The sequence below is a fragment of the Marmota flaviventris genome, chromosome 6, assembly GCF_047511675.1.
Source record: "Marmota flaviventris isolate mMarFla1 chromosome 6, mMarFla1.hap1, whole genome shotgun sequence".
Classification (NCBI taxonomy): domain Eukaryota; kingdom Metazoa; phylum Chordata; class Mammalia; order Rodentia; family Sciuridae; genus Marmota; species Marmota flaviventris.
Genome location: NC_092503.1, coordinates 114,000,193 through 114,576,908, shown reverse-complemented (window position 1 = coordinate 114,576,908; position 576,716 = coordinate 114,000,193). Strand labels below are relative to the sequence as shown.

The 576,716-nt window shown below is 44.2% G+C and overlaps 4 protein-coding genes and 2 pseudogenes across 7 annotated transcripts; 1 reads left to right on the top strand and 5 right to left on the bottom strand.

Annotated features, from left to right (window-relative positions):
• Nucleotides 1-42,915: 42,915 nt before the first annotated feature.
• On the bottom strand, nt 42,916-85,574 carry Kcnk5 (potassium two pore domain channel subfamily K member 5). 4 transcript variants are annotated; one of them, XM_071613436.1, is made up of 6 exons: nt 84,974-85,065; nt 65,077-65,244; nt 49,891-50,002; nt 48,626-48,792; nt 48,191-48,359; nt 42,916-45,669 (listed from the first exon to the last, which is right to left on the bottom strand). In XM_071613436.1, the coding sequence occupies exons 3-6, from the start codon at nt 49,922-49,924 to the stop codon at nt 44,804-44,806; spliced, it is 1,236 nt and encodes a 411-aa protein (XP_071469537.1). In that variant the 5' UTR covers nt 49,925-50,002; nt 65,077-65,244; nt 84,974-85,065; the 3' UTR covers nt 42,916-44,803. The 4 variants fall into 4 exon arrangements, with proteins under 4 accessions (XP_071469537.1, XP_071469536.1, XP_071469538.1 ...); XM_071613435.1 differs by having other exon boundaries at nt 65,081-65,244; XM_071613437.1 differs by lacking the exon at nt 84,974-85,065 and adding an exon at nt 78,554-78,622 and having other exon boundaries at nt 65,081-65,244.
• Nucleotides 85,575-146,104: 60,530 nt separating this feature from the next.
• Nucleotides 146,105-157,789, bottom strand: Kcnk17 (potassium two pore domain channel subfamily K member 17). Its single transcript, XM_027943488.2, is given in 6 exon segments — nt 146,105-146,529; nt 146,531-146,619; nt 149,909-150,083; nt 150,442-150,602; nt 155,445-155,559; nt 157,553-157,789. Coding segments are annotated over 6 exon segments (1,008 nt in total). The 3' UTR covers nt 146,105-146,298.
• Nucleotides 157,790-159,484: 1,695 nt separating this feature from the next.
• Nucleotides 159,485-165,065, bottom strand: Kcnk16 (potassium two pore domain channel subfamily K member 16). The gene is made up of 5 exons (XM_027943493.2): nt 164,853-165,065; nt 161,911-162,025; nt 160,842-161,008; nt 159,954-160,119; nt 159,485-159,708 (listed from the first exon to the last, which is right to left on the bottom strand). The coding sequence occupies exons 1-5, from the start codon at nt 165,063-165,065 to the stop codon at nt 159,485-159,487; spliced, it is 885 nt and encodes a 294-aa protein (XP_027799294.2).
• A 15,043-nt stretch (nt 165,066-180,108) lies between these two features.
• On the bottom strand, nt 180,109-560,987 carry Kif6 (kinesin family member 6). The gene is given in 23 exon segments (XM_027943549.2): nt 180,109-180,186; nt 186,619-186,725; nt 188,174-188,263; nt 188,929-188,979; nt 201,363-201,460; nt 204,788-204,923; nt 206,439-206,520; nt 224,453-224,503; nt 269,273-269,328; nt 279,299-279,407; nt 359,966-360,181; nt 362,763-362,901; nt 363,712-363,817; nt 401,953-402,056; nt 407,943-408,029; nt 408,982-409,125; nt 418,416-418,622; nt 446,835-446,964; nt 478,628-478,737; nt 484,340-484,487; nt 550,720-550,794; nt 556,459-556,568; nt 560,915-560,987. Coding segments are annotated over 23 exon segments (2,439 nt in total). The 5' UTR covers nt 560,981-560,987; the 3' UTR covers nt 180,109-180,169.
• Nucleotides 191,014-191,365, top strand: LOC114099408 (ubiquitin-ribosomal protein eL40 fusion protein-like; annotated as a pseudogene).
• On the bottom strand, nt 276,589-276,768 carry LOC114099405 (large ribosomal subunit protein eL39-like; annotated as a pseudogene).
• Nucleotides 560,988-576,716: the final 15,729 nt, after the last annotated feature.

Here is a 576,716-nt window from a genome sequence, read left to right as displayed (position 1 = left end):
AGGCTTAAGATAATGTACTTGAAGTATCTGATGCGTAGGAAGTTCTTTAATAACAACAACAATAACAACAACAAACACACTCTCGTTAAAGTGTCCTGTCAGTGGGAGAAGGGAATTACGGGAGGAAGCAGTGTGTTCCAGGGACAGTACTGTATTGTCAGGCACCTGGGTTTGAGTTAAGGTTCTGGTACAAAGTCACATGTGAACAAGAAAAAGCTCACCAAGTTAATCCTTATCTCTGGAGCTGAGTTTCACCTCCCTAGAATGAGGGTCTGTTCAACTCCAAGTCTATAAGTGCTCCAGGCATATAGTTTACGAATTCCAAAGAAAGAACTTGGAGGACTCAGTGGAGAGGTTTTGGACATTGCTCAAGCACTTCTAGGCAGCATCAGGCTGGGATACAACGGAGGGCCACACAGCACCAGCAAGCAGAGGAATGTATAGGATAGGCTGCATGTCCACTGGGCAGATGGATTTCCTCAGATGTTTTATGAGTACATTTTTAAACTTTCTAACCAAGGTCACTGTACTTTGATCCTCACCCAAAGGTGGAGAAAGGGCAGTGGTCAGCTTCCCCTCTGCATTTGCTTCATCATCACTCTCTTTAGAGTCCTTCTTACCTCATTGCAAGCTTTCCTAGGCACTGAATAGTGTTTACCCCACCAGGGTCCTGGACATGAGGGTCTCCAGGGTTCTTTTTAGTGCCAAGATCCTGGGTTCTAAAGCAAATTTCTAAAAGAAATTTCTGCATTCAAAGAAATTCTGACTTTAAAATAATGCTGAGGCAGCCAAGTGAGGTGTCTGTTCCCACCATCATGGTCTCCTTGTTAAAGTAGCTACGTAGTTAGACATGAACATGGGTGTGGGGAGAGGGAGAACAGGGCTCATTCCATCTCCACCTCAGGTGCCCATAAACCACCTACCAGCTCCCCAAGAGTTTCACTAGGCAGGGATGGGAAACCTTCCAACACAGCAAAACTGGCATAATCGCACTACATTTAGGTGGGCAATGGCTGTACAGGCTCCAAATGAATAATTCATGATGTGGGAGGATCCCAAGCAGACCATAAAAACCCACAATGCCGAAGCCACTAGGGTCCTCTCCTCCACTCTTGCTCCTCTCCTCCTCTCCTCCTCCATATTCTCTGGAGCGTGCTCTTTTCACTAAATAAACTCTTTATGCTTTTTCTATGCGTCTTGACTAAAATCTTGCTTTTGAGAAGATAAGACCTGAGGAATACATCATCCAGTAACATCCTTAGGAACTTTGCTCTTCTCATAATGGTGCTGCCATTTCTCAAAACATATTCTTTTTTTTTTTTTTTTTTTCAGAATTATCCATAGAGCCAGTTCTTGGAGCCAAATTAGAAAATCATCTCATTGTTTCATACCCATTAGTTGTTTCTTCTCCTCCTCTCCCCCCACCCCCACTTCTCCTTCTTCTTCTTCTTTTCTATTTTGATTCTTTGACTAAAAAAAAGCTCTCATTCCCTAAAGCAAATTAGATTCCAATTCCAGTTTTGCTACTGACGAAAATGGAGGATCTTAACTACATATCTTTTTGTCCCTGTTCTCTTCCTCTGGAAATTGGGGATAAGAATAGCTACCTCATAGAATTGCCACAGCAAGACAAGGGCCAAGATGTCAGTATCAAACATGACGCCCGGCTCAGGGTAGGCAGTTAAATGCACACGTACTTCATTCTGTAATTCCTTCCTCATCCCAATTACTCACTTCACCCGCTAAAAAAATTCAGGAAACTATGAGGCACCAAATGATTTTCATCAATTTCCATAAATCAAATACTTTTGTAGGCCAAGAATTGCTACCATGAAGTATATTCAAAGGGTCATGCTCAGACTTGAATGATTTCTTTTTACACTAAGTTGGCATGTGTCTGTGTGTGTATGTTTTGCATTTAGTAAAATCTTTCACCCGCAGATCGATCCTTAGCCTGTGCTTACCTGGCTTCAGAAAGCAAGGGCTCAGGATGATAGGCAGAGCCAGGGAAATACTGGGTGCAAGGAGGCACTTTGAAGTCCCCAGGCCTGGTCACCAGGTTCAGGGAAACCCATTTTGGCTGCGTGACCTCTGCCAGTTCCATCATCCCTTGAGGTCCAGTTTATTCACCAGGAACGTGGGGATGATAACATAAGCCTCATGTGAGGATCCTAAGTGAGAATTTTATGGACAAGCACAGAAGCACCAATGGGCATAATGTTAGTTATGGCTAAGTATGTTGCGTAAGACTCTGTCGTACTTGTCCCTTACCCACAGGTGTAGCAGGGAAAGGTGGGATCAGAGAAAAGAGGCAGCCATGCAGCCTTAGCTCTGTCCCAGCACAACCTCTAAAAAGAACAACTCTTGCCTGGCTTGGTGGTGTACGCTTGTTATCCCAGCAGCTTGGGAGGCTGAGGATCGCAAATTCAAAGCCAGCCTCAGTAAAAGTGAGGCACTAGGCAACTCAGTGACACCCTGTCTCTAAATAAAGTACAAAATAGGGCTGAGGATGTGGCTCAGGGGTTGAGTGCCCTGAGAATCCCCACTATCCATCCCCCTGCCCCCCCCCCCAAAAAAAAAAGAGAACAACTCTCGGTGCTGCCCAGTTCTTCCGTGCATCCTTGGTGGTAGAGTGGTGCTTCATTCAGGCCTTAGGAAACCATTTCTCAGCCTGGTGCTGGGGGCAGCACACTCAGCCCCAGAGCTGCCAGGCAAGTTTCAGACCTATCTTTGCAATGCCTTCACCTGCAGCTGCCTGATGGGTTTATCAGCCCTGGCCCCAGAACGTTTCCTCACAATGAGCAGTGACATTTACGGCTTCACGAAGTGCAAGAGAAACATTTTTCTTGCTGACTCCTCTTTCTCTTGCTAATGAAGCGGTCATTATAGCCATTCAAAGGTGGACTCTGGCGGCCAAAAAAGGTGCCGTAACTCCCAGGAGAGAAGCACTGTAAATGTCGAACACTTGACAGAACTGTCTGAAGTGCCCAGAGCCAGCTGCTGGAAAGCTGCAAAACAAAAGTCATGTTTCTTCTTGTTCTGCAGCCAGGGCTTGTCACCTGTGTGGTCCCACAGAGCCCCATGCTCAGAAGGGCCCTGATCTCCTCGGTCTAATAATCTGCATTTAAATCAATATTGCACCATGTAAAGAAGAAGAGAAAAACTCATGTTATTAACTTAAAAACCATAATTTTCCATTACTTAGAAGGGCTTTGAATAGCCAATTTAAGAGCACTACAAGTTGAGAGACAGGAGAAAAGGAAAACTTCCTGTTTTTGTACAAGTAATGGCACTTTCCCAACAAGGACTCCTGCATTTTCATTTGCATAATTGCAAATACGTGAACCCTGGGTGAAACAAAAGGCCCTTTCATCTTTGTCCCCGCCACCTCTCGGTGGCACACTCTCTCTGTCACTCTGTCTCCTTGCTTCTTTGCCCACTGATGCCAGTCTTCTCACCTGCTTAGAACTCCTGGAGATTGGACTGCAGTCCCAGGTGGCTTAGAACTTGGAGATGCAGGCAGGCCCTCCTCTACCCGTCACAGTCGGGCCAGCAGACGGTAGCAGACACCTCTTAGTCACATCCCTTTCTGTCAAGCCCTACATAAGACCTGTAAGGATGAGTCCAACTAAAGGGGGGTTTGCCAAGATATTTGGGGGTGATCTATGAGACCTGTGTTTAGTGGCCAAAAGATATCTTGGGAAGTGCTACATGATTGTTCCCTTTTTGAAGACTCACAAAGCCCATAGCATGGGTAGTTCTGAAAAGTCATATAGCAAAACTCAAAGCATCCAATCTGTTGTATTCTTTTTTTTTTAATAGGTGGGTGAGAACTTCACCTTTTTTAAATTTTATTTTTAATATTTATTTTTTAGTTATCGGCGGACACAACATCTTTTGTTTGTATGTGGTGCTGAGGATCGAACCCGGGCCACACGCATGCCAGGCCAGCGTGCTACCGCTTGAGCCATATCCCCAGCCCCAATCTGTTGTATTCTGAAGAACCCAGAATTTTCATTTTTTTTTTTTTTTTGGTAAAAGGGATTGAACCCAGGGGCACTTAACCACTGAGCCACATCCCCAACTGTTGGTTTATTTATTTATTTATTTTAGTTGTAGATGGACACAGTACTTTTGTTTTATTTGTTTATTTTTTTGTGGTGCTGAGGCTCAAACCCATTGCCTCACACATGCTAGGCAAGCGCTCTGCCACTGAGCTACAGCCCCAACCCCCCAACTCTTTTTTATATTTTATTTAGAGACAGGATCTCACTAAGTTGCTTTGTGCCTCATCAAATTGCTGAGGCTGGCTTTGAACTTGAAATCTTCCTGCCTCAACCTCCTGAGCTGCTGGGATCACAGGTGAGGGCCACCACATCCGACCAGAATTTTCGAAGTGTGTTATTTGCCAGACAGATTTCAAACCCCTTCACGGATATAACATCCCTGCTGGCCCCACACAGTGGCACGCTCTAATCCCAGAGGCTCAGGAGGCTAATGCAGGAGGATTACGAGTTCAAAGCCAGCCTCAGCAATTTAGTGAAGGACAAAGCAACTTAGCAAGACCCTGTCTCTGAATAAAATATAAAAAGGGGCTGGGGATGCGGCTCAGTGGTTCAGCACCCATGACTTCAATCCTTGGTACCAAAAAATAAGTAAATAAATAAGTGTTGTGCTAACATCCCTGAATATGCTCAGAGTCAACAGTGTAGTTCAGTGCGTCTAAGTCTGGTTCTGGACTCACCCTCTAGATTTGAATCACACTTCCAACAGGGCCCTGGGAGAAGTTTCTTAATGCCCCAAGCCTCAGTTTTCTCATAAGATAAAATGGGATTAATAAGACTATTTATTAGGGTTTTTATGAGGATTATAAAATATTATGTGAGATGTATACAGTAGACACTTCATAAAGAAAAAAAGCTATTGTTACTAAAATCCCAGGCCAGTGCTTTCTCCCCACCAGCCGTTCCTGCCCCCAGCAGCCGCATGCTCTCGTCTGGGTCTACTCGCCTCTGTCTCTCTCTGTGTCCTTCACCCTCAACTCTTGGTTCATTTGGAAGTCAGCCTCCTACAGCCCAATAACCTGCATCTGTGGTTCACCTTCCAGAGCTAGAAGTTTTCATAATTTTTCTAATCACCCTGCAGAAATTGTACTGCAGTGAGGAGAGGATGCTGAGAGGATACAAGGTCACATCCCCAACCCTGTTTTATATTATTTTATATATACTCTGCCAACCTATGATGAAGAGTTTGCGGTCTGTCCTCCTTCAAGAAATGTCTTTAATAAGATGTTCCTTTAAATGCACTCAAGTGTTTATAGCTATAAATATGACAATGCAGTGACATCTGGCTGCTGAGAGATAGACACACAGCTCTGGGCTGAGCAATGCCCACAGGCAGAATGTCATGTTCGTGGAAGATTCCAGTTAGTGGAACTGTCTGCTCCTCGCTGAAACTTTCATCCAAAGCAAGAACACCATGCAGTTAATGACATGTCCTGCGTCAGGCCGGCTGGCGGCTGGTGCTTGCTCTGTTTCTTGGCACCTCAGCTCCAGCCATAGGGCTTGTCTCTGAGAGGACCTGCTAAAGAGAACCCAGGAAACTCGATGCAGAGAGAAGGGCACCAGGTGAACCTTCTATAGCAGTCTGAATCCAGAGAGAGAAGCAGAGAATGCTCCTTGCATTACAGCCGTCCAGGAGTTAACTTCATTAAGTGCTCACAGGAGGACTGGACCACAGAGGTCACCTGAAGGCCACTGGCTCAAGCTCTCACCTCCACGGCTGCAAACCAGAGGTCAGGTAACTGCTGTTTTTGCTGCTGCTGTTACTATAGTGTGAACCCATGAAATTGGTGACTAGCAAATGGAACCTGGTGTATGGTAGCTGCAACCCCACCTGCTCAACCCTGCTTACTTCCTCCTTCCAAATCTTGCCTGAGTTTATCTCACCCTAAGTCTCTGTAGCTGCAAAGGAGTCTAGGAGTAAATTTTAAATCTTCCAGCCTCATAATACAGGCAGAGGACAGGGGACAATGGGAGAGAGTGGACTGGATTCCAAAGACCAGCTCAGGTCTATTTGCCACACAGAACAAGAGCAGCTCCCACCCAAGTGCCTATGACTTTCCAGATGCCTACTAGGTGGCTCACGTGTTTATCCAGTTGGATTTCCCCTAACAGTCCTTGGAGGAAGGTAGAAAAATAGCCTCATTTTACAGATGAGAAAATCGAAGAACAAAGACATGGAATAAGGGTCACAGTCTGTGATGGTTCATTTATGTCAACTGGGTAAATGGTGGTGCCCAGTTGTTGAGTTAAACACCAGTCTCTACATTGCCATTAAGGTATTTTTTAATGTTATTAATGTTTAAATCATCAGACTTTGAGTAAACCGGATTATCCTCCTCAATGTTGGATATCATTCAATTAGTTGAAGGCTTTAAAAGAAAACACTGAGGTCCCCGGAGGAAGAAAGAATCAGGCCACCAGACTTCCCTGTGGGCTCAAAATGGCAACACTGACTCCTGCTGGAATTTCCAAACTGCTGTCTTGTCTTGCCAGTCCCAGAGTCACGTGAGCTGATTACTTAGAAAGAGACAGGAGATTGTAGAATAGATAGAGATTATAGAATTATAGACTCCTACTGGTTCTGTTTCTCTGGAGAACCCAGAATAATGAAAGGTCCAACAAGAAGCAGTCAATGGGGCTGGGATGTAGCTCAGCAGTAGAGCTGTTCCTTTGCATGTGTAAGGTCCTGGGTTCAATTCCCAGCACCAAAAAAGAACCAATACAAAAGGGAAGAGCAGTCAATGATATGTGATGTGGTGAGTTTAAAATGTGGGTTTATTGGGCTGGGGATGTGGCTCAAGTGGTAGCGCGCTCACCTGGCATGCGTGCGGCCCCAGTTCGATCCTCAGCACCACATACAAACAAAGATGTTGTGTCCGCTGAGAACTAAAAAATAAATATTAAAAAAAAAATTCTCTCTCTCTCTCTCTCTCTCTCTTTCTCTTTAAAAAAAAATGTGGGTTTATCCAACTCAAAAGCTCTTGGAAGACCAACTTTAGACAGTCTCCTATTCTTAGACTTTCAACAGATCCCAGGGCTTGGGTAAATTCTAGACTCGACGGGAGGAAGATAGACCAAGCATTCTGGGATATACCAGATGGAGTGGGAGCAATGGTCTCCCTAATGTGTTGACTCAGGTTATGGGGAGATAGCTGGATTTGTTTGATGGGCATTCTTCAGACATTTATTAAGTACGCATTAGGGGGTCAGAGACTGTGTCGGGCTTCCCATTGATGTAGAAACCACATTCAAAACAACAGCAGCAACTATACAGTCCTTGGCTTCAGGCTTGAGGAGCATGCCTCAAGTCAATGTTTCCCTGTTCTCACACTGGAACTCACCTAAAAGCAACAAGGAGAACAAGAAACTGAATTCAAACTTGATCTTTGTTAAAACTATAAGAAAGTTGAGCCCAAAGCAGTGGCACCTGCCTGTAATCCCAGCAACTCAGGAGGCTGAAATAGGAGGATTGCAGTTGTCGGCCAGCTTGGGCAACTTATAGGCTCAAAATAAAAAAATAAAAAAGGGCTGGGGATGTTTGTCAGTGGTAGAGTGCCCTGGGTTCAATCCCCAGCACCAGAAAAGAAAAAAGAGGGGAAAAAAAGTTGAAACTCTAAATAGGGAGGCAGAGTGTTAAAAGATGTCAAATTAGATGAGGAGCAAGGGAAGGAGGAGGACAAAGACTGCCACGGGTGCAGGCTGCAAAGTTGGCAAAAAACCCTTATCGAGGGCAGTGGTAAAATTGGGTGCCCAGACCTGCAACTGGAGTGTCCTGACTTGGTCCCTGAGGAAGCAGAGGAAGGAAGGAGAAGGGCCGGTGTGAGGAACCCTGCAGGCAGGCGGTGTCTGCAGGAAACAGCAGATCAGTGTGAGGTCCCAGAGCGGAGGGGCATTGGGACCAGGCCAGCAGCTGTTGACACTCATTGTGTGATGAGAAGACTCAAACTTACATCCCGGGGCTCTGAGGAAGAGTCCTGCTGGCTCAGGGACTTCCTGCATGAACTTCTGCAAATACCAGATCAAGGAAATAGTCCTCATTCAAAGTTCATTCCTCAAAGTGTTATAAGGGTGACTTCTGCTTCTGAACACAACAGCATAACGGAGACTGAATTTACCCTGAGTCTAAAAAACCCACACATTAAAAATAAGTGAACAAAATGTTTGAAGCAATGATATTCAAAATATTGGATATCATCCAGTGACTCTCAGTGAGCCCTAAGAACTGGGACATGCATTAGGTGAGCCCCTCAATTGCTCCAGGTTATTGCTGAGAGGCCATAGTCAGAGCCTGGTGGTCTCTCAGCTTAGAGGGAGAACGTGGGAGACCTGAGAGGCCAAGGGGACTAGAGAATAACAAGAGAAAAAGCAAAATGTGCGCATGCTCCAAGTGTCCCCTTGAGCCTCAAGCACTGATCAGTGCACACATATGTCCCCCTGAGGCAGGGGACAAGAACCACCTGAAGGACTAGAGGAAATATTCCTGCCCGAGACAAGATGCCGGCTTTTACCACTTCTACATTCGATGGCATGGATAAAGCTCATAATTATGATGCTGAGTAAAAAAAAAAAAAAAAAAAAAGAACAAAAAGAGTATTCACTGTAGGATGTCATTTTATAGACTATTTTAGAAAGTGCAAATTACATTTATTTATTTTTGAAACAGGGTCCTGTTACATTGCCTAGGCTGACCCTGAACTCCTGGGGTCAAGAGATCCTCCTTCCTCAGCCTCCGAAGACGTTGGGGCTACAGGTGTGCACCACCAGGCCTGGCTCAGAAAATGAAAACTAATCTAAAGGACAGAAAGCAGATCTGTGGTACATGGGAATGCGGAAAGGGGTGGGAGGAGCACATGCAAAAGATTATAAAGGATACAAACTGTCTGGAGTGATGGAAGTGTTTGGTGTTTAAGTATCATGACATTTTCATGAGTATATGCATATGTCAAAACTTATGCATCAAGTAGTACACCTAAATATGTACTTAAATATGTGATTATTGTAACTTAAGTGTGTAATTACACATATATAATTATGCCTCAATAAATAAATATTAAAAAATACCGCTGAGTGGGTGGCACATGCCTGTAATTCCAGTGACCTGGGAGGTTGAGGCAGGAGGATGGGAAGTTCAAGGCAACATAGCAAGACCATGTCTCAAATTTTTAAAAAGGCCTGGGGATGTAGCTCAATGGTAGAGCACTTGCCTAGCATGCACAAGGTCCTGGGTTCAAGCTCCAACACACACACACACAAAAATACGTGTGTATGTGTATTAAGTATTTGGTGTTTAAATATTATATGTGTGTGTGTGTGTGTGTGTGTGTGTGTATATATATATATATATATATATATATATATAGAGAGAGAGAGAGAGAGAGAGAGAATATCATTCCTGAAGAGGACTTAAACGTTTTGGGAGAGTCTGGGGACCTAATGCATGTGAGCTTGGAAATACCAATGCCTCAGAACACAGTCAAGAAATAATGCAGAAAAGCAACCCTGTCTGACAGCAGTGGAGATGGAGAATTCCTAAACTGCACTGCGATGCCCCCGTCCGCCTCACCTGAGGAAGGGAGGCCAGCCTGGATTTTATACGGAGCCCTGCGAACATGGAAGGTGTACATTTGCCAGTTTCTTCAGGGGGACTTTCTTTTTTTGAAGAGTGGAAGACATCAAGACATTGGATAACATTGTACAGAAGTTTGAAATGACATTGGCAGAGTTAGAAGAAATTTAAAAGTTGTCACATTCATTTAGGGAACAACTAAGGACATTTAAATAGCAGTTTTATTTTAGATTTTAGAATTATTGTTAATTATCTGAGGTGTGAGCATGATGCTATGATTAGAAGGGAATTTTTTTCAGTGCTGGAGATTGAGCCCAGGTCCTTGTACATGCGAGGTAAGCTCTCTACCTTTTAGCTACATCTCTAGTCCTTTTTATTTTATTTGAGACAGGCTCTCTTTAAGTTGCCCAGACTGGCCTTGAACTTGTCATCTTACTGTCCCAAGTATCTGGGATTACAGCTAGAAAAATGCCCTTATTTATAAGGAGATTTATGCTCAAATATATAAAATGTCCTTTTTTATAGGAGATTTATGCTCAAATATATAAGGATGAGTGCCACATCTATGGTTTTATTCCAAAGTATTCAACCAAAAACAGTATAGATCACACATAAAGAAAAGAGAATATGTCAACCATTAGTGAATACTGGTGAAGGCATGTAGGGTGTTAGGTATACTAATCTTCCAACTTTTTTAAAAAAATAAATGTGAAGTTTCCAAAATATAAAGTTGTTCAATGAGGAAGAGAATGTCAAAGCAGCAAAAATATCTTTTTGAGAAATCCAGATCTAAAATAAACATCTCTCTGAGGAAGTATCTGGGGCAAAAAAACACAATCAGATGACTCGAAATAATTCCCATACGCCGGAAGGCGAGCTCACTGCTGGGGGAACTAAGAAAAAAAAAAAAAGTAGAATATGAAGAAGACATTGCAGGCCTGGAACTGTGTGGAAAGGTTACGCGTGTTTACTAGTCATTTTGCTTAAAAAAAAAAAAAAAACAACTTCCAGAGGGGGACATTCCCTAATGAAAATAAACCTAAGTGAAGACAATGCCTGGCCCGTGCTCTATAAAGTCCAAAAGAATAAACTATCCCAGGGCTAAGGTGGCAGGGAACTGTTATTCCTCAAAAAGGAGGAGATTGGAATGAATGCAATACTGAGCCCAGAGAATTCATCAAATCCTCCCTGAAATCTCAATAAGTCCTAGAAGCAGCTCCATCACACAAATGGATGAAAGGCTCACCCTGAATAATGATGCTGAGCCACCAAACACCCAGTGACCAGGGTGTCAAGAAGTCAGAGAAGACAGACAATAGCGACTTCTTGGGCAAAATTAAGAATAGTTGAAAAAAGTGGAGTCTGTTTCCTATCAGAAGGAGGGATGAGGTGTCCGCCAGGCGTGAGCTGGAAGCACAAAGAAGCGGGACCCTGACCTCAGGGCTCAGCACTCCATCAAAGGTCGCCTGGAAAAGGACACACGGCCTTGCAGGGGAGCCCGGGTTCCTAATGGTCAGGACGGGCAGAGTGACTTCTAACTGTGGATGAATGGATAGGAAGACGGAGAGGGACAGCTCTTGGCTGCAGGGGAAGATGATTCAAGAGAATGAATTACAGGGGCCCGGGCAAGATCTAATCAAACCCGGCATTGCTCTCGATGATCAGAAGGTCTGGAACAGCAGGCGACCATGGTGCTGCAGAAAAGAGCTCTTACTGGAGAGAAGAGACCAGCTGCCAGCCTGGGACATACATGAATACAAATAAAACCAAGGCGCAATGTTTCATACATCTGTGACTGTGACTCCAGGAAGACAACGTCATCTAATCCCACTGCAGAACCCCGCTTTGAGCCCAACCTGCTCTCCCGGCCAACCTACCAGAACTGGAGATGTCCTTATCTAGGGCCAGCTACATAACTTGCTAGATTCAGCACAAAATTAAAATTGGGGTCTCTTGATCAAAAAGCAGGGGGAAATGCCATTTAAGCTACTAAAATATAGCTGGGCATGATGCCGCATGCCTGTAATCTCAGCAGCACAGGAGGCTGAGGCAGGAGGATCACAAGTTCGAGGCCAGCCTCAGCAATATAGTGACACAAGCAACTTAGCAAGACCTGTCTCAAAATTTAATAATAATTTTTGTATATACAAGAAACTTAATCTGATGTGTCATCAAAGAAGCAAAAAATAATAACAATAATAATAATTTTTAAAGGGCTGGGGATGTAACTCAGTGACAGAGTGCCCCTGGGTTCAATCCCTGGTACCAAAACAATCAAACAGTGTTTCCTCTTGCTCCCACATACCCCTCCAAGGAGTTGCCTCCCTGTTTTAGCATCTGCATGACCTCGTACACACCATTGCCTCTTGGTGTCACACTCAGGATGATTCAAGGTTTCTCTTGGGCTCAGCCTGGGTCACTGAATGAAAGTTTTCATACTTTCACAGGCTTCCAAGTCAAACACAGATTTACTTTGAATATTAGACTTGTGTTTGCCTTATTTAAAAAAAATATTTATTTTTTAGTTATAGGTGAACACAATATCTTTATTTTACCTTATGTGGTGCTGAGGATCGAACCCAGTGCCTCACACATCCTGGGTGAGCACTCTACCACAGAGCCACAACCCCAGCCCTTGTGTTTGCCTTATAAATGTTCTTTCCTTTTTCTTTTGCTGACTAAGCAAGTCAACCCTGAGTTTCATAGTAAGAGGAAAAAAATCTTACCTATTCAAATAAAGATTTACCTCTGAAGCTTTATCCTGCTACATATCTGTATTAACGTTCTTGAAGCTGGGGTGATTGATAAATGTTCTTTTTGCTTTTATCATTATCTTTTTTTAAAATTTATTTTTTAGTTTTAGGTGGACACAATATCTGTATTTTATTTTTATGTGGTGCTGAGGATCAAACCCAGTGCCTCATGCATGCGAGGTGAGCACTCTATCACTGAGCCACAACCCCAGCCCTTTTTTTTTGTTGTTGTTACTGGGGATTTAACCCAGGGGTGCTTGGTCACTGAGCCACATCCCCAGCCCTTTCTGCTTTTTTATTTTAAGACAGTGTCTCTCTAAGTTGCTGAGGCTGGCTTTGAATTGGCGATCCTCCTGCCTCAGCCTCCCGAGCTGCTGGAATTGCAGGCGTGTGCACCACTGTGCCTGGAGATCAATGTTTTTAAGTGTTATAAAAATATGTTAAAACACTTTCTTTTCTTTTGCAAATTAAAAAAAGTCCCATTCTAGCAGTAGAAGATGATTTCATTGATGAGTGCAAAGAACAATCCCCAAACACTTGTCAACACTCACACTCACTGTGTGCTTCCTCTTCAAGGTGGCACAAGTAGCTAAAAAGCATAGCTGCCTTCGTGGGAAATGAAGAAAGTCCAGAGGCCAGCAGCCACACACCTCAGACATCTTTGAAGAGAGAGATCCTCAGCTCCTCCAAATTGCCCCAGCTCCCCCACCCACCCACCCAGCACCCTGAAATTGGAGCCCTTCTTGCCTGGTTCATCTTCCCATTCCATTCCCCTCTGCCTGCTGCGAGACTGTTGAATCCTTTTCCAGAGAGCAAGTTTACTCAGAATATCTAGTCCAGAGTTTTTCAAAGCACATCCGGAGATTCTGGCCTCAGAATCCTCCTAGGGTAGAGGTGAGGAGATGGTTAAAGTACAGAGTTCAGCTTCCTCTGCACACACTTGAAAGCTGAATCCGTGGCTTTAACAAGTTCCCTAGAGGATCCTAATGCCCACTGAGGTTTAACATCCACTCACCTAGTCCCTCTACCCATTTTCCAGCTGGGGAAAGTGAGGCCCTAAGGCCACACCAGTGGAGTTAGTAAGGACCAAAGCAATGGAGTCAGTAAGGACCAAAGCTCAGGTCTTTTCGGGTTTTTTTTTTTCCCACCTGCATCCCTAAATCAGGGTGACTAGTTTCCCTGCAGTTTCAAATATACGTCTTGATCCTCAATCGCCTTATGAACTCCTAATGACAGGACCACGTGAATCAAGTGGAGTACCCAGCACAGCGCTGAGCGTGAAGTCACAACTGCTTTTCCAGCAACAGACCAATGAACAAGTAAATGAATGAATGACGGGGTCCTCACAGCGAGGCTTTGGAATTCCCCAGCTCATTTTAAATTACTTCTAGGTGCCTTTATTGTTAGCCACTGAAAATCCTCTTGGGTAGAGGGTTGGGTTTAAAAAATAAAATAAATCACCCAGGTGCCTAAGATTGTACTCTTGTAATCCCAGTGGCTCGGGAAGCTGAGGCAGGAGGATCGCAAGTTCAAAGCCAGCCTCAGCAACAGCAAGGCGCTTAGCAAGTCAGTGAGACCCTGTCTCTAAATAAACTACAAAAATATGGCTGGGGATGTGGCTCAGTGGTTAAATGCTCCTAGTTTCAATCCCTGGTACCTAAAATAAAATAAATCAGGCAAATGAAAACAAGGGGTTCCAAACTCCCCAGTCCTGCCTTCTCAAGTACCCAGGACAGGGTCCCCAGAAGATTGACGCTAGCAGAGCCATCTGCCACCTCCAGCGTCAGCACTCCACCCACGCCAAACCTGTCTTAATGCCTCGGCTGCCACTCTGAGCTCTCCTCGTGTACCCAAGGTCAATTTGCTCTAATATTTATAATTATCTGTTCCCTCCCATTTGAGCTGCTGCTGCTTTGGTTATAAAAACACCCACCACCCCTCATGAGGTCAGAGGCTGGCAGAAAGAAGTTCATTAGTCTTTATGGCCTGCGTAATATCTCATGTCAAGGCAGCGGGTGGACAGCCCCCACACACGGCAGCCTCCGAGATGCTCGGCTGGCTGCAGGCGCTGACTGGATTGATTGCATCCATAATGACTTGATGGCTGCTCTCTGGAGTGGGACATGTAAATACCTCGACTCTCCAGTGGGAGGAGAAGGCTCTTTATCAAAGATGCATCCTCAGAGATCAGGAGAATACATTTTGCTGGAAATGTTCTCATCAGGTGGCATCTCTTTCCCTCAATACCTTAAACCCACCTTCCCTACAGCAGGCACCCACCTGTCCCATATTTTTGAAATGGATGGATGAATGAGTAGAACCGTGTCAATCAAATTTGCCCAGTAATAATGTTAGAGTTCGAAGTGAAACCCAGAGTTCCCACAAATCTTTGAGTCCCAAAACTGAGTATCAGTGAAGGTCTTCAATATTCAGGACAAAATCCCAAGATCCTGTGCCCCTAAGTGAATATCCAGAATATAATATTTCTCCATTCTAATAAGTAACTAAGTACCGGGGGTAGGACTGCTTCTCACCAATATGGTACCTTCTTGCAAATAGGAAAAGGTTTCCGCTCGCCCATTGGACACAGTCACACACCAGGGTGTTTGGGGTCCTGAGCAGAGGGCCAGCTGGATCTTGGTCCCTGCTGACTTCTCAGCTGAGCACCTTTGAACAGTAAATAACCTGCAGGATTGTTTACTGTTTACTGTTTACCTAGGGACACAGTTTGTCCCTGAGGAAGGCCCTGAGCTTTCTTGACCTCCATGTGTCTCACCTCATCTAAAGCTGTGCCTGGCTCCCTACGGGAAGAAGGAAGAGGGGAGGAGAAGAAATACCCAACATCCTTGGGAACATCACAAGTGGAACTTTGTGAAGGAACAGGACAAGAAAAGCCCAACAGCCTATTGCTCGGTCTGGTGTAGGAAAATAAAGCAAAATGAAATAGAGTCCAATTAGTTTGCTTCAACAATATTAAATTCCAGAGGAAAACGGGAAGAAAGCCCTGCTGACATTACCTGGAGCTGCAGAGAGGGGCCAGGCAATTACATTAGAACAGATAGAAGGTTGTGAGTTGCCAAACGAAGAAGCAATCACAGAGATAAAAGCAGGCACTTTCCCCAAACTGAAAACATAACTAAATCATTCATCAACTTCCCAAGCAGCACCCAGGCACCTGATCTGGAGACAAATAAAGGGGTTGTTTTTTTAAATGGCATTATCTCCAATAGCCTGATTCCTTTGCCTCCAGCTAATTTGGATTAATCTACCTCCATAGGAGGCTATAAAATTCCTCCTTCCCTCCATAAACCTTTGGAGGGACAGATGGTCACTCATCTGCAAATGAAGTTTCAATTTTCTTCTTACTCCTATAGTGGAGCGGGGTTGGAGGCTGCATGAAATGGGGGTGTCAAGAACAGGGAAGAAAAAGATCAAGTTTTTTATCCAGTTTGGAAGTTCAATTATATCTCTCCTCCTCCTCCTCTTCCTCCTTCTCCTCCTCCTCCTCTTCTTCTCCCTCTCTCTCTCCTTCTCCTCTCTCCTCTCCCCCCACTCCCCCTCTCTCTCTTTAGTCAGTTTGGGTCTATGTCATCCCAAAGCAGAGATTCTGCATTTTTTTTGGAGTCACAGTTTCCATTGGGAATCTAGTCAAAGGACATGGGTCCACTCCTCAGAAAAGATGCACGTATGCATTTATTCACACTTATACAACTTCAAAGAGTTCATTCACCCAACCCCAAGCTCATTCTTGGATCCCAGGTTGAAAACATCTGTTCTAGAGTCAGGATGGGAAGCCACTCTGGAGAAATCTCTAAACACTTAAATGTCAACACCTAACATCCATTTGCATTTTAAACAGGTTTGAAGATTTTCATGCATTAAGAGGAAATACTTGGGAAAGAGCTAACTTAGGTATCTTAGGTCTTAGAGAAAAGAAGAAACTGTTAGGGAAGAACTAACAGCAATGTTCCTAAGAAATGCTCCAACATTTAAGTTGGGTCTTCTAGGAAGTTTTGCCTGTAATTTATTAAAATTGCCACAGGGTGGCAGTACTACAATTATATGGCTCTTTCAAGTAAGCCTGTGTATGCAGACTTCTGGGATTCAAAATCAAACCAATAATTTCCCACTCAACTTTTTTCATAAATCAAAAATAAACACAGAGGGACAATTCTTGCCTATGAAATACTTCCTGTTGGACTAGGCATGGAAGTATGAAGATTAAGAAGATACATCAGCATCTTTACAATGCACTGTTTTTTAAAATATATATATATAATTTTAGTTGTAGATGGAGACAATACCTTTATTTATTTATTTTTATGTGGTGCTAAGGATCAAACCCAGTGCCTCACATGTGCAAGGTAAGTGCTCTACCACTGAGCTACAACCCCAGTGCCACTCTTTTTCTTTATCAAGCAATAACTTGCCATCATGTGGTTAGATTTCATCCCTGAGACTCTTTCAGAGTCAAGAAGTGAGCACCTATATACCTTTTTCTTTAATGTAATAAAATATATTAGGGCTATGCCTGGGGTTTTCTCCTTGGATCTCTTAAACCCTGAGATGATGTAGTCTCTTCTTTGATTAGCCAAAACCAGGATTCTTTATGATACTAGCTTACTTTTGCACAGATGAAAAGATACTATCAGTCACCAACGAGTTCATAAGCTACAGGTGGCCAGGTATGGTGAGGCACATATGTAATCCCAGCAACTCAGGAGGCTGAGGCAGCAGGACTACAAGTTAGAGGCCAGACCCAGCAACTTACTGAGACTTTGTCCCAAATTTTAAAAAAATTGAATTAAATTAAAAGGCTGGGGGTGTAGCTCATGGTAGAGCATTCCTGGGTTCAATATTCAGTACTGCAAATTAACAAAAAAGGCTATATGTAGAGTTCCTCTATGTCCTCTCCATCCCACCTCCAAAACATACACATACACACACACACACACACACACACACACACACACACACCCTTCCTTTAGGCTGACTGAGAGGTAGGTCTGCTTCCATGAGGAAGTTTATGACTTAGGCCTTGAAGGAAACTAAGATTCTCACTCAAAGTTTTTGTCTTCTCTGAAATCCCAAGTCCCTACGATCTGGAATTTAGCATAGATAACCTAGCATTTCAGCCACTTGTGCACATACTCTGTTCTGCAGGACGAGAGCATCTTTAGTAAAATACTCAGTAAGCACGTGGAGCATACCAGTCGGCAGGACGTGAACAGTTAGAGAAGAACTAGCAGAAGGAACAGTGCAGGGATCCCCCAGCAGGAAACCCCAAGACCCTCCTAGGACAGAGTGAATCCTCCCAGTGTGACCAGGGAGAAGGTGACTTGAAGATGGAAAGGAGGTTGGAAGGATAGAGGACAGCCGAGCGAAGGGACCTGGGGCGCCAAACCAAAGCATCTGGTTCAGCCTGCAGAGGGGAGCCAGCGAGGTTCCGAGTAAAGAAGATTCCAGCATGGTGCAGCAAGGGCAGCCTGGGTAAGCAGGGACCAGTGGGAACCCAATGGACCCATCAAGGCGGGGATTATAGGGGCTGACCCTTGGCCATGACAAGACAGGGTGGACTGGGGTGACACTGCTAGTGGACCAACGAATCAACAGTCCGGCTGGCCTGTCTCGGGCGGCAGCCCCTGATCTCCTCCGCTCTCTGCTTCTTCCCACGCTCTGCTTTCTCGGGGTGGTGCCTTCCTGCCCCGCCCCCTCTGCTCCCCCTCCCCTACCACGAGGGCCGCCCCAGCCTTGCGCAGAGCCGCTCACCAGGAGGGCGGTGGGACAGGGACCCTGAGTCTCACTTTACAAACGAGGACAGGGAGACTCAGGGAGGTTCTCCAACACATCGGGGACACACAGTGTCTGGGAGGCAGAGGTATTCAAACCCTGGCGTCCAGACTCCCAGCTGGGAACTGGGTGTGCTACAGTCCGTGGCTTTGGTTTCTGGTGGCTCCTGTTTGGGGAGGCCTGGCCGAAGGGAAAAATGGAGCAGGGCCAGAGATACCCTGAGTTCTCCAGTTCTGACCCCAGCCGGGGAGCACCTCGTTCGGGGAAGGTGTTCATCGCCTCCCTCCCGAGAACTTCGAGCACCCGGGGAGGGACGGAAGGGCTCGGCTTCGCGGCCGGCGTGACCACTAGGGGGCGGTGGCGCGCTGCGCCGATCTGCCGGCAGCCGCCCTGGGTCTGCAGAGGGGGCCGGGGCTCGCTGCCCGGGAGCTTCGCGGGCTCCCAGCGGCCGGGACCCCCGCTTCTCCTCCACGGAGCGGTCATCAGCCTTCAGGGTACTGCTCTGTCCTGGGTTTCCCGGGCTGGGGCTGAACTCGATGTTGGAGGAGCCGCCCCTTCTTCCCCAATAAACCCCCGGGTTCGGCCCCAACTCAAAACCCCTGCGGCCCCCCACTGCAGCCCCCAAAATCCACACGGAGCAGAGCCGCTGATCCCGGGCACCGCGGGCGCCCTGGGCAGTTGCTGCTCCGTCCTTTTTTCTCTCTTCCTCAGGACCTTACAGACGGGAGAGGACGGCCCTCCAGAGTTTCTCAAAGTAGGCTTCACAGAGCCTCTTTGCACACACGCCCCTTTTAGAGACCCTCTGGCGTCAGATGTTTCCTATTTTGAGCTTTTTAAGATTTCCTTTGAAGAAAGGGCTCCCCGGCTTAGGGATGGGGGACAGTCTTTTCGAGCCACTGAACTAATCCATTCTCTTCATTTCACGGATGAAAAAGTTGAGACCCAGAGGCAGAGACTTGCCTGGTCACACATTCCAGAGGTAACCCTGGAACCAGGTCTCTTGGCCACCTGGCCCACCCACAGGACCCTGCCCCCCCACCCCCAGTTGGCTCATGGGGTGAGAGGAGGTCAAGTGGACGACAGGGGATCCGTGCAACTCTCAGAAACATGACAGAGCCCGTGTCCTGGCGCAGGCCTGTAATCCCACCGCTCGGGAGGCTGAGGCAGGAGGATCACAGTTCAAAGCCAGCCTCAGCAATTTAACAAGGCCCTAAACAACTCAATGAGACCCTGTCTTTAAATAAAATATTTTAAAAAGGGCTGGGGATGTGGCTCAGTAGTTGAGCACTCCTGGGTCCAATCCCTGGTACCCAAAAATAAATAAACAAACACACATGACAGAGAGTCTGAAAGTCTATGAAGCAGCCCTAGTTGCGAGTCTGTCATTCATTCAACAAACACTAATCAGGCATCTACTAGCCTCTGTGATCTGGACACGTGAGATGCAAGTGAACAAAGCTAAGAGTTCACCTTCTGAGACATTTCCTTTCCATTTCTGTTTGTTCTGTGTCAAAGCAAAAATACTGAGAGAGACCATTGAAAAGCCACCCCTACCTTGTTACACCTGTGGCCGCTGTGTCCACGTGGCACCCTGTGGTTTCCTCTGTTTTCTTCTCTTCCGTATCTTTCCTGGCTCCTGGACCTGCCTTCTCTCCCTCCTCCAAGGAGACATCACGACAGGCTAGAAGAGGCCTATCCTGCTGCGTCCTCACAGATCAAGGGACAAGCAGTGAGGGAGCTGGTCACACCAGTGGCTGGAAGGGAAGGGAGAGAGCCAGAGGTCCAGCTTGTGCTAGCCCAGAGCAGGCGCCCCCCAGGGGCAAGCAGTCCCACCTCGAGTCAGGCTGGGGGCTGCCCAAGGAGCCTGTGAGGGGCTTTGGTCACTCCACTGACCTCTCGGGAAGTGAAGCGGGAGGAGTCAGGGAGGAGGCAGGAGTCTGTGGCAGGGGCTGGGAAGTCCCTCAGGGAGTCCCGGGCCTCCAAGAACACCCAAGTCTGTCCACAGGAGCCCGGGCTGGACCACCCCAACTCCAGCACAGAATGGAGCGCTGCTCCCTGGGCCCTGCTGCAGGAGCCGCTGAAGACGGAGGGAGAAGGGACCCTCCACGTGCTCACCGCACACGGTGCCCAGCACTTTGTGGTTTCAGAGGCCGCAGGCCCAGAGGAGCTTCTGGAGGCACCGCAGTCTGGGGGAGACCCAGGCCCAGCCCGGGGAGGGGCAGGCCCTTCCCTCCTGGGGGTCTTGATAGGATATCATCCCGGTCTCCCTGCCCTCTGCCCCTCCCCTGCGTCTTCCTCTGCACCGGGACACCCATGCACACGCACGCGCTCAGAAGGACGTCCCCACCGCACCCAAGACCAGTCCCAGGAGATGCCGAGGAGCGCCATCCGGGCTTCGAGGACTCGGGAGACCTTGGCCAGGGTGAGTCAGGGAGGACCTTGGGGTTACGCTGGCAAGGGTGAGGCCACCGACCTCACCTGAACTCAGGGGCTTGAACCCAGCTGCACCCTCTGAGGCAGTAAGAGGGACTGACTCACCCTCCTGTCCAGGGTCACTGTGGGAGACTCCACCCTTCAGGGCTGTTCCCTCCGAGCTCAGGCTCTGGTGCCTGGTCTGACTACTGGGGCAGGAGAACCAGAGAGGCCCGGAGCTGAAGACCTGGGGTGGAGGTGGGGATGAGAGCTGGGAGAGGTGGGACTGCCACCCGGGGGTCTAAGCTCCCGTGGGAGGCTGGGCCAAGAGCAGAGAACACCCGTGCCCCCCACACTCTCATCCTGTCGTCTATCGCCCTTGTTTGGGTCTCTGCTAGGGAGAGTCAAGGGTGTGGGCTTAAGAAGAGATTTGAGCCAGGCATGGTGGCACCTGCCTGTAATCCCATCGGCTGGGGAGGCTGAGGCAGGAGGATCTCAAGTTCAAAGCCAGCCTCAGCAACTGAACCAGGCCCTAAGCAACTCAGCGAGACCCTGTCTCAAAATGTTAAGAAAGTGTGTGGGAGGGCTGGGGCATAGCTCTGTAGTTGAAAGTCCTTGGGTTCAATTTCTAGTATGGGGAGGAGGGAGTGTGAATGAGGCTCTAGTTTAATACCATTTGGAAAACACCCTCTGTCCTTACATAACCTGAGTCATTTTCCACCCGAAGAAAAGGGACAGCCCGATTCATTCATAAACATTATGGAAACCAGAGACCGTGCCCAGGAACGAACACTGTCCAAATGAGGGCTGGAGAAAAGGAGGGCCCCGGGCGAGCCCTGGAGATGGAGGCGAACCGGAATCAACTCCTCTGGGACCAGACTCTTCCCTGCAGTCCAGTCTGGGGGCAGAGGGACGAAGAATTTGACATCTATAAACACTGAAGCTCAAAGTGACAGAATCGCCTGTCCCAGGGACACAGAGCTCACTCTCCTGTGGCACTGCCCGGCTCTGCTGATTGGCCCTGGCTGTGGGACCTGGCTGTGAGGCTGCAGCCTCCGACCTCATCCCAGCTGGCCCTGGCGAGGAAGAAGACAGGCCTCTCTGGCTGGGGCTCCTCTTCTGTGGGGCCCCCAGAGCCTTCCAACTCCTGGGAAGGCGGGTTCTGCAGATGTGACTTGGCTCTGAAGTGGCCCCATTGTGCTCTGGCCAGCACCAGGGAGGTGGGGACAGTGTGGCGAGGAGGCGGGTTCTGAGCTGTGCTGTGAGGAAGGTCATCTCTGTCCCATGGACAGGGACTGGTGGGTGGGAGCGGGGCAGGAGCCCAGCCTGGCATGGTGCCTCGGGCCTTGGCATTTCCCACGTCGGGATTAGGGTTTGGCCAGACTTCCTGTGCAGGTTGGGCCTCCTGAGCCCTGGGGGCCCAGGAGGAGATGTGTGAGCCACAGGGACACTCCGCCTGTCTGGTGGACAAACAAGATACCTATTCAGGGAAGGCAAAAGCAAGAGGCCCAGGGAAGAGCCGCGGGTGCCCCAGCCCCTCCGTCCTGCCTTCCCCAGCCAGTGCCACAACCCAGAGCCCACAGCCCTCGGGGCACAGCCAGACACACAAGGACCCATGCACGCGCCCCACAGCAGGGGAGGCCCTGTGAACAAGCCATATCCGCTCTCCTGACTTGACCTTCCTACAAACACATGACACGGCTTTGTGTCCTAAAGTCAATGCGGTCAGTTAACCTGGAGAAACACAAGGTTAAAGGGTGGCACTGGTCCAAGGGTGTCACAGCAGTCACCAATGCCAAGGTGGAGGGGCCTGCAGGGGGCAGTTGGCAGGTCCGTGCGTGGTGCCACTGGGCTGGACAGACCAGGCCTCGGTCTTGGGTGCTGTCCTCGGAGGTGGACAGGACAAAAGACTTGCCTCCTTGAACCAAAGAGCCAGGGTCCAGGGTGCTAGCTAGAGACCAAGCTGGGACTTGGACAGATGGTCAGATGGACGTAAAGGGAATCTGAGGCCCTCTGTGGCCAGGCTACTCAAAGGTATTATCTGTGGACCAGCAGCATTTGTCTGACGTGGGCTGTCTCAGAACTGCAGAGGCATGGTCCACACAGACCTACAGACTGGAGCCTGGTCAGCCATATACGTCTGAAGTCTTCAGGGGCACTTCCCTGGGAGCTTCCCAGATGAGGGTTTCCCACCAGTGAGGCGTGGATCATAAGAGCACTCGATTTTAGCCGGGCTGGGTGCGGTGGCACACACCTGTAATCCCAGTGGCTCGGGAGGCTGAGTCAGGAGGATCACAAGTTCAAAGCCAGCCTCAGCAAAAGTGAGGCCCTAAGCAACTGAGTGACACCCTGTCTCTAAAGAAAATACAAAATAGAGCTGGGGACGTGGCTCAGTGGTCGAGTGATCCTGAGTTCAACCCCCAGTACCAAAAAGAAAGAGTTCTCTAGGAAATGTGAGGCTGGGAGGCTCCTGGCGAGGCCAGCCCGGCTCGTTCCCACACTCCGGGTGGGTTACATCCCCGGTTCCAGGGTGGATTCCCTCATTCATCTCACAAATGTTTATTGTGGCACCAGGCTGGCCATTAGGGACATGATAATAAGTGACACTCAGACATGGTCCCTGCCCTCCTGGAGCTTTCAGGTGGATGGACTGTCAGATAAGGCTTTCCTGGAGAAGTGTTGCCAAGTTGCATTTTAAAGAGGCCACCTTGGTGAAAATGGAAATGACTTCCAGTCAGAGGGAACGGCACGTGCCAAGGCCCTGAGGTAACCGAGGATGGATGATTGTGGAGCTCAAAGGTCAGTATGGCCAGATGACAGAGAGTGAGTGTGGAAGGCATTTGTATCAGAGGAGATGAGCATAAACATCTCCAGCAAGCCAAGTTCCTGGTGCCTACCACACCCGTTGATAGGTCTCGAGAATCCCCGAATGTCAGAAATGGAAGGAATCTTGGGCTTCATCCACATCAGTGCTTTGAACCTGGCTTTGTGCCATAAATTAACTGCCAATGTGAACTTGGGTCACCATTTTCTTATCTGAAAAATGTTGGAGGTACAAGAAGTGGGGTATTTTGCATAGGCTGGGTGTGGGTCACAAAAGGCTTCACTGAGAAGTCAGAACACATGCTAGGCTGCTATAAAAATAGACCCCCCCAAATAACGTGCTTAAAACAAGAAACCGGGGCTGGGGATGTGGCTCAAGCGGTAGCGCGCTCGCCTGGCATGCGTGCGGCCTGGGTTCGATCCTCAGCACCACATACAAACAAGGATGTTGTGTCTGCTGAAAACTAAAAAATAAATATTAAAATTCTTAAAAAAAAAAAAAAAAACAAGAAACCATCTCCTTTCTCTCTCATGTAAAAGTCAAGTATAGTCAGTTTGCGATTAGAAGGATGGTTCAGTGGTGGTGGGAAGCCAGATGCCTTCTCGTTCGTTGCGCTGACACCCTTAATATGCACCTTCATTTTGTATGGTCCAAAATGGTTGCCCCAGCCTCTGCCATCGCAGACTGTATCCTTTCGTTTTAAAGACATGTTCCAGATGTTGCACATATCACTTCTACTCCTTTCTCATTGGCCAGAACTTAGCCATGTGGTCACACATAGCTGTAAAAAGGTCTAGGAAATGTAGTTTTCAGCTGGGCAGCCGTTTGCCCAACTAAAATTCAATTACTATGTAAGATGAGAGCATGGATACTGCGGGGCAGCAAGGATCTGCCACAGGGGGTGACCCAGGGTCTGAAGGGAGACTTGGAGCCAGGATCTTGAGCTGCCCGGGGCTCCTTCACTAAATTCATCAGGACGATTGCTGGCTTCAGGAAGTGGACCAACCCTCAGATGCATCGTCCCAGGTGCGGGGTCCTCGGAGATCCCTGGCAGCCTGGGGAAGAGGCAGGTTTCCATTGCTCACGGGTGTCAGAGCTCACATCGGTGGCCCAGTGTCCCCCACCGCGCAGCACGGAGAAGCCAGTCCCGGGTGGGTGGTGGGTGAGAGCCAGGCCAGGGTGGTCCTCACAGCCAGGTAAACAGCTGGCGGCAGCAGCTGGTGTAGCTCAGGAGCTCTTTCCCACCAGATTGTCTGACCCTGCGATGGCCAAAACCAACACCCGCAGACTCCAGTGCCTCGGCCCGCCCTGGGTCTGGGCCCTCACCCCAGCCTGGGCTGCAGGGGCTCCCCCTCTGGGCCCTGCTCCTCTGCACTCTCTCGTTTTCTCTGAGAAGGATCGGGGTGTGGGTGAAGCGGGGTGAAGGGGAGCCGGCCCTCTCCACTGTGGCTCTGTCGACGACGTCTGGGACTGGAGTGCATGTTTTGCAGGGGACAGTCCTGTCCTCTGCAGGTTGCATGAATGCCACACCAATGTTGTTTTCATGTTTGCCTCTTGTCCATCCCTGGCCTCTGCCCACGAGAAGCCAGGGGCACCCACCCCTGCCCTGAGTTTCCAGGTGTCTCCTGGGGGTGCGGGAGCCACCCTGTCTGAAAACCACTTGCCAAAGGAAGGAGTCGGGTGGGGGGGGGGGGGGGAGAGGGGAGGGGAGGAGGAGGGGAAGGAGAGGGAGGGGGAGGAGAGAGAGGGAGGGGGAGGGAGAGGGAGGGGGAGGGAGGGGGAGGGAGGGGGAGGGGCAGGAGGGCAAATGGGGAAGAGGAAAAGAAAAAAATAGTCAGGGAGAGAAGAGGAGAGACACTAAGAGCAAGAAGATGAGGTTAAAAAGAGTAAAAGACATTAAAGGAGCAGAAGAGGAGGTGAGTGGAGAGAGGAGGCCTGGCAGCCAGGGGCGGGGGACGGGCAGGGGCGCCCTCACTGGAGTCTGAAGCTGGGACTGGACAGGGCAGGAGCTAGCCTGGGGGAGGGGCCACCTCCACAGCTGCCAGGCCACAGAGCAGGAGGCCAGCAGGAGGCCAGCAGGCCGGCCTCCTCAAGCTTCTCCGTTTCTAGGTGGCTGCCCTCTGGGCGGGAGTGGGATCTTGATGTGGGATCTCCTGATGTTTCTTGAAATCTCAAGTTTCCCCTCCAGAGAGTGGGCTGAGAAGGAACAGAGAGCTGGAGGACCCACTGCGGGTTGCCTTCTCTCTCCTGAAGCCCCATGGAGACGATAAGGCAAGGTGCACCCCACAGGAGAGGAAGAGGGAAAGTGGGGGGCCCGGCCGGCCGGCTATGGCTGATAACAGGCTGAGTAAGTTAACAGAGAAAAGAGGCTGATTTCAGCTTGTGGCTCTGGCCCAAGGTGGAGGGGCTGCATGGCTGATGGCAGAGTCCTGGGGTGGTGTCAGCCATGGCAAGGACAGGGGGAGCGTGGGAGGCCCAGCAAACTAGCTTCCGTGGCCCCCCTCTTGTCTAGAGAACCCACTAACCCAGCACTCCACTGACCCCATGCATGAATTGATCTGCCCTTGAGCCCTGGGCACCTCCTAAAGCCCCGCCTCTCTCATGTCTGGGGATTAAATGTCGACGTGACTTTCAGAGGGGACAAACCGTGGCATGGGGTAATCAGGAAAATTCTGGAAGCTGGAAAGGGGCTGGAGAGTTCCCTGGCAGAAGAAGCTGCAGGCTGGCCGCTGGGGGAGAGAAGGCGATGGCTGGGCTGACAGGAAGAAGCAGGCTGCTTCCAGCTTCAAAAAGCCAGATACCAGCCAGGTGCAGTGGCGCTCGCCTGCAACCCCAGCAGCTTGGGAGGCTGAGGCAGGAGGATCGCGAGTTCAAAGCCAGCTTCAGCAATTTAGTGAGGCCCTAAGCAACTCAGTGAGACCCTGTCTCTAAATAAAATACAAAATAGGGATGGGGGTGTGGCTCAGTGGTCGGGTGCCTCTGAGTTCAATCCCCAGTACCCCAAAATAAAATAAAGCCAGATACTGCTGAGGGGGCAGGGTGGAGCTGGGGAGAACTGGGTGGAAGTAGGTAAGGAGATAGTGATAGCCCTAGGTCCCATTCCAAGGCTTGCAAAATCGGGCTCTTTCCCCACTCTAGTAGAAAACCAGCTGGCTTAGGGACCACACCCCGAGTGGTCCATTTCACCCAAGCCTTCCCAGCTCAGCTTCAGAACTTAGGTAACCGGTTTATGCCCCATAGGAAATTTGGGAAACCTAGCAAATTGGGAATCTGGCCCAGGGTGGGGGCGCTCACTTGGTAGAGTGCTTGGCTCGCATGCACAAGGCCCTGGGTTCAATCCCCAGTACCACCAAAAAAAAAAAAGTGAAACTGGCCCAAGAGAAGACACCAGCAGATGCTGACATTTAGTTCAGTGTAAGAATCGGCTTGCCACCAAAGCTGCTAGGAATGACCCAGTTCAAATAGCCTCAGTCTTAAATATGAATAGACAACGAAGAATCCTCACTGTGAAAAAGGGAAAGCAAAACAAGCAAATATGGAAAAAAACTTTTAAAGACTCAGATAAAGTGAAAAAAGGAAGAAAAAATACATACATACATCTCTTTGAGAAAAAATACATATACATCATCTCTTTGAGATGGTCTCAGAAAAGTGCTCCCTTTGAAACAAGATGCTATATAAAAAAACCTTCCCAGAATGAAAAGTAGCTCTTTGATATTAAAAAAACGATTGCAACCCATGTGGTATCCTTGCTAAAAATAGTTAACCTGAATCTGACCATGATTTCACTCACCTCACTTCCAGTCTCTAGTAAAATGCAGGAGTTAGGAGAGTGAATTGAAGAACATCATGGGGTAGACTTGCCTCCTGACCTTGGCTAGTGAGGAGTTAAAGGAGGGAAGCCTGTAAAGTCTGTTGCAAGCCGTGAATTGCCACACCAATGTCATTTTCTTGTTTGCCTCTTGCCCATCTGACACAGGCATGCCTGTGTACTGCAGACACCGTGAGAAAATAATATCCTCAGATTGACTATCCTGGACTTGGTCTCTCAGAAAAGTAACCAGGTCATTTGGGAGTGGCTATATAATTGTGGGGCCTAGTGTAAAGATTATTAAGAATTTCAAGATGGTGGTACCAGCACACTGGACGAAGCGTAAGGCCCTTCTAAGCATGATGCCCTGTGCAACTGGCCATCTGACACACCCATGGGCCAAATCTATGTCACCATATTCAGAGCCAGGAGTTGTTTGCAAAATACCTCAACTACTGCATCTACCTTCACCCCCAAGTAGGTCAAAGATTACAAAATTGGTAATTTTGAGAAGAGTTCTTTCAGATCTACAAAACACATGGATATACATAAAATACTGAGAAAGACAACTTGATATAGAAGAGGAAGAATATCTTTTCAGACACAAAAAGGTTAACTAAAAGATAGCTGGTCCTCAAGTCCAGAATATCTTCATTTCCGTCTTGCTTAGCTCCAAGTGACACCGACAAAGTTATTTAAGATAATGTATGTGGTTGTGCTTGGTGTGTTACAAACTTGGAAATGTGTCCAATAATTGAAGTGTAAATTAATATTAAAAAAAGAAGAACATCATGAAGGAAACAATCAGATATATCCAGATGTAAGACGTTTTCCAAGACAGCTTTCCCAATGCCTTAAACGTCAGTGGGAAATGGAAAGATGAGAAGACTGTGAAAGATTTCAGGAGGACCAAGGCAGGTTAGTCCCAGATAAGACTAAGACTAGATAGCAGCTTGGTGTAAAGAGACCAGTTAGGAAAGAACTGTTGGGCACAACTGGAGGAAATTGAACATGGACAGGATATTAAACATATTAGGGAATTGTTCACTTTCTCAGGTGTGTTAATAACAATTGGTTATATAGCAAATGTCATTAATTTTAGAATCTGGATGCTAAAGTATTTAAAATTCAACTATAATATGGTCTACAAATTTCTCTCAAATAGTTCTGCCAAAATATACAGGCACAACATAGATAGATTCATAACTAATGTTTTTTTTGTTCTGTTTTGGCACTGTCTGGTATAGTAGCCAGGAGTCCCACAGGGCCATGAGATGCATGACCTCATCGAAACTGAGCTATACTGTAAGTCCAAAATACACATGGAACTTCAGGCTTAGAATCAGAAAAGTAATGGAAATTGCTTTGTTAATAATCTTTATGTTGTTACATATAGAAATTATATTTTGAAGTAAATAGCATGTATTATTTAAAAATATAGATATTTTTGCTAGTTGTTGATGGACCTTTATTTTATTTATTTATTTTCATGTGGTGCTGAAAATCAAACCCAGTGCCTCACACATGCTAGGCAAGCACTCTACCACAGACCCACAATCCCAGCTCAATAGCATAATTATAAAAATTAATTTTACTTATTTCTTTTTACTCTTCTAATGTGGCTACAGAAAACTTAAGATTAAGGACTGGGGGTGTAACTCAGTGGTAGAGCATTTGCCTAGCATGTGTGAGACCCTGGGTTCAATCCTCAGACCACCAAAAGATTGAAACATAGAATACAGTTGTATACATGGCTCATCTGTTTTTATGAGACAGCACTGACCTAGATAGAGAGGGAAGAATATTAAATATGCATTTTTTCCAACTTTTCTGTTTATTCATGATCCTCTTAATAAAAAAGAATAAATGAAAAAAATAAGGTAGAAGAATTTCTTTCTAATCAATAGGAAAATTGAGAGATAAAGTTTAGAAAAATCTTCTTGAACATAGAATAAAAAGATAAAAATAGATTAGTAAACTAGAGAATCTAGAAAACTAGAGAATCCATCTAAGTGGCCCCACTCAAAAGAATCATAGAAAGGAAAAAGGGGCAGAGTGTCCAGGTTGAAGGACAGCTCTGAGGACACAGCATGAAAAACTACGCCAACTGGTGTGTAGGAAATGGGCGTATTCTACAGAGCTCTGAGAGAGACAGAGAGAAAGATACAGGTCACATATGGAGACCCAGGAATTAGAATGTTACTCAACTTCTCCACAGTCACATAAGAAGCTGAGGGAGGGGGAGAAAACCATTCAAAATTCTGAAGGAAAAACAATTTCCAATTTAGAATTAAATACCCAGCCAAACTATCCATCAATCTTGAGAGCAGAATAAAGATATGCAAAGTCTCAAAAATCCCCTTGGACCCTTTCCTTGCTTCCTTCTTTCCTTTCTTCTGGTACTGGGAATTGAACCCAGGGCTGCTCCGACCCTGAGCTACATCCCCAGCCCTTTTTATTCTGACAGAGTCATGCTAAGTTGCATGTGAACTTCAATCTTGAACTTGTGATCTTCCTGCCTCAACCCCCAGAATTGCTGGGATTGCAAGTGTGTGCCACTTGGCACCTGGCAGCTCTTGCACCCTTTCTCAGAAAACTATTGAAGGAAGTGCTCCTTTAAGCAAGGATGGATTCCAGCGTAGGAATAAAGCAAAGGAAATAATGGTTAACGGATACCCCACACGGCACTAGGTATATAGCAGGTCTAAGGATCAACCACCCAGCCAAGAGCAGAAAGATGATATCAAGGTTGGAAGAAGTACTTGCAAGGAAAAAGTGAGAGGGATTGATAGACAACCCTTTTGAAAACTATAAATAGCAGGGAGTTTGGGAGTAAATTTGTGCTAGGAACATACAAGCGAACATGGGAAAAAATATCCATAAGAAAGAAAGTAAAAGCCAAAGTTTGCTATGTGACGTTTATGTATTCACAATAATGTAAATGCCCAATGGAGATCTAACCACCTATTGAGATCTCACTATATTGGGAGAGGGGGAAAGAAGTATATCTATTGGAGTAAATTGGGGCCAGCCCTCATTTTCTCCTCACCTGTTTTCTGTTGGTGTTCCATGGGGGCCATGGGGGCGCAAAGGGTGCTGGGATGGATTCTAGGCCCTCACGCATGCTAGGCAAGTGCTCTCCCACTGAGCCGCACCCCCAGCCCCTGTCTATTGTTGTAGAAGATCTGCACTAATTAAAGTGGGATAACAAAAATAATCATGGGAAAATAAAGAGTTGCATGTGAACTTCGAAAAGTGAAGGAAATTTAGGAAGAAATAACTTAAAAGCCTAAAAGAAATCACTTCCCAGAATTGGAATTGGGAGGGGCGAGGCGGGCCACTGCTGTTTTCCGTGGTGACCTGGGTAGTATTATTTGACTTTTTGAAAGTACATATTTTATATATAGTTTTATATATATAAAACTTTCCTAAAAATAAAGGTTGAATTAAAAGATAAACAGAGAGCCCAGGTCACCCAGGGGTCATTCCACGTGTCTCTGCCCATCAGCGGCCCATGCCAGCATCCCCAGATGGAGCCAGCAGAGGCTTTGTGGAGAAACAGTACCCTGCCTTCACCCCGTGACTCATGGGTTCCCATTGTTCCCACACCCCTGTGACTCTGCCACCAGGGGGATGTGTGTGTATTGAGGTGGGGAGGGGTAGAAGTCACTTTCTTGTGTTCTTTGTTTGTTGCGCTGCCCCACCCCCATCCCCAGGGGTACGGGCTTCCTTGCCAGGGACCAAGTGTCAGGCATGGGGCACTGAGTGCCAAGAAAGAGAAAAAAAAAATCTTAAAATACCCCCCCACCCACTGTGGAAATTCAAAGTCACGTGGTCAAGCAGGGACTCGGAGACCGACTAGCAAGGATCTCCAGTAGGTAAACATTTACTCTTTGCCTGAGCACTTTCAATGACAAGGGACTCAGTAAATCAGGGGGACACTGTTGGTGGCTAGGTGCAAACTAAAGGTCACAGAGGCTTTATCACATTCCCTGAGACTGGGCTGGTCAAGGCCCTTTGCATATTAAGGAACCTACTAGGTGAAGGTCAATGAGAGGATACGTGTCTCAGGGACTACGGGCTACCAGGTCCCTTTCTCTCCCTCTTTCACCATGTGCTGTGGTTGGATGGATGGTGCCCCTCCAAAATTCATGCAGAAACAGTCCCCAGTGCAGCAGTATTAAGAGGCGTGGCTGGGTACACCAGTGCACACCTGTCATCCCAGCTACTCCAGAGGCTGAGGCAGGAGGATGGCAAGTTCCACACTTCCCACCTGTCCATCTCCCTGGTCCAATCAGCTGTGCTGAGGCGGGGCACATATTTCAGGCAGCGGCCTTACCTGACCTCTCCTCGCAGAGACTGTGAGTAGAAAAAGCATCTCAAATATATCTACCGACCGCACCCACCGCCCTCCTCTCCCCCGAGTCCACATTCGTCCTTGGATGCCTTCAGCAACCATTTACCAAGTATCTTCAGAAAGGGCCCTGGGAGTTTGAGGGGACAGGAACCAGCCCAGAGTGTGACTTTGGGGAAGGCAATGCCTTTGTATAGGCCTCAGTTTCCTCCTCTGTGACTTGAGAGGGCCCAGGTTACTACTAGATCAGATGTCCTCAATCTTGGTAAAACATTAGAGTCTCTCGAGGAGTTTGAGCATAAAATCCTGACAATCATCAGCTTCATCCCTCACCCCTACTTCCCACCCGAGTTTCACATTCACTGGCCAGGGTTGGGCTGGATGGCACACTCCAAAAAGCCCCCATGTGATTCCAGTACGCGGCAAGGGCTGAGAACCGAGGGACGGAAACCTGATCATGAGATCGTCCCTGGTGTTTGGTGGCTGCAAAGGGCCTGGCTTACGAAGGGTGCGTGATAGAAGCTCCTAGAAGAACTAACTTCCTTCAGCTATAACATTCTGCTCAGAGTTGAGAGGTGGGTTTGGAGTCCTGGGAAGTTCCAGTTGGACCCAGACAAAGGATTTTCTCAGAACCAGGGGCAGAGAGACCCTGGAGGGAGGTACTGCCAGTGAAGCAGGAATCTCTCCTTTGGAGGTGACCAAGCTGGAGTCTCTGACCTTTGGGGTACCTTCTGCCACCGTGGAGCCCAAAGGCTGGAGAGCAGCCCAATGGTGGGCAGGAGATATTGGGGGTCTGAAGCCCAGGACCTGGTCCTCCCCTCAGCAACTCTGTGACCTTGACAGTCAGTGAACCATCTGGTTCCCACCTGCAAGGCCGAAATAGGTCTGTCTCCTTCACTAGCTCTTGGAGAGCCAACGAACTGGAGAGCACCAGAGAATGTCAGGGATTATTTATGTCAGGCTGAATCCCAGGTCAACCCCAGGAATCTGAACCCCTAAAGTTTCCCTGAGGAGCAGGAGAAGGAGGGGGCTAAATTGTCTGGGTCTGACCTGGAAAATGACAGCTGTCCAAACTCGGTTCTCACTAGCACTTCACTGGGCCATCGCTCCGTCTTTCCTAGAGTCGTAGGAATGACAATAATGAGCCTGCTGTCACCACGGACAGGACTATGACATGATGCCTGACGTCTTAACACACCTACCTTCAAGACAAGTTAATGTTCCTTTTTTCCAATGAAGAAACAGAGATTTCAGACAGGTGAAGTGACTTGCCCAAGATGGCACAGCTAAGGAAGAACCAAACCTTAACTTTTAGGCAGTCCAAGATCAGTTCCAGTCTGTTCCCACACTGGGACAATGGGACAGTCACTTAGGAGACATCCAGAGAACAAGTCAACAGCCACAACTGTGAGGTTACCTGCTAGTGAGAGACAAAAGCAGGTGGTGGCAGAGACTGCCAAGAGAAGACCAGCATAGGACCTGGAGGAGGAGGACTCTTCTCATTAACTCAGGTCTTGGGGTGCTTCTCTTGGGGTGGCTGGTTGGGACTTTGGGGTTGAGAGTTGGGGGTGATAGAGTGCAGACTGGGGGTGACACCCCGTGTTTCACACAAGCTAGGCAAGTGCTCTACTAGGCTATCCTCCCAGCCCCCAGAGGCCCTTTTCACGAGGAACTCAGGAGGCTGAGGCAGGAGTATTGAAATTTCGAGGCCAGCCTTGACAATTTAGAGAGATCCCGTATAAAATAAAAATAAAAAGGGCTGGGGATGGAGCTCAGAGGTAAAGTGCCCTTGGGTTCAATCTCCCAAAAGAGAAGGAGAAGGAGGGGAGGGGGATTTAGAGGAAGGAAAGGAAGAGGAGGAGGAAGAGGGAGGAGCAGGAAGGAGAAAGAGGAAAGACTGTGGTTGGGTTAGTGGTGAATCTCAAGGAAGCCCAACATGCCCTAGGGCTGTGGACGGGGCTGATGGCTGCCCTGTGACCTCCACTTTCCCTGTCTGACTTCCTGTTGAGGCCCCCACCTGCCCCTCCGCTCCTCTCTGTTTCCTCTACTCCCCTCTCTCTACGGTCTGACTTCTACTCGGGCAGGCTTTCTGACACCTGTAACTCTGTGTAGTGGCCATGAAAGTGCATCCCACGGATCTTCAACGACAGGGAGTCCGACTGACATCCATCACCTGTGTGTGCCCGGGCCCTGGGCTGCTCCTGGCTGGAGACTGAGCGCAGAAGGGAAGGCACCATGCTGCCATTCCGGGGGGGTCAGCACTCCTGTGAGCTGCCTTTGGCTAGAGGAACCTCCAGATCCACCTTGCCTGGCCTTCCTGCACCTGCACGGCCACCTGGGATGCGTCTACTGACACCAGGGATAGAAGTGGCACCGTGGTCAGTCAGCGGCCCTCCCAGCCTCTCTCATGGAGTTCCCCCTAAAATCCAGTCCCCAGTGGTCTAATCCAGCTTTGCAGAACCCAGACTTACGTGGCAGTTCCCTGTGGGTCATTCAGGATCCTCCATCCCAGGGTCTGCTTCCACGTCCAGGCCTATCACTAAGGCACACCACCCCCTCAGAGGACGAGAGAGGAGGAGAAGCAAAAGGAACCTTCCCCAGCTCCCCTAGTAAGGTGTCCAGCAAAGAGTCTGTCACAAGATAGGTGCCCAACTCAATGTCACAACGATTCTCAGCCTGTGAAGGCCACCACATGACATGGTCCCATAAGATCATAATGCTCCTGAAAAATTCCTACCACCTGGTGATGTTGCAGTCATCGTAATGTCATGGCCCTGCCCACGGCTCGTGTGTTTGAGGTGACACCGATGGAAACGACCGCTCCGGCGCTGCCAGCTGTCATGAGGACACACACACAACTCTGCACTGTGCAGAGTACTTGAAAACACTTGGTGATGACAACAAGGGACTCCGTTACTGGTTTTTGTGTTTATGACACCATATTTTTATCATTAATTACTTCACAGTGGAACCAGACAGGGTGGCACACACCTGTAACCCAGGTGCTCAGGAGGCTGAGGCAAGAGGATCGATCGTAAGTTGGGGGTCAGCCTGGGCAATGTAGCAAGATTCTGTCTCAAAATAAACAATAAAGGGCTGGGGTTGTAGCTCAGCGGTAGAGTGCTCGCTAGCATGTGTGAGGCCCTGGGTTCAATCCTCAGCACCACATTTTAAAAAATAAAATAAAGGTATCAAATAAATAAATAAACAATAAAAATAAGCCTGACGCAGTGGCACATGCCTGTAATTCCAGTGGCTTGGGAGGCTGAGGCAGGAGCCTCAGTAACTTAGTCAGGCCCTAAACAACTTAGGGAGATCCTGTCTCAACATAAAATATTAAAAAAAAGGGCAGAGGATGTGGCTCAGTGGTTAAGTGCCCCTGGGTTCAATTCCTAGTAACAAAAATAAATAAATAAATAAATAAAAAGGGATGGGAATGTGGCTCAGTGGCAGCACCTGGCTTCAGTCCCGTAACACACACACACACACATTTACTGCAAAACGGCAGCCACGTTACCCCGGCTATAGCCCCGTGCACCTTGCGCTCACTGGCCTCTGGATGACATCATGGATTGACCCATGTGGTTTATGTGAGTGAGCTTGATGAAGTTCACACAAGGAAATGGCCTGAGGACCCAGTTTCCAGGACATGTCCCTGGTGTTAGGCGATGCATGACTGTGGCTACGATTGCTAGAGGGAGCGAGCACAGGAGGCTCGTAGGTTCACTGCAGCTGGGGAGCCTGCAGGATGGTGCCTGGCTCGCTGGCGGGGCTGGACTATGGCTGGCTCACATAGGAAGGCACCCATGAGGATCTGGGCCAGGCTGAGGGCCTTGGACCTCTGCAACAGCACCTTCTCACTGGGGCCATGGACAATGGTGTGGATTCACCCTGCCCTTTGTCCCTGGGGCACTGCTCAAGGCCCTGGATTACCTCCTGTGTTGGTGGGTGTCACACGGCATCCTGTGTGTCTCTGGGTGTTTTCTTTTTTTAAAATTTTATTTTTATTTTTTATTTTGGTACTGGGGATTGAACCCAGGGGTGCTTAACCACTCATCCACATCCTCAGCCCTTTTTTTGTATTTTATTTAGACACAGGGTCTCTCTGGTTGCTCAGAGCCTTGCTAAGTTGCTGAGGCAGGCTTTGAACTTGCGATCCTTCTGCCTCAGCCTCCTGAGCTGCTGGGATTACAGGTGTGCTCCATCTGGCCCGGCCTCCCTGGGTGTTTTTGCTCAATAGTATGATCCTTGCCAGGCCGCAGTCTGAATCCAACCCACTTGATAGCTCTCATCCAGTTTCCCAGAGGGTCTCCCCTTTAACTGTAAGGACACCTGGGACGCAGAGACTTGTTTAAAACACACTGCAGTGGGAGAGCCCAAGGCAGCTCCTCAACCCAGCTTAGGTGGCTCCAGAACTCCAGGTGAGGGCGGAGACGCCTTCCCCTTCCTGCCTCCAGCTTAGACCACGGTGCAGGTGCTTCTGTGTGCACACAGGGGTGAGTACCTGTGGAACCTGCTCACCTTTGGTCCTTCCAGTTGCCTCCCACAGGGGAATCCTCACCCCGATCAACAAAGCATAAGTAACAACCTTATGAATTGTGTTGTCCCTGAACCCCGAAGAGACTGCTTCTTCCTCATGGTCCGCCATCATTCATTGTCAGTGCGGGGATGAGCTGAAGAGTGTTCAGCCTCTGGGCCCCTGGGGAGGAGAGAGCCCGGACTGGAAGAGTTTGCTCATTGCCGTGGTGTGGATATTCCCACTCTGACCACTGAGCCACCTCCCCAGCCCTTTTTATTTTGTATTTTATTTTGAGACAGGGTCTCACTAAGTTGTTTAGTTGCTGAGCCTGGCTTTGAACTCACGATCCTCCTGCCTCAGCTTCCCGAGCTGCTGGGATTACAGGTGTGTGTCACTGCACCGGCTCTATGATCAGTTTTAAGCTACCAATATGATGTCACAAAATGATTTGGGGAGAGAAACATAGTAGCATACTATTTTATAATAACTCCACCATATATCTAGTAGATGCGGGCTGGGCAGGTGGCTCTGTGGTAGAGCACTTGGCATGCACAAGGCCCGGTTACAGTCCCAGCACTGAAAAAAGAAGAAGAAGAAGAAGAAAAAAAAAAAAAGCTGCAAGTAACCTTAAAATCATGAACAAATATTTATGACCTTTTGGTCTTAATGTTTTTATATATATATATATATATATATATATATATATATATATATATATATATATATATATATATATATATATATTTTAGTACCAGGGATGAACCCAGGGGCGCTTAGCCACCGAGCCTCATCCTCAGCTCATTTATTTATTCTTTAGAGACAGGGTCTCGATGAGTTGCTTGGGGCCTCACTAAGTTGCTGAGGCTGGCTTTGAACTCGTGATCCTCCTGTGATTACAGGTGTGTGCCACTGCACCCAGCTCATATAATTTAAGAGTGGCTATGGTTTAACAGCTGGTTTCAAAAATTCTGGAAAGTGAAGTGTCAGCACCACTGGGTCAGAACCTTTTCTCTGGAGTGAATTGCTGAGGTGGGGATTTCAGCAGACAGGGTCAGAGGGAAGGCCTGAGATCCTAGACCGTAATTGTCCCTCATTTTCCGTCCTCCTCAGTCAGGTGTTCTAGGCAACCCGCGAGAGACCGGCAGACACAGGTTATCTGAATGGAATAGCGTGTGTTGTCAACACCGCGGGCTGAGCAGCTCAGCTGGCTGGAGCTGCAGGTGAAGGAATCAAAGAAAGAGCAGGAAGTTTTACATAAACCAAAGTAAACACGGCTCAGCACAGAATGAACACACGGGCCAGGACGGCTTGGCTGGGGATGCTGGAAACCCAGCAGACCTGCCCTTGAGCCCTCCAGCCAGGTGTTCTCAGAACCTGAGCATTTGGGGGCTTTCCCCTGCCCCCGGACCTGACTCAGAATCTTTCTCAGGCAGAGCCCGGGAACCCCCGGGGATTCTTGGGTCGTCACCTCTGGGCTGGGGTATGCTGATTGGTCTCCCTGGTTGGTTTTGCAGATAAGGGCCGACCGTCTGGGGAGTGGCTAGGACCTGCAAGCAGGGCGCTGTCCCTGGGCACTCTTGCCCTTGAGCGGGAGCCCCTTGCCCTGGCAGGCTTGCATGGTAGTTCATAGCCCAGGCTCCAAGTTCCCAGGTTAGAACCCAGGCTCTGCCTCTAGCTGTGTGACTGGGCGTGTTCCATGACCACTCTGAGCCTTAATTTCCAGGTGGCGATAATGATACTGACCTGACAGTGTTGTGGGGACTAAATGAGACCCTGTGCGTGAAGAACCCCAGTCTGGGCCTGTATATCACAGCATCCTCATGAATGGCAGATGTGGCTGTTAAGGTCCCGCAGCTAGACCCTGGCAGACCCAGACCTCCAAACAGGACTGTTTTCACATAGCAGAGAGGACCCAAGACTCAACTTAGAAGGGGCTTGGGTATGTCGGGGATAAGAAAGTGACCTTCGGGGGCTGGGATTGTGGCTCAGCGGTAGAGTGCTTGCCTAGCACGGGCGGGACCAGGGTTCGATCCTCAGCACCATATAAAAATAAAGGCATTATGCTGTGTCCATCTACACCTAAAAAAAAGTGACCTTCATTGGGGAGTTACGGACCTGGTGACATTGGGTCTCAGCTGCGCTCTCGTGGTGTCTGAGGTCAGAGCTTTGGTCTCAGGATAATAGGTGTTCCTTGTGCCAGGTGTGGAGGCTGAGGCAGGAGGATAGCAAGTTCAAAGCCAGCCTCAGCAACTTAGTGAAGCACTAAGCAACTCAGCGAGATCCTGTGTCTAAATAAAATACAAAAAAGGGCTGGGGATGTGACTCAGTGGTTGAGTGCCCCTGAGTTCATTTGGGAGATTTTTTTTTTAATCCCCAGCATCCCCTTCCCCTGAAATGGCAAAAGGTCATTTCTACCATATTTTATTGATCAAAATGTCCCAGAGCCAGCCTGCATTCAAGGGAATGGACTCCACCTCCGGTTGGAGCTGCGGGTCACTTTGCTGATGGGATGGTGAAAAGGAAGATCTGTCTTGGACATCTTTGGGCTGTGTAGCACACCACATCTGGTGTGAATAGGAGGAAGGTAGGGATCAATGTCCCTGGAGGAATTCTTAAGGACTAAGTGCAGGAACTGATGGATAAAGAAAGAAATCTCCTCCTCAGAGATAATTCTAAGGGGTATGGCACAGGGGGCACAGAAGGGTCCTGCAGGATGGCACCCGGCCGCCCACAGTGCAGTCAGCTCCAGCGCCCATCTTTGTTGCCTTTCCTTCTTTCCCCTGTCCATCTTCACCTCCCTCTACTTCTTCCATCCATCCTCCAGATCTAGCCTTAGGTTTTGTTCTGAAGAAACCAAACCTCAACCCTGGGTTTCCGCATTTGAAAAAGGCCCTTAAATTGAGCTGTAAAATATTACACCTGGCTCCTGGGGCGGTTGAGTAATCCCACACAGGAATGGGTGTGAAAGGGCTTTGTAAACTGGGAGGCTGGTGCTGGCGTGCGGGGTCACTGGGAGCCGAAGTGTTCCCCCGGAAAGCATGGGCATCGGGGAGCTGAGGGCCCCGGGGCCCCTCTTCCCCCATCATTTGGGAACGGTGCCAGGTGAAGACAGGGGGTGAGGGGAACACAAGAGAATGCAGGCCACTTGCTTCTTGAGGTAAGGTGTGCCATGTCCCTGTCCTGCCTCCAGATTCAGGTGACTTGGCACAAGATGAGGTGACTCACCAGGTCACCTCAACCTCCAAGGTCCCTCAAGATCATCCACCTGGCTTTGCTGGGACTCGCCCTTGGCCTCATGAAACGAGCCTTGCCCTCTGACTTGGCCTCTGCTCCAGGAACAGAGGGACTGACTGCTGATGGGAGGGGCGGGGACTTAGGGGTGCACCCTGCATTTTGTAAACATGGAAAGCTGAGCCCTTCTCCATGCAGGCCCCAGGGTGCGAATGCAAAGGTGGAACAAACCTCTCCCTGTTGCTTCCAGTGGCTTCCAGCCAGGCAAGGGGAAAAAACCAGGAGACAGGGGACTTGAACCACGTCCGAGCAGCTGGACAGAGGCGGCTCACAGAGGGAGGAGCTCAGCCCCACCGGGCACCTGGCCTAGAACCCAGGAGCCCACATAGCTCAGGTTTAGTGATTGTGGGGAGCTTCCCAGGGAAGCTGATGTCCACAGTGGATGCCATCGGGAAGGTCATCCAGGCATCTGAGACCACCTGGGCAAAGTGGCTGGAGCCCACGGGGTGGGCGAGGGGCTGACCAAGGAGACTGGAGCAAACCCAAGACAGGAAGTGAGGGTTCTCTAAGGGAGGTGAAAGCAGGAAAGGAAGGGGGTCAGGTCTGGGTGGAGGATGGATCCTGGAGGTTGCTGATATGGGTGGGTGGAAGGGGAGTCAGCGAGACAAATGAAGGGGACTCATTCATCCACTCAACCTGGGGAGCCCATACCTGGCCCCAGGCGCCATGGTGTGGCAGGGATCCAGGTGAGGGGCTGCAGTGGTCTGGACTTTGGTGAGGGGGACCGGGATGGATAGAAGGGACAGAGATCTCAAGGAGGGGATCCTACTGCCTTCTCTAAACAGATCTTGGCCTTTCACAAATTGGCTTCTGGTTTCTGGGTCAGTCTTGCATGAATCTGGAAATTGGGATCCTATTATTTTTTTATTATTATTTTTTAAGTTGACATACACAATACCTTTATTAATTTTTATGTGGTGTTGAGGATCAAACCCAGGGCCTCACACGTGCCAGGCAAACACACTACCACTGAGCTACACCCCCGGCCGGGAATCCTATTATTCCAGAATGGAGAGCTGAGACCACACCTCAAGGGACCTTAGGGAGCAGACTTTATAGAGTCCCTTCCAGAGCAGGGCAGCTCAGCTTTCCCACTCCCTGCTACCGCCATTCCACCCCAGGCTCCAGAAAGAGCACCCAACAGTGTCCCAATTGCACCTCCGACTTCCTCTTTGAGCTGCAGGAGTCACCACACCAAGACTAAGAAAAACCCGGCTGTCTGGGTGTCACTGGACAGGGGTGGGCAAGATTAGCATCAGCCACCATTGCTTCGGTCACTTTCTGGGCTCCTGTCCCGCGCAAGGACGAGGCTTGGAGCTGCCTCCCGCCTCCACCAGACTTTGGGTTCTGAGGGTGTCTCCGCCATCAGATTAGGAACTGCCAGAAGGTAGTGGAAGGGAGGAATGTAAGTCCAGGAGGCTGTTTTCTGCCACCTCATTGTTGTTTGAACTTGGGGAACATCCTCTGTTTACTTCCAAATCATGGAACGGGTTAATAATAATGCTGGTTTTGAGAATTAAAAGACATAAAGATAAGAGAAACATGAAAAGACGTGGGAAATGTGGACAGGACGTCAATACCAAGCACAACCATGAAGAAGGGAGCGACAGGAGGGGGCCGGGCACAGTGGCCCACGCCTGTGATCACAGGGGCTCGGGAGGCTGAGGCAGGAGGATCTTGAGTTCAAAGCCAGCCTCAGCCAAAGCAAGGTGCTAAGCAACTCAGGGAGACCCTGTCTCTAAATAAAATACAAAATAGGGCTGTGGATGTGGCTCCGTGGTGAAGCACCCCAGGATTCAATCAATCAAAAAGAAGGAGCGGGCTGGCCCCTACATGCAGGGAGTTGTCCCCTCACAGTGCTCCACTCCTGTGGGCGCTAGGGCCCAGTCGACACTGGTGGAAGACGTGAGTGGTCAGTGCAGCGGTGCTGGCGGAGAGCAGAGCGCTAGTTGACCACTGGGGCAGGAGGCCTCTGGAGGCCGGTGACCCAGCTGGGTCGGGGCTGGACTGCTGGGATGGTCCTACTGGACTAGGAGCGGTGCCTCGGGGACTCCATGTGAGGACCCCAGCGAGTCTACAGGGCTCGCTCCTCCAGGACTCTCGGACTCACAGGGGTCATCCCCTGCCAGGGTGTCCAGTGACATCCCAACTGCCTGCTCACCACCTCCCCGGCCTCCCGTCCACCCCACAGCACAATGGCACTGTGCTGTCCCCCATGGCCCTGCGGGGCACCCCTCCCCTGCCCAAGACTTCAGGAACTTGGGGTCTCCTGGCCCAGCTAGCTGCAGCTGAAGTCCTGCCTCCCCGACCTTCCACCTCCTCAGACAGCTCCAGGTGAAGCTTGGCCACAGGAGCCCAAGACCACAGCTCGCCCACCATTGGTACTTTGTCATTCAGACAGAAGCCTGCAAGCTGGGAACCCGGCAAAGGTGCACAGCCTGGCTGCCCTGGCTTCCGTCTCCACTCTGCAGATGGGCCCAGGGGCCTGTTGTAGGGGTGCTGAGCTGTACGGGTCAGGGGTTTTGTGACATGGCCCAGTGTCAATGTTTAGTGACATGCAACTGTCAACTCAAGACGGAGTGGGGGGTCAAGTAAAACCAGAGAACCCTGATCATGTGTATGTGACAGAGATGGGGGAGAGGTGCTGGCAAAAAGGGAAGGATGGGACCAAGTGCAGCCCAGCCGCTGCATCTGTCAGGGGTGACTCCAGGCTCTCTCCCCAGTACTGAAATCTGGGGAGGCTCAAGTCCCCTGCACAAAATGGCATGTATTTGCACAGAACGTGGGCACACGCTCCCACATGGCTTAACCTGATATCTGGGTTATTTCAAATACCTAATACAGTGTACCTACTTGTGGTAGTTGCTCTACTGTGTGGTTCACGCACAATGAGTGTGTTCAGTGCCCACTCTCCCATCTAAGATCTGTGTGGGGCAGCAACTACAGGACACGTTTTTCCTTGAGTAGTGTTAAGTGGCGGTGGGTGGAACCCGTGGACATGGAAACTGTGGAGGTGATCCCTCGTAGACACATCCATCCCCTCGTGGAAAATGTGGTTCTTCCCTGAACTGGCTGGTGAGGAAAACAGCACAGAGAAGTTGTCCTGTGCAAAATCCCAGGAGAAATGCAGAGCTCGGATTCCTACCCAGGCCGCCGGGCTGGTAGGGCTGTTTGTGCAGCCACCTTGATGGGGTGTGTTTTACGGCAGTGGGTGGAATCCCCACCTGATGGGGCTGTTGCAATGTCATTCTCTCAAGCTTCACTGGGTGTGAAGCCAGTAAACAGGATGGGATGGTGTCTGGCCCTCCACCTCCCTGTCCCCTGCTCCTTGGGCTCCTCCCCAGCCTCACCCCGAGGCCTGCCTCCTCTCTATCCCCTCCTCGTTCTTCTCTCCCTTTCAGACTGCACCAGTCCTCTTGGAGGCAGCCTGTCCTGAGTCCTCTCTGCCCTCCCAGTGAGCCCCCTTCCCTAAAGGCCACACACCAGTTCCCTTTCCACCCTGCCTCCCTCCCTCCCCAGTACACAGCAAGCTGGCCTGTCCATAGATTTTATTGTAAAAATGTTAAAATAAATTACATTTGCCATCATAACCAGTATGTACACACAGTGTGTGATTCCAGGAGTCGGCAACGAGATGAGCTCATGGAACCCTGCGCAGAACACAGGCTGCTCCTTCCCCCCCGCCCGCCCCCCCGCTGGCCACTGCAACCGTTCAGAGTGAGTGGGGCGAGTGGGGCGTGCACATGCCCCCTGCCAGCTCCACATGGCAGGGAGGGACCCTCTAGCTCAATCGGCCCCTGAGCAGAGGTGCGAGGGAGGGCGGGGCTGAGCGTCAGAGGGTGTTGGGCTGTGACTGGGCTCCTGTCCCTCCTGCCCAGCACCCAGCCACCTGCAGGACACCCTTCTCTACCCTTGCTCCCTGCCATCAACTCTGCTTGGGGACTTGGCTCTTGATAGGACTTCGGCTTACATCACAAAAGTCTCAGTTGAGTTGGGGTGCAGCAGGGTACACAGTGGATGTCCCCATCCTTGGGACCCTGCTCTTTAACCACTGGCTCTAAAGCAAACAGATTCCAGGTATATAAAACAGCAGTTCATTAAAAAAAAAAGAAGAAGAAGAACAATAACAAAAACATTCAGGGCAGAGTGGGCTGGTCCTGGGGTGCGCATCATCAAAACCCCAAACTCAGGCAGCAGCGAGTTCTACCCACCCCTCACCAGAAAGAAACGGAGTCCACGTACGGTTTTGCATTCTCTCTTCTCAGCCCAGAGGCCTCCCTTTCCCACACGTCACGCACACACGCACTCAAGCCATACAGTAGCAGAGAGAGGAGCTCAATTCACAGTTTTGGCCATTCTCCATTGGTGGGCCACGAGCAATCTGGCCTCATGCCCTGGCCCCGGGGTGGGGAGGAGTGGTGGGTCCAGGTGAGGCGGTCTGTGAGAGGGGCAGCAAGATCTGTGACCGAGCCTAGGGGATGTGGAGACAGCAGGATGGGAGTGTGGGTACTCAGGCCAGGGGCATGCAACTTTGGGGGGAAGTAGTGGGCGAGGGCAGAATTAGCCCGAGCTAAGCCTCACCCTTGAACGCCCTTGTAGACCCCTGTCCCCAGCTTCCACGGCCCAGGTCCGCCACCCTCTCTTCCTCCCACCACTTAGGGTGCAGAAAGCCTTGTCTGCCATTGGTGGGCTGAAGGCCTGAGACAGGGACATGGCTCTGGGGCAAGAGGGCAGGCCCCTGGGCCCATGCTGGCTTTGGGGTGCTTCATTTCCTGCCTATCAGCTCAGCTCCCCTCCCGCTGTGGCCTCTGCCCTCCTGAGGTTTTGCAGTGGGGGCCTGAAGGACATCCACAGGTAGATGGGGAGATGGGTCCTAATACTGTTGGGGTACTGAGAAGCCCAGACCTCAACATCACAGCTGAACCTCCCAAACACTTAAGTACTCAACAAGGCAGAACCCCGGTCTACAGCCCCTCCCCTCTCTGAAACTCCTAGCTCAGCGCCAGGCACATAGAAATTGTTCCTTAATACTGGTGAACTCAAATGGCCGAGGCCACTGGCCTCAGGGAACCGTATGACGCTCAATTGAAGACAGGCTAAGACCCATGCAGGCGTGGGCCTCCTCGGGTCAGTGCTGCCAGCCCACATGCCTCCCAGTCATCAATAACACCGTTCACGCTCAGGACAGTGGCCTCCCCACACTAGGGTGCTGCTCAGCAGAGAGCAGAGACCCTGTCCTGGGCATGTGCCATGTTCCATCGGGGCAACCAGCTGGAGGGGACAGAGGAAAAGGAAGGCCCCTGGCTCCCCACTCCCAGCTGCAGGGCTGCCCGATCAGGAGCCCGGGCTCTTGGCCACCGCGGGACACCCCGGGGTGAAGGGAAGAGCCATCAAAGGTGGGGTGAGGAGCCGGCCCGCCTCAGGTGCCTTTGGGGCTGTTTGCCTTATTGTACTCGTTCATCAGCTGCTCGTAAGGCACGGAAAGCTCTGACTCGGTGCTGGTGAAGGTGGACTCATCTGACGAGGGGAACTTGCCCATGTTCAGGGGCACCTGGGTGGCGTCCCCCTCCTGGGGCTGCTCCTCCCCCACCAGGTTGTCCTCCAGAGAGGACTTAGAGGTCTCCTCGTCCAGGAGGCTGGCCTCCTCGTTCACAAAGGCAATGCTGGCGTTCTGGAAGATGAGTGGGTGGTAGTCCCGGGCCCCCCAGGGCTCGTCCTCCTCGCTGATGCGGTCCAGTTGGTTGATGAACACCTCGGAGGTCGGGGAGCTGTCCTCCGGGGCCTGCGGCTGGTCCTCCTCTCCAGGGGGCCTCGACACGTGCCCTTTGCTCCTGAGCGTCTGTGACACCTCTTCCAAGCTGGGCGCGCAGTTCTTGGAGTAGACCACCAAGGATGTCCGGGAGGCGGGGAGCGCGGGCAGCCCAGCCCCCTGAGGCCCCAGCCCAGGTCCTGGGACCCTCTCCCCACCCCCACTTGTTTTCATGGCCTTCTTCCCAATCTGCTTGATGAGGTCATTGTAGGTCTCTTCCTTTTTGGACAGAAAGCTGAAGATGTTGACGTCCTTGGAGGCCGTGCTGCCTGCCATCCCCAGGGCCTTCCGGGAGTGTGGGGAGCTCTCGAAGGACTCCTTCCGCCGTCTCCGCCTCTTCTTAATGGCTTTGTGGACCTCCACAAACATGCTCACCTTCCAGTTGACAAAGAGGGACAGCCAGGCCAGCCCCAGGTAGATCCAGAGCTCCACAAAGTACCGGTACAAGGCGTGGTAGTTGGCACTGGGGTTCACACCTGAGGGGAGGGGAAGTCCAGAGGGTCATAAAGGGTCAGCAGGGACATGTAATGGCCAGAGCCGTGCTGTCTAGAGCCAGTGTCATGCTACAACAGGGTGTGTGTGGTGGTGGGGGTGGGGGTGACATAGTGTAAAAGAAATGGGCTGTCCCAGACTCTGGGCTACCCTCATCCATCTTCTTCCTGAAGAACCTTGGCCACATTGCTCATGTCCCCTCCCAGCCCTTCTCTGAGCCCCAGTGTGCTCACTTAGAAAAAGTCAAGATAAGAGGGCGCAGTGGCGCATACCTACGATACCAGCCGCTCGGGAGGATGAGGCAGGAGGATTGAAGTTTGAATGTCAGCCTCAGCAACCTAGCAAGACTCTCAGCAATCTAGGGAAAACTTGTCTTGGGAAAAAAAAGTCAGGACGGTGGTTACCTTATGGGTGAGGGGGAATAAAGAAGTTTTAGGGTTCTGTTGTAGTAAGTAACCAACACATGAGTCAAGAAACAGCTCACAGCTGGGAGTGGTGGCCCACGGCTGTAATCCCAGCAACTCGGGAGGCTGAGGCAGGAGGATCATCTCAAAGTTTCAGGCCAGCCTCAGCACTTAGCAAGGCCCCAAGCAACTCAGTAAGACCCTGCTCAAAATGAAACATAAAGGGGCTAGGGACGTAGGGCTGGGGTTGAGGCTCAGTGGTAGGACGCTCGCCTAGCACGTGCGAGGCCCTGGGTTCGATCCCCAGCACCACATAAAAATAAATCAAATAAAGGTATTGTGTCCAACTACAACTAAAAAATAAATATTTAAATATATATTTAAATATAAATATATATATAAATAAATATTTATCCCCGCTAGGGATGTAGCTCAGCGGTTAAACACCCCGGGGTTCAATCCCTGGTGCCAAAAAAAACAAAGAAAGAAAAGAAACAGCTCCCGGGTGCCTTCAGTGAGGCACTCTGCTGGACCCAGCTGGAGTGTGTCTGTGACCGCTCAGTTAAAAACAGGACGGAACCTGCACGACAGGCACTAGCAGCCTCCACACAGAGGAGGGACTTGCTGCTTCACCATGAGTGAGGCTGGTGGCTGCGCTGAGATGACCCAGACCCAGCACTGTTCTCCTTTGGGCCTGGTCTGCCTCCAACTTCCTGTTTCTGCCTTTCTCGACACTGGCTCTCCCGGGGCCTGGAGGGCTCTGCCCACTCCTCGTCCCCCTCCTCTCAGACCGGGTTCCTGGTGCCAGCTGCAGGAGCCTTCCTGGGTCACCCCCGGAATTCTGATGACTCTAAGATTGAGATTTCTTCCCTGAATTAGCACTTGCAACCGTGTCAATCTCTATCCTACCTCCTCCCTCAGGCTGGGAGGAGCTCAAGAGAAGGGACTGCAGGAGAGAGTGACCTCTGGCATCAGATTAGGCTCCTCCCAGGGGGTCAGGCAGGGCTGGGTCTCAGGAGGTGTTCTGTCTGCAGGGTGCTGTCAGTCTTGCTGAAGGCTCCTGATCCTGAGCAGAGTATGCTAGTGACAGTGATGAGTGATGCACTCAGGAACAGACATGTCTATTTTTCACATCGTGTGTGGTGGACATTATTTTAATAATAATAATGATGATAATAATAATAATAATTATTATTATTATTTTAACCAATTTTACAGGTAAGAAACAGATTTGTTGCCTTGCAGGAGCCGGGAGGAGTGGTTCAGCAGCCACTGGCCATCCCTAATTCAAAGGTTCCCCCTCAGCCTGCTCTGGGCCCCAGGGCTAGACAATGGCAGGGTTGTGCCTTTACATTTATCTCCAAGACAGCAGGCAGGCTCAGAGTAGCCGGGGTCAGTGGAGTGTTCGCACTGGCCTTCCTGTTCCTCCCACCCACTCAGCTGCCCCCTCCCCACATTCCACATGCAGTGGGGCAGAGGGGGTGACCTGCCCCTGCCCTTTGGGTGGGGAGTTGGGGTAAAGTCCAGAGGCCCTGGAGTAGAGGTGGAGGTCAGCTGGGCAGGGCACAGGCATAGAGGGAACAGACACTAGCAGGGTGTCAAGAAGATTAAGAACCAAGAGGCTGTGCAGGCCACAGGCACAAGAGCTTGAGTGTTGGTTGCAGGCCTCCAGACAAAGGGGCTAAAGAATCTCCTTGCCTTTCCTCTCCTCCAGGGATTAAGTAGAGGAGGAGGAGGGGAATGCGAGGGCTCAGGGGGCAGGGCGGTGAGGAGAAGGCCTGCCTTGTCTTTAGTAGCCTGTGGCAAGAGCAGAGTTGGCCTCTGAGCCAAAGCTTGAAGACAGCGCCCTCTGCTCTGGTGACTGACAGCAGGCGGTGCCTCGATGGGACAGGGCCAGGCTCTCTGGGTAAGAGCCCAACCCTGCAGGCGCAGGCCCTCCTCCCAGCCCCAAGTGAACCAGAGCTCTGAGTTGGGGAGACAGCGAGGAGCCAGGAGAGGACAGCCACCCGGACACCCGCAAAAGGCTGCTGGGTTGAAACTGGAGAAGGAGCAAAAGAGAAGGTGGGGAGATGGAGGCGAGGGAGAGGGAACAGGGACTCACCAGCCACAAAGTCACCAAAGCCGATGGTGGAGATGGTGATGAAGGAGTAGTAGAGGCCACCAATGTAGTCCCACTCCTCGGTCACCATGAACACGAAGGGCGGGATCACCAGGTGGACCAGGACGCCCCACACGATGAAGATGGCCGTGCACGTGATCTGCGCCTTCCGCTGCAGGGTGGTGGAGACCGAGTCAGACAGCGGCAGGGACTTCAGAAACCCAGCATGGACACCCCGACTAGGAGAGGCCATCTGGCCGCGTGTCCAGGAGGCTTGCTCCCCAGGGAGGGAGGGGGAGGGATGCTCCCGTCCTGACACAGTGGGCAGAGATCACCAAAACCACCATGTGCCCACCCTCCCATTCCTGAAGCCTTCCTATCCTCCCCTCCTTTTCACAGTCCCCTCACTTCTGCCAGCTCCTAGGACTGGGGACATACCAGGCTCATGCCTCTCCTGGTGAGGAACTGGCCCAGCCTCTTGGCACGTCCTCCGAAGAACTTTCCCAGGGCACTGATCCAGGTCAGGCAGAGAGGTACCCCGAAGAGACCGTAGAAGACACAGAAGAGGCGCCCGGCGGGGGTCTTGGGGGCCACATTGCCATAACCTGAGGGAGGAGACAGTAAGGACAAGGTCACAGGCATGGCAGGGGGAAGGGCCTCCCACCCCAGAGTGGGCCCCACCCCCCCTACTCATGCACACACACACACACACACACACACATGCACGCACGCACACGCACACACCCCTTGTGGGAAGCCCATTCTCTGGGACCAGTTGATATTGATCTAACATCAATATTTAAGTAATGACATTTTCCTTGATCCCACTCTGGCCATGATCGTTTGTGCTGCCATTGTGATGGCTCTGTCCCCATCCCACTGGAGCTGCCTGCAGGCAGGGATAGGCCGCCCCCAGAGCAGGCCCTCCACTAGTTCACATGGTAGCACTGTGCAAATTAGAGGGATCACCCCCTCTGGCCCCAGAGGAACTGCAGTGTACGTTCTCTGGGGATGGCCACACTCAGTCCCCCCCCCCACCCTTCTTATGCAACTGCTCCCATCAAGGAGGGACCTTCCTTCTCCCTTTGATTCAGGGCTTCAGCTTGACCACAGGAAGCAGTGGAAGTGCTGCTGGGTGGGCTGGAGGCTAAGGAGCTTCTCCCTCAGCCACACTGAGATCCCGAGCCACTCGGAGGGGCCATTTCGTTTCCTCCCTGCTGAGCTCCCAGCTGTCAGCCAGCACTGCTGTGGGACACGGGCTGGGAGGAGCCATCTGGGTCATCAGGCCAGCTGGGCATTTCGAGGACGCCTGCTGCAGCCATCATTTGACTGTCACAACAAAGTGAGCAAGAAGTGGCCAGCTGCACCTAGTCAACCCGGGGTGGTGGAAGAGAACACATGGCAGGCAGCCCCTAACTTCTGGAGTGGTGGGCTGTGGAGCCACAGAGAATCGGTCTCCTGCATGGCTCAGCCACCAGGCTGTGTCACTGCTTCTGTTGAAAAGGCTCAGTCCAGAACCCAGGAAAACAATCTTGTAGCCACTGACAGTCACCAGGGACACTAAATCCTTAGTAGTCGAAAGGACAGAGTGTAACAGGCCAGATTTTACTCCCAATGCAGGTGAATCACCAAAACTAGATTCCTCTAAGGTTCCGAGAAGTGAGGGCAGAGTGAGGGCACCCTGAGGGTCTCAGGAAACTTACCAATGGTGGTGATGACCGTGGCTGCAAAAATCATTGCATTTGGCCAGTTCCAGTTGTTGAAGGTCTGGTTCCCTGTGATGGCCACGCCCTGCTCTGCAGCATTAGAAACTACCTAAAAAGAGACAGTGACAATGAAATCAGAGGCCATGCTTAAAAGGCGCTTTGTGAGTAACAGCACTGCACTGGATTCCTTAAAAGCATTCTCATTTTATCGCCACAATATCAAGGTGGCAGGAAGTGTTCCCATTGTATAGATGAGGCATTCAATAGAGAATCAGAGAGGTTAAGTTACTGGCTGAAGGCCACATACCTAGCATTCTGGCTCCGAAGTTAAACTTACTAGTGTGCCGGAATCACCTGAAGAGCTACGGTTCAGCAGACTGCTGGCTCCACCTCCAGAATTTGGCTCAGAAGCTCTGGGGAGGGGCATTTTTAACGAGTTCCCAGGTAGCGCTGAAGCTACTGGTCCAAGGACCACACTTTGAGAAGCACTGGACTATTCTACCTCTCCAAAGTAGAACAGTGTGACCAAGGTAGTTCTTGTGATGCAGACACATAAGACCTCCCTACACCTCACCCAGCCCTCCACAGATGGTTCACCTGCAGAGGCCAGGTCCCTGCCTGGGAGGGACCTTCAACAGGGACCCCCATATCCTTCAACTCGCCATTGGATACCTGCTAAGATCCAGCTCAGTGCCCCCTTGATCTGTCCCCTGAGGGTATGCAAACCAGCTGTGCCTCGAAACCCCTTCCCATTTACTCTGGGGGGTGGGCACTCTCTTCCTCCCTGCCCTGGGCTGACCAACTGTCTGGACAGGGACAGGTAGGTCCAAGGGCAGGGAGTACACTTCAAGGTGACTGCTCATGGAGCTTCAGCAGCTCTGACAGCGGGTGGGAGGTCCTGGGAAGTCCATGGGAAGGCCAGGGAGAGACCTTATCTGCTCCAGGAATCCTGACGGGAACCACACTGGTTTCCAATCAACTAACCCCCCACCCCTGCCCTTCAGCTCTGCCGTCATTCAGCCCAGCCACCAGTGGGGGTCCGTTGGCTGCCAGAGCCTGGGCCCCAGAAGCCCCATAAGAAGAGGCACTATGCCAGCCATGGTGGCACACACCTGTGATCCCAGCAACTAGGGAGGCTAAGACAGGAGGATCACCAAGTTCAAGACCAGCCTGGGCAACTCAGCCAGAACCTGTCTCAAAATAAAATAAATAAAGAGGGCCGGGGATGTGGCTCAGTGGTAGAACATCGACAGATTCAATCTACAGTATAAGAAAAAAAAAATTTAAAAAGGGCTCTAAATCTGGGGTGGAGTCCTGCCACCCAAAGGGAGTCCCAGGATGACCCAGCCCAGACAAGAAACCAGGAACCCAGCCAGATTCCCTATGAAAACCAAGCTGACGGTGGCGGGGAGTGAGAGGAGTGAGGCCTGAAACCATATTCTAACCCCCCTGAGGCGTGACTGAGGTTTGGTGGGAAGAGGCAACGGTGGACTGATCTGAAGGAATGTGCAGTTTGCAGAAGCAGCGAGGCCCGTGTAAATGGATCTGCACACTCCGTAAAGAATTTTCCATGATGACGCGCCTGCCTGACGCACCATCAAACCGCATAGTGTTGGTAGCCCTGCCTCCTCCTGCACTCCAGATCATCCCTGAAGGCCGAGAAGCATCCTCACAGGGGACGTGGGAACTGGGGACGGTGCACTGACTTCAGCCAGGGAGGTCTCTGTCCTCAGAGCCTGAGGTCTAGCTGGACCAGCAATGGACACGTAAATAACCAGAGGGCATTTAGATACAAACAGGCCATCAGGAGAACTAAACAAGACCATCCTAAAAGTGGTTGTTTTTTTTTTTTTTTAAAGAACATTTTTTTTTCCAGTGCTGGGGATTGAACCCAGGACCAAGCACTCTACTATTGTACTTCCAGCCCCAAAAGGTTTTTTTTTTTTTTTTTTAATTTTAATATTTATTTTTTAGTTATCGGCGGATACAACATCTTCGTTTTGTATGTGGTGCTGAGGATCGAACCCGGGCCGCACGCATGCCAGGCGAGCACGCTACCGCTTGAGCCACATCCCCAGCCCCCCAAAAGGTTTTTGAAAAACCTAAACGTAAATGTTTGGAGCAAGAGAATGAGGAAGAACTCGAGTCCCATGTGTTGACGCTAAACAGACGGCAGAGAGAGCCAGAACCACCCCTTTCCCTTGCCTCCACTACGTTACCTGACATCCATCTTTTATATTTTATTTTTTGGTACTGGGGATTAAACCCAGGGCATTCTACCACTGAGCTACATCCCTAGCCCTTTTTACTTATTCATTTTAAATTTTGAGACAGAGGTTCACTAAGTTGCTGAGGCAGGCCTTGAACTTGCAATCCTCCTGCGTTAGCCTCCTGAGTTGCTGGGATTACAGGCCGGTGCCACGGTGCCCAGCTGATGTTGATCTTAATTAAACCAGATGGCCTGAAGTAAAACAGATGAAAAGAATGTGCAAGAACACCTTTCAACAGAAACTGAATCAACGATGACACTGGGTCACCACTTTGGTTACCCCTATGGAATCATGGGGAACAGAAAAGATGTCCCCTAGACAAACTGTCCCTATTTTCACAAGAAGGAATAGGGTACACTCTAGAAACCCAGAAGGCAAAGCTGAACCCTTGGAAACTGCTGAATGGAGAGAACAGGACGTTTGGAACATGGCGCAGAGGAAGTGGTGGCAGGAGAAGCTCACACAGATCATCAAGAACAAGTCACGCTCAGCCGACTGCATCTCCTCCAAGCCTTGAAGTCCTGTGGAATGCCGCCCATCGAGATTTCAGCGAGGCGGCTGACAGATGCACTTAGAGATACTCTTGTGAACAAGACAGAGCAATGTGGGGTGGAGCTGGGATCACTGGGTCCACTCGAGGACAGACAAGCCACGCCAAGCAGTCCTGGACACTATCAGTCCAGACTGAGGTGTCTCTGATCATGCCCAAGGCTTGGCCTCTACATTATTTTAATCAGTGGCACAGTGAGACCGTCCATGGCTGACCAGTCCCATGTGTAGAAGGTACAAAATGAAGGACAGGGATGGGTGAAGAGGACTCACTCACTACAAAGGCACTACCGAGACCCCAGACCTGTGCACAGGGGCTATGGGCCAACTCGTAGCTGATGAGCTTTGAGTGTCTTTTCAATGTTCGAGGCTTCCAGTAACTTTGGACTAGAAGAGACCAGTAGTGGACCAAAGGGGAAAGTCCTTGGTTTTAGGTGACCACAAATCAACAAACATGAAGGTGGCTGCCAAAAGAAAAGCAAACGCAGCATCAGGCCATAGGCGGCAACGCTATCTGTCCAGGGCGGGAGGAACTCAGCACATGTCCTGCAGGGTCAGGCCACACGCGAGACATACCGTTCCATACTGGGTGCCAGACTCCACTCGATACGCTAACCAATGAGCCACGGGGCCAGAGTAGGAGGTGGCTTTTGTGGATAAGGATCTGCCTCCCCCAGGGCTGCCCTGTGGCAATCAACTTCTGATAAGATCATGTATTCAGAACTGGGGGTGCAGTGGGGGGAGCACTGCCATCAGGGTGCTGAATGGTATGGCTACTCCAGGGGTTTTCAGCCCGGAGCAGGGGCACCTTCTAGAAGGGTTGGGAAATGCTATAAGAAGAGCAAGGTGTGTGCCAGACACAGGGGACACAGTAGTGAATAGATAGGTTTATTCTAGAGGGTGATGGGCAGGAGGCCAGAGATGCTAAATGCCCTGCACTTCACAGGTAACCCCCGACAGGGACACTCCCCCGAGACCCACTAGCTTGCCAAAGGAGACCTTCGTCAATTTGGGGATCATTTACAAAGTGCTAAGCAGACGTCAAACATAAGAGCTGACAGAAGTGGCACTAAAGTTAGCAACATGGGGAGGTGGGAAGGCTGGGCTTCTGCCCTTCACCCCACTGAAGGCACGCCCTGAGTGACAGCTTGCAGTCCGCCTGGCTCCGGGTTATCAGGGAGCCAGAGGCTCATGCGTGTGTGGCTCCCCACCCTCCTCCCACCAGGGTCATCCCGTGAGGGTAGGCATTCCACAGGGCCCCCAGCTCTGTGGGGCTGGGGTCACAACCCTAGAAGCAATGGCTGCAATTAGGCTCGAGGGGCAGGGGGTACCTGGCACAGCAGGCCTGGGCTGCAGACCACCGGTTTCCAGGCCCACTCCTTGCCTCTCTCCCTCCCTTCAGATCCCTTCCCCACTCTGCCCGCCCTGGGCCCCGGAGCCCCTTGCTGTTGCCTCCTCTGCTCATGGTTCCCCAATAGCTGGCCTGCCAATCATCATGGCTCTGCCTACCTGCTGGCGGGGTGTGTGTGTGTGTGTGTGTGTGTCATTAGTGCTGCTGTCCCCTTGCTAGGGCTTCTCTGCATATTCTACCAAGCTGGCTCTTCCTGTGATCCTGCTGCACATCGCTCGGCAGGAGGAAGGCTGGGCTCAGGGAACTGAGGTCTGGCTGTGAACTTGGGGTGCCAGCTCCCCATTCCCACCACACGTAGCTGTGGCTCTGGTGATCGTGGTTGGGACTGCACAGGATGACGGGAAAGCTTTCAGTCTCCCAGAACAGAAGAGCTCACCCAGGGCAGAGGCCGTCCCTGGGTCAGGGGAAGGGCTGTGAGGAGCCAGGCAAACACCCTATCAGACACAGCGTCCCGGCCCTGGGGTTAGGGAAACAGCCTTCCCAGGAGGGGGTGGCCCCTGCTCATTTGCAGGATTCTTTAACTTGGCTCCTGAATTCACACAAGACAATATTTTCCTTTTCCATCTAAGCCGGGAGAATGATGGGAGAAGGGCGCTTGCACACAGCCTGGGCCAGGTCCTTGTTTGGGGACGGAACAGAGTTCCCTGCCTCTGTCACCTTCATCATAAAGCAGCTATGATTTATTGAGGGCTGACTGTGTGCCAAGAGTTGTGCTCAGCATTTTATGTGCCTTTAGATCATTTGCTTAGAACAGAATCCTGCTAGGAAGATGCTCTCATTTTTTCCACTTTGCAAATGAGGATTCCAGGCTCTAAGAGGTTAAGGAAGTAGTAGCCCAAGGTCGCAGTGTTAAAAGCAATGAAGCTGGGACTGGAACCCAGGCCCACCTGGGTCCTAACCACTGTGACTCTGCACCCTTTCCCCATAAAGGCCACAGGAAAGAGGCCAGTGCATACTTCCACCCCCTCCCACCAGCTGAAAAAACAAGTGCCCCAAAACCAGTCTGGCCACTCTGACCCGGGCCTCCAGCGATGTGATAGCCCTGCCCTTGCCTGGAGCCTGAGACGCCAGCTGCCCGACTCCACAGCTTGGTCACTGTCCACGCAGCCTGAGTTCTCTGATAGCCCCCATTCCCTGGGGAATCTGAGGTTTCCCACGCAGCGGGCCCTTCCTGGAGGCTCGTCTGGACACGTCAGAGTTTGGAACACGAAGTCACCTTCAGACCCAGGCAGGCAGGACCTTTCCCTTCATGGGTCAGGGTGGGAAGACAGGCCAAGATGTGAGCCTGTCTGGGGATCCCAGCTGAGTGGCATCATGGCACTACCCCCAGCCCTGCCCTGAGCTCCCGCAGCTGCCATGGCTTCTAGACCACAGGACTCCACTGTTGAGTATACAGCCTCAACAGCCTGCCATCGCGGGACCCACGGACTGAACCTCTGGTATATCAATCATCAGCACTTGCCTGGTCCCTCTGGCCTGGAAGGGGAGATAGAGCTAACCCTCAGGCACCCATGCTGCATGGTGGTTTGGAAGCCTTCTCATTCCTCTGCCCTACCCTCCAGCCACTCTGCTCTCATTTCATAGATAGTAAGTAAATATTTGAGCACTTATTAGAACAGGCACAGATCCAAGCACTTTAAAACACTTAGCTCACTGAGTCACCATGCCCTATAAAGTAGGTTCTGCTATTACCCCTATTTTAGCCAGACATGGTGGCGCATGCCTGTAATCCCAGCAGCTCAGGAGGCTGAGGCAGAAGGATCTCAAGTTCAAGGCCAGCCTCAGCCACTTAGTGAGACCCTCGGCAACTTACAGAGACCCAGTCTCAAAATAAAAAATAAAAAGGGCTGGGGATGTGGCTCAGTGGTTAAGTAGCCCTGGGTTCAATCCCTGATATAGGGGGGAAATTTTACTTTTATGTTAAAAATGAAAAATCAGGCACCCGAGATCATATACTAGTTAGTGTCGGAGCTGGGGAACAAACCCAACCTGGGCAGTGTGGCTCTTTGCACTCTACAGACAGGAAAAAGGGACAAAGATGAGCTTCTCATTACAAGAGAATCTGGGTCTAGGACACAGTGCTCCAGGCACCTGCAAAGGAAACTTCCACAGGAACGCAGAGATTCCCTGGAACGTAAGCTCCAGGAAGACAGGAGCCTTCCCCCCACTGCATTCCCAGAATCTAGGACACGGCCTGGCATGTAGTAGCTGCTCAACAAATACCTCTTCAACAAGTGGAAGATGTGAACTGAGATGGAGTGTCCATGCTGCGGCCCCGGCTCAGAATCTTCCAGCATCGCCTGCAGTTGGGCCTTAACTAAATGCATCTGCAACATGCTGGAGGTCTTTATCCAGCAAGAAGGGAAGGAGGTAGATCCAGCAAGGTGAGGCTCGGGCAGATGAGCCTGCTGAAACAGCCAGCATCCGACCAGGCAGACCATCACGGGTCTGGGAGAAGGCAGAGGCCAGAGCTGGGGAAGGAGTGAGGCCAACAAAGCTCCCGGGAAGGGGTTCGAGGGGGCAGAGCAAGCAGCAGTGGGGCTGGGAGACGGCCCCTGGGGTGACCAGAATTGTCTTTCCTACAGGAAGGGAGCCCGGTTCCCTCCAGTGGATATACCCAGGGCAGGAAAAGGAAGGTAAAGGTGGACGGGCCTGAAACATTTACCATTAGCTGGGCACTTTCCTCAGGGCATCCTTACACACCCTTCCTCTCCAAGGACACCCAGTTCCACTCACAGAAAGGCCGCTGTAGGATGGGGCCAGGTCAAATGTAGACTTGTGCTCCCGGAACTGGTGGGACCAACCTGGAGCTAGATGTGGATGGGGTCTCGGCTGTTAGTAGATAAGCCTGTGTAGATAACCGCCTCTCGGCCTCAGTTTCTCTATCTGCCCCAAACCCCACCAGCTATGAGCACATTCAAAGCATTCAGGGCACACTGAGTGCTGGACACATGTATCTGCAACTAGGAGGATGATCTGTACGGGTGCAGGCTGTGAGACAAGACCCTGCAGCGAGGGGAGACCCAGGAGCAAAGACCAAGGCTGGACCAGGGGGGGGCTGGCAAGCCCTGGGCAGAGGCCAGCAGGGCTAGGGGGGTACAGCTCATCCCCCGAGGACAGTGGAGGTTGTACATCTTCACTTCTCATCTGATCAAATAGCTTCTTCATGCCACACAGGGGAAGGGGCAGGTACTGTGTCCCCAGGTGTTCGCTGGCCACCTGGCGGGGGGGGGGAGAGGCATGCCTAAAGTGTCCCACCCCATCCTTCAGAAGGCCACCTCACTTGACTTCTGTGCCCCCAGGGGCCCCCAGCCACATGGATCAGTTTCCCAACCAGCCAAGCAAATTGGGCAAGTGAGGCTGAGGTCAGGAAGGGACAGAGGGCAGCTTCTCCAAACCCGAGGACCAACTCCCCTCCCAGCTGCCCCCCACTGTCTATATCATCTTTGGTCCTTGAGGCAATGTGCCCAGTGCCTGCGACCCTGAGCCCAGAGATGGAGCAATCAGCCAGAGAATATCCCAGTGTCACAGGTGGGGCTGTGGACAAAACAGCAACAAAATGCCTGTCCCTGGGCTCCCAGGACCTGGCTCCCCAGGCCATCTGCCCTCTCACAGGGACCCCCTCCTGGGGTGGGGAGTCAAGGGTGGGACTGTGGGCCCACAGGGAGTGGAGGAATTCTCAGAAGGACAGAAGATCAGTAAACCTATCACAGACACTCACCAGGCAAATATTTGCAGTTTGGGCACATTCGCTCCAGCAGCTTTTAAATACTTTAAAGCTGCAACCCAGGAACTGGTGAAGGGAGGGTGGGAGGCCCCATGTCCTGGGGCTCCACGTCACCCCCACAGCAGTTTGGAGTGAGCGGGAAGGGGCTGGTGGAGCACTTGTCTGCCCAGCTGATGGGCTGGTCCTGTTCAATCTGACCGTGCACACTGGGACTGTCAGCATACCGAAAGTTTCCTGGAGACTAAGTGTGCACCTGTCAACTCCTATTCCCAAGACAAATTAGAGACCTCTCCCTGGTCTAAGCCCTCGGATGACCATCACTCCCTTCCATTCTCCATCCTCGACTCACCCAAACTCTCCAACTATTTCCTGAAGGTTATCTGGGGTCTGGGAGAGGGCGTGTTGGGCTTATTTTCAGATGAGGAAACTGAGGCTTTAACACCACAGATGTCAAGTCAGGGACTCTCCGTCCAGGCTGAGCTGCCCCATGGGTCCACCTTGGACTTTAAATAAACACCGTGCTCAGATATTCTGTTAACCCAGGCATGGGTTTTAAAAAGTTCCCCCTACAATAAATAAAAAGTTCCCAAGGTGATGGCAATGTAAAATGGCCACCTTTAGAGGGGGTTGCTGGGGTGAGGGGGAGTGTGGGGTGCTGGGCTTAGGTCTTCCACCTTCCAGGGCAAGGAGGGACGCTCAGGCCAGGGGGAAGGAATTCTTGGTATTTTCCTTACCACCTTCCAGCCTAACCCAGGTCAGCAGGTGTGGCTCAGAGGGCACCATAGTTCATGGGCAAGGCATTGGCGGGGGTCCAGGGTACCACCCTGATACCTGTACTAGCTGTGCTCTGCCTTTTCTTTCTTTCTTTTTTTTTGGTGCTGGGGATGGAACCCGGAGCCTTGCGTGCTAGGCAAGTGCTCTACCACTGAGCAACTCCCAGGGAAGACACAGAACTCTGGGGCAGAAATGGACCAGGGCGGGCGACTGAAGCTACTCTTTAGCTCACCTGCATTTCCAGGTGTGTTCCAATACCTACATAGGATATTTATCATGTTTTTTAGCTGAAAGAGGGACAAATCAATTGCTGGGGTGTCAACACAGATCTGAAGACCTGGCTGGGTTCAATCGGCTCAGCCAGTAGGTTCTCCCAGAAACTTTGGTCTCTTTGTCAATCTCTTCTCTATAAAATGAGAAGTGACTTCTCTATAAAATGACTATGACCACTGGGGTCCCCCAACTAGGACAGGGGACACCTCCCTTAAAATTCACATTTCCCTCTGCCAAAACTACGACCAGACCAGCACCCCATCCTGCCTGCACCCCCACTCCAACACAGCTCGTTCAAGGAAACACATCTTTCACTCCAGAGTCAGCTTAATGGCCACCAGGAGCCCCAGCAAGTCACACGCCCCTTTCCCAGGCCCACTCAAGCCTGCCTTCTGACTCCCCAAGGTTCTGCTCAGGCTGAAGGAAGCCCTCACTGTCTACATCATCTTTGGTCCTTGAGGCAATGTGCCCAGTGCCTGCATCCCTGAGCCCAGAGATGGAGCAATCAGCCAGAGAATATCCCAGTGTCACAGGTGGGGCTGTGGACAAAACAGCACCCAACCCACTGTGCTCCCAGGTCTCCTGCACAGTGGCTCACACCCACCCCTGGATTTAACCCCAGAATCCCAGTCAACCCCATCAGGTAAAGTGGAAAGTAGCAGAGCACTCCCACTCCCATCCTTGTGACACACTTTAGGGGACACTACAGAGTGCACCAGAACACAAGCACTGTGACAGTCGATTGATGACCAAGACAGCTCTTAAATGATGGTCAGGCAGGCAGCACATGGCTGTGCTGGGTGAAGGGATGATTCACATCCCAGGCAGGAGGAGTGAACTGCAGGAAATTTCACCAGGGTACTTTAAAATTCATGAATGATTTCTGGAATTTCTCATTCAATATTTTCAGGCTGCAATGGATGGTAGGTAACTGAGGCCCAGAAGTTTAAACAACAGGTGGAGGCGGGGGTGGGGGTGGGGATCACTGTGGTACCATCACCCAACCTGGACTGTAGGCTGACATCTATGGGGGGATGGGGGGTTGGGGTGTAGAGTTGGAAAAATACCCCAGTTTGGTCTTCCCACTCAGATTCCAGCAAATACAGTCCTGAGCCCTGACTAGGAACTTGGGCTTACAAGCACCCCCCCAGGTGATTATTTATATGCAAATGATTTTCAACTCTGCCCTTGACCCAAAAGGCTTAAGTCCCCTCCCCCAAAGTTAGCACTGGGGCACCTGTGTGACTGTCCTCCGGTCGGTCTACCTCTGGGTTTCCCCAGCCCAGGCCATCTCTCAGCAGCTTCTTAGGAGCCCAGAAGCACCGTGAGGTCTCACGCTCACAGGGTGGGCCGGTGCCAAATGGCAGCAGGTTTTCAGCAGAAACCTCTGGGTTTCCGCCTTTCACAGGCCTGGGAGCCCTGTGCTCACTTGGGAGGGACAAAGAAAACAAGGCAGGTGACCCTGCCCCCATTGTTCTGGGCTGGGCTGGTCATTCCTCCCCCAGTAGCTGGGCAGCCCTCCCGTGAGAGCGGAGCCCAGGCGGCTCGGCAGGGACTGGCTGACCCAGGAGGGCTGCGGGTTTGGCTAAAGCAAACAGTGAAGGGCTGCTGGGGTCTGAGCGCAGGATGGGAGTCAGCAAGCGTTGGGGCACCTGGAGGGCTGGCTGGGCTGATGGACTCTGCTGGAAATCCCTGGGCCCTGGGGACACAAGGGGCTTCACAGGCCGGCTCCCACAGCAGCTCTGCCTGCCTGAGAACTGACCTCGGGAACAGGAAAGAGCCCCCTTCCTTCCAAACACACATGCCAGACGGCCTCCTGGAACCAGGCTCTCAAAACCCACCCCAGCCACTTCATCTTCTGAGGGAGCGGGCAGGTGGATGTCCAGTGGGGTTTAAAGATAAAAGGGGCCTCTCCACCCACCTGCTGCTTCTCTGACCCCCAACTCAAAACCACTGCCCTGCTCTGAGGTGGTGGGGCCCAGGTTCCCAGCCTCGTGCTGGTGTCTGTAACCTGTCCGGGATGTTGCAACCTAGATTTATGACTTAATCCCTTCCCTGCTCCCAGAATCTAGATCCCAGGGGTGCCTGCCATAGTAAGTGGGTGAACAGTGTGAGGGACACGCCAGCCTGCTGAGCCAGCAGAACAGCCGCCCCTGCTGCCCCCATAAGAGTGGGTCACTAGGCAGCAAGAGGCCTTCCTTCCAAGGGTGGGTTAGGGCTCTGAGAAGAGGACCCTCCACTGGATTTGTCCCCTGCCTCACTGTCCTTTCCAGGCAAGATGACGACCCTTTCCTGCTCTGCTCACTCTCTTCCATGTCAAGGTTAGACAGGGAACATGGGTGAGCACCCCCCACCACATTTACCCAGCCCCCCTCACCCATAACGCCTCTGCCACGATCTCATTTGAGATGCAGGACCTTAAAGGGAGACAAAGCAAAGTGGGTATTTCCTATTCCCGTGTTGTAGATGAGGATTGGATAGGGCTAGTGTCAGGGTGAAGCCACCCAGCAGGCTGGTGACAATGCACATAGCTGAACCTGCCAGAGGCTCCCTGACTCTGGGGGTCCCTTTCCACAAAATAACCAGACTATCCATCCCCTATCCTGGGACTTGGTTGAGCAATGCCAACCAAAGTAGAGCAGGAAGGGGACAGTGGACACGGACGGTGTGTTGCTGTGAGGGTTGCGCAGTCACACCCACGGATCTAACCTTGCCCACGCCATTCAGGGTGAACACTATGCTCATGCTCTCTACCCCAGTCCCCAGAGATGCTCTCATGATCACCCCAACCTTGGGGAGGGGTGGAAGGAGCAACCACAGGAAGTCACCAGCCACTCAAGGTTTCTAAAAACAGCCCTCGGGCAGGCCACAAAGGAGGTCTCAGGAACTGCTGACTCACCATCTCCCTCTCCAGGCTGACAACCTGAGGGAGCTCTGGCTCACCTTCAGCCCAGCCACCCTGTCCAGGGCCTGCCTGCTTCCTGTCCTCCCAATCCAGGTCTGTACAGAACACACAAAATGGCCAGTCACTTTAAAATGTCCAATTAGGGGCCCTCCTTCCATAAGCAGCTTGAGGGCCCATGAGAAAGGCCCTGGCTTCAGAGCAGACATGCCTGGACTCCAGTGTCCACTAGCTGGCCACCTAGGACATGTCCTGTCACAGCTCTGAACTTAACTTTCCACATCTGGAAAACAGGACAATGACTTCCCCAGGCTGGGTACCTGATTAGAGGTATGGTGCCCCTTGGTCCTGGGCACACTGGGTTTGCTGTGGATGTGAGTACTAGGAAGAGGGCGGAATGAGGCCACGGTTGCCTCATACAGAGAACTAGGGGTCTGGGGGCACTTTGCCCTGAGGATCTGTGCCTGCTGCAGAGGTCTCCAGAGCTGGCTGTGGACGGCGACGCCTTCCTCCCACCTACCACTACCCAACTGAGCAGGACTTGGGACAGCCCTCCAGCTGGGCAGTCCTCCACCCCTGTGCTTTTTGCTTCAATCAGGTCTCACCCCCCACATCTCCTGGAGCCACCCCACCTGAGCAGTGTACACCCGCCCCTCCCCAGCCCTTTATTCCACTGCACTCCGAGCGACCTGATGTCCACGTGGCATTTGGGTACCCCGGCCTGCTACTCTCCCCTAAACAGACCAGAGGCAAAGACTCCACTCGTTCACAGCAGAACCTGGCACTAGCTGGTGTTGCATATTTGCAGTGAACAGTGGGGTTCCAAGATGTCAGTCTGTCTGCTTGGGCATGACCTGGGTGCTGGTGTTATGTGCTCTGGCTCCTTGCCTGAGGCAGGTGGGAAGCCCTGATGGGTACAGGCACAGAGGGGGTAATGCCTGCTCCAAGCCCCAGAGGTCCTAGCCCTGGTGAGTCAGCTCCCCTGTGGACTTTGGAACCAGATTCCAGAGGAAGGAGACAGTGGGGAGGGGAGGCACAACAGGGGAGTGGGTGGCAGTGTAGGAGATGTCACAGTGGTTGGAAACCCAATGGCCACAGGTCTTCCCAAGCATGACACTGCATCTTGCTCTCCCAGCAGGGGTGGGAAGGGAGGGTGCTGGGACTGTTAGGTGAGTCTGCTCTGCTGGGAACAGCTACCGGCCTTGGGCAGCCCTGCTGGGGGTTCTAAGGGCAAGGCTCCCCACGGCCAGCGTTCCCTGTTCCCACCTCCCTGGGAGGATGCCTGCTCCTGACCCCTCCACATTCCCCACTGCCCTTTGGAGTGTCAGCCACAGTCTACCTGGTGCCCTTCGGAATGCCTTAGATAACCTGACAAGCTCCCTCCCACTTGGGGGCCTCTTGGCTGCTCTTCTCTCCCTTGGCCTGTGGCTGTCAGCTTGGGGTAATAAATAACTACCCATCCTCAAGGGCTGGGTCTCTGACGATAAGAGATTATTAAGCCTAGTCATTTATTATAATTTGTTTAAGATGACCAAGTAGTTAAAGTGTAAACTGCTTTGTTAATTTAAAAAAGTGAAGCCCAGAGGGGTACTAGGTGGTGGCATTAATCCTGCACTGGAAGGGCAGCAAGTGTCTCTTCTCCTAAGAAAGAATCCCACTCCCCAGCCCCCAGGAGGTATCTGGGGGACTGGTCTCATCCACCCGCACCCCAGGTGTGATCTTGCCCCTGTCCTCAACAAAGCTCCCTACAGGATTCTCATGGGAGCCAACCACCTGTCACAAAATCCTTCCTTATTGTCCCACTCTAACCCAAACCCCCGGCTCAGTCCAAGTCCATTTCCTCTGGTTCAGTCTCCAGCTGGAGACGGGCGACAGCTGGCCTCCATCCTCTCTGGAATAAATTGTACAAGAAACTACCGGCAGCCTAGCACGGGCCTTCGGCATCGATGATGCTCCTGGCGGGTGGGGGAGTTTTCTACCTCAATGATCCCCAAATCCCAGACTTGACTTCCCAGAAGACAGTGTCACGATGACAGGCAAGAGCTGAGACAACTGTGGCCTATGACCCCAAAGTCCCTGGGCAAGGTGCAAAGGCAGTTCTGCCCTAAAGTGCAGACAGACTCCTCTTCTCAGATCCCAAACCACACCAGTTACATCAGCAGCTCTGGCCACAGGAGACCCTGTCTAGAGATAAAAGGGACGAGGTACAAAGAGGATCCCCCAGAGTGTAAGAAAAGAGGGGGCCCTGATACATGTGGCTGGTGCACACCTGACCCTTGGCTGCTGGCTAGCAGGTACGTCAGAGAGCAGAGGGGCCAAGCAGGAGCAGCCGTCTCAGCCTGACGATCCCCACCCACCTCCCATCCCTGGCAGCCTGGGGTGTGGGATGTGACCGTGTGGGATGTGACGGGGTGAAGCAGCACAGAGCTGTTCTGTGCTGAAGGTGTGGAAAAATACAGGCAGGCTTTCCTAGGACAGAGAGGCTGAGTCAAGGTGAGGGGCGTGGTGGGGTTGGAAGAGCCTCCCCCCCAACCTGGGGCCCAGGACCAGGGACAGACAACAGGAAATGGAAACTCTCCTGGCCTGGCACAAGGATCTTGACTGAGACACAGCCACGTTGCATAATGCAGGGGGCAGAATGGGTGAGGACAAGGACTGAGCCTCTGACACCTGAGTCCCCCCTGGTTCCACGAAGGCTGTGGCTGTAAGTAGGAAAGCTTCCCAAGCCTGTTGGACCCCTCCAAGAGCCTCCCCGCCCTGGCAACCAGAGGACCGCGCAGCAGACGGGTGTGTCCGCACAGGTGGGCAGCTGCCTAGCTCCTCAGACCACGGCCTCGTTTCTTCATTTGTAAAATGGGAATCCTGCCACCTCCCACCAAGTCTCTGAGTTCCGGCAAAGGAGAGCACAGAGCATGGGCAAACCAGGGTGGCCCTCCATTTGTGAACCTGTAGTTTTCAGACCTTAGGGGCCTGGCGGGTAGAGATATGTTGTGGGGAGAGGGGAGGCTGAAAGAGAGGCCAAGTAAATGCCGCCAGGTCTCCAACAAATCACCCAGGGGGACCACAGAATGGGACCCATCTACCCTCAAGCCTGTGCAGCGAGGCTCCTTGTCTAGCTAAGGGCTAAAACAATGACCCAGTAGTGACCTCCAGGACAGAGCCTGCCTTCTTCTGGTCCCCTGGCTCCCTCCCCATGTGTACAATGGGGCTCCTGGTCACTTTCCAGAGACAGTGTGGAGACCAGAGAGCTAGATGGGAGAACAGGGGTTTTCTTTACCTACATTCTCCACAGGGATCTCTGGGCTCTTGACCTCTCTAGAGGGTCAAAAGTGCAGCTCTGGGCTGGGGATGTGGCTCAAGCAGTAGCGCGCTCGCCTGGCATGTGTGCGGCCCCGGTTCGATCCTCAGCACCACATACCAACAAAGATGTTGTGTCCGCCGATAACTAAAAAAAAAAAAAAAAAAAAGTGTAGCTCTGCTGGCCAGCTGCAGATGCCACATCTGGCCAGGCACCAGCACCCCCGCCCATGCACACAGCAGCCCATTTGACGTATTCAACCCAAAGAGGAGATGACCGGAGCCAATGACAAGCGTTCCGCACCCGATGCAGCACGGGGCAGGGTCAATGGATTCGTTATTTGCTGATCACTGGCCATGTGCCCGGCTGTAGGCGAAACAAAGAAGGACAAGGCACGGGCCCTGCCAGGAGGATGTCCCTAAGTAACAAGAAGCAGGTGGCAGAGGGCAGGGTTATGAGACAGTGGAAGACAGCACGGGAGGGAAGTGGCCACCCAACAGTGAATCCAGAACAGTCTCCCACCAACCCTCAGGGCTCCCACCAAGCCCCTTCCAAATTCAAGCAACAGGGCCAGAAGCCCAAACCCAGGAGCCACTTTGAGGCTCAAAAGACAACAAACCAGGATAGAACGGTCGCCCAGGGAGACGCTCCCCCACACTAAAAACTAGGCCCACCTCCCCTCCTCCCTCCCATCGCCGGAGCTCCACCTTCCCCAGCCAGAACCCACCACAGACCCTGAACACAACCCAGACAGCCCCAGAAATCTGAGCAATGGAGGAAAGATGTCTTCATAGCCCTGTCCTGCAGGGGAGAGGCCCCCATTTAGCAGGCAGACTCACCCCGTGCACCTCAGGAACCATGAGCAACAGGCTTTCCTCCCGGGATTGGGCCCAGGGGTGCTTCACACAGGGTGCTGAGCTGGGGGGCAGTGGCAGGCACTTAGAAGGAATTTGGAAGCCACGGGTAGCAGGTTGGACCTGAGTGCACAAGGACTCTGGATGGCCTGGTGCCACCTCAAAGGGAGCCCAGGCTCTGACTTGGGTGTGCTGGACTGCTCCGCACCTTCCACAAAAGCACACTTTCCACAGCCCCGTGGGTGGGTCACCTAGGAGGGGGTCCTCAGCACAGTACCCTTCCTCACTCCAAGGCCACCAGCCCTCCTCTCTCCCAACCAGAATGTGACCGCAAGATGATAAGGCCCCCAGAGGAGCCAGGTGTGGCACGACAAACAGGTTCCAGTCTGCTATGGTCAAGAATCCAGGGGTCTCACCTGCTGGAATCTAGTCCCCACAGTGGGGTATTAAGAGGATGACTTATTCTGACCATGGTATTCAGAGGTGGGGTCCTTGGGAAGTAATTAGGATTAGATAAGATCACGGGGTAGAGCCACCATGATTAAATCTTGGTGGCTTTATAAGAGAGATAGGACGGACACACAGACACTCCCTGTCTCCGTCCATGTGCTGGATGCCCTGTGCTCCCTCACGACTCTGCCAGCAAGACCGGCACCAGATGCAGCCTCTGACCTTGGACGCCATTGTGAGCCAAAATCAACCTCCTTTTTATTTTTTTTGGAGGGGGTATCAGAGACTGACCCATGGATACTTAACCACCGAGCCACATGCCCAGCCCTTTTTATTTTTTGAGACAAGGTCTTACTAACTTCCTTTAGAGCCTCACTAAATTGCTGGGATTACAGGCATGTGCCACCATGCCCAGAACAACCTCTTTTCTTTATAACGTACCCAGTCTGAGGTTACTGTGTTATCAGCAACAGAAAATGGACTAACACACTGTCTAATTGAACTCTCCACAATAAGAGAACGCTCGCCTGTGCAGTCTCACGTGGCGACTGAGCACTTGAAACCTGCCAGGACTGAGGAACACGATGTTCATTTCATTCATTTCAATTAAAAATTAAATAGCCCCAATAATAAGTAATATTATATTAAACAAAGCACAGAGCAGCACCCCAGGAGGGCCATCTTACCAGTGCGAGTCTACACCAAGCACATCCCACCTGAATCCTCCCCAAGCTCAGGTCAACCCAAGCCTTAGGCACAGCCACTCCTGACTCTTGAAAGACACAGATGGTCCCCGGCTGTTTCAAATCTTGCCTGTGCTCATGTTTTCTGTTAATGGAAAGGATGGGGCAAGGCTTCTTGAGCCCACAGGGCTTGGTTGAGCTGGACGCACACAGAAGCCAAGACAAGACTTTTCTGTAGGCCTCTGGGGACCCCTCCTTTGTGCAGGACACTGGGGAAGCACATGCTGTGCTTGGCCAGTGTCAGGCTGGGTGCCCAATCTCAAACCTCCTGCTCTGCAGGCCAAAGGCCCAGCGGTTCCTCCAGTTTCCAAGATGCCATGCCTCAAAGTGTCCATAGCACTGCCGAGGAGCAAGTCACCACTCTGTAGCTAACCTGAGAGACCACGACACACTGTTCAGTGACTGCTCAAGCGGTTTGAGTTTACAGTATACTTTTTTTTTTTGTACAAGGGTTTGGTACAAAACCAAACCAGGGGGCACTCAAACACTGGGTCATATACATCCCCAGCCTTTTTATTTTCTATTTAGATTGGGGTCTTGCTAAGTTGCTTAGAGCCTTGCTAAGTTGCTGATATTGGCCTCGAACTTCCTTCCAGAGCTGCTGGGATTATAAGTGTGCACTACTGCACCGGCCTCTGAGTATATTCTGTTAAAACCATGTTTTTGTGTGCTTTGTGTACTTCATACATTAAAAATAAACAGTGTATAAGTGGACACAGTATATGCATTCATTTTATCCGTGACAGAAGTTGAGTTTTTTGTTATAAAAGCAAAACAACCACATTACAGAAAATGTGAGAGGCACAGAAATTCATCAATAACCTGTCTCCCCAACTTGGTCCTGCCTGGCTTCTGTTTTTAAATTGAGTTTCCATGACTCAATGCTAACAGAGAACCGCACATTTTAACTTGCACTTTATTTCTGCTTTCCTTAACCTCCACCCACACCTTGTTTTTATAATTTGAAGTCTGGCTCCTACCTCAGACCCTCTTTGAGAATCATTGAAGGAAAACTGCCCCCTCCCACACCGTGCCTGGGACAGCTGGTGCACCAAGGCCCTGCCTGCCTGTTTAAGGGTCTCCTATACCCCAGCCAGAGCCCAGTGATTCGATCAATGGATGCTGATTAAATCATGTGCCCAGCGCCCTGGGGAAGAGGCGTGCAGGATGGGAAACTGCCTTCAGGAGGCTCAGCATACAGGAAAATGTAACACAGGTACGCAGCAGTGGGGTGCAGTGGGGTGCACCTGTAATCCTAGTTCCTCAGAAGACTGAGGCAGGAGCTACTCAACAGCCTAAGCAGCAACGAGACCCTGTTGTTGGGGCTGGGGATACAGCTCAGTGGTAGAGCACCCCGAGGTTCAATCCCAACAACAGGGAAAAAAAAGACACATATATGGTGACCCCAACACAGAACAAAGGAGAATGGCTCAATCACGTACAGCTTGGAGGCACATTCTCAAGAGAGATGGTGTCAAAACTAACCAAAGTCCCCAGTGGGTTTGATGAGCACTGGAACCTTCTAGAACCGTACCCAAAAGTACCCTCCATGACCCTGAAGTAGCCCTGTCTCAGCCCCAGGAGCCACACTCCAAAGGAGGTGCTGATGTACTTTCACCAGGCAACCTATGGACCTGTCCACACAGAGAACGCCATGTCCCTGCCAGGAGGGCCTGCAAGATGAAGGGTGAGGGGTGCGGTCAGCCCCAGAGCGCACCCTAGGTTGGGGAGAGCTGGGCCAGGCAGGGCCCCGCGGGGAGGCCTGGGGGTGGCTTCCTGGATTGGAGGAGTAAAGGAGGGCTGCATCTGTGCTGCCTGAGTTTGGGGGCACTGGGAGAGAGGGCAGAGGAGAAACCAGCTTCATGGCTCCGGACATTCATTAATAATTACCCTCTAGGTTTGGGATCCAATGGGCCACAAGTCAAGGGCCTTGTGGGGAGGGCTGGACGTGCAGATAAGGCAAGTCCCCAGTGGAATGGGCTCCCATGGTAAGGGCCACCCAGACAGCGGTGGGGGCCAAGGAAGGAACCTGCAGACGCAGGGTCAGGAGAACCTCCCCTAAAACAGTCTCAGCCTACAGCGACCTCCTGCCCAGGAGCCCCCAGGGTCCCTCCCGTATGCCCCATCCCTAGTGAATCCTTAATATGCAAAGCATGGTGACAGCCCCCACCACACACACGTTAAGGCCCCACCAACCTCAAAAGTGTCAAGTGTCTCCCTTAATTCCTACCACCCTTAAGTGAGCACTGGACACACAGCTGGCCCTCAGGTTGGGTTTTTTGTTTTCTGTTAAACACACCCAACAAAAAAGATGGAATGCTTCGCAAATTTGTCTCATTGGTAGTGACCACGTGAGTCCTCTCTGTATTGCCCCAAAGTCAAGTATATGTGCTGCCAAAGTGAGCAGGGCACTTGGTGTTTAGTGGCCTTCGTAAGCAAGTCCTTGGCTCAAAGAGAGGTGCAGTGACCTTGCCTAGCCACACAGCAAGCCTGCCCAGTAACTGACTGTGTTCTAGGCCCCCAAACGTGGGTGAGCTCAACTCATGGGGCCGCTGATCCAAGTGGACACTGATCCAGGGCTGGGCTAGAGTGGCGGGGGAAAGGCGGGTGCTGAAAAGTCATGAATCAGGACACCCTCCCTCTTCCTGCCACCCTTGAGGGGGGAGAGGGTGCTGACAAGACACCAGCCTGTCCCATTCAGCCCACTCAGCACTCATCCCCCAGGGAGGGGCCTCCACCGGGTGCTGCAGGGGACAGGGTTGCCGAGAAGAGAAGGGCACTCTTCCAAAGCCAACACGGGCAGGATGCATTCCATTCCCAGGCCGAGGGTGAGGGTGAGGGTTTTATTGGAACAGCAGCGATGAGCAGGTATGGGACTGACATCTTTCTCCTCCGGAGTCTGTAAACAGGTGCCCACCTCCATTTTGCACCAGGGGACACAGGTGGATCAAGAACCCTTCGTGAGGCACAAAGAGAACCCTTACCAAAATAAACACTCATGAAGGGCCCTCCGGAGCCCTCAGCATGCTACAAACTAGCCTACCTGTCCCAGGCCACGCAGAAATCTGGACAGCAGAGATCCCCAGGGGAAAGGGAAAACTAAAGCAATTCCCTCCCAAGATGCAGACCAGACTCTTGCCAGGGTGGAAACATGTCCAAAGGGTGGGTTTAGCTGACAACGAGCTGGCAGAGCATGGGGAGACCCAGCAACCACAGCTTAGTGAGAGACAGCTACGCCTCCCTCCAGCTCTGTAACTCTTAGGGTTTTCAGTCTCAGGATCCTCTGATCCACAGACTTATCAAGGGGCAGGAGGTAGACGCAGTGGGTAAAGGTGAGGGGGCCTGGAGGGGAGAACACAGTTGACCGCCCCAACTCTAAGCTGTGGCAGCCACTTACACAACCAAGGTTTTTCTGCTTTAAAACTTTTCACGCTTGCCAGGTGTGGTGGAGCAAACCTGTACTCCCGGTGACTTGGAAGGCTGAGGCAGGAGGATGGCAAGTTCAAAACCAGCCTCAGCAACTTAGTAAGGCCCCAAGCAACTTAGCAAGACCCTTTCTCAAAATATAATATAAAAAGGGCTGTGGATGTGGCTCAGCGGTTAAGCACCCGTGCACGCACGCGGACACACACGCGGACACACACCCACCAACCAGCATTCAATCCCCAGTACCACCACCAACAACAACAACAACTTTTCATGCTCAAAATGGCAAGTAGTCCATAATGGTCCACATAGCCAGGAAACAGCACTTTGGTGTCAGAAATCCCAAGACTGAACAGCGCAGTACTCCGCCAAAGATCCAGAAAGCAAGCCCACGGTGCACTTCATGCTGGGAACAGTGGGTCTCCAGGGGAGGAGCTTGTGGCCTAGCTGGATCCTTAAGATAAGGTGGCACATGCCTGTAATCCCTGCAGCTTGGGAGGCTGAGGAAGGAGGAGCACAAGTTCGAGGCCAACCTTGGCAACTTACAGGAGACTCTGTTTCAAGACAAATTTAAACAAAGAGGGCTGGGGATATAACTCAAAGGTAGAATGTTCCTGGGTCCAACTCCCAGTTACACACACACACACACACACACACACACAGTCCTTAAGTCTGGCCATAATGTAGACATTATAGCGCCTAAATGAGAGGCAACTTGGCAGGGTGTGGGCTCTGGACCCAAGGCCTGGGTTCAAGCCACTCACTAGCTGTGTGACCTTGACTGTTATTTAACCTTCCTGCCTCCATTGCCTTATCTCTTACAGTTCATTTCTGCTGTGTGGCCACAGTGCCTGTCTCCTTGCCAACCCCAACCCCAACATCATCTGTCACTGGCACACATAAACCTCAAGTTCTTGGTAAGAGCTGAAACTGGCCCTCATGGTGTGGGGATGTAGAACACCTCTCCCCCTGAGGGAGATGGCCTCCAACATCTCCCATCTGCCCTGAGCCAACAGCATCAGGGTAGGAAAGAGGTGAGCTCACAGACAGCAGGGTCCAAATCACTTGGGAGGCCCCTGCAAGGTCTTTGGCTCTGAGTCTAAGGGAGGAGACGTCTAAAGGTTTTCCATTTTGAGGGTTATGATCTGACCATCAGGGTCCCTGACTACTGAGCACAACGAGAAGACCCAACAGCTGGTGTGACAATCACCTCTGACTGACTGACCTCCTCTTTGGGGCCACTGTTCTATAACTGCCCCACCAGCTCTAATTGCTCCTTTATTACTCTTCCCCCCGCCCCTGGTGGGCAGGGTAGCCTTGGACAGTTGCATAACCTCCCCCAAGATCTGGGCCTTGGCTCCAGGAGGCCGGAGGCTAGTCAAATAACCACTAAGCTCCCTCCAGCCTCGCATTTTTATGATCTGCTCCCCGGGAGAGGTGCCCTGAGCACAAGCCACCCCTGCAACCTCCGAGAGGGGATGAAGACACCAGCCAAAAGTTCCTGGGGTGCAGACTCACGGGGAGCAGAGTCCAGTGGGGAGAAACTCCCTGGGAGCAGAGGCCTCAGTCAGATCTCTTCTGCCTGAGGCTCCAGTCGGCCCAGAAAAACATCCTTTTTTCTGAGCCTCTGGCTCACCAGTTTCATCTTCTGCCTCTTCTCCCAGAAATCACCAGCCATGGGGAGCCGCTCAGGATCACGAGGTGGGGTGTGTCTTCATATCAGGTCAGGATATGAAGCAGGCCAAAGGGGTAATGTGAGCAGAAATTGCTGTGACCCCAAAATGCCATCAAGGCAATTTTAAAAGGGATTAGAAATAGGATGGGAAACAGTTTAGCAGAAACTGGCCCAGAGCCTGGACCCTCCCGCAGTGCTACAGGACTAACCTGCACCCTGCACCCAGTCCTGCCCGGCTTCGTCACTCCTAACAGAGCCTCGGTTTCCCATGTAAGAAACGGAATGGCATCCCCAGTCAGGCCCACAGAAGGAAGATCTTAAGGGTCTACAGAGACCCTTGGCAACACAGACACAAAACCTGCACGTCTGCAAGCTTCTTAGAAGGCTGTGGGTGTTGTCACCCAGTGCTGCAGGTAACACCCTGCACACATGTCCACTCCCTCCCTCCAGGATGGGCCAGGAGCTATCAGCTAGGGAGCTGCCCGCCTCCCCTGCAAACAGTGGGGGCCTTCCCCTGGCTCCTCCTGGACAGTTCTGAGATCAAACAAGGGAGGGGTGCAGGCATGCTGGGCCTCCCACGCTCCTGCATCTAACCTCTTGGTTCTGCAGTATGCAGTCCAGGGAAGGTCCCTAAAAGGCAGGAGGAACCAGGCCTCATTCTGCTTGCAGTGGTCCTCAAACAGGCACTGTGTGCCTAGTACACAGTAAGATATTTACTTACTAAGCACTTAGTAAATATCTGAGCGGGGACTGGCTGTTTACTAACTTAAGGTCCTTGAAAGCAGGGACCACAGCTCCCCTCCAGCACCAGCCCAGGACCTAGGACAGGAACCTGCTAACAACTCACACGCACTGCCAAGGCCTTCTTCAAGGATGGGAAAGGAATTTGGGGGAAATCTGCAAGACAAGGGATAGGGGTGGGGAAAAGAAAGGTTTCCAGAGATTATCGGAACCAGATGGGGTGGGAGCTTGGGGGGATGGGGTTGGTAGGGGAATGGGGGCAGGGGGGAGGGGGGAGTGGTCCTAGAGATAATCAGACCCAGAGAGGACCCCCTCCATCAGGGAAAGATGGCAATGAGCTGCAGGTGGCACTGTGCAGCTTTTTCTCAGGATCTTCACCTCTCACACAAAGGTGCAGCAACTAGCCCCCCTCTTCAAATTCTAAGCACACAGAAGTGATAAAGAGATGGAAATGCTAATGACCCCGATTTGATGATTACACACTGTACACATGGATTAAATTGCCATACTGGATCCCATAAATATATACGATGATTACATGTCAATTAAAAATAAAAAAGCTTATCCTTACCCAGCCCCACCAGATGTGCCTTGAAGGGGAGTAAATTTTCAGCACCTCCCTCTTTGAGCAATTCAGAGCTCGTAAAACTAAGGGCCAGAGTCTGGGCCTAGATCACCTGGATTAATCCACTGGGCCTTGATCTTCGAAGAGGCTCAGTCCCTTCCGACTTTGCATCCCCCTTGGCCTAGTACTATAGCACCCAGGTACAACAGACCAGGGAGTAACACTAAAACCACATCCTTACTGGGCAGCTCTGGGGAGCTGGGCCTGGTAACATAGGCCCAAGGACAGGGAGACATGGCCACTGCCATGCCAGGTTCTTAAGTCTCGCTAGGCATGCAAAGTCTTAAGTCCTGAGAGGTAAAATCCAGCCAAGGTCACAAGGCACAAACCAGTAGGTAGGTAGAACTGGGATCCAGGGTAGAACCAGCCTTTCTCTACACTATGGTTCAGAGGAGGGCTTCCCACCCCCAGCCACAGTACAGTCCACATAGAGCAATGGAGGGCTCTATGGTTTCACCCCTCTAGATGTGGCCAACAAGGCCCCTGGCAATCCACTGGGCCAGGCTCCGGGCTACACAATCAAGCAAGGCCGGTCCTGCCACCAACTGCCCTACAGAGCTTCTCTCCAAACTTGGGGCAAGCGGCCCCCCTCGTAGGAGGGGCCTGGTTAAGCAGCTGCAGACAGATTACAGGGGGGCATGGGAGGTGACACATTTAAGCAGTACACAGTCCTGCTTAAATGTTTCAGCAGGAAACCTAAATATTTAGATGGAAGAGAGGAAAAAGAATGTACATTTCAAAGCCAGTCAGTCCTGACTACCCAGGGCTCTCTGAGAAGGCTGGTGGTATCTGTCCCCAAGGAGAGCTCAACTCTGACCTCAGATCCTGCAGAACCACCATCCAGGGAGAGTACTGCTGAGGTCCTCTGGACCCAAGAATTCTCCAAAACGTTTAACCAAGGTTTGGGACTGCAGGGAGGAAGGATAAACCTTTCCCTATTTTCAGGCATTGACCATGATTTTGGGGGTGCAAGTTGTGGATTAATTTCAAGAAATGAAAAATGATGGGTGACTCTACAAGGGGAGAACTTGTGGGTTTTCTTATCCTCCCTTGCCCCTATCTCCAGATTAGGAGCTCAACAGTGGGATCTGCAGGGAGGTATTAGGGACAAGGCGCTCAGGGAAGTGGGGCAGAGGACAGCAGCTAATATTTAGGGAGCCCTGTTACATGCCCCAGGCGTTCTGTCTGACATGTCCACACATTCTGTGGGCACGAGGGAGAGGCCGTACTACTGTCCCTGTTCAGAGTTGAGACAATGTGCTCGAGGGCACCCTGCTCACTCCCTGAAAGCACAGCTCTGTGCAACTTAAATGACAGAGGACACCACACTGCCCTGCACCTTTGTTCTGCTTTATCCACTTTCACTGCCAGGTAATGAACAGCAGAATGGTTCTGAGTGTCAAAAGTGAGATCCAATCCAATCCTTGTTTTCCTAACTGTAAGGTTTTGGGCAAGTTCTTCAACCTCTGTGGACTATTCTTTTTTTTTTTTTTTTTTTAAATATATTTTTTTAGTTGTAGGTGGACACAATATCTTTATTTTTATGTGGTGCTGAGGATCGAACCCAGTGCCTCTTGCATGCTAGGCGGGCGCTCTACCTGTGAGCCACAACCCCAGCCCTCTGTGGTCTATTCTATAAGATCACAGAACCTGCTGCAGAGGCTGGCTGTGTGGCAATTCAACGTGACGAAGCACATCAACAGCTACATGGTCAGCGCCACGAAGTGCGTGATAACTGTTGGCTCCTATCACCCTCCTCTCTGCCCAAGACTGTCAACCCCAGCCCCTGGCTCTACCTCCACACATGGACTCGACCAAAGGCTGAGCCAGCAGGCAGGATTCAGTGTCAGTGCTCTGACCTAGGTAGGTCACCTGGCCTGCATTTTCCTGTATGGTGGAAACCGCAAGGACTCCTAGCCTGCAGGCCTGGTTCCAGGAGACACAAGTAACATGCCACCCAATGCTTGGTGCAGCAGGCACCCACGGAATGCTCACAGAACCACCAGCCACACTCATTAAGTCCAAGAGTAAAAATCCATCTCTGTGTGCACATTACCCATGGCAAGCTCCTAACAGCTCATAGGAAACAGTCTCCAGATTAGGGGCTCCCTGAGGGCAGAGGCTGGGTTCTGTTAGGAGCCAGGTCCCCTAAGAGGCCATGGGTTTCTTCTCCAGGCTTCAGGAAACAGGAACTGAACCCTCCACAGCCCAACAACCTTTGCTGGTGTCCCCGGCCCCCACCATCTGCAACCCATCACTCATCACTTCAAACTGGATTTCCCCTCGTTTCACCACCAAGGCCCAATTTCCTCTCCCTGGCTGGACTGAGCTGAGGGGGAAGACCCTCCAGTCTTTGGGGCTTCATCACACAAAAATGACAGTCAGCAGGGAGGGCCCCCTCTGTGCTTCCACCTCCACTTCGTTCAGGTCTCTGGGTTTGGGGGACAGGGTATCTCCTCACCAAAAGCCTAGAGGCCTCAGGAAGCACAGCAGAGCTGGGCACACCACCTACGCATTGACAGTAAGGGCCAATACAGGAAGGCCACACTGGAGGGAGTCTTAGGACAGATGAGGGCCTAGGGGGACCTCCAGGGGTTCATGGTAGGGAGAGAGGTAACAACCGAAAGCTGGGGTGAGAGGGGTGGGTCCTCTGAGGCTCTATGGGCTTTCTGGGAAAACCCACAGTCCACCACAGCAGAAGGAGAAAGGAAGGAGGAGAGTCCTTATCACAACACACACGGGTGAAGGATCAGCCCACACAAGTGCCATTAATTTAGGGTTGAATATTCCACTTTTTTTTTTTTTAAGTTGCAAATGACTGCGAAGTTAGAGGGAACTTTCTGAAATGTTATCCATTCCCCTACTTGAAAAATGCTAAAATCTGAAGGAGTTCAAATTCCTTGGCTAAACCCAGAAGGGCTTCGTCATCTGACCCTTACCTCCCTGGCACGGGGCTGCAGCCCAGCAGGACCATGATGCAATATTACACCTCCCAGGGGGCTATGGGAAAGGAGCCACCGCCCCCACTTCTTTTTCTAGTTCTTTAAAAACACTCAGTTGATAGATACCCCAAAAGTGAGACTGCTGCATAATTTGGTAGTTGTATTTCCAGCTGAAGAGCCACCATACTGTTTTCCACAGGGGTTATTCCATTTTACACGTGAAAAGACAAATACTGTGTGACTCAACGTACATGAGATAGCTGAAGCAGCCAAATTCACAGAAACAGAAAGTAGAATGGTGGTTACCAGCAGATGGGTGGAGAAGGAAAAAGAAAATTACTGTTTAATGGGTATCGTTTTAGTTATGCAAAATGAAAAGATCTTAGAGGTCTGCTTCACAACAATGTGAACAGAATTTAACACTACTGAACCAGACAATTAGTACTGATTAAGTCAGGAGAATTTTTGTTTTATACTATAAAAAAATTCAGTCAGAAGCTGGGGATATAGCTCAGTTGGTAGAGTGCTTGCCTTGCATGCACAAGCCCCTGAGTTCAATCCCCAGCAACACCAAAAAAAATTCAGTCGGGCCGGGTGGCACATTCCTGTAATCCCAGCAGCAGCTCAGGAGGCTAAGGCAGGAGGATCGTGAGTTCAAAGCCAGCCTCAGCAACTTAGCAAGGTCCTAAGCAACTCAGCCAGATCCTGTCTCTAAATAGAATATAAAAAAGGGCTGGGGATGTGGTTCAGTGGTAAAGTGCCCCTGGGTTCAATCCCTGATATAATAATAATAATTATAATTATTATTATTATTATTCAAGGCTGAGAGTGTAGCTCAGTGATATGGTATAGCATTTATCTAGCATACCCAAAGTCCTGGGTTTGATTCCCAGCACCAAGAAGATCTAGGAAGGTCTTCCTGATTCTTTGCAATACCACCTTGAAATCTGCCTCGGCTGTGCATGGCCCTCCCCACCACAGAGCAGAGTAGAGCATCTCAGAGCAGCAGTCCTAGATAGGTTGAGCAGCTCTACTCCAAAAATCTAGAATTCTCCAAAATCCAAGACTTTTTGAATACCAACGTGACATCACAACTGGAAAATTTCACACCTGACCTCACAGGTTGGATCACAGTCATGCAGGTACATTAAAAATAGTGTATAAAATTATACTTAATCTATGTATAAGTTATAAAAGAAACAAATGAATTTCATGTTTAGACTTGGGTCCTATCCCCAGGATATCTCATTATGTATGTGCAAATAGTCCAAAATCTGAAAAATCCTAAACAAGTATGATCCTAAGCATTTTGGATATAGAAAACTCAAAACTGTAGCTGGGTAGTAGTGCACGCCTGTAATCCCAGAGACTCAGCAACCTAGTGAGGCCCTCAGCAACTTAATAAGACCCTGTCTCAAAATTTTAAAAAATTCTTTGAAGAGGGTGGGTGGCACTGGAGATTGAACCCAAGGGTGCTTAACCACTGAGCTATATCCCCAGCCCTTTTTATTTTGAGTCAGAGTGTCATGTGATCCTCCTGCTTCATCCTCAAGTCACTGGGATTACAGGTGAACCTAGCATCAAATAAAAAAAATTTTAAAGGGCTGGGAATGTAGCTCAGTGGTAAAGTGCCACTGGGTTCAATCCCTAGCACCAAAACAAAAAACAACAACAACAAAAAAAACTCAACCTGTGGTGGCAACTAACTCTTTAGGAGTACAGCGTTAAGCAAGCTATGGCGTATGCGTCCTCAGAGGTTACCCCATAACCACCAGAGCCTGGGCTCCGCGGAAGCACCTGGAGAAAGATCCCTCCTGGGGGCACATGTCTCAACCCCATCAAGCCCTCCTTGGGGGCGACAGGCTATTGTCCTCTGCTTTATTCCAGGAATCCAGGGGAACTCAGTGAAATCTCCTGAGATTTATCTCTGTCTCCTCCACTCCCAAGGGAACCCTGAAAGGAGGCAGATCTACGCCCTGGGCTTCCCTAGGGTCACCTACCTCATTCTCTCCATCACCTCTGGCCCACTGGCTCTTGTGGAACCTCTCAGAGACAGCATCCCAACCCCGGTACAAAGACAGTCTTGAGGGCTCCTCCCCAGAGCTGGGGACTTCCCTGCCCCCGCCCCCCCAACACAATCACACACAGTTTAGAGGCTGAGCCCAACATGACAGCAAACAACTAAGTTCAAGATAAAAGCCTTTGGCCAGAGGTCAGGGCCAGACAAGCCAGGCATCCAAACCCAGAGGATTGTTTCTTTTAAACACCAGACTATAAATAGGGCAAAACCCCAGGAAAATACTCAGAAGCAGCCATCGTCACCTCCCTGACGAGCCCCTCCTTTAAGGCTCCCCAGCTCCACAGGAACCTTTCAACACTTGCAGATTTCTGCCCTCAATAATTCTCAATCACCGTGCCCATGACTGTCATCATCTGAAGGGCTCTAGCAAAACTTCAAAAACGATTTAATAAAAAAATCACTTTGGTAAAACTCTCACCAGGCAGTTAACAAAGGCGGACGTATCAATTTGCAAGTTTTCGTTTTGTTTTGCTTTTTGTTGTAGCAGCCCTCAATTTTTGAGTGAAACAGAAATGAGCAAGCAAGCCATGAGCCAGGGACCTTGTTCTTCCATTTCCTCCCAAACACCCAACCCACCCACCTTCACTTGTGCAGGCCTAGACGGTAAGAACTGAAGCGGGAACCAGTGATGGAGAGGCCTCCCCAATCCTCCAGAATCAAAAGCTCTATTGTGGTCACTGAACTTACAAAGGCAGTTAAGTGGACCAGTGAGTTTTTACAATTTCCACCAAGGCTGGAAACAAAGGGGGTGTTCACAGTTAACCCTCAGCTGTCCAGACAAAATTCAGCGGGCCCCAGTGAAGCATGTCAGTCAGGACACTCCATGGGTCAGGTATTCACAACAGGATGTCAGAACCTCAAAACTGGAATTCGCCTTACTACTGTAGACCCGAGTAGGTAAACAGCACTAAGGGTACAGAAAATGAGAGCAGGCTTACACAGGAAACCTTGAAACGTGATAATGCACTTGGGCACTTAGAAGGGAAAGGGGTCAGTGGGATCCAAGAGGTTTCCAGGAACAGGCAGCTCTGTGAGCAGTTGAGGACAACTCAGAGTTCAGCCTGGGGAACCACAGCAGAGGACAGAACCAGGGTGACCCTACCTTAGCCCCAGGAGACATGGGAATATTAGGGAGCACCCCAGAAGCCCCATCTCCCTCCCTAAACTAGAAGAATAGGCCACTGCCCATCCTGTCTGGACTCTCTTCCCCCTACTTCTTTTCCCAGTGAATTTCAAATTCTAAGACCCTACCCTGGCTAAAGGTCATCTCCTGAGACCCTCCCTTAGCCCCTCAGACTGGACTGGATCACCTCATTAAGAGGCCCTCCTGGTTGAGTGGAGTGGCACACATCTGTAATCCCAGTGGCTAAGAAGGCTGAGGCAGGAGGATCCCAAGTTCAAAGCCAGCCTCAGTAATCGGCCAGGCCCTAAAGCAACTTAGCAAGACCTGTCTCGAAATAAAATATAAGAAGGGCTGGGGATGTGGCTCGGTAGTTAAGCACCCCTAGGTTCAATCCTTGATACCAAAAAAGAAAAAAAAATTGCTTGTTTGCATGACTTTGGAGTCTGGCAAGAAAGCATAAGAGGCTATTTAAAAAGGAAGACTCTTTTGATATGTTGGGGGGAAAAGGAAGAGAAAAAAGAAACCCTCCTGAACACCTGTGTGGTGGCCCATATCCACAGTCTTGTTCTGGATGGGTTTTTTATCCTTTTTTTTTTTTTTTTTGGGGGGGGGGGGTTTGCAGGGGATTGCACTCAGGGGCACTCAACCACTGAGCCACATCCCCAGACCTATTTTGTATTTTATTTAGAGACAGGGCCTCACTGAGTTGCTTAGCACCTTGCTTTTGCTGAGGCTGGCTTTTTAACTTGGGATCCTCAAGCCTCAGCCTCCCAAGCTGCTGGGATTGCAGGTGTGTGCCACCACGCCTGGCTTTATTTATCCTTCTTCCCAGCAGCTCAGTCTCGCCCAGTGCCTGGCACACAATGGCTACATCATAAATGCTCATTGATTAATTCCCACGTCCTGTGAAACATGATACCCTTAGATGTGAAACCTGCTACACTATAAGATTCTGGACAAGTTGCATCATCTTTTCCTTTTATTTTCCTTATTCATGGGGTGGTCCTTGAGAGTAAATTAAGAGTGTCTATGAAGTACTTTTTAAAGAGCCGGGTGCATGGTGAGCTCTCAGATCCTTCCTGTTTATGATCACTGTAAACCAGAGGCTGATGGCTGAGGGCTGCCTGCCACTCCTTCCTTTCAACTCAACTCTCTTTTTTTTTTTTTTTTTAAAGTGGGTAGAAGAGGGGACTCCAAAAGGAGAAGTCCAGATGGGTGAAATAATGCCTTACTTTAGTAGTGAAGGTGACATCCAGTCAGCCAGGCAACGACACCAGAGAAGACCGTGTGTGCCACAGCCTGTTCTAGAGGAAACAGAAAATAGAATTTCCCAGCAGATCAGAGTCCAGCTGAACCAATTTACCAAGCTCACTTACAGAGCAGCAATTCAACAGCATCCCTTTGTAGGCCCAAGAGGGAAGACGAAGGTAGACCAGGGCGCAGGCTTCTGCAGCCAAGGACCTGGTTATCCCCAGGCCATGCCTCTTGTTGTGTCACTGTGCCACTTTAACTTCTTTGGGCGTTGGTTTCCTTATCATAATACATAAGGTCACTGTAAAGAGTACCTGAAATAATGCAGGTGAAGTACCTGGCAAGGAGCCTTGCTCTGTGAGTGCTCAATAAATGCTAGCGGCAGAGTTGCTTGCTCTCTATACATATATATCCTGCCTAAGATTTCTCCCTCATTGGAGCCTCACCAAACCTTGTTCTGCACATGAGGAAAGAAGGCAAAGGTAAGTTAACCGGCTTGATGGGAAACTGGCCAAGCCAGATAGCAAAACCAGCCTGTGCCCTCTCGTAAAAATCAGGATAATCCACCCACAATGACCAGCACCAGGGAGATGTGCTGTCTATGCTAACTTCCCCAGTGGGGCCTCTGCCATGTGGAAAAAGAGGGGAAATTTTGACAAGAGGCTGGGAAAGCAGGCCACCCAAAATCTGGTGGAGCAACTGCTGGAGTAAGGGTTCAAGATGGTTCTGAAGGCGGCAGGAAGGAGCAAACACAAGGTCCCAGGCAGCAATGGTGCTGGGCACTTGGGCCTGGGCCTCAAAGTTCAACCACAAAAGGAGCCGGGGGAGGAAGCACCTGACAGCTCTGGAGGATTTCTAAAGGTGCTTTACCCGCCTCTTTCTCATGCAATTGAAAGCACACACACAATCTGCAGCATAAGAAAAACAAACCCCAACCCAGACTGCATACTCCAACAAGCCTGCTACCTCCTGCTCCTACCCCAGGAATTCCTTACCAGGGAGTCTTTTATGATTACAAGGCAAATTCAGAACCAGTAAAAGCACAGAACCTTAGGTGGAAAAGGCCCAAGCAACCAGATGGGAAAGAAGATTTCTAAGTTTTCATTTTTGCTTAGACCAAATTTCCTGAGGCTTGAGGCATTGCCCCAAGTCACAGATGAGAAACTGGAACAAGTTAGACTCTGCAGAATAAAACTGATCCTGGCAGATGCTTCCCACTGGTCCGTTTTCATTTCTTGGATTTTCCTGTGAAGGGAGGGGACTCACCCAGTTGGGATTGATCAGTTTGTTTGGCTGAAACTGGGGACAGATCAAGAACTTATCCACAGGGCTGGGGATGTGGCTCAGTGGTAGAGCACTTATCCAGCATGCACAAGGCCCAGAGTCAATCCACAGCACCGCAAGAAAAAAACAAATAAATAAACTTATCTGCAGCATACATAGTGGCACATGTCTGAATCCAACGACTTGAGAGGCTGAGGAAGGAGGATCATAGCTTGAAGCCAGCTTCAACAACTTAGAGAAATCCTAAGCAACTTAGGAGACTCTACTCAAAATAAAAAATAAAAAAGGGCTGGGGATGTAGCTCATGGTAAGAGTACCCCTGGGTTCAATCCCCAAGTACCAAAAGAGAAAAGAAAAAGAACTCATCTATAATCATCTCCAAATCAGACTGTCCTGATGCCCAAACCCTCTTTCTAAAAGCACTACCCACTTTTGTGGGGACAACCGTTAAAGGAGTTAACAGGACCTCAAAAGAAGAGGCCTTCTGTTTGTTCAAACACCTTAAGGAAGCCATCCAGCCTCCAAAGCTACCACCACCAGCTGCACCCGGCTGCCTAGCCCCTGGACCCCCCTTCCCTTCTCCTTGTGTTTTGAAGTTTATTTTCCCACATCTAGCCTTGAATTCTTTCCTTCCTTCCCCTGCAGGGGCAGAGGAGCAGAGTAGGGGAAACACTTCGAGGGCAGCTCAAGGCTTTATCTTCCCTGCCTGCCTGCCTCCCCCTCTAAACAAAGTCCTGGAGCAAACCAAACAAAAACTCTCCTTCTCCAGTGGAATTATTTCCTCAAGGGAAATCATAAAGCGACCCCCTTCCCACAACACACAGAGATACAGCAGACACTCATTAGAAGGAGCCCATCATGTCCCAGAACGCAGGCTAAGATGAACAAAATCAACCAGTACCTTCCCCTCTTCTTTTTTTTTTTTTTTAAATATTTATTTTTTAGTTATCGGCGGACACAACATCTTTGTTTTGTATGTGGTGCTGAGGATCGAACCCGGGCCGCACGCATGCCAGGTGAGCGCGCTACCACTTGAACCACATCCCCAGCCCCTTCCCCTCTTCTTTTTCATTCCATTTTATATTTTTGCATTGGGGATTTAACCTAGGAGCTTTATCACTGAGTTACAAGCCCAGCACTTATAATTTTCTTTCTTTTCCTTTTTTTTTTTGGTACTGGGGATTGAACACAGTGTGCTTAACCACTGAGCCACATCCCCAACCATTTTTATATTTTATTTTGAGACAGAGTCTCACTAAATTGCTTAGGGCCTGGCTAAGTTGCTGAGGCTGGCTTTGAACTTGTGATCCTCCTGCTTCAGTCTGCCAGTAGCTGGTACTAAAGGCATCACCCTGACCAACCAGTACCTTCTGAAATTCATCCCCAACATCACTTCCTCCTACCTCCACCCCAGAAATTGCTCAAGGGCAGGAAACTTTCCACTGAAATGCAACATTGCCCTGCTAGCCCAAACCTTCCCTTCTGAGGACATTTTTCTAGCAGCCCAGTTGCCAGAGGGAACCTCTGCTCATTGATGCAAATGTCCATCAAATCTGGGGATAAGAAGAGGATACTGCTAGCAAGATGTCATGTTTTCTGAAGACTTTCAACATGCCAACAGTTTAGTGCAGGAAAGAGGTATGTGGATGGGTTCATTTCCGTTTCACATACTAAGGAAGCAGGCTGGAAATGAGGGACACTGGGCATGCTTCAGGTATTGGGGAGCTGCTGTACATTAAAAGTTCCTCATGAGAGTTCCTTTCTGGCATCCTTCATCTCAGGAGAAACGCAACACCTTGGATTATCTACCACCCTGGTCCTTGTCCTACTGAGGCGAGGCCATTATTGCAGGTCAAATATAGTAGATGGTTGCCGCTGAGCCCTCAATAAACAGTTCTCAAATTGGCCCAAGGTCCCAGTTAGGATGCTCAGCCCCAGTTTACCCAAGTGAGGTCAAAGCCATCCACTGGGCGTGTGCACCAGAAGATAAGACGTCCCCAATGCCAAGCCGGAGGAAACTGCCCTCACTCCTTCCTCCGGGAAAAGGGACTCTCCGAGTTTGGTTGTTTGGGCAACCTGCTCCTTTCACAGAGTTTAACTCCAAGCCCTTAAGGGCTGTCTCCCGGTGATAAGCTTTCCCGGAAGCCCGAAGGCGTCCCCGGCATTCCAGCCACCTGCCCTTCTCCAGCGGGCTCCACCCGCCAGGGTCCCCTGCAGAGCCTTTGCAGGACTCGCGCCGGGGACCTTCCCGCAACTCCGCGGAGTTCCCGTTCTGTGCAAAGCCGGGCGGGCGCGGCTCTGGCCCTGAAGCCGGGAAGGTGGAGACGCGAAGGGTGGCGCTAGGCTCGGCTCCCAGACTCCGGGAGCGTCTCCAAGGAAAGATAAACGCCTTTATCCGCCCCACAGCCTCCCTCCAAAAAGGGAGGCACCCGTACACCCACACCGAGACACCGGGCCCAGTTCACCCAGCAGGCAACCCCGAGTTCTTTCGGAGCAAACTAGGTTTCCACGAATCTCCGTGTCCCCGGGGGGAGCGACAGGTAGTCGCGTCCTGAACCACGAAGAGGCAGACAGCCTCACCTGTCACCCCAGGACCTCCCACGGACCCGTGGGGGTCTTCCCTTCAGCACCCCTAGGGCCCCGTCGACCTCAGGTGTGTTGGGGGCGCAGGGGGCGGCTTACCTGCAGGATCTTGTCCAAGCCTTCCTGGCCCAGGCACGGGAACTCCTTGAGCAGATGCAGCTTCTGTGTAGTGTAGTTCTTCTTGGCCTCTTTCCAGTGCGGCTCCTCGAGCACTTCGAAGATCGCCGCCCCGATGGCCAGGTAGAAGATGATGGCCGAAGTGAGCAGTGGGCCCCGGTCCACCATGGCTCCCTAGCGGCCGCCTCGACGCGAAACTTTCCCCCAGCCCCAGCGGCTCTGGGTCAGCCGGCCCTGCAGCCTCTGGAAACAGCTGTTTGAATTTGGAGCTCCGCATGCGCAGTACCCCGTCCCCCCAAGCGCCGCTCCCGGGACAAAGTTGCTCGGCCAAGTTGGCCCTCTGAGCGCGGGGAACTGATGCGGCCCCGCTCACGTGGGCCGGGTGGGCCAACACCAATGGGATCCAAGGCGCCCTGAACCTCCGGGCGTGAGGAGCAGAGGGAACTCAGGAGCCGACTCCTCCGGGGAGACACGTGTGCGGCTCCGACGCGCGCCACTGCAGTGTGAGCCGCGCCCGCCTCCGCTCGCCTCTTTAACCCGCCCGCGCGGGAGTCTGGCAGGGGAGGGCCCCAGAGCCGAGTCCGTCCAGAGGAGGCCCCGCCCCCTCCCAGGCCCCGCCCCTCCCGCTCCGCGCAGACTCCGCCCCTCTCGCCCCGCGCAGGCCCCGCGGCTGGCGAGGGTGTAACCGCGAGGTGCGCGCTGAAGTAACTACCGCGCTCCCTGAGCTCCCGGGGCGGCTGCCAGGGAAGGCTGTGCCCAGACCTCCGTGCCCTGCAGTGCCCGAGGGGTTGCGGTCTGTGGGACTCGCCTTGGTTATTAGTGGTGGTGTGTTAACTAAACTGATTGTGCACCTTACAACTGAGGTCAGGAATTTATGGCTATTGTTATTTTTCTTGTAATTGAGTTTTTGTTTACTGATATTTCTTCCAAGGAAATTTTATTGTCGGTCTCTTCTAATCTCTCACTCACTTTGCTATAAAAAAAAAAAAAAACTGGGGAAAGGGAGCTAGAAAGGGGCTGAAGAAGCTGTAAGGAATCTGAGGATCTCCGGGAACTACTCCAAACACAAGTGAATGAGAGAGGATCCTGGGGTGTCACCCGGTTCTCACTAGCCTGGCTGAGATCCTCCACATTTGGAAGGTGCTGTCAGGAGACCACCACACTCATAATGGAAAACTTGACCTCTTTAATACTCCCAACCTATTTAAATCTGCAAGGTGTGCCCCCTCCCCCCCCAAAAAAAAAAAGATCAGCTGGAGAGGTGTGGGGTCTGATTTATTCAATGAGGTTTCCGCAACAACTCTTACATAGTAGACACTCAATAAACATGTACAATGAAGGAGTGAATGGATTTGCCAAAAACGCACACACAGGTTATTTCTCACTCACCTTGCTACATTTTTCTTCCAATAAACCCCAGTACTACTTCTTTCCCATGCATCATAGTCTGGGCCTGTCATTAAACCCACTTTCTAGGGAGGAACTGAAAATGGGGAAAGTTAGTTTGTTCAGTCTCTCCACTGAACAAGTTGGAGGGGCACACTCATTACATTGTTGTGTAACCACAGGCTGGCTCAGACTCTCTTGAGCCTCTGTAGAGGCAGGGATCCCAGAGATTGGAGTCCCAACAGGTCAGAAGGCCAAGGCAGGAGGATGGCAAGTTTGAGACCAGCCTGGACAACTTAGCAAGACCCTGTCTCAAAAAATAAAAAGGACTGTGGATGAAGCTTAGTGGTAGAGTGCTCCTGGGTTCAATACCCAATGCTAGTGGGGGGAAAAGTTTCTATCTTTTATGGATCCATGGGCATGCCTTGAGGCAGAGGAGGCCGGAGCAGGAACAGGGAAGACCAGGTTTCAGGATTCTGTGTGGCTGAACCTGTTATATCTGTCCCCTTAGACCGTTCCCTAGTCAAGGCTCACCCTGGACAAAGACTTGGGGTGCTCTCTCTGGAGAAGATCCACTCTGCAGCACCAGGTTCCCTCAGCCACCCTGAAAGATTCTCCTTCTCTACCCATCAGCCTCCTACGCACCCAGCACTCTAGCTGTGGTCTGAACCCCAACTCCTCAGTTTCACTCTTCAGTCATTAAATGGGTATGGAGATTGGAGACCAGGCCTCTGTCAAGGATCCTCCCTCTCTGGATGGAGCTCACCCGCTGTGTGAATCCAGCAGCCAGCATGGGGTGGGCTCCGTTGGAGGGACCACAAGCTGGGAAATTCTCTACTCCCCGCCCCCCACCTCAGGGCTATGTTCCCTTCTTAAGAAAATAAAGGTCCTCTTCCTATTTCCCTCCCAGGGCCTCACAAAAACACTGTAGAATCCTTTGGGATGAATTGATTTCTAGTCAAAACTTTTGTGATTTCTGGTTTCTCTCCCCTTCTACTGGGAGCCTCCATTTCCACGTCCTTTCTCTTTCTTGCTCTTTCCACATCCTGTTCTCTCTCTATATATATCTTCTCCTACTTCTGCTAAATCCTTCAACTTCCCCTGTTTCCCCAAACTCCTCTTCCTAGATCTCTGGGCTTGCCTCTCTGCCTCGACTTTGTCTCTTTCCTAGCTGAAAGTGCTTGTCCTTTTCTTGTCCACTACAACACATAGGGCACAAGCGACACCCATTCTCCTGCATGGCAGTCAGTACTGAAACCAATAGTTGTTTAAGCCACATGAGCTTCAAGAATGGGAAAGGGACCAGGTGTGGTGCCACGCACCTATAATCCCAGGATTTGGGAGGCTGAGGCAGGCGGATTGTAAATCCAAGGCCAGCCTCTGCAATTTAGCAAGGCTCTGAGCAATTTAGCAAGAAGACCCTATCTCAAAATAAAAAATAGAAAGGGCTGGGGATGTGGCTCAGCAATTAAGCTCCCTAGATTTAATTCCCGTTAAAAAGTGGGTGGGGGATGGAGTTTGGTATATGAAGGTGGGAGATATATTTCCTTCATGACTAACAGACAAATCTATTCCAATAGCTTATGTGTATTTCTTCTTATTATACTTATTCATCACGACGGAAAATCATTTCACAAGTTGTCACTCATCAGTTTTGAGAATGAAGTCGCTTTTGGTTTTTGGGTGGTATTGGGGATTGAACCCAGGGCAAGTAGGGTAGCACTCCAGTCTTTGTACCACCTTGACACCAACGGATAATTAGATTTACGTGGGTCCTACCTGGAGAAACTGGCAGAGGGGAACAGTTGTTTTGCCTAAGGTCATGCACAAGCCCTGGCCAAAGGGTCCACGCCCAGTTTTGTTTCTTCCTTATTTCAATTGGGTGAAGAGACTATCCTCTTAGTAAAATAAACACTTGCTAATCCTCTCATAATGCTAAATACTTACTGTTCCACACGTGCTCCTGTACTCAAGAGGGGTTACACAGGGATAAACCCATTGGCATGATCCTACTGTAGTTTTAAAATATCTGAAATTTTAAAACGGATTTTTTTTTTTTTTTTTTAGTTGCTTAGGGCCTCACTAAGTTGCTCAGGTGGGCTTTGAACTTGCAATCCTCCTGCCTCAACCAAGAGCCGCTGGGATTATAAGCGTGTGCTACAGCACCGAGCCAACACGTTATAACTGAGCACCACAATCCTGTACACTGTAGAGTCTCAGTAGTTTATCCTCATGGTCCCATGGCTGCCTGGAAGCTATGGTCAATGCCTATCACTAGCTTGGGGAAGAATCCACATTCAAAATCTGAAGCGAACACAATGGCACATGCCTATAATCCCAGTTACTCCAGAGGTTCAGGCAGGAGGGTCTCAAATTTGAGGCCAGCCTTGGCAACTTAGTGAGACCTTATCTCAAAACAAAAATTAAAAGGGCCAGGGGTGTAGTTCAGTGATAGAATACTCCTGAGTCCAATCCAGTACTGGAGGTGGGGGGGAATTCAAAACTTAAATTGTAGTCTCTACTGAATGCATGTGGCCTTTGTTCCACCATCAAAGTCAAAAACCGTTGTAAGTCAGGTACCACTTATTTCTGTTTATATTTGTTCCCCTCTGAAAAATCACATCTGGTCAAAGGAGGTATATATAGCTTTTTATACAAAAAAACATAAAGTGGTTCAATATTACAAGCACTTGAAAACCTATTTCCTTGTTTAAAAAAAAAAAAAAAAAAAAGCTCTCCAGCTCTCAACTCAAAAGGTCAATAAGTTCTATTTTTGTTTTTGTTTTTGTCATATTGCAACAGTATTAAATGCTTTACAAAAAGCTTGCATTATACAGAATTATCAGTTATTTTATCAGCTTCTTCTATTTTTAATAGATGATTTTGAAATCTGGGGAAAATCTCTGTTAAATTTTCACATCCACAAACCTCCACTTATTCAATTAGAAAGACTTTTGAGTGGTAAATTCAGCATACATGGTAAGGCAACTTCTTGTTTTACCTTTATTTTGTATTTGTTTATTTTTATGTGGTGCCAGGGATGAAACCCAGTGCCTCACGCATGCTAGGCAATCGCTCTACCACTGAGCCACAAACCCAGCCCCTTGTTTTATATTAGGAAAAAAAAAAATCACAGAACAAAATAAAATCAAAGAGCAGTAAAGTTGCTATATTTTATATATTTTTAAAAAGTAGTGAATATTACTCAGCCTTCAAAAAGAAGGAAATTCTGATGCTTTCCTAAACATTTATAAACCTCATGAACTGTATGCTAAATGAAATAAGCCAGTTGGTAAAAAAGAAATATTGCATTATTTTACTTCTATAAGTCATCTAAAGTCAAACTCTTAGAAACAGAAAATAGAGTGAGGTTGCTTGCCAGGGACTAGTAGGAAAGGGAAATCAAGTTGTTGCATAAGAGTTGAAAATGGGTATAAAGTTTCAGTTTTGCAAGCTGAAAAAGTTAAAGATTAGTTGCCTAGTGATTTGCATATAGATAGCATTACTGTACTGTACACTTACAAATGGTTAAGATGGGTTTTTGGTTTGTTTTTGTGGTGCTAGGGATCACATCTAGAACCTCCAACATGCTAAGCAAGCATTTTACTACTGAGCTGCATAGCCAAGATGGTAGATGGTAAATTATGATATGTTGGGTTTTTTGTTTGTTTTTGTTTTGAGTAGTTTTGATAGTAGGGATCGAACCTAGGAGCACAGCACTTTACCCAGTCCTTTTTATTTTATATTTTGAGACAGGGTCTTGGTGAGCCTGGCCTCAAACTGTGATCCTCCTGCCTCAGCCTCCTGAGTTTCTGGGATTACAGGCACGTGCTACCATGCCCAGCTATGCTTTGTATTTTTTTATTACCATAAAAAAGAAAAAGAAAACTAGTGCCCTCAAGGCAATGTGGCAATGCATGCCTATAATCACAACTATTCAGGAGGTTGAGACAGGAGAATGTAAGTTCAAGACCAGTCTGGACAATTTAGCAAGAACCTGTTTCAAAATAAAATTTAAGAAGGGCTGGGGATGTAACTCAGTGGTAGAGTACCCCTAGGTTCAATCCCAGTATAAAAGGAAGAGAGAAAAAAAGAAAGGGGAAAAGTAGAACCTATAAATTCAACGTAAGACATTTAAAGTTGTCAGATTTGCTAGGCATTAGGAAAGACGTATGGCTAAGTGACCATAATTAAATTAGGTAAGTGTTGCCCGGTCAGAGTTTCCTTACTTTTAACAGCAAAGCTACATGCCCTTGGCGCTGAGAGCCAGTTAAGCTATCTATGTCCTTGTAGGTTAAGGGCAGAGTTCAAACACGGATTCTAAATTGTGTTTTGTTTGAAGATTTCAGATAGTTATCTATTGCCATTTCAAAGTCTTTTCCTTAAACAAGGAACACAGGACTATCAGAATTTGATTGCTGTTTGGCAACATCTAAAATTTCTATTGCTAAGAGAAACAAGTTAGTAACAAGAGAGGACCCCTCTGATCAAGTCAGAAGTCACCTGAAGCTATTCCTTAGCTAGTCATTTTTTAGAGTAACCCAGCGGAGTGTGATTTAAGGGACCCACCCTCAACTCTTTCTCTCCAACTGTCCTTGATTCCTGAAATTCCATCAGGAGAGAGCCACTTCTCTGGGTTAAACATTACCTTCTAAGACCTCTTTTCAAACCATGAAAGATTGGACGATTAAGGTCTCAGCACTTCATTTCTGTTTGTTTGGGTCACTACTTTGAGAATCAATGGCAGTTTTCCTGGGAGAAAAATGCACACATGCACATACTCACCCACATTTTTACACAGATTCTGAGGTAACAGGAAGCTCACGCACTCTCTCCCCTGGCCACCGAGGTTGCTCCTGGCTGGAAAGATCCCTAGGTACCTTGTGCAGGGAGATGGAGGAGGTAGGGTAGTGCCAGTTATGAGGGGGATGAAAGAGGGAACCCGTGACGGAAGAGATGGGGACACAGGAGCAAATTTGAATAGCTTCATAAATTTGCTACTGTGAAAATAATAAGGTGCTTTTAAAGTGTTCATTGTTGCTAGATATTTAATAAACACTATGTGAGACAATGCGGATAAATTAAGCATTTATTTATTATTATTATTATTATTATTATTATTATTATTATTATTATTATTTTCTTCCTTCCTTCCTTCCTTTCTTTCTTTCTTTCTTTTTCTTTCTTTCCAGTGCTGAGGATCGAACCCAGCACTTCGCACATGCTAGGCAAGCGCTCTACCACTGAGCCACAACCCCAGGCCCCTATTTATTATTGCAAATTCTCCACCTCTGGCCCAGCGCCCCCTCCACTCATTGATGGGGTGGCAGGTGCACTGGAAACCACTCTTGCTTTCTGTCCTGTGGTCAGCAGCTTCATAAGGTCAATAGGGATGGTTGGTCTTTGCATGTAGAGATGACAGATTCTAACAGTGTCTTTGGGCACTTCTTTACAATGTCTCATTTTTTTTTTTTTACTGTTTATTTTTTTAAATTTTTTATAATTAGCTTTACATGACAGCAGAATGCATTTGGTTCATTGTACACAAATGGAGCACAGCTTTTTCATTTCACACGATGCAGAGTTGCACCATATATGCAGTCACACATGTACCTAGGATAATGATGTCTGTCTCGTTCCACCATCTTTCCTACCCCCATGTCTCCTCCCCTCTGCCCAACCAGAGTTCCTCCATTATGGATCAGCATCTACTTATCAGGGAGAACATTCAGCCTTTGGTTTTTTGGGATTGTACAATGCCTCATTTTTATACATTTATTTAATTAATTTATTAATTCCTTCAATTTTTTTTGAGCAAATACTATGTGCCAGGCTTTATGCCAAACATTGGGCAGGCAGCATATGGTGTTGTCCTTGTCCCAGGTGGCCTTTGAATGACCAGGAGTAAAAGTCCATCTCAGGTTGGGGACTAGGGAGTACAAGGCAATGGTGGGTGTTGGAGGAGATCAGTTCTATCTGGGTAAGAAGATATCAAGAAGCAGTTCAAAGATGGATTGCCCTGGATATTCATCTTGGAAGCTAGACAAAGAGTCCATCCAGGGATGGGACAGCACCTAGGGAGAGAGAAGCTAGGGGTTGGGTATAGGAGGAACAATGACAGGCCAGGGTAGGGTCTTGGGGCCAGACTGGGGGCTGCTAATGTGCAGTCACCAAGATCTCTGTGGATAGAATCAGGGGCTCTGTGAATTTAGATGTAAAATATGTTATATCTTTTTTCCCCCCTGTACTGAGGATTGGACCTAGGGTGCTCTATACCCCTAGCCCTTCTTTTCATTCTATTCTATTCTATTCATTTATTTTGGTAACAGTTATTTTGAACTCAAAGGTGCTTAACCCACTAAGCCACATTCTCAGTAGTTTTAATTTTTTACTTAGAGACAGAGTCTCAATAAGTGACTTAGGGCCTTGCTAAGTTGCTGAGGCTGGCTTTGAACCTATGATCCTCCTGCCTCAGCCTCCTGAGCTGCTGGGATTACAGGCGTGCACCAGTGCGCCCAGTAAAACTTGTTGAATCATTATTGGCACTAGGCACTATCTGAAATTTAGTGCCACCTTCAATAATAAGTGTGAGCTACAGACCACACACTAATTAGCAGCACCCAAGACTTTGTCACCAACAGATTTCATGATTCTTCTCAATCACATGAAAACTATGGCAGATATTTCAAATATTGTGTCAAAATTATGCCAGTTGTGAAACTCAGTGCTATAACTTAAAATATGAGGTTCACATTAAGAAGCACATATGTTACTGTACTCAAATTTTATTTTTAAGAAAAAAAATTTTTGAAAATTGTGTTTTAACATATTGGTTACCTTTATGTGTGTGTGTATATGTGTTTGTGTGTGTGTATGTGTGTGTATGTATGTGTGTTTGTGTGTGTGTATGTATGTGTGTTTGTGTGTGTGTGTGTGGTGCTGAGGATCAAACCCAGGGCTTCACACATGCTAAGAAAGCACTCTACCACTGAGCCATATCTCCAACCCCATTGTATTTTATTCCATGTATTTAAAAACAGCACACTGGGAAATTCATAGGCTTCGCCAGACTGCTAGAGGGATGCATGCATTCTACATGGAAGGATTGTAAACAGACAAGTATCCAGATTACTGTCTTTCTTTCTTTCCTGGGGATTGACCCCAAGGATATTTTACCATTTAATGACATCCCCAGTTCTATTTATTTTTTAGAGACAAGGTCTCACTAAGTTGCTGAGGCTGGTCTTGAACTTGCGATTCCATTGCCTCAGCCTCCTGAGTCACTGGGATTATAGGTATGGACCACTCTCCTTGGCTACAGTAGCATTTTCTTTTATTTATGTATTTGTTGGTACCAGGGATTGAACCCAGGGGTGCTTAACCGCTGAGCCACATCCCCAGCTCTTGGGGTCTTGCTGAGTTGCTGAGTCTTGCTAAATTGCTGAGATTGAGGCTGGCTTTGAACTTGCGATTCTCCTGCCTGCATGATCCACGGCACCCAGCAAGACATGGGGTTTCTATGACTCTGAGCCTCTATGTGATTATGGGTTTATATACATTACTATTCATTCTATCCTAAGCTCCTCTCACATCAGCCATCCAAATCTTATCCTAGTGTCAGGGCCCCAGTCTGGCCTGGTCTGGAAAAAACTCCCAATGATTGGGGTCCAGTTCAAGGATCTTATTGAGGGTGAACACATTGGGGGCACTGGGGATTATAAGCATAGACCACTGTCCTTGGTTACAGTGGCACTTTCGTTCATTCATTTATTGATTTGTTTTGGTACCTGCTCAGGGGTACTTAAACCACAGCCCTTTATTTATTTATTTGTTTGTTTTGTGGTGCTGGGGATTGAACCCAGGGCCTTGTGCATGCAAGGCAAGCACTCTACCAACTGAGTTATATCCCCAGCCCTCCCCAGCCCTCCCCAGCCCTTTTTATGTTTTACTTTGAGACAAGGTCAAGAGCCTCAATAAATCGCCCAAGAATGACTCTGAACTTGTGATCCTCCTGCCTCAGACTCCTCAGCTGCTGGGATTACAGGTGTGCCCCACTGTGCCTGGCTACTGTAGCATTTTCAAGAATTCATCTAGACAGCTGGGTCCTGGGTCTTTTAGGAGGGTTGACCATTGTCCTGGAGCAAGATGACAGGACCAGAAGGAAGGTAGAACCCATGACAGTGAGAGAGAGGGACAACTCAGGAGAGTTGGCTGCAGCTTTGTGAATTGAAACCCTCCTGCTGTTGCAGAACTCTGCAGAAGCTGGTGAATTCTGGAGTGGGTGCTGGTGTTACTGTGCCTCTCCTCGCTGCTGCCTGAAGGCTTTGCTCAAACCATCTCTCCCTGTGGTCCTCACCCCTGCGGCCCTCACTCCTGCTACACCGAGCCCCACCGCAGGCCTCATCGGCCCCACTGTGCGAGGCCTAGAGCAACTTCATTCCGTCCCAGTGCAGCTGCTTCTGAGGGACATGAAGATCCCAGAGACAATCGGCCACTTGTCCACCAAATGGGCAAGGGCCTGAGGATTGGTTGAGAGGGAGGTGGGGAAGGGAGGAGGAGGAGGAGGGTGCCAAGGGCAAGAAGGAACTGGGATTCCTGGAATTTCTGCCTCCTAAGCCAACGTCCAGGAGGGAGCTGGGCCATAAACAACTTGAGCACACACAGGACTTTGGCCCTAGCGTCCTAGCACATGTGTTCTGGGTCCTGGGGTGTTCCAGAAGCACTGCTACTTGTTTTTAATGTTTAAAGGGCCTTCGGATTCTTTTCTTTTTTAAACTGGAGACTGAACCCAGCCAGGAACGCTTAACCACAGAGTCACATCCCCAAGCCTTTTTTTTTTATATATATATTTTGTTTAGAGACAGGCTTTCACAGAGTTTCTTAGGGTTGTACTAAGTTCCTGGCTAAGGCTGACTTTGAACTCATGATCCTCCTGCCTGCATGATCCACTGCACCCAGGAAGATGTTGGTTTTCTGTGGACTCTGAGCCTCTATGTGATTATGGGTTTATATACATTATTATTCATACTATCCTAACTCCTCTCACATCAGCCATCCAAATCTTATCCTAGTGTCAGGGCCCCAGTCTGGCCTGGTTTGGAAAAAACTCCCAATGATTGGGATCCAGTTCCAGGACCTTACTGAGGGTGAACACATTGGGGGGACTGGTCCAGCCCCTTCTGTCTCACCATCTTATTATCTAGGTAAGGAAGGGACCAGCTGTAAGCAACCCCAAGACAGGAGACAGAAGTCATCCTTCCTGGGTGCTTCTCCATGCCAGACATGGTGGTTGATAACATTCCTGCATTTAACCCCACCTTGATCCCCTGAGGGGGACCTCCAGTCATCCCCATTTCACATGTAATGAAACTGAGGCCCAGGGAGGGCAAATGACTCGGCCTATAAGGTGCACAGGGAAATCAGGATTGGGGTGTGAGAAGACAGGTCTCCCTGCAAGCTCCCAATCTAGTACCCCTCCACAGCTAGACTTGATTCACTTGCTGGGTCTCTGCGGAGTCTACTCTGCTGCTAACCACAAACCCTAATGCACAGGAAAGCCCTCAGGAGGTGGTCTTTCTTTGCCAGAAGTGGCTTCCTCTGTGGGAAGCTTCCTTTCAGGGGTGGAGAAGGGTCAGTGCTGGGGATCGTGGAGAGAAAAGGCCTCGACCCTTCTGCCCACTTCTAGAAGCAAATCCTTCCTAGACCAACAGAAGATGCGGTACCCATCTGCTTTAGTCAGCTTTTTCACGGTTGTGACCAAAAGACCTGCAAAGGCGATTTTAGAGGAGGAAAAGTGTATTTGGTACTCAGGGTTTCAGGTACTCCATTCATTGGGGCAGGAGAGGAAGCAGATCAGGTGGAGGGGTATAGAGGAAGACGGAAGAAAGTGGCTCAGGACATCACACCAGGAAGCAGAGAGAGAGAGCTGCACTGGCTGAGAACAAAATATGTACCCCAAAGGCACGCCCCCCCCCCCCATGACCAACCTCCTCCAGCCACACTCTACCTGCTTGATCCTATTAGGAGGTTAACAGTGATTAGGTTCAGTCTCTCACAACCAGTCATTGCACCTCTAAATCCTTTTGCATTGATTCACACAGGAGCTTTTGGGGACACCTCATATGTAAATCATTGAGCATCCAACCTGCCCCCTCTTCTCCTCTTGGTGCCAGAAAGCCATGATGTCAACAGACTAAGGTCCTGGAGTGACCATCAGTGGCCTTCAACATCCCCAGAAGAGAGATGAGGCAGACTTTACAGGATTCCGAAGGGCCCTGAAGGAATCTTGCCAAAAATCGAACTTGAGTCTGATGAAGCTTCAAGATCCTACAACCAATTTCCAGGAGACGGGGGGGGGGGGGGGGGGGGGGGGGGGGGGGGGGGGACGACAAAGGAATGTGCTAAACTGAACCATCCCGGCAGCTGAGGAGATGGGAGGATGGTGTTCAAAGTCAGTTTCTTTTCTTTTCCTGTCTCCCTTCCCCTCCTTAACCTCACTCCCTACCTTGCTGACTGGGGAGGCTGAGGCAGGAGGATTACAAGTTCAAAGCCAGCCTGGGCAGTTTAGCAAGACCCTCAGCAATTTAGTGAGACTCTGTCTTGAAAATAAAAAGGGCTGGGATGTGGCTCAGTGGTAAAATGCTCCCAGATTTGTAACTGTGTCCACTTTATGCTTTGAATATAACCCTTGCTGCTCTGCCACTGCAACTGATTTTTAAAATAGACATGTTTCTTTCTCTGCTGCCTCCCAGCTCCTCCCCAATCTCCCCACTCCCTCTTCTCAGAGGAGATGGAATTACCCTTTGTCCCTCACCCTAGGCAGATTTATTTGTCCTTGAGTATACACCCACCTAAGAAGGAAGTAATCCAAGACTTTGGGGATAGCAGGAGAAGATCTCAGAAAAGACCATCTCTCAAATTAACAAGTGAATTACAACTCCACTGGAGAACTCTGACTGTAGCCTTTGGATCATGTCTTTAAAAGCCCCCTGTTCCTGCTAAAAGGCAGAATCACAGCCTCTGGGACAGGAGTCCCCTGTGTTTCTCCTTTGCTTAGCAAAGCAATAAACCTTCTTTTTCCTTTTTCTCAAAATCATGTCCTCCTTCTTGGATTGGCATCGGGGACAGGGAACAAGCTTTTGGCAACAGGTTCAGTTCCTAGCACTCCCGCAAGTGTGTATTTTCTAGTGTTCTTTCAGTGAACATCTGCTGCTTGTGAATTTATAATATTAAAAAAAAAAAAAAGCACTGCAGAGAAGCATTTCTTCCTGATGGATACTGAAAGAAAGGCCCTATGGACTGAAAGCCCTTTGAAGCAAGGCTGGGGTCTGTCTTGCTCTCTGTAGTATCCCTAGTAATGGGCACACTCTAGGTGCTCAATAAATATTTGTTGACTGACTGGTGATCCCAGGATCTGGTTTGGGGGGAGGGTAGGGATGGCAGGGACAGGAGGAAGGAGGCTGAGCGTGTGTGTGTGTGTGTGTGTGTGTGTGTGTGTATGTGTGTGTGGCAGGGGAAGGGTGCTAACGTCCTCTGGGGTGGATAGTATTCTCAGGACGGAGCATCTAGCCTGATTGCTAAGTAGGGAGAGAAGGCGGGGGCGGGGCAAAGGTAATGAGCTAGATGGGGGCTTTTTAAGTGTAAAGTACTCTTGAGAGAAACAGCCCCTGAGGGCAGTGAGGATAAAGGAACCGGGAATTCAGGAATCTAAAAGGGCAGATTTGGGGGAAGGGTCAACCCAGTGGCCACTGTCTTTCCAGAAAGATCTACTTGCTCCACTCCGGCCCCAGGCTGGAGAATCAAGGTGCTGCTGCCAGGGCTCTTAGGAGCTCTGGAGTGGAAGAAAAGGTCCCCAAGAGGAGGATGCGAATGAATCCTAGGGGTGAGACAGGAACTTGGAGAGCACTGACCCAACCCTCTGGACAGGAGGGCTGGAACCGAAGCAGCCACCCGTTACAGGTACTGCGTCAGAGTGCAAGCTGAAGTTTAAGAAAACAAACACCGAGGAACCCGTAGAGAGGCCGACTGAGCCTAGAACCAGGCCTTTATTCCTGGTGAGAATCGCCAGCTTGCAGGGAGCTCATGCCTAGGCTGGACCCACTTCTCATTCCAGGGGCGTCCTCGTTTCAAAACGGCGAATGAGTCACAGGCAAGAAAAGATTGGATTAACAAAGATTCAGTCAGACTACAGCTGTGGCCAAGATGCAGGCAGTGCCCACAGGGCAAGCTGTGCACCCCACTCAGCCTTGCTGTCTGCCACTGCACCCCACATCTCATCATTTGGGGCCTGCTTTGGGGTGAAGATATGGCTGCCTGCGTGATCCTTCCATGGTGGCACATCCCAGTGGCTCTCAACTCCTGACGAATGCGTTTTTCAGTTCCCTTTTCTCTTTGAGGATGGGCTGGGACCAGGACCCTGAGAGGAAACAGGTTTTAATTGGAAAAGGGAAGAACAGAGGGGGTTCTGGGTTTGGGGTGACCTGGGGGTGGGGTGCATCTTGGAAGCTGTGGGCCTGGGATGGAGATGATGTAGGGATCTGGAGTCTGCGTGAGGGGGCTGTCCTGAACCAGTTGTGTGGAGAACAGACACTTAGGGAGCCCCTCTGGGCAGATGCCAGAAGAAGCCCACATTCTCCTGAGTTTAGGATAGAAGAATAAACAAGAGGTTAAAAGGAGACAGAAGGAGGGACAAGGAAAAAGGTTTTTGTTTTTTTTTTTTTGATGGTGGTACTGTACTGGGGATTGGACCCAGGGCACCCTGCCACTGAGCTATATCCTCAGTCCTATTTATTTATTTAAGGTACCAGGGATTGAACTCAGGGGTACTCGACCACTGAGCCACATCCCTATCCCTGTTTTGTATTTTATTTACAGACAGGTCTAACTGTGCTTAATGCCTCGTTGTTGCTGAGGCTGGCTTTGAACTCCTGGATCTTCCTGTCTCCTCCTCCTGGGAGTGCTTGAGCACTCAGCCACATCCCCAACCCTTTTAATTTTAAGACAGGGCCTCGCTGGCTTTGAACTCCGGATCCTCCTGTCTCTACCTCCTGAGTTGTCAGGATTCCAAGTGTGCCACATCGCCATGCTAAATGTATGATTTCAATCTGAAGTTCTGTATGACTTTCTAAACCTATCACTTCCAAATTACTTCTTTTCCTGTCACTCCTAAATTTCTTGAAAATCTATCACTCTTAGAATTTCTGTATATTCACCCACTATTAAAAATTACCTTGTGTACTGTTTAATCAGCCTACCAACAAATAGGTTAACAAAGGGAGATATTTTAAGAAACTTATAGTTAAGGGGTTTTCTGGCATTATCTGTTGATCAGATAAAGGAGACCATGTCAGCCGAAGGATCCTGAGAATGACCAGACCACCAGAAACTGTTCTGTGAGAACCAGATGGTCATCATCCCCACATACCTTTCCATACCTACCCTTCACCAAGTTGCCTTTAAAAGAAGAACCAGAGAATCCCACAAATCATCTCCCACTCTTGAAGTGGCCCATAAGTTCCTTTGAATGTGTGTTCCTTGCTTTCCTAAATAAATTCCAGTGCCTGATTGACATGACCTTAAGTTCATTGTTGTGACATATGTCAAGGACCCCACTTGTGTCCTGAGTCAATGTTCCCATTTCCAGAGCTCTTTGAACCTCTTCCAGTGATACTCGCATGCCCTGTGTGCCTCCAGGGACTGTCCTCGGGGGCATCTACGCATTCTCCACAGTCATTTGCTTGTTCTTCAACAGTATGGAAAACCTCCTCTAGGCAGGGGCCTGTCTTTATTCTTCTGTATCTATCAGACCTTGTGACACCACGTGGGGCATCTAACTGGGCATCTACCTGCTTAAATAAGACACATCCATCATCAGTTCTGGGGAAAAAAAAAAAAAAAAACCCAGCTAGAAGCCAAGGGTATCAGTCTGTTCTCTGTCACAAAATACCTGAAGCTGGGAAATTTATAAAGAGAAGAGTTTTATTTAGCTCATAATTTTGGAGGCAACCCTCTTGGCTGGGCCAAAATATGGTAGATGGCATCATGGCTAGTCATGGGCAAGAGGCAGAGATTACATAGCAAGATGGGAAGCCAGAGAGTAAGGAGGAGCCGCGGCGCCTTTTATAACAATTCATTCAGGAGAACTCACTCACTCTGCAGGACAGGGTTAATACCTTCTAAGGGCTGGGGCCCCCAATGACCTAATCACCTTCCACTAGGCTCCACCTCTTAAAGGGCCCACCACCTCTCACATGACCACACTGCTGACCAAGCTTCCAACAAACTTTTGGGCATAAACCATATCCAGATCACATTACCAAACATTGCCCAGGCACACCAATCAACTTCAATAGGTTTAATAAACAGCTATGTCCTCTGCAAATCACAAAGAGCTCTGAAAATAGCGGCAGTCTCTACAAACCCCTATAGGCTCTGCAAACACCTGGTAGTTCTGTAAACAGCTGATCGTTTAAAACAATTGACTTTTAAATCGTAAATTCAAAATTTTAAGACAATTACAAACTTGAGTTTCTGCAAGTAGGGCTAGTCTCTGAAAACAAAAGGTGGGATCTGTGAACAGCTGTAAATGTTACATAAAAGTGAGAGGCTCTGTGAATTCCTGTAATCTGTAAACAACTTCAGGTTCTGCAAACAGCCAGAGGCTCTGCCAACATCTGATCAATAAAAATCTGATGCTACAGCAACAAACCCAAACCCAAGAAAACTATCAAAACTTTTGAAAAGGATCTATTTATCTATTCTTTCCAAAAGGGGGAAAAAAAAATCTTAGGATAAAGATGGGAAGGGATAGGAGAAAGATAAATACCTTTGATAAGCGAAGAAGGTAAGCAGAGTGTGGTGGTATACACTTGTAATCCCAACTATTTGGGAAGATGAGGTAAAATGATTACAAGTTCAAGGTCAGCCTGGGCAATTTTGCAAGATTCTGTCTCAAGCTGGGTGTGGCTCAGAAGGCTGAGACAGGAGGATTGCTAGTTCAAAGCCAGTCTCAGTAAAAGCGAGGCGCTAAGCAACTCAGCAAGACCCTGTCTCTACATAAAATACAAAACAGGAATGGGAATGTAGCTCAGTGGTAGAGCACTTGATTAGCATGCACAAGGCCCTAGATTCGATCCCCAGCAAAGAAAAAACAAACTTTAGGGGCTCTGTTAGGTTGGAAAAGGGTCAAATCAATTCAACAAACACTGATGGAGCCATTTTTGTGTGCTAAGCATGGTGCCAGGCACAATGGCAGATGTGGAGAGCCAGGTACCCTCATTGCTTATGGAAATCCAAACAGCCCTGGGCCCTTTCAGATAGCCATTGTGAATACCTGCACACAACTCAGATTTGTCTCCTGAGTCACAATTACTGTGTACGTGGCCAATGCTCCTGGTTACCTGGAACAATAAAACCTATCATAATCCACCTGATACTGTATCTAAGGGCGATTAACACGTCTGTTGAAGGTTGCTGGCTTCGGGCCTGGGACAGTCTTCTCTGTGGGGACAAAGGCACTCTAAGTGCAAACAGGACTGGGAACAGGACTCTGGCATGGCACTGCGCCCTCACATGATCCCCATGTGTCCTGGCGTGTCCTTGAGGGCCTGAAAAGAATGATAGCAATGCTGAAGCATTTGATCAATCAAAGCTTCCTGCAGAAGCAGGTGAGCGGTGGACACAGACGCCCGCTGAGCTGGGGGGAAGATGGCTGCTGAGTGGAGAGGGAGGCGGCAGTCCTGGGGGACTTTGAGGCCAATGCACAGATACGTTCCAGCTGTGTGGCCTCAGGAAGATGGTTTTACCTCCTGAGCTTCAATGGATAGTAAATTTCCTCCTTTTATTATATAAGATTAGAGCTCATACTTTTCTTTATTCTTTTTTCTTTTCTGTTGCAGTGGTAGGAATGGATCCCAGGGTCTTGGGCATGCTAGGCACATGCTCTACCACTGAGCCACACCCCCATCCCAGACTTACACTCCTGACCTCATCTTAACTTGATGATCTGTAAAGACTTTATTTCCAAATAAGTTCACGCATTCTCACATCCCAGGAGTTAGGACATCTTCGCGGGGGGCCACTTCCTTAATAGAGCCCTTGTGAGGGTTAAATGAGATCATACAAAGTGTTCAGAACAGTGATGGCACATAGTTAGCTCCATCTAAGTTGGTTAGATGACAATGAAGATGCTGGTGGCAGTGATGGGACAACAGGGATGATGATGGTGATGCCAACAGTCATCCAAGATGGTGATGATAGTGCTGCTACTGATGAAGATTATATTAATTTCCTAGAACTTCCTTAAAGTGCCACACACTAGGTGGCTTCAACAACAGAAATTTATCACCTCACAGTGATGGAGGCTAGGGGTCCAAGCTCAAGGTTTGGCAAGGTTGGTTTGGTTTAAGAGTTGTGAGGGAGAATCTGTTCCATGCCTGTCTCTCTTGCAGCACTGCGGATGGCATAGGATAGAGGCTTAGACATATCTGTTAAATTAACCAAGGGAGTTAACAAGAAAAGGGGTGAGATGGAAGGGTCTGTGAGCAGGCAATATTCATAGCCTTGCTGTTCCTTGCCTCTGTGTGCCTGGTAGCAGCTTCTATGCCACCTTAGGATTTGGGGGGGAAAGTGTTTGTTCTTCAGGTGCGGTGGCGCATGCCTGTAATCCCAGCAGCTCAGGAGGCTGAGGCAGAAGCCAAGTTCAAAGTCAGCCTCTGTAACATAGAGAGGCCCTAAGCAACTCAGCAAGACCCTGTATCTAAATAAAATTTTCAAAAGGCGGGAATATGGCTCAGTGGTTAAGAGCCTCTGGGTTCAATCCCTAGTACAAAGAAAAAAAGAAAGTGCCTGTTTATTGTCCAGTGTGTGACCTTGCCCTTTTTAGGCACAGAGTAAATACCTAGAGCATTGAATTCCAGTGGACCCCATTCAGCCATGACTGGGTGGCTGTGGGCTCTGGGTTTCCAATTCTCTGTTCTGGGTCATCCCCTCTAAATTCAAGACCGAGGTCCACCTAGTGTGGGAACATTCCGCTGGGAAAGCAGGAAACAAGTGGTTTCAGCGGGGAGCACTGTGTCGCTATTCTCAAGGCTCTGAGCAAGCAAGGCACGAGCCCTGTTGTTTCACAGGTCTCTGTATAAACAGACGGCAGGACAGTTGTGACGGATGATAAGGCGTGAAGAGTCATAATAACTCCAGGCTCAGCCCTTCTCCCAGCTGAGCTGCGCTTGGTGTTTGCTCAGGTGCTGCTCTTGAGAGTCCAGATTGCATCTCTTGTTAGGCTGGAGGGGGAGGATAATGTGGGGGGTGGAAAACAAATAAGCGCATATCCATGGCAACAGGGCCATCCCCTGCAAGCACACCCCCTGGAGCAATCTCAACTGTAACAGCAGTACCCTCCTTGCCTCTGTGCAGTCTGCAGAGCACTTGGGTGCATTTCTTTCTTTTTTTTTTTCCTGCAGTACTGGGGAGGTCCCCGGGGCCTCATGCATGCTCTGTGAGTGCTCTACTGCAGAGCCACATCCCCAGCCCTTTTTATTTATATTTTTTTGATACAGAGTCTTGCTAAGTTGTCCATGCTGGCCTCAAATTTGTGATCCTCCCAGCCTCCCAAGTAGCTGGGATTAGAGGAGTGTGCCACTGTGCCTGCCTCTTTATTAGTTTCAGAAAGAATTTTGAAATCACTTCAAACTTACAGAAACATTGCAAAAAAAAAAAAAAAAAAAAAAGTAGAAAGAGCTCCCTTATCCCCTTTATCCAGATTCTTCAGTATTTCACCACATTGGCTTCATCACCCTCTCTTTTTAGACACATTCATTAATCTTTTTCTGAATTTGAGAGATGCAGACACGATGCCCCCATCAATAGAAGAAGAATGTGTACAAATCACTCAACTGCTCTCCACATTAGGTAACTGACATTGCTACATGACAACTGCTGTCAATGCAGAAACCCTGTTTAAGGGTGGCCTTAAAATGTCCTGACAATGTCGTGTGTGTGTGTGTGTGTGTGTGTGTGTGTGCGCGTGCCTTGGACATAGTGGGAGCGTGTCCCTAAGGGTTCCTGTGTTCAAACCTAATCTTTATTATGAGGCATAAAGACTGTGGAAATTAATCAGACTAGGATGGTTAGAGGTGGGGCTTTATAAGGAGATTAGGAACAGATAAGGTCATCAGGGTGGGGCCCCCATGATGGAATGCAGGTGGCTTTATAAGAAGATAGAGGCCAGAGGATACGGACGGTGCACATTCCCTGTTTCATACCATGTGACACCCCGCATAGTCTTGGGACCCTGTCACCTCTCACCAGGTGTGGCCCCTGGCTCTTGGGCCAGAAGTAAGCCTAAATCTTCATTCTTTCTTTTTTCTTTTTATTTATTTTATTTTGGCATCAGGGATTGAATCCAGGGGCACTTACCCAGTGCACTTAGCCACATCCCCAGCCCCTTTTTATTTTTTTATTTTGAGTCAGAGTATCACTAAGTTGCTTAGGGCCTTGCTAAGTTGCTGAGGCTGGCTTTGAATTGGGGATCCTCCTGGCTCAGCCTCCCAAATTGCTGGGATTACAGGTGTGCACCACTGCCTCCATTTTTATTTTTTGAGATAAAGGTTTCACTGTGTTGCCCAAAAACTGGCCACAAGCCCCTGGGCTCAAGTGATTCTCCCTGTTCAGCCTCCCAAGTAGCTAGGACTACAGGTGCATGCCACCTTACTCAGCTCTTTTTTTTTTTTTCTTTAGAAATATCAAGACTCAGGTATTTTATTGTTGTAACGACAATATATTTTGTTGTAGTGAGTGGTCCAAGGTGAATCTAAGACATGCATTGCATTCAGTTGTCATGTCTCCACAGTCTCATTCTGTCTAGAATAGTTCCGCAGTCTTTTCCTGCCTTTTGTACCCTTGGCAATCGTAAGGACTTCAGGACTTTTATCTTGCAGGATGACTCTCAGCTTCAGCTCAGCTGATGTTTCCTCGTGACCAGGCCCAGGCTGGGATCACAGGCGTGTGTCACCACGCCTGGTTTGTGCACGTATTCTTGATAGTAAATATCACAATTGATACTAGGTTCCAGCCCTTGGTCAGGGTGGTGTCTGCCAGGCCACTGTGAAGTCACCGTTTCCTCTTTGTAACTAATAATATTTTCTGGGGAGATATTATGAGATTGTGCCAACACGCCAACATCATGCTCCTCATCTAATCTCTGCCCACCAGCTTTCACATCTGTTCACAGCTCCTGCCTGAGTCAAACCCCATCGATCTACTGGTAGCCAATGATGATTTTTAAAATTTTTTTGGTACGGAGGATCGAATCCAGGGGAGCTCAACCACTGAGCCACATCCTCAGCTCTTCTTAATATTTTATTTAGCGACAGGATCTCACTGAGTTGCTTAGCACCTCCTCATTTTTGGCTGAGGCTGGCTTTGAACTCGCGATCCTCTTGCCTCAGCCTCCCGAGTTGCTGGGATTACAAGCGTGCGCCACCACACCCGGCAATGATGATTTGTATATATTCATCTTTCTTTCTTTTTCTTTTTCTTTTTTTCTTTCTTCTTCTTTTTTTTTCCCCCAGTATTAACGATTGAACCCAGGGGCATTCTGCTGAGCTATGTTCCCAGCCGTTTTTATTTTATTTTGAGACATGGTCTCACTAAATTGCTGAGGCTGGCCTCAAACCTGTAATCCTGTCTCGGCCCTGAGCAGCTGGGATTATAGACAAGTGCCACCAGGCCGTCTATCTCCATCATTGCTTCTGCCATTTATTTGTTGATGTCTTACTATAAGGAAAACCTTCTTTCCATCACCCCCATTTGTTTGTTTGTTTACATCAGAATTAATTACTGTATTCTTATTTAATTGATAGAACTCCATTAATATGGGCTGGGGACTTGGCTCAGTTGGTGGAGTGCTTGCCTCACATGCACAAGGCTCTGGGTTCAAACAACAACAAAAAAAACCCCACCACCTCAACTTTTGAAATACATTAATATTATCCAATGTGATGTTCAAATTGTTCCAAACTGGGTCAGAGAGACACCCTTAAGCTGGATCCTTGTGTCCTTTGACATGCCCCATCATTTGAGTATTTCCTTACCTTCTGGCATGGTAATATGTCCCGTTTGTACTTGTTCTGCCTCAGTACTGGAGTAGGGAGGCAGCCTGGTTCTTTTTAGTGGAGGATGGTATTTAGAAACCAAGATCTGGGAGCTCAGTGGGCATGCATCTAGGTGCTCTCAAAAGCTAGAGCAAGGGCATGTATAACCATTTCTTATTATTTACAGTGGTTATGTTTTATAGAGTTGCCGGCAATACTGAATTAGTGAACACTAAACCATGACTGGTAGGGGAAATACAGGATTAGGTTCCCATGAGCCAGGGGTCACAATATTTTCCTCAAATGGTCAATACATAACCTCATATTGTGTGTTTCTGCATAAAGACACTTTATCATCTAACATACATTGTTGATTCCTAACTGAGCTCAATAGGTTTACATCTTGGTGAGTGTAAAACCAACCAGGATACAAAGGAATGGAGAAAGAGTTATTATTTGCAGCTGTAGGAAGAGCACAGAGGTGATTGATAGCCATGTTCTCCCAGGGGAAATGGGGATTTTATCTGGGGAGTCTATACATATTCATACAGGAAAGCACAGGCCAGGGTGGGCACGTGTGCAGGCTTGGGTTAAGGTCATAGTTCAAAATGGAACGATGGCAGACACATTCTGGCCACACTCAGCTTGACGTCATAGAGCACACATTCAAAAAGGAAAAGATAGTGGACAGGACACCTCTGGGCATGCTCATCTCAGTATCACAATAAGTCAAGTTTATGTGCCTAACGAATGCGTCAGAGGGGCTCGGTGACCTTGGATGGTTCTTCAAAAAGTTTTAGCTGAAACAAAAAGAAAGGACACTTTGAAGACATATTAACGTTGGATTTTGTCCCAAGGTGCCGGCTCGCTTAGTGGCTCACAGATGGTTAACGCTGGCCCAGTACTGTGATTGTCCTGAAGGAAGCTAGTCTAACGTGCCTGTTTTCATTATGGGGCACGTCACAGCCTTCTTATGCTTAAGAACACTAGATGGCTCTTCTGCAGCGCACTTGAGGTCTATTTTAATCAGCAAAATCACCAACCAAAAGCACAAAAGTGCCAGAAATGTGATGCTATAAAGAGAAAAAAGGACACTTGTTGGTGGTGTGAGAACCGAATGGAGGAGGCCGAGTGTCACCTTGTTCTGGCTCAGCTGGGGTAGCGCGTGCATCTGCTAACCGGTGTCCAGGAACGACCGCTAGAGAGGCACAAGTGTTGAGTTTGGGTTTTGTTTTTTATTTTTTATTTTGGCACTGGGGATTGAACTCAGGGGTGCTTAACCACCGAGTCACATCCCCAGCCCTTTTTAATTTTTATTTACAGACAGGGTCTTTTAAATTGCTGAAGACTTCATTAAGTTGCCGTGGCAGAGCCGGGCACTGTGGCGAATGCCTGTCATCCCAGCAGCTTGGGAGGCTGAGGCAGGGGGATCGAGAGTTCAAAGCCAGCCTCAGCAAAAAAGCAAGGGGCTAATCAACTCAGTGACACCCTGTCTCTAAATAAAATACAAAGTAGGGCTGGGGATGTGGCTCAGGGGTCGAGTGCCCCTGAGTTCAATCCCCTGTAAGGAAAAAAAAAAAAATCGTTGAGGTTGGCTTTGAATTTGTGATCCTCCTGCCTCAGCCTCCTGAGTTGCTGGGATTACAGGCCTGTGACACCTCACTGGCCTTAGTCTGGGTATTAAAAATAAATATTAGTAAGCAAGTGAATTTATAAACACAGACTCCGCAAATACTAAGGACTAACAGTGTATACACTCACACATACCCCCACAGAGACCTTCTATGTTAGTATCTACCTGGGTGGACCTATTTTAAAATCAAAACTCATGGTTCTCTTTGGCTTCCCCGGACAGAAACATGGCTCTCATTGACCTCACTGTATTTACTTATTTGCTTAGACAACTCACCCGTCTCAGCCTGCAGCTTCTGGGCTGTGTCCTCCAAGGTTGCACCCGCCTGCCGATGCTTGGGCCCAGGGCCACCCTCCACCTCACTGCCTGGCTTTCTCAGCTGCCCCCTGCTGTGCTGAGTCTTCAGCCAACAGGCCAGGGAGACCGGAGAGCAGCTCAGAGGTACGGCTGCTGGTCTCATTCCTGCCTTAGGAGGGTAAGTATTCTTTACCCATTTTACAGAGGAGACTCAAAGCAGTTGAATCTATTGCCTGAGGTTCCCAGTGAACAACTCAAAGAACAGATGTAGTAAAATGTACTGGGTTTTTGGAGGCTGCTTCTCAATCCAAACAGCACTTCAGGGTTCCTGGAGTGGAAGACACGCTGCGGCTCCACCCCCAGGCTGTTTGAAAGGAATCTCTGGGGAGGGAATGCTGGCAGTCTGGTTGTTGGAAGCTTTCTGGGCACTCTGTCTTGCAGCCATTGCTGCTGGGCTGCATGATGGGCAGATCAAATCCTCACAATGGAACCTGTCTACAGCTTTCCATTATGGCTGTACGGCTTACATTCCCACCAATAGTGGGCAAGCCTTCTCTTTTCCACATCCTCCCCAGCACCTGTTATCTCTTGTATTTCCTTTCCTTCCTTTCTTTCTTTTTCCTTCTTTCTTTTTTTTTTTTTTTTTGGTACCAGGGATTGAACCCAGGGCTGTCTAACCACTGAGTCACATCCCCAGCCCTTTTAAAAAGATATTTTATTTAGAGACAGGGTCTCAAATGAGTTGCTTGGGGCATGGCTAAGTTGCTGAGGCTGGCTTTGAACTCATGATCCTCCTGCCTCAGCCTCCTGAGTAGCTGAGATTACAGGCGTGCGCCACCACACCAGGCTCAGAATAGCTATTCTTACTAAAGGGAAGTGGCATCTCACTGTGATTTTGATTTGCATTTCCTTGATGACTATATATCTCAAGAATCTGGAAGAAAGGAGAGTCCATGTTTTCATTTTGAAGAGAGGATTGAACAATTAAAGAGTTAGAGATGTTGAACATTATTTAAATATTGCACAAGGGTCAGGGCTGTAGCTCAGTGGTAGAACACAGGCCCTAGCATGTGGGAGGCCCTGGGTTCAATCCCTAGCACCACCAAAACAAATAAATAAACACTACCCAATGTGTGTGTGTGTGTGTGTGTGTGTGTGTAGATGCACATGTATATTTATGCATGTGGTACCCCAATTTTATGTACCATTTTTATGAACTCCTAAATTGGTTGAGCCTTTCTGATCTCCCTTTTTTAAAAGAATTTTTATTAATCACATTTTATTAATCACAGAAGCCACAAAATCTGCCATTTTGATGATGTTGAACCATGTCATCCAGTTTCATGAAGTCCATTTGCATATTGTACCAACATCCACTATTTGCCAACGGTTTTCATCATCCCACACAGAAACTCTGTAGCCATTAGGCAATAACCCCCATCCTCCCTGTTAACCTCTCTTCCACTTTCTGTTTCTATGAACTTGACTACCCTGGGCATCTCCTATGAGTGGATTCGCAGTATTCGTCACTTCCTGTCTGGGTTCATTCACTTAGCATGATGTTTTCAAGGTTCATCCACGCTGTGGTCTGAATCAGAAGACCAATTCATTTTTATGACAGAATGATATTCCCTCTTATGTGTACACCACATGTTTTCTTGACCTCTTCATCTGTTCAGAGACTCTTAGGTCAGTTGCTTCCACCTCTTGGCTTTTGAGAATGATGCTGCTGTGACTATTAGTGAAAAAAATATGTTTGAATCTCTTCTTTGGACCCTGCTTTTTAATTTTTTTGGTGCTGGGGATTGAACCCAGGAGGGATTTACCACTGAGCTACATTCCCCAGTCCTGGAAATTGTTTTAAAAATATTTTAAGACAGGGTCTCAGTAAGTTGCTTAGGGCCTCACTGAGTTGCTGAGGCTGGCCTCGAAGTTGTGATCCTCCTACTCAGCCTCCTGAGTCACTGGGATTACAGGCGTGTACCACTGTGCCTGGCATTTAATTTTTTTTTTTTAATTGGTGCTGGGAATGGAACCCCAGGCCTTGAGCATACTAAGTATATAGTCTGGTATTGTGCTGTGTTCCCAACCCCTGGGCTACGCTTTTAAAGATAAAGTCATAAATTGAGTTGTTCTGTTTTGATGTTACTTTTGTGTGAACCGGCTCTCTGAGGCTGAAGGCTGTTTGAAACTTCTCAGATGCCTCTCAGCACTGTCCAGCAGGCCCCTGTGATTGTGCAGTACGTGCTTGTTAACTGACATGTTCACTGCAGATCATGTCCAGGGCCATCTCTGACAACCAGGTCCACCCCGGCCTTGTTTTGGGCATTAATGAGGGTCTTTCTTCTTAGTTCTTCTAGTCTGTGGCACACTGCCCAGCCCTCAGTGAGCCCTTTATAAGCATCTGTGGCATACATAAGTATGAATGTGAATGGCCCCTGCATTTGATGTCTAAAGGTACATATGTTTGTATGTATCTTTTGGTACTGGGGATTGAACCCCAGGGGCCTCTCCCACTGCACCACATCCCCAGACCTTTTTAGCTTTTTATTTTGGGATAGGGTCTGGCTCAGTTGCTGAGGGTGGCCCTGAACTTGGGTCCTCCTGCTTCAGCCTCCCAAGTAGCTGGGATTGCAGGTGTGTGCCACTGTGCCTGACTGACTGTAAAGGTCATTAATTCACATTATTCAAAAGCCGGAAAGTGTTTCTGTCCCTTTCTTAGCTGCCTTTTGTTCCATTGTTTGGATATACCATAATTTCTTGAACCAGTGCCCTACTGATGGACATTTAGGTTTTTTCCAACTGTTTGCTAATATTAGCAAGGCTTCTGTGAACCACCTGACACATGTATCATTTTGTGCACACGTAATCTGTACCATAAGACCTCTTGGTGAAGTTGCTGGGTCCAAGGGGAATTTGAACTTGTAAGTTTGAATGTGATTGGGAAATTGCTCCCTATAGAGGTGGTTAATTGCTGGGGTTTTGTTGTTGTTGTTTTGATCAGGGATTGAACCCAGGAACACTTAACCACTGAGACACATCCCCAGCCCTTTTGACTTTATTTAGAGACAGGGTCTTGCTAAGTTGCTAAGGCCCTCGATAAATTGCTGAGGCTGGCTTTGAACTTGCCATCCTCCTACCTCAGCCTCCCAAGATGCTAGAATTATAGGCATGTGCCACCTTGGCCAGCTAATTCCTGCTTAAAGGGATGATCATTTGAAATGGTGTCCCCAGGACACTTGGTTAGCCATAGCTGAGAGACTCACAAAGAAAGTTCTGGACTAGGTTGTCTACAAGCAGGATTGCCAGCAGCAGCATCTTCAGCACTGCCACCATCAGCACAGTCACTGTCACCATCTAAGAGTCCTTCAAACCTCATCTGACATCTGTCAGTCAATCAACTGGGCTCTGCAACAGACCCCATTTCTGTTCTCAGGGAATTCTGCTGCCGGCATCCACTGACGCCATCCATCCAGTATCCTCAGGGCTTATCAAGATCAGGCCAGAAGCAGAATATGTGTCGGATGTGATGTCAGGGCTGAGCTGAGCCAGGTGGCCACATGCAGGGTGTACGACAAAGATTTGGGCATGGAGTTTATTTGTGTGGGACTGCTGCCTGGGAGAGTGCACGTGAGGGACAGCAGGCTGAAGCACTGACCCACAGGGGCCCACTCCTCCCACTGAGGGTCACCCAGGAGATGTGCTCAGAACCCACACCCTGAGATGTGGGACAAGGTCCTGGGGCAGAAAATGGACACCTCAAGGAGGCAGGGGTCTGAGCTCACATGTGATTGTCCTTCATGGATGAGGCCCAAATCAGACACAGGGCAGAGGAGATGGGATGCTGGGAACCAGGGGCATCTGCTTCAGACGGGCATCTGCTTCAGACAGGTGTCAGAGAGTGGTGAGGCCCCAGAGGGTGGCCAATGCTTCCCTGATCACCTGAGAAAGGGACTGGAGGTCAAGCCTGCCTCTGAGGCCTTTTGTCCCTGATAACACAGTGCTCTCTCTTGATGGTAGATGGTCCTTCAGGTTTGAAGGTATGGATCAAATTCAGGATGGCTCACACCCCAGCCCCTCCCACCTTCTGCCCAAGACAGGATCTCAACTGTGTTGGTTCAGGGAAAATTTTAGGGAAGCTCAATTTTCCACTAGGAACTGTATTTGGTTGTTAGTAAGAGAGATTCAAAATGACCGCAGAGCTAATGCGATAGAGAGTTTCGTTTTCTCTTAATTTGTAAAAGTCCACAGCCAGGCACAGTGACATCCTCTCTAATCCCAGCAACTTGGAGGGGGGCTTAGGCAGGAGGATTCTAAGTTTAAGGACAGCCTGAGAAAGTTAGTAAGATCCTGTCTCAAAATAAAAAATAAGAAGGGCTGGGGATTTAGCTTAGAGGTAGAGCACCTATGGGTTCAATCCCTAATATTGGAAAAAAAAAAAAAATCCATGAGTCCTGAGTCCACGGAGCCAGTCCTGAGTTGTCACAATAGGGGGACAGCTCTGTGATATTGTTAATGGCCCAGTTTCCCTTCCAGCTTTCTGTCTCTTCATCCTTCACTTGGAATTTTATCTTGGGGATTGCCTCATGGTCCAAGGTGGCAGCTGGAGTTCCATCATCTAGGAAGGAAGGTGTATGGGAAACAGGGCGAAAGCATGCCTGTGCGCTCCAATCAGAATCACCCACTGAAAGGCAGTCTGGGAAGTTGCTTGTTTCTGTTTTCAAGGGAGTAAGTATCTTGCCACTTCCAACAATGTAACAGTTTGATAATAAGGAAGAAAAGGAGGGCAGATATGAAGTGGCAACTAGCAGCTTCAACACAGGGCTAAAAACTGTCCCATCCCCAAAGAAACTGGTTCCAATCCAGGGTAGACACAATACTTGGGTTGAGATTCTGGTGCAATCCCCTGCCCAGCCATTTTTTTTTTGGTACTGGGGATTGAACTCTGGGGCCCCTGACCAACCACTGAGCCCCATCCCCAGCTCTATTTTGTATTTTATTTAGAGACAGGGTCTCACAGAGGAAGCTGAGGAGAGCAGGCCCTGGACACTGGTCCCACTTGGCAGCTGCTGCCAGGAGTCCACCGTACTGATTCCTACATTTTCCGCTTGTCTGGGCTGGAGGACATTGTTTGGCCTTCAGGGACCAGCAGTCCTTTGCTGGACTGGGAAGGCAGAGGCCCTTGGAGTGGGTCTGGCTAGAGGTGGCAAAGGGAGGTGTGTGTGTGCGTGCGCAGTGGTGGTAGATGGGCTGGGGTCAGACACCTGCACACCCAGAAGAGTCTGACCTTCAAAAAGGAGTCAGCTCCACTCCAGTCTCAGCTTAACTGACCTTGACTCAAGGGTCCCTCACTCCCTGCCCCCAATGGCCCAGAGTGGGACTCCAGGCAGGGGGCTGGCCGGCCTCATGAGGCAGCCCCTTCCCAGCCTCTGGGAAACATGACAGAGCCGGGTGTGACTACCTGTTCTTGAGGCTGCAGCCTCTTGTACCTGTCTGTCCCCACCCTTCCTGTAGCCCAGAGTTATTTCTTACTACCATCCTCAATGTCCAGACACTCACCTGGGGGCCTGGCAGGGCAGCACAGCTCAGTGGTCCAGAGAGCAGAATTGCTGATGTTGACATCAGTGTCCTCTATCCAAGTCCTGTGCGCAGACCACTGCTCAGCCCCAACCCCCAACGACCCTCCAGCCCCTGCTGCCCCCCAGGCTCCACCCACCATGGCTTCTGAGCCACTTTTATCTGCAAAGCCCCAGGGAAGGCCAAGGTGGAGGCTGGGCTAGGCCTGGCTAAACACAGAGCCTCTGAGTGACAGTCCTAAAGGGCTGTAATCTGGGTGTGAGCCTCTCTGGTCCTCAGTGTTCTTATCTGTAAAGATAACTAAGATAGATGGATGCTAAAAGTTTTGCAAGGCTCAAGTGAGGTCCTAAGTGTTTACAAACTGCCAGAGATGTTGGGAATATCTACAAGAAAATGTTCACCTCCGGTCTGGCTTCCTTCCGAACACTGGCCCTTAGGGCTCAGTGTTCAGGCAGCTCCGGTTGCAATGCCGAATCTTGGCAACCAAGAATATCAGAGTTTACCTTGTGTTTCCCTGTTATTTAAAAGTTGCTGATACTTCCAACACTGATAAATAATATTGGGAATTAAATTATCGAAGGGTTATATCGTAAAGTCTATTTTAATTCATTGTTTATAATGTATAAAGACTAATTTTGAATTTTCATAATGTAACAGTCACTTATTACTTAAGGAAAAGCATGATTTGCCGAGCAGATTCCAAATGACAAGTACATCATGTTTAAGATTAGGAATTGAAAGCATTTAAAAATAGATGCACGCCTGTAATCCCAGCGGCTCAGGAGGCTGAGGCAGGAGGATTGCAAGTTCAAAGCCAGCCTTAGCAAAAACGAGGCCCTCAGTAACTCAGTGAGAGCCTGTCTCTAAATAAAATACAAAATAAGGCTGGGGATGTGGCTTAGTGGTCAAGTGCTCCTGAGTTAAATCCCTGATACCAACCCCCCCCCCAAAAAAAAAAAGTAGATGGCCAATACTTTTCATGTTTAGAACTTCAGCAATAGTCAAAAACTGTTCCCGAGCATGATATGTGGAATTCGTGCATCTTGCAACATGGAAAATCGACTGCTTCGTTGTGTCTGGTTTCTTTCTTTCTTTCATTCTTTCTTTTTCTTGTTTCCAGCCGGGTTTCTATGCTGTGGGGGAGAAGGTCTCAGACTGCCCAGTCTAAAGAGGGCTCCACACTTAACCCACTGCAGCTATACACACACTCCATTGCCAGTAAAACAAAACCTAATTGGAAAGAATCTGCACTTTCTTGTTTCATTCAAAAATTATTATGTTTGTCATTATTATTATTATTTTTTTTTTGGTATCAGGGATTGAAACCAGGGGCTCTTGATCTATCTCCCCAGCACTTTTTATTTTTTATTTAGAGACAGATCTCCAAAGTCACTGAGGGCCTCCCTAAGTTGTTTGAGGCTGGCCTTGAACTTGGTGATCCTCCTGCCTCAGCCTCCCCGAGTCACTGGGATTACAGGTGTGCTCCACCACACCTGGCTAGAAATCATTCTTAACAACTTTTGTGTGCTTTAAAATAATTTTGATCAGAAGAATGCAAATTTCAGATCTATTATGAGCACCTTTCGGCAAATTGCAAAACTCCTTTGTTGTGATACTTTAGTATCAGTATTTTTTTTTCTACTTTCCATTGCTAATCAACCAACCATTGGGGTTAGACAGAAAAGAATAAGTGGCATTATCTAAAAGCAACGTAAAGTTGTTCAGTGATCAAAAAAGCATATCAACTGTTGAGTGCAGCTGAGTCGGAAGCTGCCTGGGAGACTGAGCGCTAGGCACCCGTCTTGCTGTAGGGGAAGCTTTTAGAATTTGTTTTAGTTTGCTCTTAGAGAGCTAATATGGTGAGGTGGTTAAAAATGCAAAAAAGGGGAATTGCTGAAGGGATCGTGCATTTATAATTTCTGTAGCTGTTGCCAAATTGTCCTCCAGAGGTTTTGTTCCAATTGATATGCTCAGCAGAAAGATCTGAGTGGTGTTTTGATATGGCTTGCCAACTCGGGGTACCGACAGATGGTCGGTCTTTGCCAATCTGATAAGCGGAGGCAGTATGTTAGTGCTGATGTAAATATGCACTTCTCTTATCACAGGTGAAGTTGGGCATCTTTTCAAATGTTTGAGTCATTTGAGGGACTGGAGATGTGACTCGGTGGTAAGGCATTGACCTAGCACGTGCAAGGCCTTAGGTTTGATCCCCAGCCTGAGAAAAAAAGTCATTTGAATTTCTTTTTTTTTTTTCTTCTTCTCCTGTGAGAAGTTTGTTTTCTTTGCTTATTTTTTTTATTTGTCTTTTTTTTTTTTAATACAGCAGCTTGATTTTTTTAAAGAATATGGACACAATACCTTTATTTTATTTATTTATTCATTTTTATGGGGTGCTGAGGATTGAACCCAGTGCCTCACACATGCTAGGTAAGTGCTCTACCACTGAACCACAATCCCAGCCAGCCCTCCTTGCTTACTATTTTTTTTTATTGATGATTACAATATTTGTTATTGATTTGTGGTGTGGGAGGGTTGTTTTTTTTTTGGGGGGGGGTACTAGGGATTAAACCCAGGGACGTTTAACCACTGAGCCACATCACCAGTACTTTTTATATTTTATTTAGAGACAGGGTCTCACTGAGTTGCTTAGGGCCTCGCTATATTTCTGAGGCTGGCTTTAAACTCATGATCCTCCTGCCTCAGTCTCCTGAGCCGCTGGGATTACAGGCATGAGCTGCCACACCTGGCTAGTTCTTTTTATATTAGGGAAATGAACTGTATCTTGACGATATTAGTCACAAATACTTTTCCAATTTTTTTGTTTGTCCTTTGACTTTGTTTGTAATACTTTTTACTCTGCAGAAACTTAAATGTTTGTTTGGAGTTGAGCTTATCAAGCTTCTATTTATAGCTTCTAGATTTTGTTTCATAGAAGGGCATTCAGGGCTGGGCTCGGTGTGCGCCACCTGTAATCCCAGCAGCTCAGGAGGCTGAGGCAGGAAGATCGCAAGTTCTAAACCAGCCTCAGCAAATTAGCAAAGCCCTAAGCAACTCAATGAGACCTTGTCTCTAAATAAAATACAAAAAAAAAAAAGGGGGCTGAGGATGTGGCTTAGTGGTTAAGTGCCCCTGGGTTCAATTCCAGGTATTGAGAGAGAGAGAGAGAGAGAGAGAGAGAGAGAGAAAGGCTTTCAGTCTGAGAAAAGTAATAATTCATTAAAATTTTAAGAAATGGGAGATGGAAACACACCCCGTCATCTCCTTTAACTGAAAGTCCCTGGGTAGGAAGATCTTAGAGTCTCTGGGTTTTCAAAACAGTTTGATTGGTTCTGAGCTGATTTATTCCAATCACTACTTTGAAGCAGAGTGAAGACTGACACCCAAAGAGAGAAAGTCCCCCAGGACCAGCCCCCTACCTTCCCTTTGGGGGCCCTTCTTTTGTCTCAAGGGAGCCACAGGTGGAGGGAAGCTCAAACCAGGCCACATTTTTTGAGATGGGGTCTTGCTGTGTGGCCAGGCTGGCCTCCAGCTCATGAACTCAAGCAGTAGTCCTCTGCCTCACCCTCCTAAGCAGCAGGACTTCGGGTGCCCCACCAACCTGGCTGCCGGGCCACACTTCTGCAGGCTGTGGCCCTCCCTGGCTCTGCAGGGAAAGCTGGAGGGAGGGGCTTCAGGTGGCTACAGATGGGGAGACAAGTTCTCTGTGGGGAGGGGACCGAGGTCTGAGCCTATGGGGGGGACGAGAGGGTGGAGAGACTTCAAGACCCCCGCTTCCTGCCTTCTGGGCTCCAGCCCTCCTGAAGCCTCTCTGTCCCTCGGTGTCCTTTGAGCACCTCTTCCCCAGCCTCACCCTGAGGACTGGTGCCTTCCATCCATAGGAGGCGGGGCCTTTCTTTAGAGAGCAGGATTTTCAAAGAAGCTCATGGCGCTCTCATTTGCATGGCACTTCCGAGGCCCTGGGCCACCCCAGTTGTGTGTCCCCAAGGTCATGTGTTTTTGTAAAATTTATACCTTTCAATTATTTGTCTGAGTATCCCTTCCCAAGTGGTTTGAGCATCAGTCCTGTGGCACCGTCCAGCCCTGGTTTGCAGGAAGGTAGCCACACTGTGGGGATCCAGGCAGGCTGGAGGGGACGCCTGGCTGCAGAGAGGAGGCTCTGCCCAGGTCCCTGAGATCAGGCCCGTGCAGCGTCTCCGCCACAAGCTCAGCAGAGCCACCCCTTCTTCATCACCCCGTCACCAGGTCCTCACAATGGGCCTGGCCTGGAGTTTGTGCTTTGCAGCAGAAGTGAATGAGTGACCTGCCCCAGCGCTACCTGGTGTCAGGCTGACCCTGAGGACAGACTCACCGGTCAGCAGCAACCTGTTGCTGCCTTCTCCCTTCTCAGCCCTTTCTGGAGGACTGGGAATCAGGAGGACAGGGCCAGACAGGGCTGGCTCCCTCCTCCAGGCCCACCTCAGCAGCCACTTCCTCTTGACTGCAGTTGGGGGTTCAGGTGCCCCCTGGTCATGAGGTGGGGGCCTCTGGTCCTCTCGTTTTATCCCCCTAGACCTGGCTCCAGGGACCTGAGTGGGGAGGTGTTGGGGGTTGTCCTTAAAGGAGAAATGTTCAACATGCCCAGTGTCAGAGTGGGGTGCCTGCGTGAGGGGGAGTGGGGTCATGGAAGGTTCTGGAAGGGAGGAGAAGGGGAGCAGCTCGCCACAGATCACAAATGCTCACCGCCCGCCTCTCCTTCTTCCCTGTTCTCTGCCATCCCTACCTTCCAATCTTTCCTAACCAGCAAGTCTTTCCAGATTGTCTCCCCGGGACCTGGGCCACACCTCAGCTCCTTGTCTCTGGTGGAATTTATGGATGTGGTTAGTGGTTAGCCCTGTGTTTATCCACCCACCCTATTGTTCTGCCTCTGCCCTCTGCCCCAGGGCATGCTGGGAGCTCCGCCTCCCGGACTCTGTCCCCTGGTAACTGTTGGCATTGGTGGAACAGTTAGAAATGGGGGGTGCCGTGGGGGTGATGGGGAGTGTCTCCCCCAGGCAGGGGTCTGGGGTGAGTGGAAACTGAGGCTGGTGGGAGTAACTGAGAAAAAGTGTCTGGAAAGCACTCTGCTTTCTCTTTTTTTTTATGAATTGGAGATTTCACTCAGGGGCACTTGACCTCTGAGTTATGTCCCCAGCTCTTTTAGTTTTTTATTTTGAGATAGGGTCTCACTAGGTTGCTGAGGCTAACCTCAAATTTGCTGTCCTCCTGCCTCAGCCTCCTGAGTAGCCAGGATTGTTATTTCTTTTTAACTAAAAAAAAAAGTTACTGGTTATACTTTAAAATGCTTCCATTTTAAAGTATAAAGATTGAATAAAATTATGTCTCCACCCAACTCTGTCCTTTAACTACCCACTTCCTCTCCTTCCCCTCAAACAGTATTCCCGCTCCCCTCCACTGTGGATGCAGTGGGGGAATATACATATAGGTTTATGTAGACTTCCCTTGAAACAAAAATTATCATGGAACCACTTGGGAAAACTGGCAATAACGTTAAAGCTGAATACTTGGGTACCCTAGGGCCCAGCAAGTCCTTTCCTAGGTTTCTTTCCAACAGAAATTTACCTGAGCAGGGTGAAGTGGTGTACACCTATAATCCCAGCAACTCAGGAGGTTGAGGCAGGAGGATCACAAGTTCAAAGCCAGTCTCAGCCACTTAGGGAGACCCTAAGCAACTCAGTGAGACCCTGTCTCTAAATAAAATACAAAAAAGGCTGGAGATGTGGCTCAGTGGTTGAGTGCCCTGAGTTCAATCCCTAGGACCAAAAAAGAAAAAGAAACTCACTGGTCTGCTGGGGGCGGGGGGGGGGGGGGGGGGGCGAAGACTGTTGGAGATGCTCATGAGAGCCCTAGGTGTAATAGTCAAACATTGGAAACATTCAAAATCCTCCCGGGCTACAGTACATTCTTGCAATTCTTCTATGCCACAACAGAAATAAAAATGCTCCTCCTGCTGCGTGCTACAGTGCCAGTGTGCCCCACACACTGGTGAGTGAAAGAACCCAGGTTCCAAAAGGGAAATGTCCTGCAATTCCATTTACATAAAATTTAAATACAGCAACAATTAACCCACAGTGCTGGGGGCCAGGAGAGTGGTTTCTGGTTTCCTTTTGGAACAGTAGGAAGTCATGATGGTGGGGCTGGGGGCTGGGAAAGCCCTGACTTGTGCTGGGTACCCTGAAAAGTCTGTGCCTGTCCAGGATCTACAGTGCACGAGAGAGTTCAGGACCAAGAAAATGGGGGTGGAGGATGGCGAGTTCAAACCCAGGCTCAGCAACTTAGCAAGGCCCTAAGCAACTCAGCGAGACCCTGTCTCTAAATAAAATATAAAAAGGGCTGGGGATGTGAATCTGTGGTTAAGCACCCCCTGGGTTCAATCCCTGGTACAAAATAGAAAAAAAGAAAATGGGGGTGGGGTGCATTAAGTTGGAGGAAGAGCATCCTGTTTGAGCAACGTAAAGAGCCCCACAGGGCAGGGAGGGCTGGCCAGCCAGTTTTACACTTGGCCTGAGCAGGTTGGGGAGACTGACTGTTGGGGTGGCAGGGAGTCGAGGTCTAGCTGCTTACGGTGACAGACACCAACACTCCTGCTCAGTCCCAGGCACAGGTCAGAGCTCTCTAGGGGTGTGAGACAGAGGCCAGTTGGCTCGTTCCTTTCAGAGAACTTGCAGCCTGGTGGAAGAGAGATGTGACACACAGAGGAATAGTTAGCCAGCCACATGGTACATGCCACCAGGGAGGTGTGTGCCCGTGTCCCAGAAGCCCAGGGATGGCAGCATCTGACCTCAGCTAAGGAGGCAACACGTGAAAGCTGGGACTTGAAGGTCAATCAGGAAACAGAAGATTGGCACAGCAGGGTCCAAAGCCAGGGGGTGGGGAAGGGCATGGTGCTTTGGGGCACTCCATTTTCCATGGAAAATAGTTTGTGCCAGGGGGTGGGGTAGGGATGGAGCTCAGCTGTGGAGCACTTGCAGAGCATGCTCAAGGGCCTGGGTGCCACCCCCAGTGTTGGAAAAGAAAGAAAAAAAGGGGCGGGAGAGATGGGACAGGAGCTGGGCCGGGGAGACTTAACCTGGGGACTGAGGGGAGTGCAGCCCAGGCTAGGGCAGAAGCCATGAGGACAAAGAAAAACAAACAAACAAACCAGGATTCTCGGAGTCTTCCAGAAATGTACTCACCATAAAGAAATGAGAACTATTCAGGGCGACGGGTATTCTCCAAAATTCTGGATAGCGGGGACAAAGGGCAGATGCTCTCCTGGGACTTGGCTCAGCCTGACCACCATGGAAAGGACTCAGGTTAAGTAAGACACAGATGGTCAGATACCAAATGTACCTGGCCTCAGGCAGCGGCCCTCAGGTAGTGCAAGGTGCATGGGAGCTCCGGGCCTTCCAGTTCACCCAGCCTTATCGCAGGGCAAGGGTGCTCTGGGTAAAGTGCCTGTCCAGGTCACAGGTCAAAGTGCACAAAGGGCCAAGCAACATTCCTAAACCCCAGGCCACCCCTTGCAAGCAGCCAATGCAACTAGCTCCTTTCTTTTGTCCCAGTGAGGCGGCCTGCTGCTTTCTTTAGGGTTTGGCCCCCCCACCCCCAGTGGAGCCCGCTGGGGGCTAATGTCTGTGCATTTCTACTCTCAGGACCTGGGTTTGTTTGTTTCTATTGTCACTGAGTCCAAGTTCCTGGTGTCTGGTGTCAAGTTGGTCACTGCCCAGAATATACCAGAATCAAAATATTCACACTGTACCTCGAAAATATGCACCAACATGATGTGTCTGTCAGAAAATACTAGGGGCGCCGGGCCTGATGGCACATGCCTGTTATCCCAGCGGCTCAGGAGGCTGAGGCAGGAGGATCGCGGGTTTGAAGCCAGCCTCAGCAACTTAGTGAGGCTGTAAGCAACCTAGTGAGACCCTGTCTCAAAATAAAAAATAAAAAGGGCTGGGGATGTGGCTCAGTGGTTGGGCACCCCTGGGCTCAATCCCTGGGGCTGGGGGTGCGACTCAGTGGTAGAGCAACTGCCCAGTATGTGGGATGCCCCGGGTTTTATCAGCACCACAAAAATGGATGTAATAATGATCATAATAAATAACACAAAATAAAATGGAAAAGAAAGGAAGCTCTGTCTTGGGGGCTGAAGGTCTGAAGGAGCGACTGAGCAGCCTACTTCCCAGATCCTGAACAACACTCAGTTGGGGAGGGGACCCCTGGGGACATTATGTAAAGAGCTATTCAAACTGTCCCCAGCCACTACTTTTTATTCAAATGCACAGTTTGCCTGGGGCCGGCTGCCAGCTGCGACTGACCCACAGACGGTCTGCAGGGCGCCCTGCCCTGTGCCCACGGCTCTCCATCCCTTGCCCTCCTTTGGCCAGGCTGCTCCTTCCAGCCTGCAGGGTTTGTCCCCAGCCCTGGTTCTTGGTCTCCAGGTTCCTTCGTGGTCTCTTCCCTGAACTCCCTTGTTCTCAGGGAAGCAGAAAACTTTCCTCTCTGGCCTGGAGCCCAGCTGCCCAGCCCAGGATGGCAGGGGACCTTCTCAGTGTCACCTGCTTCTTACTCACTGGCGTGTGGAAACACCCCCAGACCAGAGACTCGGCCACCTCCACTCACTTTCCCTTTCTCCAGCCCAGGGTGGGGGTGGGGCTGGGCTATGCCTGCCACAGCAGACCCCCCATCCCCCTCCTCCTTTTCCATTTCTTTTCCTTCTGCAGCTGAGACTTCTTTGAAACTTTCTGCAGTCCTTTGATTCTGCGGGAGGGTGTGGACCCCAGGCATGCAATCCCTCGAGGACCCAGCAGAACAATAGGCCTGCTGATCACAGGCACCTCATAACCCCTGCACATGGACATAAGCAGGTACACACAGGGGGATGTGCTCAAAGGAAGGGGCAGAGGACAGAGCCTGTGTCTCAGTTCCTTATTATTACACCCCTGGCACTCGGGGATGAGCCAGTCAGACCTCCCTTCAAGAAAGGTTGGAATGGAGCTGAGCAGGGTGGGGCACACCTGTCCTGCTGCCCTCGAATGGGGAGGCTGAGGCAGGAGGATTGCAAGTTCAAGGCCAGCCTCAGCAACTTTGGAAGCCTCTGTTTCAAAATGAAATAAAAAGAGCTGGGATGTGGCTCAGTGATGGAGCATTTGCCTAGGAGGCCTAAAGGCCTGGGTTCCATCCCCAGCATTGAAAAAAATAATAATAAAAGAAAAACAGGACAAGCTGAAAACAAACAAGCAAGCAAACAAACAAACAAACAAACAAACAAACAGGACAAGCTGCCTAGTGGGGAGGAGGGTGGTGAGCTGACGGTTCTGCTGTGAGACCCTTCAGGACGCCAGGTGTTGGGTAAGGAGAGTTCGGAGCTCACTCTCCTGCTCTCAGGCCCTGGAGATCTCCTCCCTCTGAAGGGTCCATGCCTCAGGGCCTCTCTCTCTCCTGGCCTGAGGCCCATGCTATTCCTAGGGTGGGTGGGCCAATGGCTGAGCACCACGGGGGCCTGGCGCCTGGTCATGTCCAGCCCAGGAACAGTCTGGGGAACCGTCTTCATGGAGGAGTTCCCCAGGGCCGGGCGGGAGCTGTGAAATCTGTTTCACGGTCTCCCAGTCCTCCGCCCAGGCCTGGTCCACCCATTTCCCTTCCTGGGCCTGACTCCTGTCAGACTTTCCCATGGAGCCTCACCTCCGCAGCTGCTTCCTGGAGAACTGGGCCCAGGGCAACACCTGAACAGGTGCATCCGGATGACAAACAGCTGCCCCTGGGACCGTGCCTTCGTCTGACTTCTCTATCTGAAGCTCAGTCCTGAACACGAACTAGACACCCAAGAAATGACCAGTGAAGGCCTGAACAGGGCGGACGTCCCCATGGTGACCCTACTAGGTAGGAGGCCAGTGCGATGGAGGTGCTGACCTTGCTGGGCGTTCATGAACGGGGGTTCCAGGCACCCCTAAGGAGGTGATGGAGTTAGTTGGGTGGATCTTATTTTATTTTATGTGGTGCTGAGGTTTGAACCCAGCGCCCCGTGCATGCCAGGCAAGCGCGTTACCGCTTGAGCCACATCCCCAGCCCTGATCTTTAGCTTTTGATGGGATTGATGTCAGGGAACCGCACAGCATGGTGGGGGGGCTATCTTGGGGTGAGCAGTAGTTTGACTGGGCTGATAATCAGCCTGTTTTTCATAAGGCGTCATGGAATTGGTGAGAGGCTTCGGACTGTCTGCCTGGGTGTCCTTAGGCAAATCGCCCTCCGTCTCTGAGCCTCCGTTTCTTCCTTTGGAGTGGGAGGTGCAGGTCTGTTGTCCTTACAGAACTAGGGTTTGGTCAGTGTCCCAGGGATGCTCGTGTCATCTGTGTACATGGGCCTACCAGGAGGATCCACAGACCTACCTTTGTGTGGGTGCCCACGGGGCCTTGTAGAAAGGAGACTGTCCCTGTGCTCCCTGGGGGCAGAGAGCTGGGATCACACCCACTTCCAGGCTGTCTGGTATTTTGTGAAATGAACAACTACATCTTTGGCATAAAGACTGTGAGGAAACAGAGTTAGCAGTAGTTCACTTAGGGAGAGAAGGAATGTGCACTTAAATTTTTCTTCTTAATATTTAATCATTATTTTTTTCTTTCTTTCCTTCTTTCTTTTTTGAGGGGGGGGGGTACCAGGGATTGAACTCATTCAGAGGCACTCAACTACTGAGCCACATCCCCAGCCCTATTTTGTATTTTATTTAGAGACAGGGTCTCACTGAGTTCTTAGGGCCTCATTGTTGCTGAGGCTGGCTTTGAACTTGAGATCCTCCTGCCTCAGCCTCCTCAGCCACTGGGATTACAGGTGTGTGCTACTGTGCCCAGTTAGCCCTCCCTCCCTCCCTTCCTTTTGCTTTCTTTTTTCTTTGCAGCAGTAGGAATTGAACCCAGGGGCACTCTACCACTGAGCTCCATCCCCAGCCCTTTTTATTTTTTTATTTTGAAACAGGGTAAATTGCTGAGGCTGGGCTTGAATTTGCAATCCTCCTGCTTCAGCCTCCCAAATTGCTGGGATTACAGGTGTGTGCTGCCACACCTTCAATGTGTTTGTTTTCTTCAAATCTGTTTCCATGGCTAGATGTTGCAGGTGAGTGGAGGGTGGAGTGGGCAAGGTCAACAGAGGTAAAGAAAGAAAGAAAAAAGACTGTATGATCCTCAGCTCCGTTAATATGAGGATGAGGCCCTAGACCCAGCATTGTCACAAGGTGAGCAAGAATCCTGCTGTTGAGATGTTTTATTTTATTTTATTTTTCTTTTTGGCTGTACTGGAGATTGTACCCATGGGTGCCCTACCACTGAGCCACATCCCAGCACTTGTTAATTTCATTTTTTTTTTTGTTTGTTTGTTTGTTATTGGGGATTGAACTCAGGGGCACTTGACCACTGAGCCACGTCCCCAGCCCTATTTTGTATTTTATTTAGAGACAGGGTCTCACTGAGTTGCTTAAGGCCTCGTTTTTGCTGAGGCTGGTTTTGAACTCGAGATCCTCCTGCCTCAGCCTTCCGAGCTGTTGGGATGACAGGCATGTACCACTGAGCCTGGCCCAGCACTTGTTAATTTTTATCTGAGAAAGAGTCTAAATAAATTGCCAAGGCTGGCCTTGAACTCTCGATCCTCTTGCCAAGGTCTCCTGAGTCTCTGGGATTACAGGCGTGCCACTGTGCCTGAGACTGCTAATCATCAAGAGTGGCAGCAGGGGCCCTTACCTACTTTCTGGGTAAGATGTCCTGAATGACTATCTCAGAGTCTTATATTTTCTTCTTCCCTGTGCACAAGACAGGAAAATGGAGAGGGGTTCCCATTTGTCCCTCGGGCAGCTCTTGGTAGCACTGAAAGCCCAGGGGGCTTCAGGGGAGAGGTCTCTGCAGTCTCACCCAGGCCCAGTTCCTCACCCTGGGGAGGAAAGGTCTGGACACAAATCTTTGGATAATCTGGTGAAGTCTGGGATTGGCATTACCACCTCTCTCTTCTGTGCTCCCTTCCTGCCTCCAGATAAACCTCCTTGTCCCCATTGCTTAAGTTCTTTAAGGCCCCTCCTGGCTTCAAGCCTTACATATTCCCAGAGTGCCACTTTCCATTCTCAACCTCTCTTCCCACTTTTCAATTTCCCTCACTGTGTAGTTCTTTGCTGGGTCTTTGCCAAGCATGCTGACCACTAATTCACGGCACCCAAAGCAACAGGGCCAAGTGACGCTGGACTGAAACCTCCAAAACTGTAAGCCAAAATAAAACTTCCCTCTTTTTAAGTGGATTGTCTCCGGTATTTTATTACAGTATTGCATAGCTGACCAATACCCTGGAAATTCAGTGTAGAGGAGCCAGAACACCATGATGGAATCAGAAGATCTGATTGAGTCTTTTGTTCCCTTCTAAATCACTGACTGGCCATGGATAGGCTGCACCTCCTCTCTGGACCTCAGTTTCCTCATCCTGGAAATATACAAGTTGTATATTTCTTTTTTAATCAGACCAGAAGAGACTTTCCCCCTCATTATCTCATCTAATTTTCACATTAATCCTGTGGTTTCTTATTTGCCTTTCAAAGCTGGTGCAGATGAGCCCTTGTCCTATAAACCCTTTCTGGACCCTTCCCCCAAGACAATGATTCCATCCTGGGGCCTGGGTGGCCTCTGAATCTGTCCTTAGGTCCTGTGGTTCTCTTGAATTCCCATTTTGCACCCAGGGCTATGACCTCTCATTGTCTCTTTGGGTGCCTAAGGCCTGGCACAAAGTAGGGTCGTTCTGAAAGCACCGAAGGACACCTTCACCCTTCAGGGGCAGACTGACTGGAGTCTGTTATGCCCAGTCAGCTGCTCTACCGTGTCTGGCCTTCTCTGGAAACTCGGTGAGGCCAGGGGCATTTGTGTCCTATGGTCTCCAAGTTCAATATTGGGCAGGAAAGATCCAAGGGGGTAGCCTTGGGCCCCCGTCCTGGGGGCCACACCCCTTGGGGCACTAGTCCCAAGGCAGCTGAGGCTGAGTGGTGGCATCTCTTTGCAGGTCCTGGCCCAGGGCTGCCACCCAGTGGGTGCTTCCTGGCTGTTGGGTGCTGGTTCCTGGCCCTCTCCCTTTCCTGGCAGGTGACCCAGGCAAGGGGGGGACTCAAGCATGCATTTCTATCATGGCCAGGCCAAGGGTCCTGTCCCCCAGGCCCCCCAGCACCTGCAGCCACCGTTACTTATCCAGAGGGTGTGATCCTGGCTCCGGTGTTGGGGTGTCCTTTTCCTTGGGAGGACTCTGGGAGGTGGGGAGGGCAGGGCAGCAGCCGGAATGAGGCAGCTGGTGACAGAGAGCAAGGATTTGGAGAGAGGCAGTCCTGGCTCCTCCAGGTGCTGCTGTAACACCCGGGCAAGTCGCTGCCCCCCTCGGAGCCCATGTCTCCCTGGCCGATGTACAACAGGGACACTCACAGTAGCCACCTCGTCAGGGTTCGCGAAGGTTCAGTGAGGAAACATCAGTGAAGGGCCTGGCGGGTAGCCTGGGACAGCAGGTTTCAGGACCGAGTCTGAACACTGTTGCAGGAGGGGACAGTGGGCACCGGGCAGGACGCTGCAGGGCATCCCGGGCCAGGGCCCCAGCTAGAGCAGCCCAGGAAGTGCCCTGGTAAAAGGGTCCCCTGGCAGCTCTGTTCCAGCACTGGTGGCTCGGGCTGGGCTGTGCTGGCTGCTGCCACCAGGTTGGCCTGGGGTCAGGTCGCTGAGCCTGCGGACGCCGCCAGCCCCAGCTTCTTGGTGAGGAAACGTGCCCACCCTGGGTGGAGCCGGCCAGCCACGCCACGGCCCTGCCCTGCTGGAGAAGGACATTGTGTCTCCCTCTGGGCTTCGCCTGGCCCGAGCCCAGGGTCCAGGGACAAGGGTGGAAGGTCAGGCCAAGGGAGGAGACCGTGGGTGTGGGGACCAGCCCTGGCTGGGCATCTGGGGGCCAGGCGTGGTCCGGCTGCAGGCCTCCCACCTCTGCCGCTGCCCGTGGAGGAGGCCCTGCAGCCACGGGCTGGGCCACCGGCCACCTGTCCCCACTCTCCCTTTCAGTTTTCCTCTCAGGCTCACTCAGGAGCTGTGATTTTCCTAGGCTGAGTCACCCCAAGGACAATAAAGGACTAATTAGGAGTGCCTGGGATTCCCCACCTGTGTTTACAGGAATCCAGAGCAGGCCGCCAAGCACCTGGGCCAACCGCGCGAGGGCCTCTGCAGGGACCAGGGACTGGGGACCGCCCCTCACCAGGACTCCTTCAGGCCACCAGGGTCCTCCAGCCAGCCTGGCCCCTCAGGAAGGGGCTGCACCTCCCTCAGACTGGGGATCCCCGAGGCCTGGGCCCAGATCCCATTTTCTGTCCCTGCCCAGTGTAGATGAGTGACACCGGGTGACTCGCCGAGGTCATGGGACACCTCCCCCCACAAGCTGGAACTCAGCAGGTGGCCTGCCTTCCCTGCTGGGTCTGTCCTCACCTCAGGAGAGGTGACAGCCCAGGAAGGTCCCCACTTCTAGCCGTACCCTCTGCTTTTCCTTACCTCAGTCAGACCTCACAGGGTCGCGACCCTTGCCCCCATCCCACTCTCTGCGCTGACCCAGGGACAAAGTGGCAGATTTGGGCACAGCTGGAGGAACCAGTGCAAAACCACTCTGGTTTGGACCAGGACTGTCTCCCTCTGGCCTCTGCTGCGGTGGCTGACCCATGTCCAGCAGGGCTCACCCTGGGTCAGTGGGAGCCGAGGGCCAGAGGGAACCGGCACAAGGGAGAGATCACAGGAAGGACTTTCTGGGAACGAGAGGTCACCACCAGCCCCTCAGGGAGGCCTCAGCATCTCAGGCCACTGCCCTGGGGTGGCTTGTCATGGGATTCCAGTGTGACCCTTCCAGTTATTCCCATGGAAAGAGGAGTGGGTCACCTGGGAAAGAAGGGAGGGAGGGGGGGTTCCCTGTGACCCTCGGCTCTTCCTCTCTCCCTCTCCTTCCCCTGTTGCCAGCCTTCTGCTTCCATCCTCACGGGCTGAGGACCTGGAGCTCCTTGGCTCTGGGCCTGGCCGAGATGGGAAACCTGCTCACTGGATCTCAGAGGAGCTTGGACAGCCGGGGGCCTGTGCATCCCAGGGCCGCCACCCTCATGGGCATCACACAGAGAGTGAGGGCCGTGGCAGTGGCCGAGGGAAGCAGGCTCTGGGCACACCCTGAGGAAGAGATGCCGTGTGAGCCCAGGGCGGCCGCTCCCTGCCCCTCCCAACCAGTTGGCCACCTAGACCACCTTCTCCTTTTCTTTTTCAATTCATTGTGCCAGGAACAGAACTCAGGGCCTCTTGCGTGCTAGGTAAGTGCTCTACCACTGAGCTACACCCCAGGCCCCAAAGGAGTCATTGTACAAGGAGAACCTCGTCTTACTCTCTTGCTTAAAGCCCTTCAAAGACTTGCCACTGGACTCCATTTCTTCTCCTTCTCCTCCTTCTTCTTCATTGCTGAGGCTGGCCTTGAACTTGTGATCCTCCTGCCTCAGCCTCCTGAGTAGCGGGATCACAGGGCTGCACCAGAACGCCCGGCTTTTCTTCTCTTCCTCAGAGGCTTCGCAGGTGCTGTTCCCTCTCAGCGGGGCCACCCCCTGCTCCATGCTCACTCCACCTCTTTGCCTCTCACTGTCTCTGTGGGGTTTCTCCTTCCCCTGACACTGGGCCTCCCCATTGCCCAGGCCAGGGTGACTCTCAGGGCACTTTTGCTGCTGGGGTGGATGACACCTGAGAGATGTTGAACTCCAGGGTAGGCCCACGACCCAGGAGAAATCCGAGGTCCCCACCTTTATATTCTAAACCCCACAGACCTGAGGGGTGGAGCGACAGTTAAAAGGCAAGGTGAACGTGCCCCGCCCTCCCCAGGTAGCCTGTATTTCCTCAAATGTCGCAGTAGCATTTCTTTCCCACGGCTCTTGCAGAATCTTTACATCAAGAGGCAGCTATTTCCTCTTCCTGTTGGAGCAGGCTGGGATTTGTGATGCCTACATGGACAGAATGTGGTGCCAGCGTCATCAAGTAGGGGTGGTAAGCTTCTCTCTCTCAAAGGCTCACCCTTGAGAAGCAGCCGCCATGTTGTGAGGAAGCCTTGCCACATGAGGAGGCCATGTGGACATGCACCGGGTCTCAGCCTAGGCTGCCATCCAATACCAGATCCAGTGCTGGGGAGTGTTCAGAAGGAAACCCTCCAGGATGCAAATCCTATAAAAGAAGAGAGAAAAGAATGATGCAGGGGGAACAGATATGTCCCCATTAAGTCCAAGTGTGGGTTCACAAGCAAAATAGATGCCAACTGAAGGCATGGTTTTGCAGTATTTTATTATACAACCAAAGTAGCTGAACTCCTGCCTCCTCCCTTTCATCCCTTCCTCATCTTGAAAAACCATTTTTTGGGGACTAGAAGGAAGGAGAGACCGACTGAAAGGAAATGGTGGAGGAAGAGACCACAGATCATTCTCCTTCCTCCCACTGGAGGCAGCTCCTTCAACAAAGGTTGCAGTATCAAGAAATAAAGAAGGGGCTGGGGTTGAGGCTCAGTGGAGAGCACTTGCCTGGCATGTGTGAGGCCCTGGGTTCAACGCCCAGCACCAAATAAAACTAAATAAACAAAATAAAGGTTTTGTGTCCGTCTACAACTAAAAATATTTTAAAAAAAGAAACAAAGGAGATCGTATTTCTTGCCAACACAAGAGGGTAGGTGAAGACCTCTCCTTTCACACACAGAACTGGGATTGACTGTGGAGGTGTTTGTGTCCTTGGCCCCATGTCTGTGTCCCTCAACAGCCTGGGCCTGTCCTAGGTTCCCTGTGACTCCTCAGCCCCAGAACCAGGCCTGTTACAGAGAGGAGCTCCATTAATACGTGGTGACAGAGGGATGATTGGAGGATCGGTGAAACCCAGACTAAATATTGAGATAATGTTACAAAAGAATAAGAAGAGATGGAAAACTGGGAGGAAACCAGGAGTTTCTACCACGATTCCCAAAATCATAAACATGAGCTGATCCCCAAGAGAACCACTGTGGCACAAAGCACCACCATGCACCCAGAGGCCCAAGACAGAAGCCCCCTGAGATGGCCGTGAGAGGGGGCAGGGAGGGAAGCCCAGGGGTAGAATGCGGGTCCAGCATCCACCTGGACTAGCCGCTCCCGGCCCTGCAGAGGCCTCCAAGGGAACAAGAACCACCAGCTGCTGCATCAAGGATGAGCCCCAAACACGAGTTCAGGGAAAGAAGTCAGGCCCATCAGTCAGATCGGGTGGGATTCCCGTGGGATTCCAGTGGCCTGGAAATCCAGCACGGGAGAGCTTGGCTGGTGGGGAGGGAGGGGGTGGGGTAGGTGGTGAGGCCAGACAGAGGCTGTGGTGTCTCTTCTGGAGGCGATGAGCAGCTTTTAAGGCCCTGCACGGTGGTGCTTGCCTGAAATCCCAGCAACTACAGAGGACGGCAAATTCAAGCTCAGCCTGAGATCTCAGGGAGAAAAAACAGAATGTTTAAAAGGGGCGGGGGATGTGGCTCTGCGGCAGAGCCCTCTCCTGGCACGTGCAAGGACCTGGGTTCCATCCTGGCAACACAGAAAGAAAATGACCGAGAACCTCTGAAGGATCTGCTGTAAGGGGTGAGTCAATGGCATGTAATCTGTGTCTCATTAAAACTCACTGTTGGGTGCCGTGGTGGGGTACGCCTGTAATCCCAGCACTTGGGAGGCTGAGGCAGGAGGATCGCAAGTTCAAAGCTGGCCTCAGCAAGAGCAAGCCTCAGCAAGCAAGTCAGTGAGACCCTGTCTTCAAATAAAATATAAAAAAGGGCTGGGGATGAGGCTCAGTGGTGCAGTGCCCCTGGGTGTTCCATATCCAGTACCCAAAGGAAGAAAAAAAGGAACTCACCAGAGATAAACTTTAGGAGGAGGAGACTATTGGTTCCTAACAGTCTCTGGCATAGACGTGATGAGCACCTGTTAAACCCTCCTTTTTTAAAAAATGTATTCATTATTTATTTTGGTACTGGGCATTGAGGGATTGAACCCAGGGTGCTCCACCACTGAGCTACATCCGACCCTGTTTATTTTATTTTGGAACAGAGGCTCACAAAGTTGCCCAGACTGGCCTCAAGCTTGCAATCCTCCTGCCTCGGCCTCCCAGGTCGCTGGGACTATAGGTGTGGGCCACGTGCCCAGCTCTGTGAGGCAGTTCACTCCAGTAAGTGAATGACTGTGTGGCCCCTTCCTCTCCCCTCCCCCACGCGTCATAGCCAATTCCTTCCAAATCCTGGTGTTTCACCTCTGACTTCTGGCTCCTTCTCCCCAGTCCCACCACCCCGTCCTCAGTCCAAACCACCATTTCCTCCCGTCACGGAGCCCCATCCTCCTCCCCCACCCCATCCATTCTTCCCACAGCTGCCACATGGCTCTGCACAGTAGCCTTCTAAGAGGGCAGCTCATTCCTGTCGTGGACACACCTCAATGATTTTCTGCTGCTTTTGACAATGAGCAAAAGCCAAAACATCCCAGGCAGACATGGTGGCACATGCCAATAATCCCAGCTGTTTGGGAAGCTGAAGCAGGAGGATCATATTTGAGGCCAGCCTCAGCAACTTAGCTAGTTTGTCTCAAAATTTTAAAAAGTAGGGGTGCGGGTTTTGTCTCCTAGCTGAAAGGCTACATTTCTGTGTTTTCCTTGAATTGAGATGTGGCCACGTGATGACCTTTTAGTCAATGAAATGTAAGAAACGTGTTGCTGGACTCGTTAAGAAATCTTAAGGGAGTAAGCATGCTTTTCTCCTCTTCTTCCTTTTCCAACGGGATGCAGACAAAATGCCCGGAGCTCAAGCAGCACTATTGAGCCACATGGTGATGTGGAAGGTATTGATTCTGACTGCTGAACTGCAAGAAGGCAGAGGAGAAATCTGAATTAGAGATGAAAACCTGAGCTAGGTCCAGCTGGTTGGTTGCTGAGATTTTGGCAGACACTGGATGGCCTGGGGAGAAAAATGTAGCTAGAGAAAAGAAGATGGCCTAAGGGCGAGTCTTAGAAAACCAAAATTTATAGGAGCTCAGCTGAGAATGGAGCCTGGGTGGCAGGTGGGACTCGGACCTGCCCGGGCCCCTGGCAGGAGCCCCGCTGTCTGTCTCGGGAACCCCTTTATCTGCAGCTATCAAGATTTTCAGGACTGACTGAGCCCCAAGGCTAAGGCCCGAGTGTAATCACCTGGGTCAGAGAGAACTGGACTCTTATGACCAAATCTGTCTACCATCACAGGCCACAGGCCACCGTGGGGTGGCCCGTACACTCCTCTTCCCGAGTGGCTCAAGGGTCTGTGCGGCTGGCCCACCCCCGCCCCAGCTCAGAGCCATGGAAACCGTTGTCCTGCGAGCAGAACTAAATGCTCTCGTAAGTGGCCCTTCGCCCCACAAAGAAGGTCACTGTCCTCCTTTAGGAAGGAAGGTGGGAGGAAGGGGACGACAAGGGAGCGAGAAAAGGAGGGAGGGGGAGAGAGACAGAAGACAAGACCAAGAGCCCAAACCCTGCGGTCAAGCCTCCCGTCCTTCCCGGGGCCAAAGCACGCCCATGGCCACGCCCAGTGGTGGGAGGGGCCAAATCAACACGGCCACGCCCAGTGGTAGGAGGGGCCAGAGCAACCCACGGCTGCGCCCAGTGGTGGGAGCAGGAGGCCTGCGGTGGCCTGGGGACTTTGAGCTGGGGACTTTGAGCTGGGGACTTTGAGCTGGGGACTTTGAGCTGTTCACTAAGGGGAGGGAAGCTCAGTTAGCCGGGGAGGAAGACTGTCAGCAGAGAAGAGGTTTAGCTGACCGTAATAGGAAACCCAAATAGCGGGGTCCACTGAGGTGTAGAGTCCAAGGGAAACGGCTCAGCACTGGCGACGTGGCTCCACAGGTGTCAGGGCACAGGTCCTCCTGATTTCTTAATGCAGAGCTCTCACCTTCTGGCCCAAGAAGGCTGCTGAAACTTCAGCCATCACACCTACATTCCAACAACAGGAAGGAAAACGATGGGATACGCCTCCCTTTAAGGACAAGTTTCACAGTTTATATACAAACTTCTGAGTAATTCCAGTGATAAACTTATGGTCATTCTTCCCTTCTTACACTGCAATAGAATGTTTTTTTTTTTTTAATTTTTAAATTTTTTTTTTTTAATTTTAAATCTCACCTATGGGCTGCTATTCCAATCTGATTTACTTTCTACTTATTTATTTGGTTTTTAATATTTATTTTTTAGTTTTCGGCGGACACAACATCTTTGTTTGTATGTGGTGCTGAGGATCGAACCCAGGCCGCACGCATGCCAGGCGAGCGCGCTACCGCTTGAGCCACATCCCCAGCCCCTAACTGTTATAATTTATTAAATTAGTATTAATTTATTTATTGAGATGGGGTCTTGCTCAGTTGCCCAGGCTGGCCTTGAACTTGTGATCCTCCTGCCTCAGCCTCCCAAGTAGCTGGGATGACAGGTGTGCCCCATTGCACCCACCTAACTAGGCATAGTATTTTTATTTTGTTATTTTAATTTTTTGGTACTGGTGATTGAGCCCAGGGGTGCTTAACCACTAAGCCGCATCCCCAGCCCATTTTTGTACTTTATATTTAGAGACAGGGTCTTGCTGAGTTGCTAAGTGCCTCACTGAATTGCTGAGGCTGGCTTTGAACTTTCGATCCTCCTACCTCAGCCTTTGGAGTTGCTGGGATTAGAGGCATGTGCCACTGTGCCCTGTTGGTCACAGTAATTTTAACCACTCAACTGAAGACTACATTTCCCAGTCTCCACGCAGCTAGATGTGGTCATGTGATTAAGTTCTAGCTAATAATACACTGTGAATAGAAATGACATTTATAGCTATTATTTGTGACCTTAGAGGGAAGAAGTCTGATGTTTCCCCTACCTAGGGCTGGGATGTGGGTGTGATGGCAGAAGCTGGAGCAGCTCAGGCGCCTACTCGCTGGAACCAGGCAGAGGTCTTAGATAGACAGGAGTCCATCATCAAGGGCCCTAGATAGACACTTGGTATTTATTACATGAGAAATAAGTCCCATTACTTAGGCCACTACTATTTGGGGTCTACCATCGGGGACCTGTTAGTAGCTCACCCACTGTCCTACCTCAGGTACAGCTCTTGAGTCTGTTCTTAGCATACACACTCTCCAGGGGGTCGGGGAACATGCTATTCATTCCCTGTGGCCGTGGACCCTGCTGACCACTGGGGCAGTACCGAATGGGGGCCAGTAGTGGAGAAAACCACCGGGGGGGCCTCGGAGGGGGCGGGCCTCGGAGGGGGCGGGCCTCGGAGGGGGCGGGCCTCGGAGGGGGCGGGCCTCGGAGGGGGCGGGCCTCGGAGGGGGCGGGCCTCGGAGGGGGCGGGCCTCGGAGGGGGCGGGCCTCGGAGGGGGCGGGCCTCGGAGGGGGCGGGCCTCGGAGGGGGCGGGCCTCGGAGGGGGCGGGCCTCGGAGGGGGCGGGCCTCGGAGGGGGCGGGCCTCGGAGGGGGCGGGCCTCGGAGGGGGCGGGCCTCGGAGGGGGCGGGCCTCGGAGGGGGCGGGCCTCGGAGGGGGCGGGCCCAGGGCTCAGGGCATCAGCTCGCTGGAACCAGGCAGTTCTGCCACCTGTCCTGGTGGGAGCCGCACAGCTGGCCTGGGGACAGGGATTAAACCCCAGTTTTAGACATGGGAAGAGGCACCAGGGTCATGTACTCCTACGGGAAGAACTGGAGTCCCACAGGTGTGCCCAGCCCCGTCTCCTAACCAGTGGGTCTCTAGGGGGCTCCAGGCCAGCAGCACGGCGGGACAACTTGTCAGAGAATGTTCTAGAAAGCTGCGCTCCTAGGGGAGGGCCGGCGGCCTCTGACAGCCCTGCAGGGGCTGCCGATGCACATCAGCCGGGGAGCTGCTGCTTCAAGCCAGACCTGAAAGTGGCCCTCGGTGCCCACTTTCCCTCCCCCCGACACACTGACCCCGAGAGGTCCCCCCGGCCACCTGTCGCCTCAGTTCTCCTGCCGGCTCTTCCCCAGCCCAGCCTGGCGCCTGCAGCCCACGCGCCCCTGGGCTTGGGGACAGGTGGATGGTCTTCTCTCCCCGCCAGTTCCCAGGCCACTGTGTTCCAGGCTAGTTAGTTTGGGGGCGGGTGGGGGGAGGCCATTTCTGGTTCCGCCTACGATAGGTGGTGGTGATGATGGTGGGGACGGTGCCTTCATTGTGACTGGAACTCTTTTCTGAGCTCTTCACACGCAGTATCCCATGTCATCCTCGCGCCTGCCTGCGAGGGAGGCACCCTTATCCTTGGGTTACAGCTGCAGGCAGAGGCACAGAGAGGTTAAGCCACTTGCTCCACATCACACAGCCAATGAGTGTGATGATCTCTGACAACAGACACAGTGGCGGCGGTGTCCCTGTTCTTAGCTGCTCATCCCTTTAAATAATAGTAAATACTTTTTTTTTTTGGTGGTACTGGGAACTCAGTTGAACTCAGGGGTGTTTGAACACTAAGTTACATCCCCAGCCCTTTTCATTTTTTTGTGACAAAGGGTCTCACTAAGTTGCTTAGGGACTCTCTAAATTCCTGAGACTGGCCTCGAACTTAGGATCCTCCTGCCTCAGCCTCCCGAGGAGCTGGGTTTATCGGCGCCTGCCATTGCACCCAGCTTAATGGAAACTTTCTATATTCTGGGCACCATGTGCTTTATATTTAAACTCCTGGGTGTCCTTACCCTGCGACAGTCTGGCGTTTGCAGTAGACCTCTGGCAGTTGTGGCTGGACCGCCAGTCACTGCCCTCCCAGGCCCCGCGCAGGCGCTCCAGGGCGCTCGGACCCTGGGGCAGGACCCCAGGGCTGACCGTTGAGCTGCGTCCCCGGCCCCTAGGCGGAGCTTTCTGTGCCTCTTTCTCCTCCAACTCGGATCCTCCCCTCCTCATTCCTCCCTTTCATCCCCCCTCCCTCTTCTATCCCGGTCTTCCTGTCCACCCCTTCCTGTTCCATCTCTCCTATCTCGTCCACCTCTTCCCTTTTTTTTAAATTTATTTTTTTTTAAATTAGCTACACATGACATTACAATGATCTTGGCAATTCCTACATTTGAATCATTGGGGTATAACCCCTCTTCCCTTTCTTTGGCACCCCCTTGGGTCCCTGCTCATTCCTGATTCTATGCCTCAGTGCTGAGGTCCTCCTATCGGCCCTCCTCCTTTCCCCTCACCTGCCAGTCCAGCACCTGCCCAGGTCCTCACACCTTGATCCAGCCTTTCCTGATGCCATCAGGCTGACGGTGTCATCGCCTCTTCTGGCTGCCTGTCACTTTGTATGGAGTCAGGCCTCTCCACCCCAGCATTTGAATCACTCTCGACTTAGGTGGCACCTGCTTAGCCATTTAGAGTGTACTCACCTGTGCACGTTGGAGCCCAGCTGCCGGGAGGTCACCTGCTCATTTTCTTGGTGTGCCTTGCAGTCCTTTCCCCTCACTTTGCTTCTGTGTTTCCTGGAGTCAATTCCCAAATACCCTGCATGCTGCCAGCGGCTGTTCCCAGCCCTGCTTCTGGGGAAAGCGACCCAGAAGACGACCCTGTGGAGCTCCCCCGTGCCAGGCCTCAGTTCCTGGGCTGCGGTGACTCAGCCGGCTGTGAGCGTCTCACAGGGAAGCTCAGGCGTGGGGAGGCTGAGGAGGGCGCACAACTCTGCCACTTTTCCTGGGACTAAGGAAGGGGGGATCCTAGGACATAGAACTTTTCTAGGATAGTTTCAGGAAAATGGGACAAGCTGGTCACCCCCTGGTGACCTGCCCAAGACTTGCCCAAGACCACATGCAGGAGTGAGAGACAAAACTGGGCCTGAGCCCAGGCGGCCTGCAGCAGGGACCATGCTCTGGACACCAGCGTACCCCATCCTGCCTGCTCCCTGCTAGGTGGCAGGAGTCGTGTATTTATCATTCTGTGCCTTTCCATTGTGCACTGAGAAGCCGTTTGTGGTCAGGCTAGATGTCAGAAATAATAAGGGGGGAAATGAGTGAGATGTAGCCCTGCATGCAGGAAGCCCCTGGTCTGACAGGGGAGGTTTCCTTAGATGCTTTGGACCTCGTGGACTGATGAAGGAGCTCTGTTGTGAGATAGCTACTAAGTGACTAACGGGAGGGTAGCATATACAGTGTGGATATGTTAGACAAAGGGATGATTCACATTCCATGCAGGTCAGAGAGGGTGGTGAGAGAGTTCATCATGCTACTAGGAATGGTGCACAATTTAAAAGTATTTAGTGGAGACTTCTTGCCTGTCTTCCTGCATGTCTTCGCCAGTGAGGCCTGATGGCGTCTGCCTGGCACCTGGTCTGAGTCTCACCTGGTCTTATGCCATCACCCAGAGCAAGGGTGGGATCAATTCCTCCCTGGCTTAGGTCAGCGCCTTGAGCTCTGTGTCCAGTTGGGCTGAGGGAGTGGGTGGGCAGTGGATGAACTGGGTGCTGGGACTCATCAGGTGTTTGCAGGGAGCAGATGGTACCAAGGGGTCACTGAGAAGAATGTAATGAGGTGGCTGTGCACAGCCCATGGGCAGCTCTGAGGGATGGTGCAGCACCCATGGGATAACTTACCACTAGCCACACTAGGAATCCTTACCGCTTCTGGTGCTGAAGGGGCAAGGGACAGTGCCATTGCTAGCACCCAGCAAAAGCTGCTCTCCTGGGAAAAGGGCCACCTGGACAGACACAGTCCCTGGAATACTGTGGCTGTCAAAACCAGGGCCTGCAGGAAGAGCATGACAAATACGGTAGTCTCCTTGGGCCTGGGAGATCTGTCCTAAGCCCTCCAGCGGATCCTGAAACCACAGACAGTCGTGAAGTCTGTGTAAAGGCACTGCAATACTGCAACAGTCTGATAACTGAGATAGTACTAAATGACTAACGGGCAGGTAGCATATACAGTGTGGATATGCTTGACGACGGGATGACTCACATCCTGGGCAGGTGAGAGAGGGTGGTGAGAGATTTCATCATGCCACTAGGAATGGTGCACAATTTCAAAGTTATTATTTCTGGAAGGGGAAACCATAGACAAAGGGAGACAGTCGTACCCTAAATTCTTCCTGAAAGGAAAGTGACCACAACACTGGGAGCGACCAAGAGATCTTTATTGCAGCAGTGCAACAGAGGAGAAAAGAGAGAAAGAGGAGAGAGAGAGAGAGAGAGAGAGAGAGAGAGAGAGAGAGACAGAGAGAGAGCAAGAGAGGGAGACAGAGAGCAAGAGAGAGGGGTCTGGCAGGAGGGAGTTTTTATAGCCAAAATCTAACGGGGTCTCTGGATCTGCAAGTTGCCTTGTTGGTGCAAGGGGGGTTAAGTGTTCAGCCTTGTGTGTGGGGGGTTGAGTGTTCAGCCTTGAGCAGGGGGGCCAAGTGTTCAGCCTTGAGCGGGGGCTTGGGCGTTTGGGCTTGAAGCAAACAGGTGATAAAGAACCAGACAGAGGGTTTGAGTGGCCAGGTCACCCTGCAGCTAACTTTGTTTGGCATGCCCTGCAGACAGCTTACTCAGCCTGTCCTGCATCTAACATTCCTCCCTTTTTGTTTTTCTAAGTGACATGGGGGACGGTGTAAAGTCCTCTGGCTACTTCCTGCTTAATGGTGGGCAGCGTGGGACCTAGGAGGGAAAGTGGAGGGATGTTCGGGGGACAGGTCTGAGAACACCAGGGCAGCCAGAAATAACACTCAGTGGCTACAGACAACTACTTTGGTGGGGTAAAGTCCATGAAAGTTCCTTGAAGCCACAAGTTGTCGATGGCATCAAACCAGTCCTGGACGGAGGAGATTCTTGGTATCAGCCATTGGTCCTGTCGTAGGGACTCTAGGAAATATTGGAGGTGGCTTGGTTGAATCCAGTAATGTTAAGGGTGACAGCCCGATTGCAGCCAGTGGAAGGGCAATCGCCTTGACCCATAAACTGAGAGTGGGTGGTGTCATCCTGGTGCCATGTCGCTTGGATGTAGAAGCAGCATCTGTGGTTTGAGATAAAAACTTGAGAGAGATTAATGATTAGTAAAAGAAGAAGAGGGTTGGCGAGAAATTTTGAGTTTGGTGGGCATGGTGGAAGTCCAGGACTGGACATTTGGAACAAGTGCCTTTTTAAGGTGGGAGACATGGTACCAGGGGGAGTGTCTAAAAGCTTGGCCACCATTGGGGTAGTAAGTATGACTGTCTGGGGTCCCATCCATTGAGGTTCCAAGGACTGAGAATGCAGTTCCTGAAGTAAGACTGAGTCACCCAGTTGAAGAGGGTCCAATTCAGTTGGTGGTTGTGCGGGGATTGAGGCAATGAATGGAACAGGAAGGCACCGGTCTGCATGTTCCCTTAGGAGTTTGCATAGAAGTGTGAGATAGGGCAGGTAGGACACAAGGAGAGGAGGAGTGATTGGAAAGCTTTGGGTGGTTAAGAAAGGGCGCCCAGAGAGTAGCTCAAAGGGGCTAAGGCCTGAGGGGGCTCTAGGGGCTGCCTGAATTCAGGTGAGGACCAACGGCAGGAGATTGGGCCAGAAGAGCCTGAGTTCAATAGCAAGTTTAGTGAGATGATCCTTGAGAATGCCGTTAGGCCTCTCAACCTTACCCGAGGATGGGGTTGGTGGGGGATGTGGAGCCTCCAAGTGATGTTGAGGCCTTTGGAGTCTAGCTGAACAGCCTGAGAAGTGAGGGCGGGACTGTTGTCTGACTGGATGGAGGCAGGAAGTTCGAACCTGGGAATGATCTGCGGGATGAGGATGGAGGTGACAGTGTCAGCAGTTTCCCTGGAGGTAGGGAAGGCATCTATCCAACCTGGAAAAGCATCAGCCAAAGTAAGTACATAGCGAAGCTTTTTGTGCCTAGGCACATGAGTGAAGTTGATCTACCAGTCTTTGCCTGGCTGGTGGCTCCTCATCTGAGGTGTGGGGAGTGTAGGTTTGATGCTTCCTTGTGGGGATACTGTAGAGCAGACAGAATAAGCAGAGTGGACCTGCTGGAGAGTAGTTCTCATTCCTAGGAAGTGAAAGAGGGGTTGTGAAAACTGGAAAAAAGGGTTAGAGAGGGTTTTAGATGGGCACAGAGTCTCTGGAGCCAGAGGAGTTGGTCATGAGTCGTAGGTCTCCATCTTGGGCACCCAGGGCTGGTAGTCTTAAAGAAGTAGTTGATTGACTGACTGGTTGGTGAACCTATATATCTGATCTTGCAGGAAATGTGGTCCTATTAGTGTAGGCAATTTAACAGATGTGGTCCTATTAGTGGTCCTATTAGGAGAAGCATAAAGAGGACTAATAGGGGTCCTGTGAGGGGGAGGAGCCAAGGCCATACTTGACTGAACATTCCCCATGGAGACTGTTGGCTAGTTGCTGTCTCCTCTTTTCTAGCTGTTCTTGTCTTTTATTACTCCTAGGAATGACTGGGTTTTGGCTTAACTGTTTTTGGTAGGTGTTTAAGATCAAGCTGGTCAAAATTGACTTTGTTTCTATCTATTGTTAAGAGTCAGCCGAGTTCCCATAGTGGTCGCTCATGGGGGAACTTGAGAGCAGCTTCTCAGTTCTGCTAGTGCCATTTGCGATAGGATGGGTCCAGGTCTTGCTTGACCATGTGGCTTCCCTTGGAAGCATCAGGGATGTCTCCCTTCTCCAATGACCCTCCTACTCACAGCAAGTGCACTGATTGGCTTTTCATTCTCCAGTGGTCTCATTAATCTCCCTGATCAGGAGGTTATGTGGCCCAGAGTTGCAAAGCTCTTTAGAGAAGTTCCCTGTTCCCTGGATTTCAGACTGACGCAGAGGGCCAGAGCCAAATATTGGTTTTCTTGGCCATTTTAATTTTAAGTATTGACCTTAAACATCTAGCAAAGTCAGTCTAACCAGTCTTAAATGAAGAGTACTGGGCTTTAGCTGAAGTCTGGCTTACTTTGCAGTCACTCTGACATGTAGTGAGATGGGAGGCAGAGCCTGATCTCTGGTAAGGTGGGGTTCTTTATAAATCTTAGGTAAAGTGTTCTAGTATTGAAGCTGATCTTTCTTTTAAATATCATTTTATAAAGTTTACATATATCATTGCTTGATGTCACATGAATACTAGCTAAGATAATATGGTATTACATTTAAATTGAACCCAGTTTATAGAACTTTCTATTAATCTTATTGATATCAGGTCCAGTTATAGAAAATTAAATGATATAAATAAATCTCCAATATGTTATTTTTATAAGCCTAAAATTACCATGCAACCTTTTGGAGAACACCAGCTTGATATAATGTTTTTTAAAGCTTCTATCTTAAAGACTTACACTTCCTACACTTGTTCTCCTGACCCGCTCAGGCTGAATCAAACTGGAAGCCAAAGACCAGAGGAGTGTGGGTGACCGTCTGAGGGGTCGGCCCTGTCTCTCCTCTGTCCCACCCCAGGGACTCAGGGTTTCTGAGAAGGTCAGACAGTGGGTGGAGGGAGGGAGCCACAGAGAGCAAAACGAGAGAGCAGAGCTGACCGTTCCACACCCCTCGGAGCTCCACCACACCCTGGCGACCTGACCCCTAGAGCCTTGGCCGGTGGGCTGGTTGGGAGCTGCTCTCTCCAAGACACACTCTAACCCTCCCTTCCATGTTGCAGTCTGTCTCCTTGCCCCCCCTGAGCTTCCCTCCACCCCCAGCCTCACTTCCCGCCTCTCAAGTCCAGTGGAGGTCAAAGGGCAGGCGGGTCCAGAAGGACTAATTGGAGGAAGGGGTGCAAATGGGTTTCACAGACTGCCTAAAGAAAGGGAGTTGGAGGATGGTGCCAGGTGCCACCTATAATCCCAGCAACTCAGGAGGCTGAGGCAGGAGGATGGCAAGTTTGAGGCCAGCCTCAACAATTTAGCAAGACTCCGATTCACAATAAGAAATAAAAAGGGCTCAGTGGTAAGATCTCCTGGTTGAATCCCAGTATGGAAGGAAGGAAGGAAGGGAGGGAGGGAGGGAGGAAGGGAGGAGGGAAATTTGAGTCCAAGAAGAGAAAGGGAGGGGATCAAATATTTGTGATCCTTATTATATACTAGGTATAATATAGTTGCCTTCTCATCTGTTACCCACACCCCCACACTCATCAAAACAATCCTAGGTTGGTATCAGGATTTCCATTTTGCAGATGGAGAGCCTGAGGTTCAGAGAAGTTGTGCTACTTCTCTAACGTTGCACAGTAAGCTGGTGATAGTCAGGATACAGACTCCTATCTGCCTGAGTCCAGGCAAGAATCAGTGTAGTAAAAGTTGGTCTAAGAAGACGTAGGGGGCAGAGAGAGGATGTGGAGAGGCTGGAGTGTGGGCAGGGGCTGAGCAGTGAGCGTTCCTGCCCCAGGGCCAGCGGGGGCCGGGGCTCTTTGGTGGCTGTGGGAGGGGGTTGGCTTGTTTTTTGTTTTCCTACTTCTGGACACTGTGGAGGTGTCCAGCTCTGGTTGGACACTGGCCACTGGGCCCTGCGATGATATGGGTCCCCCACAGGTTGGACAAGGCAAGCGCTGGGATTCGGGGCAGAGAGAGAGGGACCGGCTGGAAGGCCCTGGAGGCTGCTGGTGGCTGTCTCCTTGGCCTCCAGGCACAATTTTTACTGGGGGAGAGTTTTGGCAGCAAAGGGCCCAGGAGGTTAGGAGATGCAGGACCCAGCCCTGGTTGGGGACAGACAGAGCAGGGAGGCCTGTGGGGGCAGAGGCCTGGGGGGCAGCACTGGGTGAGGCTGGGGCGGGTGGAGGTCAGTGGGCTACTTCAGGCAGTGCTGCCCGGGCCTGGAGCCCAGGGCGGGGTCCTGGTGAGGTAAGGGCCCAGGGGACGGGGACGTGTGGAGTCAGAGCAGAGCTGTTGTGTCTGACTTCGGAGTCTCTGGTTTCTGCAGAGGTTGATTGTCCTCTGGTCAGGCCCTGCCAGGAATGAAGACCCTTCCCCTGGCTGGGCCTTCAGCATGGGAGACCAGGAGGCAGAGGCCAGGGGCCTGGGGAAGTGCTGTCCCCAGATCCAGACCTGAAGTCTCACAGGTGAGCCAGCAGGTGCAGATGGGGAGTGGCTGGTCAGGGCCACACAGGGTGTCCAGGGAGCTCAGCGGCACGAGGTCCCACAGGGACCGGGGCCACCTTTGGTCCTAGCATCTTCCAAGATGTCCTCTTCCCCACCTGCAGATAGTGATGGCCGAGGCGTTCTTTCCCCAGCGTTGATGGGGAAGCAGCAGAGTGGTCCCCAGTTGGCGTGACACTGCCTGTGAGTGACTCAGCCTGTCCAGACCCCTCATCCTGGCCAGCGGCTGATGGGATCAGCCTGGGAGCCCCGGAGGGCAGGGCCCCATCCTGCAGCGTGAGCTCATCACCCCCCCCCCCACCCCAGGGGTCAGCAGGGCCGCCACGTCAGCAGGTCAGCAGCCCAGCAGCCCGCGCGGCATCCACGCTCTGCAGCCTCAGCTCGCTGACCAGACGGCGGGGACGGAGGGGGCCGCCGGCTCATGCTCAGTCATCCAGCCGGGGAGATCTGCGACTTGGACAGGGGCGCAGACCAGGATCCCCACCCCGGCCAGGCCCTGGGACAGTCCTCCTCCATCCCCGGCCTTCACCCAGGTCACCAAGGAGGGGACCTGTCTGTGTCACCTCTCCTGCTCTCCCTCCCTGGGCCCTGGGCGAGGCCTGGCTGTCCTCGGAGTCCTGCGGTCACAGTGTCTGTTCCTGCGTCTTTCCCAGGTCCCAGCCTCCCACCCCAGCCTGCTCTCTTCTCATTGAGGAATAAACATCTGCCAGGAATCTGCCAATGAGAGGCCTTCCCCGGGCCACCTCCCAGCACCCCAGGTGGGTTCCCTCTGGGCCAAGCTTTTTTTGGGTGATATTAGGGATTGAAACTAGGGGCCTCTACCACTGAGTTATGTTCCCAGCTCTTTTTATTTTTTATTTTGAGACACGGTCTTGCTAAGTTGCTGAGGCTGGCCTTAAAACTGAGGTCCTCCTGCCTCAGCCTCCCTAAAAACTAGGATCACAGGCATGTATTAGGTGCCTGGCTGGGGCCAGCACTTCTGAACACAAGGGCCGGGTGGGCACCAGGGCAGAGGGCTTGATGGGGGAAAGAGAGGATTTAGCCAAGGAGGCCAGGTCTAAGGGGAAAGAGGCCCTAGGACAGCAGAGGTGACCATAGTGTCAACCCAGGGTCCTGGCCTGTCCTTCTCTCCAAGTGTCGAGTTGGTGGGTCCTGTTGGTGGTGTTGGCGGGTCCTGTTGGTGGAGTCTGCTTGCCACATCTCCTTGCCACTTGCTGCATCTCCTCACCTACCTACCTCTGCCATCTGTCGGCCCTGGGAAGCGTGCCTGGGCCTGGCGTGGCCCTGTCTGGTCTTGGCCTCTTAGGGGCAGATCACGAGGTCCAAGCAGATGCAGTGAAGACCCTCATTACTGTCTTGGCCCAAAGGCTGCCCACCCAGGTCCAGGAGGGCCACGGGGCTGAGCGGTGCCCAGGAGGCTCCCTGCAGGAGGGGTCGGGGGGGTGGGGCAGAGTCACGGGTGGCCACTGCGGCCAGAACCCAGCTGCTCCAGGGGACCCTCAGGTGCTGGCTGGTGCTCGGGGTCCCTGGCTGGGTTGGGGGCCTGGGTGTGTGTCTGGGTGGTGGGGACGCGACCCCTCAGTGAGCCGGAATCTCAGGGGGAGGCGTCTGCAACCTCTTGCCCGCTGTGGCTGCAGCCTTCTGGGGTGGGGGCCGGGGAGGCAGGAGGGGCGCTCGGCTGGCCTCTGGCTTCTCCGTGCCAGGATCCAGCAGCTGAGCTGGGACTGGCCACCTGCTGGCTGCATCAGCCCTGGGAGTTATAGGCAGAGCCTTAGTGGACTTCAGGGGTGGCTTCTCCCCTTAGAGTCTCCAGTCTCAGATACGCTCTTTGTCCAGTGTGTGTTTCAGTTAGAATCAGTATGTGAGTGACAGAAAAACCCACATAGTGGTTTAAAATAAGACATTTATTTGTCTCTCACATAAATGAAGTCAAGTGGTGTTCATCCCAGGTTTATTATGATGGCTCTGTGGTCATCCAGGACCCAGGCTCCTTCTGTTACTGTGCCACCAATCTCAAACATGGCTTCTGTACTTCGTGGTACAATGTGGCTGCCTGAGCGCCAGCCACCAATATGAGCATTACAGTCAGCTAAAGGAAGGAAGTGGGGGAAGAGGGGCGTGCTCCATCTCCAGAGTCACACAGGATACCTCTCTGTTTGTCCTGTGGGGTGGAATTTAATCAGATCCCTGCACCTAGCTTCAAGGGAAGACTGAAAACATAGTCTTTCATCTGGATGGTCATAGGTCATGCTTAAAGTCAGAGGGTCTGGTTGCTTAGGAGGAAGACCCCACAGACACGGGAGTGTGATTAGCTGAACTCGCCACAGTGCGCAGCCTGCGTGGAGGGCTCGAGACGCTGTGTGATTCCCAGCTGAGGGGAGTGGGCCTGGGGCCCCCCGACTGGGCCCTGCCTGCAGCTTCCGGGCTTGAGGTCCGCCTTGGAGCAGTGGTGGTGGCAGGAACACGTCCCCCCTGGGGTCTCCAGCAGCGAGAGGATCAGTTTGATGATCAAGGCCAGCCACGCCATCCCAAAGAGGATCCAGAGGGACACTATGTTCTTGTACCACAGTGGGTATCTCCGGGAGGGGTCCATCCCTGGGGAGGGGCAAGGTCAGCGGCGGGGGCCTGGGGAAGTCAGGGCCACAGGCCCAGAGACGGGAGCCCGAGGCGTCCACGCGACAGTGCGGGGGCATCAGGCTGACCCGAGATTCCAGGCCTGTGGTCCCACCGAGGGTTCAGGAGCCTCCTGGGGTGGGCACCTGGAAGCTGACCTCCCTCTGTCTTCCCTAAGGACTCATCCAGGTCCTGTCCCTGCGCTTCTCAAGGTGTCCCCGGCCCCAGCAACCCGGAGACCTGGTTAGAAATGGGGCCACCCCTGCCCTTCCCGATCAGCAGCTCTGGGGTGGGCCCAGCAAGCTGTAGGTAGCGGTGGCCTCCAGGGGACTCCCTGGGCCCAGGGGACTCCCTTGTGCGAATCTCCATGTTTGGTTTCCCACTCTGGAGGCCCCGGGGTATGGAGCCGCCTCTGTCCTGGCCGCCGAGTGGCTTCCCTGTGACCCCGGGTGCTGACCTCTCTCCTGGCTTTCAGGATGAAGTCCTGGTCCTGGTCCCCAGGCCCCGCCCTCCTCTCCAGCACCCTCTGCTCTGTCACCGGGGCCTTTGCCTGGCTTCTGCGTCTGTCTTCCCTGGGCCTGAGGACTTGCCGACCCGCAGCCCGGCTCCTGGCGCCCTGCCCGTCCTGGAGTGTCCTGCCCAGGGAGCAGACTGGCCCCCGCCGTCCTCGCAGCCCACAGGCCTTTGCTGGGCCTGCTGCTTCCTGTCTGTGATGGCGACCGAGGAGCCCCTCACCGACCCATGGGGACCTGGGGCTCACGTGGCTGAGGCGCTCAGGACGGTGCCCGGGCAGGACAGGCGCTGACCTCGCTGGGTCAGCCGCTCTGCACTGGGTGGTGGCTGGCGGGGCAGGCGGGGTCACTGTGGACGTGGGTGACTCCCCTCCGCCTTCTGCTCCCTGGGTGTCCTCATCAGACGGCCACTCACAGGGTCACGGGGTGGGGCCTGCCCTCCGAGTCCCTCCGTGGCCTTCTCTGTCCTAGCTCCCGTCCACCCACCCCCTGCTGGCTCCAAGACAGACCCGGCTGGTCCCCACGGCGGGCACCTCTCTGGACCCGGCGTGGCACCGAGGCTGCAGCCCAGCGCTCCCGGCAGCGGGCAGAGCGGGATTGGATTAGGCTGATTGGGTTACGGGCTGATTCCGCTGCGGCCCCAAATGAGATCAGCTCCGGCCTCCCTCCGCCAGCTCTGCTCGGGCACCGGGGTGGGGGCACCCTCCTCCACCTTTATTTCATTTTTTTTTTTTTAGGTGCAGTCGTCACAGGAGACCTGGCAGCTGGCATGCGCTTAACCCAGTGCAGATGCGACGTTGGAGGCGGGTGCAGGGCTGGCTGTGAAGCCAAGGTCCTGTGGCTGCTGGCCCAGGGACAAGGGTCGACCCCAGCCCTGGAGGACGAGGAGAGCTGAGATTTGGGGAAGAGGAATGGAAGGTTCTGGGACACGCGTGGTGTGAGGTGCCGGGTGGGAGCCTAACTCGGTCTGCGCTGCCTTTCCTGCCCCAGGGCCGTCTCCCTGCCCTTCCCTGGGCTCCAGTGTCTCAGGCACCCAGGGAAGGTCTGCAGAGGAGGCGAAGAGGGCTCCCGCGTGGCCTGCGGCCCCAAGCATCGAGGGGCTGCAGGGTCAGCCAGGCTCGGTAGCGCATCTCTGGAGATGTGGAAGGGGCAGCTGCTCCTTGTCCCCGCCCCTGTTTCATGTGGCTGGAGAGCAGGGGAAGAGCACAGGGTTGGGAGGGGGAGACTGGACCACATCGAGGGCCCTTGCTGGCCTAGTTGTGGATTTGGGGACTTTATCCTAAGACTATGGGAAATATTGAATGTTTTCAGAAGAGTTGGGCAGGTGACATGATGTCACAAGAGCCAAGCAGACAAGGATCGAGGCTATACAACTCCATGGATGCTTGTGCAGTGCCCAGCCTGTGCAGTTGTACCCAATAGTCCTGCTTGGGCTATCGGAATGGCCGTGGACATAGAGAAGGGAAGACAGATTAAAGAACCTGCAAGGGCGCAGGTGTGGCCTTTGGAGCTCCTGGGCTCAGCTTTCCTCACGTGCGTCTTTCTACTCTGAAGGTAGAAGTGGGAATGTGACCCCGTTGGAAGAGACCTGCCCAGGGCTTCCTTCCCGGAGTCACAGCCCTGCTGCCAGGGTCGGGGAGACCACAAAGGGGCCGCATGAGGCCCCCAGCACTGTTTCCCTCTTCCTGGGGAAGGAAAAGATCAGGAAAGAGGATCTTGCACCCAGAGGCCAGAAGGCCCTGTTGGGGTCTTGGTGGCCACCTAGCCAGTCCCTCACTTTATAGACAGGGACACGGAGGCCCAGAGAGGGGTGTGTGAGGCCATCTGGAACAAGCATGATCTGTTTGGAGTCAAACAGATTAGAATTCATATCTCGCTGTGCATCCCAGGCAAATAGTTTGGCCTCTCTGAGCTTCAGCTTCCTCCTCAGTAAAGAGGGGGTGACGGCTGTCAGGGGGTTGCCTGGGAAAACCTCTCTTCAGTGTTCCAGGCTGGGTTCTGTCACTCCTCCTCCCTCCAGGGCCAGGGGTCTGGGAGGGTGCAGCTCCCCTGCCCCCAGGGCCAGCGTGCCCATGGCCTCTGCTCAGTAGGGACCTTGAACAGCAGCCCTCCTCCCTCCTGGAGGCTGGACCACGGAGAGCAGGGAGGGACGCCGAGGATCTCTGCTGCCATATCCCTCACTGCCACCGGCTGGACACGGCCTCTGCTTTATTTGGCAAGGCCAGGGCTTCTGGGGGCTGTCTCGCCCAGGTCCCCCCTGTCCTCGGGCGGTGCTGGCCCTCGGTGGCTGCTGATTGTTCTCCAGGCCAGGGGGTGGGGAGCTGGGGTTTGGGGAGCCTCCTGATGCCCCACTTGATTCCCGAGGGGGTCCCAGGGGCGCTGGGGTGGGCGAGGTGGGCTGCAGGGAGGGGGTCGGTCTGCGCTTCTCTGGAGGGGTCTCAGGACAGCAGAGGCCTGTGGACCAGAGGACGGCTCCATGCTGGGCGAGACGGGCAGGAGGCACCTGAGCCCTGCCTGCCCCAGGGAGCGGAGCAGCTCAGGAGGCTGAGGCAGGAGGCTCTCGAGTTCAAAGCCAGCCTCAGCAAAAGCGAGGCCCGAAGCAGCTCAGGGGGACCCTGTCTCTAAATACAATATGAAATAGGGCTGGGGACGTGGCTTGGTGGCCGAGTGCCCCTGGGCCTCCAGGCCACCCCCACCACTCATGGCCAGCCACCAGGCGGTGTGCAAGGCCGGGCCACCCGCCGTCCTGGGGGTCTCACCGATGACGTAGTCTCCGAAGCCCACGGTGCTCAGGGTGATGAAGGAGAAGTAGAAGCCCTCCAGGTAGCTCCAGCCCTCCATGTGGGAGAAGAGCAGCGGGGGCAGCAGCAGGAAGAGCAGGAGGCCCGACAGCAGCGCGCAGGAGCCCGCCAGCCAGCGGGCGGGGGCCGGGCCCTGGTGCACACAGCGCCCGCCTGTGGCCTCTGCCCGGGGCTGGGCCTCGGCCAGCGGATGCAGGGTCTGAGCTGGGAGCTGGCCCAGTGCTGCTCCCCCACTCGGCAGGGGCACCCAGAGCCCCCTCCCCGGGCTGTGCTCTCCAGGTTCCTAGCCGGGGGACACTCCTGGCACCGTGTCCTTCCCCGTCCCTGCCCCGCGATCACCAGACACCTGATTCTGGCCAGCGGCCCCCAGTCCCTCCACATCCCGGCCAGTGCCCTCTGGCCCCACCCCTCGCCACCAGGCACCCCGGTTCCCGCCGCAGCGCCCCATCCTGAAGGGACCCGTCCCCCAACCCCAGCAGCCCCTCCCTCACCTGCCAGGTGCCCCCCAGCCGCTGGACACAGCGGTGGACCCCCCGCTGCATGAGGTGGCCCAGGCGAGTGAGCACCACGAGGTTGAGCGGGATCCCCACCAGGGCGAAGAAGATGCAGAAGAGGCGGGCGGCCATGGTCTGGGGGCTCAGGTTGCCGTAGCCTGGGGCGAGAGGGCTGCCTCAGGAGAGTGTCCTGCCTGACCCTGCCCGGTCCCCACGGGCCTCACTCCATGCCCCTGCAGACGTGGGCAGCTGGGACTTGTTGGGGGCCCTAGACACCGTCTCCTCTGGGCACCCCAAACCACCCCTCGAGATCGCGGCTCTGTTGAACAGGAGGGAAGGATAGCTCCGGGGACCTTAGCAGGTGTGCAGGTCGCACCTGCCCGCGGGGAGTCTCCTCTGTCCTGCCTCTTGGGTTGGCAGGGAGAAGGCCCAGCCTGCAGCGGCTGCCCCTTGGGATCCTCTGCACACTCGAGCTGAGGCCGGCACATCCAGGCTGCGGCCCCTGTGGCCAGGCAGGGTGGGGCTACTTCAGCTGGCCGCCTTGCGCCTTGCTCTAGGCTCTGTCGCTGGGCTCACACTGTCCCTGGGCAGCACCTCTGCAGTCTGTGGCCCTGATCCCATGAGCATCCCCCTCCCCGTCTCTTCACGGCGTCGGACCTGTATGGGGGTCTGCCTGCTCCCCCACCTCTGCCTTCCTATCTGCTGCACACCACATCCCCTCTGGATCCGATTCCCAGGGGAACGGCTCCCTCCCCCGCCGTGGGACTGATGGACAGATGGTGGAACATGAGCTGTCCCCGGGGAGGTGGTAGTCGGGACCTCTGGTCTTGGAGATGAGTGGGGGGAGGCCAGGGAGCATCGTCCTGGACATTCCTCCTCCTTCTATCTCCACCCCCTCCCTTTTATTTGGTACCATGGATTGAACTCAGGGGCACTCAGCCACTGAGCCACGTCCCCAGCCCTATTTTGTATTTTATTTAGAGACAGGGTGTCATGGAGTTGCTTAGCACCTCGCTTTGGCTGAGGCTGGCTTTGAACTCACGATCCTCCTGCGTCAGCCTCCCGACTGCGTCAGCCTCCCGAGTTGCTGAGATTACAAGTGAGGCCACGGCTCCATCTTTCTTTTTAATTTTAATTAAAAAAAAATTTAAGAGATAGGCTCTTGTTATGTTGCCCAGGCTGACCTTGAACCCCTGGGCTCCAGCCATCCTCCTGCCTCAGCCTCCAGGTAACACACCACTGCAGTGCTCCCCTGTGCCCACTGCTGCCCCCTTCCCGAGGGGGTCCCCACCACCACAGTCTGGCTTTTATAAAGTGCCAACCCAACTCTCCTCACCCAGGCCACCACCGCCATCGTCCTCACGCCTGCTGGGGAACCTGCACACTCACCAGCTTGACTCTGAGAATCTGGGGCCTCACCCTCCCAGCTCTGGTCATACTCCTGCCCCAAACCCTCTGGTGACTCTGTGCCTTTGAACCTGATGCGCCCTCTCCCAAGGGCCCACTTCCCCCCTAGAGATGACCCTTCCTGACCCGAGTCCTCAGTGGTGGGCTCCTTGGCCACGAGCCCTCAAAAGTGCACATGGGGCCGGGCGCGGTGGCACACGCCTGTCATCCCAGCAGCTCAGAAGGCTGAGGCAGGAGGATGGCGAGTTCAAAGGCAGCCTCAGCAACTTAGTGAGGCCCTAAGCAACTCAGCACGACCCTGTCTCTAAATAAAATTCAAAATAGGGCTGGGGTGTTGCTCAGTGGTTAAGCTCCCCGGGTTCACTCCCCAGAACCCCCCCAAAATGCACAGATGGGGTTAGGGTTATCTTCCTGTTCTTAGCGACGGGCACAGACTTGATGCTAAGTGCTCACTGTGGCGAGTGGTGAGTGAGAAGCACCAGGTGGAATGAACAGATGGACGAGGAGTGAACAGGAGGGGAACTAAGTGAACGGAGGCCCCCCTCTGCCCCGCATCATTGCCTGACATTCCCCGGATGGGGCCAGCACAGCCACACACCCCCACCTGTACTGTGATGTTTTTTCCTGGTGCTGCGGATTGATCTGGAGTGCTCTCCACTGAGCTGCATCCTCAGCCCTTTCTAATACTATTTTTGTTTTGTGTTTAATTTTAAGTGGAGGTCTGGCCAAGTTGCCCAGGCCTCCTTGAACTTGCAATCCCCCTGTCTCCGCAGCGGAGTAGCTGGATTATTGGCGGGCACCACCACGCCCGAGGCCCTGTACCGTTGGACACCGCTGGTTCATGTCACCCTGCGTCACTGAGGGCCACTGGGACGGGCCACAGCACATGCCAACCCGGTGTGTGGGCTTTGCAGGGAGATCTGCCGCCTGGTTTGAATCCCGGTCCTGCCCCTGGTGGGCTGCGTGGTCTTGGGCAAGAGGCTCGACCTTCCTGTCTGTGTCCTCATCTGTAAGATGGGGAGGTCAACACCCAACAGCAGTGGGTGGAACAGGAGGCATGTTGTGCAGGGGACGTGAGCCCCCAGGAGTTCAGTGTCCCCCAGGTGCTGCGGGAATGACCGTGGTGTGGGCGCGTGTCCCGGGGCTGCCTCTGGTCTGAGGTCTGCAGAGGCCTCCTCTTGAGCCTCTACCCCTCTCGGCCTTCTGAGGGTCCCTCTCCTGAAAGGTGGGGTTCATTCTGCCAGCATCCAGGGAGGGGTCAGCCCCTGCTTCTGTCCCCCTCTGCCTCCTCCCCCGGGGCTGGTCTCTGGCCTTGGGGTTCTGTCACTCAGTTCTTAGCAAGGGCATGGTGGCACTTGAATTCTGCCAGTTCTGGGGGGCCCTGTAGTTTTCCAAGGCTGATTTTTAATGGACCCTTTTCCCCCTCACTTGGTCATCCCTCGGGTCAGAGCAATTGGTGGTGTCAATAGCCCCCACAAGACTGTTTAACCCTGGATGATTGCAGCTCCCCAAGAGCCACCTCCCATGTCAGCACACCTCTCGCCTGTCACCTCTCTCCCCTTTGAGGGCCTTAGCGGGCTCCTCTGCACTCTCTCTGAACTCAGCCTCACCTCCAACCCTCCTCAGCCACCTGGACCTCCTCAGTGTTCCCCAAACACAACAGCCACACTCTACCTCAGGGCCTTTGCACAGACAGAAGGCTCTTCCTCAGATACCTGCATAGCTTGCTTCCTCCTTTTGTTCATGTCTCCACATCAATGTCACTGAGGCAGTGAGTCCTTTGATGGCCTCACCATCTATAATGGTCCCCAGTCATTATAAGACCCCAAGTTTTAGGGCTTGGAGAGGATGGCCTCAGGGGCAGCCCACTGTCGTCCTCTCAGAATGCCTTCTCTCTCTCCGAGTGCCCCACGCCTCCTGTCTCTTTCTCTGTGTGAGTGTTCAGGGCCAGGGCTTCTGACCGCTCTGCTGATTCAGAAAGCCCGCCTTGTCCTGTGAACTCCGAGGACAGAAGCCCCTGGAAAGAGCCAGGCGGCCCCTCCCCCACCCCGCTGGGTGTCAGACCCCAGCTCTGCCTATGTGGCCTTGAGGAAGTTCTACCACTCCTCTGTGCCTCAGTTTCCCCATCTGTGAGATGAAAATAAGCCCTATCCTTGGAGGCTGCTCCATGGACAGAAGGAGCTCTTGAATGTCCAAGGTTTGGGCCCTTGCACAAGAGGACCTTGGGTGTATACCTTGGGTGTATAGTGTGTGTGTGTGTAAGGGGGCTCCCCTCCTCTGCCCTCCTCACCCCCAGAGAGGGTGAGTGCCTCAGGGAAGAGCTGAGCGGAGAAGAAGGGGTAGGAGTGTTCCAGGTTGGGAGGGGCAGAGCCGGGCAGGCTGGGTCATGGGCCTGGGGCGCCCACACGTCTGGTCATGGGGACTCCTGGTGCCCAGAGGCCTCTCCTGCCCTCCAAGGGCCCTGCTGCTCCCGAACTACTCAGGTCAGGCTGCTCCAGAGCATCTTTGCTGAGACTCCTTACGGGGCAGCGTTTGCTGAGTGCCCACCGCAGGCTGGGCCTTGTACTAAGCCCCGGGAATGTAGAGATGAGCCAACGCCCTCCTGACTGTCCTTCAAGGGTCGGGGTCCGTGGAGTCTGGGGGGCCTCTGGGGCAGGCTCATGGGAAGGACTGCCCCAGTTCCTGAGTAGCCCTGCTACCCCCTTGCAAGAAGTGTGGGCTTATTTAAAGCTAGATGGAGAGTCCTCTGGGTGTCTTGCCCTGTCCACTCTAGGGAGGACAGAGGGGGATGCTGGTGGTGGAGAGATTCCTGGTCCACCCAGAGCAGGGGCAGGAGCCCAAGTCACTGGTGGTGCCAGTCTGCCACCTAGTGGTCAGTCCAGTATCATGCAGGGGCTGGGGCTGGTCCCCAGGGCAGAGGGCGCTAGGCAACAGCATCCCATTATCTCTTGGGTTTCAGAGTGGCCAGGGCCTAGGGCTTCTCTTCTTCACACCATGACCCCAAGGTGCCCTCTGGGACAAGTTCCACCTCAGTGACTCTGCAGGCAGGGCCGGCCCCAGTGGAGGAAAGGGGCTGGGGAGGATGGTGATGGGGACCAGGGCTGAGCCAGAGAGCTCAGGAGAAGGCCCTGGGAAGGGAGAGCTCCCCTCTGCAGGCAGGAGGACAGGTGGCCATGGCAGGGCTCAGGGCAGGGGCCTCAAGTCTCTTTCACAGGGTCTCTGCTCCAGTGCACCCCTGGGGCTGTGTTGGGTGGGCTAACTGGGGGCCGGACACTCCTGGTGCCCAGAGGCCTCTCCTGCCCTGTCAGGAGACGCTCTGATCCCTGGAAGGCCGAAAGGGGAGAAAGTCCCGTAGGAACGCGTTTCTCAAACTTGAACATCCCCCACAATCCCCTGGGGACCTGGATGAAATGCAGAAAGGGGTCAGTGGGTCATGGTGATGCTCGAGGCTCTTCTGCTCCTGAGGAAGAGGAACCCACTGCACTTGGAGGGGTGAAGCACTAGTAACCCTTCCAAAAGGCAACTGGCCCCCCTGCCCTCCAGGGAAGGCCGCCCTCCCCAGCCCAGCCACCCTGGCCCCAGGCTGCCCTTACCGATGGTGGTGACGGTGGACACAGAGAAGAAGAAGGAGCCCATGAGCTCCCAGCGCCCCATGCTGGTGGTGTTGCTCAGGAGGTGGGCCCCGTCTTTGTACGACTGGATGATGTCCTGGGGGAGAGGCTGCAGTGACCAACAGGCTCTGCGGGGAGACTGGGTCCCTGCACCCCCAAATACACAGCTCTCTAAGGCACAGTCCTCACAGTCACTCTTCCGTCCCAGCCTGGCCAGGGCAAGGCGCCTTGATCCCTCCGGTCAACCTGGGGGTCCCCAGAGGCAGGGACCATGGAGGTGGCTCCTTTACTCTCTTTGTCCCCATCCCAGGTCAGGGTGGGGTGGGGTACCTCTCCACCTGGTGGACAACCATCCACCTACTCTCTGCTGCCCCCTTCCTGCAGGAAGCACGCGGCCAGGAGAAACGTGGTGCTTTTAGGGGCCAGAGGATGAGAGACAGGACCTCAGCCCTCACTGGACAGAGACGTACTGAATGAACTCGTGCAACCGGTGACCGTTTGGGCATTAAGGAGGCAGTGTCCAGGATCCTGGGCAAGTTACCAAACTCCTCTAAGCCTCAGTTTTCTTGTTTGTAAAATGGAAATACTCATAGTACCTACTTCCTAGTAGTTGTGTAGGGGTTAAATTAAGTTTTTCTCTCTATATTTAGTTTGATACTGGGATTGAACCCAGGGGTGTTTTACCACTGAGCTACCTCCTCAGTCTTCCTCTTCTATTTATTTATTTATTTATTTTTGGACAGGGTCTTGCTAAGTTGCTTAAGGCCTAAGTTGCTAAGGCTGGCCTTGAACTTATGATCCTCTTGCCTCAGCCTCCCTAGTTGCTGGGATGATAGGCACACACCACTTTGCCCAGCTTAAATGAGGTCTCATATTTGAGGACTAAAAACAGTACATGGTGTGTGGGAAATTTAATGGTTGCCATCATCACACTAATAAGAATATTTTGCTGTAAGAATTCAGAGAAAAAAGGTGTTCATTCTGGTGAAGGCAGGGACAGATGGCTTCAAGGTGAGGTGGGCTGTCCCTTGAGGGTCAGGTAGGATTGCTCTGCGTGGAAGGATATTTAGGAGAGACAGGAGGGGCAGAGGCTGGGAGGCTATCTGAGGCCTAGAGTGGGGAATTGAGAGTCAGTTGGGGGCTCAGGATGTTAATGCAGCCACCAAATGAGCAGCTGCCAGCCTGATGCCCAGAAGAAATTTCCATATATCTGGGATGCCCCTGCCTCCCCGGCCTCACGGGGGCCCCATCCTCTGGCCTCTGTTCCTTCCGCCCACGACTTCCACTTTGGCCCTTCCGGCATCAGCGGCCAGGGTGTCCTCAGCCCTTGGTATCTACAGACTCTGAATGAAGCGAGCTCCGCTCTGCGTCCACGCTACTTCTCCAACCGGATCTACCCACTTCCAGCCCTCCTCTCCGTTGCCCTTGCCCTAGACAAGCATATCTTGGCCACCCACCCTCTGGGACAAACTTGTCCTGCCCCCCTTTCCCCCAAGTGCCGAGGATCGTGCCCTCAGTCCTGCTCACCCTTGGACCCAGGCCAGAGCCCCCTAGGATCCTCGCCCTAGTTCGCATATTTGCACCCAGGTTCTCTCTTTGGAGGAGGCAAGGTGTGTCCTTTCATTCTTCACCTATGGTGGCACTGGGACACAGGGCCGCGCACCTGGGTGCCGCCCGCTAGCCTGCCACCCACAGACCAAACGCTCCCAGTCTCCGGACCGGATCTGGACGGCCTTGGTGGCTTTGTGACCCAGGGAAGTGTGCCCTCTGTAGTGCTCATTCCCAAATTCGGATGCGGCGCGCCAAGCTTGCGTCTCCCCACAGGGTCAGTCACGCTCTCTCGCCCCCTAAAGGAGGACGCGGAGCACCGCGCTGGCGATCCTCTAGCCAGAGCCCAACCCTCCGGCTCCCCACGCCCAGACGCGCGCCCCTGTGGGGCCCCTGTGCAGCAGCTCCGCCGCTCTTCGGGATATACGCTCTCGGGGTTTCCTTTCCCGGGCCGGAGCGGACCCTCCCATCCCAGGCCGGTGCACCCCTCGCTCCCCGATCCCTCCCCAGACGCGCCTGGAGCGACCCCGCTCGCCCCTGACCCGGATCAGCAGGTCCAGCGCGTGGCTATCCAGACACGTGAAGTTCTGCAACAGCTCCCACTTGTCGCGCTGGAAGTTGCGACTAGAGTCCTCAGCCGCGCGACCCTCCAGCGCCCAGAACACGCCGGTGCCCAGCGCCAGGTAAGCCAGGTAGGCGAACAGCAGGAACAAAGTGCCCGGCACCACGCAGCCCCGACCCCTGCCCTTGTGCGCCGCTGGAGCTCCCGGTGGGTGCATGGCGGGAGAGGACAGGGGCTGGAGCTGTGGACAGGAACTGAGGTGGAAAGGAAGGGCCAGGAGCCTGGCCGGCCCCTTCTCTAAAACAGTCGCCAATGGCCGGTTTCCCCTTGGGAAGAGGAGTGCAGGGGGGTGGGACGGCCCTGCCCCACCCCCAGGATCCGATCCCAGGGACAATAAGAGGCTGAGTCCCAGGTATCTGGCTGCACTTCAAAAATCTGTGAAGTGCCCATTTCCAGGTTAGGGAAAAGGAGATGCCACTGGGTGACCACAGGCCCTGGGAGGGAAGGGGTCCAGAGCCCCCCAGCATTTCCTGCGGCAAATAGTGGGAGGGACTACTGGAAACGGCTCTAGGGGAAGAGAAAGCAGAAGCCACGTTTATTGTCTCAGGGCTCCTGCCTAAGTCCACGGACCCTGGGACCATCTTCAAGCACTGGCTGCTTCTCAGCTTCTCCCTGAATCTTCTGTCCCATCCTGTGTACTTAAAAGAAGAGGGACTCCAACTGACTGCCACTGGGCTGTGAGCTTGGAGGCAAGAGGACCTTAACCAGGTCCTGCCTTCTTTCCCCCCAAGTCCCTCCTCCACCCAGAAAGCAGGAAGGGCCCAGGGAGGGTAAAGAGTCCGTGGGTGGGGGTCTTCAGTTTCCACCCTCTCTTGGATGTCACTGGTCCCAGGGTGTAAGCTGCGGTCCTCTGCTGCTGCGATCCTTCCCTGGGTCTCTGGCCAGGAGCTTCCTCTCCTCCACAGCTTGGCCTCTGTGGTCCCATGAGACCCCGCCGCTTAGGGGTCTGCTTGCTGTTGGGGTGATGGAAGAAGTACCGGTTGGAGTCTATGGTCTTTGGTGAGATTGGCCATTGGTGGACTGGCCCAAATCTGTCTCCTTCTGGGCTGCAGCGATGTTGCAATTCAGCCGGAGAAAGGCCAGGCCCCCAGCGCATGGTCCCACGGGAGGTCAGGTCTCCATGGAGTGCCTTTTCTGGAAGGCTCCTGGGACCCGCTGGCCCTCTAGCTTCTCAGGGGGTTCTTGGAAAGGCTTTTAAGAAGACAGGGGACCAGAGGGGTCATCAGGTCAAGGGCGTACCCTGGAGGTCAGGGGAGGTCATGACCAGCAAAATGGTGGGACACCCTCTTCAAAGGGTCTGGCAAGCTTTGGGAGGCAGCTGCGAGCTTCCTGTTTGCACTAAGATGGTTCCAGCGTGTTCCCCCACCCAAGACGGCCATTCTCATGGACTCACCCTCCCTGGGTCTGCTCCCACGGGACATTTTGGACACTGTGTTGGGCTGCCTGTCCAGTTGTCTGTCCTGCTAGACAGACTAAAGGCACAGGTGAGGGCAAGAATGTTCACAGTTGTACTTCAGAGCCTAGCACATAGTGGGGGCTTGGCAAATAGACCTTGTGCACCCATCCGGTGAGGCCCAAGTCAAGTTACCCTCTGTCTCCTGTCCGTCTAAGGACCCTGGGGTGGGGCATGTGGGGAGGTCATTGAAGATCTGGCCACAGTGAATGTGTTTGAGTTTTCCAGGTCACCTCTGGTACTTTTTGGACATATGTTTCCTTGTCTTCCTGGAGAGCTCTGGGCCCACCCTGGCTGGGACAGGTGTGGGGTTGGGAGAGGAAGAGGAGGGAAGGATCTCAAGAGGGCAGATGGCATGGGCTGGGAGGCTGGGAGGGACTGCTGGGCCACTAGGGGACCTCATGCAGAGATGGGCATCTTCTGAGGTCTGGGGAGCCCTTGAGGGTCAGGGGCTGTCCGGTCCTTGAGGTTGAGGCCCCTGCCGTTGAGCCAGAGCTGGGAGCACCTGTGTAGAAGCAAGGGGCCCAGGGAGAGGACCAGGGCCAGCCATGCTAGGCCCAGGAGGATCCAGATGGCTGCCAGGCTCCGGTACACCGAGATGTAGCGCTTGCTAGGGTCTGTGCCTGCAGGGAAGGGGACAGCAGGTGTCTGAGGGCACAGCCACCCCCAGGCTCCACCCAGGGATTCCCCACCAAGTAGGAGGCACTCTTGTCTTCCTCATAACAAGGATCAGCAGGAAGTCCCTGGAGAAACATGATGGGTCCCAGACCAGGGACTTCTGAGGACTGGAAATACCCTTAGCTGATAACTCCCATCTCCTGGATCCCAGCGGGTCCCCCATCCTGAGATCTGTGACTCTCATTCTCACCGACAACGTAGTCCCCAAAGCCGATGGTGCTCAGGGTGATGAAGGCAAAGTAGAAGCCCTCGCCGAAGCTCCAGCCCTCCACTCGGCTGAAGGCCATGGGCGGGAAGATGAGAACCACCAGTGTCCCCAGGATCAGGAACAGAGCCAGGCCCAGGACCTGCAGGAGCTGGGGAGAGGGAGTCTGGCCCTGAGTCCACCTGGAAGACTTCAGGGTTGCATGGGGTTGTGGGAAGGCCTGGTCACAGTTAGTCCCCTGCAGACCTTGGGAGGGGGCTGTGTCTGGGGGTGTGCCATCTTGCCCAGGCCAGGGAAGGCTGGGCAGAGGAGGTGGGAGAGCGGGTCAAGGAGGGATCTGAAGACCCCGTCAGGCATGAGGACCACAGGCAAACAGGCTTCCCGGGAACTCTCATCTGGGATGGGACTGTCACCAAACTGTCCCAGATCCCTCTGCACTCTTGCTCTCCAAGGGGTGCACTCTGGAGGCATGCGGGTGGCCTAGAGCGTCCTTTGACCCCATGAAAAGTTGGTGGAGCTCTGTGATGACCACAGAGGTTCCCCATCAAAGAAGGACTATTGGCCAGCTGTCAGCTCACTTCAGAGAAGCCTGGCTGGTGGGCACACCCCGTGCTGCTGGAGATGTGAAGCCCAGCCCCTCAGCCACTCTGCGGTCAACTCCAGGGCCCTCCGCAACCCCCACACACTGTGGAGCTGCCAGAGGCCACACCTTTGTCCAGCTGTAATCAGAATTCAGCTTTTCCCTCTGCCCGGTCCTGCAGCTGCCCCTTCTCTCCCACAGGTGTGTGTCCCTGCTGCCCTGCACACCAAGGCCTCTCTCAGTGTCCACCACTTACCTTTCACAGCGGGGCTGGAGGGGAGGAGGGACTGTACCTGGGAGCGCCTGGGCTGGTCCTCCCACCTCTCCAGGGTGGCCAGGTGGGCACGCAGCCCCGTGCCCAGGTGGTTGAGGAAGACCACGTTGAGTGGGATGCCCACCAGGGCGTAGAAGACACAGAAGACCTGGCCAGCCTCTGTGCTGGGGGACAGGTTCCCATATCCTGCCAGAGAGAGGGAGGGCGCAGCTATGGAAGAGAGTTAGCACAGCGCCTGGGTCTTTCTGTCACTGCTGGGCCAGAAGCTCCCCTGTTCCCATGAGCCTCGTCCATCCCACCCTCCAGAATGGATGACCTTTATTTACAGAAATCCGGTTTGTCTTTGACAGCCCATCTCCAACGACACTGCTTCTGCCAAGCCCTCCTGTCACTCTCCTCTGACTGCACATGGCATCCTGTGGTGTTTCGTGTCATTTCTAATGATTTGTGCTGCCTTGTACTGTACTTATCCTTCATTATGGGATGGAGGACCAAGCCTGGATCCAATCCAAGTTTGTGCCCCCCCATCACCTTCCTTGGAATGTTGAGGCCGGTGGACTTAATGGAATGGATGGGGAGACCTGGGATAGGAGGGCCTGGGGGTTCCTGGAGTTGGGGCCATGTGGGTTTTTGGTGGAGTGGTATGGTAGACGCTGTCAGTGCCTTGGGACACCCAGGATGTCAACTGTGCTTTGGTGGACAGTTCCTTGACCTCCCAGCTCAAGTTCTTGCATCTCTGCCTGAGGGACTTCTCTGGCCCCAGGTGTGTGCAGGGTCCAGGGCTGGGGCAGAATGCTGGAGGTTAACACACTAGGAGAGGCTTTCTGTCAGCTGGGCCCGAGTGACCAGTCCCTGGCAGGCCTGTTCTGAGGACGGCTCTCCCTAGCCTCTCAGCAGGTCCCAAGCGGGAGGTGAGCTCAGCCGCCCCAACCAGCAACCCTCTGACTTCCTCTTTCTCCACTTCCCTGCCTGGGCTTCCTGAATCGTCTCCCGGGTAACCACATCCTCTTCTCAGCATCTGCTTTTGGGGATCCCAGACTGAGACAGGGGCCTGGGCCGGGGAGCCCTGCTGCCCCACAACCCTTTACCTATGGTGGTGACCACTGTGCCTGCGAAGAAGAAACTGCTGCCGAAGTCCCAGTTGCTGGGGTTGGTGGAGTTGCCTTTGGGGTTCACGCCTTTCACCCAGGCTTCCATGATGACCTGTGGGGAGAGCGTGGGTGGTCACTGTGCACCTGTGGTCTCCAGGCTCTCCGCAGGGTGCTTCCCCATTGTCGCGTTTAATGATGTCCTTAGATGGCGTTGTTCCGACTTCACAGAAAAGGGAAGGTAGGCTCAGAGTGGCTGCGATGCCCAAGGTCGCTGGACCCCAAGTCCGTGTGCTTAAGGACGGGTTCAGGTGGGTGTTTCTGGAAGGATTTGCTGGGGACCACAAGAAAGCCCTAGGGCTTTGGGGCGGGGTGGGACAGAGACCTCTGCTCTCTGAGCTTCCAGGGGAGCTGGTGGCTTTGCTCTGGTGGCCCTCTGGTGACGCAGAGATTCCACCAGAGGCCTGCAGGAAGGTGCTGTGTGGTGCGTCGTCTGCGTAGGTACTGCATGTCGCACGTGTGTACATGTTGTGTGTGTGTGTGGTTTCTAGAACCAAAACTAGACCTAGCTCCAGCTAAGCTCCTCCACCCCTGGCCAGTCCTCTTGGAGAAAGGGGAGAGCGCCCTCCTCCCCTGCCCCCAGCCCCTGTGAATCGTCCCAGGGCAGCTCAGCCTTGACGCCAGGTAGAGTCCCCGGGTCAGGGTGGGGCCACTGTGGAGGAGCGTGGGAGCTCTGGCCTCTCGTTCCTGTGGGAACCACTTCCCACTGGCTGGGTGGACATGCTTGGGCCAGGGTGGGGTGTCCCTGGTGGGCTGGGCCAGTGTGGACGTCCTCAGCAGCAGGCGGTCTGCTTCTTCTCATTTTGGCAGGAGCTGGCCACTGAAGATGTGGACTTTGGCTTCCCTCTCTTTCCCACATGCCCAGAGAGGCCAGGGCCAGACATTCCTGGACACAGCCCCTCCCCAGAGACCCGAACCCCTGCAGGCAGCACTTGCCCTAGTCCTGGGTCGTCCCCTCTGCAACCCAGGGCCCTCTACACCCCCGAGGAGGGCCCTGACCTCCCTGAGGGTACTGAGTAGTGTGGGTGGGAGGCATTTTCTTCTCTAAGAATCCACAGGTGATGGAGAGAGAGGCAGATTCACTAATTCTGGGATCAGGGAAGGCTTGTTCCTTAATATATATATATATATATTTTATTATTTTTTTTCCTTTCTTTTCATGGTACTATGGATGGAATCCAGAGGTGCTCTTCCATGAAGCTATATTCCTAGCCCTTTTTAAAAACTTTTTGTTTGGAGACCGGATCTCACTGTTGCCCAGGCTGACCTCAAACTCTGGATCCTCCTGCTTCAGTCTCCTGAGTAGCTGGGATCACAGGTGTGCACCCCATGCCTGGAGTCACTTTTTAATACTGCAGTAAATTCTGTCCCTGGCGTGTGGCAGAGTTCAGCAGTGACTCCTGTTCTCCCAGAATCTTACCCCTGCATTCTCCTTCCCTGCTCAACTTCCTCTGGTAAGGATCTCTCCCAAGGCTCAGGACTGTCATGGACAGTGATGTCCTATCTTCCCTGGGGAGGCCCTGGGGGCTAAACGGTGGTACCCTGTCCAGCTGCAGTCAGACCTAGGGCCTTCCTCCTTATTTACAGAGGTAGTCAGAGCCCAGCCACCCATCCCACCCTCTGCCCAGCTCCTGGGCTCACTCTGGGCTGAGAGAGGAGGAGGTTTCTGGGTCTCCAGGGCTCTGCCTTGTGCCCTGGGTATTGGGAACCTCCGAACCTTCCTGTCCTCTGATGTGGGCCTCCTGGAAGAGCTGGGATAGGTGTCTCGCAGCTCCACCAAGTTTTCCCAGGCTGTGAATCCTCTTGTAGGCCAGCCGTCCTCAGTCCTGAGGGAGGCCTCAGCATCACCAGATACTGCTTAACACCACCTGCGGCCCCACCCGGAGCACCTGCAGGTCTGGGCAGCATTTCTCACACACTCCCAGGCGCTGCTGCTGCTGCTGGTCCAGGGACTGCACTTTGAGAACTACGGCTCTGGGCTAAAGGACAAGGGCCCCTCTCCGAGTCTGAATGAGAGCTCTGTGTCTACCAGTATCTGCAGCCTGGGTCAGCACGCGCCACCTCTCTGCGCCTCAGTCACCACACTATGAGCTTGAGACAGTGATAGTAGCAGCAATGACAAGAGGCCAGCTCTGGGGGTGGTGGATTGTGATTGGACCCAGCCCTGCTCCTCCCACTCCAGACATATTGTAAATGCTCAATAAATGTCTGTGATCATTTGATGACGCTGCACCTGGTCTGTTCTTTGCAGTAGGAGTGGCCACCCCCTGCACCTCCTGCTCTCAAAGCTTTCACCCACAACACCTGCTTTTGCCGTTTCTGGGAGAGGGTGGCAGAAGGGGCCCCAGGCAGGGGGTGGCCCCCTCGGCACCAGAGAGAGCCCTCGTGGGCACAGCACTGGCAGAGCTCAGCCACCCTGGCCACTGCCTGCCAAGCCCAGCTCCCAGGAAAGGAGTCTGGGGAAGGTCAGATGGTTATCTGTGTCTCCTCCCAGGGACCTGAGCCGGGAGGGGGTGGGGGAAGTGTGGAAATGAGGGAGAAGAAGACTTGATGACACTAACACTCAGTTCCTATTTGTGCAGCAGGTGGCGGCTGAGAGAGTGCTTTTAACCTGCTGTCAAATGCCTGCAGAACAGATCTGCCGCTTCTTGTCACCCTATAGGTGAGGATATTTGGGTTCAGAGATGTTAAATGACTCTCTCAAGGTCACACAGGAATCCTGTTTCAGATCTGGGACCACAATCCAGGACCAGATCCGACCTCTGATGTTCCCCTCACTCTCTGCTTCCAAATGGGACATGATCCCCTGGGTGACTGCCCTGGACCTGCCACAGGGGACCGTTCTGCCCACCCCTAGGCCTCCTTCCCCCCATCCCCCTCACCTGCACAAACTGCTCCAGGGCCCTCTGGTCCAGGCAGGTGTAGTTCTCCAGGAAGCGCAGCTTCTCAACCTGGAACTGGTCCCTGGACTGAGCTTCCGCCTGCTTCTCCAGCAGCTGGAAGACAGTGGCACCCAGCAGAAGGTAGCAGACGTAGGCCAGCAGCAGGGGCAGCACCCGGCCGCCCCAGCAGCTGGCCAGCCTAGCGCAGGGCATGGCGTGGCCAGGACCCCACCAGGACCGCGGGGCTGGCTCCAGTCAGAGACGCGGGAAGCAGGCGAGGAGTGAGCACCGGGGACCTGCACCAGGGACCTGCGCGGGCTCCCGCCCCTCCGCCCTCCCCCGGGCACAGGTGTCCGCAGGCGGGAGTCGTGTTTGAACAGAGCGCTCAGTGCAAACAGGCCCGCAGCCCCCGCCCGTCGCTCTCCAGGGACAGCAGCACGTCCGCGGGGTGGACCCCTCAGAGAGACCTACCGGTTCTCCTGGGGTCCTCGAGGCTCGCCCTCCGCCTCCGCGTGGATGGGTGCTTCTGGGCTGGACCTGATTGGCGTGTCCCCCCTGGCCAGGCCCGGTGGGCTCTCCCAGCAGCTTCATCCCTCAGGAAGGCCCCCAGCACCCAAGGCTAGGAGCTGGGGGACACCAGAATGGGTGTGGGCTGACCTTCCACTCGGTTGCCTTGGCTCCAAAATGGGGTTAAGGAGTATTGACCTGCTATTGGGGGAGCCCCAGGAAGAGCGAACTGGGTGACAAATCAGGACCAAGTGAATAGGCAAAGGACAGCCTCGCTGGAGAGCAGTCCCCGTGTTGGGGCTGCTAATGACCTGGTGGTACTGGCTCCGTCCTTTGGCTTTATCACCTTTGCTGACAATTTGTCTTGCTTGGGACCCTCAAGCAGGCCACCTGCAGAGCACATGGTGCTGGTGGGACCTGAGGGTGAACAAAAACGAATCTAAAAGTACATCCCAGCCCTGGGGCGCTACCGCAGCTCTCTGCAGGGGTGGGATGGAGCTGCTTGCTGTCCATGCTTTATCTTCTCTGCTCCTGTGTATGTGACAGCTGGATGGAGATCTCATTCACACACTGTACCATTCGCCCATGTAGAGTACACAGCACAGTGGTTTGCAGTTTAGTCACAGAGTTGTGCAACCATCTCTACAACCGACCTTTTATGACCTCAAAGAGAAACTCCCCCCACTCTTTAGCTGTGACCCCTTGAGTGCCCATGTCTGACACCTCGGCCTCTGGCAACCACTAATCTGCAGTCTTTATGCGTTTCTCTATTTTGGACATTTCATATAAATGGAATCATATATTACAAGGCACTTTGTGTCTGTCTTCTTTCACTGTATATGTTTTGAAGGTTCATTCACATTGTATATGTATCAATATTTCCTTCCTCTTCATAGCTGAGCAATATTTCACAGTATGGATATACCATATTTTGGTTCTCCATTGGATATCCTGTAGATGGATATTTGTGTAGTTCTTACTTTCTACTACTATAAGTAATGCTGATGTGAACATTTGCATATGAGTTTTTATGTGGACACATGCTTTTATTTCTCTCAGGTATATGTCTAGAAGTAAGGGTCACTCTGTGTTGATTTTTTTCATATTTTTTAATTTTTTCTAATTAGTTATACATGAAAATAGAATGCATTTGACACATACATAAATAAATGGAGTTTAACTTCTCATTTGTCTGGTTGTACATGATGTAGGGTTATACAGGTCATGTGATCATATATGCACATAGGACAATAATATCTGATTCATTCTACTATTATTCCTACCCCCATGCCCCCTCCCCAATTTGATCAGTTTTGACATGTATATAACCAATACAATCAATATAAAAAGCATTTCCATTACTTTTCTAAAATTTGAAATCATACAGACTGTGTTTCCTGCATGATTTATCACATTAGAAATCAATCACCTTAAGGTATACAGAGCCCCACCCCCACTTGTCAACTACTTCAAAATTAAATGATGCACTTATAAATATCTCAGTGGTCAAGGAAGAAAGCACAAGAAAAGTAAATAAAAGTGCTTTGAACTAAGTGATAATAAAAGCTTAAAATATCAGGATCTCTGGGATGAAATGGTCTCAGATGAACATTTGTAACTTAAAGTAGTTGTAGCAGAAAGAAGCTAGAATAGCATTCAAATTATTTTCAAATTATGTAGTAGGAAGGAAACAATAAGAATAGGAGCAGAAATATATGACATAGAGAAGAAATAATACAGCTATAATTTGATAAATCAAATGAGTCTAATTAAGAAAAAAGGAGGAACACAAAAATTAATATCAATGGAAAGGGAGCTATCAAAATAACCTTCAGATGCTAAAACTATGTTAAAGTAGTATTAAATAGTAGTATACAATTGTATGCCAACATATGTGATAGCTTACATAACACGGTTTATATTAGAGAAGGATCTATGTGCTAGTGAGAAGAAAGTGTATTAAGTCATTGATGGATAAAATATTCTATATATGTCTGTAAAGACTAAATTATCAATTGTAATTTTTATTTCTGTATCTTCTTTATTTAGTTTTTGTTTGGAGGATCTATCCAGTGGAGACAGAGGCATATTACCCAGTATTATTGTGTTGTGGTTTATTTGATTCTTGAGATTGAGCAGGGTTTGTCGTCTGATGTATGTAGACGCTCCATTGTTTGGGGCATAAATATTAATGGTTGTTATGTCTTGTTGATGTATAATTCCCCTAAGCAGTATGAAATGGCCTTCTTCATCCCTTCTGATTAACTTTGGCTTTAAGTCCACTTTATCTGATACGAGGATAGAAACCCCTGCTTGTGTACATGATCCATGATCCATGTGAGAGATGTTTTCTCATCCTTTCTCCTTCAGTTTGAGGATGTCTTTGCCTATGAGGTGAGTCTCTCAGAGACAGCATATTGTTGGGTCTTTTTTTTGTTTGTTTGTTTAATCCAATCTGCCAGTCTGTGTCTTTTGATTGATGAGTTTAGGCCATTAACATTCAGGTTTATTATTGAAATATGGTTTATTTTTGGTTTTTAACTTGACTTGGTTTCTCCTTTGATTGGCTTTTCATTTAGTGTACTTCCTCCTTTGCAGATTTTCTTTTTTTTTTTTTTTAATTTTTTTTTTTTTTTATTATTTATTTATTTATTTTTTTTTTTTTAGTTTTTCGGCGGACACAACATCTTTGTTTGTATGTGGTGCTGAGGATCGAACCCGGGCCGCACGCATGCCAGGCGAGCGTGCTACCGCTTGAGCCACACCCCCAGCCCCTCCTTTGCAGATTTTCATTGTTGTTTTTCATTTCCTCTTCAAGGAATATTTTGCCAAGAATGTTATGTAGGTAGGCTTTCTTGTTGTAATTTTTTTTTTTTTACTTTTGTTTATCATGGAAGGTTTTTATTTTGTCACCAAATCTGAAGCTTAATTTTGCTGGATACAAGATTTTGGGTTGGCATCCATTCTCTTTCAGAGCTTGGTATATGTTATTCCAGGACCTTCTAGCTTTGACCGTCTGGGTTGAGAAATCTGGGGAGATCTGATTTGGTTTCTCCCCATATGTAATCTGAAACTTTTCTTTTGTGGCTTTTAAAATTCTCTCCTTATTCTATATGCTAGGCATTTTCATTATAATGTGCCTTGGTATGGATCTATTGTAATTTTGTACATTTAGTGTCCTGTAATCTCTTATATTTGATTTTCCAATTCATTCCTCAGGTTTGGGAAATTTTCTGATATTATTTCATTGAAAAGATTGTGCATTGGAGTTGGGGTTGTGGCTCAGTATTACAGTGCTTGCCTAGCATGTGTGAGGCACTGGGTTTGATCCTGAGCACCACATAAAAATAAAAATATTGTGTCTCTCCACAACTAAAAACATATTAAAAAAAGATTGTGCATTCCTTTGGTTTGTATCTCTATGCCTTTCTCTATCCCAATAAATCTTAAATTTGGTCTTTTCATGTTGTCCCATAATTTTTGGAGATTCTGCTCATGTTTTTTCACCATCTTCACTGTGTGGTCACTTTATTTTCAAGATTATATATTTTGTCTTCATTGCATGAGGTTTTGTCTTCCGAGTGAATAAGTCTGTTGGTGATGCTTTCTATTGAATTATTAATTTGGTTTATTGTTTTCTTTGCTTCAAGGATTTCAGGTCCCCATGCCACTCCCCCCCACCCGAATATCTCTTTCTTGAAGTAATCTTTTGTTGCCTGTATTTCATCTCTTATCTCTTTGTTGGAGTGATCATTTTTTGGCCTATATTTGCTCTCTTACGTCATTCTTTACTTCACAGATCATTTTAATTATGTACATTCTGAGCTCCTTCTCTGACATCTCTTCTGCAATGGATTCGATTATTGTAGCATCTTGGTTTGTTTTAGGCATTTTCCTTCCTGGTTTTTTCACATTGTTCGTGTGTCTTCCTCTCTTGCCGTGAGGATCGAAGGTGTTTCTACCTTATAAACTTATTTATAGTGTCCCTTCAGGGTTCCAATACCTCTCCTTTAAGGGGAAAATCAATATTAACAGCACCTAATGCAAACAATATGCAGCCTTAAACCAAATAGCTCCTGTTTAGACAATCACAGTTTTGTTGCAATGAACAGAAATGATATGTTTGGTTAATATCTACAATATAAACCGTAGGTTCATCAAAGGGTCTACAGTTTCTAATGGTGGCCAAAGCGGGTGGTATATGAGGTAGGAGGTAAAAATACAGAGGTATTAGATCATAGGAAGAGTGAAAGAGGAATCAAGAAAGGGTGGCTATTAGGGATATCGCTGATGCAGCCAAGCCTGCAGGGACCTTGGTGATGGTCTTCCCAGATCCTGGCTGTTGTGTCTAGATGGAAGCAGCCATGTCTCTAGTTGGTGGCGGTGGCAGCATCAAACTTATAGGTACCTTGATGTTGGGCTTCCAGGGGCCTAACCAGTGTCTTAAGATGGAAACTTCCCCAACTTAAGATGGTGGTGGTGGCGTGGAGGTAACCCAAGATGGCGGTAGAGGTGTCCCAAGATGGAGGTAACTGCTTTCAGAGATGGGGCTGAGAGGGCAGGCCACCCTGTAATTGAGCCAAAAAGGTCCAGGGGTGGCTGAGATGCTCAGATTTTCTTTTCTTTCTTCCTTTCTTTTTGTTTTTTTATAACTTTATTATTTATTTATTTTGTGTGTACGGTGCTGATGAAGGAACCCAGGGCCTCACACATGCTAGGCAAGTGGGCTACCACTGAGCCACAGCTCCAGGCCCCGAGATGCCCAACTGATTTTGCATGCACCAATCTCTGGATTCTTTTTTTTTTTTTTCTTTGTTAGAAACAAACTATTCATTTGAGCCACTGTTAGGTATCCTGTTATTTCACAATGGTTCCATGATGTTATGGTTTAGATGTGAGGTGTCCCCCCAAAGCTCATGTGTGACACAATGTGAGACAGTTTAGAGGTGGAATAATTGGGGTTTGAGAGCCTTAACCTAACCAGGGCATCAGTCCCCTGATGGAGAAGTGGGAGATGACTGTAGGCAGGTGGGCTGAGCTTGGGGGGGTGGCGGGTCACTGGGGTGTGCCCTCGTGGCTTGTATTCTGTACATGGTGAGAGAGTCTGTCTCTCTCTGCTTCCTGGTGTGACATCCTGTGCCACTTCCCTCCACCACACACTGCTGCCATGATGTTCTCTCTTGCTTTTGGCCTGGAGCAATGGAATTGGCATCTATGAGCTGAACTTTTCCTCCTCTTCTTGATCTTGTAAGGTCTTTTGGTCATAGCAGCAAAAAAGCTGACTAAAAGACACAATTTAAAGAAAAAAAAATATGCTCAAGGCTTATTTGAGCTGGAAGGACAGGAGCACACTCCAGTTATCTCAAGTAATTGGGAACCTCTGTTGTAGGAACCCTGGGTCCTGGAGCAACCTAGCTCCCACCCAGGCCCGACTTTCCACTCTCCCCACTTGTCCCGTCTTGGCTCTGCCTGCCATTTCTCTGCCTCGGGGCTCACCTCCAGGCCCTCCCCGTGGTATTGGGTCATGGCCCTCTGCTTTTTTCTGTTGATGTTTCCTAGTTCAAATCCCATGTGGAGGGGCTCAGTGTCTGTGAGAACATTTTCATGGTTGGCACTTTGCTGGTGTCTGGTGGGCCAAGAAAGGGTCAAGTGCCACCTTTTGCCAAGGGGACAGGGGTGCCACTTGTATGGGCATTACTTGGAAGGGGCAGACACCATGGCTGGTCTGATCAGGACAAGCAGTGACTGTTCTGTAATAAGGGGAGGGAGAGGGGCGGGGAGGGAGGGAGAAAGTATGAGATGTGTGTGAAAGAATGAACGTGGGGGGTATTATTTTCATGTAGGTGAATGACAGGTTCCCTCTACTCCAAGACCCAAAACAAAACACACCACCACCAACTCACAGGGAGAGGTGAGGCAGGGGCAGGCAGGCTGCATCCTAAGAATATCCGGCCAAAATTATGGAATCAGCCCAGATGTCCATCAATAGATGAAAGGATTAAGAAAATGTGGTGTGTATGCACAATGGAGTTTTACTCAGCCATAAAAGAGAATGAAATAATTTCATTTGCCAGTAAATGGATGGAGAGGGAGAACATCATGCTAAGGGAAATAAGCCAGACTCAGAAAACCAAGGGTTGAATGTTTTCTCTTTTATGTGGAAGCAGAATAAGGGAAAGAAGGAGATTGGATAACAGAAATAAATAGGGAAGATCAGTGGAGTGGAAGAAGGAGCTTGGGAGGAGGGGGATGGGAAAGGAGAGGAGATGCAGAATGGATTGAACAAAATCATGTTATGTGCATATATAAACATGCCACAGGGATTTTTACTCTGTGGGGCAGAAAGCACCAATCAAAAACAAATAAATAAACAAGCCAAAGGAAGATCAGTAGAGTGAAGGGGGAGGAAGGAGGGGAGGGAAAGGGGGAGGAGCAGGGACTGAAATGGAGTCAATCAAATTCCATGCATGTATGATTTTGTCCAAATGAACCCAACTATTAAGTATAGCTCTCATGCTCTAAATGTCCCAGCCAGGCGTGGTGGTGGGTGCACACCTGTGATGCCAGACTCAGGAGGCTGAGGCAAGAGGACTACAAGTTCAAGACCAGCTTTAGCAATTTAGCGAGTCTCAAAAAATAAAAAGGGCTGCTCATGTAGCTCAGTGGTAGAGCACCCCCAGGTTCAATCCCTAGTAACACACACAGAGACACACACACACACAGAACATCCTGATGCTGTAACGAGTGCTGAGGAAAGCCACGATGTCTGTGACTTAGGTGTGGCCCTGACGGGAGGTGATGTGACCCAAGCCCATCTTCTCAGGAGTCCTTCTGACTCTGAACTCCCGAGGCTGTGTGGATCCTCTGAAGTTTCCTGGACAGGCCCCACCTCGCAGTGCCCCCAGCGCTCCTTGCTGGCATGTGGCTTGTTGTGGTTTCTCCTTGTGTTTTTGGAGAGACGGGGCCAACAGCACCCTCTACCACAGACTCGCCAGTTCCTGGCTTTCTCCAAGGTATTTTCCTGAAAGGCCTGGTGACCATCAAACCCTCTTCGACTGCTCTGGAGAAGCACAATATGTGCAGAGTCCTCTCATGGGCATCTAGAATGTCCATCCGCTGATGCCTGAGGACCCCCCGGGTGGGACAGAGCAATCTCTTTAGCTCCTAGTATCCGCCGTGGGTCTGGCCTCAGTCTGGTAGGGATGGTTGTCCTAGGGGAAGAGATGAAGGGAAAGGGGGGGGTCTACCTGCATGGAACACAGGGTGAGGCTGTGGTCAGAAGGTGCCTGTGACAGGTTGGGGTAGGGGTAGGACTGAAGCCTCTGTCCTGGGGTTCCTCCCTCCCTCAGGTCCTGGGCAGGAAGTGGTGCCAGGTTCACTGTGGGCAAAACACTGCGCTCATCGTGGACCATCTCTCGATAACCTCCGGCACTAGCTGTGGCAAAGCGACACAGTCCTGCAGAGTAGGTCAGAATGATGGCCTCCTGCTTTCCCTGGTGTCCCTCCTGTGCCCATCTGGTCTCCTGCCTGTCTACTCTCTTCTCACATCTTCCTCTTACACTCAAGAGTTTCACAAACCAACCAAAGCAAAGCCCCTCGAGCCTCAGCCTGACCAGGATTTAGGACAGAGTCTTTGCAGAAGCATGTCCAGTTCAACAGGCAGGACTTTTAAACCCCTAAGGCCTCAAACAGTGGAACCCAATGGGGGAATCAGAGGGAGATGCTGACTCCTGAGGTCCTCGGAGCTCTCTGCACCACCGGAGCCCTCTTCCTCCTGCCCGCCCTGGCTCCTTTCCTGTACTCAGGCTGTGCACGCTACCAGAGGGTCCTCTGTGTGCTGGGACCTGTCACTGGGTTTAGGAGGAGCGACCCCACAGACTGCAAGGCCTCTGCTGCCCAACACTTCCCTACGTGGGCACCCTCTGCTGGGCAAGGGATGGACAAGGACATGATTTATGGTTCCTTTCAGGGAATTATTGCTGCTAATGGGCAGAGACAATCTGAGCTTCCCAGGAGGGGAGGGCAAAATCAATTAATGGAGAATCTCACATGGCCCGGCTGGCTGATGGCTGAGTGCGGTCTGACATCCGGAGGTGATAAGGGGCTACCTGAGGCTGAACTAATAGGGAGATTGGAGGAAAAAGGCGAAAAACAGAACCCCCAGATCAATTCCATGTACAATGGGCAGAGAATGAGAGTAAATAGAGAGGCCTGGCCCGGGCCTCCTTCCATCTGAATGAGCCCTGAGATAAGGGAGAGGACCAGTTGCCCCCACCCCCCGCCATCGGACATAGGTATTCACTTATGGAGTCACACCACAGACATCCGCACAGATACAAAAGGACACTTTCTAAAACAGAACCACAGGCCCCAGGTGCGTGCCTTGTAGGGGAAAGGGCAGGTGAGAGGAGGAGCACCCTTGGTTTCTGATCCTGCCTCCCTAACAGCCCACCTAATCCCACCTCGTAGCACCAAGCAGCAGGTGCTAGTCTAAGGTGCTGGGGCTCCTGGAGGTCCCCAGGGCAAAGGCGTAGGAGTGCATCCTAGTGGAGACAGGGGAGGTGCCGCTTTGCCTGGGTCTCTTTCTGCCCTGGAAACCAGAGAGAAGGATCTCAGAAGAGGTCCAGCTCACTCCCTGACCATCAGCATGACGTGGAAGCTGGGGCTGATTCAAGGGAAAGCATCCAATCGAACGAGCAAACACACCTGTTATTGATCTTGTTCAGTGATTGCCAGTGGGTTTTTTTTTTGTAGGGACAGGATTCCTTTCCCTGAGCCTCAGTTTCAAGTAGTTAAGAGGGGACTCTGGTTGAATGGGGGGCTCCCATTTTCTCCCTCCCAAGACCTTGATTTTGAGAGCCCCACACCCAGGATTCTGAAACGGGTGCCGTGGCCTATGTTGGGCTTCCTCCGAGCAGATCCTGAGACACGGCGTGGGTGTTGAGCTGGGAAGTGATCTCAGAAGCCCGGCAGGGAAGTGGGACGGGGAAGGGACAGTGACTGTATGGGTGTGTTAGGGACAGGTGACTGCCGTGGCTCTGGGGCTCCACCCGCTGGGATGCCAGGGAGACTGGGCAGAGCACACCCCAGGGTGGCCCACAGAGGGGTTGGAGGCTGGAGTGCTCAGCCTCCCTGGTGAGGTTTGTTCTGAGGAGCCGACTCCTGTTCTGCAGCCCGGGAGCCTCCAGGTGGAGAGCGGGTGCTCAGGGCGGGAGGCCGTGGGTGCAGCTGGGCGCCAACCCTGGAGCTGCGCAGGCCTGGGGAGGATGGGGACGTGGGCAGGGCCCTGACTGTCACTCACTCCTAGTGTTCCACCCTTTCTTGGTCACTTGGTTTGCCACTCCTGCAGGGATACGGTTCCTTTGTGACCCTTGAAGGAGGGCTGGCCAGTTTGTCCAGGCGCAGTAGACAGACCAGAGTGGGAAGGCCGGCCCCCTCTCTCATGGTGGCACTGGAAGCCCACAGCACTGAGTCCCCTGCATCCTCTCACCTCTTCAGACTCTGGAAGAACCCAGAGCCACAAGAGGCCCTGGACTGAGGCAGCCAGAGCCCGGGAGGATGTGGACCAGGATGTGGATGAGGGGTGAGGACAAGACAGACTTTCTCTCGGTCCCTGGGAGAAGCAGGGCCTCCCCAGGGCTGGGAGGGATAATGAGCTGACCCACCGAAGGGCAGGGACAGGGTGGGGGTCGCTCTCAGGCACGAGTGGGTCTTGGGTCCTGGTAAATATTTTTTGTGGCACTCCAGCTATATAAACATTTTTTAAAAATGTTTTATTTTGAGACAGGGTCTCACTAAGTCCTCAGGGGCCTCTGTAAGTTGCTGAGGCTGGTCTCGAACTTGCCATCTTCCTGCCTCAGCGCCCCCAGTTGCTGGGGTTACAGGTGTGCTCTGCTGTGCCGGCTGCTAGGAGCTGTCTGGATGGATGATGGGCGTTGACCACGCCTGGTCCTGGCGTGGAGGGAGACTTCGGTAGTTTCCAGCAAAGCACTCACAGCGTAGGTTCCCCTAAGGTAGGGGGCCGAGGGCAGGAGACCCTCTTGCTTTAGTCTAAGGACAGTGATGGAAAACACAAACCCAGGAGATTGTTTTAGAGAAAAGATGACAATATCCCACAATATCCCTGGGGCCAGAGAAGGACCAGGCTGGCCTGGGGAAGAGCTGCCTCTCGAGACAAGGGGTCAGTTAATCAAGGGGTCAGAGCCTCCCTGCTGCCTGCTCTTTGCCGAGTCCCCTCTGGGGCTCACCCTGCTGGCTGGCAAGGGGCCATGGGATCCCGAAAGACAGCAATTCACTCAGGAGCAGCTTCCTCTTCCCAGGCTTCCAGGGTCACTCAGGGCCACACGCAGAGGCCACTCTCCATGCAGCAGGAGGAGCTGCATTAAAGGAAACCCTGCTGCCCTCACAAGTTCTCCCTGTACGTTTTCTGCTCCCACCATCCACAGCCAGCCTCTCTGCACTACCATGCCTCAGGGCCCTGACAGCCCCGGACACACGGAACCTCTCTCACTCCACATTCTCACGTGGCCCAAGTCCCCACAGATCCCCTTTGCCATGCCTCGTGTCCCGTGCTTCTCACGTCACAGAACACCTAACCCTAGTCCTAGGGCTTCCTCCTCTGCCTGCCTTCCCATGCCCGGTCCCCGCTCTCACGTTCTTACCTGCTGACAGCAGGCCTAGGCCCATCTCGTCCCACCCTGCCTCCTCCTTCACTCAGATTCTCTTGTTTATTTATGCCCATCTCCCTAGTTAGAAGGTGAAGGCTGGCACATTCTCTTGTCTTGGTCCCCTCTGACTCCTCAGAACTTAGCATGGTGGCGGTTCATCCTTGTTCAAGGGATGACTGGATGAAAGAGCCATATAAGGAACTGCGAGGGGCCTCCCTCTGCCTGTGTGTCCACATGTATCCATTGCACTGTAAAATGTTCCTTTCCACTTATTCTATCATCCGTGTCTTTCCTGGGGTCTGTTTCTTTTTCTACTGATCATTTTTAATCTTCAATAAAGGCCATGTTTTCTTGCATCTATGCATGTCTAGTAATTTTTGCTCGACTCCAGACATTGTGACAACTTCTACACTGTTGGATGCTGTGTTAAAAACAAAAAAAACCAAAAACAACTTTAAATATTTTGAGCATTGTTTGGGGGCTCAGTGAAGTTACTTAGAACATTTCTGGAAACAATGTGACCCTTTTCAGGTTTTGTTAGGTGACCAGAGTCATATTCTGTCTATGGCTTATTTGGTTCCACTTCCAAGGCAATATACTTCTGTGTCCCTGTTCATTAACTCTCGAGAGGTTTCTCCACCCTGGCTATTAGGAACATGAACTATTCCTAGACCCTTGTTAATTCTGGAAATTATTCTGCCTGCTCCTTTCTCGTGTTTTTTTCCCCCTCCCTGGATGACTTCCTCACATGCATATATAGATCTATAGTTAGTTGGGGACCCAAGAGTGACCCTCTGATGGTCTCCAGAGCATGTGCTCTCTCTTTTTCTTCTTCGCCTCTGAGTACTTGCAAATTTAGGCTACTCCAGTCTCCCTGGACTCCTAGTTCCATTTCTTTGAGTCAAGCAAACCCCTGGGCTTTTCCTAGCTTTCCCCTTTGGAGCGCAGTCTGTAGGCAGTTTGTTGGGACCATCTTAGGGCTCATGTCATTTGCTTCCCTTCTCTTGGGGTCAAAGTCCTGTACTTCCTACTATCCAGTGTCTAAGAACCATTGTTCTGTGTGTGTCCTGCAGCTTTTAGTCATTTAAAGCAGGAGAGTAAATCAGGTCCCTGTTGCTCCGTCATGTTTCCAAGTGGTAGACCTGTTTTCATATACGACCAACTCTAAGATGCCTTTCAACAGGCAGCAAGAATAGATTGATGGACTGGGGTGTGGCTCAGTGGTAGAGCACTTGTCTAGCACGTGAGAGGTCCTGGGCTCCATCCTTAGCACCACATAAAAATAAATAGAATAAAGGTATTGTGTTCAAATACAACTAAAAAATAAATATAAAAAGAGATATTGAGCGTTTCTCTGTAGTGAGGATTTCTTTGTAGTAAGACATTCTTTCTAGTCATGCACTGTTTTGGGGTTTAACTATTGGTATCAGTCGGCTATTGTTAGAATTAATGCTTGGTAACAAACCAACCCAAGTCTCAGTGGCTTATGCCAAGAAGCATTTATTCTTGTAAGTCAGTAGGTCTTTGGGTCAGCTGTGATTCAGCTGATCTGGACTGGGCTTCACTGGGAAGCTCTGTTCCAGTCTGGAGACAGCTCAGATTTCTTCTCTGTATGTTCCAAGGTCCAGGTTGAAAGAGCGGCAGCTATCCAAGATCTGTTCATCTCAAGATATCGCAAGAATGAAAGAAATCACAGCCTAACCCTGCAAGCTGTTTCAAGCTTCTGCTTATGTCATCCTAAATACACGTTATGTACACAGGGCCAAAATTTAAAAGGCAGAGAAGTATACTCCAACCCACGAGGCCCCAACAAAGCTTTGGATGCCAATTCTATTCTAGCTGGTGAAGAATGAAGACTCGTTGTTCAGGGTACCAGTTTCTCTATCTGCTTTTTAAAAGTCCCTGTTGGCTAGAACTGAGGAAGCTCACCAGCACCCCCACCCCCACGTCCTGTCCAGGGAACATAGAGCCAAGGGAATTCTGGCTAGGACAGGGCTGGAGTCACCCAGCCGGCTGCTTTCCAGAAACATTTTGAAACACTCTTCATTTTGCCCTGAGTGAACTCAGAGACTTCTTATTATTCCTGGTGCCCCTGAGCCCAGTGGACTGTGGGAGCACCCTACCTCAGCATTCGCCTGTTCCTCCCATCACAGAGGCCAGCTGCATCCTTGGGTGCAGAGGCATGCTGGACTACCATACACCTCCCCCAGGCTCAGCTTCCCCTGGGAGGAACAGGGACCAGGGACAGGCCTTTTGGAGTGGGGAGCTTCCTCACCAGTTCCCATGCATGCTTTGCAGATGACTAGATCAGCAAGATCCAGTGGCCCCAGATTACCTGTGTGTTTTTCTCTCTTCTCCATTTCCTCCCTGCCCATAGTGACTGTTCCAGGAGGCTGGTTCACACCCTGCATGGGGCCGCACCACACATCTCTGTCAATAAAGCCTTTGGATCCAGGAGATAACGTCTCAGCGGGAGAGCTAAAGTCAACAGACTCTAGCCAGCTCAAGGCGTGCCAGGAACACTGGTGCTGGTTCCAGAGAGTGTGCTGGCAGGTTCCACACCATCTTCAGGACTCCTGAGTGTGTGTGTGTGTGTGTGTGTATGTGTGTGTGCATGTACATCAATATGTGTGCACCATGGGCTCTCGGAGAACCTTCTAGAATCAGGTCGTCAGGGCTCTGGTCCTCCCCTGGTTCTACAGACTTTACTGAGGACTTACTGTGTGTCCTAGAATCACGAGGACCAGGAGGTGATCCTCACCACATTGGGACTCCCTCACTGAGCCAGAGGGAAGTACAGGGACCTGAGGGCAAGCTGCATTCTGGTTCTGTGAACGGAGGGACTATTTATTGAGCACCAATTCTGTGCTGGGACACAGCAAGGAGCAAGAGGAACAGGTCCCTGTGGTCCTGGGGCTTTCAGTACTAGGGGGTGGCAGGCCATTTAAAAATAGGCGAGAAAAGAAGGAGAATATGTCTGTTGGTGATGAAGAAAATGAAACAGTAAGGGGATGGGGGTCCCTCTGGGTGGGGTGGTGAGGGGGGCTCTGGCCACTAGCTGGCTGTGGAGCAGCAAGACGTGTCTCCCTTTGCTTCAGCTTTCTAATGGTGTGAGCCAGGGCGTGACCTAGAGCAGCTCTGCAGGCCTGGCTGGCTTTGAGATGGAACACATCCCTCTCCTCCCGCATGACTCTTTTTACCCAGTTCTAAAAGACAGAAAAACCCAAACAAACCAATTATACGTATTATCTCTCTGCTCTCCCTCTAGGGTCACCAGATCCTCTACTTACAGCACAGACTCTAGGAGCACGGGACAGGCACTTTTATTCAGGTAGCCCCCTTTCCAGGGCCACCCCCCTCCCACTCTCCACTCCCCTGCCACCCTCCAGCTGGAGCTAGGTTGCAGCCCGGATGTAGGCTGTAGTTCTCCCAAGTCTCCTGAGGGCTGGCCCCATCCACGGGTATGCCAGTGCCTGGAGTGCTGGGCGGGTTCACTGAGACAAGACCCTGGCAGCCATGCTTTCCCTGTGTGAACAGGGAGTTTGGCTCAAATCCTGCAAAGCCCCAAGTGGCTGGGTGGAGGCTGAGTCCTGTGGTGCGCGAGCTGCCCTCTCTCAGATCTTGAGAGCTGTCCACTCAGATAGAGAGGCCATCAAGGTGCTCTGCCATGCACTGCCTTGCCTGGGGCTCCCAAGTCCTGCCTGGATCGCCCGTAGCCACTCCTGGGCTTCTAAATTAGGGGACAGGCCAGGCCAGTGGGCTGGTAAAAGCTAAAATGAACTAATTATTATCCCCCACATCATACCACGGTGGGCTTCCCTTGCCACTACGTTATGATCTCATAATCTCAAAGGTTTGTCGTCATCTACGCGTGACGTCACTGAGAGCGAGCTGAAGCCTCATCCTGCCAGCAGCTCCCGGCATTACCTGGCTCTGCCGGCCGCTCCAGCAACCACAGGAAGGATGTCACCTGCAGCCCTGGCCCAGCGTCTCTGACCGCCCCCAGAACACCATCCCTAAAGAAACACAGCTCCCCTCCGCTGGGTTCAAGTTCATCAGCTGCTCCCAGCCACAAGCAAGAGGCCGTGACTCTGTCTGCACTTCATTCTTGAGGCAGCACGTGGCTGGACTCTCCTCAGAAAATCAGTTGCTTCCCAGACCTGGAAGGAGACAGGATGCTCTAGGTTAGGCTGTGCCTGAGGCACAGCAATGAAGGGGTGGGGGGAGGACTGTGGGCCACTCCCCCGGGGGCTGTGTCCTGCCTCACAGAACTTCATCTCCGAGCTGGAACTCTGTGTTGGGCTGCTTTTCGTCACTGTGACCAAAATACCTGATAAGGACAACTTAGAGGAGGAAAGGTTTATTTTTGGCTCATGGCTGCAGAGGCTCAGTCTGTGCTGGGTCAACTCATTGCTCTGGGACAAGGTGAGGCAGCCCCTCAGGGGCCAGGGCCAGCAGAGGAAAGCTGCCAGCTCATGGCCACCAGGAAGCTGAGAGAGGGGGGAAGGGCCTCGAGGCAGTGGCTCTCTTCCAGGGCAGCCCATACGGCCCCACCTCCTCTAGCCATGCCCCACCTGCCCACAGTTACCACCCAATTAGTCCATTCAAATTAGGAGGGACTGACTAGGTGACAGCTGGAGGTGACATTCATAATGTAACCATTTTACCTCTGAATACTCCTGCATTAACTCAGGCCCTTTTGAGGGACCCCTCATATCCAAACCATTAACACACCCACATTAACTTTCCCAACTTCATGGTTCTCACTGATGCCCTTCTCAGTCCCCGAGAGAGTCCCTCCTTGCTTTTTGCTGAAGACATTACGTTATTTCAAGATGGTGCCTCCTGGCCATGTGACCCTCGTCCTGCCACCTCCTGTAGCTGGTTACGGAGAAGGCTTACTGGATTGGGAACTGTAGGCCCTGAGCTCCAGCCAGGATGGTCCCCAATGTGTGTTATGACTTTGGGTAAGTCACCTCAGTTCTTCTGGCCTCACATTCCTCATGTCCTGATGGCCAGAGCAGAGGATTCCTGGACAAAGCAAGGAAGCTAGTTTGGCTCTTTGCTTCTCAAAGCGTGGTCCATGGACCACAGGCACTGGGATCCCTGTGGAGCTTGTTAAGGGATGTGGTCTGGGGCTCCATCCCAGACTTACAGGATCAGAATCTGTACTTTAACAAAATCCTTAGATTTACTGTCACGTAAAGTGTGAGTTATAGGCAGCTTATCTGCTTAAAGTTTGGCTAATACGATAAGAGCAACGGGGAATTTATGGGCTCCTTAGGTGAAGAAGTGAATAGAATGCTTTTTACACAATTGGAGGTTAGGGAGGTTGAGGGGTGAGGCCTGTCGGGAAACAGGTGAGCAGGCAGACGCAGCTTCCAGGTGTGGCCAGGGGTCCTGGCAGTGGGCAGAGAGTGTGGGCTTGGACTGCCTGATACTGGAGAAGACAGATTCTCAGTGGCCCGCTGCTCATGGGAGGTGTGGAAGGAAGAGGATGAGAACACTAAGGCCACAAGTCCTGGTCCTGCAGGTCCAATGCTGTGTGCAAGGCCCAGCTGGCCTCATTTTTAAGGCATCTGACCTGTCCTAATGGGATCCTAGAATGGGAAGGGAGAGTAGGCAGGCAGAGCGGAGGAAGGTGGTGGACCCAGTCACTCTGGACGTGTGGCTCTTGGCTCTGCTGCACCATGGGGACTTCTGGGCAGCCTTGGTGATCCTGATGCCCAGGCCACACACCTCCTCACTGTTTCAGGATCTCTAGGGGTGGGCCCCGGTGAGTTTGATGCCCAGCCAGGGTGGAAACCCACTGCTTTTGTCTCTAGTCCAAGGACTGGTGGGGGCAGAACTAGGCACCACGGGGCACGTAGGGACCGATCAGGCCTGAGGCCTGACGTTTCCCCTGCGCACTGACGAGCACGGGGCCAGGATTAGTTAACCAGGAGTCTGAGCCGGTCCCCACCCAGGACAGTCCCCGACCTCCACGGGCACTTGCAGCAGGGACTGGGGTGGGGAAGGAGTGCTACAGAACAGGGCTGGGAGCATGTGGCACCCCAGGACACAGCTCCTCATGAGCACAGACAGCAAGCCATTCCTTTCATTTGCTCCCTGAGATCAAGTGACAGAGCTCTCATTTTGTATTGGGATTTGGATTTACTGCGTGTTCCCAGGAGGGCACTGCCACAGACACACCATTAAAAAAAAGTCACACTCTTGGGTGTGGGACCGGTCCTCACAGAGAGGCCTGGTCCCTGCGAACTCTCCGGAGCTTGGCGGTTCCTGGGAGACTGATGTGGGCATTATCTCTGGAGGGGCTCCCACCGGGCAAGGTAGAGTCTGTATGTGACAGACACTGAGGGGTGGGGACTGCCCAAGGCCACACAGGGTAGAGAGGTTTGAATTGAGGTTCCTTCCTTCCTGTCCCCTGCTCTTTCACTCCCCAAGACTCCTGGACACAGGCAAGAGCTGAAGTTTTCCCCGAGGACTTGGAGACCCCTGGCAGGCCTCCTCCTGTCACCTTGGGAGAAGAGGGGCTTGAGGTTATCTGGTCACCACATGGTTCCTTTCTGGGTGGAAATATGTCCACACTCAGGAATTAAGGGGGCTCTAGGAAGGGGTTAATCTCATTTCCTCAGACGTAAAAACCATCCTTGGCAGTTGCAAGCGGCAGATTTGACTCTGGATGACTAACGCCCCTTGTGGGGCACATATACCTGTCCTCACGTGCCCCTGGCAGGGATTTAAAGTGCTCTGCAGCGTTTCCCCGAATCCTAAATCAAGTCTATTCATCCCGCGGCTGGTGAAGCCTGTGAGCGGAGGGGCTCGTGTTAAATCGCCCTCTCTGGGCTCCTGCTCCCAGCCCACAGTCACAAATTCCCGGTAATGAGCACGGCTGAAGAAGCCATGACAGCGCTGCACGCTAAATTAAGAGTGGGGCCCAGGGCAGGGGAGTGTTTGCTTTGGCTGTGGTGCCGCCTGGGCTCCGTGTTGCCTGGCAGGGTGGCCTGATAAGTGGGCCGCGTGTGCAGCGCTGGGCGGTGGGCCCTGGGCCACCTGCTGGCCTTCGTCCTGACTGCGGGCAAGGGGCTCCTCATCACCCCCTCATCTCCCTTTGTCACTTAGAAACCAGAATCATTGTATATTTTTTCCTTTTAAGACTGAAAATTGGATCCTGGGATTTTTGTTTGTTTGGATGAATTACTTCCCGGCTACAGGGTGGCTGGAGGCACAGTCACCCCTGCACCCATCCTGGTCCCTCTTCTTGAGGACAAGAGGTCAACTCCCTGTAGCAGAGTGGCACATCTTGGTGGCGGTAACTTTTTGAGGCCCCATAGCGCAGTGCAGAGAGCAGCAGCCTGGGCTACCCTGCCTCTGCCAGGCACTAGCTGGGTTGCTTGGGCAGGTTCTTTGACTTCGAAATGTCTTTGTCTCCTGTGGTCAAAGGGGGAAGGTATCTGGGCTCTGGATGCCGCGTAGGAGTGTGGCGAGCATCAGATGAGGTCAGGTAACTTGAAGGACCACAAATGTCAATTCGCCATCGAGGTTCTGATGAATGTGCCCCCGGCTGCAGTGTCTGCACGGTCAGGGTCAGTGCCCCAGGAAGACGCCATCCTGACAGAGACCTTGGGTTTGCACCTGTTCCTCTAAGAGAGCTGGGTTACATCTCCCTGATGTGAACTTGACTGCTCACTTGCAGGCCTCTTGCGGGGAGGGATGGGGGTTGACCTCTGGAGTCTGGGACCAAGGGGAATCCAATGGCGGCCCCTTCCTCCTGATGACCCGGAGACCGCCTCTGCTCACTTTCTCAGGGAAGTTTCTCCAGCAAGTCTCCCCTGTTCCCCACAGCACCCGCTCCTCTCCCCACTGGCCACTCCTTGACATGTCTTCCTGGTCGCCACTTACAGTGAGCAAGACCCACCCCTGGCCTCCTGCCTCCCTTAGCTCCAGCCTTACCCCTCTGTCCTCCGCTCAGCTGGCCTCCCTGGGGGGTTGCCTCTGCTCACTGCCTCAGCTTCCTCCCCTCCATTCTTTCCTCACCACACCCAGGTCCCACAACTACTGTCTGTGACATTCCAAAGAGCCAGTGGTCAACACCTGCCCTTCCTCCCTCAGCCTCTCAGCACAGTGGACACTATAAGCATCTCTCCTTGGAAGCCCTTCTTCTGCAGACCTCCTGAGGCCACACACCTCTCGCCTGCTGTCCCTGCTCAGACCCTGGAGGTGCCTTCTCGGGGTCTCAGCTTCCTCCCCACCTTGCAGGGTTGGGGCTCCCCAGGCAGTTCCCTAGCAATGGGAACAGCTCTGCGCACTCCTCAGAGGAGACCCCGGCCCGCCTCCTGCTCTAAGCACTTCCAGGCATGATGGCTTCCTGTTTCTTCTTCTAGCCTTGGTTCTCTCTTGAGCGCCTCGTGCTCTGCGGCCTCCTCCACGTCTCCTCTGGGATGTCAGTGGTAGCCCACCGGAATTTGGTAAGGCTCCCGCCCTTCCCTCTGACATCCCCTCGCCTCTCACGTTCCAATAAATGGCTCCACCATCCTCTTAGCTGCGCAGATGGAAAGTGCAGGAGATGCCTGACTTCCGTTTCCCCTTCCATCTCGTGTCCAGTCTCCTGGTGGCTCTCGCCCCTTGCCTGCACCTTTACAGTCGTCGCCTGTAGCGGGTCGACTCCTGGTCTGCATGGTGGCCAGGGCAAGCTTTCTCAGGCGTCTCTCAGATCCCGTCACTCCCATGGTCACAACCCCCCCAGGGGGCTCCCGCGTACCTGGATAACATGGCCCTGCGCGGCTCCTGCCCTCCAGCCCTCACGCCTCCTTCCCTCCCAGGCTTTCCACCTTCTGCCCTTCTGCTTGGACTGCGGCTCCAGAATGTCACATGGCTGCTGTCCTTATTATTCAGCCACGAGTTTAGGGTTCTCTTCTCCTGAGAGGCCTTCCCACCTACAGTCTTCTGAGCTGCTGTCCACGACACTGTCTCACATCACCTCCTCTGTCTGTTGACGCGCTCATTGCTTATCTCCTGCACCCCCACAATGTCAGTTCTCCAGGGCGGGACTCGACTTTTCCTGGTGTCGTCCCAGCACTAGCAGTAGAACCTGGCATACAGGAGGTGCCTAATAAATAGTGTTTGTTGACCGACTGGCTGCTCACTGTTGTTCAGTGCCCGACATATATCATCACAGTATTTTAGGCACCGATGGGGCCTTCGAGATCACCAAGTATGATTTTCTTCTCTTTTTTAGACAAGGAAGCTGGGGATGAGAGAAGGTGAAGATGTCACAGCAAGTTGGTGGCAGTGTTGGGCTGTCACAGGCCTCAGAAAAGACCTGATGAGGTGCCAGTGCCGCTCTTCCTGGTGGCAAAGGCAGCACAGGAAGCAGGCTGGTGCCCAGTGAGGGTGCCCGCTTGCTCCTGGAGAGGATGGCAAAGGCCGACCTGGGCTGTGGTGCTGTGACATGTGCAAACCATAGAGAGCAGTGCAGCAGCTGAGGCGGCCTCTGAGCAGGTGTGAGCCACGAGAGCCAAGCCTTTCCTGTCCCGCTGCTGTGGTTTGAGTCTGCACAGGTCCATGTGTTGGAGGCCTGCTCTCAGCGTGGCCATGCTGGGAGTGGGGCCTCGGGGGAGGCCCGTAGGTCCTGGGTGTGCCCTCAGCAGGGAGTAAGGCAGTTCTGGGGGCCTTGAGCTAGTTCTTGAGACGAGTTGCTATAGACAAACCTGACTCCTGAGTCACTCTGGCTCTGGGCCTTGTGTGTGAGCCCTCCCTGTCACTCCCGTCCACCATGAGGTCTTCCCCACAGCTGAGCTGATGCGAGTGCCATGTCCTGTAACTGTAAGTAGAATGCATCTCTTTTCTTTATTAAGTTTCCCAGTCCCAGGTATTTTGTTACAGTAACACACACACTGTCAAGGCGGGGCTCCTTTGGCATGGGAAGGCAATGCTGAGCCTGCCTAGGAGCCTTTGGATTATGGGGTAAGGCTAAGACTAAGTGCAGGGCTGGAGCAGGAGGCCCTGGGCCTTGTCCCTGGGGCATGGAATGCAGGAGAAGTGGCCTGTCCACAGCAGATGGAGATGGTCAGCTGCTGAGAGGAAGGGGGCAGGCCAGTGACAAGGGCCAGGAAGGGCCTTCTCCTTGTCTTCCTGTCGTCTGACACGCCACACATATTTCCTCCATGACTGATGCAGTGTCCTGGGGCCTGGGCCCTCAAGTGGTGTTTACATCCACACTTGTTGGCAAGAACCACGCTCCAGGAGGAGAGCGAGAGTTCCAGCCGGGGATTCCACAAACCACCACGCATCGCTCAGGCCCTTCCTGTTTGGAGAAGGCTGGGCAGGAGAGAGAGCCGCCTTCAGGGACAAGGAACAAACGGAGCGGAAGGCCTGGAGAGGGAGAGGCTCTGCCAAGTGGGCTCTGCTGCACTCGGGCCTGTTTGGGCCATTCTCGTCCCTTCTCCAGGGGGAAGCAGAGGCCAGCACGTGGGAAGGGCCCAGCCCAGGATGCTTCCTGCTGCCTTCCCACTGGGCTGTCCACTCCAGCCTCCCCATGCCGCCCCCATGCTGGTGAGCAGAGTGGGCCCTGGGCCCTGGGGAGCACTTACATTTCTTCTGCAAAATGTTCTGCCTGGCCTTGAGGAATGCCAGGATGTCAGAGTCCGTCTGGCTGTCTCCGGTGAGAGGGACGGACGAAGTTGTCTTCTCAGGGATGCTGGGGACAGTGACATGTCGCACTTTACTACTCCTTATGGTGGGACTCAGCATTCAATTTTCCAAAATGTGTTCCCATTTGTGGGGAGTAACTCTCACCAGGTGCGTGTGACAGCCTGCCTCCTTCTCCCTCCCTCCCACCTTCTGCACAGCCACTCCTGTCCTTTTATCAGCACATTGGGTCATGCACTCCCTGGCTTAGACTCCTCTCATGACTTTTGGAGTAAAATTCAAACTCTATCCAGTGACCTTCCAGGTCCTGCGGGTGTTTGGATCTCCCACCCACTGTGCCCCCACACGACCCTGGGGCCACCCTGACCCTCTTCCTTTTTTCTGCTACTGAATATGTGAAGCCCCACCCAGCCTCAGGGCCTTTGCCTTCGCTATCTCCTCTCCCTCCACCTCTGTCTCCATCCCTCACCTCCACACCTGTCCTCATCCTGGACTTTCCCAAACCAACCTCCTTTTACCCAGCTCTCTTCTTAGATGTGACATCTTTAAGAATGTCCCCCCAATACATATACACGCCCCCACCATGGTCTAGCTAGTTGCCCCCAAGGCCGAGATCCATAATTCTCCTGTGTCTCCCCAAAAAACAGAACCATGTTTAGCTAAGTACAAAAAAAAGCTCGCCTCCCCAGAATCCTTTGCAGCTCTGTGTGGCCAGGGAGGTTCGTGAGCAGAAGCTCGTGTGGGATTTTCAGGGAATCCCTTATAAAGGGAGGGAGGTCTGCACCCTTCCCCTCCTCTCTCTCCATTCGGACTTCTAGATTGCTCTAAGAAAAGTCAGAGTAGCACACTCCCCTGGCTGTGCCAATCCTCAGCCTGACACCCGTCACTCCACCACTGGCACCACTGCCTTAGAAGGCCAGGAGGGCTGTTAACAAGGCCATGATCACGAGTGGTTCTGGGTGTGGGGATTCCAGCTGCCGCTCAGCGAGGGGCCCTGTAGCAGGAGCTGCTGGCCATCCTGGGTTCGGGAGGGGAGGGACCATGGTGGGGTTCCGCGAGCTCTGGGAGAGGAAGAGGCCTGCCAGGTGAGCGGGCGCTGTAGTCAAGGCCACCAAGAGCACTCAGGCCAGGAGCCTTAGCAACTCTGTTCAGTCCCCAAGCAAAAGGCTTCTGGCTGGGGCCAGGCGGCCGGCTCTGCTTTGGCAGAGGGCCTGGTGGGTTTGGTTGGAACTGCCCGCGGGCTGGCTCCTCTTTCCTGTGTGACTTCAGGTACATTCTTCACAAGGAACTTGAAGCACCTCTGCTGGACAAGGACCCGGTGCCCTGGGAGAGAACTCCCCAGCTTTGAGAATCAGAAAGCATGAGAGATTCCATGGGATCCCCAGGGGACAGGACGGGGGCCAGCCCTGGGCTCCATCTGGGCGGCTTTGGGGGAAGAGAATGTGACTTTTACTGCAGAGGCCGTCACAGGCATCGAGAGGGAGGGAGGCCACCAACCTGCCTTCCAGCCAGGTGCCAGTGCTGCTCTGCTCCGGGCTGCGCGGGCTGGGGCAGGGCGAGGGCGAGACCTTTCTGGCACTCACGACACTGCAAAAACCGACAAAAGCCAAAGTTAGAGGGGATAAGAAGGGAATGCAGGGGCTGGGGATGTGGCTCAAGTGGTCACGCGCTCGCCTGGCCTGCGCGGGGCGCTGGGTTCGATCCTCAGCACCACATAAAAATAAAATAAAGATGGTGGGTCCACCGAAAACTAGAAAATAAATATTAAAAAAATTCTCTCCCTCTCTCTTAAAAAAAAAAAAAAAAAGAAGAGAATGCAGGGTTTACGTTGTTTATATCCAGCAGCTTTTGTGAACTGCATGTCCTTCCCACATTCCTATGTTGAGGTCCCACTCCCCAGTGTAATGGCGTTTAAAGGTGGGGCCTTGGGGGGTAATTAGGTTTGGGTGAGGTTTGAAGGTGGCCCTCAAGATGGGGTTAGTGTCCTTATGAGGAGGGAGGGAGAGGCCAGAGCACTCGGCCTGAGTCTCTCCCTGGACACTACGAGGAGGAGGTGTGGCCAGCCAGGAAGGGGGCCCTCAGCAGGAGCAGATCTGCTGTGCCATAGAGTTCCTATGTGGAACCGGCCCCAGGGGGATGGGATCAGGAGGCCGGGCCTCTGAGATCAGAGAAAGCCCTCATGAATGGGGTTAGTGACTTTATAAAGGAAATATCAGAAGCACTGGCCCTTTTTCCTATGTGAGGGTCTTTACCAGACACCAAAATTGCCAATGCCATGGTCTTGGGCTTCCCTGCCTCAAGAACTGTGAAAAACAAACGTTCATTGGAAAACAAATGAACTGGGCACAGGGGTGCACAGCAATGATCTCAACCACTTGGGAGGCTGAGGCGAGAGGCTGGCAAGTTTGAGGCCAACCTTGACAGTTCAGTGAGACTTTGTCTCAAAAATAAAAAATAAAATAAAAAGAAAAGGGAGTGTAGCTCAGTAGTAGAGCATCCCTGGGTTCGATCCGCAGTACCCTCCACATGCACACACAAACACACACATAAACCAAAACCCAAAACCCCAAACCCCAAAAGAAGAACCAAACAACCACAATAACAACAACAAAACCCAAATGAGCCAACCCAAGCTCTGGGATTTTGCTATAGACGTGGCTAAGTGCCAAGAATCCTGTCTTGGGTGGCTGAACACTGATTTCATTGTTGTGGCAAACCATGTGTTGGCCGTAGAAGGTGAACAACAGGCAGTGAAGACTGTCACTGCTTACAGGCCAGGCCTTGAGAGGGTGCTCGGGAATTGCCGTGCCATTCAGTCCTCTCAGTGGTAAGAGGAGGATGTCATTATCCTAATTCACAGATGAGAAAACTGAGGTGTAGGGCGAAGCTAGGGAAATTCCAGTAGGTGGCAGCATCTGGACCTCATCATGACTGCGAGGCCCAGGCCTGAGCTCTCGACTGCTAGCTCCACACTGGCTTTCCCCTGGCCACAGTGACCACCCCAGGGGGCCTCAGCTGCTGACTCTGTGCTCCTGGAGTGAGAAGTCATATCTGACGGCTCGTCAGGTGCACTGGGCCCCTTTACCATGGTGGCCTGATGTGTGTGGCTTGCCTTGGATTCCTGGCTGCAGACAGTGGAAATCAGGGCCCCTCCTGGGTGCAGACGAGGTGAGGGCCAGTTTTTCTAGTTACTCTGCCCTGCTCTAAGCTGTGCTGTAAGCCCCTGGAGATGGAATTCTCTTCCTTGCTCTGGGATGGTCCTGTGTAGAGACGATAGCAGAGCTCAAAGAGACCAAGAAGTCACATGGGACACACTTGGGGAGGCTCAGGCTGAGTGTCAGGCCAAGGACAGACAGGTGAGCTGGCCTTGCCAAGCCTGCATGGTCAGTCCAAGGCATCTGCAGGCCTGATGACCCAGGTGTCCCACAGGTGAGTGGAGACACTGCCCAGCTCCTCTTCTACCCTCTCCAACCTCAGCCAGTAGCAGGGCTCTTACTCTGGACTCAGGACAGTGGGTCAAATAAACAGGAAGAAAATCAGAGCCCGGTCCCCGCTCCTCCCCCTAGTGCTCATTTCCTAGCAGTCTGGAGTCTCCCTGGGGCGCCTGGGAGAAGCTGGGTCTGTGCTGTGTCGGGCGAGGGCTGCTGCAGGACTGGAGGCAGCCACAAGGTGGCAGGCTGTGCACGTTTGCCTTTGGAGAACACTGGCCAGTTCCCAGGGCTTCCGAGGGGTTTCTGGTGCCAGCCTGGCGAAGGGAAGGAGAAAGGGCTTTTCATCTTGCAGGTGTTTCAATTACAGCAGGCCAAGGTCAGTGCAGAAAGTGTAGCAAGTCTGCAAGACCAAGTCATTGGTACACAAATGGCTCATGGGCTCCATGGCTTCCAGTGGAGTCTTTGTAGATTCCAGGGGGAGTTTACAGATGTCAAATTGTTGAGGGTCAGGAGTGGGTAGAAGAGGAGGAGAAATGGATGAGGGCAGGGCAGAAGGGTGTGATGGCACCGAGGCAGATGGGGACATGCAGCACCCCCTGCAGAGGCCAGCCATGTCCTGCAGGAGGACACATGGCACTATGTGCAGGCCTGGGGCTCCTGAGGGAGCGACTCCCCACCTCCTAAACTGCTGGAGTATCCCTGGGGGCCAGGGCTCAGTTTCCTGACCCTCAGGAGTGTGCCACAGATGACCTCTGCCCTGTTTGTCCAGCAAGCCTTTGACACTGAATTCATTTCTCATGCTCTCTCTCCTGGAAAGGGAGCATATCAGCTATCAGAATGAATTATCTCCTTAATAAAAATTAATAAACCACTCTTTCTCTTCAACGAGGCTCCTGAGTGGATGCAGAGATGCAGATCTTTGTGAAGACCCTGACAGGCAAGACCATCACCCTCGACGTTGAGCCCAGTGATGCCATCAAGAATGTCAAAGCCAAAATTCGAGACAAGGAGGGCATCGCACCTGACCAGCTGGAGGACAGCTGCACTCTCAGGACACAACCTCCAGAAAGTCCACCTGCACTTGGCGCTTCACCTGCGAGGTGGCATCACTGAGCCTTCCCTGTGCACTTGCCCAGAAGTACAGCTGTGACAAGATGATCTGTCACAAGCGTTAAGCCCACCTGCACCCCCGTGCTGTCAGCTGCTGCAAGTAAAAGTTGGCCACACCAACAACCTCCGCCCCAAGAAGGTCAAATAAAGCCCTTCCACTGGCTCCTTTCCCCAAAGGGTGGCCTCCTGTCCAAGCCCCATGCATGGCCTTGGGTTCTCAATAAAGTTTCCCTCACGTTGATTGGAGCAGTAAAAAAAAAAAAAATTAATAAGCAATGTTGATGATACTTAGGCTTCTTGGGTTGCCAGGGCATTTAGTATGGTCAGCCCTCAGGACCTGGACGCTGGGCTTTTGGAAGCTGGCGGGAGGACCAGCTCACTGGCCTGAAGAGCGTGTAGAGAACAGCCGCCATGGAGTTCAGGTGAACACAGTCGCTGGGCTCTTGCTCTCTTTGCAGAAACTCTTTAATGGCGCTGAATGTTCATCTGCTCGTGGAAGGATAATGTAGAGCGACCCTGGTGCGATTTACAGATGAGGCCAGGGAATCGCAGAGTGGGGAGCTGCCTTGCCCAAGGCTGGGCTGCTGTGGCAGAGTCCCTTTGTCAAAATCTTAGTGATCAAACTCCTCGGAGGTGACGCCTTGGAAGCCCGAGGCCCTCAACGGCAGGGTCCAGGGTCTCTCGGCGAGCATGCCCAGGAGAGGTCTTGGAATACCTAGGGGACACCCAGGAATGGCTAGCAGAGCAGGCCCCACGCAGGCGAGGAGGAAGCTGGCGAGGGGCAGAAGCCAGGAGGCCAAGCCCTGGGGCTGGTGCTTAGACCTGCCCCACCACGGCCTGCAAAGGTGGCCGCAGAATGGACGAATGGCCAAGCTGTACAGAGTGGCCAACAGGGAGCGGGCCAAAGGGCAAGATGCTCAGGAAGAAGGAAGGAGAAGGGAAGGAAAGGTGGGGGTGAAGGGAGGGCTGCAAGAGAAGGAAGGGGACAAGGAGCGCAGCAGAAGGGGACAGGCAGGGAGAGCAGGGTGGAGGACGGGAAGGACGGAGGGGTCTGGCCACTAGATGTGGAGTTTGAAGCTCTGTCTCAACGACACAGTTAAAAAGAATCCCATTCTTTTCTGGGGCCTTGGTTTCTTTATTTGTAAAATGAGGGAGCTGAATTCAGAGTTTCTCACTGAAATGGCGAGGAGCCAGTGACAGGGAGTGTGGCTTCCCAGTTCTTCAAAGGCCACCTTCTAGGGACATACAGGATGGCTCTTTGAAAGTCCTGGCCCCTTCGGGAAATCAGCTGGTGGGGACACCTTGAAGGAGTGAGGCCCCCAGCCGGGGCCTGGCCCGGCAGGATATTAGTTTGTGTGAAATATTTCAAGATGTGGATGAGAAAGTGACAAGTCTACTAGGCACACTGTACGCTTGCCCCTGGGGGCAGTCGTTAATGCTAAACAAAACTGGTGTCAGAAGTGAGGACAGTGACGAGACTCGGACAGGCCTGGCTTTAGTCCTGGTCTCTCTGCTAATTGGCTGGGTGGCCCTGAGCAAGTTATTTAATCTCCCTGAGCCTGATTTTCTCAACTACTAAATGGGGAACAATTCTGACACTGCACAGTCATTCCGTGCCTGGCCATGAGGGCCTCAGCAAGTGACAGTGGGTGTCATTACCGTAAGAGGAGGGCCATGCCAGCTGCTGGGGGTCCTCTTTGGCTGGCTGTTCAGAGTGAGCTGCCCCAGGACAGGGTCTCTTCCCGCCTCGGCTCTGGGTGGAGCTTCGTGGGCTCTTTATTGCCACCATTCTGAGCCAGTGGCAGTGGCTTCTGAGTCAGAGACTGAGCCAAGTCTTCTCCCCCTCCAGCCTCCAGCAGGGACACTGTCCTCTCTCCTCTCTATGTGACCTTCCCACTCACCTGTCCTCAAACTATCCTGTACTCAAACTACCGTGGTGGGTGGGGACTGTGGGGAGCTGACCCTCACGGTGTCTGAAACGCTGGTTAGGACACTTCTCTGCTGAGGGTCACAGTTCTCAAGCAGAGCACCAGCAGCCAGTGCAGGTGACAAGGCCCCAGGCCCCACCTGAGAGCCGTCCTCTGGGCACCTCCCCAGCCATCAGGGCATGGGAGCCCAGGAGTGGGATTCTGGGAGACTCACAGAAGAGCTCCTGCGGGTGGTCCCAGGTGAACTGTGGAAAGCCAGGGTGCAGGGATTTCCTGGCAGGCACGGCCGATTTCTTACCTTATAACCCCGGGCCAGGTGGGTGCTCATTGGAACCGTCCCGACACCTCAGCCCACCCTCATTTCACTGTCTGTGAAGCAACAGAAAAAAGAGCCGGGGCTTCCTATGGGCTGAACAGGGTATTCCTGGCCCTAGGAGAGGGGGCTCTAGCCTCTGGGCTGTGGGGGAATTGTCCTCACAGGCCACAACAATACCCGGGGGCTCTGTCCTCTGTGCTGGGCTTTCAGATATGTTTTGTGGAGGCCTGGGGTTTCAGGGAGGAGTTCTGGATGGGGACAGAGGTTGGCAGATACACAGGGTGCAAGGGAACACCTAGAGGACGCCAGGTACAGGGCACAAGGCTGGGCTGCCTCTCCCGCCCGGGCAATGCAGGTGCCTAGTGACGCTGCCTTTTCCATTTTTTAAACTAATAGACTAATTTTTTTTGGTACCAAGATTGAACCCAGGGAAGCTTAATCACTGAGCCACACCCCCAGCTCCTTTTTGTATTTTATTTAGAGACAGGGTGTTGCTGAGTTGTTTGGGGCTTTGCTAAGTTGCTGAGGCTGGCTTTGAACTAGAGATCCTCCTGCCTCAGCCTCTGGGGCCACTGGGGTTAAAGGTGTGTGTCAGGGCACGTGGAAATAGACTATTTTTAAGAGAAGTTTTAGGTTTATAGAAAATTGAGTGACACTACAGCATTCCCAAACACCGCTTTTTATCCACCCGCCCCCACGAGTTTTCCACCACTCTAACCTCTGGCATCGCTGTGGTTCTTTGTTACAGGTGGTGAACCAGGGCTGATGAGTTAGCCTAGTTGAAAGATGACCCCAATTGGAGGAGGAGCACAGCCGCCGCCCGCCCCTGCAAGGGAGACTTTGCAACTATACAAGAGCAATATGAATATATAGGGGGGAAATTCAATAACACAACAGTTTCACCAAGCAGAAAGAAACGCGAGCAGTATGAAAAGACAAGGAAAGAAAGGACCACAAGCAATGCAGGTCAACTCAACCTTAGAAGAGGTAATAGCTGCAGCAGATGGAATGTCAGATAAAGAATTCAGGATTTACATGCTTCAGATGATCTGGAGTCTCAAGGAAGACATTAGACAGCAAAATCAGACAATGAAAGATCACTTCAACAATGAATTACATAAACAAATCCAAGAAGCAAAAGATCAACTATACAGGGAAATAGAGGTTATAAAAAACAAACAAACAGAAATCCTAGAAATGCAGGAAGCAATAAACCAACTTAAAAACTCAAATGAGAATATTACCAGCAGAGTAGAACACTTAGAAGATAGAACATCAGACAATGAAGACAAAGTATTTCAACTTGAAAAGAGCATAGACAGCTCAGCAAGACTCTTAAGAAACCATGAGCAGAACATCCAAGAAATATGGGATAACATAAAGAGACCAAACTTAAGAGTCATTGGGATACAGGAAGGTATAGAGGTCCAAACCAAAGGAATGAGCAATCTGTTCAACAAAATAATACGAGAAAACTTCCCAGACTTGAAGAATGAGACAGAATCCCAAATCCTAGAAGCCTACAGGACGCCAAACATGCAAAATCATAAGAGACCCACACCTAGACACATTATAATGAAGATGCCCAACATACAGAATAAGGAGAGAATTTTAAAAGCTTCAAGAGAAAGGAAGCAGATTACATTTAGGGGTAAACCAATCAGGATAACAGCTGATCTTTCAACACAGACTCTGAAAGCTAGAAGATCCTGGAACAACATATTTCAAATGCTGAAAGAAAATGGGTTCCAACCAAGAATTGTGTATCCAGCGAAATTAAGCTTCAGGATGGAAGATGAAATTAAAACCTTCCACGATAAACAAAAGCTAAAAGAATTTGCAGCTAGAAAACCATCTCTTCAAAACATCCTCGGCAAAACATTACAGGAAGAGGAAATGGAAAATAACAATGAAAACCAACAGTGGGAGGTAGTACAATAAAGGGAAAAAATAATCAAAGAGGAAAAACAAACCATGTTAAGTAACATAAATAAACAAATATGGCTGGAAGAACAATCCATATCTCAATAATAACCCTAAATGTTAATGGCTTAAACTCACCAATTAAGAGACACAGGCTAGTAGAGTGGATCAAAAAAAAAAAAAAAAAAGATCCAACAATATGCTGCCTACAGGAGACGCACTTGATAGGAAAAGACATACATAGACTGAAGGTGAAAGGTTGGGAAAATCATATCACTCATATGGACTTTGGAAACAAGCAGGAGTGTCCATACTCATATCAAATAAAATAGATTTCAAGCCAAAGTTAATCAAAAGGGATAAAGAGGGACACTACATACTGCTTAAGGGAACCATACACCAACAAGACATAACAATCATAAATATATATGCCCCAAACAATGGTGCAGCTATGTTCATCAAACAAACTCTTCTCAAGTTCAAGAGTCTAATAGACCACCATACAATAATCATGGGAGACTTCAACACACCTCTCTCGCCACTGGACAGATCTTCCAAACAAAAGTTGAATAAGGAAACTATAGAACTCAATAACACAATTAATAACCTAGACTTAATTGACATATATAGAATATACCACCCAACATCAAGCAGTTACACTTTTTTCTCAGCAGCACATGGATCCTTCTCAAAAATAGATCATATATTATGTCACAGAAACTCTTAGACAATATAAAGGAGTAGAGATAATACCATGCATCCTATCTGATCATAATGGAATGGAACTGAAAATCAACGATAAAAGAAGGAAGGAAAAAGAATACATCACTTGGAGAATGAACAATAGGTTACTGAATGATCAATGGGTTATAGAAGACATCAAGGAGGAAATTAAAAAATTCTTAGAGATTAATGAAAACACAGACACAACATATCGGAATCTATGGGACACAATGAAAGCAGTTTTAAGAGGAAAATTCATTGCCTGGAGTTCATTCCTTAAAAAAAGGAAAAACCAACAAATAAATGATCTCACACTTCATCTCAAAATCCTAGAAAAAGAAGAGCAAAAAACAGCAAAAGAAGTCAAGAAATAATTAAAATCAGAGCTGAAATTAATGAAATTGAAACAAAAGAAACAATTGAAAAAATTGACAAAACTAAAAGTTGGTTCTTTGAAAAAATAAATAAGATCGACAGACCCTTAGCCATGCTAATGAAGAAAAGAAGAGAGAGAACTCAAATTCCTAGCATACGGGATGAAAAAGGCAATATCACAACAGACACTTCAGAAATACAGAAGATAATTAGAAATTATTTTGAATCCTTATACTCCAATAAAATAGAAGATAGTGAAGGCATCGATAAATTTCTTAAGTCATATGATCTACCCAGATTGAGTCAGGAGGATATAGGCAACATAAACAGACCAATATCAATTGAGGAAATAGAAGAAGCCATCAAAAGACTACCAACTAAGAAAAGCCCAGGACCGGATGGGTATACAGCAGAGTTTTACAAAATCTTTAAAGAAGAACTAATACCAATACTTTTCAAGCTATTCCAGGAAATAGAAAAAGAGGGAGAACTTCCAAATTCATTCTACGAGGCCAACATCACCCTGATTCCTAAACCAGACAAAGATACTTCAAAGAAAGAAAACTACAGACCAATATCTCTAATGAATCTAGATGCAAAAATCCTCAATAAAATTCTGGCGAATCGGATACAAAAACATATAAAAAAAATTGTGCACCATAATCAAGTAGGATTCATCCCTGGGATGCAAGGCTGGTTCAATATACAGAAATCAATAAATGTTATTCACCACATCAATAGACTTAAAGATAAGAACCATATGATCATCTCGATAGATGCAGAAAAAGCATTCGACAAAGTACAGCATCCCTTTATGTTCAAAACTCTAGAAAAACTAGGGATAACAGGAACATACCTCAATATTGTAAAAGCTATCTATGCTAAGCCTCAGGCTAGCATCATTCTGAACAGAGAAAAATTGAAGGCATTCCCTCTAAAATCTGGAACAAGACAGGGATGCCCTCTCTCACCACTTCTGTTCACTATTTTCAGATGACATGATTCTATACCTAGCAGACCCAAAAGGGTCTACAAAGAAACTATTAGAGCTAATAAATGAATTCAGCAAAGTGGCAGGATATAAAATCAACACACATAAATCAAAGGCATTCCTGTATATCAGCGACAAATCCTCTGAAATGGAAATGAGGACAACCACTCCATTCACAATATCCTCAAAAAAATAAAATACTTGGGAATCAACCTAACAAAAGAGGTGAAAGACTTATACAATGAAAACTACAGAACCCTAAAGAGAGAAATAGAAGAAGATCTTAGAAGATGGAAAAAGATACCCTGTTCATGGATAGGCAGAACTAACATCATCAAAATGGCGATATTACCAAAAGTTCTCTATAGGTTTAATGCAATGCCAATCAAAATCCCAACAGCATTTCTTGTAGAAATAGATAAAGCAATTATGAAATTCATATGGAAAAATAAAAGACCCAGAATAGCAAAAACAACTCTAAGCAGGAAGTGTGAATCAGGCAGTATAGCGATACCAGACCTCAAACTATATTACAGAGCAATAGTAACAAAAACAGCATGGTACTGGTACCAAAACAGGTGGGTGGACCAATGGTACAGAATAGAGGACACAGAAACCAATCCACAAAACTACAACTATCTTATATTTGATAAAGGGGCTAAAAGCATGCAATGGAGGAAGGATAGCATCTTCAACAAATGGTGCTGGGAAAACTGGAAATCCATATGCAACAAAATGAAACTGAATCCCTTTCTCTCGCCATGCACAAAAGTTAACTCAAAATGGATCAAGGAGCTTGATATCAAATCAGAGACACGGCATCTGATACAAGAAAAAGTTGGCTACGATCTACATACTGTGGGGTCGGGCTCCAAATTCCTCAATAGGACACCCATAGCACAAGAGTTAATAACTAGAATCAACAAATGGGACTTACTCAAACTAAAAAGTTTTTTTCTCAGCAAAAGAAACAATAAGAGAGGTAAATAGGGAGCCTACATCCTGGGAACAAATCTTTACTCCTCACACTTCAGATAGAGCCCTAATATTCAGAGTATACAAAGAACTCAAAGAATTAAACAATAAGAAAACGAATAACCCAATCAACAAATGGGCCAAGGACCTGAACAGACACTTCTCAGAGGAGGACATACAGTCAATCAACAAGTACATGAAAAAATGCTCACCATCTCTAGCAGTCAGAGAAATGCAAATCAAAACCACCCTAAGATACCATCTCACTCCAGTAAGATTGGCAACCATTAGGAAGTCAAACAACAACAAGTGCTGGCGAGGATGTGGGGAAAAGGGTACACTTGTACATTGCTGGTGGGACTGCAAATTGGTGCAGCCAATTTGGAAAGCAGTATGGAGATTTCTTGGAAAGCTGGGAATGGAACCACCATTTGACCCAGCTATTCCCCTTCTCGGTCTATTCCCTAAAGACCTAAAAAGAGCATGCTACAGGGACACTGCTACATCGATGTTCATAGCAGCACAATTCACAATAGCAAGACTGTGGAACCAACCTAGATGCCCTTCAATAGATGAATGGATAAAAAAATGTGGCATTTATACACAATGGAGTATTACTCTGCATTAAAAAATGATAAAATCATAGAATTTGCAGGGAAATGGATGGCATTAGAACAGATTATGCTAAGTGAAGCTAGCCAATCCCTAAAAAACAAATGCCAAATGTCTTCTTTGATATAAGGAGAGTAACTAAGAACAGAGTAGGGAGGAAGAGCATGAGAAGAAGATTAACATTAAACAGGGATGAGAGGTGGGAGGGAAAGGGAGAGAGAAGGGAAATTGCATGGAAATGGAAGGAGACCCTCAGGGTTATACAAAATTACATACAAGAGGAAGTGAGGGGAAAGGGAAAAAAATAACAAGGGGGAGAAATGAATGACAGTAGAGGGGGTAGAGAGAGAGGAGGGGAGGGGAGGGGAGGGGGCATTGTAGAGGATAGGAAAGGCAGCAGAATACAACAGACACTAGTATGGCAATATGTAAATCAGTGGATGTGTAACCGATGTGAATCTGCAATCTGTATATTGGGTAAAAATGGGAGTTCATAACCCACTTGAATCAAAATGTGGAATATGATATATCAAGAACTATGTAATGTTTTGAACAACCAATAATAAAAATTAAAAAAAAATAAAGTTCAAGTGGCTTTTTTTTTTTTTTTCATGGATTGACACTGCCATTTAAAACACCCGATTACCCAAACAAAATGCACTGTGCCACTGCAGACCCTGGGCTTCAGGTGCACACGGGAGATGGGTCCTGAAACTAGGACACATGGGGAGTCCGGGAGGGTTGGCCTGGAATGGGGGCCTCGCTGGCAGACTGTTTTCTAGAAATGCCTTTTTTTTTTTTTTTTGCTTTTAAGATTAATTTTAGATTCCAGGAGAGATGCAAGGAGAGTGCAGACCATTTCACAGGCCCAGTACCTGGTTTCACCTGTATTCATTTTTATACCACTGTGGTATGTTGATACATTATTATTAACTAAATATTTTTTATTTAGTTAAATACATTATTATTAACAAATATTTTTTAAACTAAGAAAATTCAGAAAAAGTATGCATACTTTTTCTGAATTTTCTTAGTTTAAAAAATATTTGGCCATATCTTTTTGATATACATATTTAAAGAAATTTCAACTTATATATAAAACATTGAAAGTTGTACATGTTAACGGGGTACCATGTAATGTCTGATACCGTGTTTGCTTTAAGTAATGTTTGAGTCAGGTTATTTATCTCCTCACACATTTCTCATTTCTTTATGATGAATGCTTCCTAGTTTTTACCTACTGTCTTTATTTATTCGTTTATTTTTGGCACAGGGGATTGAATCCAGGGGAGCTTAACCACCAAGCCACATTCCCAGCCCTTTTTATTTTGATTTTGAGACCTACTATCCTTTTCTATTCTGGGAATCCACCTGGGAGATCCACACCTCTCTTAGTCCTCACGTCTCCACAGGCTGCTCCTGGCTCTGACAGATTCTCAGACTCCTTGTTCTTGATGAGCCAATTTGTGAAGCACTGGGTGGTGTTTTGTGGAATGTTCCTCAATTGGGAATTGTCTGATGTTTTCCTCATGCTTCAACTGGGACAATGAATTTTTGAGAGGAATAGCAAAGAGGGAAAGTGCCTGTCTCATCACACTGAAGAGAAGACATTGTCTACTACCATTTTAGACAAATTCTATTTTGCATTTCCAATGTGAGCGCTCAGTGCTCTTTCAAACCCCAATGCTCCATTGCTCCTTAGTGGTGGTGATGGACGCCCCATTCATGCTGACTTGGCCTCTGCCTGACAGACTGGGTCTGAGGGATGGAGGGTGGCAGGAGGCAGGGGTCATATGGTTGGAAAGAGACAAGAACTCGGTGTGTGGAAGGAGTTCCTGCTGGGGCCTCCCATCATTGAGGGAAACAGGCTCTGGGCAGTCCTCATATAGTACTGAGAATCCTCTTTAGGACAATTCACCCCCACCTCCCTGTATCCTGGCAGGCCCTGTATCCTCTGTATTCCACCAGCACCCCCTGTCTGCCCCTCCCCGCCCTCTCCCAGGTCCCCTCCCTGTCCTGCCGACCCTTCTTCTCACTCAGGGGTGGGACAGGGCTGGTACTGTTGAACCCCTTGCCTCTGCGACATGGCGGCAGGTCCACTGGCAGCCAAGGGAGGGGCTGAGGGGCGCACGGTCCAGCCAGCTTGCGAGACCCTGGCCTGAGTATATCATCAAACAGTAAAAGCATTCATCCCCCAAGACCATATAGCCTAAAGGAGACCTTTAGAGCAGCAGGGACAGGTTAAGGGGAAAGGTAGGAAGCTCCCCTGGGTACTCTAATGGGTTGGCCGTTCTCTACTCACCTATGGTTGGAGAGAAGCTGGGACTGGTCCTGCTGGGATTCAGAGCTCTGGGGAGAGGGCTTCGCGTGATCCAGGGAATTCGCTGCTGGAGAATCTACCTGTTGGTCCAAGAAGGGGTTTCACAGCGTTAGCCTGAATCTAATGGCTCAGGAAGATGTTCTTGATGTCATTCTTAAGGAGGAAAGGCCAGCTATTACAGTTATACAATGTGTGGCCCAAAATAAATTTAGACATAGTTATGACCATAATGTTGGGTCTCAAATTATTATCTTCAGATGGTAGTTTTATGGGTAATTTCCTTTCTTTTTTCTTTCCTTTTTTATTAGTGTGTTATAATAATACATAATAATAGGATTCTTTGTTAAATATTTGTACAGGCACACAATATAACATTATATATTATGTTGTTGTCATATATCATTACATTGATATAATTATATAACATTATTTATATTCTATATAAATTATATGATAATATAATTTGTTTAGTTTCTTTACCTAGGGCCTCTCCTTATGGGCCATTTTATTTTTTTTTAATATTTATTTTTTAGTTTTTGGTGGACACAACATCTTTTATTTTATTTTTATGTGTTGCTGAGGATGGAACTCAGTGCCCCGCGCATACCAGGTGAGCGCGTTACCACTTGAGCCACATCCCCAGCCCTTATGGGCCATTTTAAATTTTTTCTGTATGGTTTACTTTGCTTTCCAAGTTTTCCAAATTTAACATACATTATTTTTGTAGTTAGAAAGATAGTGTGTAAAATGTGATCTGATGATTCTCTAGAAATCCTTCCTGGGTTTGCTTCTCCTTGTCTTCAAGATCCTCTTTGAGCACTTCATGTAGGGAACAGCTCTGGAGTTCATGGGTCTCCACTGGCTTTGGGGAGCAAGGCTCTCAGCCCAGCTGAGCCAAGGCCAAACGCCCCAGGATCCGCCCAGAACCCCGGGGCATGGAAAGCTTTTGAGAAGGCGCTGCAAGGCCACAGCAAGGAGGTTCCTGCTGACCTCCCATCTTCCTGGGAGTTGCCACACAACAGATTCTCGTCACCTCCCTTGTTCTGATAAGGTCTGGGCCTTGTGCCTCTGCCCACTCAGGACAGTTACAGTATAGGCTGCAAAACTGCTCAGCCGCAGCAGAGAATGGGCTCTCCTGCAACAGGGTGTCCCACCACCCCGCTGCCATCACCTGGCATTGTCTCATATTGTAGACTACGGGGACAGGGGACAAGTGGAGCTGAAACTCTTGGCTACTCTGCTCTCATTGTCCATGTAAGCAGTAACCTATCTGAATCCAGCCTTGCCTGGACACTTCCTGAGTCATACTGGATGACCTCATCCACTGTTCAGTGGCTCAGCTCTCTTGGGTCTCAGCTGGGGCCAAAGAACTCAATCATGCTGAACTCGCTAGGAGGGCTCGGACCTGGAGTCACAGACAGAACCCAGGGCGCTGTGGCTGTGGTCGGGCATCAGTTTTACCTTTATTTTCCCGAACTTCTACTGGAAATTAACAAATATAGATAATAAGCCACAGTAGTGTTAGCAGGGCCTGTGACATTGCCACCAAGAAATCACACATATTCTCCTATCATCATAGTTGGCTCAGAAATATAGTGTTCATCATGACTTTGAAGTTATGGCAAACATTGATAACATTTTATCGATAATAAGACCCCTAGATCTTATCAACACATTTAAACGTGCTGTACATATTGTTATGCTTTGCTCTTAGACTATTCTGATACCTACATTTCAATCTAGTTGGTTTTCTTTGTTCTCCTGTGAGTTTATTTTGTGCACATATTCTTCTGTATTGTCCTGTCACATGGCCACTAGGTAGCATGCTGGCTATTGCTCGGCTCTGTGTCCTTGGGCAGATATCCTCCCTGGCTCTCCAGCTCCTTGTTCTTAAAATGAAGGGATCAGCCTGGGAGGCAATCGTGAAGGGTTCCCCAGCCACACGAGTGGCGTGACAATGTGCACTTTGTCACTTCCGTGGTACCACAGCTGAGGAGTTACCAGAGGACAGCTGAAACCAGGATTTACACTGACACTTCTGGTGAGTTATTTTAGCCTTTATGATATTACAGAGCCCTCAAGGAACGAGAATAGGAAATATGCAAAACTTAATCTGCAGATATATTTTGAGTGAGAGACTAGGAGCAACCTTAACAGTCAAGAACAGATGGGTTAAATAAATCAAAATATATTAAAATGTATTCATAAGACGGAACAGTAAGCTCCAGGAATGCTATTGTAGAATAACAGAAAAACAATTATTTAAACAATTAAGTAAAGAAAAAAAATATTTTGATATTTGAGGACCAATATGATTATATTTTTTTAAAAAATATATTGATATATATGTATATATTCAGAGAAAAAAGATAAAATAATATAAGACTAACATGTTAATTGGTTATATTAATTAGTTATATTAATATTAATTGGTTATCCTTAAGGGGAGGGATTAAAGTAATTTTTACTTTTCTTTGAGTTTTCTGTATTTTCTAACATTTCTATAATTAACATGCATATATATGACTGTATCTGAAAAACAATAAATGTGAATGCGTGGAGTCTCTTACACAAAGCAATGGTGGCAGACCCCCTGGTTTTGGGAAGCTGCATCTCCCATCCTTGCTATCCCATGGGTCATGTGAGGCGCAGGAGCAAGGAAACCATGAACCCTTGACCTTCTGTGTTCCTAGTGTTGCAGTAATTCACTTGCAGGTCAGCATGAGAATATACTTTAGAAGCTATAGGAGTCCAATATCCTGCTGAAGTTTTGTTAGCATCAGTAAGAACAGTAATACCGGAAAGAGGAATCGAAGAAATAGGGTTTACTAATATCATAGAATGTTTTCTAAAAAATTCAAAGACTTTACATTTAGGATATTGAGTAGTTAGAGCTCCAGAATAACCAGCTAAAGCAATTTGCCAATTATCATTTAATTATAAATTGTAAGAAATTTGTTGCTGAGTTATTTGAGTAATAATTTGATTTGGCTCTCTACCACTCAATTGTAACAATCTAGATCTACCTTTAATTATTAAAAAGGCTAGTTTATCCATATATGTAGTTAATCGTTTATTATACTTATTAGGTAAAAAAATCCATTCTATTATATGATCATTTTGAGTTAGTACTCCAGACGGGGAGTGAGGAGTATGGAAGAGAATTAGTTGTACAGATTTTTCTAAGTCTATATAAGACAAATATCCTTCATTTAAACATTGTTCAACTAAAGTTAACTCTTGTAATGCTTGTTTAGTTAAAGTTCTAGGACTATGTAGTTCAGAATTACCTTCTAAAGTAGCAAATAAATGAACAGAAATTCGTGAGCCTGGGGGGTAAAAGCCCCTCCTTTTCCTGTCTCCTGACAGTCCCCTCCCCAGCTGCCTTGATGCGCCCTAGACCATACCTGCAGGTGAGTGGCCTCTTCTGCCCACCAGGCTTCAAACTCTTTCTGCAGCTTCACCTTGGCTTTGTCCATGAGCAGCTGCAAGTGCTCGATCTCTACCTTCAGGGCCTTCAGGCGGGTGAACATAATTTTGTACCTGCAGTGGGATCAGGAAGAGGTGGTGTCACATTCTTTCGAAGGTCACTGAATCTCAGAAGCCTGGCAGTGCTGCCCGGTGCCTGGGGCCTGGGACCTGGGACCAGACTGAAGCCTACCAAGGCCAAGGTAGGGCACCAGGGTCTAGTCCATCATATAGAAGCAGACGGAGGCATTTCTGCCCACCAGGGTTGGGAATCCATAAGGGAGATGAAGAAACCCTTTTCAAGAGTGACAACCAACTTTTTTTTCCCTCCAGTGCTGGGTATTGAACCCAGGGCCTCCAGGATGTCAGGCAAGCACTCTACCAGGGAGCTATCCCCAACCTGTGAGCTACTTCTTTTATTGAGCACTTAACTAATGGGGCAGGCATTGCTGTAGGCAGCAAACATATACCAGCTCATTTAAATCCCTGGCACAGATTCAGAACCAGAGGCATGGAGAGGTCAGATAATGTGCCCAGGCAATGTGTTCCATACACAGAACAAACAGAGAAGCCAGGATTTGAACCCAGACAGTCTGGCCTAGAACCACAGTCTGCCATTCTGCTGGTTCATCTTCGTGGTAAGGACCCAAAGTTAAATGTCTGTTGGGGATATTGGGAATGCTACACCAAATCAGAAATAGTCCACCAGAAACAGTCCAATAGCCGAGCTAATGAGACAATGTGCCTTCGGAGGTGACGCTGAGATTGGAAATGTAGACCGAGGGGATAAGACTGGTGGAATAATGGGATGACATGAGAATAATGGGATTTAAGAAGAAACAGGATAATAAACAGCAAGGCAGAAGGTGGACAACCGGGGCATAGACCAAGGGGCTGGAGAGCAATGGCCGTGAGTGTGGAAGGACATTCTGGAAGAAGACAGAGTGCCCTGCTGTCAGGAGTGGCCTGGAGACCAGAGCCAGGGGCTTTGTTCTCCTGGGGTGTGTGAGTGGGGCGGTAGGTGACAGAGTTTATCAGGGTGATGTCACATCAGCCCAGTGTGGGGTGCTGGGTGGGGACTGTGATGCAATGACCCCATCATCCACTTGAGGCAGGGAAGGGGGCTTGCTCAGTCTCTCCAGACCCTCTCCAGGGCAAGGAGGAACTAGCCGACATGTTGAATGCATATAGAAATGAATGAACTAAGCTGCTTGGTTGGGGTGATGAGGGAGATTCTGTGATGGCCACATGTATGTTTATGCATGGAGATCCGTACAGTATAAGTAAAATAATTCTGGGCCCCTGAGAGGCTGTGTGGAGGTGTGAAGGTGTGACCTGGGAGGGAAGCTGCAGAGGAGACCACCATGGTCATATCTCTTGCTGCCTCTAGGTGGCAGCAGTAGACAACACGAGCGGCTTCTGGGGCCAGGGGTGGCTGGTCAGCATCCTAACCTCATCGCCCAAATGCAGCTTGTGGCTTCCTGCCCCGTTTTGCATTTGGCTGTGGTTCCAGCCCTGGGTGCCTTCAGGTTGTCCTTAAGGCCTAAGGAGGCAGGGGTCAGGCTGTGTATGGAAAAAAAAAATGGGCACCTTCTCTTCTCTTCCTCCAGTTGTGATCGCAGTCTGTCTTCCTGGTCTGGTGTCGAGGGAAAGGCCACGTTTTCTGAGACTCCTGTAGAAGGAAGATGTTGGTGGGTTACTCCAAGAGGAAGAAAGGCAGAAGGAAGAGCATGAGATAGAGCCCACGTGCATCCCCAGATGAAAGGGGACCTGTGTTTCCTCTGTGGCCTCTGGATGGCAATCTCTGATCGCTTCTAGGATTGTCCTCCCTGCTGTCCCCCCACTGCCCAACACCTGTCACTGGGAGGGAATTCTCTCCACCTCTACTAATCCTCTTACTATTGAGCTCAATTATTTCCTCCTGAGTCCTCAGGGAAGATGCAAAACAGTATTTTCTCTTCCTCTGAGAAAGAGCCCTCCACACCCCAAGGGTCCTCTCTAAATGGTCACATCTTTCTTTGCACCAATTTTCCAGCTTCAGAAGCACGTCTTCTGCTTTCACTTCCCTCTAACGCTTGGTTCTCAAGCCGGATCACACAGGTGGTGTTCATATGGAACCAGGGCCGAGGAGGAGCCTTGGCAATGTGCCTGTGGCATTCAGCAGTGACCAGCGGGGGCTGCATCCCGAGTCCCCCAGGCTGACCACGTCCTGCTCCCACGTGGCTGCCATGGGGAGCCTGGCTGCCTGTCGACACCTGGTCCTGTCCTTGCCCAGTGTGTGGGGGCTGTTCATTCTTCTGGAAGCTTCTTTATGGTTGTGTTGTGTCTCTTAGCCCCAGAGAGGACACCTTAGAAGCCACAGCACCCTGATTTTTATTCCATGGGGGGCAGAATGAGTCCACACTGAATGGTCCCAGTATTTTCTGGGCATGACCAGACTTAATTCTTATAGTACTTATTTGAGACACATATTATTTCCATTTCATGAGAAGGACACTGGGGTTCAAAGAGGTTAAACTGCCCGGGTCATGTGACCAACTTCAGGAAACTGGATCCAGATCCAGGTTTGTTTTCTGGCAAGGACCTTGGATTAAAAAAATTCCTTCTATGACATTTCTGACAGATGGTCATGCGATTTCTGCTCAATACTTGCAGTGATGGGGAGCTCAGTACCTTGCAGGAGAGCATCCTCCACTGCAGACTGCACCGTTTCTCTCACTTCAAGCTGAGACCTTCCCCACTGACTTCTTTTCACCTCTACTCTGGTTCTTTGTATCAGCATAGAACATCCTTCTTCTTAATTTCAACAAGAACAAAATAGAACTTGTGTCTGGAGCTTTATCTCAGGCTGGCTCTGCCCGATTCATCATTAGCTGGTTACTTTCTTACTTACCTTACATACAAAGCCTAGGCCTGACTTCACAGAAGAAATAAAAATGGCCAACAAATACATGAAAAAATGTCCAACATCCCTATCAATTAGAGAAATGCAAATTAAAACTACACTGAGATTTCATCTCACTCCAGTCAGAATGACAGTTATCAGGAATACAAGTAACAATAAAGTTGGTGAGGATGTGGGGAAAAGGCACACTCTTACATGGCTGGTGGGACTGCAAATTGGTGCAATCACTCTGGAAAGCAGTATGGAGATGCCTCAGAAAACTTGGAACGGAACCACCATTTGACCCAGCTGTCTCACTCCTCAGTTTATACCCAAAGGACTTAAAACTCAGCATTCTACAGGGACACAGCCCCATCAATGTTTATAGCAGCTCAATTCACAATAGCTAAGCTGTGGAACCAACCTAGGTGCCCTTCAACAGATGAATGGATAAAGCAAATTTGGTTTATATACACAACGGAATATCACTCAGCCATAAAGAAGAATTAAACTATGGCATTTGCTGGCAAATTGACGGAACTGGAGACTCTCATGCTAAGTGCAATAGGCCAGTCCCCAAAAACCAAAGGCCAAATGTTCTCTCTGATATGTGGATGCTAACACACAATAAGGTAGGGGGAGGGAAGAATGGAAGTTCATTGGATTAGACAAAGGGGAAGGAAGGGAAGAGAAGGGGATGGGAATGGGAAAGACAGTGGAATGAATCAGAACTTTCTTGTGTTCATAATTAGGATAAGTTAAACTCCTTGTATGTAAACTATGTCAAAATACACTCTGCTGCCACATATATCTAAAGAGAACAAGGACAAGAAGCCTAGGCCTGGACATGACACTCCACGTAGGTCTGAGAGGTTCAGAGGAGACAGGGCTCCTCGTAACTTTAAAAATACTTGCTCTATATTTCTGTGTGGATGGATTACCAACAGCGACCACGAGCTGAGTGCTTTCTACTTACAGGTTCTGGCCAGTTGAACTTGGCACTGGGCAGATCCTCTACTCAGCTTATTGCTCGTCAAAATTACCTGCCGGGACGTCGTGGCCACTCTCATGCGGTCAGGGTCTTCGTCCAGAGAGGGCCAGAAACAACCCAGGGTCTCCCGGCTGCTAAGTGGTGAGCTGGGATTTGAACCCACTTCCCCCCTTGGTTCCAAGCGTTCGGGCCTCGGCAGGCAGGCACCCTCCCCTGTCCAGCAGGTCTGTCCCGGGTCCCCTCCTTAAAAGCTCTCATGTTTTTTGGGCAGTTGTCCAAGTGCAGCCCCAATTTCCGTGTGATCGTCCTTTTGGTCCCAGCTGCAACCCTTCATGTTTACAGGGGGTCTAGTCCCCTGAGAGGGCCTCGTTCTGTCTCGCCATTATTCTTTTCCCTTTGGCTACCGTAGTAGAGGCTAGCTGTCCCTTTTGTGTCATTGATTCATTGATAAATACACTAAATGAATCACAATCCTGTCCTTTACCTCCCAGCATCGGGCTTCCTCTTTTCTTTGTGTGAAGTGTCAACCGGCTCAGCAAGTGTCTTATCCTGTCATCTAAGTGAGGAGACGCAGATCCCAGGGACCTCCCAGCTGAGGACTATCCTGTCATCCGCTGGCCCTGGCGAGGCAGACTGCCTGTCCCCACCACACCTGCGCCCCAAGTCCCCCGAGCTTTGTTCAGATTCCGCGTGCAGGGTATGTTCAGTGCCATGCTCATTTGCTGGCCCTGTCCTCTTTGAAAAATCCCAGACCTGATAAGCGGAAGCGAGTACCTGCACATCAAACTAAAAGCAGCAGGACTCTAAGTGGGAGGAATGTCTCCTCTCCTGAAAGCCCCAGCAATGGGCCCATCTATGGTCTAGCCTGCTGATAAAGAACTGGGAATGCTCCTTCTCCTTCTCACACCTTTTGACCTGCACCAGGGGGACCCCTGAGCAATTCTGTGAAGCCCCGCTCTCTGGGGCCTGGCTGCAGGTCCTGGCTGTGGGAGGGGAGTGAAGGAGGGTTCTGGATTTGCACAGGGGGCATCTCATCTGGCTGGTGGGGGCCGTCTGCTGGGCCTCGGGAAGACAGCTTGGAAGGCTGAGGCAGACTGGTCTTCCCTGTGAAGCCTGGGGCAGCCCAACACGAAGGCAGAGCCCCCCTGTGGGAGGGACGCTCTGGCCTCACCAGTGGCCGGCTGTCGCTTCTGTGGACATGCTGCAGGACATCCTGGGCACCTCACAGGGCTGGAAGGGCCTGGAAGAGTACTGGGGGGTCAGAGCCTTGGGCAAAGGGCAACATTCTGATGAAGGAGTGAAAAGATAAAGTCAGCTACTGTCTGCGGAGTCGCTGGGCACCTCCCACTCATTGCCACCACTCCACAGTCAGACCTTGTCACTTCTGTTGTGCAGGCAAGCAGATCAAGGCCTAGAGTGACGAGGGGGCAATGCCTACCTGGTGGAAGGGCCAGGCTTTGGACCCAGCCCGGCCATGCAGGCACTACTGCACAACTGTTATTGAGTGTCAACCACGTGCCTGTCCCGTCCAGGATTCTGGAGGGGAGGAAGGACCCAGACCAAGAAAAAAATTGAGTCTATGATATGATGCGGCAGGTGAAGGGTGCTATGAGGAAAGACAAAGCTGGATAAGAACATTCAGGTAAGGCCCGGCGGCCATGCTAGGTAAGGGGGCTGAAGAGCCCTTCTGAGGAGGACATCAGAGAGAGGGACATGCATGAAGAGTGGGACAAGCACACAAAAACTAGGGACAGCGTACAGCAGCGAGTGCAAGAGGCCTGGGGTGCGGGCCTTGGAGGTGCAGACCAGCGATGCAGAGAGCGGGAGCTGAGGTCAGCGAGGAGACGCGGCCAGACCTCAAGGACCCGGTGGGCCAGGCTGAGGCCTGCGGCTCTGAAAGAGATGACAGGCGGCAGGGACCTGGGAAGAAGAAAGGGTGGATCTATTCCTTTAGAGGTAAGTCAGGCAGCTTTCTGCTGCTCCAGACAAAGCCACTCCAAACTGAAGAATAGCTAATGCCGTGTGGCGCCAGGATGTGGAGCCCTGTTGAAAGGACCGGGGAGAAAAGGCTGGGGCAGGGGACCCTGGGAACCAGAATGAGGGCACAGTGTACCCCCGAGACACAAGCTACCCACGTTGCCAGGACAACCAAGTGGGCCCGTGGCCAAAGGTGATGTTTGCTTGGTGAAGTGCATTGTCACCACCGGGAGCCAGCCCTGGCTGCTTCTGATGTTCTTTGTGGCTGGGTTTCAGTCCTTTCTGAAGAGGAATAGGGCTGGGAACTCAGGGAGGCAGACAAAAGCTACCGAGCAAGAACAGAGGGCAGAGCTGCTAAAGGGCATTTGGGCTTTGTAGGTCTCTGTCCCCTCGGGCACACCTGGGACAGAACCTCCAGTCACCTGGCAGGAGGCACAGGGAGCCCTCCTTTCAAGGACAGGATTCTGGCTGGGACAGCAGCACCGGAGGCCACAGGCCTGCGTGGTCCACAAGGTCACACTGCTAGTCTGTGGGGGCATCGGCTCCAAAGTGACACAAAAGCAAGAAAAAAGGGTTTTGTTTGATGCTGGCGGCTGTAGATCTGAATGTCACCTAAGGGGGAAGCCCTGATCAGTCAGGGTAACTGACACTCCAAGCCGGCAGGAAGCAGGGGGGTGGGGACGCACAGTCCCAGGCTGACCTTATCTCTGGTCTCAGGTGTTTGGGAACTAGCAATTCAAGGACAAGAGGGGCTCTTGCTGAGAAGGTCCCCTCCCAGGGACACAATCCCAGCTGGAAGGCCTCTGAAGCTCCCCTCCCCACTTCCCCAGGCACTCTCCCCCTCCCCCTCCCGCACAGTTGCCTGATGTCTGAATGTGCACAATCTCATTACTGTGGTCCAACGGTTCTGAACTGGGGGTGCTCATCAGAATCACTTAAGGAGCTTGTAAATAAGCACAGAGACAGCTGGGCCCCACTCCAGACCCGCCGAGTTAGAATTTCTCGGGAGGGTCCCCCCAGAGATTCTGATGCCTACCCCTTGTTAAGAACTCGTTGGAGGCTTTGAACCCTTCCAGGGCAGGACACAGGACCTGCTGAGACTATAGGACCTGCAGAAGTTTTAAGGGATGGTGTGGGAGCTTGCAGGTCCTCGGTGCCCCTGCCTACCTTCCAGACCCGTGGGGGCCACTGTGGTAAGAGGGAAAGGGGGCACAGGGCCTCGCAGTAAGGAACACACTGTCAGATGGAGCGGCCTGCGCTTGGCTCTTGCAGGTGCTCCGTGGAATCTGAACAAGGATATGATGCCCACTGCTACGTGGGTCAGGCTCACGTGTGTCGTCCTATGTGAACCTCCCAGCTCCCACTCCAGGCAGGGAAGTCACCTGTCTGGGAATCTCGCTGCTGACAAGGAGAGCTAGGGTAAGAACCCAGCTCTAACTTCAAAGCTGCTGTTTTTCCTCTGTCAGTGATTCCAGTAATGAAGGGAGCCACCGGCAGATCACTGGAGTCTGTGTTGACTCATCTCTGGTGTTTGAAGGTGATACTGTTTTCCATGAAGGCCTTTCAGATCTGGGGCCAGGGCTGAGAGAAAGCCTCAGTCTCTTTCCCGGGTGCTGGTCTGTGAGAACTGCCCTTTATCAGCCCAGATCCATGGGCTGTGCCCCAGTCCCATGAGGCATGTGCAGCTTGCCTGCTGGGTGTAAGCACCTCTCTGCCCACCAGAGCCTGCCACTCTTCCAGGTTGGATGGAAGAGCCAGGCCAGCCTGCCCCGTCTCCTTGACCACACTAGGAGTCCTCAGGAGGGCATTGTTGAAATTTCCAACCATGTCCCAACAGTTAAAAGGGGCCTTGTGGGCTTCTATAGAGCAAAGGCCATGGGATCCAACATGGCCAGAGCTTGGCCGGAACCCAGTGTGAGAGGAAGCAGTGAGCTTTGTGGATCTCTGGTGGTAGAGAGACGACAGGACATCAGAACCAGGGAGGCACCCAGCTCATGGTTCATCTGCTCAGCAGCGCTCTGGGCTTCCTGGGGCCAAACTCTCACAGAGCTGCAGGTCACTCAGCCTCTCGCGGGGATTGATGTGTCAGGAGCTCAATTACCACAACGTCGAGCAGCTCAGAGGCAAGATTCTGGCTCCCCAATCAGACCATTTCCTGTTTAATGGCTCAAATTGATTGTCGCCTGGGGTAATCACACGCTGACGGGTGCTCAGTGCCACCATCCGTCTTGGTGTTGGCTTTGTGCGACACCTTGGCATGCCCAGACTTCAGGGTATGACGAATAACCCTGCGGACACGTGGCGGTGCCTGATAATTCGCCTCTGTCACAGACCTGGCACTCATGGCCTCTGCTTTCCCCTCTGGGTGAGAGGGTGCTCTCCGAGAGGAGAAATGGCTGTGCTTTAGTACGACCAGGGACAAGCTGCTCAGAGCAAACCACAGGCCCAGGCGGCTCCTTGAAGACCTTCCCTGTCTCTTCCCCTGTGTACTCCAGACCTCTCCCTCCAAGGCCATGCCCTCACAATGGTGGCCTTTCTCCTTTGGCATTTGCTCTTCCTCGCCCACCGTGTTCCCTGTGGAAGGCTCAGACCATACACTCAGAGGGTCAGCATGCTCGAGGGTCGCCCAGCACCATGGGGGAGACTCTTGGGCCATGCTCCACATACAGGAAAGACACTCCTCATCTTGCTGCTTGAGGTTGGCTTTGTGGTCACCTTGGCTTAGATGGGAACACTCTCCTTCTCGCCTCTCCCACAATCCTTTCTCCTGGACCCCCAGATCCAGGGTTTGGTTTCTAGGCAGCCTTTCTTCCATTGTAGCCACTCGAGCCTGGCATGGAGGCCTCGGGCTCCCACCCACAGCACAGCTTCTCTTGCAGGTCCTAGCACCTCTCCTCCCACCCAGGCCCTCATATGGTGACCCCCTCACTCCTTGTCAGATATGGTCATAGCTCTGAGCTCAAAGCCATGTGTACCTTGTAATTCTCCCTCCTGTCACCTCAGCCTCACTGAGTGACCCATGGTGACCACGTCTTGGTCTGAGTGGCTTTCCAGAGAGATGGCAGTGGGAACCTGGGCATCTCTAAAACTCAGTGACAGCTGTAGCCCCTGGACATGGCCAGTGTGGTGCGCTCTTAGGACACACCTGCCCCTGGGGGAGGACAGTCTCTCCTGCACCCTTGAGAGTGAGCTCAGGCCTTTCTCCTGTGAAGACCCTGGATGATGGTGACTGGTGGCTTCAGTCAGTTCTCTCCGCAGGCCTATGAGGGAGATTTCAGGACTTTCAGGAATTGAGCTGAAGACTCTTAATAAAGCTGTCTCCCTCTACGTTTGGAAAATGTATCTAGTGAGCCAATTTGTAAATCAATCTGTTCATTTGGCAACAATTCATCATCAATTTATCATCAATTGGAGTAAAAAGTGAGCTCTGAGACAGATTACCCAGTAGAACTGGCTCATTTGTACAGTGAGACGGTGAGATCTGGCTCAACAGCCCCCACACGACCATAGAAAAGGGTCGAAGTGAATGAATGTTAGAAGACACTTTTTTAAGAGCTTGCAGTCGGCCTTGAGGCCCCCTCCTCCCCCTCCTTGGGGTGCTGTGTGTGGAGTGCTTCCTCTTCCCTCAGAGGCAGCAAGGGGGGCTCGAGAGAGACCCCTCAGAAGGTCTCACAGGAGCCCCAGGGCCTGGGGGGTGAGGAGGGCGCAGTGTCTGAGTCCCCTTTGAGAAGTCTGGGGAGCAGGATCTGGCTGACAGTCTGCTGGGAGGGGATCCTGGTGTCCCCACGGTGTTCCTGTGGCTCCCGCATGGCCTGCGCAGGTGGAAGACTCGGGCTGGGGTCACCCTGAAGCCGTGCTGTGCTGGCGAGTGTTCAACAACCAGCTCTCTGTGGGGGTTCATGTGTCACGCCTGCCAATGTCTGTGGTATAATACCCTGTCATGGCCGACTGCAAGCTACCAACAGGATGGTTCTGAGTTCAGACTTGGAAAGAGATGTGTGTCCGGGGCTCATGGGCCGCTGTGTGGGCTCCAGCGCACTGGGAAAGTCCAAGATCCGTTTTAATTGGGCCCCCTGGGGGAAGTGGAGCCTCGGGAGAAAGAAACCTGAGGTGGGCCCCAGGACGCTGGGGTGGTGCGCTGGACACACAGCGGCTTCTCCGAATCCGCCCTCTCTGCCCTCCCTGACCCTGCTGCCTGCCCTGGGAGGCTGGCTGGGGTGACAGCAGGCTTCCTTTTCTGCTTTCTGGCTGGGCTCAGCCAAAGGACATCATCAGCAAGAAAATGGCGGGTGTCTCCCCCCACAGATGTCTGTGCCGCGGGCCATGAGCTGGAGGTGGCCCGACAGAAGGCCCCAACGCCCGTCCCATTGCCAGGGCCCTTCTGCACAACCCTTTCTGCCTGTTCCAGTAGCTGCTCGCTCCTGGCCCCTCAGGCCCAGGGCAGTCCTGCTCCTGCCTGCTGCAGTGTCTCCCTCTGGGGTGGCCCTTCCTGTGGTCTTCCTACACTTGGCTCATACCTTGGTAACCAGGCCGGTTTTCAACTCTCTCCAAAGCATCTCATTTGAGTTCTGCCATCTGCTTCCTGTTAGGACCCTGACCATGAAGGTTCTAAGACTGAGCAAGGCGCATGCCCTCTGGTCCAGGGACATGCTGGTGAGGGACCACCAGAGACTCATGAAAGGACCCCAAAGGAGGAAGAGTTAGCTCTGGCCTCCACCAGAGAGACAAAGCCATGTCACAACAGCTCCAATCAAAGGAGGTCTTTGCCAACGCCCTTTCTGTCTCCCTGTGTCCTTCTCAGCCCTCTGGGGGACACTGTGCCTTAGCAGGCTGAGGGAGGAAGTGAGTGGAGAGAAGTCCCCGACCACCCACCCTGCCCCCCGTTTCCTCAGGACAGCTGGCTGGGTGAAGGGAGAGAAGTGAGTGAAATTTGAATTATTCAGAGTGCACTTATCATACAAAATACTAATTTTTGTTGTTGTTTGTTTTGTTTGTAATTAACACTGAATGACCCACTGAGGTGTGGGGCTGCTCAGTTTTCACCTGGAGTAGAAGCACTATCCCTCCTATGAGGGGGATTGTGGAGGAACAACAAAAAGTCACCCTCATGAGCACTCCCTGGACTGCTCACCATGCCCGTCCACCGTCTGCCGCCAAGGGCCTACTAGATGTTACAGCGGACCTGGAGGAGACAGTGAGAACTGGCACGTTTCTGTTTTCACCTTTACATAATATTGTCCTGACATGAATGTGGTGAGGAGAATTAAGATTAATCAGAATTGAATTTAGAGTCACATTTTATCACCTCTTCTGTCACAGTGACTCCATTAAAACAGTTATTTTGGTTTGATCTCCAAACTCTTGGAATCTAATCCTTTTTGAGTTCTGGGAATTATAAACATTTCAAATACAAAAACGTTCAGAACATGCTATAAATTACATCCCTTGCTATCTCTATAAAAACCTAAATACTTTGCCACACTTGTTTCCGTTTTCATTCCTTAACACAACGTGGTGGAATTGGTGGACGCCTCTTCTCCCCTCCACAGTCCACCATCATCCAACTGAGGCAACGCCATCCTGATGGGCGCGTGGCCTTTGCTCTATGCTCTACATTCTCACACTATGTTTAATGTCCCTTAAACATTAAAGAGCAACTTCTTGACCAAAGAGGTAGTTGCACAGGTGCACCCTTGAGAAATGCTTATTGGACACCTGGGCCCATAAGTTTGAGGCATCTTTCTTATTTATGTTATCTTTCACAACAAACGTAAGATGCTCCCACTCCCCCTAATAAATAGCACTGAAATTTTTGGAATTTACATAAACAGTATCATTCTATACATATCCTTCAGCAATATTCTTCTTTCAATCACTATTGTATTTTTGAGATTTACTCACGTTGCTAGGGGTGGATCTAATTTATTCATTTTAAATTCTCTGTGGTGTTCCATGGCATGAATATCTTATAGCTACAAGCTCATTTATCCACCCCTGACTGGGGACCTTTGGGATGTCTCTGTTTCTGTTTTTGTTCATTTGTTTGACTATGTGCTATGATAAGAAGAATGCTGTGATGCATGTGTCCTTGGGCAAGTATGTGGCACCTTCTTTTTTTTTTGGTACCAGGGATTGAACCCAGGGGCACTTGACCACTGAGCCACATCCCCAGCCCTTTTTATTTTTACTTTTGACATAGGGGCTTGCTAAGTTACCTAGGACCTCAGTTGTTGAGGCTGGCCTTGAACTTGTGATCCTCCCCTCTCAGCCCCCAGTTGCTGGGATTACAGGCGTGTGCCACCACATCCAGCTTGTGACACTTTCTTAGGTAAATGTTCCTAGGCATGGACTTCCTTGGATGGTTTCTGTGTTTTTAGCTTTACCAGAAATTTCCAGATCATCCCTGAGTGGTTGTACATGGTCTTTAACCACCAGGTTCACTTTCCTTGTTTCTCTTTCCCTTTTCTTATTTGGAGAACCTTGACTAACACACAAACTGGGTGCTCTTATTCCGAAATCACAGTTGCACTGCAAGACTGGCCCCAGGGCTGACCCAGTCCCCAGGTCTGCAAGGACTCAGTGGGTCTGATGCTGTGGCACTGGGAACTGGGCGGGGAAATGAGGTGGGGACTCCTCACTTCAAGCCTCCATCACGTGCCTGGAAATTTGTGTCACTGAGGCTAGCCCTATGTTCACGAGCAACTGTGGATTGGAATTGACTAGAGACTTTGTCCCTGGTCTCAGAGACCTGCCTGAATTCTTTGGGAACCAACTCAGATGTCATCTCATTCCTTTGGGGAAGCTGCTTCCTTTACATTCCACCTTTTCTTAGGAATCAACATTCTTACCATTCATTTCTGAGAGGATCAGAACATGGCTGGTCTATCTGGGCCCTCACGGGTCTGCACGCATGCCCACACGGGGCTCCTGCCTGTCTAAGGAGGTCTGGATTCACAGAGCTCACCCTGTGCTGCCTGAGGGCTGAGGAGGGTTCAGGATCCACGTGCTCTTGTCACAAGTAATGAGTGTATGCCAGTAGGTTTCGGGGACTGTGCTGGGCACTGAAATATCACCGTCCAGTCACTTCCTTTTACAGATGCTGGAACCTAGGCCCAGTGCCCCTTAGCTGCCCAGCATATCCATGATGTATAAAGGCAAATCCGTAGATCTCACTGGTGTTCTCAGTAGACACTTATGGAGCTCCTCCTGTGTGCTGATGCTGGGCGTGGTGCTGGGAAAGAAAGCCACTCTGTCCAGTGGGCGTGGGGCGGCTAGGAGACCTCACTGTATGGGGGTTTGCGCAGAGCTCTGTGTGGGCCAGCGGGAGGTGTCACAGCTCTGGGAAGGGAGGTTTGGAATCTGCCCTCCAGAGCCACAGGCCTGGGGCTGGGGTGGGTGGCAGGTGCTCTTCCTTCAAACACGAGTTTAATGGCAAAAAGATAAGAGAAGTCATTTGGGTGGAACTGGGTGGGGGAGATCCGGGCCCTACTGCTTGGCCTGGGTTCTGCTTGCTCTCACGCCTGGTACTGATGGGGCCGTGGAGACCACCTTCGTCTCACAGAGCCCACTTCACAAACCAGTGCTGGGAGGCTCCCCTGCTCTGCCCCAGCAGTGGGCCCCGTCCACCCTGGCACCCCTGGTCAGTTTGCTGTCTCTCACATTGTTGTCCTCAGATGATCTTAGACGATTTTACACCAGATGAGGGGAAGTGGCAACAGTGAGGTTTCTTTGACAGGAACCACAAGAGGTCACTGCAGGAATTCTGTTAGAGGCAAAAGTGCTCCTCAGACTAACACGTGTGGCAAAGCAGGAGCCGTCCACGTGGGGTCTGTCAGCCTCTACGAGGCCCTGGGGCAGGGGTCTGAGTGTTACCACCTGACTGCAGGGTTGGGCATGCACACCAGCAGGTGGCAATCCAAGGGCCCCAGTGGTCTCACAGTCACAATGTCCCCTCTTGTTCCAGGAGGTCTTTACCCCTGGTCAGTGAGGGGCAGAGAGGGAGGGGGAAAGTCGGGCCTTTAAGAGGCAGTGTGGGTGGGGAATCCTTGGTGCCTTTGGAACCTGCCAGTCTCACATGTGTGGCCATTTTCTTTATTAATCCCTATTAGCAGTTCTGTAACCACGTGTGAAACTGTCCACAGGCAGAGGAAGGGACTGCAGTTGGCTGTTTTCAGGAGCTGGGTCGAGAGCCAAGAGCAGAGCAGGGTGCTGCCTTCCATCCCGCTACCTGTGCTGGCAAGTCTGGGAGCCCCACAGGGCAGTGGCAGCCCCCCAGGACAAAATGATTGTTCGGCCGCTTACCCCAAGGGGCCGGGCCAGGCCCTGATGGAGTGTGAGCAGTGCAGGCCTCCTGGCAGTCTCAGATCCCACGGGTGAGTGCCCAGTAGGTCAGTTAGGTGGCCCAGGAGACTGAGGGTCCCCTGGGTGTGAGCCGGAAGTGTGCTCCAGTGGGAAGAACCTGCCCAGGCTGAGGGCAGGTCCAGGCCGTGGTGTAGGTCTGGGGCAGCAGGACTGCTCACTCTCGCTGAGGGACTCACGTGTGTTGTGGCCTCTGTTCTCCTAAATGGCCTCCTTGACCAGGACTTCCTCCTTCAAATGTTCAGTGGCTCAGCTGCTGTGAGTGGAATGTCAGATTCCAGGCTCTCAGCAAGATCCCTTCCCTCCACTGTGACCCTTCACCTGCCTCAGGTCCTTCCCTAACGCACACACACACACACACACACACTCGCCACACACACACCACACATGCCAACACATATATACACAAACACCTCAACACCCCCCCACATATGTGCCACACACCCAAGTACATATTACATGCACATGGCACACAAAGAGATGTGCATTATACCTATACCCCCCACACCACATACCTCCCACCAGCCCACCTCCCCAACCCTCAACCACTCCACACTCTTCTCTGGGGTTCTGAACCTTGTCCATCTCTGAGACTCAGCCCAGGCCCAAAGTGTTGGTGACAAGCCCCAGGGGCCATTCCTTGTGGTCCATTCCAAAATTGATGGCTGGTCCCTCTCACCTGACACATTTCAAATGCTGCTTGGGAGTGTGATGTGTCTTTAAAATCTTCACCATAGGCATTTGTTAGAGTTTTGATTGTGAACTGAACAAGATGCAGTCTCTGATAACTATTGCTCAGAGAGAGATTTAAAGAGAAAGGCCACAGCCCACATTCCTGGCGCTGGATTCTTCCAGTTTCATTCCTGCTATGTGTGACCATCAGAAAGCAGAGTACCTGGGTCATATTATCTCGGCTGCTCGCATAAACGTTCTCCATGAGTTATGCTTTAATGTCAGGCCTCTAGCTTTTATCGAGGGTCGATATGAGAATCATCTGGTCGAACAACATTTTGGTAGCTTTTGTAAAACTGCAGCTGAAGACATCGTTCACTGTGTCACTCAGTGTCCTTTACACAAGGATCCACACGATAAATTCTGGCTTGTGTTTAGTTCCAGGAAGAAATTCTATTTCTGCAGATAAATTAGTCAGTATGCTTCCTCCTGTCAGAAAATGAAAGCTATGTAACTCAGGGTGCTTCTCTTCTTGCTTAGCGGCTAGACGAGGGAGAGGCAAATTTATTGCCTGTGTGTGTAATTTGCTCAGCTGTGGGGTCCAAAAGCACTTACTCCTTCTACTTCTTTTAAATGGACTTATTTTATTTTATGTTCAAATGTCTCATTGTACTTTTGTGAGATGTGTGAGTCTGGAAGCCATTTGGGGAAGCATTCATTTGCCCATTGATTTGACCAATTTATTGCTCGTTTTGGCTGCTGGGGATACAAAGATGAATTCGGCTGCACCCAGTTTTTAAGAAGCTCACATTTTAGTGTTCAGAAAAGCTATGGAAATAAATAATTGCAAAACAAGCTGGTGCACTAAGAGATGTTTGAGGCCGGGGGGAAGAGCAGCCGTGGGAGGCGGGGTCAGAGAAGGCTTCACGGAGGGGTCAAGGCCAAACTGGTTTTGTTGTGCCAGTGGGAAGAAGACAGTGAATGGAAGAATACATGTTTCTGAATCTGCAATTTGAAAAGGGAGCTCTTGTATCTATCTGTCTCTCTCTCTTTATTGTATCTATCTATCTATCTATCTATTGTATATGTCCCCTCACTTTGGTTAGGTTGGAAATTCTAGGAGGGCCCCACTGGATCTGTGCCCCTCTGTGGGCTCCAGTATGCTGGGCAAGGTGCCCAGAGCAGGTGCAGTGTGGTAGCTGGACAGAGACTCAGAACCAGGCTGCTTGGCTTTGTATACTGAGCTGAGCAGAGTTAGGCAGGTTTGTTTAACTCCTCTGGGCCTTAGCTGTGAAGTGGAGATAATAACGATGTCTACCTCATGGGGATGTTATGAACATTAAAGAAAATACACTTAGAGAAATTATACACATGCCCAGCTCATGGTAAAATACTCAAGAACGCAGCTGCATTATTAACAATCCTTTATCGTTTAGGGTAGCTGGGACGACCGAGTGGCACGCACACGCTGGAGTTCAGCAAAGCCCTCTGGACTGTCCTTTACAAGTGATGCCTGCATTAAAACACCGTTATTTTATTGTCTCCTGAAGGAGTCTGTGGGAGCCAGTCTCTCCAAGTCCTCAGTCACTTTGTTTGTGGACGATGCCCTTAGAACTGGTCACTGATCTTACTCTTCAATCCCCAGCTCTAGCTCTCAGACCTAGGGAGCCTACAGGGCCGGAGCTTCTCCTGCCTTATTTCTATCTTCATTCATTGCCCTGTCCACTGCTTTTCAAAAAGACTGGGGTTGGTAGATGTTTATAATTCCTGATGTTCCTCAGGCAGGTGGTAAACAGAAAGCCATGGTCTGGACTTTCAGCCAGAAAAGGAGTAGAAATCCTTATAAAACCGTGTGTGTGTGTGTGTGTGTGTGTGTGCGCGCGTGTGCGCACAACTGGCCTTGAGAGGGGTACTTGTCTGTTTGCCAGTGGTGTGGTGGTGTTAAATAGCTGCTCTCAAAAAAAAAAAAAATTGCCTGGTTTGCTGGGCACCGCAGCACATGCCTGTAATCCCAGCATCTCAGGAGGCCGAGGCAGGAGGATTGCCAAGTTCAAAGCCAGCCTCAGCAAAAGCGAGGTGCTAAGCAACTCAGTAAGACCCTATTCCTAAATAAAATACAAAATAGGGCTGGGGATGTGGCTCTGTGGTCAAGTTCCCCTGAATTCAATCCCCAGTACCCCTTACCCCCACAAAAGGCTGGGTTTTATAACAATTTATCGCCAATTTCTTTGGTGTACATTCTCCACCATGTCTGATTTCAAGCTACCAGTGTGACATCACTAAAGTAGACTTGAGAAGATGTGCCCAGCAGCATACAATCATCTAGTCTCTTCACTATACAGTACAGTGGATGCAGGTAATTTAAATGTTATAAATTAATTAACAAATCTTGAAGATTACTTTTGTTTAAAAATAAAATTCATTAAATTCTAAGCATACAGAATTTGATTTTCAGTATCAACCATGTTTAAAACGCCTCCCCAAGTTCCTGAAACGTTAACACCTGGGTCTAAGGTATGAGATGAGCTGACTGCCCCTGGCCCAGGGTTTGGTGACCCATCACCCAATCGCGACCTCTTGCGGACGGAGCCTCCTGCAGCACCAGTAGGTCTTTGTTCCTTTGGGGTTTGCCATTGCCTTTGTACCTATTTCCTTGGGCGCGCATCTGCTTTTACATAAAGACATATTCCTATGCAAAATATATGGGAAAACCTCATTTGCTCAGGTTTATTTATTTCCCCCAAACCAACCACACCTACATGGATACTTAGGAGCAGGCAGGTGGGGAGAAAAAAAGAGAGAATAACAGGGGCATATTTAAAACTGAGGGAGAGGGAAACTGAAGAGACAGACAAGGAAATCGAGCCAAAAGGACAGAAAAGAGCAGGACAAAGGAGCGGATGGGGTACGTCGAATCCAGTCCCTTTGCATCTGAAGCCCACGTGCGAGGGAGCTGCAGGGGCGCTGTCCCTGCCGTCGCCCAGGCCTACGGCAGGGTCAGTCTGGAAGCCCTGTAAGCAATCTGCGGTGTCCAGCGTTTGCTCCACCAGAGGAGCTCCGCTGCTCGTGCGTGGTCAGCTGGGACACAAGCTCACTGGCGGCCCAGACTCGCCCCAGACAGGCTCCCTAGGAGCCTGGACGGCGACCTGGCTCTTGGTCTCACAATGGCAGCTGCGGGATGTGAACACTTCTTCTCTAATTGGGATAGTGTGCTTTTAAAACAAATAGGCATTTCCAAAGCTCTTAATTAAACCTCCAGCCAGGCTGCTTTCTGTTTGAAGTTTGCTGATTGCTTCAGGCAGAGCTGGGCCCCGCTGACCCTGGCACCTGCCACAATATTGAGAAGTCTCCAGGGACATGAGTGGGGAACAAGGGCCTGTGGTTGCAACTGAGAACATGCCGCGGTGTTCCAAAGGCCTGGGAGTGTCTGTCCCAGCTGGACGGGTCAGGTCAGGGAGGGCCTGGGCTGGGGAGCAGAGAGGACAGAATAGCTCTTGCCCTGAAAGTCACAGGAATGGCTTGCCAGGCCCCTGGAGCGACTGGCATTTTTCACATCATTATATCTCACAAGCCAGGGTCATGAAGGCTAGAGGACAGGTCGGAGATTTGAGGGCCCGATGGCAGCTCTAGGGGCAGACTCCACATCCAGGGGCCTGCCCAGGGTGAGCAGAGGCAGGGCTTGGAGCCCAGAGGGTCCACTTGACAACTCTTCCAACAGAGGTCATTGAGCCTGCCCGGGACCAGCTCAACCAGCTATTAACCCGGGACAGCTGGCGAAGGCACTGAGCAGAGAGTCAGTCCTGAGGTGCAGGCCCCTGGCCGCCGGGGGCAGTTCGTCTGGGCCCTCAGTGCCAGGGTCAGCCGTGGGAGCATGGAGCGCCAACCAGTGTGGCTTGGGCTTGCTGCTCCTGTCTCTGGTGTAGTCAGTTGTGATTCCACATTATCATTATTAGTATTTCTGAAAGGCAGTGACCCAATCTCCCCCAGAGTCCAAGTTACTAGGGTCCACTGGGCCAGTACTCATACATTCAGGACTCTGTCCCGTTTCCCTTCTGTCGGCCCTGGGCACTAGATTTCTCTAGTTGCAGGTCATTGCAGGGTCCAGGCCACCTCCAGGGGATATAGAGGCTGGGCCCCGGCTAGCTGGGGAGGGCAGGACCCCTGCTCTACCTGCACGGTCCATGGGTGACTTCCTTGGGTCACATATCAAAAGGAGGCGCTTTCTACAGATGCTCGCTGGTGAGAGGGTGTGAAGGGCCTCTTGGAATGTGACCGTATGGGTTTAATGTCTGCACGTCAGTGTGCTGAGGTCCCAACCATTGGAACTCACTGGACACCGGACCCCGGGGTGGGGATGGCAGAATCTCCTCCACCTGGCAAATGCACCTCTCTTTCTGGACTTGAGAGGATGGAAGGGGACAGTGCACATCAGGCCACTGCAGACGGGCCACTGTTTCATTATTCATTGTCACCGATGGGGTTGGTTAGAAGTGGCTCTAGAAAGCTCAGAGAGGGACCCGGATGTAGCGGGTGGACACAGGGGATGTGGGTGGAAGGGGCCGCAGCATGAGGGCGGCTGGAAGGTAGGGGGAGGAGAGCAGGGGTGGGAGTGAGGGCCACCCGGGAGCCACGCCCACAGCAACCCTGGCTTCCCTCACCTCCAGGGCTCTGCTCTGTCTCCACCCCTCACCTCCCTTCCCGTGGCCTTTGCTCTGTACTCACCTAGAGCCACCTGCTGTATGTGCCGCCGGGTGATCTCCTCCTTCAGGTGACCTGTCAAAGACAGAGTGAGTCACTAACGGGTCTCCAGTGGGCTGCAGGAAGACCTCGCTCAGGAGCATGTGGCCAGCTAAGCGGGGAATGAAAGGTACAGATTAAAGGAGACGGAAGTAGGCACACCTTCCAAGGAGAGCCCCAACCCCCATTCATGTCCTGGGTTGTGCTGAAAGAGGATGCTGCCAGGGCAGGCGCTGGCTTGTCAACACCAATACATTCCTCACTCTTGGACTCAATCACAGGGCTCATTTGTCATCTGTCACTCAGAACCTTTGCTAGGACCCTACTCTCTTAAATAGTTCTTTTTGTCTGTTATTAATGAAGGGGGAGGCAGGATTTGGTCTTTCAATAATTTATCCACTTCTTTCTTTAAGTGATATGAAACTATATCAAATTTTAAAAAAGAGTAGTTTTAGTTGACAATGATCTTAACAGTTGATTAGTAGGTACAAAGCCACATAATTTTAGGTTGCATAAATACAGCTATAGCGGCTTGAACAAGGGAGGTGATATTCCATTGTATTCTGCAGTCTTGAGATCACAATTGGTATTTGTTCTGGGAGCTTCCTTCACAAGAAGAATCAAAGGATGGGTGACTAGGATGGTTGAGAGATCTGAAATTATGCCATTTGAGAAACATTTGAGGTGACCTGAGATATATGGAGGGAGAAGAAAGGTTAGAGGGAGAGGAGGTAGAGAGATAATGGCTGTCTTTGGATAACTGTATGCTGTCATATGGATGAAGGAACAGATTTATTTTGTCTTCCTCCTGAGGGCAGAAGTCAAATCAAACAAAGGCAGACTTTGGGGCTCAAACAGAAGGCAGAGAGCTCACAATGAGCACTGTTTCAAAATGGATTAAGTTGTCTCAAGTGGATTAAGTCTCCTGGCACCGAAGTGAGCTCCTTCTGGAAAGTGCTGGCGCAGAAGCTGGGTGATCATCGGAAGGGATGTCCTGCCCTGGGGAGGAGCGGAGCGTGCTGGCCACTAGGCTGCCTTCGTCCCACCCTCCCCTGATTTCAGGTTGAGGGTGGCTGACAGCACCCTGACCTGCTTGTGTCTGGGGTACAGCCTGCTTGTTAGGATGTCAGTGCTGTCTGCATCACATGGCCCACGTGGAGGGTGATGAGCCCCTGGGGATTCCGGGGAGCAGGATTCCACTGCTCCCTTGTCTGATATATTTCTTTCCTCAGGTGAAGTACATCGTTCAGCTCTGAGGCTGCAGCTGGACCAAGGAGCTAAACCATGAGCAGACAGGGGAGGGGTCACGGGAGACCTGTCACTCACACAGTGCCAGGACACTGCCAGGACAGTATGATGGGAGGGAAGGCAGAGGTCACACCTCCTAACTTCCCAGCTGATTCAGGATCCTCTGCAGAATGAGGTGGCCTCTCCCTTGCATGTGGGTCCAGCCTGTCCCACTGAGGAAGGCGTCCAGGAGGGCTCAGTCCTGCCGAGTGTCACCTGTTTGCCTGTGACTTTCAGTTATTGGGCTGCTCAGTCCTCTGCACCAGCACAGAAAGGACGGTCCCTCACTGGCAGGGACAGCCCTTCACCCAGCTCAGGACACCACGCTTTCTGTGCTTAGTTTGCTTTGGTTTCTTTCACTGGGGTGGTGATGAGGGGGGACCGGGCCTGTGCATGCCGGGCAAGACCTCTACTACCCACGACACCCCACTTCCTCCCTGCTGAGCATTCCCAGTCCCCTGGGGGGCCCTCAGAGGCCACTGCCTCAGCACATCGCCATGGGTGAGGGCTTGGGTCCCTGCATGTCTGCCCCTTGCCTTCCATATGTCCCCACTGGGGAGGAAACTGCAGGAGAGGAAGCCTGAGCAATGACTGCCCCCTAATTCTAGGTGGGGAAGGGCAGGGGCTTCAGGGGTGCTTGAGGGGAGCTGGGGAGGGGAGACCTGGCTCGGTGGAGAATACTGGTGAGCCTGAGGTCACCATGAAAATGACCTGACACTGGGCCAGCCACAGCCACAGTTGGGATCTCCCTGCACTCTGTGTGATGTGGCCTTTACTTTCCCTGTCAGTGGAGTGAAGCAGCGGGGGAGCACAAGGATGGTGCTGGCTGAGGCTCTGGTCAGTGGCTGGGCTCTCAGGAAGCCTGGTGAGTGCGTACTCCCAGTGCAAGGAGATGCAACCGCGGCAAATGCAACACACCCCGAGAGACCTCTGGGTTCAGCGCGGGGCACGGAGCTGCTCTCTTCTCCACCACGTGCACAGCTCAGGCCTCCTCGACCCCTGCTTGTGCCTGGATGTCTGGTACAGGCACCTCACCCTTGGCCTCTCCCACGCCTGGGAACTGCCCACTGGGCCAGCCAGGGAGTGACTTGCTCCTTTAACATGCATGTTGGGCTCCTTCTGCCCTGGAAAGCTGCCTCCAACGGTGGGCCTCCAACCTCAGCCTTGCCCACAGTAGGTGTTCAACCTCGCCAATCGCCACTTCCCTGCTCCTGGGGAGCTCCTTCCCCCAGGCCCTGGGGAAGCTGCGTTGGGATGAGGGGGTCGAGGGTTCTCCACAGCCCCTGGCTCAGTCATGTACATAAGGGGGGATTTTAACCAGGACTGAGAGTTCTAGAAAGTCCTCAAACTTAAATACTTATTCTTAGAATCAGGAGGCACCCCTAGGGGCCAAAGCTGGGTCTTTATGATGTCGCATGTTGCTGAACGCAGCTCTGAACCCGCAGCCACACTCAGCTTTGGTGAATGGACTCGCATTTACCCCTCTGCCCCCATGGCAATTTTTTGGAGATCTCCCCAAACAAGCTTCCCAAAATAGCCATATGGCTGATGTCTAATTGCATTTTCCAGCAGAGCCATCCATCAAGTGAAGATAGCAGTGTCTGTAATCTGCTGGATCTTGCAGCTCCACAGGTTTTGGCAAAAGCAGGGGTTGAGGGGGATTGCAGAATCCACTGAGCATGCAGCTTGCTGTCATTACCACCGTGATAAATTTGCTGGTTTTGGCCTGGGTTCCTGGACACATCCCCATCCAGAGGTATGGAAAAGAGATGAAACGGAAACAGAACTCCCAGCCCGAGGCAGGAGACAGTCTAGGAGGGAAGCAGGGAACCCAAATCAGGGTCAAACCCAAAGGGGGAGGGCAGGGCAGGAAAGCGCACAGAGGAGAATGTTGGTAGTTAGCAACTTAAACACTACCTACTGGAAACACCTTCTCTCCCTTTCTGTTCGTTAATTGCTGGAGTGGGTGGCAGCAAGGGCGGAAAGGTACTCTGTGCCTGCAACCATTCATAGGAAGTGTTTGGCCCTGAAAGCAGCCACACGCAGGGCCTGTTCTCTGTTACAAACTCTGTACAAAATCTGCCCAACTGATTTTGAACATGGATAATTGGTTTTTTTGGTTACAACAATTTTCCTTAATGCTTCACACTTTGTTTTGCATGCATATTAGTTTGAGATCATTCATGGAATGAAAGCTGCTTGGCCAGGCCAGAGGACAGCAAGCCATTTATGACCCCTGACAGAGCTGTTGCAGGCTGCTTCTGAGATGTCTGTGATGCTGTGCCTATTGAGGATGCTCATGTTGCTATCAAGCAATAAACATTTATTACTCATCTACTATATGTTAAGCACTATGTTCTAAGTACTGTGGAATATACAAATTAAGAGAAAAGTCGATCCTAGCCAAAGAAAAGTAGCAAATAGGCGACTTGTATGCTCTTGCTTTTAAACTCTGGACCCATGGCTGATCTTGCTTCCTGTCATGGTTGCTATATTAGGTTGTTGTGTTACTATAATAAAACACCTGAGGCAAGCTAACTTAACAGGAGGTTTATTTAGCTCACGGTTTTGGAGGATGAAGTACAAACAGCACGGTTCATGTTCTTGTAAGGGCCCCCACTCAGCTGTGTCACCTCAAGGCAATGATGGGAGGAAGAGATCACATCACCAAAGAGGAAGCCAGAGTCCCACAGTCCCTTGAAGGGCATGCCCCCAGTGACCTAAGGCCCTCCCAACAGGCCTCACCTCTTGTGGGTCCCACTTTCTAACATTGCCACGTTGAAGACCAAGTTTCCAACACGTGAACTTTCAGAGGCACATGTACACCACGCCCAGACCATAGCAACTGGTTTGTTTTTCTGCTGAGTCTGAGCTTGGCTCTTCAATGCAGCATACCGCACAGCTAGAACCAATCACTTGGAGTTGGACTTGGGATGAAGCAAACTCCTTTGCCCTTTTGGTTATATCAGAAAGTAATTGCACATTTGGAGGCAGCCAGAGTTGCGTTCAGATCCTAACTTGCTACTTCTTAGTTGGGTGGCCTACTTAGTATCTCAAAGCCTCAATTTAATCATTTGAAAAATGAGAATGATAACATAACTGCAATAATACCTGCTTTTAAGAGTAAGGGACAATACACTGGTATATGTATAATACTCCGTGCTAGTCTTAGGTTTGAGACCCTTTCAGGTGGATTGAAAGGATACCACATTTCTAAGGTTGCTTAACTGTGAGAGCAGCCACAGAGGCGCGTTTTCAGGAGGGAAGGGTGGCTTAGGAAAGGCAGATATCAGAGGTGAGATTCAGAGCAGGGGTGCTGAGAAAGGTGCTCAGCCAGAGCTAACTGCTGGGACAAGGTGCAGAGAAGGTCAGCCGTGCACTAGCTTGGGACAGGCGCTGGAGGGAAGGCTGCGAGGGGGAGCAGAGCTGGGGCAGGTAGTTCCTACTCTGGGGTCCTGGGTGATTACTGGGAACTCTGGGCCCATGACACCTCGTTTTCTATTCAACTGTACGACTGTAGTATCCCAGTAACCTCAAGTTAAAATCAACATCAGTAGTTAGGACTGGGGTATGCAGAGAACACCCAGACCTCCTGCCTGAGAGGCCTCTTTGAAATGGGAGGTCTAGTTAGAGGTTCTGAATGCTGAGTGTTGATTTCAGGGATGACTTAGAAAAACCAGTTTTTTTTTTTTTTTTGTACTAACACAGAGGATCTGTGATAACCAAAATGTTAGATCCCTAAAGGATGTTTGTAGGGCTGTTTGTAAAAATAATGGGCCTGGAATAAATTAAGTGTGTAATCCTTAGATGGATTTCCAACTAACAGGAGTATAAATCCTTTGAAGGCTTAAAACCAGACAATTCATCTCCTCCTTGCTAATATATATTTCATCAGGCTTTATTCAAACGTGTTGGTCTAATTTGAAAATCTGTTGAGGCAGGAACCACCTCTTCCCACTTTATTTTATGGTGGATAAAATAAAAAAGAGAGTATCAAGAAGGACATAGCTGGCTTAGATTACAAGACATATTTCTGAAGTCTGGAAGCAGACAGAAACACAGAAGAGTGAGCGGAGCCAAGCCTTGAGCTCGCAGGGCTTCATGGTTCCAGAAGCAGGAAGGTAACCCAGAGTGCACGGTGCAAAACCCGGGTGAGAGCCAGGCGCTGCTGAGCTGGGGGCCGGGGACTCCCCCGCCAACCTGGGAGTGAAGGGGCTGAGGCAAGAACAAGCTCCAGACGCTCCCCGGGCTCTGGTTCCCATCGCCCTGTCTGCCCAAGGCGGCCGAAAGGCACAAACCCAGCCTCTCTTGGTTGCTAAGCCAAGCTGCTCGGTCAGTCCCTGACAGGACCTGCCACATCCCCAGTGCTGCCGTGGAGTAGGAACTGTTAGAGCTGGTTCTAGACCAGGGGCCTAGAGGGTCTGTCAGGCAGCGAGCACTGAGAGCAGAGAGAAAGAAAGGAAGAGAAATAAATAAGATGGGTTTCAGTACAAATGGGCCTGCTCTCCAAAATGACAAAATATAGGGATAAAAGATAAGGCTAAAAAAAGATAGTAAAGTCAGTGTTTGGAATGTGAATGAGTTACAAATCGATGTCATTTTCTGGATAGGTAGATAAAGACATTTATTGATGTTGAAACACAGAAGGCTGAGTTAATCTTACTCTTCAGCTCAGGGTACACCTTCCTAATCAGTTTGTATAGAACTTATATATGCATGCATCTATATCTACAAAATGCACACCACATAGGCATGCGTGTGCACACACAGAGACACATGATACACATGTGTATAGATACATGAGCATGTGTGGTATGTGTATATCTATGTATATACATGCACACACATATCTGAGCACACATGTATATTGTATGCATGTGTATGTGTGTGTATTTATTTTTATCCCCAAGCCTCATGTCCTGTGCCCTCTTCTCATTCTCCTCTTCTTCTGACAGGATACTATACTAATAGATTTGACGTATACCTGTTTCTTGTATGTGTCCTTACAGTTTGTGTCGAGGCTTTCTGGGTATTTTTTAATCTATGAAAGTAATATTGTGTTACGGATCTCATTCTGTTTCTTACTGATTGGTCGGTACTATGTTTTTGACATTCACCCATTTTCTGTATGTCACCTGGCTCCCCATTTCTTGCTGCCACATACACGCCACAGTATACGCCTCCACGTTCTATTTCCACTCCTGGGAGCTGAACAGCTGGGTGGTTTCCCGCCGGCCTCGCTCACACAGACGGTGCTAGGATGACCTGGAACACGTATCCTACAAGTCTGTGGGAAATCCTCCACAGGGTCTCAGCAGGTCTACACAGAGGAGCCTGCACCAGTTGGTCCTCCCAAGACCAAGTTTGAGACATGTCGAGGCTCCTCAAAGAGACTAATGATGACAGATACTTTCTTACTAAAAATAAATACAAAACCACACAACAAGGAGGTAGAAATGAAAGAAGAACAGGTGGGTAGGAAAGAGATTTCAAAGTGAAAAATTGTCATTATAATAAACAAAAACAACAAAGGAGTTAAAGGGAAGAAACCCTAGCCTGATATATTTCAGAAGAAAGGGTAAAAGGGAGGGTGCATATGATTGAGGTACATTGGATCATGTATGAAAACCTCACGAAGAATCCCATTATTTTGTACACTGTGTGCTGGTAATTAGGATAAAAGTAGCGAGCTGGGAGGCAGTCTGGACACACCCCCAGCAGAGCCCAGACAGCAGAGATAAAGATGGCAGGGGCAGGTAAAACCACGGGGAAGAAATGGGACGCCACTGTGTCTAACAGGAGTTTGAGAAAGGACTGGAGGTGGCAGAAAATGGACAACCATAGAAGACAGAGCCACTGAGATTTTTCCAGAATTAGAGAAAAACACAAACCTTTGGGTTGAACGTGTGCTGAGTATTGAGCAGAATAAACAAAAGTAAGCCCACCCCTGAATACATCACAGCAAGCCACAGAACCACAGCCGGCAGCTCCCGGGGGCCTGCAGGGGGACAACTCACGAGACAGCCCACTCCTCAGTGACATCAACAGGCGTGAGGGACAAAGGAGGGACATAGCCGTCAATGTGCATCTTGTTTGGAGTCGACCATCACTCATGGACGAGGGCACCGTAAGGACAGCCACAGGGGACCAAGAGCCTTGACCTCTCACAGGCCCTTTCTCTCTGAGGGACTTAACCACAGGACAGCCAGCCGCAAAGTCACGGCCTCTGCAGCCAGGCTCCCTGGCTGGCACGTCAGCCTCACCACCTACTGTGCCACCAAGTCACTGAATGTCAGTGTCTCAGTTTCCTCATCTGAACAACGAGGGTAAAAGATCTGCTGTGTGAGGACTGCATTAGGTCAGATTAAAAGAGTGCCTGGCGCAGGGCAAGAAGTAGGTGTCCCAGTTGGTAGGGCCAGCAGGAAGGGAGCCCCGCGGAGAAAGGCAGGGGAGGGGGACATGAGGGGAGCAGGAATGTGAAGGTGGTATGTCAGTAAATACATTCAACTCTTGACCACGAGAAAGCGTGCGCGCGTGCCTGTGTGTGTGTGTGTGTGTGTGACTGTGAGTGTGTGTGAGCGTGTGTGTGTGAAACTAAGCAATAATAACAAGGTGGCAATAAACTGACGGGATGTTCCATGGGGAGTTACACAAGCTAGGACCTTGGATGTGGCTGGGAGAAGGATGGGTTTGGAATCACTGCAGACATTGTCCTGCTTACTTTTTAATTCCAGAAGAGTAAAAATATGTACCGCAGCAGCCAAATCAACAGAAGACCAGGAGAAGGCAGGGGTAGTGCTGCAGGAGGGGGTGCCAGGCTCTAACAGATGGCAGGAAAGATAAGAAAGGAAGCAAAGAAATGAGTGGGGGTAGTGAACAATCCTGTGCTTAGTCCAACAAACAACAGCCAGAGCTTTACCTGGTGCATGTGTGATTCTGGGTGTGCCTGTGTGCACGCTCTTGTGCACAGAGGTCACGTGAGGGGGTATCCACCAGGATGTGAGGGAAGCTGCCGAGAGTGGAGGGGGGGCAGAGGGTGGACGGTAGGAGAGCTGGAAGCCAGGCAAGATAAGAAAAGGAAACGGCACTTTATTCCGCAGGTATGGTTTATGGTGTAAGTAAAGGTGTATTTGTACATATTTATACAAAGAAATTAAAATTAGAAAACCCTCTGCCATGCCCTACCGAGGAGGAAATTGTGATGACCCTACAGCACACTGAGATTGTGCCTGGGCATCTGTCACGCATGCGATGGCATGTGTCACGTGTGCTGTCTGGCAGGACCCATGACTCAGTGTCAGTGACAGGGACTGGGCCGTGGAGGAGTGCTCAGCCTCAGAGCCCGTGTCAGGGTGTTATTCACCAGAAGCCTGACTGAGACTAGGAGAGAGGAGAGGAGGGGGGAGAGGGAGTGGGACAGCAGCAGAACTCAGGGACTTCGCCAGCCTGGGGGTGGGGGGTGGGAAGGCTTCTGGGGAGCAGTAGCCCTTCTGGGGTCAAAAAGACAAGTCCTTCCCTGATTCCCACAAGAGGAAGGTCCAGGGATGAAACACAGAGGGGAGACCAGGAAGTGGTCTAAACGCTCCACAAATTTTTAATTAATTAATTATTTTTTTTGGAGACAGGGTCTTACTATATTATATTGCCCAGGCTGATCTTGAACTTGTGGGCTAAAGTGATCTTCCTGCCTCAGCCTCCAGAGTAGCTGGGACGACAGGTGTGTGCCACCACCCCCAACTTGGGTAAATAAATGTTTTTCTGTCTTCTCATTCCAAAATGACATTTCAATTCTCTAGAATTCCAGATTCTTCTGTCATTCAGTATGCTAATTTTTACATTTGGTGACATAATTAGAGAGAGAGAGGAGAAGAAAAAAGCAGCTCACTCCAAAACTATTATCAATAATTTCAAGGAAAAATACCATTGGAACTTGCCGATTTCCTTCCAGGGGAATTTTCCAAGATCCTTGTCGCTTAGCCCTGTCAGAGGGAAGAGGACGTGCCCAGTAATTGATGAGCTCTTCGGCTTGGGATGAAAACACCAGACAGCAGTCTGGGCTTTCAAGACAGCTCCTTTCTTATCATCAGGAAAGGACAGGATGATCACATTTTGAGGAATGCTCTCATTTATAAAAAATGACCAAATTATACCATGTCTGGGCAACCCAGTTTCTTTTCCTATGGGATATTGACTTGGCTATCCAAGTAATCATAATAATCATACGAGATTAGCACATTCTGTTGGAGGCTTAGGCATTTGGCTATTGTATACGCTTAATTAAGCTAAGGAGCTTATTGATATCACTATTCCAGCATGTGATAATATTCCATAAACATATTCAGAGAATTAAGTAAATAAGCACATTTGTTAAAGGCTCAAACAAATACGGAGATCCAACTAGGTAAGCAGAAGGAACATTTTTAGCTCAGCAACCAGCATGAATTTTTAAATATGAAACATCTCAGGGAGTTCAGGTCTGGTGAGTGCGTTGGCATCCATTCAAAAGATGTTACTTTAGATGCTTGGAGGGTCTTATCTTAGCAAGGGCAGGATAGAGCTGGCTTCAAAGGCCTTCCCTGGCTGAGTAGCTGTAGATCATAATCGTTCCCCGTGTTGGAAGGTGAGATTCTGGTTGCTGGGACGTTGTACGGGTTGAGGGGCAGAGACGGGGCGGCAGTGGCCTCTGATTTCCATCTGTGCAGGGGATATCCTCCGGAGTGCATAGGAGCATTTGGGGTTCCTCTACTCCAGCCTGGGCAGGAAAGGTATATTTATCCGTTCCCAACATCCCCTACTTGCAGTGGAGGCTGGTTTGTAGAGGTCCCTCACTAACTGCAGAGGTCGAGGGCAGGATTCACTTAAGGGGCATAAAATCAACCCTAAGCATTAAGATCTTTGATTTTGCAATGAATATAGTTTTAAAAACTTGGATTAAAACATGAGAACAGGCAATTTTACATTGCTCTTTATGATAAATAATAAACTCAGTCCAAGAAAACTCAATTCTCTTACTTAATTTTAAATCAGCTAGTGCTTAAGGGCAAAAAAAAAAAAAAGTCATTGGGAAGAAACATGCCCCAGTTAAGGCTTAGTGCTGGTCCAACTTCCAGCTGGCCTGCAAAATGATTGCTTTACTCAGAACTGGGTGCTCATCCTGTGAGAATTATTCTCCATGTGAACAGACTGGTGGTCAGGAGGAACATGTCAATGAGTTCAGAAGTATAAGATGAAATTGAATGGAAATGAATTCAGCTTTTCAGGTTCAAAAGCGAGTTTTTCATGGGCTGCATGTACACACTGCTTCTTTTTGGTATAATGGGCCAGGTCCTCGGTCTAATCTGTGAAGGTCCCTGTGCTCTGTCTCTGCAGACAGTACTGTGGGGTTGAGGAATTTGGTTGGGATTTATTAGTGCAACCCAGGAAAACCACTCAAGGGAACCAAAGGGGGTTGGGCCCAAAGACAGGAGCTAGCAGGAATGCTGGGAAATCATGGTGGTGCCGAGAAGCCAGAGAAGGGTGACTGACCCTCAGAGAGAGCTGAAAGGTGCTGAAGAGTCTTCAGCAGGAGGGGTGAGAAAGTGGCAGGGTAAGTGCCCAGGGAATCTGGAGCCCAGAGCAGTGGAAAGGACGTGGGCTTTGGGCACAGGTGGATTAGCATTGGTCACAGGCATTTACTACCTGTGACCTTGGGCTACTTAATTACTTCAAGCCTATTTCTTCATTAGAACAGAGTGACAGCATCAACCTTGCCTGTTGCTGAGGAATTAGATAAAATATACCTACAGCAGCCAGGTGTGGTGGTGCACGCCTGTAATCCCGGTGGCTCGGGAGGCTGAGGCAGGAGGATCACAAGTTCAAAGTCAGCCTCAGCAACGGTGAGGCACTAAGCACTCAGTGAGACCCTGTCTCTAAAAAAAATATTAAAAAGGGCTGGGGATGGGGCTCAGTGGTTAAATGCCCCTGGGTTCAATCCCAGTACCAGAAAAAAAAAAAGTATCTACAGCACCCAGCACAGTGCCTGGCACACAGATGCAGAATAAGGGGGTAGCAGTGGTGGTAGTAAGAGGGGTAATCATTATAAGTGGGGTGGCTCGGATGACAGGTGGCACTGTCATTTCTTTATTAAGGACTGAAGAAATCCACTGCAATTTTTCCTAAGGCCTTGATTACCTTGAAATATGGCTTGGCACCTGCATGTCCCTTGACTCTCAGGCATAAATTCACAAGTCACCATGGCCCAGTAGACCTCCCTGTGGTCCCTCTCTCTCCCGTGGGGAGGAGCAGTCATGTGTCCTTGCAACAGTCCAAACCAGGGCTGCACACAACAGCTGAGGCCCTCCGGCAGTCACAAGACTCCACGACAATCTTCAACAAGTTTAGTTTATATTTACTAACTTTCTGCCAGTTACCCTCAGATTCACCAGTACTTCCATTAGTAATGGGGTCTTTCATATTCTTTTATAGTCCAATATGATTGATTTCTGTAATTGGAAGCAAATGGCTTTTTAATAAGCTTGCTAGAAATGCTGGTGGTAATGGTTCTGTTGTCAGAGCCTGGGATGATTCTTACCCTCATCCTGTTATTTTCTTTCCTTTTCTTCTTCCCGAAAATAATACTAGACCTCCTTCTGTTTCCCTTGTGGCTAAACATTTCCAAAGAGGGGAGAGGTAGAGATGAATGTGCCCACCATTTTGCAGAGAGTGCTTTTCAGGAGTGACAAATTCAGAAAGAACATCGTTTTCCCTCCCTGAACTTGACTTCTGCCTACATGGATTTCCAGTACGCAGAGCCCTATTTCATCCAGATTTCAGCCCCAGTGGATCCCAGCATTTGGGGGATGTGTGGAGAATAAGGAAACCTGGACATTAGGGCCAGCAAGGAGAGGCAAAGCAGATGGCTGGCCCAGCAGGAGGCTCTAGCTGTGATGCTTTGGGAGAGAGGAGGGGAGCTGAGCAGGGCACACCCCGTCTGAGAACTGCACCTCTTCATCCATCAAAGGGGCTGGGAACAGGAGCGTGTGTAAGCAGAGCTGATGCTCCAGGGTTGGGGGCTCCTCTCTGGGGAGTCAATAACTCCAAGGGACAACATCATGAAGGCAGTGAGCACCCAGGGGAGAGACAGACAGGCCTGGAGAAGGAGCTGCCATGGTCCATAAAGACGGCGATAACTTACAAGCTCTGTGCTGAAAACTCAGGGGAGAAAGATCCTGAAAAATTTTCCGTGTCCCAGAAACAATACAAGTGGAAGTTGTGACAAGTTGGTGAATTCACTGTTAGTCCATGTTTTTATTTTTGTGGTGGTGGGGATCACACCTGGGGCTTGACCACCAGGCTGCATCTGGTCTTGTTATTGGGGTTCGTGACTGTATTGGCTTTAGCATCTTGTTTTGGTGAATATACATATTTTGGTAAGGACTCCCCTAGGTTTACTTGCAAACTTAATCTTGTCTTTTATATAAAGGCTTAATCCTTAATTATAGCTTTACCTATCAAAGGGATGTTCGGCTCCCTGGGGATGGGTGGACAACTCCACCTGTCAATTAGATGTGGCAGCTGGCTGTCTCGGGGCACCCTAGGGCACAGCTCTTGTTTATAATCCTCACACTGGTTTGCTTTCAGCTTGTGGAGTACACTGGTGGTCACCTGCTCCTGTGGCCTCACAAGTGGGACCAGACCTTTACATTCTTTGAACTTGGGAAGATTAGCATTTCCAGAGTTAGAAGCAGCTTCTGCCTTCTAGAGAAGAGTCTGGATATTATCTTGGAGGCAAACCCAGCTCGGCTGGAGATAATCTAATCATTTTAATGGACCATTTGTGGTTTGTACATGTAAAGATCCAGTTATTTCTGGAGATGCTCTAAAAATGAAATGACCCAAAATACGTGCTATGATGTAAGACTCGGATGTTTTGTTCGGTGTTCTGTGTTTAGAAAAACAGACTGTGTGTTTCTTCAACAGAACTACATGTCCACACAACTATAGATGTATTTGTCTCTTAAAAAGCAGTGTTTGTGCTCAGATGTTGTGATAGCTAATTTTATGTGCCAACTTGACCAGACTATTGTGCCTAGATGTTTGGGAAATGCTTGTCTATAAGCTGCTTTTGGATGTGATTACCATTTAAAGCAGAGGACTTTGAGTAAATGTAATTACCCTCCCTAAGTGGGTGGGCCTCATCCAATCAGTTGAGAAAAAAGACTTGAGTTCCGCAGAGGAAGAAGAAATTCTGCCTCCAGACTGTCTTTGCTTTGACATGCAATGTTAACTCCTCCCCCTGAGTGTCTAGTCTGCAGGCCTGCTCTGCAGAATTTGAATTTGCTAGCCTCTACAGACTCATGAACCAATTCCTCAAGTTAATCTCTCCTTATATATGCATATCCTATTGGCGCTGTTTCTCTGGAGAATCCTGACTAACGCAGATGGTGTGGTGTGTGTTCTCATTAGAATATCTGCTCTACCAAACTGGGAACAGAAGGTGGACCTTGGTGGGATGAACCTCCATGCCTAATCCTGTCTCCACCTTTCACTTGAATGAAGGTTCTCTTCCAGGTACTTAGTGGTGGTCACAAAAATGGGGGTAAGATGCTGCTAGGATTTAGTGAGTGGGGCCTGGTCTAGCATAAACAAGAACTGGCTGTCTCAGCAGACCAACGGCACCCCCACTAACCAACAGTGCTTTTGAGGAAAGATGGACAAGCCGCTGTTCGCTGCGGGCAGCCCCCACTGACTGGCGATAAGCTTCTATCATTGAAAAGGGAGGAGCCCATCGCTTTGGGGACAGACTGCTGTGGTCTTGTCAGGGCTGTGAGTCTAGACAGGTCCATGAAGGGTGACTATGTAAACAGGCAGCTGGTTCCAAGTCCAAAGCAGGTTACAGCTTGAAGGGCGCCCGGCTGAGGGGATCTGGGGGCCTCCAGCAAGGAGGCCCGGGAGTCACTGTGCCAAAGCCCTCCCTGAGCCCCATTTACAGAAGGAGCTGTCCGTCACTCTCCCAGAAGCATCCCATTGACCGCAGGCCTCTGGGAAGTCAGCCTGGCCTAGTCAGATGTGGTGGCCAGGCACCCGGGGTCCTTGAGTTCTGGCGGTGGCCAGCAGTCATGGTGCCACCAGAGGTCAGTGTGCCCAGAAGATGGCAACCCCCGCAGCATGGAGGAGGACGAGAAAGCCAGAAAGGAGGGCTCCAGGCACAAGCCAGAGCACTCAAGGGGCCGTACGTGGAGACCTCTCAGGAGCAGCCCAGGGATCTGCCCTGAGAGGTGGGCTAATTTCTAGAAGGAAAGCCAGAAGAGACAGGCCATAATGATTTGGGAATAAAAAGGACAGACAGCTCTGTTTGGCTGTCCCAGGCTGGTGAGCCCTGGGACATTGGGGGAAGTTTTCTTTAATGCTGTCACCTCCCCCCCCCCCCCGGAACAAGAATGGGGTGGCTTCTAAGGGCTGGCGAGAGGCGAGAGGGCCATGCAAACTGGAAAGGGCCGGCATTCTTTCAAACACAGGCTGACGGTTATGTTCCTAACTCCTGCCAACCCTAACTCACAAACTGCTGAAGAAATGAAATCTGGTTAAATGTGTTCTTTCTCGCCCTTCTTTAAAATATCAAAAGCTAATATTTTGCAGACGGTTCTATACTGGCCACGCTGGCCAGGCCTCGTGGGGTCCAAAACAAACACACCTGATCTAGATTTGGTCAGCATCAGGAGGCCAGAGAAGTGGCCAAGGAATTAATAGAGGAATCTGAGGATTGTTCTGTATCCCAAAGGGCCTCAACTTGAAATAGCTCTCGCTTTGCAGCAGTAGTGGGCACGTGGCAGGAGAGGGGAGAGGGCTGCGGGGGGAACTCAGGAGCCCCTCCAGCTCTAGAAGAGGATTCTGATCTGTCACCGGAAACAGGTCCGACTCCTTCACGGCAATGGATGTTTGTAATCTCTTCTCTTCACAGTCAAGGGTATCGGTGAGGAGCCAATAGGTGTGACATGCAGTTTCTGATGAGGTCTTTGCTTTGGGCCCTGAGATGTTATCTGCTCGACACAATATGCTTGACGTAATGGTTTTCTGCACCACAGAAATTGCAGGAATCTGTTTTCCGTGGATTGATTACATGTCAGCAGACTAATGTCAACCATCCTTTGTGGGTTGTTATTTTAATAATGTGGGGGTGTTTAGTGAAATTGGTGTTTTTTTAACCTGGCTTTTAGGAAGTCACCAACTATGTAAATACGGGGGGGGGGGGAAAGGATGGGTGAGCCCAGATCTTGCACATACAGCAAGAATAGAGCCAAGGAGCTAGATGGCAAGCTGAACACCTCTAATTCCTAATGGTGTGACATTATCAATAAGGACAGAGACTTCTAGAAAGCTGTCAAAGGGGCCCAACTGTTCCTGCAGTTCTTCAATTCACCTGATTCTCTCAGCTCAGCATCATCTAGCTCCTAGTGTCTTCCCTGCACACCCAGGTTATCACCTGGGGGGAAGCAGCCAACAAAGGAAGCAATCGCCATCCCGTCACCACATGGCAACTGGGGCTCCCTCCTGCAGGGACCCTGGGAGCAGTGGAGGACACAGAACTGAAGAGTCGCTCCTCCTGAAGGAAGAAGGAGTTGGGGTGAATGACTTTTCAACAGTCATTGGCTGAGGCCTGCTGGCGGGGGGCGAGGCGTTTTCCCAGTGCCCGCCCACCCCATGTGCATCTCCTGGGTGGCCAGGGAATGATCAGCAGGAGGAGGAGCTGGCAGATGAAGTCATGCTCCTGTGCACACATAAGCTGGAGGGGTGTGAGTGGGGCTCTGAGAGCTTCTGCCCCGTCCTATATGTCTTGTTCTTCATCCTCCTTGTCTGAAAAATGTTACTACTGCCCACAGTTAATATAGCCTCTTATAAACAGAGCTAATTCTTTGTCACCAAAGCCAAAAATGAGAGAAGCAGAGGAAATTAAACTTTCTAGCCAGTCTCTTGCCTGATTTCTTACAGGCCTGGCTGGTGTTTTGGGGGTCTGGTTTGCTTTTTGGGTTGGCAGATGGGGGTGGTTTAACAACCCCTAATTTTGCATTGACCGTAATAGAAACCAGATCTCCTAGACCGTGGCTCACAGTCTGCAGGCTGAGGTGAGCTACACTCTCTCTAGCTGCCTCAGTTTCCTTTTTGGAGGGACACCTTGGAAATGGGTCTTCCTCATGAGATCAGCTTTGACTTGGCACAGTGACGATGTGTGGCTAGGGTACCCAGCTTCCCTTCCACCAACCTGGCAGAGATGGACACCACCTCGGGGCATGAGGGGCTCCCTTCCTCAGGCTGGGCCCTTGGCCTATGTCACACTCTGTTTTGTGTCTGGCAGAACTTTGCGGCAATATAGGAAGCCAGGGAGAGGGTCCCTGGTGTAGGATGAAACACTGTTACGTAAAGAGAGACTAAAAAGTAATCCAACTTCTTTTAAGTGGAACCAAGATCAGAAAATCATGAGGCACTTTTACGAAAGTCACAGATACTACTGGGTTGGTCATAAAAGGGGAAATTGTACCACAGATGATTATTTCTGATAAATTGACCCTGAGCCTTTTACAAGGACACTTACTTGTGGTGACCCATCACCCCGTCTATAAGGCCTGACTGAGAAGCCCCTGCTGTCTGGATTACCAGGGGGCTTTTGAGAGTAGCTGCAGGCACAATCCGGGGCCTTCTCTGTCCTCTGTTCTTGACCAGCTTGTGAGTACCTGGAGGCTGGGGGGTCTCTCCTTCCAATCTGTGCTCCCCACTAGGCCTCCATCTTAATGGATGCACAGTAATTGCTGAATGAATAAATCTAAGACCTGGAGTTTCTGCTCACAGTCTGACCACAAAGCCCTCCACTTCCTACTTGCTCTGCCTACACTGAGGAAAAACTGTGGTTAAAGCTCCTACTGTGTTTGGGGTGAGGAAACCGCCCCCCCCCACTTCTAAGCCACACACCATTGCCTGAGGCGCACTTTCTAGAGAAATTAAAAGAAAATTCTGTCCTTTACATAAGATCCACTTCAAAATTGCAGCTGAGGCCTTCCCTCCCGTCTTCTCTCCTTGGTGGGCTTACGGGATTTTGTTTTTTCCCTGCAGAGGTGGGGGTAGAAGCCAGGGCCTCATGATGCTGGGCGAGTGCTCCACCACCGAGCTACACCTCAGCCCCTTCTGTGAGTTTCAACACAAAGATCTGCACAACCAAGCTACAACCAAGATTCCCAACAGCGTGAGTAGCCCCAGCTCCATCCTGTCCTGCTGGGGCCACACCCTCCTCCCACTCCTGCTCTTCCCCACTGTAGCTCATCTGTTTTAGAATGTCGCACAACTGGGGTCAGGTTGCAGAGGGCTTTGTAAGACTGGCTGTCACTGGGCACAATGCCTGGGAGATCACCATGCTGTTGTGTCTTTCAGCTTTTGATCTTTTCGTTGCTGAGTAGTATTTTATTGTACCAGTTACCCACTTACTCGCTGCAACAGGACATTTGGATTGCTTTGAATATTTGGTGATTATAAAAAGAACTGTTACAAATATCTATGGCTTGGTCTTCATGTGAACTTCAGTTCTCATTTTTCTAGGGTAGGTAGCTGAGAAATTGACAAATTGTTCTCCAAAGCGTCTGTCCCATCTGACCAGCAATACGAGAGTTCTAGTTAGCAGAACTTGCCAGCACTTGGCATTGTCCATTCAAAATAATGATGAAAAGAAAATCAAAGCGTCCGTGGTATCTCAGAATTGTTTTAATTTACATTCCTCTTGTGACAAACGATGTTGAACATTTTTGCTTGTGCTCTTTTGCCACTCCATATCCTCTTTTGGTAAAGTATCTGTGTCTTTGGCCTCCCCCCAACCTTTTAAAAATAGATGAGCTGTTTGTTTTCTTTTTCTTTTTTGGGGTACTAGGGATTGAACTCAGGGGCCCTTGACCATTGAGCCACATCCCAGCCCTATTTTATATTTTATTTAGAGACAGGTCTCACTGAGTTGCTTAGCACCTCACTTTTGCTGAGGCTGGCTTTGAACTCGCGATCCTCCTGTCTCAGTTGTGTGAGCCACTGAGATTACAGGTTTGCACCACTGCACCTGGTGCTGTTTTCTAAGTATTGAATTTTGAGAGTTTATTTCTTTTTTATATTCTGCATCCAAGTCCTTTTACAGATATGGCTTTTGAAAATATTTTCTTCCAGTCTATTGCTTGTTTTTTTATTCTCTCAACAGTGCCTTTTACACAACTAAAGTTTTAAAATTTGATAAATATAGTTTGGCACTTTTTAAATTTTACGGATTATGCTTTTGGTCTGATATCTAAGAGTTTGTTGCCTAGCTGGTCATGAAGAGCTTCTCGTATGCTTTCCTCTACATTTTATAGTTTAACATTTTCCATTTGGAGCTATAACCTATTTTGACTTGATTTTTGTATGTACTTTGAGGTTATGTTGAGGTTTTAATTTATTCATTCACTTGTATATGGATGTCCAATCGTCTCAGCGTCACTTGCTGAAGAGATTATTTTTTTTCTCCGTGCTTTGGCATTTTCTTGAAGATCAATGAGACTTAAAGTGTAGGTCTATTTGTGGACTCTGTTCTGTTTCATTGATCTACGTGTCTCTACTTTTGACAGTGTCAGCACTGTCCTGATTACAGCAGCCCACAGTTAATCTTAAAATCGGGTAGTAGGGTTCCTCCAGCTTTCTTCCTCCCTTATAAACTTGTTCTGGTTAGTTTAATTCCATTGTCTTTCTAGATAAATTTTAAAATCACCTTTTTTATAGCTACAAGATTTCTGCTGGGATTTGGATTAGAATTGTGTTAAATCTAATGATCAGTTTAGAGAGATCTGATATCTTTCCTTTATTGAGTTTTCCAGTCCATGAACACAGTATCTCTCTATTTATTTAGGTCTTTTTTAAAAAAAATTTCTTTCATTAGAGTTTGGTAATTTTCAGAATAGGGATCTTTCACATTTTGCTAGTTTTAGATCTAAGTATTTCTTCCGCTCTATTTTTTGGAACTACTGTAAGTTATATATAACTACATATTATATATCAAATATAACACGATGTACTTAAAAGTAAAAAGTAATAAATATTTAATTTTGGTTACTCCTAGGGTTTGGATCATACATGTCTCCTAGAAGCTCATGTGTTGGAGGCTTGGTCCCCAGCTGACAGCACTATTAGGAGGCAACAGAAACTTAGGAGGTGGTGCCTTATTAGGTAGTTGGAGGAAGTAGGTCATTGGAGGCATGACCTTGTAAGGTATATTGGGACCCGGGCTCTTTCCTTTCTCTCTGCTACCTTGTCATCATGAGGTGATGCTTTGCTCCACCATGTGTTTCCTGCCCTGATGTTCTGCCTTGCCACAGGTCCAAAAGCAGTGGAGTCAACCATGGACTGAAATTTTGAGTCAAAATAAACCTTTTCTCCTTTTAAGTTGTTTATCTCAGGTAATTTATCACAGTGACACAAAACTTACTAACACAGTCATTAATTGTTCATTACTAGTATACAGAAGCATGGCTACTTTTGGGGGGGCAAACCTTGTATTCTATGAACTTGCTAAACTGTTTTTTGTAGAATATTGGAATTATTTAAGTGGACAAATGTGTTGTATATGAATAGAGATAGCTTTACTTCTTACTTTCAAACTCTAGGCCTTTTATATATTTTGCATAATTGCACTAAGACTTTGAAAGCTGTGTTAATAGGAGTGGTGAGAGTTGACAAGCTTGTCTTTTGCCAATCTTAGAGGAAAAAATGGCATTGTCATTGAACAGTAATTATGATGTCAATTATAGTTTTTAACAGATGGGTGTTTCTAGTTTGCTGAGAGTTTTTATTATGAATTAATGCTAAATTTTATATAATTATTTTCCTGCATCAGTTGGGTTTTGGTCCTTATTCTGTTAACACGGTGGATTATATTGATAACTTTTTCAATATTGTACCAGAATTATATTCCTGAGCTAAACCTCATTTAGTCATGGTGTATTAGTCTTTTTATACATTGTTGAATTAAATATGCAGCATGATATAGTTAAAGTAGTTACTAATCATTATATTTAAAGTAGAACTCTACTTGGGATTGAAGACAGCATATAGTTGGGTTTTTAAAAATTCATTTTGCAAATCTCTGCCTATTTTTGAGTGTATGTTTATGGTGGAATATAGTTTTCTTGTGATGTCTTTGTCTGGTTTGGGATTAGGGTAATACTGGCCTCATAAAACAAGTTGAGAAGTGTTTCCTCTTCAATTCTATGGAGTAGATTGTGTAGAATTGGTGTTATTTCTTTAAAAAATATTTGGTAAAATTATACAGTGAGCCATTTGAGCCTGCAAATTTGTTTTTTGGGAGAATTTTAAGTATGAAGTCAATTTCTCCATTAGCTATAGAGCCATCCATGTTATTTCTCTCTTCTTGTGTGAGTTTTGGTAGTTTGTGGCCTTGAGGCAATTTGCTCATTTTATCTAAATGGTCAAATGTACAGAGATTACTTATCTGTTCAAGGCCTGTGGTAATATCCTCTCTTTCATTCCGGATACACTTATTGGTGCCTTCTCTCTTTTTATCAACCTGATTAGATGCTTATCATTATTATTTTGATCTTTTCAAATAACCAGTTTTGGTTTTATTGATTTTCTTGTTGTTTTTCTCTTTTCAGTTTCATTGAGTTTTGCTCTTATCCTTTGTAGCTATTGGAAATTATTGGGATTATTTGGCTTGTTTTTTTCTGAGATGGAAGCTAGGCTTATTGATTTTAGACCATTTCTCTTTGCCCTCTAAGCATTCTTATAATTGCAATCCACACATTTTTATGGGTTTTATTTTTATTTTCCTTCAGTTCAAAGTATTTCTAATTTTTTGTTGAAACATGCTTTTTGACTCATAGATTTTAGAAGTGTGTTGTTTAATTTACAAGTGTTTGGAAATTTCCATTATCTTTCTGGTGCTGATTTCTAGTTTGATTCCATTATTGTCAGAAAATGTACTTCGTGTTTTTTGGAGTCTTTTAATTTTGTTAATGTATGTTTTATGACCTAGTAGATATTTGTTTTGGTGAATGCTTTCCGTGTATCTGAAACAATCTATATTCTGCTATTTTGGGGTGAAATGTTGTATAAATGATAATTAGATTCAATTGATTGTGGTATTCATTTTGTCTATGTATCTGTTAATTTTATGTCTACTTGTTGATTGCTGAGAGAGGATTTTTAAGTCTCCAACTGTAATTGTGGATCTGTCCCCTTCTCCTTTTGGTTGTATCAATTTTAACTTCATGTACTTTGAAGTTTTGCTATTAACACATTTGGTATCCCTAGGCCTTCTTGGTAAATTGTCTCTCTTATAATATTCCTCTTTGTCCTTAGTAATTTTCCTTGCTCTGAAGGCTACTTTGTCTGATGTCAACATAGCCATTCCAGAGTTCCTCTGATTAGTGTTTGCATGGTATATCTTTTTCTATCCTTTTACTTTATCCACCTATATTATATTTAAAGTAGGGATTTTCTAGTACATCTTTTTTTTCTAATCCATTTTGCTAATCTCTGCCTTTTAGTTAGTAAGTCTGGACCGTTTTGATTTAATGTAATTGCTGGCATGTTAGACCTAGGCCTACCCTTTTCTTGTTTCTATTTGTTCTGTTTTTCATTCTACTATTTCCCATTTTTGTTTCTTTTAAATTATTCAAATGTTTTTAGCATTCCATTTAAATTTATTGATTCAGGTTTTGATCATACTTCTTTGTACATTGTTTTTGGTGATTGCATTAGGTATTAATATACATGCTCAATTTTCCAGGGTGTACCAAGATTGAATGTTTTGCCACTTCAAGAAGAACTGGAAGCTTTCCCAACACATGGGTCCCTTCACCCTTTCCTCTTAGATGTTGTAGTTGTCTTCTTTATCATATATGCATATATTTGAAAATTCCATCAGTGTTTTAAGTTTTGCTTCAAACAATCATACATTTAAAAAAAGAACATAGGAGCAGAAGAACAGACTGTTATTTTGCTCTGAAATATACAAGTTCTGTTGGCTTTCCTTGACTCCTGATGGCCCTCTTTTCCCCGTTACTCCTGATCCCCTGGGAATCATTTCCTTTCCATCTGAAGAGTTCCCTTAGCATTTCCCCTAGAGCAGGCCTACTGTCGACAATTCTCCTAATTTTCCTTCCTCTGATAATGTCTTTATTTCATCTTCTTTCATAAAGGACATTATCGAGGGGTATAAGATTCTGGATACTAGCTCTTTACTGTCAGCATTTCCAAAATGGTGTTCTGCTCCCAGCATTTCTGATGTGACCTCCACAGTCATTTCAGTAGTTCTCACCCTGCCACTGTCCAGATTGTTTTCTTTGTCTTTATTTTTTAGCATTTTTATTTAGTTGTGTCTGGGTGTGGGTTTATTGGAGGAAGTTTGTATTTTTCATCAAATTTGGGAAGTTTTCATTCTTTATTGGAATTCTTCTGCACCTGTCTTAGCCAGAGGGCTGAGATGAGAGCAAGTACTGTTCCTGACTTTCTTATCTCCTTCTGGGAATGTGATGGCATGAATGTTAGATTTTTTGTTGTTGTCCCATGGTAACCAGAAGCTGTGTTTGTTTTCTAAAAACAGCTTTATTGAGATAATTCATATAACATAAAATTCACCCATTTATAGTATACGCATCAATGGTGAGTAGTATATTCACAGAGTTAAAAACCATCCCCATAATCTAATTTTATCATCCCCACAAGAAACCCCATCCCCACTAACAGTCCTGCCTATTCTTGTTCCCCAGCTTTAGGCAACCACTAATCTGATTTCTGTGCCTATATGTTCTGAATATTTCATAAAGTGAAATCAAATAAGTGAAATCGGTGACTGTCTTCTTTCACTTAGCATAATGTTTTCAAAGTTCACCCATGTGGTAGTATGTATCACTACTTTAAAGTATGACTTTAAAGTTGCTTGAAGTCTTTTTAAAAAAATATTTATTTTTTTGTTTTAGGTGGACACAATATCTTTATTTTATTTTTATGTGGTGCTGAGGATCGAACTCAGTGCCTCGCGCATGCCAGGCCAGCATGCTACCAATTGAGCCACATCCCCAGCCCCAGATTGAAGTCTTTGATAGTTCTAGTACTGTGTAATCTCAAGACTTGCATCTTTTGATTGTCCGTTCCCTTGTGAGTTGAGATTTTTCTTGGTTCTTCTTATGCCAAGTAATTTTGGACCACATCCTGAACATTTTCAGGGTCTTATTTAAATCCTAAGAAGACTACTAGTATTTTATTTCTACTTTTTAGTTTGTTTTAGCAGACAACTTAGTTAGAGTCAGGTCATAAATTCAAATAAATCTTCTTTGAGCTGTGATTCCAAAATCAGTTTTTCTTTCAGATCTGTCCTGAGTGTACCACTCAGTGATTAGCCTAGGGACCAGGTGTTGGTCTACATCACAGCTTGGTTTTCAAAACTACAGATCTCTTCAGATCTGGTCTCCTCAGATCCACACCTGTTCAACTTGAAGGTGAGCCTCAGAGTTTGTATAAATAACTAGGGAATCACTGTCTTGATCTCCCTCTTCTGTGATTTACCTGAACATTCTGGCTCCCCGAGGCCCTCCTCCTATACCTTTCAACAGAAAGCCCGGGCTTAACTTTCTCTTTGCTGCCCTGCAATTCCCATGAATGTATCTGCATCTGAGGTTGAGTGGTGGGAGGATGGGGTGGTGGTGGTGGGAAGCACTCAGGAGTCTTCCCATGTTTTCAGCACCATAGCTTCCGGGTTAGGGCAGCTGCTGCTGCTGTCATGCCCCCAGAGGATTTCCTGGAGGTGCCAATTTGGTGGTACTTGGAATTCTGGTCTCTTTTGCTAAGCTGACTGCTACTGTATACTTTTCAGAGATCTCAGATAGCTGCTGCACATATTCTGCCCAGGGTTTACAGTTGCCTTTGGTGGGAGAGACGGATGGAGTGTGATTACTCCACCTTGCCCAGAGCCAGAAACGCACACTGGCTTTTTATTGCAAGCATATGTCCATCGCATTGGCCAGTTGCATAGCTAGGGCTGAAAAGTCTCATCCACAACATTTGCTTCATTTCCCTTTCTTACCATATGGGCCACTCAGTCTTTCTTTACTCAGCTCATTAACTACTCTGTTATACTATACCTAATTCCTCCTCAAAGCTCAGACACTTGATTCAACCACCAGACTGGTTAAATACCACAAACACCACATCTCTCCCATTATCTGCCTTCTGCTCTTTCCTCTGGCCTGTGGATCTGCCTCACATTAAATTCACACTAAAGACACTCTAACAGCCTGAATGTAGGTGATATACACCAATACTTTATACATCCACATGATGCCTTTTGTTATTTTAACTTGTATAATATTAAGACATTTTTGCTCAACTAGGGAACAAGATAGGAGAGTCTGTGTTATTAGTTACTAGTGACTCAGAAGTTATAGTGAATGCAGTAAGTCAAGAAAATAAAACTAAGGGTAAATATTGAAAAAGATTTTTCTTTTTTCCTTCTTCATTTTTTAATTTCCTAATTTTTAATGGGTGCATTACAATTGTACATATTGATGGGATTTCTTGTTATATATTTGTACATGCACACAATGTAACAATATACTTTGGCCCATAGCACTCCCCAGCATGTCCCAAGATTTTTCTTTTGTGAATATATTATGATTGCAGAACTCAAGAAATTACAGTAGAAAAAAGCCCAGTAGAAAGGGAATTTGGTAAGATGGGAAGGCAGAAGGAAAAATGTATTTCTTTTTAAAAATAGACTTTTTCTACCCAGGAAGTGGAAAATATACTGCACTCACAAAAGCATCAAAAATTATAATACACCTAGGACTCAATCCCTGGGACTACAATCTTCCAAAGATTGGCAAATTGGGGCAGGTAGGACAAACCTGTCCTGTGATCTGTTTATGTGTGGCTATGGACTGAAAGCTAAGAGTAGTTTTTACATTTTTATAGAGTTGGAAGAGAATAAGGAGAAGGAGGAAAAGGAGACCACATACAGCCCACAAAGCTAAAATATTTACTATCTCATCCTTCACAGAACAAGTTTGCATAGAAGTAAAGGCACCAAAATGTAAGAATACATGTACATTGGTGTTTACTGCAGTATATGTTATATAACAAAAAATAATGGAAGTAAAGCAAATATATGTCAACTGGAAAATGATGGCATGTGTTGTGACACACCCATTCAACACAAATCAGCCACTAAAAGGAATGAATTATACCCATACCAGTTGATTTGGAAGGATTTCATATATACATACATATATGTGTATACACACACACACACACACACACATACACACATTACAGAGAGAAAGAAAGAGAGGGAGAGATTTTACATATATTAGCAAAAAACAAGATGCAGAGAAATGTAGACAATATGATTTTTTAACAGACAGGCAAGCTGCTGCCAAATAGGTGCATCTTGCATCGGCATGGAGAAAGGGTTTGGGATGTTAGACTAAGGGGCATGGATGTTTTTGTTTGCCTCTGGCTTTGCCTCAAAGGTTTTTGAGCAGGGTAAGGGGGAGAGAGACTCCCCTGAGCTGAGGTTTTATAATGCAATCTTCATTTCTCATTGCCCAGAATTCTAATTTATAAGTGGTTAATTTCCGGTCAGCTATCTCCCTCACTACCACAGCCTCCCGTCAAGGGTGTTCTCTCATTTGGAATCAGCATCCTTGGATTCTTTAGCAGTTGAGCAGCTTTGCAGACTTGGCAGCAGTTTGAGTCCAACCTGATTCTGAAGTCCTTCATCTGCACCCCCCCTCCCCCATAGCAGCACTGTACAGTCATGTGTCACCTAACAATGTTTTGGTCAATGATGAACTGCATGCATGAGAGTGGTCCCAATAGAGCATATGGCCTGTTCCACGGTGCATATTGGTGTGGGTCCACCCGATGATGTTAGCACAATGTTGAAATCTCCTCACTATGCACTTCTCAGACACATCCCCATCGTTAAGAGATGTGTGACTATGTTGTCATTATTGTCTTGTTGTAGATTGCCCAGGAAGTGACAGCCATGTCCCAGTCAATAGCTTTCCTCAATTCAGCTCTCCCTTTTGGACAGGACCCCTGGCCTGCTAGCTGTTGGAGCCCTTTCTGCATCATGGCGTCTTCTCTTTCATGGGAATTAGCAAAGGCTTTGTTGAGTACCTCAGTGGGGTGAGAAGAAGCTGAACCCCTCACAACTCTCCCCTTTGATGAATTTTTCCCCAATTTTCTTCAAGGAATACATCATTTCACAACCTCCAACATGGACCTGGCCTTGCTTTACACTGCTGATGCAAGCAATTAATAAACTTTATGTCTTGACGTCCCTTGCCTGTTAAATTTATTTAGTACATTATCCATTTCTGTAGTCATTCCTTAATTATTTGCTTTTGCTTTCCAACAGAAGGGAGTACCCAAGGACCTCGTGTTTGCTAATGAGTTGCTGGGTACTGCTACATTCCAATTATTTATTAGGAGGTTTTCTAGACTTCAATAACATCTCAACATGTGTTAGTAAGTTGTTTTGCAAATCACTATTAAATTTTAAAAATATTCAAGCATCATTAACGATGTCTTCAATAAAGATCAAATTAGCAAAATCAGTCTTTACTTCATTACAAAACTTACATTTTCAGCTGTAAAATCACCAAGCTGTGGTCTGGCAAAAGGTTTAACCATCTGTATAAGGAGTCATTTATTCGTGTAGTGGTTACTGGCTACAAGTCAAATGATCTGAAATCACCATGTCTGCATTTGACCATTATGTTTTAGTGGCAATCTGTGCCAGGTGACCAAAGTTACTGTGCATATCTTCCTTGGGGCAGTGTTGTGGAGAGGTGGGGGTCAATAATTCCCAGTTCATAAAAACTTAAAAAAAAAAAAAAGAAGAGCAAACAAACCAGTCTAATCCATGACCTGTTTTTTGAAAAATAGGGAATAGTAACTGTCCTAGGGTTCTTTTAGAGATCTTAAGAAAAAAATTAAAATAAGTGACAGACTGGAAGAAAACATCTGCTAGATATTCCATAGACAAAGGCCCAATATCCAGAGGACACAAAGAGCTCCTACAAATCAAGAAGAGAAATCCAGCTAACCAATCAGCAAAGAATATGAGATACATGAATAAGTACTCAATTTCACCAGCTGTTTGGGAAATGCAAATTAAAACAGTAATGAAATACCATATTTTTGCTCTCCAACTGGCAAAAACTAAAATGGCTGATATTATCATGTATAAGCAAGAATGCAGGGAAATGGTACTGTCACACTGACAGGAATATAAACCAATGGAACTCCTGGGGCAGACAACTGGGAGGACTCGTGAAAATTAAAAAAATACACTGTTGTTCCCTCCAATTCTACTTCCTGGCATCTATCTCAAGGAAGTACCTTTGTACACAAAAATGCATGCCTCATTCGTGACAGAGAAAAACAGAAAAAGTGAAATGTTTGTTATAATGGACAAGTTCAATTGATTATATTTTATTAACCTTCAAAAATGGTAAGAGGTAGAAGCATCCTCACTGCTAAGTGAGAAAATCAAGGTGTAGAACATCATGTATATTGTGAAACAAAACAAGATATCTTTGTGAATTGTCTATCATCTTTCTCTACAAATACACAGAAGAGTATGAAAGGAAACTCATGAAATTGTTGAAGGTGGCTACACGCCTCTGCAGAGGTACAGGATTGGTACTGGGAGAAAGGAAACAAAAGGGGATCTTATATTTTGATGCATACAATAGTACCTGTTTCCATGCTTGGTTTTGTTTTCTGAGGTTTCGGTTATTTGCAGTTAACAGCAGTCTGAAAATATTAAATGGAAAATTCTAGAAATAAATAATTCTAACAGTTTAAAATTATGTGTTGTTCTTCTGTCCAGTGTGAGGAGACCTCACGCAGGGCTGCTCTGTCCCACCCAAGTGTAAATCATCCCTTTGTCCAGTGTACCCACACACTGCGCGCACTATCTGCTCATTAGTCACTTAGCAGCAATCTTGGTTGTCTGATGGATGTCACAGTGTTGCAGGCTTGGATTCAAGTGACCCCTTAAAGGGCCAAGGAAAATATTAAAGTCCTTCCCCATCCACGTGCCTGCTGTGACCTTTGTATATCCTTGGTCAGAACATCTAAAGAATGCTGATTTCTGGGTGGGTTTGGCTCATTCAGGAGAACTCAGAGACATTCACTTATCTCAAGGGTAACACTCTTAGGGATCTGGCTAGTCCTTGGCAGGATGAAGCGTCCTTGAAGGGCTCACTAGGTCTTGCAGGTTGTTAGAAGAACTTGCTTTGTTCTAACTCATATTTTGAGAGCCCTTTTGGGAATAAGAATTGGGGTCTCACCTGTAGAGAGGATACTCTGCCTGGGACTTCCCAGTTGAGATCCTGTAAGCTACCCTGGGGCTCCCCAGCTACATGACTTGAGGGGCTGGTGTTTCCCCCATCTGGTGATGCGTTTTCTTCTCTTCCTGTCTCACCTTTCACTTTTGTTTTTGCTTTCATATTATTACTAAAACAAACACTATCTTGTATAAAGAGAGTGTTTTTATTGTCTATCTATTAGATCTGACCTGCCAAATTCAGCAGCTGCAAACACACTTAATGCTTTAATAGTACACACCTTATTTGACTTAATAATGATCCCAAAATGCAAGAATAGTGATGCTGGCAATTCAGATAAGCCAAAGAGATGTGCTTCCTTTAATTATCTTGGGTCCTTACAAAAAAGAAGGGCAAATAAAGTACAATGAGATATTTTGAGAGGGACAGAGACCACATCCCCATAACTTTTATTAATGTGCATTAAAATCGCTCTATTTTGTAATTACTTAAGGCTGTTCGTCTCTTACTATTTCTATTTTAAAAAGTTAAACTTCATCATAGATATATACACATAGGAAAAACCCCAGTACACGTAGGATTTAGTACTATCCACAGTTTCAAGCATCTACTGGGGATCTTAGAAGGTATCACCCACAGGTCAGGGTGATACATTGCACCCAAAAATCCTTTGTGCAATAAAAGGAGACAAAACCATCCCCATCGCAAGAATCCAGGACTACCTAAACTTCAGATTGGAGGAGAGATCCCAGGAAGGAAGGCTCGCCCTGCCTTGGCTGAGTCTCTTCCACTCCCATGAAGCTCTCTGCCTCCTTCCTTTATTATCTCCCTGTGGGTACAGACAGAGGAAAGGCTGCCTTCACTGGTTCTTTTCCTCATCAACTTGAACTTAGAGAAGATATGTGACATTCCCTGGCACCTAGACAGTAGTGACCTAATGCCTGCTTCTTAGTTGGGTTGTGAGTTTTCCTGACATCTGACTCAGGCACTGACCTTAGAACCCAAGAGAAATGGGGCTCAAGTACTGGATCCACCCCTTACTAGCTATATATTATTGGGCATGTTTATTAATCTCCCTAAGCCCCAGTTTCTTCATCTGTAATAAAGCAATAGTGGCAACAGCTCTGTGAAAGGTAACCATTTCTGTTATAGTGGGGACTCTAACTCTTTGACTTTTGCTGGCCTGAATTCTGTGCTCAGACACAGGATGGCTGGCCACTGACTTCTCTGTTTACTCCTGGTGCTTTTAGGAAATCCCTCCTAGTTCTGTTCAAACATTGATACCAGACTTTGGGAAGTCCCCCTGGTACTCCTAGTTGTCCGACCTCTGGCCACCCTTTCAGTCTCACTTGGGCAGCTGCCTGGGGCCTGTTACAACTTTCCCCATATAAACTACAGTGCCGGGCTTTTGTTCCTTGACTGCTTAATCAGGGATGCAGCTGGATGTGCCTGGGAGCATCTTTACTTTTCAAATGTTGTCCAATCGCTGACATGTACCTGCCAGCACAGGAGTGCTGAGTGACATGCATATTTTTAGCAAGGCTTAAATAAGTCATGGTATAGACTGTGCGGCAGAGAGTGGGTCTGGCCCAGGGGGTCATGTCATTACGTGCAGCCAGTAGCTAATGAGGCCATCTCCACCCTGGGTGAAGTGGTCGCTGTGAGAGGAGGGACATCTCAGTTTTGCATGTACTCTGTCTTTGAAGATATCGGTGGATTTCAGCAGGTGCTCATCAATATTTTCAAGGGTGGTCAGCAATAGACACAGCAAATCCTTTGCTACTTGTAGCTATTCCCTGTTCGATTACAGCTATTCCCTGTTCAGTTTCACTGACAAAACCCCTGCTCCACTTGAACCCGGCTACAACTAATCCCCTTCTAGTCAATGAAAATACATAAGACAATGAAATACATTTTCCTCCTTAGAAGTGAAACAACATGTTTCCAACTATCTTCATGGGCAGATCAGGAAGTTGAGCCCAGCGCAGGCTACTGTATTTAGTCACTTTTCCTTAAGAGTGCTGAGCCTGGAGGGACCACCTACTTAAAGATGTGTCCCTGTTCCCTGGGCATTCATCAGCTGCCTGGCTTATGTAGAGCTGACACTTCTCTGCAGGGTCATTCTCAGATATACATAATAGTATCTGCTGGCAAAGTTGCTTTTGAAATACTAGAAGGAAATTATCATGTCGAGGCTGTCCATTACTGTTCTGATGAGATTCGAAGGCATCAGCCTCCTTCTGAAAATATGAAATGAGCCTTCTAGGAGGGGAAGAAATTTTATTTGAAGACCATTTCATTAAAATGAAAAAGGTTTGGGGAAAATTGGCCATTTGAAATAATTCAACCTAGAGTCTCTACTTATGCCATATTACATAATAAATCCTAAATGAATTGAATGTGAAAAATGGAACAATAAAAAAACTACAAGGATATTTAGGAAAGTATTAAAAAGATACTTGGCAATGGGCAAGTCCTTGTTATCACTATTACAGTGGCCATTTCTAAGTACGAAAGCAATGGAGGAAGTCGGACAAGACAAGATCAATGTATTTGACTATGTAAAAATAATAAAATGAAAACCCCGTGATTGATAACACACCTTGCAAAGCCAATCACTATTACTGATGCCAAAACAAAGGGGCAAGGGTAAGGCGCTTCTTTTTTGATTTTATTTTTTTATTAGTGCATTATGGCTGTACATCCCATTGAGGTTCACTTTGACATGATCATACACGCATGGAATATAATTTGATCCATTTCGGTCTCTAGTCTTCCCCCATTCCCTCACCTCCTGTTATTCTTCCTCTACTCCACTGGTCTTCCATTTATTTATAGTTTTTAAAATCAGTTCTTTGTAGATGTGCATAGAGGTGAAATTCACTGTGGTATATTCGAATTTGTACAAAACATAATTTGGTCCATTTTTGGTCCATTCTTCTTCTCTTTTCCTGTCCCTCCATATTTTCTCAAGCCCCTTCTCCTGCTCCACTGATCCCTCTTCAATTTTTATAGAATTCCATTTATTTTGGTTTAGCTTTCACATACGAGAGAAAACATTCTCGAGCCTTGACTTTTTGAGTGTGGCCAATTTCACTTAGCATGATATCCTCCAGTTCCATGCATTTACTGGCAAATGCCATAATTTTATTTTTTTCATGACTCAGTTAAAATTCCACTGGGTATATATACAATATTTTCCTGTTCCTTCATCTCTTGATGAGTGTCTGGACTGGTTCTATAACTTGGCTATTATGAATTGTGCTGCTATTAACACTGAGGGGGTTTTACTCCAAAGTATATGCTGACATTTGTTCTTTCATATAAATACTGAGGAGTGGGAGAACTGGATCATATGGTGATTTCACTCCTAGTTTTCTGAGGCATCTCTACACTGCTTTCCAGAGTGGAGATTGTGCTAATTTGCAGTCTCACTTACAACGTATAGTGTGCCTTTCCCCCACATCCTTACCAGCATATATTCTGATTTGCATTCTTGATGACTGCAATTCTGACTGGAAGGAGATGAAATTTCAATGCAGTTTTGATTTGCATTTCCCTGATTTCTAGGGATGCTGAACATTTTTTCATATATTTGTTGGCTGTTTGCATGTCTTTTGAGAAATGTCTGTTTAGTTCTTTGTCCATTTATTAATTGGGTTATTTAGTTTTTTGGAGTTAAGTTTTTGAGTTCTTTATATATTCTGGATATTCATCCCCTTTCTGAGGTGTAGTTCCCATTCTGTAGACTCTCTCTTCAGGTTTTTGTTTCCTTTGCCATGTAGAAGCTTTTAAATTTGATGCCATGACACATATCGATTCTCAGTTTAATTTTTTTGCTTGGGAGTATTACTAAAGAAGTCAGTGTCTGCATCAAATGTGAGTGTTGAGCCTATGTTTTCTTCTGGCAGTTACAAAGTACCTGGTCTAATTCTTAGGTCTTTGATTCTCTTTGAGTTGATTTTTGTGCAGGTGAGACATAGGGATCTAGTTTCATTCTTCTACATATGGATACCCAGTTTTCTCAGTGCCATTTTTTAAAAAGGCTCTTTTCTCCAGGGTAGTTTGTGGTGCCTTTGCCAAGTATCAGACAACCGTATCCATGTGAATTTGTCTCTATGCCTCCTTTTCTGTTCCACTGGTCTTCATATCTGTTTTGGTGCCAATACCATGCTTTTTTAAAAATTTTATTTTAAAGGAAAAAGAAGTTTTTTTTTTTTTTTTTTTGCTTTGCTAGCAAAGGAGAAACACAGGAGACTCCTGTCCTAGAGGCTGTTATTCTGCCCATCAGCAGGAACACGGAGCTTTAAAGAGGTGATTCAAAGGCTACATTCCATGTGTTCTCTGTTGGAGTTGGAATTCGCTTGTTAATTTGGGAGATAGCCATTTCTGAGGCCTTCCAGTGCCATCCCCCAAATCTGGATTACTTCATTCCTATGGTGGGTGTGTACTCAAGGGCAGATAAATCTGCCTAGGATGGGCAAGAAGGGTAATCCTGTCTCCTCTGAGATTAGGGAGGGAGAGAGTTTAGTGGGGAGCAGGGAGAGAGGAAGAGAAAGAAACATGTCCATTAAAAAACAAAACAAAACAGCATACTATAGTGATGCAGTCACATCAATGTTTATAGCAGCTCAATTCACAATAGCTAGGCAATGGAGCCAACCTAGGTGCCCTTCAACAGATGAACAAAGAAAGTGTGGTGTATACACAACAGTGGAGTATTACTCAGCCACTATGAAAAATGATTTTATGACATTTGCCACTAAATGGATGGATCTGAAGAATATCATGCCAACTGAAAAAGCCGATCTCCCAAAAACCAAAGGTCAAATGTTTTCTCTGCTATGTGGAAGCTAATCCACAATAGGGGGCAGGGGAAGAATAAAAGTCCAGTAAAAGAGGAATGAAGGGCAGGGAGGGGAACAGGAAAAGGAAAGACGGTGGAATGAATTTGACATAACTTTCGGTGTACTTATATGAATACACCACAGTGAATCTCATCATCATGTACAGCCAAAAGAATGAGGTTCTAATTATAATAAGACATTCCATGCTTGTGTAATTATATCAAAATGGATTCTACTTTCATGTATAACTAAAAAGAATCATTAAAATGTAAAGTGTGTGATGTGGGGGGAAAAAGGTATACTCATACATTGCTGGTGGGACTGCAAATTGGTGCAGCCAATTTGGAAAGCAGTATGGAGATTCCTTGGAAAGCTGGGAATGGAACCACCATTTGACCCAGCTATTCCCCTTCTCGGACTATACCCAAAAGACCTAAAAAGAGCATACTACAGGGACACCCACATCAATGTTTATAGCAGCACAATTCACACTAGCTAGAATGTGGAACCAACCTAGATGCCCTTCAATAGATGAATGGATTAAAAAATGTGGCATTTATACACAATGGAGTATTACTCAGCACTAAAAAATAACAAGATCATGGCATTTGCAGGCAAATGGATGGCATTAGAGCAGATTATGCTAAGTGAAGTTAGCCAATCCCTAAAAAACAAATGCCAAATGTCTTCTCTGATATAAGAGGGGTGACTCAAAATGGGATAGGGAGGAAGAGCATGAGAAGAAGACTACCACTAAATAGGGAAGAGAGGTGAGAGGGAAAAAGAGGGAGAAGGGGAGTTGCACAGAAGATGGAGGGAGAACCTCATTGTTATACAGAATACATATATGATGTTGTGATGAGAAAAAGAAAAAAAAAGTGTGTCACATTAGATTGGATAGAGAGAAAGGATGGGAGAGGAGGGGAGGAGTGGGGGGATAGGAAGGGCAGCAGAATAGAATAGACAATACGATTGATGTATGTACATTCCATGTATGTATTATATGTCAAAATACATTCTGCTGTTATGTATGACTAAAAAATAAAAATAAATCGTATGGTTAAAAAAAATGTAAAGTGTGAAAAATAAAGTTGCAGTGGCAGAGCAGCATCAGGTGGAGCTCTGTCACATTTCCTCTCTGTCAATCTCTATATCCCATTTTTATGGACAAATGGGAGATGACATCTCCAAGCTGATTCCTGCTGAAAGAGGGCGAAGTTTGGGGAAATTCAGCATTGAGCATTCAGCATCAGAGGAGCCCAGGGGTCCACAGTGGCAGATGGCAGGTGACTAGACAAGGCATACCTAGGGCAGGGATCACGCTAAGACAACAATAAACAAGACGCCATGCTGTTCTTGTTACTGGAGCTCTGTGGTATTATTTGAGACCCAGTATTGTGATGCCCACAGCATCACTCTCCTTGCTCAGGATGACTTTGGCTGTTCTGGGTCATTTATTCTTCCAAATGAATTTTAGAACTGTTTTCCTCTAGTTCTGTGAAGAATGTCATTGGTATTTTGATGGGGATTTATCGACTCTGTATAGTGCTTTTGGTAGCATGGCCATTTTGACAATATGAATTCTGCCTATCCAAGGCTATGGGAGGTCTTTGCTTTTCTAAGGTCTTCTTCAGTTTCTTTCTTCAGGGTTCTAGAGTTTCTGTTATCTTTTACCTCCTTGTTAGATCTATTCCCAAGGTGTTTTTTTTTTTTTTTTTGTGGTCACTGTGAGTGGGATAGGTTTCCTGATTTCCTTCTCAGCAGATTCATTGTTGGCATACAGGAAGGTGATCGATCTATCCAGAGGAAACCGTGAGGATATAGAAAACTTAAACAGCCAAAATCCAGCAATGAGATTGAAGCAGTGATGAAAAGTCTTCCAACAAAGAAAAGCCCAGGACCACACAAATGCTTGGCTGAATTCTACCAGACCTTTAAAGAAGAACTAATGCCAACCCTCTTCAAATTATTCCATGAAATAAAAAGGGAGAGAACACTGTCAAATTCATCCTATGAAGCCAGTCTCACCGTGATACCAAATCCAAAGATATATTAAGAAAGAAAACGTGAGACCCACGTCCCTGATGAATGTAGATGCAAAAATTCTTAATGAAATATTGGCAAACTGTATTATTAAAAAACAGATTCAAAAGATAGTACACCATGATCAAGTGGGTTTCATCTGAGGGATGCAAGGTTGGTTCAACATTTTCATATCAATAAATGAAATTCACCACATAAATATTCCACCACCTATTTATATTAAAAATATAACTAGAATAGAAGGAACTTACTTCAACGTTTTAAAGACTATATATGACAAACCCAAGACCAATGTCATACTGAAGGAAGAAAAACTGAAAACATTTCCTCTAAAATCAGGGACAAGACAAGGATGTCCAGTCACCACTCCTATTTAACATAGTTCTTGAAACTCTTGCCAGAGCAATCAGGTAAGAGAAGGAAATTAAAGGGACATGAAAAGGAAAAGAGGTCAAATTATCTTTGTTTGCTGATTATATGATTCTATATTTAGATGACTTCTAGAGCTGATAAACAAATTCAGCAAAGTAGCAGGATACAAGACCAACATACATAAATCATTCACTCCTATACTGCAGTAAGGTGCTTCTTTGAGAATGTGGAAATTAAGGAATTAGTGTCACCCAAGAGGGTGCCAGATATCCATCATTGTGCCTGGACTACCCATTCTTTTTTTGAAAAAAGAGAAACCTCTTGTCACACACTTTTTTGCCTCGGTGGGCGTGGGCCTCTTTCTGGCATACGATACCATTTTTCCTCTCTAGCCATAGTGCCTGGACTAGGGGGTGGTTTCTGACCCAAGACAGAACATTCTTAAGCCTGACAGTAGCTTCTATCCTGAAGGACTAGAAAACATCAATTGGGTCAGTCGGTTTCTCTTTTTTATACTTTAGAGTTAAAAATACAAGTAAATAATTAGCTTATTTGCCTTGGGGACTGAAAGATAAAGGATACTTTCAGGTACAGTTGGGGCCAAGGGAGACCAGTCATGAGAAGGCAGCATCTATGGTCAGCAGGACTGGCAGGTTGTGAGGGCAGACAAACACGGGTAGTGAGAGGCTCCGAGGGGGCATGAAGACACACGCTCTGGGGCAGCATGGTTCCTGATGACTCCCAGGTCCTAGCTCTGGCTCCCATTCAGTTTGAAGGGGCTAGCTCTTAATATAGTGTCCTGATGAGATTTTCATCATCACTACACAGGATCCTAAATCTAAGCTCAACTGGGTTTCTATTTCTGAAAATCAAGGGCCAAACTAAAAATTATTGTTTTTGTGATACAAAACACTGTGCAATGTGACTTGGGGGTTCATCATTCAGAGGTGGTGTCATGGGAGAAGACACATCTCCAAAGAAGGGTTCCAGGAGTTCTCAGAGAAGACTTGACTCAGCACCAGAGGGGAATTGGAAAAGAATTTCAGCATGTGCCAGTTGATGACATAGACAGAGCTTTATTTAGGAAAGTAGATACATATTCAGGGAGAATGGGACTAAAGCAAGGAATATATTTTCAAAGAAGACTGCGGGCCATCTCCAGAGGGAGAGATGGCAACCCATTGGTGTAGGGTGTTAGTATTTATAGAGGGCTGGTGCCAGGGCAGAGTTGTGTAATTTTGCTCCAGTTTTTCTTACGTTTGAATACTGCTCTCATTTTACAAGAGCATGGGTCAAGGGCACGGGTCAAGGGCATGTCACTCAGGAGATGATATTGATTTTGAGAGCTTTGTGTATCTTAGTGGTTCATGGGCATTTCCTGTGAGACTCAGTATATCTTTTCCTTTATCTAAAATCCCTATCTCAGTAGGGATGGGATATAATTATATTTTAGTAAGAAAACATATCCACATATTTTATCTTATCTGGAGATATATAGAAGGTGACTGGTCAGTCTGGATAGTAGATGAGGCAGGTTGTAATGGTGAATGCACACGGTCCATAGAGGACAGGGGCTGACCAAGGACTAGAACTGACATAGGCATACTGGTTCCTGTGGGCAATGGACATCCTGTGAGTCTTCACCATTATGAAAACCTCTCTCTCAATACTGCCTACTTGTCTTTGTTTTGATTATCTTTGTGGTTGGAGATGTCCATTTATCAGTCTTTCAATAACTAATCTAGTTTGTTCCTTGGGAGGAAGGTGCCCGAGTTGGAGGTGATTAAGAGTTCTTGCCTACAAAAAAATATCCACCCTGGTAAATGAATGAATTGCTTTTTAGGCTTGTAGTGTATGATTGGCACGGGTCAGTGTTCCTGAGCCCACTGCGCTGAGGCCAGGTCCTGGGCCCTGGTTTACTCACTAAGGTAAGACTACTCTGTCAGGACTCCCTGGAGGCAGCCATCCATCTTGATTTGCTGCCATTCCAACCAAATCATTGCTTCCTCCTCTGTACACCATGATTATTAGTGTTACTGCTTGTCAGTGAATGCACTCTACAGCCTCCAGCTTGTATCAAATCATGTTTTTGTTTGATTTCCAAACTATGACAGCAAAACATTCAATCAATTTCATGAGGACATCAGTCATACCGGTTATGAGCTGTCACTCAGATAACTGCATGTCTTGGAACATTCTGCAATTTCAGTGACACCGGAATTGTTACAGAAGGGGTCTTAAGAAGTCATCTTTGCTCTTTTTTTCTCTAGATACCCTGAGTCATCACAGAAAGATATTTTCCTATCCTGCTTTTCAAGATTCCCAGTATATCTATCCATTTAATTACCTTCTTGACAAAATGTTCTTTCACACAATCAAATGTATTTCAATGTAACTGAAAATTGTTTCTTCTTTCTTGAGTCTCTTGAATACTGAATTACAATTTATTGGTACTTCTGTATAACATCAAATAATAAAAGTAAGCTCTCTTGCACCTATATTTCTTTAGCAATAATTAGCTCACCTGCAATTGGCTAACAGGGGAATTACGTTATATAATTTCCATTCTCATTTGTTCATATAGGATTTTTTTTCCTAATAAGCTAAAGTTTTGCAACACCAGATAAAAGCAGCTGAGTGCAGGAAGCTGGGGAGAAGCACAGACCTGAACACCTTCCCCGCTCCCCACATTCCCTTCTGTGGTCTAGGGTAGCCATGTGTTTGCTCTTAGAAATGCTGATTACAGAGGCTGGGGTTGTGGCTCAGCAGTAAAGCGCTTGCCTAGCATGTATAAGGCACTGGGTTTGGTTCTCAGTATCATATAAAAGTAAATAAAATAAAGATCCATCAACAACTTTTAAAAAATATATATAAATGCTGATTATGCCATTCTTCCCAGCTTTGTGTGGCTGTTCATATCTCCATAATTTAGCATCCTCAACCTTCCTTATACCCTCTTCTATCATGATATTCTCATTTGGAAAAAATATTTGATGTTTTATATGGTATTTCCTTATGTATCAGGAACCTAACATGCCTACTATGTCATTATTGTTACTGCATGGTCATAGATAGAATTCTAGTTAGAGATAACATGGATTTTGAGAGTTCTTCCTCCAATCTTAATTTTTCTACAATCTCTGCTCTTTTTCTTTTTCCACATTTTTTTTTATTGGTACATTATAGTTCTACAAAATGGTGGTATTTATTGTTATGTATTTGTATACATTATAGCAGAAGAACCTGCACTTGAAACAAGTTTTAAATTTTTCCTATTCATAGTCTTCTTTTTTTTTTTTCTGGACAAATAAGTCTGTTACCTTTCCTAATAGGAATTATCCATTCTTTTACAGATGTCTCTTGTTCCAGGCCACCGATTTCTGTAAAATTTGTAGTGAACATGATTTTTGTATGCCCAGCACTTCTTCCTTTGAAGAAGGATGCCTCTTTCATTCCTTACTAACCCTGCTCAGTGTCTGTAATGGTGCCGATGGGCTAGGCGCTCACCAGAGGAGCGGCACACGACCTAGGCCAGTCAATCAGAACGCTCCGAGCACCCAGAGGCAGGGAGGATGTTCAGAGAGGGCCCACAACAGAAGCCAGGTAGATGGTTCCTCCCTGAAGGGACTTTGGCCAATGTTGTTGGGAAAGATCATTTCTTAGAACTATTCTACAGACCATGTACACTGGAGCCTCCAGGGGTACCTTGCTACTTAATGGGGAGAGGATCAGACAGCTTAGTTAAGCAGAACTAAGATATGGAGAGAGAAAAGGAGAGGAGAAGGAGAGAGAACATATTCAAAGCCAGTTTTACTCCTTAGACTTCTCAGTTACATGAGGCAATAAATTACTTTTTATGCTTATAGGCAAACATCCTGGCCTATGCAAACTGGATGCAAATTAACTGAAAATTTTTAATAAATGTAATTTAAACATCAAACTAAATACTCTAATACACAAACTGGGTTTATATTTTAAATAAATCGGTGGTGAATCACTTAATGAAGCAAAAATCTACTTGTAACATCTTAATCATCACTTTAGCTGCTTTCCTCTGAATCATCTCTATTCTGTGGAGAGCAGGAGTTACCTAGGAAACGCAATGCAGTGTGGGCCTGGAATTGCTGGGCACAGACACAGAAGGGAGAAGTTTTGGCTTGCACATTTCTTACTTTTGAGATATTATCATTATTTTTTTTTACTTTATAGCAATAAACTTTTATCTCCTGGTCTCTGATGACATCTATGCCTACCCTTAATCAGGCTTTCTCTAGTTTTTATTTGTGCAGGTTACGGTACTTAAGCATAAATACTTGGTTACATCTAATTTTACTAAACCTCATCTAAGTTCAGTCTTTGAATTCTTTTGCATTTTCTGAAGCATTTATAAACCCATCCAGTTGGAACCATAAGGAACCTGAAGACGCACCTTTACTGCTGTTCTCCAAATGATAAAAAGCGATATCTGAAACCCATATGGACACTGAATCATACCAGAGATGCTGCATGCCCACAGGAACCTTAATGCAAACTAGAAAAACTAGGAGTTCCTTCCTCCGGGCAGGTAAGACTAGGAGCAGGTGCATATGGGACGGTGAACAAGAGCTGGCCCATCTGCTCCCACAACCTGGGCCTCCTCCTGTATCATGTCACAAAGAGTCTTAATTTTCTTGGATTACGCCTGTAGCCCTTGAACCAGGGTCTAGGTTGAGCCTCTCGCTGGGCATATTATGTACGATGATAAAGGCCAAAGATTTAGGAAAACTGATTAATAGCTTAGGGAAAATTTAAACTTAGCAAAAAACATAAATGTTAGGTAAACTTGAACTTGTGGAGATAGCATATGGGGCTTAAAAGTTTTGGGTTTGGACAGAAGTGGATTTTAATTCTAATTTCACTGAACTCCATTTTTTGAAAATTCTGTAAAATAATGAAAATACCATTATTTCATAGACTCTAAGACTACATCTACCTTAAGATCTATTACAGAGGTTTTTTAATGTGAAAAAATAACCAAATGGGATGACTAAGCATATTCTCATATCACAGGTATAAAGAGTGTAAAAATTATGTGTGTTAGAATCTATGACGTATGATAATACATTTTCAGGTTTGGAATATTTCCATAGACTTTACTGGTTGAGCATCCCAAATCTGAAGATTCAAAATCCACCATGTGGCTCTCAAACAATTTCAGATTTCAGAGCATTTTTGATTTTGAATTTTTGGATTTGGAATGTGCAACTAGTACCCACCTTAAAGGTAATGTCTTCCCTGTGAGGATTAAATGAGATAATGTAGGTCAAGTTCTCAGCCTGCCATGGAGCAAGGGCTCCATAAATGGTGGAGGCTGCTATTGTCCTTGCTGTCCTTGTTATTTGAGGCTGGCAACAATAGAAACAAAAGGGTATATTTAGCTCAGGTCATCATAATCTAGCAAAATGAAATGGAGATTATCTTTTTTCTAGGAAAAGATACCAGAAGCAGTAAACCTCAAGCAAAAGTTGAATGCAGAACATACACAGAGCTGAAAAAGAGGAAAATAGTCCTTTTTATCCTGCTGATAAATCTTAGAAATGATTTCCTGAATCCCAAATGTATGTTGGAAACATTTAAAAGAGTATTGTTCAAATCGTGGGTTGGAGTCCTTCTTTGAATTAGGAAGTAAAGAAAATTGCCAGAACATTTTGCGAGTGTTTTCAAGTGTTTGTTTTTTATCTCACCTTTCACTAACAGCTCTTCTAGTACACTGCCTATGATTTTTGAATGGATTACCAAGCAGCTCACTAGTGAAAGCCTCCTGGGCGGCCTTCTGCGGTGGTCGTTTTCATTTAGAAAGGCCTGGGGGGAGGAAGAGGTGCCAGGGGTGTCAGTCAAACTCTTTCACCCGCCTCCAAAGCACCTGGCCCTGGCCTGCTTTAGGAGTGGGCCTCACACCAACGAACAGCCTGTTCATTGTCCTTTGATGCCGAAGACAATGCAGCCAGTGGTGGGACACTGGAAAGGTGAGTGCCAGGATCCTGGTCAGTCAGAAAATGCCAGCCCGATGCCACTGCCTGTACCGCAGGTGGCTTCTTGGCCCGTGGTTGGCCTCACTGCATTTTGGAACACGCAGCGATGGAGGTAGAGTGTGTATGAACGCGCTCACAGCATAGATGGTGTGATGAAGAGGGGCCGGATGCCCTTCTAAATGGGACAGGTAAAGACAAGGACAATGGCTCTCCTATACAAACAGAGACCCTGTTATTTTTCAGGGAGAATCTAAATTGGTTATTTCTTCCATTTCTATTTCAACTTATTTCCATCTCAGGATTGATGGCAACAGTTTACCTACCTAGTTGGGCTGGTTTCTAAAAAGGAAAGGCGTAATATGGACTGACCTTGTAAAAGTGGGATATTATGTGGTCACTACTGAATAGGAAGCCTTTAGGGGTTTTTGAGAATGAAACTCAAGAGGCAATTCTAGGTCACAATATCAGAAAAAGCAAGTTGCTGTGGAGACAGTGGCCTCTGAATCTCTAAACACGTGGGTTGGCCAATCCATAGAGCACAGCACAGATTTGGTTCCCTCTCCATGTGCCAATTACAAATGCACTGCCTGGCATTCCAAGCCCGCCTCAGGGCCCAGAGGCAGGATGTGGCCCAGTTGGGAGTGGTGCTGAGTCACCATCCCATGTCATGGTACATCTGTGCTGTGATCCTGCCTCCTGGATTCACTAAGGCACTCCTTGGGGATGGCAGACTCCACTTGACTTATTTTTTCCCTAGGAAAACTGCAATCACATCATAAATTTCCTAAAAAACATTTTCCTTCAAGTTTGTCTTGGAAATTTTAAATATGTGTACCCATTTCACCCATACTCCCTTAATCTTGACCTGATGTCTCAGATACTATGATGGTGGCTACTCCTTGTGGTCAAGAACTGCAACCCACCAGGGTCTTCTTGGATCAAGAACCCAATTTGAAAGGTGGTGGCCAGGAGGTGGGCCTTAGTTTGCAATTTGCATAAGATGAAGAGGGAGTGCCATTGGTTTTACTAACACCACTGGACCAGCCAATTCTCTGTTAGCAATGGAAGCTTGAGTCTCAAAACTGGTGTGAGCTCTACTCATTATTTTCTGAGCACAACTTGCATAGATGTAGGTCACCCTCTGACCTGCCTAACCTTGAGAATATGGCAAACTGGATCCATCAACACAAATTTCTACACCAAGATTATGGAGAACTTGGGGTCACATAATGTTGACAGATGGGCCTGGATCCACTGAAATCTGCTTCCCTTTTCCTCTCTGCTTCCTCTCCTTTCCAGGCAGCCCATGCCAGCTAGAATGCCCCTACTCTGCTTTCCAGGACTGGGCTGCCCCTCCCCAGGGCCTCTGCTTTCCTGCCTGAAGCAGAGGGCACAATAGCTTAGTATCATTTTCCTTATAGGTTTGGGTCACTGACCTCTTTGAGAGCTGGATAAGCTCTAGATATTATCTCCAGAAAAAACACACATATCTTGAAGCCCCAGTTTTTTACATGCAGTTTTAGGGAGTTGGGGAATCAGGTCAAGAAACAGTTTTGCAATTTTTTTTTTTTTTGTGTGTGTGCCAGGAATCTTCTAATAGTCTGAAGAAGATATTCTCTTTCTCTGAATAATGATTTTAGGTGAATAAAATACATAGGCTTATGGGAGAAACCAATTATAATGAAATAATTTACAAAATTTCGAAACTTTCTGATATAGAAATACCTATGTACTTTTATCTAAATGGATTAGATAACAAGATCTAATGGTAAGTCTAGTAACTACTGCAATTTTGAAGTACCGATGAGAAAAGATGTTTTACAAAGATTGCCTCATTGTGAAATGAAATTACTGTGATTTCCACTGATGGCAGGTGCTGCCATTTCTGCTGGGGTCTGCTGTCGACATTCATCACTGAAGGCAGTGCTAAATTTCAGCTTCAGGTTCGTGAAAATCCAGGGGCATGTGTCACCATCCATAATTCTGAACTTTAGGTGAACAACCCCTGAGATGCAAAGATTCTCTGTGACTTGGGGCCTGGCAGCCGCACCGTTCTGCCTTTATCACAGAGGGAAACACGGGGCTCTGTTCCCAGACTTAGATCAGCTGAGGCTATCATTCTACAGGCAAGGCAAGTCGGGAGGACACTTACAGTAGCTTCTGTCCTGCCCCTGTGGAGAGAGGAAGATGGGGTGGGGTGGGAACTGAGGGGTCAGCTGCACACAGGTAACTCCTGCTTTCCTGAGCAGAGGTGAAGGCAGAGAGATTTCCTCTGTGAAGCTGCCTCAAGTCTGGAAAATGCCTCAAGTCTGTCGAGTCTTGTAGCTTAGGATATGGGAAACCTCTTCCTCTCACTTTGAACAGGATTTGAAGCCCCCAGGCATCAAGTTTGCCACTTGCCTTAACGAAGCCTTTCCAGACATGCTCTCGTAAGTGGGGGAGCCCTGCTCGGCCGCTTGTGTCCCAGGCAGACACACGGGTTTATTTTTGCTTCTCTTCCTCCCACGGCTTTATGAGTGGTGCTGAAAAATGCATACCTGGGCCCCAAATGCTAAGCTTGAGGTTTGGCAGGTGTAAAGGTGTGCACAACACTTGGAAATAAGAAATAGCATCGCTATCATCATACAGTTGACAAGTTGAGCCACTGTCAGAACAGCAGGGAAAGGCGGGGCTTTCTCATTGGTGTGCCAGAACTCAGGCCTGCATGAGGGTGAGGAGTTCAAGTTCAGATACAAGGAAGTGCGTTCCTGATGGGTGGTGGAAACTCCCCAGGAAGAGCCCCTGAAAGCAGCTTCCTTGGCAGGGTCTCTCCTAGAACTAGATGTCGTGGCTACTCGGATGGTCTGACTGTCACCATCTGTCAAAGAGGCTCGCACAGTATCATCTGCTTACCAATTTTACTTCTTGCTTCATTTATACTTTCTCCCAAGGCCTTTGCTTCAGAAAACCTAGAGGGGAAAAAAGAGAAAAATTTACTTTTTATGTTCATCCTACATTATGTTTGAAAAAGAATAGATTTCTGAGACATCTGTAGACTATTATAAAACTTTATTAAAAGACATAAAGGAAAATCTAAAGAAAGTGAAATATATTAGGCTTAAAAATAGAGATAAAGTTTGTATTATTATAGATACCATGAATTTTTAGTCTTTCTAGCCTAGAATTTTCATTCTCATATTCTTTAATTTATGGTTTTGATTTTCTTTTGTTTTATGCTGCAAGGGTACCAGAATAAAGCATGCAGTAAGGTTTCTGCGCTGTGATCTATCAATCATGGTACCAAGATCTTAGAGCCAAAAAAATACATACTTAAATAGTTTTTTTCCTGATTATAAAGTAATAAATCATAGATCAGCAAACTATAACTGTTCATGAGACAAATCTAGCCTGCTGCCTGGCTCTGTAAATAAGGTTTTCTTGGAGCACAGCCACACCTACTCATTTCTATACCGTCCACGGCTGCTTTTGTGCCACCACAGCTGAGCTGAGTAGCTGGGACAGGGACCTCATGGCCTACAAAACTGAAAATAGTCACTCACTGGCCCTTTTCAGATAAAAGTTTTCTCACTCCTGCCATGTATGATTATTGAACCAGAGTTTGAAAATATAATTGAAGAAAAAAATTCAAATAGTTCCCTACACAGAGATAAGCACATTTTCATAGACATACACATCTAGGTTTTTTTTTTTTTTTTCCCTAGCAAGTTTCTATAAAGTGAGCTCATACTATACATAGGATTTTGTGCCCTGATTTATTTTGTTTCACTTAGCATTTTAAGTCCTTCCCTACAGCATTAGAAACTCTGATTTTTGATGAATGCATACTAGTTCACGAGATGGTTATGCTGGTGTTGAATCAACGAGGCCTCTATATTTTCTAGCATCAATTCATGAGCTACCTACAACAAACCCAGCAGTGCGCTCAGGAAGGACCTGGCCTCTAGGAGAAGCAGGTAGTTCAGTTCTCCACACAGAGTGGACCTGATGAAATGTTGGTTGCCTTCCCTTCCTCTCCTTTCTGCCATGAAGTTAAGGAGGTAACTGAAAACCTATGAAACAAAATGCACACTACGTGGTGAGAGTAAATCGCTGTGTTATCTTGGGAAACCACAGTGATGCCATTAGAGTCGGACTAGGAAAGGGCCTTTCCCTGAGTGGGGCCAGGAAGTAGGAGAGCTTTGTGCATAAGGTGGGATTAACCGGGGTTTTGTGGCTGCATAGGAGTTTTCAGAAAACTTTTTATTCTGAAAATTTCCAAATATACCCCAATAGAAGAGTAGGACGAGCCCTCACATACCTCGTGCAATTTTATTTCGATCATCTCTATCTCCCCATCCTCTTCCCACCCTCCCAGATCTTTCTGGATCCCACTGAATCCCAGCTCTCCTCATCACTGTCTCATCCATAAACGTGGAGCTGTGTAGGACCGTGTCAGAGGCGGTGGGAGAGGCATCCCAGCAGGGAACATAGGAGCAAAGGCCCCCTGCTCTGTGCAGAGGGGGGGGGGCAGTGCAAATTACATCATCTCCATCTTTCTGAATCTATCTGCTTCAGCTGGGCTGCAGGAAGGAAGTGTCCAGGGAAGGGGACTGCATTTTCTCTTAGTGCTGGGTTTCTAGGGACCCCTCCCGGCTGCCTTACTGAGGCTGTTCAGTTCAGGCTCAGTGGAGGTTATGGAGGTCTTCTCCATAACTGTCCCCTTCCAGAGGGAAGTGCAGTCGAGTCAGAGCTGGCTCCGTCCAACACACCGGCAGCAGGAAGCGCTGCTGCTTGCTGTTCTGGGCTCTGTGGGCTCCCATGGGTCTCTGCTACTGGGAAAGGGTAATTTGTCCACGTCACAGAGTTGAGGACTGGCTTCCTACTCTGAGTTCTGCTAAGGGAGGGACTGGGACTGATCACGGCTGGGTCCATCCCCAGTACCTAGGATTTGGTGGGATCTGATCATTGCACAATGCTGGAGGAGCCAGTGTGAGTCTATAAAAGGGAGGACACTCGGAGCAGAAAGGGCCATCTCCACTGTGCAGTGGCCCAGGGAAGCCCTGTGGGCCTGGGGTGGAGGGGCTTTTCCACTGGAGAGCTGGGGTCTGAGGGTGGACTGTCTTCTTGGACCATTCTCCCTTCACTTTGCCAGTTGTCACCACTCCAGGCCACCCCCACCCACATGATCCTGGTCAAGACAAACTCTGAGAGGCCCAATCAGAGGGAGAGGAGGGAGAGATGAGGAGGAAGGCGGGAGGCTGAGAAAGCAGTGGGAACCCAGCATTGGGGCCACACTCTGCCCAGCCTGCCCGCGCCTCCCCACCTCCCCAGCCAGCCCAAGTCTCCAGTCATTCCCTGCTCCCTGCCACTGCTCCCGGGTGAAGTCCTGCCCACCTGGCCATTGCCAGGGGGGCTTCCTAACTCCTGACCTTTTAAAAGAGGCCCCAGGGATGAGCTGGTTCAGGGGGCAGAGAAGTGAGTGGCCGACTCTCCCGGGCCACGGGACCCTAAGCGGAGCTCCCTGAGGAGGTGTGGCCTGTATGGGAAGGGCTTCTTGAGAAGGGTGGGAGAAGGCTCCATGCCTCAGCCAGGACACTGAGGAGCCTCACCTCAGGCTCCCTTACGACCAGTGCCAAAGCAGTTCTTTCAGGGTGCTGCTAGCTGCACGGTGACTCTGCGGCGGGGACAGCGTAACTGAGTGTGGTACAGTACAGAGCCGGCAGGACACTGCATTCACTGGCACAGAAAGGGTCTGGGCATGGGCGGGTCTGGGAAGGGAGATCTGGTAACACAGTGCCCTGGCCGTTCTTCACAGGGCTGGCTTCCTGTGACATCCCCTCAGTGCTCCTGTCCTGTGCCTGGAGACATCCTGTGACACTGGGGAAGCACTGTCACTGGCTTCCCTGGTGTTGGTCCTCCTGTCCTCTCCTTCTCTCTCTAGCTCTTTTGTAGTCTTTCTTTTTTGGCAGACTTTTCCGCCTGTTCTTGAACATGGTAATCCTCAGGATTTTGTCGAAGCCCCCTTCTTGCTTTTCTGGCTCTCCGCAGGCACCCCATCCATGCCAGTGTCTTTGCTCTCTGTTATTACCTCCCGATTTTCCATCTCAGCCCTACCTTAGTTCCTGAGCCATGCAGACCCTGTCTGTTGGGTGCCCTGCAGATGACTAAATTCACTGTATCCCAGAAGAACTGGTCTCCTCCTCTGCCCACTTCCCTGTTCCTCCTCAAACACAGCTCATGCTGGTGACCTGCATGCTTTCCTTTGCCCTGTCTCCCATGAGCCCCTTGGCTGAGTCTTGGAATCTGAGACATTCTGCATCCTCAACACCTTCCCAGAGCACTCCACTTTGCTTCTTCTTGCTTCATTTGCCTTAAAGCAGAGAGTGGTCTCTGGCTCCCAGATTTCTTCGACCACAGCTCAATCCTCCCCCTGGATTCACCTCCCCTGCCTGCACACTAGTCTCCATACCTGAGCTTGTGATCCTCAAGTGCAAATGCCTGGTCCTGTTCCTTCCTGCGTCAGACTCCTCGAGACATTCCCCAGGGACCTCAGGACATAGTCCACATTCCTTAACGGGGTGAAGTAGACTCTTCATCTTTGTGCTCTGGCTCCTGCTGCCTTCCCCAGCTCTTCTCTCACCACCCTGTCCCCCTCCACCTTCCAAGTGGTCTGGAATCACTTTCAGTTCCACCAAGTGTCACTCTCTCTCTCACCTTGGGGTGTTTCCCTTTGCTTGGAGCCTCTTTTTTCACCTGGCCGATTTCCACCTAACTCCTGAAAGGTCTCTTTCTCTGGATAGTTCTCCAAGATCGTATATGTCTGCAATGGGTGCTGCTCCAGGTAGTGTGCCACAAGGCCTGTTCACTTGATTTGTTTCATTTTTAATATCGAAAGCTCTCTGAGGACAGTGACCATGGCTGTTTAATTCACTCTTATTTTCCTGAAGCTTAGAACAGGGGCTCACACTCGGTAAGTGTTCCATAAATATGCGTCGACTAAAAGCAGCCAGGCTTGTGAGGAAGCATGCACACACAGGCAGAGCCCCAGATCGGGAGTCAGCAGGCTTGGATCACGTGCCTCCTGCATGTCTTAGCAGGAAGGGCTCAGATTCCTCATTTCTAAGATTAGGGGGAGATGTCTCTCAGGGCTGGGTTGATGCAGCAAGTACCCAGGTGTGTGTGTGAATTATGAGTATCCTGGGCAAGGAGAAACCCTGGGAAGAGGGGCTGAACTGTGATGTGGGGCTGTTAGCTGCAAGCAGTAACCACAGACAACAGTGGGTGAATGTCAGTCTCTGAGCAAACCAAAGGATTGGAGGAGCTCCCTGCAAGTCAAATGTCAAGAACTCAACATGGCTGCCAAGCTTTTCATCTTCAGAGAGAAGGAGAAAATAGGGGAAATGGAGGTAGAATCTCATGTAACTTCTCGGACCAGTTCCTGGGAGAATCCTGATCTGCCCTTGGTGTGTGGCAGGCAAAGATAATGTCCATCACTGGGTAAGCAGCTGTGAACCCAGCTCCTGGTTCTTCCCAGGGCAGTCAGAGCCATCCTCTATTCACTGGGAACATGGGCAGTAGTTGCTGGCATTCATAAACCACTGGGTCCCCAAGAACCTCAGCAGCCTTATTCCCTTGCATCCCAGCTGAAAGGGTGTCTTTGGGCCAGCTATGCTATTGGAGGACAAGGGCTTTGGTGACATCTGTTCTAGTCTTTTTTTTTTTTTTTTGAGATCAATTAACTTCGTATGCTACTTTTTCATGGAGTGAAACACTCTTCCTATCAGAGGAAGACAGGGGACTGGGCCTGTATTTTCCATGTCCTGTCTCTGTGAACCTGTACGCGGCCCCTTAGCTGCCTCTGTTTATTGTGATGAAGATCCACCCTTTGCTCCTCATGCACTTTTTAAAGACACCAACGTTCCTTTTCTATTGTCAAGATGGCCGTCCTGTCGCCTGCTACTCCTGGACTCCCGAGCAGCTTGCTGCCAGTTCTGCTACTTCTGGGAAGGATCAGTTTTCCCAAGCAGGTTTTTCAGCTGCTAAGATTCCTCAAAGCCAATTTCAAATTGTCATTGTCAAACAAACCCGAGTTTTTTGAGTACCATTTTTGTGTCCAGCATGGTTTTTTAAAAAATCTGTGGGGAGGCTGAGGAGATTCTAATCTAATCTCTGCTCTCAGAGTTTATAATTCTAGTTCAGCAGACAAGGTGTAAATACAAAAAACAAGTGGGAAAACAATAAAGGTTAAAATTTAAGCTTAATAGGAGCTACCTACCTCCTATTTGCCACGGTGTTATTTCCAGATGGTGCCCAAGATTTCCCTCCACCCTCAGCCCAGTGTTCCTGTTGGCTTTCGATTGGTGTTCTATTTTATGTTGGGAGGATCCAACTGAGTGAAGGGGCGCTTTTCTTGGCTTAGTTCACATTATCAATGCTTTTATTTCCAATTGCAGCTAATCTCCCCGTTCATTACCTCTTTTGCTATTTATTGAGACTCAGTGTCTGGGGGATCCAGTTGGTATGAAGGATTTGCCACAAAAGAAACTTCACTGTGTGTTCCCTGGGCACTGATATTTGCCAAGCAAGGGGTCACCAGCCTCTCTCCATTTCATTATACACCATGAGGATGAGTCATGCCTGGAAAATGTAGTGACTGTGAATTACAATTGTCCTCTACTGAAAAATCTCTCAGAAGAATTGGCTCTCATGCTCTTGTTCATTGAAGGGCGAACATCCTACCAATGAGCCAACATCTTATTTCTGTGTCACAGACAGGCAGTACAACTGCCCCCCAGACTGGGGGCCAGAATCCGTGCAGCAAAGTATTCAGGTAAAAAGGGAAGAAAAACCCTTCTATTAAGTGTCATGGAACGCACAAGCCATTCATTTTCCCCTTGTGCCATCTGAAATCAGTTCTTGTACTCTAAGGGAGTGGAGAGAATCAGGCGGCATTGTGGGTCACCAATAATCCAATCCCTACCTGGGGCATTAGAACCTGCTTGCTATGGCCTAGAGAGACTTTTGAATGGGGGGTGATTAATTCCAGGCCCTCTTCTGTGCATTTTGCCAACCAAGACATCAGAACACAGAAATCCATTAGACCACAGTCACCCCTGTGAGAAGGGGAGATGGGAGCCTGAGCTGGGGCCCTGCTTGCTGAGGGCTTTAGAAAAGTGAGACAAAGTAGAGTCAGGGAAGTGACTGAGTGCCCTCCCTAGCCAAGCCCCTCTGGCCTGTGTCTATTTCTAGGACTGGCCAACAGATGTCCACACAGGAGCAGCGTGGAAGGGGTCAGGGCTATTGGAAAAGCCTTCCTCCAGGGCACCCCATCACCTGGGAGCTTTATTTTGGTGTCTGCTGTTGGATCGCTGGCTATGCAGTTTTTATTATGAAGACATTTTCTCTTGGTTCCCTGCCTTAAGTAGCTATGAGTATATAATATCTAATAATTGAATAATCTCCATGAGGGCAAACAAAAGCACCAAGCTTGAGTAAAGAGTAGGATCTGTTTTGCACTTTCCTACCCCTGGCTATGAAATAGTCCCTTAATGATTGGTATCATAGTAACATTAAATAGATGTAAAATTTTTTTAAAATGTGGGCTGGTCTCCTGACTTTTCATTTGATTTAAAAAGCCTGATTTGCTGCTGGGAAAACCTCTTTGCAGAGTAAAGCTTGGTGAGTCTAATTAATTCCCTTGCAGGGCAGCCAGGGGCACAATGGGATCACTAAGTGACCTCCATATGCTTAAGCCCCAAACATGTTTGTTGCCTGGGTTGTCAGAACCCTACCACTAGAGTTTGGTTGGCTCTGTATTGATCAGAAGCCTTGGTGAGACCATGACATGCTAATCCTGCCCACCCTCCTGACTCCCCACTGGAAATAGACCCAGACTCAGGTGTAAACCACATTCAGGCACCAGGCCTGTTGTAGTGTAAGAAAGACAAAGCATGTGTTTTTCTTATGTCAGTGATTCTTAAACTTGAACATATAAGAATCAAATGATAGTTTTTTTCCCCCAAAAGTTTTGCATATTTATTATTGAATCAACCAAAACCAGTACTCCAGTACCCTCATAGCTAAAAAAAAAAAAAAAAAAAAAAAAAGACGAGATTTCCAGTTAAACATGCCCAACTGTCCCAACAGCAGTGACATTTTCAGATTGACCTGGTAAGATGATCGTGACTGTGATACAGAGTAACTGCATGCGCCATTTCATGTGTAATTCCTTACAGATGCAGCTTGGTTCTCCTTCAGTGTCCCCTCTTGGGATTGTACCTGATTTTATGACCAGTTTTCATATGAATCCATTGGGGATTGGGCTAACTTTGCTTTTGTTTCTTTGCTAGGAATCGTTTGATCCTGAAGGTCTAATGAGAAGATGTGGCAAGGGACTGAATGAGGTGCATGCACCTCAATGGCTGAGAAAAGATGAAGAGTTGGTATACTTTTTAATCTGTAGAGTTTGAGGGATACTACCTCTGAGGTTCTGGATTTCAAGGTCTCCAAACACAGTCTAAGTCAGTGGTTTTCAGATCTGGCTGTTACTGGAATCCACTTTTTAAAAGGGATGCTCAGACCCCAAGTAATTAAATCTGAAGAGCTGGGAGTCCAGCCCAGGTCTTGGAAGGCCTTGAGAGCTCTGTGAAGCCAGGATTGTGAGCCATGTGTGAGCCAAGCATCCGCATGGGCATGGACACAACTGAGGGCTCTTAGAGGTCACGACTGGACAAGGCAGTTGTCATGTGGTTGACGTGTTCATCTTCAGACAGACAAGGGAGGGGTCCGGCTCTGCGCTGTCTAGCTGGCCACATCACAGAGACATGGCTTACAGGTGGGATAGCACCATGAGGTTTGTGAGGGCCTTGTGGCCATGCTCAGGTCTGTGCCTGTGCCCTTCTCCGCTCCTGGGAGAGAGCCCTCAGCTTTCACGAGATTCGTTCTCTCTCCCTCCCCGATTCCCTGGTTTTGTTAATTTACTCTTCCCTTCCTTTCAAGTCCACTGCTCGGCTCTGGCGCTATGGTGAAGGATACGGCAGCATGCGTTTCTGCATGCTGGGTGTATATTTGTGATTGACAGGAGCTGTGTTCCCACCCGGGGTGTGCTGCCAAGCTCGATTCCGCTGGCGTGTGACCATCTAGTCCACGTCCCAAGTGCTGCGTGCTAATCCACGGGTTTCCCAGGGTCTCACCCGTCTACAGCCTCAGTGAGGGGCACTCAGAGTGTGTCCACTCTTCTCGGCCACCAGCAATGTTGTTGTAAGCACCCTCACGTGTGTCCCCTTGGGAGCCAGAGGAGCATGTCTTGGAAGCTGTTGGGTCATAGGGTTACAGACTTTTTGACTGAGACTGTTGGACTGCTTTCCAGAATGACCGTATCCCTGTCACCACTACTGGAGTCCTGAAGCAATCCGATCTTTGTCCCTGCTCAAGAGTGACGGTCATCAGAACAGTGTTGGCCGGGCCCTGGGCCCCAGGGCTGTCTGCCTCTGCTTTTCCTCCTCTCTGCCTGCCTTCCACCCACTCCCTGTGGCGGCTGCCTGGGCTCTTCATCTCCATCCTCAGGCCTGTCACTCTACCAACTTCTTTGTCACAGAGAAAACAGAGGTCACTTACTTTCCTCCCTCCACTGCTAAGTGTACCAGCGTTGGCCTGGTCTTGACTGGTTTTCTCTTTCTGCTTCCTCTGAGGGCTGAGCCCCTGAGCTTAGGATTCCCTTCCCTTCCCTTCTTCCAGAAGCCTTGCCACCTTGGCACCTCTCCTTGTGTCTTAACCTCTCTTTGTCACTGGCTTGCTTCAGTGGCCTAATCTTGGCCATTCCCCGCCATTCTGAAACCACCTTCACTTCTCCTTAAAGCTCCTCCACCCCTTTTCAAAAAAGTGTCTTTCATTCAGTATAAAACTTTTGAATGCGTTCTCTTTTTCGATGCTAGGGATGAAACCCAAGGCTTCAGGTGGTGGCACAAGTGCTCTGCCGCTGAGCTGCACCCTGGCCCAGGAATGCACGGGTCCCTCAATTTCTTCTCAACCTGCTCCTTCAACCCAGCCCTCCTCTTGGTGGTCGTCTAGGTGCCAAGATTCGTCCCGCCTCCTGCCATCTGACTCCACTGACAATACTCTCCTTCACGACTTTCTCCTGGTTCTCTCCTCTCTCTGCTTCTTCTTAGGCCTCCTTTCCCTCTACCCTTCATTTAAAGCTTTCCCCTCTACTGGGTACTCAAACTGCCACAAGTTCTCCCCTACTTCTCAGACTTCCTTGAATTGTCACTGAGAAGCAGATGCCTCTCAAACCTGGATCTCTTTTTAATTCAACAAATCTGGTTGAAAATGTACTGTGTGCTGAGATCCAGAGCTGCATGAGATCTATAAAAGTTCTCAGTCTGGAGCTCGGTCTTCTGAGCAGTCTAGATGTGTCTAACTCACAGACTAGCTTCAGCAAATTATGTATCTATAAAGTTTTTCTACTGGGGTCCAGAATCTTAGCTGTCTGCTCCAACTGTGGTCTAAAGAATGTACCAAAGGCCCTGAGTCATGAGATGTGCATCTATTTCCTATGACTAAGAATTACAGGACAGCCATCAGCAACACCTGGGGTTCTAAGCATATAGCTTGGATCATTGATTTTTTCCCCTGCCTTTGGAACAGGCATTGATAAAGTCTAAATTAATAAGTATTAATGAGAATTGTATATAGAGTTAATGCTGTTGGCAACTGCCCCCCGTCCTAAGAGTTGCTCACCCTGACGTGACTGGCTTGATGAGGCTCACACATGCAAAGGACAATCATGCCAGGTTGGACATGATTCACTGCCCATCTCCACGAACACTGTGCCTTTCTTACAGAAGTTACCTTGGGTGGATTAGGAAGGACAGAGCAGCAAATTTTGCAGGCTGGCCTGGCCCGCCTCCCGGGGCCAGCTGCTCTCTGAGACAGCCTTACCTTTGTTTCAGAATCTGTTTGTTGTCATCGATGGTAACGCTGTCAGCATGGTCCCTCTTGAAGATTTCAAAAGCCTCCTGGCGTCCTAATGACATTTCCTCTCTCATCCCTGTTAGGAGACACAGGCAAATGGCCTCAGTCACAGCATCAGGATCCGATTAATTTCATTGTCACTTTAGTCAGACCGCAAAGCCAGCCCTGGCTCCAAGAGGCCCATGGCAGAAAGGCTCTGACCAGACAGGTGGCCCCAGGCTATTCCAGCTGGCTGCTGACCCACTGAGGAGGCCCTTCCAGCCACAGGACACGTACTGCACCCTGCAGGGCTGTGCCTGCATGTCCATGTGACTTACGGGGGATGGGGTTTGGAATGTCTGATCAGAGGAAATGAAAACCAGAGCACCAAGCCCTGGACCACGGGACATCTGCAAATGCACTTTCTGCCATCTCTCAGGGCCACATGGCTCCTGGGTTCCTGTCATGCCCCACTCTGGCTTTCTGTTAAATTTCACCCTGAATTTCCAGGCATTTAGTGATAGGAATTATAATACAGACTGGGAGATACAGAATCTAGAAATTTCTGACTTAGTTTCCACATAATGATCCATGCTTGCTTTCTGTGGCTGGTGAGGGACCTCGGAGCTCCCCGGAGTCAACTTCTCTGTCACAAGACCATGGCAGGAGTCCCTAGCTGATGTCTCAGCATTTCAATGTCTGGCCTGCCATTGCCACGACAGGCCAAGCCCACTGTGAGGCCCTGCCCAGGGCTCAAAATACAGAGCCTCAAGTCAGAAACCAGGTGGCACCCCCGCACCAGGACCTTTTCATCCCAGTCTCCCAAGGCAAGGGACAGTGCAGGTGCGAGTCTGAGACGTCCCCTCAGTGACAGATACCATCACAACTGGGTTTTGAATGAGTTATTTATTATTATTATTATTATTATATTTTGGTACCATGGACTGAACACAGGGTGCTGAACCCCTGAGCCACATCCCCAGCCCCCTTTTAAAATGTTCTATTTGGAGACAGGGTCTCACTAAGTTGCTTAGGGCCTTGCTAAGTTGCTGAGGCTGGCTTTGAGCTCGTGATCCTCCTGCCTCAGCCTCAATCCCACTGGGATTACGGGCGTGCACCACTGTGCCCAGCTCAGAGACTTTTAAAAATGCTTCAGCCCTTGGTTCCTGTGCTCGGAAGTCCTTTTCCCCTGTTTCCACCTGCAGCTCTGCTTATCTTCAAAGCCCTGGCTGAGGCTGCCACCTCCACAAAGCTGTCCCCAAACCCAGGCAAAACAAATCCTCCCTGCACTCTGTCCTATCCAGGCACCTGTCACAGGTACAGTCGGGTGGACATCATCCTTCATGACAATCCTTTCTGGGGAAATGCAAGTTTCTCAAAGGTAGAGTCATATTTTTATGTGAATCTCCGGTGTCTCGTTGGATGGCTGGCACTGAGAAGGTGCCCAACATATGTCTCCTGGATGATCTGGTAGGAGCCAAGTGGGCAGGATATGAGCCTTGCTGTAATTGCCACAGGAACACGGTCCAGGGCCATGAGGCTTTGAGGCCTAGGTTTCCAGAGACTCGCTCATCTGGGCCACATACAGCATCTTTTGCCTGGAAAAACCCATCTCCCAGGCTCATCGAGGAACTGGACCAGCTCATCTGACACCAATTTAATCATTACTGTGGTAAAAATAGCACTAGGAAGAATGTCTGAATGGTGAGGTACACAACAACACCCCACCCTTTTCCAATCAGAAGCAAATGGGCATGGCTCATTTCTGTCTCCACATCTGTCCTGCACACTCCAGAATCCGGTGGAGCTGGGAATTGGTTGGTGTGAGACTCTGAGGATGGGCTCTGAGCACGAGAGATGTCAACACCGGGCACTTTTCACCAGCAGAGCCCACGGGAGTCGAGGGATTCATTCCCCACTTCTCCCCTGGCCCTGGCCTGTGTCCAGTGGTAACAATGGGTGCTTTTACTGCACAATAGAATCAGAGGGCGTGTGTGCATCTGGGAGAGTTGGAAAGACGAAAGCTCCACATGTACCACAGTGGAGGTTTGGGATCCCCAAAAGTGCACCTAGGGATCCCTAAATTGCCTCCCATAGAGGGGTTAAGAGAAGGCTTCTACCAACCAGGTAGTGGCAGTGGTGGGGCAGGGCATGGAGGATGGATCATAAAGTGGCCATGAAGGAGAAGGGCTCGTGGCCTTTTCTCTTCTGTGCTCTGCTTTCTTGTGGAGCTGACGGTGTGGATGGGCAGCTGGGTGGGGAAAGAGCCCACTCAGGTTTCCCAGCGCTCATGGTACCACAATGGAAGTCAGTCCTGGGAGAACTTGCAATCAACTGAATCGTCCCTGGTCTGCCCTGAGTGGACGGTGGGAGCAGAAGGCATATGGAGTGTGCAGAGGAGGTAAGCTCAGGAAGATCGCTTGCAATTATTTTTAAAAATAATCTTAAAAGTTCTAAGAAATCAGGAGCCAGCAGCGTAACATCTTATATATGAATCATCAATTACCAAAGATTCAAAATTTAGTAAAGTACACATGTGGGAAAGTTGCATTGGGAATTACTTAGGGACCCTGCTGATGACCAGGAAGATGGCATTAGCTTTCCTCCCACCATAGAGAAGTATTCTGCAAGTAGGGTTTCCTGACTGTGGTGATCACAGGTGAACTGTGATGATGGTATGATGGCCTTAATCCTGGCAGCTGGCTCCCTAGGTGCCTGCCCAGGGAGGCCATGGGGAGAGGCTGATCTTGTCCTAGTCTGAGGGGAAAGAGGCAAAGCAAGGCCGAGATTCCTACAGAGCCTTCAGGGAAGGCTACCATAAGGAGCATGAGACTGGGGTCCACAGAGAGAGGCCCATGGGAAGGACCCCAAAGGAGCTGAAGTGTGCGGGCTGGGTCTCCGTCTCAGCCTTCTCCTGTCCATCCCCTTCTGCCCATTTAGAGTCCACATTCGACTTTTTTTTCCCCATTGTACTAATACATCAGATCTCAGTCCAATTTGGGGTCACTCACAACATTAATGAACGACTGTTTCCCCCAACTTTTCATTTATTAGAGCGATGTCTCAACTTCTTTTTCCTATGAGGATTTAGAAAGCAGGCTCTTTCTCCTGTGACAAGCTCTTGTACTGAAGCACACACTGTATGTGTTAGGAGCAAGAGTGTTTGAAAGCTCACCTTGCTAATGAGACAATCATCTATTTATTTATTCCTTCAAGATGTGTTTATTTATCTTAGGCGCTGTGCTAGGCATGTGACAGAGATGCAAAACCCAAGAAGGCAATTAAAGCTTTGATCTTTGTGTTTAAAGAGTTCAAAGTCTAGTCAGAGAGAAAGGAAAGTGAACAAATAATCACACTGCTGTGAGCTGCAGGGAGCTGTGTCCAGCACCAGGAGACAGGGAGGAAGAGGGGCAGGAGACCGCTAGAGGAGGGGGCATGTGACTTCATGTGAAGGGATTCTGAAGATGGTGCACCATTTGCCAGGTGGGGATGAAGAACAGTGGAGGGGGCAGAGGGGTGTGAATTAAAAGGGCAACCTGACCAATACGGGCGGTTCTGCCCTCCATGGGAATGACATTTGCATGGTTATAGAAAAGGAGGGGAGGTAAAGGTTGCCCAGCTTTTAGAGGCAATTAGTTCTGCTCGTCAATAGATTTTTCCAGGGAAAGTAGGTCTGATGGAAAGGGCAAGGTGGGTGGCATCCAAAATGGCCTGCTAGTAGATTCACCCATGAGATCAGGCTCGAATTAGTGCCTATTTTGCCCAAAGCTTTATATTTTTTTTCACAGTATTACAGAAAACCAGAACCCTGAATTCTGTTGACTATTTACATAGTGTATTTGATATGTTAATAAGTTCTGTTAATTATTTATAGAATTTGTGAGCTCCTAGGGGCAAGGATTCTTGTCAGTTTTGTTTGTAGCAGTATTTCTAGCACTTGACCAGTCCCTGGTACCATGGAGGAACTCAACTGTCTTCTATTGATCCTAGGGCCTTGCACATGCTAGACAAGTGCTCTGTTACTGAGCTACATCCTAAGCCTTTTCGTAAATGAATTATTTTGAGACAGAATCTTGAAAGTTGCCTAGGCTGGACTCAAACTAGTGATCCTCCTGCCTCAGCATCCCAAGAAGCTGACATTACAAGTCTGTGCCACCATGCTTGGCACAATTAGATGTCTTTTGAATGAATGAGTGGGCAAATGTCTTCCCTTTTGTTAGACTATGTTGCTACTGGGGAAGTGAAACAGGCCGGCACTGCCCTCTACCACCATGCTCCTGGGGGGGTTCATCCCCTCTGTGATGTGTCTTAGAAAATTCCCCATTACAGGTTATTGCGCTTAACAGCCCACTATTAGAGATGAATTCCAACTCCAAGAAGCTTTTATAAAAATGCAACAAGCCTTGAAGGTATCACTATTTTAGGGTGAGCAAAGAAAAATTCTACAATTTGTTGACAACTAGCTAACAGGTCCTACAAAGACAGACATGCTACTTTCTTCCCAAATTGGTCTGTCAGAATCGGCTCCTCATCAAGGTGAAGGGTCTCAGAGTGCTGACCTGCTGTGCTCATTTCTAGCTCTTGTTTGTGTTTAGTGAATTTCAGCCATAGGTCCCAGCCCTGAATCCCAGAAAGTATGGATGATGACGAGGGCCTCTCTGGCTTGCTGAGCTGCAGGGCCACGTGGGTAAACCTACAGGAGATGCCCCAAACACAGCACTGCATTTCCAGGTTATGGGCTGATGGAAAAATATTTATAAGACCCAAAGGCATAAACTCTTCTGGATTTTGATAACTGATTAAAGAGCACTTTGGTAGAAATGGCAGTCAACAGTTTTTAAAAACTAGCTTTGGAGTTGGATTTCTGAAAATATCAGGCATCCAAATTCACATGTGTTGGCCTCTTATGTTTTAATTCTCTCTCTCTCTCTCTCTCTCTCTCTCTCTCTCTCTCTGTGTGTGTATAGTAATGTATATATTTTATTTATTTATTTTTTAATTTGGTACCGGGGTTGAACTCAGGGGCACTCTACCACTGAGCAAATCCCCAGCCCTATTTTGTATTTTATTTAGAGACAGGTCTCATTGAGTTGCTTAGTGCCTTGCTTTTGCTGAGGCTGGCTTTGAACTCTTGATCCTCCTGCCTCAGCCTCCCGAGCTGCTGGGATTACAGGCGTGTGCCACCCTGCTGGCCTTAATGCTCTTTTTTTTTGTCATCCTAAAATCCACTTCCTTATTTTGATAAAGAATATAATTCAGCACTTTGGAAGCCCTCCCCACCCCTAGCACAGGGTCCCATGGAAACCGAATGGCGAGGACAAACAGGGACAGGGGAATTTGAGCCACAGCCTGGGCCTGCTGTCCGATTGCCTTTAGCCTGGAGCACGTGGGCCACAGCTTATTTTCCTGGCTGCTCCCAAACACCCAACTGCTGGTGAAGCTATTGCTTAAAAATCGACAAAAGTCAAATGATGGAGGGTTGTGTTATTCATGCTGAAAATTATTTCCTACTCAGAGCCAAAAATATATTTTCTTTGGGAGACATTTATTCATGCAAGACTTCAGTTTTCTCTGACTAAAGAAGAGGGGAGAAAAGAAGACCAAGAGGGAGTGATGAAAAGTGAGGGGGTGGCTTCCAAAGGGAGGGGGATTCAGAACACACAGTTTGAGTCTAAATGTACAGCGAGGCTCAGGGCTGGGTGGGGGACCTCTGGTGCTCAGGCAGGAAGGAAGCTGGACTGGGAGGGATGATTATCTACGGCTTGATGGCTGAGACTTTTGAAATGGAAGGTAAGGGATGGCTGTGATGGAGAGAGAGGACGGACACACCTGCGAGGCTGCGAAGGGACAGGCGAGGGGCTATGTGTTTGCATGTATTTGATATAAGGCTCTGTAGACGTGGAAATCTCTCAGGGGTGGACTTGGATGTGACACACAAACATATTCTCCCACAAATAATTAGAAAAGGACTCCAACCTGTGTGTGCTGAGTTAGAATAAATGGGCCAATGGAATGAGGAGGAAGGATTTAGATGAGAGACGTCGCAGAGCCAGGGGCAGGACGATCTGTCAAGGTGGAACGTGAAACATAAAAGACCAGAGGTCAGATCTCTTGGACTGACCGAGGAGACTCATCTAACCTACTTCCTGCTTTTGATTGACAACTTCTGGGGTGGGCTAGTACCAGGAGAGTTATGAGGATCAGAGGAAAGCTCAGAGATCCAACACCCTTGAGAAGGGTGCCTGTGACAGGATGTCCCCAAGGCCACAAAGAGGAAATGAACGCTACAGCTAGTATGGAGAGCAAAGGACCCACTGATGCTGGATGACTGAATGCATGGGAGGGGGAGGAGGGCTGACCCATCTCCCAGGAAGATTAGAAGGGACTTCGGAGATGCTGCCTTTACCTTCCTGTCCCTTCTGTGGGGAGGGTGCTGTCGCTTAGGAAGGAGGAGTCTTTTGGAAGGCACATGAAAGGCAGGGCTAGCTCTCTGCAGGCTGGGCCACCACTTTCCCCCCTCACACCCGTGCAAGACTCTGCTCACCCCTGGCAGCATTCTTGGCTGGGGAAGCTAATTACAGCATTAGCGTTCCCGCAGTGCTCTTCGGGCAGCCTCCACAGTCAATCATCCTGAGCACAGAAGCTCTTCCTTTAATAGATGGCTTCCAGATTACCAACCAATTAAATGACAACTGCCATTTAATAATGGTCACTACTGTCACTTTGATCATTCCTGGGCTGCCCGTTCCATCACCTCAGGAGCTGACATGCACTGACACGCAGACGGCCCCCTGCCCAGCACGTCATCGTCCCAGAGTGCCTGGATCACTCACGGGACCCACCGAGTGGATGCTGAGGAGTCCTGCGCCCATTTCCTCCAGCACCAGGGTGATGGGGGTCACCGCAGTGAGCAGTGCCAGTGGCCATGGTTCTGTTTACTTGAAAGGGCCAGCTACAATTTAAAGGGCTGTTGGGTGGGTCCAGCAGGATATGGAATCTGAGGATGAGGAGAAGAAAAAAAAAACCACTTAGCCACGGCCAAAGTGGCTGCAGATGTGGAGACCAGAGATCAGATCTTTTGGAGTGACCAGGGACACTCATCTAACCTACTTCCTGCTTTTGACTGACAACTTTTGGAATGGACTAGTGCCCCACGACCTTGGGGTGAAAGGCCTATGCTCGACCCAAGCGATATCACCTGGGCTGGAGTCCTTGGATTATGACTTGTGTTGGAGTTTCCTCGGTTGCCACATGAAAGATGTCAAAGGAAAACCTTTAATTAGAAGATTCTTAGGGCTGGCTTGGACCAGGCCGGAGCAGGGCGGGCTTGGCAGGGGCTCTAGGGAGGAGAGCAAAAGGAAAATCTGAAGTGGAAAGCCACATAAACCTTAGGAGACCCACCCAATGGTGGCACCACATCTAAATAAATCAGATGGGCTCCTGACTCCCAGTGCCAGAAATCACACATCCCACCAGCAGCCCACACAGGCCCTGAGGTGCAGACCTCGAGGACTGGGTGGGGCTAAAGGGGCAGAGCTCAGGGTGGGCTGTGTTTCCCTTTTGTCTTGGTGACTGTCTGATTCACCCTCCTGCTGCTGGGACTCTGTGTTGGGTCTTCCCCTGGGCAGGTGAAGAAAGACCCGGCATGGCATCGGAGTGGACACTCTGGAGAGGCTGAAGGACAGCAGCTTCTCAAGGGTAGTGTTCAGCAGTAACATAAGACTTCTAAGCAGTGGTCCTCAAGGCTTTCTGCAAAAATATGCTCATTTTTCCTAGCCTAGCCCCTCTGGAGTCTTTATTTTATGAGCGTTCTCATTCAGGACCAAGTGCCCGTGTGGGCTGCCTGGAGAAGCCCGTGGGTAGGTGCAGCCTATCCACTGGGTTGGAAAGCAGCCTGGGTCATGTTGGCACTTCTGGGTTTTGGAGTTAACTCAGGAATCTGGAGGCCAGCAACGTTTCCATTAAATGAGACAGCATGCTGCGGCTCCCGCTGCCAGGCTAAACTGGATGCCTCCTGTCTGCTCTATTGATTTTAGCCCATGGATGTGGCAGCCCTGAAGAGCCTTGGTGTCTGATTCCATGCCCAAGATTTGGACCAAGCCTGGGAATTTGGGTGGCAGGATGTGTGTGTCCTGACTTCTCGTGGGGAGCAGGGCAGGTGACTGACAGACCCACGGAAGAGAAAGGCTGGATTCCTCTTCAGTTAGAAAGAGGCTGCAAATTCTGTAGAACCTGAAACACACAGGGTTCCCTGAAGCTAAGCTGTCTTGGGCTGCTTCCAAAGGACTAGGTAACAGGGTCCTGCCAGCTGGCTGCCCCCTGGTGAGTCTAGTTGTCGTGTCAGCCTGTGCTTTGGAGACAGTGACTGAAGTGTTGCGGACATGCCCTGTTCTCCAGAAATGAGGCACTTCCTATCTATGCCTCATGAGGAAGAGTTCCACTCTAGTCTCAAATTTATCTTCATATATTTTGAAAAAGAGAATTAGAGAACTACCTTCTAGCTCAGTAGCAAAACTGCCTGAAATGTGTGTGGCTTTAAGTACAATTCTGTTTCCATAGCTTGGAAGTAAGTATAAGGCAAGACAAAGTTTAAATATGCTACTGTTTTTAAGTCGTTTTGGGGTATATATACACAATGGAATATTACTCAGTCATAAAGAAGAATGAACCGATGGCATTTGCCAGTAAATGGGTGGAACTGGAGACTATCATGCTGAGTGAAATAAGCCAATCCCCCAAACCAAAGGCTGAATATTCTTTCTGATATGCAGATGCTAACTCACAATAAGTAGTGGGGAGTGGGGTGGGTGGAGGAAAGAAGAGAAGTTCACTGGATTAGACAAAGAGGAATGAAGGGAAGGGAGGGACATGGGAATAGGAAAGATGGTAGAATAAATCGGATAGAACTTTTCCTATGTTTGTATATGAATACACAACCAGTGTAACTCCACATCATGTACAACTACAAGGATGGGATCCTAATTAAATAAGTTATACTCCATGTATGTACAATATGTCAAAATATGCTCTATTGTCATGTATATCTAAAGAGAAAAAATAAAATAGATGAATAAAAATATGCTACTGTTTTTTTGGGGAAAAAGATGGGGAAATTGTGTGTGTGTGTGTGTGCGTGCGCCTTCTACACACAATAGGGATTATTCCCTATTTCATAAACATTAACTTGATTTCCACGACTCCATTGGTGTTGGTGGCTAAGCTTATCAAGAACTCGACATGGGCTAGAGGCATTATATATGCTCTCTCATTTCTTACCATGACCCTGTCAATCAGATAGTAGTTGAAGTTGAAAGAATTTAAAAGTGACTCTAAGTCAACAGTTGGTAAGTGGCAAAGCCATAACTTCGTCTTAAGTTTGTCTGACTTCAAAATCCTCCATTTTTCTTTTTTTTAGTGGAAAGGGCATATCCATTTTTTAAGCTTTATTGAGTTATGTATAATTGACAAAATTGTAATTCATTTCTCTCCTTGTTTATTTTCCCATTACAGTAGATGGGGTAGAGAGAGAAGAGGGGAGGGGAGGGGAGGGGAGATAGTAGAGGATAGGAAAGGTAGCAGAATACAACAGTTATTAATAGGGCATTATGTAAAAATGTAGATGTGTAACCGACATGATTCTGCAATCTGTATTTGGGGTAAAATTGGGAGTTCAAAACACACTTGAATCAAATGTATGAAATATGATATGTCAAGAGCTTTGTAATGTTTTGAACAACCAATAAAAAAAAAATTGACAAAATCGTACATATTTGATGTACCAAATGATTTGATAGATATGTATGTTGTGAAATGATTATCACAATCGAATGAGTGACGACATCTCTCACAGAGTCGTCGTGTGTGTGTGTGTGTGGGGGGGGGTGTGGGGTGTGTGTATGGGGTGTAGTGTGGGGGGGGGCCGGGTGTGTATGGGTGGTGGGTGGTGGTGGTGGGGAGAACACTGAAGACCTACCCTTAGTAAATTTCAAGCGTATAACCCAGTGCTATTTAACTCCAGTCACCATGCTGCTCATTTTATTCCCCAGGACTTAAGTCATCTTATAACTGAAAGTTTGCACCCTGTGACCAACAGCTTCCCATTTCCCCCACCCGTGGCAACCACCATCCTTCTCTGTTTCTATGAATTTGACTTTTTCCAAAATGCTCCTTTTTCATGCTGTGTTGCTAAGTGAAAATCATTTGCCAAGAAGTAATGACCTCGTAACTGCCCGCAGGCCACTGATGTCAGTCCTGTGGGGTCAGGAGATCCGAGATGGTAAAGAAAGTAAGGAAACTTGGGAGGGTTGTGGGCTGGGGTAGGGGCTGAAAGCCATCAGTGCAGATGATGGTTCAGAAGAGGGGGAGGTCTCTGAGATGGGGACCGAGGAAGGCGCCAGAGGCCCGGGAGCTGCTTCCTTGGGAAACTGAGGTGGGGGCTGGGGAGCATGAGGGTCAGACTTTGGAAAAGCAGAGCTGAATGGCTTGTCCTGATGCCTTGACTCTGCCATTAGGACTCTGGTTAGCAGACTGACAGGTTTGATTAATGATCTTTCCCTAATCTATACAGAACTTGGGCTCTGAAAAGTGTCCATGATAAAGTGTTTTTTTTTTCCTCCTTTTCTCCCTCTCCCCCCACCCCCCCTCTCTTTTGGTACTAGGGATGAAACCCAGAGGCACTTTACTACTGAGCTACATCTTCAGCCCTTTAAATTTTTTTTATTTTGAGATAGGGCCTCATTAGGTTGCTGAGGCTGGCCTCCATCTTGTCGTCTCCTGCCTCAGCCTCCCAAGTTGCTGGGATTACAGGCTTGGGGAATCACTCTGGGTTTCTGCCTTTGAAATGGTCGTGTTAGGACTTAAGTCAGAGAAGGGGGTGGATATTATAGAGCAGAAAAGGAGTCAGGGTCTAGGTTCTAGAGTGTGGGCTTTGGGTAGCCATGAAAAACAGGCAAGAAAGACCCAGAAGACCAACTTCTCTATAGCCTGGCTGCTTCTTCTCTGGAAAGCACTTAACTGTTAAAACATAACATTTGTTTATTCACCAGGCAGAGAGTGAACTGTGACGCTGACAACGAGTACTGTCAACGGTACTGGGTATCTATCTACTCCACTGACGACCCTTTTCTATGATGGATGTGGCTCAGCGGTAGAGCACTTGCCTAGCACGCACAGGTCCATGGGTTGGATCCTCAGCACCACATAAAAATAAATGAATGGAATAAAGGTATTGTGTCCAACTAAAAAAATTAATATTAAAAAAAAGAAAAGAAAAGGAACTATGTCCTTGACAGTACAGTTGAGTGCTGAAGGTGTGAAAAGGTCCAAGCTTATGTTAGACATCTGGAGAAACTTCTAGATAATGCATTGACAACCACCTGGTAGAGACGGTGTACAGGGAGCAAAAGAGGGGTACTATTGCATTGCGAAGGGATTTCTCAGGGCACTTCCAAGGAGCAGGAGCTGGAGGAGAGGGGTCGGTGTTAGGGAACAGAGTGGCCAAGACAGAGGTATGCAGAGGACCCTGTGGGTGCAGGGCCCGGCTCAGAGATTCACTGGTAGGACCCAGGGGTTTGTTTTGTCTTCTGGGGGAATTTGGGCCGACATGTAGGACAGATACCCCCTCACCCAGCTGCCTGCTTGCCCCCTGGAGCTTTCCACAGGCGTGTCCCTCCTATGAGTGACCATCTGCCTTGGTGTGACGTCAGGCCACTGCTCTGTAATTCTTGTTCAGTGGCTGGGGAAGGAGGCAGGATCTGGAGTCGGAAGACACAGGTTTGAGTGCTGAGCTGTATGACGAGGCCCTGCCATCTACATTGCCCTGCGTTGTCTCGGGCTCCTCATCTGCACCACAAAGCTCATGATTCCCACGTCATACTGTGAAGAATTACAAAAAGTGGGGAGCACTTCGCACACATCTCCACTTCAGAACCACCGAATCCCTTTAGAAAGATTTATTCCCGGGACCATCTCACCTTTTCCCTCCCACCCCAAGTCCACGAGTCGCCCCCGGAAGCCCCTTCAGCTCCAAGCGCACTGCCTGGGACACAGGAGGTGCTCCAGACAAGATCTGTCAACTGGATGAGCAAAGAGGAGACATCTCTGGTGAAACTCTTCTCCTTAAAAGTGCTGTTTGTTAAGCTAAGCACAGTGCAAATCTGAAGTTCATTTTTCTGTATATGTATTCTACAATAAAAATAAAGAAAACAGCAAATGGCAGCTATGGATCATTTATTTAAAGCTCTCTGGCAGAATGAAATGACTAAATGTGGACTACACTATAAACAGTGAAAGTGAAAAAATGAGTCATAATTATCCTAACTAATAATGAGTCCTCTGAAAACTACTCTCAGCGAGCTGTTTGAGGGCACAGCTACTTCAACACAGTTGGGGAACTCTGAAGGTAGCTGCAAATTGTGGGGTAGCAACGTGGTGACAGTGGCTCACAGTTGGCTCCGTGGCTTCTGTGCTCTCCGCATCTCCACCACACCAGCCCTGCGCACTCCTCAGTCACAACCTCATGCATTGGGGAAATTCGTGCCTCAGGACAGGGGCTCCTTGTCTTCCCACCACCATGTCTACCGTGGACTCTCACCCCTGCCCAGGGTCCATCCATCCCTCTGGTAACAATGGAATGAGCCTCTGCCGTCTTGTCAAAGGCCAACCCTCCACCTGGGCTCTGGTTCCCAAACTCCCCCACTGGCCTTTCTTCCTCCCTCACCCCTTTTCTATTTTCTGGGCATTTTCTTTCTCTTCCTTGAATTATTTCCATCAGCACAAAAACACATTTCAAAATTCTTTTTAGAGTTAGATACAGATATATTTGAATTTCTAGGGGCAAAGTGGAAGGTTCATTCATGTTCTCAGGCCTTGATTTCATTGGTGAAAAAGAAGAGAAGATCATCTACTTACAGTGGGATGGACAGAGTAGGGCATCTAGAGACTCAGGGAAAAGTACTCTGCATAAAACTCTCCCTTCGCTCTGTTAACCTTGCAGTGTCTTCCCACTCCTGAGGACCCCCCACGGGGTTTTCATAGTCACCATCTCAGTGGCCTGTCCTCCTGTCTCTACTTAGTCAGTCTGGTCCATCCTTTTGAGGTCCTTGTGACCTCAGAATTGTCCAAACCAGTGGCCCATTTTCTGTTCTTGTTTTGTTGACCTCTCAGTAAGTGGCAGAGCAGTACAGTTAGGGAGGTGTGTGTGACAGGTGATGGCCAGTAGGCTGGGAGTGGCAGCAATTTGTGTCACCTCCTGCTAGAACACCACAGAGCCCCTGTGCAGTCAGTCCTCCCTGCTCTCGCTTCCCTTGGTCTGGTGATGGGAGTAGTGTCCCTGGTGACCGTGACCAGATGACCTACCCCGCTGGCCCACATTGTTCATGCAGTGTAAGCCGCTGAGGTTTACTGTTGGTTTATTATAAGAGCATGACCTGGTCCACCCGACCAATACGCAGCAGCTGACCCAGGGCCCTCCTGCCTGAAGCACTTCCTTCTCTGGCCTTCTGTGATCCTCACTCCCAATGTCCCCCTTCCCCACTGCCCATTTTTTTGGATTTTTTTTCCAATGCCATCTGCCATATGCCCCCCCTGCGACATATTCTCACACAGGAGCCTGAGGGGACTTCTAGGAACACAGTCACGTCACTGTTGTTGAAACTCTCCAGCGGCTTCCCAGGGCCAACCCCAACCTGAACCAAGCCAGTCTCCTTGGTCCAGCAGGAGGCGGGCTCCCGGCAGCCTGGGCCCTCCCTGGCCTCCTCCTCTCCCTCCAACCAGGTCTCCCTTGCTCACGCCTTGCTTTCTCGCTCTCTGGCCTTCTCCGGGGTCCTGAGCCATGTCAACACTGTTCCTATTGGTGGACCTTTGCACGGGCCTTTTGTTTCTCTGGGATGTTCTTTCCCTGGATCTTCATGATTATCATCTCAGTATTCAGTTCTCAGCTCAGGTCTCCTTCCTTGTTTTCCTGTTTTATGTCCTTTCTAGAGTTTGCCACCACCTGAAACTAAATGCACTTATGTACTGTGTTGAGTGAAAACTCCACAATGGCTAACCTATGTTGGCCATTTCTTCTCCAGAGTGGGGAGGAAAAAAAGAAAGAGAAGGAGGGAGAGGTGGCGGGAAGAATCACGATTCTACTTGACTAGGTCCTCTAAAAGGTACCAGATTGGCACCCTTGTCCCTGCCTTCCTGCATCAAGCCCAAACTGCTGCCCCATGAAGATCCCAACCCCTGGTCTGAACTCTCTCCTCTCCACACCCACAATCAAAAATTTAAAAATAACCCTCTGTTTAGGGGTCCTGGCTGGGGCCAGCATCCACAGGCCCTGGCTGAACAAGATCCAGAGGAACCATCTGGCACCACCTCACTCTTCCACTCTCTCTCACTAGGTTTTCAGTTTTGTGGTCATGACTTATTGTTTGTACTCCCTGCATTTTATACCTATAAATACTTACTTCTAAATGGAGCCAAACTACCCATCACATATAAATGGTGAAGCTTCTGGTGGGAGCAGCCTCCTAGCCTTTCCCCTGGCAAGAGTCACATTTGAGAGGAGGTGGGGAGGGGGCAGAAGAGAATATCTGGGGCTGTGTGGTGTCACAGAGTGCTGTGAGGCCAGCCATGTTAGTATCTGTGCCTGGCATTTGTGCCTCCGCAACTGGGCAGTAAGTCGCCATCACGAGATGTTCATATTCAGCCCCTCAGAGGGGTTTCTAGGAACTGTTCCTATGTCCACTGTCTTGCAGGGGTTCATGGAGGACTGCAGTCATTACAGAAGCAAGTCCTAAAAATGTGCACTCTCATATGAGGTGCGTGCCCAGGGGAAAGAACACACAGAAGACAGTACTTCACTTTTTCTGATTATCAAGGCTAAACTTGCCCATTGTAGAAAATTCACAGTTTGAAATGGTATAAAGAAGAAGAAAGAAAACCCCACTTACAATCCCTTTACCTCCCCTCCAGGTCTCCCTGTACTTTGTTTTACTACACAGATAAGATCATAATGTCCATGCCATTTTGTAGCCTGTTTATTTCACTCAATATAATCTCACAATTCTTTTTATATCATTAAAATCTCCATGAATATTACTTTTTATAGCTGTATAATATATCATCATCATAGTCCATTCCCCAACATTGGACATTTACATTGTTTTACATATAGGCTACATAAATAAATGATGTTGCACCGAGTGTCTTGTTGCATAAATATTAGTCCACATTTAATTAATTGCTTCAACAAGTATTTACAGTGGTCATTATATGTCAGTTGCTATTCTTGGAGTTGGGAATTTGGCGGTGAACAAAAGTTCGTTTCCTCTGGTGAGCTAACATTCTACTGAGGTCAACAGATAAGAGAAGCAAATAATAAACACATACAATTAATTAGCTCTCTGAAGAAGGCTAATGGAAGTAAGTAATGGGAACTAATGAATAGGTAGGGATGGCAAGGAAGGCTCTTTCACTGAGGGAGACCAGAAGGAGGCTTCTCTGAGACAGGATGCTCGCACATTATTTCTGTAGCTTGTTTCCCAAAAGGAGCTGCAGAATTAAAATTCTTGCTTTCTAAAAAGCCAGTGGATTCCCTGACAGTGGTTCTGGGGGAGATAAGTGCTGTAAAAACGTACCCCACTAGGGCATGATCTTGAACTCACTACTTCATTGCTCTGGCCCTTGGCTTTCCTATGGAAGTGGAAGTACGTAGACCTGCATGTGTGTGTGGTGGGGGCAGGAGAATGGGGTGGCTGTGGGAAGGGGACTTTAAGGTTCCTGCACCCCAGAAACACTGGGTCAGGGAGCAAGCACAAGTCACAGAAAAGGGAATGATCAGGCTGCGAGAGGCTGCAAAGCATCCCAGTGGGAAAACTTAACTGAAGGAAGGTTCTGGGAGGTGTGGTGTGAAAGATGGTATGAATACTCTGTCTGGCACCCATTAGGTGGCCAATAATACATGCTGGATGGAGGAGTCCCAACCTCTTGAGAAGAGCTTTGTCCAACTAGGTCCTACCTCCAACAGTTTCTACCACCTCCCAGAAATGCCATCAGTTATGAATCCATCAACAGACTGATGTATTCACAAGGTCAGAGCCCTAGTGATCCAATTACTTCCCAAGCCCCACCTCTGAACACTGCTGCACTGGGGACCACGCCTTCCACACACACGCTTTTGGAAGACATTCCAGGTCCATAACATAACAGGTGGTGTCCTTGGTTTCTTCATTCATGAAACGGGCCTGATGGTGTCTACCACATAGGCTATCTTGACGATTAAAAATGATTGACATGGAAGAACACAATGCTGTACGTAGTGCACTGAAGGGTCTTCATAAATGCTTGTTTCTCTCCCTCATCTTGTATACTTAGGCAGAAAAGGGTCTGGGATTGTAAGAGGTAGGCACTGAGGGACCTCAAGGTGAACTGTGTCTCTCAAATCCCCCAGAGCTGGACAGTTATCTGCTTATGCACCATCACTTGGACTGTGCTCTTTTGAGTTCTTCGGTCTAGAGTAATAAAATTATTTTTTGCATAAAAAATATCTAATGTGTGTTGATCTAGACAATAAACTCCAAGAAGGAGTTTCACCACTCTGGTTGACAGTTAATGACAAGTAAAGTCACCGAGTCATCCGTTCTAGCATCAGATTTCAAAGCTCTTTTCTTCACTTGAGGAGGTTAAACTGAGTTGGAAAACAGCTCAAATTATGTCCCAACCTCCTGCCTGTCCTCCCAGCAGTGTCGCTCCTCTGGATCAACGTCCTCCCCGGCCACAGGCCCTGCTCTCACTCTCTTCCAGCATACCTTTCTTATCTAGTTGGTGGCTCTTTTCAAGGTGTGCCACCCTGGGGAGAGGGCACTCCTTGTTTATGTAGTGTCTCGTCTGGGGCAGGATACGCAGAGGCTTCCCCTTTTCCAGGCTTCCAGTGACAGCTGAGGGCCCCTCAAGCTGCGGCACCTATAGAAGCCACTTGTCTGAAATACCTGCCCCTGGCTTCATGGCTCCCACCTGTGCTTGTCCTTGGCTTTTTTTTTTTTTTTTTAATTTTTTTGCCTTGTTCCTTCACGTGGTAACAGCACACGAGCAGCTTTTCTCTGGGAACTTGCATTAATAGCTTTTGTCTGATTTCTTTGCTCACTGTTTTCTTTCTTTTTAAAATCCTGTCTTTTTAAAAAGCCAGGAGCAGAACTAGATTGTGGAGAGTGATGCCAAGTCATGGGGCCCTAATTGCCCCCATCTGCTCTATGGCAGGAAGAGGAGGAGGAAGGAAAGGGTGCTTCAGGATGATGAAGAAGCAGCTAAATTTGATTTGCTTAAAAACTCCAATTGGCACTCATCTGTGGTGGAAATGTTCGCTGGCAGACGCTTCAGGCCGAGTTAACTGTTGGTGGCTGGTGTGGCTGGGTAGGAAGACTGGCCTCTGCTCCGCTCAGGAAGCTGCCTCCGACTTCCTTGGGTTCACTAACGAGCCTCGGGTTGCCTTGGGCTGTAATTTGCTCTCTGGATATAAAGAATGTAAAGAGAGAGCAGGCTGAAAGCCCCTCTGGCTGGGCTTCCTCTTGTTACAAACAACCAGTCTTTGAACTTGTAATTACGAGTCATGGGGCACCCAGTCTGGTGCAAAAGTGACTCATTTTAACTAAATTATCAGTTCTGTCCTGTTACCAAATGCTATGTTCAACCATTCTGTATTAAAGAAAAAAAAAAGGAACATTTTTATTAAAAAAGCAGGATGTGTAGAAAGAGAGCAAACTGTATTATGCTTTCCAGACGTATGGACCAAAGTCAAGCTCAGGCCCAGAGTGAGCCAAGCAACAAAATAAACAGTAGAAAATGGCACAGAAAGCAAGCGATCAGGAAAATTCATTTCAGAATTGATGCATAATCAGCCTTTGGGGCCAGAGCAGAAGATTCCTCTAGTCTATGATTTGTGGGCATTCTCCCCGCCCCCTCCCCGCTAATTCTCTTGGGCCTACTGGAAGAAAGATCTTTCTTTGGTTTGAATCCACACTTTGTTAAAGAGTCAGTGATGACAGATGCCTCTGTGTTGCCCAAAGCTAGTTACTTAGACAGATGGACTGACAGACACAGCAATCATATTAAATAAATGGGTCTAGTGATGGGTCATGGTGGAAGAATTCCGAGACCTTCCATTAGAGAGCCTGCTCCTGAGGGCACCTGCTCCATTAGTGCTTTTTGGCAGAGGAAACACTGAGATGCTCATTATCTCTATTTGCTGCAAAAGTAGTAACTAATCTGAAAAGACAATTTTTCTTTTCTGATGCCTTGGGTATGATTAGCCCTTCCCAGGACTACAGTAAGGAGAAATGCGCCCAGAGAAGATTGGAAGGCTACACGGTCCAAGTGTGTGTTTGAGATTTAAAATAAAATCTTTTTAAATAGCTGCCCATTTCTTCTGCACCACTGAAGAAGACACCATAAGCTACATGGGGAATTTGGCTTTGGGTTAAACCGTCTGACTTCCAAATTTTACATCCTTTCCAAATTACTTTCAATTTAAAAACGGCTTTTCTCGTTTCTTGAATCCATTACTTCTTGTTCCTCCCCCAGAAATAATGGTTACCAGAAGGCTGTTTTCATATGTTTCCCAACCCCCCAAAATAAAATCTATTAATCAATCACTTTCATGACTCCTCCAGGAAGAAAAATTAACTTACTCCTTTCTTGCATTCCTTCACATTCATTTCAATACACAATAAGTGTGTGTCTTGTGAAAATAAGCAGCATTCATGGAAGTGCTAAGCTGGATTGTCAAAGAAGAGTTTGGAAGAGGCCAGCCTTAAGCCAGGATTCGCTTCAGGGCCAGTTAGATCTTGTTTGATGCTATTAATGAAAGGAGTGGGCTGAACAATAAATCGTAGTAGAGATGCACTGAGCTCTACTCTACCAGTTATTAGGGGAGGAGAGAGGACAGAGGCACAGGTGATGAGCAGACAGGTCTACTGGTTGACTAACCAAACATCAACGCCAAGTCTCTTCACCTGTGCCTTCTGCTCTCTGAATGGCCAACACTTTCCAGTAAAGACAGGATGCAAACCATACATTTAATTTTAGGTTTCCTAGTATATGTATTAACAATGTAAAAAGAATAGGTGAAATTAATTTCAATAATGTATTTTATATAACTCGATATATCCCAAATAGAATTTCAACGTATAATCAATATTTGTAAAATGATTTAAATATTTTACTTTTGTGTTTTATATTTTATACTAAATCTTTGAACTATTTTGCATATTTTATACTTATAAGTATATAACATATATAAGTTACACATATATACATATAAAAATCACATCTCAATTCAGATGCTGAATTTACACCAGAAACTTTGGATCTCTATTTCATAAAATTTATCCTTATAAAATGTACACCTACTTGAAGATTTTCCAGTGGCCAAACTGAGTACCAACAATATTGTCCTTTAATACATAGGTTAAAATTGACAGGACTGTCCAATTAAATGTTTGTTTCTGTGCCACACTAGAAACAATGAATGCACCTGTTGACACGTGTACTACAACAGAAATATGAGACCATGCTATGACAAGAGTGAAATACAGTCCTACCAAAATAACAAAACCTGTATATATATTTATATAATATATATATATATAAAATATAATTTTAATATATATATATATATATAATTATATATATAATTTTTTTATTATTGCTTCTACTTTTATAATTGAGTAAAATCAACACAATCTAAGTAAAATTAGAAACTCAGTGCCTCAAGTGCCCCAGCCAAATTTCAGGTACTCAGTAGTTATAAAAGTGAATGGCTACCATACTGAGCAGCTTAGTCCTAGCTGATGGAGGAGTCTTAGTTGCATGTCCTAGGCCTTCTTTGTGACCTAAGTTATCTCTGTGGTTCATTCCTGGCCAAAGAAAATGTACAAGAAAGTTTAAGTGGAGTAGCAGAGTGTGTTCTGGGAAGGCCTTTGTTTTCCTGAGAGAGGAATAAGCAAGCTCAAGAGAAAAATTCACTGGCCTCATTCTTTTCTCTCTCTTGTTGCCTTAAATGTGAACACGGTGTGATATCTGGAGCCCCTGAGCCATCATGAGGAAACTTACAGGAGGATGAAAAGTCAGTGTGCTCAGATTGATGAGCCAATCACCCGAGACTCCAATAATAATAATTGAGCTGATGGACCAACTCTGAGATCACCTACCCTTGACTTTCTTGATAGGAATACAACGACTGTCCTTATAATGTGTCATTAATAGGTAGATAATATTTAAAGTTAAAGCTTTCCTAATTAATGTAAACATGGTGAGCTGGGAAGAGAGACACAAGGCAGCCTGATTAGTGTAGAGGACTATATTGAAGAATAATGGTCACAGTGAGGGGTGGAGTCAGATAATGAAGGGCCAGTCAGTGATATCCACCAAGATGCACAGAGTCATAGACTTCTCTTTGTCTTACAGACCTTATCACATTTCATCTTTTATTTTTATTTTTCTCTTTTTATTGGTTCTTTTTAGCTACATACAATATTAGGGTTCACTCTGACAAAATCATAAAAGCATGGAATATAATTTTCTCTAATTCAGTTCCCAGTACTTCCCCTTTCCATCCCCCCTCCTTTTCCCTATTCTCTCCCCTCCACTCTATTGATCTTTCTGCTATTTACTTATAGTTTTTTTTTTAATTAGTGTCTTGGGGCTATATATGATGGCGAGATTCACTGTGGTATATTCATATATGTACATAGGAAAGTGAGGTCAGATTCATTCCAATGTTCTTTTCTTATCCCATCCCTCCTCCCTCCCCTGCAATCCTCTTTGCCTGCTCCACTGATCTTTTTTTTCCTTCTATTTTTTTTAATATACTCCTTATCTTGGATTAGCTTCTGCATATCAGAGAGAATATTCAGCCTTTGGTTTTGGGAACTGGCTTATTTCACTTTGTGTGATGCCCTCCAGCATTTACCAGCAACTGCCATAATGTTATTCTTTATGACTGAGTAATACTCCATTGTGTATACACACCACATTTTCTTTCTCCATTTATCTGTCGAAGGGCACCTGGGTTTGCTCCATAGTTTGGCTATTGTGAATTGTGCTGATAGAAATGTGGCTGCATCCCTATAATATGCTGATTTTAATTTTTTTGCATATATACTGAGAAGGGGGATAGCTGGATCTATAGTAGTTTGTATAAATGTCTTATTTTTTTTTCTACTAGATTTTAAGGGCTGAGAACTTGTACAGAGAAAGTATTCAGTAAATCTCCATAGCTGATTATTAAATATAGAGCTGGAGGTATCAAGACAACACTGAGTATGTGATATGTATCAGATATTTTACATAAAAAATGCAGAAACTCAAGCCCTCAGTGAGAGTAATGACAGGGGGTCTCTATTATTATGTCAAACAGAAAGCCGCTGGCCTAACTTTATATCTCATGAACACCTAAAACAAAATGGACTACAAAGAATTAAATTTCTCTACTTTCAACTTAACTATGGTGGCACCTTTGTCCTTTCTATTTTCAACTTTGAACACCTAATGGTGTCCTTTCTGTTGTCCCTCTGAACCAGCCCCCTGTTCTCTTTTATCTCATGTCCACAGTGGGAGGCCGAACCTCTACTGCCCCATCTCCTGCCAGCCTCCTCAGCCCCAACCACCCTCCAATCAAATTTCTCTGATAATGTTTTTCCAATAACGTGTACTTTTTTTTTTTAGATTTTAAAATAAAACACTTGTAGAATTGTTGAAAATTTCAATTTTCAAAAAGAAAAGAAAAATTGTCTTTCATCTGATTACCAAGAGATAACTACTATGATATTTTAGTATATTTTCCCCAGACTTTTTCCTATGCATTTCCTTTTTCCTAAATGAAACATTGCATTCACCTTTTTCACTTCTGATGATAACATGAAACATTTTCTGTGCAACCCCAAATTCTTCAAAAGCATTTAAAATATAACTGCATGATATCCCATCAGCTGGCCGCCCTTTGACGTATTTAACCATGTTTTTATACCATCACTTCTCTTTTTGGATTCCTGATGGCCACGACCAATTGTCTTTCTTATTACGTAGACATTCCAGAGCTTGGGCCCTGGAGGGGCTGCCATGCGGCACCTGCTTGGCTCCTTAGCTGGGGTCTCATGTTCAGGGCAATAAGCCAGCTCCCTCCTCCCGTCCATGGCTCCTCTCCTCTGAGTCATCATTTATCTTTTTCCTCCTCCATCTCTGTCAAATCATCATTCTCCTTAAAATTTACCTCCGGTGTCTCTGTGATAATCTCCCACTGTCTCTTCCCCCTATGTTCCACACATCTCTGTTTATTTAGTGGACACATTTATGACTCTGACAGTTAGGAGCTGACTGTATTTGTACTTCTACCACATGTAGGTTATGGTCTGACGGCCAGGAAGGGGCCATGGCGAGGGGCTGAGAGCAAGAGGAGCAGAGCTAGCAGATGGGGCCCCTTCTCAGGGCCCTGTCATCCTTGCCGACATGGTCAGCTCTGGGAGGCGTGAAGCAGCACTATTCTCATGCTCATCAGAGAGCGGTTAATGTGGCCCGGCTCTGATTAACCAGATAGACTATCAGACATGTGGAGACCATCTGCATTTCCATCCTAAGTGAAAACATATTTATTTAGGCTGTTGAGTATCTGGAGGATGAAGGAACCATGTGCATAGGGGAGGCTTACCCCTCTCAGAAAAAAAATGATCTCAATTAAACCAACGGCTGCTTTAGCATGCATTAAGTATAAATGCACTAACTTAAGGGTCCTAGTGAAATGCCCTTACTCTCTGGATCTCATGTTCCTTCACCTTACATGGCTATTCTTTGATAGTGGAAAATCCTGGGCATCTATTTAAAAGTAGAATCTAGAATACAAAACTGCCACTTTCCATCTCCTCCGCCTGCTCAGGCCATTGTTGGCAACCTGCCTGGACACAGCCTAGATGCCAGTGGGCTGAGGTGGCCAGGCCAGGCCAGCCCAGGTAGAATGCACCACTCAGTGGAGCAGGCTCATGTTCACAAGGTCCCCAGGAGCCCACTGGTCACCTCACTGTGGGAAAGCATTACAATGTGTTGAATTCAGTGCAGTCATATCTTTATGATGGATTAAAGGCCGCTCAAGATCTTCCATTTTACTTTTAATTAATTGTGTGTGTGTGTGTGTTGCTAGGGATCCACCCAGGGCCTTGCACATACCAGGCAACTGCTTTGCCACTGAGCTGCAGCCCCAGCCAAGAACTGCCTTTTAAGATTGATCACTTTACCCTTGTTAATATACAATAAACTCTGGGTTACTGAAAGCATGGCTGTTTTAGTTTATGGCAAAAGAAGATTCCATGTAAATTAGGTCTTTTTTTCTGTTGGCTACTTGAGTTAGGATGGATGGGAGTTAGCAGCTTGAAGATGTATCTGTAAATTTTAATTGTTGAGGACTTCTTTCCCAAATGTTTATACCATTGCCAGTTGTCAGTGCATTTCTCATTTCCAGACTAGAGCATGGACATACTGGCTGCTGCAGTGGGTGAACAGGAACGCCACGTCTGCATGAGTCTTTATGGAGACCTCCCTATTTTCTTTTTCCTGGCCATCAAATTATCAAGGGAGGGCAAGGAAGAAGGACAGATGTTACCATACAGTGTGACGCATTTGGCAACTGAAAACTTGGACAAGTAGCTCTAGTTTCTTTTTTTATAAATTTGTTCTAATTAGTTATACATGACAGCAGAATGCATTTTGATTCATTGTACACAAATGGAGCACAACTTTTCATTTCTCGGGTTGTATATGATATAGCTGTACCATTTGTGTAATCATACATGTATCTAGGGTAATGATGTCCATCTCGTTCCATCATCTTCATACCCTCACAGCTTTTCCCCTCTTGCCCTTTGCCCAATCCAAAGTTCCTCCATTCTTCTCATTATGGATTTAACCTGCAAATGCCATAATTTTATTCTCTTTTAATGCTTAGTAATATTCCATTGTGTATATACACCACAGTTTCTTCTACTGAAGGGCATCTATGTTGCTTCCACAGTTTAGTTATTGTACAGTTATAAACACTGAAGTGGCTGTGTCACTCTAGTATGCTGATTTTAAGTCCTTTGGGTATAGACTGAGAAGCTGGATAGCTGGGTCAAATGGTGGTTCCATTCCCAGTTTTTTAAGTAATCTTCATACTGCTTTACAGACTGGTTGCACTGATTTTCAGTCCCACCAGCAATGTAATGGTGTACCTTTGACTCCACATCCTCGCCAATACTTATTGTTACTTATATTCTTGATAACTGCCATTCTGACTGGAATGAGAAGAAATCTTACAGTAACTTTGATTTGCATTTCTCTAATTACTAGATATGTTGAATATTTTTTCATATATTTGTTGATTGATTGTATATCTTCTTCTGAGAAGTGTCTGTTCATGGCCTTGGCCCATTTATTGATTGGGTTATTTGTTTTTATTTTGTGTTAAGTTTTTTGAGTTCTTTGTATATCCTGGAAATTAGTGTTCTATGTGCATGTAGTAAAGATGTTCTCCCACTCTCTGAAAGAGAACGTAGGAAAACTAACCCTGTTCACAATAGCCTCAAAAAACAAAACAAAACAAAACAAAAAAACCCTTGGGAATCAATAAGACATTCAGAATAGCCAAAAGCAATCCTTAGCAAGAAGAGTGAAACAGGAGGCATCACAATACCAGAACTTTAACTATACTACAGAGCTATAATAAGAAAAATGGCATGATTTTGGCACCAAAATAGACATGTAGACCAATGGTACAGAATAGAAGACACAGAGACAAACCCACATAAATATAGTTATCTCATACTAGACAAAGGTGCCAAAAACATATGTTGGAGAAAAGATAGCTTCTTCAAGAAATGGTGCTGGGAAAACTAGAAATCCACATGCTGCAAAATGAAACTAAACCCCTATCTCTCACCATGCACAAAACTCAACTCAAAGTGGATCAAGGACCTAGGAATTAGACCAGAGACCCTGTGCCTAATAGAAGAAAAAATAAGCCCAAATCTTCATCATGTTGGATTAGGCCCTGACTTCCTTAACCAGACTCCTAAAGTATAAGAAATAAAACCAAGAGTCAATAAATAGGATGAACTCAAACCAAAAAGCTTCTACTCAGCAAAGGAAACAATCAATAATGTGAAGAGAGAGCCTTCAGAGTGGGAATAACTCTGGTTTCTCAAAAAGGAAAGCAATGATGTCATCACCAAAGGCAACTGTGGGTAACTGAGGAAGAGTTGCCAAATGAAACTTCTGAATTATCCTTGACTCCTTCTTTCTTTTTATCGTCATTGGTATTTAACTGGCCACAAAGACACTTTAATTTCCTCTCATCTGGATCTCCCCTACCTTGTTCTTAATCCTCCAACACAAGGCCTAAACTACTTTGTATCCCTGACTTTAGTCCAACTATTTATTTAGAAATTGTCTTCTAAAATAAACCTGAAGTTTCTCTCTGATGCTTAAACATTTTCAGAGACCCCCTAGAACTCACTGTACCAGACCCAAATCTTAGGTGTTTAAAAACTGAATCCCTTGATCAGCCTCTTCTTGTCACTCCCCATCATAGAGGAACCGTGTGTGCTAACTACACTCACCCCTTGACGTTCCCTCCACATTTCAGATGGCCATACTTTGGTATGTCTCTTTTTAACCACATTCTTCCCTATTACTCAAATGCCTTTCTTCACCTCTTTCTGATTTATTTCCAGAGGCATCTGAAATGTTGTTGTCCCTGAAGCCCACCCTAATTCCTTCAGGCAGAAGATCACTCCTTCTGTGAGCTCCTTGACCTCAGGAATTTGCACTCCAGGACCTACACAGAGCCTCATATGTGCATGGTGTTCATGTCTGGAATATATAAATATGCAATGTTAACAAAACTGATAAGCAGATTTGTTTATTTATTGTGACAATAAGACCAGTTTTCCTCTCTACTTTTATTCCTCATCAAAATCCAGTGCTATCAGTCTTGTTTTTAATAACCATATCTTAGTTAGGAATCAAAGATAAGGGAATTGATATTTCCAAAATAGTGGTGTGAGTAGTTCAGGGGACCACCACCAGTCAAAGAACCATAGCTAACTGACTTAATGGAAGAGAAAGCATGACCAAGTTCAAGTCTAAAGGTATTGCTGAAAACAATGGAGATTCTGGTGATAAGCAGTAATAGGAGACTGGTGGCTACATGAGAGCAAGAAACTAAACCAGCCGGAGTTCAACAGAGCTCAAATAGATGTTTAACAGAACCAGGGAAAGAAACAGCTAATCAGAACCTTGCTAGGATTAGAATAAGCCTCAAAAACAGTCCTCAAGGACTATTCATGCAAGAAGCTGAATTTAATTGCATCAAACTGTGGAGCAATTTATGCCCAGATACTGTTGAAAATAATTAGGCAGTCACGCATCAATTAGAGAGAGATAGCAGAGAGATCAGGGAAAGAGACAAAGAGAACCTAAAGAATTCTAAAGAAAAATACAAAGAGATCCACACCAGGCTACATTATAGCTTAAATGTTGAAAACTAGGGACAAAAAAAAAAAATTATTGGAAGCATCAAGAGAAAAATGACTTGTTATGTACAAGGAAACCCATTAAGACCAAGAACTGTATTTTCCAACAAATGTTATGGTAAACAGCATATTTAGTTAAGTTCATCAACATTGCTTTTCTTGATTGAAATCGTGGAGTATTTGTAGATAAGTCATATCTAGAGAGGGAGAAAATGCATCAAAAAATCCCAAAACATAATAAGAGTTTTTTTTTTTTTTTTTTTGCTTTTAAGTAGTTTAACTTTGTATATAAGAAAACTATTTATTATTAGGGGATCTAATATTAAAATGATGGTCTATTGTGGGGCTTGTTTGTATAACATGACTTCTGGGATACATTGTCTAGATTAAAATCTACTTCATTAAAAAAAAATTAAAAAAGAACTGATGTCTCCTTAGAAATGCTGGAGTCCAGAAGGCATTGAGATGGCAAATTCAAAGTGCTGAGAAAACACTCACAGCTGTTAACCTCAAATCTTATACCTAGCAAAACTGTTTTTTTAAAAAATGTTCTTAGATAAACAAAAATGAAAAGAATTCATTTCTAGCAGATATGCCTTATAAGAAATGCTAAAAGAATGTCTTCAGGCTGAGTGCAGTGAGTCCAAACATTAATTCAAATCCACATGAAAAAACAAAGAGCATCAGTAAAGGTAATTATGTAAGTGATTACAACTGCATATTTCTTTTTTATAAAAACTGATTTAAAACAACTATAAAAACAAATGTATGTAATCATAGTGTATATCAACTGATAACAATAGCATAAAGGAGGTGAGTGGGAGCAAAGATGCACTGGAATAAAAAACGAGAGCAGATAGTAATAACAGATAGATAGAAATGAAGAGAATCAGAAATGGTGAATAAGAAATAAAACAAACCATAAGTATATAATGACTTTTAGTTTCTTTAAAAAACATAAAATTCTATAAAGGAATAATTATAACAATGCACTATTGGATTTGTGACATAAAAATGTAATATAAAGGCTGGGAATATTGCTCAGTTGATATAGTGCTTGCCTTGCCTGCACAAGGCCTTTGGTTCAATCTCCAGCACCACACACACACACACACACACACACACACACACACAAACACACACACAAAGTAATATATAAAAAAATAGCATAAAAAGGAAAAAGGGAGATACAGCTATATAGGATTAACATTTAGGTGTCTCATTGAAACTAATTAGTATGAATCTAAAGTATATTTGAAATGAAGTTAGGATGTATATTTTAAACACTAAGTAACCACTAAGAAAATAACTCAAAAAATAAAGCATAAGAAAATCATAAGAGGAATTAAAATTCTATGAATAGAAAATTTTCACTTAATGAGAGCATTAAAGGCAGAAGAGAAAATCAAAAAAGACATGATATAAAACAAAAAAATAAAATGGCAGCTATAAATCCAACTATATCAGTAATAACATTAAATGTGAATGGGTTAAAAAACCAATCAAAAGGCAGAGATTGTTAGATGGGCTAAAAAAATCAGAACCAACAACATTCTATAGGAGATACTTTATAGTCAAAGATACAAACTTGTTGAAGTAAAAGGATGAAAAAGTTTTTATCAAGAAAACAGTAACCATGAGAAAGATAAAAAGATTATATTAGGATGAAATAGAATTTCAAGTAAAAATTGTAACAGGAGGTAAAGAGGGACATTTTATAGTAATAAAAGGGTTGATCTATCAGGAAGATAAAACAACTGCAAATAAAAAAAACAATAGAGTTCCAAGAAAGATGAAGAAAACTGACAGGATTGAGAAGAGAAATAGACAATTCAACAATAACCAAGGATTTCAATATTTCACATTAAACAATGGATACAACAACCAGGGAGAAGCTCAATAGGAAATAGAGGACATGAACAACACTATAAACTAAGTACACCTGTTAAACATCTATAGAATAACCAGAAACAGCAGAATATCCATTTTTCTTGGATGCACATAAATGTTCTACAGGATACATCATATGTTAGACTATAAAAGAGACCAAATACATTAAAATGATTAAATCATGCGAAACATGGTCTCTGATCACAGACTAGTTTTAGGAAAGCCTGAAGTGGATCAGAGAGCAGAACATAGGGCAGGTACATGAGCGTGACACAGGCACAGTGAGGAGCAGACAGGGAGTCAGAAGAGGGAACACAGGATCTGAAGTTCACAGCTCAGAGGTCTAGGACTAACTCTATGTGGATGAGTGACCACTATTGCTACAGTAGCTTACAGTCTGGCAGTGACTGGCGAAGCAATCCCAAATGCCTGCCTGTGACCCAGGAGATCCCAGACTCTTCTGCACTTGGCCTCACCACAGCAGAACTCAGTGGTGTAACCTAATGAGCAGTCTCAGAGCATGCCAGGATGGAGTGTTGGGGATGACTGTCCAGACATTATCTTCAGATGATGCCTGTGAATCCCAGGACTGTGAGCAGGCAGGAGCCCCCCTCCTGCTCCCCAGGTGATGTGGAGGCTGTTGCAACTCACAGGGCCAGGTCGAGAAGGCAAGATATTTTAGGGCAGGAAAAGAGGAACAACATCTTATTTCCCCCCTGACTGGGTAACCATCTCCTGACTTACACTGTTCCCTGCAAGTCAGACATTTGAAGAGAGACTTTAACTCCACTGGGCCTGAAAAGAAGCACCGCGCAGGACATGCTTCATGACACACGAGCAAGTGTGAAAGTGAACACCCTCCCCAGCATGCAAGGTGCTTCCAAGGGAGTAGCAGCCGCTCGCGGCTCATATTCCTTTACTCACCACCCCTTCCAACATGGGCTCCCTTACGATCACGTTGCTTTTTCCTTTAATGGAACACCACAGAGCTCTTTTCCCCCTTGACCTTTCATTCATGTTGAACAATAAAACTTAACATGGAGCTGTGACTTGATATTACAGGGCCGGGGATGCCAAAGCCAAGGCCTAGAGTTTGCCAGAAGTTTGCAGTCCTTGGTCGAGCAGAATTTTAGGATGCAATCTGGAAGTGTTTTAAATGCCAAAAGAAATGTGACACCTCTGTGTTTTGTTTTCATTTCCGTTTCTCCTGTTCGTTTTTTCCCCCTGCTTTCTTTTATAGTCTCCACGTTTCCTCCTGGGGCTGTCTCTCCAGCACGCGGACCCACCTCTTCCCAGGACATGTTCTGCTGTACGCAGTGGAGCTGCATCTGCTGCCCACCTATATTTGCTCCTGGACTCCCTGACTTTTCTCTCCATTATGCCTCTGTGGCCCACTCCCAGGCTTCTCACTCCCTTCTTGTCTGGCCATGAGATTGAGTGAGCCCCGTACTCTGCCCACACGGACCCACCATACTCTTTCTGGGCAGGGACACAGCTCACACAGTCAGGGTGGCACACTCCATGTCTTGGGTTTTGCCTGTCTGTGGTCATTTCATAGATCTTCCATTCCAGAAGCCCATATGTGATCAGAACATGTGTGCCCATGATGGCTCCAGGCCATCCAAAGGGACTTGACCTTCCCTGCTATCAGAAGGGAGTGAGAGGGTAGCAAACATCCTCTCTTGGCATATCTGGGAACCAGCTCATCCTGAAAAGGTGTCAGCAGCTCCCTCGTATTTTTCCCAATGGAACTACTTCAGCTCTAGGGAAAGGGAGCTCTCTGATGTATATGAACCTTGGTCTTAACAGAGCTACTTGCCTAGCATCTAAATTGAGGGGATGTGTGAATGGCTTTTTCAGAAAAGGAACAGAAATTCAGGAAGCCAGAGCAAGTAGAGTAAATTATAGGTCCCTCTCCTTCTTCCGTCTTTAAATGAAGCCTCTGATGTCGCTGACACCTAGGAATTCCACTGTGGCTTGAAGGTGGGAAATCCTAACCCCGGCAACACCTGAAGTCTACATCAGAGAACACTGTGTCCTCCTGCAAGAAGCAGCTGAAAATCCCTCCCGGAGTCCACCCCTGGTCCTCTGCTAGCTCGCCTCTCCTTCCTTCCCAAGCAGACTCCTCGCCAGAGCTGCTCCCAGCTCCACCTCCTCAGCTGCTCTTCACGTCTCAGTCCACTGTGACCTGGGTTTGCTCCTCAGCACCTTCCTGAAATCCCTCTTCCAAGGATGCCCACTGTCTTTATTGTTGTTATTATTATTTTATTTATTGGTTCGTTTTAGTTATACATGACAGCAGAATTCATTTTGATATTTGTACAAGCATGGATAACAAGTATCGTATTCTAGTTAGAGGCCCTTTCTAATGGATGTAGATGGTGATGGGATTCACTCTGTTGTTTCCATGTATGTACAATCCCCCTAATGCCAAAACCCCCACAAATAACCCAATCAATAAATGGGCAAAGGAACCGAACACACACTTCACAGAAGAAAAAATTCAAATGGTCAAAAGATATATAAAAAAAGGTTCAACATCCCTAGCAATTAGAGAAAAGCAAATTAAAACTACACTGAGATTTCATTTAACTGACTGAATGGCAATTATCAAGAACAGAAGTAACAATAAATGTTGGTGAAGATGTGGGGAAAAGGCACACTGTTACATGGCTGGTGGGACTGCAAATTGATGCCCATTTTCTTAAAGAGGCAGTGGCATCTTATTTGATACCAACAACCCATCCTGATTGCTCTCTCTCAGTTCTTCCTGTCATTCTGCTCTATTTTCATGGTAGGCTCCTCCTCTCCTGCTGTTTTTTTGTTCTCCAGCCAAAAACTTTCATGATTCAAAAATTGTTAATCTTAAAATGGTAAATGATGAGGAAAGATCCTGAAAGATTAATTGTAGGTATTTTTGTATTATTGGGAACTCAACAGAGATGCATGTTATAAACAAAGTTCATGATCTGTACCGATTACAGTAGAAAATCAAGCAGATCTGTGGGACTTCTGCATAACGAATAGTAAAAACAAAAACAATTAATGTAAGCCAGACATGGCGGCATACTCTTACGTGCCAGCACTGAAGGGGAAGGGGTGGGAAGATCCTGTGAGTCCAGGAGTTCAAGGCCACCCTGGGCAACATAGACCTCTGTCTGCCTTCTTAAAAAAACAAAGCAAAACCCTCTCAATCTATAGCAACAATACAAACATACATACACAAATATTCTAATATGACATTCTTTTTAAAAAAGCAGTTGCCTGAGTTGTCTTGCCCTTGCTGAGGAATCAAACACTCTGAGTTTCTGCTTTGGCAGGTGAGCCCTGGCCAAGTAGGCTGGTGGGATTCCACATTTTCTCCAATACATCACCAACTCCTTTGGTTTTGATGCAACTATATTAGTAATGCCAACAGAGTCTCCAGTAACAACACTGCTCGTACATTTGCTAATCACGTACTGGGCATTTTACAATTCTGCAGTCTAGGCATTCACAAAAAAGAGAAAGAAAAGAAAAAAAAGAAAGAAAGAAAGAAAGAAAGAAAGAAAGAAAGAAAGAAAGAAAGAAAGAAAGAAAGAAAATTGACTTAGGTACTGCTTCCGTGTGGTGAAACCTCGTAAGAGCACCAAGGGCCACATCTTCCCCCTACACAGCCTCCCATTTAATGGGCCATCCAGGAAGATAAGCTCTGTGTTTATCCCGTGGCTTTGAGTCCTCCAGATCCTCACTGCTCACCCATGAATATGGAGTTAAGGGCCCCAGGTCATCAGCAAGAGTCTAAATGTGGTATAATGTTATGCTCTCCTTGCTTTAAAAGAGTGGTAGGCAATAGATTTTTAGAATGATGCTTATCAAATTGGTTCAAATGGAAAAGAAAGAGAATAGCTTTTTTTTTTTTTTCTTTTTGTAAATTTCCCTTATCTGAAAAACTTCATTCCCCAGTACAGGATGAATAACTCTTCTTGATGATGTACAGGTCAAAATGAAATAGAAATCAGGGTTAGAACACTAGCTATATTTATTTCTAACTTGACTTCTACCTTTATTTTTCCCTCTGTTGAGGAGCTTCACAGATTAATTTGATAACCTGAGCATGGCAGAAAACTCAGGGCATATCTTTTTCAATGAATAATTTTCTTTGTGGAAAATTCATTTGAGTTTTGATCCAGGACCATGATTCTGACCATGACAATATCACCCATTTCTATTCTTTATTTGGTCTCTGGAAAATCCAATCCTTGGAAATAAAGAAAGATGTGTACTTCCTTAGGGGCTTCATATTATTTCTATGTGACCTGTAGAAAAGCTATTATCTGAAAATAGGTAACAAACAGGAGAGGATCTTTGACAAGGCAATGTTTAAAGAGAAAGTTATTTTTAAGAGTTTGTAATATTTAAAAATCTTTGTGTAAGCTGTGATGTGTGAGTAAATGCTAAGTAGGGAAAAGTAATAAAGATATCTGTTTTGGGGTTATTTATTCTCAAAATAAAATGTCCTTAGTGAAGAGGTCTTTTTAATTATAGGTATCTAGTAACTAAGGTAACTGGCACATACTAGGTCCTCAATAAATCTTCTTTCTTGCATACAGGGAGGAGATCTTACAAACCTTGACTTTCATGTCAGAAAGTCAGACTCTCGAATAATTCCATGGGGGTAATAACAGATCACAAAAACTTAATAAATGGGCTGAACAGTCATCTTCTCCTGTGAAGGAGCTCAGATCCTAAGGGTCTTTACTTCTTTCAGAAGTCTTTATTTGGTCTCTGGTCTTTATTTGGTCTGGTGGGTGCATGGTAGTGCTAAATGCTCTGTAAGAATTGGGTGTGTATTTAGCCATTTGTAAAGTGTGGCATAACAAGCTCCCCTCTGGGTAGGTAGGGCAAGCCTTACTGAGCGGCTCCAACTCTCACCTGAAGCAGGACCGCCTAGCAGTGGGCCCATTGCCTTTGGGCACAATTAGCAGGATGGTCATCAGATTTCAGTTGCTCCCTTATCCCTGAGTATTGACCCAGGACAACTGCTATGACATCAGAGTATCATGTAAACAATTTTATGATAGTTTTCTATTACTGAAGGTGAGGACAATGCCCCTTCTCTTGAACTCAGTACTGATATTCCTTCATTTAAACTAATTTTGCAATGAGTTAAAAAAATGCTGGTAAGAGCTCCAGGTTTGGGTTCAGAAAGCCCAGGTTAAAGTGCTGTTTCCTCTTTATGAAAAGTGAGACCTTGAACAAGTCACTTAATCTCTTGAAGCCTAATTACTCCTTGTCTACAAAATGAATGGGTGGTAGATTTTGTGATTTGTAAAGTGTTAGGCCACACAAAACACAAAATACCACGCACATTTCTTAGAGTGTTTAGCCCTACCATGCACTCACAGTTCCTCTGAAAGAAGTAGAGGAAGAACCTTAAGATCCTAGCCCCTTCACAGGAGAAGGTGACTGTTCTCTACTTCACAAGGGTGCTCTGGGGAAGAAAGTGACACAATAAACATACACATGTTAAAAGGCACTTGGGAAGGGTTTGGGAGGGATACAGAAATAATGAAGTCAGCTCCTAAAGTTAAGGAGATTAAATCGACCATTAATCATTGAACATATGTTAAAGTTGGTTCTTCTTGACTTGCTATTTCAAAATACATATATGTATACAAGTACCAAAAATAACAACAGAAAGGAAAAGAATCAGTGATGGGAATTTGCAAGTATCCTAGTTGGAAGTATTGTGATTCCCATCGGCAGGACTATTGAAATATCAAGTAGAGCCCCTCCTCGATATTTTCCCCAGTCCCTGTTAAGATTGTTTTTAGTCACAGATGATCTGAAATCAGGATTCTAACCTGAAATGTCAGGTTCTGCCTTCTCCTTCTTCTTTTCCTGACCCCTTTCTGCCTCCTGGGTCCTTAGTGTGAGCTCTTGCTCCTGACCCAGTTCTGGCCTTGAAGTGATTTTACATCCTGAGCTGGGCTCAGCTTTAGAGCCTTGTGATTGGAGGCAACCCTTATTCTCTAAGGAGGAAGGGAGGCCTGGTGAGCTGGTAAAAGGTTTTCTTCTTCTTTTGAGGTGGGCTTTCCTCTTGGGGACCACAGTTCAGCATGAGCATAGCTGTTAGGGAAGTCACTTCAGATAACCATGCACCATGGAAAATTCTGCTGTGGTCTTGCCAACAATGGCCATCCCCCTCTTCCCTTCTAGCAATGGCTTCCCTCTGACCAGAGATGGCAGAACACCAGCAGTTGCAGAGTGTGCTCCTGGGGAGTGGAATCCCATAGAGTTCAGAAAACTAGCGACTGGATGGTCAAGCATGCCTTTCTTGCAGCTTACGGTACTGTGGTGTGGGAACACACAAAAACAACAGAGAAGCTACAAAACTCAGGCTTAAAACTCCCACCAGTGACAATCCACCCCGCTAGAAGGAACTGGGTTCTGAGAGTACTCTGAAAAGCAGAGATCAGGCCGGAGGGCCCAAGGGACCCACATGCTGGTGTTTTTTTTTTTTTTTTTTTTTTTTTGTCTCTCCTCCTGATCTATTAGTTATGAGAACAACCTAATCATATCAGCTCCAAACCACTCTTTAGATGAGCAAGAACTGGTGGGAAAGAGTGTGGGGATCTCTTCCCCAGACCTTCATTTTTCTAAGGATGAACAATGTGTTTCATGTAAGATTCTCCACTTTTTTTTTTTTTTTAGATTAAGGCAAATAATTTATTCATGCTTAGAATCTCATGTAAACTTTGAACATAGACATGTTGATTTTATAACTGTGCTGTGAGTGTATCATTTTTTATGCTTCTTGAAGGAAGGATCATATCTAATTTAAGATTTATAACTCCAATAGCATGAGCATTTATTCAATCATTTATGCACTTATTCCTACAAACATTTATTGGATTTACAAATCTTGATTGAGAATCTACTTTGTAGCAAGGCACTTGGGAAGGCTTTGGGAGGGATACAGAAATAATGAAGTCAGCTGCTGAAGTTAAGGAGATTAAAATTCACTGAGCCCATAAACATGTGAAAAAAATGTTCGACTTCACTTATAATAAGAGAAAAACAAATTAGAGCTGTACAGAAATTTCACCTAACAGACTGGAAAAACCAGCAAAGTGATAACCCAATGTGTTGGCAAAGCTCAGGGGAAGCAGGCAATCCCAGCTACTGCTGATGGGAATGTAAATGAGCCCAGAAAAATCCCCAAAGAGGTAATTCAGAAATTGCTATTAAGATTATAAATGCGTGTAAACTTTGTACAGGGAGTCTGTTTGTAGAAATTTATCCTGTGGTTATACATGTACACATCCAAAATGATTTAAAGACAAGTTTTTTTTTTTTTTGCACCATCTACAATAGCAAAAGATGGTTAAAAACACATCCCTTGATAAGAAGCTGGTTCTCCAAATAATAGGATACTTTGTAACTGACAAAAGAACCACAACAACAATAAATGTGGAAATAAATCTAAAGATCTATTTTTGAATGAGAAAACCAAAATGTAGGGAATCTTTGTATAGTATTTATTTATTTTTGTAAGAAAGGTGAAAATTAGAATAAACATTACTATTGGCTTGGGTCTGTCTGAAACAGCTCTGAACAGATACACAGGAAATATGAAAATGTTCAATCATGGCAGTGGTGGTGGGGACATAGTTCCAGCAGGGCCTGGGACAGTTAATAACAGGGCGAGAGCAGACCCTTCACTCTATACCTCTTTATGTTTTGGTTTAAGAGCCATGTAGATGTATTACTTCTTCAAAATATAAATAAGTTAAGTTTTAAAAAATTTGTAGGAAAGATACACACGTGCCAGTCATGTAGGATACACATTGCTGCCTTATTTTCTAATTAAATGTAAAACTCCTGGAGAGATGGATTGCATGAAAGTCTTTTGAGCTAATCTCTCAGATAGTTTGTCCTCCAATTTCTCCTATAACCCTTGCCAGATTAATCTTCCCAAATACCCCTTAGACAGACTGCCAGAAATGGTTCCTTGTGGTCTCTGCAGGGCTCTCCACAAACTCACCCCACCCAACTAATGCAATTTAGGGTCCACCAGTGAGGTCCCCAGCAGGCATCCTTTGCTTATTGCTGAACACCACATCCCAAAGCCTTTTCCTGAGTTACATCCTCTGTATCTTGGGATGGCTTCTGCTCTCCCCTCTGTCCATCCTGAGCCTTTATTCCGAGGCCATGCCCTACTTTAGGGGAACCCATACTGACCTACTCTTCATGTGACCTCCATGATGCTTACTCCAGAACTCCATATTGAATCTGATTCTGCAGTGAGACGGTTAGCTCCTTAGAGAAGCACATATGTGTGCATACTTCTGTACACACACACCTACTACAGGGACTGTGGCAGGTGGCAGTATAAATCACACTTATCTTCGACTTTCTGGGTCTTATTAAGAGGTTGTCTGTGTCGTACCTGTAAGGCACAGCTAGCTAGACCCCAATTGATCCCCCACTTAAGAGTTTTGAATGGAGTTTTAGGGACACTGAACCAAATTCTCAGATTCCTGTTAACAATTAATTGCATAACAGGCACCTTACCTTGAGAATAACCTGGAATTCAAACACTACTAGTTGTGTCTTGAGGTGCACTGGAAGGTCCTTTGGAGTGCTCACTTGCATTTGGGTTCCTGACATCATTACCAACAGATGAGGAAAGAGCTGGGAGAAAATATGAGGTCTCCAAGAGAGAAGAGGGTATACTATGTCCCCAGTCCCTTAGAGCCCCTAACTGAGCAGTAGGGAGCACGAGACTCCATGCTGTCCTAAAAGACTCATTTCTACAAGAATGACGGGAATTACAAAGTCTAACCCAGAAGTTGTGAGAAAGCCATCTTCTTATGCCAGCATGGAACATTGCATGGCTCTGGGACAATGAGAAGTGGGGACATGTAAGGTGACTTTGAATTTTTTTGAGGTTTGCAGTTTTGAGGAGCACTAGGTGCCATATCCCTGAGTGGGGTAGCATGGAGAGAACAGGACATCAGGGTAGGGTGACTATGGAATTACAAGAAAGATCAGTTCTTGAGAAATATAAGATACCCCTAGGGGCTTGTAGAATCCCTGGGAGGATAAGGGGTTCTGCAAGAGGCTGAGGATGGAACTAGGTGGGAAGTGGTACAAGCCAGAGAAAGGTGGGTTTTTTCTGTTGGAGTAATCTCATCCACTCCCCAAGTCGAAAATGTCTTGAGAAATTCAACCTACATCTGGCATTCATTCACTAGGTCCTCATGCAGTGTTGGACCCATGATGTCACTGATAATGAACACACAGTTTGAGTGACAGAACTGTAGAACCAGTATTAGGAATGGCCAGGAGGTTTCATCCTGAGGGCTCATTCCTTTCCATCAATTGATATGGCTGCTTGAAGTCTTGTTGGGAAAGATTTTGAAGCCCAGAGTAGCTCACTGGAGAGAGTAGCATAATCCATTACAGATGTCTGCTTGGGCCCAGAGTGGGAGGGCAAACCCTGTGGGCTTATCATTCTTGCTTATATATTACAGACAGGAAAACTGAGCCCCCAGGGAAGGACAGTGGCTTGCTGAAGTCTCCTTGCCAGAGACTTAGACCTAGAACCAGAATCTAAGCCCCTTCTTTCCCTATCTGGGTCTCTTCATTCCATTGTCAGGTTTTGTTTTTACAGATTAATGGAAAAGTAAGGAAAATAAAAATAACACATCAAAGCAAACCTTGATTTCAGTCAAGAGTTTTAATCTTTTATTCCTAACTCCCTTTTGCAAAAGAGATTGAACTTTTCATAAAATGGTGAATAGATGTGAGATATTTTCCTCCTTTCTGGCTCCCTACCTGTCCTTTTTCAGGGGGAACTAGCCAACCCAGCAGGCAATATAGGCAGTGTGAATAAGAAGTGAGAAGGAAGAGACCTGGGAGTGTACAAACAGGGCACATAATCCAGCATCAGATGCGTGACAACTTTCTTGTGTGCACCAAGGTCGGTCTCTGCAATTTCACTGAAGATCCTTCCTCCAACTCTGGCATGTACAACCCCCACCCAGCTCCACCTTTGATTTCTGCATCTGGGTTATGAGGAAATCATGATTTTTTAAGATTTCCCACCTGACACATCATATTATGAGTCATCGTGCTGGGGCGTACCTTTGTCTGACATGCCAAGTTTTCCTCTGCTAGCATTTTAAAAGGCAGCCTATCCCTCACAATAACAATTTGAAATCCATTAGATATAGAGCAGATTTTAGACGACTGCGTTTCAGGCATCTGAAAGAGATCTAAAGTCTGACCCTAACAGCGAGGGCACGGGCACTTAAATGTTTGCTGCTCTTCCAGGACTTTATCCAGGATTCAGAGGTGAGACTCCAGGCCTGTTACTGTAATATCCAGGATATTAGCCCTTGGAGAAAAGGGAAGTGGAAAAAAGCCTACCAGCATTGCAGGGTCTCTAAACGTGACATTTTTTGGTGACTGGTTGCTCTATTCATTTCGGAAACATTTATTGAATTCTGACTGAGGGCCAGGAACCAGGGATTAAAAAAATGAACCAGCCACATCCCATGTTCTTCAATTCACAGAGAGCGGAGGAGGCCAAACACACATGTGAACAGGTGATTTCAATGCAATGTGACCAATGATAATGAAGATGAAGGCATCCTTTGATGGGAATGTGAATGAAGTAGTGATGGGGGAACACTTCCAGAAATGACTTAAAGGGACTTAACGGCGGCTATCATTCATTTTGTGCTTAATATAGGCTGCCCTACGTGTGCACTTGGGCACGTCTAGCTCGTCTCCCTATTACGTTGTCAGAAGCGTATTGTCAACTTCTTTTCTTTGCAGGGCTCACTCTATAGCAGGTGCTTAATAAACAACTTTATAAACAATTACACCCAAAAATATTTATTGAGCATGAGGGATGTGGTGTGGGACTAAAAGCAGAGGAGGCTTACGTGATGAATAAACTCATGTCCACATTCAGGGGGCCTGTAAGGCAGCAGAGGGAAAGCTGCATCACAGTCTCCTCGAATGTGGAAGTGAATCTGACAAAATGTCACAAAAGCAACACAAACCAAAGTGTCATAATAATGCAGGGCCAGGAATGGCGATTCTGTTTGGATCCATAAGGAAGGTGGCGAGATGGAGGGAAGAGCACGAGGCAGCTGGAGGACGACTGCAGGCAATGGTGGGAGATGGAGCCGCAGGAAAAGCTGGAAACATAGGCCAACGCCACTCAGGAACTTGAACTCTACTGCCTAGGTAAAGATTGCTGATGGATTGAGAGGAAAGATTGATTTCAGGAGTCCCAGATGTGTGTGAATCTGGCCATATTACTGGAGTTGAGCCATCACAGAGCCACCTGGACTGTAAAGCTTGGGCTATTTTTCCTCTGCCTGGCTATTCCCCCTTGGTAGGCATGGGCCTGTGTATGTGAAGGCAACTCTACTTTCTATACAGACTACTGGGCAGTTGAGCCCTTAGACGGCCTGCATCTGTGACTTCCACCAGCTCTGTCCCCTTCCAGCCTGGGGTTTGCTTCCCCAGGGATGCCACTCTTACCGACTGCCACAGCGAGACCTCTGGGCCTCTGGTCTCCACTCCAGCCCCTCCCCAGGGGCTCTTCTCCAGCTGCCCTTTCCCCAGGGTTTCACCTGTGGCCTGAGGAGTTCTCCATTTCACAGGTGAGGAAATGAACCTTAGTGAGGTGAGGGACTCGTCTGCTGTCACGCTGCCAATGAGGATGGTCAGCTGCAGGGGTGCTTCCAGGGACGGCCACAGGGCTACCTTCAGGGGTGACGTTAGCACGACCTACATAATGGAGGAGGTTGACCACCCACAGAGCCACTTCACGGACAGGATGGCTCACCAAATTAAGAAAGAAAGGAAAGCTCTAGAAATTTAATCAAGTATGATGAATGTGAAAATGTACACATCTCCTTAAACAAAATTGTCCCTGATCCTTTATCCCAAATCATCCCTCCCATCCCTGCCGCTCTTTCCTACTGTGCTTTGATTTCTTCACGGCGCGTATGATGTATTCCCTGCCTTGATTGTTAATGGTCTCACTCATTTGGATATGAGTTCCTAGAAGGCTGAGGCACTGTGTCTTAAGCTAACTCTCATCCTCAACACTTAGAAGAGGGCTTGACACATAGAAGGCAATGAATTGAATAAAGTCTACAGTTTACACATGTCTGTGATGCCAGCTACTTGGGAGGCTGAGGCAGGAGGATGGCAAGTTGGAGACCAGCCTGGGCAACTTAGCCAGATCCTGTCTCAAAATGAAAAGCAAAGGGATGGGATAGAGTTCAACGGTAGAGAGCTTGCCTAGCTTGAGCAGGGCCCTGGATTCAATCCACAGCAGCATAACAAACCAAAAAACAAACAAAAAGTCCACACAACCAAACAAAACTTACTACAGTTCAGTGATTCCTAAGTGAAGAGCTTGACAAAGCACTGTTGGGTCTTCCTCTTGCCCTCCCAGACTCTGATCCCCAACCTTGAGCACTGACAATCAGTGTGCAGAGAGCCACTGACACAAGTGAAGTACCTGGTACTCTCAGCTGTGTTGGAGCAGAACAAAGGGCCAAGCCACTGATCTAGCCTGATCACAGAGAGCAACACATTTTTTTTTTTTTGAATGAAAGGGCCAACACAAGAAGCAATGGTAAAAGAAAGTTGACAGTTATATAGCTCTCACTTCAGGCCTGGTCAAGGTCTAGGTGCTTTATAATCCTCAAGTCTTTGAATCCCCACAAGAATTCTATGAGAAGAATGTATGTATTTTTCCCATTCTGGAAGAAACCGGGACACAGTGCAATTAAGTGACTTGCCCAAGATTACACAGCTGGATGTGGAATTTGAATCTGGACAGCCAGGCTCCACAGTCCATGCCAGTTGATCAAGAATAATGCCTGCAGCAGATTGCTAAGGCCTGGGAATAACCTGACTGTCTTCCAAAGACCTGGTTCCCAGGGTGGCATGCTGGGAAGTCTTATAGCAGGTCCTTAGGCCACTGGGGGCATGTCCCAGAAGGGACTGTGGGACTTTGCTCATTCCCTCTCTCTCTCTCTCCTTCCTGGCTTGAGATGTGAATGCTCATTGCTACACACATGCCTGCCATGATGCACCACCACTTTTACCAGAACTGAACTGATGGAGGCACCCTGCCTTGAACCTCCAAAACTGTGAGCTAAATCCATCTTTCTCTTCATGAGTATTTCATTGTAGTAAAGTGAAACTGGTAATACACAGATTAAAGATGGCTGTGACTACTTTGACATTTATGATCCAGCCCCTTGAACCCTAGTTGGCCTAAGATTATTTGTCCAACAAGGTATGATGGAAGGAACCCTATACCAGTTCTGGGCCGAACTCCTCAGAAGGCTAGCAATTTTTTTCTTTTGGGAGTCTTGAACCTCCATGTAAGTGGTCTCACTGCCTGCTGGAGAGGCCAATACACGAGGCCCTGTAGCTTCATGGACAGACAGACCAGAAGAGCCCACCTTTCCACTTGCCCTTCTAAGGGTACCAAGGATGCAGAGGAGCCATGTTGGACCCTCTGCCCTGCCCAGCTGACAACCACCAGACAACTGGATTAGATATTATCTAGAGCAGAATAATAACCCAGCCAACCCTTGTCTAAATTCCTGATTCACACACTCATGAGCTATTATAAGATGGCTGTTGCTTCACACCACTGAATTTGGGATAGTCTGTTATGCAGTTATATTGTTAGCTGGAGAAGCATATTCAAACTTTTTGATTGAGATGTATAGAAGAAATGCATTTTTCCAGAAAACACACATAGCTACATACTAGGGGAAACCTGGAAGTTAATCTTTAGCCCCAGTCCTTGCAAGTCCAGGGGGTTAAATACCTAACTCAGCATCATTTATGGAACTTCTGAACTTGTGAGTGATCATGAGAATGTGAATGCAAAGGCTGTATAAACTCATCAATATCAACCACAAAACAAGGAATATCATTTGGATTTATTGTTAATATCTGAATATTCATTTTAGAAGTAATCAGAGTGAAAAATACCATTATGTGTTCTATATCTGTATTTATTATTAGTGAATTGAATTATAGGTGTTCATTTATTACTGTAAGACTAAAATAGAGCAATGATAATTGTGATGCTATATACAAAACAATTAAAAAATTTTAAAATTTAGTATAAATGACAGAGTATGTGAAATTACTATAAGAGCAACATTATATCTTTCCTGAGTCAACAGATTTTTACAAGCTTAAAAATAGCAATAAGTGAATAGAAATTTGATTATACTATAATTCTTTTTATTTAAGAACTGAATTTTGTTTAGTAACAATTTAAATTGAAGCTATAAGTCTGTCAAAAAATAAAGAACTCTCTAAAACTGTTCAAGTCTTATAAGAATGGATTAAAAGCAGAATGTCAATTTTGCCACCTTAGAATTTCTGGAGAAGGAAAAATTCCAAAGTCCAGGTCCACACTAGATCATTGTCGTGGACATTAAAGTGTCACCTCCATCCCCCTTCTGGACAAGGACTTAGTTCCCAGTTGCTGGGAGCATTATTGGCCCATAGTGGCAGAGGCGAGCCCTCTATTAAATCAACCTCTTGTGAAGAGTGCCACCTCTCTCCCTCCCAAAGGGCAGCCGGCAGCTAAAGATTGGCCAATAAACCCAACGTGAGACAGCCCTGGAGGGCCACCTGTTAGCTTCTGAGCTCCTGAGGAGCTGACGAGGCCTTTGTCGACAACTTCTCAGCCCAACTCTTTTGCCCAGTCTGCTTTCTCCCCTCTACCCCTGGTGTGAATGCCAAGAGCATTCCCTATGTAATCACCTTTGATCCAGACAAGGTAAGGAACATAAAAAGTATTAAGAAGAAAATGTTAGAGAAAGGAGAAACCCAGAAAGCACCTCTATCCACCACTCACTCAGGTGACTATTTAGTTTTGCAAATGGGCAGATAAGTGATGGCAGAAACAATACCACAACTCCAAGTCTGAAATGTGATTGTTTCTGCCGTATAATGTAAACCTTCTAAAAATCAGAGCACCGATTTAAAAAAAAATTTACTTATTTTTTTAGTTGTAGTTGGACATAATACTTTTATTGTATTTATTTTTATGTGGTGCTGAGGATCGAACCCAGGACTTCGCATGTGCTAGGTGAGTGCTCTACTGCTGAGCCACAATTCCAGCCCAAGAGCACCAATTTTTAATAACAAAATTATAATATCACATTTTCATAAAATCTTAGATTTATTCCTAGATTCCAGAAGATCACTTCATCATGCTCTAGCTGGATACTGACCCTTACACTTGGCCATTTGGCATTAGGCTAAGGTGTCTCCAGAGATTCTCTAACTGTACACTTGCATTTATATGCATCTACCTATATATCCATCCGTCCATCTAAAACAAAATCTCACAAAAGAGCACTTGCCCTTAGCTCTCTGTAATGCATGCCATTGGTTTCTATTCTGTTTGATTAAAAAATTGCCCATTATGACCTACTATTTTCTTGATCAACCAATGAATCAATACTTGCGGTTTGAGAAAGGATATGCTCTGAGGATGGGCAGCATTTTCCAGGGGAGGTAAAAAATCAGCCAACCTGGCACTGAGTCACTGGGCAGGCAGAATGGGGAGAGACACATCCCACTGTCTCAGTGTCCTGACGCTAGGGTTAAGTTCTCCGTCAGGTGGCCTTGCTCTCATCCACAGTCAATAACCAACTTCCAGAGCCTTCCCTGTAGTTTCTGCACACGTACTCCCTCTGCCTGGGACTTGCTCCTTTCGCCCTGCCCCACCACTGTCGGATTAAAACTGCTATTTACCCTTCTAGACTCACAGAGATGCTCCTTCCCCCAGAAGCCTTTCTCCACTCTCCCAGGCTGGCTAGGTTTTCCTGGGTATTCAAAGTTGACTGCATTTCCCTTGCTGTTCACTAGGCATCTTAGGGCCCATATCTTATTCGTTTTTAAGTCTCTGGGACCTGACATAGTGGTTGGCACTGAGTAGGCACTTGGTAAATCTCTGCTGAATCAGCAAATATCTGTCTAACCATGTACATATGCCCACTAGGGAGAGGCTGTATTGACCAGCTGTTCCCCAACCAAACATGCTGGTTTGCTTGGAAAACACAGACAATATTATAAATTTTTGTCAATTGTTATTTTGTGACTTACAGCTTTGTGGGTATAGCTGGCATGCACCAGTCCCCATTAATTGCTGGGAGGGATCACAAAATTTATTTTCCATAATGTTAGAGCCAGCAATTTCACCAAGTTAATGTTGCGTTCTAAAATCTTGATAGCAGCCATCTGATGTTTGACTCTTGATATCCCTATCTTGATCCCTGATATCAATTTTAGGTATAGCAACATATGAAATCTAAGCCTCTTTAGAACATAACCTTCCATATCTTCATCTGAATTAAAGTGATAATAGCTATAGAAATAGGTTTTTAGGTATTTTCCACTTTTCCTTGATTTGGTATAAGATCTGTTTTCTAAATTGCCTTTGTTTACTTGGATTTCTGTTGTGGGATTTATTTTTTCCTTTCTGAGGCTTAGTGTTTCCTAGGAAAGCTATTAACAATTTCCCAAAACTGTCTTTGGTCTCAAACACATAAATTGGTGCTCAATAAACACATCTATTAGCTTTAAATCCAGGGCTGCTCATGGCAGTGGACTTGAGAGCTATCTCAGCTGGAACTTAGGTCTGCATGGACCTGTGTAATTGACATAAAATGACCTTGGGTTATTTACTTCCTACTTGGTGTGAGATGGATAAAGTTCCAAAATTGCAAGTAAAATAGAAATTGAAGACCCTCAGCACTTGAGCAAAGCTTTAAATAAGAAATACAAGTGACAGAAAAAGGTGATAATTTTGATAAGAACACAAGTATTTCAGTGCTTTCAAGTAGCAACAGACTTTGAGATGGACCCCAGTGGCTAGATTAATGGAACTAGGAAAATAGCTGCCAGGGCTCTAGACCCATGTGGGAAGGGGCAGAAGAAGAAAGGTCTTATTAACGAGCAAACAAGACCTTACAAAACTGCTTCCTACAAAGTGCCTAGAAGCACTTTGACTTTATATTGTTATTAGTTATTTCAAAAAAGAAAAAGTAAGGTCTTCTTTAGTGCAGCGCCCAGCGCCCAAGGAACTGCGGAAGGCAGAAGGGGGCAACACATTTTGAAAGGAACCACTGGTGGTGTCTTTGACCCCTGACATTTTTGTTCTTATCAAGTTTCACCCCTGGATATATATAAGAGTTCTTACTAAATTAAATGGAAGTTAAATGTACATGCTCAAAGGACAAATTGGCCCTTACATATCTTGCCAAGGATTTTAATAAAGCAATAAACGTGAACATGATCGTTGGCCATCAGAGTTCTTGTGTCGGGGAGAGAGAGGGGAAGCACTGCATCACTTTCTCCTTTGGACAGACTCCCCCTTCCTGCTCCCTAACATCAGAATGTTCTCACGGACACGTCAATGTGTCCACAGAAGCACGCTGGGTTCCAAGCACGGCAGGCCCTGAAGCAGAAGGCTCCTAGACAATGTGAAAGCTGATGGTGTTGTGAAAACATCCAAGAGGTGGGAATATAAACTTGTACTCCAAAGGCAAAAAAAGTGAGTTCTCCTGTCTTTATTGATAAGAGAAGAAGGAATGCAACGGGGAAAAAGTCCTGGGTTGGAAACTAAACCAGTGGCTTTGAGTCTGATGTCTGTTGTCAATAAGGTAGGGGCTGTGCACACAGCAAACGATCTGTACTAAGCTCGGGGTCTGTCATCTGCAAAATAAAATGGTTGGTTGGTAGGATAAATATGGGGTATTCTAGTTCTAATGCTCTGTGATTTTATGAGATTATAAAATTATAAAAGTGCTTTACTAGCAATTAAAGGCAATGATAAAAGTTATAAAGGAGGAAGATTCTGGCAATGCTTAGGGAAAAACTCACACTCAATAAAGAGTAATAATAGTAATCTGAGTGCTAATAACAATCGTCGATTGAGCGGCTACCACACAAATGTCAGGCACTTTACATTTACCACCCTTAACTCTTGATGCAGTCTGCACATTAGTGTGATAGACTGTAGTTTCCCAAGATGGTACGGCAATCTTCCTATGCCACTGACTCTCCTAAAACCTTGTCCCATAACCAGCAAGAGGTGGAGTCTGATTTTCTTTCTCTAGAATCTGGATGGCTTGTGACTCATTTGTACCAACAGAATGTGGCAGACGTTGTTCTGCAGGGCTCCTGAGGCTGGCTCCTAAACCACAGTGCAGCTTCTAGCCTGTTCACTGGAACACTTCCTTGCTCTTGAAGCTTTTAATTGCTAGACAAACAATCTGGGTGCTTCGATGTTGGGGCTGCCACGTGTGAGAAAACCTGGGCAGAGACCTCATGGGGAGGCCCTGAGACAATCTGAAAAGACCCTCTCCAGCTTACTCTCTCTCCACTGTTCCAGCTCCAGCAACCCTCAGACAGAAGCCACATGAGAAACTCAAAGCCACGACTACCAGCCAAGCCCTCTCCAAATTCCTGATCCAGAGAAACTGAAGAGATGATAATTATTGTCATTATTTTAAGCCACTAAGCTTGGGGTGATTTGTTACTTGGCAATAGCTAACCAGCTAAATTTTGATATCTGAAGTTGGGCTATTCCTATAAATGAAGCCTATGACATGTGTCATTGCCTTTGGGACTAGGTAGCAGTAGGAAGCCAGAAGGGACTTTCAGAGTCTGTTAGAAAAAGCTTAAGTTTTGAAGAGCGTATTAGCCAAAGCCCTGAGGAAAGTTTTGGTGAAGGTTTAAATGAAAATGAGAGAAATACAATTTGAGCTGAAGGGAAGGTGACTCTTGTTACGTAGGAGGAGGAAGACCCCCAAAACTGCCACCAGCAATACTGTAGAGGGTGACAGTATGCTGGTGACCCCAGCACGCCCTCAGCTCTCCTTCTGGAAATCTCCTTAGCTAGGTGGGATCAGGGGAATTAAGCAACTCGAGAGAGGAGAGGGGAATTAAGGAACAAATAATTCAGCTTTTGAGGGGAAGTTGGAAGATTCTTAGAGTCCAGAACAACCTCTTCAGCCAGCAAAAGGTTCTTGAGTTAAGAACTGACTTCCTGGATAAGGGTATCCAGGGTAGGACTAGGATCCTCTGTGGAGACCTCATAGAGATCCAGGCCATTTCTGACAGCCCAAAGGTCTCCAAAGGATCATAAAAGCATTCATCACAGATACTCAGAGTTAAACAATAGGGTCTGGTAATTTCAAGGGCAATGTCCCATTGCAGCCTCAGAGGGAGCTACAGAGAAGGACTTACCCTGAGGAGATTCACGGGTGTGGGTTTGTCTAATGGAGTGGATTATACATTGAAATGCAGGAAGCCGGTAAATTTTTTAAAGGAATCTGTATCAGTTTGGTCTGAGGGAGACAGAGAGAGTGTGATGTGTAAAGAGGGTCTGAACCTTTGTGGGCATACCAGAAGGAAGCTGAGAAGTGTGCTCAGTAGTGAAAACGAGCCATCTCTTATGGAAAAAAAGGATGGTCTGAAGACTGGAACTGAAGACCCAGAGGGAAGAGCCGAGGGCCATGGAAAACCATTCCTGGGGAGTGGGACTGAATTCTTCTATGGAAGGACCTGGAGATAGGTGCCTGGCAGATTTTCTAGTTGCTCTGGCCCCGTGACTGCTGTGTGCCTCCCCGTGCCTGGCCCCCCTTTTTGAATGGGCATGTGTACTGCAGTTATTTAAGTTTGGTACTAAGTTCAGATTATCCACTGCTTATTATCCATGGGTGGGATGGTAACCTGTCTCTACTGGTCTCTAGCTGCAGTGCGATATTCAAGGTAAAAAGCCCAAGGAACCACACCTGCGCCTGAGTCAGATCCTCAACCTTGTGCCTGATGCTTTCTGAAGGTTCTTGATTTTTACAACAAATAGTAAAGCCCAAAGCACAGAATCTGTCATTTCTTTTCTCCTTGACATCTAAACCACTAATTTAGGCATTACTTCTTCCATGAAGCTGGCTGCCTCAGGGCTGAAAAGAAGCTCCTTTGGAGCAGGAAGGAAGCATATATTTGCCCAACATGTAGCTCAGGGTCTTATGTACATCGCATGCTTGATGAAGTGAAAGTGGTAAGGAAAGCCTTGTGCTTTTCCTCCTCCTCCTACAAAACTTAGAGAATATCCTCCTTCTTGCAGCAGGATTCTTCGTTCCAACACTGTCAATCCAGAATGACTCAGAAACTATTTATGCAATAAAAATTGTGTATACTCTGGAATTTTAAAGTTGGAAGGGACCTTAGAGGTCCAAGAGTTCAACCCCTTCATTTTACAGATGAGGACATTGAGGTTTTATTGGTCAGCGGGATGATGATAAAGTGGTTATATGACCTGCCCAAGGTCATGTAATTAATGATGGAGCCAAGACTAGACATTCTTCGTGTCATTCCATTCCTTCATTCAACAAACTTTCCTGAGAGCCTGCTATTTGTAAGGCATGTGTTAGATTCTTTCCTTCTGGTTCCTTTTGATACTCACTGCATGATGTTCAACATAATCAGGGCTTAGGCACTCAAGGCAGTCTACTGAGTCCTTTTTTAGTAGTTCTAGAAAAAGTTTGATGGAGTAGAAATATTAAAACTATTGCCTTTGGCAAAAAATTTTCTGTGGATTTGGATTATTTATGCCATATGTGTATCACCTTACCACAGACAATTAAGAAGTAGGTAAACTGACTATTTTCCAGATAGACTAATTTTCTTGTTTACATGATGTCTTAATCTATTTTCTGTTGTTATAAGAGATTATCATAAACTGTAATTTATAAAGAATAAAGGTTTATTGAGCTTAGCGGTTATGGAGGCTGGGAGGCCCAAGGTTGAGGACCTCATCTGGTGAAGGTCTTCTTCCTAGTGGGGACTCTCATGGCATCACATGACCAGAGGGGTGTATATGAGACAGAGACTCTGGATTTTATAGCAGAACTACTTTGGAGATAATACATTAATCCATTGATCAGTGAATGGATTAATTCATTCATGAGGGCAGAGCCCTCAAGATCTAATCAACTCCTACAGGTTCCCCTTGGTTCCACATCTTAATACCTCAAATTGGGAGGTATGATTTTACCTAGCATGAATTTTGGCAGAGCCATTCAACCATGGCACATAGCTATCTTTTAACAGGACACATTCCACTTAATTCAAAACCTCTTACCAGCTACTTTGCGTTGCTCCCTGGCCTTTCCCATAACCTGTTCCTTACCGCGGCTCCCAAGAAAATGGAGGTCAACTTGAAGCCCCTGCACCAGCTCACAGAACTTTTTTTTTGGTCTCTCTACATACAGCTTGGTAAGGTCTTGGCATCTTTCATCAAAAAAATTTCCCAATTTCTGGCACTCTACCTTTTGTTGCACAACTGTCTACATGAGGAACATTCTCTGTTTCCAAGGACATTAAGAACTTTCTGGTATTCTTGGAAAATATTTCACTAAAGAACCCACTTCCTCTCTAATCCTTTAGGAATTGTAAATGTAGAAATGTGGATTCTTCCATGCTCACCACTTTCTTTTTTATCTAATGCTTATTGGCTTGGTATGTAGCTTAGAAAGTGAGGGTTATATTTGGTGAATGACTCTGGTCATCCTTAGTGTGTTACCCTGCAGTCCAAATAATTTAATATCTCTTGGGTATAAAATTACATACTAATACAATTGACTAAGTCTCAGGAACACTTTTCAGTTTTAGTCTCTAGGCTGTTTATATATTAAGAAGGAGATACAACCTCTTTCCACTGTAATAAAAGGTTGATTAGTCCAATATTTGACAAGTTGACAGATGGCAATGCTCAATACCCAATAGGAAGCTATTGTACTTTAAAGGTATTTGGGTCAGCTTTCTGTCACTGTAGTGAAATACCCGAGATAATTAACTTATACAGAGAAAAAGTTTATTTTGGCTCACAGTTTTGGAGATTTCGGTCCAAGAGGATCCACTGCTTTTAGTGTCTGGTGGGCATGTTGGATGGCAGTGGTGGGGAGTACACAGCAGAGCAAACTGCTGGCCTCATGGCAGGAAGCAAAGGAACATGAGGAAAGGTCTGGGGTTCAACACTCCCTCTGGAGGACATGTCCCCAGTGACCTAAACACCTCCTACTAAGCCCCGCTTCCTTGAGGATCTACCTCTTCCCAGTGATGCCATGCTGGGGACCAAGGCTTGGGGCTTTGGGAGACACTTAGCATCCAAACTATCGCAGAAGGTTAACTAATCATTGGCATTTCGGTGCACTAGAGAAGAGGTAAACACTTGAACAAAAGCATATGTTAAATTTTATACCAAACAAAACAGTGCTCTAGAATTTGTAAAATCATAAGAGGATTTCTGATAAATTTTAGCTGATAAATTTTTTGAAAGAAAATCTAACATTCCCATATAGAAGAATGAGCATTTTATTACTGGGGAAAAGTACTATAATGATACTTTCCTATTATTGATCTTTGGTCCTATTTGTTGAAAAAAAAAAATCAAGATGAATGAACAGGGAAGTATTCCCAGAGGAAAACAGCTACAATTTATCAGAAATCCTCTTATGATTTTACAGACGAGGAATGATAAGCACAGGGACATGAGCATGGTGAACCGCAGGCAGGGCAGTTGACAGGATCATCTTTAATCTGCCTCCAAATATACTTTTTGCATCAAAGGAACCGCAGAGGGGAAATGGAGATGAGGACATCAGAAATCTCAGAGCTGCCAAGTTTATTTAGGGAAAGGAAATAAAGGTGGAAAAAAAAAATGTCACCAGCTATTCCCACACCCCATGTTGGTGGTCACTCCAGAACAAACTAGTCACCAACAACATTTTTTGCAGATGAGATAATTGCATTCCCCCGAGAGACATTAAGTGGACAAATTACTGTAATTAAAACATGGTGTCCACAGAGTCTTTGTTCTCTTAAGGCACTGGCAGAGGGATAGCTAGGCAGGACAGTCTGGGCTCTGCTCACCCTGGCTGCATACTTAAGTGATGCTGGAATGGGGTGGACACACAGTTTGGTGATTTGCAGCAGTTGGTCATAGGTCCAGTGGGACAGGAAGCGTTTGGTACAATGGGGAGACAGGAGTGGGCTCACTTGGGACTAAGCGCCACTCCCGCTTCCTGAGGGAGGAGAGTGGACGGTTATCTTTATATTTCTTTCTCAGCAGCTGCCCTCAGCCCTATAGCAGCCTTCCCTGTGGTCTGTTTAGAGGAGCAGGGAATCTCTGATAGGTTAAAGATTTTATGCAAGTAAAAGGGGTGGGAGATGCTGGGATACACAAGTCTAAAAAATGACAGGATAAACAAAACTTCTAGCTGTATGGGGGACTTCCTAGACTTTGAGTCAATCAATGCACACTATGGTGTTTTAGCGGGAGAATGTGCTATTTAGTGTCTCCAACTTTTCTGATCAGAGATTCCCCCTCTCATGGAGTTTCTGCTAGGACCTGCTTCATGGAGAGGAAGAAAACAGCTGCCATGAAGCAGAGGGTGGGGTGGGGCTGGAGGAACCCAGGATCATATGCTAATGAGAGGACTCTCTGCATACTCAGCATTAGTGCAGGGGGTGTCCACAGTGGGGCTTGGGACTCCAGGATAAGAGATAGGAGTGAGAGCCAGATCCAAGCAGCATCTCCTCTCAGGCCGCTGTGGCCTGGAAGAACTGGAGCCAGATCTGCAAAAGTCTCCCTCTCCTGATTATTTCTTGGGTTCTGTCTTTCTCTCCAGCCGTCAGCCCATTTTTCTTCTTTCTTTCAACATTAAACCCCTAAGTTGCCTGGTCTGCTTCTGGAAACCCACAATCGGCATCCCATTACATTTTGGCCCCAGTACCCGCCATTTACTGAAGGAGATCTGCCTAAGGACCCTCAGGTTTCACTGTCACGTCGTACTTCATTTGCCACCTGACCACGGGATGGATGGAAGTCAGAGGGGGAGGCAGGGCCTGCCACATTCTAGACCGTGTGTTTCCAGTGGCTTAATTAGGCCTTATAATCCTGGTGATAGAGTATTGTAACATGTGTTAACTGCTTTCTCTGCTCAGCCACTATTCCAAACATTTCATATTCACACTAAATATTAACATAATTAAGACTTAGCATAGCCCTGTGAGGAGTTAAGTAACTTCTGCTTCTTCCTTGTGAGTGGCAGAGTCCAGATCTCTACACTCTTCAGAAAATTGCTGCTCATTGTCACTCAAGGGAATGAAGTTCCATTTGCAAGTCTGAGATGATCACAGGGTAATTTAATTTATTTTTATGAGAAAATCTTGTTTATGGAGAAACACCCTTTACCTTCAGCGTCTAAAGTCAATACATACTTAATAATGACAAATTATTGACATTTTCACAATAAACTCAGAATGATGAGTATAGATGTAGTGAATTCATCTTATGACTAATGTGAATCAAGGCCTGGGAAAATATAGGTTTTTGCTTTAGGAACTTATCTCTGTATTTTGAGACCATTCAGAAAATTTGCAAAATTAGAAATTCTTTGATTTACACACTGCTTAATTAAATTACTCAAAAAGTCTAACACTCATACCAGATTTTCAAGACCATCCCCAATATAGATTAATTGCTTGGGTCACAAAATAAAGATTACAAACAGGCGTTTTACAGCTTCAGTGCCTTGCTGCTTCTGCAGGCAGGCTTGAGGGCAGAGGCCACGCAGCCATGTCTAGCTCCTCCACAGGGCAGCAGCTGGACTATGCTAAAAATGGAAAGCTGCTCCTTCCATATTGACTCCCTTTTGCAATTTCAGTAAGTTCCCAGTGACAGGAGCCAGCCTGCCAAAATGTCAGCAACAGGATCTGGTCCAATGTAAACACCCGGCATTGTGCGGCTAAGGCCCTGGATTAGAACTACTACTGCCCCCACTGAGCCTGCCGAGATGACATTGAGATCCAAAAAAAGCAGATCTGTCAGCACCAAGGCTGGTATGGCTGTCAAACAGAGACGTCAATGCTGTGCAAGTCCACTGTCACTAGCCGAGTCTGAGGAAGACCTGGAGGATGGCAGGCTTCCGACAGACAGACCTCTGCCTGGCCTCACAGAACTTATTTTTCACTTCTCAGTATTCCAGGCAGATGGGCTGTGTGGACAGGAAGGGGTGATAATTTAATTCACTTACCAGTCAATCCTAGCACAGTGTTCAGGGCTCTTAGCCAGTGGTGTCAGGCAGGCTCAGACCCAAATTCCTTCCATACATCAGAAAGTGAGACATATCATCCCTAATGATAGTCCCCTGTGGTCCTGCTATGGCGGACCTCTAGATAGAGACAATTCTGAAGTCATTTTTGGCCAATCTTTTGCTCTCCTGCCTTCCCCTCCTCTTTCTGCTGCCAAGCAACTTTTCCATAATATTCTTATGACTCCATCTCCCTGTCTTCTTTATTATGTAGCCCATCACCCATTCCTCTTCACATTTCTAAAAGTGAACATCTATGAAACACATCATAAACCATCAGTAATTAGAAAGCTAATTTAGTTATTTGGGAAACATATTCTTGGGTTTTCATCTTTAAAGGCAGAGTCTATTCTATCAACAAGGAATACAGGATGTCTTCCAGAGAGGGCAATTCCATGATTCTTAAACTTCAGGGTGCATCAGAATCATGTAAAAAACTTGTAAGCTGGATTACACACCTATAATCCCAGAGGCTCAGGGAGGCTGAGGCAGGATGATTTCAAGCTCAAGGCCAGACTCAGAAATTTAGGGAGGATCTAATCATATTAGTGAGAACCTGTCTCAAAATAAAAAATTAAAGAAGGCTGGGGATATGGCTCAGTGGTAAAGCACCCCTGGGTACCAAAACAAACAAACTTATAAGAATCTAGTTTTCTAGCAGTGGGGACTCGTGTTAATCAACTGCCCAGATGGAGCTCAGGGTTTGGCACTTTGAGAAACACGTGGCCACCAGAGAGGACAAGATTTTCTCTCTTCCCATATTCCTGGGTCCTGAGAAGTCTGTTTTCAACAACTCCCCCAATAATTTTGATGCTGCCTAGCCATAGTTCCTACTCAAAACCCCCTGATCTCCACAGTCCCCTCCACAATCGTCCTCCAAAACAGCTCCCCAGTCAGTCCAAAGATCCCCAAGGCAGGAATTCTCCTTCCAGTGACACAAAGTTGGGGAAGGAGAGAGCTGGTCATTTAGAAATTAGAGGGAGGACGAGACAATGGATGTCTGAGCAACAGGCTGTGACAGAAAAGAGAAGGTTGGATGGTCACAGAAAAATTGTAAACTGCTTTACAATTGCTTCCAGAGACCACTGTGTTTTGCAAAGGGCCAGGGAGTAATTTTTTTTACCATTTGTGGGTCAAATGGTCTCTGTTGTGCCTACTCAACCTGTTGCTGCAGTGTAAAAGCAGCTATAGACAGTGTGTAAATAAACAAGGGAGGCCACGTTCTAGTACAACTTCACTTATAAAAGTAAAGGGTCAGCCCAGGCTGTGTGTCAGAGTTTGCTCATGGCTACTGTAGAGTCAATATAATAAATATATTTAAACAAAATTATAGAGGAAGAGGAGGCAGTAAGGTGTTGGTTTCTAACTTTGTTGTAAAAGATTATTTAAAAATAGCCAAGGTGACGAGCATATTCTCTGAAAATGATGCTGCATGATCAAGCCCTCTGGCCTTTCCTATGGGTACACAGAAGGGGAAATAAATGGAAAAGGTAAAGTAAAATTTAAAAAAATATTGACAAATGCTCTGGAAACAATGAACAGATATGTGATATGGTGGGGTTATAGAAAGAACAAAGGATTTGGAGCCAAAAAATCTTTACTAAATTCAACTATGTGTGCTGGGCACTGCCTGTGAGCTGGGTTCTGTGCTCGGAAGTGCATCAGAGGGGCCGAGATCAGCGCTTGGGAGAAGAGAGGCACAAGAGTCCACGAGGCACAAGTGGTTAGAACGTTCTGCATAAGGACAGCAGAGCCTTGCAGAGGGTGACCTAGTACAGCCTGGAGGGGCGGGGAGGGCTTCCTGGAGGTAGCAATACAAACAAACCTGAAGGATGAAGATCAGAGAGGTGAGCAGACGCTCTACATACAAAGGGGACCCCAGGAAGAGGCAGAAGATGAACAAGCTGAAAACGGGGATAGAAGATGGGGAGCCCAAGGCTGAAGAGGGATAGGCTTGGGTCCTGGGGGACTGGCATCTCTTTTCACTGCCAAGAGGGACAAGGTAGCCCACATCCCCTGCTGGTCCCCTGTGCCCCTGTATACAGCCTTGTAAACAGTTCCTTCCTGAAAACAAAACAACAGCAGCAACAACAAAACAACAACAAAACTTTTCCAAAATCCCGAGCAGGTCATTTGTTTGGTCTGGGACTAAAACTTGTGGATTGAGACTATGAACAAGTGCCTCCTTCTTTTCCTCTTGGGCCATTAGTAGGAAAGTCACAAGTCACAGAAGCTTTCAAAACAAATCCCCACTGCAGTTTTGGACTGGAGGCACTGGTTCCACAGGCTTTTATCACTAACAAAAAGCCAGGGTAAAGAATCAGAAATGTGGGGCTGGAGTTGTAGCTCAGGGGTAGAGCGCATGAGGCCCTGGGTTCCATCCTCAGCACCACATTAAAAAAACAAACAAATAAAAATAAAGATATTTAAGAAAAAGAATCAGAAATTAAAGAACCTCATGTCTTTACAGAGAGACTAAAGAGATGGTGGCAGCTGAGATAATATTATTTTTTAAAATTATATTCTTTTCTTTAATCCTGCATCTTTTTTGTTGTCTAAAGTAGGGTTTTGTGTGTTTTAATGGTTGTCCTTTGTACATCTGCTTATGACGTGGTGGCCTATAGTGAAGGGAGGTGTTTTCAGGTTTGTAGGAGTTGTCAGTTAACTTTTCTATCCGTGGGATCTGGAATCAAGACCATCATCTGCAACCCATGCCTGTCTCGGTCATGAAGAGGCACATTGGTGGCCTTGGCTGCTAAGGTCTGAGGCTAGTCTTGTTCCCCCTGAGTCAGTGTTCTAGAGCGTCCAGGGCTGAGTCTCCAGGCTGCCATGGTTAAGTGTCAGGTTTTATCCTAGGATCTCTGTTAGCCATTTCCCAGCAGGAACTGCAGGCCCCTCTGCTGGGTTCCTGACATCCATCCTGGCTTCCACAGAGCCTTTCACCCGGAGGCCTCACTTCTGGTTCTTGGACCTCTAACCAGACTAGGGTCTTGTTGCAAACTGACTGTGAAGATCCAGATGAATGTTCCCTTCCTGACTTAGATCTCTGCTTCCTCCTGGAAGTTTTGGAAAAAAATAAAACCTTGAAAGGAACTAGGAACATGAAGAGATGGGCCTCATCCCCATGGGTGAAGAAACTAGGGTTGAGAGGTCAAGTAACTTGCTCATAGTGACATGGCCACTGAGGGCACGTGAATAAAGATTTCCAGCCAGGTCTTCGTGATTATAAAGCCCGTTCTTTCTTCCATTCACAGCACATGGCCTCCTGCAGGTGTCCCATCTGAGTTTGTCACAGCTTGCGATCCTCTAAGAACTGGTCTGGCCTTGTTTAGCTGCCAGGCTGCAGCTAGGTTTGTCTCTTCAGTACCTCTGGCGTCTGTCTGCACCAGGCTTCATCCACCTCTTCCTTCCTAGACTCCCACATGTGGGTCCTGTCCAAATCACACCAGTAGCAGGGTCTGGCACTCTGATTGCTTCTCAGTCCCCTAGGTCCCCACTCACCACCACTAATATGTCATGTTACCTTAAAGCAATTGAGGCTCAAGCTCAGGGGCTCTTCCTGCATGGGTCCCCAAGAGAGTCCTCATAGTACGGACACACGGTGGTCATGAGGTGCAAAAATTTCAAAGTAAGGGATTTTAGTCACCATCAGCCAAAACCACTTGGATCTTTCCACATGGATTTCCCTTCCATTCCATTTCCCATCCAGTCTGGGAGTGTGGTGAGCCAAGTGAGCAGGGGCAGTTTTAGAATCTAAGGGGGGTGTTTGATGGTGTTTGATGTGGGTTTAGGGTTATGTATCTGCGTAGTTCTTTGTTGCTTTTGTTTACACTTACATTACTTCTATTGGTCTTGGTGCAGGGATAGTCTCTGCAATGTTCTCCCCTCACTATTCCATCTCACCTGGCAGCGCAACACAAGGTGAGGCCTGGGGTACTGCTCATGTGGTGTTACGGACCTGCCCTGTGCTGCCCCGCACTGTGGAATTTAGACATTGGATTGGTAACAAGGTGTAAATGTATGGATCTATGGAGGTAGAAAATTCCTTCGCATCTTATAGCTCATATATGAAAGAAACATAATAGAATGTTCCCCAGTTTGACAATAATCTTGACAATTTTTAAAAATATCTCTATCATTTTATATGTTAACAACTTCCTTGTAAGTTTATCTGCCTTTTTTTTCCTTAATATGAACACTTTGTCTAAATAGCCGTCATTATTTTGCCTTATTTACATGCTTAGAGTAGCCTAGGAATTACATGGAATTTACATACAGTAAATCTTCAGTTCTTTATAAACCATCTGCTATTCTTTGAGTGTAAAGCTCTAAGTTATAACAATTTTTAAAATTCCTAAAAGAGATGTAACCTCTAGTGCTGTCCCTTCTATTGCTAAAGAGCTTAATCCTGACAATATATATGCCATTAACAGTGACAAATTGCAAAGATGAAATAATCTTTTGTAAATCACTAGTAATATGAACAACTTCCAGCAACCATACTGGAAGAAAAATTGAGTAATTGTACTATTCTATGGAAACTAGTATTACAAAATAGTTTTTATATGAAGTGATGATCAAAGATTACGCCTCAGAAAATGTACAGAAGAAGTATTACAGAGAGGTTAATTAATTAACATAGTTTTCCTGAATTTTGTTTTATTAGCATTGTTAAAATTTATAACTTGCTATGATTTATTTTCTAACTATTTATATAAATATTCAATTTTGTAACTACTCATTCACAATTTTGTATTGTTTTTCTTAAAGAGGACTTTCCAAATTGCATAGACTTTAGGCCCCACAACAATTAGGATTCTCTTCTGATTGTGGTATTTTCAAAATAGCTGTCTAGATTTAGGGGTGTGACTTATGAAAAGTTGATGGTTTTTAAAAAATTATTTTTACTGTTCTGGTTGTTGTTTTTCTCTTTCCTTTGGGGGATTTTAATGTCTCCAATGAAGAGCAAATCCCTGTCCTTTACCTCCCAGGTTCATCCATAGTCTAGCATCACTTACTAGCGTCCATCAGTAGCAGAGGAGGAGTGAGAGACTGAAAGGGTCAGAGAAACCCCTTTCATGGAGGGCGCAAAGATGAAAAGGATGCAAACGTGTTCCCTCAGTGCCTAACACACACAGGCAAAGGACTCAGTTTTTGTGTTCTTTAGAATAACCTTGGAATACAAACAAATGAGATTACTCAAATTTTAATGAGTCAACTAATGTTTTTTTTTGCTACTAAACACATATAGAAGCTATATGTAATAGTCACATAGGAAGAGAGAGAGAGAGAGAAGGAGGGGGAGAGAGAGCTGTAATGATGTATCTTTGATTATCTCACAAAACTACTTGGATGAAGTTTCTCAAAATCATCTACACTCAAGACATTTTTGGAGATGGTTCTCCCTACTATTTGGTTTAATCACTTTCAGGTTAAATGAATGGAAGAACAATTGAAAAATAACATTAATAATTTGAGCATCAAATTTTCAAGAATGATGAGAAGATCCGCATCATTCTCACTGATGATTGCTGTTAACAAGGCAAAGAAAAGCTTAAATAATGCTTTTCCCCCCTTACATTAAGTTGTGAGGAAGTAGACCTATAAAACTTAAATGGGAAAGAGAAAATTCTGACGGGTCTGGGGATGTGGCTCAAGTGGTAGCGCGCTCGCCTGGCATGCGTGCTGCCCGGGTTCGATCCTCAGCACCACATACAAACAAAGATGTTGTGTCCGCCGAGAACTAAAAAATAAATATTAAAAAATTCTCTCTCTCTCTCTCTCTTAAAAAAAAAGAAAATTATGAAACCTACTAATGTTTTAAACTATGTGAAAAACTTTGTGTATAATAGACATTTAATAGACATTGTGTGGATCAGAATGAGCTCAAAAAACGTTTCAATTAGAGAACTGGATTTCATTCTGTACCTGAGGATGTTCTTACGAGCTCATTCTGTTTGTTCAGAGCAAAAGGCTCTTTCACATCTTTGTCAAATTCAAATGTCTAGAGACAGGAATGGCAATTTCTATTGTTTGGGAGGGTTTAGAAGGAGGAATACATGACATAATGAACAGGAACCATACTGGGAACTGACAAATAGGAGCTGACCACTGCAAGAGCCCCGCCCGCCCGCTGGGTCTGCCCTCTGCTCTCCTTTGCTGCAGCCCTGAGCAGCCGCCACTGTGGTCCAGGTCCTTTCTCCCTCTTTCTCATAAGTTTCCTGCCTCTATTTTTTTCTCCTTGTCACCACACTGATTTTCATTCTTATTGTTCAACCTTTGGTGCATATGATCCTAAATAGGAAACAAATTGCTCTAAGCTCTCCCTCTCAATATTCCTCCTCTTGCTTTCTCCGTTTGGGCTGACCAAGAGGCACACAGCTCAGCAGGTGATGCAGTAGATGCGGTTACTTGATCCCTTCTATGTGCAAAGAAGGAGAAGCCTCCAGGGTTCCTCTCTATTGCCGCCAACACCAGAGAAAGACCCAGCAGACACCCCTGCCGGGTCCAGATTGCCAGGATGATATCCTGCAGTATGACAATATGGAAATCAACTGAGCAAAACCATGTTTATGTATCATTTAAAATGACTGAGGTGGATATGAAGGCATGATAATGGATAACCGTCATAAAAAAAGTAGAAAAAGCAGTCACAGAATTGTCATTTATCAAGGGGAAGTGTCATGTGGCCGAGGGTCTTTGTTTCATTGGGTTTAGCTGCTAGCAATGAGAATGGCACCAGTTCAGAACAGGCATTCAAATTACTGCTGAATATAAAGTCAATGAATTTATGAAAAAATACACAAATATATTCACATAAAATGCTGCTATAGATCTTCTATGGATGTATACTAAAGGAAAACTATGTTGTATATTTTATAAATGTAGAAATAATGTTACATACTTATATATAAAATAAACAAATATTTGCATATTTTATAATATAAAATGTTCTATTATTTTTATATTATGTATGTATATTATAAATATCAGTAAATATTGATATCATTTATATATTCACATTGTATTATTTATATTTTAATCTAAATATATGTTCATTATATAAGCATATTTACAAAAATTCAATACATTTATATGGCTTAGATACTTATATAGGCATGAGTAAATGTATTTATGTATTTTGAAAATGATATATAATTTAAATATAAATAATAATAAAGTAAAGGAAGTGATGTCACACCCACAATTATTACTGGGGGAGGAAAGGACTGAGAGATTGGGGTGTGTTGTCAAGGAAACTTGGTGTTATTTGCAAGGTTTTCATTTAAAAGAAAGATATTGCAAGTGTTACTGTGAAATTAACGATTAAGCTTTCTATGCCATTCTTCTTGCTGAACTATGATGCTTGGCCACCTGTGACACAGAATAATCTCACAATCATGGCACCTGGCCAACTCTGTCTCTCTGAAACACCCCCTGGGTTTCCGAGTCAGTTCCCAGGGAGTAGCTGACTGTGGTTGTGTCCTGTTCTTTCCTGACCTCTGTAATCCCGGGGGGTTAACTTCCAGTTTAGTGACAACTGTACCTGGCTTGGAGGGGCCTTGGGAGTTTGCAGAGGGAGGTGAGAGGAGCAACATTTCAAACTAAAATTCATCTCCTTCCTCCATGCTGACTGCAGTGCCTGTTTTCCAGGCTAGGAAATAACCTGTGCTGTAGAACCCAACCCGAGTGTGTTTCCTCAAGTTACTTGTGTTCATCACAGGTGACAAAGGAGCTGGCCATTGTTCTACCACTAAGGTTGAACAATGGCTGTTTCCCAGCTTAGCTTTTTTAAGGTGTTAATCTCAGTTACCCGAATGAAACTATCACTGAGGTGATCTCCATCTCAGGGAAGAAGAGGGGTATTCTGGGCAGAGAACCCTGGGTTCTCATAAGAGGCCTTTACTATTAGGGATTAGGAAAAGATGGAAAAGCAGAGAATTACAATCAATTCTGGTTACAGCAGGGATCCGATACGTATTTGTGTTTTAAACTTCAGTGGATTTGGTGACAGCAGATTACACAGATTGAAGGGAATTCTTCTCTTTGGACACAATAGACACCATCTGTGGCACTGTGACCTGCTTCCACTGGGTGAAAAATACCTGGTGTCAATCTTCAATAAAGTACAACTATTCCACAGAAATGGTTAACTGAACATCGAAGCCATGAGTTTGGGGATAATGAGGTCCTGTGGGTTCTGTTTGCTAATGACAAGAATCGATTATTTCACGCTGCATATGTAATTAAAGTGGAGAGAGGTAATGAGCAGTGAAGCTATGAAATGAATATGAGAATCAATTAGATTTTTACTTCTGCTTTAAAATTTTTAAAAAGAGCCTATTTTCTGTATATCCAAGCTAACACAATCAGTTTAACAGAGCTTGATGAGTTCAGAGTGGGATATGGACTGCTAAATCCTCTCTGCTGCCCTGTGGGACATTATCAGCAAAGTATCGTGGGGCTTGGTGAGAAAAAAAAATCACAAAGAACCCACATTAGGCAGACATTGCTTTTCCATTATCTCATACATTCCAAATGCTGCTCTGGTCCTGCCTATGTTTACAGAACCAAGTGGGTCAAAGGCATTCACTGAGACCACAAAGAGAAATGCTAGCACACCCAGTAGCTGCTAGAACTTAATGGAATAGAAAACAACTGCAATTTAACATGTGAATCAGCAAATCGACCTTTTAGATGGTTCTGGATCAATAAGATGGCAGGACACTCATTTAATTTAGTATACACTACAAAGATTAGAACAGTACAGGAGGCAGGAGAAAAGCACAGTAAAATGAGAGAGTTGTGCACATGGGTGCCGTGCATATTGTCTGTCTGTGGTAAACCCACACAGACGTTGCCAAAGTCATTTAGTCACTCTGTTATCTAAGTGATGAGCAGCGCAGGCCAATGGTTAAAAAGGATCAAGTGTTCCTTCTCATATCAGTAGACTGTGAAACACTGAGGTGACATATTTCACTGAGAGTTGGATTGTAATGTGGAGGAAAGCAAATGAGCACCCTAGGACTCGCACTATGAAGCACCGTAAGACAGCCTGGTGACAAGGACAGGCCAGGTATTAGCCTGTGATCACTAATATAAATTTCCATGAAAGAAAACAAACAAACAAACAAAGATATATTCCTTCAAAGACTAGGTGTGCTTACACATCAATAACTGTTTGGTAAAGAGGCCAGAAAGGCTAGATAAGAGTTACAGGGCACATCTTGGAATGACCATTGTCTGATATCTATTAAACTCTTATGGATGAGGCCATTCAGATGCTGCAAAATGTCACTCAAACCATTTAAATGTTCAATGTTGAGTTATTATGCAAATAAAACTTCCCCAAAGAAATATGTAGACATACTCACATATTTGCAGGGACCCCATCACCTGCAATCCCAGGGCAGCCTTGAGTTGGTTTTCATTATGCAATGACCGTGGGACTACAGAGTTATCTAAATATCTTTTTGTTTATCTGTTAACTTCACAAAAACATTTGATATCATATACAGAACTAAGTTCTGGAAGTTAAATCTGGCAGCCTTGAAAAGTTCATAAGTATACCCTTTGGTTATCCTGAATATATGGCTGGTCAAGTTAGAGTAGCAGATATTTCAATGGAATAAACAATATAAATGATACTTATATTTCTGTTGCCAGCTTAGGAAACTTCAGAGCATTTCTGGGAATCTGAAAAATTTCCAGTGGAATAGGTCATATTTTTGATGAAAAGTCTTGGTTATAAAATTCACTTCTAAAAATTACCATATACAAACAATTGGGTTCTAGGAGCACATTCACAAATGTGAAGTGTATCATGCCATAGTTTGGGCCACTACTAGGCATTGACAATAAATCTGAAAAATAAATAGAAACACACAATAGTAGCAGGAGATTTCCACATGGAGCACAAAACATTCCCGGGTAATATTGCAAGGCATGTTTTCCCAGTGTTCACAGAGCACAGGCATTGACAGAACTTTGAGAAATGCTACGTACCATAACACCCATCTCCCTCCAGGTTTCAGAAACCTGGATTTTTACCAAATAGGAAGAAACAAATGAGAGACAAAAGGCTGAAAGCCTTAGTGTTTGGTGCTAAAATGACATCAAAATCAACTTTACTCTCCTCCACCCAGTCCCCCACCAGTCCCCCACAAGGAAAAGAGCCCTACAGAGGTTGTGAATGCTAATACACCTACATACACCTCCCTATTACTTTTCTGAAACAGGTTCTTAAGGTGACTATGAATCTCTACAATGAGACAGTCTCACAAAGAAAGCCCCAAGAGTAGGGGTGTCAGATAAAAGATAGGATTCCCCATGAGTCTGAGTTTCAGATAATTGAGGATTCTTTCTTTTCTTTTTCTTCTTTTTTTTAGTATAAGTATATCCCAAATATTGCATGGGACCTACTAAAAGTTAAAATTGGTTGTTTATCTGAAATTCAACTTTGACTTTCCTTTATTTTCTTTTGACAAATCTGGTGGCCCCACCAGAGGCCACAGCCTGTCTCCTGTGTTAGAACAGTGCTCAATACAACACTCAATTCTGTTGGGCCCGAGATATTCTGAAAATGGTTGGCTGTAGGATTCCCAAGAAATTTGTTCACCAAAATGAAGTAGAATAACCCCAAACAAAGAACTTAATAGATTTACTGAAGCAAACCTTCAACAAATACCACACTACTAGCAACTAGGGAGCCAGAAAGCGAGGACCCCGTCAGCCTACAGTGTATTTAAAAGGAGTGAGGAAAGATGATATGTCATGAGCTTTGTAATGTTTTGAACAACCAATAAAAAAAAAATAAAAAAAATAAAAGGAGTGAGGAAGCATTTCTAAGCAAAGCTTTTTGGCTGATGAAGGCAGAGAAGCAGCGGACCAGGAGATGGAGGGCTTCCCCAACAGTGACTGTGGTTCTAGTCAAAAGACAAGCTTTCTGTGTGCATAGTGGAGAAAGGCTTATTTCTTTTAGTCCCCCTCATTCCCTCTCACACAGGCATATTATTTAGTAATAGTAAATATTAGTAAATATTAGTATCATAATCATAGGCAAGAAAAACCAGCTAGACCTAACAGTTATATGAACAGAACAGTGAATTCTGGATGAGATTGTCAGAGCGATTGAGATGTTTTATAAAAATCATGTCTCATGCTACAAATAAAGCCGGGGTCCATCTATTGGTTTCTAAAATACATTCCCCACTGAACACATCGACAGAAACCATTTTCTTCTTCATTCATATAAAACCCCAGAATATCCTGTTTGATAAAGGAAGTGCTGATGGAATTCTCAAACTCCAGGGGGAAGGCAGATGCTGTTGTTCAGTGCAATTACTGTCTCTAGTCATAGGATGAAGTCTGATTGCCTCAAGGTCAGAGGGAAGTCACAGAGGAAGCACAGTCGGGTGGGAGGTGCAAGGATTCTCAGCTCTGCCTGACTCAACTAAAACAGACCAGGGAAAGAATCTCCTGGATTCAATCCTATTTCCCTTGCCTTAGTGTCTGTACCTTACCTCCAGAGGGGGCTCTGAGGAGGCCTCTGAAGAGTGAAGGCGTATTTAGGAACGTACAATTTAGGAAATACAATACTAGTTTATAAACATCTGCCTGAGGAATGACCCATATCTGTGAAGCCACAAAACTACTGCTAGTGATGCAAGACTGGCCCCAGTCAGTGCCCTCACCCCCTGGAGAGCTGCTGCAGCTCCTGGAGCCAAAATGAGGTGACCCCATCAAGAGAGAGGCATATGGGGGCCACTTCCCCAGCAATCTGGGGAAGACATTACCTGAGAGAGAGTTTCCAATGCCTTCCCAAGCCTTTTGGTGTAGTACCTTGGTCCAAACTTCCATGGATCCTGTGATTTTACTGGGAATAAAATGTTCTAGAAGCCAGTTGACCTTCTCCTCTGTGGCCGCCCACCACCTCATCCAGGAAGAGTTCATTTCAAAGAGAATGCTCAGAAGCATGTCATTAAAAAACCAGTAAGAAACTGAGTCGGCTACACTTCCCAGGCCTGCAGCCTCCAGGACGATCAATCTTACTACGCCTTTCATCCTTGACATCTCTGGCCACCACAAAAGGCAAGCCCCTCCAGACGAAAGTCATCTCCCATGTTATTTTCTACTTCTTCACCCTACCCCTACCTCATCCCACCCATTTCTCCTTCTCCTTCTAGCCTCCCTGGGAGCCTGTCCTACTGTGCTCTCTGGAACCCCTAACTCATTGCAAACTTTCCCACTTGCTTAACATTTTCCCTTCAGTTTCTCCCTTCACTGAAATCCAGCTTCCCCCTCAGGATGCTGTCTTCTCTGGAGCCCCGGGGAGGAGAGGCTGTTTGTGGTCCTGCAATGTAGATTCCAGGTGGGGGGTGGGTGGCAGAGGTCAGAGACAGTGTTGGCCATCTTCTGGCACCTTGATTCTATTTCAAAATCACTATTTTATTTTCATCACCAAGGTCAAAGCTTTTCCTCCTTTGAGGTCTGTAACATTTGGTCCCACTGTCCACTTTCTCCAATGATGTGACTTAAGGCTGCTCGCTGTACATTGGTCCAAGGAGTAAACAAATCTCCCAGCTATCCCAAGCAGACTGGGGCTTCTGGCTCACAGTTTTCCTTCCCACTCCGTTTCCTGTCAATATCCTGAATGACTTCAACAGCCACAAAGGAACTCCACTCAACAACTCTAGCCTGAGCATTCCTTAACCTCCACTGAGCTGTATGATCATTTCTATCTCCACTTCTTTACCTGTTCCTCTTGAAGCTGGAAAAATGAGTTTTTGTACCCACATTCTTTGCTACTGCTTTGGCAAAGGTTACGGATCACTTCCCACCTAAATCCAATAGACTGTTTGTAGTTCTCATCTCTTTGGCTACTCTGCAACATCTATGAACTGCAACAGTCTGCTTGAAACTCAACGTGGCTGCTGAGATCTTTCTCTCTCTTGACTTTCACTATCCTCCTTTGCTGCTTCTTTAGCCTCAACCTATTTCTACTCCTATTCGTCAATATTGGGATCAGTAGAGAAACCAGCCTGTGTCCTCTTCCCCTTTTTTCCTTTCTATGCATCTTCTTGGACCACCTTATCCACTCTCATGGCTACTAGTCAATGATACATCCATACTGCAAATTAACCCCTAGCCTTGAGCACTAAAGCTATAAGTCTATACCTTAGACAATCCTTGGACAATCCCATCTCATGATCATTCAAGTCGTATCAATAATTTAATTAATCAACTCTCCCTCCAGCCCTGATTCTCTCCATGGATTCACTGCCTTGGTATATGGCACCCTGTCCACTCAGAAACTGGGTGTGATGGGAGATGGTTCATCTTGACCCCATTCTAATCAGTAGCACAAATGCTTGTCTCATCTGCTCAATTGCTTGTGTGGCTGACTTGGTTCAGGTCCTTATAATTTCTCAGCTTGATTGTACTACAATATCTTATCTCTTTTCCCTCCTGTTTCCAATTTACTCGTGTGCACTGCTAACAGTAATGTTTCTGAAACAGATATTTGCCCATGTTACTTTTTTGTTAAAGAGTCATAATGGCTCCCCACTGACAAGAGAATAAAGCTCTTAATTTGGAAGGCTAGCTTTTAAGCTTCTCATGAGCTGGTCCCTCTTCAGCTCTATTTCTCATGGAATACCATCCTATTCACACAAATCCTACAATCTAATGCCTGTAATGTCACACACCTGCTGTGTGTCCCACACCTCCGTGCCTTTGCTTTGAGAAGTTTCCTTGTTTCATTCTCACTGTAACCCAACACCCCGCACAGTACTGGCACCAGTTTAAGTTCAATGAGCTTCTGTTCAATGAGTTTATAGGAGCCACGGCTCCCACAGCTAAGGATAGTCCTTTGTGCTTCCTGGAGCTTCTGTAGGACAATCTTATATTTTCTTACATCTTAAATTTTCCATCTCATGTAGAGCAGCACAGTACTTGAGCTTCTAGAGTAAATACGTGATGGATGAAAGGATAAGGTTTTATTTTCAAAGTCTTGGCAAGACTCTGGGTGTGTATGTGTGTGCACACATGTGTTTGAATATGTGTGTGCATGTGTATGAGTGTGCATGTGTCCGCATGCATGCACACATACATGTGCACTTGTAAGAGAGAAAGACCTTCTGTTCCCTGTCAGGGTGACAGGGCTTATGACCTTGCATCCCAAGGTCCTCCTGCAGAATATATCACATCATAAAAATAACGTTAAAATAGTGAATAGATTATGCAATTCCTATATTCATTCATTTTATGGGTCATGTTACTGTGGAGTTACATTATGGGCTATAAAGTTATGTAATTCAGCTAAATTATGGATTATACTTTTTTTTTTTTTTTGAAATCCTGGAAAACAGTGGGTATGTGATGTGAGAGAATAAAGGACTTCTCAGCCACTGGGAGCACTTTAGAGTTAAGTCCTCACTGTCAACCCCATTTTTCTCAGCTGAACAAAGAAACAAACAAAGAAAAACAAAATGACCACCTCTCAGAACGCCATGTTCCTTACAGGGGAAGGCCCATCCAGAGACGGATCATCAGGAGGGGAGCAAGGCCCTGTGGCCTTCTTCAACTCAGGAAACTCTAAAAGACCGGTCCAGCTCCAGAGCCCCTTGTCAGGTCACCTGAGGCCTCTGTCATCTTACAAGGCTGCAACACAGTTCATCTTCTCCTTCCTCCAAGTTGGAGTCTGCCCCTCCCTCCACAGGGGTGGGTTCCAGGGATGCACCTCAGTGAACATCCAGCTCACACTCTGCTCCTGGGAATCCAGCTCACTTTTATATGAGAAAATTAAACCCGGGCTCAAAGTCACTAACAGACACTGTAATTTTTTAATATAATGTTCAACAAAAAATGAAAACTGTCTGTGTTCTGACTCAGTCTTAATGTTCACCATCTTTTATCCCTGAGCCAAAAGATGGTTCTTGTGCCTAGAACAATCAGCTTTTTTTGTTGCATAGAAGAAAATGACTCTGGCAACTGGCCTCCAGGATTGGTCAGGGGATCTACCAGACCCTAAGCATAGCGCCCTCCTCAGCAGTTCTTGAAAGGAACTTCAAAGGTGTCCCTCCTATCTGAAGAACTCATCTGCTTGAACAGGCAATACCAACCTACTTTATGGACAGAACTGAATATAAATACATTCTTCCACTCAAAACTTCAGGGCAAGGTGGAAAAATGGGTATCTAATTCCTTCTACAACCAGGTGGGGAGAGGAGGATGTTGATTTGCATTCCACCTGCCTTCCCCTGGATTCCAGAAAAATACTCATGCATGCTGATGAAAATAAACAAACAATGCAATACAAGCAACTCTTTCCCTTTCAGGCTCATTCCACCGCCTCTGTCTCCCTCTACCTTCTCCTCTCTATCATCAGTGGGCCTCCCTTCAAGTCATTTCCTTGCTTTCATGGATCACCTTAATACCAACCAGCTTCATGGTCTTCCTCTGTATGTCTGACCCAGCTGCTGGACTGGGCAACTTTAATGCCCAAAGAAACAGGTATCCATTTTATCCAACTACTTTCTGCCTCTTTGATACCTCTAGTTCTTTGAATCCTCTACAAGCTTGGAATCTGTTTCCTCTTCTGATCGTACCCTTTTTTCCTCAAAGAATATGGAATTGATGGCTGTCTAGACTACTTAACTGTGCAGGCCCTCTTATTGAGCTTTCATTATACTAAAAGACAGCTCTGCCTATTTATCTCCCCACTAGATGAAAAATGCTGGAGGTCTCACAGATGGTGACTTCCAAACTAGACTTATAGGTAGATATACAGATGAATGGAGAGACTGTTAAGTACATCAGCAGACAGATGAAAGATAGATAGATAGACAGATAGATAACCGGGAGGCACATGGGTGTTCATGGGTGAACCATGAACCAAATGCTAGGAGTTGAGCCTATTGTAGATAAACTACTTTATTTTAAAAGACACATTGACCTTTATACCTCTGAAGATCTTATTGGGATCACAAAAAATGGTGGGATAAAACGAACATTTGGAAGTGGTGCGAGCCTTGATTTTGGACCTGAAAGCAGACACCTGTGTGCTTGTTCCCTTGCGTGGGCCTGCTCACTCCCTCTTCCTCTCTCCTTTGGTTTTCAGGTGTCATTTATTCATTTCATCTACTCTACAGACGATTTAAATAGGAGGGATGCAAAGCTGCATGTGTCTAACTACTTGGCCAGGACTGTGCCCTGCAGAAATACAAGTGGCTACAGCCCTGTGGAGAAGACAATCATCCATTCGCTGTTTCTTTAATTGCATTCATGGGGCATGCGAAGGCCAGAGTGTGGTCAGGGGAGATAGATCCTGGGAGATTCTAAAAGCCGAGGTTGGTGTCTAGGCCTGTGGCCTACCCACAGCGAGCTGGAAAGGACCTTAGAAACAATCTTATTTTTATTCTGTTTCTCTGGTTGTTTTACGGGTGAGTTCTGCCTCCCGAGTTCTCCCTGAGCTTTTCTCTTGGACTTAGTGGAGGATTGGGTGTGTCAAGATTTGCGAACAGTGGTTTGGGTCTCAACAGCAATCCTTTGACTCAAGGTTTGAAGCAACAAACCCTTGGGTGCTCCCTTATTCTCTTACCTGGGCCTGCGACTGCATCTTCAGACTTAGGGAACTGGGAAGAGGGGACGAAGCAGAGCTGTCCTTCATGCCATGAAGAGCTGCTGCGGACTCCCTCTCTAATCTCTCTTCATGTTCCTCTCCTCTTTTCCAGAACTTCATCCCCAATCTATTAAGCTATTTCCTAAATTACTTACTTGGTCTCCAGCCTCCTCATATCTAATATAAATGCCGCCCTAGAGCACAACCCTGACCAGACCCACTGCTGCTTTGGTTGCTCCCTCACCGCTCAGTGAAGACAATTTCCTGGTGTAGCATTTAAGGATTTCTGTAACATGCCACCCTTGTTCAATAAAAAAAGTAAAAAATTAAAATAATATGCAAACATATAAAATTAAAAGGGGAAGTTCCCCTTCGTTCCTCTATTCCCTCTCCTGGAAGCAACCACCCCAGCAATTTCCCACTCATTTTTCTGGACTTATTTCTTTTGATTTCCTGTGCACCTCCAAGGCCACAGCTAAACAGATAACCCCATCAGCCTTACATAGCTTTTCCTTATTTTACTGTCTCTAAGACTTCACTCTCATTATTCTGCTTTATAACTTTTAAAAATTATAAATAGACAAATTATAATGGTATATATTCATGAGGTACATAGTGATGCTATGATTTATGAATACAAAATACAATAATTAAGTTAATTAACATATCCATCACCTCCAATACTAAGCATTTTTTTTTTTTGTGGTGAGAACATTTGAAATTTACTCTGGGCCATTTTGAAATGTATCTTATTATTTTATTGTATTCATCATACTGTGCAATGTATTTCAAAGTAAGAGAAAACTTATTCCCTTTGCTTAATTGAGGCTTTATACCCTCAACCATCAATTCTCCAACCTTCCATCCCCAGACTTTGGTAGCCACCATTCTATTTTCCACTTCTTTGATTTTGAATGCTTCAGATTCCACAGATGAGAATCACAAAATGTTTATCTTTCTGTGCCTAGCTTATTTCATTTAGCATAATGTTCTTCAATTGCATCCATGTTGTCTCCAATGGCAAAATTTATTTTTCAAAGGTTGAATAGTATTTTAAAGTATATTGAAGGAGTTAAGGGTGATCTACTTCAAAATATGCTGAATTGGTATTTTGATTATTTTAGGCTAAAATCACTGGAGAAACAGTAGTTGCAGAAAGGGCTCTTTGATCGACATTTTCCTACAGGTACCAGTCCATAAAGACTCCTCTGGCCAGGCGCCATGGTGCACCAGGTGCCTGTAATCCTAGCGGCTCAGGAGGTCAAGACAGAAGGATCTCAAGTTCAAAGCCAGCCTCAGCAATAGTGAGGAGCTAAGCATCTCAGTGAGACCCTGTCTCTAAATAAAATACAAAATAAGGCTGAGGATGTGGCTCAGTGGCCAAGTGACTCTGAGTTAAATCCCTGGTAGCAAAATAAAAAGACGCCTCTGGGAGAGGTTCCTTCTCTGTACCACAGCTACAAAGTGGACTGTATAATTGGAGACTGGAATTGTTGCTGCAGTGTATTTGAATAAATAAACTTGTGGGGAGCCACACTGAGTTACCATGAATTCCAGACCTGATGCACCACGGGGATCTGAAAGATCACTGTAGTCTGGCACTGTAGTGCCATGACTTGTGACTTGGTATTTGAGCCCCCCCCACCCCCAACCCCGCTTGGATAGCAAGGTCAGTCTTCTGAGCAGGCATACCCCTGGGGTGGAGCTACACTCACCTATTTTTTTTTTTTTTTGTAATCCTACCCCTTTGCTTTGTTTGGAATAGAATGTTCCATGGAAACGCCCTTTGTGTGTCCCCTTCTTGCTCTGCCTTTGGGTGTGGCCTTCCTACAGTCAGTCAACCTGCTGACAGCAGACATCATGAAGCTAGACTCAACCTCCTGAAACCTGACCCCTTGCTTCATTTGAATGGTTTCTTTCCAATAAAAGGGTTCAGCACATGGTCTCTCTTTTCATGGACCCCTAAGGTCAGAGGAGCCGTCAAGAAAAAGGTATCTCTGTCTCTTGTGTGATTATTTCGTGCAGCCAGTTCACTGGAGTGACCCTGAGTGTTTTAGTCGTGAGAAATGCAACATAAACTCACTAAAGTAACACTTATCTTCAACTAGCTTTGTGTTCCCCATGTGTTTCCACTCCAAGCCCAGATCACTTTGTTCTGCCATTTCTTCATAAATTTATTGTTCTTTGTATAAAAAGCATACAATCTTTCTGTTTTGACCATTTCTTCAGATATTTACTCCCTTGTGAGGGTCCCCAGGTACATGTACAAAGTAATGAAACTTGTATGTATTTCTCTTGTGCTAATTTGTTTCCTAGATTTCAGCTGAAGATCCAACCCAAGAACTAAGATGGGTAGAGGCAATTATTGGTTTTTCCTACATGTATAATAGTATTTTCCTTATCCATTCACCTATTTAGGGACACTTAAATTGCTTCTATATATTGGCCACTGTGAACAGTGCTATAAAGAACATGGGAGTACAGATATCTCTTTAACAAACTCATTTCAAATCTTTTGGTAAATATCCAGAAGTAGGACTTCTGGACCCTATGGTAATCCTATTTTTAGTTTTTTGAGGAGCCTCCAAACAGTTTTCCATTACTGCTGTACAATTTATGTTCCCATCAACAGGGTACAGGATTCCCTTCTCTCCATTTCCTTGTAAACATTTGTTATCTTTCATCTTCTTGGTAATATACAATCTGACAAGTGTGAGGTGATATATTATTGTGGTTTCTAATTTGCATTGCCCTAATGATCAGTGATGTTGACCTTCTTTCCTTTATGTATTGATGGATTGAAAGAATAAATATTGTTAAAATATCTATACTACCCAAAATGATCTACAGATTCAATGCAATCCTTTGCAAAATTCCAAGATCATTTTTCATAGAAATAGAAAAACAATCCTAAAATTCATATGGAGCCACAAAAAGCTCTAAAAGGCAAACATGAACCCCAAAGTACAAAACTGGAGGCATCATATTATCTGATTCAAACCCTACTACAGAGCCATAGTAATTAGAACAGCATGGTACTGGCATAAAAACAGACTTATCCACAAATGAAACACAATAAGAGCCCAGAAATGAACCTACCCACCTATAGTCCAATAGATTTTCGACAGAGATGTCAAGGACACCGGATGGAAAAGGACAGTGTCTTTAGTTAATAGTATTGGGAAAACTGCTATTCAGAAGAAATAAATTGGATCTGATCTCACCACCAAATACACAAATCAATTAAAAATGAATTAAATATAAGACCTGGGACTATAAAACTATTAGAAGAAAAGGTAGGGGGAAAACATGACATTAGTTTGGGCAATTTTTTTTTTTTTTAGATTTGACTCCAAAAGTACAGGTAAAAACCCCCAAATGGCCAGGCTTTGTGGCACATGCCTTTAATCTCAGTGGCTCAGGAGGCTGAGGCAGGAGGATCATGAGTTCAAAGCCAACCTCAGCAAAAGTGAGGCAGTAAGCAACTCAGTGAGACCCTGTCTCTAAATTAAATACAAAATAGGGCTGGGGATGTGACTCAGTGGTCAAGTGTCACTGAGTTCAATCCTTGGTACATCCCTTACACACACACAAAATAAACAACAACAACAACAACAATAACAAACCACAAAATAGAAAAATGTAGACAAATGGGATTATATCAAAATAAAAAGCTTTTGCACAATGAAGGAAATAATAAAAGTAAAGGGACAATCTATGGATGGTGAAGAAACATTTTCAAACAATACTTCTGATAAAGGATTAATATCTAAAATTTATAAAGAATTTAAATCTACAAAAAGAAAACACATGGATAAAAAAATGGGCAAGAAATCTGAACAGACATTTTTTTTGAAAGAAGACATACAAGTGCTCACATTATTCTTTAAGACTTAAGTATTATGGAATAGTTCACATTTGAATGCCTGAATTCTACCAGTCCTTGGAGACTGAACTTCCATGTCACCTGCTGGGTCACACTTTTCCCGACCTGCTGATTAAAGTTCTTCCCTTCTTGAAATAAAAGGGATAAAAACAGAAAAGGAAGAAGTCAATTATTGTTTTCAGATGACATGATCCTATACTTAGACGAGCCAAGATGCTGCACCTGAAGACTACTAGAACCAGCCAAACTCAGCAACGTAGCAGGTTAGAGAGTCAATGTACAAAAATTAACACCAGCAATGAATCTGCTGAGAAAGAAATCAGGAAAACTATCCTATTCGCAATAGCCTAAAAAGAGATACCTGAGAGTGAATCTGAAGAAATAAATTGAAGAAGACCTTAGAGGATAGAAAGACCTTTTGTGTTCATCAATAGGAAGAATTAATAGTTGAAATGGCCACATTGCCAAAAGCAATATACAAATTCAATGTAGTCTCCATCAAAATACCAATGACATTCTTCACAGAGTTAGAAAAAACAGTCATAAAACTCATTTGGAAGAATAAAAGGCCCAGATTAGCTAAGGCAATTCTAAGCCAAAAAAAGCAATGCTGCAGGCATCACAGTACCTGACTTCAAATTATCCTAAAGAGCCATAGTAACAAAAACCGCATGGTCCTAGCATAAAAACAGACACATAGACCAATGAGACAGAATAGAAAGCAGAGACAAACACAGATACAGTCATCTGATCCTTGACAAAGGTGAAAAAACCCTGTTAGAGAAAAAACAGGCTTTTAAACAAATGGTGCTAGGACAACTGATTATCCATATGGAGAAGAGTAAGACCAGATCCTTCTCTCTACACTGCACAAAAGTCAATTCAAAATGGATTGAGGTCCTAGGAATCAAACCAGAAACCATGCAACTCCTAGAAGAAAACGTAGCACCAACACTCCAACATATTGGCAAAGACAATGACTCTCTCAATAGGACTCCTAAAGCTTAGGAAATAATAAGCCAAGAACTAATAAATGGGATGGCATCAAATTAAAAAGCTTCTGCACAGCAAGGAAATAAGAATGTGAAGAGAACACACAGAATGGGAGAAAACCTTTGCTAGCTCCTCCAGATTAATATATCCAGAACATATATAACTAATATCCAGATTATATAAAGAACCCAAAAAAACTTAACACCAAAAAGTCACATAACCCAATTAATAAATGCATAAAAGAACTAAACAGATACTTCTCAAAAGAAGAACTACAAAAGGCCAAAAAATACATGGAAAATGTTCATCATCATTAGCAATTAGGGAATTAGGGGATTAGGGAAATGAAATTAGCAATCAGGAAAATGAAAATAAAAACTACATTGCGATTTCATCTCACTCCAGTCAGAATGGCAGCCATCAAGAATATAAACATTAATAAATGCTGGAGAAGACGCAGAGAAGAAGAAACACTTTGACACTGCTGGTGGGACTGTAAGTTAGTACAACTCCTATGGAAATGGATGAGGAGGTTCTGCAAAAGACTAGGAATGGAACCACCATATGACCCAGCTGTACCACTCCTCAGTATTCACTCTAAAGGATTAAAGTCACCATACAATCGCGATACCCAAGTTTGGAGTAGCACAATTCACAATAGTCAAACAATGGAACTAGTCTAGGTGTCCATCAATGTGTAAATGAATAAAGAAAATGTGGAGTTTTATTCAGCATAATGAAGAAATCTGTAGGAAAATGGATGGAACTTGGCAATTTTATGTTAATTGAATAAACCAAACTCAGAAAAGCAAGGGTTTTATGTTTTCTGTCACATGTGGAAGCTAAAGAAGAAAAAGAAGAGAAAGGTGGGGGGAACTCAAGGAAATCAAAGGGAGATCAGTAGAGAAGAGGAAAAGGACCTAGTGAGGGAGGAGGGAAGGTACAGGAGAAATCTGGGGAATGATATTGGCCAAATGATATAGTTGTATCGTGTGCACATCAGAATACAGAACAACGGATCCCACTATTGTGTACAATCATAATGCATCAATAAAATACAAAAGAATTAAAAGAAAATAAATTTCTTCCATTTTCCTTTGAACTCCCAAAATATTTATTCTAGCTTCTGCTTAAAGCAACTTATTTTATTCTCTGCTATTTGGGTTCAAAGCCAGCCTCCACTATTTAACTGTGAGTTCCCTGAGTCAGAGACACTCTCAGTTCACCTTGGTACAGCCCACAGCATACCCTGGATCTTCCATGCACAGAGTGGGAATTCAAAGAATTCTCAAAAAACAAAAGAATAGGGTCTGGAGCCTCAAGGGTATGTTTTTGCAATTAATTTTCTTGATTTTTCTTTTCGTGATCTAGGGCTGGAATCCAGAGTCTCATGCATGCTAGGCAAGTGCTCTCCCACTGAGTTCCACCCCCATCTTTAAAATGACAGCAACATCACCTGTGATGAGTGGGTTCTGTTAGCTTCTCAAGCAGCTAAAGGATGTGCTGAGTGGTGGGGCCTTTGGAATCCCGACTGGTTCCTGGTGACTATTTGGAACACAGTCAGAGATCTAAAACAGAAAATAAAACACACAAAAAACCCCAAACCAACCTAACCTTAAAACTTGTCTTATTTTAAACAGAACAATATGATTCTTCTCAAACTGTGGAGCTGAACAATCCTCCTCTTTATTTCAATGAAACCAACACAGACATCGAACCTTCAAAACAACAACCAAAGGCCCCAAAGCCCCTGACCTTGCTCCGCCTTGGCAGGCTGCTGGACAATGACTCGACCTACAAGGCTCTCTAGTGAACTCTAAATTCAGTTTCATTTTCTGATTAGAAAGGACTTATTTTCAGCATCAAGTGGAGGTGAATGGAAGAAGGGGAGGGCGGTGGAGGGGGAGATAGTTTCACAACAATTTGAGAGATGGTGAGATTTACATGCTCTCTGCATAAGAAACAGCCCCAGGGACCAATCATAGAAACCGACAACACCTACCTAAGACAAAAACTTTCAAAACACTAGGCTTATTAATTTTCTTGTATTTGCTTTAGTTCACGTGAGCTTCTCATATATAAAACATTGCAATAATAAAATAAATACACAAGTAAAATAAAATCAGCTCCTAGAATCTTAATAGGGTAAGAAGCGATCCCACAACCTGTTGCTCTGCAGCATCAATTCATCGGCAACAGTTTTCATTCCATTTGTAGTTTTGCCAAAAAAGTAGTCAATCTCCCATCAATCCCTTCCCCAAATGGTTAGATCATTATCAGTCCATTTGTGAGCCTACTCCTATTTAAAGTTGTTGCTAGAACTGTATCCAATGACGGTTAAAACAACTCAAAAACCTTTCAAATATAAGGCTCTGCTCCAAAACTTTTACCTCATTTGTACTTGGACTTTACAAACAATTTCCATTATTTTTTCAGCAATTTTCTATTTAAGTAAATTTTATTTATTCTCCAAATAGACAGACTATAGTCTGTCTCAATAGCAGTATCCAGGGAAGAAAAGAGTTCCTGAAAAAAATGACTGCAATTATAAGGAAGGGGAAGGATTATGAGATGCTGTGGGGAGAAGAATTACGAGAAAGGGATGGTGTGGATGAGAAGAAATCGAAATTGAAAAGGTCTGGCTCACAACAAGGGTTGGGCAGAGATGTCTGAGGCCATTTCTGCACAGGCACAATGGAGTAAGTGTTTTGAAAAGGCCAGGAAACAGAGTTCCTTCCATCATGAGCCATGGGGTACTGACCATGACCTTTAATTTCAGCAAAGCAGGGGCAAGAAGGTCCGATACCTTTCCTTACTCATCATAAGGAACACCCCTGTGACAAAAGACTAATCAACAAGAGAAAAGCAAAGCAGACTTATTTAATCAAATGTTATATAATATGGCAGCCTTCAGATGGAACCAAAGACCTGGGGGAAAACTCTATTTTTATGCTTAGGTTTAACGACACCATTTAGAAAAGTGATTGGGAAAATGTTATGATCTAATGTAATAAAATGAATGGGGGCAATTCAGCAAAGCCTATCTGTTTGGCTTCTCCTTGGACTCTTCTGTGTGTCATTTCTTCCTCCCAGGACAGGGAAGGACCTTTTGGAATGAGGGTCTTATGATACACTATCAGACAGGGTAGGTCAGAGAATTTCTTTATGGCCAAAAAAGGTGCAGGGCGGGGAGATAGTATTTCTAGATTTTGTGGCTGGCTTTAGGGGAGAGGGGTTCTAGTTTTTGTGGCCTGTATTAGGGGAGAAAAAAGAGTAGGAGAAAGAAGATTAGGAGAAGGGTGGATAGAGAGTTTGCTTCTGAGGCCCTTCTGATGGCCTTCAGTTCAAAGTATGCAGCATGGCAGAGCATCACATTTTGGGGTCCTATTTTTTCTGGGTTCCCACAGCAGAGGTGCCCATGCCATGTTCTCAATGGCCAACAATGCTGACTGTCAGAGAACCACGGGAGGCACTCACTATTCCTTACTGCTGTGACAAGTCTCACCAGCTACTGTGTGACCTGGGGGCCAATCCTCACCCTCACCCTCCACATCCTGTGAGCAACAAAGCTCTGTCCACTCGACTTCCTAAATGCTTCTGCTACCTCACCTCTCTCATCATCCCTATCCTTTAGCCTAAGCTACTACAATGGTCCCTTATGGTCATGTGGTCTTTGTGTTGATCTGCTCAGCACATGTCAATCAATTTGCCTCCCCAGGCTCTCACTCATCCCTCAGATGCCAACCATATCTGGCTTTTTGGATTCCTAAAATGTTCCTTTTCATTACAAAGGACTTCAAAGCTGTTCACGCAACTGGTTCCTTTTCCTTCCAAGATTCCTTCCACTCACACATTTACCCTCACTCCCCTTTTGGATCTTTCTAGTCTTCACTGCAGGTAAGGTCCCTGGCATGTGCTCCCTGCTAATACAGAAATATAATTCTGTAATCAATTGTTGAGTGACTCTTCCTGTGTCAGTGACTCTTCCTGTGTCACTCTGAGGTCAGAGCTTGTGTTTGTCTATGTATGTTCTCATCTGTAATATGTGGGTAAATAATTCAAGCAGAGGATTTAACATAGTACCTGGTATATAAGGCCTATGTAAGCTTTGGCTGTAATAATAATTAACATTGTGCCTAGGACAAAGTATGTGCTCGATAATATGTTGAATTAAAGAGGAATGAGTAAATGGATGGGTAAGAGTTCACCAATGCAGATGGCTCCCCCCTTTTCCCCACCCAGCTGCTATCTATAATAAATAGAGCAAAGCTGAATAGAAAACAGTCACAGAAAGGAATCAGTGATTTTCATTTTTGCTGCCATCATGATAAATGGTATCTTTGTTTTCCTGGATTGGAATTCATTGTACTGTGTTGTTGAAGAACTATTCAATGCAGGGAGATTTGGAATTAAGAGCTACAGGAATGTGATATCACAAAATATATCTCCACACTTCTCCAAGTTGTCTTTATTAATTAAAGCACATGCTTCTTAATGAACACCACACTCTGGTGGTTCCCAGGCTAGATCCTCGAGGAAGCCACACATATCAGGTAGTACATTCCAACAAATGTTTGCACAGAAAATGTTAACATGTTGCCAAAAAGGTAAAATTTCACCATTTTTTTCCCCAGTACACACCACACTTCTGATTCCTCCATATCCTGGACAAGGCACCAGTCACATGACTACATCATGCCATGCTGGTCTAACAAGGGGAAACATACACAAACAGACCTGGGCTTCTGGAAGGTTCTGTACTAGCAGTACCAAAAGCTAAAAAAGGGGAAGATGCTTCTGAGTTGGTCCAATCATTTTGCTAATTTATTGCTCTTTAAGGTTGTGATAAAACTTAAATACTTTAATTTTTTTTACTTTAAAAATGTTTTGATGTAAATAGCTCATTTGGATTTAGTAATAAACATGACATCATCTTGTTATTAATGTGACATTTGATCTTCCTTGTTCCTTCTTAAGGGCAGAGGAAGGTTTTTCTTTCCTGTCTCTAAAGTTCACTTTTCTACCCTAGACCTTTCCAGTTCTACCTTTGAATGCTATGAAAATTCATACTTTGTTTTTCTCAGTTCAGTCATTAATTTGGGAAACTAGTATTTAAGAGATTTGGGGAAATTAATTTGGGAAACTAGTATTTAAGAGATTTGGGGAAATTAATTTGGGAAACTAGTATTTAAGAGATTAAGGGTGGGGGCAGGGGATTAGCAAGGATGGTGGAATGTGATAGACATCATTATCCAAAGTACATGTGTGAAGACACGAATTGGTGTCAACATGCTTTATATACAACCAGAAATATGAAAAATTTTGCTGTATGTGTTTAATAAGAATTGTAATGCATTCCGCTGTCATTTATTTTTTTTTAAAAATCAATAAAAAAAGATTTGTTAGAAAAATACATTGTTAGTGTCTTTGTCCTTGCACATTTACAACTACACTGAAACCCAGTATAGGCCATGAAAAACACTAGACATTTAATCAACTGACCTGATTTTTTGTGGAGCAAACTGGATCTGTTCCCGAGCATGCTGCAATCCTGGGACTGTGTCGAGGCTGAGAATAGTGATGTCCTCTGACCTTCTGGGTTTCCAGGTGGGAAGGGTGAGCTCTGGATGAGTCTGATTTCACCTCTATCCACACTAGAGAAGTGGAGAGCATCCTGAGTTTTCTTCTTTTCCTTTTTTAACATGTTGACTAAAATATCTGAAATTTGACTTAAGGAATAAATGACTCATCCTAGATTATAATGATCAAAATACAAATGATCCAAATGCAGTTAATAGTCCCCAAACCACTTGCTCTTGAACATATGGTAAAAACTGACTAAAGGAAGATTTTAACTTTCCAAATTCCGACTACACAGTTGTGGACAATAAGGAGGCTATTAGTCTTCTACCATGACACCACGAGATGAAAAATTAGCAAACTCAAAGTTTTTCAAAATGTTCTTAGTTTAAACCAGATGTCTTAGATTTTTTATGAAAGAGTTAATAAAAAGTAAAGTGAATACTTTACTTTACTTGTACTAGGCAGTGAAGCTGTGCATATATCTCTGAGTATATAGGTCTTTTATCTGGGAAGATTCCCCTCTTTGGCTGAGCTGTGATTCAGTACCACCTTGTTTTATACTTTGTGAAGGTGTGTCTGGGGTTTGTTCAAACGGATGATGTCACTGAAATGGAACCTTGTAACTCCCACTATGGACATTCATGTTGTTGGTGGTCACTTTGACAGCACTACTATCTTTTGTTGATCTCCAGTATAATCTACCCCCACCTACTCCCATGGGAAATAGTGTCTTTCTCACACCTGTCACAATCTGAGCCTTCTGGGTCTACAAAGACAGATAAGAAAACATCCTCCAAACCCGACTGAGTAACTGTGATGCATCAAGAGCCTTTATTGATTTTCAGCCTTTGATGAACGTAAGTTTTGAGATGATTAAACCTTAGCTGTTGTTTTTCCTTCTTCTGATTTTACTTACTGTTTACCTCAGCACAGCTTCCATTATGGGATGCTCTAGAATGCCTAGGCACATTCTGGTTTTTCTCAGCACAGTGAGATTGACAGGGCAGGTCTTACGCTCCTGCTCCTGAAGGATAGGAAACAGCTTCATCAAGTAGTCATACAGCTAATAAAAGAAGAGCTAGGATTTCAATCCAAGTATGGATTCAAGATCAGTATTCTGTCCACTCTGACAGCATACACACCATCATTTTGAATATGAGACTCAGATGGCGGAAACTCTGAATTATTCAGTAAAGAATCTAGTGTAGCCCCATGTGAATAGTGGTACCCAGATTTACCACAGTGAAGAAGGGAGATGATGTATGTCTCTCTTTCTCTCTCATTCTCTTTTAAAAATAAATGTATATGAACAAGCCTGGCCCGTTCCCTCTCTGTCATATCTCATTTCATCCCTCCTATAGGCACAGACCTTCATAAGTCATGAAGCGGATTAAGAAGTTGGTAGGAGTATTTAGGAGAGAAGATCCTGGACTAGGTTCAGGGCCAGGAAAAGAAGCAGAGCTCAGACTGGGGCTGAGGCCAGGACTGAGGTCCAGGCTGAGACCATCCCTGGAGATGGATGGGGTAAGAGAGAGGGAAAGGAATGCAAGGGTGACAACATTTGTGGGCAGCACTCACAGACAAGGGCTCGTGTGGGGGTGTAATTCACAGTTGAACCTACTGTTACTTGCTGAATAATAAAGCAGCTAAAATTTACTTGAATCTGACATAAGGGGTCTGCTAATGCTCAACTAAAATTAAAGACTGAAGTTAATCAGGCAGCAGACTTACTTTGTATTTGGTTTGTTTTTACCTCTTTATTTCTGGATTTTCTTTACATAGATTATTTTTATGCATTTTGGACAATAGTTGAAGCTAAAGTATCTTTAGAAAATTTTAAAAATGAGCAAAAAATATCTGCTTATAATGAATTGACCAAAATTATTTCCTGTGTGTGTTTAAATGCTGCAAATGTCATGAAAATGTCAAGTCTTTTAACAAGAAGGAATACTGAAGAAATCTCAGGGAGTCCTGAGGTCTAACCCCCCACCAGGGGCTCTTTAGAAGTAACCACCTAGTCTGCAACTAGGAGCAGCTCATGTCCCAGGGAATGCCACCACTCTCAGGACCCCATATATGCTGCCTCCTGGAGCCAATAAGAATTCTGTCTTGAACACTCATCTATTCTCACTTCCAAATTTGGAAACATTTGTAAGTAGAACCCAAAGTAGTAGATCTCCTTTTAAATAAAAGGTTACATTTAAATCAATCTCTGCTCTTCATAAGCTAAATACCATTTACCATTTTTTCAGCCATGATTTGAGTTTCACCCACATACCAGCCACAAACTCTGGGCCATGGTGAGGCTGTGGTCAGCCCGGTGTCCGGTCAGCTAGCTAAAGATAACCAGCTAACTTACTGGCTCAGGACTGAACCAGAAAGAGCACCACAGAGTAGTCAAAAATTATATTTTCACAAATCTAATGTTGAGAGATGCCATAAAAAAGCTCATACTTTTCTATAAACTGAAATGTTCTCTGTAGAGAAACTATATCAGGCTAAAAGTAAGGTCAAACGTTTTCTTTTGTAGCTACTCTTTTTCACTAGTGACTGCACTGTGTTTGCTAAAGGGACATTTTACTTCTCAATGGAAAGGGACGAGGTGATTGATTGGGAGGAAGGGTGGGCCCCTGAGTGATGTGGCAGTGGGGAGTCACCTGTTCTCACCCCCCTTTCAAGCCAGGAGCAGAGAGTTTCATGGCTTCAGGAAGGATACTGATTTCATTATCCCTCTGCTTTAGAAGGTCTCGTAGCTTTTTATATTCTTCCTCTTTCACTGGTTCTTGGCAGTCTGGCTCTTTGATTTCAGAGGAGACTGTACTGTTCCTGAGGATCTTCTTGTCATTCAATAGTTTCTGTAAGTTGAAAGAACAGTTTTGCCCCTATATCGCCATTCCAAATTTTCTTGTTTGACTCTTTTCCCTTTAACAATTCCCTGAACATAAGCCTGCCTTCTCCTGACTCCTTGAATTCACAGTCGCTTTTCTCACTTGCTTGTCCCCCAACCCCACCTGCCTTCCACATTCCCTTCTCCCCCATCTTTATCTCTCCTTTCCTAAATTGGGAAATTCTTCCTCAAACATTATCTCCTCTTGGACTCGCTTCCCTTTCTATGTAACACAATAGCGCTCAGTTCATACTTTTATTATAGCCCTTATCTGTCTTCTCCATGACTCGTTCAACATTGCCTTTCCAATCCTGGCCCATAGCAGACTCACAGACATGTTCGCTATCTTACCGAGGTATGAAAAAATACAACTAAGGTAGAAGGAACATGTAATGAAAACCCCATCTCCTCATCAGGAAAGGTAAAACCCAAGGCAGAGGAAAGTGAATTATAAGGATAAATAAAAAATACAATACATGACTCACTTGATATTATTTTAAAATTGGTTTTTGGAACACAGAACTATTCTGTGTAGAGGTAGAGATTCCTGGCAAAAGAATTTGAAGTCCATGGTTTGAGCTTATTTATTGGCAAGTAAGATCTGATCTCAGGAGAAAGTGGGTGGTGACCACAGCATTGGTTCAAAGATCACACCATTTTCTGTGAAGCTGGGTCCTAACTTTTCAAGGCTTGGTCAACCAGAAAAGTTTTTTTTTTTTTTATTGCAGTTGGAGCATGGCAGGAAATGGTTTCTATTGAAGGAAACATTTAAACTTACCTTTAAATGATGAAAACAGTGATGAATTTTACGCATATCAGCGCCAACCTCTAGTCTACTCTGTGGATCCTGGTCTTCCAAAAAGGATGTTATTAGTTTTTCCAGCCTAAAAATACATAATGCATGAGAAGCAAGTTTGAACTAGAAGCTTTAGAAATTTTCATGGCCATACTTGGTTCATATTTGAAGCCCAGGATATTACTCCCACATTTTCACAGAAAATGAACTATAAAAATTAAAGGGGAAAAACATAGTGATAAAGTGAAATCTATAACGATGCAATCACTTGGCTCATTTCCAATGAACGTTCACAGGCAGTTTTCAGGAATGATTTGATTTCTACAATCCCTCTATTCTAGTCAAACTGAATTTCTCTGCTCCTGTGTCCAGCTGTCATAGTGCTAGAGAAAATGTTGAAAAATTATTTTTTTTTTAAAAAAAAATTGGTTTCATTAAAAATTCATGCTATGCAGCCCCCTCCCCACCTTGACATCTCAGTGATGCTTCACAGTCCTTTTCATCATTCCTGGTTAATTTTTGGTCTTCACAGTGGCTATTCTAGATCTTTCCATAACTTGTAAATCTACCACTACTTTTTTTTTTTTAAAGAGAGAGAGAATTTTAATATTTATTTATTTTTTTTAGTTTTTGGCAGACACAACATCTTTGTTTGTATGTGGTGCTGAGGATCGAACCCGGGCCGCACACATGCCAGGCGAGCGCACTACCGCTTGAGCCACCTCCCCAGCCCATCTACCACTACGTTTTCACTCTCCATCAATAAAGCAGCTTCTCACCAGAAGGAGAAAGTTAGGCTGGTTCAAGCAGATACCTCAGTTTCCTTCTCCTTCACCTCAGGTTGTTCTGCCTCACACCCAGGCCCTGTTCCTTCTTTTATTTAATTTGGATAATATCCTTCCTCCTTCTTAAGCCTAACCTCTTGCCTGGGCTCTTCCTGCTTCTTCTAGAGCTTCCTTGACTGATTACCTGTTTTCTCTTCCTCACCTGTTAATCATCTCTCTGTGTGGACTCTTTCCTCTTTGCTTACAATGAGTTTCATATTTTTCCTATTCTAAGACAAAACAGAAAGCAAAATACGCCCCTTTGGAGAGACCCTCCCACCACTCTATTTGGAAGTCCCACTTTAGTTTGTAGCATCGTGTGTCCCAGTTGAGTTCCAGAGTCTGTATATGCACCTGGCCTCCCACCCGCACCCCGCCTCCTTTAAAAGTATCATGAGGCAATTCTTGGCTCCGATTCATCTTTGTTTTTCCCTCCCCCAGGTTTTAGATTCTCAATACAAATATGTTAATTAGCTAATGCATTTCACACATGAAAATCATTCCATTTTATATTGAGTTAGAATTCTTGGTAAGGAGGGTTTTAGGAGGGCCATCAATATCTAAGATGCTACGTATCCTAACGCCACTGCAGCGTATTTTTCTAGCATTGCTACGAAAATATTTGCAGACTTCCAGCCTCTTTAAAAACTGAACACACCTTCCTTCCACTGTTCCTATCAGTCCTCTCAAGATGTAATGATTTTTATCACAGAGTACCCTTGGATGTCCTTTTTATCTCTTTCTGTAGTCTGCAACATGGGACAGCTGACATTTGCAACTGTAAGATGATTCACATTGTCATTCTTAAGGAGATGCTTCAGTGGAGGGGCACTATTTGATGTTTGATATGTTTCTTTATAGAACACAGCTAATTCATTTCTGACACAATGATTAAAAATTTTTGTATGTCAAGTATTACTAAAACACATGTTTATCATCAGCGGCCCCATATCATCGGCCTTCTCTATGGTTTGATCAAAATTAGAAATACAGCTGTGAGTGATGAAAAGGTAAAAACTCCCACTCCCTTGCCACCCTTCCCATTTGCCTTATTTACACTTAATTCCTGAGGTTCACTGTTAATAACTGAAATATATGATAGTTTTCAATGAAGCAGATACCTATATCTAATATATTCATTTGTGGATTATCTTTGCTTTCACAAAAATGAGATCACACTCTGAATAATGTTCTGCACCATTCTTTTTCTTTTTTTGTGGTACTGGAGGTTAAACCCAGAGCCTCCTTGTTGCTAGGCAAGTGTTCTCCACTGAGGTACATCCCCAGCTCTATTTTATTTTATTTTAACATAGGATTTCACTAAGTTGTTCAGGTGGCTTTGAACTTGCCATCCCTCTGCCTCAGCCTCTGGAGTATCTGGGATTACAGGTGTACACCACCATGCCAGCCTTATTCATCAAAAGATAATCACAGGTAATCTTCCACATCAGTACACATGCAGTGGAAGTGTGTTATTTTCAATGGCTCTGTAATACCCTGGACTGTGACTGCACTGCTACTATCATGACTGGCACAGAGGTAACGTGTTCCCAGTTGCCATCTTCTTTGAAACTCATGAGGAGGCATGGATCTACAATCGCCATTGAATGAATCTTCAAAAGATAGTACTGTTTATCGACTTGGACTTTCCCTAAGTCCTTAGCATAAATTCTGAAATTTTTGGAAATTGCCATGATTTCTAGATTTCTGTGGAGTGAAAGCACTTCGTGGTTTCCAGTGTCCACAAAATTTCTAGCAGATGAGATTAAGCGGTCAGCAATAGTTAATCAGTTCTTCCTTCTTGCTCTTTCTTTTTAATTTTTTAATTTGTTCTAATTAGTTATACATGACAGCAGAATGCATTTTAATTCATTGTACGCAAATGGAATACAACTTTTCATTTCTCTGGTTGTACACAATGTGGAGTTGCACCACATGTGCAGACATACGTGTACCTCGGGTAATGATGTTCGTCTCATTCCACCATCTTTCCTACCCCCACACCCCCCCTCTTCCCTCCCTCCCCTTGGTCCAAAGTTCCTCCATTCCTCCCATGCTCCAACCCCTCATTAGGATCAGCATCCACTTATCAAAGAAAATATTCAGCCCCGGGTTTTTGGGGATTGGCTTACTTTACTTAGCACGATATTCTCCAACTCCATCCATTTACCTGCAAATGCCATAATTTTATTCTCTTTTAGTGCTGAGTAATATTGCATTGTGTATATATACCACAGTTTTTCTTTATCCATTCATCTACTGAAGGGCATCTTGGATGCTTCCATTGTTTAGCTACTGGGAATTGTGCAGTTATAAACATCGAAGTGGCTGCGTCACTACAGTATGCTGATTTTAAGTCCTTTGGGTATAGTCCAAGGAGTGAGATAGCTGGGTCAAATGGTGGTTCCATTCCAAGTTTTCTAAGGAATCTCCATACTTCTTTCCAGATTGGTTGCACCAATTTGCAGTCCCACCAGCAATATATGAGAGTGCCTTTTTCCCCACATCCTCACCAACACTTATTTTTGTTTGTATTCTTGATTACTGCCATTCTGACTAGAGTGAGTTGAAATCTTAGAGTAGTTTTGATTTGCATTTCTCTAATTGCTAGAGATGTTGAACATTTTTTTTCATATATTTGTTGATTGTATATCTTCTTCTGAGAAGTGTCTGTTCCTTAGCTCATTTACTGATTGGGTTGTTTGAGTTTTTTGGTGTTAAGTTTTTTGAGTTTTTTTATATATCCTGGAGATTTGTGCTCTGACATGTGTGTGGCAAAAATTTGCTCCCAAAATGTAGGCTCTCTCTTCACCTCATTGATTGTTTCTTTTGCTGAGAACTTCTCTATAGTTGATCATGAAGTATATATTCTAGCCAACAGTCTCTGACAGAGGGCTGAAGGGGGATTGTTCACAGGAAAGCATTGTGAGAGACGAGGCTTCCTCTGATTTGAGCAGCCACTGGCAGATCCTTCAGGCTCACTGGGCTTGGCATCTCCATCGACGTGCCCATCTCACATAGTGACAGTATAGGATACAAGGAGGACCAAGACCATGAGCCAAGGAAATGGGTAAGAACTGCCTCCTGCCTGACTAAATAACTAGATTTCTTTACTTGTTCTAAGGACTTAGTCTGATAAATGACTAAGACTGAAAATCAGGCCTTTGGATGTGCAGTTTTGTTCTCAGCTCTTAGGAACACAGAGCCTCTTTAGATAAGAAAAAAATGCCTGCACTTTCCTTCATACATTTGATTTATTGTTGAACTTATTTTCTTATCAAGAAGAGACTTGTTCTACTAATTAAAATGCAGAAAAATGCTTAATTCAGATGTTTCTGATGTACTTACCCTATCAGTAGTTAAGACTAAATGAATGACCTCAAATTCTCTCATTTTCTTATCTCCCAAAATAGTTCCCAAGTTTATACCTAGTCCCTGCTCCCGCTGAGGGGTTTCCAGCTGCCAGAACCCTGCTGGACAGGGGATTGTTTACAGAAAAGACTCTCCAAGGAGGCCAAGGGTCTATAGTGAAGTCTGTTCTTTAGGAGGAGTCCAAATCAACAGGAGACTTTCTATTTTTCACTAGGAGAAAAGAAGGAGGAGAAAAGAACCCTTGAGGAAAGGTAAAAATAAACGTAGATCATTCAGTTCTAATCCATATGGACAAGAAATATTACAGAGCATCCAAGGGTGTCCGGGCACATGAGTTGGCTGAGGGCAGGCAGGGTGTTAGGTGTTATGTGTTGGGTGACATTCCTGTCTCCACCAAACTGCTAATGAGGGATCTTGGGTAGCTTGTGGCCTCATTCAGAACCCCATTGTATTATAAATATCGATACCCAGCCACATAATTATGATTGCCAACATTTCCTAGTATGTGTTTTACCACTACTCCCCTCTTTCTGCTCTCTATTCTTACAAAAAAAAAATGAAGGTCTGACTGCAGACATTTTCCCATGGAAATTTAGATTTGACAGCATGAGTGAAAAGACAACACAAGCTTCTTAGAGTTGGCTTCCACCATTAGTTAGATATTCTTTTATGCTATTTGCATATATCATGTCCTCAGTCCTTAAAACAATCCTATGAGAGAAGTACTATTAATTGCCCCCATATCATAAGCAATGAATTTGTAGTGCAATCTGAAGTTAAATATCTTGCCCAAGGTCACACAGCAAGCAAAGAAGCAAACAGCAGAGCTGGTACTCAAACTCAGGTAGGCTGACCCTAGTAGAATCCAAGTTTTGAAGCACAGTCCTTATCATACTATAGCAAAGTTAATAAATGTATTTAAATATCACACTGGACAGTGTACTTCTAAAATGGAAAACTCACCCCTAGTCTTTGAGGAGGGAAGCAGGTAGATGAACTAACAGGAAATAACTGAGTGACAGTCACATAGATCTTAACAAGGCTAGGGGACCAGCATGACTTATAACAGCAAAAACAGTTGGAAAAGAATTGGAATTTGCCACATTAGGAGATTAGGAAAATAAATGATGACATAGTTATGTACATAGTTAAATAGTTGTTTTAAACGGTGGTGTGGTGGTATGCTCATGGATGTTAAAAAATGCTCATGATATATATATGGATAGGTTAGCAATGAATCCCTTGCAGGGATTCTGCAAGTACTCTTTAACACAAAAAAAGAAGATAAGAGACAAAAAGAAACAAAGGAAGGAATGAAAGAAGGAAGGGAGGTGGGGGTGGATCTGAAGCTTTTGGCTGGCTGCCTTTGGCTCAAGAACATTTATCATCTCCCTGAAGAAAAGCTCACTCTTCTGCAGTATTTTTGTAATTATGTTTATTAAAATAAATCCATCATTTGTACATTGAGGGTGATTAAGATATTCTCAAATAACTTTTGTAAAAATGTTTTATGGACATGTTCTTTTCAGCATGAGCTTCTAGAAACACGTCTCTATGGTGCTGGTTGTGGGAAATTGGGGAGTTAACAGAGCGTTAGGAAGAAGAGCAAACCTGAACTGGGGGTGGAAACCCTGGCTAGGCCTAGCACTGGCACAACATGGGCGTGTCCTTCGGGGAAGCCAGAGGGAGCATGGCTCTGTCCTCAGGGAACAGAGACAACGGGAGCGTCCAGCAGCACAGTGTTATTTCAGAGCTTTATTACTAACAAGGCCAGGCAGCACGAAGCACTGAGACCTTATCCTCTGACACTGAACTGGAAAGAGCAAAGTGAATGGAGAACTCTCCAGGTGGTGAGGCAGGGCTGCTCTGTGACAGATCCTTGGAAAGGCCCGAGGTCCCAGAGCCGATGATTCCTAACGTCTTTGTCTTACCACTGATTTGGGGAAAGGGTGTAGATAGCTCATTACAAAGATCTAGGAAGGCATCTGACTTAAGAACCTAGCTGACATTTATTAGACCAAAAAGTGCTAAAATCTGCCTGAATTTTACCACGCATTTTGCCATTGAAGCTGGCTTCACCGGGATAGGTCGTCTCCCACAGGGTTAGGTAGTGCCGAGGAACCCTTGTTACATAGTACTTGAGCAAAATCCGGAAAAGAACTGGACATCGAAGGGAAGTTCAATAACTACTCACTTCTAGGACTATAACTAGATATAAAATTGGAGGAATAGTTATACAATGGAAATAATTGATCCTGGTGATATCAGACTGTGGCTTACGTGTTGTGTTGGATGAATTTAACTCACCAACTGTGCTGAGTCAAAACTTTGTTAAATTTGTGAAATAATGCCATGTCTAAAGTCTTAGGTTGATGAAGTAAAATAACACAAGGAACAAAGAGAGGGTATTGCCTGGCCTCTTAACGCCTTGCTAGTTTAAATGAGAACAGTGGATCAACCTCAGACGCATAAGCTGGGAGCTTTTTATTTTTATTTTTAATATATTTCTATTTTAAATTGACACATAGAAGTGGTACATATTTATGGGGTACAGTGTGACATTTTAACACATACACAAGGTAATTGGCATAGCTGCCACCTGAGACATTTATTGTTTCTTTGTATTAGGAGCATTCAAAATCCTCTCTACTAGTCATTTTGGAATATTCAATTAATTGTTAACCACAATTTTCCTACCGTGTTACAGAATATTAGAAGCTACTTCTTCTATCCAGCTGTACCTATTAACTATCACCCTCTGGGAGCCTTTTAGAAATGTGGATGGTCAGCCCCATCCCATACCAGCTGAATCAGAATCTACCCTTCCTGATGTGTCCCCACAATCTGTATGCACATTAATGTTTAAGAAACAACAAGGCAATTGAAATGTATACACAAGAAGATATGCACATCTTTTCAGCCCTGGGAACCAAAGAAGTAAACTGAAATGTTAAAGAGGAACTAACATCTCTTGATGGTCACCTATGTCCTGGGCACTGTACTAGCAACTTTACCCATGCTGGTCCATAGCCTTGTTAAGATCTATGTGACTGTCAATTTTCCACTTATCTAAGTGTGTGTGTGTGGGGGGAAACCCTAAAGGGACTCTCATAGCTGGTTCTCTTGATAACTGCCTTCTCCCAATTATTATATTATTATTTTCATTGAACATCCATGTAAAAAGCCGGGCACTTTCTCAGGTGTTTTATTATTCATCTGCACCATAAGCCTATAAACTATTATCCCTGTTTCATAAGTGAGGATAGGAAAGCTCAGAAAAGCTAAGAAACTTGCATATTGTTACGAAGATAGGAAACCGAACTGCTGAGATTTGAAAACAGGCTTTTTGAATCAGCAATTTCCATTCTTTCCCTTCATACCACAAAGATTCTCTCAACTCAGAAAACTGTCTCCACTTGCTATAATGCCTGGCACACTACCTTTGTATTTTCAACTCAAAGCTTCATGCAGACTCTTTTTATAGTAAGTAAAGACACAGACAACAAGGTTGATGAGACAACAAATAAACTTTGGGTCTGCCATTTCAAAGAAGAGATTTCAATAAGCTGTAATGACGGGGGTGCTTGATATTCGATGGTGGGGTGGGAAAGGAAGACGGGACCTATTTTAATTTTTCAGACAGATAGGATTCTCTTACGGGAGGTGACCTTTTACAACATACAGAGTTGGAATAACATATAATTTATGAAAGGGAAGTTCAAATAACAACAATAAATTCACAATTATGATTAACTACAATCCACAGGACATGAAAAACCGAGGGCCAATAGAACTGACCAAAGGAAACTACACACATATTTTTTGGGGGTCAATAGTTTCATGTTTGTTTTTCCTTAGATTCTGCTGAAGGAATCATTCCCAATTGACTTAAAAGTAGTTACTTCAAGAGTTTTTCCTTTTAAAAGTCTCTGGTTTGTGATAAGTATTATATATATTGTATGCTCTCCTTGCCCTAACCAGTAAGGGAAAAACATGAACCTTCATGTGCAAGGAACTGAGCTCAGTGTCAGCCACTTTGCTGGAATGAGCTGTTTTTTAATAATAGTAGGGGGTCAGAAAGTTCATGGTTTTGGAGAAGCAGAAGAAATTTCTATGCTGAGTTTTCCTTCGAGATTTTTCTTAGTATGGTGTATTTCCTTCACTTCCACAAGAGCACTGTTCCATGGCACCCCAAATGCACAGATGCTCAACTTCTTGACACTTTTAGTGTTTTGAAAGAGCAAATGTAAAAAATCAAAATGAAAATCTGGACTGGTTTACCTCTTCAATGATGAAGACATGACCTTTTTATAGGAATTTGAATTCATGGTCATGTAATTCCATTTATGGAATTTTTAAAAACTATCTTGAAATAATTTAATATAAACTAAGATGACTTTAAAGACATATTTTATAAGCTCTTTATAAATGGAGGGATGAAGGTTTTTGAAAGTTATAAAAATTAATTTTACTTTTGTCAATCCAGATTTTATATATTTGATTTACTTAGAGGTGTATGTATCTTATATGATCAAACATTTTAATTTCAGTAGACACAAAAAGGTTCAGTGGCTTAGAACAAATGTAAATAAGATGAAAATAGCTGACCTGTCTCAGAGAACGAAGGGTGGGTGAGATGGTGGAGGCTGGGCCACAGGCATGGCTGTTCCAAGCCTCCTGAGTCAGCAGGAGAAAAGTGTTATGGTTCAGATTGAGGTGTCCCCCGCCTCCAAACTCCTGTACTAGTGCAGAAATAGTCAGAGGAGAAATGATTAGATTGTAAGAGCTATAACCTTATCAGTAACTGGGTGGTAACTGTAGGCAGGTGGAACGTGGCTGGAGGAGGTGGGTCACTGGGGTGTGCCCTGGACGAGTTCTTCTTCGCTGCAGCCCCTGCCCCTCTCTTTCTCTGCCTCCTGTTTGACATAGGTGGAGCAGTGCTCCTTTGCCACACCTTTTCACCTCCATAAGAGCACATCCTTTCGCCATGGTGTTCTGCCTTATCTTGGGCCCAGAGCAATGGAGTCAACAGACCATGGACTAGATCTTGGAAATCATGAGCCAAAATAAACGTTTCCTCTTCTGTTTATTTTCTTGTTCTTGTCTTGGGATACAGCAGTGAAAAGCTCACTAACACTAACACCATCAAGTTGCTATTGCTTCTTGTAGGAGGCCAAGGCTGATATGTTGATACCCTGTCTGCTGGAAACAGCAGATTTATGTTACCAATGTGGTAGGAGGCATTGGGCTGATGGAAAACACAACAAAGCCAAACCAAAACAGCATGCAGTAGAAGCGAGTTGGGGTCTGGATGTACAACTGGATGTACAACTGGGAGACTGTGGGCAAAACTAACTGAGGAGCCACAGTAATGGGAAAAAGAACCAAACCAGCTCAAGGTATGGGTGCAGCTAAGTATCTATCTGGGATTCATTAGGACATTGGCAGATGCTTGGCTGGAGGTACCCTCCTGGTTCTCCAGATCCCCACAAGTCCCATTTCAAAGGGACTCGGCAAACAGATGTGCCAGTTTCACCTGAAGAGTGTGAGAGCCCCTTCCAAGTGCTGCTGGTGATCAAGGAGGCATGGACCCTGCCACCTGAGGCTGTGCTTGTGCTTTGGCCCTCCAGAGGTCATCTGCTATCTCTGTCCCTCTGCCTCTGCCCAGCCTGCCTTGGCTCAGCTTCAGGAAGCCTCAGGTCCAAGCAGTCCCCAGGTGACCACCCCACCCCAGGCCCTGACTTCTCTGAAGCCCAACCGTGAGCTTATTTACCCTCACTTAGAGCTGCTTTGCAGATTTAGGAAGAATAAAAGTAATGAATGAATGAATTCCTGTATAAAGATGATTTTTGCCATGCTTAAGGCTAAAAAAAGAATATCAATCAATCAATCAACAGCTATTAATAATTCCCTCTTTAAATTCTACAAGTATTTTTTGAACCCGTTGTTTGCCATGGGCAGCCACTAAGTAAACCTGAGTACATGAGTCTCCACAAATCCATAAGAAATGGGAAGTCGACGTATTAGAAAGTGAATGGTGGTGTGGTAGGGGGGGCACCCAGCGAGTCAGCAGGGTAGCTAGTGGCTGGAAAATGTGCAAGAAGAGTCACTCCTGGGAAGAGAGCCGTGTCAGGCAGCAGAAACAAGGTAGAAAAGGCCTCCACTCATTCTGGCAGGGCAGGAAGGTCTGTGAAAGAGAAGCCACGTTTCACAGACAGCCAAGAAGAGGGTGCTGCAGAGAAGCCTGGAGAAAGGACAGGGAAAGAAAGACACTGAGAATGAAGAAGGGCCACCAGAGAGCTCCTCTGGCCAGAGCGCAGGAAGCAGGGCAGAGAGGAGGCAGGACAGGACAGGGAGGAGGGGAAAGGAGAGAAAGGACCTCAGGGGACAAAAACCAGGGTGACCTGTAGGAAAGGTTATTGGGAAATTTAAAAAATGGGCTGACTCTACCAAGCTATAGAGCTCCATGGTTAACGTTCTCTGGGTTCATAGACTTTCCTGATAGTTCATTAACTTGAAGGAGTAGTGAAAACTTTATGTACCCTTTGCTCTATATTTCTGAACTCTTTTTCTTTCTGTTTTATATGAAATTCAATTTGTAGTCAACATTAAAGTTTAGCAATAAATATTTCTCAACTGATTTTTTTTTAGCAAAAATGTTAAAATAACAGTCTTGATTTACTACACAAAAATGCTGTGTGTGTGTGTATAAATTGTTAACGTTTTAAATGATGGATTAAAAAAGATTTTATTATGTAAATATGCAAAGTCAATCCTTGTAGGTATGTTTCCATTTCATAACAAGTTATTTTATCCTGTCAAAAGGAAAATGGTACATAGCTGTTTAGAAACACGTTCATGTAATATTGAATCTAAAGCAAATTGATATAAATTGAATCACCCATTATCGTTGAGTTCTATATTATATTGAAGATGGGTTTACAAGGTAAAGTAGTATCCTAAGATGCAATAAAATAATAAGGGATATTTAAAACAATACATTAAATATTTAAAGAAAATTACCAATAAATTGTTAAAACAATTATACAGGATCTATACAAAGAAAAGTACATATTTAGAGAGGGAACATAGAAGAACACACCAGGAATCTTATCATGCTACTGAATGGTACGATATTGTAATCTCTCAATAGATCCATCAATAAAGTTCAAAGTACACCCGATAAAAGTCCCAAGACAATTTTCCAGAAAAATACACACATATATATATACACTCTACAAAAATTTAGACATAATTTTTGGGTGGAGGGGTTCCACAAATCCCCCAAAGTCTATGTGTGGACTCTACAGAACTCCTGCTGGAGATATACATATATGTTGATATGGAAAGATGTCACAATTAAATGAAAAAAACACAGCTTGAAAATAGCAAATAAAGTCTGAGTGCATCTTTATTAAAATATATACTTATATGTACTCATTAAAAATTCTGAAGGGTCACAAGCAGATAATAGAGAATCACAGATCTATCCTTTTTTAGTTTTTCTATCACTGTTGCACGGGGAACAAAAATCGTAAAGTAATATATATATATATGCATATACACACACATACACACATATACATATACCTTACAATTCAAAGGAAATTTAACAAACTCAGTAGATAACATTGTGAGTCTGAATGTGTAACTATTCATGTCCAGTTCCCCAAGCCCAGTGCTTTGGGAGAGAGATCCACCTTATTTGCTGTCGGTTCTTGAAATAAAGTCCCCAGTAAAAACCCAAAGCTATTCCTTCAGCTGCTTCCAGATGGGTTTGATCTGTTGATATCGTCTAATTACTGATTTTATGGTTCTGCTCACAGTGGTTAGTGGCTATTTCTGCATTTGTTTATCCATTCTTCGTGCAGGCTATCAGGAACCAGGTGTTAAGCATTGATGTAATTTATTATTTCCACAAGTGCACATTTTCACACTGTGGGCTTTCTTTAAGTGGCGTAACCATATAAACTGTGATTAGAACAAACGTTTGTTTCAGGAAGTCTTAAAAAACATCCAGCTCCACGTGTATGCAAACGTTTCCTGTGAAAAGTTATTAGGGAAAACAAGAGAGAAATGCAAGTGTTCTTGGATGTGATGAAGAGTCTCATTCCTTCTTTTAAAGAATTTCCTGGAGCTTACAAAACTCAACGAGCAAAGAGCAGTAACATTGAGAAAGCATTAAACAACTGGAAGAATGAAACAGTGTGTTCATGTTTTCACACTCAAGACTTTCTAATTTAGAAGCCAGTACTTCTGATGAGAGAGCTGTCCAGGCCAAAAGAAGCCAATGTGTCAACCATAACCCAATAGATGGAATTGCCATTCACGCCTCATCCTTTTTTATTTTATTATCTGCCTTTGATATTTATTCATTTGTCCTGTTAGGACTTAAAGCTCTTAAACTTTTAGAGAATAAAATAATCATTAAAGTACAAAAGCAGCCCTGAGATGAAGACAGGCCTTTTTAATCATATTAGGTAACTATTTCTTAGGAACTCAAATGCTTCCACAAACTACCCAAGGATAATTAATACAAGCTGTAGACTATGCTTTTAGTTTGGGTTTTAATATCTTCAAAATGTAGTGTCAAGACCAAAAACACTCTGTACCGAAGTGGAGAAACTTCATCTGTGGTGAATTATATCTCATGAATGATTTCAGAGATTTGATTTCTTATAAGATGAGAGAGAGAAAGAGAGAGGTGCACATTAACCATTAATGACCTTTGGGATGTTTAATCCACAAAAGTTCAGATTGTTGCTGTTTATCAGTCATTATTAACTGGGAAGAATCCCTCAATGCCAAGAGATGTGAATTCAGAACCACATTAGCAGATAATCCATCAATTTTTTTTTCTTAAAAAAGATTGATTATATAGGCCTCTCCTCTTCAGGTGGTGTGAATTTACTGGTAAATCACTGATCATGAGGCAAGATATTTCTCAATTCTCTACCACTGAGACATTTTAGGGGAAAAAAAAAAAAAAAAAACTACATGTGGAGCTTAAATTTGCCATTGCATGAAGGGAGTCTCTTAAGAAGGCAGGGAATATAAGATTAAGAATGTGCTATCTCATTCATTTTACATTTACTTGGAGAGCATTTACTGTTGCTTATCACTATCCAGGTGTTTGGTGTGTAAATATGAATAAAATACATCCAAGTCCATTTACCTTTATTTCTTCTGAATTTTTGTTCTTAAAAATCTTTGAGGATGTTGAATTGTAAGAAAAAGGTGTTCATCATATATAACAAGAATGGGAAGTTATACTACATGTAGGTATAATATGTCAAAATATACTCTATTGTCATATATGTCTAAAAAGAATAAATAAAAAAGAAAAAGTGTGATCATAAATATTAATTATTTTTTTCTGACGTCTCACTATGTTGCCCAGGTTGGCCTTGAGTTTCGGATTGTCCTGCTTCAGTCTCCTGAACAGCTTGGATCACAGGTATATGATTCCATGCCTGCTTCTTAACTGTTTTTAAGGCAAAGATACTCATAAAATTATGCAAATAAAATAAATCTCAAGTCATAAAAAACAAAGCTGAAGTAGGGTTGCAACTATTTCATTTATATATACATATAGAAATCCCTTCATATATATGTGTATGTATGCTATGTGTGTATATACACACACACACACTATATATATATATATATATGGAGAGAGAGAGAGAGAGAGAGAGAGAGAGAGAGAGAGAGAGAGAAGGTTTTATGGAATTCAAATTTAAGTGAATATCCTGCCCCCCCCCTTTAGATTTGGTACTTGGGGATGGATCTCAGGGGCACTCGACCAATGGGACACATCCATGGCCCTATTTTGTATTTTATTAGAGACAGGGTCTCAATGAGTTGCTTAACACATCACTGTTGCTGAGGTTGGCTTTGAACTCATGATCCTCCTGCCTCAGCCTCCAGAGCCTCTGGGATTACAGGAGTGCACCACTGTGCCCGGTTGATATCCTGAATTTTTATTTGCTAAATCTGGTCACCATAAACTGAGCCAAAAATCTTTCAGGACTTCTAGTTTTGAGCTGACCTGTGGGTGCTCACTGCTGGGGCGTGCAGGGCTCAGGCACACAGGAGGGCCTCGATAACCGCTATTAATGAGTCATTCGCTAGTAATAAACTTGAAGTGAGGCCCAGTGCTACTGTTCTTTTCTGAAAGAATAAAAAGTACTTCAGGCAATGACTACAGCATCTAAATGTTTCCATACTAATAATGCACTACATTTTCTATTGATTTTGAAGCTAATAATTCAGAGAGCTATAAAACTGTTTAGAGCCCTTAGGGGGCCAGAATTTGTGAAGACTGATTTTCTCAGGCAAGCATCCAACTTGGTAGAAATCTCTGCGAGTCACATCACTTTTCTGGATCTGTTTATGTATCTTTAAAATAAGGGAAGCAGACATGCAGCTCTGCTTCTATTGATTCCTCTATCTGAAATGTTCTCTCTGTCTAAATCTTTTCTAAATCTTGTCTGGATTCATGGGTCTGCTAGAAGTCGTTCCTATTCTTTCCAATTACCTCAGCACTTCTCTTGTGATAGGTATAATTTAAACCTTTTATTCTAGATATTCATGTACTTGTTTCCCATACAAGACTGACACTCTCTGGAGCCAGAAATACTCGGCAATTCACCTTTATAACCCCCACCTTGCCAAGCACCAAGTTCCTCATTTTGTTTAATGCCTATGTTGTGGCCTGAGGAATCAGCCTTTTTTAGGGGCAGTTTTGCAGAAGTTGTTGGCTAAGCATTTTCTGATTCAAATCAGATCTTTTAAATCCCCTGCCTTGTACAGATCTAAGCAGTAGCACACAGGAATAAAAATAGCTAAAGCAATGAATATATGATTGATACACTTCTGAGATTGTGCAATTGCAGCAGGAAGCCTCAGCATTGTAAAAGGATGATTGCAGGTACTTAGGGACTGAGCAGATAATCTGCTCTACTCTAGCAGAGGATTGGCAGCCAAACTAGTCCTACATGCTAATTTATTACAAACTGAGACATTATTTGCAAGGAATAGTCATGAAAATGAGTTTAAGTCATAAAGTATTTCTCAAGAAATGAACACTGAGAAAGCTCAAATACAGGTACCAAACTCAAACATTGGGCTGGGGATAGAGCTCAGCTGGTAGAGTACTTGCTTCGCATGCACAAGGCCCTTCGTTCATTTCACAGCACTGAAAAAAAGAAAGAAAGGAAGAAAGAAAACTCAAATCTTTACAAAACAAATATTGTGTAATGTTTGCTTTCTTAACTTGGAGAAGAAATGAGATGCTTTGGAGGTTGAGCTTTTCCAAGGAAGAAAGTTCTACTTAGCACCTGGAGAGGAGCACAAAAAAGCCATGAGCAGGACAAGGTCACCCAGGCGGGACCACAAAGAGTAACTCATGTCCTGTGTTTACAGGGTTTGGCATGAATGGCCCCAAGGTGCCTCACCAGCTGCCTGGGTTTCTCTCGTGTGACGTGTTCACCAGAAGCCACTTGAGAAGATGTTTCTGAGAAATAAGTCATACTAACTGAAACGACAAGCAGCCTGTTTCCACTCTTGCTCTTTGGCTGGTGACAATAAAGAATGAAGGAACACACTTTGGGGAAGTCAGCCATTTGACACAAAGGGTGGCTAATAAGAAAAATCAGGGTCTTTCTCTGTGTTTTTAGCAAATACCTCACAGGCCCCATGATTATTTGAACTGTGAGGAATTTCATTATTGGCATGAACTCTTGAGTTTTATCAGCCATGGTTACTTCTACCTAAACTGTCTGTTATTAAATCAGGTACTGGTTAATATACCTCTAACTCACCAAAAATGAGCCCAAGGCAGGGGGTAGATATTTCCTTTATGGCCCTGTTCTCTATCTTGGTTCAGATGTCAATATCTCAGAGAAAAGAGGGATACCTTTCCCCACTGGGGGAAAGACACAAGTCCTTTCCTTGTCTCCAGACATCCCAGAAAGACCTTTTATATAACAGCAATAGTGAGAGAACAACAGTGTTATGGTTTGGATATAAGTTGTCCCCCAAAAGCTCATGGGTGGAACAATGCGAGAGTGTTCAGAGGTGAAATGATTAAATCACGAGAGCTATGACCTAATCAGTGCATCAATCTTCTGATATGGACTAACTGGGTGGTAAGTGTGGGCAGGTGGCATGTGACTGGAAGACGCAGGTCACTGGGGTGTGTCTTTGGGGTTTCTATTTTGTGCCTGGTGAGCAGAGCTCTTTCTCTGCTTTCTGCTTCTGGCTATGTCCCCAGCTGCTTTCCTCTGCCACGCCTTCTGCCATCATGTCCTGCCTCACCTTGGGCCAAGAGGGAAGGAGTCAGCCGACCATGGACTGACTCAACTTCTGAAACCACAAGCCAAAATAAAGTTTTTCTCCTCTTGTTCTTGTCAGGTTTTGGTTACAGCAAAAACAGTGAAGAAAATCATACACACACACACACGCGCACCCACACACACACACACACACACACACACACACACATATATATATATATATATGTTGTGTGTGTATATATATAGTATTTGAGCTATATTGTTAGTTTTATAAAACAATATTATAGTATGATCTCATTTTTGTAATAAAAACACACATGTACATATCATATATATATGCTTACAAACAAGTAATCTCTCCGTGTATATATGTGCATGTGTGTGCACATGTGTCTTTATTAACATATAATTGTATTAGAGTCCATTAAATGAATGTACCATAACCCAATTCCTATTACAAGTGATGAGATAAACATCTTTGTATATACATCTTTGTACAGGTTTCTTTAAGGACTGATTTCTAGATGTAAAATTGATGGGCCAAAAAGCAGACCTATTAAGAGTTTGTACACATGCTTTTCTGGACTGCCAGAAAGGGGGAATTAGGCTAAAAATCTTTTGTGGGATTTTCTGTAGGCCTCAGGAACAGGCTTCTCTGTCATCCACTCACTTACTGGTCCTGTCTGCTCTACCATCCTAGTGACCATACAAGAGCTCATCCATGCCCTAGCTAACAAAGGGTGTCATTTTGTTTAATTTTATTTTTAATTATTTTTATTATTTTTTTATTGGTTGTTCAAAACATTACAAAGCTCTTGACATATCATATTTCATACATTAGATTCAAGTGGGTTATGAACTCCCATTTTTACCCCAAATACAGATTGCAGAATCACATCGGTTACACATCCACATTTTTACATAATGCCCTATTAGTAACTGTTGTATTCTGCTACCTTTCCTATCCTCTACTATCCCCCCCCCCCATCTTCTCCCTCTACCCCATCTACTGTAATTCATTTCTCTCCTTGTTTATTTTCCCATTCCCCTCACAACCTCTTATGTGTAATTTTGTATAACAATGAGGGTCTCCCTCCATTTCCATGCAATTTCCCTTTTCTCTCCCTTTCCCTCCCACCTCATGTCTCTGTTTAATGTTAATCTTTTCTTCCTGCTCTTCCTCCCTGTTCATTATATCAAAGAAGACATTTGGTATTTGTTTTTTAGGGATTGGCTAGCTTCACTAAGCATAATCTGCTCTAGTGCCATCCATTTCCCTGCAAATTCCATGATTTTGTCATTTTTTAGTGCTGTGTAATACTCCATGGTGTATAAATGCCACATTTTTTTTAATCCATTCATCTATTGAAGGGCATCTGGGTTGGTTCCACAGTCTAGCTATTGTGAATTGTGCTGCTATGAACATCGATGTGGCAGTATCCCTGTAGTACGTTCTTTTAAGGTCTTCAGGGAATAGTCCGAGAAGGGCAATAGCTGGGTCAAATGGTGGTTCCATTCCCAGCTTTCCCAGGAATCTCCATACTGCTTTCCAAATTGGCCGCACCAATTTGCAGTCCCACCAGCAATGTACAAGAGTACCCTTTTCCCCACATCCTCACCAGCACTTGTTGTTGTTTGACTTCATAATGGCTGCCAATCTTACTGGAGTGAGATGGTATCTTACGGTGGTTTTGATTTGCATTTCTCTGACTGCTGGAGTCTTGTTTAATTTTAACCAAAAAAGTTTTGCAAAAAATTTCATCTCATTTTAATCTGCATTTAATTTGCATTTTTGATCATTAGCAACTTTGTTTCTTGATATTTGTTTTCTTCCTGCAAACTTACAGGCAATGTTGACTATTAGGCTACATAAAAGAAAGTGAGAAAGAAGAGGAAATATGTGGCTGCAAATTCTGATTAGAGGTTTCCAACTAGATAGAGATGTGAGCACACAGTCCTGGACCCTGCCCGGTGCAAGCTGGCTGACTGATCTATAAAGCCCATTGATGAGGAAAGCAGCTGAGAAGTATTCATAGGAGGCCGAGGGCTCATGAAAAAGAAGGGGAAGTCTGGGTTCCCCGGTAAACTGTGGATACACCAGGCAGTAGCAGCCCGATGGCAAATTTTTGAGGATGTGATAAAAATCCTAACTCTGCACAGTTAATAATAAGCATAGAAGGAACCACTAAGGAAATTGGGCTGGAAGGATGGGAGTGAAAATGAAGACTATCTCGCAGAGCAGCATAGAACAATACCTAGTCTCAAATCACCGAGTTTAGCTTCTTAGCTTTGGGTTGCTAGAACTAGGACATACTATTTGCTAGGCCAAGGCAGGCGGCTGAGAGCCTGTCTTTGGGTTGTCTTGGGAGATGTTTGTCTTTTGCCTATAAGATACAAAGACAGGCAATAAATGCTAGCTTTTACAGAGAGCTTGTGAATCCCCTTATGAGAAGGGCCCTGAATGCTTGGGCTAGGGTTAGCTTGGAGGAAACAGGAGATACTTTCATGGGGCATCTTACATTTTATTTTGGTGTACTTTGTGCAGATGCACACTGAAAACTCAGATTTATGTGTTATCTGGAGACAATTATCTGTTACGCTGCACCTAACTAGAAGGGTCTGCCAATCTACCGTTTTTAATAGGTATAAAATTTAAAAGGAAGTGGAATTAATCAAAATGTTTAGCTGAATTGAAAGATAATATCAATCATAGCCCAACCAGTAACAGAAATTATGTCTGTTCCATTCTTGAGACATTGTTAACTTTATCAGCAAAACTGTTCATTTTTATCAGCATTAAGGTATTAGTTATGCCAAACTCCCACAGAGAGATGCACAGACTTCCAAATGGCAGGAATCCTGAAGATTCCCAGGGCACAAATCCTGCACTGGGATTTAAAAAATTTTTTTTTTAATTTTTGATATTTTTTCCCCAGGCTCTCTGATTTTTTTTCTTGAAGGTCAGGGAGATGAGTATTCATATTGTACATAAAAGCTGAGAAATGAAAGCAAAGTATCTAATTCTAGGCTTGGCAGTAGCTCTGGGAATGCTTAGGTCTGCTTGACATTGTACATACTCCTGGTCTTTACTGCCCATTTTGGGCATGATCATTTACTTGTCTAAATTAATTTTTTTCCCCAAAAGCTTCCTCACATAGTAACTTATGGGCAGGCACCAGGTTTTTGTGCTTCTTCTGCTTCTTTGACTAAGAAGTCCTCAACATTCAGGGAAAGATGATTAAAGTTCTGTGATAAATCTCAGCCTTCAGTTTTCAGGGGCAAAGGCCCAAGGAATCAACAGAAACAAAAGCTCAATCCTTGTGAAAGCCTCAGGGGGTAAAGTTAAAGCAGATCACTCCCTCAGAATTCTCCTTAGCTCACAGATTTGTAAGCAAATAAGATAAATCAACAGCTAGATCCAAGTTTAGGATTCTAATTCATACAAAAGTTAGCACCCCCACCCAAACAATCAATCAAACAAATGAAAAAACCCCAGACTCAAAGACCTAGTGAACACACAATTATCCTTTTTGGTAATGACAAACCTCAAGTCAATTCATTTGCCCATTTATAAGATTTTGCAATGTCCACTAACAATTTTATAATATGTCTGAGTATTTTTAGTACAACTATTATTCAGAGGCTGAAATGCTAGATTTAGAAAATGGAAAACAGAAGGTTTTGTTGATATGTTCAGCATTTGAAAGAAAGAACAGAGAGTTCAAAATTTAAACAATTGGGAAGTACCTGAAAGAAGCATTAAGGTATTAAAATAAAATATTCATGCTGAACTTCTAAGGAAAGATGCAGAGAATTCCAGCTGGCAGGGATCCTGAAGAAGAGGGTGGAAGAGGGAACAGAGATTTGTATTCCACATCTGGATGTTGGATATAACATTCATCAGGCCTTTGCAAAGTCATCTGGGGAAAAAGTCTTCACCAACACCACTTAAGCACCAAGGGTCTGCATTCTACCTCTGGCAGGTTTCTCATTCATTTACATATGGCCATGCCCACGTACATGTTTTCTTATTTATATCTATCTGCAGGTTTTAGAATTTCTACAGTGACTACATGAATTTTTATATCATATAAATACACATGCACATATTTATAAAGTTTTTTGAAATTGTCATTTTAAGCTTAAATAGGAATATAACATTTATGCATCAGTTATCTTTATGATTCAGGCTGCTACTTGATTTTTGAATTTCCAAATATCTTATAGCTTTCAACAGATTCTTCTTATTCAGGGTGTGTGTGGAATTCTTACAGCAAAGGAAGTAGTCAGTAAGATGCAAAGCAAATAGCTCCAATTTGGAAGCATTTTATGAACATTCCATTCTGGTAATTTATAGTATTTGTTTTGTTTAGCTTTTTTGCTCTGCAGCCTTATATCAACTGTATAAGAAAAGCACCCATCTGAAATAATTGATTAAAAATATTACAGCCCAAACATGTACAAATAATCCAAATATTAACTATATTAATATTTAATTTAAAGTTAAAATTGTAGAAGCAAATGTAATTTAAGCTTTAGAACCAACTATGTATGTTATGCAATAATTTGCTATCTGCCAAGAGAGAACATTTGTTTTTAATTCAACTATAAAAGTTAGTGTAAAAGAATTAACAAAGAAGGGGATATTTTTTCTGCTGTTCATTAAGTCAAACAATTTAATTTTGTCACTTGGAGGTGTAAAGTCAGCCAGTAACATTAATTATTTTAATATCCTTCAATTTTCTGTGGAAATTTTAGGAAATACAGTCAGGCAAAAGAACTAGGGGAAAAAAATCACCTGTAATCCCAGTAATGTTTTCATGTACATTTTTTACTTCTAGTACTTTCTGTGTGTGAGTGCATGTATGAGTGTCACTCATTAAAACATGGTGACAGGAAGCGGGTGGAAGACAAATCCTCTTTGTTTTCAGTAGAGAAGCTTGGCAGAACATCTAGAGGTGAAGCAGATTCCTCAGCAACAATGAAAATTGTATCAAGAATCACAGGCAATAATAATAGCTAACAATGATAGAATGCCCACAGGCACTGTGTTCTGAAAAGAACATGAATTACTTCTATAATCCTCCTGATAGCACCATGAGCTAGGTACCATTATTACTCTTCTGCAACAGTTGAGAAACTGAGGTATACAGAAATGATATAATTTGCACATGTGTAATTAGAAGATTGAGGCCTACAGAGGTGGAGTGACCATTTTAAGATAGCTAGAAAGGTGAGCCAAGGTTAGAATTCATGTCTCTTCACTGTCAACCCACTCAAATATATTTTACTTTGCCTGATTTTAGTGACTCTAAACAAAGTTTAAGAAAGTGTTGTGGGAAAAATCCTGAATATTTCAGCAAACTCCCCAGTCATTCACACTCAGGAGGGAAATCCACAAGACCTAGCTCACAGTGGATGCCCATTCAACGCACATTAAATCTGAATTTCAGGAAGTGTTACCTGTCAACAGAGACTGGTTCTGAGGACCCTTGTTCATACCAAACACCCTGGAGAAGCTCTGAGTAGAGGTCCGAGAGATTTGTAATGAATGTTGTATAAAAGAAGGCAGAGAGGGACAGGGGAGCCCAAAAGTGGGTCTACCAATTCGTTCAACAAATATTTACCGAGGGCCTACCCCATGTCAAGTACTGTTTCAGATTCCAGGGACATAACATGAATGACTCAGATCAAGTCCCAGTGCCCACAAAGCTCGCTGGTAAAGTAGGAGGAGGAGACTGACAACGTGCAGTTAGACATTAAACACAAGGTTGCTGCTGTGAAGGAAAATAACACAGCAGAAGGGATAAAGAGTGACAGAGGAAAGCGTATTTTAGATAAGGTGGCCCAGGAGAGTCTGATAGGAGACATTTGAGCAATGAAGTGAGGAAGAAGTGTCTCAGAGGAGAGATGGTCAGGAGACCAGGGTGAGCTGGGAGGAATGGGTCCCCAGAGCTTGCTAGGGCCAGGCCATGTGGGGCCTTTGCAGGTCACAGGAAGTGTTCTGGATAGTGAGAGATGGTCAATATCATCGGAAAAATTTCATCCACATGACAAGAAATTAGCCACAAACTTTTTGAAATGTTTTTCATTTTTCTAATGAGCAATCAGTATAGATAGAGTTCAGCCATGTTTCCAACAACTTGCAAGAGATTGTTTAAACTCCTTCATGGGCTTGAAACATACACACACACTCTCTCATTCTTTAGGTGCATGTTTTCCTGAAATCCACTCCTTCCTTCCACATAACAATCTGGTTGGCATGTCATATCATAGAATTTGTGTAGCATATGTCATGGCTTTGAAATATGTCTTTAATAGTGGTTTGACAATTAAAACCACTCTGGAGGACAGTGGCAATAAAGTGAATATAAATTAGATATAGTGCTATTGATCCAGAATCACGTACTTATAAGAAACTCCTCATAAAAAACTGGTTTGGTATCTAATTCTCACTAGGACTATATTAATTCAAATATTGTAGGATATTTATTTGTTTCATTTCATATATGAAATAGTCTGAGGATCACATTCAAGACAAATTATGTGTTTCAAATTATGAGATGATCTCAATTTTAATTATTGTGTCCCACACTTTTTGGAACAAGTTGCCAAATTTTAGGCTTGAGAGAGCCTCTATACCTGTAGTTGAAAGTTGTTTCATGGTTCTAATCCAAAGCAAACATATTGAGGAACTGAATCCAATTAAACTTTTATTAGACTAGCCAATAAAAATTTTTGAACTGTTAAGTTGAATACAGTGCAAATGATTTCTCCTGAAGTCACCTTTAAATACTTATAACGTATGAAAGCATCGATGGTTTTTTATGTTACTTCCTCTATAAAGTCTCTCTTCCTTGATCCCCTGATCTTCCCCAAACACTGCCCCCCACCAACCGCTGTGCAGACGTCTATCACAGCAGTTGACACCATCAATGAGCACATCTGTCTGCTTGTCAAATCCTTGTCTCTGCACTGCCAGGCTCCTGTGGGACCATAAGGCTGGAGAAAACCCTAGTTCTCAACATGATGCCTACCATGGTACAACAGTATAATCAGTGTTTATCCACCGCAAAGAGTGAATGCAGAAATGAATTCACTTTACTTCAAAGAGTGATTTACTAATGGAAAGATGAGGACTTCAGACTCTTAGGTGTCTTTAGTTGCACTTACATAGAAGGTTGGACATGAATGAAGTCATTATTAAGTACAAATGCGTCTTTTTGAAATAGAAAAAGTCTGTGTTTGTGGGGTTTATAACACTACTTGTTAATTTTAGTCTTAATTTGTTTAATAGTGGGATTCATTTTGACATAATCAAAAATGCATATAACATAGTTTGCTCATTCTCCATTTCTAGTACTTTCCCTTTCCTTCCCCTTCATCCCCCTGAACCCCCTTCTCTACTGGTCTTTCTTCTACTTATTTAATATTTTTTAATTGGTGTATTGTATTTATACATAAGTAGAATTCATTATGATGTATTTCTACATGCATATAGAATAATTTGGTCAACTTCATCCCACAAGTACTCCCCTTACCTACTCTTCCTCTCTTCCCCTGGAGCCCCTTCCCCTACTCCACTGTTGGACGTTTTATTTTCATGATATCCCTCCTCTTTTTGCCTCTTATTTCTCTCAACCTTTCACAAATGGGAGAAAACATTGGTTTTCTGAGTTTGGCTTCTTTCATTTGGCATGATACTCTCTCAAGTTCCCTCCATTTAATGGCAAATACCATATCTCATTCTTATGGCTGACAAAATATACATATCACATTTTCTTATCCATTCATCCACTGATAGGCACTGAGGCTGGTTCCATAAATTGACTACTGTGAATTGTGCTGTTATAAACATTGATAGGACTGTACCACCACAGTATGCTGATTTTAGTTCTTTCAGATAAATACCAAGGAATGGAAAAGCAGAGTCATATGGTTGTTCTCTTCATAGTCTTTTGAGGAATCCCCATATTGCTTGTATTAATTTTCAGAAAGAAATACTATCAGATAATTTCTAAATAAGCCCAAACATAAAACAAAGTTCCAAGGGTGGAAAGTGAAACCCTATTCCCTATTCTCTTTTTTGCACCTGGTGCGAGGGCTGAGGGTATAATCTAGAACTGCCCAGCTTCCTCCAGTTGTTTAGCCTGGAAGGAACCACAGCAACAGTGAGCACAGAGGAACTTGGGGGTTCCTCAAGAACAAGGGCTGAGGTTGTCCCTTGCCAGGAACCACTTTCCCTTCAATATGGACACTAACCAAATTAGGCCAACAATTAATTGCTTGAGTAAAGTAACATTAATGTGCTTGGAAGAGTTTTAACAGTCCACATTTTAAACTGTGTAATTACATGCTTATAAGCTAGTTGAATACCTCTTAAGTTTCTCTGGGGTTTAGATGTAACTTATACATAAGGTTTGATACTCTACCAATATCGATACCCTATTAATATTCACTGTATAGTTTCTGTGTGCTGCAAAATGACACAAATAATACATTCATTTTAAGCAGACATGGTTCTTGCACTTAAAGGCATTTCCTTGTGGTGGAAGACAGATATCAATCAGACAATAGCACAAGTACATGATTATAAATAGAGATAAGTACTCTACAGATAAGTACTCAGAGAAAACAAAAATGTGCAACATAATCACTATTTAGTGGGGGCCATGGATCAGAGATGGCTTCTTGATGAAGAACATTTTGGACGAGATTTGGAGGACATGTGGAATATTGAGGTGTGTGTGCTAAAACTCGGCATGTGATCCCAATTAAGCAATTATCTAAGGTGAAAGAGGACATGAAACATTTTAGTGTTGTTGAGCAAAAGGGCAAAGGAGAGATCAATGTAAAATGTGGTTGAAAACAGAAAGAGGTCAGCGAGGCAGACATAGGCCTTATAAAGGATTTTAGTCTTTTCTCAAGAACAAAGGGAAGTCAGAAGTACCGAAGAGTTCTGAGAAGACAAGTAAAATGATGATCTAAATGTGATCTAAATGTTTCTAAAGTGAAACATTTGGCTGCACAGAAAGTGATTTAGAGGGGAGCAAAGTGGGTTCAGAGAAACCATTAGGAGACCATTTCAGTGGTGGGAAACTAATGACAGGTTTGGACCAACGTGACTACAGTGTGGTTCAGATTCAGAACATGTTTTGAAGATAGAGTTAACAGGATTCCCAAGTGGATTGGGTGGGGGTATGTGAAAAAGAAAAGAATTCCAGGTGACTTTTAATTCTCTGACTTGTGCAGTGATAAGGCTTGGAGAGATATTGATTGATGAGGGATATAGTGGCAAAGGCTAGATCTGGAGAAAGATGGACAGGAATGCAGTTTGGGAACTATTAAGTTCAGGGTCAGCTGTCAGGTAGGCAATGGGATCAACAAGTGTGGGGTTCAGAGGAAAAGTTTAGCCTAGCGAAATAAACAAACATAAAAACCAGTATTTGTATGGCAACTGAAATATGGGTCTTGATGAGATTGTCTAAGAAAAAGTATAAGGTGACAAGATGAGAACAAGACCTTAGGACATTGCCTTAAGGACTATCAATGTGAAAGGAGAGTAACCCACCCAGGGAGTCAAGGAGCTGTGTGGAGGTAGGAAGAAAACAGAGAGCAGGATGCTTCAATAAGACGGTTAGTGATGGGGAAGGCTGTGACAAGTCAGGAAGATGGGACAGAATAAGCCTTATCTATACTGAGGTCATCAATGGCCTTAATGACAGCACTTCAGTATGTTAGGGACAAGCTGGATGGAGCGTGCTGAGGTGTGACCAGGAGGGAAGGAAATAGAAACAAGAAGAGCAACTTCTTGACGTAGTTCAGCATATAGGAGAGAAAAGCCAGCAGTAATAGAAGGGAAGTGGGATCCAGGGAGAATGCTTTGGTTTTAAATCTGGGAAAAACTTGAGTCCTTTTCAATACTAATAAGGAGGGCCCAATAAAGGGGAAGAAGTCAAAAATAAAGTAAAAATAAAAGGGAGAGTGAGTTTCCTGAGATTGTTGAAGGGTCTGGGTTTGAGTTCAGTTGGTAAGATGAGCTCTAGACAAGAGGAGGGATGATTCCCAGGTGCAACTGGAAGGACACAATGGTGCAGATGCCCACCGGGGTTGAGGTTGGTAGTAGAGCAGGAAGTTGGAGTTCTCCCAATTTTGTTTTTGTAATGGTTTTTAAAAGGTATGTCTATGTGCTATGAGGGGCTTACAGTCAATGATAAATGCTATTATCTAAGCACACCAAAATTTACCCAAAGGAAAATCCCAGTAAACTTTTTTTTTTTTTTTTTGTGTGTGTGTGTGTGTGTGTGTGTGTAAGTGAGAATTTTGTTTGGTTGGATTTGTTTGATGACAGGTCTTTTAACTTTGCATGATCTTCTATCACAGATATATTTATGATTTTTTAAAAGTTGAAGTTAAATTTATATACAGTAAAATTTAAATTTTACCCTTTCCAGGTTCATAATGCTATGAGTTTTGACAATCATACAGTCATGTAATCATCACCAGAATCAAGGTACAGAATGTGTCAGTTACTATAACCAATTCCCTCTCCCAACACTATTCTTGGCAACCAGTAATCTGCTTTGTGTGCCTATATTTTCTCTTTCAGAATGTCATGTAAGTGGCATTGCTGTCACTGAGCATGATATTTTTGAGATACATCCAAGTTGTTGCATGTATCAACAGTTCATTCTACTTTTCTTACAGAGCAGGGTTCTATTGTATGGCTATATTACAGTTTGCTGAGCTTTTCACTGGTTGAGAGACATTTCAGGTTGTTTCCAATTCTGGAAGAGTATATTTAAAGCTGCTATAAATATTCATGTAGAGGTCTCTGTGTGGGCTATGTTTTCATTTCTTACGGATAAACACCTAGGAACTGGACTGCAAGGTTGATGACAAATGCTGTGTTTAATGTTATAACACGTTGTCAACTGTCTTTCCAAGGTAGGTGTACCAAGTCACATCTTCACCAGCAATGAATGAGTTTCAGCTGTTTCTCAGCTCATTAGCACTTGTTACTCTGAGTTTTAAAAGAGATTCTAATAATTGTGCAATAGCATCTCATCACAGTTTTAATTCTACTTCTTTAATGTCTAATGATGTTGAATTTTCATGTCATTATTTGCTATCTGTTCATCTTCCAATATAATGTTTGCTCAAACATTTTGTCCACAGTTTTTATTGTGTTTTCTTATTATTTAATTGTGATAATTTTGTAAGTATTCTGGACATAAGCCCTTCATCAGATATGTTTTTAAAATTATATTTTTAAAATAAAAATATATTGCTTTTAAAATCTTAACAGATTTTTCCAAAGAGCAGATATTTTAAATTTTGATGAAGTGCAAATTATCTCCCCCTGTCCCCTTTTCAGTACTGGAATCAAGGGCTTCACGCATGCTAGGTTAGTGCCCCACCACTATGCTGTACCTCCATCTCCTCTTTTTTCTTTTATGGTTTGTGTTTTTTATGTTCTAAGAAATCTTTGACTAATTCAAGGTTACAAAGACTTTCTTCTTTCTTTTGGAAGTTTTATATTTTAAGTTTTACATTTATTCCTATGACCCAGTTCAAATAAATATTTGTACATAATGTAAGGTATAGGCTGTTCTTCTCTAATGAAGTTGTTTTAGCTAAGTCCTCTGCACTAATAAAAATTTTAGAATCAGTTTCTCAGTTTCTACACACAAGAATCAACTTGCTGGAATTTTGGCTGGGACTATATTATATCTATAGATCAATTTGGAGAGAACTGATGTCCTAAATAACCCAACTATGAATATGATATATTTCTTAATGTTTTAAAATATTTTTTCTTCTACAGTGTTTTATAGTTTTCAGTGTATAAGTATTGTATTTATTTTGTTAGATTTATCACTAAGCATTTTGCACTTTTTGATGCTACTGTCAATGATGCATTTTTCTAATGCAGTGTTTTATTTCAAATTTCAATTGCTCATTGTTTTTATACAGAAATGCAATTGAATTTGTGTATTGACTTTGTATCCTACAACTTTGATAAGCTCATTTTACTAGTTCAAATAATTTTTCTGCATTCTTTGATGTCTTCCATATAGAAATCATGTTTATATTTTCTTCCCATGATGCTCTAAATCTTTCAGAATGATATGGAATATAAGTGGTAAGAAAGGACATCATCATATTGTTTCCAATTTTAAGAAGAAAGATGGCTGTTTTTCACTATCAATTATTACTTTGAGTGAAAGCTTCTTTCTATTCCTATTTTGCTGAGAGTTTTGACTATTAATGAATGTGGAATTTTGTACGTAAGTCTCTCAGTCACCATTAAATAAAGGAGTAGCTCCTCTACATATGGTATTCATAACCCATCATGAAGTCACCATATACATGCCTAATCCTATTCTTCAATTCCTCGATGAGAACCTCAGGTTCCTGCCAGGCCAGTTTCAGTCCAGATCAGTGTTAGTGCTTCTATACACAAACCTCCATGCAGGCTCCTGCTCTTCTGCAGCCCCCATTTCCCTCCACACATCCTCTCATTCCTTCTCAGCACCATTGTTAGAATGGTGCCTCCTTCTTGGCATTTCTTAAGCATTCAGCTTATTCCATGGTTAAAATCGGTAATGACTTTCCCCATTTTCAGATCCCTACATAATGATTTAGTTTTTTTATTCTCATAGATAGTAAATAATTAAACCACATGTAATAAACTGATATCCAATAAACTGATATGCACAGTTATGTATCATAGATATCTCTGGCATAGACATATCATTTGGTTTAACTCTTTCATTTTACACATAAGGAAACTTCAGTCTAGAGAATTATTTAAAAACTGATATAGGTCAAACTGGAACGATAATTAAAGTTTTAAAATTCTCAGTGTCCATTTTTGTTTCTAATGGTAAATTCTATTATTCTGTTTTATGTATATTTGTGTGTATTTATGTCTATATCTGTGTGTGTAAGTTTCCCCAATAAAATTGTAATTTCTTATAATTATTTTTGTATTTTATATTCCTACTTCCCCTCCAAAACTATTAAAATTATTAGCATCTAGTAGTTACTCAATAAATTTATGCTGAAGGATTAATTGATTTACACGAAGACTTTTTTTTCTGCTAGAAAAGGATTCAGATATTTGGAGGTACCCAAACGCTTTGGACAAACTTGAGCTTATGAGAAATAATTCAGTTTCAACTCAGAAGTAAATAGTTACAATACAGAAAATATTCCACTCACTTAGATTTAGGTCAGAATATAAAGCTTTCATCTTAGCCACAATCCATAGGCTTATTATGTTATACAAAGAACAAAGATGTTATATGTTTAGAGAATCAGTCATAATCAAATCTTCACCCAAGAAGTTCCGTATAAACATTAACTTGGCTCTATAGCCTTCATCCAGCTGTCTCTTTTCAAATTTACTCAAGCCAAAAAAAAAAAAAAAAAGATGTAAACTAAAAATATCACAATAACTGGAGGTTGACATCTGAAATCCTCTTCAATTACAGCATCCAAGTCAATGCAACAAATATTTACATTAAGAACTGGAATGTTGGGAAATGGTGCAAAAATTTGATAGGGCTGGATATCAGACATCTCTAAACTGCCCAACAATATTACATAGAATACCGTATCTAAGAAATAGCTGCTTTCTGACACCCTTCAGAGAAGCCCTGACAGAAATACCCTTATGCCATGCCAGTCAGCATAAGCCCAGGGATCAGCAGAACAGAGAAAGAGACAAGAGCTAGAGTGAGTGTTCCTGCCACTCTATCCCGCCAAACTGTGGGGCTCTTCTTCTCCCCAATACCACTGCCTCATTCCTACCCACTCCACTTGGAGAGGGGGGTGCTATGGGAGGACTGAAGTAGATCAACATTTCTGAGAAAATGTCCACGGAGCGTAGAAGACAAAGGACAGACTAATGATGTGATGTAGCAGTGTTACACTAGGGACACATTTTAATTTCTCTGTTTCTCACTTTAAAATGATAAAAGACTCCTGAGTCTGTTAAAAATTGGGTTGTGCTAACATCTAATTATGGCAAAGCACGATGCAACAATAATATAACAAAAACAATAAGAACAAAATGCTTATCTGAATATTCACACTGTCAGTGTGAACAAGCACCAAATTCCCTGGATTGCTGGAAACCTGTTTGGCTTTGTCAGAGTGGATGTGGTTTTAAACAGTCCTTCTGCCTAAGGGCTGATCAGGAATCACTAAGACACAATGCTATACAGCATGTTTCTCTCAATAGCAGAGCAATCATTTGGTGAGAATTACTGAAGTTTATTTAGTAGCACTTAAACTACTTTTACATGATTCCTGAACTCAAAAATCCCATTTCTTGGTTTCTACTCAAAGGACTTAAAATCAGCATACTACAGTGACACAGCCATGTCAATGTTACTAGCAGCTCAATTCACAATAGCTAAACTATGGAACCAACCTAGGTGTCCTTCAATAGATGAATGGATAAAGAAAATGGGGTATATATATTCAATGGATATTACTCAACTTTAAAGAAAAATGAAATTATGGCATTTGCCAGTAAAGTTGGAGAAAATCATGCTAAGCGAAATAAGCCAATCCCAAAACACCAAAGGCCAAATGTTTTCTCTGATATGAGGATGCTAATTCATGATGAGGTGGGGGGGGCACTAGGGAAAAATAGAGTTACCTTAGATTAGATAGAGAGGAGTGAAGGGAGGAAGGGAGGGGATATAGGGATAGGAAGGACAGTAGAATGAAATAGGCATTATTACCTTATGTACATATATGACTGCATAACTGATGTGATTCTACACCATGTACCATCAGAAAAATGATAAATGATACCCCACCTATGTATGATATAGTATACTTTGATAAAGTATGTAAGTACATTCTACTGTCATGTATAACTAACTAAAACAAATAAAATGATAACAGAAAAAAATGATCATTATTATCTCTGCATTCTCACTGTGTTTTGTTGGTACCTTCTCATAAAGCTTCTATATTGTGTCATCATTACTTGTGCTTATGTGTGTCACTACCACCAAACTGTGAGCCCCTGAAGATTGGGATCTCTGTGTTCTTTTCAGGGCCACAGTAGTTTTGTGAATGCTACATGAATAATAAATAATGAGTGAATGAATGAACTATTTGCAAAAACTAATGGCTACTTGACATACTATCTATGTAGAATCCGTCCAGATTGACATTCATATGTTTTTTATCTATGGATCAAAAGAAATCAGTCCAAGAACTCTCTCAGTTTTTAATCTGTTGTTGATTTTATTGTTTTCACTCTTATCTCCAAAACTGTTATGAATGGGACATTTGATTATTTCAATAACTTAAATGGGAAAATTCATACATGGAATTAAGTGGCAAGTTAATAAGTGACAATATTCAGTATCACAAAGAGTATATAACAAAACTTGCTTGTATTGCTGCTTCTTATACTTCATTGTGTATTTCTCTTTGCTAAAGCATAACGTGTGGTAGTTCTCTTGCCCCTGCAAGTCGTGAATCCCTCTTGTTCTCGTCTTTCTCACACTGTTGGCAGTCCACTTAGGTCTGTTTCTCTCCTTCCTTTGGTGAGTTCATCTTTTCTAGACTCTCAGCTATCTCATCTGGGGCAGCCAGTCTTGAACAAGGGGCTGAGCAGCTGTGGGTGCTTGTGTTCTTTATTGTTTTCAGTGAGAAGCGGAGCTTGGCAGAGCTGCAGGCAGCAGCTGGTGTGCAGTGATTATTTAGCCCCTCTCTGTCAGAGACCTGGGGTCCTTTCTAATTTCCCTGTCCTAAGCGCTGGGAAGGAGGAGTTCACAAGGGCTCATAGGACCAACTGCTTTCACCACAACAGCCCTGCCAAAGGCTCCTGGGCTGTTCCAGCCCCTCCTGCTCCAGCGTTCCCCCACCTCTAGACATGGAGCCTTCACAGGGTTGCACCTGTGTCTTCATCAAGCCTTTCCTCTTGCCCATTTCAACCTCCTCTCACTATCTCAGGAACTCCTCAAAGCCTCCAGTCCCTGGATAAGTCCACTTGTTGATTTCAGACATGGTTAGAGATTCATGTGTTTCTATTGGTACCATAACTCTAGATTTGGTGCAGCACAAATGGAGTCTGACAATAGAAATCACCACACTGAGAATCTTACTCTTAAACGGGGCCTCCTATGCAACACAGGAAACACAGGAATGAGAGAAACACACTGGTACTTATTGATATGATGCATCAAGACCCAATTTCCACCTTTTTCCTGTTTGACTCTGCATCACAGAAAACTGATCCCTGACTTCTTTAATAACTAGGTAAGGTCAGCCAATGGGAGACCCTGGTGGAAGACTGAGAGGAGGATGAAACAGATGTCCAGGATTGTCGCCTGGATGATGTGTCAGCACCTGTGGCTCTTCAGTGGTCAGTACTCCATGGCCAGTCTGGGAGCACTCACCAGGTCTCACTCCTACCTGTGAGCTCCAGCTCTTGAGTCTTAGTAACATCACCTTGTCTTGTTGTCCCTCCAGTTCTAAGTGTGGGACCTGCCATTACTGATCTTGGAGCACTGCATCACTGCTTGTTGAGTTTCTAAGCAATACATCTTCTGTGCTCTTGTCTTACTATATTAGATTCCTTTCACTGAAAGGCTGGGAGTGGCTTAGTTTTTCTGGCTGGAGCATGACTTGAAGATCAAAAATCTGAAGAGTTATCTTCAAAGATAATAAGAGGCGATTCTTTTCTTTGAGGGAAAAGGGGCATTTCAGTGAAGGAATTCTAGGTTAGTATTCTTAAAGAATATCAGATAAAGTAGACTTTACGCCAAAGTTAATCAGAAGGGAGAAAGGTCATTTCATACTGCTTAGGGGAGTCATACAATAATAAAAAATTATAACTAGTTATGTTCCAAACAATACAGCATCTATATACATCAAACACCCTTTTCATCATCAAGAATCAAATAGACTACAACATAATAATACTGGGTGGCTTTAACACACTTCTCTCATCACTGCATAGATCTTCCAAACAAAAGCTAAACAAAGAAGCTACAGAATTAAAAAAAAAAATTTAGACTTAACAGACATATATAGAACATTTCACTTATCAATGACTGAATGATTTTCTTTTCAGCAGCACATGGATTATTTTCTAAAATATATCATATTTTAGGTCACAAAGCAGCTCTTAGCAAATAAAAAAAATAATACCTTGCATTCTATCAGACCTTAATAGAATGAAATTAGAACTCACTGATAAAATACAAACCAGAAACTACTATAAAACCTGGAGATTAAATAATACACTATTGAATAATGAATGGATAGCAGAAGAAATCAGTCATGACATAAAAAAAATACTTGGAGGTAAATGAAAAAAGTGATACAACATGATACAACATATAAAAATTTCCAGGACACTATGGAGGCATTGAACTCATTCGTTAAAGAATAGAAAAACACCAAATAAATAATCTAACATTACATCTCAAGGCCCTAGAAGAAGAATGAATTTACACCAAAATAAGTAGAACACAGGAAATTATTAAAAATCAGAGCCAAATTCAATAAAATCGAGATAAAAAATTTTAAAAATCAATGAAACAAAAAATTGGTTCTTTGAAATAATAAGCAAAATCGATAAACCCTTGGCCAACCTAACCAAAAGAAGGAGGGGAAGAAACTCAAGTTATTAAAATCCATGATAAAAAAGGAAACATTGCCACACACACTTCTAAAATATAGAAAGTATCTTGAAAATTTATACTCCAATAAGCTAGAAAATTTAAAAGACACTGACAAATTCCTAAAGACATATGACTTACCCAAATCAAACCAGAGGATATAGAAAATTTAAATAGATCAATTGCAAGTAATGAAATTGAAGATGCCATAAAAGCCTGCCAACAAATAAAAGCCCAGGACTGGATGGATGCTCACCCAAGTTCTACCAGGGCTTCAAAGACAAACTAACACCAATCCTCCTCAGATTATTCCATGAAACAAAGAAGAAGGGAACTTTCAAAAACTCATTCTATGAAGCTAGTATCACCCTAATACCAAAACCAAACAGAAACACATCAAGGAGTTTCAGACCAATATCTTTGATGAATATTGATGCAAAAATTCTTAATAAAATACTGGTAAATCACATATAAAAACACATTAAAAAGACAGTGCACTATGATCAAGTGGGTGTCATCCCAGGGATGCAAGGTTGGTTCAACATATGGAAATTAATAAACATATTCTCCACATAAATAAGACTTAAAGGCAAGAATCCAATGATTATCTCAATAGATGCAGAGAAAGCATTGGTCAAAATACAGCCTCCATTCTTGTTTAAAACACTAGAAAAACTATAGATAAAAGGCACACACCTCAGCACTGAGGCATAAGACAAACCCAAGGCCAACATCATTCTAAATGGAGAAAAACTGAAAGCATACCGTCTAAAATCAGGAACAAGACTTGATGCCCACTTCACCACTTCTATTTAACATAGTCCTTGAAACTCTAGCCAGAGAAATTAAGCCAAAGAAAAAAATTAAAGGTATATGAATAGGAAAAGAAGAGCTCCAAGTATATCTGTCAACAACACAAACCATATTTAAAAGATTCAAAAAAACTCACCTAAAAATTTCTAGAACTCATAAATGAATTCAGCAAAGTAGCAGGATATAAAATTAACACCCATAAATCAACTGCAATGATGATGAATATACCAATGATGAATCAGCTGAAAGAGAAATTAGGAAAACTATCCCATTCACAATAGCCTCAAAAAAACATAACACTTGGGAATCAATCTAACAAAAGAGGTGAAAGACCTCTACAATGAAAACTACATAATACTAAAGAAAGAAATTGAAGAACTTAGATAATGGAAAGATCTCCTATGTTCATGGATAGGCAGAATTAATATTGTCAAAGGGCCATACTACCAAAAGTGCTATAGAGATTTAATGCAATTTCTATTATAATTCCAGTGATGTTCTTCATCGAAATAGAAAAAGCAGTCGTGAAATTTATTTGGAAAAATAAGAGACCCAGAATAGCCAAAGCAATCCTTTGCAAGAAGAGTGAAGTAGGAAGCATCACAATACCAGACCTTAAAGTATACTACAGAGCTATAGTAACAAAAAATGGCATGGTATTGGCACCAAAACAGACATGAAGATCAAAGGGACAGAATAGAAGACACAGAGACAAACCCACATAAATACAGTTATCTCATACTAGACAAAGGCACCATAAACCTACATTGGGGAAAAGATAGCCTCTTCAACAAATGGTGCTGGAAAAACTGGGAATCCATATATAGCAGAATGAAATTGAGCCCCTATCTCTTACTCTGCACAAAACTCAACTCAAAGTGGATCAAAGACCTAGGAATTAGACCAGAGACCTAGGAATTAGACCAGACACTCCAACAGTCACCTTAGGAACTGACTTCTTCAACAAGACTCCTAAAGTGCAAGAAGTAAAATCGAAAATCAATAAATGGGCTGGGATCAAACTATAAAGCTTCTTTTCAGCAAAAGAAATAATCAAGAACATGGAAAAAGAGCCTACAGAATGGGAGAAAATCTTTGCCACCTGCACCTCAATAGGGTGTAAATATGCAAAGAACTCAGAAAGGTTAGCAATAAAAAACCAAATAACCCATTTAATAAATGGCAAAGGAACTGAACAGATACTTCTCAAAAGAAGAAATATGATCAGACAACAAATATATGAAAAAAATCTTCAACATCTCTAACAATTAGAAAAATTCAAATTAAAACCACATTGAGATTTCATCTCACTCTGGTCAAGAGTGGCAATTATCAAGAATACAAGTAATAATAAATGTTGGTGAGGATGTGGGGAAAAGGGTATACTCATACATTATTGGTTAGACTGCAGATTGGTGCAACCACTCTGGAAAACAGTATGGGGATTCCTCAGAAAACTTGGAATGGAACCATCATTTGACCCAGTTATCCCATTCCTTGGTATATGTCCAAAGGACTTAAAATCAGCATACTACAGTGACACAGCCATATCAATGTTTATAGCAGCACAATTCACAATAGCTAAGTTATGGAGCCAACTTAGGTGTCCTTCAACAGATGAATGGACAAAGAAAATGTAGTGTATATACATAATGGAATATGACTCAGCCATAAAGAAGAATGACTTTATGACATTTGCCAGTAAATGGACAGAACTGGAGAGTATCATGCTAAGTGAAATAAGCCAATCTCCCCAAATCAACAGTTAACTGTTTTCTCTGATATGCAGAAGCTAACCCACAATACAAGAGGGACAGGAAGAACAGAAGTTCAGTGGATTAGACAAAGGCTAATGAAGGAAAGGAAAGGGGGATAAGAATAGGAGAGACAGTGGATGAATCTGACATAAGTTTCCTACATACATACATGAATACAACACAGTGAATCTCACCATTGTGTACATCCACAAGACTGGGGTCCCAATTAGAATAAGATATATTTCATGCTTGTATAATTATATCAAAATGGACTCAGCTGTCATGTATAACTTAAAAAGAACCAACAACAAAAAAGAATATTCTATAAAGGATATCCCGAGCTACTTCAAGGAGTGATATTGCAAATTTGCCACAAAGCAGTTTTGCAGGGGCTTATCCTACTACATATAGTGTTGTAGAATTAGGAAACACTTTCCTGGAGGACAGAAAGTTTGCTGAATGCCTTTCAAGTTTTAGCCATACCTCCTGGGAAGCTGTACAGCAGTTTAAGGAAAACAACTGCATTCTTTCCCCCCGCCCCCTGCACCCCCTCAGTATGGGAACTGAAATCAGGGCCTGGCACATGCTAGACAAATCCTCTAGCATGAGCTACATCTCAATTCTTCTTTATTTTTTATCTTGAAACAGGGTCTTGCTAAGTTCCCCAGCCTGGCAACTTGTGATCTTCCTGCCTCCGTCTACTGAGTGGCTGGTATTACAGGTACGGTCTTTTTACTTACCATTTTCTCTGTTGAGGGAAAGTTAGGTGAAATGGCAGTTTAATCTTTAGAAAAAAATCTTGTATGGCTCTATTTGTTATTTGGAAATAGAGAATGACACTGCTCTAAGCCTGGTCCATTATTATCACTACACAGATGCTAAATAAGCAGCACAGAAAACAAGAGAGCCCACCACTGTGGTGCATGATCAGAGAGAGAACGCGGCCCCAGCATGCCACCGACATGCCATATGGCCACAAATCTAAAGGCTCTGAAAGATGCCATGCTTGCACAAGCCCTGAATACCTGCTTTCATTCCCAGTTGGAGTGCTTGAACTACAATATATGGGCCATCTATTTATTAAAGGAGAAAGCTTACTTTGGCATAGGATAAATTGGTGCTTGCAGCAAGATGCAGTTTAATACAAAGGATGTTTCTTGAACTTCTTTCAGATCTGAGATCCACAGCTTTAGTGTTTGGGGTGTGGATTTTAAAACTGCATGACTCTTCCCCAGCCCTTTTTTTGCAGCTGGCATGAGAAGGAGATTCCCATTCTCTCCATGCCCTGTTCTTTACTTGCTCAAAGCTGAGGTGGCAAAGACACTGGCAGCCTCATGCAGCTTTTCATGGAAAGCCTCCACTCTAACTGGCGCCTGAATGCAATCTCAGACTGTCCCAGGAGACCGTCATGCTCTGAGGTGAATTTGTAATGTCAAGGCCAACAAAGAAGTTAACACAAACTTTCACTGTTCGAGAAAAAGAAAAAAGTCTGCAGGCTTACTGAAGGAGCTCTGCTTCTGTGAGTGCCTCTGTCCTCTGCTCCCCAGTGACAAGGGCCAGTTCATCCCTCAGTTCCTGGATTTCCTTTTGAAGGCATATAATCATCTATGAAAGGCAACGTGGGAGGGTAAATGTCAGTTTCTCATTAATGTGACCTGATGGCAGAGAGCATATATCTTTTAGAATTATGAACTATTTATGGATATAAAAATGGTTAGAGAATGATCTAAAAGGCACTTCTGTACCTACCAGCCATCTTTGTATTTATTTATTTTTTTTATTTATTTATCTTTTTATTTATTCATTTTATCGGTTCTTTTTTAGTTATACATGATAATTGAACCCATTTTGATGTAATTATACAAGCATGGAATATATATTATTCTATTTAGGACCTCAGAACCTCTCCTTCCTCCAAAATTTCATAATTTGTAAATCTTAATATTGTATCAAATAGCTATAGAATAATAATAACAACTATGATTATTATCATTATTATTTGGTATTGGGGATTGAAGCCAGGGACACCTTAACACTGAGCTACCTATATTCCCAGTCCTTTTTATTTTTTATTTTCAGACAGGGGGTCTCACTAAGTTGCTGAGGCTGGCCTCGAGTTTGTGATCCTCCTGCCTCTGTCTCCTGAGTAGCTGGGATTACAGGTGTATACCAACACACCTGACTTAGAATTAATTTTTAGCAAACAAAACATACTGATGTAACTGGAACCTGCTATTTTCTATTCCCCTTCCGTCCTCTCTGGGATGATCACTCGAATGCCTTTACCATACTTAGTTAAGTTGCACTTGACAGTTATGGTATGAATTTACATTATCTTCAGCTATGTGTATGTATGTTCCTGTTTCCCCACATTTTTGTTACTATGTAATATGGACAGGTGCTTTAATTTTATCAATCTGGTAGGTGTTAAATGATATCTCATTTTAGTTCTAATCTGCATTTTCATAATATTAGTGAATCTGATCATCTTTGCATATGTATATTGATTGTTTGGGTTTCTCCTTCTGAGAATATGTATTCACATTCTTGCCAAGATATCAATTGATTTGTTTTTCTTTTCCTTATTAATCTGCAGCCTTCTTCATATATTCTGGATCTGAATCCTTTGCTAGTTTTACATGATTCACCTATTTTCTCCCAATCTATATCATGTTCTCCTCTTCATGGTGTTATTTTTGATAGATGGAAGTTTTGAATCTCAATATAATCAAATTAGCAATTTTTAAGCTGTACTTTTGTATTTTCTTAAAGAAAATCTGTCTTACCCCAAACCAAAGTTTATTTTGTGATATTTAAAAAGCATTAAAGCTTTACTTTTCACACTTAGGTAGCTTTTATTTTGTATAAGATATAACATAGGAATCAAATTTCAATTTTTTATATGACTAACCATATAAAATTGCTAATATAATTATGCTGTATAACATATTTCTACATGTAAATGTGTCTGCTTCTGGGCTAGAGTTGAAAACATTTGCCTATATACATGATAATGCTATAATTTAAATTATTATATCTTAAAGAAATTTTGGCATCTAGAAAAGACAACCCCCTTCCATATTTTGCTTAGAGTTTCCTATTCTTGGCCATTTGCTCTTCCATATAAATTTTGGGACTAGCTCATCAAATTATATAAAAGCCTTCCTCAAATTTTATTTGGAATTACATTGAATCATCCCATCCATGAACATGGTAAGCCTCTCTCCTTCAATAAAAATTTATAATTTTTCTATAAATATCTTATTTGTAGAAAAAAGTTTTTGTTGATATTGTAATTGGAATTTTGGAAAATTATATTTTCTAATTGTTAGCCTCTGGAATACAAAAATGCAATTCAGTTTTGGATTACATACTAAATAATTTTCCAAGCATATTTTGGTTCTGTTTATTATTAAATATTCTTGAATGTTCTACATAAACAATAAAATTATCTGCAAGTAAGGACAGATGTTTTCTTCTTTTCTAATTCTCATGCATTTTATTATTTTTTATTGTCTCACTGTCCTAGCTAGGATCTTCATGTGTAATTCTTAAAACAGTCTTTTGTTATTTCTTCTAACATTTCACTTTTAAAGTGATGTTTATGTAATTTTTTGATTAATATGCTTTATTAGTTTAAATGTTCACTTACAGTTTAATGAGTCTTTCAGTGTGTGGATGAATGCTTAATGTTATCAAATACTTTATTTGAAATCATCCAATTTTTTTTCATTTAAACTGTGCATGTGATCAATCACCTACATTCATGTAATTTGTCTTTTAATTTGAACTATTTCAGAATACAGAAAAGGCATTAAATAATATATGATACCCACTACATAGCTGAAGTTAACACCCATGTCCCCACTATTTAAGAAATAAAACATTATAGATCTCTTAAAAGCTCTCACCCCTGTATTGCCTTCCATAAACAAATTCTCATTATAATTTTGTTTTTTATTTTTCCCATTTTTTTCTATGCATTGATATATTTTCTAGTGATAACTTATTCCTAAATACTTTTTTGGGGTGGGTACTGGGGATTGAACCCAGGGGCACTCAACCACTGAGCCACATCCCCAGCCCTATTTTGTATTTTATCTAGAGACAGGGGCTCACTGAGTTGCTTAGGGTCTTCTTGTTACTGAGGACGGCTTTGAATTCGAGATCCTGCTGCCTCAGCCTCTGAGCTGCTGGGATTACAGAGATGCACCACGGCGCCCAGCTTATCCCTAAATCCTCGAAATAAACCCCCTGTGATCATTATGCAAACTTCCTAAAACAAAAATTAGCAGCTCCAATCCAGCTTTCACACTCCTTTGACTATTTGGTATTACTCACCAGAAAAAAGAAAGAAGGGGGGTGGGGGGAGAAAAGAACAGACAATAAAAAGAGAGAAAAGAACAAAAAAGAAAGAATGGAATGGAAAGAGAGAGAGAGAAAAGAAAGAAAAAAAATCTAGTTTGTCTTTCAGTACCTTTGCTAATTCCATAACTTTGCTAGCAGGTTGCCAGGCTAAAAGGGTTGTATGAATTTGAACTTCAAAATCATGAGAGGTAGTGCCGAGAGTTTCAGTTTTTTATATAAAGTACTTTTTGTTCTACTTAGAGTCCAGGCTAAGGCAGACAAGTTGCGCTAATGTCTCTCTATGCCATTAGATTCCACCCCCCCTCCCACAGGCTTTTTGTTAGGGAGATAAGAAGATATCTTAGGTTCAAAATTCCAGGACCTACTCCTATCCCTTTGTTACAACTCTTTTTACCCACTCCAGGACAACTGTAGCCTCAGCTTTCTTTCAGGCTCTGGTGAATTCTTTTAATTTCTTTCAACCTCAGATATATATTTCAAAGATGCTTCTAAAAATTTATTTAGGTGAGTTTCAAGTGATCTGGACCACATCAATATGAACAGAAGTCCCAAAGAATGTGGTACTGAGTATTTTGCACATGTCAGTGTTCCTAGGATTTTATTTGAATGCATATAGGAGAGTCTGAATTTTATTTGTTAGCTTCTTTTAAAAAATATTCCCAGAATCATCAAGCTATGAAGAACAAAAATCTTCAGACAAGAACCGTGAGTCATTCATTTGAACTCTCCTCCAAAAAATTAATATATTTGGTGCAATACATTTTGCTTCTATTAAACCTTTCAAAGTGAAATGTAAAAAATTACATTATTTCCCTGTCTTATCAAGTAGATATATCAAACTAAGCCAACTTTTTATGATTTGAGATGACCACAGTTATACCTCCCATCAGATTACTGCAGGAACTCTGAAATTAAAGCCATCCTGAGAAGATACTGGCCCAAGCCCGGTCACCAACTCTGACCTGGCTCACAGTTCTTTTATCACCTTCTCTCTCTGAAGTACCAATACTTTTAAGGAAAGTAGGGCAGATCCTTGATCACTCCCATCTTACAGGGCTGCTTCCACATTTGCCATTATAATTTGAGAGTAAGGCATAAGAAATCCCACCCAGTTGTGTCTTAGGTGGTTTCTAGACAAATTTCCAATTGTCACTTACACTTCAGATAAACTATGTATGTAAAATAATAAATAGAAATGTCAGTGTTCAGAAGAAATTATTATAGAAATGAGGAAACAACACTTGTTAATTACTAGATTGTTCTGTACTAGGCAGACCCCAGCAACTTGTTCAATTATCAGCTATTAGCTTTTCACTCCTCATCTCTGTTTTCTTTAAATCTCTCACAGATCCATATCAAACACATAATAATGTTCGCCTTTCTTCAAATTCATCATGTCGCTTCAAGGAAGCGTCTCTCTAGACAATTCAAAGGAAAACCCCTTCCAATGTCTAATATGTTGATTTTTATTAATTTTTGTCTTCGGGGCAGTAATGTCATAACTGTCTGTCTTGTTCTTCACAGGAATGTCATAGGGCAGCTGGAAGGTAGGGACAGTAGGAAGTGCAATTTCTCTTGACTCAGGCCCTTGCATTCCATCTCTTCTTCCCTGTGGGGGCTCTTCTTGATGCTGATACCTGACCAGGGCCTGAACGGAAATAGACTCCTGCCTCATCCATTGGTTTCTCCAGAAGAGAATTCTATCAGGGAAGCCTGGTGCTCCCAGAGGCAAGCAGGGTAAAACAGATATTCCCATCATTCCTTTTTCTTCCTTTCTCTCTATTCTTCAGTGTAATGATTTCAGGGGAGAAGGGGCAAATAATCAAGAGGAAGTAATTAATATGGAAAACAGTAAATTTGAGAAATTTTTAATTGAAGCACTGTTGGCAAGATTTCATATTCCTTAATAATGCATACTAGAAAACCTACATCAGCTTATATTCTGGAGAAATAAGTAAAATTGAGTGATTTTTAAAAAATGTTATATAATCCATTTTTTTTTTTTTTTTTTGGTAGTGCTGGGGATTGAACCCAGGGTTTCACAGAGCCTAGACACATGCTATACCACTGAGCTGTATCTTTCACCAGCCCTAACAAATCTTTTATTTGGGGATGGGGGGTTACCAGGGATTGAACTCAGGGGCACTCAACCACTGAGCCACATCCCCATCCCTATTTTGTATTTTATTTAGAGACAGGGTCTCACTGAATTTTCTTCTTGTTACTGAGGCTGGCTATGAACTTGTGATTCTGCTGCTTCAGCCTCTGAGCTGCTGGGATTAAAGGTGGGCACCACTGTGCCTAATATATCAATCTTAATTATAGAATTTGACAAAACTTGAGATATTTCATTTCTACATTTTAAGTGTTGGCATGAGCTGATTTGGTACTGCATTTCCTTTATAGAAAGCTAACAAACAGAAAAGAGAAAATATATACATTCATGAAACTTGAAGTTTTTTTCCCTTAAAAAAAGTGTTTTGATAAAGAAGGACTTATTACTATCAAACAAGAAACTTGCTCATTTTTCCAAGAATCAGACTGATAATTTTTGAAAGTCCCTAGAATATAGGACAGTGATTCAAAATATTTTTCCCATTAGCATTTCTCTTTCGTTATAAGCATTTATACAAGATGGCTTGTTCTTGTCTCTAGAAAGCTAAACTGAGTTTTGGAACAGGCTGCCTATGTATTTAGGTCTCAGGGCACAACTCTGTGGTAAAGTGGTGGGAGCTGGAGGTAGGAGCACAGATTCTTGGCTGGACTGTCTAGATTTGAATCCTGGCTCTGCTACTTATTTTTGTTATTGCTGTTGTTTCTTGGTACTGGGGATCAAACTCAGGTGCTTTATCACTGAGTACTGACCCTTTTTAGATTTATTTTGAGACAGGGTCTAAGTTGCTGAGACTCATTAGCACTGTGATTATGAGCAAGTTACCATCCTTGTGCCTCAATTTTATTATCTGCAGAGACAGAGCCAGCATTTACTCATCGGCTTGTTCTGAGAATTTAATCAGTTAATGCCTTACTTAGAACACTGTCTAGTACAGAGTAAATGCTCCAGCCCGAGTTTTAGCTAATCTTTGATATAATCATTTTTTTCAACAGTTACAAGTTGCTTACCGATCTGGGATCGATTTCTTCATTAAGAACAGCTTCATTCTTTATGAGTGCCACTCGTTGTGCAAATCTGCAGGTAGATATAGATTCCTACAAAGCAAAACAACTTTTAAAAGGGTTATAGCAGGGAGAGAAATTTCTTGTTAGACAAAACTTAAATTTTAGTCATAGAAAAAAGATGCATACCTAAAGAGTGATGTATATAAAAACCACAATGAAGAATGATGCCTCTAAATTAGGGAACTTAGCTCTGGAAGGTTATTTTCTTGATTTTGTCTTAATAAAATGACCAATGCCAAAAATATGGGAGATCCTAAGACCCCAAATGGCAACTGACATGTGTTTTTAAGTATTGATCTGTTAAACCAGAACCAGACATGTAAGTCATAATCACAGCAGGTACCACAACCACAAACATGAGAGACTACAAAATAAATATTTGTAACAGACCAAGAAGTGAGGCCGTTCACGGCACCTCACCATCAAAGGCTTGGCGTGCTCTGGGAAGCACCCTGCTGCTCTCTTGGAGAGGATCTGGACCCCAAACATTCAGCAACTGCAATGTGGGAAACGTCAGCTGGCTCCAGAGCAGCCCAGGAGAGCCGTTCACTAGCCGGGCACCGCCAAAGCAGCCAGCACGCTGCACTCTGGGACACGTCTGGGGACAGATCTCAGGTACACCTCCAAGGCACCCGGATTTTACTAGCCAGGAGCAAAACTGTTCAAGAGAAGCAAGAGAAGACTCTCTCATTTCTCTGCCTAAAAATGCCTTTCAAATTTAAGCAGGCCTTCCAAAATTTGTGTCTACAGCTTTCTCAAACCACCTGGTATATGTGAAGTCAGTTCTCAAATGGATTTTTTTACAATGCTAGCAAATAACCTAATGCTGAGAACTCTGTGGTGTGTTCACCCCTGAAGCCTATCTCAACCCAGCAGAAAAGATGGAAACTCACTCAGGACCCTCAACTTGATCCCCAAAACCAGCAAGGAAAACCCAGGCTAAGATCCCCTGAATAAAAAGAAAAAAAGAAAAACAACATACGTCGATATTCCTTTTCTCTAAAGAGAGCGTCGCAATCATAGTGGTCATGCAGTTCCCTCCCAAACTGTCTCTCAGGACACTGGTCATCATGGAGTTCCTGTAAGGAATGTGCGAACGTTTTTTTTCTGAAAGGGCAATGATGACCTGTGATAAAGTTGAAAAAAACAATAGCATTACCTTGATAGGAAAGGCTCAAGTGACAAACAGTGGAGCTTCAGCAGCAATAAAAATAGGAAAAGAAAGAATGACTAAATGCAGGGTGACATCTAAAAGTTGGGCACGGAATAAATACCTTAGCAAGAATATTCAGTACAAGAATGCTAAAGATGGAATCAAGTAAATGTAGCATGAACCTAGCATTGTGAACCCTGTAATTTCTGGACAGATGAAGTGACTTGCAGACAAGTGGACACACTCTCATTCTGCTTCCAGATGTTGGAAAATCTGTATAAAAACATAATAGTAAATTGTGCCTGATGACTTTGACCCCACCAATATTGAGCTGTAGGGCTAGAGATGTAGCTTAGTGGAAGAGAGTTTGCTTGGCATGCACAAGGCCCTGTGTGGATTGCCAGTACCCTATCCAAACAAAAAACAAACAAATTGAGCTGTGTGCCCCATTTCCAAGGCAGAGGCAGAACAGTGAACAAGAGCTATGAGAAGCTGCGTAAGAGTTTGAGATCCCAGATTCTGATGCAAGTTGTCCAGGGGAAAGTCCTAACCTTACTAGAGCATGCCACTCGACATTTCTGCCTCATGTCTTCACATGTACAACCAGGATAAATATAGTACCTACCTCATAACAGTAGAATGATTAAAGGCATTACAATGTGTAAGTCACTTTGAGTAGTAACTGCACATAGTAAGTGCTGTGGACATGTTTGTTCTCATCATCGATGAAAGAGGCAGCTTATCTTACTCCTCATGGGTTCCTTAGGTACTTAATAGGAAGGCACTAGATGGATGATGGGATGCTGGGGCTGTCCCCAAAGAGAGGCACCAGGATCATCCTGGGAAGATTATCCAATGCTAGGATGTCCCTTACAAAGCAGCTGGAATTATTGGCCCACAGAATGTCAATTCAGGGGCATCATAAGATCCTGAACCCTAGGAATATCAACACCTGCTGGTCCAGCCCTCCCTCTGCCCAGCTATGTAGTTCCCATCACCACAACCTTTTGATCTACTTTGGTTTACAAAATAAGACGTCAAGATTGTTTTTCGAAAGCTGTTTTAAGAAAAAGCATATACCACTAGTTTCACTTTAAATTCATAAGCCCAGGTGTTACTACAACCCAGCAGTCCTGGATCAGTTTCCCAACTGCAGAAAGGAGGCCTTCATACTTTCTCCTCCCTCTTCAAATCTCTGTCCCTCAGTGGTGAGCCAGCCCCATGTCACGGCATCCCTCCTCTCTCTTCTCTCTAACCTCAGATTGAGCTGAGGGCCACCCTTCTACCAGATATAAGCAAGCTGACTGAGACTGTCGTGCATCTGCCACTGGATTCCTACATTCCTATCACTAAAGAACACTCTGTTTTTCCCTGTTACTGTTCTCAGTTCAGCCCCCCACCCTCTTCCTCTTCTGTCCTCATCGACTTTGCTCCTACATGCATCTCCTCTTGTGCTCTCTTTCATTTGGTTGCTGCCCATTCTGGATGCCCACTATTGCACTAGACTAAGATGACGCTTGCCAAGGTCATCAGCAACCTCAATTGTACCAAAAGCACTGACTGACTTCTTGTTAGCCTTCTGAGTTGGATGAAGTATTCTACACAGGCACTCATTGTTTCCTTTGGGAAAACACTCCATTCACTTGGTAATTGGGACACCATGTTTTTTGGTTTTAGCTCTCCTCAAAAACTAGTTAATGAGGGGCTGGGGTTGTGGCTCAGCAGTAGAGTGCTCGCCTAGTGCGTGTGAGGTACTGAGTTTGATCCTCAGCACCACATAAAAATAAATAAATAAAATAAAGGTATTGTGTCCAACTACAACTAAAAAAATATTTTAAAAAATAGGGCTGGGTTTGTGGCTCAGTGGTAAAGTGCTCGCCTCTCACATGCGAGGCCCTGGGTTTGATCCTCAGCACCACATAAAAATAAACAAATAAAATAAAGGTATTGTGTCCAACTACAAATAAAAATTATTTTAAAAAAATAGGGCTGGGGTTGTGGCTCAGCGGTAGAGCGCTCACCTCGCACGTGCGAGACCCTTGGTTCAACCCTCAGCACCACATAAAAATAATTAAGTGAAATGAAAGTATTGTGTCCAACTACAACTAAAAAATAAATATTTTTAAAAAGCTAGTTAATGAATGATTCCTTTTTTCCTTCCCAAATTGTAAGTAGTGAGGAGTTCCAGAGCTTTGTTCTTGATCCTCTTTTCTTTCTTATTTATACTCTCTTCCCAGGTAATCCCTTCCTATCTCCTGGCTTTTACAGGAATCTCTATTTTGATGTCTTCCCAATATATACCCCAAGTCTGAACCTCTCTTGACCTATCAGCTCTTTGGTGACTCTTCATCGCCACCTGGGTTTCTCTCCTCTCTGCCCCATGTCTGATTCTTTCTCAGGTCTATACATCATTATCAATGACACCATCATTTTCCTAGTTGCTCAGGCCAAAGCCCTAGCCATCATCTTTTATTTTTCCTCACTTTCAATATCCAATCCATCAGCAATTTCTAGGTTTCTTAGGTTTTCCAATAAGACTTACCCAGAAATGGACCACTCCAACCTAAGCCTCCATGATTCCTTGCTTGGACAACTGCACAAGGCTCTGAGTCATCTCCATGCTTCTACTTTTGCCCTTCCATGGCCTATTCTCTGCACACCAACCAGAGCAGTCTTTATAAAACATAAGTTATACCAAGTCACTTCCCTGCTTACGATCTTCTAGTAGCTTCCCAATACAGTTAATATAATAACTCAAGTCCTATGGAATCTGGCACCCTTTGACCTATCTGACCTCGTCTCCTGCCATGTTCTCCTTGCCTGCACTGGCCTTCTCACAGGCCAATGCTATTCCCACATCAAAGCTTTTGAACTTGATGTTCCTTTTACTCGGGACCCTCCTGCCTCAAATTTTCACACAGCTTTCTATTTCTTCTCATTCAAATATTTGTTCAAATTTTATGTCCTTAAAGGTCTTTTCCTGGATACCCTGTCAAATATTACACAGCAATATTAACAGCCTGTTAATCTATTTTATTTTTCTTCTAGTACTTACCACTATTTTAAATTATCTTTATTTACTTGTTCTCCATCTGCTTCCCCACTCAATGTTCTACTCTTCCAAGTCAGAGATGCCATGCCTCTTGGTTACTACTCTATTTCCACTGCTTAAAACCACGTTCCAGAACTTAGTACATGTGGCAGAAACTAAGTTGTCTCCATCAGTACTCAAGACACTCCCATTCTACTTTGACTTCATATAAAACTACACATCTTAGTCTGTCTCACAACTCATATTTTGCATAAAACGTAGCCCCACCAAGCAGATTCCCTGTGTGGGATCTGGAGATAAGCAATATGAGGTAGTGACCATAAGGAGGAGAATCAGATTTGTGAAAGAGAAAGGTGGTAGCCATCTGGTTCTTCTGATGCAGCTCTGGTAAAGTTTCTGAAACCCTGCCCTCAATGTCGTAAGTGCCAGGTGGGGATAACAGAGGTGTTTTGCAGAACGATTCAGTGGGGTGGTTAGCTGTGTCTTCTGGTTGCTTTGCTTCCAGCTGGGTGGTATCCAAGCCAGATTTCTAACTTTTATTGAGATTCTTTATGTTTAGTAAACTCTATGCTGCTTAAAATAGCTAGCACAGACTTTCCGGCTTGCAACTAAGAAACCTGATGAATACAACGTGTACTGAACACAATGAATGGATGAACTAGTTTCATTTGGAAAGGCAGTGTGAGGGTCCTCAATATGGAATAAGATTTGGGTGATCTGTTTCAGTGTAATAGGAAGAAAGATGGAGAACATGGCAGCCTTGATATGAGTGGCAAGGGATGCTGAGCAAAGGTTCAGGCCCCAAGAGCCTAAAGAACAAGTTATATACCTGAAACAGGTAAGGTGGCCCAAGTACCAAGTACCAGACCAAACATGGATTGGCATGACTGGTGTGCAGAGAGAGAAGCATTGTTATTTATGAATCATCTATTAAGCATCTAATAGTTCTCTAAGTTCATTGAGGTTCTTTCATAAAAAAAAATCACCTTTTCACTGCTCTAGGAAATAATATTTATATATCTTTTCTATCCAATGCCTTTATTGACAACTTTGCATAAAGAAGAACATGCTTATTAAACTCCCTGTTGATATTAAATTGTGTGTTACTGAACTCACTTTTGGTTTTAAGTAACAGAAAATGTAATTCACACTGGTTTCAATCATGAGGGAAATTTATTGGCTCATGGAATTGAACAGGAGGGGCCCCAGGTTAGAAATGACTCCAAAGGTTAGTGCTACCAACAAGGATGTAGTTTTGCCCATAACTCTCTTCTGCTTTCATGTGGCAGAAGTCAGCTCCTCCTCACAGCCACAGGATGGCTTCCAAGTGCCCTGATGTTATATACTTCCTTATTCATAACTTAGGGGAGACAGGACATTGTTTCCCTAATCAATAAACAAAATTCCTGATCTTCTCTAAGGACCAGCCTGGGTCCTGACCCACCCTTGAATCAATCAGTGTAGCCAGGAGAAAGAATCATAATGAACCCAGCCCACTAGAACAGACACAAATCTGCAGAGTGACACAGAAAGGGCAGGCATTCAGGAAAAAGGCAGAGGAAGATGATTCTTGAGTCTAAGGGGGCAGGAACCCAATAATCTTCTCAAGGGCACAGGGATAGGGTGTAGTCATACAGCCTGGCTTTCTTAAAAAAAAAAAAAAAAGCTATTTACTTCCATTTGGGGTTTCTTATATAAACACAATGTCAAATGCTCCTGAAAGCATTCTTAAGGTGATAAAGAGTGGAAACTCACATTATACTTAATAACATTTCTAAGGACCTAGAAGCTGGGTCTGGAATCAATAATGACTATTATAATCACTAGCTTACTATTTAATGAATTAAAGCAATTTTCTTTTAAAGATCTCAGAAGGGCATGGAAAATTATCCTCTGAAAACTGACAAGGATTCAGAGCGGTCTGACTACCACTGGCACTGTCAGTGTTTCTCCTGAACATAACATATGCGCCAGGAGCCAAATGGGAATTGAAACTCTGAAAAAGTCCACTTCTGTTGCATAACTGGCTGAAAGCAGCCAGATTCCGATTTCTGAAGAGGTGGAGAGCAAACATTCTCCATTCCTGGTGGTTTCTCACTTGATGTTTGGGCTGACGGAGGCCACGGGTCACACCAGGGGCACTTGGTGAGGTTTACAGTGAGCACAAGCATGCATGGCGCCTGTGCTTTTCCTCACACAAACTCAATTTCCAGGGTGAAGACGTACCCTGCTATTGTGGCTGAAAATGTTTTTTGAGGACAATTTTTGGAAAAAGTACTGCATACACAAGAAAACTCCAAAACCAATGATACTCTGGTTAACAGAAATTTACTTACTTCTAACCCTAATAAGGTACCTTGGACTCAGGCAGGCTGGACCCTCCCAGCAGGTGTGGGGCTTCCCAGCTCTGGCCAGGAGGGCAAATCTCATTCTGCATAAAATTCCTAAACCATGCAGGCTAATTAATGCAAGGCAGGTTAGCAAGCTATGTCCTAGTTCATCTCTTTTACATTGAAACTGAGAAAGAGAAGGTATAATTATCAACACTAAAATGGATTTCTAGTAGAGGTTTTCTCTTCCTGTGTTTGCTGGTGACATGGTAGCACTGCCTCTTTCCCCGCTGCCTAAGGTAATTCACAGCACCCAGGGGCCACTCAGTCACAATCTAGTGAGTGAAGGAATGAATGAAGCTAGTTACACTAAATTGTGTTATACTTCCAGTCTCTGTGGCCACATAGTAAAGTACTATACCCAGATAATTTGATTATAAAAGTCCTTGAATTATGTTATTTCATCATCTTCCCACTCTTTTCATTATTCTTCTTACCTTGTAGTCCCTGTCTCTCTCTCAGTATCTCTAAATGGATTCCAAAATCCCTTCTCTACCCATCTACCTGCTCTCCAGCAGCTCCCCTTAAATGAACTCAACCCCCATATCAATTTTTTAAAAAATAAATGACAGTGGAATGTATTACATTTCTTATTACACAAATATGTCACAATTTTTCATATCTCTGTTTGCATATAAGTATGTTGACACCCAATTCATGTCTTCATACATGTACTTTGGAAAATGATGTCCATTACTTCCCACCATCCTTGCTAATCCCCTGCCCCCTCCCTTTCCCTCCCACCCCTCTGTCCTGTCTAGAGTTCATCTTCCTCCCATGTTCCCCCTCCCTACCCCACTATGAGTCAGTCTCCTTATATCAGAGAAAACATTCAGCATTGTTTTTTTTGGGATTGGCTAACTTCACTTAGCATTATCTTCTCCAATACCATCCATTTACTTGCAAATGCCATGATTTTATTCTCTTTTATTGCTGAGTAAAATTCCATTGTGTATATACATTTTTAATCCATTCATCCACTGAAGGGCATCTAGGTTGGCTCCATAGTCTAGGTATTGTGGACTGTGCTGCTATAAACATTGATGTGGCTGTGTCCCTGTAGTATGTTGAGGGCGATCTGGCTGCGACATCTGTCACTCCATTGATGGCCAGGGTTGATTTGGCTGATCTGGTTGGCTAGGCCGGTGTCCCCTTCCTCCCTCACTGCTCCATGTGCGTCCCTCCAGAAGCTGCATGCTCAGTCGAAGAGGACGACCCTCCCCGATAGAGGAGGACCATTTTTGCGGTCAGGGGTGTATGAGTAGCTGCACTCCTCTGCTAGAACCTCCAAACAAGCTCTCAATGCCCCATATCCATTTTTACACACACTGCAGTTTCCCACATTGACACCTTCCCATCTTTTCCTCTTGAGCTTGTGTTAATTTTTTCTCCTCATTCCCTGACCTTATCTTGAGCCTCCTTCTTGCCCACAAAGCCACTTGGATATGAGGGTGAATAGTTAACAGATGAGAAGAAGCAGTCACAATGAAACAGATAAATTATACATAAGAGCCACAGTCAATGACACATGGGTGAAATTGGGACCCAGAATGACCCAATGCCCCCAGGGGGCTGGAGAAAGGAGCTGAGAGGCTCCAGTTCCCACTGCCTGACCTGCTCTAGGCCCTTGCCTCGCCTGGCTCACCCCTATTCCTCCCTCAAGCCTCGGCTTAGAGTCAGCCACCAGCGAAGCATCCTGAACCCTCACCTCCTCAGTCTGAGTCAGGTCCCCATATGAGCTCTGCTCACTCCTTCTCCTTCCTCTCCACAGCTCTCACCCCACCACAGTCACAGACTTCGTGCTTGCTTGCTTCAAGTTGTCCTCCTACCTCAAACCATGAGACCCTGGGGCAAGGACCACTCTCATTTTGTCTGTCACCGTGTTCCAGTGCTTAGCACTTTATAGGTCCTTACACATATCTGTTAGATAGCTTAATTATTGATACAGAAAATCAAATGTCATGTAGCCACCAAGACCACTCACATGAGGCTGATATTACGAGGATTTGAAGAGAGGAAATGTGAGGATAGGAGCAGTTTTAGTGACAGGCAGCTTGCAAAGCCTGTGCAGAACAAAGGAAGAAAAGGGGGTAGACATTTATTTCTCTTGAGTGATTACAATTGGAAGAAAGTTCGATTTAACTGATGAATTTTATGTTATATGAACAGATGGACATAATGGGAATTATAACAGACTATGCTGCCATCTGAAATAAGTAGATACATTTCTTTGAAATAAAGCACTTTGAATACAGTTCATTACGTTTTCATATCATTGTTCTGTAAGTGTCCTATTAAGTAAAAAGCTCTGTTAAGCATAAGCAGTGTGGAATATTTAGCAAGAAAGAGCTAAGGACTGCTGACTCTTGTCAAAATTCTAAAATGATTGGGATGCCATGCAGATCCGAATCTCTGGGTGCTGCATTACTGGGATGCACTGGGTCAGAAGCTACCATGTGCATCCTGTTCACACAGTCTCCCTTCGGTTTCTCTCAACCAGCTTTCGCAGACACAACCATTATAAAGCATTTACTATCAGGACAGCATCAGTCTCAAAAGGGTTCATTAGGCCGTTAAAAAAAAAAAAAAAGTTTTGTTCTTTGTTTTCCCCTCAAGTCTTTTAGCCTTAACATTCATTAACAAGTCCTCCTGCCTCATCAATATCCTCTGTACTTCTCCATTCCAGTTTTTAATCATGTTTCTTTTCTAGAATCTGAAAACAGTTGCCATCCTTAACATTCAATTCACACTGCTCATGCTCACAAAGTGAAAGGAACTTGAGAAATCATCTAATCCAATCCACTCATGTTGGAGATAAAGACTTTTTTTTGGAAGATATGTTTAGTTAAAATCAGATAAGCTTTCTGTACCAAACTCAAAAATTAAAATCAGAGCACCTACTGGGCTGGATCGTAGTCAACTTGGATTAGAGGTAGGGAGGGAAATTGAGCCTAAGGGGTCAAAATTGCTGACTAGATGAAGTCACCGGAAGCTGGAAAAATATTGGCCACCTCCAAGTTATAGCCAATCTACAAGCCAGAAGGATTAGTCAACAGGAGGCTATAGTCACACTCACTACTAATTTTGCAATAAAGACAATAAGGCAATGAGACAGTAAGTGGAAAAAGGCATTGGCTGTATAGTCAAGTAAATCTCAGTTCAAATCCTCAGCCACCCAGTAACTGGGTAACTTTGGGAAGGCCTTGGGAGGACTTGGATTTTTAAAACCCAACACCTACAACATGGGGCTGTTGTAAGGTTTAAATGAAATGGCATATACAAAATGCTAGTAGATACACCTGTGTTTCCTACAGCATTGTTTACAACAGTTAAAGGTAGAAACAACCATCAAGACCTTCAAAGGATAAGTGGATGAACCAAGTGAATAAGTGCATATTATTCAATCTTGAAAAGGAATAAAATTCCAAAACATGCTACAATGCGGATGAACTTCTAAAATATCATGCTAAGTGAAATAAGCCAGACATAAAAGGACAAATATTCAAATAGTCACTTATATGAGGCACCTGGAATAAGCAAGATAACAGGTACAGAAGGTGGTATAGAGGCTACGGGGATAGGAGGGGATGGGAGCTATTGTTTAATGGGCACAGAGTTTCTGCTTGGGATTATGAAATGGATCTAGAAATTGATGGCGGTGATATTGCAGAACATGGTGAAAATACTTGTCACTGAACTGTTCACTTAAAAAGACGAAAATGGCAAACTGTTTATTAGGTCTACTTAACAGAGAGTAGAATGGCAGGTGCAAATGAAGTGCGAGGACGTTGCTGTGGTGAGTCCCACTCTTGCTGCCTTACCTGCTCCAAGTAGTGCAGTGACAAGTTGATATACTTGGCCTCGGTCAGAAGCTGGCCCCCTACGCCACTCTTGGCAACTCGTTCAGAGCCAGCCAGGTCAACCAGGTGGAGCTTGGCGTGCCGGACAGTTGCAGAGCCTGGCTCCTTGCTTGACAAGTGAATGGTGAAGATGCAGTGGGAACGGGTCGAGGCTTGGTTCATGGGAGTCTATGAAAGAAGAAATCGCAAAACAAAAATAATTAGAACTGAGCACTTTGGAAGAGTGTCAGAAGATTTAAATGTGTATTTCTAAAGATATAGCATTTCCCATGGAGCCAACACTGTCAAATGGAACAAAAACACTTGTAACTGAGACCTATAAAGTACGTGCTTTTCAATGTTATTACCGCCGATGACTGAAAACCAATGTGGATGGGTTAATTCAGAGAGTGACGTAAAGAAACGTTCTAGTGAGGTGAAGACCCAATCCTCTCACCAGGCTGACAACTTTATTTCATCACCAAGCTATAATCCATGCCTATCCTTGGCCATCCATATTGAAAATGGCTATTTTAACCTCACAGGAAGGAGAAGAGAGTGTGCGTATCAAGAGAACAGTTTTCCCAATGGTAAACACGATTCACAGACAAGGATGCCTAGGTCACTGCTACTGCTCAACACTGAGCCACAGGCTCTAACCAGCATCATAAAAAAGAGACCGACATAGGGGCAGAATAATAGGAAAAGAATGCATTACAATGTCATTGTGTATAGAATATTTACAGTCAACCTAGAAAACTCAAGAGCTTCTACAAAAAAAAAAAAAAAAAAACTGATAAGAACCAAAAAGTTTATCAGTATTGCTAGATACAAAATCAATTAAATTCTAACAGCCCAACAAGAATTAGGAAATCAAATATTATTCAGAATGGCAACAAAGACAAGGAGATAACAAGGGATTACTTATGTAAGAGATATGATCTATAGGGAACTGATGAAATAGTATTTAAGAACATAAAAAGAAAACCTGAAATATACCAATTCTTAGATGAAAAAACTAAGAATCTACATATAAAAGTTTGTATGTTAACCTATATATATAATGCAATTGAAATAAGAATATTTCCAGTTTTTTCCCCCAGAATAAAACAAAGTGGTTCTAAAAATCAAGTAGGAGAAAATCTTCATATAAAAAGAAAATTAATTCTGTGAAAGAAGCAGGGTGGAGGGGTGCTTGTCCTTTCCTATGTCCAGGTGTACCACAAAGCCACGGTCATTAGAGGAGCACTGAAGCAGGAGCAGACAACTAGGTCTATGGAACATGCTGTGCTCAGTGAGCAACTCCAGGTAGGACACAGGGGACATCACACTGCAGAGGAAAAATAACAGACTAATTAATTAGTGGTGCTAGAATACCTGGCACTCCAGGTAGGAAAAGGTAAATTTAGGTTAACTTTTTACACTATATACACAGATTCAAAAATAGAATAAAGCCTTATGTGTAGTAGCATCTGCCTGTTACAGAAAACATCCAGATTTTGGTTTTTTGGGATTGCACTTAGCATGATATTCTCCAGCTCTATCCATTTACTGTCAAATGCCATCATTTCATTCTTCTTTAAGGCTGAGTAATATTCCTTTGTGTATATGTACCACATTTTCTTTATCCATTCTTCTGTTGAAGGGCACCTAGGTTGGTTCCATAGCTTTGCTATTGTGAATTGAGCTGCTAGAAACAGTGATGCGGATGCATCACTGAAATACGCTGATTTTAGGTCCTTTGGATATTAACTGAGAAGTGAGATAGCTGGGTCAAATGGTGCCTTAAGTGTAAAATAACACAATATTAACAAGAACACAAGAAAATATGGAAGTATATTGTAATCAGTCCAGGGTAGTAATGGATAGCTTTCAGTTAACATAAAAAATAGAAAAATAAATTGACTCAAATATGATTTAAATATTTGGCAAAATATCCCCAAATTTAAAGACTTATGTAAGTGGGTGAAGATATTTGCAATATGTAAGTCTGATTAAAGATTAAGATTTGAAATACACAACTCATTACTCAAGAAGAAGACAACTCAGAAAAAAAGGCAAAAGCTAGAATAGGGATCCTATAAAGAAGGAATCTAAAAATGGTTAATGTATATTTGAAAAAAATGCTCCAATTTATAAATTTTGAGAACTATCTAACTTTGAAAAATAAGAATAAATGATTTCACACCCACGAGAATGCAAAAATTAAAAAGATAAAGTCTAGCACAACAAGTGCTGCTGAGGACCTAAGGAGATGGGAATTTTTATATACTGCTGTTGGAAACGTAACTTAAGAACTTTAATAAGAGCAATTTGACAGTATGTGGCAACATTGTTAATGCATTAAACTCACAACCTACCAAGAAACTACTAGGTGTATCTCCTAGAGAGAATTCTTGGGTAGGTATATCAGGAGACACAGGTATAAGGACATTCACTGCAACATTATTTGGGAAATTGGTGCAAAATGTACAACTTAAATGAACGTCTGCAGCAGAAGAGATTAATAGGCTGGGATAATTCAAAATACAGAGAAGTTAAAATGAAATAACCTTCAGAAATATTGACATGGATAGGTTTCTGAAGAAATTCCTCGTGCTGAAGAAAAACAGCAAATTAAAGAATGATGTGAACCCTGTGATAGAGTTTATGTAATCATACAAGTGGGACTACCTATTGTTCACAGGAGTATAACTTAAGTCACTAAAAGGATAACAATGTGGACCAGAAGGATAGGGCAAATTGATGATGGTGGTGGCCTTTTTGAGGTTAGAAGTAGAAGACCAACAAGGACACATCAGCTTTCTCTGCGACATGCTATTTCGTTTATTCAAAAATTATTAGAAGAAAATTTTCGGTTGTGAAAACTAAAATATGCTGGTCTTATTGTTCTCTGTACTTTTTTAGATTATAAATTTTCTACAAGAAAGAAAATGAGCTGAGTCAAGATGTTCGTTAGCAGTACCACCTTGTCAAATCATAAAAAAACTAGGACTATTCCAAATGAATATTCATGAGAGTAAATATGTTCAGATTCCCACCTTTGCAAAATGGGACTTAACCAAAGAATTTTGGTATGAATGCACATGTATGCAGATAGGGAAACATATCTGGATGCTATTTCAACCAGAAATTCTTTCGTAAAAATAACTTCTTGATCTACACCATGGTTGATTTACACCAACTAGCAAAATATACAGATGGCATAGTTTTGGTGATGATGATGTAGCTAGTGAGTTAAATAGGCTGAAAATTTGACCCATTACTTGTTGCCACAATAACTATACACAAACCTAGCCAGTGTGTGATTTTGCATGCTAAAGTGGATCAGCAAATAACTGTGCATGTAAAACCGCAAATTCAAATTTAGAACCTAAGTTGAGGTGTTCTGGAAGTGACTGTAAGTTATTTGCAGAACTTAAACATGGGTTTCGTTTCACTGTTATATTCGCACAACAATAAATCCTACAGTACTGTAACTAAAGTCAAATTAACATCGATATAAACAAATAACACAGACTATTCTCAACAGCTGTCTTCGGCTTCGAAACTGATATGGGGAAAGTGCAATCAAATGTGGACCATTAATAAACATTGGAGCGCGTGCCCATTTATTTCAAAGGAATATGATATTTACGAAAATGAAATTACATTTCTGGAGTCTATAATTAAAGTGCAGTAATATGCTGTAGAAGTCCATGCCTACAGTTTTGTAATGTCTCATAAATATTTTCTGCATGAAGTAGTGGTTGGTGTCCTTTTAGATAAAATTTTCTTAAACCTCAGAAAACATTCTTTATGTGGAGCTGTTTAAGTGTGATTGGATGTGCTGGTATCTGCTCTGCGTTTAGTTAAGGACGTCTTCGTGTCTTGTGGGCATGCCCATTTGCTTGTCCTTTTAAAGGTAAAACCGTATTAAAATGTTTCTGAAATTGCCGGAGAACAGATGGCACCATTTAGGCAGATTCATTCAAATCTAAGCGCACGTTTTAAACAAATGTGTTTCTGGCATTAGACTGTGCCTTTGGAAAAACTCTAAGGATGATTAATCATCTGTACGCAGAGGGCTTTCACATTTCCTATCAGTCTATGTACAGAGCTGTACTAGGCAAAGCGGAGACAAGAAGGAAAATAAGACATGGACCTCGCCCTCAGGGAACTTGTAATCTAGTCAGGAATCAGAGCCAAATGTGTGAAATGAGAGTGAATGTGAAATGAGGGAGAGGCAAAAATGTGTGGTCAAGAAAACGATCTGTTCCCAGCACTGAGTGTCCTGATCCCCTAGTCCTATCTGAGAACCTGCCCATTCCTCTTCCTGGAAGCTCCTTTTCCTCTGCCCACTGCCTGGTTTCTAAAGCCAAGGGCTCTCCAGCTTCTTCTCCCTCCCTAACCACCCTGTCTCCTTTTCCTTCACAGCACCCTCTTTCCTTCAGCTGTGGCCTTGAGATTTCTTCCCCATGGGAACACACCTTTGACAGCCTCATCCTCATTGGATAGGCTCTAGAGTGTAATAAAAAAATCACAAATCAAAAACCTTAAGAATTTGGCATCGATGAACTGGTTTCAAGTCCTGGTTCTGACATTTGCTAGAGTTAAAAGCTTCAACAAATTTGCATGAGGTAATTTTGGTTTTCATCTCTCTGAAATGCCATAATAAGACATGCTTTGCTGCAAAGAATTATATTACATACCAGTTGAGTTGCTAAATGTTGAAGTGCTCTGTGAACTGTAAAAAGGATCACATAACTTCCATCACTGTTGATCTTTACTCTGTTCTGGTGCCTCCCCATTCATATTTCCTACCCTCAGGTTCTCTGCACACCAGCTTAACTAACAGCTGTCACTAAATCGCCCTGCTTGTATCTTGAACATAATGCTCCCCCAAAAAACCACGTCAACTTTCCCTCCCAGTGGCCCATGGGTGGATGTCCAATCCATCCTACTTCTCTCAGACTCCACTTCCTCCCATCTTCTTCATTAATCAATTACCCCTTACCTCTCACCTGGGCTGCTGCATTCTCTTCTCATTAGTCTCTCCATATTTTCTTTGTCCCTCCGACTGTTCTCTATCTTCAAGAGTAATGTTTTTAAAAGGAATATTTAATTATGTCAATCTTGTCCAAATCCCTGAGTTAAAGAGTATGCGTCCTAACACCAAATATCTCTATTTCTTTCAACTATGTCTTATACAACTGTTCATCAAAATCCTTTTAAATATGGCACGCTGAATTGAATATATTTTTTTAAAATGTAGACTAGGCTCAGCAGAGAACATTGATGTTTTATTTCCTGGAATCTGGGTCATCCAGATCTAGTATTGCTAATAAATAACACATGAAGTGTTATTTTGCCAGATTTTCTGTAGCCTTACCCATGCATGGAATTTCTTTCATACACACACACACACACACACACACACAAATTTATCTGATGACTACATTTGATTAGTCTTTACTCCAACATTATAATCCACTGGATCTTACTTTTATTTTTCAATTCTGTGCTATCTACAAATGACAACATTTGCATATATTCATCTGACTAATTTGTAAGACCTTTCATGGAGACCACCTCTGCTCTCCACCCTATTAGTTAACAGTTATGGGTACTTTCCAACTGGCTTCAATCCAAGTACTTTCATGCACCTTCTATTTCTCTTTATATCCCTTAAGGATATTTTGAGAGACTTATTAAATAAACTGAATTCATTTGATCTATAAGTTTGTATAACCCTATCAGAAAAGTGAATGAAATTAGTTTAAGGCAAATAATGCTCTTTCCTAATTGCTTACTGATTATTATTTAATGAATTTTTATTATCAATTTCTACTTTTAGGACTTGGCATCAAAATATTACATTATAATTTTCCATGTTTTTAAATTGAGAACACAATATTTTATTTTATGATGTGGAAGTTTAAAAGCCAGGCTCACTAGGTCCTGCACGGATTCATCACTGCAGAAGCCTATGGTCAGTGAAAGTTCTTGTCCTGTTTCTCCTCTTCAGTGTAGTCAAATCTTACTTTTCAATGAAAGCCTGTCCTTCTGAAAGGTTTCCTCCTTTACAAAGATTCTCCATGTCCTTCTTCCTCCCACCGTGACTCCCAGCTCCTAATTCATCATTGTGACCCTAGTATAACCTTGTAGTGTCAAACAATGCTTGCTAAATTGTTGATTCTTGCTCATTTCTCATTTTCTGGAATCTTTGTGGCACACTCCATAAGTTTTTAAAATCTTCAAATAATTCTGGGACTACTTCTGCAAACTTTCTAAATCCATGAAATATTGTTCTCTTGAACCTAAAAATTAGAAAGATTTGAAACAGCTAGACTGACTCACATTTTCTCTTACCTATCTTGGGTTTCAATTATTTTTGCGTCTGACTCCAGAGCTCTTAGCCTCTGTCCTCTACATCTTCAACTGCCTTTCCCTTGTCTGGAATGTCCTCTTGCTTGTCACCAAAGTATATTCTTTCCCTCCTGCCAAAGCCCACTCAAAATGATCTTCATGAATTCCCAGGGACTATTGCCAATTAGCTTTACTTGTTGTATTCAAAAAGGACACTTACTGTTTATATACATAGTAGATGATCATTAATATCCAAATCCCAGAAGAAGTCAAAGGATGTGCTGTTCCAAATGGATTTCTAAGTATTCATCATTTAAAAATTATGACATTTTAATGAACAATATGAGGGTAGTAAATGGTGATGATGTGGTCTGTTCAGCTGCAGATGGAGTGCAGATTGTAAAAGGTGACTCAAAAAAATGATCCTGCCTGAAGATGGTGGCTTCAAAATGTCCATACAGAAGGGCTTTGGAGCAGCCATGTGGTGGAGGGGTTGGTGGCTGAAGCTGCTTTTGCAGAGTGCTTTACATAATACAGGATTAAGAGAGAGAACATCAAAAGCCTATACTGCAGACTGGCAGGCAGCACTGAAGCCCCTTCCTTCAGCCTTTAAGCCCCTTCTTACTGGCACCCACTAAGCCACCACTCTCAGCAGCTGTTTCAGATGGTTAAAAAAAAATCTCAAATTTCATCGGACAAGAATCATTTTCTACAGGACAGGAGATACTCCTAAACTAAAAGGGAAATTTGAAAATAAACAGTGATTCAGTTTTCCTGTTTGTGAGTGTGTGTGGCCAGCCACTTTTAAGATTGAAATTTTGATTTGGAGAATAAGAATCACTAAGTGAAATGTTTGTGTTTACATAATATGCTATTTTTTTGGAACATTAGGAAACTCATATGTTTCCAATCACTTCAGAATGATGGTAGATAGTTAACACAGCCTTCTGCAGTTCAGCTTCTTTATATCACATTATAAAGTTTTCTAGGATCCTTTGAATGCTTATTTAGGCTCCGCTTTCACGCAGGTTACTTGGCTGCTACTATCCACAGCACAAGGCCATTGCCCAGTTCCCCCCACCTCACCAGACACCCTGGTGCTGGAAGCAGATGGACTCCATCTTGGAAAACCTTCCTTGCCATTTTTTGATGGGCATGGCTATCAGATTAGATCTCCATTTGAGCAGGTGATGTATTGTTGATATTGGGATCTATTAACGTTGTCCTTCTCCACAAAGGAGAGATCTTGGAACCCTACAAGAGCACTACAAATCTATAGGGTAAAAACAATAAAACACTAGATCCACAGAGCTGGAAAGGAAGACACATGAGCAACATGAAAAGACAAGGGAAGAAAGTACCATAAACAAATCAAGACACCACATCATTAGAAGCATTGGCAGCTACAGCAGAAAAAGTGAGAAAGATTCAGGATATACATGGTTAAAATGTTTTGGGATCTCAAAGAAGACATAAGAGAACAAATACAGGCAGTGAAAGATCATTTTGACAATGAGCTACATACAAAAAAAAAGAAGCAAAAGATCACCTCAACAGGGAGATAGAGGTTCTAAAAACAAACAAACAAACAACCCCCCCCCAAAACAGAAATCCTTGAAATGAAAGAAATAATAAACCAAATTAAAAACTAAAATGAAAGCATCACCAACAGAGTAGACCACTTAAAAGATAGAACAGCAGATAATGAAGATAAAATAAATCATCTTGAAAAGAACATAGACCACAAAGTGGAAATGATAAGAAACCATGAGCAGAACATTCAAGAAATATGGGATAGCATAAAAAGACCAAATTTACGAGTTATTGGGATGGAAGAAGGCAAACAGGTCCAAACCAAAGGAATGAACAATCTATTCACTGAAATAATATCAGAAAACTTTCCAAACATGAAGAATGAATTGGAAATCCAAATTCAAGAAGCCTGCAGGATGCCAAATGTACAAAGTCACAACAGACCCACACCAAGGCACATTATAATGAAAACGCCCAACAAACAGGATAAGGAGAGAATTTTAAAAGCCACAAGAGAAAGGAATCAGATTACATATAAGGGAAAACCAATTAGGATAACAGCAGATTTTTCAACACAGGCCCTGAAAGCTAGAAGAGCTTGGAACAACATATATCAAGCTCTGAAAGATAATGGGTGCCAACCAAGAATCTTGTATCCAGCAAAATTAAGCTTTAGATTTGAAGAAGAAATAAAAACCTTCCACGATAAACAAAATTTAAAAGAATTTATGGCTAGAAAACTGGCACTACAAAACATCCTTGGCAAAATATTTCATGAAGAGGAAATGAAAAACAACAATGAAAATCAGCAGAGGGAGGTAGTACACTAAAGGAAAAACTAATCAAAGAGGAAAATCAAGTCAAGTTAAATAACAAAAATAAACAAATACAGCTGGAAATACAAACCTTCTCAATAATAACCCTGAATGTTAACGGCTTAAACTCACCCATCAAAATACATAGGCTAGCAAATTGGATTTTAAAAAAAGACCCAACAATATGCTGCCTCCAGGAGACTCATCTGATAGGAAAAGACATACACAGACTGAAGGCAAAAGGTTGGGAAAAATCATACCACTTACATGGATTGTGGAAGCAAGCAGAGGTTTCCATACTCATATCAAATAAAGTAGACTTCAAGCCAAAGTTAATCAAAATGGATAAAGATGGACACTACATACTGCTGAAGGGAACCATACACCAACAATACATAACAATCATAAATATATATGCCCCAAACAGCTATATTCATCAAACAAACTCTTCTCAAGTTTAAGAGTCAAATTGACCACAACACAATAATCTTGGGTGACTTTAACACACTCTCTCACCACTGGTTAGATCTTCCAAACAAAAGTTGAATAAAGAAACTATAGAACTCAATAACACAATCAATACCTTAGAGTTAACTGACATATAGAATATTTCAACCTGCATCAAGTGGATACACTTTCTTCTCAGCAGCACATGGATCCTTCTCTAAAACAGACCACATACTATGCCACAAAGCAACTCTTAGTAAATACAAAAAAGAAGAGACACTACCATGCATTTTATCAGATCAGATAAAATTTTTTATTTCTTATTTTGTCATTGATGTCCAATTTCATTGGACATCAATGACAAAATAAGAAATAAAAAATTCTCCATCACCTGGAGACTAAACAATAAGCTACTGAATAAACAATGGGTTACAGAAGACATCAAGAGGGAGATTAAAAAATTCTTAGAGATAATTGAGAACATAGACATAACATACCGAAATCTCTGGGACACTATGAAAGTGTACTAAGAGGAAAATTCATTACATGGAGTTCATTCTTTAAAAGAAGAAAAAGTCAACAAATAAATGACCTCACACTACATCTCAAAGCCCTAGAAAAAGAAGAACAAATCAACAGCAAAAGCAGTAGAAAGCAAGAAATAGTAAGAGCTGAAATCAATGAAATCAAAAGAAAAAATTGACAAAACAAAAAGTTGGTTCTTTTGAAAAAAATAAATAACATTGACAGACCTTTATCCCTGCTAACAGAGGAGAGAGAGAGAGAACTCGAATTACCAGCATACATGATGAAAAAGTTAATATCACAACAGACACCACAGAAATTATAGAGGATAATTGGAAATTATTTTGAAATCCTATACTCCAATAAAATAGAAGCCATCAACAAATTTATTAAGTCATATGATTTGCCCAGATTGAGTCAGGAAGATATACATAATTTAAACAGAGCAATATCAAGAGAGGAAATAGAAGAAGCCATCAAAAGCTTACCAACCAAGAAAAGCCCAGGATCAGATGGATACACAGCTGAGTTCTACAAGACCTTTAAAGAAAAACTAATACCAATACTCTTCAATTTATTTCAGGAAATAGAAAAAGAGGCAGTAATTCCAAACTCATTTTATGAGGCCAATATCACCCTGATCCCAAAACCAGGCAAAGATACATCAAAGAAAGAAAACTTCGGACAAATATCTCTAATGAACATAGAAGCAAAATTCTGAATAAAATTCTGGCAAATCAAATATAAAAACACATCAAAAAGATTGTGCACGATGATCAAGTGGGATTCATCCCAGGGATGCAAGGTTGGTTCAACATATGGAAATCAATAAATGTAATTCATCACCTCAACAGAATTAAAGATAAGAATCATATTATCATCTCAATGGATGCAGAAAAAGCATTTGACAAAATACAGCACCCCTTTGTATTCAAAACACTAAAAAACTAGAAATAACAGGAACATATATCAACATCGCAAAGGCTATCTACGCTAAGCCTCAGGCCAACATCATTCGAAATGGAGAAAAACTGAAGGCATTCCCTCTAAAAACTGGAACAAGACAGGGATGCTCTCTTTCACCACTTCTATTCAACATCGTTCTTGAAACACTGGCCAGAACAATTAGTCAGACGAAAGAAATCAAAGAGATATGTATAGGAAAAGAAGAACTTAAGCTAGCACTATTTGCTGATGATATGATTCTATACCTAGAAAACCTAAAAAACCCCACCAGAAAACTTCTAGAACTAGTAAATGAATTCAGCAAACTAGCAGGATATAGAATCAACACCCATAAATCAAAGGCATTTCTGTATATCAATGACAAAGCCTCTGAGAAGGAAATGAGGAAAACTACCCCCATTCACAATAACCTCAAAAAAAAAAAAAAAGATACTTGGGAATCAACAACAGAGATGAAAATCAATATAATGAAAACTACAGAGCCATAAAGAGAGAAATCAAAGAAGACCTTAGAAGATGGAAAGTTCTACCTTGCTCTTTGATAGGCAGAATTAATATTATCAAAATAACCATACTACCCAAAGCACTATATAGATTTAATGCAATTCCAATCAAAATCCCAATGGAATTCCACATAAAAATAGAAAAAGCAATCATGAAATTCATCTGGAAAAATAAGAGACCTAGAAGAGCTAAATCAATCCTTAGCAGGAAGAGTGAAGCAGGTGGCATCACTATACCAGACCTTAAACTATACTACAGAGCAATAGTAACAAAAACAGCATGGTATTGGCACCAAAACTGATAGATCAATGGTAGACCAATGGTACAGAATAGAGGACACAGAGACTAACCAACAAAACTATAATTATCTTATATTAGACAAAGGTGCCAAAAACATGTACTGGAGAAAAGATAGCATCTTCAACAAATGATGCTGGGATAACTGGAAATCCATATGCAACAAAATTAAATTAAACCCCTATCTCTCACCATGCACAAAACTCAACTCAAAGTGGATTAAGGACCTAGGAATTAAACCAGAGACTCTACATCTAAAGAAGAAAAAGCAGGCCCTATTTTTTATCATGTGGGATTAGGCCCCAACTTCCTTAATAAGACTCCTATAGCACAATAATTAAAACCAAGAATCAATAAATGGGATGGGAATCAAACTAAAAAGTTTCTTCTCAGTAAAAGAAACAATCTGTGAGGTGAACAGAGAGCCCACATCCTGGGAGCAAATGTTTACCCCTCACACATCAGATAGAGCACTAATCTCTAGGGTATATAAAGAACTCAAAAAGCTAAGCATTGAAAAAACAAATAACCCAATCAACAAATGGGCCAAGGACCTGAACAGACACTTCTCAGAAGAGGATATACAATCAATCAACAAATATATGAAAAAATGCTCATCATCTCTAGCAATCAGAGAAATGCAAATCAAAAGTACTCTAAGATATCATCTCACTCTAGTCAGAATGGCAGCTATTATGAAGTCAAACAACAATAAGTGACACAGCCACATCAATGTTTATAGCACAATCCACAATAGCTAAACTGTGGAGCCAACCTAGATGCCCTTCAGTGGATGAATGGATAAAAAAATGTGGCATATATACACAATGGAATTCTATTCAGCATTGCAAGAGAATAAAATCATGGTATTTGCAGGTAAATGGAGAAGATAATGCTAAGCAAAGTTAGCCAATCCCCCCAAAACAAATGCCTAATGTTTTCTCTGACATAAGGAGGCTGACTCATAGTGGGGTAGGGAGGGGGAGCATGGGAAGATTAGATGAATTCTAGATAGGGAAGAGGGGTGGGAAGGAAAGGGAGGGGCAGGGGATTAGCAAGAATGGTGGAATGGAATGTGATGGACATCATTATCCAAAGTACATGTATGAAGATACGAATTGGGTGTCAACACACTTTATGTATAAACAGAGATAAGAAAAATTGTGGTATATACGTGTAATAAGAATTGTAATGCAAAAAACCAAAGTACATGTATAAAGGCATGAATTGGCATGAGCATACTCTATATACAAAGATATGAAAAATTGTAGTCTATATGTGTAATAAGAATTGTAATGCATTACACTGCCATGTATTTAAAAAAATAAAATCAATAAAACTAAAAAAAAGAAAATTAATCCTTATTTATTTCTTGCCATAAAATAACTTTCTTTTCATTCCTATGCATCACAATCCTTTTTTCCTCCAACCTTTCTGATATTTTGACTGAAATATTTCAACAAGAATTTCCATTAGCTTTGAACAAAGGAATATATATATATATATATATATATATATATATATATATATATATGCATGGATGGAAATGTAACAGAGAAACCAGTTAATTTGTGTAATTAATATGATTATGATGATGATAATAATAATAATAAACTATTTCTACTAATCTAAGAATAGGTTGGGTGAAGAAAATCTCTTTGAGACTGAACAGAATGTTATAATATTTATGTTAAAGACTCCTTAAAGCAAACCAACTATGAAGACCAACAGCTACCAAAGAATCCAGAATCCAACTTTTCACTTTAATTCCCTTGGAGTGATAACACTTTCTAGACTGAAACCCTTAGTGATTTGTTCCTCTGCTCATTTGTTCTCTCTGAATTAAGGACCAAAAATATCAACCTCCATAGGGTGTTCTAAATGTTTTCTGGACTCCCCAGCCTTAAAAAGTTAAACCTCACTCTTAAACTAGGGATTACCTGATCTATCTTCCATGGTTCAGTTACTTATCTAGTTCTTCCCATATTAAATGGTTGGATTAGGAGGTCCACAATTCCCTCCATGTTCTCTAACTCAGCCTGAAAAAGTGAGGTCGGACTAAACCTTGTGGTTTAGCTCTTGACCCTATAAATATGTGCCTTGATGTTTGCTGGGCCGGTTCAGGTCACATTGCCTAGTAGCAAAATAGGCCAACTGGATACCCCTTTATGGATCCTATACTTCTGATTTTCATTTCTGACTTTTCTCTTTATAAAATACCTGGCTTTTAGAAAAACAATGAAAATTATTTTCATTCCTCATCTATCATATTGTCAAAGCAGTTTTGTAAAACAGAAAAACAGACTAGGCACATCAATTTTATTAAGTAAAGAAAAAAACATTAGCACAATCGAAACATTAGAGAATGTTCTAGTGATTATGATTCACCTTTCTGATAAAAATAGCTTCGTATGTTTTATCATATATCCCTTCTAACAAGTGTGGAATCAATTTGACTTTTCTTTTAAAGTTTTACATCCTCAAAAATCTATCAGCTGACTTAATCTTAGGGAAACCGAATGTCAGAATTAGTGATGGTTCTGTTGCATTGTCCTCTGCAGGATGACAGGACTCAGAAGCTTTCTTCCCTGCTGGTCATTTATTCAGGATGTGGCAATTCAAAGTCAAGTGTATTTATGTCAAAATGTAAGTCTGCTGAATGCAGATATGTATGTTTACCCACACAGTGTCTTTAATTGAAACATGTTCAATTACCATCCCTGCGTATCATGTGGATGATCATCCCACTAATATAAAGGTTTGGTTTCTGAACAATGAAAACTATATAACTGTAATATCCCCTCCTGGCTTTTTTTTTTTAACTTGACTACAAGAAGAATCAAGCTAAACCTAGTCCTTAATAAGTTATTCTTCACAATTGTCTACCACAGTCCCTTTTCATCTTTTAGACTGAGTTAAATTTTCTTCTCTTCCTTTTAAAATTCAGTCTGGCTTAAAAATGTCCTAATCTGACCATACACATAATTGGAGTAATAATAAAATCAGGCTAAAAGGGCTAATGAATTTATAGGAGTTTATCCAAAACTTTAGAGTTAAACTTTCATTTTGATTTCAATGTATATGATTCAACTCAAGAGTCTAGGTAAACTATACTGTATATAGGAAACTAGGACACAGGGGTGCTAATACCAAGAGAAATTCAGATCTACTTTTGTATAATTTTGTTCTTACAAAAGAAATTGATTGTGACAGCCCAATGTGATCTTTGTGTCTGAACATCAAGATCAGAAACAGACATAAATTTGAGGACAATGTCACTCACCAAAGAGAGGCTGAAGGAACAACTCTAGAAGACCAGATGTCTAGGATTAGGTGTAGTATTCCACTCCAGTTTATCATCCAATAACATTCTCTCCACACTGTGAAGATACTACAGTTCCCTCTCTGGCCATGAAGATCCCTGGCTGTTTATTGGCAAGATTCCAAATGGCATACCCAAACAACTGAATTAGTCACTGAAGACTTTTGGTGACTAATAAGAGCCTTGTTTCCTCCCTTGTTGCTTGGAACCAGTATAAGGAATAGACACAAGACAGCCCACTAAAAAACTGAAAACATCCATCAGTGCTAAAGAGTAGCTTCCGTGCTTAAAATGTCAGCCAACATCACCTTCCTACCAGTCTTCCCAGGTATTATTGATTTGTAAGATAAGCCACAAGCAATGTATCTGAATCATCTCAGTTTCTTGCAGTAATGGTTTCACTCAGGCTAATGCTAGGCCTGTCTGTCCTCTGACCAATTTCTTCCTCTTCCCTACTTTGCTCTACTCTACTCCACAGAGACACAGAGTTCTAAAGGCAGCATTTTCCAAGATCCTTTGTAGCTGGCATCCAGCTGGGAAGACAGTGAGGGGGAGGAAATACCCTGGCTTCTCCTTCCTCACTACCACAAATCTCTTGCCAGCACCTCCTACTGAGTCCTGCCTACTGATTTAGTAGCTTCCTGCTGTTGGAAATCTCTGGGCTGCACCACTATTCCATTTGGCTTCTTAGATTTTCCATCACCTATGCAACAAAATAACCTTCACTAAATTTCCTGTTGGAATACTTAGAGGTTTGTGTTCTTGGTCAGGTCCTGACTGATACACTCAGATACAATTTAATAAATGGTCTCAGATTATGATGTAGGATTTGTACAAATAAAACAGTTGGATATTCCTTTTCAAAATTACAGGGGAGATATGACCTATTTTGTCACCCAAGATCCCTTGAAGAGGTATGCATACATGTTACCTACAATTCATTGCCTGTAATTTTGCTTTCTGAACAATAAAAAGCATATAACACAAAAGGACAAATGTTTCCTTTGTTTTCACTTGTCTGCCTGAATAATCAGAACTACATTTTGTCTTAAATGGTAATAATTAACTTATCCCAATTACCAACATACTATTTTTCTTCTTTTCAATTGAGTTTACCTTTTGAAAAAAACATTATCTCCATTTTGTCCAGATTTATACGTGTTTTCATATTGTAAACTGCTTCAAATCCTTTTGGAAGATAAATGATATTTACCACACTAATAAAAACATTTTTTTTTTTTAAATTAAAAGATCCATGCTGGGGCTAGGGTTGTGGCTCAGTGGTAGAGCGCTTGCCTGGCATGTGCGGGGTACTAGGTTCGATCCTCAGCACCACATAAAAATAAAATAAAGGTATTGTGTCCAACTAAACTTAAAACAACAAGGATAACAAAAGATCCATGCTGCATTTAAATTTTATAAGGAGTATGTTAAGTTTTCATTACTGTGACCAAAATACCCTATAATAAGAACTACTTAGAGGTCCTTATTTTGGCTCAATTTCAGAGGTTTAGTCCATGGTGGACCAACCTCATTGCTTAGGGCCCAAGGTGAGGCAGAACATCATGGTGGAAGAGGACTCCCCATTCAAGGTGGCCAGGAAGCAGACAGAGAAAAGGGGAAGGTGTCCAGGGTTTGACCCAGTGACCCAACTCTACCAGTCATTCTCCATCTGCCTATGGTTAACACCAATTAGCCCAATTCAAACGAGGACAGATGGATTAGGATACTGTTCTCATAATCCAATCATTTACCTCTGAATACTTCAGCATTAACACAGGAGTTTTGGAAACACCTCATATCCAAATCATAGCAAATAGCACCAAAATCTCAGAGGCTTAGAATCACAAATGTTTCCTCCTTGGTTACATATTTGTCCAACATGGCTTAGTAGTGATAAACTGTGATCACATAAACTGTGATCCCTGGGCTTGACATTTAGATAACCAAGGCTGGCGGAGGCACCAACCTCCTGTGAGGCCACCACTCTAGGATGTTTCACAGTGAGCCACAAGAGGGAAGAGATGAAGGAGGACCACATACCAGTTCTAAAGGCTTCAGCCCACCGTCTCTCACACTCCATTGGTAAGAACAAGTCAAAGGAACACTAGCAACTTCAAGGAAGGATTGTGCTAGAAAAAACAAACTAGAAGTTTTGGTGAGAACCAGTAATTTCTACCATGCTCATTATTTTAAAAATCTAATCAACACAAAAGTGAGCAAAGATGAAAGTGAAAATCTTCAAATAAAAAATAATAATATTAATGTTTGCTAAATACTGATTAGACATATCTTTATACATACGTGTATATATGTGTGTGTGTGTATACATATTTACATTTACAGAAGTGGAAAAACAGTAGTACTTTTACTAAAGCAAAGATATACATATCATTATTAACTGAGAGTTATTGAATTTTCTTTGAACTTAACAGGAAAGAGAAATGAATGCCATTCAAGGAATTTATAAGCTTCAGACATACATGTATATGAATATGTATCTTCATGGTAAGAGTGAATATCTTTTTTCTAAAAGATTTTCTTTAGAGTTAACAAAAAAACTCAGAATATTAAGGAACTTGGGACACTATATTTTTTAACTATATAGTTTACATTATCTAGAATATATAGTGTGTAAATATATGTATATGTGTGTGCATATATATATGTATTTACACACACACACACACACACACACACAGAGTATATATTCATTTCCTGTTAGGGAATATAAGGAAATTTGCTTACTTACAATATCTCTTCTAAGTCTAAATTTCTGTTAGAACTATTATCGTGTTTTTATTTTCAAAACCGACAATACTTACCCAGTGGCTGAGTTTTATGTCTACATTTCAATAAATTCAGTGCTTCCTACAGTCCTTTCATAATGCTTCTCGGTTCCTGGGTTATTTCAATTTACCTCTTAGTTGGCTAGACTTCATGATCAAATCATTTTTAAAACAGATACCTGGGCATATTTTTTCTCCCTGAATTCACATATGCTTAAAGATATTTGCTGCTTTTGTTTTTTTAAGGACAACTTGACAATTTGGTGGAGTATAAAATTATTGGGACACATAATATCCCTGCTTCAGAACTCGTTCCACTGTCTTCTGGCACTGAATGTTGCTGTGAAAATGTGTGAAAACAATCTATTTTATTTTTATTCATAGTTGACTTCTGTTTTCGTTCTGGATGCCCAGAGGCTCTCTCTTTAGCTTAGGAGTCAAGTAGCTTCAGCAGAGGGTTTCTTTGACACATTCTGCCTTTTCATCTGCAGATTCCAAATATCACAAATATCAGGGAACCTTCCTTTCCATCCATGTTTTTCTGTTACCTTTGTTCTTTGCATGCATAATTGGTTTCTATGCATCTTTGGCTTCTTCACCTCTCTTTCTAGTTACCCCCTTCTCTCATTACTTTTAATCTTTTGTTATTTTTCAAACCCACTTTTTCCTTCCTCTTCCTCTTCTTTTTTCTCTTCTTCCTCCTTTTTGCTTCTCAGGCACTTTTTCTTGTTAATGGCTTTCCTTTCTCTTCTGTTGCTTTCCCAAGTTCTTCAAGTTTGCTTTTCTTTGTCTTATAATCATTTTATTTGAACTCTTTTTATAATTTTTAGCTATTTTTTAAAGCAAAGATTATATTTAGGGGACACAGTTAGGGTTGTAAAGAACACATTCTCTGCTCCCTGAAGCAATCGGTCTTCTAGTATGTATCCCTTATATATGGCGAGGTCCTGGGCTGTTTTCTTTCTGATAATTTCATCTTTGAAAAAATAATATCTTTCCTGAAGAGTCATGTTAGGGGAAGGATGAGGGAATATTAGGTGTGTGTCCTGAGTACTTTTCATTATGTCTCTTACTTCCTAAGCCTTAAGAACATAAACCCCTCTGTAGTCTGCAGTGTGGGTCTGAAATAGCTCATCCTAAAGCCCGTTGAGTCATAAGCTCCCTAGACCTCACTCACCAAAGGCCATCTTTCTTGGCCTGAGCCTAGACCACTGATCATTAAAATGGCCTGTGTTTAAGGTTCATCCTTGACTCCACCTTCTATAACCCAGAATGAATGTCTGTATTAAAAGTCCCACTTCTTCTTCATACTTGCCTCTTCTCTCAGATCTCATCACTCTAACCAAAAGATCATTGGATTTGTGTTCGAGAATGGTGAGCCTTTCTTTAGGGGAAACTCTATCCTGCCTGAGGTTGGAGGACACATGTGTTGGCTCTCAGCACCCTCCCTCACCATAATTCAAATTTCATAGTATTTGGCAGGTTTTCTCATTCTTTGAGGTTATGGCTATTTCCTTCTTTCACTGAAGATGGCTTTTCCTCTCTATTTTTCTATTTTCGTACTGTCGTTGGTGAATTTCACTAACAGAGAATAGAGTAAAAATGGCTTTCTTCTACTATTTTTAATTAGAGCTGAGAATTTTAAATATCAGAAGAAACTCTAGGACTAATTTTTACAGCCAAAAGACTGTGTTCCTCTAACAATTTATCTGAAGTATGTACACGTTCACATTCTAATAATGGCTGTTACCGTACCACTTCATTTAATCAATGTTTTAGATCTCTAAACTCATGGTTCATGTAATACCACTGAATTAGGTTAGATGGGAGCAGAATTTAAGCTATGTTACAACACAGAAGCAACAGTTAAATAACATTTCATATTTCTCATTTATAAAAATATGAGAAAGAGAAAGTTTATAGTAAAGTATAGTATACTAAGGGTTTTCAAAATTTTAAGTTTCCTTCCTTCTGTATTTTCTAGGTTTATACAACAGATTAGAGAAGATGATAGCACTGTCAATACACCTTTTGCTAAGGCTTCTAGCTGCCTAATGGGACCCAGTAATAAGAAAACCTATTTTTACTGTAGTATTGTCAGGGCCAATACTTATTTTTTGTACTGTGTATTTTGCTCTTCCTAGGCTCAGAAAATCTTGTAATAAACCTACTGATTACATAGAACTAATATATCTTTCAACCAAAAATTCATTAAGATGTCTTAGTGTCCCTCTAAAGGTCCAGTGGAGCTAAGTATGTTGATACACACCTGTAATCCCATCTACGTGAGAGGCTGGGATAGGACTATAGCAAGTTCAAGGTCAGCCTCAGCAATTTAGAGAGACCCTGTCACAAAACATAAAATAAAAAGGGCTGAGATATAGCTTGGTAATAAAGTGCCCCTGGGTTCGATTCCAGTACTAAATAATCATAATGATGATGATAATAATAAAAAAATATAAAAGTCTAGTGGAATATAATTTTGGAACACTAGTTGCAACGAAATCCTTTTGTTCTCTGCACACCTCACCCAAGATCAGGGCTTTGGCATGGTGTTAACAAGCAATCCCATGGTAGAGCAGCTCTTTCCTTCCTGTGTTGTTCTCGTGTTATTAGGTAACAGGTCTCACAACAGCTATTCCTATAACTCTGACATAAACCTACTAACTCCCACTCAAACTGTCTTCCAAAAGCCTTTGTACTTCTACAAGGTCATACAACTCACTCTGAAACTTTGATAATATGGGAAGATTGAGAGCTTATAAAACTCATCAGCACTACTTAGAAAAATAAAGTATCTTTTATTTCAAGAGAAGAATCAGATATAAAGACCTCTAATAGCTCCTAGGAAAATAATTTATAAATCCCATCAGCTTTGTTGGTAGGCTAATTATTTGGAAAGTAAGTAACCTTTTCCCAAAAGTCTTGAGTTCATACTTTCCTTTTTATTTCCCTCTTTCTTTTTTTCTTCCTTTTCTTCTCCCACACCCAAATGAAGATTGAATTCAGGGGCTCTCCCCAGGTCCCTTCCCTTCTCTTCCCTTCCCTTCCATTACCATGACAAGGTATCTCAATTGCCCAGGCTGACCTTGAACTTGTGATCCTCCTGCCTCAGCCTCCTCAGTAGGAGTATCTGGGATATAGGTGCATGTCACTCCATCCAGCGAGTTTACAATATTTTTTTTAAAAAATCTGTTGAAGTCATCTGTACTGTTTTCTGTATTTACCAACAGATACTACTATTACTGAAACAGACCTGTTTTGCCTGCCCCACTGGGCAGCATGCCAATCACTGAAATGAGGAATTTTGAGAAAGAGAGTTTACTCATGAGGTGACCAGTCATAAAAAAGGGAAAACAAGTACCAAATCTACTTCACCAGGATAGGGCTTATGGATAGTCTTGTGATACAGAAGATGGTGATTTAAAGCACGGGGAAGGATGATTGGAGAAGTAATCATCAGCCTGCACATGCACAATCAATCTTCATAGCTCTTCTCTGCACATTTGTTCAGAAAATGACAACTGTGCATAATCTGAGGGTGGAGTTTTCTACTCCCTGAGGTCAAAGAAGTCTCTCACCTACACAGGCCCAAGTGAAGAGTCATGTTTTCAATAGAGTCGAAAGCCTTCAAGTCCCTAAAAAGTAACCTAGGCAACCTTCATCATCATGAGCTTATATCAGTAGTATTATCTACAGTAAAACTAGTGGGAGAATAATATCTTGCTTAAGTAGGTGACCTCCAAAGTCAACTGAAAGCAAGTGCAGTATATTAGGACTAGAGAGTCTGTTGAGGGTTTCCCTGATTTCACAGTGTACCCCATAAAATCACTTTCAGTTTTGACCCAAGACTGCAGGTCTTATCACCTGAAATCACCAGGTCTTCCTTTCCCATCAATTCAACAAAAAAATTTATGACTAATCACCTACTAGTTGTCAGATGCTGAGAGGATAGACAGAACAAGACAAAAGTCTTCTCTTTACATGATTGACAGCCCAGAGCACTAGGGTCTTTCTGAATGAATGTCCTTTAATTCTTACAATACCCCTAGAAGATAGGTATTACCATGCCACTTTAATGGTTAAGTCACTAGTTCAAGGACATGCACTTGGCAGGATGTGGAGACAGGGGTCAAAGAGAAGGTTTCCAAAGCTGAAGCTTTCCAGCACCACCTACAGGGGTGGAGGTGATGGTGAAGAAGATGCAGAGCAGACGCCAACCCTAACCAACACTGAAAGACACTGGATGGTTCCCTCAGGGAAGGGGTCAGACAGGAAGCCAGTGGGACCCAGACTTTCCCAGGGTCAGCACAGAGGTTTTTCTCTGCAAGGTCCCCTGGTAAGCAGTTTCACGGCAAATGTTGTACTATATATACATATTATTGCTCCAGAATCCATCAAGGTCAGGGAGCTACACCAAGTACCAACTGTATACAAAGTCAGATGCTAGGTCGTTTGGACACTGTACTAGTGTATGAGGACTGCTGTAACACAAACCATAAATGGGGTGGCTTAAACAACAGAAAGCTATTAGCTCGCAGTTCTAAAGGCCAAAAGACAGAAATCAAGGGGGTAGCAGAGCTGGCTCCTTCTGAGGCCTCTGTCCTTGGCTCACAGGTGACTATCTTCATGTGCGCAGGACATTCTCCCTTGAACGTGTACTTGTCTCTAAATTACTACTCTATTTCTGGCAGGGCACATGTGTGGTAATCAAGAGAAAGTTCCAGTCCTCATGGAGTCAACAAAACAACCAGACATACCCAAGCACTCCAAGAGAAAAACAAATAAAAGACATGGACAAAAACAGAAATGCAGCCAGGCATGGTGGGATGCGCCTGTAATCCCTGTGGCTCAGGAGGCTGAGACAGGAGGATCTTGAGTTCAAAACCAGCCTCAGCAAAAGCAAGGTACTAAGCAACTCACTGAGACCCCAGGACTAGCCCCCCCCCACACACAAAAAAACTAGAAATGCAGATTGTCAATAAAGATATTAAAAATTTTGTTACTCAAGTTAGAACAGGATTTTGTGGGTATGTTTTCCTCTTCCAAACTGACAAAACTCAAATTTTGTGGAACCAACAAGAGGGCAAAATATGGGCCTACTTACATAATTCTCTGGGAGTGGGTTTCATCTAGCTGCCTTTGTTCACCCATTTTTAACAGATTTATTGAAGTATAATTGATAAGCCTTAAATTTCACACATCATACAAAACTTGATGATTGCTGTCATATGTATACAACCATGAAACCATCACCACAATCAATACAGTGAATATATCCATCACCCCAAAAGTATCCTGTGCCCCTTTGTAATATCTCCCTCTCCAACCCCCAACTTCTACACAGGCCTCAGGCAATCACTGACTTGTTTTGATCATTACAGAGTACTTTGCATTTCTTAGAAATTTATATCAAAGGAATCACAGAAATCAAATGTTTTCATTAGTACTTTGTAGTTAAATACAATACTGGTGTTAATTTTGACATAATCATACATGCATGTAACATGATTTGCTCCACTTCGGTCCTCAGTGCTTCCTCTTTCCCTCTCCTCTTTCCTTCCCCTGTTTTCCTTCCTCTACCCTACTGGTCTTCCTTCCAATTATTTATAGTTTTAAAATTAGTTCTTTATAGATATACACAAAGGTGGTGTATTCATATATGTACCAAGCATAATTTGGTCAATTTCATTCCACCATTCCTCCTTTTTCCTATACCTCCTCCCTCTCCCTCAATTCCCTTTCTCAACTCCACTGATCTCCCTTCTATTTTTATGGAATTCCCCACCTTACCCCTTTTATTTCCTTAGCTACTGGTAGCTTCTGCCACTCTCACAACTCCTATTGAACATTGTACTTGAAACTCTAGACAGAGCAATCAGTCAAGAAAATGAAACTAAAGGGATACAAATAAGAAAATAAGAAGATAAATTATCTCTGTTTGCTGATTAGATGATCCTATCTAGAAGACCCCAGAAAACTTCACCAGTAAACTTCTAGAGCTGACAAATAAATTTAGTAAAGTAGCAGGACATAAGGTCAACATACATAAATCAATCGATTTCCTCTACTCCAATAATAAATTTGCTGAGAAAGAAATCAGCAAAACCATTCCATTCACAAAAACCTAAAACAAACAAACTTGGGAATAAATCTAACCAAAGAAGTGAAAGATCTTTATGATGAAAACTGTAGAACACTGAAGAAAGAAATTTAGAAAAATCTTAGAAGATGGGAAGACCTCCCATGTTCTTGGATAGGCAGAATTAATATTGTCAAAATTGCCATAATAATGAAAGCATTACACAGATTCAATAAATCCCATAAAAACAGCAATGACATTCTTCATAAAACTAGAAAAACAGCCCTAAAATTTATTTTGAAGAATAAGAGATCCAGAATAGACAAAGCAATCCTGAACAAGAAGAGCAATGCAGGAGGCATAACAATTATATTAATATTAAATTATACCTCAGAGCTATAGTAATAAAACAGCATGGTATTGGCATCAAACAGATTTGAAGACAAATGGAATACAATGGAAGATACAGAGACCAAACCATGTAGATATAGTCATTTGATATTCAACGAAGATGCCAAAAACATGTTGGAGAAGAGATAGCCTTTTTAACAAATGGTAAAACATAATACTGGATAATACATATCCATATGTAGAAGAATGAAACTAGATCCCTATCTTTCAGTTTCAAAGTAGATCTCAAAGTGGATCAAAGACCTAGGAATTAGATCAAGAACTCTGTAACCACTGGAAGAAAAATAGGCTTAACAGTCCAATACATTAGCACAGGCAATGATTTCCTTAACAAGATCCCTAAAGCACCAGGAAAAAATACCCCAAGAATCAATAAATGGGATGCCATCAATTTAAAAAGCTTCTGCACAGCAAAGAAAATAAGAATGTGAAAAGAGAGCCTACAGAATGGAAGAATATCTTTGCCATTGATCTCTGACAAGGGATTAATACCCAGAATACATACATAACTCAAAAAAGCTAACACCAAGAAAATACATAAATATAATAAAATAAGACCCCATAATTAACAAATGGGCAAAAGAACTTAACAGACAATTCCTCAAAAGGAAGAAATACTAATATATAAAAAGTCTTCAATATCCCTAGGAGGGATATGCAAATAAAAACTACATTGAGATTGTATCTCACTCCAGTCAGAATGACAATCATCAAGAATATAAATAACAATATATGTTGGCAAGGATGTGGGGAAAATGTTCACTCATACACTGTTGGTAGGAGTGGAAATTTAGTACAACCACTTTGGAAAGCAGGATGAAGGTTGCTCAGAACCACCATATAACCCAGCTATCCTGCTCCCCAATATTTACCCAAAAGAACTAGAACCAGCATACTATAGTGGCATAGATACATCAGTGTTTATAACAGTGCAACTCACAATAGCCAAGTTAAAGAACCAGCTCAGGTGCCCATTAAGAGATGAATGGATAAGGAAAATGTGTTACACATACACAATGGTATTTTCCTCAGCCATAAAGAAGAATGAAATTACAGCATTTGCTGGTAAATGGATGGAATTAGAGAATATTATGCTAAGGGAAACAAGAAAGTGAAGGGTTGTATGTTTTCTCACATAGGGGGAAGCTAAATAGATAGATGGTCATCTAGCTTTCTTAACAGTAAAGTCCAAACTGCTCCCAGTTTCAGTCAAAATATATTTAAAATGATAAAATTCACATTCCTAGACTCTACTATAGAGATTCTGAAACTACCAACCAGAAATGGGATCCAAAGTCATGTCTTTGAACTTCCACAGGGTATTTTAATGCAGGTTATGGTGGGACCACACTTGGGCACTGAGTGCTCTAGATCATGGGTGGGGGTAAGCCTTCAAAGAAGGGGCAAATGCAAGTGGTCCTAGTCAGGGAATGCATAACCTGTCAATTAAGCACAAACTGTCTTGTGCAATAAGATTTGGTTCACTGAAATATTTCAACTATAAGACACAAAAATATCAGGTAGTACAGGCTACTGGTGGGCTTTGAGGCTGGGTCACACACAGTTCAGCTTTTACAATATTTTTATCTTCAGCTCAACAATTCAACTTTACAAAAAAAACTTACCCTAAGGACATAATCAGACTTTATTCAAAACATTGGTAGGATTGCAGAAATTATTTAAGAGTTCTGAATAAATAAGAAGAGGATGAAGCTACTCTTAATAACTTTTCCTTAAAATGCTGGTTATGGGCAGGGAACACGAAAGGAAAGCACACTGCACTTTGTGTCCCACATATTCAGACTTTGTTTTGCAAATGTTTTGTGGTTACCATGGCAACCTCTGGTTTCTCTGTGTAAATGGGAAATTGGGAACCTCGGTTGGTTTTTTTTTTTTCAAAAAATGATTAGTGTGTTCTTTTTATCCTGGTTAGCTCGTTCTGTGCTGACAAATTGCATTCTGACAGCTAGGTTGTAATCCAAAACATGCTTTTTTTAGACTCTGAATAATAAAGAATTTCCAGGGTTTGACAGTTATTCTTCATTTATATTTTTATGTACATGTATTTGCTTTCATTGAATTCAAGAGATAAGCAAAAGTACTAAATACTTGGTATAGGTTTTAAATAACTCAGAAATATATTCTCACTTGAAATATTTGACATATCAATTTGATTACTATACTCTTGGTGTAAGGAAAGAACATTCTGAATCTGTTGGACATGAGCTGAGCCTTGACTCCACCATTACTAGTTGTGTGAGTTGGGCAAGAAGTCTAACCCTTTAGATCTCAGTATCCATGAATAAAGTAAAAATCAGAAATATATATAGTGTCTATAATAATGCGAAGTCTACTGAGCAGCCTCTCAATATAACATAGCAGCCATTATTACCAAAGACATAGCAAAGGCAGGCACAGAAACATACAAAACCTATTATATTTGGTTTAGAAAACTCAGGTCCACAGAGGAAAAATGAATAAATAAAACTAATGCTGAACTGTCATTATTAGGATTGACTTCTTCAGGTTTCAGTTTTTGTGACATTATTATGAGATGTACTCATCAGTAAGTTAGGAAAAGACTTAAAATTTTTTCAGATGGAAAACAGGACCGGCAAGCTTCACAAAGGAAGTTCTTCAAAACTGAAAATTCTGTGTGCAGTCAGCTAAAAGTTAATGCATATCTCTGAAACAGCAAGTGACCAAGCTTTTAAGCTACTGGAGGTCCCTGTGAAACAGGCTCAGAAGCCTTCCACAGCCCACTGAAGATGAAGGAGTGGGATCAGCAAGGACAAGGATTCTCCTTCTCCAGGGCTGAGCCACTCTTGAGTAAGGTTCACAGGGCAGCAGGGTCAGGACTCCCCACCTGCTTCCCAAGAACATTTATGAATCCATCTTTTCTTTTTCACATAGGCCCATCTATATTCTGTATCTCATGGTGTGACATTTTTAAAAATTTGTGTCTGGAGGAATAGAGTTTAGTGGGGACATGCTAAGTCTTTCATCATTATATGTCCTAATTCTTAATCTGCCTTTATTCCTTAACTTCTGTTACTGAAACAAATGAGAACATCACAGATGATCATGGGGCAAAATACGGATGCCCAGAGCAAAATGCAAAATATTATAAAGCAAAACAAGATATTCTGAAATTAAAAACTATTTAAACTCTCTTCAAATTAAAGAAACAATTTGAGTCCTTACATCTGTATCATATATGGCACATAAGCCCAACTTATATATATATATAAAGTTGGTCAGTGTATTGAAAAGTATTTAATTACTAAACAACAACGACAAGACCAAGGGCCCATCACCAAAAGACATCAACACCGTGCCTTTACTGTTGGACTCTGATTTCCATCTCTCTATTTTACATCTAGGGCAGTTCATTCTAGAGTGTGGCCATGGGCAGAAGAAAGGTCACTTGATGAAGATTTTTCTCTGATTGCCTACCTTCTCAGTGTACTATTCTAACCTACTTGTTATCAAGACAAGGTAAAATATAGAACTCTGGGAGCATGGCTTTATAAAGAAAGTGCCAGTGATAATAGCAAGCTGTTCCTTTTCAGACCAGTTCCCCACCCACCACCACCACCCTCAGCACCACCCCTATTCTCTTCATTTCAGCATGGCTCCATGAGAGACTCATGATCCTTCATCTCTGATCTGTAACTGGTTAAGGTTGAGCCCCTGACCAAGTTGGGTCAATCCTGGACCCTCCCAAGGATTCCCAGATAAAATAAAGGAACTCAGATAAATCTGAATATGAGATAAACTATGAATGATTTTTACTATAAGCATGTCCCAGATATTGTAGTGAGACATCCTTGTACTGCATACTGTAATGGTGGTCTCAGACCTGACAATAACAGCTGCAAATGCACAGAGTACTTCCTGGGTTCCACGGGGCACTCTAAATACTTTGTAAATACTAACTCAATAACTAAATGAAATGAAACAGAGGTATAAACATATGCCAATATATGGATGGCCTGAAGTTAGAAGAGTGCCCTGTGTATTTTTAAATTTAGAAAATCATGCAAAACTTAGTATAATTAAGATATTTTATGGATCACCACTGATAAGCTGCAAACCAATTTGTATAAAACTTGAAAAATAGAAGCAATGAAAACTAAAAGGCTGACAAAGCAGTGGGCTGAGAAGCCAGAGGTGAAAATTTCAGCCCCTCTTCTCACTAGCTAGGTGACCTTGGACAGTTCTCCTCCCTCATGGATCCAGGCTTTCTTACTTGCAACGTGAGTCTTGGATGAGGTCATGATTAAAGTCTTGGCTTCTTCTAAAAGTCTAATATATCCCCCATAATACTGGAAGGACAGCTTGCAGGGAAAAGTTCATTACCTCTGCAATCATTCTGTTGGTGTCTCCTAAGAAGAGCAAATTCAGAGCTTCTTCTTCGTTTGTTGCTTGATGCAGAGACAGGTTTTTCAGATGAATGTTCTGATCAGTGTCCTCCAATAGTGTCACTTTCCTAGGGAAATGGGAAGCAAGAAAACAAGGAACTGTTGAGAAGAAAAAGAATGTCAAGTCTTTCCTACAGGTTTATTTAAAAAACCGTACAGTAGGATGTCTTGAACTTATAAAGCGATAACACACCAGGAACCAAGCAGCACCACAGGAGCATCAAACATTGACATTTCCTCAACAGTGTGATCAGATAGCACTGGGGCTGAAGAATAGATTACAAGCCTCTGATTTGAAGCCACCTGTCATTTTAATCATCAGATCATCTTAAATGTATATTCTTACTAAATTAAAAAATGCAATAAAACTTTCTATCTATATATTAGAAAACCAGATCAGCTTGGTTTCGGGGACAGGCATGATTCAGTTTCTTACATGGGTAACAAACTAATCCTTTCTTTTTTTTTTTTTTCAATTGCTTATCACTTTCAACTTACCTAACCTTTCAAACTGGTTAGCTCATAAACTTAAACAGGGAGAATATCTGTCATTCCTCTAGGATTTATTCTTCTGTATAGTTTTCATACCAATGTGAGTAAAAAGTTCTCAAGAAGTCTTATTTAACTTGTCATTACTCTCTGTCAAATCTGTTTCTTGATGCTTTTTCCTTTACTGCACACATTTTCCTTCTACTCTATCCTTACCGTCAGAGCCTTAGATCTGGAATCATATTCATCTATTGCAACCACCTTTATGTACGTCCTAGTGCCTACACCATTTCCTCCCAGGTGAATCCTAAGCCTGCTTCCAGTGATGGCTTGTTAGTACTCTCCTTATAGTCCCTTTAGGACTTTCTTTTTTTCTTATTTCTAAAAAATTTTTTGATTTGTTATATCTGACAACAGAATGCATTATAATTCATATTATACATTCAGAGCACAATTTTTCATCTCTCTGGTTGTACACAAAGTAGAGTCACATCCTTCATGTCTTCTTACATGTATTTAGGGTAAGTGAAAAAAACTTGGCCAACATCCTCAAATCCTGCTTCAAAGGCCTACAAATTCAAGCCATAAACTTACTATAGAGAATTCCCCTGTCTCTGGAGTTTTGTCTTCTTTATTTTCTTAAGAATCATTACAGAAAGGAAATTTATCATTCACAGGTATTGCCAAAGAGTATCTACAGGTATTTTCACTTGTTGAAAACATTTGGAATGGATGAGTATAGGTGAAGGTTGCCATCATCTAGAGCTACTTCTCCTTTAAAAGGACAACAACTGACGTGTCACTTAGCAACAGACACACGTCACTTCCCTACTTATGAAAACTTACTTAGATTACCTTTACAATGAAGATTTTTCAAATATCATAATATTTTCATCTTTCTGTTTTGTAAGGAAGTTATCTGGGTTTTCATATGTAATTTGTGGGCACTTAAAATACTAATTGCAGGAAGAATATGCAGCTCTACCAGCACATCTGTGACCAATATGCCACTAATAATGTGCTCTTTTGCTTAATTTTGGCCTCCTTTATGTCTCCTTTGACAATACCCACAGAGATGGAAAAAGATCTCCTTCCTTAATGAAAACAAGTGTAATTTATTTATTCTTAAATAGGACTCATAAGTGAGCTTATTAAAAATACTTAAGAGTTCAAAAATGCTTGGAAAATATGAAGACATTTTTAATTGAAATGGATGAGTTGTGTTCTATTTTTAGGACCCTCCTTTATTTCTTATACTTCATTTCCATCCTGATCCTTCTGAAGTGCTTGAGTAGGTTTGACTATTTAAACTCCTAGGGACAGAATTCTTCCTAAATCCATAGATTGTGAGGATCTGAAGCTTTTACCTATAAAAGTGAAAGAAGTTAAGTAATATTGGAAGATAAAGACATGAAATAAATGATGAGGTGGAACCTTAAAAGGGAAAAAAGAAGAAAGTTCTATCCTTTTCAGTATGAAGTCAATAATCCTCTAAGTTGGAGGTAAGTCACCTTTGATGGATTTTTTTTAAGACCCAGACAGACAAAATACTTCTCCTGTACAAGTTCAGAACAGGCAGGGGCTCAGAAAAAGGGAGAGGGCTATCAGGAAACAATTCAAAGAAGCCAGTGCTCTTACTCATTGGGCACCAGATGTATGCCAAGCACTACTGTATGCCAGGTATCTGCATTGTTTCATTTAATCCAGTTGCTCTCAAAAAGAACTATCTATGGAACTAACACACACACACACACACACACACACACACACACACACACACACACCAAAACCAAACCCTGAGTCAGATCAGGTCCTACCTTAAGAGTTTCTGATTTGATTGATCTGGGACACTGTCTGGGAATCACAGTCTATAAAGGCTCCAGGTGATTCTGGTGTGTGGTCAAGATTGAGAGCCAAGGACTTCATCTTTAATGACCCTTCAAGGAAGACACAGAGGGAGGGGATTTCTGGTTTCTTTTGTCTTTACTTTCCACCATTGCATCTTACGCCCAAGGGGTAAAGTTACAAATCTCATTGGATGTAGCTGAAGACACTGATGAGCCACATCTATTGACAGATGAGGAAACTGTGAAGTGTAAATCCTTCATAGGAAGCTTCTACCTCCCCGACCATGCAGCTAGGGGCTAACCAAGCCACACAACAATAACCACAAATAACTAATGCTAAGCTGGGGATTATGCATCTAACTAAACATCTATAGTGTTTATGTCAAAAAATGTTTGTGATAGGAAGAACACATCACACATACATTTCTCCTTATTACTTCACTGAATAGAAAATGCTGTAAATGAGAAAGGATGGAATTCTAAGCATGCACATTTATTAGAAAACCTAAGTGGGTCACTGATTTAGGGTTATATTTATATTAAAAAAATCACAAGCATAAGGTGCCAAGTGTTTGCCAAATGTCATCACTGGTGTTTAGCTAAGCAATTTTTTTTTAACCATTCAGAGCCTTCGATCTCCAATGTGGCTATTTCAGAAACACTGGTACTTGTCCAGCTTTGTTACTTGGATCACAATAACAATTCGCACACTCCCCCCCAGTTTTTCTTCATAGAATTTTGAGATGTTTTTTGTAACTCAACTCTGCATTTTAAATTTTTCTTTCTGATATAATGTTTCCCTCATAGTTTTCTGATTTCTTATTAATGCAATGAATATAGTTTCTCGTTTTTATGTTATGGCCAAGTGTAGCTGTGGTGATTTCTATTTTCTTTTAGCTTTATTTTATTTATATGTACGTGGTGCTAAGGATCGAACCCAGGGCCTCACACATGCTAAAGTAAATCAAGAGGTAGGTTGATCTCCAAACTTCTTTCATGACTCTTGGTGCTCATTTGTGGACACCCAACAAAAGGTTAGACTTTGGCATTCTTCTGGAACCTCTGAGAGGCAACCTCTTCTCTCTTGTCCATTCTTTGTAGATTCATTCTGGTTTCTGCCCAATTCCTGGGCATGAGGATTGGGACCTTCCCTTACTGACCTGTCTGTCCATGTGTCAACCCCAACTCTCACAGCTATGCTCACAGGCCAGCCTGAGCCTTGCCGTGGCTTCTATCTCTTGCCTGGGAGAGCTTATCAGGGAGTGAAAATAAACTTAAATTCTCCTACCAGTAGAATAGCTTTTCAAAGTTGGGGAAAATAAGAACCATTATAAGAGTTTCTCATCCAGTTGCTTCCTCTCTCTCTCTCTCTCTCTCTCTCTCACACACACACACACACACACACACATCAATAACTATTTCCTGAGTCTTTCGTCTACCACTTGGTTCTGACTGTAGTTTTTATGGGCTTGAAAAGAGGGCTTTATTAGAGTTTCTTAAATAAATATCCTACTTCCAAGATGGAAACCCACCAAACTATTTATTTGATTCATTTTGAATAGGCCTGTGCATAGTTTCCCCTACAAAATGTTTCTAAAATGTTTAGATTTCAAGTGAAAAGTCACTGATAGCCTTAACTTGGATACCTAAGTGGAAAAGTTCTGCTAAGTCTACTCGGACTGCTTAATGGTGGGGAAGAAACAAGCTTTGTGTTTTCTCTGTAAACAGAGAATCTTTTCCATTTGGCTGCTTAGTAGGAATTTGTAGGCTTTTTTTTTTTTTTTTTTTAACTGACTGGAAGACATCTGAAGAACAATGGCCAAGCTCTTATTCTCAGTAATGGAAGGCATCAATGAAAGAACCCTCCCCTGCCCACACCTACCTCCACGGCATTCCAACACCATGACTTTCCAAAGAAGAACTCTTCAGGAGTTACTGCAATGCATATTGTTTCTCATTTTTATGTTATGGCCAAGTGTAGCTGTGGTGATTTCTATTTTCTTTTGTCTACTTGCAAGTGTCCCATATGATTGTGCAGGCTGTGAACTACACAATGGCACCATGGCCAAGGACATGTTATTCATATCATGATTTTGTATATTTGTTATGACAAATGTCTATCAGAGAGCAGTAAAGTGTCTTCCAACAAAAACATTATAAACAATCTTCCCACAGATGGCAGGGGAGCCTTTTACTAAATCACATAAATATGCCATAAGGACTGGAGGTCACTCTGTCTAGATAATGCTGACCTACAGAAATCTCCATGCCCACAAGCCTCATGAAAATGGGTGTGTTTGGGGTTGGGTGGGCGGGCGGGGGGTGCCCAGGCCCTTTTAAATAACTGGATATGTTTCGTGATGGGAACACAGTGCTATCTCCACTCATTTCAATAAAGAGAATATTCCCCAGTTCAGTGGTTCTCAACCTCTTTTTTCTCCCCACCCCAGTGCATGTTTTCTTAGAACCTCTCTGTGGTGAAGATTTGAAGAAAAGAGGTGGGGTGAATTTTTAGAAATACGCGAGGGAAGGGGGCAGCCTTCCAATATTAAACAATTTCAAAGGTAGATTTTCTTTAGATTAGTTAAAAACCTTCTAAAAGTTTTCTTCTGTAATAAAGTACAAATAGCTGAAATATGTCACTGGAGAAAGTTTCATGAACTTAGGGTACATTTTTGTGTTGGTATTGACCTTGACAAAATAGACTAAAGGTCATGGACATTTTCTCTGTTTAACCCCTATGGAGATATTTTGAAAACTCCCATTACTTAAAAAATATCCTTTCTAGTTTTACTTAACATTATTTCTTTTCACTGATAATGAATGTAGTTAATCATGTGACATTTTAGAGATTAAGTTATTTAATATAAAGTGAAAATGACAGGTGCTAATTTTTTAGAAAGAGAGATATTGTATACTAACAAACAAAATACTTTTAAGTATGACAGTATTTAAAAGACCAAATCTAGTTTGAAAGCTGCAAAGTATTCTGGATGATTCTTGTGATGAATTTTTGTTTCCTTTTTAAATTAATTTCTTTTATGTCAAACTGATAAATATACCCTCCTAAATGTTGCCATTATGACTTCTAATTTACCTATATTGGTGTTTATTTATTTATTTATTACATGACAATAGTGGAGTGCATTACATTCATAATTATCCATTCACAGCACAATTTTTCATAACTCCGTATATAAAGTATGTTCATGCCAAATCATGCTATTATATAAGAGTTCTCTTATTTTTTTGCATACAATTCTTAATATACCTTTATACCACAATTTATCATATCTCCGTTTGTATATAAGGTATGTTGAACCAAATTTACATCTTCATACATGTATTTTATATAATGATGACTGTCTCCTTCCAGCATCGTAGCTATTCCCCTTCTCCCTCCCTTTCTCTCCTATCCCTAATCCCTATCTAGAAGTAATTTTTCTCCCATACTCTCCCTCCCTGCCCCACTTTTGAGTCACCCCCCTTACATCAGAGAAAACATTTGGCATTTGTTTTTGGGGATTGACTAACTTCACTTAGCATAATCTTCTCTAATGCCATCCATTTCCCTGCAAATGCCATGATCTTATTCTTTTTTAGTGCTGAGTAATATTCCATTGTGTATAAATGCCACATATTTTTTATCCATTCATCCACTGAAGGGCATCTAGGTTGGCTCCACAGTTTAGCTACTGTGAATTGTGCTGCTATAATATTGATGGGGCTGTGTCCCTGTAGTATGCTGTTTTTAGGTCCTTTGGGTGTATATATAGTCCAAAAAGAGGAATAGCTGGGTCACATGGTGGTCCCATTTCCAGATTTCCAAAGAATCTCCATACTGCTTTCCAAATTGGCTGCACTAATTTGCAGTTCCACCAGCAATGTATGAGTGTACCTTTTTCCCCCGCATGCTTGACAACACTTGTTGTTTGTCTTCATAATGGCTGCTATTCTTACTGGGGTGAGATGGTATCTTACAGTAGTTTTGATTTGCATTTCTCTGATTGCTAGAGATGATGAGCATTTTTTTCATATATTTGTTGACTGATTGTATATCCTCTTCTGAGAAGTGTCTGTTCAGGTCCTTGGCCCATTTATTGATTGTATTATTTGTTGTTGTTTTTTTTTTTTTTTTTTTTGTGTGTGTGTGTGTGTGTGTGTTTATCTTGTTGAGCTCCTTATATACCCTAGAGATTACAGCTCTATCTGATGTGTGAGGAGTAAAGATTTGTTCCCAGGATGTAGGCTCCCTGTTCACCTCACAGATTATTTCTTTTGCTGATAAAAAAACTTTTTAATTTGAATCCATCCCATTTGTTGATTCTTGGTTTTAATTCTTGTGCTATAGGAAGTTGGGGCCTAGCCCCAGTTGATGATGATTAGATCCTACTTTTTCTTCTATTAGACACAGAGTCTCTGGTTTAATTTCTAGATCCCTGATCCATTTGGAATTAACTTTTGTGCATGGTGAGAGATAGGGATTCAATTTCATTTTGTTGCATATGGATTTCCAGTTCTCCCAGCAGCATTTGTTGAAGATGCTATCCTTTCTCCAGTGCATGTTTTTAGCACCTTTGTCTAATATAAGGTAGTTGTAATTTTGTGGGTTAGTCTCTGTGTCCTCTATTCTGTATAACTATATTGTTAAATTATGACATTATTAGATCAAAATTTTTTCAAGTTTTATTTCCCAAGGGACTTTAGCATATATCCTAAAGTTATCCTCCTACTCCCCAAGTCTGTGATCTCAGAGGGGCTGACAACCTGCGTGTGGTTTATTCTATGTCTGAAAAGGAGCAAAACTGAAAAGAGCAATGGCTTAAGTGGCTCCATGTAAGGTGGCCAGCCAGGTTCAAGGATGCCTGGTGGCAAAGTGGGAGTGTCTTCACAGGTTCTCGCTTCTGCCATGCTTGTGCTTCCATACGACGTGAAAATGGACAGCACTCAAAGAACTCAAGACAGAGCCTGAAGGAGGTGGCCACTGTATGGAAACGCAAAACCAAAACAGGAACCATCGGTGATCAGCAGAGAGAACCAGGCGAGATAGAATGAATGTGTAAGTACAGAAGTACTTGTAGTTTTTTATTTACCGGTCACTATAATTTATTGCACTAAGACATAGCATATATATGAAACATTCTTTCATTTCTGTTTTCTTTTTTCAAAATTATACTCAAGTTTGAATTGCTAATAACTTGATGAAATCACCTTTGTGTATTATTATCTAATGGAAATTTACTATCCCCAAACAATATCACTTTCCAGCCACCAACATACAAATGACTCCTAAGTCCAATTTATCTAACCATGGATTATCATTCATTTACCCATCAGAATATCACCATTTGCATGATTTTCCAAGAGTGACTCTTTCAGATATTGAAAACTATGTTGTTATCCTTTTTCTTTCCCTTTGCTAATTTCTAATAATATTCAGCCACATCATGTTCTTCCTGATGCTCCAGGCCCACAAATAATTCATCATTTAAAGAAATGCCTTGTTTGGCCTAATTCCATATAGTAATTATACTAACATTTAACTTCTTCAGAAAAAGCAACTTTTTTCCAAGAAAATACTTTCCTTCCATTTTTACTAATTCTTGCTTTCTCATTCATAGTTGTAAAATCACAAATAATGTATTCAAGTTTTCCATATTTGGGAAAATTACAGGAATAGATACATTTTGAGGCAATGGATTTGTAATAGCACTCCTTTGCCAGGTAAATAGCTTTATGTACTTCTTAGCTTATGTCGTTGCCTTTTTAAAAGTTCTGAATTTATTTACTTTCATTTTATCCCATTTTAACATAAATTTTATTATTTCTTCAGCTATAAAAGTAATACATAATTCTTATGAAAAATTAAAATTGTTTTTAAAAGTGAAAAGAATTAAGAAAGAGTCTGATCACAGGGACAATGGTTATATGGTAATATAAGCTGCCTTAAAGGACTTTTTCTTTCTTTCTTCATTCCCTTCTCTCCTCCTTTCCCCTCCTCTCCTCTCCCTTACTTTCCTCTTCTCTTTTCTTTGACTCTTTGACAGGGTCTTGCTATGTTGCCCAGGCTGGCTTCAAACTCACGATCCTCCTGTCTCAGCCTCCTGAACAGTGGCAATTATAGGCATGCGCTACTGCACCCAGCTTTAAAGTAATTTTCTTATACACATTTTGCAGATTTGTGGTAAAATTATAAATATATACCTGTTATTATATCCTTTAATCTCCCTTTAGTTTTATACCATGAGCATTTCTTCATGTTATTACACATTCTTTTTTTTTTTTTTTTTAGTTGTAGATGGACACAATACTTTTATTTATTTGTTTTATTTTTATGTGGTGCCGGGGATCGAACCCAGTGCCTCACACATGCTAGGCAAGTGTTCTACCACTAAGCCACAACCCCAGCCCCTTATTACTTATTATGAAAAACATAATAAGTAATAGTTATACAGTATTCTAGAGTTGGTATGTATTGACTCAAATATTTAGCCATCTTGTTATGATAGGATATTTGAACTGTTCAGAATTCAAAGTTAAGTAACATTGCAAACTATATATTCCTATATGTTCCTGAAGCTTTTCCAGTAGTCAGTACTTGCCCCTCAGGATTGATTTTGGAGAGTGGCATTACTGGATCCAAAGTTATGAACAACTTTAAGGCTCTCTTCACACCTGGGAGGCCTATAGCACAATGAGCAGAAGCATCCTATGTCAGTCAGTTTTCTGTCGCTGTGACAAAGTAACTGAGAAAATCAACCTACAGGATGAAAGATTTGTTTCGGCTCCTGGTTTCAGTTCAAGGTCACTTGGTCTTTGTTGAGACAGAACATCAAGGTGGGGAATGCATGGTAGTTAAATAGAGCTCCTCTCCTCATGGCAACTCAGAAGGGGGGGTGGGAGAGGGTGACAGACTTCCTACAACAAGGCCCTGCCTCCTAAATGTCCCACTACCTCCTAACACTGCCACAGCCTTCATAAAGCACTTGGCCTTTAGGGGAGATTTCAGACAAGATATAGGGACCTGGACAGACCTGGCCTGAGACCAATGCTAGCAATACCTGTTCAGCATCAGAGACCCTTGCTGCATCTCTGTCTCACCTGTAAACTCGCAATGTCGCCTTTATGAGTCCTTTGTTCATCACTGTGCCCCAATCTAGAAGGTCGCCTGCTCTTTATTTGACATGGAATGACATATCCAGCGAGTGAGTGAACGAGCTCACTAAAGTATGCAGCACATTATGATCCAATAACGGCTTCTTTGGGGGTGGACAGTAGCATGCTTTCTGAAAATACGCCGACTTACATGCCTCCTGAATCAGGTTGCCTGTGTTTATGACCTTGACAACATCGAACACTGGTGAATCTTTACTGATTGGTTAGGTTTTAATGTTGTTTTAATTGGCATTCTTTGAGTGGTTAATGAGCTTGCACCTATTTCCATCTGTTTGTAAACTTATGTTTTGTTGTCCCATGAATTGATCTGCAATACATATATTTATGAGTTCTATATATAAAATATTTTGTTTCTTGTATTTATTCTACAAATTTTATATTTGCTTTTTAATTATTGCTATATCGGATTTTTAAAAATTTTAACACACAAAAGTTTAAATGAGTATAACATATCCATTAGTTATGTTTTTCATGTATTTTCATAAGACCTCCCTAATTAAAGGATTAGATACAAATTCACTTATTTTTTTTCTACTATCTTAGGATATGGTCATGTGGATTTAAATGAGGGATCTAATGAATTTTCACCCTATATAACTAATTATTGTCTATGTGGGATTTGTCCTTCCTTTCTCTCTCTTAGGCTCTGGTTTTCTTCAGGAAATTTTGTAAAAATACTACACTTTACCAGACTCTCTTGTCACTAGTGCTGGGTATGTAACATAATTTTTTTGTCAGTGATAAGTAATTAAAAGTCATTGGGAAAACTAAAAAAAAATTAATGCCAAAAAATTAACCCAATTGATAAATAGGCAAAGGAACTGAATGGGCTCTTCACAGAAGAAATACAATTGGTCAACAAATATTAAAAAATGTTCAACATCTCTAGCAATTAGAGAAATGCAAATTTAAACTACACTGAGATTCTATCTCACTCCAGTCAGAATAGCAATTATCAAGAACACAAGTAACAATAAATATTGGTGAGGATGTGGGAAAAAAGTACACTCATACATTGCTGGGGGGACTGCAAATTGGTGCAACCACTCTGGAAAACAGTATGAAGATTCCTCAGAAAACTTGGAATGGAACCACCATTTGACCTAGTTATTCTACTCCTTGCTATATACCCAAAGGAATTAAAATCAGCACATACAGTGATACAGCCACATCAATGTTTACAACAGCTCAATTCACAATAGCATAGCTATGGAACCAACCTAGATGCCCTTCAACAGATGAATGGATAAAGAAATTGTGTTATATATACCCAATGGAATATTACTCAGCCATAAAGAAGAATGAAATGATGGCATTTGCTGGTAAATTGTGGAACTGGAGACAATCATGCTAAGTAAAATAAGCCAATCCCCAAAAAACCAAAGGCTGAATGTTCTCTCTGATGTGCAGATGCTAACACACAATAAGGGAAGTGGGAAGGGAAGAATAGAAGTTCATTGGATTAGACAAAGGAGAATGAAGGGAAGGGAGGGGGATGGGAATAGAAAAGATAGTAGAATGAATTAGACAGAACTTTCCTATGTGCATATATGAGTACACAACCAGTGTAACTCCACATCATGTACAACCACAAGAAAGGGAAATTATACTCCACATACGTATAAATTTCAAAATACATTCTATTGTCATGTGTAACTAAAATTACAAATAAAATTTTTTTTTAAAGTCATTGGGTAAAACTTCTAGTGAAGCCTACTAAAGGGGCAGCCTCTGTCTGTAGAACCTTTTTCCTTGCAGAAATGTGCATGTGATTTTGGAGGTGGGGCACCCAGGCTACATGAGAACAAATGCCATCGGCCAATGGAAGAGTAGACCCCAGAAGGAAGTCCTGATGTGTCCTTGAGTTCCATGGTTGCCCTGGTGGTCTACTTCCAGAATCCTTGCTTTGTGGTGGGATGGGAGGGGTGGTGGATGGTCAAGGGGACGCATGGATTATCTGGTTAAGCCATGCTAAATTGAGGCACTATTACATGCAGGTGTTAGTTAACCCACTAACAAATATTTCTAACACCATGACTGAATAGCTTTCCATCACAAGCTATGGCACCTGATTCTGAGTTACCTGTTCCTTTTTCTCCATCTGTCTAATTTTGGAGTATTCTAACACATACTGTTTCATTTTTACAGTCTTTACCTAATTTGTCACTAGCTCTCTCCAATTTCTGTACTTGTTCAAACACTTCTTTGCTCTTCTTGGTTGCTTATCCTTTCAGATAAATTCTAAAACCATAAGTGTATTTTTAAAAGTCTTTCACATTTTGTTTAAAACTGTATGAAACGTATATATTAATATGGGAATGCCTCTTCAAGGTCTTCACACTTCCCCCTCAGACCAGATTGACAGCTTTCCATTTATAGTCAAGTCTTCTTTCATTTCTCACAGAAACATGTACTTCTGTCTTACAGAGTTGGGAACAGTTCCTGATCACTTCACTTCCTTTTGAAATTGCAAAAGGTACATCGAGCCATTTTTTCTTCTATCTGGGTTACCCCTAGGCTTGCTTCTTAGGCAGAGTTACATAAAAGTTGAAAGGTCACAGGTGTCCAGTGATCCTGAATTGTATCAAGCTTATCTCTGGTTCATTTCATAAAGTGTCTTCAGCTATCCTAGAACTCAATCTGAAAACACAAGGCAAAATACGATTAATTTCTGAAACTTGAGCAGGCTAACTGCTATGAAAGTTTCAGAGCAGGAAGATTAATATGCCACTTGTGACCTTTATCATTTGCCCAGATGACCCTGCTAGCTGTCTGGTGGAACCTTGTCACTTCCTTTGTCTCCACTTCATTCTAAGGGCTCTGCTCCATGTGAACTCTCTCTGGCCAGCTCAGTATACTTCCACCAGCACTACTGGCTCCTTCTTCAGAGAGCACTTTGGTCTTGGCACATGCCAGCAAAATTAGGAAATCATGGAGGGTCTTAGGGAGCAGAGACACTGGGGTAGGCATGGGTGGTGACAGAAAGTTAGTGGCTGACATGGGCTCTTTTCATGAGACTATGATTGTTCTAATGACACAAGAAATTGTATACATTTATTTACTACAAAGCATGAAGCAAACCGAATTGTCTGAAGTGACAGTGTTTTCCCTGTCATTAATTAATTCCATGTGACTAACATCCCTAAATATCACAGATATAGTTCTGCATTCTGATGAGTGAAAATGCTCCAGCTGTTTATTCCCATTCTTTCACACATCACTTAAAAGGCAGCGGTTGGTGGAGGCCGAGTGTGTTGTGGACTGGATGTGTGCATCCCCTCGGGATTCCTATAGGAGCCTTCATTCCCAGAGGGATCATATTTGGAATTGGAGCCTTTCAGAGGTGATTAGATTCATATGAAGTCCTCAGGATTGGGTCTCCATGGTGGGGTTATTCCTCACAAGATGAAGAAAAGGGACTAAAGCTCTTTCTCTCTCTGCACCACATGAAGACATAGTGAGAAGGCAGCAATTTGCAAGCCAGGAAGAGGGCCCTTGCCAGACACTCCATCTACCCCCACCGTGATCTTGAACCTCTTGGCCTCCTTGACAGTTCTGATGGCCCAAGCTCCTAGGCAACTTCCTCTCTAAGACATTTGTGACACTAAATAACTTCTTTCAATTGGTCATTGCGAGTGGGGAAGGCCAGCTTCCCTCTTGGCGTCACCCTGCAGGCCAGGCTGCGGGTGGAAAGCATCACTTTTAGGCTAGACAGGCTCTCTCTTCCCTCTCCCGTTCTCATTGACAATGTTCTGGTTCTCAAGCTCATAGTGTCGAGTCAACCCACGATAGACACAGTGTGACTTACTGTTCACTTTCACTCACATCCTCCTGTGTGACCATACAGCACCTCAACACCTTAAGAGGCTTTCTTCCAGGAATGTCAGTACTGGCCCAGTGAAGGAAGACGGGGCTGATTTTCACTTTGAGACCTATAGTTATAGGCATACGAGTCTCCTCAAATGCCTATGAGAGGCAGAAAATAACCCAAATAAAAACTGTAACACAAAAGTGGAAATACAAAGTGAAAGCTGCACCCCTCGCCTAAAGGCACTGAATTTAAAAAATTTAAACACAAAATGTGTGAGCCAAACCACGGAGGGTTGGGGTTGATGCAAAAAGTATCCAGAGTATAAACAAAAGGATCGGCTTTGCAGAGGACATAGATCTGCAGGCTAGAGGAAAGCAGGTGAGTGGGAGGAGGGGTGGAAGGCAGGAAGTTCCAGAAATTCATGTTTGGTGGTTCTCATATTCTCTCCAAGGTAGTGATACAAGCATTTTTGAGAGAATTGAGACAGGAAGCTCTTGATGTGCACTCTGTAAGCTCCTGAAAACATCCGTTCCTGACCTTGAAGAGCTCTAGTGAGGTAGAAAAGACCCAGAAACTGATCGTTTCGATCTTACCTGGTAAGGGAGAAGACCCTCTGGGTTCGCTGCATGCACAAGGAAGGGCACTGAATCCAGGCTGGAGGTTCAGAAAAGGCTGGAGAAAACCTCCACCATGTCACAGTCTCCAACCTCAGTCCAGTCTCAGCTTGATGAGTATATTTTCATGTATGCTGTGGTTTGGATAGGAGGTATCCCCTGCAAAGCTCACGTGTTGAGCAATGTAGTAAATGTGCAGAGGTGAAAGAATCAGATTATGAGAGCTATAACTTAATATGTGGATTAATTCATTGGATGGATCAATGCTTTGAATCATCACTGGGTAGTAACTGAAGGCAGGTGGGTGTGGCTGGAGGAAGTAGGCCTTGGGGGTCTTGTCTTGTCCCTGGTTCCTCACGTGTGAGTGTCCTCTCTCCACTTCCTGTCTGCCGTGAGCTGCCAGTTTCTTCTGTCACGCTCTTCTGCCATGAAGTTCTGCTTTACTTCAGGTCCAGACTGAAATCTGCCAACTACAGACCAATCCTCAGAAACTGTGAGCCCAAAATAAACTTTTCCTCCTCTAAGTTGTTATTGTCAGATATTTTGGTCTCAGTGATGAAAAACTAAATAATACAATGTGCCTAGGGCTTTTTCACCCATTCCTCACAATCCTCATGCCAAATAGCCACATCTTTAGTTAGTTGTGAGGACTGGCACACAATAAATGCTCAATAAATATTGGCTCACTATCCTCATTGGAAAGACTTCTGTGGTATTTCTAAAAAACTTACCCTAGGTGGATGGAGGAAGGGACTATTACAGAATTACCAGAGTCTTAATCAAACATAAAACTGGAAATCCATATGTAGCAAAATGAAATTAAACCTCCATCTCTTGGACTAGGAGCCGAGAATTTGTATTTTTAACAATCATCCCTTTGGTTATTATACATAATTAAATTTTAAGCCACTAGATTATGGTATCTTCCAATTTTGCCCCTCTTTTTAAATCTCACTGTCACCCAAATGGCCTTAATAACTTTCCACAACGCTCTGACTCCTGTCTGTCTCATTCTACTTCTACATGCTACGGACTGATTTTCCTTCCTAAAGAGCAGTTCCAATCATGCTTTGTCCTTGAATAAAAATATCCAGGGGACACAGCTTGCCTGACTGCCCAGTCCTTGAATTCATACCATTTCAGTTCTGACGCTCTTGCCCACTCTTTTACTGGGTCCCAGTAGACAGGTCTGTGAGCTATCTATCAGAACAAGCTTTTCAACTACCCTATGTCTGTTTGCACACCAATGTCACATTCCACTGCCCCAACTCTTACCCCTTCATTCAAGGACTAGTTCATGCGCTGATTTCTCTATGAATCTTTTCCTGATGTCCTTCACCAATTTGATTTCTTTCTCTTCTGGGTCCTTACCATTCTTTGTGCTCTTACATGATGCTTTTCATGGTCAACCTTATGCGGTTTTGTGGTGGTATTATCCACCCTGCTATGAGCTGCAGGAAAGCAGATACTATGTGAGTAAACTTGGTGCTTAGCACAACGTCTGAGGCAGCGCTGGATCTTCATAAACGTCTCTTGACTGAATGAATTCACTTGACTCTCATGTAAGCCATGAAGACAGAGACTGTGGATTAATCTTCCTGTGACGCCTGCAGCATTCAGCAGTGCTTTCTACCCAGCAGGTATTAGAAACGTGGTGACTAAAGTTGCATCTTGCAACTTTTTCCCTTTGGAACAAGTTGGACAAATTATTTAAAAAATCACAACAAAACCAAGATTTAAATACTGGATGCTGGAGTTTACTGACTCTTTTAGTCATAACTGTGACAATTATTGTAAACTTAAATGGAATATGCTTCCGTATTTAGGAATACTAAAATTATACTGAAGTAAGGTGACTATTTTCCCTACATCTAAGACCAACAGTTATACCGTTTTACTTCAAGAGACACATTTAGTTCTAACTATCCCCCTTTACAGCATGTGACATAAGGTGCTTTCAAAAAAGAAGTTCTATTTTCACTTTAAATTACTAAATACAGAATAGATTTGATACACACAAGTGTATATGCATATGTATGTACAGCCTTTTAAAAAATCAAACCTTTTGAGATAATTGTAGATTCACAAAGAACTATAGGAAATAAAGCACAGAAATCTCATGCAGCCATTGCCCAGATTTTTTCAATGAAAACATTTGCAAAATGATATTAAAATATCACAAACAGGACATTGCCATCAATAGTTTCCCAGGTATGCTTATACTTGTATGTGTGTGTGCATTTAGTTCCAGGCAATTTTATCACATGAGTAGTTGTGTGTATCCATAGTTACCATGACGATATGGAAGAATCCATCACTGCAGGGATACGGATACCTCCTGTTGCCCATTATGACCATTTGTTCCCCGCTCCCCAAGTCCTGACATCTACTAACTGATCTGTTCTCATTATGTTAGTTAAAGAATATTATGTCAGTGGATTTAAATAAAATGTAATTTGGGGGGATTGACTCTTTTCACTTAGTAAAATTTCCTGGAGATCCATCTAAGTTGTCCATTGTGTCAAGAATTCATTCCATTTTGTTTTAGTAACAGAAGTCTATAGTTTACATTGGGGTTTGCTCTTTGTATTGTAAATAATACGGGTTTTGACAAATGCATAGTGTCAGGTATCCACTATGATGATATCATACAGAATACTTCCATCACCCACCCCAAATTCCGTTTCTCACCCATTTCTCCTTTTACTCCTGTCCCCTCAGTCTCTGACAACCAGGATCATTTTACTGTCTCTACAGTTTTGTGTTTCCCAGGAAGTTATGCAGTGGAATAATACAGTATGTAGTCTTTCTTACTGGCTTCTGCACTTAGCAATATGCCTTTACATTTCCTCCATGTCTTTTTTTTTTTTTATTGGTCGTTCACAACATTACAAAGCTCTTGACATATCATCTTTCATACATTTGATTCAAGTGAGTTATGAACTCGCATTTTTACCCCAAATACAAATTGCAGAATCACATCAGTTACACATTCACATTTTTACAATCTTCCCTCTCTACCTCATCTGTTGTTGTTCAGTTCTCTCCCTTGTTCCCCCCCCCCTTTCCCCTCACAACCTCTTATATGTGATTTCCTATAACATTGAGGGTTTCCTTCCGTTTCCATGCAGTTTCCCTTCTCTCTCCCTTTCCCTCCCACCACTCGTCTCTGTTTAATGTTAATCTTTTCCTCATGCTCTTCCTCCCTGCTCAGTTCTTAGTTGCTCTCCTTAAATCAAAGAAGACATTTGGCATTTGTTTTTTAAGGACTGGCTAGCTTCACTTAGCATAATCTGCTCTAATGCCATCCAATTCCCTGCAAATTCCATGATTTTGTCATTTTTTAGTGCTGCATAATACTCCATTGTGTATAAATGCCATATTTTTTTTATCCATTCATCTATTGAAGGGCATCTAGGTTGGTTCCACAGTCTAGCTATTGTGAATTGTGCTGCTATGATCATTGATATGGCAGTATCCCTATAATACGCTCTTTTAAGGTCCTCAGGGAATAGTCCGAGAAGGGTGATAGCTGGGTCAAATGGTGGTTCCATTCCCAGCTTTCCCAGGAATCTCCATACTGCTTTCCATATTGGCCGCACCAATTTGCAGTCCCACCAGCAATGTACAAGTGTACCCTTTTTCCCACATCCTCGCCAGCACTTACTGTTGTTTGACTTCATAATGGCTGCCAATCTTACTGGAGTGAGATGGTATCGTAGGGTGGTTTTGATTTGCATTTCTCTGACTGCTAGAGATGGTGAGCATTTTTTCATGTACTTATTGATTGATTGTATGTCCTCCTCTGAGAAGTATCTGTTCAGGTCCTTGGCCCATTTGTTGATTGGGTTATTTGTTATCTTATTGTTTAATTTTTTGAGTTCTTTGTATATTCTGGATATTAGGGCTCTATCTGAAGTGTGAGGGGTAAAGATTTGTTCCCAGGGATGTAGGCTCCCTATTTACTTCTCTTATTGCTTCTCTTGCTGAGAAAAAACTTTTTAGTTTAAGTAAGTCCCATTTGTTTATTCTTGTTATTAACTCTTGGGCTATGGGCGTCCTATTAAGGAATTTGGAGCCCGTCCCCACAATATGTAGATCGGAGCCAACTTTTTCTTCTATCAGGCGCAGAGTCTCTGATTTGATACCAAGCTCTTTGATCCATTTTGAGTTAACTTTTGTGCATGGCGAGAGAAAGGGGTTCAGCTTCATTTTGTTGCATATGGATTTCCAGTTTTCCCAGCACCATTTGTTGAAGATGCTATCCTTCCTCCATTGCATGCTTTTAGCACCTTTATCAAATATAAGAAAGTTGTAATTTTGTGGATTGGTCTCTGTGTCCTCTATTCTGTACCATTGGTCCACCCGCCTGTTTTGGTACCAGTACCATGCTGTTTTTGTTACTATTGCTCTGTAGTACAGTTTGAAATCTGGTATCGCTATACCTCCAGATTCACACTTCCTGCTTAGAATTGCTTTTGCTATTCTGGGTCTTTTGTTTTTCCATATGAATTTCATGATTGCTTTATCTATTTCTACAAGAAATGCCATTGGGATTTTGATTGGCATCGCATTAAACCTGTAGAGAACTTTGGGTAATATCGCCATTTTGATGATGTTATTCTGCCTATCCATGAACAGGGTACATTTTTCCATCTTCTAAGATCTTCTTCTATCTCTCTCTTTAGGGTTCTGTAGTTTTCATTGTATAAATCTTTCACCTCTTTTGTTAGGTTGATTCCCAAGTATTTTATTTTATTTTTTGAGGATATTGTGAATGGAGTGGTTTTCCTCATTTCCATTTCAGAAATTTTGTTGCTGATATACAGGAATGCCTTTGATTTATGCGTGTTGATTTTATATCCTTCCACTTTGCTGAATTCATTTATTAAAACTCTAGCAGTTTCTTTGTAGACCCTTTTGGTTCTGTTAGACATATTATCATATCATCCACAAATAGTGATAATTTAAGTTCTTCTTTTCCTAATTTTATGCTTTTAATTTCTTTTGTCTGTCTAATTGCTCTGGCTAGTATTTAAATTGAATAGAAGTGGTGAGAGAGGGCATCCCTGTCTTGTTCCAGATTTTAGAGGGAATGCCTTCAGTTTTTCTCCATTTAGAATGATGCTAGCCTGAGGCTTAGCATATATAGCTTTTACAATGTTGAGGTAAGTTCCTGTTATCCCTAGTTTTTCTAGTGTTTTGAACATAAAGGGATGCTGTACTTTGTCGAATGCTTTTTCTGCATCTATCGAGATGATCATATGGTTCTTATCTTTAAGTCTATTGATGTGGTGAATAACATTTATTGATTTCCGTATATTGATCCAGCCTTGCGTCCCAGGGATGAATCCTACTTGATCATGGTGCACAATTTTTTTGATATGCTTTTGTATTCGATTCACCAGGATTTTTTTGAGGATTTTTGCATCTAAGTTCATTAGAGATATTGGTCTGTAGTTTTCTTTCTTTGAAGTGTCTTTGTCTGGTTTCGGGATCAGGGTGATGTTGGCCTCATAGAATGAATTTGGAAGAGCTCCTTCTTTTTCTATTTCTTGAAATAGCTTGAAAAGTATTGGTATTAATTCTTCTTTGAAGGTTTTGTAAAACTCCGCTGTATACCCATCTGGTCCAGGGCTTTTCTTGGTTAGTAGTCTTTTGATGGCTTCTTATATTTCTTCCTTTGTTATTGGTCTGTTTAAATTGTGTGTGTCTTCCTGACTCAATCTGGGCAGATCATATGACTTAAGAAATTATCGATATCTTCACTATCTTCTATTTTATTGGAATATAGGGTTTCAAAATACTTTCTAATTATCTTCTGTATTTCTGTAGTGTCTGTTGTGATATTGCCTTTTTCATCCCATATGTTAGTAATTTGAGTTCTCTCTCTTCTTCTCTTTGTTAGCATGGCTAAGGGTCTGTCGATCTTATTTATTTTTTCAAAGAACCAACTTTTAGTTTTATCAATTTTTTCAATGGTTTTTTTTTGTTTCAATTTCGTTGATTTCCGCTCTGATTTTAATTATTTCTTGTCTTCTACTACCTTTGCTGTTGTTTTGCTCTTCATTTTCTATGGTTTTAAGATGTAGTGTGAGTTCATTTATTTGTTGGTTTTTTCTTTTTTTGAGGAATGAACTCCAGGAAATGAATTTCCCTCTTAAAACTGCTTTCATTGTGTCCCATAGATTCCAGTATGTTGTGTCTGTATTGTCGTTTATCTCTAAGAATTTTTAAATTTCCTCCTTTATGTCTTCTGTAACCCATTGATCATTCAGTAACATATTGTTCAATTTCCATGTGATGCAGGATTTTTCCTTCCTTCTTTTATCATTGATTTCCAGTTTCATTCCATTATGATCAGATATGGTGCATGGTATTATCTCCACACCTTTATATTTACTAAGAGTTGCCCTATGGCATAATATATGATCTATCTTTGAGTAGGATCCATGTGCTGCTGAGAAGAACGTGTATCCACTTGATGAAGGTTGATATATTCTATATATGTCGGTTAAGTCTAAGTTATTGATTGCGTTATTGAGTTCTATAGTTCCTTTATTCAGTTTTTGTCTAGAGGATCTGTCTAATGGCGAGAGCGGTGTGTTGAAGTCACCCATAATTATTGTGTTGTGGTCTATTTGACTCTTGAACTTGAGGAGAGTTTGTTTTATGAACCTTGCAGCACCATTGTTTGGTGCATACAAATTGATAATTGTTATGTCTTGTTGGTGGATGGTTCCTTTTAACAGTATATAGTGTCCTTCTTTATCCCTTTTGATTAACTTAGGTTTGAAGTTGATTTTATTCGATATGAGTATGGCCACTCCTGCTTGCTTCCAATGGCCATGTGAGTGGTATGATTTTTCCCAACCTTTCACCTTCAGCCTGTGTATGTCTTTTCCTATCATATGAGTCTCCTGAAGGCAGCATATTGTTGGATTTGTTTTTTTGATCCAGGTTACTAGCCTATGTCTCTTGATTGGTGAATTTAAGCCATTAACATTTAAGGTTACAATTGAAATATGGTTTGTACTTCCAGTCATGTTTATTTATTTATTTATTTTAGTTTGGCTAGTTTTTCCTCTTTGGTTATTTTTCTCCCCCTTTACTGAGATACCTCCCACTGTTAGTTTTGGGCGCTATTTTTCAATTCCTCTTCTTGTAGTATTTTGCTCAAAATGCTTTGCAGTGCTGGGTTTCTGGCTGCTGGTTTTCTTTTAGCTTTTGTTTATCGTGAAATATTTTAATTTCATTGTCAAATCTGAAGCTTAATTTTGCTGGATACAGTTTTCTTGGTTGGAATCCATTATTTTTCAGCGTTTGAAATAGGTTGTTCCAGGATCTTCTCGCTTTCAAAGTCTGTGATGAAAAATCAGTCGTTAACCTAATTGGTTTACCCCTGAATGTAATCTGCCTCCTTTCTCTCGTAGCTTTTAATATTCTCTCCTTGTTCTGCATGTTGGCTATCTTCATAATTATACGTCTTGGAGTTGGTCTATCACAGTTTTGAATGTTTGGGGTCCTGTAGGCTTCCAGGATTTGGCAATCCATTCCATCTTTCATCTCTGGGAAGTTTTCTAGGATTATTTCATTTAATAGGTTGTCCATTCCTTTGGTTTGAACCTCTATACCTTCTTCTATCCCAATGACTCTCAAGTTTGGTTTTTTTATGACATCCCATATCTCTTGGATAGATTGCTCGTGAGATTTAAGCATCCTTTCTGTGTTGACTATATTCTTTTCAAGTTGATAAACTTTGTCTTCATTATCTGATGTTCTGACTTCTACTTGATCTAGTCTATTTGTAATATTCTCGTTAGAGTTTTTAATTTGGTTTATGGTTTCCTGCATTTCTAGGATTACTGTTTGGTTTTTTTTTTTTAAATCTCTATCTCCTGGTAAAGCTCGTTCTTTGCAGTTTGAATTTGTTTGTTTAATTCGTTTTCAAAATATACTTTCATTGCTTGGACTTGCTGTCTCATGTCTTCTCTAATATTCCGTTCCATCTGAGTTAGGTATGCCTTGAGTTCTTTCCTTGTCCATGTTTCTGATGCTTCTAGGTCCTCCTGTAGATTTAAGTTGTCCTGCATTGTTTGTAATCCTTTTTTCCCTTGTTTTTTCATGTTGTTTACGTTACTTTCCTGCTCTGTTTGACTGCTGTGTGACTGCTTTCTCCTATAAATTTGTTTTGGCTTTGTATATCTCTGTTGTCTCTCCTTTGTGGTGGGAGATTATGCCTAGAAATGTTGGGCTTTATTGTACTTTAAAGCTGATTCATTCAATTCATAAAAGGCTTCTGGGTTCTGTATGCATATAGTGATTTGTTGTTTGTTCTTAGGACCTTATGTTTAGGTTAGGTGCTATGATGGTATGAGGGTTAGTATGTCTTGGCTACTTTAGAAGATTGCTCTACTGAAGGGGGATACTAACCGTCGATTGGATCAGGGTGTTTGGTAGTAGCTAGGTATTTAGGAGCCCTATAGACAGTCTCGAAACATTCACCTATTTGCATTTAGACAATTACACGTAATGCAAGACGTAATGCTTGGGATGGAAGTTGGGGGGTAGGGGAAGGAAGGTGCTCTTAAAAAAGAAAGAAGGAGAGAGAGATAGATTAGAGGAGAATGAAAAGAACAATAAAACTTGAAATGGGAAAGAAAGAAAGAAGGAAAAGGGGAGAAAAGAACAGAGAGAGAAGAAAAAAAATTGAAGTCTTAGAGATCCATTTTCTTCTCTTCCAGTAGGCGGAGGTGTGCCCTCCGAGCCGAGCTTCTGCCCTCTACGTGCCGATAGCAATCCATGTAAGGCGGTTCCTGGGAGTCTCTCAATCTTGTCAGTCCAGAGCCGTTTCACTTCTCCGGCCCCTCCCCCCCTTCCTCCTGTCAGCTGGCCAGCCAGGTCCTGATCACCGGAAGGGTTCCCCAAAGATCTAGTTACACTTGCAGCCCCACCACGCGTCCCATTTAAGCCCCAGTGCTGTGGTAAACCGGAGGCTAAGACTTTGGGAGTCGCCGCTGGTGATATGGGGGGTTGGGGGTCGGGAATCCCCTCTGTTTCCCTACAGACGTGCCCCCCGGAGAGATCCCTGAGGTTTCCTGGCTGCTTGTATCTGGATGGGGTGGAAGTCACACACCTGCTAAAGTGGATTCCCCTGGGAAGAAATTCTGTCGGCCGAACTTCGGTGACCTCACCTCTCTGCTATGGTGGGCCCCAGGCTCCTTGCCGGAGTGTCCGAAGGGAGGGGTGGGACTGGTCTGTCCCCGGTTGGCCTCAGCTCCCAGCTCGCTATTTCATGAAGTCTTGGCTAAAGACCTCTTCCTGCCAAGCTGCATCTCCTAGGCTAGCCACCCAGTCATGGTGGCTGCGGGCAGGCGGCCATGCTGCGGCGCACGAACAGCGGCTGGTGGGTCTGGACCTCTGTGTCTCGTGGGGGGGATTCACTCACCTGGGGCAAACTGTCACTTCCAAAAATCCTAGTAACTCCCGGCAGGTCTCTCTTCAGTGGAATTTTGCTAGGAGATTCTCCGCAGGTAGAATCTAAGTGTATCTATGCATCTCTCTGACCCCATCACTGAGGGGGTACTGAAAGCGCTGCCTCTCTGCCCGCTGCCATGTTGGATCCCCAATTCCTCCTCCATGTCTTTTTGTGGCTTGATAGCTCATTTCTTTTTATCACCAAATAATATTCCACCATATGAAGACACCATACTTTATCCATTCAACTATTGAGGAACATCTTGGTTGTTTTCAGTTTGGGGCAATTATGAATTAGATTACTGCATACATCTGTGGGTAAGTTATTGTGTGAATATGTTTTCAACTCATTTGGGTAAATGCAGGAGCACAATTGCTGGGTTGTATATGAGTATGTTTAGCTTTATAAGAAATTTCCATTTTTGTCTTCCAAAGTGGCTGTACCATTATGCATTCCCTCCAACAATGAGGGTTACTGTTGTCACATGTCCTTGCCAGCACTGGTTTCAATGGTATTTTGGACTTTAGGTATTTTCTAAGGTGAATAGTAGTATCTCATTGTTGTTGTTGTGTTTTTTTACTCTTCTTTTTTATTATTTTTTATTCTAATTTGTTATATGTGACAGTAGAATGCATTAGAATTCATATTACACATATAAAGCACAATTTACCATTTCTCTGGTTGTACACAAAGTAGAGTCACACCATTCGTGTCTTCAGATTTTTTTTATTATTAGTTGTTCAAAACATTACAAAGCTCTTGATATCATTCGTGTCTTCATACATGTACTTAGGGTAATAATGCCCATCTCATTCCACCATTTTTCCTACCCCCATAACCCTTCCTTTGCCCTCCCTCCCCTTTGCCCTATCTAGAGTTCATCTAGTCCTCCCATGCTCCCCCTGCAACACCATTATGAATAGCCATCCTTATAATCAGAGAAAACATATGGCATTTGGTTTTGGGGGATTGGCTAACTTCACTTAGCATTATATCTCCAACTTCATCCATTTACCTGCAAATGCCATGATTTTATTCTCTTTTAATGCTGAATAGTATTCCATTGTGTATATATAACACAAATTCTTTATCCATTCATCAACTGAAAGGCATCTAGGTTGGTTCCACATTTTAACTATCGTGAATTGTGCTGCTATAAACATTGATGTGGCTGTGCTACCCCTGTAGTATGCTGTTTTTAAGTCCTTTGGGTATAGACAGAGGAGTGGGATAGCTGGGTCAAATGGTGGTTCCATTCCCAGTTTTCATAGTTGTTTTAATGTGCAATTCTCTAATGACATGATGTTGAATTTCCTTTAATAAACTTATTTACCACCTGTATATCCACATTTAATGAGGTATCTGTTGAGATCTTTGTCCATTTTAATTTGGTCACTTATTTTCTTATTGTTGAGTTTTAAGAGTTCTTTGTAATTTTTAGATTGAAATCTTTTATTAGATATTTTCTTTCAACATATGACTTGTATTTTAATCCTTTTAACAGTGTCTTTCACAGAACTAAAAATTTTAATTTTGGTGAAGTCCAACTATTATTTTTTTCTTTCATGGGTCATGCTTTTGATATTATATCCACAATATTCATTGCCAAACCCAAGATTTTCTTTTATGTTATCTTCATAAGACTTATAGTTTGCTTTGTACGTTTAGGTCTATGGCTCATTTCAAGTTAATTTTTCTTAGAGGTATAAGGTATATTCATTCTTTTACACATGTTTGTCCAGTTGTTCCAGTACCATTTGTAGAAGAGGTTCTTTTTCATTGGATTATTTTAGCTCCTTTGTCAAAAACCAGTTGACTATGTTTGCATGGGGCTACTTATGGACTCTCTATTTTGTTCTATTGATATATTTGCCATTTTTTTGCCAATACCACACTTACTGCCTTGATTATTAAGCTCTACAGCATATCTTTAAGATAAAATCTGTGCTTTGATATTTTTCTTGGGTATTGTGCTGGTTATTATGGGCCTTTTGCCTTTCCATATAAACTTTATAATCAATTTGTTGATATCCACAAAATTTCTTGCCAGGAATTTTATTGGTATTTAATTGATCTGTATTTCACCTATAAATCAGGTTAGAAAGACTTGATATCTTAACTATATTGATTCAGGAACAAAGGATATCCTTTACTTAGATCTTTGCCAATTTATTTCATTAAAGTTCTATAGTTTTCCTCATAGATCTTGGGCATGTTTTGACATAGTCATACCTACATATTTTATTTTTGCTTCTAATATAAATGGCATTGTGTTTCAGATTTCAAATTCCAATTATTTATCGTGGTTGTATAAGAAATAAAATTGACTTTGATACACTCACTAACCTTGTGTTCTGAAACCTTGCTATAATACTTATTTAAGGATTTTCTTTTTGGTCAAATTTTGTTATGCTCTATGTATACAGTATTATCTGTGAACAAACACAGTTGTATCTTTTTTCTTCCTAGTATTCTTTATTTCCTTTTCTTGTCTTATTGAATTAGGAAGGACTTCAGTAAAATGTTACTAGGAGTGATGAGAGTGATATCCTTGTCTTGTACTGGATCTTAAAGGGAAATCTCTAGATTTTTGCCATTAAGGATGTTGTTAGCTATAGATGACTTATAGATATTCTTTATCAGATAAAGAAAATCTCCTTCTATTCAAAGTACTTATCACAAATGCATACTGAATTTTATCTTTGCATCTATTAATACAACCATATGATTTTTCTTCCTTAGTCTATTCACACATTGAATTACTTTGATTGATTTTTGAGTGTTGAATAATTTTGCATATATTCAATAAATCCCACTTGGTTATGGTATATAATTCTTTTGGTATATTATTAGATTTGATTTGCTAATAATTTGTTGAAAATTTTTGCATCTCTGTTCATAATAGATACTAAATCTATAGTTTTCTTCTTTTGAAATGTATTTATATCTGTCTTTTATTTCAGTATTTAGGTAATATGAGCCTCAATGAGTGAATTAAAAAGGGTTCCCTTTGTTTTTTTTTCCAGAAGAGATTATAAATTCTTTGGAATATTATATGTAGATAATCATATCATTTGCATATAGGGATAGTTTTATTTCTTCCATTCCATATGCATGACTTTTAATTATTATTCTTACTTTACGAAATGGCTAGTATTTCCAGCCTTTGTTGAATAAGTGTGTTAAAAGTGAATATTCTTTCATTGTTCCTGATCTTAAGAGGACAACATTCAGTCTTTCACCATTATATATGACATTAGCTGTAGGATTTTGTAGATGCTCTTTAACAAGTTAAGGTGATGCTTCTCTATTCTAACTTTTTGAGATTTCTATAATAAATGGGTGTCAAATGCTTTTACTTTATGTGATTTTCCTTATTTAGCTGTGGATGTGGTAGGTTACACTGAACTAGCTTTGTAATCCATAATAAATTATACTTGGTCATGTTATATAATTCATTTCATACATTGTTGAAGTCAACTGCCAATAATTTGTTAAGAACTTTTGAGTCTATGTTTGTGAGAGATACTAGTCTGTAGTCTTTTACTATTGTTGTTGCTTGTTTGCTTTTGGAGGGTTTGTTTTTTGTTTTTTTGTTTTGGTGATTTGGATTAAACCCATGGCCTCACACATACTAGGCAAATGCTCTACCATTAGGATATATCCCTAGCCCCTCTCATTTCTATTTCTTGAAAAAGACCGTGTAAAATAGTTTTTAAAATGTTTGGCAAAAATCTCTTAGATTATCTTGATCTGGAGATTTCTTTGTGGGAGCTTTTAAATCATGGATTCAATTTCTATAATAGTTATAAACTATTCAGTTATATATTTCATCTTGGTTGAGTCTTGAGCTAATCACTTTTGGTTGCTAATTCAGGTGTCAGTGTTTCCCATATTTTCTCAAATGACTAAAGCAACATTTACAAAAAAGCAATTGACTTTAGTCTGGTGCTCTGACATCACATACACAAAAATCTATAGGCAATTTATAGGCAAAAACTTCTGCAATAGCAGAGAGGTAGAATTTATTAGACTGTAAAAAAATGAAAAGAAAAGGCAGAGAATATGTGAGAAGAGCATCCAGCAGGTGATATGTGAGAAAGCTGTGTTGATCAATGGTAAGGAAGCTGTTATTGATGGCTACTGTTGTGCAACACCAAACTGAAGTTGGGTTTAATTTTACATGGGTAAGCCTAGTGTAGGAATGCAGCAAAATTTTAGATGGTTAAGCCTGGTATTAAAATGCTGAAGGGATCAAACGTGTATATTGCCATTGTCCCTCAAATAGATAAATTGCAAAGGGAGGTGACTAAGGTCAACAAACATTTTGTCTACTATTTTTGGAAGGCATTCAGAGTATTTGGGACACTTCAGTTCACAACAATGAAGCCAGCAGACCAGACAGATAGGATATTCTTGAGCTTGTCCAGTTCAAGAGTGTGTGAAACCAGATTAATAGTGCATACTTTTAATCTAAGACAGTTACAGCAAAGTCACATTCCATTATTTAAAAAAAAACCTACTTTATAATCTCAGTAAAAGGCAAAGCATTCCAACCCCACCCCACCCCCCAAATCTAGCAGATGCAATACCAGTCAAATTCTATTATTCCCATATTGAAGTACTATATAATTCTTGAATTGTTCCAGAATTTTATAGTATTAAATATATGTGAAGTAAATAGGTTCTAGATCTCTATTTGGGAATCTTTCTCAGTAGTATTTTTATATATATTATTAAGTAATTATAGTACAAAATGTAAGAATAAGAAGAACATCTTTCAGATCACTTTTGTGTGCACACATACACATGTAATTCCTTGAAAATGAAGTCAGTTTTGTAACTTAAGTCACTTCTAACCTAACTCAGGAAACTCATTCTCCAATACAAGGACAAAGCTACTACTAAGAAAGACAATAGTTTACGAAACAAAGCTAGCAAGCTCTATAGAGACAATCTGACCAAAATTGAGAACAAGTACTGAATTTCAAGCATGCTGAGGTATGCAGATGACACAGAGTGAATTAAGGTACTGCCATTGCTTATTTCTAGAAGGAAAGCATTAGAAAATCTCTAAACCACTTCTTATTCTTCTGTAAAATGGAAAAAGATCACCAAATAAATCCTGTTCTATGAAGGTCACCAATCCTTGAACTCTAGACATTGGAAGTTAGAAGGTTGCAAAATATTATTTAATCCAATATCCACATCTTTTAGATAAAGAGAAACGCAGAAAAAAGAAAGAATTTACTTAAGATCACAGTTGAGACTACAACTCAAATTTCCTAATTTCTAACCAAGTGTTCTTTATATATATTGCCTATCTTAGAGTCCAACGGATTTTTCTCATTCCTGGTTCTTCCCATAGTTTGGCGATACCTAATCATTCAATTAGGTTGGGATGAATAGAACTCAGGTGCTATTCTTCTCCCTTTCCTCTCTCATCTTCTCAACTTCATAGTTTTAATTTAACAGATAATTTAAAAAACTATTAAGGACTTAATTCAGCATAGGCAGTGAGAAAATTACCAAATCAAGTAAGGCATGCTTCCTACCTCGGAGGAATTATAAGTATAAACATTGAGTATGGTATTCTTGACACCAAAGTTGTATGTACAAAATTTGTCACCATCATCCAATCAAATTTTCTGATGGAAATCTCCTTTTTTAGTTGACTCCTTAATTTCCACAGTCATTTTTGTTACTCTGACAGGAAAGTGAATGAATATCTGGTTTCTTTACCCTTGTTCTCCTATTAACCAATTAATTCTGGAACTCTGGTAAGTCATATCTCTTCGGGCTTTATCTCCTCAATTTGCAAAATAACCTTCTGTTATTCACCTTTCTTCCTTTCTTGTTTTTTTTTTTTTTTTGTGCATTTTTAAAACTTAGTGCTTTACATGAGAAGAAGATTAACATTTAACAGGGATGAGAGGTGGGAGGGAAAGGGAGAGAGAAGGGAAATTGCTTGGAAATGGAAGGAGACCCTCAGGGTTATACAGTGGAGGGGGTAGAGAGAGAGGAGGGGAGGGGAGGGGAGAGGTGGGGAGGGGGGAGGGGGGAGGATGGGAAAGGCAGCGGAGCACAACAGACACTAGTATGGCAATATGTAAATCAATGGATGTGTAACTGATGTGATTCTGCAATCTGTGTATGGGGTGAAGGTGGGAGTTCATAACCCACTTGAATCAAAGTGTGGAATATGATATGTCAAGAAATTTGTAATGTTTTGAACAACCAACAATAAAAAATTAAAAAAAAACTTAGTGCTTTATAGTTATTCATAGTAATTGGGTTCATCCCAACAAATTCATCAAACATGCATAAAATTCGACTTCAGTTCATGATCCCCCTGCTTTTCCTTTCTCTTCCTGTCCTCCTCTTCCTTTCTTTTCAAATTTAGTCAAATTCAAGGTATTGGGTATAATCAATTTATTTCTTTTTTCATATTTCTCTGGTTTCTCTCTCCTCCTTCATGTTCATAATAGAAAAGTCTTCATTCCTGGATTATTAACAGCCTTCGAGGTTAGGTATAGCTATAACTTGTTGGAAGCAAATTTAAACACAATTTAGTCTCAGGTTATATAGATCAGACTGGAGGCTAGAAAGTTAATTAGGGAATCAATTAGAATAAAGATCAATCTTAAACTAAAAACCTGTCATTCAATTCCTTGCTAAAACTGGCTTCCATTGGCCTTTCTGATTTATTTTGAGTGACACCTTGTTTTTAGTCCATTTGGGCTGCTGTAATGAAATATCATTAAGTAGGCAGATTCTGAACAATGGACATTTATTTGTCACAGAAGAGGCTAGAAATCCAAGATCACGGTGGTCCATGGCTAGGTCCCAGTGACCTAATCACACCTCACATCCTCAACATCTTCTGCCATCACAATGTGATTGGGTCTTAACATGCGAATTTGGGGTGGACACAAACATTCAGACCACAGCACTTCTCAACTCATAGCCTTTCCTACCACACCTTCATGTCAAATGTTATCCTTCCTATCCTTGTTGCGAAAGACTTTTTACCCTTTTGTGTAAACTTTATTCTACTAGGTTTTTGTTATTGTCACTTTTTGGTTTTGGGTACTGAGGATTGAACCCCCAGGGGTTCTATACCACTGAGCTACACCCCAGCCCTTTTTATTTTTTTGAGACAAGGTATCTCTAAGTTACTGAGGCTGGCCTTGAACTTGCAATCCTCATGCCTCAGCCTCCTAAGTCTCTGAGATTACAGGCAGGTACCACCACTCCTGGTTATTCTAATAGTTCTTTAAAGGCCATTTTCTTCCATGGAGTCAGTAATCTCTTCTTTCTTCTAATTCTTACACAAAATATTTAAAATACAAACAATAATTTCCTTTCCTAATTCCCTTTTATGAATACTGCAAATGTGAAAGAGATGATATGCAAAAACTCTTGACCAACATTAATGGAAGAATACAGTCCTTATACTCTTACAATTCTATAAAACAGTAAAATAATTTATAATATAAATTTATATTATAAATAATTTTACTATTTGCTCCTAATTTTTTTGCAAATTAAAATAATCAGATGATTGATAATCTTTTATAGAGAATTAATATATATTCCAAATTGTGTTAGAATATTTAATAAGAATATTAAAATAGATTTTCTTGGTTGTAGGCAACTTCTGATACATGATATCTGGACAAAAGTTTGTGACACATTAATGTTACTGACTAATATGTCTAATTTAGGCAGATACCAAAGAAGCATTGAGCAATATTATGCAAAAGCTTGTAACTTGCAGTATTAATAGATAGGCTCTGAGAACTCTATATTTCAGTCATGAAACTGCCAATCAGATCAAATGATTATCAATGTTAACATTAATGAAAGTAGAAAAGCCATTTGGGTAGAAACTTAAAATGTTATTTTCTGCCTTTCAGATTCGCTTGTTGCTGCTTGAACTCCAATTTGAATCCTTCTTCAGAAGCAGGCCACGATTAGAGGAATAAAAGGGTTTCATGTGGCAGGAGTAAAGTAGCACTGTCACATCCCATCAATCTTCTAAGTACCAACTCTCATACACCCATCACTGCCCTGTTTCACACCAGCTCCAACAGAGATTTTCCCAAGAAATAAGTTTCAAGCTATTTTAGTTCCCATCACTACTGTCCATTTGTCATAACTGAAAAAAAATATCCATTATATTGCAAAAAGATTCTGTTATCCAGTATTTGCTAATTATGATTGAGACCAGAAACATATAAAGTTTCAAAGAAAACAATTGAAGGGAACATCTGAAAATAATTTCCCCCTATCCTTTGTTGTTCTGCTACTCACGGCAAATCTTCCAATCTGGAGGCTTCATGTCTTGGATCCAATAGATCATAACCACATTCATTGTAGATTTCCAAGTAGGAAATGTGTGTTGTATATATTTTGCTGCTGTCCTGATTGAAAAAGAGTAAGACATGATTTAATGACTACAAATAACAATTCATTTTAGAGAAAGACGAACACATTTGTCAATGTAGTTTCCTCACAGTTTCTCCCCCATTCTCACTCACTCTATGTGGTTTACATTTTCAGTTCGTGACACTTTCAAGTTGCCAGTTCCCATATGCATGGAACTTTTTTCTTTCTTTTCTTTTCTTTTTTTTTTTAATGGTCAACTCCCATGATTACAAGTAACTTCAGTCTGTTATTTTTTATTGGTTCCACGTTATACATAAAAAGTCGATGTATACATACAATGAGCCAATTTGGTTGCAGAACTATATAACACACCATTTTTTACTTTCTAAACCAAAAAAAAAGTTACTAAGAAAATACACACTTATGTTCTATGAATAGTCAATTCATAAAAAAGCACAGATCATTTCTTTGGTTCAAAAACTTCAGTAACAAAACAGTTTCCATCTTTAATAATAATTCTTCTTTTCCACTTTTGTAATATTTGAAAACTTTTCTGGTGACATAAATAGATAAAAATGAAATTAAGTCCCCAGGACAGAAGATAGCTTAGATCAGTCAGGTAAGAGAGGACACTAACAATTCATACCTTGCTTGTTGGGTTAATTCTCCTGGCTCAAGTGGGCAAATCAGGGATATTCGTTTATGGGTTAGAGAAAGGTGGCTTCTGTGGCCATTACTAAAATGTAATGATGTAGTTATCAATGCAATTAAGCTAAAAGTCAAGATAACAAGTCCTAGTCTCAGTTCTACTAACAGAAAAAAAGGACCCATTCCTTCTGAGGTGGAATATAGCAGGAATATTTTTTAGCTCTTGAGGGAATTCCAAGTTCAGTTTTCCATACGAAATATCAAAATGAGAGTACCCCCTTTTTGTTCCTTCAAAAACACAAATGCTTCTATTTCTGCAAATATTATTATGTTTTTAATAAAGGGAGAATATATTTGAATCTTGTGGCAAGAAAACTGTCATAGTGGACAGTAAGAGGATTTGCCTCAGATGACATTCCTGATTCTCAACCGTATACAAGAACAATCCATTTACTAGCTGTTGCTCAAAGGGAGACAGAACAAGTCACAGAGACTAGGGAGGGAACAGTGGCCTGTAAATCCAAAGCTGAAATCCCAGTCCCACCAGCTATGAAATTCTACCATTATCGGACCTTGGTTTTCACACACATGAAAGTGAGGAAGTGGATGATGAATCCCTATATATTCTGTAGTTTAAAATTAGTATGACTCATTGGTCCTAAAATGGCTCACACTATACCAATAAAGATATACCATCTGATATAAACAAAATGACACAAAAAATTTCAACCAACACATGAATAACTTTCAACCAATACATGAATATTATAAAAATACTCAAGCTACAGCTAAAATTCCATGTTCTGGTGTTCTGTGAAGGTGGCAACTTGGATTGAATTCCTATTAAACAAATTTCTCTCAACTAAGTTCTGGAATCCTGCTGATGTGACTTCAATGCTTATCCTAACAAACGGCCTGTTGATTACATTAGTATCCTGTGTTAGCGAAGGCACCATTTCAACATAATTGTTTGCAGCGTAGCGTGGTTTAGTACAGGTCTCAGAGACTATAAACCTGAGACAGATTATAAGGCTGCTAGTCTAATTCAGTGTTTCCCAAAACAATCCATGAAATACTCCTGGAAAAAAGTGTACCATGGTCAACATAAATACTCTGCTCCTCCCTGGAGGATTATCAGAGCATGTTAAAGGCCCTAGAGATCCTTCAGCCATGTTGTGAGATCCTGTTCTAAAATTTTTCTGAATATAGATGAAATGTACCAGAGATTATGGTTTGAGATCTTAGCATACAGTTCTGAGCTTTTAGCATCAGACAGAACTGGGTTTGAATACTGTATCTACTAGTTATAACTGAGTGATACTTGATTATTTCACCATGATAATTAATCAGTGAATAACAGCTCTGATCTTGCAGAACTGTTGTGATGGAGAAATAAGGCTATATACTTAAAATCCTACCAAAAAATCCTTAACCATCACAGGAACCAATGGACCATTGTTACTGCAGATATTATCATTGTCACTTATTTTGTTTTATTTTTGGTACTGGGGATTGATTCCAGGGGTTCTCTACCACTGAGCTATACCTCCAGGCCTTTCCAATTTTATTTTTGAGACAGAGTCTAAGATGTTGAAGCTGGCCTTGAACCTGCAATCCTCCTGCCTCAGCCTCCTGAGTATCTGGGATTACAGGTGTATGCTACTACATCCAGCTTATCATGGATACTACTTTAAATTATTATGTCCAGAAGCCTCCAAATGAAGAATTCAGTATGTGAATATAAAAGGAATGGAAAAGAAATGCAAAGAGAATAATTTATATGTTCATTTTCAGTGAAGAAATTCTCTTCTTCCAGAGAGTTGAATAAATCATAAAAGTCAGGAAAATGGCAGGTCTACTGCTCTGAGATGATAGGGATAATGGCTTTGGCTCCTCCAGCTTCTGCATTTTCTGAACTTTTATTGGAATACACACTAAAAATTCATTGAGCTTTGTGGCAAGCTACCTTTCCTTATTACTTCTTTTTAGTGTCTAGGTTGCCAGACTGTAATATAACACACATGTGTCCCACAGACAGCCTCGTCTCCAGCCCCCAAACAAGTTTGAAACTCACAATGCTCAAAAATAATGAGCAGCGATTTCTAAAATAAATGGAATCAATTTTCTTCTCTAATCAGTGAAAATGGGACTGGGGATATAGCTCAGTTGGTAGAGTGCTTGCCTCGTATGCACAAGGCCCTGGATTCAGTCCCCAGCACCACACCAAAAAGAAAAAAAAAATCAGTGAGAATCAGTGTTCTTATCACTCTCACAGGTACTTCAGGACCCAGTATACCCTGGACTCCTAGTTTATCTTGAAATAAAGACTTTGCATAAGTCAAATGTTCCTTTAAGAATTCTAGAGAGGCCTGGGGCTACAGCTCAGTGGTAGAGCACTTGCCTAGGACATGTGAGACACTGGGTCCAATCCTAAGCACCACATAAAAATAAATAAAGTATTGTGTCCATCTACAATTAAAAAAAAATTCTAGACAGTTCCATTGGCCCTCTAAAGGCAATTAGCTGAAGACCTCTGAGTACCAGTCCACATTCCTCAGCCACATAAAGTAGACAAACTTCATGATACACTTTAAGTTGCCTGACTAATTTCACCACAGTCCAGTGTGACTTTAAATGGATGTGCTGTTCCCCATCGTGGAAATCTGGCCATTTCCAAAGAGTTGCCCTGGCTATAAATTGGTCTGATAGGCTTTCTCCAAGTCCAGGAAGTCATTTAGGATCATTCAGAATAAAATGAGGTTTAGAGCCATGCCAATGACAAACAGATCTAAAACAGTGAACCTAACAGATGTTGAGTACTTGGGAGACATTTAGATTTTAGAACTGTATTTCAGTAACCAAAGATGAAATTTTAAAGAAGTTGAAAAATATTTTCCATTAGTAGAGGGTTTGTTTATTCTGTTTAATTTAATCAGGGAAATTGGCTTCATTTGTTTTGAGTTTCAAAGGGTTCTCTGAAATTGGTCAGGGATCGTTCAGCCACATCCACTAACATGAATATTAATGGCTGTGCTAATATATAATAATTATCATGTACTGAGCATATACTGTGTGCTAGGAACTGGACAATATCTTAAATACCATCTGTCTAGCCCTCACAGCCACTCCATATAATGGGGACCTTAAGCTACATGCTGTCAGAAGTGCACTTTCTCAGAACCAGGCCAGCCGGCTCCAACACCAGTGATCTTTCCAAGACAACAGGCTTCCCGATTAGGCCACAGCAACAAAAACTATTAGAAACTACATTCCCAGTTTGTGAAATCTGGGAACAAAACAAAATTGTTAATGTCAGAAATAAATGAGTAAATGAAAAATGGGAGTTCATGACCCACTTGAGTCAAATGTATGAAAGATGATATATCATGAGCTTTGTAATGTTTTGAACAATCAATAAAAAAAAAAAGAAATAAATGAGTAAATGAAAAGAAGGACCTCAAATCCGGCACACACGCTATGCTCAACTCTCTCTTCCACGTTTTCTGGCGTGCAGAGTTGGCATGCTTGAGCTAGTAAGAGATGAGCTGAACTAATGGATAATTGCTACTTTATGGCTGGCAATTAGAATTATGCAGATCTCAGCAATTTCTTCACATCTTTGTAATTCAAAATGCAAATAACATACAGTAGAGAAATTTTGGAGTGACTGTTACATTGACCTACTTAGGACATTTACTATACAGAATTAATACAACCAAAGAACTGGGGAACTAGAAGGGATGCTGAGGACTCTCTAGTACAATTCAATCCCTACTTCAGAGTGGAGAAAATTAAACCCATAGAACCTAAATAACTCATTATAGGGAATTTGCTTAAATATGACCAATAAAATAAAGCCAGTCTGAGCCACAGAGGAGTGTATGTAGTGGCAAAAAGCACAGAATATGGTAAGATAGACCTGAGATGAGCTCCAGCTCAACTCTTCCTAAGATGTGGACCCAGAGAAAAATATTTAAACAGAGGCTCAGTTTTTCCCATAAGAAGGGGATAAAGATACTTACTTTGTTAGTTGTACTATATGTTGTATTAAATAATGATAAAATATAAGGCACTTGGAGGAACTCAATAAATGACATAATAAAGACAGGGATGCTGGGCACAGTGGTGCACACCTGTAATCCCAGTGGCTCAGGCAAGAGGATCACGAGTTCAAACCCAGCTTCAGCAATGGCGAGGAGCTAAGAATTCAGTAAGACCCTGTCTCTAAATAAAATATAAAATGTGACTCAGAGGTTGAGTGCCCCTGAGTTCAATCTCTGGAGAAGGAAGGAAGGAGGGAGGGAGGCAGGGGAAAGGGAGGGAGACAGGGAACACTCTTTATAAAACTAATGTTCACTGCAATGGAATTTGTACTCTGGTATACTACTTTGGCTTCTTTCTGGGAAAAAGTAAGAACTATACTATCCTATTTAGTGCTTTAGTAGCTAGAAGAAAGGTCTGCTTGGTTAAAAGACTATTTCTCAGTTTCTTTCATTTTTTTTTTTCTGGTACCAGGGATTGAACCCAGGGGCACTGAAACACTTGAGCCACATCCTCAGACCTTTTTATATTTTATTTTGAGACAGAGTCTTGCTTGGGGCCTCACTAAATTGCTGAGGCTGACTTGGAACTTGTGATCCTCCTGCCTCAGCTTCCCAAGCGCTGGGATTACAGACGTGCACCACTATGCCTCGGTTTCTTAACGTGGAATATAAGATTTTAATTGGTAAGATGTATTATTTGCTCTTTTAAGCTCTGTGACTATAGCAGAAAGAACTCCCTTTGCTCAGGTGGCAGCACTTTAATGAGAAGGACATTCTTAATTTTTACTTATCCAGAAAAATCTTAACCTTGCTTCAATTGTAAAGGTTGGAGCTATTACACAAAAATATTTTCTCATTTTGATATAATATAATATCACAATAATTTTTCTGTGCACAGTAAATTTCTGCTGAATCTATCAAATACAAAATGAACTTAGTTTTATACCTTTTGTAACTGCTCAAAAATGTATGACAGCGTCCTTGGGATAATGCCTCTGTCACTGTAACGCTCAGCCCCACCTGTGATAGTGAATGTCTTGCCACTGCCCGTTTGTCCATATGCAAAGATGGTACCGTTGTAACCTGCCAGCACACTGCAATGAAGAAACGGCACACTTTTAATACCAAAATGACTACCTGCATTTGTATTAGATGACTTGAATTCTAATAGCAACCTTATTAGATTCTATGGAAAAGATATTTATAGAAATACCTGCAGAAATATTTAATTATGTGACTATGTATTACATTTTAATCCATCAATATCAGCACATTGATCCTTTTCTCTAAGAAAGAACATGTGGCCCCATAGAGTCCAGTTATCTTAAAATATTGTCTTTGTATTTTAGTATGCTAGACTTGAATCAAAGAATATGTTGAAAAAAATATCCTGGGGAAATAACACCTGTAATTTGGCCCACTGTCCACCCGATGCCTGCTCCCTCACCTGGTCACTTCCTAGGATACTAGAATACACACAGGTTACTACTATGTACCTTGTAATGTGATTCCCTACTTAACTCTCATCACCAACTGAAAATCCTCTAGGAATGTCCCTCCTCTCCTTTCTTGGAATGACTCTTTTTTTAAGAAGATGCTGGTCCATGTGTGTTCTTCAGCCCTGCAAAAAAGCCCTTGATTTGATGGAGGTCTCAAGAGCCCTGGATCATCTCAGCCTCTGCAGACCACTACCTATAACAAGACACTTCGAACAGTGTGCATGACATGCTTCGGGCTTTCAAAAGTGGGTCTTTTTCTAGGCTACATGGAACAGTAAACTCTTGCAGCTTTACTTCCTTTTATTTATTTATTTTTTGTTATATGTGGCTCCTTGATCTCAAGATTTTTTCATCAATCTAGCTATGATGCTGTCGGCTAATGTCACCCACATTGTGAGTGGTTGTTTTCAATAGATGACTCCTCTGCGATCACTCCTCATGGTTCACGTTGGGATTCCTGCTCTGCTGCTGAGATCCTGTTCACAGTTCTTTCTAGGCCTCTTTATACCTCGGCTGCATGCCGAGCGACCAGTCATCACAATTCCCCTTCAAAACACACAGGTGTTGCCTAAAACTTTTTATGAAGTGGTTAGATAGGTTCATAGCATCTTATGCAACTAACCACCTAACAATATGGTTAACAAATTAATACATCTTTTGTTCTGTAAGCAGGTGATATTGATGCTTACAAATTGAAAGGACTCAGGGAGGGAGAAAAGAGATATTACTATTATGTGGTTCACCTTTCTACTTTTGAGAAACTTAATCATTTTTTTGCATGTGTCTTCACAGGAAGACAGTAGACTGTTGAAATTTTAAGCTTGTAAGGTGTTGGAATTACCGTAATGCATTTAGGTGGATGATTATAGAATCTTTCTCTTCAACAGAATCTATCACCAATGAAACAGAAATGTCCCATTATCAAATCTCATTTGGATATATGGTATTTCTTGGCCATAAATGCTCTGTGTAAATGAAGTCTATAACTTTTAGTATCAGACCTAAAATGTTTTATTGATTCTGGATATAAGAATTTCTAAAATATATTAGGCATTATCTATCTTGAAAAGTAATGAATACTGAGTAAAAATTAACACTTTCATTCTGACACAGATATCGCCTTTGGAAAGTGAGTACTACAGCATGCTCCACTGGTACTTGCTGATTGTTATGTCTACTTTTTTAATACTTACATCTTCTTTCTCACTATCAACTGTTCCTGCCTACCTGTCTCTAATATATGTTCTCCCTAACCTCATCTGCTGTGGGATGGAAAATTACATGGCACAGTTTCACAGGACACTGTATGAAATTAAAAGGATGTAGGTTCTACCTTTAGATACTCCCATGCACATTTATTACATTGTTACAATATGAAATTAAATAAAGAAATGACAACAGGCAAAGTTTATTTCTAGTTCCTTTATCTAGAGGTCCTGCATCCCAACTCCATCTTTGGATTGAGTGTCCATTCTTTACTGGGCCCCAGGTGTTTATATCTTCTTCTAGTCTCATCTGTCTTAGAGAAAAAAATAAAGAAATAGAAATGGTGGTGTAAGAACCTTTGACAATCTGTTCCTTCACAAGAATAATCATAGCAGTGGAAAAAATGGTCAAAATTGACTTTCTCAGAACAGAACCCTGGAAATTATCCAAAGGTACACAATAATCCAAGGAATGTTTATTTAAGAAAAACAGCTGAAACTCAGTAGAACAGCAGGCTCCACAGTTTTAGCTTGAAAATCCTCAGCCCTCTTTCCGCAGCTCCATGGTAGCCTTGAAAAACTACAGCCTCAAAGCCACAGGGGCTGTGAAAACCAGCAGCCTAAATATCACTTCAGGGAGCAGGACAGGTTTGGAACTCCTCAAAACCCTATCCCCAAAGAACTCTTTTAAGCTCTGTGACTGTAGCAGGAAAAGAGGCATGAGACAGGAACTATTGATGAAAACCCATAATAGGTGTAGATACAACATTACAGAATTCTATAATGCTATTCAAAGGAATAAACAAGTTTAATAAAGTTGCAAGATACAAGATCAATTTACAAAAGTCAAGTGTATTTCTACACAACATCAATGACCAATCTGAAAATAAAATTCAAATATAAATTTTAGGAGAAGCTCATCTCTGACCTTTCTCACAGCTCCATGAAAAAGCTTCTTTTACAGTATAAAACTTGTCTGTGATCTGACTCAGAGCTACTCAGGATGAGCAACTCTATCGCCAGGGTATTTGTTGAGAACAATCCATGGAAAATATCTAACATCGAAGCTGCCTAAGGCTACAATACCAGCAAGGTCAACAAGAAGGTGACCAAACATTTAAAAGAAAAATCTGTGAAATAAAACATCTGTAAGGTGCTTTGAAAAGCTCTGACATGTTGCTTGGGACTTTAGAGGCCACACACACACACACACACACACACACACAACACACACGTTCAGGACTATGGGCATGCCCAGAACATACTTGAGAAAGTCCCTGAGACTCTGCACATGCTGGAAGTAAAGGGTAAGGCAGAGATACAGACTGATGGCTCAAGGCATTTAAAGAAATCTCTGTTCAATCATTAACTCACCACTAAAGTAATTGTATATAGATTTCAGAAGCTGCACATGGCAAACATAGAGGTAAATAAGGTGATCAAAAACTTAAAAGAAAATAATACATGGAATAAGATGGCTATGAGGGGCTTTGAAAATCACTGACATATTCATATATAGACTTTACAAAATTAAACCAGAACAGTCACTAAATAAACAGGCAGAAGAACAACAATAACACCTAACAACAACAATAAACCCTGGGGAGAATAGGAATCTGATTTCTAAGGCTGTCATAATATTGTACTGCTATAGTATTTTATATATATATATATATATATATATATATATATATATATATATATATATATATACACATTTGTTATATATAACAAATGCTCAGTTTTCAACAACAAAAAATTATAAGACACAAAAAGGAATAAGAAACTATTGCCCATATATAGGAAATAAAATGGAAATAGTCCTTAAGAAAGCCCAAATGTTATTTTAGCAGGTAAAAATTAAATTAGCTACTATAAATATATTTAAAGAATAATAGTAAAATATATTTAAGGAATTAAAGAATAAAAGAAAATTATGTCTCATTAAATTGATTAATGAAAAAGTAACTTATTTTAAAAGAACCAAATAGAAATTATGGGATTGAAAAGTAAAGTAACCAAAATTAACAGCAAATTTGACTTGGTATAAGAAAGAATAAGTGAGTTTGAAGATAGGTCAATTGAGATTTTCCAATCTCAGGAACAGAAAGGACAAAAAAATGAAGAAAAATGGAACAGAGGATTCAGAGACCAACATATCCATAATAGGAGTCCTAGAAGAATAGAGGAGAGAATATTGAAAGAAATTATGATCAAAAACTTAAAATTTTAATGAAAATCATCAATCTATATATCCAAGAAGCTTGATAAACTCCAAATAGAACAAACACAAAATATCCAAACCTAGACACATCGTGATCCGTCTGTCCATAAACAAAGAGAATCTTGATAGGAGCAAGAGAGAGTGACTGATCAAATACAAGGTTCTCGGTAAGATGAACAGTGGATTTCTCATTAGGATCCATGTAGGCCAGAGGTAATGGGATAAAATATTAAAAATGCTGAAAGTGAAAGATTGGTCTGAATTTCTTTTCAGAAATTGATGAGCTTCTCCTAAAATTTATATTTGAATTTTATTTTCAGATTGGTCATTGCTGTTGTGTAGAAATACATTTGTCTTTTGTAAATTGATCTTATATCTTGCAACTTTATTAAACTTGTTTATTCCTTTTAATAGCATTATAGAATTCTGTAATTTTGTATGTACACCTATTACGTGTTTTCATCAACAGTTACTGTCTCATGCCTCTTTTCCTGATAGGCCTTAAAAACTAGAAAAGGAGCTCTAATCTATCTTTACCTTGGAGTCTGCCACAAAGAAATTCTCTGACCTACCTTATCTGATAGTAGATGATAAGACCCTCTTATCGAGATCCCTCCAGTAGATACTGGCCAACTGAATGGGACTGAATAGGATTTGGGTTTCCCTCTAACCAACAACCACAATATATGTGATCATGTCTTGTGCAAATAGAGATAATTTAGAGCTTTCCTTTTCAATCTGCACATTTTTTATTTCCTTTTCTTGCCTCAGTTCACTGGTTAGTTTGCTAGCAACAAATTCTCCCAGTTTTTGTTCTTCATTCATTATTGAATAGTAATTCTACCAGCCATAGAATTTTTTATTTGCATATGAAATAATTTTCTATATAGAAAATCCTAAGAACTCCTATGAAACTATTACAAGTACATATGTTGTAAGGTATAAGACAACATCAAAGACGGTAATCCTTGAGGCTGGGGGGGGGGGGTGGTGTAGTTGAGTATAGAATGAAGGTGCTTGAGTTCAACTCTCAGCATAAGGAAAAAAAAATAGATGGTAATACCTCCCAAATTGATCTACATTTGTACAATCTCTATCAAAATTCAGGCTGGCTTCTTTGAGGAAATTGGCATAATTCTCCTAAAATTTATATGGGAAAGCAGGGGATACAAAACAGCAGAAAAAAACATGGAAAGAACAAAGGCAGAAGAGTCACATTTCCCAATTTCATAACGTACCACAAAGCAAGAGTAATTGAGATAGTACTGGCATAAGAGTAGACATATGGGATCAGTGGAATAAAACAGAAAATCCAGAAATAGACCCTTGCATTTATAATCAGTTTATTTTTAAGAAGCATGCTAAGACCATAGAAGAAAGAGTAGTCTTTTTAACAAACAAACAAACAAAAAGCTTGAAAAACTGCAAAAGAATTCACATGCAAAAGAATGAAACTGGACCTCTATCTCCTACCATGTACAAAAATTAACTCAAAATGAATCATAGACCTAATGTAAAAGTTAAAGCTAAAATGTCTCAGAAGAAAACAGGGATAAATCTTCAAGATGTTGGATTACATAATGGTTTCTAAATTGTGACATCACAACCAACAAATAGCTGAGGAAAAAAAATAAACTGAACCTAATCAAAATTTCAAAACTTTGTGATTCAGATGACACAATCAAGATAATGAAATGACAATCCACAGAATGGGTCAAAATATTAGCAAATCATCTATACATCAAAGAACTTGACATCATTTCTATAATTCATAACACATGAAGAAATCTTAAAATTCAATCATGCAAAGCAAAATTAAAAAGTAGACATGGAATCTAAATAGATATGTATATTTCTAATTCTGACAAGGGACAAGCAAAATGTGTCATATTCATTCCATATAATATTATTTGGCAATATAAAGGAAAAAAGAACTGATACATACAATAGTGTGTACAAAATTTAAACACATTATGTTAAGTGAAAGAAATTAGTCACATGGGCTATATATTGTCCGATTTCACTTATAAGAATTATCTAGAATAGGCAAATGCCATTAATAGATTAGTGGTTTTCCACAGGGAGGGAGGGGAAGAGGGGAGCAACTGCTAATGGGTATGATCCAGGGCTTCTTTTGGAGATAATGTTCATGTCCTAAAATTAAATAATGATCTGTACTAAAACCTCCTAAATCGTTTTGGTATGTAAATTATACCTTAACAAAGTTGCTATAACAATAAAATGGTAAAGTAGAACTTACATTAGAGTGCTAGTAACTAGATCCACTTGCCACCTTTTCTGCAATATTTTTAAAAGAAAGAGGGGATAGTAATTAATAAAATAAATGAAAGCAAGCCAGGCATAGTGTTGTTTGTCTGTAATCCTAGCTGTTTGGGAGGCTAAGGCAGGAGGATTGCAAGTTCAAAGCTAGTTTCAGCAAAAGCAAGGCACTAAGCAATTCAGTGAGAGCCTGTCTCTAAATAAAATACAAAATAGGGCTGGGGATGTTGCTCAGTGGTCAAGTGCCCCTGAGTTCAATCCCTGGCACCAATAAATAAATAAATAAATAAGCAAGAAAATGACCAATTTCAACAATGAACAATGGTTTGGTCACTTTTGGTGAAAAAAACATTTCTAAATATCCTAAATTCAACAATGCAGGTTACTGCTTAATCCATCTCAGCTAGAGATGGCCTTGATATGTAAACAAATCAACCATTTATAAACACAGAATTTGATGATCAGATGAAATTTCCATTGTATAAATCCTATCCTTCCTTAAGCAAAATGCATTTTCCCTAGGAGTTTAAATTATAAAGCTATTCTGTCAGTTCTTATCTTTTAATATTTGCATGAATAAAACAAAAATAAATCTTCTCCCCTCTAGGAGATTATAAACTAAAGTATTACTCCATACGTATCACATTTTATGCTAGAAAAAATACAAATCATTTTTAACTTTAGCTTTTCATTTTTATTACTCTTTATTTGCTTAACTAGATTCCAAGTAAAAGATTGCCTAGAAGTATCTGCATAAAGTGAGACTTCATTTTGTTTAAACCAAATGAAAAGATTTTAAGCACCTCCTTATACAATGTCTAAGACAAAATAACAACAAAAATTAATAATGTAATGTTAATTTAGTAAAATAAGCCAAAAAAATAATTCTAGTTCCACAAATTTGAAAAGACAGCATAGTTAGAAAAGTAAGAAACAAATAAGACCATGGCTTTAGTAATTGGTGTCATTAGAGGCCTTTTTACTATTTTTCTTCCAAGAAAAGAATCCCCTCTAAGCTAGTTCTGAAAAATAGTTACACAAACCATGCTTCAACAGCTGCTTAATTCAGGATAAGGTTGAAATCAGAGAATGAGGTGGGACTGACTTAATTTTTGAGGTGAGAGAGTCAGGTGAGTTGGTATCTTAAAAAGATTAGTCTTGGTTTAATAGTTTAGTCTAAAAGCTTAGCCTTAGAAAATTAAGAATCAAAGGAAAATACATGTTTATATTTTCATAAGCTCTTTATAGAAATAAAACAAATTAGTTCACTCAGAAAACACAAACCAAACAATTAGTACTATGGACAGAATTTTTTAAGCTAACAGATTATGCTATATTTATGTTTAATTCAGGAAAGTTCTTTGTGTAAAGTCAACAAGACTAATGTGAAACAGAATGAAAATTAAATCTCTATTTTAAATACATTATAACCCCCTTGTCCCTACTCACTTTTCACAGTTCCAAGAGTGAGAGTAGCTGGAACTTATTTTAAAATTCTTACAACAGTTCATTTCTGTGCACTGTAGCCCTCTTCCTAAAATAAAGTCCCACAGTCCTTTGTAAGCAGCCCAAGGCAGCAATTTGGTGTAGCCTGTTGTCTTTTATAGAGAAATATGGTAAGTGACTCAAGGGGTTCACCTTCACAACATCTTTAAGAGCATAAATTCAGCAACCCGAAGTCTTAAGAGGCATTAGAATTAAAAACAATAGCAACCTGTGGTTAATACAACACAACTCAATTTTGTCATATACAAAAATAATTCTCCCATTAATTCAGCTGAGTGACCATGTAATTTATATAATTTCCAGTAAGCCTGGGATGTTTCCTGGGATGTTAAGGAGAAGCGAGAAGACAAGAAGTGGGAAGGCCTACCCTTCTGGAGAATCTAAGAGAGCAGGAGACTTTGAAGGGGTATATTTTTCTGTCCCAAAAGCTTTTTTAGTCCCCTCTTCTTCTGGAAATAGCCTCCATTCTTCTAGGAACTCAGGGAGAAGGTGTGTGGAGCACATGACTCAGACCTGGTCAATCCTACTTCTTCATTTCATCACAGTCCCCTCCAGCCCTGCCCATCTTTAGCAGCCATGGTTCAAAGACGTGGACAACATGCCTCAAGCAGGGCCAAGAAGAGTCTCTGCAAGACGGATTCTGAGAAGGAAAAAAACTGGGCTTCCTGAACCATAACTGCTGGATACCATATGTTCTGTCCTTCTACCCAAGGAAGTAGGGCCAAGCTTCTGTACAAGGTCAGATGGGTGGAGAAGGAATATTGGCTGTCACATATCCAGCTGAAGTAGCAAAGGCCCTAATTTTTATAGCACTCCTTTCAATTCTTGGAGCTAACCTAGTTATGTAAGCCAAGAAATCCTCTTTTCTTTGAGTTGGGATTCTGTCATATGCAACCAAAAGACTCACAACTAATGCAAAGTTCCCAGAGTGATCTGAAAGATATTTCTGGTCCCTTGATTTAGACCATGGGTTTCAAACTGGCAATGCATCTGTCTAGAGGAATGTTTAAACTTAAGTTAAAATGCCTTTATGTGGGACATGAGTCTTCCCATTTGCCATGATCCCCTACATTTCCTAACATCTTGGACTCGGCCACTTCCCAAATGTATGTTACCTGCTGTTTCAGTCAGTTTTTTTCATTGTGACAAAAAGATCCAATGGGAACAAGTGGAATAGGAAAAGTTTCTTTGGCTCACAGTTTCAGAGGTCTCATGTCATAGACAGTTAATCCCATAGCTCTGGCCTCAGATCATCATGGTGGAAGAAGGCAAACAGGAGAGTGGGGGAGCTAGCTCTGTTCATCAGGGACAAGATATAAACCCCACAGGCACACCCCCAGTGACCCACTTCTTCCAGCCACACCCTCCAAGCGTACAGTTATTGCCCAGTTAATCTCTATCAGCACTGATTGGGTTAAGGCTCTCTAATTTTCTCACATTGTTTCACACATGAGCTTTGGGGGGGACACCTCATGTCTAGACCATAACACCTGCCCAGACTTGAAGACAGGGCTGCATCTATGAACAACAACAGAATGCTGGTCACAGTGTAGTCCTTGTGCATGCCAATACTCCTCCAGAGTTGAAGCCATTCATGTGGACTACTGCGAACTGTGTCCCCTGAAGGGAGCAAACATGGAGGGCCAGTTTAAAGGCACATAAGTTAGTTCCCCTGGTTAAGACATGGTCTTCTCTAAAAGCATGCTCTGGAAAGATCTTTTTTAGATCATTTGTGGTTTCACTTTTTGACATACTGATGTAACTGTAAATCCTGATAGAGAAATCGAGTTACATGGGGGCTGGGGTTGGGGCTCAGCAGTAGAGCACTTGCCTATCCCGTGCGGGGCACTGGGATTGATCCTCAGCACCACATAAAAACAAAATAAAATTATTGTGTCCAACTACATCTAAAACAAAATATTAAAAAGAATAAATAAAGAAATAGAGTTACATGGCTAACCTAGGTCAATCTAAATCAAAGTATTTGGAAAGGACCATCCAAGCAAGAGTATCCAGATGAGAAACAATGTATATATCCAAAAATATGTTTTTGTGACAAAAATAAAACAGCAAATGTGAATTAAGTGCTAATTTATGCACCTTTTGTAAGCACCTGTGTGTAGTCTGATTATTGAACTAGGGTCACATATAAGAGGCCCACAAGCCAAATACAACCAGAAGAGAATTTTCTCTGGACTGTACTTTTTTTTTTTTTAATTCAGTCTGAATGTTTTTAGTCCCGAGACTTGTGCTCTTAATTAAGCACAGAATATCACCACTTGGTCCCTCATCAGTTTGTTTCAGATTTTTACCTGCCCTCCAATGGAATGTTGAGTTTTGCAACACCTGGTAAAGAGTAACTCAGATAAGTCCTAAAAGAGCAAAACTCAAGATTTTATTTTTTAAATCAACAAAAACCAAGCTAAAGATAAGCATCTTCTAGGTATTTAAATGTCATTAGCAATTCCCACACACTAGTAAGTGCCCCAAAAAAGAGAATGGATATCTCTCTCATCACTGCTCACATTTCATAAGCTTTAAAACATGACAGGCAAACAAGAATGTTGGATTCTTTCTTCTACAACAGTCACTTTGGCACAATCAGGACTCCCGCTCTTGGATGTCTCACAAAAATAGGATCATCGGCCGCCTTCCTCAAAAGAGTGGCAGATTCTCCTCCTTGGATGCAGTGGCTAAGAAAGGGGACCTGTGGAGATTCTTTCCAGTTCTGATTCCTGGGGCTTTGTTCACAGTCTCGTCCCCGCTACTTCAAATCGAACTTTGCAAGAGGCAAACACATCATGGGATATACAATCCAAACAGTCTCTCTTGAAAGAATCTTCAAGATCTCAAGCACAAGAAAAGGCTTCACAGCCATAAGTTCATGGACCACATCCAGGCCAAAGTGCTCTCTAAACGAGGCTGTTTATTTCCCAAGTTCCTGAAGAACCATTTTGTTTTAGTATTAATAATAAGCAGCTTAAATCTGGAAACATAACAGAAATTCACAAAACTTCAATAGAAGAATATGACCCTTTCTGAACATGATCCAGTTCTGAAATATGTTTCAGTTTGAAGTTCAGCACAGAGTACTAAAAAGTGAAGGCTACATTTTTATCTTATTTACATTATGAAAAATGCATTTACTGCAGCATTTCTGACAGATATTTTTTTCTGTGACTCTTGAGAATAAACACTTAGATTCATTAAACACATAATCATTTTCAGATGACCATCTAAGGAAGCAACCAGAATGAAACAACAAAGTTTTATACAGTAATGTGGGAAAATCCATTGTCTATAGAAATTTATGTCAATAGAATCTTGTATAAAATCTGACTTAGTTACTTTGTGTTCTTTTGTAAGGATTCAAAGAAAATAGAAAATACTCTTTCATAAAACTGCAGAGCTGAGTTCCCTATTGGTAAATTGATCAACCATGTTTCTGAAACATCCATTATATCATGAGAAACCTAATACTGTGTGCAATGTGAATTTACAGGGGGAAAAGCATATTCTCAAGAAACTTGAAATGTGAGATCAAACAAAATAATTATTCAGATAAGGCCCTTTAAATAAATGAACATGTGCATAAATAACATGTATATAATTTTTTAATTTATACTTTAATCTATAACAATAAAACCCAAATGGCTTATTTATAAATGTATCTGGAGAAACAGAGAATTTATAGAAAGTCCTCTAAAGAGTTCCCATGAGAAAGGCCAAGCGAGAAAATTGAATTTTTTCTTGGGGACTCCTTCCTTTTCCTTGCAAGGGTGGGTCCAGCCATCTGAGTAGGCAGAACAGAAATCCAGGAAGCCAGGCCAAGCCAGTGGGGACGACAGGCACAGAAGTAAAGGGACAAAAAAGGCCTACAGCATAGGAAGAAATTATCTGCAGACTTCAGAGAGAGAAAGGAGAGTGGGAGATGGAGAGCTTTAGGATGGCAGGGGAGAAAGGAAAATAATTGCCATTGGTGTGGAGGGTCCCGAGAGCTGCAGCAGTGAAGAGTGGATAGTTAAGGGGTTCACAGCATATTAAAAACGTACTCCTCTCTCCCTTGCAAATTCTTCAAAGATGGGCTACAATCTGACCTTTGTGTATTTTCAAATGTAACACTCTACACAGACTAGACCACATGGAGCTCTAATTTATATTGGGGTTATAAGCCCTTTTCTCTATACTTCCAGTCTCAAGATTATTTGCTAAATCAGAACTTTTAAAATTGATTACAATTTTGTGTGAAATCAAAGACATTGAACACATGATTGAAAAATTCACACACTTTGATTTTCATGGATAATAATACAGGAGGAGATATGTCCTTTGGAATAGGAAAGTAAATAAAAATGCATCTTATGAAGTTGTCCATCTCTCGTCATTGTGGCTTTAGTTATCATGGATACGCAATGATCTAATGAGATTTAGGAGATGAGAGTCCGAAGCAGAAAGATGGGACCTGATTGGGATCACTCACGAGGGAATGAGGGAAAAGCAGCAGAACAGAAGGCAGGACGTATTGGACCATTCTTCAGCTGACTGCTGGGTGGAGCAAAGCCCAGCTCATCCCGCAGCCCATGGAGAACCACTGGTGGGTTTATGCAGGTCACAGTAGGGGCACGGGAGGAAGGTGAGGAGGCCAGTCATTACATGAGGGGACTTCCAGGAGCACACTGTCAGATGAGACGTCGAGAGAATAGGGAGACATCTGTGAGAGACATAGCCTACTACTAGTTTATATTGAATAGAAGTGAAATATCATCTTACCAGCACTATTAACAAGATGGTCTCAAAAAACAAAACAAAAACAAAGCCTTTAGTCTTAAAAAGTAGTTAATCAAGAATATATATCTAACTTTTACTATAGCATTTTCAAAGCTTAGCCTCAGAGAAGTTAACTATATCAAGGCTATGCTCTTAATCTAAGTGATAAGATTCAAATCAAAGTCTGTCTTACTCCAAATATAATATTCTTTTCACTACCTAATTAAGTTATGGAACAAATCTAGCATCCTTGTTTGTAAACCTAATGATCAAACGTGTTCCTTAGAATCATATCCAGTTAAGTAGTTGTGTCGAAGTTGCTCTCCTCAGATGTCCATAAACAATACCATAAAAGTCTCATAGATTAAGTTTATTGGCTTCATTGTTTTTTTTTAAATGGGAGGGCTAATCAGAATAAATAAATTGACATCAATATAATAGATTAAGTTATACATCATTAAGTTGCACATTCTGATACTTTTCATTTGTTCTTAAAATCTTTGTTGCTGACACAGATTGCAGTGGGCATCTTACACATATGATTGTAGTGCAGATCTACATACTTTCATCTAGACTATCTGATTGACTATATAATATTATATTAATTACATAACAAAATTTTACAAAGTGCTCTTTTAAAACACCACTAACTAGGCTGGTTAAAAGTAGGACAAAAAAACTTCAACCACAACAAAAAATCTGTAACATCCATTCAGAGAGAAGCAAAGGATGTGTCTTCATCACTAACATGTTATTAAAAGGATGAAGAGAAGAGAAATCAGAAAAGAATGACTAATCTTTTCAGAGTTTTCTTCCTAAAGGCAGATGTCAAAGGGAGAGAGTACTAGGGACTTAGAGGTCAGTCTCTAAGAAAGTCAGAAGATTTAGAGCAGAAGACAAAAAGAATGAAGATATTTTCCTCCATTTCCTTTGATGCCTGACATTTAAAAACTCCTTTCAGTTCCCTGTCTGGACCCAAGGACCACAAAGGGATTGCAATTTGTAATGAGTGGCTGAACATATTTTACATAAAAGGTAAGATTGGCTGCTGGAAGGCTCTCAGAGTCCAAGGAGCGAGAAGGGGCAGAGCTGCTCCCCACTACTTCTCCCTAACTTCACAGTTAGCTGACTGTTAAAGAGGAACAACAGAGGGCTTTGTGCAGTTGCAAAAAAAAAGAAAGAGAGAAAAAAGAAAGAAAGAAATTCCATAGAATGCCAGTGGGGGGTGGTTTCATAGACTTCTCTGGGCAGAAAGCTGGGAAGGCAGTCCTCTGAATGCATGGGAAACTCTTGAGAACAAGATGGAACATACCAGAACTAAAGTCAACCATTTGAATCAGTCCTGCAGGTCCTTTTAAACAGTAGGAACTGACTCACTGTTATGGCCCATTATTATGACCTTGTTTTCTGGGTACCATTGTAGGACACATGGGAGCTTACGCAATGTCAGTAAGAAACTATTCTTCACAAAGACAACAAGACCAAAAAGCCCATGAGTAATAAGACTTTAATAACATTCAGTGTGCTTGAACAGGTGGAGAAGGCCGGCATTCATATTTACTGATATCTACAAGAAGGAGAACAGGACATGAGGGTGGTGGGGGACAAAGGGAAAATAGAGAAAATAGAAGCCACCATATGGCAAATTCCTCAGCTTCTCTCTCCACTCCCAACCTCCACCCCCACACATAAAAATTTATCTCCATTAGTGTCGTCCTTTCCTCCTACCCTCTGACCCACAGACTGACCCTCCTCCTAGCCAAAGCAAATTTCTTCCAACTGAGTTCTAGACCATATTCTCTACTACCTCCCAGGGACCTTTCTGCATCAATTAACTCCACTTCTATATTTCTACTTCATTTAAATTATTGCTTTCTTTTTCAAAACCAAGCAGGCTAAAGTTTTTATATTATTGAAAATATTTTTATTTTTTCTTGATTATATAAGTGATTCATAAAGGCATGCACACATGCTTGTTAAAATTTTCAAATTATCTGTAGAGTCAAGTCCCCTTCAATATAACTCCCCTCCCTATTCTCAAACCTTTCTGCTTAGTGAAACATTATTATCCCTTCAAAAAAAAATTTTTTTTTTTTACACATAGCAGTGTTTTGTCTTTTTCCCTTTTAAATAATTGGTTTAACACTCTCTATACTATTAGGTGATTTGTTTAGGCAACAATATGTCTTCACACATCAGGAGATCTTCCTTGTTCTGTATTTCATAGTATAAATGTCCAGTTCGTTAGCTGGTCCTCAATGGTGAACTACTGGCTTCTTTCTGATTTCTTGCCACTGCTGGGAAGGACAACAGCCTTTACCATTTCTCTATCGAGAGGCTTCCAAGGGGGTGTCTGGATCATGCAGCAGACATGCTCATCATTTTGACAGACACTGACCATGATGTCCTCTAACATGGTTCTACCAATGTGTAACAGAGAGCTCCTGGCTTCCTATGTCTTTACTTAAACTTGGTATTATCAAATGTTTGTTTTTCGATTCTAGTAGGGGAGAAAGAGGTTTCTCATTTTGAATTTTAATTTATCTGATTGTAATATGTTTAAGCATATTTCCATATTTAGATTTTATATTCACATAATGTATATTTTCAAATGTTTATGGACCAATTGTATTTTTTTTCTCCAAGGAACTAGATGTCTGCCCATGTTCTTTGACTAATTTCTTAATGGATTATTTGCTTTTGTCTTATTCATTTTTGTGAGGTTATATATATATGTTATGAATATTAAAATGTTTCATGTGTTCTCCCAGACAGTAGCTTATTACCTTTCAATGTTGTTTATGTTGGCTTTTGCTGTCTAAAACTTTGATGAGGTTGAATTTCTTTTTTTTCTTTTGTGTTTTTACATTTTATATTCTATTTAGGAAGGCTTTTATTCTTTTTTTTCTTTTTTAGTTGCTGATAAACCTTTATTTTATTTATTTATATGTGATGCTGAGAAACGAACCCAGTGCCTACACAGGCCAGGCATGTGCACTACCTCTGAGCCCCAGCCACAGCCACAGTCCTGCTTCTTATTCTTCAACATCATAAATGTTACGATTTCCTCCATTATATCTATTTACTTTTTTTTTTACAATTAGTTATTTAATTCCTTTGATGTTTATGCTTTGTTAATTACATGAGTTAGAATCTAACTTTGTTATTGCTCAGTTGATAGTTTCCCGAGTACCATTTGTTAAATGATCCATCTTTCTCCAATTCATTTACAATGCCACCTAAATCACAAAGTAAGTTTTCCCATATGAGTCTGTCTCTAAGCTATCCATCCTATCTCATTAATTTATTTGTCCATTCCTGAGCCAATACCACACTGTTTAAATTATCATAGATTTATAATATAAGCTTGATCTTGGTAAGGTAAGTCTATTGACCTTTGTACTTTTACAAAATTGCCTTGGCTATTCTTGCACATTTTCTTTTCTTTATGAATTTTAAAATCAGTTTCATCAAGTTCCAATTGCTTCTAATTTATTTGACCACAGAATTTATTTTTCAAGATTAATGTTCAAAAGAACACATTTCAGTGATACATTGTCTTAGGTTGTATTTAGTCCAAAGATTTATTTTGTTTGGTCTGCACAGTGCTGATCCATTCATGTTTTTAAAAACATCTGAAACCTACCTGAGAGTCAAAAGTAAATAATGAATGTTCAAAAGAATTCATGTGTGGTGTGTACACATGGCGGGGGGCGGGGGTGTCCTGTTCTTCCAGATGGCAACAACTGGGTGGAGCCAAGAGGTGACTGCTCCTTTTACTTACATAAGCTATCTCCAAGTTCTCCAGTTTCTAAACTTGCTCCATTTCAATCATTTATGCAGCTCACCTAAACCCTAGATAGTCTTTGTCTCTAAGAATCCCACATTATTATAATATCATCCTAAATACTCTCATGTCCTTCCAATTCATACTCTGTCTACATTGCCACCAGAACAAGTTTTCTATACAAATATAACTGAGTCACAGCTATGAAATTATTTGGAAGCTTCTGATTGCTTTTAGGGTGAATTCCAATTTTCTCTGTAGGCCATATGAGGCCTTTCACAACTTAGAATATTTTTCCCATATCATTTCCCATTATCTTCATATTATCCCTTCTCTGGCCACTCAAGTCTATCTACAACTCTTAATAGGTTTCCCACATATTCATTCTTATTTGAATTTAAGTTGCTCTTCTGTAGGGAAGGCCAAGTCACCCCACCCTTAGCCTCCAGTCTTCTGCCCCAAATTTCTTTTTTTCTTCATATTCATTTGCTTGGATAACTTCTACATCTCCAAGTCTCAGACCTAATTCTGTTGCTACCAGCTCTTTCTGAACTTTCACCTTCCCACCACCATGTCAAGAACAGACTCTTCTATGTCCCTCTTCCTCTCACCACGTCTTCCACTAAATCAGTAAGTGACTAATTTTCCTGTCTATTTGACTCTGAAAGCTGTGTTCTTGCAGACTGAAATTTTAACCAATTCAGTAGCTCCTAAGCCTTGGGAAGAGTAACTTGAAGTCTGTAGGAATTCAATATGACCTGTGGAAAGAAGGAAGAGAAGTTTGGAGAGAAGGATGAAGGGAAGGAAGGTTTAATGAGTCAATCATTGCCTCCATTGTTGGGGAGCTTATAGCCACATAGAATTCTGCTCATTATTTAAAATAAAAGCATAATAAGTATGGCCGAACAACTAAACAATCACTGAGAGGGTAGAATGAACTTCACCCTGTATTTTAACAAATAGTGTGAACACGATTACAGGAATGTTTCTCTAACAAACAAAAGAGCTATGCAAGGAAAGTAAATACCACAGAAAGTCTCTTCCTAAATTTAAAGCTAAGGTTTCTAAGGTTATTTTGTCATGTAGTCAATATGTTTTTCATTTTCAATTCCATTTCCCAAATAATAAAGGAATTTGATGGAAATAATGATAAAATATACAAATATTTGCTCTACCTACAGTAATTCAGCAGTCTGCAGTGTGAAGACAACCTATATTCAAATAAGACTGAAGGATGCTCTTTGGCATATGTGAACATTCTTTTCAGATATTGAAGTTCCAACAGTTATGCCAGCTTTGGACAAAATTTAATATGTATTTTTTATCTCAACAAGAAACCTAAACCCTAAAGTCACATTTATAGAACATTCCTGGGTTCTGATTGGTTCCACCTTGGCCCTTTTAGCATTTGTCTAGCAGACTTGTGCATACACATATAAAACACAAATTCCATTAGCACAATATTGAAGTTTCAAATTTAAACATACAGGAAACTGGGAAGTTATGGCCCTCTTTAATCACTTTAACTTATGTGCTTTATATATGCAATGTGTGTTAAATTTAGATACTAAAAAGTTAAGCAGTTGAGCTGGAACACAAAAAGGATACATTTATAAACAGTTCAAATTCTCACCTAGCTTAGGATGTCTATTTTTATTTTAAAAGAACTATATACTAATATAATCTGTTTTCCATATACATAGTGAATACAGAAGGAGAGTTGGAATTGAGCTTATGTCATTTAAATATTCAGATGGTTTAACTTTGCATATTCACATTGTATTAAAAATATATCTACACTGCATTATTGCTATGCATTTCCAGGAAACTTTTAGTTAGGAAAATCAAAGAAAAATATGGAAAGCATCTATTTTCAAATTGAGAGAACTACATGTTTCTTTCTTACTTTCTTTATTTTTTAGTTATTTTGAAAAATTCTATTATCATGCTGGGGATATAGCTCAGTTGGTAGAGTGCTTGACATGTATGCACAAGACCCTGGGTTCTAATCTCCAGCACCACAAAAAAAAAAAAAAAAAAGAAAAAGAAAGAAAGAAAAGAAAAAAGCAATCAATCAATAAATCAAAAGTCTTACACCTTTTCAATTCTACTTATTATTTAATTTTCTCCCTAAAGTTCTCATAATGCAGACATTTTAGAGAAAATTCTGGACCCACTTCTCTTGAAAAGCATAATTTGCTTTACAAATAACTTTTTAAAAAGCTTATTTTGTTCTACCACTACTTAACATATTAAGTTTGGAGTTATACATTAAATAATATTCCTGTGAACTGAGGCCAAGCACACATATTTCCACCCAGGGGAAAAAGTTCAGAGTGAATGAAAATAGAACTCAGTAATGAAGGTCTTCACGCAGGGGCAGTCAGCCAAACTAGGGCTTAAAAGTCCAACATAGTATATGGCTCTTATTTGAATGCACAGAAAAACACTACTAAATCGCTGAAGTACTGAGGCTTTCTTTTGGGTCATAATGAATCACACAAACTTTGGACTACAAAGACCAGTCTGCTTTCAGATAAGCCCACCCAAACTATCATGGACAGAGGAGAAACTGAACTATATTTAGAACCTGTCAAGAGAATCCATAACTGCTGTTAATAACTCATTCTAATATTAGATAGCTCTGTCAAAAAATCTTCACAATGTCTCCAGTAAATTCTTTGTGCTGAAATTTAAACTTGAAAACTGGCCCCAATGTGACTTGAAACATGGTCCCCTAACCTACAGGTTATATTGTACCATAAAGACTCACACAATAGAATGAATTCTCTGTGTATTTTACAGCAATTTCCCAACAGTTACTTAAGAGTACCTGGGCCAAGAAAGTGCTACATATAGAAAATATATGTCCTATTTTGTTACAGTATTTGGGTTATCATCTCATTAATCTGTTTTTTTTTTTTTTTTTTTCTTTAAGTGTAGCCACAATTCTAAGGCCAGCAAAGCAGCAGATTATAGAAAAAGACTAGTTATATGTTGCCACTGCTCTGGTCAGTAGATAGTTAAACTGGATTTTTCACCATATTAATGGATGATGACATTATGGATGACCAGTTTAACTATACAATGATGTGAATCAGTAAAGCTGTATTTTGTATAAAAAAAAATGGTTTAAATTTGGTCATGCTGAAAACTGGCCAACTGACCTGTATCGTAATTTCCCAAGTACGCAGTATTGTTTCTATTGTTTCATCCAAATTTTAAGTCAAAATTGGTTGAAAGCCTGTTATTTATCCTTGTACTCATCCATTTCTTCATGCATTCACTTCCAACAAATATTTATGGTTTCCCTGCTTCTGTAGCATTGGTCTAGGTAAAATATTATGCAAATAGTTAACTGAAATGCTGTACTAGTGCATGTGGAGTGTGCAACCTAGACTACAAACTGAATGGGAAGCCCCAACCACAGGGTCCTGCCTAACTACCTGCGGTACCATCAAGTCAGATCAGGATAGTGATCAGTAGCTCACTATGAGGATATAAGCTTTTGAAGTTCAGGATACTAAGTTCAGATATATAAAATGCTCACAAACTTTGACCTATAAAGCTTTTCTTCCATGGTAGGAATCTTGGACCTTGTATTTTCAGGTCATATAAAACAACATTTTTTTTTTAAAGTGAAAGAGCCCCAGTATTCAGTTTATTTGATTCCGTACTAAGAATGCCATCAGTCTGAACACCCTTAGCCCTGTGCCCTTTGTAAAAGAGCTTCACAGCAACTACTAGTTACTAGTTAGCAAATACTAATAGTTATTGTGAGAAAACATTGTTTAATTGTTCCAGAAGCTTCCATTTTCTTTCCAAATTAGTAAAAAATTAAAACATAATTATTCTGGTCAACAGATTACATAATTACATCAAGTTTTCTGAAGCAAGTAATAATTTCCTGTTCACTCCTTGCAGATTCCTATGAGAGCACCTTCGAGTGCCTCATGACAAAAGCTGGGGCTTCTATATGTGTTGAGCACACTGCTGCTTTCTCCACAAGAACTGCGCAATCCAAACTGGCCTTTCTCTGCAGTTGTTATGCTGTGGAAACAATTCATCTGAAAAGGCTGATGCAGACAGGAAGCAGTCCACGGTGACTGTCACTACAATCAGGCTGAAAAGACCCATCAAACTCTGCTATTTCAAAAGCTATTCTTAGGATACAATTATGTATTGATAAGAGATTTGATAATAATGATAATTTTTTTATAAAAGGGTTAGGCTCGATTCTTCACCATGATTCACTTCTATTATCTTCATAAAGCCTTTTCTGGTTCTCTTGCCACTCTACTCTCCTTGATTAGCAGGTCTTTTAAAATTTCTTTCATTTCTCTGGCTATAGAAACAGTACAGCATGTGTTCCTTGTCAAAACCAGAGTGACATAGAGTAGAAAGTCCAAGTCCTCCAAATCTTGTCCCACAAAGATAACCCAGGTTAACATACACTGTGGCCATAATTCTAAGACCATCAAAGCAGCAGATAATAGAAAAAGACTAGCTCTATATGTTGCCACTGCCCTGGTCAGCAGAGTCACACTGGCTTTTACAGTTTTATACTTCTGTCCCATACCTATGAGTACAGAATATTTTCTTTTTTTTTCTCTCTATCCCATTGTTTTCCTCCACCTCTAGAATCTAAAACATCCCAAATCACCTCCGCTAGCAGAACTGGAAGGAAATGGATCAGAGGAACAAGACAAGGGAAAGGGGTTAGAAGGGCTTACAGTAGGGAAAGAACAGAAGAGAGGGGGGGTAAAAGGAGCAGAGTCTTGGGAGCTAATAAGGAGTACCCCGAAAGAACCAAATGGTTTCCTCCCGTGGGAAGCTGATGAAAAGTTCATTATACAGAACCTAGGAGTCACTATCAGATTGATATTGTCTGACCCTGCCTCCTGCCTCCAATCCTTCTCCACCCAGCAACTAAGAGCATTTTTTTCCTTTGTAACAGGGATTGAACTCAGGGGCTCTTAACCACTGAGCCACATCCTCAACCCTTTGGCCTCTTCATTTTTTTTGAGACAGGGTCTCACTATTTTGCTGAGGCTGTCCTTGAACTTGCAATCCTCCTGCCTTAGTCTCTGGAGTTGCTGAGATTATAGGTGTGCACCACCACACCTGGTAACCAAGAACCATTTTTGAGAAATATCATTCAGGCCAATATGTGTGACCAAGAACCTGCCATAGTGATATTTTGATTTTTCAACCTAGTAACTTTAGTCATCCAAGTACAGCAAAATGTCTTATCTTAATTATGTTGTGACTTTTCACCCCAGGAAAGTTTAAATAATTAACACAAAGTAAATCCAATCCATACTCTTAATATTTTTATGAAATACATTTAAGAGTACTTTTCATATCATTGGGCTATCCTCAGTATTTGATTTAAATAGTGTGAAATACTTAAAGAGATTATGATTTCAATTTGAAACATAATTAATTTCAGATTTATGATATTAAATTAAAGGATTTAAGTATATGTAATTTAATATTGGAAGTAGTGTTGAAATGTTAAGAGAAGTTGATTTACTACATGTATATGTTTGACTATTATTATTCTTCAAGTTGTTTATATGCTAGGATGATCATTACATTTGTAAGTCTGCCCCACCAGGCACTTAAAGTGCTTGTGGAGTCAGAAACATTAGGTGTGTAAATGAGGTTTAAAATGTTTATGGGAACTGAATTGCCTAAACTGGAATCAGAACTAATTGTTTAGGGAAATTTCAACTGTTAAACTTAAATTAACCAAATGTTAATAAGGTAAAAAATGAAAGAGACTGTTCTTATATAATAACAACTAGGTCTAAAATAGAATTGTGAGTTTTTTTTTTTTTAAGGTTGAAGTAGCACCTTAATAGATTCAATATTAATTTAAAACCCAATTAAATAGACATCCTTTAAAAATTTCTCTAGAGCAATAAAATACTCAAACTAAAAGTAAGCTCAAAGGAAGAAAAGGGCTTCCTCTGCTTGGTTTACCTGTCCAGTTGACCCTGCTGTCCTCAGAGCTTAAAACAATGTCTGCATACAGTAGGCAATCAAAAATACCTGTCAAATGAATATGTGAAAGTATGGCTTTGAGCCAGGAGTCCAAGTGAAGGTCTCTTCAACTTTGTATCTTTCTGAAGATCATGTTAGAATCACCAGTCACACCATTACTAATAGGAAAAACCTGTGTTCTAGAGTATTTGTAGATATAAGGGAATGCAAATTTTGGAATAGGATTTCCAATGAACATTGTGGATGAAAAGAACTGTAAGCATGAGAAGGATTTGTTCCTGGGCTATGGATTATAGATGAACCATAGGAAGAGAAGTAGGGAGCTGGGCCACAAATAGCAAAATCAAAAATAAAACCAATCATCCCCAGGGTTCCCTCTGGAAGAAGTTCATGTGCTACTGAAACCAGAGCCAGAAAAATGGCCATCTGCATGGTGGTGAGCACCTGGGAAAGGTCAGAATGAGTCTGATATAAGCATCTTGATATTTGGCTACAGGAAGCTGTAAGAAAAAGTGTGCTGGTGAGGGGAACTTATGCAACGTGACTATGAGGCCAGTCTAACAAGAGAGGACTTTGGAGGGAATGGGGTCAAAGCAGCAGAGTGGGCAGTCACTTCCAAGACGAGCTGGGAAGGAAAAGGATTACAAGTAGAAAGTAAAAAGAGACAAGTCTGAAGAAGTAATTGCCCCCCGATTTTTTTTTAACAGTTGTGGGATTTGGCTTCCCTTAAATGCATATATTGAAGAGAACATTTTATCATGACTGCAAAAGACAGGGCAAGGGAGAGGTAAGGAATTGCAACAGATGAGAGAGTATAGTTTTAGGGGGGAAATCTAAAGCAATTCAATCAACAGTACTAGATACTGAAGCATAAATAAGCCAAAGGGCATACTGCAAGAGTTATTCCTGGAACCTGTGTGAGCTATGTACTACTCTAGGAGCTGAGAATATAGCGTAACCAAGACGGGCATGTCCCCTGTCCTCATGGGGCTTATATTCTAGTGTAATAAATAGAATTGGAACTAATAACAATTTTTAAAAAGTAAAACAAATGCTGTATATAATAAAATGTCATGTGGTGATAATGGCCATAAATAATAAGAAACCAGGGAGAGAAGACAGCATAAAAGAGTCATCTATGATGGCAGAGTACAGAGAAGCAGATCAGAGAGCTCAAGTTTGGTGTGTTCAGGGTACAGCAGTATAGGTCACAAACAAGAGAGAGAGCAGAGCATCTTGGAATTACCAGCTCTGGAAATATCACTCAGTCTTAGACAATGGCATGACAATTACCTCTAATTTCCCCACATGATGGCAGCCTTGATTCTGAGACTGAAAACTACGAAACTTCCTTTTTACCCCTTAACATCTCACCAACAGATGGCTGCATGTGGAAGGAACTGTCACTACAGGTCCTCTCATGGTATTTCTAAGTAAATCGGTGCTCACAGGATTTGAAATAGACAGTTTTTCATGACAATTGACTTTACACAAAAATATGTGAAACGTATTTGAATTAGATATGTAACGCAGGAATATGAACTGGGTAGGAGCAAGATTCATTTGCTTGAAAGGTCAGAGATCTAGAGGACAAAAAATAATTAGCTAAAATATTTGCTTTTTTTTCCTCATCTGAATTTAAGCTGTGAGAGTAAAAATTTAGAACTTTTTGCATGCCTTTCAAACCTAGAATAAATCCTTTGTCCCCTAAGTGAAAGTCAGGGGAAAAAATTAGAAAAATGTTCCATTCTGACTGGAATAATTAAGCATAATTTATTTAACCATTTCTCCTTTCAAAAGCAGAATGAACAGAGGGTGAGTTCAAACACTGACTCAGCCCAGCCAAAGGTACATGACTATGACAAACCAAACCACTCAGAGCTTTTGTCAAAGGATCCAAAGAGCCTTCAGCAATCTCTGCTTTCAGAACATCTTCCCATGGAAGGCAGAAACTCCTACACCCCAGCATCCCTGATAAAAGGTCATTCCACCTTTGAATACTTAACTGTGATGAGGAGCTCATTACCTCACAGAACAGATACCTCACTCTTGGTCAAGTTTAACTGCTGCACAGGCAGGCGGTCTCCACTCACAACCCCAGGCCACCTCAGGCTACTTTCCCTGATGACTTCTGTTCAGGTCTTCCAAATTAAATTGACTTTTCTCTAAGCCCCTCAAATAAGATATATAAATGCAATTCAAACTCTCCTCCACTGTAATTTTAAATATTATTTAATATTAGTCTCAAAGTAGTAATGGAATTCTGTGAATACATAGTATCTAAGCCCCCTTTCAGTGATGAAAAATGGAATCTATTAAAATGAAATATATCTGGAAAAATCTAAAACCATAACAATTATTAAAATGTTTATTATTAGGACTATATACTGAGCAACCTTATGCCATAAAATTCTTATTTTAATTATTGGCTACAAAGTCACTTAAAATTTTTTGCTTTTCAAAATTATTTACCTATTTATTTTGTTTTAACACTTGTAAACCATTTAATCCATGAAATACAGGATAAAATATATTCTCTTAAAGTATTTACTTAGATATTAAGAGAAGGTACAAAAAAAGACCTTAGGGGGAAAAATAAATGAGAAAATCTAAGAAAACAAACCAAGCTAAGTGTTTCAAAGGTCATTTTTAAATTACTTTACAAAGCATCCATTATGTAAATAAAGCTCTACTTCACAAGTCATCCTACCTCTCTCTACACCAGTGATTCTTGAAGGAACTGGCTAAAATCATTCCCAGGGTTCCTTCCTCTCTGAATACCAATATTAATAACCTTCGTGGGTGTTAAGCAAAGCACGCACATATGGTTGTACCCAGCACTTAGAGGGCACATCCCCAGGCGTTACCAATTGATCTGCATAATTCATCTGTGCTCCCTGTCTTTGAGGTGGTGAATCATTTCCTTTGCTTGAAAATATTTTCCACATCTCACACTGGTCCTTTCGTAGTTTATTTTCCTTTGAAAATGTTACTGTTCATTCATAGCCAGCTACTTTAAAAAACCTAATTGTAATAATAAACTCTCTGGTTTTATTTTTTTTTTCTTTTTCTACAGCTTGACTAATTTCTGTCAAGAGGGTATTTAGGTGTTGTCCCTTGAAGAAGATGTGAAGGGTACAGTTCCCAGGAGTGGAACACACATGTTTAGAATCTTCCATGGAGGCAGTACAAGATATGCTGGCACCTTTGGTAGTGACAGTGTAGTGCCCGTAGGTGCTGGTGCAGCAAGGACAGTCCCCGGTGGGCAAGTGCTGGCTGAGGAGGCACCTGGCCTCTGATCCTGGGCTCCAGCACATTCAGACTTGGGAAACACTGTCAGTGATGACAACCCACATGCTGTTTGCTTCTCTTAAAATGGCTTCTCTGAGTGGCTCGGGCAGGAGTGGGGGATGGCTCACTCTTCTGGAAGTCACTGGGTGACTTTAGTGGAAAAAGAAACCCTGGGCCTCTGCTTGAGTAAACAAGTGCGTCCCCACTCCATGGTGACATTCTGAGGAATCCACAGTGCTCTGCTTTGCTTTCTCCAAGACAGCATATGGCTGCCCTGGGTGAGACAGAAGGAACAGAAACCCCAGCCCCAGAGAGGGTTTGGGGAACATCCAAGGAGAGTAGCCTAATCTTTACAGTTGTAATTTCTTGGCAGGATTACACCTAATCATAATGTCATTTTGGATTACAGCTATTAAGATGAGATATTTTCACCAACTATCTGAGTTTATTGACTTTGGGGTGTGGCTCACTCACAGAGTTCACTGGGTATTCTTTTAGTGTGTTCTCTTTTCCCTAGAAATAAATTATCCATATGAGGTAGTCTTGTGTTACCTTCTGGCTCTGGCCCTTTGAATAACGATCGGCCTCTGGCATTCTCCCCAAACCAACCATACCAGAGTGCTATGGTTTGCCAACTAGAGTTCACCCTGGTAATCCACCTGTAATTCACACCTAGTTAGTCAATTTTAAGAAAGAGTCACTTGCAATTATAATACCATTTTATCTATAAAGCCAAATTATTAGTTTGATCTGTCATCTCCAAAGCACTTTGTTAATTACTGTGGGAATATCCATGAATCAAGACAGGCTCCAATTCCTGTATTCGAGAACCTTATGATCTAGTTGAGGTGAAAGAAACACACAATATACAAAACAAGTTATGATCAAGGTGCAAACTAAATATTAAGAGAGGATGAAGGAAGGAATTATTTATTTCAGTTGGGTGACTAAAGGTTTCACTTAGGTCTTTGAGCAGGACCTGAAGGGATATATAGGACTTATAGACTCAGTATTTATAATCAACACCCAGGTTTCGGCTGCTTTATCCCTCCCTGGAAGAAGACACTTCACTGAAGGACTGCAATGGCTGGAGAGATCCACAGACTTTTCTAAGCTTGGGTGGTTATAGTCAACAGTGGCTTTCTAGCTGTCTCGGTGAGTATATTGGTGTGAGAGTCTGGCTTCCTTCTGTCTTGGCATTGGTGCCTGTGGCTGGAGCTGTTAGGGAAAATGAGTCCTGTCCTCTGTCCCTGATGGTCAGCTGAGGCCTGCATTCCTACATCATTACAGTCTGCTCCTTCTCTAGGAACTCTCCACTCCTCTGCTTCCCACTTCCTCCTAACGCCTTGAGCTCTCTTCTCAAGTCAGAGGGGTACATGATCTGACTCTGATGCCCCATACTTTTGTTCTTTCTAAAACTCTACCCTCTTTCCCCTTAACAACATAGTAAGAATAAAAACATAACCATCACTTGTGGAAAACCAACTACATGCCAGATAGCATACAAGATCTTGGTTAACATTTACAAAAACCCTAGAAATTTTTCAAAATTCTTAGATACAGTGTTATGGTTTGGATGTGAGGTGTTCCCCCCAAAAAACTGACATGTGAGACAATTCAAGAAGGTTCACAGGAGAAATGATTCAGTGAATGAATCCCCTGATGGGATTAACTGAGTGGTGAGGTGTGGCTAGAGGAGGGGGGGGGGCTATAGGTATACATTTTGATTTTGGAGAGTGGAGTCTCTCTCTGCTTCCTGATCACCATGTGAGCTGCTTCCCTCCACCATGCTCTTCCACCATGATGTTAAGCCTCACCTTCAATCCCAAGAAATGAAACTGGCCTTCTATGGACTAAGACCTCTTGAAACCATGAGCCCCCAAATAAACTGTTCCTCTCTATAGTTGTGCTGGTTGGGTCATTTAGTCACAGCAGTGAAAAAGCTGAGTAAAACTACAGGTAACAGAACAAACTCCATGTGGCTTAAGTAGTCTACGAGTCAGCTGGGGCTGTCATAACAAGTATCATGGACTGAATAAAAAAATAACCAAAATTGATTTCTCACGGTTCTGGAGGATGGAAAGTCCAATCCAGGGCTGGCAGGGTTCGTGTCTATTGGGGTATCCCTCTGACTTGAGATGGCCACCTTCTGGCTATATTCTCACATAGAAGAAAAAGAACTCTCTTTCTCTTACATGGCTACCTGATTCAGGTTCCACCATCATGACTTCATTTAACTTTAGTTGCTTCATAAACGTCCTCTCACCAGACACAGGCACATTGGGAGATAAGGCATCAAGGAATGAATTGGAGTTGGGATATTGGGAGTGACAAAATTTGGTTCACAGAAGTAGAAAAAAATTAATGAAAGAAAAGAGGTAGATCATAAATTCCCAAGAAATTTAAAGTACCAGTTTCAGAAAATAGGCCCAGGCAAAAGGAAGCTGACAGAATCATGTGTGAACCATTCCCACTACTATCATGGGATGTCACAGCTGGAGCTGATAGCCCCCGGTGCCCAGAAAGCCAAATGTCAGCCAAATCCCACCAGCCGAGGTATTCACCTTCACTCCTTCTGTCAGTCTACTTAATATCCCAGGCATCTGATTAAGCAAACCCAGATCACAGATCAGCACCTTACTTGCAAGGGATGCTGGGAAAGGAAGATTTGAACTTTTTTGTAGCTTCTGCAAAGGAAGGCAAGACCCCACCTCCTACTAAGACTCATATGATATAAAGTACTCTAATCATAAGAAAAAAAGTTCAAATGCCAGACAGACTCCCCTCTGTAACACAACCCATACAATTAATATATTCTATTACAGATGATAAGTTAACAGCAGGCATACAAATTAAAAGAAAAATGCCCTTATTACATACTCTATATTATTTATTTTATAGCATTAAAAAGTTACAATCATTGGGCTGGGGATATGGCTTAGTTAGTAGAGTGCTTGCCTTGCATGCAAAAGGTCCTGGGTTCAATCCCCAGCAGCACATAAAAATAAGTTAAATAAAAATAAAAATTAACAAAAAAACCTTTATGATCATAAATAAGATGATTTATGTAACCTACCATGCCATGAATTATAATGTAAAAACTACAGGAATAAGATTAAACTCAGGAGAAATGGAGAACATTTAGGAGATTGTCCCATTATCAGAGGAGAAAAGGTAAATACCTAGAGTAGGCAATAAGTGAAGGAATAAAGCATTGGGAGAAGATATGAAATGTATCAAAGAGAAAATACTGACAGAACTTCCTGATTACTGAATGACAGCTGGGGTTACAGAAAGAAAAAAGAATAAATCCAAAATCTGGAGTCTAGAACTAAGACTGAACTAAATTAAGCTCTTTCACTGAAAATGTGGTTATTTCATTAATTTGTCTGTTTTCAGACACCTATTAATATTTTTAAAGTGACATCTTGAAACAAGTAAGAAACACTGAGCAAGAAGGTCAACATAAAGAACCAGGTCAAAAAAATACCAAATTGATATCAGACATCTATATTGAACTGCTTTTTTTTTTTTTTTTTTGATGGAGTGGGAATAGGAAATTTAGAGAAGAAAGATAGAATTTTGAGAAAATGTAACCAAAAGGGAAAATAGAATAAGAAAAGAAAATATGAAAGTAACTGAACATATGTTCAGTAACTTTCTTCTTCTCCTTATCCTTTTGGAGATACACTGGTCTTGTATTCATATATGAACATACAAAAGTTATGTCCAATTCATTCTACTGTCTTTCCTGTTCCCATCCCCACTCCCTTCCTTTCATTCCCCTTTGTCTAATCCACCCCCCTTATTGTGTGTTAGAATCCACATATCAGATAGAACATCAGCCTTTGATGTTTTGGGATTGGACTATTTCAATTAGCATGGTAGTCTCCAGTTCCATCTATTTACTGACAAATGCCAATACCTTTCAGTACTCTTCGCCTGATGTAAAGATACCCTGAAAATTTAGGAAAATAAAATACCAATATGAAATCATTAAGAACAAGTAATAGAGAGAAGAGATATGGAAATTAGCCTTGAGAAACTCTTCCCACAAATGAACTGTATACATTCAATTGACATGTCTATAATTAGCAAGAAAGGAAAGAGGGTGGATCTGTAACCTGTAAGTCAGGTAGAAATTGACCTAAGAAAAATGCAGGACGACATTATTACATGGCTGGGGGTTTTGCTGACCTGAATTTCTCCTCTACCAGACTACGAGAATCATGAAGAGATGAACTGTGGCTTATTCTTTACATGTCTAGTGCACACAGTACACATAATGGCACATAGTTCTTACTTAAGAACTATTGGCTAAACTGATTTGGACTGAGCTGAGCAAGTTCACTAAGAGTAAGCCTTATGGGCTAAATTTTGAAATGGGAGCTGAAATGAACAACAGAGTTAGACATATTTGGAATGGTTTCAAAGAGTTCTGATCAACGTCCACTGACAGATCTTTAGTGCCATGTCCCTTGGCTATGTACATGGACTGCTCCTGCTTGATATTTTTACTAAACAATATGAGGATACCCAGATGGTATGCACATTACGGTTTCAATAACTCAGAGTTAGAATCTAAAACTAACATACTAGACAACTCATTCTGAATTAAAAAAAAAAAGAGAAAACTAGAATGAGGGACCAAATCTAATAACAACAAAATGTAACAAGGATCAATAGACAGTCCTGCAACTCAATAACAATAAACAACCAATTGCATTAGTACCAGATAGAAAGATGTAATACAACTGAGACTTCCAATTCTGCTACTACAGATGATCAGAAAGCTTGAATCTCTCTTTCTAAAATCAACTTAAAGATTCTGAATAAAATATATAATATATACCTCTTTAAATGAGTGAATTTGCAAGAATGTAAGGAAGAGACCTAGAGACCAAAATAAGAAGAAAATGAAAAACAAAATAAAAGTCCATAAGCTAATGGTCTTGAGGGGGGAAAAATGCTGATATCAGGAACCAGGAGCTTAGGCCAACATAAAGTGGGTAGTTGGAACTAAGATATCCTTATAAACTTGATATTATCGCTAAAACAATAAAGAAGAAAAAAAGTCATATCCACCTATCAGCATAGGAAATTGTCTCTGCCTGAAGTATTGGGAAAAGAAAATGTCTTTCTTTAGCATTTACAACCACTGACCTACCATGTGCATAACTGAGGCTATGCTATCCAGATGGTCTGAAAATCTCAATCATCAAAATTAATGTAAAAAAGAGTTTGAGGATAATTATAGCCCTGGGGCAGCAGGCAGAAGCAAAAATAAATCTAGCTTATGCACATAAACAAGCATAAATATGTTTATGCACATAAACATGCACATAAACAATCAGTACAGAATTCCAAAAGACAAAGCTCTCCTGAAGGTGAGCTCACAGTCCAAAACAATGAAACCAATAAGGACACAAACCACTATTAAAAAGTCAACAGGTACAACAAGTAGCAGGTCAGGCCTATAAGTGCTATCCGATAAGACTATACAACCCATGGATTTTAAATATCTAATACCTAAAATAAGTAATACAAAATAATGAAATATCAAGAAACTGTGAAAAACAAGAATATATAGGAAAATATGATTAAGTAGATCTAAAAATGAAGAGGTAGTTATTGAAATAAAAAAAAAAAACTCAGTGTAAGGGTAAACAGAAGAACAGACATAGGTGAGGAAAGACCTGATAAAATAGAAGAGATACTTGAGGAAATTACCTAAATGCTTCAAATGTCAAAAAACATAAAATATATTTTTAAAAGTTTGAGATAAAATTACATAAAAAGGAAAATTATGAATCATAGAAGTAGGCACTATAGAGAATGGGGGAGAGGAAATATCAAAAAAAAAAAAAAAAAGAATAGTTGAGAATTTTCCAGAATTCATGACAGACATGAATCCTCAGCTGCAGGAAGCACAATGAGTTCAAAGTGGGATAGATAAAAATAAATGTGCATCGAGACGTATCATTGAGAAGCCACAGAACACATACATGAAGTAAAACTCTCAAAACAATGTAAAAAGAGACACTGCCTAAAAAAAAGAGCAATATGACTAAAGTAGACTTCTCAAAAGTAAAAGCCAATAGGTAATGGAATGATATCGTGAAGGTATTGAGAAAACATAAGCATCAACCAAGAATTCCATGCTTGGCTAATATGTAAATCAAATGAAATCAACACTGAGAGCTCACTACTAACAGACCCTTCTGAAGGAGCTCCTTAAGGTGTACTTCAGAAAGGAAAATTGAAACCAGAGAGGAAAACTGAAAAAAGGCAACACGAGCAAGGAAACTTGTAAAAATGGGGAAAATCTAAACATGCACTGATTTATTATAAAAATAACTATTAACTGGAATCATATAAAACAAGTTGGGATTAAAACATTTAACAACAATAAGATCAAATGAGAGGAAAGTGATTAATGTTAATCGTTGATCAGATGATTAGAGATATTAAATAATTTTAGACTCTATAAAGTCTCAAAGAAAAGAAAGTGAATAAAAAATTTCCAAATATACAATAGGGAAAAATGAACAAGGAAGTTAGTAAAACAGACAGTAGGAAAGGGGTCAGTGGGGACAAAAAGAACAGAAAAAGCAGGATAAACAGAATGCAAATGTGATAGAAACAATTGCAAAAGTTGATAACCACTGTCAGCTTTTTCATCACTAAAAGACCCGGTCAGCAAAATTTCAGAGGAAGAAAAGTTTACTTGAGGGCTTACAGAGGTCTCAGTCTATAGACAGCTGGCTCCATTCCTTGGGACTCCAGATGAGGATGAATATCAAGGTGGAAGAGTGTGGCAGAGGGAAGTGGCTCATATTAGATCAGGAAGCAGAGAGGTCTCTGCTTGTCAGATACAAATATATACCCCAAAGCCACACCTCCAATGCCTCACCTCCTCCAGCCACACCCACTGAAGGCAATGGCCTTCAATTCTCACTCAATTAATCCCATCAACTGTTTAATTTACTAATTGGGGTAAGGCTCTCACAACCCAATCATTCATTTCTCCTTTAGAGAAATTCTTCTTGTACTGTCTTACACATGAGCTTTTGAGGGACAACTCACATCCAACCATAACAACCATGAAGTTGTCTAAAACTTGTATTAAAAACAAGTTAAAATAATCTATGTGTCATTTAAGAAGAGGCACAACTAAGGCATATAAATATGGAAAGTTAGAGAATACAATGATGGAAAACATATTTATATATACCACTTTGTGGAAATATTCACGAATTTCATTATGATTATATCAATGTATTTGATCACTGGATATTTGCCTCTCCCCTGTAGTGCTGTTATATAATATCCTGCATTGTGAGCTTAAGATATAACAGAACTTTATTTTGTAAAACATTTGTTCAGATATAAAAAGTGTTAGAAATAAAATCAGTTACTATGTAGAACAAAGATTCTCAGGAAGATGAAACAATTCTAAATGGACAACACAACCTCATATTACATAAGGCATAAATGGACAGAGTTACAAGTAGAAATACATGCATCTTTGGAGGTTTTGATTCATCTCCCTTGGTTCTTAACAGACCAAACTGAAAAAAAAAAATCCATAAGGATATAGCAATCTCGGACCACAAAGATAACAAGCTTGATCCAAAGGACAAATATGGAATCCTGTAGGAAGTTAACTAGCTACTAAAAGATTGAAAGTATTTCAAATTGATCCTGGGAATCATGCATCAGGTGGAGAATTTGGTCAAGTAACCTCTAAGATCCCAACTAACTCAGATTGTTTAGTCTAGTTTCAGTAAATATTTCACTTAAAGATTCAAAATCTGGACTGAGTTTTTCCTTTTTTAAAACCCCATAAAGCTCTATGATGAGTTATAGCTTGAGGTATAAACCTCAACATTCCCACTGTGTTCCACTTTGAGTTTGGTGTCGGGTGGGGATCACTACGCTAAACCCAAAGAAAACTTCATGGGTGTAGTCCAAAGGGAACCAAATCAAACGAACCAACAATTTTGCACAAATTCCCATAAGCCAAAACCACTGAATTTCACTCAGCAACAAAGACCTATATCAGACCCCTCATCAACTTGAGCCAAATTTTCCTAAACCTCAGACATGTCAGGGCACTGTAAAGTTTGAAAGATGAGCAAATGGCTAGCTTTTAAAAGAATTAACTTGAAACTCTTCAAATTTTTATAACCTTCTGGAGTCTTTACAATAGAACATTTTGGAATCTTTACCATAGAATAAAATTATTGAAGAAATAAATCACATGAGGTCCCAGTACCCTTTGCCAGGCAGCAATATTTCCTTTCATTCACTGCAGGGGAAAAAGAGAATTTGTGTACTGATGTTTAACAAACAAATGACAGAAACATTCTAAAAGGAAAAATAAATAACAATGCATGTGCTGAAATAATGTAATGTGCTAAATTTATAACTAACATCTTTGTAAAGACAGACTTGGCCCAAACATCAGTTTGCATATACAATTACATTTCTGCTGTTATAAAAACAGATAAGAACAAAAGGAAGCCATCATTTAATTGGTACATAGAGTACCTACTCTGTGGAAAACAGTGCTGTGTGTAATGTATGAGTTTACATTTGCAAATTTATTATATCTCAGTGTCCTTTTTAGAGTCTTGTTTACCTTCTATCATTTTTAAGGAAGGCATTAGGGAGATATTATCTTCACTGATGCTTACCCGACTACCATAGTAGGGTACCTAGAAAGAGAATGGTTAGAAAGAGAACAAGGAGGCTGGAAGAAAAAATGAACAGAAGAGGTATCCATTTGTCCAATGAGCTTTTAGATCCTTTTGCTTTTTCTTAGGACTTTTGTTTATGTATTTATTTTTTATGTGGTGCTAGGGATCAAACCCAGAGCCTCTCACATGTGAGGCAAGCACCCTGCCACTGAGCTACAGCCCCAGTTCCTCTTAGGGCTTTTGCATATGTCATTTCATGTCCCGCAACACCATCCAGAATGCTTATTTCTCTGAGCTTGAGATCACCCTGACGATCAATGCATAGCCATCACATGACAGGATTTCTTTTCCTACATGGAAGCTCTTTTCTGTGTAGAGGCCATTACTAGCTTAGTGATGCATCTTAAAATTCTGACATTTCAAATAGAGCAAATGCAATGAGTTTTTAATTTCCAGAGCAAACTATTGGCATCTTAAGAATAGATGTGGCCCTTTAATATTTGTCAGTAATTCCCACTGTACTCTCATGGGGCTAGCTTCAGCGAGTATGCAGTGACTGGTTTCGATTGGCCTTCACTCAACTTACAGCTTAATACAATAAATATGACGACATCCACACAACATCCACTGGAACATATCAAAAAGCGTAGAAGGGAATGGGCCAATTATTTTTTTTTCATGGATAGATGGTGGTTTTTGGAGAAGGAATGTAAGATAGGCTTATCAATGAAGACCTCAATCTAAGAACTATAGCAGAAAGAATGCCATTTAACAGGCAGGGGACAAACAAACATCCTGCCCTACTCTGACAGCCTTACAAAGATTAGAAATAGGTTGTGATTAAGCAAACGGCTTTTTTAGCAAGGGCCAGATCTGACGTAGAACTAGGCACTACCATTCCATGATCATACTTTAAACCTTTTTTGTTCCATGTATCAATAAATTAGGTAAGACAGGAAGCTGGAGGGAGCTTACCTAGGGAAGATAGCTATATTCTCCCTCCGGGTAGGTAGGTAGATAAATGCAATTATGTTATAAGGACCATGTATCAAATATTATGGGTGTAATGGGTAGGATAAAAATACTTCTGTCTGAGAGAGCCAGAAGACATTTTCAGTAAGTGATTTTAAAAGGTAGTTCAAGACATTGTTTACACTATAATATTCAAACCATTAAAATAAAAATGTGATGATCTGATTTGAGCACCATTATCATGAAAATGAAATAGACTTCATGAGATAATAAAATGTTTCCCCATTTCACAAGAATACCCAATTTAAAAGCAAACCAACCAACAAAAACCTCTTTACTCCAATGTTTACAACAAATTATCAGCACCAAATACTTTAAAACAGGTACTGTGTTCTGTTTGTCGTGGTTCATTTTCTGTCCCCTGTTCACCTATATTCACACAGATGAAAGCAGCACCTGATGACGTACCTGAATATGCCTCAAAAAGTAGGAGAGAACAGAGTAGCCAACTTAAAAAAAAAAAATAGCTGGAGAATCTTTTCTTGTCACCAAGTAATAATTGCCTTTTACTTTTTTTTCCTCTTCCTCAATTATGCCTTCTTCCAATACTCAGATAATTTCACCAGAAACAAACCCAAAACCCAAAGCCAACATTCCACATAAAATACCAGAGTGTGTGGGGAAGGGGGAGCAAGAAGCTCACCAGAAATCACTCCCATTTTCAGAGTCAGAGCTCTTCCCAATTCCACAAAGAAAAGGACAATTAGCTGCTTGATCCCAGTTTCTGTGGACTGGAAATGCAATTTCTGGCGAATTCCTCTATAGCAAAGCCAAAGGCATGCCCCATGGAATTCACTATAATGGAATTTTAACTGTATTGGCATGACGTATAAATTCAAGGAAAAGTACATCTTGAGGAATGATGAATGTCAGAAGAGCACAAGTTTAGAAGTGCAGAGTGTAGAAAATTCACTACTTTTTTCTTTCATAGGAAAAAAAAATATGTCCATGGAGGCAAAATACTGAATTCTGACAATTTATGCATTCCACAGGTATTTATGGACACTTACTTCATATGAGGCACTGATCTAGGTGCTATGGATACAGCAAAAGCAAGAGAGAAAGATCTTCTCATGGAGCTCATGTTCCAGTTGGGGAGACATACAATAAGTGCATTTTTGAAAAGAAAGTCCAAGTATTATAAAGAAAATTAAAATAGGGTGATTGCTATAAAGTGATGAGGTACTTTCTAATTACTTTAGATTGGGAGGTCAGAGAAGGCCTCTCTGAGGAGGCAACATTCCAGCTGAGACCTGTGTGACCAGGAGGAGTGCATTTAGGGATGAGATAACAGGCTTGGGCTGGGGATGTGCCTCAAGCGGTAGCGCTCGCCTGGCATGGGTGTGGCCCGGGTTCGATCCTCAGCACCACATACAAACAAAGATGTTGTGTCCGCCAAGAACTAAAAAAAAATAAATAAAAATTAAAAAAAATCTCTCTCTCTCTCTCTCTCTCTCTCTCTCTCTCTCTCTCTCCCCCCCCCGTCTCTCTCTTAAAAAAAAAAGAATAACCTTGGCTTATTTTAGGAACTGAAAGAAAGCCACTGTGGTAAAAGAATAAAAAAGAGAAAAGGAAAAAGCAAGCCACTGTGCTGGGGCAAGGGGAAGAAGAGGTAGGTCCGAGGGGCTGGAAGAGCCACATCACGAGGGGTTTTGGGAGCAGGTAAGGGAGCCTGTGTTTTATGCAGTAAAGTTTGACAAAGAGCCTTTGTAGTACTGCAAAGAGGGGAGAGATTGAATCTGATGTTCATTTAAAAAAGATTGTTTTGGCTACCAAATAGTGGATGAGGGTAAGTGGTGAAGACAGCCATGGGATGGAGGGGTATTGCAACTGATGAGAGTGGCATCGAGGAAGATGGAGAGAAGGATCAATTCAAGAGATAACTTTGTTCCATAGACAGGATTTATGATGGGAGATGAGGAAAAGCAAGAAATCAGAATAACTAGAGCCATTTTCTTAGATAAGGACAACTGAAGGAGGACAGATTAAGGGACAGAGGATCCTTAAGATACATAACCTTTTAGGTGACCACAAATATCCAATGGGAGATGTCAAGAACATAATTAGATACAGAAGTCTGGTGTTCCAGGGAGCAATCAGAGCTGGAAATACAGATTTGAGAGTCAATAAGGCAAAGATCATATTTGAAGTCATGGGCTAAGTCAGATCACAAAGGGATCAAGAAGAGGAGAGTGGACCCAAGGATGAAACCATCAGTGTTGAGGGCTCATGGGGGAGAAGAGGAATAGGCCAAAAAGCAGGAATAACCAAGTGGGTGAGGGAACAGGAGAGTATGTGAGTCACCTGGGAAGCAGATACCAAGGTAAAAATAGAGGTACTAAAGATATAGGAAGAGGAAAGAAGGAGTAGGTGAAGAGCACTTCAGGTCCGACGCAGGTATGGCACTGTGAGGGGGCTGGGATGGAAGGACTGGATGGAAGAGCCTCAGATCACAGCTCAGCTCTAACAAAGACTTGGCCTGGACAAAGGGAAGTTCCCCTCTAACATTGCCCATGTAGTGAAAAATATGTCCCAGGTCTAGTGCCCCTATCACGCTCAGTCTCTGGTTAAGAACACCCCAGAGAAGTCTGGATTGTGTTCCTGCTGTGTGGAATCTAAGAGTTTGGTAGCTGAAGGCCATCAGTCAGCAACTGCTGTTAGCAGATTCTTGTGAAGGGAAACTTGAGTGTGATACCTCCACAACCACCACACTGTGATGCTAGGAAAGCCAAAAGTAAAAGAGTGCTTCAAAGAGGAGGAAGAAATTAGCCCTGTCTTCTTAAAGGTCAAGTAAGACAAGAACAGCAACATAACCATGGTCCCTGCAACGTGCAGGTCATTAATGACCTTAAGATCAGTCTGAAGAGGGCAGAGGACAAAAGCCCACTTTAAAGGGGGCCAAGAATTGAATGGAGAGTGAAGCATAGACAAGAGGCCATCTCTTTTCAGGTAGCTTTTTTTCTGGAGCAAGAGAACATAGAAATGGAAATAGCTAAAAGGCATGTGGATAAATAAAGATAGGGGTTAGTGGAGTGTACTGATAAGGATAATCCTGTAGATTTTGGAAAAATCACTGACAACACAGAAAGAAGAAAATTGAAAGTACAACAGATTTGGGAAAGCAAGTCCAGAAGGATTGGGGAGTACATGGAGAGCTGGCCTTTGGGGAGGACAGGGAGCTCTGACTACTATAATGGGAAGGAGGCCAAGATATCAGGTGTAGCTACAGGCTGGCAGAGGTGGCAGGAGGCAGTGCTTGACTGCTTGGGTCTACTGGCCCAGCGACATGTGAGGCAACTGATGAAAGGGAAGGGAATGCAGAAAACTTGATAAGGATTAAATTGGGAAATAGTCGTCTCTAAGAGTGAGAAGGTGAACACCCAGAGAAGGGGACAGGACTGTGTGGCTCTACTGAGGGTCCAACTGAGATACCTGGGCTCAGTTAACATGGGTCATGCTTTTCTCTAGCAACATCTAGCAGTTCTGATGTAGACACGGAGGAGGTGGATGGTGGGGTTTAAATGGAGAAGGGTTTTCACTGAGTATGCAACAGGGAAAGGACTAGAAGGATTAGTGGTGTTACTTGACCACGGATCCAGCCCTGTGTGTGGTAAGGCAATTGCCAGCAGAGAGAACTGTGGTAGCCAGAGTGGGTGAATGGTTCCAGCTTTCTTCAACTTTTCCAAACACCGAGGAAAACTTTTCCTACTTTCCTCCTCTGTTTGGGTAATCTCTCTACTTATTCTTCCTTCATTGCTGATTAAACTCACAGATATTGAGGTTTTTAATGAACACAATGCAAAAAGTCTACGGCATAAATTTATTTTTGTTTTAATTGATTTTAAGGACTCTTTTTGAAAATTTGTTCTTTTATAATGAGGGCTGGATTATATAACCTGTCTGTACTTAAATATCCTTTCTTATTTGGATGGCAGATGAAAGAGTCTTTTGATGAAAATAAACAAAATAGCTCAACATGACACCTTATTCTTAAATCTTTGCCAGGACAGTGGAATAAATCATATTTTGTAAGTTGTTTAGCTTAATAGACTGTCTGGATCTCAAAGTACATAAAATGGTTTTTTTTAAACAAAAGATACCACCACATTGATCTGTTTTTGGCAAATTGCTGTGAAAAGTAGATGCAAACAGAATTTCCCTTTTATTTGAGCAGACCTTTGGGAAAAAACTGAAAATATCCTCTCTTCACACAAAAACATTTGATGGAGAAGATGCTAATTACATAAATCATATGGTCAAACAGGAAACTTTTCATAAGAAACTTTCTCTGAAAGTCTGAAAACTACACCTTATCTCACAATCAATCTTAAATACAATACCAAGGTAAATAGTTTGAGAAATTAAAAATGATTTCTTATACTCAGATTTGAATTTCCAGTTAAAGCTCCCAGTTTGGCAGTTTTCATCCATAGTAACATCAAATAGGATTCCAGACAACAAGAGTGAATCAAAAAGAAACCTGGGCCTTCACCCAACCACCCATGTTAGGAAAAATGTCCGGAAGCAAATTTGCAAGACCCAGGACCTTCATTACAGAATAACTACCTAAAACCCAAACTATAAACAGTCACTCATTCAAATGTACTATTTTTAACAAGAACACCTGAGCCATAAGTCTATTTTTTTCTTCTTTGCGCTCCTAACAATCAACCAAGTTTTTAAAGTTAGTATATACCTGAGGACTGTATAATTATAGGCTATCATTCTATGGCATTTTAATGATCCAGAGATCCCAAAAGGACTATAACAGGGCTGTTTCTTTATTTTCAGTATTTTAGCATGAAGAAGTGAAGCTACACTTTAGAAAGCTGCTGTGTTGGAAAAAATTTCAACTGCCAAAGAAGTCATGCAGAAGCAGTATAGTGTAGCAACCAAGGGTCCTAGAGTCCAGAATCAACACACTGCAGCTGCTCTCAATCGCAGCACCACAACACAAGTCCAAGAGGATGGAAAATGTGACAGGTTACACCACAGATGAATATGGAGGACAATGAACAATGGATAATGAGTGGTCAATGCAGGGGGCAGGGCAGAAGAAGACACATCCCTAGCACAAAGCAGACAATCAAATAACAATGATGCCAGTTCTGGGAATAAATGGCCGTCACCAAAACTATGTAAAAACTAGGTCATCATGAGAAACAAATACCAACTCCCTAATGCTGGGCTCTTAAGACAAGGAAGAAGCTAAATTTGAGCCTTTGAGAGTTCAGAGAATACTTATAGCAAAGAATTGTTCTCTCCTAGGCTAAGGGTAATAAGCCAAATTTGAACTTCTATTCCTAAACATCAAAGAATATTATTCTTTCATTGTTTCCCAGGTAACAGAAAAAATCAACATCTTTTGAAGTATGCAGATGAAAGTGCTAGGTGAGAAAAAAGAATAATTTGGTTGATCAATTTATCTGTCATCAACATGATTAATTTCAATGTACCTTTTTAGTGTGAATATTCCCCAAGCAACAATGAAATCACTTCATTGTTCTTATTATCAAAATAGGGTATGGTGTAGTGGTCAAGGTCATGTAGCGTGAAGCTAGACTTTCTGGACTTGAATCCTGGCTCTATGGTATATTAGTTAGTGTTGCTCTGCTTTCTTTCCTTTTCCACAGAATGAGAATACTATTTCTAGTTAAGTAGTTTAAATTACTCCATGTAAATCACGATTTTTCATTCATGGAGGGTTTTTTTTACAAAGATGTGAAAGTATATGGGAGAACCACAAAGAATAGTGCTGGGACCTAAGGCTAGCAGTAATAGATGCATTGCCACCAGAAGGCCCCAGAGTACAGGGAAAGGAACGGCTGTTGGAATCCAGAAGAGAGAAGGTTAGAGAGAGTGGGCTGCCTTGAAGGAAACTGATCTTTAGTCAAGGAGATTGTAGGGAGGAAGCCACCTTGCTCCTCTTCTCTGATCTCTTATTGGGGCTTTCTGTTAACTGAATCCTCTAAGAAGTCAGAGGACATGGAGCTACCTGGACAGAGGCAGGTGAAGACAGGAAGACAGGAGATCTACTGGTGCCAATGTGCAGATTGAGCTCCAGCATTTGCTGTACTGAAACCATCTGATAACTTAAAGCATCTTAACTTGGGCAAATACACATCACTGTAACTAATTATATCACAGAGATCAGTACCATTTGTAAAGATAAACTCAGCTAGCCAGAAGCTCATAATTAATATAATCCCATTTTTGCTTTGATGGATATAGACCAGAGACCAGGAATTCAATTGTTCATTCATTTATTACAGCCCAGGAGAAGAGAATGAGAAGAGAAGTATTACAGGAGCCAGAGGCAGGCTTTCTCAGATTTCCCAAGAAGCTGCTATAGTACTTTGTATCCTAGCCAAACCCATAAAGAGAAGAGTGGTTAGGTATACCACTGAGACATATTCCTACAGCAGGACAAATGAGAATCATGCGGAGGAAGTGGAGGTCTGAGCATTATCTGGCTTTGTATTTATTTTGAATAAAGACGAATTCTGAAATGCATTCATGATAGAAAACAATTAGAAATAGCAATCTGAAACTTAAAAATATAATGTAAAAAGTATGAAAATATATTAATTGATTTTAAAATGCAAAATGTAAGAATTAACAAACATTAGATCATGAACTGCTGCTTTTACAGTTTACTAATAAACATTTTAATATACATTTGGTCACAAAAGCCAAACATATTGCAAGCTGACATTTTAAGTTTTGTTAATAAACCACATGTTTTGCTAGTTAATTCAAAATACAAGAAAGTGTGTGTCATTTGTCAAGTGGAGAAATGTCAAAACTGTTCTTTATATTTATATAATTAGAATATTATCAAATTTTTATTAGAATAAACTTTATAATGTAACTCAGTAATAAGAACTAAGCTAATACTTCTTTTTAATGTGTATGCCAAATGATGGCATAGTTTAAGCCATGTCTAACAGAGTTTTTAATATTAGTTTACAATGGATGAGTGAGTGCATCTAAAACGTGATAAACCCTGATGTGAATAATGATGTCTGTGACACTGGAGGTGTAAGCAAAGGCCAATTCTGGAAAACCTTGAATAAGGCACTTGTCCTTCATTTTGCAGACAACAGGAAGTCTTTGAAGATTTTTCACAGGGAAGGAATAAAAGTGGTGCAATAACTTAAAATGATTAAGGGGGCAGTGCAAAATGACCTGGGCAGGGGGGAGCCCAGGACAGGCCAGCAGGGTGAGCTGGTAGGCAGGGAACATGCAGTGCTAGGAACAGAATGGGGACAGTGAGGGGAACAGACAGGAGGGAGAGGGAAAAAGAAGAAGAAGGAAAAATGGACAGTGAAGGAAGAAGGCACAGGTCATGTTACTGACTAGAAGCAGAGGAGGCGTAAAGGAGGACTCCAAGAAACCTCCAAGTGTCCTACATAAACACGGCCATGCTGCCAACAGCAGAGAGCAGGAGTGGGAGGTGTGGACCTGTGGCGGAGCTGAGACACCAACAAGGGGAGAACAGAACACAATCCAGATGGGAATAGCTGCAGGCACAGGAAAATGCAGACACAAAAGAGGGTCATCTGTGCAGTTCGATCCACTGATGGAAATGCGAACTTCAACAAAGAAAATACACAGACAAGATCCCAGGGACAAGGGCTGGAAGTAAGCTTGCCAGATAAAATACAGGATGCTCATTTAAATTTGAATTTCAGATAAACAATGAATAAGGAGGAGCAACATTTGTGATATATTTATACTAAAAATTCATTCACTGTTTATTTGAAATTCAAATTGAATGGGTATCCTCTATTTTCATTCACTCAATCTGGCAACTCTAGTTGAATTAAGAGAGGCATTTCTGAGAGAGGCAAAATGAGCCTGAGACCACAGGCGGAGTGGTAAAGGTAGTAAACAGAAATACTTCAGAGAGAAGAAGAAAGGAAGAGAAGCTAAGAGACAAATCCCACATGCAGAGAGGGCAAAAGGGGAAGGATCTCTTTCTGATAATTCTTCTCAATAAAATCAGTGTCAGAAATGCTCAGTATGGAAGCACATTGAGCTTAAGAGCAAGTGAATATGTAGAATCTTCTGGTGACTTTGGTAAATTCTACTCATTGATAGAAGACCAACATCTTTGAATTTCCTTTCAACCTCAGAATTCTGTGATCTGGGCTTTTCCTGTAGAAATATTTCAATGTTTTTTGCTACATAATTTTTATTTGACTATATTTTCTGACAATGAAATTGTACATACGTGTGTGTGTGTGTGTGTGTATACACACACACACACACACACATATATATGTAGGTATTTTTCATCATATCTACATATATATGTGTGTGTGTGTGTGTGTGTGTGTATAAACTGTAGCCATAAAAGAAACGATCTTATAAAAATGACTGAGTGGTAATTATATGAATAATACAGAAAACAACTGTTTACATTTTTTTATGAGAAAAGCATGTTCATGTTAATGAACTGCATCAAGAGAAAAGCTGAAGAAAACATTAGCATCAAATGGAACACTGAAATGTGTCACAGTTTAAATGTGCCACTCTGTGGGGAAAACACTAATTATCTATGCAGGCACTGCATCTTGAGGCCTTAGGAACCTTGGACTTGCTGGGCTGAACCAGTCCCTGTAACAGAAAATCAAACATGAATTCTTACTTGTTTTTTTTTTTTTTTTTTTGTACTGGGGATTGAACTCAGGGGCACTCAACCTCTGAGCCACATTCCCAGCCCTATTTTGTATTTTATTTAAATACAGGGTCTCACTGAGTTGCTTAGTGCCTCTCCATTGGTGAGGGTGGCTTTGAATTCCCGGACCTCCTGCCTCAGCCTCCTGAGTTACTGGGATTACAGGCGTGCACCACTACGAATCCTTACTTCTTATAGTCACTGTGAAACTCTGTGGCCTACAGAACACAGGCTGAATTTCTATTAAACAAAAGAAAACCGTAAGGCTAACCTAGGTTACCTAGGTTAGTTAACGATACCCATTTGGATGATACTACCCCACATAAAAACATTGATTCCTCAACAGTCGACTGCCTCCTTGGCTGGAAAAAAAAAAAAAAAAAAGCCGTAAATCATCATTCTCAGAACACCCCAACGTGGCCACTCCACAGTTCAATAAGACCTGTCTCCCCTTCCTTGCTCATTCTTACTTCTCTCCTCAATATTTTAGTAAAGCAAAAGATAAACAAAACCCCAAATGTAAGACTACATATGAGTATGTCTGTGACTATGTTTATGCTTAACTTCTGTAAACCACCTGACCTTTTCCAAGTCATGGCTACCATTCTTTTCTTAACACGATGCCCACATGGTGACATTATGTGACTGGGTATAGTTTAAGAACCCAATAATAATAAATCATTCAGAATTATGCTCAAGGAGAATTTTATTGAGGAAGCTTTACACTCACTTTTTAAAAAATATTTATTTTTTAGTTGTAGTTGGACCTAATATCTTTATCTTATTTATTCATTTTTATGTGATTCTGGGGATCAAACCCAGGGCCCTGCACATGTTACATGAGCATTCCACCGCTGAATCACAACCCCAGCCCCACTTACTTTTTAACCCAAGCCTTCAATCTTAGAGAGGTTGCTACATGTAGGAAGACTGCCAAAACCTTTTCCAATGTGCTAAAACTGTAATACATGGCTCAGTATGATGAGGTCCTAAACATATCTGAACACGGTTATAGTTAAAATAAAATAATGTTATGTGTTGTTATATGTCTAACAAAGAAGAATGATGACTATATCACTGAAATATTTCTGAACCTCTGTCCATTACTTATTTTGTCAAGTATTCTGTAAGGAAAAATATTTTTCACCATTCCTACACTTGAATAAACTTATTCAAGGTTACTGTAGTCTTATAGCTCCTGAAGAGATCTACAATAAATGAAATGAACAAGAAAAATCACAATGTTTTTCTCATGAAAGAAGAGTATACTGTATTTCATATATTAAATCTCACTTTTAAAAATGATACAGCTGGGCTGGGGCTGGGGCTCAGCAGTAGAGTGCTCGCCTAGCACATGCAAGGCCCTGGGTTCGATCCTCAGCACCACATAAAAATAAATAAACAAAGATATTGTGTCCAACTAAAAAATAAATGTTTTTAAAAAATGATACAGCAATGCACCAGTTAGGACAAAAATAAAGTAGCCCCTCAGCATCAAAAGGATCGCCACCATAAGCAACTCCAACTGTGTTCACTTAGCGAAGAGTCAATTCACTCAGGTGAAACTGGAAGGGCACATGAGGAAGCAGTGATCACAGGTGGCATTAGTGTAGCACCCCGCCACCCAAATCAGTGTATACTACTAGGGAAATTAGTGCTGTGAAGAAGTCCTCCAGGAGCTGCGTTTTATAGCATGAGGCCTAGACAAAGGAAGGAAGACAGCTGTTGAGGGCACCCAACAAGCAAACTCCAGGATACTAAGACTTCTCATTTAGGGTACATGGTCTTCCAGCTCCAAAACCACTGCAGGGTGTGTGACTTAAGAGCTGAAGTGTGTTGCAGAGATTCCTGGCTGCCTCCTAAGCAACCCCAGATCTCAACTGGGCTACTGCTGCCCAACTAATGAGCATTTCCTGCCTCGCTCACTACTTGGCATGGCCATGTGACTAAGTTATGGCGAATGGCATCTAAGGGGAAAAGTTGTGTGGGTATGGCATTTTTGTTTTCTAAAGGAGAGCCTGTAACCTTCTTCTCCTCCTTTCTCCTTCTTTCTTCCTAGAAAGGCATCTTTAGGCTGAAGTTTAAACTACCATCTTACCCCCCAGGTGATGTGATAAGGATGGTGGAACAACAAGAGAGAAGCAGTGTGGGTCCATGATGGTCAGGTAGCTACCTGGGACTACCTACCTCCAGGTTTCTTTTGTGTGAAAAAATCAACACTTATGTCTTTAAGCCACTGTTATCTTAAGTTTTTCTTTTAGTCACACATTAACTTATATCTCACTTTTTCAGTGACAGAGAGAGAGAATAAAATATCCCAATGTTTAAAGCCTGACACATAATAGGAGCTTAGTGGTGTTAGCTCTTTTTCATCTAGCACGATATAACCACAATCAACCCAAAATATAATAATATAGTAAACTTCCCATAGTTAAGTAGCTGGGATAATTGTTAGACACCACAGAAAAGTAAGGCAAAATTTTAATAAGCCTGGCTCTTGTTCTTTATCTTCTATAATCAAACTTAAGTCTTCAACTCTGAGTTATTTCCCAATTGATGCAGCTTTATTTACCATGCTTGTTAATCCAAAGCAGTGGTTTATCTGCCCAGCTTGTTTTCTTATCCTTCTTTTGCAATCATCAACTTCCCATCCTTTGGCAAAAATCTCTGTCTCAGATGGTGCAGATAGGGTTGATAATCAGGTAGGGGAGACTAAGGTAATCAGAATACCTCATCACCTAGTGACTGTGATTGACTAGGGGATGGGCATGTGATCCAGGGTATTCAAGTGGACATTCTACTGAAGCTAGTGGGAAGGATGATGTCTATTTTCAGGATCAGTGTTCTGTAAGCCTGTAAACTTGGAGCCATCAGGCACATGTGGGAAACTGAAATCAACACATTGCTACATTTTATAGCCATGTAAGTCAAAAAATTCCTTTTTCTTTGTTTTTCAGTGGGTTTCTATCTCATCATTGAGAATATTTTGGAGACTAACGTTAGATCATTTTTTCCATATGACCTGGCAAATGTGCCATCAAATTAAGAATAAAACACATTGGAAAGCTACAGAATGAATAACTTGTTAGGATTTGCCTTAATATCTTCTCAGTACCCTAAAATTTTGATTCATATGTTACTTGTATCATATTAATTTACATGGAAACTAAGATATCTTTGGAGCCATGCCTTCATCTAATATAGATACATTACTGCCATGATTTCCATCCTTCTATTATTAAAGAAGTTACTCAAGTTTCTAATCCATAGCTTTGGTGGGCTGCTGAAGTGATCTAATATTCTGGGAGCTTCCTTGGAAATCTAGATTTTTGTTGTCCTGATATTAATACTTCCTCTTCTAGGCATAAAAATAGCATAGCAGTTTTTAGTACATTTTCCCCTGCACTAAAGAAGCCATTGTATGTCTTTAAGGTATCATGTAACAAAAGCTCATTGTTTTAAAAAAAGAATATTTCCAGTTATTGCAATAAACTTGACTTTTGTCTCAGTGAGGAAAACAACTGATATTCTTGTGATAAAGTAAATCAGAAGAAAAAGGAAAATTGACTGTTGAAGATTTCACTGCTTGAGAGTGAACACAAGTTAGTAAATACATATTGAATCATTATAGAATCATGGGTGAAGAATATTTCATTTATGAAGAAGAACAAATTTTAACACAAATGGCTAGGCACCCAAACTCAGTGAAAATACAAATACTCCTAAATGAAAGCATAATGTACTTTTGCTATCATTTAGATTGAAGCAAAATAGGTTCTCAGAAGGGACAAATATTCTTAACAAGCAAATAAGGAATTGAGCCATTGAGGTTTTCTTTTTATTTCCCCTGTTTTAGCTTTTATTACCAAGTTTTTAGCATTCCGAAAGCCTTTTATGGCTCTAAATATGCTATAATTACATAAACTACATTATTTAATTAGCATGCATTGAGTGCATGGCTCTATAATGGGAATTTTCATTAATTAAAATGGATGGAAATACAAATGCATTAGTTGTAAACAACTTGAAGAATCAAGAATCTAATTTGCTTATTTTGCAACAAAGAAAATCACTCTGCAGCTATGTGAATAGCTTTGGCTTGCAGAGCAATTGCACGTTCACCTAATAGTAACTGACTTCACTCATTGTATAGATACTCACTGGGTATCTAGCACTGTTAGAGGTAATTGGAAGCATCAGTGAACAAAACAGAAAAAGACCCTGTGAAGCTGACATAATAATAGAAACGACAGATAATAAGTAAGTTATGAGGTGGTAAGTGCTACGGGGGAAAAAAAAGTAGAATAAGGTGGGGAGGGATCCACAGTGGTGCAGGGAGAGGGACATATTGCAATTTTAACTAAGGTGTCAGGGTGGGCCTCATTAAAAGTGACATTTGAGCAAAAATTTTAAAGAGGTGACACACATTGAGCTATATGAGTATTGGAGAAAGAGCATTGTAGGCAAAGAAAACATCCAGAACAAAAGTTTTAAAGCTGGAGGTTTCTGGAATATTAAAATCAGAAGCAGAGTAAACAAAAGGGAGAATGTTGGGTGACAGAAACTATAATGCAGGGGCTCCTTTATTTGCAAGGGAGAGAGGGAAACCAGCAGTCTGGCTACTTTTGTCGGGCCCAGTGCACAGTGAAAATGCAAGGTCCTTGGCCCAAAAAGCAGGAAAAAGTACTATTAAAGAAAGATATTGAAAAAACAAAGCTTTTCCCCTTAAAATATTTTAGTACCATACTTATAAGAATTACTTAATAATTAGAGGGATTACAGTAACACATGAGTAAGTTTTCACATTGTAAAAACATATGTTGGTGTTATAACTTAATACACAAAAACCAATAGTACTTTATTAATATATTTGATTGATCACACACATTTCCTGACCTACTTTTCTTTTCTTTTTTCCAGGGCCAGGGTTGAACTCAGGGCCTTGCTCGTGTTAGGCAAGCTCTCTACCACTGAGCTAAATCCCCCTCCCCACCTGGCCTACTTTTCTGTATATTCATTCATTAGATACCAAAATTTATATTTTTTGAACAACTTCATTTTCAATTGATAAAACAGAAAGCAAAATCAGTAACTCTTGGCAAATATAAGATCACAAACATTTAAATAATTTTTAATTTTGTGAAAGATCTCTGTACTGCAACTATTATGGGAACTGTTAAAAGGATTCCATAGGCTGTGACAACCCTGAGATAAATTTCTGATAGGTTATTTAAAAATATAAATCATAGTATATTTGATGATGTTATGGTTGGTTCATGTAAAACAGTAACGTTTCATGAAGGGCTGAGCTTTTTCTCAGTGTGCGATGGAAGTCATTGAAGAAAAGTAGCCTGATAGGCTTCTCTTGCAGTCACTAGTGAAGAATATGGAGTTGGCATTTCACATTAGAGAACTAGGCTCAATAAACTCATGTGATTCAAGCATTAAACTTGATTTATACAACTATCATTTTGCTTTTGGATTTTCAAAATTAACTCAAAAGTAAAGTAAAAATCTGCATGCAAGCCAACATTTGAGGTAAACAAAGTAGATCATGTCTGCTTATAAAATGTGACCCTGATGTAATCAGATGCAGTTGTAATGAACAAAAACCAATGAGAAGGAAAGAGATTATAAAAATATGAAGCCATATGACAATTTCCACCAGGCCTCCAGATCTCTTAGGACCTTCTTGTCTACCCTCATCTAGGTCATAGTCTATACTGACCCATAACTGTCATTCCCTAATAGCCGCAGTGAACCCACCAGATTCTCTCTACCTCACAGTCTTGCGACTTCTGCTCTGATGTTGCAGCCTGCTTTGTCCAGATTTTCCCCCTTCACACAGCCCAGAGGGAGAGTCTGATGTTCCCAGTTCATTTCTATTTGGGGAAATCTCCTAGCCCCAGATCTACCTCCTAAGCCACTGGCAGCTTTACATTGCTGCCTTGACTCACAGGCCTTCTTCTGACCTCATCAGCCATAACTGCAGAGGACAATGTCACAAGACCACAACATGATTCCCACTGGAAGTGTGCATGACAGTATTTCCTTACCAGAAGCTGTGAGGATGGTAGACACAGCAATGATACAAGTGGACCCTTGTCCAAAAGTTCTGCTCAGATGTCTTAATAGTTTTCATGTCAGTGTATCATCATGCCTGAAATTCTATCAGTCTATTTTGCTAAACAAAATAGTTCACAATTTTTAAACAGCACACATTCTTCTAAGAAAGCTAAGAATTGTGGTACCTGATATATAGTTAGCACATAATATATGATAGATAATACCTAAGTGAATGATGAAGAAAGTCCAATTGATATAATCTAAATATTTTCTTCTGAGAATAGTTATAACAAGTGAAGATATTTCATAGAAAAGAGGAAAAAATTATCTTTTGGAACACATGAAAATTTGACAGAGCATGGGTGAGCTAAGGGACCGAGAGAGACTATGGGCATCTGCAGCATAGGATTTAAAACTCAGGAAGTGAGAAGTGAAAGGGAAAGTGCCCTTCACTTCTTACCCCACCCCACCAACCAAGACAAAACCAACAGCTCAATTTTGCCTATTCCTAAAATGGCCTGGAGGAAAGAGTAAGCAGTGCTGAATGCTGCTAAAAAGCAAGTAGGAAAAGAACTGAAAAATGTCCACTGATTCAGTGATATGAACAGCATGATTGAACTGGGCAAGAGAAACCTCAGTAAAATTGAAGAAAACATATGAATGCTGAGTATGATGAAGTAATTTAAGGATACAAGCACTATGAAAGGAAGATCTATTCCTGTCTCAAATTTGAAATAAAATTACTATGTGACCTTGCAGAAGTCATTAAGTGCTCAGAGCCCTGGTTTTCTTATCTAAAATGAGAGTAAGTAATACCTACCAATTTGTAAGATTACGGTACAAGTGAGACCATACATGTGAATGTGCTCTGAAATCAGTAAAGTACTTCATAAAATGAAATGTATTTAGTGTTCCCAAATAACAACAAGTAAATTTGTTCATGTTATTTAGCAATTACACTAAAAATTCTAATCAAAACCACATGGTCAAACATAAAAGTAAAGCCAAAATTCACTGAGAATTATAGAAATTCCATTAAACAAACTCTCAAGAAATTTTAAATGAAGATATTTAAATCAGCAATTGATAAAGCACTAGATAAATTTACTGCTGTATTTCCCTCAGTTTAAACAACACTTTAAGTATGGTTGTACTTTTGCCAATTGTGAATTCAAAACTCTAGTAAAAATTTTGCCAGTTGTAATCAATCACTTGATATTTGTATAGGAAGGATTCTCCAGAAGGGCTTGCATTCTGTTTTCTTTCTTCATGTGCCATTCTTTTGGAGGATCTTAAGGTGAGTGATAATAATCTTAAGGTGAGTGATAATAATTCAAAGTAAATACCTTGAATCATTTGTGAACACATCCTCATATCTTAAAATAAAAATCTTAGATAAAATTGCAACCTTGTGCCCCAAGAGAAACCAAACTTAAAAACTGTCAAGGGAAAAAAAATCCATAAAGAAAAACATTCACAACTTGGTCAAATCCTGAATTAAAATTAAAAATCTTTTTGTATAATAATGTTGGTGGAAATCCAAAAATGGTAGCTAATACTTACTGAGCATGTACTATGCAATGGAGCATGTGGCTTTTCTGTGCATTTCATTTGGCTGCCATGGCTAATGAGGTAGGTATTACAGTATCATTTTCCCCATTTAAAGATAAAAACCTGAGACACAGAAACATTAAGTAATTTGCCCAAGGCCATAGCTGAACTGTGGGACCTGAACTGTGGTTGTCCATGGTCTCAATGCATGTATGAAATAGTCTCCCACAATTATTTCTTTATAGAAAATGTTAAGTACCTAATAGTAGTTTCCAAATAGTTTCTATTTTTTTCTGTTACTTTTTAATATTGAATGTAAACAGCAGCACATTAAACAGATCAGGTCTCTTCTGAGCATGGGCTCTGTACTATATACAGGTCTCATGTACATGAAGCCCTCACCAACTTTATAATAGGGCAGTTTAATTTATTTTAGAATGAGTGAGTTGTAAATAATAAACCAAAAAACACTAATTTCAGAATTGTAAAGTTGCTCAAATCACACCTTAGATTTCTGAGAAGGATATCTCTAACTGCAAATACTATAGGTTTCCTCTGTCTTCTTCTGTATCACCCCCTGAACTACGTTAAGTCTAGGGGGATGAAGCTTGAACTTTAGTGTGCTTTAGAATCACCTGGAGGGTTTGTTATAATACAGATTATTCTGGTTCAGGAGGTCTGGGTAATGCTCAAGATTTCCTTTTTTTTTTTTTTTTAATACTGGGGATTAAACACAAGGGTGCTTAACCACTGAGCCACATCCCTCAGCCATTGTTATTTTTTTTTATTTTGAGACAAATCTTGCTAAGTTGCTTAGGGCCTTGCTCAATTTCCGAGGCTGGCTTTCAACTTGTGATCCTCCTGCTTCAGCCTCCTGAGTTGCTGGAATTACAGGCGTGCACCACCATGTAGGGCAAGATTTGCATTTCTATCAAGTTGCCAGGTGATACTGATGCTGCCAATTCAGGGATCACACTTTTGAGGGATTACTGGCATATTAAATAATCAGGAGTCATTTTGTTTGTCCCTTCCTGTTAGTAGCATACCTGGGACAAGAGGTAGAGGAAGTAGCAGGTGCAAAAGCCTTGAGTTGGGAACATTCCTCATGTGTTTGAGTAATAACAATACTAAAAAAAAAAGTTTTTTAAATTACTTATGAATAAGAGGGGTTTCCTACTCTCTTTAAGAATTAATGAGCAAGCCAGGTGCAGTGGCACATACCTATAATGCCAGCTACTTGGGAAGCTGAGTCAATAGGATAAATTTAAGGCCAGCCTCAGCAACTTAGTCAGACTCTGGTCTCAAGATTTAAGAAAAAAAGGGCTGAGGGAATAGCACAGTGATAGACATCCCTGAGTTATAACCAGGACTGGAAAGAGAGGGAGAAGGAGAAGAAGATTATTTCAGAAAATTCATAAATTGGGAAGAAATGAGGGATGAAGAGAGCTGCCACTCCTACTCAATATGCCAAATCGCTTTTCTCCTTCTGGTATCACGATATTTTGAGGATCCAATCTCACAAAAAGATACAGACACAAATAACATTATTTCTGTTTTCTGTTGAATTTTGTTCACCCTGCTATGCTACCAGGGTAATTTTTGGGGAAAGAAACTTGGCAATTTCCAGATCATAACAGGGGGCGAATGTGGGAGGCCCTGTTTCCATTCACTTTCACGCTGATGATTTCTTACTGAAAACAGCTGTGGCTCCCTGCCCACATGCTTTTCTTCACTGCAGATGTTGGTTTAATTCATGCACAGGTGAGGCTTGAAGTGCCACAGATTTAACACTCTGAAGCAGCCCTCAACCAATGGCAGACAAGGGTGGTTAAACATCCCAGCTTCTTTGCCCCTTGGGTGGGACACTCTGTGGCATGTTCCTAACGGTTTCCAGAATGTATTAGTGGAACTGAGTTCCAGTTGCTCCTCACATAACCAGCTCTTTAGCATGCCCAATAGTGGCTTCCTTTCTGTCCTTTCCTCATTTCCCACTCTCCTGCTCTTTCCCAGGCTTACCTCCCAAATAATCTACTTCCAGGGGATCCTAGTCTCTGGATCTGCTTCTGGGACACCAGCTTAAGACAAGGATCTTCTTGCTAGGAAGTCACATTCTTAGCGTGAGTACTTTACTGATCTACCAGTCTGTCTCTCTTACTATCTTGGGAAAACCCAAGGAAATTTTTAATTCAAGTAATGATTTTGATTTTATCACTGGTTCAGTAATTTTCAACACATGTACACACTCACCAAAGAACTCACACTGCCCACATCAAGCAGCTTCATAAAATTCTCAGGACCTCTTGTCCCTGTAGGTATTTTATCAAATGAATTATGAACAGCTTGAACTTGAAGTTGTCATTGCAAAAATGATAGTATCATACAATTTCTTAATCAATTATTCCCAAGAAGAGACATTCAGATATAATTTCTTCTGTTTACTTAAAATATTAAGACCTGCATTTGAAACCTACATCTTTAATATCATCTATGTTCATTAGATCAAGTGCCCTTGCTCTCTTCAAATTCACTCGTTGTAGGTGGAGTGGCAATATCATTCATTCCCTTCCTTAAGCTCTTGGTGGAGCAGCTCCAGGTCGTCATCCTGCATAATATAGAACATTCTCAACACCAGGAAACTGATGCTGGTATAATGCGTGAGTACAGTTCTATGCTATTGTATCATGTGTGGATTCGAGCAACCACCACAGTCAAGATACAGGACTCCTCCATGACCACAGAGATGTCTGATGTTGATATTTTACCTGTTTCAATGAAGTGTAGAGAGCTTACTTCTCCTTAGGTCCCTTTACCCTCCCCTGCTTATAAAGTAATAGCAGGCAGTGTATCATTTTTGTTTCAATTGTCAAATTTAATTTTGAGATGAAAGAGAAGGACATTGATTGTATTGATCCATATTTTTACTTTCTTCATTCTTTCTTGATTTCTAATGTTCCAAGATCTCTTCCTTTTTCATTTCCTTTCCCCCCTCCCCAAGAACCTCCTTTTATCTTTCCCTTTAATTGTTGAAGAACAGTTGTACTGGATACAGGATCACCCTTTCAACAGTGAAAATATTCTGCTACTTCCTTTTTTAGACTCCATGGTTCCTGATGAGAAATCCACTGTAAATCAAATGATTCAAATGATTTTTTTTCCTTTATAGTATCATTTTTCTTGTAGCTTCCAGACTTTTAATTTGTCTTTAATTTTTTTAAGTTTGATTATGATTTTTCTTGGACTGGGTTATTTGTGTTTTTCCCACCAGGGGTTTTCTCAGTTTCTTGGCAAGTTTCAATGTATATTTTTTGCCAAATTTGGGGATTTTTTCAGCCATTACTTCTTTGAATACTTTTCAACTCTGTCCTCCTCCTTCTCTTTTTTGGACTCTGATGATATAAATACTAGATGTTCTCCTATAGTTCCCATAGGTCCTCCAAAGTCTCTTCATCTGCTCCATTTATGTTCTTTCTGTTCTTCACATTGAGTTTATTTTGTTCTATCTTTATGTTCATTAATCCCTCTTCTGATCTTTTCATACCATTATTGAGCTCATCCATCAAATTTTTTATTCCAGTTAATATACTCTTAAGTTCTAAAATTCCCTTTTGGTCCTTCTTTGTCTTCTATTTCTTTGTTGAGATACCTGTTTTTCAATTTGTTTCAAGCATGTTCATAGTTGCTTATTGAATCATTTATGATTATTTTAAGATCCCTATCAAATCATTCCAAGACCGGGGTTCTCTATATATTGGCATTTGTTAATCATTTCTTCTTAGGCAAGATGATATTTTCCTGGTTCTTGGTATGATATGTAATTTTCAATTGTATCCTAGATATTTTAGGTATAAAGTCTATATCATACTTAAATCTTCTGTCCTAGCAGGCTTCTTCCAACACCACACTAGTGGGTAAAGGGGAACATCACCTCACTACTGCCACCAGTTGGGTTACAGTCCAGGTTCCTCATTCCTCCTCTCTTGATATCTGTGGCAGGAACTCATTCCCTCTGGATAGAGAGAGGTAAGATTCCAAGCTCCCTTCTAGGATTCAACTGATACCTCCCTGGATGGGAAAGGGAGGGGATCCCATTCCTTGACACCATAGCAAGGTGGAGAACACCTAGTTACTTATTCCTAGATGGTAGTGAACTCCAGGGTTCCCATGAGCCTCCCACTGACATCTTGGTGGGGTGAGTAGCTGTTACCTTCAAATGGGGATGAAAGTCCCCACTCTTTACCTGATAACACTCTGGCAGTAGGGAGTGGGGACCTTGTTACCGCCAGGCCTTTGCTAACAGGGAGGGGGCAAAGCCATGGGTTTGTCTGTGATTTCTAAATGGAGTAGGGCAGCTAATATCTAAAAGTTTCCTGTCGTTCTAGCTTATCCCTTTCCTGATTCTGTGTCTGAGGAGAGCAGATTTTGTTTGAGCCCACTAGTCTTTCTCAGGTGCCAGTTTCTTCAGCATCCAGTTTGAGATATATGAGGGAGGGGGAAAATTACCAGGGAACCATATTGTTCCTCAGGCCCAAGGTCCCTAGGGGGTCTGCCTTCTTCCCTTCTCTCAAAGACATTATATTTCTTTTAATATAATGTCCAGAGTTTTAATTACTTAGAGGAATACAGAGAATTGTCTATTCCATTTTGGTCTGGAATCAAAGTCACTAGGTATAATTTTAAATTGAAAAAGAGAATAAAGATTTCCAACTATTACAATATACCTAAATTGATTAAAGCATTAGAGTTCACAAAGTACATTCATATGCAGTTTCTTTTCATCCTCAAAACAACTTCTAAATATGGTATTATTATCACTCCTTTTTCAGAGCAGATAACTGATCCAGAGGTGATATGTTCAATCCAGAGTCACACAGTAAGTCACACAGGACTGCAACCAGAATTAGATCATTCCACTTGATGCCAAATATTTTGAACCAGATAAAAGTACAAATATGCAAGGGTGAACTGACTGATAAGACTGTTATTACTACTTTTTAAAATTAAATTTTTTGTGTGTGGTGCTGAGAATCAAACTCAGAACCTTGAGTGTGCTAGGCAAGTGTTGTACCACTGAGACACACCCCCAGCCATTTACTACTCTTTTATACAAGAGAAGTAAATGCAGAGAAGGCATAGGAGCTCTTCTCTGGCTGGAAAGCAGGACCGATCAGGCTCTAAAACCCACAGCATCATCAGCAAACCCTGTTTTCTAAAGAGCAGCAGGTGGAAGCCTTGCTGAGCCTTGATCCTGGCCCCACTAAGACTGTAGTAGTGCCACTCCCATGAGAAAACCCTCCATGACTCCTGGCCTCCCACCGAGACAGAGCACAAGAGTTCCAACACATTCTTCTCCAAGTCTGAGATTGTAGCTCTAAGAGTTTTCTTTTTCCCTTCTCCCTCTTCTTTTTTTTTTTTTTTTAATTTTTTATTGTTGGCTGTTCAAAACATTACATAGTTCTTGATATATCATATTTCACACTTTGATTCAAGTGGGTTATGAGCTCCCATTTTTACCCCATATACAGATTGCAGAATCACATCAGTTACACATCCATTGATTTACATATTGCCATACTAGTGTCTGTTGTGTTCTGCTGCCTTTCCTATCCTCTACTATCCCCCCTCCCCTCCCCTCCCCTCCCCTCTTCTCTCTCTGCCCCCTCTACTGACATTCATTTACTGAAAGGCTGACTTGATATTGTGAATCACTGGTGAGATCAAAGGTTAAAAAGTGATGGTTTACAAGATGACTAATAGTTGAAAAAAACAAACAGCCCAGTTGACCTTGTGATACAGATACTTTAGCTATCCCGTGCCAGCTGGGGGACTATGTCACAACAAAACACTCCTCCTGGCAGCATGTACCCTGTTCATTTTGGTCAAACTACCATATTTCTCCTAAAATATAAATTTCAAAATCTTTCCAAAATCACTCATGTGTGTAAGGTAGATTTCCTGCATCCCAAACTTTTAGGTAAGATATACATAATTAGCTATACTGGAAAATTGGAATTCTGCAGATTTGGAGATGCATGTGATAAGACCTCATAAAGATCTAGAGTTTAAAGTTTTACTTCCTAAATCTTTAAGTGCAATTGACACTCCAGAATGATGTACCATACTGGCTTATAGCTTTAGGTATTCTCTGATAGACTACCACACATTTCAGAGATCAATGTACTTACAATCTGAGAAGCGTGACAACAGATTAAAATATAAGACAAACAACAAATTCTTTTATATACTGCAATACCATACATACTTGTGGACTTGCTAAATTTATCTTTATAAGATATTCATCCAAAAATCAATGAAAAATTTCATGTGATAAAAGGGAGTTTTAACCTGTTACCAATAAACATAGGATATGTTTCAGAAAAATCAATATTAGGAAGGGAAAGCATGATGAAGTATGTCCTAGAGGAGATGTACTAAATAATAAATAACCATAAAGATTCTTTTACTTAATTTCTAATGATGTAAAGTAAAAGCTTTACAACTTCTTTCCATCCATATAGTATGCAATATATCTCTGATTTGGACATGGTAGGAAAAGGTAAATCTAAATTAGTAAGATTTTTGAATTGTAGAATTTTAGAAAGAAATGTGATTACCTTATTTAGCTTTGATTGTATACAACAACTAAAAGTAAGCTAGGATATATTAACCAATAGAATAACGTTATCAGCCTGGCTCAGGTGGCTGTATTTTATACTGGGAAGGTGTTCCTGAAGGCTGGCCTTCCTGAAGAGTAGTAGGCATTTCCTTTTAACATCTAAATGGCACAGTTTCTATTCCTGGGCTTGCTAAATTATGTAATTCTTTAAAATTGATTTTCACTTTTATAGAAATAAATATTAATTCAAATACCATATATAAATGACACTTCAATAATATTTTATGTTTTACCATTTCAAAGTTACACAACTCAAGTTTTCATAAAATGTGAACATATGTGAGAATATATATACATATTTAAAGTCAATGAAAAAAGTGATTTCCTCTCCAGGCTCTTAATTTAACATATTAATTTCCTTAGTAACTCCCTCGTTCAGACATGAATCAAAGAAAAGTATGAATCTGCCTCATTCATCTATCAGCTGTTGCAGCACACATTTCTGCAGAGCAGGAGCTTGGATGGATGACAATAACCAGGGCCCAACACCAAGGGGGAAAGAGGGCCTCCCACCCAGCGTGTAATCCAGGCCCACAGCACATCTCTTCCCCACAGACTGGAGGGGAAGGCAGAGAGAACAGAAATGGCATCCTCCGACAGACACCAGCACTCTTGGATGACAGACATGAGCCCCTCACTAAGTAACCAAACAGGTGAAGGGAAGTCTGCACCAGGAAAGAAACCACCAAACTCAACAGTGAAGAACACACACATAAACAAAAAGCAGAGAGAAAAATATCAATGTTTCAAAAGAAGATAATCATCCTCTCCAAAAAGAAAGGAAGGATACCACTTCCATAAGCAAAATTAGAATTTTTAATTTTCTAGAAATAAAAAATGAGGTTGTGAAAATAAAGAACTTAGAAGTAGGTGATACAGAAGAATGTCTGTGACTGAAAAGCAAATCGCCATGCCAAAAGTCAGAGCTGACAGATTCTTCTAGAATTCAGAACTAAAGGACAGAGTAATGGGAATGAAAAAAGGATAATGGTAATATCTGAAGGACAGAGGTGGTAGTTTTGAATTGGACATTCCAGAAAGAAGGGAGATAAGAAAGATTATTTAAAGATTAGAGATTTTTTTAATCATCAAAGAAATTATAAATGTGTTGGCCCTTAAGTTTGAATATGAAGGTTTTGGAATAAAATCGCAGAAAGAAAGATGAGGATACATGAAAAGATACCCATACCTAGAGTCACTGGTATGAAATTTCAAAAAAATAAAGGGAAAAATTCCTAAAAGCAGCTAGAAAGTAAAAACAGTTATTTATAAAAACAAATAAGAACCAGATTGACATTGACATTGACATCTTTTCAACAACACTACATTCAAAGAGATAATGGAAACCAATTAGGATCTCTGCAGATTTCTCAACCCAGACCCTAAAAGCTAGAATCCTAGAATAACATACCAAGCTCTGAAAGAAAATGGATGCCAACCAAGAATCTACATCCAGTAAAATTAAGCGTTAGATTTGATGGTGAAATAAAAACCTTCCATGATAAACAAAAGTTAAAGGTTTACAACTAGAAAGCCTGCACTACAGAACATTCCATGAGGAGGAAATGAAAAACAACAATGAAAATCAGCAAAAGGAGGTATTACACTAAAGGAAAAACCAATAAAAGGAAACCAAGTTAAGTTAAATACCAAAAATAAACAAAAATGGCTGGGAATACAAATAATGTCTCAATAATAACCCTGAATATCAATGGCTTAAACTCACCAATCGACTGGCAGATTGGATTTTTTAAAAAGACCCAACAATATGCTGCCTTCAAGAGACTCATCTCATAGGAAAAGACATCCACAGATTGAAAGTGATGGACTGCAGAAATAAGCAGGGGTTTCCATCATCACATCAAATAAAGTAGACTTAGAGCCAAAGTTAATCAAAAGAAATAAAAAAGAACATTTCATACTGTTTAAGGGAACCATACAACAATAAGACATATAACAATTATAAATATATATGCCCCAAACAATGGAGCATCTGCGTTCATCAAACTCTTGCCAAGTTCAAGAGTCAAACAGATGACAACATAATGATTCAACACACTTCTTTCACCATTTGATAGATCTTCCAAACAAAAGCTGAACAAAGAAACTATAGAAGTCAATAAAACAATTAATAACTTAGACTTAACTGACATATTTAGAATATTTCATCCATCAATGAGCGAATATACTTTCTTCTCAGCAGCACATGGATCCTTCTATAAAATAGACCATGTATTATGCCTGAAAGCAACTCTTAACAAATACAAAAAATTAGAGAGACTACCCTGCATTCTATCATATCATAATGGAATGAAATTAAAAATCAATGATAAAATAAAAAATAGAAGCTACTCCAACATCTGGAGACTAAATAATATGCTATTGAATGAACAATGGATTGCAGAAGACATCAAAGAAAAGATTAAAAAATTCTTAGAGATAAATGAGAATACTGATACAACATATCAAAATTTCTGGAACACTATGAAGGCAGTACAAAGAAGAAAGTTCATTGCATGGAGTTCATTTCTTAAGAAAAAGTCAACAAATAAATGACCTAACTTTACATCTCAAAGCCCTAGAAAAAGAAGAACAAATCAACACCAAAAGCAGTAGAAGATGGGAAATAGTTAAAAACAGAGCTCAAATCAATGAAATTGAAACAAAAGAAACAACTGAAGAAATTGACAAAACAAAAAGTTGGTTCTTCTAAAAAAATAAATAAAATTGACAAACCCTTAGCCATGCTAACAAAGAAACAGAGAAAACTCAAATCACTAACATACATGATGAAAAAGGAAATATCATTACAGAAATACAGAAGATAATTAGAAATTATTTTGAAAACTTGCACTCCAATAAAATAGAGAATATCAAAGGCATTGACAAATTTCTAGAGGCATATGAGTTGCCCAAATTGAATCAGGATGATATACACAATTTAAACAGATCAATCTAAAGCAAGGAAATAGAAGACACTATTAGAAGCCTACCAACCAAGAAAGCCCAGGACCAGATGGATATACAGCTGGGTTCTACAAGACCTATAAAGAAGAATTAATACCTATACTCTACAAATTATTTCATGAAGTAGAAAAACAGGGAGCATTTCCAAACTCATTCTATGAGGCCAATATAACCCTGAGTCCAAAACCAGATACACACATATCAAAGAAAGAAAACTTCAGACCAATATCTCTAATGAACATAGATGCAAAATTTCTCAGTAAAATTCTGGCAAATCAAATACAAAAACATATCAAAAAGATTGTGCACCATGATCAAGTAGGATTCATCCCAGGGATGCAAGGTTGGTTCAACATATGGAAATCAATAAATGTAATTCATCACATCAACAGACTTAAAGATAAGAATCTTATGATCATCTCAATAGATGCAGAAAAAGCATTTGACAAAATGTAGAATCCCTTCATGTTCAAAACACTAGAAAAACTAGGGATAATAGGAATATATCTCAATATTGTAAAAGCTACCTATTCTAAGCCCAAGGCCAGCATCATTCTAAATGGAGAAAAATTGAAAGCATTCAATTTTATCAAAGTAGAGGGATATAAAATCAACACCCATAAATCAAAAGCATTTCTGTACATCAGTGACAAATCCCCTGAAAGAAACTAGGAAAACTACCACATTTAAAATAGCCTAAAAAAATACTTGGGAATCAACAAAAGATGTGAAAGGCTTCTACAATGAAAATTACAGAATGCTAAAGAAAGAAATTAAAGAAGAGCTTAAAAGATGGAAAGATCTTCCTTGTTCTTGAATAGGCAGAATTAATATTGTCAAAATGACCATACTACCAAAAGCACTATACAGATTTAATAAAATTTCAATTAAAGTCCCAATGAAATTCCTCATAGAAATAGAAAAAACAATCATGAAATCCATCTGGAAAAATAAGAGACCCAGAATAGCCAAAGCAATCCTTAGCAAGAAGAGTGAAGCTGGTGGCATCACTATACCAGACCTTAAACCATACTAAAGGGCAACAGTAACAAAAACAGCATGGTATTGGCACCAAAATAGATTTGTAGACCACTGGTACAGAATAGAGGACACAGTTACAAACCCACATAAATACAGTTATCTCATACTAGACAAAGGCGCCAAAAACATATATTGGAGAAAAGACAGCCTGTTCAACAAATGGTGCTGGGAGAACTAGAATCCATATGCAGCAAAATGAAATTAAGCCCCTATCTCTCACCATGCATAAAACTCAACTCAAAGTGGATCAAGGACCTAGGAATTAGACCAGAGACTTTGTATCTAATAGAAGAAAAAGTGGGCCCAAATCTTCATCATGTTGGATTAGGCTCAGACTTCCTTAACAAGACTCCTATAGTGCAAGAAATAAAGGGGAGAGAGGGGAGGGGAGGGGGAAGGGAGGGGGCACGGGGTGGGGAGGTAGGAAAGATGGTGGAATGAGATGGACATCATTACCCTAAATACATGTATGAAGACATGAATGGTGTGAGTCTACTTTGTGTACAACCAGAGACATGAAAATTGTGCTCTATATGTGGACTATGAATTGAAATGCATTCTGCTGTTCTGTATTACAAATTAGAATAAATAAATAATTTTTTAAAAAAGAGACAATGGAGCAATATCTTCAGAGTTCTGAGAGGAAAGGACTTATTATGTACACCTCTAATGCACTAATAAAAATATCAGGCTTTATTTTGACATGATGAAAATAATTTGCTCCAATTCAGTTCCTAGTACTTCCTCTTTCCTTTACCCCTCCCTCCCCTTGTTCCCTTTCCTCTACTCTTCTGGTCTTCTATTTATTTAGAGTCTTCTTTTAAATTAGTGCACTACAGATACACATAAAGCTAAAAACTCACTTGGTACTAGTCACATACGTACATGGGACAGTTTGGCTGGTTTCTTTCCACTGTTCCTCCCACTTCTGGTCCCTCCTCCCTCCCCTTTAATCCTCTTCTTCAACTCCACTGACATCTCCTCTCTTTTCACGGGATTTCCCCTGCCTTCCTCCATTCCCCTTTCCCCTGTTTTTGGTCTTCCACATATGAGAGAAAACATTCAACCCTTGACTTTCTGGGTTTGACTTATTTCACATACCCACTCAAACTGCCACTGAATTGTGAAATGAAATGAAATGCTTTGGCAAGTTCCCAAAAGTTTTTTGAGGATAATTACCAAAAAGAAATTGAAGAAACAGACATGAGTACAGGGAACACTGATGAGCAAACAGGTAAACTTAGAGATAAATTTACATAATTGTTTATAATAAGATGATTAATAAGAATTCAGAAGGAAAAATCCCTTGATCTCCAAACTGGACGTAGTCGGGGCAGGAGATGCAGAGGAAGAGTGTGCCAAGGTCCTAGTGGGAGAGGCAGGAGGGCATGTGGGGAGAATGGGGTGGGGCAGGAACATGAAGTTTAGATATTGAGAAGATTCCTATAGGTTTAAAGATCCTAATTTAAACTAGAGGGGTTAATACACAGTGAACACCTGGAAGGAGAAAATGAAAACAGCAACGATGAAGAGCACGGTCAAACCAATGGGAGGCAAGAAAAGAAAAATATATATGTACAATAAATGGAAAAATTTAGAGAAGAAAGAGCTTCAAACAATGTTAGAGGAATTAAAATAAGTAAATTAAAGTAGCCTGTTAAAGATCAGGAACACTATGTTGGCTAAAGAGGAAAAGGTGAGCTATATTTTGTCAATCAGATTCACAACCTGAACACAAAATGTCACAAAGCAATTGAATGATAGAGAAATATAAATCAGACCAAGATTAGTAGGAAAAAAAATTGGAGCACAAAGAGTTTCAGGAAAATGGAATATAGGATGAAAAATAATAAAAAGGACAAAGAGGATATTTCCTATGGATAGAATGCTCTATTCCTACTGATATGACCCTCTAGGACCAACTTGAGCTACCTGATCACAATTCTTGCCTGACATTTTTGAAATCTTGTCATTAGAGTTGGGTGTCCTTGTCAAGTTAATGAACAAAACAAAGCCACTGCTTTCATGGAGATTTTGTTCTGGAAGAAGCAGGTGGGCACACACACACACACACACACACACACACACTAATAATCAAACTATATGGAATGTCAGTGGTAATAAGTGCTAAGTGTTGAAAGGAAGCGTTGCAGGGGTGTCATTTTAAATGGGGTAGCCAAGGAAGAGTTCACCAGGAAAATGGTCAAAGACTTTCCAGTTGCTGAGGAAGGAACCATACAGACTTCTGAGGGAAGAGAATTTCAGGCAGGGGGGACAGCAAGAGCAAATGGTCACTGAATATAAAGTTAAATAAATTAACTATGGAGGGGCTAGTGAGGTAAGTGGGAAATCAGGAGTGTAGCATCAGAAGCCAAGTGAAGACGGTGGAATAATGAACTGTGTCAAAACAGCAGGTGTGCCAAAGAGCAGGGGGACTGACAAAGGCCATGATTAAATTTAGCAAACAGAAGCCACAGCTGACTGTGACAAAAACAATCTCAGGGGAGCACTGGGAACCCAAATCTAAGAACTGGGCGTAAGAGAGAAAATGGAATAGCGAATACAGTCAACCATTTCAAATGGATTTGCCATAAAGAAAAGCTGAGGAGAGGGCAGGGCCTGGAGCAGGCGGTGGGATCAAGGTGGGAGAGAGTCAAGAGTGGGAGGGAGAAGACCTGGGCATCCACGAAACAAATGAGGTTCCCTCCAGAATAATATTAGGAAGTTTCAAAATAAACATGAGAGCAGCCACCTGAGAAATCGCCTAACACAAATGATTACTGAAAGGAAGGGAATTTAGAAATGCTTGAGATTTAATCAAGGAAACCAGATCTAAAGAGGATTGTGTTATAACTGGATTGTGTTATAACTGAAAGAAAGCCTACACAATTGTACTTTACCCATGAAGGAAGACAGGACTAAAAGACAAGGACTCAGTTTGAGCAAGATTCATAATAGGAGTTTGAGAGACAAAGTAAAGCAATGTATTTCCAGCAATGTTTACACAAAGAGGATACTGATGAGTGAAATTGAATTTGGGTGCATTTATAGATATATTTTTCATCTTAATTGTAAAGATGGATGTGTTGGGGGGTTATTAGGTCATTAGGATTATCCATGTGATTTCAGGATCAGAAAGCAACCTTATTAGTGGAGTTTTCCATGTAGATTCCCTACAAGAAGACAGCGTACTTATCAGGGGGCTTGAGTGTCTAATCCCAAGGGGATTTAGCCAAGCTATATTAACAAATTGTCATTCTGATTTATTCTGTATTTTCATGAGAGTTTGGTTCTAGTAGTCAGAAGCCTGGAACTGTCTGGATATATAAAAGCAAATGGACCAAGCTTTGAAATGACCCTGAGGTAGAGTAGAGCCAGTCATTAGTAGGCCTCTCAAATGCCAGCCATAAACCAGGCGAGGCGGTACACGCCTGTAACCCCAGCAGCTTGGGAAGCTGAGGCAGCAGGATTGGGAGTTCAAAGCCAGCCTCAGCAACTTAGCAAGGCCCTGAGCAACTTAGCAAGGCCTGGGCAACTCAGCAAGACCCCGTCTCTAAATAAAAAATAAAAAAGGCTGGGGATGTGGCTCAGTGGTTAAGCACCCGGGCTTCAATCCCTGGTACAAAAAAAAGATAAAAAATGCCACACATACCTTATTCCTTGTCCATCTAACCATATGCTTGAAATATTGAACTAAGGAAGGGGCACTGGAGTAACAACTAGAAAACGATCTAGGTCTCTGCCACCACTAGCCTGGCAACCCCATCTGGTGAGTGCCATCCATTCCTGTGGTCCTCAGTTCACACTGTCTTTGCAAATGGGAGTAACAATAGCTATTCTATCACAATGATTTGTTTTGAGGCTCAGAATTTAAGTCTAAAACAAATGGCTATATGAACAGAAGATATTAATGCTGTCATCATTACATGCCCTAAAGCCTGAGTGTATAATTGGTATACTGAAGCACATTACCACAATTATCCGAGAATTGAAGACAAGATGAAAAACCACGAACCCACTGAAGAAAATCTGGGAAATCCTACCTCTCAGCAACTGGTTTGGCAATGTTTTCAAAAATGATCTCTTGCTTTGCATCTTGATCAAAAATCCTCTGAAATCTGCAATGTGAAAGTGGTAATTATTTAAATGCTGTGCCTTCAAACACTATTGGATTAATAAATCTTGTTTTTCTAAAGCTTTGTAAGTGACCCCACATTTACATCATCAGGCTTACCTAACTTAACACAATGTTTGTCCTGTAGTTCCACCACACTGTGCTCTTGTACTCCTGTATACAAATGGTGGGTAAACAGTATTGCTTTGACAAGATCTGCACAATAAATCCCTCTGAAAAGCTGCAGCAGCTTTGAACCAAATAATAAACTGTGTGTTTTTTAGCTCTCAAGAGGGACAGTGTCTACAATTGGCATCAAATTCAAATTCAGATAACTGCATGAAATGGAAACCCAAGAACAGGATGTAAACAGCCAAAGAACTTCTGATGTCTGACCTGTGAGAAAATGAGGGCAACTGTGAATTGTATCATTATTGAATTTAATTTTAAAATTAAATTGAACTGAAGTTTATGTTTCACTAATTAGGTACTAAAATCCAGTATCAACAATGTCAATTCTCAAGATGGCGTTGTTTCATTTTATTGACCAAGATTCAAAAGTCAAAAAGTAAACTAAGATATATCTGTTCTGCAAAGAGAAGTCTTTATTAAATTGGCAGTGACCGGGGAATGGGAGATGGTGTGGTGTCAGTTTCACTCTTCTCCGGTGCCACTCTGATGAGTACAGGATTGCAAGCACAGTGGAATAATTTGAGTAGGAGACACATCTATTCTTTTGCAGTGAAGTGAGGTACTACCAGCATGTATAGCCCCCATGAAAACATCGCAATAATGAGAAGAGGGAGGCGGGCTGGGAGGGGGGACAGAGAGACCAACCAAAATGTTAGCAAAGGGTGAATCTCCCACAAAGAGTATATGAATGTTGACTGGGTTGTTCTTCTACCTTATATATTTAAATTTTTTCGAAATAAAAGTTGTAGAGATGAGAACTTTAAAGCAAAAATTTTAAAATAGACACTTTGAGGACATCCTAAGCAACTCTCGGGGAGACACAGGAACTTCTGGACTACATGCCTGTGTACTCAAGTAAATTGGCATGTGTTCAATCCAAGTGGAGACTATAGGTGACATGCAAACCTGTTTCCACTGCTGGGAACTGCAGAAGAGTGTCTAGAGATGGAAATATAAAACCGGAAATATAAAACGTTAAGAAATTTGTCTTTATTGCAGGAACCTCTGGTCTACATTAAATTTAAAGGATCCCTATAGCTGAACCACATTTGTTTTTGAAAAGTAAATAATGAACTACACAAGGAGATATTCTAAGGCATTTCTCAGGCAAGGTGATTTTAGACAGCAGTCTTTACTGTTCAATGTGCTCAGACCACTCCTCAAAACCTGGCAGGTGTAAAACAGCTTTAGATATGAGCACCAGCATTATAGAGAGGTCGACATAACACAGGTCTCCCTATGCTCTTCAGAGCATGGTCCACTAGGACATCTTAGTACAGACCCCTAGTGGTGCCTGTGAAGAGACGGGTGGTACAGAAAGCTAGCTGGATTCTTTTATCAGGCTGATGACTGATGAATCAATCAGCCATTCTTGACCAAACATCCTTACATAATAGGAACTATGTCTACTACTACGTAATCAAGAAATGGCAGGAGTTTTAAAGAAGACATTGAATCAAACACAGAATGCACTATAAAAGATATATTTTGTAAAATAATTAATTATGGTATATTCATTTACTAATCTATTTGTTTCACAAATATATACTGAGTGTCTATGTACCAAGCATTTTTAATGAGCTTTAGGTGAGAAGTTACCTATAAAACACAGTGAATTCCTTGGGAAAACATGACATTCTCCACTATTTACAATAGCAGATGGTAGAATCATAAGCAATTCAGAGCCCTCTGTTTATTGGCCCGCCCCATTTTAGAATGAGGATTTTGGCATCAAACTTTATAATAAGTCATTAATTGTACATTAAGGATAAAATAGTATTATCCCAAATATTTTATTTTTTCTGACATGGTGGCATAGCAATCTAAAAAGGCATTTTGATCAGCTATTTTCTGAAAACAATTCAAGAGCAAAACAGAATCACAGAATTAGGAGAGATTTTATCAGTTCTGTGTAATTGCTTATGAGGAAGAAGTTTAGATCCACAGAGATGAAGTAGTTACTCATGGTCCTAAAGCCCATCAGTAACATGCCTTGAGACACAACTGGAGATACCTGATTTCTAGGAGGTCCTTTCATTTATTAAGATGTTAGGTAGGATTTTTCTGAACTCCATTTCAAACTCAGCAAATACTGATCTTTTTGTACCCCAAACCATTCTTCCTGCAATCTTCCTCACCCCCCACCCCAACTCCATCTTTCTAAATGCTGAGTCCAAAATCCTTCAGGCACCCTTGACTCTTTCTCTTTCTATTGCACTCTATATTCAATCTACTAACAAATTTTACCAGCTCTGACCTCCAAAATACATCCATAATCCAATTACGGTCATCACTTGGTATCCTTGGGGAACTGATTCCAGGGCCCCCATGGATACCAAAATCCAAAGATATTCACATCCCTTATATAAGCTGACATAGTATTTGCATATAATCTATGCACATACTCCCCTATACTTTAAATCATCTCTAGATTACTTAGAATGTGTAATATAATGTAAATGCTGTGTAAATAGTCGTTAACTATATTGTTTAGGGAAAAAAAAACCAAGAAAAAAGTCTGTGTGTGCTCAATATGCCCTTTTTTGTTTGTTTGTTTTCCCAATATTTTCAGTCCACAGGTGTTTGGATTTGTGTATCAGAACTGAAGAACTGCAGATATAGAAGGCACACTGTATTTCTTAACATTTCCACCCTGGCCCAAGATACCATAAATTCTAGTCTGGTTTTCCTTACAGTCTGTTTTCCATGTATCAAGAGTGATCCTGCTAAAACTTAGGTGAGATCATTTCATTCTTTTGCTCAAAACCTTCCCTCACCATGCTCACCATGACTCACAGGGCTCTATATAATCTGCTCGCTCTGTGCTCCTCAACTTCTCTTCTCCCCCTTAGCCCCCTTGCTCACTGCACTCCAGCCCCCCAGATCCCCTTCCTGTGTCCATCCCCCTGCAGAGACATTGCTCATGCTATTCCCTTGGCCTGGAATTCTCATCCCTCAGCTATTTGCATGGCTGGTTTCCTCACCTCTCTTTCCTGCCTTACTCTTCTTCGTGGCACTTAACAATTTCTGACATGCATTTATTAATTTGCTTGTCTGTCTCCTCCCACTAAAATATAAGCTCCAGAAGAACAGCAGCTTTGGTGCATGTTCCCTCCTGTATTCCTAGCAGTGAACACAGCATATGGTGGGTAGTCAATAAATATTTATTGATTGAATGAGTTTTCTTAGGAGAAAACAGCCTTCAAAATGCTTAAATATTTATCACTGAATATATGTAAAAGTTGAATATTTTATTCTATCTTAAATATTAAAACCAATATTTAAATTCAGAGATCTAAAATATAGGCAAATGGTGCTCTTTCAATAAATATATGTTTAAATGCCCTGTTTCTATATAATGCAAAGAATACTTTAGAAAAGGTCCATAGATAAAGATATGATCAGTTGTTTTTTTAATACCTTTATTTTTATTTATTTGTTTTTAATGTGGTGCTGAAGATCAGACCCAGTGCTTCAGGCATGCTAGGCAACTGCTCTACCATTGAGCCATAACCTCAGCCCTGATCAGTTGTTCTTTTTTTTTTTTTTTAAAGAGAGAGAGAATTTTTTTTAATATTTATTTTTTAGTCTTCGGCGGACACAACATCCCTGTTTGTATGTGGTGCTGAGGATCAAACCCAGGCCGCACGCATGCCAGGTGAGCGCGCCACCGCTTGAGCCACATCCCCAGCCCTGATCAGTTGTTCTTAAAATAATGGGATCATGCTGAATCAAATGTTTCAACAAAGTGTTGCTTTATAGAGATTGGCTTAGACCAGCTACCAACTGCCATGAAGTCATAGCTATTTAGATGTGTAGCAGGCTTACATCTTCTAGAAGAATGCCCCTTCTGCAAAAGTCAATCATGTATCATAGGATGCTTCTTAAAGGAGCTAATGAAAGGCAACAGGGATCTCATAAGACAAGGCAAGGTCCACCTCACTACAGAACCATGTGTTAGCAATCCTGCTTGTACTTGCTGTAAAAGGAGACAAATGAAGAAGATGGGCTGGGTGTGGAAAGAGACATATATTAAAGAGACAAAATGTACAGATACAAAGATCAAGGAGAATTCTCTATGAGCCAAAAAATAAGAGCGAATAAGAACCTGAAAAAGAGAGGAGCTGGGGGTGTAGCTTAGTGGTGGTGAGTGTGTGCTTAGCATATATGTGGCCCTGGGTTCAATCCCCAGCACTGAAAAAGACAGAAAAGGCAAGGGGAAGCATGGGTGGGGGATGGAGAGAGAGACAGACAGACACAGAGACAAACAAAACTTTAAAGTGTCTGGGACAGTTTTGTCCAAAGGCCAGGGCAGGATAGTCTCAAAACAGTCTAGAGATAGATGCAAGTGAGTAATTAGGATTCCTTCAGTTAAGTCTAGAAATCTACCACCAAAATTTGAGTTAGAGATCACATATGCATTTAACTTGAGCTCAAACTTCTCCAGAAATCAAAGGTGGTGATCAAAAGAAATGGCTTAATCTGAAATTTGAGAATAAAGACAGTGTGAAATATATATCCATAATCCTCCCAAATTCAAAGACTGGCTACTATAAAAGTATTCAGACCAAAGGCACTGTGATTATCCACGGGTGGCCCATTGGTACTTTCCACCCAGACACTATGATTCAGCACTGCCCAAAAGGAATATAATGTAATCCATAAATGTGAGCATATATGTAACTTAAAATGTTCTAGGAGCTTGGCTTTTGAAAAAAGTAAAACAAAATAGGTGAAAATAATTACAGTAGTATATTTTAACACAATACAGCTAAAATTTTATCATTACAATATATAATAGATATGAAAAACTTCTTAACATAGTTTATATTCTCTTTTTCTTTCACATATTGAGCTTTCAAAAAGCCTTCATGTATTTTATACTTTACAAGACAATCTTTTTTGTGTGTGTGTGTGTGTGTGTGGTACTGGGGATCAAACCTAGAGTCTTGTGCATGTAAGGCAAGCACTCTACCAACTGAGCCATATTAGCAGCCCTGACATCTAATTGTTGACTAACACATTTCAAGAGCTCTAGAGCCACATGTGGCTTATGGCTATTATACTGGACAACATGGTTATCAAGTGTATGTATGTGCATATGCAATCTGTGTATCATATTTTAAAGAAGGCTTACCTAAACAGTACACAAGATTATACCTAAAGGTCTTATCTTGAAAAAAGTTTAGTTGTTCATTGGAATTTCCTATAAGTGCTAAACCACAGCAGGCTGAGTATAGAAAAGATAACATCAGATAAAGAAAGGCTGAAATCCTGGAATATAATCTCAGATAAAGAAATATATCCTCTTTCAACCTTAAGCACAGCAGTGAACTTGAGATCCTCCTCCAAATGAGACAGCCATACTACTTTTTCCACAAGAAATGGGGCTAATGAGTTCACAGTGAATATTAATGCAGGACAAAAGCTAGTCCAATAATGAAAAAGGAATGAAGTAAAAGAAAGATAAACTTACATAAATTTGTAGCTTTCTCGCTTATTATTCACAAATCCATCTGCCAAATCACGAGGTATGATAATTTCCAAGCTAGGTGTTAAATTTTCATCATCATCTATGGAATAAATCTGTAAATATAAGAATAAATATAAAATGGTGAAATCACAGCTTGAACTATGACTGTGTTATTATGACTTGCATAATAATGGTATAAAATTGTACTTTTAAGATAAAATGTCATGGACAGGGAGATAGTTCAGTGGCAAAGTGTCTGCCTTGCATTCAAAAAGCCCTGGGTTCGACCCCCCAGTTCCAAGGGAAAAAAAAAGATAAAATGTCAAAACAGTATAATTTTCCTCATTGAAATGTGTGCACTCAAACAAATATATGGAACAGAACAAGAGGTAAAACCTGAATCAATGCTATATGAAAACTCAGATCAGGGGCTGGGGATGTGGCTCAAGCGGTAGCGCGCTCGCCTGGCATGCGTGCGGCCTGGGTTCGATCCTCAGCACCACATACAAACAAAGGTGTTGTTTCCGCCAAAAACTAAAAATAAATAAATAAATATTAAAAAAAAAAAAAAATTCAGATCAGCTGGGCGCAGTGGCTGAGGCAGTAGCATCTTAAGTTCAAAGCCAGCCTCATCAACAGCAAGGCACTGAGCAACTCAGTGAGACCCTGTCTCTAAATAAAATACAAAAACAGGGCTAGGGATGTGGCTCAGTGGATGAGTGCCCCTGAGTCAATCCCCAATACCAAAAAACAAACAAACAAAACAAAACAAAAACTCAGATCATCTCTGAATGATCTAAACACTCAAATTTGAGAATGTGAATGTTTCTGTTGTTGTCACTGAAAACTAATAGCCCTGAAAGCAACATATAATCTAAATACTGCTTTGGTATTTATCAAAAATAACATTTTACTATAACCAATAAACATTTCTGAGTATTTACAAACTACTAGACACAGATAAAAGAATGAGAGTAATCTGAGCCTTCTCACAGAGCTGTGAGAATGCTCAAATTTAAGTTATGTTCAAAGAAGCCCAAGTTTCCATAAAATATATTCAGACATTTGATAAGACATGGGGCTTCAGAAGATACATGTACTTCATGTCTTTGATGTCATTTTCAACCCAGCCCAGCCACTAATTGGCAAGTGACCTGGGAGAAATCACTTAGCCTCTCTAAGCTGATATGGAAATGGAGGTCTTAATCAAAGCCCTACAACTGTAACCTTCTCTGTTTCTCTTCTCGGTTACCTACTTCTTTATTTATTGGCCAGGAAACCAAGACTCAAGCCTATAAAGAAATCATGTGGAAGAAGGAAAAGCATAATATTTAGTGTCCAAACACTGAGCTCAATTTACCAGCTGTGTGATCTGCCACCACTTTCAGAATCAAGGTTCCTTGTACATAAAGCAAATGAGAAAAACAGAATTGCCTCCCTTACAAGATTGCTGGGGGCACCAAATGATGTAATAGAAATGGAAGTATTTTGTAATGCACCATAAAAAAATCATTCATTAGATTTAGAGGATTTTTTTTAAAAAAAGGTCTTTCACCAAGAAATAAATTTTTTTCTAACAGGCAATACTTCCTATTTAAGACCCATTTAGATGCTTGATTATGGGAGGAAAGTCATATTCCTAAGCAAGTAAACGTCCCCCTGAACCTCCAAAAGTATGAATAATTTCCTAAGTGGATTTTTATTGAAACCTCTCATTTAAAATGTGAACACTTCAGGTACAAAAGTGGCTTTGTAAAATAAAATTGTAGAAAGTTCGGGAACCAGGTTCAAGGCTTTCTGGCTAGATTTTCTCAAGAGGCATTCAAAGTATGTCCTGTAGAGCACTACACTACCAAATCTCCCTCCCCGCCAAAAACAGTTTAATAACTGCAGGTAAATGAAGGGAGTGTGTGAAACACCAAACATGCAAAAGTGAGGAGTGGCATGCATTTTAAAAAATCGATTTCTACCTGTTCTCAGCAGGTAGAAAAAAAAACAAAAAAACTGATGGGTAGGAACAATGGCTCCTTGCTATCCGCCCCCCTTTACTCCTAAGCCAATCTTGAGTCATTAAGAAAAGTAGGAAAACTTAGTCTAATATACTGGCTTTCTACACTTAGTCATAAAAATATTTATTATCTGAGATAGGCTAGTTATTGTTTAGAAGACAGAACAAATGCAAGGATAAATATGAAAATGTGTTTGAAATGTACAAAGCACTGTAGAAATGGAAAGTGCTGCCATTGCTAAAATTATCAGATCCATACAATATATCTTCTTTATTAGTCTACAAATTATTATAATTTAATATATGTCTTAAGGAATAGGATTAATATACAGCCTTTGAATCATTCTTGGTTTAATATTACAAATAGCATTTTTTTAAAGAGAGAGAGAATTTTTTAATATTTATTTTTTAGTTATCGGCAGACACAACATCTTTGTGTGTATGTGGTGCTGAGGATCAAACCTGGGCCACAGGCATGCCAGGCGAGCGCGCTACCGCTTGAGCCACATCCCCAGCCCTACAAATAGCATTTGTAGTCAGAGAAATAATCATACAATCTTTTGTAGACAAAAAGATCCAGTGCTAAAATATGGAGTTTCTAAAGGAAAATAGGAATATACTAACTCTGTATTTATTCATTCCCATTCTTTTTGTGAATGTGGCATGTAACATTTCAAAGAATCTGATATCATGAAATGCAACACGGCACCTAAAGGTACCTCTGGAGGATCAAGTAATCCCCTTCTTAGACTCATCTAAGAAGTGGGAAAGGAGGCACATTAAAAGAGCCAAACCCTGCATTTTAAGAAAAGAGAAAGTTAGGGGTTGCTGATGTGGCTGAGTGATAGAGCACATGCCTGGTAGAGACAGACAGAAAGATAGCAATATTAAATCCAGGCCTCTCCATCAATTTCCCAACCTTACTCATCTTTTCATTTTGCCAGAGCATCTGCTTTTGACTGCAAAATCTCTGTAAACTCAATGCTTTTAGTCAAGACTCTGTGGGTAGATGTTGCATACAATATACTTTTTACATGCGTTTTATATGCACTTTAAGAAAATCTTTGTGTAGGTGATTGTAAAAGGAGGGAATAAATGGGAAGATACTATGGTTCTTTCCATACTGCTTTATATCTTTAACAAAATATTCTTTGAGTCTTCTTATGCATCTTTTGCTTAATGTACTCGTCAAGAAAAAGAGTTATCATCATCATGATGATAAACATTGATTTCTCCTTGTTTTAAATACATAAGTTATATGAGGCAAATGCAAAGTTATTAGTTACTATGATGTTATACACACACACACACACACATACACACACACACAATATAGATATGGGGTGGAAATAAAACATACATAATATACCTACTCTAAGAACTCACAAGTATGACTCAAGTTGCCCTTGCCTAAATTCTCACTCTGGGAATGATTTTTTTTTTTTTTTTTTCCTGCCTGAAACAGGAATAGCTAGCTTGGGGGGGGTGGGGGGTGGGGCTGGAATCCTTAATTAAAATCACAGTTCTGCAACTCACCAGCTGGATACTCTGGTCACATTACTTAATCCAAGAGACTCAGTTTCCTCATTAAAATGAGGGAAATGACACCCACCTTGCAGGGTTCTTGAAAGGATCAAAAAATGCAGATTAAGCCCGGGTCAAGTAGCAATTTCTCAAGACCTGGTAAGAATGCCTATATTCTCCTCTAGGCAAAGAAAACACTATTTTGAAACATATAAGAAGATTACAAAGTATCTCTGCTCAGAGCCAAGGTTAATGCCTTACTTAACATTCTTTGTAATCTGAATTAGCACACTAGAGAAAGCACCTAGTAAATACTCATAGATGTTTTCTGAATGAAGCATATATGTGTATTCTGTGTGTCAGGATGCTTAAATATACCTACAATGAATATACATCAAAATCACGTCTTTGTTGCAGAATGACAATATAGAAAAGAAATTCCTGAGGGCCCACTGACTGCAAAGTATTAAATAAGTGTATGCTTTGTGTATCTGTCTATATTTGTATCATTTCAGACATTTAGAAGCATGCATCTCTTACACATATTTTGCCCCAGTGGGAAAACACGTTTCAGTGTACCTGTGTGTATGGAGTTGTGACAGTTTCCCTGAAAGGTGCGGTAAATGCCGGGGTATGACTGAGGCGCAGTCTCTGGGAGTGCGCAAACAGGCGAGCCTGCCCTGCGTGGGCACTTGAGCTCTGTGCCCGGTTTGCGGCCGCAGGGCTGTGAGGGGTGGAAATGGACTGGGTGACTGTCGCCCCTCACCGCGTGCAGCGGCAACTGCGTGGCCGCAGGGGCTCTCGGTCAGTGCGTGCGGGATTCCCGGCCGCACCCGCGCCCTGGCCGAGCCCTCTCCCGGGGCCGGACCCTCACGTGCCCCACACCCGCGGCCTGGAGGCCCCACCGCGCTGGCGCCCCCGCCGTACCCCTGATTGCTGCTTCCGAGCAGGGGGCTTTACCCTCGCGAAAATCTGGATCGTCTGCTTCACCATCTCTTCCCTGGCTCTGCACTGACCCTTGACCTCTTTCAGGCCTTAGCTTCCAAAACTTGTTACTCCCACCACCTCCAGCTCCCCTCAGCCTTAGCAACAGTAACTAGGAACACTACCCAACGAGCACCGCGGCATCCAGAACCCCGCCTCCTCTCCCTAATTGGTCGCAGACCTGGAGGGACGGCCCTAAGGGAGAGGTTGAGGGGTGGAGTTGGGGCGGGGTCGAGAGGAGAGCAGTGCGCTTGCGCGTGGGCAGGGCTCTGGGGACGGTGGTTAGAAGCGATAAGTGCCTTGTATACCTTGCCTGGTTCCTTAACCCGTTCCTTCCTCGTGTCTTCGCCTCTTTTTATCACTGAGATCATTTTTGCATTTTATCGTGCCCTCATTGGAGAAATGATACTTGATCTGTGACACGCAGTATCCTGGCTGAGAATCTCGAATCGAGCAAAACTGCCCTGGCCCACTTGGAGATCAGGGTCTGAAGAATCACAGAAAGTTACAACCCAGGGAAAATTTCTATGCTAAAATAGGGTTAAGCACGGTATTCTGTCTAGCTCTGTTTCGGAAGGGTAAAACTGGAGGAAGGGGATTGCCTCCCATTTAAGTCATGTCAAGAAAGAATGGGCTTCTCAAAAGACACTTTAGTATCCACAAAGATGCTCAACCTCGTTATCCTCCAAGGAAATATAAATTTAAACCACAGTGAGATATATCACTATGCGTCTATCACAATGGCTGAAATGCTGACAAAGTTGCAGAGAAAATGAAATCACTCATACTTTACTAGCAGAAATGTTCATATACTATAAAATGGTTTGATCTTTTTTTCAAAACTGAAAGTGCAATTACTCTGAGACCTGGCAGTTGCACTCTTGGGCATTTATCCCAGAGAAATGAAAACTTGTGTTTACACAAAAACTCTAATGTGAACATTGACAGCACCTTAATTTATAAGAGTCCCAAACTGGAAATAACTCAGGTGTACTTCAGCTGATGAATGGTTAAGCAAATTGAGAAATACTGCTCATCAATAACAAAGACAGAACTATTGATATATTAAACAACTTGGATGAACTTCCAGGGAATTCTGTTGTGTAAAAGAAGCCAAAGTCAGAAGTTAAATACTGTATGATCCCACTTATATAACAGTCTTGAAATGACAAAATTACAGAGATGGAGAGAAGATTAGTGGTTGTCAGGGAGGTAGAGAGGGCACGAAGTGGCTATGGTTGTAAAGAAATCCTTGTGATGTACTGTTCTGTATCTGACTGGGATGGTGGTCACAGAAATCCACACATATAGTAGCATTGCATGGAACAAAATACACACACACACACACACACGTGCATGGAAAGCCTTCAAGTCAAACAAGTTGGAATAAGATCAATGATTGTAGCAGTGTCAATTCCCGGATTGTTATATTATACCACAGCTATGTAAGATATTACTATTGTGGGAAACTGGGGGAAGGGTATGCAAGTTCTCTCTATTATTTTTTACAACTACATGAAAATCTACAATTATCTCAAACTAAATAGCTTTTTAAAGAAAATTAAAAGGCAAACCACAGACTGGGAGAAAACTTTTGCAAAGCATAAGTGATAAGGGACTTACACCCAGGATCTATACAGAACTTTTCAAACCAAACTCAATTGATAGAAAAATACACAATCCAATTTAAAAAAAAGAGGGGGGCACAGCCAAAATATTTAAACAAACACTTTACCAGAAGGATATATGAAGGCTGGAGTTGCAGCTCAGTGGTGGAGTACTTCTTACTTACCTAGCAGGCACAAGGCCCCTGATTCAATCCCTAGTATCACCACACACACACACACACACACACACACACACACAGCCTGGCAAATAAGCACATGAAATTGATGCTCAATATCATTTATCATTATTGAGGTGCCAATTAAAACCACAATGAGACACTACAACATGCCCCTTATGAAGGCTAAAAATAAGAAAATGAAACTGTCAATATCAAGTGCTGACACAGACACAGCATCTAGAACTCTCAAATATCACTAGTAAGAAAGCAAGATAAACCAGCCACTTTGAAGAACAGTTGTACTTACCACAGGACGAAGCAATCCTGATGCCAACATGGGAATTTTGACTTGATGACAGTAGAGATGAAAACAAGCCAGGGGAGAGAACACACAGGCAAGGATTTTATTAGGACTTCTACTAAGAGAAGGGACCAGAGTGTGAGGCTGGCTCCCCAAAGGAAAGGGTTAATTTTATTTTCGTGAAAGGGTTTTTTTGCAAGGGAGCTAAGGTTTAGGAATGTTAATTGTCTTTGGATAAATTTCAAAGGTGTGTGTGTGTGTGTGTGTGTGTGTGTGTTTTCTATGAGAGCACTTTAACTGAGGAAGGCAAGGTCAGTGGTCATTCTGGAGTCAAATGTTAGTTTTTCACATCCACACTGCGTTCTGTATAAGCATCTCCATCTTGTGATAAGGACAAGTTGCTGTAGCTGTTAAAAGAATGCACAGGTGGAAGATGGAAGAGAACATAAATCATGGCCAGTAACAAGTTAAGGGCCCTGGGAATTTGCCATTTTTATGACTCCTCAATGGTTTATGCTTTATGTTGTTTGTCCTTGGAGGGTCATGGCAAGAGCATCCTGGCCCTAATGAGGCACCTGGTCTCTGAAGCTATTCAGGTGTTTGAGGGATGGGTAAGGCACATACCAGGCTTATAATACCTAAGAGGCCATTAGTTAAGGTGGGAGAACAGACCCAAAGGCTTATACCATCTCCTAATGGTTGTCAGGCTATGAGTTAAGAGCCAGTAGTGCATTCGCCCTTTGTCCCTATGCTGGTCTCTAACTGTCTAGTTCGTGTGCCTAAATATTTACCCAAGTAAAATGAAGACACAGAGAAACCTAAACAGGAATATCTATTCCTAATTGCCAAACACTGTAAACAAAGTAAAATGTTGTTCAACTGAAAAAAATAGATAAGCAAACTGGTACAGCCATATAATAAAAGGGAATGAACTGAAGGCGCCCACAAGAACATAGTTAAATCTCAGATTGATTATTCTGAGTGAGAAGTGCCTGACTCAAGGTTACAATTTTAAAATTCCATTTATACAACATTCTGGAAAAAGGAAAAACTATAGGGATCGAAAACAGATCAGTGGCTTCCAGGGGCTGGGAGTAGGGAAAGGGGTTGACTGCAGTGAACATCAGAGAGGTGTGTATGTGGGAGATGATGGACCTGTCTCATACTGTGATTGTGATTGAGGTTGTGGTCACATGACTATTATGCATTTGACAAAACTCATAGAACAACCTATATACTTAAAAGAGTATACTGTAGGTTAATTATACCATAAAAAGAAAAGGAAGGGGAAGAATGGGGTATGAACAGGTGTAGCAGTACCTACAGATGGAAGAGGAAGCAGGTATTTATTAAGTGACTTTGAGAGCTTTTTACCTAGTGAGGAAGTGATCATTCAAGATTGGACAATCTGGCATATGGTGCAGGTATTTACCTGGACAGGTAAAACTGATTCAGTTGGGGGAGAGGGAGAAATGAGAAGCTGGGGGCATGATAAAGTTCAAGGTTCTATGGAACTTTAACAGGGAGTTGGATAAAGTTTAGGAGAAAGCTGTGGCTGAGAATATGAATTTGGGAATCCTCGCAAAGACCTGTTTCCAGAAACCAACCGAGTTATTCAAGAAGACTGAGTCTGAAATGCTAACACCAACAGTTGGAGGAGCAAAGGAGGCCACACAGGAAGCTGAAGAGAGTGGCTGGCAGGGTCTTTGAGAGAAAATGGAATGTTACATGGAAGTCAGGGGAAGAGAACATTCTGAGAAGAAGAAAGTGTTCAACAGTGTTGGACACTAAAAAGGATGTCCTAAAAATATCCGTTTGACTTAGCAGCCAGAAGGCATTAGTGATCTAGATAGTGGTTTCAGTGGCGTAGTGGGGTCAGAAGGCAGGTTGTAAGACACGGAGGAGAGAGTGGGAGGTTAGGAAGTGGAGGAAGCCAAGATAGGGACCTCCTCCAGAAGCTTGCTTGCCAAAAGTTGTACAGGAGCAAAACCCAGGGTAAAAGCTAGAGGAACCCAGAGTGAGGAAGGGTCTTTTGTTCGCCTCCAAGGAGGTAAATCCAATAGAAAAGGAGAGGATGAAGGTATAGAAAAAGAGAAGGTGGAAGATGGTTGCCCCAGAGCAGGTGGTATTTTAACAAGAGGGTACCATGAGAGGTCAGAGGCAAAAGAGCCAAGGGTACGTGCCAAAGGTCACTGTAGGCATTGAATTAGGACATCTCGGTTGATTGAAAGATGCCAGTGGCCTTTGATGTGAAGGAGTGTTGAACAGGATTGCAGGAAAATCTATGGGTCCAGGAAGTGGGAACTTTAATATAAGGCTCTGGGTCATAGGATCAAATGCACTGATGAGGAGGAAGTATAAATTCAAATCCTGAGACTTATCATTCCTGAGAGTGTGACCTTGGGAAGCAATTTATGTTTTCATGTCTCAGTTGGTTCATCCAGTATGTGGGGATGGTTAATAGCTACCTCATGGAGTTATCATAGAGATTAAATGGTGGCATGTTAGTAAAAATGTGTATGTGGAAGGTGATGGTACACTGGTACACAGTACTCAGTGAATAGAGGACATTTATACACATAGGATTCTGATCCCTGGATTGGATTCCTTTGGGCTCCTAAAGAACAGACACTATGGCACAAATATGTCTCTACGGCTCGCTGGGATTGTAAACTCAATACTTCCCATGGCCTAATCTGTGATGTAAATACCTTAAGCAGACAAGGAGAAGGAATAGGAATTGGGTAACGAAAAGGGAGACTAGTGTCCCAACTAAAAAGCATTGGAAAGACAGTCAAATGAATGGGACAGAACTTTCCTATGTTCATATATGAATCCAGAACCCTTGAAACTCCACATCATGTACAACCACAGCATGGAGTCCTAATTTGAATAAATTATACTCCATGTACGTATAATGTGTCAAAATATGTTCTATCGTCATGTATATCTAAAAAGAATAAATAAAATACATTAAAATGTGTTTTTTTAATATAAAAGCACAATTCTGCCTAAAGACAGCATATTTGTGGCTCCCATTTCAAACCTCTGTTTCTGTCTCTGGTGTAAGTGACTTCAGTTACTCCCAGGCCCTGTCTCTCTTCTGACAGCTTTCCTTAAATCTCTAACAGATGGCTTTAATGGGTACAAACTAGGTTTTGTGATTAAATCTCCAAGTTCTGGTGTTTTTCCCACAACTTGATTTACATTCATCATTATTATTTGCACCTCACCTACTTGTTTAAATGTGGGAATTAAGATGCTTTTCAATTGTTTAAAAGATTCTTGAGCTCTGCAGTTGTCAAAATAACAGATAATTGCACCAGGCAAATTAGCGTGCGTTTAGGAGCCCCAAATCTGAAAGAAATTAAGCTGTGTCTGAAATGAATTAGTCTATAGGCAACTTAGTTGGGTTTTGTTTGCTTGTATATTTTGTTTTGTTTTGCTTGGGAAAAGCTTTCAGCTCTAGTACTAGTTTTCAAGGACCTCTTATGCTGTTGGTGCTACAACTATAAAATGCATCATTTTACTTTATAAGTCTGAAGAGGGACCCGTAAAAATTTTATGGGCTGGTAATTTTGATATAGAATGTGTACATAAAATTGCCTAATTGCAGTAAGCTTTCTTCTCCCCTCTTTTACTCATGACTTTGATGGATTTACATTTTTTGGTTCAAAAAAATCCCTCCTGATCACAGCCTGACTGTCTCCCACCCGCCACCTTATTATTAGAGGAACAGGCAGGTTAAGACATATGCTAGAAGCTCATTAACCCATTCGGGAGTCTTCTGTTAATAACATCCACCAAAAAGCAAGGCTGGTAGTCAGAATCTCCTGATTATTAGTATATAGCAGTATGAATAGGAGAAAAGTCAGTTGATAAAAAACTGTCCCTTTGTAGTTGTGAATACCTGATAGGATGTCAGGCCCTGAACGAGTCCTGAGTGTCCCTGATTGAGGCTTTTGTGGAGAGGCATTGAAAGGTTCAAAAGATTGAGTATATTTTTCTGTGGAGGATACTTTCATTTGGAATCCCCTTCTCGGTCCAACAACCCCCATTTATTCATCTTATGGGTGGTCGGTACTAGAGAGAACCCCTTAATACCACTCAGTCTAGAGAGGCCATTTGTTTCATTGTTTCTGAACCAAGTGGAGAATACACAGGGCAATTTCTGGTACTCATTAAATGCTAAATAATAACATGCCGTTAAATTGCAGAGCGCGGGTACCACAAAATCTGTAAGATATAATTTCAGCAAAGAATTTTCTTTGGAGAGTATGTTCGGCTAATTTAAAGCATAATTTCATTAACATAACCATCTTTCCACACACAACAGAGTGAAATTCATACAGCTTTACCAGCGCTTGGGTTTATAGGATGCAGTGGGAATCCCTGGGGTTGATCAACTTGAACTTCCTTTTCCTATCTGAGGGTAGATTCAGATTTGAACCCTTATTCTGGGTTCTCTCTCCTGCTGGTTCATCACCTCTCTGGCTGAGAGGCAGAGCCCCCTTCCCCAAAATGTGTCTGCTCCTCTTCCTGCAGCCCTCCTGGGGCTCCCCCTGAACAACAACATCAAAGTCATTTAGGGCTGGGAGCTGGTGGCCAGCCATATGGAATTACAGCCCAGGCTCCCGCCGGATTACAGAGTGGAGCACAAGAACCAAATGACAGTACCATGGCACAGAGGGAAGCCTCCAGTTTTGAATGGAAAATATGACTATTTGTGTATTTATACACAGGCTTCTCATAAACAACCTGCAAATTTCACCAACATCCCAATGAAGCAAGGGATGGGCTGAGTTAAAAATAGTTCTAGAATGTCTCTCTTCTAAGTAAGCCACCCTCCCTGTCCTATCTCCTCAGAGCGTTGACTTAACTGTGTTTCTCTGGATATTTCAGAGTTAGAAAAAATACTGTCCAACCTAACTTGAAACAGAAAATGGCGTACATAGCAGGGTGCCTGACCCAATCCCAAACACCATATCTGTCTTGAATCTGGGTGTTTGGCAACTGAATGTATCCTAATCTATCTACTTCCTTGTCTCCCATTCATTTCTCAGTCTCCCACAGTCTGGGTTTTGTTTCTCATGCTGCACGGAGCTTGTTTAAAGTGCACCTCCAGAGCAAAGTCTTTTGTCTGTACATCTTGGAATAGTGTCACGATAGGCCCCTGGCTTCTCTTCTCTTTGTATAGCTACATCCGAACATTTTTTAAAGTCTGAATGAGCCTACCTCCTAAATATCTTTTGTCTCTTTCCCATCAACTTCATCTTCACAATTTACTCTCCGGGCTCCTAGTCTCTTTGCCAGAATTAGCAAAGACCCTCCCAGCTATTTTTCTTGCTTCTGATCTCATCCTCCTCTTCCTTCCATCTTCAACAACTGCTGCAACATGATACAGTGCGAACCAGTTTGTGTCACTTCTTGTTTGAAGACCTCCAGTCCTTTCCTGCTACAAACAGTGTCTAGTCCAGAGGTCCTTCAAACCTAGTCCAAATTGCCTTTATGTCAATTTCATAGTCCTTCCCATGTCCTCTGCCCCCAACTTCCCTGCCCCTGTACTCTGGCCTCTCAGTGACTTTCTGCAATTCCCAAGCACGATGTCATGCTTTTCCATGTCTCCACTTCTTTGTATGTCCTGTTCTTTATGTTTGCAGTGTTGTCTTCCTGCCTAGACATCAGAAATATTCAACCCAGCCTTCAAGATCCAACTCACATTCTACCTGCTTCATAAAGACTATCACCCCTGTCTCCCCTAGGCAAAGTTAGAGACCCTCCTTTGTGTAGCTACCTCTTATTCCTTCCTTTGTATTAGTACTCATTGTCCTGTTAATGTGGCCTATTTGTACCCGCCCCCAACCCTTCCTCACCCCAGGGATTATTTTTAAGGACTATGACTGGGCCCAGAAGTTACCTAGTATTTCCAGTGAGTAACAGGTTTTAGGTACATACATTTTTGATGAATTAATGAATGAATGCATAAGTCATGCTTGGCATCAATAAAGCCTCTAGAAATTTAAAAAAAAAATTATCTGAGGTTCATGTTTCCACTAGGAAAATTAGTTTCTCCTCCTTTGTCACCCAAACAAAGATAACCTACAGAAAGTAGGGTCTTTACAAAAGAATCAGACACCATCACTGTTTCAATTTCTAAACTCATTTTCTTCAGGTTAAAAAAAAAGAAAAAAAGAAAGAAACTGGTTATAAATTTCCCAGGGTGATAAGCAGAGCACATTAGCATTTGTATCCATGGAAGACAAACAGGATCCGATGGAGGGATAAGTGTGAAAACAAAGTAGTCCACCTTCAAATGAGTGAGTTTTTCCCAAGATATCTGGGAAGCATTTAATTAATCTAGAAATCAACTTTTTTAATTTAAGAAAAATTCACCCTTTGCAAATCTCTAATGAAATGGTTTTTTCACCTTCTTTCATTTCATGTGAAAATGCATTTCAGAAGATTGAAAGTCAGTCTTTGGTTTGTGGACCCCTTGTTCTTCCTCCTGACTTTTATTCTCCCAAACACTGAAGGAAGGTTTCCTGAATTCCACAGTCTGTAGCTCTTCTCTTCCTCCTCCTTTTCTAGCCCTTACTCATTTTCAGTCCTGGGCTGACAAGTGACCAGTCCCCTGACACTCTCAGATTAGACCCAGGATTCTAGCTGTGTGTGCCCCCTGGACCTTATTATTACTCTTATCACAGATTCCGGGTCTTATGAAGACAAAGTTCAATTTGCTCTTGCTTACCATGTGTTCCCATCCCATGTGCATAGAAAATAATTGATAGGTATTGATTTAATGAAAACTTAGATATTTCTCAAATTGGTAAAAAGATGCCTGTTGCAGGAGGGGGAATAACATCATGTGAGAGTGCAGTCTCCTCAAACAAACACTGAGACGAGGATTTGTGCAGGGGTTGATTTGGGAAATAATCTCAAGAAAGCAGGGAAAGTGGGTAAAACAATGATGGGGTCATCTGTGGTTGGAAACTCGTGACAGGAAACTAGGACTCAGCCCTATGGAAGGTGCCCTGCAAGACCCCACCCAACACACCCCTGCATGGGGCCAGGAGGCTTGGGTATTTATCCAACAACTCTTGCTCCTGTGGTTGCAGGGCTGCTCCTGGGCATGGAAAGACTGCCCCATCCCTGCACTCCCAGCCTTCCCAGTGAGTGTGACAATGTCTGACATCTAGAGAAAGCCTCTGGGCAGACAGAGTGCAGACATCCCAGGCAGGATCCCACTGGCATACATCGTTATGTATGTCCACAGGTAGGTCCACCAGAGTCAGAGTGATCTCTGGGGTGAACTGAGGAGACGTGGGCAGGTCACCAACAGTGTCTTCTACAGTCAGTACAGTATTGTTTTTCTTCTAAATTTCATTTTCTAAAAATATGTAGCATTACCATTTACTAGATGATCTCTGGTGTGCGGTCTATGTTACATCTTGTTTTTTAATGTCAGTGTACAGTTTTGCTAATATTCCCCTTTAATATACTAAAGATGGGTTCTGTGCACTCTTTTCTCCATGAGTCAGCTGTTAAATCAAGGGCATTTTGACAAAGAGCTCTCCTGAGCCATGTGTTGGTATTCCATCTCTACGTTATAATTTTTAAGCGTTCCATGATCAAATGAGGTCGGGAAATTCTGTTCTAAGGTCAAGCCCTACTGAAAATGTTTTAGTGGCTTCCCACTGTCCATGGAATTAAGAACATCTTAGCAAGCCATTCAAGATGCTCTACAAATTAGCTCTAACACTTTCCACTTTTCCTCCAATCAAACTGAAATCACTTGCGGCTCTCTTCACATGCCCTGCTTACCCACTGGCGACCACACATCTTCTCTGTGCTTCCTTCTGCCCTGACCTCCTTTCTTCCCCATCTCCAATCCCTGACTACTACATCCTGCTTAGCTCATAGGGTCTCTCTTTAATCCCATATGTTTTCACTTCTCATCACATATACAAATTCATGTCTCCATCTGTTCTGCCTTTTAACCTGTTATGATTTGCATCTGGAATGTTCCCCCAAATCTCATGTGTTCAGAGGTGGAGCTTTGGGGAAGTGATTGGACCACGAGGGCCCTGACCTCCTCAATGGATTCATCCACTGATGGCTGAATGGACCAATGGAAGGCAGGTCGAGTTGGAGGAAGTAGGTCACTAGGGGCGGGCCCAGGAAGGCTTTATCTTTTCTCAGGCCCTTTCTCTGCCTCCCAACCTCTCTCTCTCTCCTCCCTCTGCTTCCCAGTGCCATGTGAACTGAGAAGCTTTCTTTCTCTACACCTTTCCGCCATAATGTTCTGGCTCATCTCAGGCCTGTTGCAATGGAGCTAGACGAATGTGGAATGAATCCTCTGAAACCATAAGCCAAAATAAATCTTTCCTCCCCTAACTTGACCTTGTCTGGTATTTTGGTCACAGCAGCATGGAGCTGACAAACACAATCTCTGTGCCACCTCTTTATATTGACAGCTTTCTAGTACAGTTTTCAGTGAAAGTGTCTCCCTCTTCCTCTGAGATGATTGTCTTTCTAGTACAGTTTTAAGTTTCCTTGAAGGCAGGAACTCTGACTTTCTCATTTTTAGATTTTTGTATGACTGTTAGACTGTTAGTGCCTGGCATGTAATACTCAAAGTCAGAGTGACCTCTAGGTTGGATTGAAGAGATGTGGGCAGTTAAATGTTTGTTGAGTCAAAATTTTTTTAAACTTATTTTTAATTTACATATAATACAATTCACTTTTTAATAAAGTATAGTTCTATGAATTTTGACAAATATGTAGTCATATAACCATCACCATAACTGAGACATGGAGCAATTTTATCACCCCGCTCCCCCCCCCACCAAGATCTTTCAAGTTATCCATTAGTTGTCAAATATTCCCCTCACTCTGGGCCCCTTACAGCCCTGAGTTAGTCTCAGTGTCTAGTTTTTCCTTTTCCATAATGTTATATAAATGGAACTGTACAATATGTAGCCTTTGCATCTGGCTTCTTTCACTCAATGTAATGCTTTTGGGATTCATCAATTCTGTTACACATGACAGTGATTAGTTCCTTTCTATTGCTGAGTGGTAGTCCATGGATTGGACAAGGCACAGTTTATCTATTTGCTCATTTAAGCACAGTTTATACATTTTCATTTACCTAGGGTTAATACCTAGGAGTAGTATGCTGGGTCATATGGTTACTCTATGATTTATAAGAACTCCCCCCAAATTGTTTTCCAGGGTGACTGTACCATTTTGCATATTTGATATTGACAGCTGCTCTGCATCCTCATCCACACTTGATATTGACATTTAAATTTTTTAAAAAAAATCAATTTAGTAAATACTAGTATCTCATGTGATAATACTTTTCATTTTCCTAGTGACAAATGATGTCAAACATATTTTCATGGGCTTATTTGCCATCTGTTTATCCTTTTCATGAAGTTCAAACCTTATAGTCACTTGTTAAATTGGGATGTTTATTTGTTTCTTTTAAATTATGATGAAGTCTAATTTATTAATTTTTCTTTTATTTCTTGTACTTTTGTGTCATATCTAAAACTCTTTTTGATCAAGGTTGTGAAGTTTTTTTTTTCCTTAAAGTTTTATCCTTTTGAATCAGTAGCTTTGCATTAGGTTTGTTAAGTATTCTGATAAATTTTAAATTAATATTTGTATAAGGTGTGAGGTGCGTTGAGTTGAATTCAATGTCTGTGAGAGACAAACTTTACCTTGGAAGATCCTACTTCTAGCTCTACTATTGCAAACTTAAGATGCTCCATTTCTTTACATTAGAATCAAAACTCCAAAGAGCATATCCTTTGAGGTTGGGAAAATTTGAACTGAAGAAAGATTTAATTTTAATCAGACAAGCTGACTGCAATGAATATTAATAAGGAAGAGAGATTAGATGTTGAAATATCTAGTCTTTGCTTTAACAAGTAAGTATTGGTTGGAAAATCAACAGTGTGTCCATCTGTATGTATGCATCTCTCTCTCTCTCTCTCTCTCTCTCTCTCTCTCTCTCTCCCTCCCTCCCTCCCTCCTTCCCTCCCTCTCTCACATGTATAGACTCTTAAATATTTCTGAGCTATTGCCTCTTCCTTGAGCTTGAAGCCACAATTTTACTTATTTAGAAATTTCAGCTACTCTTTTCCCAGAGGCAGGAGATTTTGGTTAGTGGGTTTAGAATTTGTCACAAATTGTCACATTATTCAATTTATAAAATGTCCTTGTCTGGTGTAGGCCAAAGATGGCTTTTCCATTACATCATTTAGAAATAGATAGGTCTTCCCATAAACTCACTTAGACATTTTATCCCAGCTTTATTTTTTAAAAAATTTATATTTCTTTTCTATTTTTTAATGGCACTTTTTCTGGCAGCCAGCACATCCTTTTTGGTGCCGCTGTCAACATCAAGAAGCTTATGTGCATTGCCTTGCCGCCAATCAGCCTGGAGAGCACTTCTGCTCCCCTGCCAAGTCTGTTGCACTTGAGGCCCGAGGCAGCTCTGTCACTTCTGTACTCAATGAGACCTTCACATAGGGCTGGGAGCACTTTACGATTTCTCGGATTTAGGATTGATGACTTTCTAACTGTGTTGTTTCTTTAGTGCTTATGGGTTCACGAAATAAAAGTCACTGTTAGCCTTGGCCTAACATATTATCCATGAATTTAAAAATGCAATTATCTAGGTTAGCTTTTAAAAAAAGTACAGAACACTTATTATGGAAGATTGAATTATGTGTTCCAACCCTTTGCTCCACTGCAAAAGCATCAGACATCCACACTCTTTGTCTCATGTTTTGCATTGTCCTTCTGTGGGACAATGGGACAGTGGGAGGAGTTTCTGTCCCCAAGCTCCACTTTATCCACAATGGAATTGACCTTTGGGATGTAGTAGAACAAAAGCTTTAAAAAAAAATTTTTTTTGATACTGGGGATTGAACCCAGGGTGTTTTACCACTGACCTACATTCCTGGTCCTTTTAATTTTATTATTTTGAGGCAGGGCCTTGCTAAGTTGCTGAGGTTGGCCTTGAACTTTCAATCCTCTTGCCTCAGCCTCTCAAATCACTGAGATTACAGGCATGAGCCACAGTGCCTGGCAAACAGAGGCTTTATGTATGCTTGCATGGTTTGGCTTATCATTTTGTGCTCCTTTGTTTGCCAAGAGAAGAGCATGGCCCAGCTACTTCTGTACCCTCAGGTTGGGCCCAGAGTGAAACACATGGAGCAAGTTCAAACCTAATCTGCATCTTGGACCTAAACTAATCAAACTGCATCCTGAAGCAGAAGATAAGGATCAGGGAGTAAGAAAAATAAAATGCTTGTTGTTTATAAGCTTCTGAGTTTTGTTACACAGCATAATTACTGAAATAGCTAACTAGTGCATTTATTCATCTCCAGTCATGTTTCTCATGTGAATGTGAAACCCAGCACAAATGATTGTTAGCATGAACAAACAAGTGAATATTTTTAGCCATGAATTGGACAGGTAATCATCTGCTATAGATTTTTTTCCCTCCAGCTTGATCCATTCTTCAGTAATCTTCTCTGAGCCAGTTTTCTGAGTATGTTTTTGTTAAGACCAGTCTATACAGAATTATATTAGTTGTCCTCATGAGTGCTAGATTCTAACAAGCTGTTATGTTATTATTTATACATGGAGTGATGGCATGGGATCCAACTGGTGGGAATAAAATTTCTTGGCAGTAAGAAGAGCCTTTAAAATTCAACCTTTCCACAATAATATTAACCCTGATCATTAGTGGTTGCTAAAGTGTCCATTACAATGTTCAGTGAATACCAACATAGAACAATGTTCTGTCCCTCATTTTGCTTTATCCTCAGATGAATACATTTTTTGGCATTCCTTACTCCATGAGTATAGCTACATTTGCAGTTGTATTACCAGGGTTGGGCAGACTTCATAAGTATATGTCCTATGTCAAGATGTTTAACTACATAGAGCTGGAATCTTATTACAGTGTACCATGTCTAAACTTAAGACATAGATTGACATCCCCTTTACAAAATATATCTCAGAATTCAATGCCATCATCTTAATAGCAAAGTGTTCAGAGGCCACCTTGAACCCCAGATTTTTAGCTTTACAACATGGTCAAATAGTCTTCATACTTTTAATGCATAATCTGAAGTCTCAAAAATTCTAAGTGATCACCAAGTACAGAAAAGTCTGACCTTTAAAATTTGTGTTGACTCTATTCTTTTCCTCAAAGCTAACCTCTTTTCCCACCTTGACTCTTTCTACTTTCCATCCTGCTATTTCCTCTTTCCATGAATATGATTGTTGTGCCTCTGATTACCCAAATGCAGACAGATTGGGCAAAACTACCTGCTTATAAAAACAAATTCCAAAGGGAGATATTATAGTTGCTTTTTAATATTTGGTGATGTTAATAGAAGAGGGAGTGTTTGTCTTGAATTGTTGTGGAAAGAACCAACCTAGACAAATAAGAGCAAGTCATATGAAATATAAGCTCAAGTAAAACATTTTCAAACAATTAGAAATATCCAGTTGAAATAGGAATCAGTGAACTTCTTGTCAATGGAAGTGTTCAAGCTTCTCAGGAATAACAGAGAGGAGATTCCCATGCCTCTGAGTACCTTCCAACCCCAGAATACAGTGATTTGCTCTATTTGATTCTTGAGCATGTGACTGTGTGGCTGGAACACCATAGACCACTTAGTAAATGCCATAATCTTCATGATCCTATGATTAAGTGAAAAGATAAGCAAAAATTGTAGCCTTAAATCCAGTCTGTTTTTCTTAATAGTCTTAGCATCTGCGGAATTGAAATGAAAAGAATATAAATATGATAGAAAACATTTCATTTCATTGTGTTCTATTGGTTCATTTTTCATTATAGCTATAGCTATTTGGGGGACATAAACACTCCTGTATCTTTATAGCTGAGATGGGAATTTATTGTGGCCCATGGAAGTTATGAAAGTAGCTTGTTATACTCTTTTTTTATTTTCTAACCTCAGCAACTTTGAGGATAAGTTTCCTTAATCTAGGTATATTACCCCATAGAGAATACAACATGTAACACTCTTTTTATGCAAGTTTATTCAATCAAGAATAAGATTCAAAAGATTTGGAAATGATATATTTTGAAAATTACTCCTTTTTCCCTAATAAATCAAAGGTCAGATTTTTTTAACAACTATTGAAGACTTTAGCTTCAGCTAAATGATTTAGTTTGAGATTTGGGATTATTTTCTTCTGCCTAAAGACAACCTTTAGAAGTTCCTTCACTGTGATCTCTTACTGGTGCTATATCTCAGTGTTTGACAGAAAATTTTTGTCATTCATGAGGAATATTTTTCCTGGTGAGGAATTTTCTGTTAGGATTTACCATGATCCATCCAATTAGTTTCAGGATTCCCCTGCAGATACAAACTCGATGGATATTCAAGTCCTTCCGATAAATGGCATATAACCTACATACTTCCTCCCATATACTTCAAATAATCTCTAGATTAATTGTAGTACCTAATATCATGTAAATGCTTGTAAATACTTGTTTGTATTATTTAAGAATAATGACAAGAAAAAGTCTGACATGTTCAATACACAATTTTTCCTGAATTTTTTGATCTGCAGTTATTTAAATCTAAGCAGAACCCATAAACATG

Bases quoted from the DNA above. Each gene is read 5' to 3' on its own strand.
- Kcnk16 (XM_027943493.2), bottom strand. From the start codon at position 165,065: ATGCCCTGCGCTAGGCTGGCCAGCTGCTGGGGCGGCCGGGTGCTGCCC. The intron at 161,009-161,910 runs GTAAAGGGTTGT...TCTCTCTGGCAG, and splicing joins CACAGTGGTCACCACCATAG to GATATGGGAACCTGTCCCCC. The intron at 160,120-160,841 runs GTACAGTCCCTC...CCCTCTCCCCAG, and splicing joins ACCAGCCCAGGCGCTCCCAG to CTCCTGCAGGTCCTGGGCCT.
- Kcnk5 (XM_027943608.3), bottom strand. From the start codon at position 85,159: ATGGTGGACCGGGGCCCACTGCTCACTTCGGCCATCATCTTCTACCTG. The intron at 50,003-84,973 runs GTAAGCCGCCCC...GTCTCTTTTTAG, and splicing joins GCTTGGACAAGATCCTGCAG to GTAGTTTCTAATGCTGCAGA. The intron at 45,670-48,190 runs GTGAGTCCCTGT...CCCTCCCCTCAG, and splicing joins CTTTGGTGACTTTGTGGCTG to GTGTGAACCCCAGTGCCAAC.